Below are 507569 nucleotides of genomic sequence, written 5' to 3'. Positions count from 1 at the left end.
CAAATTGCCACAAAAATTAAAGAAAAAACATCAAATGACAACAGTTAGGTTTGGGTATCCAAACAGTTGCAAATAATTAAGTACCGAGCCAGGATGAGAGGGAGAGCAACAAGTTGAATACATCTGGGCCAGCCCTTCAATTAAAATGCATTTAACAGCTATGAGACTAGGAAGGCTACTTAACTACTTATTTTCATGTAGCTGGGAGCCACGAATTACACACAGATGGTCCCTAACTCCAGCTGGGATGCAACATACATTTTCTAGGTGATATTCCAGAGATGTTGCAGAGAGATTTCTTTTCCTGTGTGTGGTAAGTGTGGTCCAACACCCAAACATTCTGGAGAGAAGCAAGCAGCACAGTCACTGTCAGGAAGGCCCAAGAGCATCCCTGCAGAGCTGGCTGGTTCACCTAATGAGTGCTGTGTGCCTGTCAGTCTGCCTGAGTGTCTTCCTGCTTCTAGCTGCTGCTCTGTGTATTGCACTTGTGTGAAAGCAAATACGTGTTTTCCTGTCCTACCCTCCCTCCTCCTCTTGCCGCTCCACTGGATACATGGGACGTAGTGGGGGAGGAAGTATTCCACCGTATCAGATTGTTTGCAGAGAAGAGCAGACCCCCCTAGACTTGCAAAGGAGTAGTTTTTAATTAGGACTGCATGCTAAGGGTGTCACGATGCCTCCCTTCAGAAAGAGGCACGGTTTCCACTCCCCATTCTGTATCTGAACGCAGCTGGAACCTACCTGTCAGAGCATGTGGAAGGAAAGAGCGCCTGCTTTGTTAATGTAATCTGATGAAGGACCAAGTGGGACGACAAAGGGAGGAAGCCAGACATATAGATGTTGTACAATGCACCCGAAGAACACTCACAGAGGCAACAGCAGGGACAGCCCCAGTCAGCCAGAGTGCTTGGCAAGGATACGTGGAGCGGGAGGATGCTTGTTTCAGAAGACCAGCTGCACAAGAACCTTGTCAAAATGCAATGAGCACCAAGCTGGACAGCTGGTGATTTGGGGACCATGGAGCAGGTAAGAAGGTCTGGGATCTGCAGGGGTATCAGACAACCAGGGAAGCCACACCTGTACTTGGGGATCTGCAACAATGCATGTGCTCGTGAGGGTAGAGGGGAGAGAGGTGCATGTGTTTTCACTAGTGACCCTCAGCCCTGTCAGCCAAAGAGGAGAAAGGGACTTGGCTGTTGCTACTTGTGTGAGCCCTGTGCAGAGGTGCTGCTGAAGTTGCTGCTGGTTGAGCAGGAAAGCAGCAGCCACCTTCACCTGCCTGGGACAGAGACACCAGGTCCCCATGCTGGGCTCCAGCAGGGAGGAGGATGCCCAGCCCCAGAGCTATGGGTGGCAACCCCTCCCTTTAACATCCCTTTGCACAACTGGGTACAGAGAATAGTCAGAAGTGGTCATGTTAGAAATACCCAAATGTATGCCAGGACAGACACATTTTTAAAAATCTACCAGCAATAACTTGCATATACCTTGCCTGAGGGGAAAGCCTAAGTGGTACCGCTTATGACAAGAATGTTTCGTTTCAATTTGCCAAACACTCAAGCTGCCTCCTCAAACCCCACCTTCCTTCAGCCCAGCTCCTGGTGAGAAAATTACCTTCATTTCCTCTATCTTTTTCTTATGAACATTTCATACAAACAGCAATAAACTGTGCCCCAAGTAATCTCTCTCACTGTCGAGAGACAGCCCAAGTACACTGATTTGGGAAACCTGTCCATTAATACCTAATGGTTTAGGTTATCCCAGGATTTACTTCTGCCATAACACAATGCTCCTTTGAATATGCTTGCTCTTGAGTTTTTCTGCTGCTACCTAAAATTTCTGCAGGTCATACCACAGAGGGAAGAAGAGGAGGAAAGGCACAGAAGAAAGGGTCTCTTGTGACCCAGCTGGAGAGTGATGAGAGTCATGGAAGAAATAGAAAATAACTGGACATGAAGGAGAGCTAGAGAGCCCATGTCCATGGGGAGAAGACACAAGGACAGGAGAGAGGGATTCTTTACAGTTCTCTGACCAAAGGATGCTCCAAGGTAATTGAGAGTGTTAGTCAGGGCAAGCTTTTTTGTTCCATCTAAATTAAAGTGAAGTTTGCCTGTTTATTTCACTAATTTTGAACCAGAATGACCATGATTTTGGAGCTACAGTAAAGCATGCATTACAGTAATTATTCATGTAATTACTAGCTTATGAAATAAGAGAATTCTGATTACTGTGAAAGCTGAGCAGTGAGCAGAGGGTGGTAGTGACCATGGAAAAAGGTAGAAAGCCCACTTTCATGAAGGGATAATGAAAAGCTTCTGAACAGAAATTGTAGGATAAAATTTAAGGTCTTCGTAATACATCATCTTTTTATTCCCACACCTGGCAAACTGCCACCTCTCTATATGCATAATATTTTATAATAACTATGATTCCAAAGAATAAATTACTATATTACAAAGTTTTCCCTGGCATGTGTTGTTAATAAGCCCCGTCTCACACAGAGCATTTTAAAATGGTTTACAGGAGAAATCTTTTCATAGACCCTAAGAGGATGCAAAACTTACTTCATCCATACATACACAGCATGCAGTTGCAAATTTCTCATGGTACAAACATGTCTCCCTGGAAACACAGAACACAATAGATACACTGTCCTTGGTACCTGAGAGAGGTCACTGTCACATATTTCCAAATAAGTGTGAAAAACCATCAAATGAATGAAATTGCCTTCATTTCTTTTAACTTTTGCCTGTAGAGCAGTTTATTTATATACCTTCAGGCAGTGGTAATTTTATTCCTTATGCTTTTAAAATCTGTGTTGAATAATCACAGATGTTTTCATTAAAACATAGTAAAGTCAAATCCTTTAAATGTTCTATTAAAATGCTGGCCTCAGCAATGACTTCCACAATTAATTAAGGTAAAATAAAATGCTTTTATTGTCTACATCATGTTGGTTTCAGTCCCTTTACTCTTGTTTTGAGAAATACAGTACGCAGGAATATCAAATCTAGTTTTTCAGCACCGTTCACTGTATCTTTACCTTTTAAAGTATAATACATAATTCCCCATTATGCAGAATCTTTTCTGAAATTACTATGTTCCAATCCTTTGGGGGCATATTTCATTCATTTCTCTACTGTAATAACCATACATTGAGGAGATGGTTTTGCTGAGCCCTTCAGAATGACATATGAGTCTTTTTCCTGAATAGGCAAAGACGATTTACTGCCATGGGATGTATCTTATTCCTCTTGATACATCATCCTGTGTTGGTCACAGCTTGATCTTACAAAAAAAGGGGTGCGTGATTTTGCATCACATAAAAACACTGCAGCCATATGGTCAACTTCTTTTTTTGTGTCTCTTCAACAAACATACTATAGCTACTCCATTTCCTACTCTGGAACCTGCCAGCACACCTGCTATTGGTTCTGCCTTTTCTCCAATATTATTTTCCTCTCTTGCAGCCTTTTTCTCAATCAATGCCAGTTGTATGCCTTCCAGGTAGTGATTACTTATCTTCATGCCTACTCTCCTGCGTGAGATATTAGACAAGGTTTATTTCAAAGTCCAAACCCATTTTAATCAACCAGCTCCTTCCCACCTACTGCACCACCGATGCTCTGAGAGATTCTAGCAGATTGCAGAAATACTACAGGCCGTGCTCGACATTTCCGATTTCGCAATGGTAATTCAGCAACGATTTGGGTGCACATACTGTAACGCAGGCTGGGTTTACTGTGATCTTCACAAGCGTTTCGTTATGATGACTATAACGTAAAGCCTTTCGGGGAAGGGTGAGTCAGCATAACCCTCTGCCACCTTCCCCTGCACGAACGGCCACCAAAAGCCCCAAGCCAGCCACGCCTGGCCACCGTGGCCTCCCACCGCCTCTTGCCCGCCAAGGCACCGCCGCCCGCAACACTTGTGGTTCATGGTACTCCGAACCTTATTTGCAAACGAGGCAGCGCTTTTTGTCACTGGGTGTTTTAAAGCACTTGCAGGGCGGTGTTAAGCGTCGCCACCGCCGTTTCAGAGGCGGGTGAGCCGGGGATGCAGCGTCGAGCACCGGGCGCTCCCCGCCCCAGCGCCCCGGCACGTGGCGGCCGCCCGAGGCCGGAGCCGCGACTTGCGCCACAGGGGCCGCTCCGCCGCTCGGCCCCGAACTTCGCGGCCGTGCCCCGCGCCCGGCAGAGCCGGCGGGTCCCCGAGAAGACGCTAGGGGCTCTCGGACGCCTCTTCCCCCACCGCCCTGCCCTGCCCAGTCCGGGGGGAGCGGCGGGCGGGCGGTGGGAGGAGCGGCCGTGCCGGGAGGGTGGGGCCGAGGCGGGCTCCGGCGGGGAGCGCGGCCGGGGCCCGGGCCCCCGGAGCGGGCGGCCGGGATGCGGTGCGGGAAGATGGCGGCACCGCCGCCGGCAGCCGGGGCGCCGGGCGCTTGGGGTGGCGTGCGGCGGCGCTGCCAGCGGCTGCTCTACTGGGTGCCGGTGCTCTTCATCTCCAGCATCCTCTGCTGGTCCTACTACGCCTATGTCACCCAGCTCTGCCTGCGTGAGTGCTGCCGCGGCGGCGGGGGACGCGGGTGGGCGCCGCGCTCCTGCCGGGGGAGCGCAGCCGGGCGGGACGGGCACGGGCACGGGCACGGGCACGGGCGGCTCTGTTGTTTGTCGGCGCCGGGGCCGCCCCCGGCTCTGCTGCTGCCGCCGTCGCCACGCCCGGACCGGGGCCGGGGCTGGGCTGGGCTGGGCTGGACCGGGCCCCTCCGCGCCCCGGCCCCCTGGGCGGGCGAGGGACATCCGCGGTACCGGATCTCCCCCGCAAAACGGGGACGCCTGGTTTCCACTTCCACGCGAGGAGGGAGCCGGGCGCACAGGGTTTTTCAGAGGCGTGAGTTTCCCTCCGTGGAGTGCGCAGAGTGTGGCCGGTCCCAGCCCCGGACACTGGAAGCGGGACCGAGCGTGCAGGGGGCTGAGCGCACACACACACACACGTTCAGAGCTGTTTGGGGGCCGAGTGGAAGCAGGAATAGGTAGCAGGAAATCCGCGAGTCTCGCTGTGCCACTCTTCAGTCGTCTAGAAAATGCCCGGCTGTCACAACTTCTTGATCTCTTCTTTGTCATCGGCAGCCTGCATTACACTGGAATCATCCTGACCGCTCACCTTGGCACCTGATCCTTAGCGTCAGGCGGATCGTTCATCACATACCGGAGACTGGGTGTGATATGAGTCGTTGTGTGAATTAGAGTAGCCGAGCCAGAAGGATTTATTAAACGACCAGCTCATCAGCCTCTCTTGATTTGGAGGGTTTTTTCCTGATTTTGGTTTCTGTTACGGTGTATTTTGTATAAAACCATTGAATCTGAATTTTAGAGGCTAATGTGTGGCATACTGATGTTTCTGTAACAATGTCATAATAAGGCGCAGAGGAATATAAGTTAGCTGTACTTAGTCTTCAGCTGTTCACGGTGAAAATCTCAGCAGTCTAGTACCTTATTTTTGATTTTTTTAAAATTGTATACAGAAAACTGATAGGATTTTTGTCCTACAGGTGCTTGGCTGAATAGTTGAGAAATTAAGCAAAAAGTGATTGCCAAGCCTACCTCCTCTGTTTTTTGAGGGCAGTGTCAAGACTTGGTGTAGTTCCTGTACTGGAGGTTAGGCTTTTTGCATTTTTCTTTTCCTCACTAACAGCATTCAGATCTGTTAGTTTTAAACATCACTCTTCAGTGAAGTGGCTGTGCCCTCATGTGAGGAGGAATGAAGTGTCTGCCTCCAGCACAAGGAAGTAAATTATCTGCAGGGTTCTGGGAGTTGACTGAGCAAGCCTGGAAAGGAGAGCTGTAAGCTGACACGAGGAGGGCAGGGATGTTCCAGGGAAAAGCCACTCTGTAGTTAATGGCCTAATGTATGCAGCCTTGTGGTAGGTACAGTAGGCTTGTTTTGAGCCCTACTCTTTCAGTGATCGACTATATAATTCTGCATAACTGTATAACAGAGGAAGATGGGATTTTAGCTTACCAGAAAGCAGGTACCTCTTAAGGAAATGACATGCTTGAAACTTGCTTCGAACTATAAACTGGGGTTCAGTGTTCCTTAAGAACCCCTCAAAGCAAAAGGCCTGCAATGGGAGGGGGAGGAAGTGGAATCCTAGGGCTCAGCTAAAGCATCTTTTACTGAATTCCTTTCTACGGAATTTCAAGGGTGATGTTTTTATTTGTTTGTTTTGTTTCCCACCCACCCCCACACCTTCCAGTGGGAGCTGGCTCACCAGTTTTTAAATTCAGCATAATAGTCATCCACGACGTCCACTAATTCCATCTTTTATCTATATCTGGGTGTTTTCCCTCATTTTTGGCATACTAAAATACAATAAGCTTATGTCTTGTCTTACTAATGAATATTTAGTGTAAACAACAGAAGGAATAACTAACAACTCTGGGAATGAAAGCCAACGGCAGGAATAGACTGTTAGCATTTCATTGCTTTGAAGCCAGCCTGTCTATTCAGTGCATCTTTTATTCCTGCAGCACTGAATGCTAAAGAGGACGTATATAGCCGGGGTTTCTTCTGCAGCTTTCTGTCATTGAGGCTGACAACATACAGGGAACAGTGTTAACCATTGTGCAATAGGACTTAGCAAGGACTTTGCACTGTTGTAATGTAAGTGGTCTATTTGAGCTTCTAGTAATGAGAAAGTGTTTCACATAGTATTTTGAATGGGTTTGTGGGGTTTTTTTTGTTGGGCTTTATTTGCTGGGGGTTTTTTTTTGTGATTTCGTCTGAGCATTATAGGAGAGACAATTTTTTTTTTTTAAAGAAATCTACTAAGCTGATTCCTTATATACCGAAAGCTGAGTAGTTACAGTATTGAGTAGCATTTTAGAAACAAAAAATGGTTTTAGAAACAGAAAAATGAATGCACTGTTTTTAACGCTAGTATTGCCATGTCTAGAGTTCTGTCTCTTTTATTCGGGGATTCAGGTAAGTGCTCATGCAGCTTTAGCCTTTAACAAGGGGAAAGGTGTTGAACGCTAGCAAACAGTTCTTTCTGCTGGATATAGAATGAATACTGGAATTAAATGTGTATTTGAGTTGGTCTTAAAACACCCAACTAAAAATTGCTTAGCCCTAGTCCAGTGCCATTCTCTTGATTTGGCCAGTATCGTCATCTCACACCCCCTGTCTAGCAGTAGTACTTCTTTTTTCTGAATAGCTTCCTTCTTGTTTAAAATTATTGGGCCTTTAAGTATTCCCTCCCTTAAAAACTTGAGTGTGTTCGTGAGAACCTGAGGGGTACAGATTTGTTGCCCTTTCTCTAAAAAGATGGGGAAATCCAGGTGACACACAGTGAGTACAGTGAACTTTGATAGCTCAAGCTACTGAAATTTCAATCTAAGACACACGGAACAACAGTAGCATGAAGTACAAATGAAATACTTTACCCCAGCACCTGTATCCATGTGTCTATACTTAGAAAATACACATTGGATTCAGTGTTTATGAAAACCTGAAAACGAACATTCAGTGTTTATTAAAATCTTTGCATACTTCATATGCAAAGAAAAAAAATTATTCTTATATTTCCCTTCTTAGTTACCTCTCTAATTCAGGTTAGCAGAACCATAAGGAGCTTGGAGGAGTTATCCACTCCATGATTTAGGTAAGGCAGAACCAGTAGTTACTTGCAGTTTCTGACAGCTGTTTGTCAGAAATGTTCTTGACAAATATGGATACTGAAATCCTTTTGTTTTGTTTTGTTTTCCTACCAGTTCATGATTTGGAGGTGCATATCAGAAAGAAAACGTAAAAATTTGACAGTGTTGTGACAGATGTTTTTAGTAAAAATAACAGCTTAGCTGATGAAAGGGTTATCCTGTAGATATCCTGTATCCAATAGAAAATGGATGTTTATGTTCAGTTTTGATCCATTTTTATATGTCACTAATTTTAATTCAAAGGATAGTGCTCTTGCTGAGGGAATCCTGTCAGAAAATGCAGCTTGAATTTGTAATTTTGAAGAAGGAAAATAGATTTACTGTGGAACAAATGAGCAATAAGCATTTTGTGACTACTCCAGTGAAGGGAAAGGGAGGAAATATTGCCACCTGGTGAGTGATTTGCCTGATTTGGAAAAGAATAAATTACTTCAGCATAGCTGAAGAGGGGGTACAAGATGACATTCAGAGTACTGTCAGGAATGCTCATAAGTCACATCTTTGGTATTTTTTGTAGAATGTGTGACTGGTATCTCTCCACAGCTACATTCAGAATGGAACAGACAGCATGGAATGACATCCAGTTGCTAAAGATGTTAATGATCATGAAAGATTTTTGCTGGAAGATCAGATTGATTAGTGCTGAATTGAGGTTTTTGACCCTGTGAACCATCAGTGGACTGGAATTATAACAGAATATAAAGCTGCTTAATTCATCACAGTTTAGAGGCAGAATTAATACATGCCCTGTAGGCTTGGCATAGTGTCATCAGGGCATCAGAAGTGGCAGAAAGTACGGCGATAGCAGCTGATGGGGGGGGGGGGGGGGGCAGGGAAACTAGAAATAAGGAGTTTGACCCAGGATTTGGTCATCTGGATTTGAGCTCTTTGCTCAGTATGTTCTCCAGATGGATTACAGGATTTATGGTACTTGCAGTTTATGTCTTGTAACCATCTAGAGTTTAGGTTTGGCTATAGAAATACAAGTACATTGTAACATTGCAGTTGGCTGTTGTCAAATACTGGTTAAATACCCTGTCTGCACATTAGTTGCTAAGGTACAAAAGTACTTTGGTCAAAGAAAGTTTGCATTTTTATTTCATATTTTGGAAATACTGCCTTTTTTTTTTTTTTCCCCTCTTCTGAGATCTATGGTTACTTTTAGAAAAGTTTCAAAACTGGTGACTGAAGTAGAATTGGCTTCTGAATTATAGCCAGCAGTGCTCCTGTGCATTTCCCAAATTTCGTTCAAATGCTTTCTCAGACTTCCAGAGGCAGCTGCCATTCTACAATTCTGAAACAGAGTTGAAGTCTGTGTTAAGCATGGCTGGTTATCTCTCCATGTAGTGCCCAGTGTATACGTGTAGGATTTGTGCCTTGAAATTAAACCGTGACTTGAAGTTGAAAACGTAAGGTCTGTGGTGAAGATACAGATACTAGACAAGATTATGTTTTCAGGTAAAGGTTTAACACTGCTTGATACACAACTTTAGGAGATGTTCTTGTCAGGGTGTACTCTTTGCTGAAAAGTGTCTGGCTCTACAACTTTGGTAGAAGGAGTTTTCATTCTTCAGTCTGTCTATGTGACTTGGAAGGTAAATGGGAAGTTTGTAAAGAAGAAAGTTTAAGTAAATTCTTGGTCATACCCTATACAAAAGCAGTGGTTTTGTGACCTTATCTACAAAGGATCCAAATAGCAACTTCCTGCTCGGCAGGTGGACAGTGATGCACTTTGATGGGCACAGGGTTAAAATGAATCTTCTGAAACATTTGCAAATACCATCAAATGCAAATGTAGCGGGTAATTGATGACTACCTATGCTAACGTTAAATATCCCAGAAATATTTCCATTACTTTTGTTCTGAAGCAAAGCACTGGTGGCACCTTGTCACTCTGAATCAATGCAAATCACTGCTCTGTCTAGCAGAGAGGTAGGATTTTATTGCAAGCACTGATACTTTTACTAAAGGACTATTGCAGGCAGTGACAGAACACTTGTCACAACTATAAAACACTTTTATGTGTGCACAGAGCTGGGTTAAACTGCATCTATAGATCCGTGTTTTACAGCTTCAAATATACTATGAAGATAAAATATGTACTTAGTTTTGTGAATCAGATCCAAGATGTTAAACTTCATCAAAGTTTGAGAGAACCAGCTATTTATAGATGTGGCTGCAGTGTCTCTGAATCAGATGTATCTTGCTTTCCCATTCCAAAGATTTAAATATTTTAAAAATATACATAAAATATGAAAGCAAAAGTTTGTATATCCACTTTCATCACAGCTTTAAAAAATTAATTGTTTTCTTCCATTTTCTTTTTTTTTTCCTTTTTTGTAAATCTAGCCATTACGTTTACAGTTCAGAAGCCTTGGGTTTAGAAGTCAAGCAAAATGTAACCTTACAAAACCAATGCACATTTTGATAGGAATTTTATCTTTCAAAATCTTTTAGGGTTTGTGATAGCAATGTGTCTTATCATGTGTCTTAACTATGTGGAGATGGATGTCTACCTAGTTTTTACATGGGTGAGTGAGAATAAGGATTTCTAGAGAAAATGAGTGGAAGTTGAAGAAGTGGGAAATCCACTTGGTCTGACCCAGTGTGCAAGGTGCCTAGTGATGCAGCTTGTCTTCCTAGCAAACTAATTTGGTGATGGAAACCATCCTGGACTTTTTACGATCTTTTGAAACATAGCATTCTGTCATCATTGCAGTTGTTCTCTGCATAGCAGGCTGCTTAGTGGCATTGACTATTGAATGTGCTGTTCTTGTTTGTGGCTGCCTGTGGCTTGGGGCAAGCAGGGAGCAATGTTTCTGGCTCAGGAAATTGGCATCTACATTGGCTGAAACCCTGCGTGTGTCCCAGCCTGGTCCCTAATTCTGATGAGCACCATCTGCAAGCTGTGTAATGAGCCAGAGAGGCTCTAATGATGTGACAGTCTGCTAGTACTGAACTGTAAATGGCATCCTGATGCTTTAGCAGTGGAAGGGTGACTCTTAATGAAATTGGCCCCTGCAGTATCTCAGGCAAACAAAGCTGTAACTTTTTAATGATTTCCTGAAGACTGGTCATGTTTTTATAATTATTTCAATCTCTGAATGTACGGGAATATCATTCCATTTTGGTCCCAAAGGGATTTACCATTTGCTCCCAGAAATTGCTTAGCAGTTGGGATTGCCATGTCCTTTGTGTTTATTTTAGTCATCATAGACATAAATGCTTTTTGCCCTTATTATTTCTGTGCTATTTGACTATCAGTAAGTGTATTTGCAGCATTTCAGCTGATATTTATTAATGACAGAACACACAGTCTGACCTAGTTTTCACCACAGTGAGTGTAACCCCTTGAAAGAGAAATGAGAAAACTGCCAGAAATACTGATAAAAATTATTCAGAAAAGATGATAGTCTTTTAATTCATCACAGTTTAGGGGCAGAATTAATACATGCCCTCTAAGCTTGGCACAGATCAAGTACTATTGAATAATATAGTAAAGTTGTATCACTGAATCTACTGAAAAATAAAAAATTTGGTTTAAATAAACATATCATGTGCTATTCAGAAGGCAGGGAAAATAGCAAACATTTCCTTGCTCAAATCAAAAATTAGAGGGTTTTTTCATATTAGAAAATTATTTTCCATTCTCTTAAATAATATGATTTTAGTGTGATCTTAGGGTAAATGTCTTGTAGTTACCTTAAGAAGTCTTTGTATTGTGGCCATTCAACAAATAGAGAAAGTATAAATCTTTAGGAGAAATCTAAGAGAGAGTTTGATTTGTAAGAGCCATTTTTTTTCCTGTTGGTCAGTTCTGCCACGTTGGTGCAAAACAAAACAGTTCCCCCACCCCCCCCCCAAAAAAAAAAAAAAAAAGGACAGCAACCAAACAAAAAAAAATCCCAACCAACCAAAAAAGCCCCCCACACCTTCATTTCCTCTCTGGTGCTGTTGTATTGTAGATGCTTGTCCATTACTTTCCCACACACTATACCTCCTCCAGGGAGCCTTTGTCAGAGGTGATTTAAAAAGGTGTAAGCAGAAGGACTGGTACTTCACTTCATGAGGTTTATTGGATATCTTGCATGTTCCTTTGTGTCACTGTGTGCAGGAGTGCTTGCTGGGCAGCGCAGCCAGGCTCCTTGTAAACACCAGTTGCAATATGTGTGAAGAAAAATGATGGTAAAATTGAAAGTACTGGCATCTCTTTTCAGCCTTGCCCACCTCCCTCTGCTTTAGTCTCTTACAGTGGTTGCAACTCAGGAGTGTATGAAATAACTTTTGGTCTATATTCCTTGGTAAAAGAAATTAAAATGACAAGATATATATAATAAAACCCCAAAAACACGTTCTCACCCTCCTGGGATTAACTGGACATCTCTGGGCACTTGTGCTTTAGCCTTCGTGGTCCTGACTGTCAGGAGCATTTGACTCCCAAGCTAGATACTGGAAAAGCTGAGAAGACAGTCCTCTGAGCAGATGTAGACTCTGAGGAGTGCATTTCTTTCTGGAGGTGGACAGAAATTTTGAAAAGCTTTAGGTTTGCTGTCTGGTAGAAATTACTACATTTGGATTTGTCTGTCCTTTAGTTATAGGCATTGTGGAAAATTTAGAAGTGTCAGACACATTAGTAAATGCATTTTATCCAAAGATAAGGGGTAGAAAAAAAGATTACAATTGCTTTCACAGCAATGTTCTATGCCATTTCCTTGTAAGGAGAGAAAAATACCACAAATCTTTGTGAAAGCTGGTGAAGTAGATTTTGTTTTGAAACTGGTGATTCTGCAATATATGTTTGGCTGTGACTTTTTAATTAGCAGAGAGTAGTTATTTCAAGAAGACTGGCAAAACTTCTGCACACTTTGCTGACCATTCCAAGTGGAGAAAGAAAATCAGAATATGAATAGTAGCTAATTTGTCTTAATCTGAGAACTCCGTCACTTTTAAATTACACATCAGCTCTGAAGATGTCTTTTGTTTCGTAAACAATCACCTGGTGGATGACTATTTTCTTATAATTTTACAGTTCTTGTACATTACTGTAGGGGAGCATGTCTGCTCCTCAGAGTCAAATGTGTATATATGTTCCCTCCGCTTCTCTAGCAGTTGGATATTCTAGATGGATATTCAGCTCATCAAATTCTAAAGATTTCAGAAAACTGAGGGCATAATATAGTTTACTTTATAGTGGCTTATGCAACTTCTGTGGTGCCTTTCTGATTTTTTTGAGGAGCTTTATAAACATGGTTGCTTACTTGTAGGTTACTGACGGGACGGATGGAAACGAAGAGATCTCTGTAGGCAGGTCTTGGGACACAGTCGGTTTATTGCAAAGGGCGTGGGTATTGGGGCACTGCTCAGAGCTGCCAGACTCAGCTCTGAGCAGGCCCAAGAGAGCAAGAGAGTAAGTGGGTGAGAGAGAGAGAGAGAGAGTGTAAGAGCAAGAGTAAGAGTAAGAGCAAGAGTAGAAGTGGAAGTAGTAGTAAGGAAAGGAATGGAAGTGTCTGAAGTCCTGGTTACAATACAATAAATCATCTTCTGTATTGAATATTCTAATTGTCACTAACCAATCTAATACAAGATACAAATCCTATAGCATTTACATACAGCCTATAAGAGTTCTTATATTACCATAGAGTGTTACATCTTAACTTCTAAAAACTACTCTTTGGACCCCTTCTGCTGAGCTAGTAGGGTCTGCTCTGACCCTTGGACCTGTCTGCAAGCAGAGGGTATTGTTCAATCAAGAGGGGATTACCTTCAGTCAGCCATACCATTGTTTTCCAGTTGTTCAGTAACTAAGACTTGGTATTTCAAAAGTGGCTTTCATTTCGATGTCGCCTGTAGTTTTCATATTCCCAAAATCTTTTGTCAGGCAATCATATTTATAAGGCTTTCCTGTTTCATCTTCCCCAACACTTACTGTTTTCCCTCAGGTGAGGTAGGTGCTTGTTTTGGTAGAGCTGTAGTCAAACCTCCATTTTAATAGACGTATTTTATAATTACAGAATTGTGGAATAATTCATGTTTGAGAGGACCTCAGCTCATCTAGCCCAACCTCCTAATCAAAGCAGGGCAAGGTGTGAGGTCACACCAGGCTTGAGTCTTGAAAAACTTCAGTGGTGGAGGCTGTGCAACATGTCTGGACAGCTTCCTCCACTGGTGGATGATTCTCATGGTGGAAGTGTTTTTCCTTGTATCGATTCTGATCCTTTCATTTCAACTTACACCTACTGGCTCTCGTCATCCCACCCTGCACCAGTATGAAGAGCCCAGCTCCTCAGTGCCTCCCCAGAGGTCCTGTGAGGCCCTCCCAAAACTATGTCTTCTCAAGGCTGACAAGCCCTGGCTGTGCAGCCTCTCTTTAGAGGATGAGTCCCTGCCAGCTTCATCACTCCCTGCTGGACTTGTCTCTTTGTTGTACTGGGGGGCTCAAAGCTCTGCAGTGTTCTGGATGTGGGCTGATGAATGCTGCTGAGAGGGGGATAAACCCTTCCCTTGACTGACCAGCAATGCCCCTGCTGATGGAGCCCATATGGCTCGTGGCCTTTTCTGCTGCCCTCCAGCAACTCCATGGCTTCTTCCAGAGAGCTGCTCCAGGCCAGCAGTCCCCAGGCTGTGTCACTGCAGGGGTGGCTTCTTTACGGATGCAGGACTTTGCCCTCACTGAATTTCATAAGGGCCCCATTGGTTCATTACCCCAGCCTGTCATCATCCCTGTGGATGGAAGTGCTGTACATACCAGCTGCTGTCCCCAGGGTGGTGTCACCTGCAAACTTGATAAGTGTTCACTCTTCCAGAGGATTAGTTAAGGTGTTGAGCAGCACTGGTCCTGTGGTACACCCTTGCAATGTGGAAGATGTTTAAATACTGACTTCAACTCAATCACCAAGCCTAAATTTAATCCATCAATCAGATGGCATGGCTGTTGGGCTTTTCCATAGGAGTCACCTTGTGCCTGCTGCTTGAAGACCAGCCTTGTGCAATCATTTTTATTAGGAAAACAAGAGTGGATGAGAGTTCTATGTATCTACTCTCCTGTTGTAGGCACCAGTGTATCACAGCTTGTAGAATGCTTAACTGGGATGGATAAATCTGTGGTGGAGTGGTTTGGGTGAAAAGAGATTTTGATCACTTGGGAGTTTCTGATCTCTCTGAGATACCTGTTGTGGGATGGCTACTTTTAAATAATGTGACCAAGAGTGGAAAATGCAGTCAGGGATCTGTGTGCTCCCCTCCATGCCTGACATACTTGCCCTTTCTCATTCTCTTATTATCCCCAAATCTTGTAATCAACAGGCAATTTCTTAAAGGAAATGCAACTTTAGTCTACTTCCAGATGTTATGCTTTGGAAATCTAAGGTATCACCAAGTATTGCTGGCAAAACCAGTTCTGGAGTCTGATACCTCCTCTTCAAGAACAGAACATAAAGAGTGAAACCTGTACAACCACAGTTAAAAGAAATAACTGCTCTTTAGAGATGGCTTTTCTTGGATTAAACTTTGGCAGCTTCAGATAGATGGAGATCCTAGTTCTCAGGAAATGAGCCTGGGAAGAGGAGCCAAAAAACCTTATAAGCAATTGATATTGTGTACCTATTCTTGTGATAAATGTAGGCAGCATAAAAGCTTGATAGTGTGTGACCTTAAACGTGTATTGTTTGATGACTACTCTTCCATCTTTGGTTGAAAAAACAATTTTAAATACTGAGTTACAGTATTTTCTATTTAAACTTTAATTTTTATTATTCCCTTTTTCTTTTTTTCAGTGACAATGACAAATATTGGAGAAAAAGGTAAGATTTTTATTAGATGTTTATAGATGTAATTCATATATAAGAGTAGAACAGTAGTTTACCAGTAGAATTGAGAAACACTAACTTAGAGCTGTTGGATTTGTATTTGTTCTGTTCCTCAGCTCCTTTTATTATCCTGGTATTCCTGAATACTGCTTTAGCCATTACAGATAGAGATGAGAAAAATTAGAATTTTTTTACTCTTCTCACTGGCTTTCCGATGTGTCAACTAAAACAATCTTTATATTGTGGTTTTTAAAAGATTTATTCGTAATACAGAAAGCTGTTGTAAACGCAGGACTTCTAGAGATGAGCCGTGTATTTGTGCAGATGCAACATACTTAAATGGGAGGTGATTTTATCCTGCATTTTTTTTTAATGTATTTAAAGAAACAGAATCCTTCAGATATGTAGCCTCGTCAGAATATAATAAAACTGCCTGGTTAGCAGTCGCTACAGTTCCTTCCCTGAGGCTGTAGCATGTTTAGATTGTCCAGATGCAATTTTAATACTACAGCACAACATGGAAGTGTAAAGTGTGGGGCTGCAAAGCTTCTGGAGGAAGAGCTTTTTATGTTTGTGTAATTCCAGCAGATTTTATTAAACCATTGGCAACTCCCTCACTTAGAAAACGTGTTTGTCAATTAAGAAACATCTGCTTGAAAACCTTCAGTTCAGTGATCTCATCCCCCATATGAGTGTGTGTTATCTGCAGACTTCAATTTTGTTTCTTGCTGCTCCATAGTCTGTGAGAGGGAAAAAAAGTGAGTTGATAGGCATTGCTCACAAACCACTTTAAAATTATCAGCAAAATGTATTGGGGAACATTAAATTTCCTTATTTTCACTCACTTGGTGGACTTCAGCCAGTCATAAGAAACTTACCCTGGCTGTACTTCTGCCCTAAGAATTTTCAGGAGTGAAAACTGGACAAATGGGTCTCAGCCGTACTACAGGTTGCCTCAGATTTCCAGGCAACTGTAGCTGTGCCAGCTAGCTGTAAATGGGTTGCCTTCAAGCAAGTGATACACCATTTGGGTTGGGATTTGTTTTGTTTGGTTGAGTTATGGTTTTTTTAGTTGGTTAGTTTTGGGGTTTTTTTCAGAAAACATGCAAAATAGAACTATTTCTGCCAGGGAGCAGCAGATAGCTCTTCTTTAACTGTCTCAAGGGAAACGAAGTTCTTAGGTTGGACTTTCAACACCCACAGGCCCAGTGGAGCAGCTGGGTAGCCCGGGGTCTCCATCACAGTGCAGGGAAACTGGTGGGTAGATAACCTGGGAGGAGTGACCAGTCAGGACCTGGGCCAGGCTGCAGAACTGAGGTTCAAGATCAAACAAGATGAGCTCAAGTCTTGTTAAGACTTCAAAGGGAAAACTTTAGATAATGTCTTCAGGCATTAGTTTTTGGGGTTTTTTTAATATATGAACAATTTTCTTGTCAATCAGTTACTGGGGTTTTTTGCAACAATAAAATACTTAATACAGATCAGTAAGTGCATCATATACAGAACTGAGGTGACTTTTCCTACTTTGCTCTCACTATATGCCATGAATACACTGTTGTTTGAAAAAATACTGATTTTGTTTGAGTAAATCAAGTTTTTTTTAGAGTTAATAGAAATGTTCTGATAAAAGTGTGGAGTGTTCCTGTCCAGATGCTTGTGCAATAACAAGATGGTGATTTAGAGTATTGTGCTTTGTGTGGAGTCCAGTTCTATCACTTATTTATGCTGATGAGATTTTTCTTTCAATTTATAGACATGGCATATGACTCTTTGCCCCATCATTCCAAAAGCTTTGTACAGAGTCGCTCCTCAGATTGTTAGCTTTTGTTTGTTATTTTTAACTGCTTCATGAGTAAGAGTAAATATTTGCAACGTTGCTGCTTTTTGAATGATCAAACCTCAACACCAAAAATATTTATTCAGTATTACTTTTGAGGCAAAATTGCAAAAAGTAAGAACATACTGGACAACTGTTCTGCATTTATGTGCATCATCATGCGTGTGTTATAAAGAATTCTCTAGCACTGAATAATATTATATATAAAAAGACCCCAGGAGCTAACCATACAAGGGCAATATTTTGGACAGTGTAATGAAAGTACATAGGTTTCCCATTATGACATTTTTTGATGATCTTACAAATTTGTAAAAGAACACTCTTTTCTTGTCATGAGAGTAAGTTAATCAGGGGATATGAGTTTATGATATTTACTGTAGTGAATTGTTCACTAGAGTGAGAGCTTTTAAATGGAAATACCTATCAACCTACGGCAGACTCTTTGGAAAAGTTACTGTTGCCTTCTGTACTCTAGTAAAACAACTCAGCATGGCAAATGTTAGTTCTCATATATTAAAAAAAACCAAGAATAAATGTTGACTGGCTGTGACGAATATAAAGTAATGAATGGACATCTGAATTTAAAGGACTGCAGGTTTTAAAAATGACCCAACTGCCTCCCTCCTAAAGTCTAGGAAAACAAATTAACTGGATATGGTTACTGCTCAGATATCATGTGCATGTTCACCCCAAGGCTCCCCTCACCCTTGTCATTGTTTAGATGCCTTTACTTCCTTTGGGGGTAGGGGCTTTTGCTGGGGGGAGGCAAAGTGGGGGTTTGCATGGCTAGCAGTCTCCCTGCATGGTTTTTAAAGCTAAAAGGCAGAGATGCATCAGTTAATTAGGATTTATCAAATGTGTAAGGGAGACTGTTTGCTAAATAATTATGGGGCTTTAATAGGCTATTAATCATTTTCCTCAAACTTTTGTAGTCTATGTAGACTGTATCATGACATTCCCCACACAGTTTGTATTTGTCTTATGTAAAGTTGCAGTGCAGTATTTTTGTTGCAGAGCTTTTCCAGAGCCTCTGTATTTACATCTGTTAGAGAACTATCTGTGATGCTTACAGGCACTGTTTGTAAGTACTCCAGTATCACTGCTCTGTTTGTATTAATTCTGTTCCCTTCTGATTTTAGTTGTGTGCCTGGTTGCTTACCACATATTTTTCATGCTGTTCGTCTGGTCATATTGGAAAACAATCTTTACGCTACCAATGAATCCTTCAAAAGAAGTAAGATAAACCTTAACTTTTGTTTATGAAATAGCTTAGCCAAATGCCTGATTCTGTAGTGTTTGAATAATTTAGTCTCTGATCTCATGTAGTTTTTACACTGTGTAGAAGAACACATGGCAGTTACAGCTTCTTAGTAGGAATCAGATTGCAATCAGTGGAGTGACCAAGACAAAAAAAAAAATAACACTTTCTCTAAGTTTTAAAGGGTTTTTTTAATAGATATTTTAAAATGAGAAAAATTCCTGTCCACTTGAAAAACATGAGTTATTTGAACTAGCAGCCTAAATCTTTGCCATGGGAATATCAGACTTCTGTGTGGGCAGAAATTTATTTCCCTGTGTTTAAGACTTATATTTCCTGTCAGCATCTGTCTGTTGTCCTCTGAATTAAAGCTTCTTCCCCATCTGTTTTGGTATGAAGGGACTTGTGGATGATGGTGGGAGTGCACATTAGTTAAGTTGATGGTGGGAAACCACAGCTGGCTAAGCACGAAGGGAGCTAGTGAAGAACAGCCACATGAAAAAAGAGGTCTGCAGAGGTTTTCCATCAATGGCCCTGATGGAAATTCTGCCCATGCAGCTGTTTACAGCTAGCACAACTTTTTGGCCTCTTCCATTCTGTCTTCGTACAGAAACCCCTGAGTCCTCAGTAGGTGCAGTGTCACATAACCTCTGAGGTCAGAAGGAGTCATGCTATGGCTGCTCTGTAGTTGGAAATACCCATGAAGTAAACACTTACCTTGGCATGGAATCAACTCTAGCTGCTCTGAGTACCATGTCAACCTAAAATGAATAGCTTGTGATTTCTGCTGTCTGTTGTGCAGAGGTTCTTTCCGAATAGTTTTCATTCACCATTAAGATATGTAATTGTGAAAGCAAGTAGATGATTCAAACTCTAATTGCCATCTTCACTGGAGTTCACACTGCAGTCTTTACTACAGCCTGCAAAATAAATTAAAAGCCTAATTCATTTGGTAATTACATAGCAAAATGTATGTATGTATATGGTGACTGTAGTGATAATTAGAAGGTCTTTCAAATCATTGGGCTGATGCCAATAGAAGCATTTTGAAAAATCCTGCTGATTATAGTACAGTTCCAAAGCCATCATATAATGCTACTGGAGAACTTCAAATGGGGTAGGAAAAGTATTGAAGTTGAGTAATAGAAAGCAATGTCTGGTGTTCCTGTGTTCTTTGAATTTACATAGTGTTGCTGGCAGTGAGTGACATCTTTGTTGTTCCATGTGTTTTTCCTATTTTACTAGAGCAGTATTTTAAAAATTTAATTAAGGTATTTTGTAATGTTAAATTACTGCTTGGCTTCCATTTTATAGGATGAAGTCTGTAAATAGAAAAAGATCTATGTTCAAGTGTACTGAACTAGCAATTACTCTTTTGAAGACTGAAAAACAGTTAAAACTTTTGCATTTTGTTTTCATGGATACTGCAGCTGGTGCAAACCACACAGCTTTCTTTTTAAGCTTATTTCAAACTTTTACACGTGAAGTAGATTTTGAGGGACTTTACTGTAGAGTGTGCCATTCTGTACTTGTGCGTAACAGCTTTATACAAGCACTGCATGAAGATGGGAGTGAAAATGGTTTCCCAGGAATGAAGGTTTTAGATGTAGGACTACTCTGAGGAACAGCAAAAAAAGGTGGAACAGTAGCTCTGTTTACATCAAACAAGCGTTTAAAATAAAAGTAATCTGAACTAAGTTTCTGCAGTGAGAAATCATATGTATCCCAATATAAATTAACTCAGATGCTGGTAAGAGTGTGTTCTTGCAAGAGAAAAAGAATGGTGACCTGAGAAACTCAGGCCAAACAGTGAATATCCAGCTTCAGCCGGAAGACTCTGAGCTTTGTCAGGAAGGGTGGAGTGGTGCCTTCTCTGTGGAAGCGAGAATAGGCTCCTAACTGCATGTTTCTGTCTGCTTTTTTATTTTTACATGCATCAATTTCTTTTAGAAAAAAAATCAATATTATTGTAATGACTAGCCTTCCTGTAAAACGTAAATGCTGTGCAGAGGGCTTCTGTTTCTGGCGCAGGTTAGAGACAGCTCTTCCTTCCAAATGTGGACTTCTTTTCAAAGGTGATTTTGTATTGTCTTTCTCTGATGGAGATGCCAAAGACTTCTTCATGTTCTAGAAGCTACAGTGACAAAACTGTTGTGTTGCAGAGGACTTTAGAGTTTTAAGAAATTTGTACTTCTTCATGTATACTAAGCATCTCTTTCAGTAACTTTTACCTTTTCAGCACTTGCTAGAACCATGTTTGTTACTGTTTTGGGCAGTGACAGAAGCTGGCATTTTACTCAGGAAGATAATCAAGATATGGTTATTTTGCCATACAGGACACCCATTTCTTCCTTCTTTTGGCCAGTTTCTAAAGTAAAAATACATCCTAACACCTGTATGAAGAGAACAGCAGTGACAAAGGATAAAAGGGAAAATGCCAGACACCAGAAGAGAAATAAAGCTGTCTTTTCTGCTGTTACTAGTAGTGTATTTTCTTTCAGTTAAACACTGACACCCCTCGGTTATATTCACTAGTCAATATCTGGCATTACAGAAGAAAATTAACTGGCCTTTCAGGGGAATGATAAGCTCTTGATCCTTCTCTTGAAGAATGTTGCTTAATACCTCTGGAAGCAGTCAGCATTGCATCAGTACCAAATCAGAAGTATTTGTAATTCTGCCTTCGGTTGCCGTAAAATAAATCAGTTGTTGTGGGAACACTGAGTTATTTGCTGTAATACCCTGTACATGTTGCTAATCCATCTTTATATAATGAATACTTACTCCTCTTTACTCATCTACAGTTATGTATTTAACTTGGAATTTGCTAATATTTCTTTGATTTTAAAAATCATTCCAGTTTCATCTATCATATTCAGACAAGGAGTCCCTAGAGAGGGAGCCTAGAGGTGAATCCCAGCAAGAAGTCTTAAGACGGGCAGCCAAGGATCTTCCTATCTATACACGGACAATGTCTGGAGGTAGGTAGGTGTTCAGGAGACTAAAAAAGGCAGGTGTCTTGATGTACTACCTAAACAAGTTTTAAAAAGTTTTCAAGGGTTTGGATTGAAGGGAAGAAGTGTTTTTCATACTTCATAAAGTAGCAAAGTGACTCAAGAACTTATCTTTAATTTAGCTTTGTGCAGCTACATTTATTCAGTGTATAAAGATTGTTGGGAAGTAAATTGCAGCATGAATTCAGGATTTTAAAGTGGATTGACAATGCCTTGCTGGTTGTTTTCAAATTGATACCAACAAATAGCTTGTAATACTAACAAGCTGCAGAAGAGGCTGTAGCAGTCATGAACTGCATAGATTTCTTTTACCATAAGTTAAAAAAATAATAAAACTAGAATTTCTATCTGCATATCATGTATAGCTAGATAGATCACAGTAAGAAATTGTTACTGTTTTACTTGTTGGTTGTTCAGTTGCGAGAGCAAAAGGTCTTCCAAACGAAGAGTTAATCTAACCCTAGTCATATTGTCAGTTTTTGAATGCTGGCTACCTAAGCAAATCCAAGAGATAATCTCACATAATAAGTTAAAGCTGTTAGAATAATAGCTTAAAATAGCTATATTGTTGAACAGTCTTTACAGTTTTTCCAGTCTAGTGAGGGTTTTGTGGGTTTTGTTGGTAGATTGGTTGTTTTGCAGAGCTGAAGGGCTTGGGGAAAAAAAAAACCTGATTAGTATGATCAGCAGAGATTGCAAAATCTGAGCTTTTTGGGTTCACTCTGATAGATTCAGCATTGCAAGTAGTTGAAGAATGCTTTGGTATTTGCATCTGCTTCTGATCATGCTAAAATGTTTTCCTGGGGGTTCTGCTGGGCTGAGCTGATATTTACTTTTGCACAGACTTCAGAAATCAAAATGTGTAACTGTACATTGAAATCTAATCTTGGAACTTTTTCTTTAGCAATCAGATACTGTGACAGATGCCATCTTGTAAAACCAGATCGTTGCCATCACTGTTCAGTATGCGACAAGTAAGAATATTCTTAAAATAAGTGGTTTTCTGACTTAATCAATTTTCCTTTCTTAGCACAGAAGCTTTTATTTTTTTATGAGTAGATTTTTCAGGCTTAATACTTTGGCAGATACACTTTTTTGCCCTTAGGGTTTCTTTTTTTGAGATTTAGTTTTCATTTACGTATTTCTGAGGAAGTCTATAACTTAGTCTAATTCATTTGATGACTTCCTTGATGCCAGCATGGATTACATGGTCTTATACATTCTTCACATAATGGTTAAAAATTATAAATATTAATGAAGAATTTTCCTTAAGAATGTAACCAAAAATACTTGATAAACAAAAATTTGCTGCTTTTGTTAGAATCTGAATAAACATCACCACCCATCTCAATGTAATCATGATGTCACATACTACCTGAGGTAATAAACTTAATATCCTATTTTTTTACTGGATAGCTTGCAGGTTACTTTTGTTTAGAGAAAGAAACAGCCAAGCATTCTCCCATTTCTAACTGAAGCCATAAAACTTAAGTTTTTGTTTGTCTGACTCAAAAGGAAGTTCATACTCTCCAGAAGTCTGATTGCTTTCTAATTTAATCTTTCTTTTGGCTGTTCTCTCTGGCCTTTCTCCAATTAGCTCGGATGTGCTTCTTCACTCTGGCCCCCAGTGCTTTAAATTTCTAACTTTGAGAGAAGATACTTCTTCAGAGGGTCATTTATTCTTAGCTTTAAGGCTGTTCCAAATACTCTGCAGCTGACCAAACCTTCCAACACAATTGTGAGGTAGAGAAGACATTCTGTTTTGTCCAGCAAAGCAGCAGAGGCACTGAAAGAGAAACAGGTTTGAGGCAGGAAGAACATCTTGGTTGTGTTGTATGGAATGGTGGTTTCAGTGTCAGATAGGAACATAGTCATGTGTGTTTCTAGTGTAGAAAAAGGGTGACTTGTTATCCTACAAAATGTGAGTGAAATTTTCAGAATGCAATTAGTTAACATATTTTGTAGAATACGTTTATTTTGTCCTTACCTTACCAAAATTTGCTTGTTTCAATCATATCTGATTTTCTTGTGAACATTTTATTAATGGAGAGTGATTAGTTACAAAAGTGTTTGGGATTTTTCACACAAGGTAAGCTCTTAAATCCTTGTCTATATGCATAGAAAGATGTATATATTTCTATAAAAACAGACCATGTTCTTGGAAATATATTTAGTTGTATGACCAAGTACATAGTAATTGAATTAGCCCAGTTTCTAAGGCTCTGCCAAAAAATAAACAGTAGCTGAAAAACCTATTCAGATTGAGGACCAAATGCTAAAGTTGACCAAGTCCTATAAATTGCATTTTCTTAAATCACTAAGTTCTTGACATATCAAATACTTTGAGTTTGGTTTATCTGCAGTTTCTCCAGTTCCCTTGTAGGTAAGCTGTATTATGTCAATTTAAATAGATGTATTTATTAAATAGATCATATAACACACAGTAAATATGGGTCATTTTTTAATCTGTATGTAAATAATTTAAATCTGGCGTGTAACTGTGCTTCTGACTATTATCCTTTCTTTTGTCTTTTGCGATGCTTGGAATTCTGCTGGGGCTTTTTAAAGATGCATTTTGAAAATGGATCATCACTGCCCTTGGTGAGTGTACTATTGGTTTTCTTTTCTTACATTCTGATTTGGTAAAATACACTTTTGTGGGGCCTGCCATGAAGATGATGCTTCAGTTTTCCTAGAGTTAGATGTGTATGGGAGGTTACTGGTCTTGCAGAATTGTTGGAGTTGTTTACTGTACTTCCTCTTTTCCTAGTTGTGACATATGAAAAGAAATTTAAATATCATTTTCCTTGGACCTTTGAGTTAGATACCTCTTTATGTTTTTACAAGTATGGATGAAGTACCCTTCTGATCAGTGAGAACTTTTAAGAATTGCGTCTTTTCTTCATAGCATTGGAGTATTACTGTGTCTTAGTTGCATTGAAGGATGAAATGCTACCGGGGGTTTAAAATGAAAGGGCAAGGCTGTGCATAGTTCCTTTTACTGAAGCTCCCAGGACAGCTGGAGTGGGCTTGCTGGAAACACCAAGTTAGCATTTTTAGTTTTATTCCCATAAAACCTATTCTTTATTTTCTTTTGTTCTTTCTCCCCTCTCTTTTCCACCCTCCCTCCTTTTGCTGCTGTGTCAGCCCGCACGGTGGTTTTGTTCTCCTCTCTTTTCTTAGCAGCTCTTGGAACCAGTGGATAGACAGGATGTATAATTATTTTATGTCAGTTTGGCAGGTGTATCTCACAGAAATAATTAAAGATAATTGCTTAGTAAGGTCCAAGTTTAGAGGATTGAGTGGCAGTTCTTCACCATATAAAATGATCAGAAAAGAAGAATCTTCTGTGTTGGACAAACTGAATGGTAGATGGTTCTAAGCAGTTGTTTTGACACTTTCTTATATCAAATTCTAGGACAGAGGGGGCTCTGTCCTGGGGCAGGCAGGGGTGCTGGGCTCCCCTTGTTTCTCTTTGTCCTGACAACAGTATCTGCCATAATGCAATTTGATTTTAGAAATCCTGTCTTATTTTGCATCTACATGGTAGATACAATTGAAAGAAATAGTTACCCATGTAGGATAGAGCTTTTTTTGCTGTAGGGATAATCAGCATGTGAAAATTGATGATGTTCACTCTTAGTAGTGTGCTTCTTAAAAAAAAACCACGAACAGCAACAAACAGACCCACAACAAAGCAAACAGGTAAAACCATTGAATGTGAAACAAATTTCTTGTAACAAAAAAGGTGGTTTTTTCAGCTTTCTAATAGCTGCCTTATCAAAAGCTCTAAGAAAAACAGCTGCCAGGCTATTCTTGGCAAAATATCGGTGAAAAGTCTCAACATGACTATTTATATTCAGTATTATAAACACTCCTTATAAACTTTATGGTCTCTTTGGGATTTTTTTGAGTTTTTCTGTCTTAAGACATTTACATGAAAATGTTCTTCATGTAAGCTTCAATTTCAGAAAAAATCCATTATATCAAATAAGAAATCATAAGCAGCACTTAGGTTTTGTGTAAAGGGACAGTGAAGTGTTATTTCACTCCTAGAAAAACAAACTGTTTCCCTCTCAGTAGCATTTGCTTACTATACATGTTTATACTCAATCTAATAACATAAACATACCCAGTTTGAGAGAGTATTTACATTGCTCATTGCTTTTCATCTAATGAATAAGCAATGGGTGCAAAAACCAAAAATACAAATGGAGAAGATAATTGAAAAATGTGTAATGCTTCTTGATTGATAGATGTTCCTTTTGTACTCCAAGTAACAGAAATGCACTAGAAAAAGAGGTATTGTGCGTTTTTTCCTAGTTTGAGCAGATGTTCACAGTTCCTTGCTCACCCTAAAAAAAAGAACTATGTGGAAGAGATGAAAGAGTCTTGAAATACTTCAGAGGTGCTAAACAAGCTTTATAGTTTTCTGTAAAGACCCATATTCAAAGGTTCTTAGGGAAATATATGGCTGTCTTGCCAGCAAAAGTAAGGGTGCAATTCAGTATAATGGATGGGTTTTAGCCCCTCTGAACATCATTAGGTTCTGCTTTGCTTTTCATGTTGGGATTTTTTGGTGGGAACAAGTTGGGGGGGAAGGAAGGGGAAAAGAACTCACATGATGCTTAGGGAGAGCAGGGAAACAGCAATGAGAGTTATCTATAATTTAATGTTCTGCTAGGAGAAGGATTTCTGGATAAAGGATGGGTAAAAATAACCTATGGAAAGTAAGATGAAGCATTTGGAAGGCAGAGGTAATAAGATGTTCTCATGTCCTAGCCCCAAGTCAGCTGTCTTCTGCTCTCTGGGAGGCTTTATTTTGGCTGTCACTCCTGCGCTAATGGAAGTGCTGTGATAAACGGAAATATTTAATGCTAACTGCCCACTAACTACTCTAAAAGGTTTAAGTGATGCATTAGTGATTTCTAGTGCTACTCACTGTATACACATGGAGCTGCAGGTGGGAATCCAGTGGCTTGAGACATCACCAAAAATACCATTTGTATAAAACGCTCTTAGTACTAACAAGGTGCATTTAGGAGCACCTTAAGAATAATTTGAAACATCTCTCCTTTATCTTTTGAGTAATCCAAATACTTAGCATCTCCTGGATTCTGTGATGCTTTTTGTTAACTAAGTTGCATCACCTTCAGTGCCTTGTAAATTATTTCTTTGCCTGGCATTTTCAGTAGACTAACCCTTCAGACAGGAATAATATATATTCTTTTTGTGCTTGAAAATGAAGCGTTTAAAATGTTAGCTGTAATCCAAATTGTTATTCTGGACTGTTCTGATTGTATGAATGTTTCACTGCAATAACATACCATTATTTAGTCAGTTGTTGGTATATTTATCAGTTTTACTCTTTCTCAGAAATGTTACACTTCAAATCTAACCACCATTCTTGGGGCTTAAGATTTGGTGCTACATGCTCAAACAGTACAGTTACAAAACCTTGGTGTTTACTTTCTCTTCAATCTTCTGCTGAACTATTCTTTTCCAGTAAGACCTCTGCAGTGTGGGGCCTTGCCAAAATTGAAGGGAGGATAATAATTTATGCAAGTTCATTTTGACACGTGTACCACATGCCATAGTGCAAAAGAACAGTTAGAAATAAATCTTTGATTCAAGAAACTTCATCTTCGGGGAATAACATTTCACTTGGTATTTCTTTTCTCACATCAAACAGTGGCTTAAGAACAGTCCAAAAATAAATATCATGAAAGGAAAGTAGGTTTATCGTAGAAAACTTGAACCTGAATTGCTTGCAGTCTATCATGGAATTGCTTACTTTGACATATTTAATGAAAAAACCCACTTCACTGTGGAGAATTTTGTATTTACTTTTCAATAAGAATAATGATGACCTTACAAATATATCTTCTTTTTCTTTAGTTAGAGCAATCTGTTGTGAGCTGTTAACTGTAGTTAAACAAATGCTTAGCTATTGCTCCATGTTTAAATGACAATGCTAAGTTTAATGTTCAGCCAAGGTGTTATGTTTTGTCTAAACAAAACTTAAAACAAAGTGACCCAACTCAATACACACCCTGAGAATGGGTAACAGTAATGTACAGTGAAAATTTCTTTGCTATTTTAAGATTTTACCCTTATCTGATTAGCATGTCTCCTGCCATTAGCATCACCATCTCCCTAAAGAAGAGAATAGTTGCGGTAGCTTGTCCTGCGCTTCTGGAAGCTAGAGTTGAGCCTCACCACACATTCTTTTTTTTCTTGTTTTTCTTTTTTTTCTGAGAATTATTTATCAATATACAAGTATCTTTATGGATGTAGTCTTCTGTTAATTGGCTGATCTTTCTGACAGCAGTATCAGTTAGGTTTTTTTAAACTCACATGAAGAGTTCTGTCAAAGCACGAAGATAACTTTGGTTAGCTTCTCAAATGCAACCAAATAAAAGAGGAAGCAGTTTACCAATAAACTGCCTGTGGGAAGCACTCCAATATTTTTTCATTTGGTGGGTGTAATATAGTTATATGTTTAATAGAGCTCTAAAATTCATAATACTTAATATGTTGTCTCTAATGTGAAGCTTGTGGTACTAAATGCACCCTCATCATCATAGTGTATACTAGTTGCTCATTATCATGTATAAAATCTGTACAAATGGGAGACAGGTGATCTTAAAGCCCATAAGTGAAAATGATGAGATTTATTTTAACATTTAGATGTGTATCTAATGTCTTATTTCCTGTCATTTTGTCACGGATATGGAATGTTTTCTGTTCAAGAGTAGCATTTCTCTCATTATTTTATGTAAATACGGATATTTTTAGGAATCTCCTATGAATGGTCTTACGTTTGAGAATCTTACTAAGAAGTTTTGTAGTATGAGAAGTTTTAAGTATATAGTATGATTAATAAAGGAGGATCTGGATTAAATGAGATGGCTTTTATTCTCGCAAAATTCAGTCAACTTTCAGTTCTTGGCTTGTTACTGTCCCAGCTGACATGCAGTATGCCCTAATGGTATGATATGGATACTTACCTGCAAACTAAAAATACAGCTAACTGCAATCACATTCACATCAGATGTTTGGAGAACAAATTTCGTACCATATGTGAAAATTTCATTTCAGTAAGCTGTTGAAAGCGGTGTTACCTGGTAAAGTTCTTTGGGCTTTTTTGTGGTGGTGGTGTTTTGGTTTGGGTTACTACACTAATTTGAGAATTGAAGCTAAATCCATTCCAGTAGCTTGAGGCAGCAGAGATAGGAAGCAAAACTTGATTTGCATGCTGGTATAAACATTTTTAGAGTAAATAAGTTTAATTTAAAATGGATGAAAGCAAAGAAAAATTTCATGACATTTCATTATTATGAGGGTTTTTTGTTGTTGTTTTTATCAGGGTGAACAACTGTGTAGGATTCTCCAATTACAAATTTTTTCTTCTCTTCTTGGCTTACTCGCTACTGTATTGCCTTTTCATTGCTGCAACAGATTTGCAGTACTTTATCAAGTTTTGGACAGTAAGTACCCCAAACTACATACTGTCTTTGAGTGTGTGAAGTTACTGCTGTGCAAGAAGTCTAAGGGGGCCTACAAAAAAGCTAGAGATGGACATTTTTAGATAGTACAAGGGGAAATGGCTTTAAGCTGAAAGAGGGCAGGTAATGATTAGGTATTAGGAAGAAATTATTTTGCTGGTGAGGCATTCGAAGGGGTTGCTCAGAGAAGTTACCAATTCCCTATTCCTGTAAGTGTTCTGGACCAGGTTGGATAGGACTTTGAGCAACTTGGTCTAGTAGAAGGTGTCCCTGCCCATGGTGGGGGGGTTGGGAACTAGATGATCTTTAAGGTCCCTTTCAAGCCAAGGCATTCTGTGATTCCAAGGCATTACATTGTAAACTAGTATCTCCTAATATCAAGTACAAAAGTACAAAATATTTAATAAATCATAGCCTTCATGTTTTTCTCTTTACCATATTTTAATGAAATTTCACTTACTGCTTCATTATTTTGAAAAGGCTAATTAAATGACACAATTTTTGTAAAGACAAATTATTCCTCTCTAAAAGACACTTCAAAGTTCGGATCTAAATTTCAGGTTCTTGCCTTCAGTATTTAAAGTTTCCCAAGAAAGGATCTGTTTCTTTAACCTAGATGCTGTCATGAACCTAATTGCATGGCTCTCTGTACATAGAAGGTGTATAATCCATTTATTTATATTCTTGTTGTGTGGTGTATTTGTCTGTGTGCTGAATTTGATTTGGCTGAATAGAAGATTATTAATAATCAAACAGCTATTTCCCCAATTCTAATGGCATTTTTTTTTTAATTTTTAGAATGGCCTTCCTGATACTCAGGCCAAGTTCCACATCATGTTTTTATTCTTTGCTGCAGCTATGTTTTCTGTCAGTTTGTCTTCTCTCTTTGGGTATCACTGTTGGCTTGTCAGCAAGAATAAATCTACATTAGGTAAGTAGATTTAATGCTTCTGTGTTTGACAGCAAAAAATAAATAATAAATGTATCTTAGATGCATGGGGGTAATGGAAGAAGTGGGCAATTCTTTACAGGTTCCTTGGACCTTGGTTAGAAGACTCTAGAGTTCTGCTGCTCCCTGGAAATTCTGACTCTTTCTCTCTTGCCCCAAAGGGCCAAGTTATTAATGAACGTACGTTCTTCCTCTCACTGCTTTCCACCCACAGCTCATTAACAGAAACCGGATAAACTAAAAAAATGAAAATAAAATCGAGATAAATTTCTAATAAATGTTAGATGGATTACTGCATGCTCACACACGTGATTCTTGTTCGGCATTCCCAGCCCCAGGTCAGAGTCCTCCTGTATGGTGTCTCAGTCAGGGCAGTGGCTCCAGCGCTTTGCTCCCTCCCTTGTCCCCTGCAGAACCAAAGTTCTGTCAGAGCTGACTTGTGACAGAGGAACAGGCAGTGCTTCTGTATTTAGTAGTAAGTGAACAATGGAGATCCCAAAGGCAGTTTCACAGTTGTGAGAACTGTCTCCCACAGATGCATAGAAAGGCCTCTGTGTTATGAATTAATTTTAAAAACCTCAGAGGTGTGCTGTGCCTCTGCTATGTGGCAGTGCAAATACAACTGCATCGAAGAGCAGTGCTAGAGCACGATTTCCCTCCACTTGAGTGCACATGTGTCTGATGACAAATCTTAATAAATAAAAGAAAGTGTAGAAGATAGAAGTGCCTCTTCTCTAGTGTATGCTGGACTGTAAAAATGCCAATTTGGAATCTAGTCATTAAAATTTCTAAATCTCTAAATGCTTTCCTGTTGGCGTAAGCTGAATTAAAGTAGGCCAGTGAATTGACCTGTATTTTCCAGTTCTCTTTGGACTTGCTAATGATGATTAGTGATGATTTTGGTGATTAATGGAAAACTTTGAGAATAGGTATCTGTATCAATGGAAGAAAGTTTGTTTACTTTAAGATTTCCTCTAGGATTTTTGAGTTTCTTCAGTATTCTAACAAATCATTGACTTTGAACAATTTTTTACTGGTATTAGTTTCTATCTAGTAAAGTAAAGTTTTATTAAAGTAAAAGTAAAGAAGAGTTTTATTAAAGATGCTTATTTGAATGGAAATAAATTAGTGTTCTGTTTATAAACTCATAATTTTAGTGCAAAAAAATTTTTCAGAGGGATCCATAATATATTACACTTCTAATTCAACATTTCATGTTTTCAAAACAAATGGAATCCCATACTGGTAATATAACATGTTTCCTGCATACTTAAGTTACTCAGGAAGATCTGGGTGTCACTTCCCATTTTACTTTGGGAAATTGCTCAATACATGAAGCCTTAAAAATGCAATTTTGGTAATGAAGCCATGATAGCTTTAAGTGTGACTGTGCTTAAATCATCCTTGGAGTTCTTTTCCTAGCCTAACATGGGCATCTAAAAGGGTGCCCCTGTTTTCCCTTCCCCCTTCTTTAAAACCCATTGTAAGTAATGCATACTGCATGTGGAAGATCATTTCCAGCAGTTCATAGCTAAGGTTTGACTGCAGAAGCACAGTCTCAGCATGGTTCTGACATGGTTTGTGGGAGCTGTGCTGTCAGGACATCAGGACACAGCTTGCCTGCTATGTATAGCCAGTTAGGGCAATTAAATGGCTATCAGTCACTTGGTGGAAAGTGAATGAATATTGTGCTTCAGGCACTTTGCAACACTTGAAGCTATATTTAGCTCTCTTCTCCAGAAATTTAGGTTGGATGTCCAGGGGGAATAATCTGGGTTTACGAGCAAAGACATTTCTTTATGCAGTGGTAAAAATACATAGTATTTTCATACCCCAGGGTGTTAAAAGTTAGTCTTACTACTAAAGTGGGTTAACTTTTTCTTCTTTCCCATTACTTTTTCTGGAATAAACCCTTTGTTTAGGTTTTTCTTTATTGAGCACACTCTGTGGTATAGTCACATGCTGAAATCTTCATATAAACATACCATGCCTTCTTGAAAAGTGAGTTCCTCACTATTCTTGCCTTGATGAGGGAGGAGAGTAAAGGAGACTTGCACCCTTCCTCAGCCACTGGACTTGCTCCATATGCACAGTGCCTGTGTAGCACTGACTTTGGCTTCTAAGAGTGCACTCACTCTCTCTCAGTCGTTTGGGTGGTACAGCCTTTCCTCTTGGATAACGGTACCTGCAGGGCAATTGCCTAAATACTGGTGGGAGACTGAAACATGCAAACTTGCAAAGAGGTCTAAATAATCTTTTTCTTTTCAGAGGTATTCAGAGCTCCCATATTTCGTCACAGAACAGATAAGAATGGCTTTAGCTTGGGCTTCAGCAAAAACCTAAGGCAGGTGTTTGGTGATGAGAAGAAATACTGGTTGCTGCCTGTGTTTTCAAGGTATACTGTTCCTAATGCTTCATTTGTTTAAACTGTTGAATAATCAGGATCCAGAGAGTTTTGGGGGATGGTTCATTTTTTGAAATAAGATGTAATAATACTTTAATAAAAAAAGTTCTTCAAAGTTGAGAGTTTTTTGTATGTATGACACTAATTCTGGATTTTTCAGTTTAGGGGATGGTTGCTCCTTTCCAACTTGCCTTGTTAGTCAGGATCCTGAGCAAGCTTCCACACCTGGTGGACTTAATTCATCATCCAAAAAGTAATCTGCTTTTTGTTACTTATTTCAAATAGTTGATTTTATTTTTCCTGTGCACACATAAACAAAATGATGTATAATATACTTAAAAGTGGTAGGGAAATGAAGAGTATCCTTTTAATAAATCCAAGTCTGATTTTAAACAGTTAAGCTGTAAATCAGGTAATCCTCAGATTTATATATAAATTTATGGAAATGAGATGGGGTGGGTTTTTCTCCCGATGTGCTTTGTCTCAGTTCAGTGGCATCCCAGGAACTGAATTTTCCACACCTGCCTAACAATCAGTATCAGCAGCGTTCTGTTCTGCATACGTCGGAGATGGTTAGTCAGTCTGCCTGCGATACAAATGCATTACCTTGCATGGCTTTTGGGGGACCCCTGCTTCTTCTTGTCTGGTGAAACCTGCTTCATATAAGGGAATCCCTAATGGCACCTGTACCAGAGCACAGGAAGCTGAAGTGTTCTTTCTGCTGATAATAGAACATATTTTATTAATTCTTATCCTTAATGGACATGACATCTTTAAAGTGTGAAAAGTATGCATATGCTCCTTTAAATAAAGTCATACTGCATCTTTTTCGAAACATTTATGTAATGAAAACTGTGATAAGTATAGTAGACTTGAATGTGTGGCTAAGAAATGATAATGGAATCATACTGACAATCTTTTGTTCATAAAAGACATACGATATTTCAGCTAGCTGCTTACTGATGTTTTATCTTACCCCAGCATTCCGTAGCTTACATTAGGAAAGAGATTCTGGAGATGTTCACTGTGTATCATGTCAAGAGTGCATTTGGAGCTGAAGTACATCTATTAATACACAATAGCTGTCAAATTAAAAATCCCTATGCTAGGGAGTTGCTTTTTAGATTGTGCTTGCATTTGTGACAACTACAGTGTAATGTATGGGATGATAAAAAAGTAGTGATTCATCAGACAAGAGGCAAGGTGAGGTAAGGAAATTACTGCGTATGACAAACTGTTTGTAATGTGTGGTAAGATGATGAAAAATTACTGCAGTTCAGTAATGTTCTTTTTATTGGCACTACAGTGAGAACCATCTGTTTCCTGCAAAGCCGTTGCGTGATTCCCAGAGCCACCTACTTACGGATACACCATCTTGGTCAGAAACTACTGCAAAGGCTGAAAAGGGCAAAGTTGGTAAGGAGTTGACTTATGCTGCAATGATTTATGTTGTATAAACTAGTTTTGGAGGATATAGTGTAACAATGACCGTGGTCACGTGGTTGGTATTCATGAACCAAAATTCATGAAGCTTATTTTAAATACATGCTTGTAGGAAGTTCCATGTATCAAGCTGCTGTGCCTTTCCCAAACCTGACCAAGGGATACTGAGAACACTGAAACCAGTAGGTGCTAATTATTTTTTTAAGCTAGGCTTGATAGCACTTTTGACAACAAATTGCTTATAAAAGAAGTAACACCTATTTGCAGCTAGTGAAAAGCTGTGTAATAGACACAGGACAGGAATAGACTTGGTAATAGTGTAGTGACATTAAAATGATTGTTAATTCAAGGTTGTATTATTTGCTGAAATTGACATGAGACCTTTTCCTGTGGGAATACTATTTTTTGTCTTTTAAGGTATGAGCAATCCTGCATTAACCATGGAAAATGAAACCTAATTTCCCTTAAAAGAAACATCTGAATATGTAAGGAAAGGTATGGTAATATTCTCGGTACTTAATATTTTATCCACTGATTCCTTACCATTGAAGAATGCACAAAAGAAAACTACTAAAACACTTCCTGTTTTTGTTCCTTCAGTTAATTTTTTTACCACGTGTTGTAGCAAGCACATGAATTCATAGTTTTAAACTAAACCTCCTATTTCTTGATGTGTCATGTTTGTAAATTAGTTTGATCTTTATACTCATTTAGGTAGTAGTCCAATATATTATTATTATTATTATTTTTATTTTATTATTCCCTTTCTTTTGAAAGATACTGAGATTGTGAGTATTCAAGCTGTTCAGCCAATATTTGTAGTGCTAAGTTTGAAAATTAGGCTGGTTCTTAATACTGAATGCAAAGGTCGTAGCTTTGTCTGCTAAAACAGATGAAAGTCTATCAAATGATGAAGCAAAAAGGATTTAGTCTAATATATAAGCTATCAGTGTCTTGCTCTGAGTTGGGTACTGAACTGCATCCTGTTTAATAGTAAAAACGTGCTGCCTGCTCAAGGCAAAAGGTGCCCATATGACTTCCTGAGCATTTAATCACCTGTTGTCAGAAACAGCTGAGATTTTCTTGATCTCTTGCATTAATATCTTGCAACACAGATTTCTCAAAAAGTTGTTTGAGAAGCAGCTAGTAAATTCTGTTAGGTACATAGCAGGAGTTGACCTTTACCCTGGGTTGTGGAGAATGAACACAATCATCATATTTACTCTAGTACTTGAATATTGCTAACTCCACCGAAGCTTACAGAATTAAACTATTTCATATTCAAAACTGTATAAAAATTTTGACTCCAACCCTAAGAATATCTGCATACCAAGTAATTGGTATGGAGGAGTTGTTCCAGCAAGGTCATTTTTTCTCTGGTGTTGGAAGCACCTTTTCAGTCATCCCAAAAAAGTGTCTCAAGTGGATGTCCTTCATTTATGTGTGATACAACTCTTGGACATGCTGTCGTAGCTGTGAGGTTGCTCATGGTCCCTCATGGAGGAAGTGAAAGGCATGGAAAGTCATCGGGAAACTGCAGTGATTGTTACTAGACCCATTAGGAATGGTACTGCACTGTCAAGGCAGATTGTAAAACTAGCAGGTGTGCAGATACCAACAGATGGGCCCATAGCTTGTACCAAAAAGTTCCCAAAAGTTCAGTTTGGTTCACAAAAGAAATTTAAAAACCTCTTGGCCCTTATATTCTGGTTTTGTGTTCAGTGATGAAGACACAGTTCCAGATATAGGTACATCTGCAAACTTGATGGTATGAAGTGTAAGAGGTGTTGAAAATGTGGGTGTCAGATGAACAGAGTTAAGAGATGAGCGAAGGCAACTCAGACAGTGTCTTCAATTCTCACTGCTCTGTGTATGTTATTTTAATAGAATATAAACCCCTCATTTCTAACCCTTTGTTCAAAATGTAAAATGCTGCATTTCTGCCTTGTTTAATCCATCAGTTCTTTCAACAAAACAACAGCTTCTGGAAAAGACTAAATTACTTACCTTCAGTTAGTTTAATATCTTACATGTCATCACTAATCAAGCATAAAACATTGGAGACAGACTTTAAAGCAACAGATTTTTGGATTGTTACAGAAATATCATTAATTGCAACTTACTAACACTTTATTTACTTAAGCAATAGTTTTTAAATTTTAATCTTTCTTTGAAGAGTGTGTACATTGTATTGGAACTCTGTCATTCAGATTGCTCTGATTACCAGACATGGTCTGTGACTGTTTTAAAGATGTTAAAAGTGGGTGGGTTTTCCCAGCTGTTTAGCTTGATAAACATCTTGTGGTCTTTTTAAGTTGATTTTTTCTTTTAGTCCAGTCTGAGAAAGATTTGTGTTTGCAGTGTGATTACTTCACTCCCTGGGGGTTGGGGGCTTTGTTTGGTGTTGTTTTTTCTTTTTGTAAGCCTCCATTTTGAAACATGGCTTTTTAAAGAGAGATTACTTTTAGAGGCGGTTATGTTCCAAAAAGTAAGAGCCACAGGAAGGGGCTCCTGGAAGTTGGTTTTGCCTCAGATGGAGTCATGCACTTTCAGAAGGGTAGTAAGGACTGGTAATTCTTTGGCATGAGCATAAGCACCAGATTGGTTGTACCCTTAGATCTGAGATATTTCTTTGTGGCAGTTAAAACTTTCTGGAGAATTAACAAAAAAGATAGATTACTGTCTACATATATGTGACATACTGGAATGGGGGCCGGAATAAGAGCCCTTATACAAAAACTTCTTTTAGCTACTTTGCATTTAACTTCATTTCTTTATTGACAATATTTGAGTTATATTTATTCCTAGGGATTGAATAGAATACTTTTAATAGAGCTGCTGAAGTCACCACAACAAAACCATGTAATTTCATCTTAGATATGAAAAATACAGCCTGCAGTCCCTGCCAATGTGTTAGAATTCGAATTTCTGTCCCAATGAAAGATCTGTTCAATATCCTGTATCCTATAATCCTTCATATTTCAGCAGAGGACAAATTACTGAAAGTGCCAGATGTGGTTTACACTAATGAAATAGAGAATTATTTTTTAATTATGTTGGTACCTGGAAGTATTTTAAAAATAGCTCATGTCATTTTATAAACTGGTGGCCTGCTTGCTGTGTAGTCAGTACTTATCACTGTCATCCTGAAGTAGATTAATAACATAACTGTGAACAGTCTTACTGGGTTCCTCTTCAGGGTGGAAGTTTTATTCTGCTGTTGGTCACCTTCCCCTTCAAGTTGATGAGATGTGTTACAATAACATAATTTTTAAGTATTCTTTGATTATAATACTGTGTTTTGTGATTAATGTTCTGTTCCAGTTTAAGAACAAGCTGTTGTTGGAAGGAAGATGCATTCTTCCAAATATCAGCCCTGTTGGCCAGCTGCTCCTGTCTGCTCCTCTATGGATGTGCTCAGAAAACAAACTGACAGATGATTAGCTGTCTCCATGTCACTGCTTGAAACACGAAACTAAACATACTACTTCTGAACCATATAAAGGATGTTTCAACTTAAAATTACTGGGTTTGAATGGTGAAGGATGACTGAGTACTAGAAAGTAGAAAAAAAGAAGAGTCTGTGTTTACAATTGTAAAAATTCAATGGCTGGTTTTACTTTGATATTCAGCACAAGAAAAATGTGATCTCTTTACTATAAGTTCATGTTCTTGGCTTGGTTTTGAAAATTCACCTTTTAATTGAAGTTATTGCAAGTAGTTGACTTTAAAATCAAATTTTTGCACTACTGGCTTTATGGATTGGGAGAACAGCCAGTGTTGATTAGGAATAGTTTAGTGGCTTGGTGGACTGTATTTTCTTTTGAGCCCTTGATAAGCAATTTTTGAAGATAAGAAGACCTAAGTGAAGTGTCTGACTGTTTTTGGACCATTTTTTGGAAAACATTTTTGTAAGAGCTCTGTTTTCCCTCAGATACGTACTTCCAATAGTTTGAAAAGTTGCTGAGAGGGAAAAAAATCCTTTGGTTAATTGAATGCTACAGTGGGTCACTGCTCAGTGATGCGATAAAAAGCCTGTGTTCAGATGGGAAATACGTAAACTAAATGTATGGGGATTTTGATGGGAGCTGCACAGAATAGTCCTATGAAATGGGAATTTTATTGTCCCATTTGGAGCTCTTAACCCCTTTGGGAAGCAAATGTTGGCCCTGAACTTTGATCTAAAAGGCTTTTTACCAACTGTGTTAGTTACTGAGGGCCACTTACTAATTTCTTATTAATTGATATTTGTCTCAGATTTCTTTTTTCACTTTTTCTTCAAGACACTGCCTTTCTTATTGCATAACTTAGTGAATACCATATACAGTCAAGGAGACTTACTGTTATAGTTTGTGATATTTGCATTTACAGGACAATGGACTTTTGATTGCAATACCAAAAAGCCAAGCTGCTGTACATAGGAAATCCCATTCAGTTAAGTTAGGACCTGGCAGCTTTCTTAGGATTAGAGTTTACTTACCAGAATAAAAGAGGCATTTTTGGCTCTTAAAGTCAAGGAAGTTCCAGCAACACAAATCTAATTGTCTTGTGCCTTTTGTATACACTACATTTATGGTATCAGTGTTTACATTTAAATGCAAATTTCTATTCTGAAAACAACTTTAGGAGGAATTTAGTTATGCTTTCTAGGGGGCTAGATAAAAAGAGTAGTCAAAAAAAAAAGTGAAAACCTCTCAGACTATGCTGAATTCAGTTGAAAAAGTGCTTCTGTTGTCAAACCTGAGTTATTGAGTAGTTTGGTTTACAGTGTAAAGATGCCAGTCATTTGTTCAGGAAACTGGCAGCAGGACTAAATGATACAATTCTGAAAGCTGAAGATGCTATAATTAACTTTTCTGCCAGCAGGTAACTTTAAAATTTGTCCTTCTTGGGTGTGCAACTTTAGTTCTTGCTGGTGTAGCAAAATGTGGCTTTGTTTTTTCCTCTAGTAAGGGAAAATGTATTTATTTTTTTTAAATCTCAAAATTTTACCAGCCTGAAAACATCTGTTTATTGCCAGAAGTGCCAGAGTGTGGATCCCTTGATGTAGGACACCTTTTTTAAACTAGCATGAAGGTAGCATACAGTTTACATGATGCCTGCAGAGATCTAGTTACCAAAAGATTTTTTGCAGCTCTTTATTCAGTGTTGTTCTGTCAGCTTACCTCATATTCGTGTTTGTTTAAAGGCGAACTTGTCAAGGGATAAGGGGGAGAGGGAAAATATATTTTTTAACACTTCAGGTTCTCTATCTGTAGAGTCTTGTTTTTTATGCAGTTAGTCACAGGGTGGTTTGTCATGGAGCATGCATTTAAAAATACTGAGTAGAAAGTTGAAATTCAGCTTCAGTGTATCTTGCTCCGTATTTTTATGTAAAGACAAAAGATTTCTTCCCCAGCAAAACACGTCATGGAAATGGATCTCTCTAATACAGATGTCAGCCTCTCTGTGTCCAGGGCTCTGAGATCTCTCAGTAAGGCTGGGGATTAGTGTAGAGAAATGACAGAGATAAGGGATCAAGAAATGCCTGACTTCTCCGTGTCTCAGAAGTCACACTTGGAAAGCACAATAGCCCTAAATAATCTACAGCTTTGCTGCAGCCAGAGGCTGTCCCCCTCACAGAAAACTGATGGAGGCATGGGAAACAGACACTGATGAAGGGAGGAGAAAGGGAAAGAAAGGATGGTAGCTCAGAGGTAAACATTGAGCAGGTCTGAGCCGGAGAGCTGTAACTACATCTGCTCCCTGGATGGGCATGAGCTGTGTTCTCCATGAAGAGCACTGTCAAGCAGGCTTTGAGGGTTCCTGGCAGTTCTCACTGTGTAGAGTATGGACAAAAGTGAGCTAATCATGCTCCAAAGTATAATTTCTGATGGTATGACTATATTCTTGGCTTTAAACTCTCTAATACTTTCTATAACAAAGTGAAAATTCTCTTTTTGACATACTGACCATTGTCAGTGTTACAATGCATGCAGGAGAATTTGTGAAGAAGTCAGGGTAGCAAGGATGCAATGTTGTTTGTCTGCTTACACTGATTCTCCTGTCCTTTATATTCTTGCTAGGCACTTTACTACAGCCTTTTGTGTAATTTCTGTATTTTTTTTAACGAGTGCTTTTTACCTACTGTACAGTTACTAATCTACTTTTTTGCTAAAAAGAAAATACTTTCCCTGATATTTGTCTAGAGGTATGACTGCTTTTCAAGCTTTAGTGGAAACTGGACGAGTTCTGCAGACTCCTCAGAAGGGCCTGAGTCCCAAATGACAACAGAGTTAAATTTATTTTGTATATATGTAAACATTCATATTAACCATAGCTCCCTACATGTGCAACAAGTTTCTTTTATTTGTTGGTTAGAACAAACCCAAAACATCACCAGAAATAGTACACACACACTCTGTGTCAGTTGATATACCAGTGATGGAGTGCTCAGTCTTCACAGAGAACTATTTTTGTTAAGAAAATGGAACACAATCTTGGTGAGCAGTTAAGATGTTAAGACACAGCTGCTGTTAGGCACTTTAATTCTTTAACTGGAGAGAAAAAACCACTGTCCAGTTTAGGTTACAGACTGAAAGTTCTTTAGTAGACTATGACTGGGCAGGTAATGAATGAAACAGAATCACAGAGTGAGTGGCTAAGTTTGGAAGGGACTACCACTGGGGTTATCTGGTCCCTGCTCGAACAGGGTCATCCTAGAGCACATTGCACAGTATTAAATGGTTATTGAGTATCTCTTGTGAGGGACACTCCAGAAAGGAAACAAGTTTGTTTTAGTGCATGGAATGCTGTAGCTGGTTTTCATCATTATTTGGACTGAGAGTTCTTCCCCTGATTCAGTTGACTGGTGTGTGGAGGGGTGGGGGGAAATATATTTCTACATAAATTTAGTGTATAACTTTGCCAGTTGTTAATGTATTGCTCACATAAATAAATGCTTCATGTTCAGCATGTCATGTACGTGGTAGTCATTGACACACTACCATCAGTTTTACTGATCTCTACTAGGGCTTCATTAACACCATAGTTGCTGTAAATGTCCCCCCTCATCCCTTCAGCAGAGTCTTGGACTTTTATAGGTGTATTTCCCTTCTCCAGGGTGCACCTCACAACACACTGACACTGAAAGAGGTTGAGAAGGAACCAATTCTTTTATCATCATTCATGGGCAAAACATTCCATGCTTTTATGCTGGCAGAGCAGACAGAGCTGCACTCCTTTGAGTACTGTTGATGGTCAAAAAGGTGGAATTTTGTCCCCCAAAAAAGGGGTGGGTGGGCAGTGTGTCTTAAACCCCCTATACTTTATAGAAGTGAGAAGGTGCCAGAAAGGTAGTTACTAACCAGTATTGTCACCCACAGCAGCTTTGCTTCATGGGGGCTCTCCACTCCCTGCCGTGCCAGATTCTCCAGAGCTGCCTGACTTTCCCCTTCCTAAGAGTCTTTCGGAAAGTGCTGGATCCACCTCCAGTGCAGAGAGGAGCGAGACTGTCTGCTCAGGGACTTCTAAAACTGCCAAAGTTACATAAAGATGAAAGCAGCTTTTACCTGTTCCAGTTCAGACATAACCTGCACTATATGGTCCAAGCTCATCCTGTTTTTAAAACCCTTCCATAAATATTGGTATTGAACCATACACAAACATCCTCATCCAAAACAAGATTAAAAAAAGAATGTGCTGCTAGGCAGTGGGGGTGGTGGGATGTCTCTATTGCTACTTCACTTGCATCTAGCAGCTGCTGATCAGTGACCTTGTAGTAGGATGGGAAAAGCAGCAGCCTTCTGGGATGAAACTCTGAGCAAGTGACATCTAACATAACCTATGGAAAGCCTTCCCTATTCCCTCAGCAGTTTTTTAATTGTTCCCTCTTTAAATTTTTCACCATCTTTCTTTCTCTCTTCCCTTCCAGAGAATTCCAGATTAAAACTGTTTAATGTGAAACGTACAATCAGCACTTACATTCTCTTTATTCTTCTCCCTCCCAAAGTTGATTCTAGATGGGTAATTCCTTCATTTCTCCAAGTTGTCACTCATCACTGAAATATAGTAACTCAGTCATCCTGAAATCCAGTATTTGAGGCATTGATCACACCCTTCATCCTAGATCAGTGTAATCTCAAGCAGATGGTCCCAATAGTTTGAGTGCAGCAGTTGAAAGAGTGTGCCATGAGCCATCTCCCCTTTCTCCCCCTCTGCATGCTCACAGTTTAACTGATTGGCATAACTGGAACACACCCAACACTTCCTGACAGTCATCACTTTATGAAGTCACTTTCCTTTTTTTTTTTTTTCTGAAAATAGAAGAATTCTTAGTTCACTTAAGAAAGAGCTCCTGTTATAAAGGCAAAAATAGACAACACACACAAACTGTTACAGCCTGAACAACAGGAACTTGTTCCCAGTTATTTTCTCCGTCACATCAAGAGAGTTAACTGGCTGGTATTTCGAACAGATAGAACAGTAAAAATCAGTAGCTTCGTATGAAACGCTATCATAGATACTACAGCTACTCTGCAGAGCATGCAGAGGGACAGGAATGAAGGAAACAAGGTGCTTGCCAAGCTCAGCTACTATATGATGAAAAGTAAAGAAAGGGTATTGCCAATGCAACCCCAGCTCTGCTTTGCTGCCCTACAAAAGATAAAGCACATTTTCTGTAATGCAGCTTAAAAAAGTTCATCTGTTGCAAACTTCTACCTGATACACAGAGATGGGAAAAGGCTTCCCATCCCCTTTCTCCAGCTCTCCCTCACATTATCCAACACAGTTAACTGAGGCAAGCGTCTTACGAGCACAGGATAGAGCACACTTGGGCAAGACAATTCTGCTTCAACAGAGGCAGAAAATATCTCATCTGTGCTGGCAGAAGGACACCACCAGCCTCTGCAGAAATCACATCGTCACAGTTGGCATCAATGGGCAGATTTATTCCCAACCCAAGACTGCTAAAATAATGCAGGAGAATCATCCTCATTTCACTACCTGTGAGGGTGGTGCAAGAGGGAAACAAACACCAAATAAGCACCCTCATTCAAGAGGGAAATAAAACAATCTCCCATGAACCAACCAAGGTGTACTAAACATCAGATGTACCAGAAAAATAACTTCATGGTAGGAATAGAAAAGTACACAGAGAGAACTGATTTTACTCTATGTAAAAATTGGGATTTATTCTTTTTGAGATTTTGTTCAAACTCAACAATTTAGTTAGACAAATACCCACAATTCTACTGGAGGCTTTTGGCTTTCTTTGCCATCACTGACAGGGTGGTGTTAAATAAAAATCTTGGGAAGTCTGTTTTATTTAAAATTTCAGTTAATTATTTTACAGGTTAATAAACTGCAATGAACCCACACCACCCTAAATCTTTGACATGTGAATATTAAATTTCCAGGGAAGTTCTAAAAACTGCTTCAGTACAGAAATGTTTTCTTTCAATGCACGTTAAAGTGAGATATTAGTTAATTCAAGGTTGAAAAACCAATTGGGAGTTTAAAACAGAACTTCTTTATGTCCAGTTTGTTTTCACATTCCTAATCTGATCTTCCTCCACCAAGGATAACTCTTCCTTATTCCAGACTTTGCTAGGCATCTAGGGACCTGGGATTCCTAAGGGCAGGTCCCCAAGAGTAAAAACCAAAGCAGAGAAGGCATTGAGTACACCTTGGCCTTTTCCATGTCCTTTATAAGTACATCTCCTGCCCCCATTTAGCAGTAGTGTCACATTGCTCCTGATGTCCCTGTACAAGCTTTTCTTGTCCCTCACTGAAATCAACTTCAGATGGACCTTCTTTTTTTAAACCAACCCTTGCACAGACTTCACTTCAGACAATTTCACATGTCCTGCTTCTACCTTCCTGTGTTTTGAGTTGAATCAGAAGCACCTTGTTCAAGACTGCAGGCTTCCTTCTACTTTCCTTGGATTTTCTGAATAAGGGAATGAACCATTCTTGAGCATGGAGTAACCAGTCAGATAAGGTAAGAGAAATTTCTTGGATGTCAGAGGTTACAGGTCATCAACAAATTCATATGGGAGAAAGCCTTAAATACTCTCAATATGTTCCAGACCTATTTTCCTCCACCTCAAGGATGCTTCTTGCCTATTTTCAATGAGGAAAGGAACTAAATGCTTAAAATAAAAATTATATACATTAAAAAAAATAGTGACAGAGAACATAAGGTTCCTGGAACACTCATCTGACTCCAGAAGCCAAAAATACAAGTGGATTAAAAATAGAAAGATCAAATATAACAGGTTTTGATACTGCATTTCTTCTGACAAACTACTCAACAACCGTGTATTTTAAATGGACTGGGAGAAGCAGAGGCTAGAAAGAGAATTCTTGTCTCTGAACAAAAAGGTGCATGCCTAGACAGCTGGAACTGTGCCTGCAGATTAATCTTTGCAAAAGCAATTAAAGCTGGCCACTTTGGAAACAGATTTCAGGCTCTGAAGTTTACACATAATGGCCCTACACGTAAGAAATTACTTCTTTCATAATCTCTACAATTCACAATTTAAATCACTCCTTAATGGAAACTAAACCTAATTTTGCCAAGGAAATGAATGATGCACAGATGTCTCCCAAGCTGCAATCAACTCTCAACATACCACAGTGATCAGACCAAGAGTTCTCTCACAGAATAAAGCATAATCTGTTTCATGCTGACCAGTGGCTTTTGAGAAAAGCTTTTGTTACTGGAAGAAAAGAGTAGAATTCTTTGAAGTCAAATACTGGTCTAGAGGAACAAACTGGTCTAGTGGGAAGGTGTCCCTGTCCATGGCAGGGGGGTTGGAGCTAGATGATCTTTAAGGTTCCTTCCAACCCAAACCATTCTATGATTCTATGACAGGAAGCAAAGAAAAGAAAAACACAGCACAGTATACGGGATGTTCAGCAGTCACTTCAAAAGCACATCCCCATCGGCACTGGAACTTTTACTGTAGGCACACATTCAGAAGGCTCTAAAAACTTCCTTTGATCCTCGATTAAAAAGTTACTTCAAAACGAAAACCCATTAAAGTCCTTCGAAGAGTCATTCTGCTCAAGTTAACGAGATTGCTGCATCCACATGCTTTAGGCAAAGCTACTACTTTAAAGCAAATGCATCAAACTTCAGGGGTTCTTCATTACATGTGTATGCAGACTTTCCCTGGAGGCCACAGTAAGAATTCATCCTGCTTTCACTATCACTACCTTAAAGCTAAAGACAACTGAAGTTAAAACAAGTCACCATCATCTAATGCATAATGATATAAAATTACTAATGGGATTAGGATGCCTCAGAAGTAAATTGCAATCACCACTCTTGCAATTCAGGACAGTAAGAATTAAATGACTGGAAACACATGAACACAATTCTGCTCTGAATGTGGAATCAGTCAGGGAGCAGCAAGTTAGATCCCTTTATAAGCACGTAGAAGAGAACTATCATGCCTAAGAAAACAGAGCTGAACTGACTAAATAATCACATTCCAGGAAAAATTTTGCAACAAAACCACCAGTCTGTTGTTATGTAAGAAAACATTTCTTAGGCCTTTATTTACAAAAGCTTTAAAAACAAATACCCTCTGTTATGCAAATTACTTGTTTAAAAAGGACCGCCCAGTTACATCATCATAATTCAATGAGAAAAAGGTGTTTGATTTTTTGCTTTTAAGTACAAGATAAAACAGAGTAATTGGTGAACATTTGGAGATTTTCCTGCCATTGATTTCCGTGTCAAACACACGTACGCGCGCACACGCACAGACACACAATGTCACGCATTCCATCATTTCAGGCTAGTATTTAGCTATTCAATACCAAAAATCCTTCCTGCACAACTGCTCTGTATATAGGCTATGCAGAGTTAAGAACATACTTTAGGGTCCTTTAAAACAATATATCTAAAATATATTGTAAGATATACTCAAAAATAAACTAGCATTACACTCCTCAGGTAACTTTATTAGCTGTAAGTTATTTATATTTTGTTGTCTTACAACAAATATCTGTAACATCTGTCTTTGTAACAACTACAAAAAAGCATGATTTAATTGTCCTTCAAATTCAATAATTCAATTAAATACTATTTTTTCAGATCTTTGGGGTTTATCTTCAACTAAACTGACTTACAAAAATCATGAAATCAAGTACATAATAAATATGACTTCCATAAAAAATATCTGAGGTGTACATTACTAGAATAAAAGCCACGAGGTTAATCAAGGGAAGTGTGCCATTACAAGACTCCCACTTTTCCAATATCCTTCAACTCTCAGCTTAATGGCAAAAAGGCTAAACTCATAGCTGTTCTTTTCCTGAAGGGTGTAAAGCTGTTTTTTCAAGCCTCTTTCCCCCATCACAGAGCGGTTTTAAAGCAGCAGGCCAACCAGCAGTTGACATGTGCAGGATGTGTTGGAAGATGACCGAGCACTAGTAAAGTAAGAGCAATTACTATGATTTCAGTAGTTTGTTTTGCTTGAATAAATGGAGATTATGCAGCAAATAAGTCCCGTTGTGTGGGTTGAGATACCAAGGAAATACAGCTTGAAGCTGCTGAACTTGGCAGGTGATTGTTTTCTAGCTGAGGGCAAAAGAAAAAAACCAAAACAAACTTCAAATAAAACAGAGGATCTGAGTCACAGTCGCTCTCTAAAGTGCAAATTTGATGGTCCACAATCTTGAATAGCTAAAACGCCTGCATACTGGAAGGAACAGACATAAAGGGGGAAGTTAGTTATAATCAGAGCCAATTAATTTAGAGAAGGGACGGGAAAGACAACTGGAATAACAATGTAGGTAGGTTTACCAGAATACTCATGATTCAACTTTCCCCTTCTCTCTGCCACACTGATCCTATACATGCTTCTTTACAAACAGGCTTGTTAAGAGGCCAAAATGTAACCCAGAAAATTTTACGTATCAATATTAAGATCAAAACCTGTGATAGGAACAGTCAAGTTTAGTACATAGAAAGGCAGAAAAGAAAGTGTGCTGAGAAAGGGGGGGGGGGAAAGCCTTAATTGTCCAAGGGGTTCAACCAGAGATAAAACCTATATACAAGCATGTGGAGGTCAAAAAGACGGCCTTTCATTTCATGTCATGACTGTTTGTTGGCTTCTTCTTCATAAGCGTTTCCTGTGCCATTTTGTACATAAGATGACCCCGAACCAAGACCGTATAAGTGGCCACAGTATTTGGCATCGTCAATGTGATCTTCGAAGAACATCTAAAAAGTTAAAAGAGAGACATGAATTATTGCAAAAGAAAAGGTTTGGTTTCAACAGAACTTTAGAAAGGCTTTAAAATTACTTTCTTTTAAAATAAGGTATCAAATCCCAAGGTGCAAAAAATGATATAATTAGTATAATAACACACTTAATCTCAACACATTATCCCAATGTGCTATTTGACACAATTATTTAAATCTGTCAAGAAATACAATTAGTCTTCCTGTGCACCTCTCCCAGTTAAATGGCCAAATGCAATGTTTTCACAATTTTGTATATTAGTCATCACTCATATGCAAGTACAACAAATGTATTTCTCCACCTGATTTCTGTGGTGCTTCTTACAACAAGCATATGCTTAGCTTCCATCATCAGTGCCCATTCCCTTACCTCTCCTTAGTGTGAAGTTTTCACCATACTCTGTCTTGAAATAGAGATATTATATAGGTTTGGGGGTGGGGAAGATGACCATAAAACCCATTACTGAGTTTAGAGAAATGCAGAAAGGTGCATTTTCAGCTCCTCACAGAGCAGGATGTCATTTAATGAGGAACAGCAAAATTTTGTACCAAGACTGCATTTACACATTACAAGTCTAAATTGCAAATGGAACCTTTCAGTGGAAGACAAACACTATGATATTCTGATACTCAGCCTTTCAGACTTAGGTTTTCAAGCACAAAATGACAAATTGTCTTCCAAAAATAAGAAGACACACGCACACGAACATTGTTTACCCTAAAACCTTCACAGCAATCCTGGACACCCCAGTGGTCCACATTCTGAGTCATCACCAATATCAGAAATCTAAGACAAGCAGAAGTCTGCAGGAACAGAATGGGTGCAATACACCATCTAAACATGGAAGCCTGTATATACCACACAGCTCAAAACTTCTCCCTTCAAGCTTTGCTTTTTGCAGCACAGTCAGGATGGAAAGTTCTGTACTCTAAGAATCAGAGACTTTAATTATAAAGTTTTACAGTCCCCAGCAATTCTTAATGAAATAAAACAGGTAGGAAAAGCCCAAAACAACAACTCTACTCCTGTAGTATTGTTATTTAAGTATTCCTGATGGAAAGAAGAGGATCAGTAACTTTTTTGGCTGGCACTCCAAGACCCAGCAACCAAGTTCCATCTCCTTCACAGCAATTAGTAACAAGATGCTGCACCTCTAAAAGCACCATAAAGTCTTTTTACTCAGAAATATATTTTTAAACACTGAATTCTGCTGAAAAGGCTTTAAAAATCTACATTAAATGTATTTCTCTCTGCTTACTACTGTGTTCTTATTTAGAACTGCTGTATTTGCAGAGTATTTATAAGTACTGAGGAAAAAAAAAAATCATTATCAGTCCATGTCTGTTGACTTAATTACGCAAGCGTGTTGCACTGAAAAACCCTCAGTGATTTTTACTTCTGGTAAAAGCTTTTATTAAATAAATTCAACCTGTTTGCCACTTAACACAAACTGCATCTCATTAAAAAAAAACTATCATAGGTTTGATTGAACCTTTACTCTAGAAAACTAGCTCGAAAGGCTGTATCTTAAGCATGATTATCATATGATTCCCTTTCTTTGCTTTGGATTTTGCTTCAAATTCAAGAGTGAAAGTTTAACAATACAGGGCAGACAGCAGGTAGCTGTCTGGGTTTGGGCCATACCAGAATTGTAATCCTTTTTATTGCATCTGTAGCCCATGACCTGCTTGACAACTGTAACAGTTCCAGCAGAGGCAGAACAGAGTGTTAGGATGAGCAAACCAGCTTAAACCATCATTCTTTATTATTCACCTGCTGTGTCACTAATATTTGTCACAATCTTGTGGCCATTTGCTCCTTCATACAAAAGGCTGGATTCCAGAAGGTGGACTTCAGCAGATAGTACTTACCATGATTAAAAGCTAAGGTTTGATATTGTCATCTATTTTGACATAGTAAATGACACTGAATGGCTGGAAGAATGCCACGTTCTGATGCACTAGCATTTGTTCAGTGCAACTGCTTTCCAGAAAAGGCCTGTTTGACTATTTGATTGTTCTGCTAATGCAAAATATCCTAATATTTTCCTGTTGTATGCAGACAAGTAGCAAGGAAATGTGAAACTTGTAAGACCTGACTGTCCTTGCTGTAAACTTTGAATTAACTGACCAGTATATAATCTTTTAGAACCTTAGTTAAACTTTGTTTCACTCAATGGTGAGGAAAAAGAAATGCATGTAAAATCTCCAAAGCAGCCTGTAAGTCATTATTTCATATACCTCTAGCCTGAAAGTTTAGCTAGAAGTGGTTAGTTAACACTCCTTCTCCACCTCCCAGCCTGCCACAAGCAGCAGTACATACCAGCTAGATATTACACTGAGCAAAAGCTCAGAAAAACCCAAAAAAAACCATTGGCTTGAGTACAGTCGCCCAGAAAAGAGTCTGGCTTCAGCAGTTCTTAACTCACTGCAGCAGCCACCTAAAAAAAGGCACTCTGCAAAACAGGTGAAGAAAAAAACACCCCAAAACTTCACAAAAAAATCCAAAAGTCGGGCCTAGGCTGGAATTGGGAAGAAATACTCACTCAAAGCAGCAAAGCAGGGAATCAGTAAGGCTGGTTCACACTTACTTGGGGGAAAATACAGATGGTCTCATTTTTGTGAAGAAAAGATTGACCCCTGAGACCCCTCAGAGACCTCCTTAAAATACCACAGACTTACCAGAATTCCATGAGACTATCACAGCACATTACTATCATGGAAATAAAAACAGTATATTCACTTACTTCTCTCATTTTGAAAAAGGCCATTCCTGTGAGTAAAGAATCGGATCCTGCCTGATGCTGTGGTCCTATCCTTTCCAGCTCTAACTGCTCAGCCACTTCTTGTAATCCACCCTGAAAAAGAAAACATTTTTGTTGAATGCTGAAAAAATTTAAATTAGAAAACTAAACAGCTATATTTGGGAAAGTCTTTTACACAGGCTATACAGGCATATTTTAGTATCTGCACAGTAGTTGAAACAGTCATTATACTAGATAAATGCATACCGGGAGAATCAAACCTTCGGTATCAAACAGTATCAATATTCTGTGTCAGTATTGACTAAATAAAGCAGTATCTGCAACCAACAAAACTAGTACTCCTTATGTTCCAGCTTTTCCAGTAACCAGATGTCATTACTTAACAATCCCTTCAAGATTACTGTTGACACAATGCTTTAAAAGGACAGACTATGAACCTGTAGAGAACACACCAAAGCTGCAAATCCATCTTCTCTAAAAGGTAAATTTCTCCAGTTTTGAAAGAAATTTTCTTCTCAATAAACTTATGTGAAAAACTATCCCCTTAACTGCAAAGTGACTAAATAAACATCACTTTAGTGTCCTCTCCAAAATAGTAATTGCTTCTACATGTGAGAGCAAAGCTGTCAGAATTTGGTTTGGTTTTACATAGGTAACACTGATCAGGAGAAGGACAGACATGTAATACTGTAACCACAATCTTTTAATGCTGTGAGCACATGATAGTAAAAAAATGCCTTTTTTAATTCATTAAGCTATAAAGCTACTAGCAAGACTAAAGCACATGCACATTCTTAAAGATCTAGAAAGATTAAAAAGAAAAAAAAAAAAAAGATAGAATCCTTAGTGCAGCCATAAGCTTTGCAAGGCAAAAATGTTGCACAGAAGCAATGCTTTTAAATAAAGTATGCCTAGAGTTCACCTTCCCTTGCACTCTTAACCTGTTTGAAGTACAGGAAGGGAAGCAATAAGAGGCAAAAGCATAACAGTCAAAATTAAAACTCATAGAGCTATAAAGGAGTCCAAACTGAAAATCAGATCATACATTATGAAAATTCCTGTGAATCTCAGAGCAACAGATTTGGGTCCAGGTTTTTGTTTAAAAAGATAGAAGCTTCAATAATAACATTCCCAAATAACACCTACAAACTAACATGAAAACCTAGTACTGCTATAGCTAGTTTTAGTCTGTCTTGAGCAGCAGAAAAACACCCAACAATACCTGATCACTCCCTCCACCTCACTACCCTGACCTGGAAGCCAGCCCTTCCCCCATACCCAGAAAATGATGTGAGGTGTCACAGAAGCATCTCCAGGTCCTAGCCATGCCCCATCCTGGCTACTACAAAAATTCACCCTGTCCTGGCTGGAACCAGGACATTATCCATCCCCTGTTCTATATTATCTATGTCATGTTCAAATCTTATAACTTCCAACTATATACACATATACGTGCACACAAGCACAGGTGTAATTTCCATAGTCAATGGCCTTCCCTCTGAGACGCCTGTTAATTTAGTCCATTATTGTGGGTTTTATCTATCCTAGATGCCTTCCAGGGTAGGAGGGCTGGTGTGCTGTCAGCTCATTGCAAACTGCATCAGAAGCTCAGAAGCAGTGTATCTGGACCACTCCGTACTCACTGGCCACAGCAGTTATGGCATACAGTGGCAGTGGCATTCAGCAACCAATATTATACAATGCAACATTACAAACTGTTCTTACCCAAAAATCAAATCCCTTTGAGGTACATATCACATTTCCCCATCACTCTGTGGGGAATGTGCACCCAGGTCCTTGAGTAAAAACAATCTCATGGATGGGTTTGCCTTTGCTTGAGGCAGGACTAATCCAAACTGTCCTCCCTAACATGTTGCTCAAATGCACAATGGAGATTTATCCCCTTCTGTGGTATGTGGAAGTTTTGATTGGGCAAGGCCAGCTCAACTGGTGGAACTTTGGGTGTTAACTAACCAGGTGGCCTCTGCTTAATGTAGAGTCCACTGTTAGAAGGTTCCACCACCCATTGCTTTCAATGTTTTTAACAGTCCACTGTACCATTTAATCTTCCCAGAGGCTGGTGCATGATAGGAAATATGATACACCTACTCCGTACCACACTCTCTGGCCCAGGTGTCTATGAGGCTATTTTTGATATCAGTCGCATGATGCGTGGAAGGGACTTTCCCTTTGAACATCCAGACCAGCACTGGTAGTTGGGGTGCCAAAAGGAGCTGCGCTTTGGTGCCAATCACTTCTGCGGCAGCTCAAACGCCTCCTTAAGATACCAGGATTTCTTTTTCAATTGGGGTGTAGCAGGCCTCCAATCCTTGGTATCCCCAACCCCAGAACCCAGAGGTCAGCCTCAAGTTTCTCCAGGTCCCTTCTGCCAGAGGCTCCAGGGAGGACCATTCTCCCCAGCTGAGCACGTATTTCATACCTTGTCCGGTGTGAAACACCAGACTGGCCTAAGGGCTACTGGATGAACAATCTCCCATTTAATTTGTTCAAAAGCTTGTTGTTGTTCAGGACCCAACTTGAAATCATTCTTCTCCTGGGTCACTTGATACAGAGGATTTACAATCTGATGGTAATCTGAAATATGCATTCACCAAAAACCCCCAGCACCTAGGAAAGCCTGTGTTTCTTTCTTGCTGGTTGGTGGGGATCTACCTGCTATGTTGTTGACCATACCCACTGGAATCTAATGACATCCATCTCGCCATTTTCCTCCTAAAAACTAAATTTCCTGGGCAGATCCCTTGACCTGACTTTGCTTTATGGCAAAACCAGCCTTCAAAACGATCTGGTTTATTTTCTCCCCTTTATCAAAAACCCCCTCTATCATGTTTCCCCATACAACGATGTCATCGATGTACTGCAAGTGTTCTTGGAGCCTTGCCCTTTTCCAGTGCAGTCTGGATCGGTCCATGACAAATGGTGGGGCTTTGTTTCCACTCCTGGGCCAGTTAGACCCAGGTGTACTGGATGCTTCTCCAGGTGAAAGCAAACTCTGGCCTGCACTCTGCTGCCAAAGGAATGGGAAAAAATGCATTAGCAATATCGGTGGTGGTATCACTTTGCTGCCTTCGACTCCAGTTCATACTGAAGTTTCAGCATATCCGGCACAGTGGCACTTAGTGGTGATGTGACTTTATTCAGGCCATGATAGTCCACTCTCAATAGGCCATACAGGATTATTAAAGGGTGAGCGAGTCGTGCTGACCACTCCTTGGCTCTCCAGTTCACGAATTATCTCATGGATGGAGGTCACGGAGTGCCGGTCAGTGCAGAATTGTTGACGGTGCACTGCTGTGCATCACTTTGTGATTGGTACCTGTTGTTTTTTGACCCTCAGCAGTCCCAAAGCAGAAGGGTCCTCTGAGAAACTAGGCAAGGTATTCAGCTGTTTAATTTCCTCTGTCTCCACAGCTGCTATCCCAAAAGCCCAACAATGCCCTTCTGGGTCCTGAGGTAATCTATGCCAAGGATGCACAGAGCATCTGGGCCAGTCACAATGCGGCATTTTTGTCACCACCACTCCCAGTCAGGCTCACTTCAGCTTCCAGTACAGTCAGCTGTTGGGATCCACCTGTTACCCCAGAAATAGAAACGGATTCTGCCCTTACTGTCTTGATGCCACCAGGGTATATTTGGTGCTGGCATCAACTAAAGCCTTATATAATCTCCTGAGTCTGATGCGCCAGGCTATCGGATCCACACAGTCCAATAGATCCAGTTGTCTCTTTCCTCCACCTCACTGGTTGTGGTCATAGTACATGTGGGTTACTTGTCAATATGAACTGGAGGTCTCTTTGAGAGGATCAGAACTAACATCAGCCCTTCTATTCTGAGGACTTGCCCACTGGAAACTGGAGCAGCATTTATCCTTGAAGAATTTCCTGTGGTGGCTGTTCTTCCTCTCAACTCATGTACCCATGCTGCTAGGGCAGAGGTGGGTTTCTCATCCCACTTCCTCATGTCCTCTCCGTGGTCACACAGGTAAAACCACAGGTTACCTTGTGATGCGTACCCCTCTCTCTTGAGCAGGCGGGCACTTGCTCCCAATAGCAGACACTCTGGTCCATACTGGCGGGGCATGGGACATCTCTCCAGTTTGCTCAAGTCTTTTGAATCTGTCTTTCCACAGCCAAGGAGCAGGTTGGTAAGGGGGAAAAGAGATGATCTTCATATTACTGGCGGCAGATAGTCACCTGAAGCACTGCTTTTTCTCCTTCTTCCATTGACATCAATGCCAATGAGTTGGCGAATGACAATGGAGTGCTCCGTACAAACTTCTGCCACATGGATTGTGTACAATGGACCTTATCTGGATCTACAGGGGACTCCTTATTTGAATCCTTACAGATCACCTCCAGCACAACTAATTCTCTCAGGTACTGGATATCTTTCTCCATGCCATTGCACCTGCTTGGGCACACCACTAGATCATCCATGAGAGAATACCTTTCTCTCACACTTGACAGAAGTCTCCTCCAGATGCTGAGAGCTTCTGTCCTCTTCCCAAATCCCCACCAGGATAGGGAGACCAGTTGCTTGGCTTCACTACCATCTAGTTTCATATCATGGGCCATGATATTCCAGTGTCAGAGCAGCCAGCTCACCAGGAACTTTCATGACTGGCAGCTGAAATCTTTCCACTTAGCTCACCCAGGGATAAGAATTGAGTGATTATCTCTGGCCCTGCCTCTTCCTCCTGTTGTGAGAGTTTGACTTCCTATTTATCCCTCACTATGCAAACTGATTTGGTCCTGAATTTCTTTTTCTGTGCAGGTGTGACTGTTACCAGCACAAATTGTTCTTCTAGTTCAGCTTAAGTTTGAGTGGTCACAGTGCCTGTTGATCTGCTTTCCTCCTCCTCCCCTACGGGTTCTGTCTAGCATTGAACTATGTCCAGTAAAGAGCAGCCAGGGGCCAGCACACTTGAACAAGTTGATTCTTTATGGAGTTGCCACGGCATTCTTCTTGCAAATATTCTGTCACTTTATCAGGGTCCTGTAGTGATACTCTCAAACCACTGGAGGAGAGAATTTTCCCAAAAAATGGCCCATTTTATTCCACATTCCATGCTATTCATGACTATCCTCCCTCAGGACAGATCTCTGATTGACCTTCCCAGAAATCTCTGTCCTAAATAGACATGGTGTCCTAAATAGACATGGTCAGTACATGGTTTAGACCACACTGAAGAGACATAGCTGATATAAAAACAAGAGCATGTTTTCCTTAACATCCAAAGGAAATTCCAAATTCTCAAAAGTTATTCTAACAGGCCTGAAGGAGAAAAAGGTAATGAAAAGCTGGGGAAAGCTATCCTCTCCTGTCCTCCTCTCAGACTAGATAAAATTAGTAATGGACTCCCAGAGGTAGCGCCCAAGGTAAGGGTGGGAGAATAGCACTGAATACACATCCCAACATAACATCATTGCCCTTGATGTTATCATGTCATAAACTAATAACCCACAATACATCAACAAAGCAATCTTGATCTGAAAAAGAGCACCCTGACGGGCACATAGTACATATATAGAAACATACACAGGGTTAGGTAGCACACTCACACAAACAGACCAAGCAACATTGCAGCCATTGGTTCTGAATCCAATAGACCTAATGCTCAGATGAAATTTGTTTCCAACCTTCTCTGGTCAGATCTCAACCCTTCATGCCCCACACTGGGTGCCAAGTAAGGCTGTCATGGTTTAGGAATGGTATTCTCGAATTTAGTGTTCCCACTGAAACCACTTCAAACTACACTGTGCCACTCACTTACTCCCCCCCTCTCCCTGCCCCTCTCCTGTGGCAGACTGGAGAGAAGAACTGGAGGCACAAAAAGGGAAGATCATGGGTTGAGATATGAACAATTTACTGGAAAACAGCAGCGAGATAAGAAAACAAACAGAAATAGCAACAATACTAATGATAGAGTGTGCAAGAAAATAAACATTATTGCTCACCCACAGAAACCCCTGACAATACCTGATCACTCCCTCTACCACACTACCCTAACCCAGAAGCCAGCGCTACCCCCATACCCAGAAAATGATGTGAGATGTCACAGAAGGACCTCCATGTCCTAGCTATGCCCCATCCTGGCTACTGCAAAAACTCACCCTGTCCTGGCTGGACAGAAAAGAAAAAAAATAGGTTATTGAGATTCTCTTTCAGGTAAGCCTTTTGCACTCCAGATAGGTATGCTTCTCTCTTGGAGAAGGATGAATTCTTTCCAAATTTTCAGAGTATCAACCTTCCAAGAAAAAGGCCACAGAATAATTTACAGAATCACACAGCCACGGTCAACAGCAAATCTACTTCAAACTCTCACTTCACGGCAGTCCCAGAGCTTATTGTTCTGTATGAATTAAAATTAAAATCAAGTTTCCAACAAGGTCTACCAATCTACATTATTTAGGATTGCCACTACTATCAAAAGGTTTAGAATTGTCTACATAAAAAGATTTTTAGACAATAAGCAAGAGTTTAACCTATAGTACATTAATATCTCAACTCTCAATCTGCATACCAGTAAAGTCATAATAACATACTGCACATTCACAGAGTACTTAACTCCACAAAAAAGGCATCAAACAGATTTCCAATTCTGAAGCCTATTTCTCTTTCCAATGCCAAGAATCTTTCTTGGGTGTGTAGGGGCAGAGAGTGGTGGACCTACAGCAGATCAGTGACTATCATACAAAAAATAACTTAGACAAGTCAATAAAAGACACCTGCACAGCTGTTCAGTTCACTGCAATTTAATAAAGATTGAAAGTGACACACATTAGGAGACAGCATATGCGTTTTTAGAGTTACAACACTGAATGTTTAGTAATTTGTTTCAGGCAGCTTCTCTCAGTACAGTTCAAGTCCACCATAATTTCATCACTGGTAAGTATAGAGGGGTAAGATAGTCCATTTCCCTTCCCCTGTTGTCACTATCAGTCTGCAGGTTAGGTGAGTGGATCAAAATTTACTGCAGGAAAGCTGACCTACATATTCAGCTCTGAAAAAAAAAAAAATCACCCTTGTTCTTATGGTTTGCCAAAATAAGACCTGTGAAGGTTCTTCTTGTCTTCCAAAAAAATCTTAGTGTCTCTAAACAATGCAGGTTACACACAACTATGCCTTAATTATGTCAGAAACTACAATACCCTCTTTCCCAAGCCCACTGGGAATGTCACCTCTGAATGGTGACATGGAACATCAATTTGTCACCTTTTCTATGTCACTCAATTTGGAACATACATTCTGTTCTTGCGTTGTGTCACCAGATAGGCACCAGATGCTCTACTTCGCTTCACTGGGAGGGAGAAAGTGAGGACATTTTGAGAAGGGCTCCCCCACCCCCAATTTAAGCTTCCTAAAGTTTAGGAGCATTTAATTTTTGCTCCTGGCCTCTGTGGAGAAGAAGTGTTTTTAAGATGTCCTCTAATACACAGCCAATTGCCCAGATGATTATACCAATAACAACTGTATATGAACACAAATAAGTACACTTTTCTTACTAATTGGAAGGGTCATCTACATTTTCAACATTAATTTGATTAACAAAGGATTCACACGATTTACTTCCCACAAAAGTAGGCTACTACTCAAAGTGACACACTCTGCTAGTTCATCTCAGAAAAAAACAGAGGACTAATAACAGCACACAGATCAGTAGTTCAGCACGATGAAGTGGAAAGCCATTCCTTAGTTAGGATTTGGTTTTACTAAGGTGAGTGTTCTCTTCTTCCTGCAGGTTTTCATTAAGAAAGCCTAGAGTTAAATTACTTTCCATAAAACCAACAAATCATCAATTGCCTCAGATGAGTGATGCACCTCACTCCAGCAGCAGTCCACACTATTAACAGCTCTTTGGCAAGTAAAGCTGTTAACACTGCCTTTAGTATATTTCTTTCGCTTGCTGTCTCCCCCTTCATACACTTAGCTCCAGTTCCCACTCATTCTCCAGTCCAATAAGGTATCCAAACTTTATGCCTAAAAGAGTAAGCCAATTAGCAGCCCCACTGGCCTGACATGAGACACTGGTTTCTATTTCTTTTTTTTTTCCTAGAAGTCACATGTTGTCCCTGAACATATGCTGTTGTTTATCTTTGCTTATGGGGCCATCTGAAACATTCTTCACTTCATTTCTCTTCCCAAGACACTTACACATCATCTCCTTGCAAATACCTTTGCCTAGGTATCTGAAGTCCTTTAGTGGACTGCACAATGAGGAAATAAGAGTATATGAGACCCATCAATTCTCATGGCTAAGGAAATGAAGAATTAATTCCAAACATGGGTTTATCATCTATCATTAAAGTAATGTAAATACAGTTCCAACATGGTATTTTTAACTGGTAAGGAATTATAAAAATTGGTTTGTTGTCCTGCCTGCTTCTAACAATGCCTTTAATATTAAATATGTAAAGCTTGAGACAGCAATGCTTAATATGTACCATCAAAGCAAAACCAGACAATAAAAATAGAGAAAGTATTTTTAAGCATGAGGTACTCTGTCTCCAAATTTGTTCCAAACCATTAACAGATTACTTACCTTCAGATTTTTGCAACTCTTCATGAGATATTTTACATCATAGATGACAGGGAAAAACAACCGCAGTATCTCAAAGAAGTCCAGCTCTTCCTCAGGTAAATTGGAGTTTGTCAGGATTTTGATTAGATAGCCAAAGTCATATCCGCTGCAAATTAATAACAAAAACAATATAAGCAAGTAATTTAGAAGCATCCTTCTCACTTCCATTATCAAAACTTCATTGCACATTGACAGGATATTCTGCTTGAATTCAGTGCCATTAAGACCAGCTTTTATGAAAAAAACTAAACTTCAATGGAAATGGCCCCATTGCAGACTCCAGAGAAAACATATTAATTTAGTCTGAATGAGGCCAAGTGAAGACGCAAAAAGATCCTACAGGAGTTTCTCTAAAACTCGAAATAAGGCAGGGCTGCCCAGTCTTCATCTGATAACAAGAACTTCCACCAGAAAGACTCCTAAGCTGGTTTCTTTCACATAGACTGGAGCTTCTCACTACAAACTGAGAAAGAGAGAGACTTCTACAGTTCCTGAAATCCAAAAGATTAATGAGTTTCTAGAGCCAATGCATGTTTATGCCTGGAGGAAAGTTTAACCCTCAGCAACAAAGAAGAGGATGTGTCTTTCAACTTTTCCAATTAAATCAGCACAGAGACAACTAAAAACTTTTAATAGCTTGTAGACTATTACTCTTTCTGGAGGCCATGAGAGAGTAAGCTGGAAAAATTTTTGTGTGTTCATGTAAGTCTGCAGGAGGCAGCAAGATAACTGAGCAGTACTTATTTGTTAGAAGAAACTGAGGTATTATAGTGGGTACATGGTAGAGAGAAGAGTTTGGAAAGGCTTCCTCCTCCATAGCTCAATTGAATGAAGAGGAAAGAAGAATGAGGGAAACAGCGTACTTTTACAAAGAGTTATGAGAGGAAACAAGAAGGTTAAGTACAGGAAAGACAGATGTCAGGTATTAAAGCAGGACTGAACACCAAAACAAAAAGCAGTGATGACTAGTTATGCTTTTCCCTAGGATGGCAGTGATTACAAACCAGATTATTTGTGACTTCACCATGAATCTCATCTGTTCTGATCCCTTGTACTTGCAGCACTGCTCATGCACATATGCACTAAACAGAGGAGTGATACTTTCCCTTCCATGTTATTAAGTTTTCATTTAATCAAATCAGTTCCTAGATTTTACTGACATACAATTTAAAAAATGCCTGTACTAACAAAGAAGATGAAAACACACAGCAAGGCTGCCTCTACTGAAGGCTCCATCAGTTCTTCTATTTAAGGAACCTTAGCATAGAGCTGAGAGATGATTCAAGTGAGCAGGTGGCCACTACACACTCCAAATTTCCAGTTTAAGACTTTGTGTTCATTCTCGATTACACAAGGATCAGGCTCAAAACCAAGAATTTTGCCATTTGGTAAATACTGACCAGGATCTTTAATTGTGAGATAAGCAATAGAAAAGACAGATCAGTTAAGAGCACTATACCACTGCTCCTGCAGATATTTAGAATCCATGAAGAAGAGCAGTGACTTCTGATGTAGGCTCAAGGCTTCAACTTGCACACTCAATGCAAATAAGTTTACTTTTTGAACCTTTTGTATACAATAAGGTTATCTCTGCCATCTTTATACTATTAATTTCTAGACAGAGGGTAGAAAAACCTGGAACATATTGGGAGTAAGTGGACTGTTTGCTACAAGTCCATTAATACAAGATATACAATAGCTATAGACTATTACAGATCTCCCATGGGGGTTTCCAGTGCTCTAAGCAGAAATTTCATGTTGAACAAATGCTGCACTGCATCTGGCGCTTTGAAGCTGTGCTGGCCACCCTCCAATCTCCACAGCAACAGCCACTGGCCAGGGAGCAAAGGAGCCAAATATGAAGAAAGATTTCAAGTTGACTCTTACAAAGTAAAAACTGTAGCAAACTTGGCAAAACAGTAGCTTGGAAGTCTAATTTTATTAGATCATTTGAAGGGGGAGGGAAGTGGTGGGAAAGTCTGCATCAGCATAAAGCCGTCTATAGAAAAAGAAAAGAAAAAGCCACATTAGCAAAAAAGGCTGTTCAAAAAGATGCAAAAAATCACTGTTCAGGATTAAGGAGACTTACTCCTCTAGAGTTTATTAACTCACTGAATTCCCAACACTGATCATCCTGAAGGTTCAAATGTAACAGACATATCAAAACTTTTAAAGTGAAAAACACCATATTTGTACTACTCCAAAAAAAAGGTTTTTTGACTTGCCTTCAAAAAAAAAGTTTTTTCTTTAAAGAAGAAACTAATCTCTTTAAAGAAGGAAGTACTTCAAGAAAAGAAAAGCCAACATGCCTTTACTATTCATATTGAGAGGGAGCAGGTGATTACAAATAGAAATTTTGATTGAGAATTACATACTTTTTTCATTTGGAGATTGTAGCAGATCCAAGGTTACAGACATAAAACCTGTCACTCCAATTCAAGACTAAGATAGTAAAACAAATTTTGAGTGGCCACTGCTGAGTGCTAAGAGAAGGCTGAGAAAGTCCATGGTGAGCAATTATGTAATTACCTGCTAATTGAAGAAGTTTTATTCTAATCCTCTAACAGTGATTAGTGGTTGGTTTATACCCTGAAGCACATAGGCTTCCTTGCCTTAAACTTGCACCATTTCTAATATAATCATCTGAAATTGCTCAGCAAAGTGAGACACAATCTGTGGAGCTATACAACACAAGCACTCTTACAGACATTTGTTTTGTTTTTTCACTGAATATGGACAGCTCTAGGCAACAAGACAAGAGTAAAGATGAAACATGCCTCTATTTCTTTCCCTTACTATCAAGAAACAATTCAGATAGCCAATTAACAATGAATTCTACACAAGCACCAAGCCCCTGAAATAAATGAAAACTTGCAAGCGCTGAGAAAGCTTTAGTTCATTTTATAACGCTAACAGAAAAGAGCCAACAGATTAAATCCTACTAAAATCAGTTAGACACAAATGATTATTGAAACACATTAGCTTGGAATTTTCCAGCATCCCAGAAACATCTGGGTTTTTGTTTTCAAAAAAGCATGTTTTCACGGACCCTCCATAGGTAGACAAAGGAGGCTGCACGCAAGTGGACACTCAAAGCTTCAGCAGAGCAGTCAGTTGAACATCCACAAAATCAGCATTTGAGCTGTTCCTTCCTACCCTGCTAGAGTGACAAGCACTCACAGCTCTTTTAACTGTGATACAAATCATAAATTCAGGACTTCCCCCTCCTCTCTCATTGACTCAAATGCATTTTAACATGCACACACACAAGATTTGATGAAGTTGTCTATGAAGTTGCAATACACAAGAACTGGTGACAGTAAAAATATTTCTTCACTCCTATCTCCTATCTGACAGAACTGCAGGTCCACACAGATTTGCCAACATGTCAGGATGCCAAGGCAGCTACATCAAATGCGGAGATAAAAAGCACACAAAGAGAACTATTTGAGAAGTGAAGAGCTTAGAAATAAACTGCATAAAAGTTCAAGGAAATCAAAGACTGGAAAATGAAAACCAAACCATAACATCACACTCTGAGAAAGGAGTAATTCCTTCTGCCCACTTACTATGGGACTCAAATTGTAAGAGTTAGTAGTAATTTAAGCATTTTAAGGAAACAGAGGCAATAGCAGAGTCAGCAACTACCAAGCCCAACTTCATCAGTAGTCAAAGACCTACTGCGTGGAGAGCCTAAATGGAACAAATTTTCAACTGACTGCCCTGCTGCTTAAGTTCCCACTGACAGAACATAATCACAATCAAAGATGTATTTAGAAACAGCTGCTCACTATTTTTTGTGACACATTTTATATGACCCATACTCTTCTATAGCTTTGTGCAATTTTGGTTTCCTCAGAACTTAACCCACTTACTCCAGGGTTTTGTGCTCAGTATAATATCAACAAGGTCTGGAAAAGCACAGAAGCTTTTAAACACAATTGTGTTTGATGAACATTTGCTGAACAGCTGTCCTAAGAGGATTTCTAAAGACACTTTCAGTGAAATCCACAGCAGAAACTCATTTTAGCACAGATGAAACTGGACTTCTATCAATAAAGCCATTTCAAAAACCCTTCATAAGTCGCACCAGTGAAAAATGGCATTACTGCACACGGCTTGCACTACACTTCGACCAGCCTATTAGTCAGGAATCACACACACTAAATATAATTACGCTCTAAAAAGAATTCCTAGTGTAGAAATTGCTCAGGTATACCTTATACTGGGTGCTTAGTCATCAGGCAATATTGGAAAAACACCAGTTTGAGGCTGAAGCTGTTTCTACATGGCATTCTCTGCTGAGGCACCAGTTACATGTATAACCTGCCTCCCCTCCTCTTGAGCCACCCAAGTTATATTACTGTAGTCAAGTGTAAATCACAAATACACACATAAGAGCCCTAATACTGTGTTTAAGAAGCTGAAAAAACCTTATTTTACTAATTTGGCTTTTGTAGTTATTTTGACCCAGTTTATGGCATTCTTGTTACAATATTCTTCCCCAAGGCGTTACTGTAGAAGCAAGATAGCAAGAGTAGGACTAGAGTCGTACTGTGAGTTGAAACAGCTGTAAGTGGAAGATGGAAGAGACAACTGTGCTCAGAGGATCCTTCTTTGTTTACTGCCTTTTCTTTTAAACCTCTCTCCTTTGGAAACTCAGGCTAACACTTCCTTCTACAAAGCAAATCAAAACCATGATTTCTGCAACAACTTTATATGCACCCTTCTACTTACTGCTACACACTCCTTGCCAAAACAATTCTTATTTTTCTGATCATTTATTGCATAAATACTTCTCTAATTCCATGTGACTTTGTCTTCTCCAACTACTAATACTTACAGATGAAGAATTTTTTTTATAATTTCATTACTTACATACCACCCACCAACACAACATAAAAGATAAGCGTGTTCTAGCTGACACTAGTTTGCTTACAGCCTTGTTTATTTGCTTTACCTTGCTGACTTCCTTAGAAGCCAGCATTTAAGACATCAAGTCAAGGGCATTACATAGCAATAAGCCTTTAAAGCCACTGTTGCTTGCAAAAATTCTGGCATATAAGTTGGCTAAACAATGACTACTGCATATGTTTTAAAGTGTTAAATCGTATTAACACTCAAAAATCTTTCATATCATGGCAGATTCATAGAGATTTAGCACTCACATTTCTTATTTCTACTTGAGAGATTGATTCCATTGATGGAATAAGCAGTAAAATATATGCATAAGGCTTATCAGGGATCTTCTTCCAAGCTGAGTAATTTTCATCTGCCCAGATTAGCAGGAGATTTACAACAAATTTAAAAGTGCATTAAAAAACTCTTCACTGATAATTCTCTTCCATGAAACAAACAATATTTCCTCAAGGATTGCTTAGGAATAGTTTGCTTTTAGCATTGTTTCTGTTACTACTTGCACGTGTACAGTGCCACCTGCTGGCTTAACAGTTTCGTGTTTTTCAGCTTCAGTTTTCTGGTCACTGTGTAAACACCAAAGCTAAAAACACCAGTAAAAACCCCTGTCCCCTCTATTCTTCCAATAAAAAAATGGTGTTAGAGGTATTACAGCAGAAATACTTTTTAAGTCTTACCGACAAAGATACAGGCTACATACACAGCACTTAAACTCAGGACAAGTGAAATCCAAGCTCTAGAATTCAATCACCAATCCGAGGTTGAAACCTCAAATACTTAACATGCAGAATTTACCTATGAAAGGAAAGCCACTTGACTCCTTCACACAATACAACTCCTGATGTCATAAGCAGTTCTGCAAAGTATTGTGTCTCAATTCCTTCTTCTTCATGCTTTTTAAACTGGATACCAGATGTCGTCAACAGTTCAATAGAGTCCTGAGCATACATATCTTCTCTAAAAACAGAGAGGAAAAGTAAATTTCCAAGATCTACAAGCTTCAATGAGGTAACATTTCTTTTTTGTTATTCGTTCCACAGACTTCATTAGCACAGAGCAGGAGCAATTTGACTTTGTTCCAGGTTAATTACAAAACCAACCATTTTTCAAGGTTTTTTTTTAAAACTTTCATTATCATTTCACCATTCCAAACACCTCCCTTCTTACCACCTTCATTAAAAAATTAGTTCCTCCTCCTCCTTCCAGTTACCTATAACCACTCTTTTGCAACCTACAGACTAAAGTGGATCTATGGAACTTATTGGGTAAAATATCTGTATTAATTAAATGAATTGTGACAAATCAAATGTAACAGCTGAAGCACTAACACATTACATTACAGAACTATGAACAACACACTCCAGATCCCAGTACTGAGTTAGTCCTGTGGATAACATTTCCCAAAAGCTTTTTGTGATTTCAGCTTACATAGATGTTTAGACATATGTTCATCAAAATTTCTTTCTCAATAAAATTAGAAATGGAATACTTCCTCCATCTAGTCAATCCTTAGAATTCAGGTAACCTAACTTTTTCTTTCTAAACAACCTGTTTCAACTTTAAAAACCTATTTTGGACCTCAAATTTAACAGGATGAAATAAAAATTTCTCTATGATTTGTTTGATCCCCTCCTTCCTCTGTGTTTATTCCCTTTAACACCAACTTTTTTTTTTTGTGATGTCTTAAGGATTTCCTGCTGAAATTCATGTTTTGGAGTTTATCATCCCCCTAAAGTTTCATCTGTATCATCGTTACAAAAACACAGAATGGTTAAATAAAGAAAAATAAAATAATTCAAGCATAAATCTACTTAGAAAATGACATTCATTTTGCTATCCACAACATGCTACTCCACAAAGTCTCTTCAGTGTACAGTTTTAAATTTTAATAAAAATAATCAAAACAAAAAACAAACAAACATAAAAAACCCCAGACAAGACAACCAATATATCAAACTTGACTATTACATTCATAGACCTATATTCCCTACTCCTAATAGCAAGTCATCATTCTTTAGAACATAGAGATACATCCTCAAGATGTGTTATATCTTTTTCCCTCCCTCCCCACACAGCTGCTCATTACTTCTCCAGCTTTGAGGCATCAGCTTCTCAACACCTGTCTATCTCCATAAAGAATCCATCCAAAACTAACACACCATTTAACAAAAAGGGGGTTTCATTCTAGTTGCTGCTCTGCACTAATCAGGTGCATAGTGTGATTAGAGAAATATTTATGCTCTTCAAAAGCACCCTAAAAACAAGACCTGGCTGGAACCACACACACAAAAATTTACCTTCTAGGAACAACCAACAGCTGTTTTGCTTTAGGAGGAGAACCCTTGGCACAGTGCCACGTCCCAAAAGGATGTTTAGAAACAGACAAAAATAAGTAAGTTGTCCATCCATGTAAAACAAATAAATATATATTCATTTTTCACACAATACTTACCAAGCTTATATTTCTCTATAATCACCCCTGCCCCATCCATCAACTAGTAACAAGGTAATTTGGTGATTACCTGTATCTTGCCTTACTAAGCTTCCTTATCTCTACAGCATCTGGCACAAATGGATGGAAAACTACTTTTAAGTTGTTTGATATTAAGTAGACCTTTGAAGCTCAGAAAATAAATAAAGTGTAGCACAGGCTCTTCTTCATAGATCACAGTTTGGAAGTTATTAATTCACTCCTCTTTCTCCCATAATTAGTAGGATTAATATATTCTTCTATTTAAGAAAATGGGTAACTTCCACTCAGCATTCATATGGCCAGGTAAGATCAGAGATACCAAAACATTAAATCTGCACTTACTTTTCTTTCAAGAGACAATTCACACAAGACTAGACAGAACATGTCATTGCTCAGACCAATCTGGTTTGTGACAATCCACAGCACTACTTGTTTAAAAGAGCACAGAGAGGCAGCAGCAGTTTTCCTCTTAACAACCCCAACTACTCTGAAAACGAGTCATTTTATCTGCAGAAAAAACAAAGGTCTGTTCTCTAAACCTCCTTTGTAGGCTGTGGTTTCAACTCATGAATATAAAGTTGTCCAGTTATCAACTTGTAACACAACTGCCAAAAACCCCAAGGCTTGAACACACTTATGTGTGTGAGAAGTGTTTGCCCTGATATTCAATACTCAACATATGAAAATCTATCAGACCAATTATGGTTACTTCAGGGGAAAAAAAATTAAAATCAAGATACTAGTAACTTTGTCAACCAGCAGCTAAAGATATAATTAGAGACCAGGTAAGTGTTTAATCCCCCTAAAAAAGTGAGGTTTATGGTTAAAAAGTTTTATCACTGATAAAAATAACATTATGAAATAAAGTTCATGGTATTATTCCAATATAGTCAAAATCAGCTTGCTTTTTAACCAACACTGGAGACAAAATAATCCAGAATTATAACGTTTGACATACTTTTTTAATCACTTCGGTAACTTTACTTTTTTTTTTTCTTCAAGTGTTGGTATTTTCCATTTAAAATATGTAAAGAAACAATATGTAATTTCTATAACAACTAGGAAGAGTTAAACTGTTAAGGCTCAAGCACACTGAAACCCCAAACATGAAAACACAGAGCTGACTCTTGCACTAAGTACAAATGCCTTTCACAATTTTTTTTAAAAACTGCTTAGCATTTTTGACCAAATTACCAACAGCAAGACAGACTACACAGAAATGAGAAAAGAAAGCATATTTGGCCAATAAAAATTTTCCTCATGTGAGTATTTATGGTATTCCAATATTCCCATCAGATAGATAACAAAGTTGCTATTGTATTTAAACATTTTCAGTAGACCAGAAACGTATGTTTAGCAGCACAGAAATTGAACACTTACGTCAAGTTAAATTTAAAATTAAATTGCCAAGTCGAAGTTCCTGGAGGGTATTCGCCTTGCTCATTCATAAACGTCAGTCCTAGCTGAATTATTTTTAGCAAGTCGACATTGCAGCGTAAGAGTTGGTACTGATAGTCTGCGTTGCTTCTGAATTCTCCAATAGGCCTTGCAACTACTCCTGGAAATTCTGTGTCCTGCAAGAGCAGAATTATAACTTGAACACATGACAACCATTTAGATTTACACTACTCCTCTGCAATAAAACATATTATCTAACCACTTCATAGCTGAAGAGTACTGTGTGTAAACTCAACTTTTAAAAAAGTAAAAAAGATTAGGATCCAGATGTTCATACAGCGTTAATTCATCATTAAGACTTCCTTATGCTTTCAATCTAAAAGGACGAACAAGTTCACTGACTTCAACTGAAGTCACGATTTTTGCAGTAATTTGCTAGACAGACATCAAGCATCCACTTACCATAGCTACATAGTTATACTTCCGTATAACTTGACGAATTTTCTTCATCTCTTCATCCAAGTTACAAGCCCAAACTTCACAGATTCTTTGGCTATGGTCTACGGTAGCTGCTGGCATAGTGGGGGGCTTTAGAGACCATACATCAAAAGTTATACTTGACTAAGGATCGGTTTCATAAAGAGGACTTCAGCTGTTTATTTTTTTAGCCTAAGAGAGAAAGAAAGAAAAGCATGAAAGTTTTTACTCTTCGAGTATCTGAAAAAAAAGGTTTAAGCACCACAACCACGTTTTATCCTTGTAGATTTCATAAAAGCAGGGCAACATAGCCACGAAAACCACAAGAATTCCGGCTCCATGAGCTCAGATTACCACCAGAAACTAAAACCCTACAGTTTCGTTAGCGACTGTTTCTCGCACAAGGGCGGCACGCCGGCGAGGCGCACGAGTGACACAGATACCGGAGACACCCGGGTCCCCAGGCGCTCCTGCCCCGCGGCTCGGAAGGGCGCGTTCCTGCGGATCCCAGGGCTGCGTGCAGCAGGGAACGAAGCGGCAAACCAGCGTTACGCCAAACCCAGGGGCACCGCCGCCGGCCTCCCGAGGCGGGAGCAGCTCCTCCAGCTCCCAAGGGCCGCGCTAAACCAGCGAGCGGCGCGCGGAGACCGACACACGATCGGCCGGGTCCCCGCGCGCGTAAAAGGCCCCGGGAGCGCCCGGAGGAGCTGCAGAGCCCGGGGGCTCCGCAGGGCTCCGTGCCGGTGCCCCCGCCCGCTCCCCGCGGCCCCGCCCCCGCTCACCCCTCGCGCTCCGGCCGGGCCGCGGCGGGTCTGGGAGGCCCCGCGCGGCCCCCGCGAGCCGCAGGAAGCACTGCTGCCCCCGGCGCCGCCGCCGCGCGCACAAAGCCATTACATCATCGCCGCGCGCCGCGGCCTTTCCCCTCTCCCGCCTGGCCAATCGCCGGCCGCGCCGCCGCTCCCTCCGCCCCGCCCCTCCGCCCCTCGGGTCGCGGGCGCGCGGCGCTGACGCGGCCCCGCCGGCGGCGGCTCCGGGGCGGGGCAGGGGCGGTGGCGGGGCCGCCGTCGCGCGCAGGCGCGCGCGGGCGCTCGGTTAGGTGCGCGCGTGCCGCGGGTGCCCTCGCGCCCCTCCGGTGCCGCCGCGCGCGCGATGAACTGGCTGTTCCCGCTCGCCAAGGGCGGCGCCGCCCCCGCCGCGCCGCCCGCGCGCACCGGCCTCCAGCAGCAGCGGCAGCGCCAGGTCGAGTCCCTGCGCGCCGCGCACGCCTCGTGAGTGGCCGCGGCGGGCGCGGGGGCAGGGGCAGGGGCGGGGGCGGGAGGGCCGCACTGTGCCGCCCGTCCCGGGGCCGCGCTGGGGCCGCGCTGTGTCGGGAGGGTGTCGTGTGTCCCTGTGCGCACACACGGGGACCCGGCTGCGCCCCGTCCCCTCCCCCTGAGGCCTGGCTGGGTCCTCGCGGCCGTGTGGGTAAACAGGGCACCCGAGCCGGCGGCGCTGCAGCCCGGACCGGCCAACCCCGCGCTGTCCCGGCGCCGAAGGGTCCCGCAGGGCGGGAGTACGGTGCCGCGGGGTCCTCGCCGGAGGACAGTGGGATGTGGGCCCCCGTCTGGGAAGAAGAATTTGGAAACTGAAAGTCAAATAGGCTGTCGGGGAGGCGTCCCCGCTGGCTTTGGTGTCGCCTGGCCGGGTGATCGGGCGCAGGTCGCCGTGCCTGATTTCACCGGAAAGCCTGCTAATGGGTTGTAATGCCTTCAAAGAGATGCGACTACGTGTTGGGATAAAACCTCTCTGGAAGCTGCTTGTAATAGTGTAGTTCTTTAAAAGTTGAGACTAAAACACAGAGCACCAAGGAGTTGTGTCTCACAGTGGCCTGCCAGTAGTGGCGCAGCAATCCTGCTGACTTTACAAACTATTTTTTCTGGTCTTGAGTGCTACTTGCTAAAAATTGGCTGCCCTTTAAGAACTGGTTTTGTTTAGATGGTCAGAAGAGGCCAGTTGTTTTTATTCCTGTTCAACACCCACAATTTTTAAAGCAAAATGCTTTACTTTTTCCTGAGGTTCTCCGTCTTGGCAGTATGCTGCCCTGTTTTGCCTAGTCTTTTAAAACTCCTCACATTTTAAAAGGAGGTGTGCATTTCATACATTTGAAGTTATATTTACAGTGAAGTAAGCATTCTAAAGACATGCATCTTCCTAGGATTTCTGTAGAACTGGAATGGTAGATGCCTCCAAAATAATTCAGGAAAAGGACAGAGAATGTTTCCTGTCACATCAGACTGTCTCTAGGAGTGCAAAAGATGCTTACTACATTTCCAAGTTCAGTAAGTGTAGATCAGTTTTTGAATTACCACACAGGAGGCATAAATATGACAGTATTCTAAGTATTCTTGCTTGCATAAACTTAAGTCTCTTCAGAGCCAATTTCACAAATATTTTTGAGACAGTTCATTTTTCTAAGGAACTGCCCCTGTGGGCATGCAGGAGCTTAGTTAACTGACAAGTTTTTGTTGGGCTGGCCTTACTTGGCTTTTTGTTTATACTGCTTTTTTTTAATCTGGCAGTGAGATGAGCTCATCCTGAATTAAGTTCCCCAAAAAGGTGGTCAGTTTTTGTCAGTCTGCTTGCTGAACTGGTTTGCTACTGTTTGTGCAGGCACCAGTTCAAGCACAGGCAGAGAGGGAATGGATGCTGTAGCCAGGAATTGAGGTGGGGGGTAGGGACATGGTAGCTGCCTGAACATCATTCATTTATGAGTATCCTTGTTGCTCCTCACCAAAATGCTCAAAGTTCTTGGTATGGTGTAGTTAACTAAGTTAGTCAAGTTTGGTTTGTGTTGTCTTAGGTCATAGAAACTCAGGCATGTGTGGTCTTAATTTCAGTAAACCAGCTAGCTTTCCTTAACACAGTCCCTCGCAGATTTGGAGCTTGAAATAAAACCTTTGTATTTGAAAAAGAGTTTTCTTATATTTGCTGTTGTTCTAGACAAAGTTAAGAATGCATCATTTTTCCAGTGTACTCATCCCACTTGGGGAAGGGGCAACTAAGCTTATTAGTTGAAGGTTTTTCCTAGGCAGAGTTACAACAATTTGAACAGTTCAGTGAGGTTCTGGCTTTCTTGGTCCTCGCTCCCTGTCGTCGTCTTCCTCCCCAGTTTCCGTAGGTTGTGCACATGAGTGGAGCATAATTATATACCCTTCTCAAAAGGATTTTGCAGGAGGCTAATGAAAAGTCTGACAGATGATTACAGGGCGGGAATGTGCGTGAGAGATTCCTTCAGTTAAGAATGAGAAGGTGCAGATACTGGTGTGTGGTATAACACGGTAGAACCCTTGATTTGAATTTTGTGCTGAAGATATTTGATATTTTCTTCAAAAAGCATGTGATTTCACAGGGAAAGAGCACAATACTGAGTTCTCTATGAGAGGAATAAGATCAGGCTGCAGAAAGCAAGGTTCATAGCCAAGTTAGTGTCTTACTCCCTTTTGTTCCCCAAGCTCTTAAAGATGTAGTTTTAAATTCTATGCCCCGGTAGTAGGGGCATAGAATTGCTTTGGAAGAACACAAAACACTCCTAGCACTACTCTTAACACATCTTTGCAGGTAATGTGTTTTGGGTTTTTTGAGAAAGGACTTGTATGGAGTACATTCTGGCAGTGGATGGAGGAGCATTTCTGAAGTTGGATCAAAAGATGCTTTCTGGGAACACCATCTGCCATTATTTGCCACTGGAGCTGTGTTCCCTTCCCTGTATTAAGTGAGCCTTAGGTGACAGAGAAGAATATTATTAACCAGGTGCAAGCAGGAAAAATACATGGAAGAGCAATTAGTCTGCTTTTACAGTTTGTTTTGATTCAGGCATTATAAGATGAAGCTAATTTTCTGCCCTTCTATCTCTCTTACTCTCAGCTTAGATATGTTCATCCTGTCTAGAAATTCTGCTTCTGAGCTAAGTCTTCTCCACCTCCTCCACATTCTCTGGGATGCTGTCTTTCAAAACAGTCTTCCTGTGCATAGAAATTGTAGAATGCTTTGAGTGTTGAAATCAACTCCCTATTAATGCAGCTAATTTCAAGGTTTTTCGCAGTAATTTAACCTGTTGCAGAAAAAACAAATTTGGATTCGGCCTTACCAGATCTTGTAAGGCGCATTGGTACTTTCAGGGGGTCTGGGTCTTGAGTGTCATTGGAGCCTTACATTGTTGCAAGTAGCTCTCCTCCAGATAATTCTTGAGAGTACTTGTGCAAGTGCATTGAGCTTGGTGCACATAGTGAAAACTACTGTTAAATACTAGGCTAAAGTATTAAGGAAGAATGCCTAGTCTAATAAACATTCTACATATTGGTCTGAAGGCAGTGTTGCAGAGCAATACTTAGTTGTGAACCTCATATAATGCGTTGGCAAAGTAAATGTTTAATCAGATAAAATTAAAAATATTAAAAGCACTGGTGTGTTGTCTTAAATTAAGCCAGTAAGGGGAGAAAGATGAAAGATGGAGATTGTTGTCAGAAGAGTGAGTAGTGTGATTTCTCCTACTATAGTTCCTTTGCTTGTGACCATGTATGAGGTTTAAAAGTTAAATCTAGTATTTTTTTGCTTTAATCTTAATATTCAATATAGAATGCTGAAGACTGTTAACTTATTCCAGCATTTTCAATTTTGTTCTTACAGGGCTTTTCAAAACCTAACTGTGTACAAATGTCTGAGGTCATGCTTGTTTCTTTTAGACTTTTAGCTGTTATGTTGACCATGAAATGGATGCTAACAATTTCTTCTTTGACAGCATTGCAGAAATCCAGAAAGATGTGGAATATCGACTGCCATTCACTGTAAACAACTTGACAATTAATATTAACATGTAAGTAGAGTGAGCTGTGTCTATGCACATCTCGAAAATTGAAATTGTTCTAAAAGAAAAAAAAAGCAGTAATAGAATATAAATGGCTTCCAGCACATAATTAATTTCAGGAACCATAACCTGGATTTGTATTAGTGGTTATAGTGATCTGAGTGAAACCGGTTCTGTACAAGATACAGATGTTCACCTGAGAGCAAAATCATGTTTTGCTGTGCTCAGTTCCTAAGATAGCTGTGTGATTTCAGTTGAAGGTAGCTAGGGTAAAATGCTTGAGGGTTTCTGATAACTTTGATTCCCTACCACTGAAAATAAACTGGATTGGTAACTTACTGGTCTGCTGTAACTCCAGACTCTTACCCTGGTGAAGCTTCTGGATTATAACTTAAGTGATTTATTGGAATATTTCCTGTGAATTTCCTTTGGGGGGATGCTTTTGGTCTGGCAAATATTGATAGTATTCTGTTTGCAAGTCTTTTATTACTTTGGCCTGCTGAGTTGGCCTGATATTCTTACAGGTTATGCTGCACTGTATTTGTAGTAATAACATTTATAGTCAAAAACGTTCTTGTTATGCTGCAGCTTCTTTGTTGTACCTCAGTCGGTCAGAGCATGGTGCTCTTAAGTGCATGGTGCCTGTATGGGCCATGCACTTAAGAGCTGGACTCAGTGATCCTTGTGGGTCCCTTTCAACGCAGAATATTCTGTGATAATTGCTCCTTTATTATACTACAATTTTGCCCAGTAAATGCTCCCTTCAGTTTTGTGGAAGTCTGGTATTCCAGTCTGTTGGACTTCTAATTTTGTAACTGAATAATGCTTTTGTGTGCTTCATTCATTGTAAACTTCTCCATAACTGTTCTCATAGGAAAGTTTATGTAATTAAAGTACTTTTTCTTTTCATAAGAAGCCTTCTTATGCAAACTTTATCATGGGATGTCACGGTAGTAATAATTATTCTTGTATTTGCAGTTTGCTTCCACCTCAATTTCCTCAGGAAAAGCCAGTCATCAGTGTTTTCCCACCTGTGAGACATCATTTAATGGACAAGCAGGGAGTATATGTGACCGGTCCATTAATAAGTAATGTATGTATAATTTGTAGCTTCACACAGATCTACTGTTAATAGCAATTTTAATAAATGTCACACTAGATTATTGTTAATCCTCCTGGTAAAAAAGATTAGTATAGATCCTAATCTCTTTCAAACTGTATTTAGGGGGCCTGAAAACAGAAATTCAGAAGTGTTCAGTATACTCCTAGTTATTCTTACTGATATCATTACTGACTTGAGTATTTCATATATCTAAAACTGTTTTAAGTTATGAAGGCTTAGAAAGTTACTAACACTTTTTTTTTGTTGTTATTATTAATTGCACAGTTCCTCCAACTACTTTCCAGTCTATTCCAAATAAAGGAGAGGGATGCTTTAAGATGGTTTTGTAACGTAGTTCTTTCTGGCCTAATCCTATTAGAATGGCATCAAGGTTTTAGCTCAAATATTCAGGATTTTAATATGCTGTTCTTCTTGTCAACAAGAATGTGCTAGTTTTTTGGAGTGAATTGAGGTTCTGACTCTGTCAGAATGCAGTTAATGCCTTTGTCTTCAGATATTTTTATTTTTTTTCCTCTTCTGTTATTTTCACAAATGTAACTTGGTAACTAAAGTGGGGTTTTTTGGTTGTTCAATAGAAACGTGGTACTTCATTGATTCTCCACTGATAATGGAACATGCAAAAGACTTTTAGTTTCTGTTCAATTCTGGTGGCTTTATCACTTTATTTGGAGCCTATATATACACAATTTGCATTAACTGGTATGTCTGAAATAGCTTTCCAGCACTGTCACATGGGTATAATAAACAATGAAGTTCAGCACATTTTGGAACTCTTGGATTCCAGACATAATTTTTCTTCTTCATTGGGTTTTGTTTTGTGTTTTTACCAGTTTACAATGCATTCAGATCTTGGAAAAATTATTCAAAGTTTACTGGATGAGTTTTGGAAGAATCCTCCAGTTCTAGCTCCTAGCTCAACATCATTTCCATAGTAAGTTATCTATAAACATAATAAACGGAACTATGTCTATTAATTTTTTTAAGAGACTAAACCAATTATAAGGAGCGCAGGGACAGGAGTAATGTAATGGATATATTGGAAGAATTAGATTCCCTGTCCTTGCAAAATTTCATGTGCATGCTTGATGACCTGATTGTTTTGAGAAGGGACACTAGATTTCATCGGACTTACTGTATCAACATGCCTGATGTAACTTTATATCTGTTTTCTTGAAAAAGAAACTTTTACATTTTCATATGAAATCTGGAATTTGCCGTACCTCATGATCTGAGCAGTTGTGGTTTTTCATATTGTGTTCATAATCTCCCAGGCTTAGGGCAGTTTCTGTTGCACCATATGCAGCAGAAATTGTGTGATTTAAAGAATTGTATTAAGTACACAAAAGTGAACTGAGGTGTTCGAACTGCATCAGTACAATGGTAGTTCTCATGGTTTACAGTGATACACAGTTTAGATGCAGCTGCGGTTGTGAATTTAAAAAGAATCATTCATGTTATTTAGAAATAATTACATGTGTGTTGCCCAAGCTGTTAAATGCTATACCATAAATAAGAACTAATGTATGACATAGATGCTTTTCTCACAACTTTAGGATGGAAGCAATTTAAAATTATGCTCTCATAAATTTTTGAGAAGTAGTTTTCTCATAATTAAGAGTGTAAGTGTGTATTTGGCTGCTCTACAAGAGTGTGGATTAATGGAGTTCTATACTATATTGCAGTATAAGACAAAAAGACTATGTTGGAAGTAAATGAGAACAGAAAATACAAAGTTAGTTTATGGTCATTTGAAGATTCATTCTTACGTCCTATATGGGGTCTGGTAATTATAACTCAAATGATAAGAAACGTGCTTTAAGCAGTTGGTTGCTCATGGTTGTGGTTTTGTTTATTTTCAGCCTTTTCAACAAACCAGCTGGAATGCCTCCTTTTGCTCCTCAGGGGTTTCCATTTCTCCCTCCATATCCACCTCAAGAAACAAACAGAACAATGGCAGCCATGCCCGTTTCTGAAGCAGTTTCTTCAAGCTACACTACAGACAAGCCTGCTGCTCCCTCCTATGGCTTGATTGCTGATCTGCCACTGCCTGTTCCGACAGCAGAAGCGGTGCTTCAGGTCTGTGTGCTGAGTTTTGCTGCTTAAGCTGTCAGACACTGGGTATAAGTTCCCTTGAGGACACATAGGGCATTGCTGTAAAACTCAAGGAAGCACCTGAGTGACTGCACTTCATTGTTTTGCTAGTGCTAGGAAAACAAAACTGTCATTTTGGCTTTGATGAAAAGTTTTTTAGAACTTGAAGTCAAGAGCAACAAGTTTGTCTGAGTTTCAATGAAACTAGTGTTATGCTAAAGATCTTTGATTCTTAGGGGGTTTTGTCTTGGAGCTGCACTCCCTTGTAGTGCAGCTGTAGCTGTATCTCCAACCACAGAAAATGGTTTTTTCTCTCTTTCCTGCTCAGAGCCTATTAGGTGAGGGCAATGTGCAATCTCAAGCCTTTATATGTAGAGTTTTATCTTGCATGTTTATATTCAAGCTCCCTATTGCTGATGAACTCTGGAAGGAATTCTATTTTTAATAAAACTTTGTATCTAAATGTTTAGTCTTTAATCAAATCATGTTTATAGAAACAAGTTTTCTTAGGCTTGGAAGGCACTTTTCTGGCTTTGTAGAGTTTAAGTTTTCTACATTCTATGGAGACAACTGTTTTTTCCTTGTCTAAAACATTTCTTTTTTGAGGGATTATAGCTTTAAAAACCACATGAAAGAGATCAAAATGTCAATCTCCTTCTTTGTTCTCACTTCCTTGAGTTTTACGATTCCTGTGTATTTCCTCAGTCATCCAGCCGTTTTCAAATGAAGGACATGGCAAAACAGAATTATTTTCCTCCAAAACTGACTCGTGTTTTACGACATGCCACCCCAAACATCTTCAAGCATTTTGTTGCATTGGTTGAGTTGTCTTCTGTTCAGAAACAAGTGCTACTGCTTCTTACTGCTTTTCCTGCTTTTCTTGTTGCTGGCAAATATTCATCTTCAGTTTTTGATTAATCGGGTTAAATATAAAGAAATTGCTCTTCAAAAGCTTACTAAGCATTTCTAAACTTTGATTCAGGTTGGCCAGAACGGATTTACATACAAGATGCCTGATGTCCCTGATACCTTTCCAGAGCTCTCAGAACTAAGGTAAATTTTCAGAAGGTAGCTGAACTTTACATAGTTACTAAAAGGCAATTATTGCTGTTCTGTATCTGATTTTTGTCAGAAGTCTGTACACATCACTGAAAGGGTTTTGTAGAAATGATGAATAGGAGAACTACCATATACCAAAATATTGGAGCCAGAAAATAATCCAGCCTTGTATACAAATGTGCTGCTTTAGGGTTTTGTTGGCGGGAACAGTACTTGATTCAACACCAGGAAAAAGAGTATTTATTTTTTTGTTTTCTAGCTATCGGTGTTTTGCTGTTTTCTGAGGCCTTGCCAGGGGCGTAGTTTCTAGTAATTCAATGAGCTTAACTTTTGAAGGAGAAAATAGGACAGCTTGAGGCTGGTTCACAAAGTACATTCTCTTAAACTCCAAAGGACCGTAGTGCAAGGTAAACGGTGAACTGTTTTGTGGGCAGCTCAGCATGTTCAGGGGGGCCTGGGTGAGACAAATCCAAGTGGTAAGTGTGCCAGCTGTGCCAGTGCAAATCACTGCTACATGTAAATACTTTTTACACATACTACACAAATACTTTCATCACCTTGTCATTATTCAAACAAACTGTATTAGTTATTATTCCCAGCAGCTTGCTCGGATCTAATGAGACAGCTTCCTAGGTCAGTTATGTGGGGTAGAATAGGTTACAATTCACTATTAACTCCTTCAGATCTCACATCTTTCTGGTGGTGTCATAGTTAAGCAATTGAAAACTCTGTCCTCTCAACTGGGGTGGTTTTTTTCTTTTCTTTTGACACCTTCCAAAGAGCCTGTTTAGTTTAGCTGGACTGAGCTGTAAGTTCTAGCAGCATCCTTATTACATAACAGCAAGTTAAGATTTTTGCAGGGAAGTGTAATTTGTTTGTTCAAACAAAACATTTTAATCAGGCCTGGTCCTTTCATGAAGACTGGATTGAAATGCCGTAATTCTTCTGTTGGTAGCTGAGTTGAATGACAATGATATTGAAGCTGTTCTGAATAGTTCTGTTCGTATACGTGGTGAGGTTTTGGTAGCTGGGGGGCTTTTTGAGTGGCCTTTGTGAGAAAGCGTCGGGAGCTGCCCCTGTGCCAGGCACAGCTGGTTTGGCAGCAAACACACTGCAGGGTAGCTGTCTGTTAGTGAAGCAGGTACTGCCTCTGAAAACGTCTTAGAAAGAGCAGAGGCAGTGAGGATTGAGGGGAGGAATGGAAAAGCGTGATAGTCTGCAAATACCAAGGTCAGAGAAGAAGGGGGAGAAGGAGGTGCTCCAAGTGCCGGAGCAGTTACTTTTCTGCAGCCCACAGAAGTTTTGGAAAAGACCACAGTAGAACAGGTATTTTAAAAATGTACCCTGTAGCCGTGAGACGATGTTGCTGATGTTGCTGGAGCAGTTATCCACACTGCAGTCCAGGAAAGACCCCATACTGGAGCAGGCAGATACATCCTGAAGGAAACTGCAGCCAGGTATTACCCAGACTGGAGTAGTCTCTCCTGCCCGGAACTGATTGCAATCTGTGGAGCAGGGGTAAAGTGTGAGAAGGAAGGAGAAGCAGAGATGAACTGTTAGGGACTGACTGCTAGACCTGCAATTCCCCCTTGCCCCAAGGAGCAGGAGGCAGGGGGAGGTAGTGTTGGGAATGAAGGAATGAACTTGAGCCTGAGGAAAAACGGAGCAAAGGGTTGTAGTTTTTGCCTTTCTTGCTCACCATCCAACTCTTACTGTAATTGACAATAAATTCAGTTAAATTTTTCCAAGTGTGTTTTGTGTGTGATTGTAATTGGTAAGTGGCCTCACTGTTTTTATCTCAACCCCTGAAATTTTCCTCCATAGCCTGTTGAGGAGGAGGACTGGGAGAGCAGCTGGGTGGGCATCTGGCAGCTGGACACAGTCAACCCACTATAGTAGCATTATGGGAAGTAAGGCTTGAAATGGGAGATACTTTCTAACATGCTGCTTTTTAAATTCGCTGCTGCGCATAGTAGAGCCCACAGTCCAGGAGAAATGGGAGAAGTAAGTTGTGGTCAAGTGTCGTATTCGTAAAGTCAAAAAAAAAACCCTTAAACTTTGGTAGAAATTAATTATTTTACATGTGGTTTTCTGTTAGATTTAAATCTACTTTCTTTCTGTTTGAATACAGTATATCACAGCTGACCAGTATGAATGAACAAGAGGAGGTGTTACTGGAACAGTTTGTGACTCTTCCACAACTGAAGCAAGTCATTACTGATAGAGATGAGTTAGTGAAAAGCATTGAAGAGTTGGCAAGTAAGCTGTCAAAATGTTAACATGTGTGACTGTGTTCTGTGAACTAAATCCTTTAAAAAAAAGTAGTAATGGTGATTTTATTTTCCAGAAAAAAACTTGTTGCTGGAGCCTAGTCTTGAGGCAAAAAGACAGATGGTGTTGGATAAAGTAAGTGAACAATAAAGTCATCTTGAGATATATTAGTGGTAATATCTAGGGTTTTTTCAAGGTGACAGTGTTCTTTTTCTTCTTCCTTCCAGTATGAGCAACTCACGCAAATGAAAGCAGCCTTTGAAAAAAAGATGCAAAGACAGCATGAACTTAGTGAGGTATAATTCCTATATGTCAACCTTTAAGAATATTTCGGTAAATCTGAACTTTTGATTTGCATCTTTAACCATTAAGAATATTCTTTTGGTTAAACTGATTTAATATGAAGTAGATTTAAGTATTTCATGCAGTATGAAAAAAATGGGATGATGTACCAAAAAGTTGAAAGCAAAACAATGGATTTTTTTGGCTGGGTTGTTGTTTTTTTTACTGCTACAATAGAAGCAAAGTTGGAAGAAAAGAGTGATGTTCATCTAGAGTTGTTTAGTACAATCCGGTCCAAACCAGTTTTAAGAATAGAATAATTTTTAAAGAAGACTTGTTCAATTAATGCTACTCATTTAACATAATGAGCTTGTAAAACTGTACCAGATGAAAGTGCTCAATAACTTCAGAAACATAAATTCTGCACTTCACTGGGCATGCTTACTTCGGGCAATATGTTGTATGTGCTGTCAAACCTTGCACATTCTACAGCACAAATAGGGTAAAGCTATTACTTCAGAAAGTATTGGGGGAGAATAATTTCTTGGTATGTTTACCAGGGTATTTATTAGAAGATGTAACTTAAAATAAACCACTTTCTGCACTAAAATCTTCATAATTTGCAAGACTCATCACCTGAGAATGCAACAGTCCATTAAATTAGCATGCATAGTACCTGAATTTCAGAATGCCCACAAAATAACAAAAAAAAACCCCAAAAAGTTGCATGACAGCAAACCAAATGATTTCATAGATGATCTACATGTATTAGAGGTTTCCTCACTTGAAAATCAGAACAGTCGGACTCCTAATGCCTCCTTTGACTTTAAAGTGGGCAGAGGTAGTTGACATTGATAAACCTTCTATTTTTGGAAGAAACCACTTAAGAACAGGACATAATATCCCACTGCTGTATTCTTTTTTCTAAGTTAGATTTGCTGATTCAATTTAATGATGGATAGGAGGCTGAGAGTTGAGGAGTAGCGGCTGAATTTTTCTGCTTTTTTTCCCATATATGCTATAGCTTCATGTATTGATGTTTGCTGTGCACTATGTGGTATCTCCTGCTCTCTTTCCTTCAATTTTCCAGTATTTTTACTTGTACCGTGAGTGAATTTTAGTCATCTTTTATTAGAGCAAACTCTCCATATTTTGGACAAGATTAATTTAACAGGAAATTTTTGATTACGTTCTGATTACATTTTACAGTACATAAGTAAAATATTTTTCATAGAGTAGATGAAGGTTAGGCCAAGCATCTAAAATCTATAAGTACCTTAATTTTGCAGTTCTGGCTCTGTACAGACTCCTACTGGATGTGAATCATGTCCTGATTAACTGCCCAGACATATTAGAGAAAAAATAATGACATTGTATGCAATAAACAGAAGGAAGGTTTGAGGTTCATAAGAACAGAAAAATTAGTATACTGGTTTAGATTAGCAGCCCATCTACTTCTTCAGTAGGTGCTTTTTGCTTTCCTGTCTTCTTCTCCACAATCATTTCAAGGGTATTTAAAAGCTGAACAGTAAGTGCTTTTTTACCTTTTTATACTTTTCAGGTTCACAACTGATTTTCAAAAGTAGATCCTATTTATTGAAGACACTTGAAATGTTAGTTCTACTCAGAAATCATGCACTTGAGAACTTGTCAGATTTCCAGGCTGGATGCTTTCTACAGTGTAGGGTAAAAGTTGAAAAACTTTATTCATTTGTGTGAATGACTGTGTATCAAGACCTAAACTAGCAACACTTTTCTCACACTGAAGCTTTTCTAGTTTAACAAGCTATGCTGTTTCTTGGAGATGGAGCTTCATCTGGTTACTTAGGCTTTTACGTAGTAAATAGTGCTCTATACACACGTTCCATATTTATATAGTCATTTATCTTCTTGGAAATGTAAGTTTTAATGGACAGATTAATATTACGTTGGACTTCTTATTTTCTTAGAGTTGCAGTCCAAGTGCTCTGCAGGCCAGACTTAAAGTAGCTGCTCATGAAGCTGAAGAGGAGTCTGACACTATTGCAGAAGACTTCTTGGAAGGCAAAACAGAGATAGATGACTTTCTTAGTAGTTTCATGGAAAAGAGAACGGTATGTAATATACAGATAGTTCTAATCCAAGACATGTACAACACACAGGGAATAAGTTTAGGCCTTTTTTTTCAAGAGTTTGAGCAGTCCTGTAATTCAGAACAGTGCTTTAGTGAGCTTTGACAGAAGGAAAAAATATCCTTAAATGGCTTCAGTCTATTTAGACTATAATCTGTATGCTAAAGGCACATATTTTTAAGACAGGAGTGCAAAGGTCTCCTGTGTTAGACCTTATTCATGTGTTGTTGCAGATATTTTTGTGCCAGTTTCTTCTATATCTTGGATAGATACAGGGGAAGATAGCCACATGCTAAATTTCAAATTTGGAATGTTGACATAAACTGACATGTTGCATTAAACAACCTTCCTACATTAAAACAATGTTTTATTTATGAAACTTCTTAAACAAATTCTGTTGATGGCTATCATCAAATAAGTAACTGAGGTTCAAAACCCACCATTCTTGCTCATGCTGTGACAAAACTTGCTGAGTAGTCTGCCTTTCTTTAAAGATGTCCAATAAATGCATTTTATTACATTGGAAACAATCCTCTTGTAAGCACTTTTGGATGGAATAATGTTATCAATATAGACTGTTTTTCAGCCCGAAGCTTGGAAGGGAGGTAGGTCAGGCGGGTTTTCTTTTTTTAAATAGCCTGTAAAGTAGCTAAATCATTAAGGAGAAACTGCTGTATGCATTATAAAAAATTGCATTTAGAATTCAGTCTTGTGTGTTTTGTTTCATAGCTCTGCCACTGCAGACGAGCCAAAGAGGAAAAACTTCAACAGGCAATAGCAATGCACAGCCAATTTCATGCTCCGCTATAGGTACACTTCATTTTTTAAACAATTTACCTTATTGTTACACACTTGGTAACGGCAAATGGATTTGTTACAGTGCTTAGTGTTCTAATAACACTTTCTGTGGAAATCAAGTATGTCCTGCATCTGTTGTTACTTGTATTTAAAACATAACTTCTGGAGAAACTAAGATATCTAATTATGGAAATTTGTCTTTACAGATTTCCTGCAAACTACACCTGCCAAGAGAACGAATGAAAAACCCAATAAAGCACACTTTTTAATAACTATTATTTGCAAATAAGCATTTCATCTTACCTGGTTGTATTTATAGAAGAGATTGTATACAGAGTTGGGATGGTTTTTGTACAAATTAGAATGTCTCTTTATATTCTCATTGTACTCAAGAATCCTTCTATTGCAATCTTTGCATTAATTTCTTGTATTTATTGTTCATAGTTACAATATTTAAGTTCTCTGCTGCTATACTCCATTATTCAGAGATTAAATATCTAAACATGTAATTTTGACTAGCTTTTTACATTTTTATAAAAACATAATTCATATCTTTTGTATTTTGAACTTTAACCATAGATTTGGCTTAATCTGTGGAAAACTTTAAGTGTTGATAGGACTTTGGAAACTAAAAAAGTTCTTAATGGAGATTGTCAGTGGATTCACAACCTGTTTTTTCTTGAAGCCAAATTAAAGAACAAGTTTTTTTTACTTCTAAGTAATAACAGAAAACTAAGTGTAGCTTGTATTGTGTTTTGGATAAGTAGATTGGGGATTAAGCAAAGGATGTGTTGGAAAAAATTATATTGGAATCAGAATAAATGATCTGTGCGTAGATTTGGTATGTTGCTTAGTAGCACTGATGCACTGATTTGCAAGAGTGGCTTGGTACCTACCACTAATTAAACACAATTTTCATCTAACAATTTCATTTTTTTTTTTGTTGTTCATAAAGGAGTAATAATCAGGTCACTTTCCTGTTTCTGTTCTATGCAATATAAATAGTTCATCATGCAAGGAACTCAGAAGTACTTTACAAAGACTAGTTCTGAAGTTCTTTGGAAAATAGCAATTATTTTTTCCTAATTTTAAGAAACAAAGAAACTAATTTGGTTGGAGTTGCATAGTGTCATATGGTAAGGCAAGTGATCGAATTTGAAAGTGAGACTTAATTCTGCACTGTAATCAATGAATCTTGCCTATGGTAAGATGACAGTCTTAGGATGGGGGTATATCTGGTGAAAATGGATAGGACCAAAAGCAATATTCTGTAGGAGAAAAATACAGCCCCTAAATACATGCATGTATTTTCTCTCTTGCTATTGCAAGAAGACACATTCTTTTTCTTAACCTTCTCAATGCATTAGGTTTTCATGGAGACAGTAAAGAACAAAGGAGGAGGAGTAGAAGGAATTGTACTGTTGGGAGAGTTAAATAGGATTAGGTGCTGATTAAGTAATGTATCAGAAATCCTGCTTCTTTCTTGTCAGGAAGCAGTCTGGAGATAAACCTCTTAGCCGAGACTCTACCTCTATGTTACCTAGATAGGATCACAGAACATGGCAGGTTCAAGTCTCAAACTACAGCACAAGCACAGTCCAAACATGTACTTTTCCATGTCACTGATCTTCAGTCCTAAACTTGATACTCTTCCAGCAAAATGTGGTATTTCTTCTGAATGGAGAAAAGTGAGTAAGGAAAATCACGTAAGTGCAAGAAGTCTGTTCCACAGGTTAGTGGGTCTTCAGTCTCAGCCCTGCCATTCGTTACAGTTGTGTGGTTGTCCTAAGATGTTGCTTTTCAGGGTGAGTAAACTATTCACTGGTATTTTATAGGACTTATTTTAAAGCTGATCCAAATTCTGAGATTAGATATCCCAAGAAAATAGATCTGTGGTCCAAATCAAAGACACTTAGGTGTCTGAGAAAAAACCAACACTTTATAAGTGGAATGGTTAAGCAATAATTTTAGAGGATCTTATTCCAAAAAATGTGCTGTTTGTATTTTGACATAGCACTTCTGCTGATGTGCTAACTAAAGCCTTAGATTATGTAGGATTCAAGTGATTCTGAACTTGGGTTTATGAGTAGTGTGATTTCTGCAGCTGTGGAGAAGAGTTAGATGTACGTTACCACTGTTATCTTCTTGGCAAAATCCCGTCTATTTTTGTGCTGAGTTGTTGTTTCTGATCTCTTTCTGAGGATCTAAAGACTCAGGACTAAAGACAATTCTGTATGGAGCTGTTGTTGTTTCTTCCTTGTGAACAGAGAAAGGAATGGATGACCAGACATCTGGTGTTCTTGCTATATTGGGCTAGTATCTTCTTTATACATTTTATAACAGCATGGAAGGACAGGCTTCTGTTCTCATCTGCCAGGTATTATGGTGCTCTACTGTCACTGAACTCTTTAGCCAGGTCACCTTCAGGGGATTTACTAGTACAAGTTCTGGACACTTCAGCTTTTCCTCTTATGTCAGCTTTCCTCTTACTTTTATGAGCAAATTTCTAAATTGGGAACTTCTCCATGGAGTCCTTCTGGTGGTAATGGAGTAGAATCTACAAGAAAATGTCAGTGTTCAATATAAGTTCAGTGTTTGTTGTTCAGGGATTTGAAAGTTAAGTTCTCTCCCTTTCTGTTCTCTGATATCATTGTTCCTATTCTTTGGATTTTTTCCCTTATTTTTAGCCACTGCAGTCACAAACCCATCCTCTAGAAAAGAAGCACAGAAGTCTCTGTATTCAATGATGATGTATACTGGATTAGCTGCAGGAATCCTGTCACATCCAAGAATGTCCAGCCTGTTTCTGGTCTTTAAGGGCCAACCTGCTGCTGGTTGGGGTAGTTTTCGAGGGGGTTTTTTTGTTGTTTTGTTTCTCTTTTCTTTTAGTCCTACACTGGTTGTGCCTTTCATGGTCTACTTTCACCAGAAGCCTAGGTAGAACACTGGTAACACTGTCAAAGTTAGGGTTTTTTGCTTCTAGCATGCTGGTAAGCTCACTGTTAAGCATATTCTTTACCTTATTTGGCCAAAACACGGAGTGTAGGTGTAAATCCAGCTTTAAGCAATTCCCCCCATAAAGTGTAAGAGAATGGCAGCTGCTGTTAGATGCATATTTTAAAGGTTTTTGAAATATGTCAAGTGAACTTTTAAGCAATCTGGAATAACAGGCTATGTACAATGACTTGTTTCTTGGGAGCCTTGCACAATGTCATGCTCAGGTGTTCTCCCAATGGGAAAGTCAACTCAGTGAACAAGAAATACAAGAGTTAGGAGATGGCTCATCTCTGATGTTGCAGTAGTTTGAGGGGGAGTGTACTTTCTGTGTTGTAACTGCTAATTGAGTCTGGGGTTTGCCTAATTTTAATACCTGATCTTACTGCTAGATTACAGAATCTAGCCACGTTGGAAGGGTCTACACTAGGTCATTCAGTCCAACCTCCCTGCTCAAGCAGGGTCATCGTAGAGCACAGGGCACAGGATTGTGTCCAGATGGTTCTTGAATATCTCCAGTGAGGGAGACTCCACAACCTCTCTGGGCAATCTGTTCCAGTGCTCAGTCACCCACGCAGTAAAGAACTTCCTCATATTCAGGTGGAACTTCCTGGGTGTCAGTCTCTGCCATTTGCCTCTTGTGGTATTGTTCAGCACCACCAAGAAAAGCCTGGCTCCAACCTCTTGACACCCTTTCTTCAGATACTTATAGACATTGATGGGGTCCCCTCTCAGTCTTTGCCAGACTAAACAGTCCCAGCTCCCTCAGCCTATTCTCATTAAGTGAGGTGTTCCACTCATCTTTGTTGCCCTCTGCTGGACCCACTCCAGGAGTTCCATGTCTTCCTCGTACTGATGAACCCAGAACTATTCTTCCCCAGGTGCAGGACCCTGCATTTGCCTTTGTTGAATTTCAGAATATTCTCTGCCCATCCCTCCAGTCTGTTGAGATCCTTCTGAAGGGCTGTACAGCACTCTGGGATGTTGGCTGCTCCTTCCAGCTTTGTGTCATCAGTGAACTTGCTGAGGAGGCACTATGCCAGCCACCACCGCAGACAAGAGACTATGATAAAGTCAGTTCTAAGCAGTATGTTCTATAATTCTGTTGTTTGCTCTTGACATATTCTGGCAGCTTTGCCACTTAGGACCTGGACCAAATGTGGAAGTTAGAAATCTTACAGTTTTATACTTGTCCAAGTTCTAACTACTTCCTTCAAAGACTAGGATAAATCTTTATAAAATAGAGATTTAAGAGACCTTCAGGTAAAACTCAGTTAGAACTCTGTCAACAAAGTCAGCTATCACAGCCTTAATTATTCTGAACAGTAAGTACTGTAATGTGTTAAACTTACAAATAAAGGGTTTCGGATTTTAATATATCTTGTAGTTGTCTAACTTACAGTTGGGTACTGCAGGACTTTTTGAGTGGATACAGAATTGTGTTGGAAGTGGATGCAGTACAATACTCAAGGACAAACTTTATGTTCATGTGCAGTGGTTTGCTTTCCTGTTTAACCATTTCAACAGCAGTAATTCTTGGATCTGCCTTCACTAGAATGGGCTTTAAAAACCTGTATTGCATCTCTGGCTTACGTAAATGCCTTGTTTTAGTCAGATATCTTGTAGACATGACACTTCTATGCAGTAATAAGCTATGAAGAGAGCCTATATTTAAATAATAAGGGAATACCTCAACATAAAGAACTGTGTTCTTTAGTCTTCCGAAAGGGAATAAATTCATCTGAATAACCTTAGCAACAGACTTAGTTCCTTGCCTGAATTCAGTCATGATTCTGGTGGACCTATAAGGTTTCTTTAGCTTCTTTACAGAATGATTTATGTTTAAAAATGAGTACATTTTATTTTAAGACTTAACATGATTTGATTTGCTGGTTTCAGGTGCTTTACTGGCAATTTGAATAATATAAGTAAATTTAAATGTTTATTTTATCTTCTTATCACTGCAGTCTGGCACCTCTCTGAATTCAGGGTCTGCAGTACACTTGGCTTTAGATCTTCGGCATATTTTTCATGTGTCTTAGTACTGCCAAAAGTTGACCTTATGACCATAAACTCACCCAGCACATGTTCCTCCCTTCCCAAATGAATTGTCAGTGACTTACCTGTCCTCGGAGGATTTTTCAGTCACTGTGATGATGACTTGTCTCTGCACTGTTACAGAGTGTAAGGGTGACCAGCTGACTTAAAAGCTGCACTCAGCCTTCAGCCTGCACCCAGAAGCAGCCCCTGGCCTTGGCTCTGTTTGTGATCTACTTGAGAACTCTTGTGTGCAGATCAGGGCAGTGTCCATATAAAAGCATCAAGTTAGCTGGTCAACAGTGATGACACTCTTATCTTCATTGCAAAGGCTATCCCCACTTTGTTGCTGGGGTTTAATTGTTACTGGTTTGTGTCATTAAACATCTTTCCTGCTGTTAACCTGTGCCCTGGCTTGCCTCTGTCTTCAAAGAACATGGTTCCCTACCTTATTTGCTGATTTTACAAAGAGCTTTCCTTCCCTGCCTTCTTCCTTTTACTTTTTGTTTTTCTCTTTTTATTTTTTAATGATACCATGTTGTTGTGCCCTCCAACTACTTAATTTTATTTCTTAGCTTTTTAGAATCCATTACCAGTTTATCACATTTGTGTCTTGTCTAGAGTTACCAATAAAAGCAGCTGGCAAATAGTTTTCCTTCTCTGCTTCAGATGGTGATCTTCTATAAAGAAGACTTCAGCTGTTTGATCCCATCGCCTTCAGTGTCCCTTAGGCGCACATTTTCATACTAAAGAGCAGCCTTTCCAGCAATTCAGTTACATTCATCTGTGTCCTGTTTCAAATTACAGTGGGCTTATTGCAGTGGGCCAAATTTGCAAAGATTTGCAGCAAGGCTACAAGAAACCAATGTAGTTAATAGTGAAGTCTTTTCATCTTTTTTTTTGCATTGCCTAAAAAGAAAGAAATACAGGGGTATAACATTGTCCCGTATAATTAACACAATTGACAAGATTCTCCATTTTCTTAGTTACCAGTTGTAGATTATTCTACAACTGAAACTACTGGATTCAAGTGTCAGAGTAGGGAAGATACAAGAATCCCTTAATGTCAATGACAAAGTGAATCTAGAGTAAATGAAGAACTCTATTACAAAAATTGGGAAAGCAAACCTCTGTTTCATTCTCTGGCGTGAAATAACATTACATAACACCTAAGTGTTTATTTGAAGGTGTTTCTCATTAACCTGATAATGCCACAAATACATGCAGTACAATGAAAGCAGTAGTAGTTAATGCAAAATTCCAAGGACTGAAAGACACATCACAGAGGGCTGCTAAGTGAAGGCTTAATAAAGAAACTGTTAATATGTTAATATTTTAGTGTAAAGCTAGTTACAAGGAGTTGCATAAGCAACACAAAGACAGTGCTTTGAATCTGTATATCTTGCTCTTCTGAATTTATTTCTAGACATGTCTAGTAGAACACAGTATCATCGTATACAATTTTACATTTTAAACATGTACAATAACATTGCCCATTTTCAAACTGATTTTTAGGCAGAATATTTGTGTGTTTTGTTTTCATTGCTGACTTTGCAGCATATTTCTTTAGTTTGAGAAAATCCATTCAAAGTTTCCTTTAATGCCATGAAGTTTGCAGGCTATGTTTAAAATACAAAACATTTTTTAAAGTGCAGTTAAAATCAGGGCTTTCATTTATTAAAAATTCATAAAGATTAAAAACCAGAAGGATAGATTCTCAACGGAATATAATTTGTAGTTGTATTTATTTGAATTGAGCAATAGTGAGTTATCAAATTGAGGATCTGGCCTTTCCAATATAATGTTAAGAGAAACTTTGCTGTTAAGAATTATTTGTTCAAAGACAGCAGCTCCCTTTAGAAGATAGTAATAATACTGAAGTTTACCAATTCACTTTTAATAACGTTCACAGAACAAAATGAAAAGCCATTTCAGAAAAGCACACTGAATAATAAAATCTAAGGATTCTAAATTGAGGTATATAATACAGTTCTGCCTGTAAGTCTGTACTTGAAGGAGTAGTGTGAAATGCAATCAAAGTAAACTTACATTACTACTGCTTTGTTCTACTAGAGTTCAGTGCTGCATTGTCTCCAAGCAGGTAAAAGCAGCCATATGATTATATTTTTAACTGCTGGCTTTAACTAAAATTAAAAAAACAAACAAACAAAACCAACAACAACAACAAAAAAACAAACCTGAGTGAGTTCTAGCCTAATATGGCTACCTTTTTAGTGAGTTTCAAGACATTCCACATTTTGAACATTTTTCAGTTGTTTACTTCTGAACTGCTGATTACGAAAACTATTGCTCCTATTTTTAAAAATACGAGAGTTCTTAAATGAGATTAAACTTTCTGATGAATGGTGCTTCAGTCCTTTTCTTAAATTAGTATTGCCATGCTCTGTTCAGGTTGGCAAATACTAAAAGGGAAATTTTGTGTGAGGATAAAAAACACCAGTTGGTTGTTTATTCTGAACAACAAAATTTGGAAGAAATATTCTTTATAACAGTTCCTTTATGGACATAGCTTTCCTTTACTTACAAATTCAGAGTGATGTTTTCATGAGTGATTTCTGTAAGTGATTTTATATTCCCTTGTCTCTCCACTGTATCTGTACCTCACTCCCACTCAAACATTTTCAAGTAGGAATCAAAATAGGCTGAAGAATTTGGGATTTTGTCACCTTTAAAATTTTACCTTTATATCTTATGTAGGTGGTTTGGAACAAGGGTAAGACAGAAACAAACTTGGTAACAAAACATAAAGAGGCAAGAGTAAACGGCCTCATGTACCTTTTGCTACAAAGGGGTGTTTTAGCAAAAAGGCTGTGTGAGTATTGTTATATTCTTTGAAGTTTTGGTCACAGAAACTACTGAACTCAACATTGGTTGAGAATTGAGTACAAATGGGATGCATTCAGATGCAGCAGCAGCAACTGCTTAGTAATGGATTTTTTTCAGGATCAAAGCTTCATTTGTTCCCTGAGGCAGTGTGTCCGTTTGTTAGTTTTTACTTTGCTGTAAAGGATTTTAGTAGGAGAATATGCAAAATAATTGTTCAAACCTCTTGTGAAGAAAAAAGCAAAGAATATAGGTAATATGTCTGAAGGCAAAGGAGCTCTACAAAAATAAGTTTTGACTGCTTCACCAGTAAGGCTAGCACTAGTGTATCTTCCGCCTTGTGTAAGAGAGTACTTTGGAATTTCACATCTTATGAAAAGAACTATTATCTTGTCAAATAAATAATTATGGAAATGTACAAAGTAAGGAATAATTATGTACAGCATTGATAAAACAATCACATTGGCTCAATGAAATATAACAGCAGATAGTACCTTTTTTTAGCATTATGTCTTAAAATTAATAATATCTTGTTCTGCTTAGATCTTTACTTACACAATTGCACAGTTCCCTTTCTTTGGATTATTTCTTTAGGCCACAGACCACTTCCATTCTTAATCTGATGACAAGATGTCATTCCAGACTGTAAGACTCAACTTCATCTGGATCCTTGCTGCTGTGAAGGTATTTCAGCCCGCCAGAAATACGGCCTCATCAGAGTCCTTGCCACTGTCTTCACTAGGCAAGCAGCCACCCCCACTTGGAGACCTACAGCTTAAGTCCTCCACACCAGACTCCTGATCACTGTTGGCTGAGAGGTCAGGATCAGAGCTTTTCAGGTTGTCCTGTGTCAAAATCAGGGCAGAATCTTCTTCATCCCCTTGTGAAGGGCTCCGGGATGGGAATGATTTCAGATCATTGCTATACTCTTGGGGAGTGTTAGCTAAGCTGTTGTTGGAAGTATACAGTCCAGTCTGTTTGCTTCGGTCTTGTTGCTTACTCTTGACTTTATTATCACCTGACTGTGATTTCTGAAGATTGGCCAATCTCTAAAATAAAGGAAACGGTATATATATGACATGGACACATTTAGGGCCCAGAAATCCTCTTATATGTCCTTGCATTTTTTTCTTTTTAAATAAGTTTTCAGAGCTCAACCCACCCTTGAAAACTGCCTATTTGCATTTATGGAGTATGAGAAGTGCACAATTTATCACAAAGCAATGCTGAACTACAGCATTCGTCTGAACTATAATTCCTTCTGAGTTACAGAAGGATTAAACTTACTTTCAGTAGTACTTGTGCACCAACACAGGTAAAATTTTATCCTTAAAGAAGGGAGTCCACTTTTGTGTCTTAAATGCAAAACATTAACAGTAATTTATCTGAGAACAAAGATGATGGCTGAACATCCTCATTCCAGAACAGGATGTAGCGTGTAGGGGACTCCACAGCATATGGAATTGGGTTTCATTTATCGTCAGTTACCAAGTCTGGGGTATCAAGCTCAACTGTTTCTTACCTCTTGTAAGACTTTCAGCTCTTCTTCCAGCTGCTGAGTTTCTTCCTTCACTGCCATCAGATAATCAGTAACTGACTGTCGAGGATGCAGCCCCTTTTCAAAGCGGTTGTACATACCACTCCAGAACCTGAAATTGATGGGCAGGTCAGGAATTTTCCCATTTGGTGAAGTAGCCTCACAAGACTTAAATGCACACTCTTTTTTTCTCTTTTTTTTTTTCCCCCCAGACACATATTGTCCTAAATGATCTATCCATGCTTATTCATCATTAGAGTGCATACACAGAAGTTCACAGACAATATTTAGCAAGATTCATGGTTCGTTTGCATTTGCTCTGTCCTGAAGGTGTAACTCTGTGGACATAGGCAGCTCAAACTGATTCTGATTCACAGTAGAAAGAAAGGTGAATGTAGCTTAGATCACATGACTGAGAAAGGTTCACTGAATGCAAAATTTTGCGGGTTTTTTTTGGTATTATTTTCTTGTTCTACACTATGGGCTTTAGAGCAATCGTACCTATAAAATAGCCCAGGATAGAGACAGTTTTTCATATTCCTAGTTCTCAATTGTTGTTAAACTTCCCATGAAGTCAACTTTGAAATTCTGTATTATTCTAGTGCTCCTCCTGCCTTCTTGGCAATATGGCCACAGGCAGGCCCTGAGTGTGTAGCCAGTTCACCAGACAGGTTTAGCAGCCGAGCCCTGCTGTGAGCTGCAGCTGTCTGGCCAAGTAGCTAACAGATATTTTTGGAGCACGTGCATGCTGCTTATTGGCTTATTACTCCTCTCCCAGTAGTATACTATTTAAATCACATTCCCCCTTAACGTTTATCATCTGATAACTCATGCTTGGAAATCTTTACGCATCCAAGTAATTCAATTAAAATCAACAGGATTACTTCTCCATTGGAGGATCTGCTGTATCAGTACTTTTATAAATCCCACTGTCCCAAAGAATACAATTAATGACTATTTTTTTTTTGTTCTAAAGTAGATGTGACCTGGTATAGTGGACATGAAAGAGTTCAATTTCTGTAATTTAGGATTTTTATTGACTTTTTAACAGGTGCTATTGCTTGCAACTGGAAAACAAACTGATCAGCTTTACTTAAATCACAGTTTTCATTAATTTCTATTCAAGTTCTCCTGAAGTTTGTTAAGACCAATGGCACAAGTAAGTAAGTCAGAATGTCAGTAGTAACATTTCTAAAGTGATGACATTTTGTTACATTTTAAAAAAATACCGGGTAAAACTTAACTTTGTTTTACCTGATACAACAACATGGGAAAAATCTGCTATTTTTTCACTAAACACTTGTTTTAGCAATGAAATCATATAATTTCTTGAAAAGATCCTTATTTTTGACACCAATTTGTCACCAAATTTGACACCAATTTTGATTCAAATTAACATCACAAAATCTTGGAATGGAAGAAGTTAAAGGAACTATAAATTTAGAAACAACTGATGAGAACAGAACTGAAAGAGGCAGTTCTCAGTGGAAGAAGTGAGTAACCATGAAATTAGGACACACAACTATCAATATACCTTTAATCTTAAGCTTCTTTTCAGACTAATACTCTTGTGGAATGGTGCAGAGGTGTTGGCTGACTGAGCACACAAGGAACAAACACACTGCATCTGAGACTGAATTTACTCAATATAAACTGCCTCATAGAACAAGAAATTCTTATATACAAAGGCATCTGTTCTCTACTAATACATCTTACAACTCCCAATAGCAAGTGACACTACCTACTTGTACAAGAAGTTGCATGGAGCGATCTGTGGGTACAGGGTCCCTTGGGTTTGACTGTGGTCTGACCTGTATAAAGGATTCAAGTAATCGGCACGATTTTTCCACAAGTGAGCCCACAATGAATACGTTCTTTCTTTGATTCTGAAAAACAATACATTAAATAAAAATATATTAAAGCCTCTGTTACAGTTCAGGGATAGCTGAAGCTTAGATGCAGCATTCTAGTCCTCTGTACTCCCAGTTTACAATTGGCTTCCTTAACAGAATTAGACTTAAGTTACAAGCATAGAGAAACAGAGACTCATATTCCCTTGTTGGTCACTAAAAGCAAAATCCAATCCATTTCCCATAAAGTGAAAGCAGCTGGAGCAAGTAGGTGGAGAGACTGGTTCCTTTGTGAGGTGGAGAGGATCACTTCCATAAAGTGAGCTTTCAGACTGCTCTCTGCACAAAAGGATCCCCACATTTAAAAGCACTCAGCTCCCGCTGAGCTGCAATTTCTTATACAGTTAGATCTTGGGATGTGGTGGGTGATCTGTGAAGGTTTTGATTTTAAATGGACTGTGGCATGGTGGCTGCTCTGCATTTAAGCAGTGAAAAGGACCAAATGGCAGCAGCCAGCAGTAACCAGCACCTTCCTCTCATTGCTACTGCTGACATGAGCAGGGTGCTTGAGAAAAGCAATGGATATCATCATGTATCAAGGACCCAGGGCCTCGGGAAGCAGATATGATCATAAGCGCTGCCAGGAATGATGATGCTGTCTTTGTTTGGGCCTCAGGGCAGGTAGATTAATTCATAATTGCTTTGGGGCCAGACAGCAGAAGGACAGTTTGCTGACTCAGTCCTAGGGAGGGCTACCAGACAAAAAGACAATAAGGAAGTACTACCTAAGAGAGCAGGACTAGAATGTCCTGACATGAGATCCAAAGACAGGTTAAAACACAGAGGAGCAGTAACTCTTAAACTGAGAACTTAACTAGAGTTATTGTCATTTTATACTAGTTACAGAGCCAGCTTGCCTTGTATTTTGTCAGGGCTGCAGTAAAGGTAGGCCCACATGGCTGAAGGCATAATGCTTGTCAATTTTCACTAATCCCTGTCACACACACCATGGATTATGCTCCCAGCAGAGCTACACTGCAGAGGATCTTTTTTTTTTGTATTAATCTGTGTTGCCAGAAGACAACAGGCACCCTGTGCCTTATGAAACACATACATACAGACTGGAGAATGTCTGACTCCTCAATACACCACCAGCCACAGACCCCATGCATAAATATGCTACTAAAGAAAACATTTTCATACTTCAGCTCTCGTCTCTCCTTCTGGCTGTTACACAGGAAATTCCCAAACTGGCAAGAATAGATATGATGCTGTATGTGGATGAGGAATCTCTCATTGAATTCAAAAGCACAAGGAAACTGTTCCATTAACTGCCAAATACATTCGATGAACTGGTCAATAACAGGCGATATCTCCTTTGGATCTCCATCTAAATTGCCATACCTGAAACAAGATACATTAAAAAAAACCTGAATTCCTGTAGGAAAACTGAGCTCTAAGGAAAACAAACCCCTCACTTCTAGTATGCAAGTTACATCATAGGCATTCATTTCTAAAATCTCAACTACTACTATATTTTTACTTACAAAAATGATGCAAGAATCATGAATTAGAATGGAGGCAGAATTGCAAACAAACAAAAAAACCCTTGTATTGGGTGTCTTGTTACCTTACAGCTACAAAAGGCTGGCTGCTGCATAGCCATGTTTTAATGCTATCAATATAAATTGTACCACAGTAATACAGGTTAGCAAAAGAATGCCTGCAACAACTTCATGACAAAAGTGTGCCTGAAGACAGTCTCTTAATAGTAGATTATTCCCCAAACCAGAAAAGTGAGCAGGAGAGCTACATTATAACCTCAGCAGAAAACAGGTTAAAGCTGCCCTCTCTTGGTGAAATTTCTAGGAAGTGGGAAATGTTTACATGCTACTGTGACTGTCAAGTAAACACTTTCTGTGTATAAAAATGCCTCTTGGAACCACTTGCAATGAAGAAAAGGAGCTTGAAAATACAAAACACATAGAAGTAAAAAATGTTTTTTAAGTCTACATAATAGGAAGAAGCATTTTCAATGAATTATTCTGCTGGGAGTGGGGTACACATGCCAACAGAGTGGAATTTCATAAAAATTTCATTAAAATTTCATAAACATCTAAAATTGAAACTTCTAATTCTGATACTATTATCAAAGAGAATATAGCAGTATTGCACAGCAAACCAAAGCTATCAGTGGTTATTGCATTTCGTAACACCTTTTACCACTGATAAGCATAAATAACTGACAGTATCATATTAAATGTAGTATTTCCTGCTGAAATTTCATGGGTGGTGTGGAACTGCACAGATTTCCTGTAAGTTTTGTTGTTTTTTTAAACTATAACAAATTTATGTTCAAATCAAGCAATATAATGTCATTAAACCCAATATAAAAATTGCATTTTTAATTTTTACAGAAACTAAAATAAAGTCAAGAAAGAAAGAAAATGTGAAAATGTGTACATGTTTAAACATGTTAAGTCTTCAAACATTTTCATTACATTATAGCATTTACATTGGATCGATGTTCAAAATAACTTGTTCAAATAAATGACTTTCCATTTTGCCTGACATTTCTGAGCAGATCTTGCTGGTATTGTTAGAACAGAGTGTAACAGGAAGAGTATATTTTATGTAATAGACAACTCACAGACATGCCTAAGATTAAATACTGTCTTGGAAAATGTAGAAGTCCCTTTGATGAACAGGGACTTATGTGGGGAGCCTTGGCACTACTAGAAGATCTGCTAGAGTCCAAAGGGACTTTCCAAGCCAAATGCATACTACTCACATGGACCTCTCAATGCTCATAGCAACTGCAAGACCAGCATGCAGGATTTTTAGTAGTTTTGGAGTGCTCATATAGAACTATTTCACTCTGACTTTTCCAGGCAGCTAAATTATGTAGTTGGGGAAAAGGGTATGGCTGTTTCCCGGGGCATTCTGTTGCTATGTTTTGTAAGGCAGCAGAGAAGTAAAACTGGAATGGCAGCAGATACTGACTACATAAACATATACATACAGAGAGACGAAAACCTTAGCACCGCCTTACCTGTGGTTAAACTTGTGACCAAAGGAAATCCAGTCTTTTTCAATTAACACCTAAAATGAGAATATTGCATTCAATGTTGTGGAGTAGAGCTGACATGTTGAAGCAGGCAGAAGAGTGGTATAAACAAGCAGTGTTGGAATCCCAGTTAATTCTTAGAATAAGCAGAAAAGTGGCAAGCAAGAAGGATGTAAGCAAGCAGTACTAGAATCCTAAATAATTTTCACAATTATCAGAAAAATAATGAGTGATGAGCACTGCTGCCCACTCAGGGAAACAGCACTCTTCATGGATGCAGAGAGGGTGCCAGTATTTCAGCACAACTTCAAATATCTTGTTTCATTGCTTTCTAAAATAGAACTTATAAATGTCTCAAACATCTTTTTAACATGTGACCAGTAACTTGATAACCACTTCTAGATGCTTTACTACTGCTGATTGACTTGGGAAAGGAACAGATTTTCCAATATAGCTGCTCATTGCAATCTAATGTCTAGAAAGACCCACTTCTGACACTCAAAATTAAAATGTTCACTGCAAATGAACACAAATTCTTGCTTGTACAAAAGCTCTTTGGGCTGTGAGAAAGTTTCTTGGTCAAGGTTAGGAAAAAAAAAATCAAACATGGGTGCCCAACTGATCCCCACCTTGAATAACATTTCAAAGAGAAATTGGGAGACTTTAACATGAACATATGGAAGCCTTCCTTCCTGCTTAAAACCCAAAACAAAATGAGGGTATATAAGGGACAGTTTATTTCCTATTAAAAACAAAGTTATTCATCTTAAGTGATGCCATACTGCTTCATTTACTCTGTGAAAGAACCTGCTTACCATGAATCCCTTCATAGTTCTGTAATATGGATCCAATAGAAGGCTTGCTACAGAGCAAACCTGGGCTGTCCTATCCCAGCCATCAGAGCAGTGAACAAGCACACTCACACCTTCCTCAGCCACAGCCTAAGGATACAGAAAAAGTCAGAAATTTCACAAGCAGGGAGGAAGACAATGGTAAGAGAGGAACAGTGAGACAGCAGCATATAGACAGAATTAACTTGGGAACTGGAAAAGCTCTTTCATTTTTTGCTCTACCACAGAGTTCTTAAGTTGAGTGTTGTGTCATTTGAAAATCAGTGTTATTCCTCTCATTTGAAAAGTTTTCATTCACCCCAGCCCGTGCAATATAGTGGTTGAGAATTACCTGTTTACGCTCCACTACAGGAAGATGTGGGATTGATTAATTTCAATTTAAATACATCAATCTGTCAAAGCAGACAACTACCTACAGCAAATTCAGATGCTCTAATACATCTTGTTCCACTCACATGCCACTTAAAGAATAGCCATGCTTGCAATATGGCTCTTAATTTTTCATCTTTTCATCATTCTCTGACCCAATAGCTTGGAATTTCCCCCCTGAACAAATTCAGAACCCAAACTATGCTAAACCATGACAATGGTAATGTCAATAAGGGCAATGTCTGCTTCCGATGGGAGCACTAGCCTGGACGTCATTGCAGCACACTGCATTGCCCTGATGACATGCTGTAAAGGTTTTTGGGGAAGCCTGTGGTAGTGGGAAACATCCATGTTTAATAAGCAAGATTTTATCAGTATGTTTAATGGAATAACTGGGGAGAGAGGAATCCATTTTATACATAAACACATAAAGAAGAAATTGTACTGAGTTCTCCAGAGTCTGGTGTTGTATTATTTTTAGAACTTGAGGGTTGGAGGTTGTTTTTTTAATTCTAAGGGTTTTGGCCTTTGTCATTTCTAAAGAGAATTAAATTTAGGAAGTAGAATATAAAACAGGTTAGGAAAGATATAGTTAGGGAAAAAAACACATTTAGGTTAAGTTTGGGCTTAATAGAGAATGAGGAATAATAATAAATTATCTATGTTTATCTCAAGAGACAAGTAAATTCTACCAAAATAGAACCCCTGTGGGCAGAAGACCAAGAACTGAGAACTGGGAACCATACAAACAAGAACAGGTCAAAAGGCACTGGGCTAGCAAGCATATGGACAAAGGATAATAAGACCAGCCATTGGGGAAAAACTAGCAAAGCTAATGTAAATGACCTTATTTCTACGAGCTAATGAAAGGTAGTAGGGCTGGGAGTAGTATACATGTATGTATCCCACAGCTGCTGTTTGGGTAAGAAACTACAGTTGCCTTCTGAGAAGGAAGAAGCAATGCAAGAGAAACAAGCAGTTAGTGAGGAGGGAAATCCATGAAGTTTTATCTGTATAGTTTTGTGCAGCAGGTCATGTGAATAAAATGGCCGATAAGAAATTGTAATAGCAATCTCAGAAATAAGAATTGAAGCAGTAAAAAGCCAGAGCACAAGGTAGGGGGTAATAAAATTTAAGCTACTGCTGGTAGATGACAAATGTCTGTATTACTTTAGGGGGGATTAGGGGAAATAATTTCTTATTAAAGCCAAAACTGTTTTCTGTAAAAGTTCTCAGATATATAAAAGTAGAAGCTGCTAGAGAGTTTGGCTATGGTAATACACAGGAGTTGGTTCAGGAGGTGAATTTAGCTGGTTGCCTGATAACTCAAAGGTGATAACACAGTAGCTCATTTTATACACTTCACCTTTGCAATAAAAATGCCAGCATCCATAATGGCTTTGATGTGCTTCAGCCAGCCAGAATTCTCCAGGCCCCACAGAAAGTCACTCATCGAAGGTGATTTCAGCTCACAAACTGCAAAATAAGACACGTATAACATTTATAGTAATTAGAGTTCCTTAAGCTTCACTGACTGTTGAGCCTCAGAGTTCTCTCTTCTTCAGTTATTTCCTGTGTAAAACATGCATCTTTTGAAAAGAAGGACTACTTCACAGTCAAACTTAACCTTTGAGAAACACATATATTTAAGAAATGGGGCTGGGTCAAATTTCACCCAATATACTGATTTAATTTAAAAAGAGAAGCTGTCATAAAGCCTATTGCAAACAAATCCAAATCCATCCTTCTATGAAGCATGCATTTTCCAAGGTTGTGTTGGGAGTGAAGTTTTCAAACCCCTGGGAGGAGTTGGTGTATTTAATCATGAGGACTTGGAAACAGAAAGCATTTGATTTTTGCTGTTGGACAGGCAGACAGACACCTAAATGGTGCCACTGCCTCCTGCTCCCAGCATCACCACAGATGATGGTGGTTGAGTTAGTGGTTCACTCTACAGTTCTTCATCCCTGAGTTAAGCCTTACTAAAGCTTCACTTGAAGTCAAAAAGTATTCTGATAGTGAGGACAAGACATAATCCATCAAAGAAAATATTTTCCTGAAAATCTTCCAAACTCTATGCCACATTTGAAGAAAAAAATAACAATCTCTCGGTTTCTACTCTAAGTTCCTTTCCTGCTGTATCCAAGCATCCATTTTGTAATATTACAGAGTTTGTGGCATCAGAACAAAAAAAGCAATCAGAATCTCAATCAGGTACCTCAATCCAGCAGAACAAATACTCAATGAAATTTAGTGCAATCTATTTTCAACAGTGAGATATTAAATTCGCCCCACAAATAGACTACATCTTTATTTTGATCCATGTAGAGTTATACTGTCTTTTAAGGAAAAATATATTAGCCACTGAAATTAATTTTCAGAGTACCGTGAAAAACATCATGACTTTTACTGAGTTAATGTATGATCTGTCAATTACTAATGTCTTAGTAAGTCTCTTGTGGTCTGGAAATCTTAAAAGACTCAGTTATTTACAGCCATTTTGGCCCCTGGCATAGCTTCAGTTTCCTTCGGGGTAATTGAAATTTAATTTTACAAGCCAGAGTTTACACCATATCTGACCTATCTGACTGTCCTAACTCCATTTAGTTCAGAAGCAAAATGGCCTAATGTGTCCATACAAAGTCTTGCAATGTTTATATGCAAGGCCCCTTCCAGATGGTTATTTTAAAAGTAATTTTGGAAGGATATTTATAAAGATGCAGAGATAGCAGCACTGAAAGCAAACAGCTTTCCATATGATTAATGTTCCTGTGCAGATGGGAGCATGACCAATTAGTGGCTGAATTCTGGCTGAAGCTGCTGTCTCTGTTTACAAAAGCCCAAGGTAAGGCTGAAACAGTGCTTTGCTCATTCCCACTCCCAAATTGCAGTCAATATTTACTGACCACTTCACTGAGCAAAGTTCATACTGTCCTAAATGCATACCCTGTATATTTCGCATGACTTTGGCAACTGATCTGGACCTTAACACTGAGTTCAATTATGAATTCAGTTATGAGGCTTATCCTTAGGGGAAAAGGCAGAAAAGGTACCAAAATCTTTGAGAAATATGGCCTGCTTCATCCACAGTGTATGCACGGGAAAATAAAGAGCTGCTGGGCAGAGCTCTGGGAATTCCAGCAATGCACCCATATCCCTGGATATGAGGAACCCATACCTCCTGGATGGGAGGAAGAAACAGGACACATGTTGGAAACTGCCTCTTCCACCAGCAAAAGTACCAGAGGAGTATGCTGGACTAGTCCCATTTCTGGCAGGACAGCCATAAGTAGAGGAAGGAGTACTTGCTGTGGGCCAAACCCACAGGTTTTCCTATTGGCTGCTCTGTCACAGAAGTCCAAGGATCAGAGGGCTGCTCCTACATCAGCAAGTGCTGCTCCTGGTATGAGGGGAGGAGAAGCTCGTATTTGCTGTTTAAATACAAACAGGGAGCATGTGGGGCCATCACCTCAGTGCACAACACACAGGGGTCAGGTCCCAGCTGGCCCCTGGGTGTGCTGCACAACCCACCCCATCCCAAACGCCAGATAGCAGCCTCAGGCAGCCCTTGGATCTTTATCGAGAAAAGTCCCTGTGTAATGTCCTTCTAATGTTAAAAATTGTTTCAAGGAGGTTGTGGACAGGATCAAAATTATCTCAAAGTTCTTCACATAGACCTGTCTATAAATGGAGAAAAATAAAAAGCCATAAAGGCAGCAGAGACAATTTTTTTTTTTCTCTGAAAGGAAATTCCATCATGTTGAAATGCATTTTACTTCCCTAGTACAGTCAAATCTCAACATTTTTTGCATATTCTGAAAAAAATCTTATTCTAAAAATTAATAATTTTATAATGCTGGTATAGTTTGTCAAAAATTAACATTAAACCAGGGTAAATATATGTTGAAGTAAGATAAATTGGCTTGAATTAAAGTCAGTAAAATCACAAAGCTGAAACAAATTTTTTTACCTACTCAAATATTTACATTTTCATAAGTATAAATTTAATTTTCTCAGCTTTTTCCCAAAAATCATAATTGAAATTAATACATTCCTAATATAAGTGCATTTCCTAATGGAAAACTGAATAATAATTTTTTTCAAATTTTCTCAGTATTGGAAGTTATTTAAAATTGTATATTGAAAATAACCTGCAATCTGGCATGTGAAGATCCTTTGCTCTACACTTCTGCTTAGTACCAGTAAATTCAACGAAACTGGCCTTGCATTTCAGCAATACATCTGGCCAATTATATCTTGATGTCCTTTTTTCATGCTGTACACTTCCAAGCAACAATACAGCTCACAATAAACTAAAATCAGTTTTCATCAGCCTCATTTGCCTTTTCAAAGGTTTTTATGCACCTTATAAAATCTTACAACAGATCATGAGCAGCAGACCCATTCTGTAAAGTTTATAGTGTAGTGTGATGTTTTACTTAAGATTCACATAGGTACAGTGATATTGCTATCTTATTTATGTATTCTTTTAATTATTTATATATTTTTGATATTGATAATACACCAGTAATTGATAATTATTGATATATTATCTAGGTATTCCTTGATAAAAATTTAAAGCCATATTAAATGTGTGTTATCATCATCCTTGACAGCCTTTTTGGTTCTAGGTCTCTTTGTATGCTCAAGTCAGGTAAAAGATCACCAGAAAAAGAGATTAAGGGACACATACAAATGGAAAAAGATAAAAACTACACAGCATCTTACATAAGGAAAGCCCTGACACGCTGAAAGTCATAAGATTTTTCTTTTAAAAAGTACTTCTCTGATTTCTAATATTATCAGTCAGGTTGATGCATGTGAGATTTCAATACAGCAAACATAAAACCAGGAAAAAAGCAGATGTTTTAAATATATGGCTCATTTGAAAATAGATGCTAAGAATTTGTGTCCCCCAAGCAGCCTGAAGTGTTAAATACATTAGGAATTACCTTGTTACATGCAAGGTTGGGCCATGGGCCGGTCTCATGAACTTTTGGCTCAAAAATTATACACAGTACTTCCCATACAGCCAGGCTGGTTGTTTACTATTTTAACTTTGATAGTCTTGAGCTGAACAAATAAAGGGACCTGTTTACTCACCCAGCCTCCCTCCTATCCAAACAAGACTTGATAGTGAACAAAAAATCCTTCTGTTTTCCTACCTGAGACCCTTAGGCCAAGAAAACTCTGATGAAGAGAGGGAGTGTTTTACCTGCAAAACAATTTAATGCTGCTTTCCATAAAATGCTCTTATTTGAAAACAGAGCATGGTTTTCCTATAATGGAAAATTTAAGCCCTTCTTAGATTTCAAATTTACAATTGCATACACTCGATGGGAGACAGACAAAGAGTAAAAGAGCATGGGCAGAGCATGAAATCAAGAATAAGACTGATGAAGCTGATCCAGGAGATGATGGAAGCTGTTATTTATGTACATGAAGTAAATACTGAGACACAGTGGAGTGAGCACTATTTACTATTTGCTTGTTAAAAATCAGCAAGCCAGTGAGGGTCAAGGATGGCTTATTTATCCTTGCTCTTTTCCCAGATGACCCCTATACAGTTATGTACTGCAAATATGAAATGGCAGAACAGATTTACTGGTTTATATACTGCTAAGTATTTATAAGGTAATTGTTATTAATTTCCATGGGATATTGAAGGTGATGAATAGTTACACCCACTGACTGTGAATTAATTTCATTAATAGACCTGATGTGATATGTTCTATACAGGGCATGAATGAGTTTCTGTTAAAATTCACAGTCCAAAATGCATGACTACCTTATATGAAAACCAAACCACAGTTTTTCTGAGCTTTAAAAAAAAAATCAATCTGTATTTTCCACTAGCCTTAAAGTCAGCTCTAAGGGATTTTTTTAATTTTATTATCAAAATGTAAATTTCAAAAAATGACATAGTAGCAGTAATGTGCACTGAATTAAAATTAATTTTATCATTAAACTAAATGATATCAGGATTTCAGCCAGGAAACAAGGTGTTTTCACAATTAAGAAATCACCAATCAATATTTGCCATGATGCTCCCTTGCACAAGTCCCATTAGCCAGCAGGCAGCTGCATGCAGCTGCAACAGGCAAAGAGTACTTTTCATACTCCTTTTCAGTGCTGCTGATTTCAGAGCAGCTATTCTGATTTGTTTGACAGAAGGATCAACTCTTTCCTCTAGATTCCAGTGAAGGGGAGTATTACCTTCAAGCATTTTCTGCAGACTATTTCTCATGACATGGATGTTCTCAATGCCTATGAACTGAAACTTGATGTTGGAGTAGTTGTCTTCATTTTCATATCCCTTCCCTGCTGCTCTGTTTGCCATTGCGTTGAGCTGAAAAACATAGGGAAAATTGGATGAAAACCAGTAGCAGAATCCTTTCAAAACAAACCTTGTGGTCTACAGCAATAAATCAGAGGGGTTTAAGTCAGGCACAAATAGGAAGCATTTGTCACAGTGTCAACACAAGGGGCTATGAATCGGGGATCTGTTTACAGCCTATTGCAGGGCACTGGGCTGCTGAGTCTCTGATATCCCTGTTTCACACACTTGGAGTGAAACGTCATTAGTGAGGTTAAACACAAAAACCCCACAGCCTAGATAGAGTTCCTCTGCAAGAGCATAAAGGTTTTAATCTGGTTTTAAAAAGCTGTTCTGCTTTTATATTGGATCAACATCATGTTTACTAGCAGAATGTACCCAGGAGGTGGCAGTGTCCCATCTTCCATGCCACTGTTTCATAGCATGTGCACACTTGTGCAGTAAGGTTGCCCGAGTTACTGCATTTTACTGCTCAAATCATCCAAAAGCTGATAAAGCTTACTTCTTTGAAGCTTGCAATAATGAAGAGGGAGTTGGAGTAGTTTTCCCTACTTTTATAGTATCTTGGCTCTTATGTAAAACTACAAAATATTTGAATTGACAACATCACCACAAATATTTTCATCTGCAATGCAGTGCTATCAAAGGAGTTGCTGTGCTTCAGTAAAAATACTTTCAGTTGGAAGTTGAAGTTTCATCTTCGAATCTGTTGCTTGCTTCCTGGCATGGGACAGTTACTAAATATTTCTTTAGCTCAGTTTTCCCAAGCATAAAATTAAGGATGGGGTTAATGCTTATTCTCCCCCCTTTTGGAATCCTTGGGTGGGAAGCAAAACTATCTGCCAAGCTCCTTATGCCAAATTTTGATCTTTGGGCTGAAAACTAGAGCTGATAGAAATTAATTAAGTACTTTTACTTTTTCTTTGATAGGTTTTTCTTAATAATTTTTTTTTTTTACTAAGTACCTACTTACTTTTTAAAAAAATTCCTGTAGCAAAATCTCACTGTGCAATAGAAAGAAATTGTCTTTTTGCATAAAGTCCCTGTTTTTCTGTGAAATTCATGCTGTAAGGCTGTGGGACCTTTGAACTTCCCAAGAAATATGAAGGCTCTGAGAGTGACAAAGCAGCTCAAGTGGCAGAACCTCCATGCCTCAAAACACAGCTAACAGCTTCTGCTCAGGAAAGATTTAAGAAATAAATAATAAAGGATATTGACTGGACAAAAAGTGACTTGTCTTCATTTCAGTGAGAGCCAATGCTCATGAAAAAGTAAAAGAAGGGGCCAAGAGGCTATGCAGATAACTCTGTCTCCAGTTTATTTCCCAATAGTGCAGGCAGTACTATTGATTCGCTGCTTCTGTGGTCACAGCTGAAACTCACAGTAATATATTTTAGTGCTTAGCTAATGGCATCATGGGATATACAAGAATGTCGCCTTTTCTGACCTCTTCCACCCCAAACACACATACTCCCAATATTCAACTTTAATTTGGAGCCAATACACACAACTGGGGACTGATTGTCTGATGCCATCTCCTTCCAACCAAGATAACAACCCTAGCTTTTTTACCTTATATGTCAAAAGAGGTTTCCAAGGGCCAAACCTGATATCTTAACTTTCAAAGGAAAGAGCTAAAAAGTTACATTTGTTACAAAGTTACAATGAACACCATTGGGAATTGAAACATTGCACGAATTTCATGATAAAACAGAAGGAACGACACTCTGGATAGAAACCTGGGCAAAATACCAGCATTTTTGATTTATTCCAATCTTGGGGAAAATTTCTTTTAACTTATAGTATGCAGTTCAGGAAAGAGCACAAGAAAAAAACCCCATTCTTGTCTATCAATCAGCAGTCTGCTAATGTTTTTACTATCAATGGACAATGAAAAAAAGATACAGCCTGTGAACAGCATGTCAATTAAGGACAAAGTCCTCGGTGTGACTTGCAACAAAGATAGAAATTATCTGCTGAATCCTAATCTTTCTCTTTTGAAGTTGACATCAGTGTTCTTGTACAAACAAAATGAGGCAGTCTCTCTCTGCAGTAGCCTATAGCTTCTGGAAGAAAGATCTGTACACAAGTCTCAGCCACCACAAACCCCTGAAACCCTAAACGGAAAATATCTATCCTCTAACTAACCTAGTACTCAGCACATAAATACCATTAACTGTTTCTGCAGCAGAGCAATTTTATCACAAATATCCTTTCTTAAAGGACAATCTGAAATAGCACTCTTTAAAAGTAAATAAATAGAAGGTTAAATTGCAAGGCTTTCTGACACTCATTTATTTTAAATACTGTCAGTTGCCAAACTTTGCAGCTGCCACAATATTTACTAACAAGTTTTCCACATCATCTACCAAAATTCCATCTGTTGCTCTTAAAGTAGTGGTTGTGAAGCTCTCTAAATTGTGCATGTACTTGATTAATCTCAGTGAATATGAGGATACAGCCTCTAAAGGTAAAAGACCTCACTTGCAAGATTTCCTGCCATTTTCTTTAATCTGGGGGATAACCAAGCTGTGTCTTGCTATAAAGATTATACAACTAATGTGTTTTACTCATAAACAGTAAGTTTATATTAGCTTATTCTGTGATCACATAGAGGAATGACAGTGGCTTAAGTAAAGTTGCATTTGGTCATCCTGCTATATCCAAATGAAGTGGAAACAAAGCTTTCTTCCACAGACAAATATTTTGTTTTGAAAATTATCAAGTGCAATGAGGGAAAAGCACTTGGGAATGTTGAATTGAAGGATCCATCAACATTCACGATCTTTGCAAGGAACTGGTTCTTATGAGATATAAGGCAAACAGTTTTGTAGCCGCCTATGGGAATGGGAAGCCTTCTACCAGCCTTGATATCTTATCTTTACATTTGCTAAAGGTTCCCTGAGGAATGCCAGGAACTGCTTCCACCGATCCCTATCCCTTGCTATATGTTCTAGATTTATAAATGCATTTTCATGTGCAAAATTGTAACAAGGCATCTGGGATCACAGGAGCTTTGTAGATCTGTCCATTTTTGCTGCGCAGAGAGAAGTAGGAATCTGGTATACAAACTTCTTTACATCAAAACTTTTTTTTTACAGAGAAGTTCAGTGAAAATAAACAGTCTTCATCTCCTAACTGGCTCCTGAAGAAGCCAGCATTGCTGGAAATATGCTGGCATTCATGGCTAAGTGAGCCACTTTCAGTCTCTCCACACCCTCCACAAAGTATGGGCTTTTTCCACTGCACACAGAAGATGTCTCAAAGTAATTTACCAGGTATTAACAGGTAGGACCCATCCTTTAATTTTATTAAAAATTAAAGGACAGCTCCTTCCTGTTAATACCTGGTAAAACATTATTAATAGCCAGTAAGTCATTAGCAATAAATCCCATCAGTCAAAGACAGCCTTAAATAGGGAAGAGTACCAATACCATCAGAGAGGAAACAAGCTGTAACTATTATTACATACAGAAAACTGTTAAACAAGCATTATTTAGGCAGCTAGGTCTGTACTTCATAGCTAACACCCATTCTGAACACAATGGTACCGATCCTTTCCTAGTGCTCATCACAATTCACTTGCTTCAGGACCATAAGTAAGCTGGTAGCATCTTCATCTTCCCAATAAAAAAGAGGGAACTGAAGGTCAAAGCAGTTACCAGATTACACAGTCCTTGGTGAGACTTGGGTAAATGAGACATGCCAAGGCCCTCATTTTCTGGCTACTGCCTCCCATTAGAACCGTGAGCACTCACAGCACCTCCCCACCAACACCCATGTCTTCAGTCACCAGCCATGCAGGTTCCTCGTATCTGCCCCAGCTCTGCCCTTCCTCACTCCATTTCTCATGTTTCTCAGCTTTACCCACCTTGACCTTTCAGGCTCTGTCTTCTGATCTCAGGATACTGAAACAGCTTCCTTGTTCCTTTTCCTCATTTATTCTCATTTTTCCTTTTCCCATGCTATAGCTAATCCTACACCTACAAGGGATTTTGTGGAGATTTGCCTCTTTAGTTTCGTTTCTTCAGAGGCTTTGGTAACTAAAAGGGGAAAGTTGCTGATAGTGCAATAAAGAATATATATATCCCTACTACCTCCTCCAGATACTGAAGTCTATCTAGTCTTTATCACCTTGAGCTGTTTGCTAGCATCACAATTTGGATACAATGTTTTTTTAGCTTCCAACCTCTTCTAGGTCATTACTGAGTTTCTATATTTCTCCATATTTTTTTCTAAAGCTTTTATCTTGGCCAGAGGCTTTTAATCAGTTATAGATATGGCATCTGATGTCACTACTTATCACATTTCAGATTCTCTCTCAAAACCACCAAAGTGCTGGAGATATTTAAAGGTCTCTTCCATTCTTGTCATCTCAGTAACTTGTCTTTCCTTAGCCTTGTGCAGAGGTCATTGGAATTTTCTCACTTCCAGGAGAAATCGTGCATGGAAAATTATAGTATAAGCAGGCAGAGGTTTGCAACATTACAAACAACTGTAAATACATTTTATAATGGGAATTATTTTTTGCAGTCTCATCAGAAATATACTTACTTGATAGCTCCTTTGCATGTGTAAACAGTTACAATTACACGTTATTTACTTTTCTGTATCTTGACATTTTGCTAAGAACAAGAAAAGGGAAAAGTTCAGTGTAAAGGAGAAAATTCTCCCAGAGATAATAATGTGGTCAAGGTTTCTAGTCAGGATTCCCCTGATAAATCCTCATGTACCTGTGAAGTTACACAGGTGCATCTAAGATCAGAAGTGACTTGGTCAGTCACTTAGATTGTGTATCTTCCCTAAACTATTCAGCCCAGAGTCAGTCTTGCTATGTGCAAGAAATTTAATGTACTTACTTTGGGCCGAGTGTCAACAACATATATGAAATCACTTCCTGGATTGGCTTTTCTAATGGCCTGGAGCATCTGTTCATCCTCAAGGCATCGAGCACTAAAGCCAGATAAAGGCTGGCTGCTTCTACATATGGAGGCCTGCAGAAAAGCAGACAAACAAACAAAAACCCTAACATAATTATAAAGTAGAAATTGTTTAGCATCCAGAAGCATTTACAAAACCAGATCATTAGATGTCTGCATAGATGTACAGTTACATGAGAAAGGCAGAATGGTAAAATTAATTACATATTAATGTATACATTATTCTTAAAAAAGCAAGGAGATATTAAAACAATACAACCCCATTGGCCCAAGCCTAGTTTTGAATGCAAATTTTAGAGCTATTTTAAGTATTGTATTTCCCTAATGTGGAATAACTCCTGAAAGGTGATACCTCAAGGATGACTACAGCCTTGAAATCATGAGAACATTGATATAACATAATGAATAGGTCCTTTTGCACTGTCACTCACACTTACCAGGTACGAGACAGATTACACCCAACCTATACCAGTGCCCGCTTTACTGAACAGCCTGACACCATGAGACCAGGAAACAAAAATGTGTAACATGCAGCCAGATTACCAATTGTTGTGTATTTTTAGCACTGCCTCTGGAAAAAGACCGTACTGCACAAGAAGTGGGTCAGGCAGCCTGACTCCTGGAGTACTTGCATTAAGCAGGGCTATTGAAGGAGGCAAGAGAGTTTCTCCACAGACCCATCAGGATCAGACCTCCAGACGAAACCAGGAAAGAAGAAACAAAATGTGAAATGGGTGTGCAGGGAGATTTTTATTTTTGCTAGGCAGAGGACAGCTAGATTTGTAGAAGGCAAGGGGATAATATATGCACTTTCTAAGCACTGAGCACAAGCATGAAGAGAATCTGCCTGCTCAAGGTCACAACCTGGGCAGGCTGTCCTACAAATTATTTATTACTGTGAGAAAGGACATGCTTTTTTCAGTCACATCTTTGAATTATCAGTAGTTAGTAAAGTATGGCTCTTTAAGAGAGAAACCCAGAATTGTGTGAGACACTGTTCATACTTCATTAATGGTTTTGCAGACAGGTTATTTCTATTTAGAGTCTAATCTTCTGATCATCACATATTCCAGTGATTTATTATGTGCTATTGCATAAGCTGAACAGACAGTTCCAGACTTTGATCTTATCATATTTACACAGACCATGTAGGACGCAGAGGTGTCACATCACCACTGAATTTGTCAGGACAAAGGAGCTATGTGAAAGCTCTGGATATGAAAAACTGAATGAGTGGTACCTGTCTCCTCTGTGTGCAGCAGGCTCTTCCCAAACCGCTGTGAGCATTTTAAATCTTACCCCTCTCCTGCCCATTACTCTATTTGCTGGCAACTCATGGCAACCTCCAAACTCACAAGGAGGTATTTCCTTCAACATTGCTTTTCCTAGCTCTTTAAACTATGATGGATCCAGGAGTAAACACAACACTTCAGATCCTGGTATTTTGAACCTTAACCTGAACTCCAACCACAACAGGGAAAACATTCAGGCTGAAACATGAAACTCATCCAAGCTGAATTACTATATATTGGAATCTACTTGACCCTGAGACCTTTTCTTTCACTGAGATTTAGAAATGTCCAAGTGTTTTGAATCCTAGGTATCTATATTTGGACATAATTGATATGCAAAGTGATTAACTCTGAGAAGTTTCACCTTAACAAAATGTTAAAAATAATATGTAATTTATGCTGAGATTGTATTTACTATTTAAATCTTCCTATTCTCCACTTGCATTGTAAAATTCATAGATCTTTATGGAAGCAATGCTCTGATGCAGGGTAAATGAGTGAAAAAAAATGCAGGGTAAAGGAGTGAAAATAATGTCTTGTTCCTTTCTTCTGAAGCTCAAATCTATGATAGGGGCTGCTGTAAAGGCAAGATTTCCATGGAGATTGTAGCTTATGATTCCTGCTTGTGACATTCTGCAGAAATATGGCCCATCCTGTGTGGCAAGCACTACAGATGCCCTGTAATCCCAGACTAGCTCTATCTCTTGGAATGTCCTGACCATCCCTGAGCACTAGGGAAGACCTCTCAGTGCCACTCTGGACTGAAGCAGGAGTCACACAGATCCTTTGAGAGTACAAAGGGGACACCATTCTCCTAACTGGTAATGACAGCTGAGCTAAGCCTGTCCCTAAGGGGCTGGAGCACAAAAGTAAAAACACCCAGTTTGTGGGATCCTTCAGTCTCCTTCCTCACCTCAGCTGCCAGAAACAGAAATGCAAATAGTCTAGGTGCAGGGTTTTCTTCCAAATGATTACAGACAAGTGAAGCAGATCCTTGCTCCGCCCTGAGAATATTTGCTATGGAGAGGGGAAGGTGGAACCCCTCACTCTTGCAGACAAGGAGAGTCTCTTCAGCAAACCCACAACATACTGCTCAGCCAACATCTAGTAGCTCTTATATCCATCCTTTCTGTGTCTCTTCACAGATCTTTTCTTGAAAAGCTACTCCTGATTCTCCAACTGATGCAAGTATACTTTTTCAACTCCTCAACTTGCTCTCAAGCTACCAGATCCAAAACTGCTCTGTTCTCCTCCCAGTCACCTACTAGGCTCCCTGCTACTGGCCTTCACTGCTCTGCCACCCATGTCTCAACGCCTCTTGTACTACTCCACTTCATTGTGATACAGAGATCACATATTTTTTGTGCTAGCTGGATGATGAAACTGGGTTTATATGTCTGCATTAAATGTCTATTAATGCCTATTAATGAACTAACCACACTAACCAGACTACACTAATATTTTTTTTTAATTAAATAAACACTGATTTCTTCTTGCAAAACCTTACTAGAAGAATTATGAGACCAAAGCCAAAATAAGCAAACACTTCAAGGCTACAAATTCCCACTTACATTGTTACCCTTGCAGTAGTAGGAAAGAGCTGGGAAACGCCTTCGGCTCCGAAATTTAGAACTCCCCACTATGATGTGTGCAGTTGCAGACTTTGGTACATAGACTTCTGTAGGATAGGAGTCACAGACCTGTGAAAGCAAACTCTGCTTGATCTACAAAGTACAAGTATCATTAGCCATTTCCACAGCAAAAACAAAATATCAAGGAACTCAAACCTCAGGGATATTCTGTCATTACTGTATACATATCATTGACATTGCTCAAAATGTTCTTTCCAAGACGGAAAGTATTAATCCTAACTTACACATGGCAAAACTGAAGCAAAAGGGTTAAAGGGCTGTATTTCCAAATGTTAATTCACGCCTTGTTGAGGACAGGTTTAACACACATTCATTCATACCAGAAAAGGTTTATCATTACATATAGCAAGGTTGTATTTACAACTGCAGTGCCCTCTGTAGCAGAATTTGGGAGTAAGTATGGGAGTGGGTGAAGTTCTCAAACATTCTGCTGGGAGGGGACAACAATGGGAGGGGACAATAGAGCCAAATTTTTTGGAAAAATTGATAATAAAAAAAAGGACAAAAATAGGGACATGGAGACAAGAAACTAAGCCACATGAAATGAAGTTACCAAAAGGCAAGCAGCCCTGACAATGCCTACCACTTCGGAGAGGAACCTGATGAGCCTGCAAAAAAAGCCCCAGATTCCCTCTGGAGACAAGTGAGACCACAGATGAAAACCTGGTTTTACCCCCTTTTCCTGATATTGTCTGAAGCATTTTGACTGGGGTCAAAAGGATATTCAGTATCTCCCTTTGACTTTCTGAGATGACTAAAGCACTGAGGATGCCCAGGATGAAATTACTTTCTGAGTCAAGAGATATGTAATGAAGGAGAAAGGAAAGGAAGAGCTTGTGGAAGTTACGGCTGTGGTGAACTGGATTTTATTCATGATGACATTTTTCCTACACTTTATCTTAAAAGAGGTCAAACATTTTTTTCCACCCATTTTCACAAAAAGAAAACAAACCCTGACAGCACATTCAGTCTTCTCTGAGAACTTCACAGTCCTTCCTTAACATGGGTATGTTCCAGCAACAGAACCAATGGAGTGCATGGACAAACTTTCTTCAACAATATCTTGGGTATTATTTCTCACAATTAATTAAAATTCTAAGGCCTTCAATTGTACACGACTGAACACAGCAGGACAGCAGGCAGCTAGGAAGATATATGACCTATAAGATGACTGTGAAAAACACTGACAGTCAATCACAGATGCTTCAAAAGGAGCGTGGGAATAGCCAATGAGGAAAAAAAATTGCCAAGCTCACTATTTTGAGTAATTTTTTTTTCTTAAAATGACCACATAGTAATTTTACATAGCCCTGCATGTCAGGGAAACTCTTATTCACACACATAATATTAAGTATGACTTAAACTTCTTCCCAGGCAGCCAAACCCTAACATTTAAAACACTGTGGCCATATTCTCTGTGCTTCCTTTCAACATCTGTTAAATGAAGACACATGCTTTCTCTCACTTTCTGTGTGCCATTTTATGTGAAATAGTAGAGGAACTGCACCTTACTACGTGTGTGTAGAGCACTGAGCACAAAGAGATGCTGCCACAAAGCACTATGGTAGTCCTCACTCAGGCTGCTGATTTATTGTACAGACAGCCTCTGTAACAGAAAAATCACAACAACTCACTCCGTAGTCTCTGTTTACATCACTAATCTGCCAATAGTTGTTTGGAACACCCATCCGATTATATTCTTCATTGAGGTCCACGAGCTTCCAGCCTTGTTCTCGTTCTTCTTTATCTAATTTTGGATTGAAGGAGAAGCAATACAGCTCTTCATATTTCACTGGGAAAAAAATAAGCAAAGAAACAGGAACAGTAAACAACTTCAGATTTCTCATCCTGAAACCACACTTCAAAACCAGAACTTGGTGTTGACCTTGATGTAGTTTCCTTTAAAAGAGTACATTTTGCTTTACAAAAGCAAACAATCCTGGTTTATATCTACTGTCAAGAAAACTTTGAAAGTACATGCTCTTTTGATATTTGTATATATTGCAATGTATGTGCATTAATAGAAGTACTACTTAAAATATACTGTTCTGCTAGTCTTCAGTAGATTTGTAAAAACCTTCCCCAGCACAAAGACACAATGTCAGTGACATGCTTTCATCCAAAGAAAACTGAAGTCGGTGCCAGAGTAAGCACTTGTTCTTCAGAAGAATTTGCTATCTAGAGGTAGCTTAGAAGTCCCTTTATTAATGTAACATCTGTCCTGTGGCAAAGACAAAAAATATGAACAATGGACTATGCAGTGCATTCTTCCAAAAGTGAAAAAAATTCAGTAGTCTTGGTCCTAATTAGGAAGGTTTCTAATAGATCCAATGAAGTCTTAGTTTTGTTGACTGCAAAATACTGTCCTTGAATTAATAGCAAAAGCATTCGAGATACACATCATGTAATAGCATAAAAGAAGCATATGCTACATCAATCATTTTATCATGACCAGGGAGGTGTTTAAGTAGCTGTGCCACCTGTCCCCCTCAACCACGTACCATATATGAAAGTTTGGTGGTGCTGGAGTTTTGAACTTTTTTTAGGAGTGTATCTGTATTTAACGAGTGTCTTAATCCTGGTGACCAGTGGCAGCCAGACGCCACTGCCATTGAATCCCAACTGTTACTGACATGAGTAACTATCCAGCACACAACTTGAAATTAATGTTCTCATCGATACTTTAGATATTGCTATGTCACAAGGGCATATTTCATTCTGTTGCTCAAAGTTCCTTAAAACTTTCTGATCAACAGATCTTTAACTTTAGAACTGAAGTAAATCACAAGCTAAGTCCTCTCTGATTTCATACTTCTCCACTGACACACTTGCTCTACAATCAGTAAATTTAAATACTACCTTTTCTTTTCTAATAGCATACACCTAATAAGCAGAATCTTAGTACACTAGTGTGTTCTGTACTGTACAGGACTTAGAGCTATAAAAATAATAAAGACACACACACCCCTCCTAATAATAGTAACAATGCTCCCATCTTTTTCTATAGAAACTCTTTACTTTTATTTTGATTGTGGCTTCTAAAGGTCTACTGTAAGTTAAGTTTTGCCTTTTAAAATGTCATTAAATTGATTGTATACATACACACACAAAAGTATGAACAGAAAGAAAGAAAACTTCATGTTAACTCTTGTCAGGAACATACTGACAATCAACAAAGTCTTGAGCAGGGAGAAAAAAGAGAACAATTTGCACACTTTCCAGCAATTTAGACTCCTTCTGTATTCTCTAATTTCAAACTTCTGTCATGGCATAGATTAGGAAGACAGTCTGGTTTATTTCTCATCTTTTAACGTAAAGTTTTACCACAATCCATAAATCCAAGCTGAGCTTTTGGTAGCAATCTGAGCTCCTGTTTCTACTGCTTGGTTGTCAGAAGCATCTGGATTTTCTTTCCAAAGGACCTGCTGTTCACAGGCACAAGGAAAGCCTTTAAAAATCCACCTATGTATCCAGGTTATTTATGACTGAAGTCTGCCTCAACATTACAAGTATTATCACATGATGGTATCTGTAGGTGGTAACAAAAATGTTCAAGTATAAGTAATCAGTGCCTCAAAGGTCAGTTGCCACATCTTTGCCAGTACTGATAGGACCTTTACCAATCTTTCACAGTTATTTTGCCATAAACATCTGCAATCCTGCAATTAAACATGTCGTATCTTATGGTTAGCCTGTTTCCCAATACGGCTTCCTTAAGCAAAAAGGCCAAACTCAGCTGACAGTCTGACTTTATTAAAATTCTAGAAAAAATAAAATCAAGCATAACCTTCACCTTTAATGTACCTAGGACATCAGATAGCATAGCATATGTTAAGCAAGTACACAACATGAGTTTCACTCAGGAATGAATGAAAAGAACAGGCAGAGAATGGAAAGTAGAGCCTGAATAAGTCAAATTATCTGCTCATGGAGTAAAGCATGCCTTCTAATGCTGAGTAACTGTATTACCTAAAGAAAGTACAGCTTCATGCCCTGACAAAATGACACAGCAGACAACTGTCAGGGTACGTATGACTCAGCTTGAATCAGAGCCTTCTAATTTTGAGTGGGTAGGCAAGATTTTATCCTGTCTCACATCACGATCAGATAGTTTGCTGGAGAAGGAAAACTACTGTGCAGCTAAACTATGCAAAGAGAGAATTCCACAGTGCTGTTACTGCATCTTCTTTACCCAAACCTTCTTGTCCATTGCAGTCAGTCACTAAACTTGTATTCAGGGTCCTCACCTACTCTTCCTTTCATCATTCTGGTGCACAGCAGACACACCTCCTCCTGCCTCCAAGAAAAAGGATTACAGAATCACATGCCTTCCAGCATACATGAACATGTACTTGCAGCTGAGGTGCATGGAATGAATCCAGATTTACATCAGCAGAACCACTGACTGAAATTTTCTCATTTTTTTTAAATTTCTCTGATTACTTTCATCCTGCATCACCTAGCTTACCAAGTTACTTCTGCTACAGTTATATAGTACTACTGCTGCTACTAGTACTTTATAAAGTTCAGTAGCTGTGCTGGTGGACTCCGCAATTTCTTTCCCCTCTACACAGTAGATAAAATTGGTGCTCTCCTAACAAGAAAAAAAATTTAAAGCCAGTGTTGCCAGATTTGTAAAGACTACAACAGACAATTTCTTTGCATACTGTTAAAATAATAGTAAAGAACAAAAGCTGATGTTATATTTCTGGAGTTATAGTTTAAAATAATCCAAAAGCTTTGTCAGCTGGTTCTTAGGAGAGCATAGCGCAGAGAGGAGCTATAATGTAGGCAATCAAATGTTGGGCTTTGATGCAACATTTGGTTTTTCATTGAAAAGGGGAAAGGTTTCAAAAGGATCTTGAACTGAGTTCAGAAACACATAAGGCGTATTCAAAACATAGATGATAATAATAGGCCAAAACACAGACAGCACAGTGAAATTAAACAACTACTTGCTGCAAAACCTTTCACTGATTTTAAGGAATTTCTGCACAGCACAGAAAGCCAAAATGAAAATCTTGACAGGACCACTAAATATATTGTAAAGTTTTTGTTACGACAGGGACATCAAAGTTCCCTGAATTTAGAGTATTCTCCTAAATTTACATTTACACAAGTCATCCAGCAAATGAGTTGCACATAAAATAGCATTATAACATATTTTATGGCCCATGATGCCCTAGAGTATTATTTTAAATAGAAGTTCATGTCATACTTTATGGAATGAACTACTTGTTATAATGAGCTTTCTTCATTGCTCCACAAATGATTATATCAGCATTTCTCTCATAATATATCTCTAATGTACCTTTTTTTCTTAACCCGCAAAGGACAAAGACGCACAGATACACTTCTTCCATTAAATTCTCCCTCTTCAGGATGAGGATTGATTTTTGTGCTGTTTTCTTCACATACCTGGTCGAGCCAGACGTATCAGAGATATGTAAACATCATGGCAGTCTCGTTCCTGAGGGATGACCAGCTGGATGACCTGGAAGTTCTTGCACCGGATCAGTAATGGGCAACCAGTGGCAGTGGTGGCCTGCTTCTCAATAGAGGAAATTTGGCTGTGGAGAACCTGCAGGGAATTGAAAACAGTAATGCTAGTCAAATCTTTAAGAAGAAAAGTAATTATTTATAGTGATGTGCCAGGGCAGGCACAGTAGCTTCCACTACTGTTTCAGAAAATCCCCACTCTCCCCACCTGCAGACAAAGAGGCATTTCTGGAGTGTTACAGCTGCTCAAATATCAGCCTGCTCATGTTACCCAAAGCTTTTTGTTTGCTTGCTTTAGTGTAAGCTAGTGGTTGTCAAAGCTATTTTCATCTATTTGCACAGTGAAAAGGTGAACCAGCATCAGTTTCATAAGGCTAAAATATTGTGCCTCCTCATGGGTAGAATGGTAATGTTGATACAATTTTAAATACTGCATCAAACGACATGAAACATTACAATAAAAACCTGGTCAGGAATAGTGGGATTAAAGGAAGATGGAGTTAATTAGTGCAAAAATGGACAAGGGGTGCATAATTAAGCTGCATAAAAGACTCTCAAATGTATGACACCGAGCAATAGCTGTACCTGTATGTGTGCATGTGTGCTGGTTTTGGCTGGGTAGAGTTAATTTCCTTCACAGTGGCTGGTATGGGGCTGTGTTTTGGATTTGCACTGAACACAGTTGATAACGGAGAGATGGCTTTGTTATTGCTTACACAGAGCCAAGGTCTACTGCAATACTGGCAAGGAGACTGAGAGTGTATGGGGGGTTGGGAATAGACACAGTCAGGACAGCTGACCCCAACTGACCAAGGGGATATTCCAGACCATGTGGCATCATGCTCAGTATGTAAAGTGGGAGGAAGGAGGAAGCAGGGCACACGGAGTGATGGTTTTTGTCTTCCCAAGTCACTGTTACACGTGATGGGGGCCTGTTCTTCTGGAGATGGCTGAACACCTGCATGTCTGTGGGAAGCAGTGAATTCATTCCTTGTTTTGCTTTGCCTGTGTGCATGGCTTTTGCTTTCCCTATTAAACTGTCTTTATCTTAACCCATGAGTTTTCTACCTTCTACCCTTTAGATTCTCTCCCTGATTCTGCTGGTTGGGGGAGTGAGTGAGTGACTGTGTGGGGCTTGGTCAATGCCTGGGGTTAAACCACAACAAAATGCAATGTATGTTGTCAATCAATCAAAACAGGTAATTCAAAATACTAATTTATAAAAAAAACTAAAGTATTAAACCAACAAAATCACTGATACAACACTAGCAGTAAGGGAGAAGACCAAGAAGTGACAAAGCCAAAGAAGTAGCTCGCATTCTAGACATTTCTCCTCCACTCTTCCTGGATGATAGGAGCAACAGTGCAGTTTACAGCAGCTGTTCCTCAGTCAATCACATCTGGTATTCATACAGTAAAAGCCCTTCTACTCCTCTTACTGTATCATAGTATCTGGAATCCACTGAAAATTTTTGAAAATTACTAGGCTGGAACTTCACATGGCATCATAAAAGCATCCATATAAACTAATTTACTATGTGTAAAGTGTTTTGGAAGTAATTTTCAAATTAGCATCAGTAAAGTGCCACACACTTACAGCTAAGTGAAGTAACAAAAGTTCATACCCAGGTTTCTTTCCGAGTTTCAGAACCATTCTCCACAAATATGACATGGGTAGCTGTTAAATATAAGGTTCCCACCACAGCTCTTCTTGAAGATAAACGATCAAGTAACCTAACATTTTCCACCTACACAAAAAAGTGACAGAGAAAAAAAATAAACAATTAGGCTATGACAGACAGCTCAATAGTGAGAGCTGAATGTTCACATTTTGTCTATTACAAAGTTATTTTCAGCACATTAAATATCAAAGAAGTTTAACTATATGAGAAAATGTGATTATATTATGTGATCTACTTCCAGATCTTCCTTAATGTTCCTTTTTTTCCCTCTCTTGTGGTACCTCTGTATTCAAAATCCTGTTTAGTAACACTTTCAAAGACAGTTTCTCCCTTGAGCTCTTCCTTGTGATCTCATCTTACCAAAACACCGTGGCAGCAAGGCAGGCCCTGTCTTTCAGCTAAACTCTAGCTCCATGTTTTCCATTCAAGCCATTCCAGCTAAATTAAAATAATAATAATAAGCAGGAGATAATAGTGGTAGAGTGTCTTTCTTCAATGGGTCTCACTCAGGCAAATTTTCTCCCATGCAAATCTCTGTTAAGATTTAAAACAACATTAAAAGAGGTAAGAGTTTAAAAGAAGCATTTTGATGTTTGTCCCTACATTCCTGTTAATGCTCATAGCAGCGGTCACACTGGAAGATTTTGCCTTCAGTCACTTTTCAATGGGACTCAAGAACTCCACTTCCACTGCTCTCCCACCTTGGGCACAAAATGGGCATTGTCTCTTTGCTGCACTCCTGACAACAGGACGTTATTAATTATATATCCATAGCATGTTATTAACTCTCAGATCACCAGCTTGTGACTTGTACATCATTAATGTTTTGTATATGGCATGTACTATAGGCGCCTACTAGGGGAAGGAACTAGATGATCTTTAAGGTCCCTTTGAACACAAACCATTCTAGGCTTCTATGATTTCTGACTAAGAAACTAGAATAATAAAAAATAAACAAGTTGGATATTCAGTGGGATGAAACCTGCCCAAAACAGTTACTAATTTGCTGCCATGGATTTGATGGATCTTCTATTACAATAATTTTAAAACTAAAATGAGTTGGTTTTCCTGAAAAACAGAATGCCAGCATCTGAGGATTACATGTTTGCAATGTGTATTCCAGATATATTGGACTATTTTAAAACTAGGAATAAAGAAAACCTTAAAATGAAAATAAGCCAGTTTAGTAGCAAAATGCTTAAAATCAAACAATTATTAAAGCAGAGTCTTCTTCCTCAAGGCCAGTTATAATTTGTTTTAAACGAAAATAAAACTATTTATTTAAAAAAAAAAAAAACTGAACTCCTAGAAAGCATGGATGAAGTCTTTTCCCAGGGCCGTCTACTTCAGAGGTCATGTATTGGCTGGAGGAGGAATGAAAGAAATACAATATTAACCCAGCAGTAAGCAAAAGAGGAGGAATGACACAAAAGAAGAATGTAGGCAGTGCTCTTCTTAAAAGAACCCACAAAACCAATAAAAATCAGCATTGTCTGGATGAAAAAAAGTCCCTACACTGCAGTCCAGCCAACAAGGACTCTGCTGCACAGGCACTGATCTTGCACAAGGCACTCATCACCCCAGCCTACAAAGTGAGCTGCCATGGGCCATGACACACAAGAAAAGCAAGTATCCACACAGTGGGGTAGGGCAGAGGGATGAATTTCCAGACCTCCTGGGTCACATCCTTCCCTTCTCATCAATAACAGCCCCATGACTGAAAAATGCTAACCAACAAAGCTCCTCTTTGGTTGTGGTTTGATTTTTTTTTAATACAGAGCTACAAATAAATTAAAGGTTGGATGTGAATGAACAGGAACAGTTGCAGTAAGAGCTGTGTGGTAAGTCTGATTTCCTCAAAGCAAATGCAGTGGCTGCACCGGGGGAGATCAGAATTCACCTCTCTCTGCAGTTTGTCTCTCAAGAACAGACATTTGCAGCAGCTGAAGGAAGAGTGTGAGAGGCAGGCATGTACTCATGCTCCCCCAGGATCTCAGCTCAGCTCTGGGGCCTTCCTAAGCTGAGGTCATACTTTTTAACAGCCATAACTATGTTTACATTCCATTAATTTTATTAAATAACATTTTGAATCTCTGTAACCCATTGGCATCCATAACACCCTGTGAGAGTGAACTTCACATTTCAGCTATACGTTGTACAATAAAATCCCTTCCTCCTGCTCTTTTTGAATCTGCCAGCATGTAACATGCCACACGTGCTGTCCCCTCCATCCTCATGTTCCAAGAGTGAAGAGCCCAACTTTACATAGTCGTGACCTTTATGGAAGCCATTCCAGACAAGCTCTTCCACACTTCGATTATTCTGCATGAGGTCTACTTCCTGAGAAGAGGTCAAAAGTGCAAACAGAATTCAAAAGTTGGATGTATAACAGGTTTTTGTAGTTTGTGTAGTGGAATAGTAATATTTCCAGTTTTGCTTTCTATTTAGTTTCTAAAAGTTCTCAAACGTTGCTTACTTTTTTGTCCTCTGCTGAACACAGTGGAGTTTGCGTTAATTGTTTTTTGGGGTGTATTTTTTGGTTTTTGGGTTTTTTTAGAACTAGCAATTGTAACTCTTAGTCATGCCTGCATACATAAGATCTACCCACCACGTGTATTATCTTGTATTTATTAATGATAAATTTAGTCCATCAGTATAATGAGGCATTGCTCAATCTTCAATTTCAATCTGCTGATCAAAGGATTCAGAGAATGAGCCTTCTTTCTTCTTCTGCACCCTCCCAATCAGGAAAAGATCAGTGTCATTAAACCTAGAGAGTTTGGGAATAGAGGAGATGAGAATATGTTCATTTCCACGAGAGGGGAACACACGTTGCAGTAGTGCTTTGGAAGAAGAGTTTTTGTATCTAAAAAGTCACAGCATGCTGAGAAATCAGCATCAATAGCCAAAATTTAAATTTCATATCAGAAAGAGATAATCATTACTTTTCTTTTTTTTTTCTAAAAAAAAATGCTCTGTTTTTTCACCAAAATGACTGTAGACTTTATTGGAAAATGTAGGAAATTATGTATGTACATGTCAGGAAAAAGCATAGAGACCATGTGTTTTGGTTTGAAAGACAGGTGTCTGCTAAGGAAGGCAGGAGCCTCCCTTGGAATGGAAAATGTAACCCTCTTCCCTCCAAATTATTATAGTTTTGGAATTCAGGGGCTTTCAGGCAAATATATGGGAAACAGGAATAACGGTTCCTTACTAGTATGTATAAGAAGGCAATAACACAGAAACACTGGCTTAACCTGACAGAGTCAGGATACGACCTGACACCCTGCTGAGCAGGCTGGTGGCAGCAGTCCTGTTTGAAGTGATAGATACGGTTCTGTTGTTGAAGTGGTGATCCTGTAGAAAGGCCTGGTCTTCCTCTGAAGGTCCAGTGGTGGTTATGTAGCTCTTGTCCTCTGGGAACCCAGTTGGTAGGGCTTGTGGTGTTCCAAACCTCAGATTATATCGAGGTAGGAACACTTGGTTCCTCCCCCCCCCATCGCACAATGGGATGATGTAACTTCATGAGTCAGGCAGTGAGGTTAGATGGCCTATTAACAGAAGATCTAACCTGGAGGGAGTTATCAACCCCCCTGGAGGGATGTGTCACGGAAGAGATAAAGAACCCTGCCCCACCTGGTTTCAACAGATGGTGATAGAATACATACTTTTGGTTACATCTTACATTGTAACCGAAGACACCATGCACATGTGCTTTGCCTAAAATGAACAGCTGGTGGGAGAGACCAGATCAGAAAATATAAATCTGTAAAGCTGAGAGCTGGAAGACCTCAAGGAGTTAAAAGCAAAGCATTAACCAAGGCAGTCTAGAGAGTGGCATCTAAGTAAAACTTCGATAATTTAAATAATTAATTTGAAGCTCTTACCCATGTCTTTTTTTTTTGTTTTTTCCTGATGACTGTGGTTGTCTAGGCTTAAAGAAAAGGCCACCAGGAGATTTATTTCAATGACTACAACTGCTTACATGGAGATAAATAAAGTTGCCCAGAAACTCTATTTTCAATGCAACACAGATGACAAAAAAAAGGAGGCAAAAATAGAAGTTAAAGGGAACACAGATTAAGAACAGACGGAAGGCATTTTTTACTCAGAGAATAAGCATGATAAATGACTTACGAACAAGGTTGCCAGGAGGTCATTCAAGAAAAAAAAGTCATATTAGGGAAAATCATGGGCCAGTTTTCTTCAGGTTCAACTCCCACCAGTTTCAATGGGACTCCCACCTAAGGAAGAGTATATGTATATGTATATGTATATGTATATGTATATGTATATGTATATGACCCTGAAAGCATTTGGAAAAGTTTGGATGCCAAAATGTTATTCCTAAAAATATTCATGTACCCTAATTTGTTTTCATTTTTAGTTTAGATAACTTTTTAAATAAGCTTTGACTGCATGGCCTATATTTGAATGCTTTTTGAATATGCTACCTTTGTCCTTATGTCTTAAAGCTGTTTCTCCACACACGTCAGCATGGCAAAACAGTGCAGAAGTTACTGCTACTATTTCAGGCTGTTCACAGTTCCACATGGGAAAGCTTTTTCATATAAATGCAGGATCAGTTCTGACAGTGGGCTCAGACTGAGCAGGGAAAGAGGAGAAAAACAAAAGTGGCAGATTGGCCAGAACTGGAGCTTCCTGTCAGAGCAAAGCTCATGTGCAGCACGCAGATGCTATCTGACAAAAACTGGTCTCTACTGTAGGATTTTCAAATGAAATGAAATTTTGAATTATGAAAACCATCTCAAGGAGTTTTGTTCTCACTACATAGGTTTTAAGTCTATGTGTTTGCTTCCTATGCATTAGCTAACCTGAAGTAGAAGACACTTGAACAGCCAGTTCGGCCATGGTCATCACTGACCTGCCCATTATCACTGAGCATCTTGAAGAAGCTGAAAAGCCTATTTGTCAGCCAAGAACAAAAGAGATCAGCTCCCGTTTCAGCAAGTGTTCCCCGTTCCTTTAGGAGGAACCCTGACTAATTTGTCTCCTCCAATTCCTTATCACAAGGAGAAAGGCCAGAAAACCCTCCCAGCCAGGAGAAAGCTCCAATTAAAGGTAAGCAGGGAATGTCCTCACTCAGGCCACATCCTCAGGAGCTTCTCTATTGTTGCCAGTTAAAATTCACTGCTTTGCAACAACCTGTGAAAGCAAGTTTCATATAAAAGTTGATAAAGTACCTTGAAATTTGACTGTACAAATGAGTTTCAGTGATTCTTCAAGGGTAAAAAAAGGCCACTTTCACGAAGATCTCTGCTGATGAAAAGGTTGACCCAAAGCCAAGGAACAGGGCTGGGCCGTAGGGGCACACACCCCTATGAATGCTTCTTCTTGTCCATCCCCTTGGGCTCCTAGACTGACATGGGATTTCTGCTGCCTTCCCTACTCTCCTTATGATGTTACACACATGAGTAAAAGCAGGAAGAAACTGCATCCTGGGAATTCATGACAGGACTCTCACTGGCCTCAGCACTGCAGGCAGACAAAAGCTAAGGGAAGAGCTTGTGAAAGCCAAAAGCCTGAGCCTAATGAGAAAAAAGGAGAACAGCTGGTGTGGTTTGAGGCCAAGTGGAATATTTGAGCTTTCTTCACCCTGCTTGACCCCAGCTATCCATGTGTTTAGCGTAATTCCTGAGAGTGAAAAAAGACAACATGGAAAAGATCAAATGCTATTACTTTTTTTTCAACACAAAGATAGTAGTGTTGTACTTGCTAAACAAAATATACAATAAGTGATCTTTTTTGCATGATCTTGGAACAAGAATAAAAGAAAACCGAATTGCCAATTGATGCTGCCTTTTAATGTGGTTTCTATTCTATTTCATAAGAATCATAAAAACTGTACTTGATCCATGTTACTTTTTTATATTTCCATCTCTGAAAAGATCTGCCAAGTGAAATAATGCACAATCAGTCTATGAAGTTAGATGGTTGCATATGTCAAAAGACTCAAACAAAGCCAAAAGTAAATCACTAAATTTAAGCAAACACATCTTAAGATATGCATTGTAAAAAGTTTCCTCAGGGCAAATCTGGCAGGATGGGGGAAAATATTCAAGAAAAATCTGAACAAGTTTAATTTATTAAAGGACTCAAGTGAAATAAAAATACTGGAAAAGAGCTGGAAAAATAGTAAGGAATGATTCATAATAGCAAGACAGAGAACAAACTACCTAATAATTTGGCTTTAAAAAAAAGAAACTATTGTCTGCTAAGATCCATGAAAAGAGTGAGGTCAGCACCACATTATCAGATATACCTGAGTAGCAGCTGTATAATGGGAGCAGCAAACAGGAACCTATTACAAGAGTATAGAGCATTGCAATACAGTGTCAACATTGTAACACAAGGCTCATACATGAAGTTTTCTCTTTCAGTCTGTATTATCTAGAAAAGAAGAAGAGAGCAACTAAGTGTATTCTATTAAAAATCCTATCTAAGAGCTTTGATCTAGGAAAAATAGGGCTTCCTCAAGGCAGTAAATCTTAATACACTTGCCAAATTTGTTCAGATTTGGTTCTGAAAAGATATATAGGGAGAAAGAATTCCCCATGCAGCCAAGGGATACTGAAAAGAAATATATCCTTAAACTCCTGTATTTGATACAGGCTTTTCTGTTCCATGTTTAAAACCATGCCCTGTTCAGCAGCCTATTTTAGAGCAGCAGTACCAAGCCATTTCAGCTGTGCAGGCCACGAGAGATTTGCATTAAAAATGGATTTGTAGGACTCCCTTTTCTGGTGGGAGAAGGACTTGTCCTTCTCAGCAGAGTACACCTGCACAGCGGGAAATGTCAGTGTGCATTTTCTACTGCAAATAGATCATTCCTTTAGTTTACAGACATCAATAGGTCAAATCCCACCCACTTGGGTCCGTTAACAGCAGGCCTAGAGATTCCAGCCTTGACCACCCCAAAGCCAAACTTCCCAAATCCTTCATTCCAACCTCAGTCTCCTACTGTGCATAAAAAAAAATCAAAGAGGACCCTGCAGACATGCTGTCTTAATGATTTTCAGTACTATTTTTCAAGTGCAATAAGGTTTAGAGTTACTGGTTTAGACACAAATACCAAGACAACAAATTAAAATACATGACTATCCATGAATTTTAGAGCTTGTTTTGTGACTTTATCCAGCTACCTCTTTATTGAGTATCACATTATTGAAAATATGAAAGTCTGTGTGATCTTCTGACCATTTTTGACTAAATATTTTGAGGATAATGGCTGTTACAAGATTTTGTTTTTATCAAAACTCACACTAATAAGAAGGTAGCTTGATGACTAATTCAAAACAAATATTTTATAGCAAAATTCCAAACAAATATTTTAATCCCACAACATGTGGATATTTTCTGCAGTTCCTGTTTTCATTTTATCCACCTCCAGTCTGATGTTACCACAGAACATTTTCGGGCATAGTATACTACAAAGTTCACTTGTATTAAACATATCCTTTGTGCTCACAGGTTCATAGCACAAAGATGGAATAAATAGAACCCAAAGAAAACTAAATTGCATTCTAAATAAGGAAGATTTATGAACAAGAAAAAATCCATAACTCACGAAATCAGAGTTAAATGTGTCCAGGATTAGTGTAGATGTTTGAATACATCATTTGACTAAAGCAGTGGAGTGACATATTTAAAGCCATCAAACATTACTGGACCCAGAACAGGCTAAACAATTTTTAACCATGATGTAAAGTGAGAAAACAATTATGGAATCAGAAAACACCAGCTGAATTGTAAGATACACTCTCTAAGTTGTAGACTTAGAGGAAAGTACAGAAACCTCCTTCACACAATACTCAAAAAGCAGAAAATCAACTTGGCACTTAAAAGACCTTGCAGTAATGTGTCTGCTGTAACCTAATGACCCAAAATACCAATAAAAGGCAAAGGCCATGCCAGCCTCACCTCTTCTAGCTTTTCTAAGTAGCAAACTAAATAAAAGTTTAGCCAAACTCTAGTACTATAGTGAAGTGCCTGTGGCACTCCATTCCCCAGCTTGTGGGGGAAACTTCCAGTCCCTGTCCCCAGGTGTTTCCTGATAATCACCTCAGGACTGCTGCCACCTTTCTACATAACTGAAATAAATCGAATTTTCCAAAAAGGAATTGTAGCTTAGATACAGAGAACATAACTATAATATCACATCTTATCTCAGCAGAAGGCACACAGAGAGCAGTGGTAGAATATGCTAACTTACCTAAAAAAAAAAGGTGGAGATCCAGCAACCCGGAACATGTAGTTGGAGAGTAAAGACTGGGCATGCTGGGTTCAATTTTGCTATTGACCTGGATAAGCACCTGGACAAATACTTTGCCATTTACATTGTCATATATAAAGTGGATATAAATTATATGGGTCTCCTGATGGAGACTTTGTGAAAAAAGAACATGTCATAAAACTATAAAAAATCAAGAATTATGGAAAGTAGATTGAAAACAAAAGCAAACACACAACTCATTTACACATGCTGGAAATTTGTTCTGTGAAGTATCTGGTAGAAAGATTTGTCATTAATGTGGGAGCATATCTTAAACTCTGCCTGAGAGAGGCATCATCGAAAGGAAATACCTCACCATAACATCACAAAAATGAAAGCACTTGAGCAACTCAAGTCATCCCAAGTATTCTGTTAACACTGAGCCAAAAGAATTTCTGGGCTGTCCACTTAAGACAGCTAGTACACCAGGGATAAATCTGATGTGTTCTTTATAATAATGCCATTCTGTAGGCCTGCTGCCAATATACAAAGACAAATGATATGTAGAGTTACAAACAAAATAAAGTAACTGATTAACTACAGCGCATGAAGTTGCCCTATGAACATATCTACAGAGCTCTGCTAGCTATCATCCTGTCTATGATCAGGCATATCTCTACACATGCTCATAAAACGTGCTTCTAATCTGTTCAAAAGTATTGCTGATTTCTTTTTTTCTGACTGTTATGAGCTGTTTGTCGTATTTTGGGTCTGGAGAGTTATCCTAAACTATCTTGCCGTTCAATCCAAATTCATGTCAGTCACTGGTTTGACTAATTTTTAATTTTTAAAAGGGTATGGGAGTTATATATAATTCCATTTAGCAATGAGGGACTGTTTCCAACTCTTAAATGTACTTAAAATTACAGCCTTCATACATAGGATGGCATTTACCTTGTGAAAATGTAGTGCCTACATCTGTTCATACAGGCATACATCACATATGCACCCTATTTCTACCAAGAGTATAATGATAGAACAACAGTGGCCAGTACATCAAATAGTGTATTAGCAGGTGGATACACACAGTCTGTTGGGAAAGCACCAGAATGGCTTTTGCAGTGGGAAATCCTGCTCCAGAAGAGTCTTACAAAACAGTGTGTGGGCAAAAGAGACACATAGGAGCTTCAACACAGACAGACAAAAGTAGAATACCTACAGGAAAAACAACCCAAAACATATCTACAGAACAATGTACTCGACACAGGGAAGAGGTCTTGGGGTCATTGATGACATTTCTCTCAAATTATCAGAATCTGGCGGGTTGTGATCAAGATTTACTGTGAAGACGTGGATAAGGTGAACATGGAATTTTTATTGAACAAATCCTTGAAGCTAGAAGGAAGGAATACTGAAGGAAGCTACTCAGGACATTTTAACAGAATAAGGTAATTTTTGTAAAGCCACAACCTTCTGTAACTTGCTTCCATGCAGGCTGTGGAGCCAGAGAGTGTCAGCCTGTCTATAAGGAGCACTGGCTAACTCACACAGAGAGGTCCATAAATGGACACTAATGTAACTAGGAAGAGTTGGACTCTAATACAACTGTAGATGCTGAGAAGCTGCAGAATGTGGCCAGGTCTAAATGCTCTCTCTCCTCTGTCACGCCGACACAGAGTAGTGACCTTAATGAACTACTGATCCAATTGGTATGGAATTACCATCTGCTTTTTTAATGTCTGTTATGTTCTATCAGATTAATTTTAATATTTATGAACCATAAATCACTACAGTCATACTTCACTTAAAATTGGAACAATTGCTGAGACCTAATGGGTGCCACGTAGTATAGACCTCCCTTTGAAGGAAAAGCTTTTACTTGGGCCAAGAATAATTTTTTCAGATATTATCAACTTTATTAATTTGCTAAGTATGGGATTTATCTTGATTTTCCATTTGGCTGGGTTTGTGAATCAAGGGAAGTGTCATTATTCTGAGATTAATACCTTTGCAGAGCCGGGCAGTCACTTCTCAAATTTCTCTCAGGACAAGATTGTATGGAGTCAGGAAATGTGACACCAGAGAATAACACATGATACTATGAGCTTTCCCTTATCTATTTTTACATTACTGACACTGGAAATCATTTCATGTTCAATTCCAAATTATCAAAACCAAATTCAATAAAAACAAAAGAAAAAACCCAACACTGTTCCAGTGACGGATTTTAAGCTGAGGGGTTTAAAAAAAAAAATCAAATCCATCAATTCTGTTAGGTAGCTGTAGACACACTGATTTTTCAGTGTATTTAGGAGTAACCGGAGAGATGAAGTATTTCCGTAGTGACTCATGTTGATTTTCTACATTTATGTTGGAAATTTTAAAGGATTTTTTTACCCCTTGTACCTTTAAATCATGCCTTCTAATCTGCTCTATCAGATACCTTTTAGCATAGCTATAATGTAAGAGACTGCCAGGATCCAGGACTGCAGAATCACCTCACACTGAGTTAAGATTTTCAGTGACCTGAGGCATTGGTACAGTGCCTTCTCATAGTATCAGATACAGAAATGGGTTTTACATACGCAGAGTAATATTTTCAGGACCTGGTTGTAGAAAAGAAAACAGATGAGCTTCCATTGCCTGCAACAGGGACTTCCCTGGGTCTTCCATTCACAGCAAATACAACCATTTATTTTTAGGGTATTTTCCTACCCTTCTTAATTTGTTTTCAGCATTTTTTCTCATTCACGCTTTCAGCATTCTTCAGCAAATGGTCAGAAGCATCTGTTCAGACAACTTTCACTGACTGTATCCTACCTGCAGTAGGATACAATCATACTATTCCGAAATTCTTCCTTCCCAAAAAGGCAGATAACAGATCATGAATTGAGATGAGAGGAAAGGCAGTTGTTATAAAGGCCTATCTTCTTAGAAGATTTACAGCTTAACACCTGAAGGCCAGAAAAGACAGGCAAAATACAAGGCCCTAATCTCAAATTCATGTCATCATATTAAATATTGATAATAAATAAATACAAAAAAATTCCTTATTTCAGGGGATTGGGTTAATAAATAAATAACTAAATAATTATGAAAACATTTCAAATTAACATATTGCTCTGGTTCACTTTTTTATTATTACTTTTAATCCAAACCTTTTATGTGTTAAAACTGTATCTTTTTTTTAGAGCAAGGTGGCAATTTTGTTAACAAATACAGGCCTCGTGCTTAGAAAGCTATAGAAAAAGACTGATTACGTAGGCTGAAGATCAAACATGTACGGAAAAAACACTAAATCAATTAATCACCGAGTCTGAAATCTTGGGGCAAACTAAAGGCGTCTGAAAAGCAGGTAACACATTTCGTATAGCAGGTAAAAGCAGGCTCCCATTTCGGATACCTACAGCTCAGGGACAGTGCCTGCGTGAAGAGAGGAACTGAATGAGAAGCCCGACAAATCCCCGGCCCACACCGCAGAGCAACGCGCCCACCTCTCGGCGTTTTGGGCAGGTATCATGGCAAGCTGGCCGAAAACCAGCCCTCAACATCACCTGGAAGGCCATAGAGGCCCGCAAGGCTGCGGGTACAAGGCTCCTTGGGGCTGGAGCAGCCGCCGCAGGAGGGGCCGCGGGGATGCTGCCGCGGGGATGCTGCCGCGGGGATGCTGCCGCGGGGATGCTGCCGCGGCCGGGGCCGCCCGGCGGGACCCACCTTGGGCATCCGGATGTGCTCCATGGAGGCAGCGCCCGGCCCAGCTCCTCATGCACTGCCTGCCGCCGGCGGAGGCAGCCCTGCGCACCTGGCCTCTCCCGGCTTCCTCCGGCCCTGCTGTTAAAAAGAAATTATTATTTTTTTTTAATAATATATTTTCATTTTCTGTTTTCCTCGCGTTTTCCGGCACAGATAGGAAGGAAGAAGGGAGGATTTATTGCCGGCAGAAGACGTGCCCGTGCTGCGATGCCGGCAGGTCAGCGGCTGGCTCCACCTCCCCGGCAGCTGCCATGCGGCCCCGGCGGCGGGATGCTCCGCGCCCGGCCCGGCCCGGCCCCGCCGCCCCGGGCACCGCCACCGCATGGTCTGCTGGCTTATCCAGAATTACATCGCTCTGCCCTTTTTTCAGGGAGGATAAGATCGGAAGCATAAAGCGAGCTCTGTCTGAGACCGCCTCCCCCCATTTTGTTTGTTCCCTGGCCCAGCGTGTACAGTAGCTCAAAGACAAAAGCTGCACTTACTGAAACTGAAGCACTGAATTTTGTTCATCTCAAGCTCTGTGTGTCCGTAATTCACGACTTTGTTGCATCCTCCGATTTGCACGAGGGAGTATTTTCTGTGACTCACAGTTTTCAGCCTTAGGCCAGAAATGCCTTTTCACATCTTTTGCCTTACCTATTGATAGAGATGTGTTACCTCGTGGAGCAAAAAGAAATGACACTGAGATGGTTTTCCCAGTTTATCAATGTGAAGATAAAGATCAGGTATCTCTAACCATCTTTGAATTGCTGTCATTTTCAGAGCAAAAAGAGAAACTTCTCAGTGTTTATGCCAATGTGCAAATGACTAGAGGTGCTAGTATATTATTTCAGGTACACCATAAATGTAAAATGCCCAGGTCCTCTATATTGATCAAGGTATTCCAGCAATTCTTCACAGGTAAGGACTAGCCTCATCAAGGCATAGAAATAAATGTGGAGACGTGTCAAACCCCACAAAGGCCACAGCAAGAGGACTCTGCTCCAGAGCAACAGAAGCTCTCCACATATCTTCTTCTTGCCTGCAGAGAACAGAGCAAGCTTAATTTGTTTTGTGAAAGACAAAATATGAGTTGAAAATAACACGGGGTTACCAAAAAACTAAAAGGCATTTTACCCCAAGGGAAAGGGAGCAATGGGTACAGCTGTACTGGTTCCAAAGTGTCTCCAGTCCTGCCACTTTCTTGCTAGTGAATGGCTATATGAAGGGGTTTTTTCTCCATTTCTTATCCACAAAACCCAGGGTATCAAGAGAGTTTTTTTGCATCAACTCTCAGGTTAGAGGAGACAGAAGCTGTACTATCATGAGTGGAAAATAAGTCACCCCTGGATCTGACCATTCTGCTTGCTCCTCCCATTTTGGCCCATTTCTGCCCTCGTTTCTCTCATAGTTCGGCTGCTGTTATTGAGCAGGAGTGGCTGTTATAGCCAAAGTCTGAGACACCATAAAATTAATAAAAACTCTTCTTGGAGTTTCTAATCATTGCATTTCACTCTGTTCACTCAGATCTGAAATGAGGCTCGGCAATACCATTTGCTGTTTGAAAATCCACTGGATAGCATCTATAAAGGTGCATAAAGTGTGGACTTCACAAGACTCTTGTTCAATGGCATTTTTTATTCTCTATTTTAGGCCAGAGCATCAGAATCAATTAAGAATTAACCAGCCATGGAATATGTTTCCTTTGTAGCTATGGATGATGTGATTCACTGCATATATTATCATCTTTTGGCATTACCACCAATGAGTAAAGTTGGAAGAAAGCACATTTATCCTTTCAGTCCCCAGAGATGCTTTTACTCTGGTACATCTTGTGATTCATTGCAGCCAAGTTCAAGTCCTACTGTTGATGTCAAGAAAACTTTCAGACATAAGTGACAATGCAGTTTGACTGCTTCACATTCATAAATAGCTGCAAAACTAAAGCATTGCTCTTCATGTAGCAATTGGTTGCTCAACATCCTGACAGAGTTTTTGGCCTATCTTGGGCTGATAAAATAATTGATGTGTGAATGCAGCTGTAAACAGAATTTAGATAAAATTTATGTCTACTGCAATTGTCACGGAAAGCTGCAGTAAGCACAGCCTTCTAAAAATTCTCAAATTTTTCATTTGCATTTCAGGCTTGTAGGTACAAAAATGCTGTTAGCGAGGATTTTCTTGTTATTTTTCTAAGTCCATGAGAGCCTTTTCTCTCTCACAGAAGAGGTAGCAGGGAATGTAAACAACCAAGCCAGCTGCAACCTTGGAAAGTCTTGTTTATGGTATAGTAGAAAATATTTTGATAATGGATGTTTTAGGATTTTGGCCAATCACCCCCAAGGGGTGGCTGGTCCTTTGTCCAATTACACTGTGAAGAAAAAAGTCTATAAAAGAGTTTGTAAAATAATTAAATCAATCAATCTTGCTGCACAATTCCTGCCTGCTGGATCTTCTCTCCTCCTCCTCCCTATGGCTGCGGGACACGGTGATATACTGTAGGAACCAGGCCTGCGGTAATACAGGCTCATGGAGACTGCTGCATCAACAGTCTGGAAATTAAATCCTCTGTAAGGGCATAACCAGAAATAACTGCTGATTACTGCTCTGACTCGACTAAGATGTAGGGGCAGGAAAATTAAATTGCCACACCTACATAGGTTTTGACCTATCTGCTGAAACTGCCAACAAAATTCTTAATTAATGTCATGTGAAGAAGGCTGGTCACTGAGGACTAGAATCATACCAGCATAATTATTTTCTATATCCTTAAGTAGTAGAGTCAGCTTTCAGCCTTATCCATTAAAACCTGAACACACCTCACTTCCAATATGTAAACATTTCTGTTATATTCAGTGGAGTCACCCAAATACTCTGACATTTTTCATACAGCCTGCCTGGCCTGGATTTGAACCATCATGTTAGATGTGGAAGGCTTTATGGATTTATTGGTATTTTCCAATTATATCTTACTTGTTTAAAGGTAATTTCCCGTGGGCTGCATTTTAATAGAATACAAAATCAAAGAATACATTTATGTACTTTTAATACTTATTTTAAAGTTTATTCTACAGATTTGTAGAGATAAATTAAATACTAGCATGTAGGGAAGAAATTAACTGAAAATTGGTGGTATAACAGCTTTGTTGCTGGGACAGCTATAGCCAAGGTGACAGAATCCTCCAAGCAAAGAGTCTGATATATGGGATGAAGATGTGGAGATTTGGGTCAGCCCATCTTACTGTGGGCTAGAGGCAAACAGCAGTGGTTTGAGTGCAGCCCTGGGTTTGTGCATAAGGAATGGAGCTTAAAAAACCCAGCTTAACATCTCACCAAGGAAATGCTTCTGGACCCATTGATGGCAAAAAGTGGTTTGTGGGCATCGACTCTTTCTCATGCAATCCATCATACAGGTCTTTGTCCATTATTTGTTGAAAATTGCACACAAACCAAATATGGCTATATAAAAGTCAACTGACTTTCTTATCAGTTCTCTTCTAATGAAAATATCCAGTAAGATGCATGGCAAAATAGACTTTGTATAGTAGAAAAAGGGAAACAGTACCACTTTTTACCGTAAAGAACAGTACATTAATACCTTTTTGAATATATCTACACCAGTAATACACCCTGTAACTTATAACTACTTTGTAGTTTCAAAATTCTTTTCTTCCACAATTTCACAATACTGCTTTGTTGTTTTAACCCCTTCATAAGATAAAAAGCAGCCAAATAATTTCTTAGCATTATGGAATCTTTAAGTTTGGAAAAGGCCTCTAAGACAATTGTGTCCAGCCATTAACCTGACCATGCTACCATTAAACATAATACCCAATCTAAACCTTCCCTGGCACAGCCTGGGTCCATTTCCTCTCACCCTGTCGCTTGCTACCTGAGAGAAGAGACCAGCCCTCATCTGGCAACAACGTCCTTTCAGGTAGTTGTAGGGAGTGATAAAGTCTCCCCGAGCCTTCTTTTCTCCAGGATAAACGACCCCAGCTCCCTCAGCTGCTCTGCTCCTCATACAACTTGTTCTTGTTACTTACTTTTGTCATGGTTTTTCATGCCACTTGTCAAATGATAAATATTCATTCTATTGGAACATGTTTACACCTGGGATAATAAGTACCATGGATTCAGAAACAGTGTGTCTGTTTATATTTGTTTCATAACTTTTGAACTTTTTCAGGGAACATGCAACTTTCTCCTGAAAAGTGACTTGGACAGACAGACTTCACCCCCAGTTAATATAGCAAGAACTGCATGTGACAAGGATGCGAGGAGCAGCTTCCACTTTATTGTTTAACTTGACTGTTACTAGGTTTGACCTTTTAACTTTTTCTTCCAGAATGGCTCAAAGTCTTTGATTTGGCCTTGTTATAAAACACTGTTACATTGTTATGAAAGCAAATATTTTTGCAGGAAAAAATACCAACCTACTTCTGGAAATTGGAATGGTTTTGATGCTTTTCTGCAGACAAACAAACTGATATTTATATCATATAACATACCATATAACATTGTGATACATGATACAACATGCATGATATCTGGCCAGGTTTGTGGTAACTGGCCTGAAACGCATAGTAGAGAAACAAAATAGACAAAACTCTAGAATTACTCAGGATATATGTCCAGTTACTTACATGAGGATTTCACAAATTGAAGAAACAGGTATGATTATGCCAAAGTGATAACTGTTGATTAAATAAGAGCATTTCAACAAGATTAGAATACTCACTCCTGTTACTCTGAAAATGCTGCATTTTTCATAACAAAGCTTGTAAGCACAACCAGCTGGAGATAGAGTGGGGGAAGTTCAGCCATGATGTCCTGGAGCTGGTATTTGTCATATCACACACAGCAGTTTAAGGAAAGCTTAGCAAATACAGGAAGGGGTCGGTTATTACAATATGGATCGTAAGGGCAAAAAGGAGAGAAGTGCTTCATAATATAGCCAGTGAGAAACAAAAGCTCCTAAACTCTTGAAGTGATGAAATACTGGTTTTGAAAATCCATAGGTACAGATATTTTACCCTAAGCTGTTTTGCCAGTTAGATAATCCAGTGAAGAGCAATTCCTTCATCTTGGCCTTTGCTGCTTCTCAGCAGGATGCTGCTGTAATGGGAACTGGGAACCTGTAAGTGTGGCCTCCCATGCACCAGCTATGTCTGAGTATATCTGAGCAGGTCTGCTCCTATGTTAAATGTCCAGCTATGTGGAGAAACTTAGAAAGAAGGATGAGTTATTAATTTTTAAAGAACTTACTTTTCATTAAGACCTAGCAGAAAAATGTGTTTCTTCCACTTAAAAGTGGGAATTCAGTGTTTTGAAAGTGACTTTACTACAGGGTCAGGTATCAACCCTGAGTAACAGTGAGTAATTGAATTCTTCTTGAGAAGCTTTAGGAAGCTTTACAGCTCTTTACAGCAGGGATTCTCCAAACTGTAGCATCTGTGATATTCTGACTACCTTTACACTAGCTTGTCCCGAATCTTAGGCAGGAAATACTCCCTTAAATGATATTAAAGAATAAAAATAACTTTAAAAAAATATATATTGTTAAAAACACCTTTATCTTAGCCCATTTCCATTGAAACATTCAGTCAGAGGCTCAGCAACAACTTAGGAGAAGAAAATAAAGATATAAAGCTCAAAGCAGACTGCAACTGTGTGTAGTCTGAAGCAGTATTTTTCAATGAAAAATAACATCATGATAACAAGGCAGCTTCCAACACTTTCATAAAGAAAATTTTCTTAACTTATGGGACCATACTAATGGTCTGCTCAGAGCATTTTTCCCAACATGAAGAAAAAGATACAGATATGGTATATTTGGGTTTAGGGAACAAAAACTAGAGACGAAAAAAAAGTGGATAACGTAGGAAATGTATTCCCTGTACTTTGTGTAAGAATTAGGTAAAGCTATGTTTAAAATACTGAAGAGTTAGTTTATCTTGAAGCTTCCCATTGACCTATGATGATCAGAATTCAGTGAAGCAATTGTGCTTTTATAGTCATGATTGCACGAATGTGTGATAGCTGTAAATTAATTTTGATTACTCTCCAAATTTCACAGAAACTACAATGCTGTATGAACTGAAATTTTTTTAAAAAATTACATTTGTTTCCCAAAAATGTATAATAAAACCCTCACTGAAATGCAGTTTCATACTTCAAATTCACACCATATGAAAGTATATATTTGAGATAAATAATTTGTGTCTCTCTGCCTCTAAAAAGAAACCTTAAGATTAGGCTTTTTTTTTTTTTTTTTTTTAGTATGATGCTGAAGCCAAACACAGTTCTTCAAATGTCTTGGCAGAACAACTTAAACTGATGTGATTCCTACCATCTGGCTGACATGCAGGCATCACAGTAAGTGGCCAGAATCAGTTTTGGCTGCCTCACGCTTCCTGAAATCCTTCTGAATTTCAAGTGATTGCCTTGGCCCCTTATCTACCATAGGATTATGGAAATAAACTGACACTGTGGAAGCTTTCAGTGAAGTCTCAGTAAACTTCTGTGGTAAAGGGGCTCAGAATACATGGTAATCTTTAAGCTACTGACAAGCAATTTAGTTTTTGAGAAATAGATGATTAAGCAAGGGTCATAAAAACCTCAGTGTTCAGACTGAAAGGGTGTTATGATTAAATTCATGTGTGCTTTTACAAAAATTTGCACATTTTTATTTATTTATTTGCACATTTAATTCACTTCGTTTCACCTTGTCAGTATTACTGCCCAGGTGAAACATTACTGCTGCTTGGGTTTAGGAAAAAAGTTAAATTTTGGGGTGTGTTCTGAAGAAAGTTCAAACTGCTTCTGGCATTCCTGGGCTGAAAGCCCTGAAGCACAGGAAATTTCTTTTCTCTAACTCTTGAAATTTTCTCACCCTGTGTAGTATTAAATTTGTGTTCTTTATCTCTGTCAATTATTTTCATGAGAACACAGCATTTGATGTAATCTGTTCCCAGAGTGGAATGTCCAGAGTATTGTTACAAAATACTTTTGCTCATTGGTCACAGGGTGCATGAATTATCATGGTTGAATGGTCCTCATCTGAGTGGAAAGGATGCGATGTCTAGGAAAAAAATATCTGTGAGATGAGATGTATCATTAACTTCTGATAGTTATGGACATGGTTGTACAAAACTGCCCACTTTGAGTCAATAGTTATAAAAGCAAATTAGTTTACAGTTAACAGTTAACTAACTTAATGGCTACAGTCAACTCATAAAGCACACGACTACACTGTGTTTTTTGCTGCATGTCATAACATGAGCCACTGAACTGGGTTGTTATTTGCCAGCTTACATCTCTAATGCTGCTCATCTACATCTGTACTAGTATCAAGAGAACCATTCACATCCTAATGTCTCAAGCTATGCCATGCCTTGGTGCCCACACAGGGCAGACCTCTCGTGTCTGTGCTCACTAGCCACCTGCCTCGTGCATTTTATACATCACTGGGTTATGTAAGAGCAATGCTTTTGAGTCTTGTCCTTCCTAGTCCTTCCCTCTGCCTCGGGGCTGCTGCTGTTTTTCAAGTCAGGCTATGGCAACTGGCCTGATGCTGTTGGACTCCCCAGAGGGAACCCCAACATATATCCAAATCTGATCATCATGCAGAAACTGCTGCTACTGCAGCTGGAAGAGTCTGCTGAGGAAATACTCCTTAAAGAGCAGAATGCTGTGTCCTGGCCTGAGCTTTGGTTGGAATCCTCTATGGCAGGGGATTCTCAGAGGCAGATTTCTCCTCAGAGGCAGAAAATATTTCGTCTATATAAAGCTAGGAATGGGACATATCATTGTATCCCAAGCTGACTGTCAGGGCTGAAAGCACAACTTGCATGTATGAAGGTTCGCATCGGAAAGCCTCCATTTCTAGTTACTTTCTGCTCTTCAGAAGCACCAATATCCTCCCTTTTCCTCATTTATCTCTGTGGAGAAGAGGTTGGAAACAGGAAAACAAACTTTTTTCTTGAAAGGATTTAACTTTATGTCCTATGTGGCTTCAAAACAGCTGTTCTTCACTCAGTTTAGGCGGTGGAGTGCTCCGGCCTTACCTCCTCCCCAGCTGGCGTGGACTTAAGATTGGATTTTTTGTGAATCTTTACCATGACTCATCACACTTAAATTTTTGTCCCATCAGTGCACACACTGTTAGAGATGGACTGTTTTCCTGAGGAAGATAGTCTGTTTCCATAGGCCCTGCTCCTTCTTTCATTTGAGGTTCTGTAAATCTATAGAGGGTGCTTACTGGACAATGCCATCCCTGCCATGCCAAATAGGATCTAACAGTAGTCAGGCGGCTGATAGAAGTTACACAAAACACTCAACCTTTTTTCTGCTGAGCTGTCAATGACATGAGGTCTCTGACAATCTTTGAGTCACCCAGCTTTGAACTGATTAGCTTGTCAGTGTGACTGAACTGCAGGAAGATGTTTTCCTTGCTTGTGGGACTATGGGGAAAGATATCCCAGACTTAAGCCCTCAGGAAACGTTAGCAAAAACAGAGCTGAGAAGAAGAGGTGTGCAAACACTACTTCACCATGGTTTTACTCATAAGCAGAACACACGTTATTCCTTTCAGATGTAACTGGTGTGGGGTTTGTGGTTGGGTTTGGTGGTTTTTTTGGGGTTTTTGGTTTGGTTTTTTTTTATTTTTTTATGCCAAGCTATTTTCCATAATCCCAAGGAGCAATGTCACTTTGGCAGAGGGGGAAGAACATGATTAGGTTGAGGGAACACATGCATACCTATATGGATCATTTTTCATTAGAAAACTTCCAATATGACTATAAACTTCATCCATAGCTGCCACAAAGCCAAGCTGTCAGTGCTCTATAAAGCACAGGAAACTGCATTAGAGACTCCTGTTCTCCTATGTCAACATGATGTATATAGAACACATATAGTCCTGGAAGCTGCTTGAGGTATTCATGCCCTGCCCAGCAGAGAGTACCTTCCCCTTTCTGTCCTTCCTGATGTTGCAGGGACAGTGGTTGAGGAGGAGTTTAATGATTCAGCTGTTGTGATAGCATTTCAAAGTTGACATCCCGGAGTCTGGACCCTCATATAAAGATCAGATGATAAACCTTCTGACATAGAATCTTCCTTATTGCAAATAGGGTGTCACAGATTCTTGTGCTGTTAACGTGCGGCAAGCTGCCCCATGGTACCTGCTGTGGTTCCTGACTTGCCTTTGTCTTCTTCAGTGTGAATCAGAATCCCTGGGTGAGCCTGACATACACAAACCCCAGAAAGCTCTTTGGCTGTCTTCTGTCAACAACATCTCCAGTCCTTTGCTAACATTACTAAGTAATTATGTGAGCTTTATTCTAGTCCCCAGCTCACTCTTCTGTGTCCCATAGGCATCTTCTTTCTTGCTGAGAATTAACAGGACAGTAAAGATTAGGGCCAAATCCTGAAGTGGCTGCTCTCTGGCACGCAGAACTTAAGTTTTTTAGCACACTGCTTGGTGGTTCTCATGAGGATTGTGGGCATCTTAGGGCGTTCCTGAGAACAGACTGCTCTCGGAAAATTTTGGGATTGTTTCAGAGGGAGAGAGAAAATTGCACTTGCCAATTCATGTTTCTACACAGTCAAGGAGTGCTCAACTACAAAAATTTCCTCCCAGCAGTTCCCAGTAAGTCTGAGGTGGATCTAGTTTCACTGTCTCTGACTACATCTGATGGGCACAAGAAGGGAGAGGAAGAGAGAGGGAAAAATTTGCCAGATTGATAAGGTAGACGTACTTGTGGACTGGTGTTTGAGGAACAGATTCCCTGCCTTCTTGTTTTACGGAAGTTACACTTCAGAAGTGTCTGTATGTAGCATTTATTACATACTGGTACATGGAAAATATATTTCAGAGAACAATTTCTCTAAATTTCCAAGTGTCTAAGCCTAGCTTCTGTACTATAAACTCTATTATCTTAGAAAATTTTTATATTAATTGAATTATTTGAAGTCTTAACCTTACTGCTGTGTTTTGCAAGAGGGAAAGTTCAGCATTTGTGGAATCATTCAAGAAAATACTGGGATTCAATATAACTTTTTTTTGTAGATGTTTTGGCTTTTTAGTTCTTGTGAAGGATATTTTTTCTTGTGAAGTTTTCTACTGTTTGTTGGACAAGCCCTTTATTGGAATATTTCCAAAACCAAAGGAGTCAATTAATTTGTTTCATATTCCAGTGACCTTTTAAATGTTCGTCTTTAAATCTGTATTTGTTGAAAAGTATGGTTATTTTATTTGTTTGGATTTTGTTTCTCTTCTTAATATAATGCAGAAATGGACAAAAGAAATATGGCTTACATGAGAGAAATACAGAGACAGTAAGAAATACTCCTGGTATATGGAACTTACAAGAAACAAAAACATCAAAAAATTTAGTTTTAAAAAGAACCCTCTCCAGATATCCTAAAGATTTATTTGAAGTGAACCTTTAGAGATACCAAAGGTCTGTCTTCACAAGTGAACATTTTTAGCATGACAGTAAAAAATTTGTCAAGTTAAGAAAGATAAGGGGGTCCTCCACTGATTTGCCTGAGACTTAATTGAGTTGATTAAACGGTGCAGAAATGCACTTTTTTGGGGAAGACCTGATCTTTTCACTAGGCTGTCACTTATTAACACCCAAGTACATTTTTACTGTGAAGGATAATATGCCACTGTGTTATTTTTTGTTCATTTCAACGTGATAATCAAAACATAATTTTTGGTATCTGAGAGGGAAGATAAATGGAGGATATGAAAAGCAGATGCCTAAATGAAACTACATAGTCTTAATTTCTATTGTCTGAATCTCTTTCCATATTTGATATTGGTAAATATATTACATTGGTATGTTTTCCAGTTAAATAAACAATCAGTCAAACAAAGCCCTTGAGGGCTTATTTAAATAGAAATATGTGATGTGTATTTAGAACAGTAGAAATCCAAGGTCTGTGTAATTTAGGACCTTGTGTAATTTTCTGGTTGGTAAATCACATGTGGTCTCCCTCACAGCAGTGACCTTAGTTAGATTTTGATATGGCAATAAATGTAGGCATAAATCATAATAAACTTCATGCCACAACATTTCTAGGAAATGAAAATTCACAGTCTACACCAACTCCATCATAAACTCATTTTTCCAGCATTCATTACATTAACAATTCATCAATTAATTCTATTTGCCATATGATCCAATGCTTTACTACTAACATAAGTAAGTAAATTGCAATATGAACTACAGACTAGAAGGCTGGGGTTTTTTCATTCTTTGGAGAAATCCTTTTGTGGGTGCTTCTCTTTGTTATACTCTTTGTTGATACATATTGAAGGGATTAGGAATTCTGGCTGTCGTCTGGACAGCTTAGTGGGTTCTCAGAAGTTGTGCAATCAGATTCTTCATTTCCTAGATGATTTTTGTATAATTAACTAGAAACAAATTGCAGGATTAACTGATTTCTTAGCCAGTAACACTCTGCACTTAAAAAGTGTGACAGCTCCCTCTTCACCAGGTGAATAGAGGAGTCAAGTTGCAACAACTAAGAGGCAGCAAAGGCATGAGCACTGGAAGTCTTCAGGAAAAGATACTCTGAAGTAGCATTGCCAGTAATAAAATGTCCACATAGATACACGTAAATCATACTGCCCGGGGCCAAGCCTTGCTCCAAAAATTATTGTATGAAGGTCAACCTACCAAACCGCGTTGTTCCATAGGTTAGAGCAAAACTAAGCAAGGAGACAAACAGCTTTTCTACTCCAGGATGTGACATGGTTATAGCAGACAGTGCTTCTCATGATTTCATCCATAGTTCTCTTCTTACAAGCACGCTAAGGTTTATCTTAGCACCTTGGTAACTATAGATCTTGGAGCAGATATTTTAAATACCATAAAGACAATGGCAGTATGCTCTCCCACTATGAAAATCCCATCAAGTTGACCTGGTCCATGATTCCATTCAGGAAGATTATTCTACAACATCGAATTAAATAAAGATTTCTACTCACAGGTTTTTCAATAGATTTCAATGCTAGGTATTTGCTGGAGCCTGGTACACATTATGATATTTTCCCTGAGAATTTAGAGCTGTCATATTACTCAAAGGACAGAAAATGCTGTAGTCAGACATAAACGGTATATCAGAAGAAATATAAAAACCATATTTTATTTCATCATTTTGTATATGAATAGTCTGAGGTTTCCCTTTTGGTTTTCTTGTTGGTTTTTTTTTTGTTGTTGTTTTTTGTTTTAATTTGCATTTAACAAGGCTGTTTACGTCATAGGAATTGTCATGTGCTTGTTCTTACTGGCAGTAGAGTGTGAGGTAGTTGCTTTTTCTCTGTGTGATTTTTCTGATCTGTACAAATTGAGACATTCCTAGTTTTTAAAATAAAAACTGGTAAAAAAATAGCTATTTTTCAGAAGTTTTCTGCCACTGTCTCTCCTCTTGATTGTAACCTTTGACATAGAACTAAATAGTGGCAAGTTTGAGGCCACTTTTTAAAAGCATCTTGCTAAAATTAGTCTTATTTGGAGGGTGTGAATGAGAATGGGGTGAAAGCTCCTATTCCGCAGAATGAGTCATGACAAATGTATCAGAGTATTGTTGGGAGGAAGTACACCAAAATCTCTTTCAAGATGAATAAAACAAACAAACAAAACAAAACAAAACAAAACAAAAAAGCCAAAAAAACCCCAAAACAACAAAAAACACACCAAAAAACCCCACATAAGTAGCACTTAAGAATAGAAAATATATTTCTGTTATTGTTGGTAGATGACACATTGTATAAGACAGCTGCAAGTCTTCACTTCTCTGAACAATCCCCATCCTCCTCCACCCTGAACTACTCTTTCCCTTTTAACGGATGATTTTGTTTCTTTATTAGGAATCTAATTCTGCAATACACTAAACTCACCCAGACTCAAGGGGCTTTAATAGGGAGGATTAAAGTGCATTAGAGAATCACAGAACCATAGAATATGCTGAGTTGGAAGGGACCCAACAGGACCACCGAATCCAATTCCTGACCCTGCACAGGACATCCCAAGAATCTTCCCAGGGGGTATGCAACACCTTACAAAATTGAAACCTGAATAAAAGGCACTTCTCTTTGAACAGGTTTCCAGTCAGTACATATATCCAATGAATGAGATTGTCTGAGTTGGCACCTTCAGTATTATGATACGTACAGTCTTTGTCACCTTTTTACAATCAGGTTTAACATAAATACCTCTTACAGCAAGTGCTCAGTGTCTGAACCTCATTCTTTAGTCTTTGCATGACTTGAGTTGGAACAGCAGTGAACTTCTTATTGTATCCTTGTGATGTATGGGTGAAGAGGTCAGCAAAACTCTTTTGCTTCTGTTGTCACTCCAATGCTCTCTCCTTTTTGAAAAGGAGAGGAAAAACAACTAACTTGCAGCAAATCCATCTATGACACAGTTCACATTAATTCACTTTAGGCCCAGAACTTCAGGGGCTGCTGATTTGAAAAACTCCATAGGTACTCAATGCAGGCTGGAGGGAAGCATTCAGTGCACCTACACTACACTGCTGCTCTGACTGATGCTCTGAAGGAGACAAGAGAAGAAAACTAGATAAGTTAGAAGCCTGCAGTTCTATAGTGTGAATGTTATGTGTAGCGTAAAAGAGGAGTAACATCGATTCATCTCTCTGACATTGCTGAATCACAGTCCTGTCAAAGTATTCTGATAACAAGCTGGGCAAGACTCAGCATCAGTGGGAAGCTGCTCATGCAAGCTGAAGTGACAATGATAGCCTGAGCCACTTTTGGATGACCTTCACCACTTTCTGATTTCTCTGAGAGGAGCTGGCTCCCACATTGCACTGCCAGATCCATCCCCACTCCCATATGTGATCATCAGTCCCTGTGGACAAGAAGACTGACACAGCTTGTAGAGGCTAACTATTAATGTGCAGTAACACTTCTGGCTTCTATACTGGGCATGGGAAAGTCCATCCTGAATAGATTGATGTGTTGGAAATGTGCCTAGCAATACAGAAAGCCTGAAGTTTTTGTTAGTTTTTTTATTCTATTCCATTTTCCAGCAGTCTTGATTTTTTGGCAAATTTCTATGTACTCTGATGGTTGATTTTTCCCACAAAACTGGAGAGTTCATAAAAAGTTTAATATTCAGGAACTGTACCTGGTCTGACTTTTAAAGGCAGTCAATTTTCCTTACTAACATCTCAAGGCAGTGAATATGGCAATGGGATTAAGGGCAGGGGGTGAAGTGAAGAGAGAGAAAGAGAGGGAGAGGGAGAGAGAGAGAGGAGAGAGAGAAAGAGAGAGAAAGCTTCCGTAAGTTTTTGGCTGCTGCAAAGAGAGAGTCTCACCTAAACAGCAAGCTGCAATGTGAGCACAACATCTACTAGAGGCCAGGGAATCTGACATGAGATGGTGTGGGAGAAATCCAAGATCTCTCTTCTTGAACCCAGTTACTTCAGTAAACCAAACAATATGCATTTTCTGTCTTTCTGCTGCAGCTAGTTTCCTGTTGGGGTCCTTCCCCTGCCGTGTAGCCCTGGCAGAGGGGCCCTGAGGGCACAGACACGGGGTTTCCCTGCCCCTGCTCAGCCTCGTTCCCATTGGTTGGTTTGTGTTCCCTGCGCGGGCAGAAGGACCCTTGGTCCCGTGAGTGGAACAGTTCCTGGGCAGAGCTCCGGCCACGCGGCTGGAGAAATAAACATCTCTGAAACAGCTATCAAGAATCTGTCTGTCCATAGATATTTCCTTTCCACGGGACTCCTGGTTTGATATATGCGTGTTGCAGTATCCCCACTGCAACAGTTTCCCTTTCACTTGAGCAGTGCCAGAGTTAAAACTTAATGGTTTTGCAATGAAATCCTGTTTCTTTTTCACTTTCCACTACTTGGGCTTTCTGTAATGTTTTCTTACCTGACACTGTACCGTGCCGTAAATCAAGTCCCTCCGGATGGGAGAGAATTTGCTGAAAGTCCTTGCAAGGAGTTTCAAAGAGAAACCAAGATTTTTCCTGGAGTTTCAATGCTTCCAAATAGTTGTTTATTAAGTCTTATCAGAGGAACAGAGCCACTAGCGTGACCCAGGTACAGCATAGAGCACAGAAAAGCAGGAGTGAGAGCTAATTATCAATATTTACATGGCCTTTAAAAGATATTTTAACCAATAGTTACTAAAAACATACATTATTTTCACTTTCCTACCAATTATTCAGTAACACAACCAGGAATTGCGGAATTTTCTATCCAATCATTCCAAACTACTTTTACTGCAGAATTTGGAGTAGTAGAAGAAGGAGAAGAAGGTTTAGAGAACAACAACAATCCTCCATTTTGGTATTTTTTACTCTTATCTATTTACTACAAAGAGAGGCCCAAAACCTCTAAATTTTTCACCCTGTGACAATCTTACATAGTAGTCTATCACCTAATTCATACCACTGTATTTTCCAGTTCTTGTCTGACTGTTGGTAATTTTTTCCAATGTTTGAGACTAAAACAGTGTTGTTCAGGGGGGTAAGAACCCTTAAAAAAAGGCAGAGAAATATTCTCGGCACTCTGAGTTCCTAAACTTACCAAATGCCTGAAGTTCTGTCATATTGAAGTTTCAGTATTAGCAGTTTGACTCTTTGATTATTTTAGCATGGACTCACAATTTCTCCTTTTAAGCAATCTTGTCTGAATTATCCCGTTGTCTTAAGGTCCTTCTACCTGAATAAAAAACTTAATCACCTTCCATTTTTCATACTTCCATGAGTCAGCTGGTTAAAATACATGAAAAAAATTTCTACAAATCTAAAATTGCATGCAAAAAGATTAAATCCAATTCTTGAAGCTGTAGTTCAGAACAAAAAAAGCCAACACAATCCTGATTTGAATTCCATATAGAAATACAGGAAGTATTAGCGTCCTGTAGGCAACATGTGGAGAGGACCTGGTAAGCTCCTATATGAAAGAGTCTACAAATTTTTTTCATCCATATTCAAGAAATAGGAACTAACTTTGAATGGGTGTAAGAAAAGGCAATTAGCTTGATCAGGGATATGAAGAACCTGCTACACAAGAGAAGACTGAAAGCTTTTTGCTTATTGAGGCTGGCAAAATGAAATCAGAGACAGAATATGGTAACTTCCGGGAAACCCATTTGAGAAGGAAAGGGAGAGGGAAGGTTACTCCAACTAGAGGATGGTACTGACACTCTAAAAAAGAATAAAAATATAACCTGTCAGTGGATTCACCTGAGGATGAAACAGGAATATCTCCTAACATCAGAGCAGTGAAGCTCTGAAATACCCTTCCAGAGGAATAACTCAGAGCTTCTGTTCTTCAGCAACCAAAAAACTGCTTATATGACTCTGGTTATGATGAGTCATTCTGCTTTAGCATGTAGCCTGAAGCATCTGTCTTGAACACAGTTTCTTGGTTTTGTGAAATTTGCATAATTCAGGATTTCTTAGGAAAAGACTAAGTCACAAGTTACAGGGAGAGAGCTGCACCTTTTCTGACCTGTACGCTCACAGGCATTTACTATGTGAACCATAATAGCTGCAAGACTACAAACTGCACCATAGCCACTGCCATTAGCTTTAGCTCTAGAAATATGCTATTTTTAAGCAAACTGGATACCACAAAACTTGGGACTGGAAGGTCTTCAATACCAGGATTAATAGGTCATGCTCTGTATAATTTCTGACAGTGAGCAGTGATGAACAAATTACCCTGCAAAGAATTGCTTTTAGACCAGTACAGTCCATGTCCAACAGGCACTTGCAGGGTGTTAAGTTCTATGTCTTACAAAGCATTTAGAGCCAACCTGTTAATCCTCATAGTTATAGTGTTGTTGTAACGAGTTCAGTTCTGCTCTCTGTTGGATATCTTTCTTCTTTGGGTCATACTAAAACAACCTCTTTTTGCCGCACTCTTTTTAATTGGGAAATAAATCAAATCCATGTTTGCTCATTCTTATAAAAAGTATACATAAAAAATAAAAACACAAATTGTCTCTAAATCATTGTGCTTAGGCCTAATGATTCCCAGGCAATGTAACAAACACATTCAGTGTTCTCCAAAACTACTTTAGTAATTAAAATACATCCACCATTTCAGAAAGACAAAGGACTAAAGGGGAGCTTCTGGATATCATGAAGCTATTGTGAACTACTCCATTATATAATCTTCTTCATGAATCAGCCAGCTCCATTTCAAGACCAGTTACTTTAGTTCCCCTCTCTACATACACCACTACTACAAAAATTCAGATATTGGCTCATATATCTCAGCCAAATGTATTCAAGGGCTTCTTGTGCCAGCATCTTCTTTTACCAATCTAAACAATTCCTCTCTCTTGCCAAAACTTAGCCTTTTAAATATATGCTGCAATCATATCTCCTATCAGTCTTATATTTACTGGGATAAAAACCTTCTTTTTTGAGTATTTGCACTGCAAATTTCAGTATAATATATATACATCTTGAAGTAGGATTTGATGAGGGCAATTGTCCTGTGACAGCTGGCAGATCTTTGGCAAGATTTTTCTTTGCAGTTTCCATGTATTTAGTAATCTTACTATGTGGTGCCTTGTGCATCAGCATTTTAACAAATGCTGATCAGCCAAATAATAAGAAATTTTAATGCAAACTTAGATATATACAAATGTATTATGCAAATACACATTCATATTTAAAGTAACGATTCACTGCTTTCTACATGGTAGATTGTTTATTCCTCCTGTGTAAGTGGCCACATGTGGGTGGCTAGAGGGGATAAAATATATGTATTGATGTCATGAGAAAAACAGTCTTCTATCACTTTTTGCTCAGTTAAGCTCAGCACATTTCAGGTATCAAAAGAAGAAAATAATAATATTGCATGACTCATACTTTTTATTCAAGAAAATGAACAGCAGTGTACAGAAAAGTGGTGGATACAAATCCATCATATGAATAATACCCCAAATTTAATACCCTTAGAATCCTCTGGTGGGTTCAACGAATTTTGCAGGATACGTTTTTCATTATCATGTCATCTCTTACTGATGAATAGTAATTGCAGGAGTGGAACAATACAACCATTTTTTGGGTGCCTTCTATTGTATTTTTCAAAAGAGAAAGTGAACAAAAAGAGTAAAGAAAGGGCTTCGGTGGATCGATGTCGCGTTTGTCCCTACTGGGTCCCTCGTGGACCACTTAGGTGGCGCTCTGCCAGCACCTACGCGTGCACACGATCTCACCTTCGCAGGTGGTCGAGAACAGCTGCTCGCACACACAGTCTAAGCAGGAACCAGAGACAGGGAGGTGAGAGGGGCTCTCTGCATGCAATTCCAAGGCGTTTAATGGCAACACTCCGAAGGGAACAGCAGCAAGAACGAAAAACAACCGAAAGCCCGCGCTCGTTTTATCCCGAAAACTCCCAAAGGCGGGCAGAGCATCCAAAACCAATAGTCTGAGGGCTTGGGGGCAGAGGCAAGGCTGAGTGACATAACAGGGGCCAATGGGAAAAGGGATGGGAGGGGGAGAGGGCCAGTGACCAGCAGAATCTAGACAAAGGGAGAACTTTTCTAGCACATTGTTGTAAGGAGGGACCATTTTTAAGGCAACTTGAGGGGTGTAAAGTGTACTTAGCCACCGCAACAAAAGAGCAACTCCAAAGTTCAGTGGCAGTTGAGGAAGTTATCTAGGTGATATTTTTCTTCTAAGAAAAAACTTGAAGAGCAAATGTTCTAAATCAAGAAGAAAAACTATGTGCAATATCCAAAATTTTGCATTCTTCCTTACCACTTAAAACTTCAGCTTCATCTCATCAAAAAGCTGCAAACATATCATTTTAGTCCACTTCAGAGTACATATATGCATAATGTATACTTAGTTTTAAAGTACACACATCAGAACACTGATGAGCAAGGACATACGCAATGCACCTAGTCATAGAATCTGTGGCATCTCTGTAGTCAGTTACAAGCCCCAGTTGTAAACATTATTTTCCTCGGGGAATATTTCAGTAATTAATGAATGCTGTTGTTATGCAGAGATGGAGCAGTGTGCTGACATTATGGTTTTTCCAGTGGTATAACTGGGACTGAATGATTCAGAGAACTTCCTTCCCACCATGCTAGGCAGAGCTGAACTTAAAAATGTGTCAGTATATATTTATACTCCTTCTTTTCCAAGGGCAGAAGGGTTGTTTAAGTCTTTCACATCTGGCTGCTCTCTCCCACCCTTTTCCTGTGGGAAGTTCTTCTCTTACATCTTTGGCTACAGAGAAGGGGAAGAATAGCTGTTTGAAGGACTACACAGCAACCCAAAGGTCAGTGAAATCTTCCTGGGAAAGCTGATTAAAAGTATTACTTTATTCTCAAAAGTGATTTTTAAAAGAATTTTGGTCCGTTTTCTGAGCGACTGAGACATGTTGAACCACAGAAACTGATTCAGGAGAGCTGGAGGTTGTGATAAGCAGGAGCTCGAGGATACAGAGTAAAACTGCTGAACTGAAACTAAAATGTATGGCAAACATCAGAGTAATGGACTGTTAATTAATTACTGACCAGTGCCATTGATGTAGAATTGCCTTTGTCATTAAAATTAACTATCTGACTGAAACGTGTCGAGCAGCTCATGTTTCTCATGATGTGTCTACAGTGCACAATTGACATGGACTGCTAAAGTGCCTCCAGACTTTTGGAGAACTAAGTTCACATGTCAGGTAAAATAAAACAGCAGAGACACAAAGTTCTATATAAATAGTTATCAGAATTCAGAGAAAGACTTGTTTGTTAAAAGATAACCTGAGCATCCTTTACACAGAAACATACAAACCTTTACACAGAGGTTTGTTCTCAAGTGTGAACTTTGTTCAGGAATCCCAGAAGCTCAATGAGATAGCATCTGTATCTGGTTATCCAAGCTTTCTTTATAAATCACAGGCAAGGTGCTATCTTCCCTCTAAACTGAAAAGTTTGGACTCTTCAAGATAGCTGAGCGTGTGAGGACATCAAGTGATACAGTCCATGGGTTCTGTTGATGCTGGGAAAGAAAAAAAGTTTATGGTTCAGAAGATATTCTGAGTTTGCAGAGCTGATAACAATAGCAGTACCCAACAGCATCACTTTTACAGGACCATATCTAGTTCCAGTTTAAGCCTTAGCATTTCAGTTCTGCTGCAACACATTATAGTTTTCTTTCTGCTGCTCTCCATACCAGACAAGCCTGCATTGACAGATGCTAATTTTGTGCAGAACTCCACTGAGTAACGCATGTGATGCATAAATGCAGAAGTAGGGCATACAATTTCTGAATTTAGCTAGCAGCTCTACAAAGATCAGATTGAAAAACTTGCAGCTATTTCATGTCTTAGAAAGAGTCAATAACCAAAATCACTACCCCAAGTTAATTTAAGAGATTACCTCCTTAACTTCTCTCAGACAAATTAAGGTGTCAATTTGCTGCACAGGTCATGTGGAAAAGTAGAAGAGATGAAAAGAAGCCAACCCTCACAATCTCATAAGGCACATTTCTCTCTCTAAATGGGCCAAAACTCATGCTGCTGGTTCAGCTTCAGCAGGTCACCTAATACTGTCTTACTGAGGCCACTCATGTGATTCATTATGGCTAATCAAACCCGAAGTACTTAAGCAAATTCTGATCCCAGAAGAGAGTATGCTGAGCCTGCAAACAGAGACTGTTAAGCAGTGGTTAATATGTAAGCAACCTGATGAAAACAGAAACAAAAAGTGTATTTTCTTTGCTGATGAGGCTGGGCAAGTTTCTAGGCATGCGTTCCTCCTACTTTTAAAAGTTTCATTGACACGGCCTCAGTTGCTCAATGCCTGAGACTTGCCATAGTTTGCTGGAGGTACTTGTTAGTTACCTCAGTGTTGCTCGCGGGAAAACAGGAGATGATTGCAGCTCTCCTGCCACTCCCCCTTACACTCCCCTTGGTACGCCCCCTTGAAGTCTCAAATGGCAAGCCTGCTTTAGGCAGCTGCGGATCAAGTCCTGCTAGAACTTTTTCCTATTGGGGAAAAGCAGTCATTCATTTTTGAATCTACACAGCCAAGTTCTCTAAAGAAAATAAATCTCCAACTATTAAAAATTGTCATCCAGTGTTCATGTAAATGTTCTTTTAAACCTCCATACTTCTTTTTTCCCTGCAAATGGGTAATTAATTACTTACAGAGATACACTACTTTTCCATAATTTATTTAAATGCTGTTTTGTTGTTGTTCAGTCTAATAAAATACAGTGGGGTTTTTTTATTAATGCGGATTAAAAATACTTCTTGGCTTTTTCTTCCTTTGCAAACTTTTTTCCCCTCTGTGTTTGTATTTTAAAAGTTTAAAGGACAATCTGTCCTGCATAATAAAAGTCCTTAGTTATCTAATGGCTAAATGTAGTCCAGGCAGCCAAAACATGAACCTTCTGCTCTGCTACATAGTTCTGTCATGGCCATATCAGCATTAACCTGTTTTCAAGGAAGAATGCCTTCCTTTTTACAGCATTTACATTACTCAAAGAACCACTGTCTATGAATAACTTTGCCATGAGCTAGGTGGTAAAGAGGGAGGAGGCTAGAGCTTAGCCTCCTCCCCCCAGATCGCCAGCCAGCACAGCTCACAAGTACATGTTTAAACGTCAAGACATTAAGTTTACTATATGTCCATTAAGTATGTTAGTACTATCTCTTCAACATTTCCTCCTGTCAATAGGACACACAGGACAATAAATACTCAGAACAGAAACAATTAAATAGAAAAACCCAGTGAAAAACAGGAAGGTGAAAGGAACATATTAACAGAGGAAAATACTAGAATTTTCAAAATGAGAACACAGTCTTATGTTTCAATTGCTTCACTCAGGTAGAAGATGAATAGTGGGGAAAGAAAGAGGATGCGTTATTTATTCACTTTGTTTTGAACACATGATAAAAATTTCCTTGCATTTATCAGCTAAAGAATGTGGTGGAAAATGGTCATTTCATACTCATGCAACAAAAGCACATACAGTGCAGCAAGATGGGTAACTGGAATTTCACAAAAGTAATTTTGTATCACAGCTTTGGTGAGACTAATTTATTCTGTTCTGCTTAATTATTGTAGCATCTGACTTCTCACATGTAATGTAGTATATAGAGCATTTAGTGAAACACTTGTGTGTACAAATCCAGTTACTCGAAAATTACCCTTCAGTAGTATTCAGAAGATTTTATGTATCACATACATAATTTCCTGATACAGATTGGAACATTTAGTCAGAACTGTTGTTCTGCACACATGGCTAGGGCAAGAGCAAAGGCAAATAACTTTCTGATTGCCAATGTTTTGGTTGAATAGGCTGCCCCTTTAGTCACATGATTTCTCTGAATAACTGATGCATATTCTGAAAAAAATCTTCACTGTATTGCTTACCTTATTGACGTAGCTATTTCTTAGTAGGCTGATGACACTGTACCTGAAAGGTTCAGAAAAGGAAAGATGAAAAATTCTAATGATAATTTAAATGTAAAAGTAGTCCATTAACATGGGAACACAACATGACTTTTAACAGAATGGTCAATTATTATTTTTCTGCAAATAAACAGAGAATAGTTTAATTTATAGTCATAAATTCACTTATGAAGTGCTAAGTCACTAAACAGTCACCCCCCAAAAAATATTTCTGCTCTTCTTATCTTGTCAGATTGGCCCTCTGCATGATCTTCCTCTGTGAGAAGCAAGAGACTCACAGAATGAGAGCTCAATCAGAGTTATAGATGTCTGACTTCTTTCAGATTTGCAGTTCTGAAAGAGTTTCCCTGGAGAAGGAGAAAGGCAAAACCTAGCTGGTTAAAGATGGAATTTAAAGTACTTTTGAAAGGAAGTTCCTGAAAGCCTACATTAGGGATGCATGTGTGTGGGTATATGCATACATGATGTATATATTTACATATATATGTACACACACACCATGTATGGTGACAGAATGTCATAGAAAAGAGATGAGCAGATCCATAGCCAAAATTTGTAAAGGTATGCCCAAGGATTTTATGTATTCATAAAAGGAACCCACAAGGATCATCAAAGTCCAGTTCCTGGTTCTGCACAAGACAGCCCCACGAGTCACACCCTGTGCACGAGAGCATTGTCCAAAGGCCTCTTGAACTCAGATAGCTTGGTGCTGTGACCATTTCCTGGGGAGCCTGTTCCAGTGCTCAATAACCTTCTGGATGAATTTTTTTTTTCCGAAAATCTAACCTAAACCTCCCTTGACAGAACTTCAGGCCATTCCATCGGGTCCTGTTGGGTCACTAAAGAGAACCTGCCCCTCCACTTTCCCTCGTAAGGATGTTGAAGATTGCTATGACATCTCCCCTCAGTCTCTTCCAGGCCAAACAGACCAAGTGACCTCAGCCTCTCCTCATACGGCTTCCCCTCTTGACCCTTCACCATCTTTGTAGGCCTCCTTTGGACACTCTCTAATAGCTTTATATTCTTCTTATATTCTGGTGCCCAAAATTACACACAGTATTCTATGTGAGGCCACAGCAGCGCAGAGCAGAGTGGGATAATCCCTGATAACCCATGAACCAGATGGATGATTCAGATTATAGCGTTAAAAGGAAAGGACCTATTTAAGTAGAATCTATGCAGGAAGAAAAAGATGATGACTATAAGATCTATTCCAGCTATTCTCAGTGTTATTCTTAGCGTTAGCCATTCTTAGCCTAAGGCTATTCTTAGCCTTAAAATGAGTTTTTAAAGATATCTGGCTGAGAGAAATTATTTGAATTATTTAGGCTGAAGCAGAGGAAGGGACTAAAACTCTTCAGCCTGTGGATAGTTGGAGCTGCCAAGTTCCAGGTATCTCAAACAAATGTGACAAGGCTTGTAGGAAAAGGAAGTGCTTGACAACACTAGAATGAAAAGAAGCTGCATTGTAGCTGTTGTACCCATCCTGTGGCACTTTCTGCTGCTCTCAGACAAACGTTGCCTATGATGTCTCCCAAAACAAAGTGTTACCTGCTAGGACAGACAGGGCGGCTCCTCTACCTTCGTTCCCAATGGAGCTTCCTCACAAAATCCCACCACATGCTCCTGAAAGGCGCCTCGGGACGCCTCAAGGTCCAGCAAGCGGCAAAGGGCTTTTGGGAGGCGCTCCTCCTGCCTCCCAGCGCAAAGCACCCACCCGCCCGCAGGCTGCGGGAAAATTGTTTCTGAGGGCGGATCACTCGTGAACCCCCCGCCAGAGCTATTCCCGTGCAGAATATCAAAGCACTCGGGGCAGAACAAGGTTGGAGAAGCCCGTGGTTGCTGGGATTGAGAAGCCGGAGAGCGTCGCGGGTGGGACTCCAGCGGTCGCTTCCGCGGAGGTGCAACGGGTCTGTGAGGGCGGGGGCAGCGGGGCTGTCTGTACAGGCTCCGAGACCGCGGTGCCGGGGCTGACCGGCCTCCCTTCCCCGGGGCAGACAGCGGGGAACGCGGTACGACCCGTTAAGGAAAACACCCATCCCTACTACGCCTCCGCGCCGCTCAGCTGAGCGGACTCTCCTAAATGGAGAAGAGGGAAGGGCGGGCAGGGGGTCGGCAGGGTGGGGTTTGCCGGCCCGCACGTGTGGGAAGGCCGGGCATGGGGGCTCCCTGAGGGGAGGAGAGCCCCGGCTTTGGCTGCCGAGAGAACCCGGCCGCTGCCAGCGCAGCTCCGTGCAGCCCGGAGCCGCCGCAGGGAGCCGTGCCCGGGCCGCGTAAGTGGCTCCCCTCTGCCGCCTTCCCTTCCTCGGGACCGGGTGGGCAAGGGCTTGGAGGGAGCGCCGCTGCCGGGGGCTCCCGGCTGGCTCGGACGTGGTGGGGAGGGCTCTCAAGTCCCAGGTGCAGCGAGGCCGCTGTGCGGCCGGAGGGGCCCTGATCCCCACCTCGCTCCGAGGAGTTATTCCTGGCATCGGGCGGCGTGCGCGGGGAGAGGAGGGAAGGAGCTCTCTGCTGCCTTTTAAAGTCCGCCGTCGGGAAAACGGCGCTGGCGTTCCCCCGCTGGCGCTGGTTCCAGCGCTGGGCTGCTGCAGCCAGGGAGCGCGGGGTTGGATGTGGCACCAGTGGGTGTCGGGCACAAGGGGAAAGGCACCTGAGGGCTCCTGGGCGGCACGTGTGGGACCTTGTTTGCTGGTCCTGGGGTAGCATTTGCTGCTGCTGTAAGGGTTTGGAGGCGTCGATGGGTGAAACGCCCCCCTTGGGTTTCTGATAAGCTCGCTCAAGGCATTGACTTTACCTGGAGGTGCTGTCCGTGCGGGGGTTTATTGACTCAAAGCACACAGTTGCAGTGCAATCCCAGTTCTTCAGTGCGTTTTGGGAAGTTGGGGAAATCACACTTCAGTGGAGAGCAGAGAGTGGGTGCAGGTCCCTAACTGTGGTAAAACAAATTTAGGAAATGTAAGATTGCTCCTTTCTGCCGACTTTGCATGTTTAAATGTAGAAATGTGTTTGAAGTATATATGACCCTACATATAATGCTACTGACAGCTGGAGAAAACTAGTCCAGTAAAATAAGTTTAAAGTTTAAGGTATCAGAAGCAGGAGAACATAATCCTTCAGTGTAAAGTATTTGGTATTGGGTGAGATTTGTGATACCACGTTTGGATGGCAGAGCATTATCAATCTGATGCAGGGTCTGGGTGAATTCCGTTAATTTGGCTGAATTACATTAGTTTTGGGGTAGCAGGGATATCACACCACTTTAGTTCTGACAGCACATGTAGTTTCTGCTGATTTTTATGCTGGTGCTTAACATATCATTCCAGTAACTTACCTGTGAAAGGAAAAGAAGTTTCCTGAAGTTTGGCCTAAGGTGTGGAAGGACTTTCTTCAAGCCTACCCTCTGCTTCAAGTATGTTAATACCCCAAATTATTTTAGAAGCTTTCTAACTTTTCTCTTTATATCCTTCCTATTAAAATCAAAACAAATATATTGTGAGGCGTTTAGCTGTTTCAGAGATGATGGAGGTAAGACAAGGGATTGTGGCATATAGGACTTGTATATATTGAAACAAGCTGATGGCAGTTCGTTTATGCTAGAAAGACAAAACATTCTATAAAAAGGTCCTGTGGACACTGTGCAGACTCAGTACGCAGTGGGTCTTGGATTAGAATTTGGATTACGCACTGTGGAAAATGTTTTGAGTTCTGGTTTGTGTTACCTAATGGCATTAAAACATCAGCAGTAAAAATAGGCATCAGGCCTATACAAAACCTAAGCTTGTTTTCGTTGACATCTATAATGTACTACATACTCAGACAGAAAAAGACATGGTGCCTGCCTGCCCTGCTTTTGTAAGCAGATCTCCACGGCTGCAATTGATTTCATTTGACTCTACCCCTGTCCACACGATTCTTCTAAACCCCACTGCACTGGGTTCTGATACAAATTGGCACAGAAAAGAAACAACCCCACAGAGACGTAATAAGTAGCCATATTGATATCTTATGAAAAGTGCAGTGATGTTTTGTATGAATGGCATGCATTTTTACCCTTTTGCCACATGTTGTGATGAAGGTTATTTGTGCATGGAGTAATCTTCTGTCTAAGTGATGTTACTAAAATGCAACTTTGGTTCTTCAGATGTGGATGAAAACTGGCACTTTTTGAAGTTTTAATGCAATGAGTTTTGATCCTGAAGTTCAGTATGTCTGCATGCATAAATGGTCTGACCAAGGTTCCTGACCTCAGTAGAAATATACTTGATAAGATGAATGACAAGATAGCTGTTTGTAGCTTTATACACGCTTACAGATTAACTCAAAATGGGTTTCGACTTTCTTACTACTCATAGAATCACAGAATATCCTGAGTTGGGAGGGACCCACAAGGATCATCAAAGTCCAACTCCTGGCCCTGCACAGAACAGCCCCAAAAATCACACCATGGGCCTGAGAGCATTGTGTTAATAAATTAATGTACTTAGCATATTTTATTTAGGGATCTTCTTATGCCATATAGCCAAAGATGTAGAAAGTTAGCAGTGCCATTTTAATGCATATTTGTGACTTTAAAGCAGAACTTCATGCATTCATATTAGCTTTTTCCGTACTAAGATATTAAAAATCATTTTATACATTGCTGAAATTACTAAAAAGTATACAGAAATACTTGGAGTCATGTTTCTGTGTGTGTAAATTTTCATATGTCTGAAAGTGTCCATCTTCATGATACCTTTGCCATTTAGCACATTGGCTTTGATCCCTCGGTGTCACGATACAATTCTGATCCTCTGGCTTCTCAGTTCTTTGTCCTTTTCGTTTGTTCTCCAGTTGGGGAGAGCTTCATCCCACTAGTTTAGAAGTTGAGAAATTTAGTATTGGTAAGTCAGCTGACAGCGCTCTTGGAAGCAAACAGTTGAGATTTCCGAAAAAGACAAATGTGTCCTCCTCTCTTCTGGGAAAAGCATTTGTATAAGTGATCTGCCACTACAACTCCAGTGAGAGTTATAAAGGTTACTAGTAAAAGTGGCTTCTGGGACTCCTGAGTTTAGTCATTGCTGACAATCATCCAAGATCCACGATATTATCTTGCCTGATGTCAAAATTCTCATTTATCTGAATGGACATACTCCAAGAAAAAGATCATTTAGAAATGCACTGAATGTTGTCATTGTCTTCATGAGTTCCTGCAAAGGATTGCATATGTGGGGAATGAGAGATTTCTGAATGGATGTAGGATACTGATGGGAAATGTGATTGACCACAGGATGAGCTCAGGACATCTTGTTCTACACACAACTGGAGAAGAAATTACCTCAAATAAAGCATTCTGGTTGCAAGATGATTGTTGCAGGTCTCTTAATGCCAATATATGATCTACAGCAGTTACACACATGAATACCCCTCTTCCTCACTTGACCATAAACTGAACCCTTGTAGAAGTGAGAGTGGGCAGGTTGTGACGGTCTAAAATATTGATAGTTTAATGGCTGGTGTTGAGCCTGTGTTTATTGACTGTGGAGGGGTACTACTGGAATAGCATACATAGACAATTGTCGTATCTTTCTTCACCGTGGCTGTAAAGATTCTGTCCTAGACTACATAGACTCCCAAGTATATGTGTGACGGTTGTGAATATAAGTAAGCAGCCCCCCAACAACTGTTATGAAGAATTAAGCAACAAACTGGAGTAGAATATTGTATGGTTAAACTTAATAACAGAAGTCCTCACAAATAAAGTATATCTCCATTCACATATCGTAAAGGTAATAGAATCTCAAAGACAGATGGAGCCTCTCAAAATGTTGCCCAGACAGCAGTGAACTTTTGAATAGTACGGAATAGTGACACCACAGCTCTGATGACAGCATCTGCTCTAGTTTGGGTTATGGCTTCTAGAAGCATTATTTAAAACTAATTTACATAAAAATCCAGGCCATAGGATGACTTCCACAACACTTAATTTGGAAGAGTATAGTCTCTCGTTAGTGTCTCAATGGCTGCATGTGTCTGACAAGTAGAAGTAAACCAGCCACGCAGGAAAAAAATCGAGGAAACAATCCTATATAAACCATCACATTACCATCATGCTTGTTCGCTGACTCTGGCTCTTCCCTTTCACTTTTGCAATTACCTTTTCCTGCCACACCCAGTAGTTAATGTAGGTCACCCAAAAGACCTCATGCAGTTGCTAGAGAAGGGTGGGTTTTGTTGTCCTCAGCTCCCTGTGACAACTCATCAGAAATGCAGTGGAGTGCACGCAACATCTGCTGTTTCTGATAAGTAATCAAAGCAGGCAGAGTCAGTATTGATGATTCAGTGTTATGCTGTAGTTGCCTCTATCACTAATAGCAGTAGTTTTGCCTCTTTGTGGTGGTAACATCAGTTTCCAGAGTTTTCTTGCATCGTTGTTCTCACTAAATGACCTCATTTCTTAAAGTTACTTTGTCAGATGTACTACCAGAAAGGGATGATTACATTAATCCAATTTACTGGTTACTGGGATTTTTGGGAATTTATCTGTTGTAGCTAGGTAACAAAACATAGAAAGGTGTCAACTGGCAAAATGCAAATAAATATACTTCTGCAGGGAGCTTAACTAGGAAACATTTGTCAGTTGAGATTGGACTGAAGGAAAAGACAAACTGTACCAAGTGATTTTGCCAGATTTTTCTTCCATCATCTGTATTTAATATAGAAATTTACTTCACCTGTGCTTTTTGCTTTCCAGAATATTTTTCTTTGGGAAATGTATGGAATAAATTTATTTTTGCTTTAAAGAACATGATGTTTTAGGTGAATTTTTTAAGGGGAGGGAGTTGGATTCAGTGCAATCTAATCTTTATTTCATTTACTGTAATAACAGCGAATGATGTGGATAAGCTGTTCTATAGCTCTGTGAATTCATGTAGATGATTTCTGCTCCTTGCCCATTTTGTTTGAGGTTAGTTAATTCTTTGCCTTGAGTTGGATTGCAAGCTGCTTGACAACATGGGAAAGCAATTGTGCTTATTTTATTTTGTTTGTGCAGTACCATGCAGATCATGGTTATGGAATAAATAATAATTAAAACAGAATTTAGGAGGGATTATTATTGTTCTTTATTCAGTTTCCTTAGACTGAGAAACATCTCCATATTATTTAAGGAAATTGAAACATTTGGATATCATCAAGATATCTGATTACTCCCATGAGGACCTAAACTAATTCTTCCAAATACACTGTTTATGAATGATTTGGTCTGCTATTGATTTTATTTTACCCTCAAATGTTTTTGGACCCTCATGCAGTTGAGAGAAAACAATGGGATGTGACTTGCCATGAAAGACTTTCAGCACTGTGAATTAGATGAAAGCCTTTTGGATATATAGAGTTAGCACGCATTTGTGATTCTTTTCAAAGGTACAGTGCTTCAGTGTGCTTTTTGGAAGCAGTAGTTTAGATGACTAGGCAATAATTTGGTCCTTGTAATGACAGTCTAAGGTTTAAAGTAGTGGTATGTATTTGAGTACAATCAGTTTCAGAATTTAGTTGCTCTATCCTTGATGCAAGGATTTGAAGAGAGGGAGAACTTTTTAGGGTATTACTGAAGAAGTATCTTGAAACATCAGGTTTGTTATGTGCAATAATATGTGTGTAGTAATTTGTATGTTCTGTGGTTGTTGTTTTTCCTCAGCAATATGTTTTTAGAAAATCTCGATGCCTTATCTCTATGCACTGTTTACCAATCTGTGCTCACCCTCTTTCTTTACAAAGACTCAAGGAGGGGCCCTGGGCACTTTTTGATAAATAGGGCCTGTTCTACAGGCATAACAAGGCCTCATCCTGAGTAAAGAGGGAAGTCCTGAGCTGGAGGCCTGTTGTAGAAGGTGCCTCCTACATCTGTGAATTTGGTTTTTTTTAAAAAAATATTTTTCAATAAGGCATGAGTATGCCCTAGGTAAATTGCTATGCTGGCAAGCTGGTAAGAGAAAAAATGCACTTATCTCACACTAGATCAGTAAAAAGATTCAATATTAAAAATTCAAATATATGAATTACCGAGAAGTACATGGTGCTTGGTTAAAAATACTATGAAACTTACAATTATAATATTCACTGTCAGATGGAGAAGTCCAGAGAAATAGAAATTAGTGTTGCATAAAACACCATCTATGAGTAGACTTCCTGTTGTATCAAACCGACCTGCTTTGAAGTTTTCATTGTTTTAAGGTAGCCTGTGTACCTGTCCTTGCCATCCTTTGACAAGTATCTGATCCTTTCTGCTCTTATCCGCATGTTCCATCTGTCGCGGACACAAGCAAAAGCAACTTCCGCACCTTTCTGTTCGTTTTATTCAGTACCCCAACCCCAAATTGGCCTGAATAGTTACTATGAAAAAAGATTAAAATACCTCCCAAGGAAGCCTCAAAGGTGAGTTGCTGTTCCTCATATTCTCAGTGTGCTGTTTTTGCTGTTTCCCAACTTCTTTTTCAGTGCAGTAGAGACTGCTATACTTCATGCTGACATCAGTTTGTATAGAATAACTTTATGGTTTTCTGCTCGGGGGAGTACATGGTTGGAAAAAAATGAGAGAGACCATTGGATTTGAAAGATCTCTTTGAGTGTTCGGAGGTGGAGCAGTGGCAAACTTGTGTTATGCCAGTTACATGAGAAAAGAATGCTGTGAGGTTCTCTATGGCAGTTGTAGCTGAAGATGAGATGCTGCATAGAGAAGCAACGGTGCTTCACATGGTGTTTGCTCCTGAGAGTTTGAACAGGTTTGTTTAAGACATGCGGTAGATCCAGGTCACCTGACAGCTTTAGGTTTTCAGTCACATTCTGCATAAATTCTTGTGCTGCACCATATCAGGTCTATGGAAAATTGCAGGAAAATTAAATGTATTATAAGTAAAACATTCAGAGCTGGCTTGCTTACATATTCTCAGAACACTAGGAAGAAGACCTTACTTTGTGGTCTTTGGTTTTACTCTTGCTGACCTGCTATCAGGAATTTCCTTGACAACAAAATAAATAGGTTAGAACAATCCCACAGTGGACACCAAAATTATTTAACTGCATACTTTGGACACCAAAATTATTTAAAAACATACTTCTGCAGGAGTCACTTGTTCATAAGTATGTTTTATATGGAAAGTGTTGTGACTTCACAATTGATGTGTTCTGTTTCTTCCTTTATTATATTTTATTACCTAAAAACAATACAGAGTTAAAAATTGCTTCCTAACTAGCAACAATAATTATTTTATTTTGCTCAAGTGCATGACAGTCACACCAGAACCTGAGTTCATGGATGCTCTAGGTCAAGATCATCATGCAGACTTGTCCTGGGTTGCAGTCTATTCTATTACCATCCTCATGAGCTGTTGAAATCAGGTGGGGCAGTGTTTCCTTGCCTCCTCCCCCCAGACTATCTTTCTGTTAATGGCCCATCATTGTCCTGCCTCATGACTCAGAGATAACTCCCTCCGGACTATCTTCTGTTAATGAGCCTAATTAACACTTGGCCTCATGACTCATTACCCCATTGTGAGATGCTCCACCCAGAGGGAGGAACCAAGCATCCCATCGTGGATATAATCTGAGACGCTGAACACCAGAGACACCCTTCCCACTGGATTTCCAGAGGACAGGAGCTACACAGCCACCACTGGACTTTCTGAGGAAGAACAGACCATTTTTTTCTACAGGATCACTGCTTCAGAGGACTGCAGCCACCATTCTACCAGACTGCTACCACCACCCTGCCTAACAGGGACTCAGGTTGTATCTTGACTCTGTCAGTTTGAACCAGTGTTTTCTTTTAGTCTTTTTTTTTTCTTTTCTTTAATTTTCCCCATTAAATTGTTATTCTGAATTGGTGCCTCCCACTGGTTTGTTTTCAAACTACTACAAGACTAATCTGTGATCTTCCACTGCCCTCCCCAAACACACGTACTCCCAAAAATCATACATTTGGATGTTACAGCTTATTTTTATTGTAGGTTTTCCAATTACAATGTGATAGTAATATATGACTTTCCTAGCAGTCTTGCTTTTTGTTCATTTCTCCATGTCTGTTTAGTTTTTCCTGCTCTGTTTTGAATGTCCAACCTCTGAAACTGTATAATCTTTTTCTGGAAATTATGTCAACCAGCTATTGCTGAGACTCCTTTACATTTTTAACACAATTACAGTAAGTTCTCAGGAGTTAAAAAGTAGATGTTAGCATATCATTTGGAGACATCCCATTTGTCCTATGAAAATGCAACTTTCATCATCATGGTAGAGCCTGATACTGAAAAATACTGTGTGGTAGCAATTTATCACTTGCTGTGAGGTAGAATGAATGTCTTAGAGCAATGGGGATTCATTGTGTGGATTTTGCATGGTAGATAGAGAAGAAACTGAAAGGGAAAAATCAGCCCTGTAATGTACTTCCTCTAAGTGAAGGAAATCAGTTCTAATTGTCTCAACGTTTATTCCTTAGTGGAACAGTGCTTCTGAGTGTCCAGTCCAGAATGTTTTACAGTCTCCCATTCAATGTCCAGCTATTAGAAACAGTTTATTAGATTGTTGAAACTTATTTTTTAATTTATGCATGTGTCTTATTCTGAAGCAATTAGTTTCAACATCAGACTTAATAACCCCATTCTGTATTCCTAATTGTCCAAGTTATAAACATTTACAAACCTTAATGCAATTTTACAGTACTCTGCAAAGCCTTCTATGGTGTTTAATTGCCTATATACTCCACTTCATTGGTTGTCTCAGCAAATAATTTTAGATTTGTATTAAAGAAGAGGGGCTTTTTTCCTATTTGACAGTTTTTCTGTCCTGTATGGTAACAGATGGGTTGCACTTAGTTCAATGAACCAGATGCAAAATGAGCAGAATTTGCGGTAAAATACTGTTTATGTTGCATTTTTGTTCACACACAATAAATTGTTAGCTTTCTGATAATATAAAGTGAATGTTTACACTCCTTCATTGAAATTAATTAAAATGTATCCACTCTGCTCTGTGAAACAAGTAGTTTTCCAGGCCTGGGTGAGCTCATAGGTACAATTTGTACATTTCTTACTGAAGCTGTATCAGCATAAGGAACTCTTATGTTGTGCTCCCTGAGAGCTGCTATCTCTTGTTCCTGCTCCTGTAACCATCCCTCTGTGCCTGCACAGCTGTTTGTGGTTCTGTGCAATGAACTGGATTAGGAAACATTAATCTTTTTTCTTGAGATACTTTTGAATGAGGATCAGTTCCCTATTCCAGTTGGAATGGCCACACACATGGCTGTGCAGCCACAACTAAGGAATGGACACAGAGGAGAGAACAGACTGAGCAGTGTGAGTTGCTTCAATTGTACTGCCATTGGAAGAAACTATTCAATATGCTCCACATAGCTGTAAAACATACTGTAATTTCTCTTATTTCCTCTGATTTTTGTCTTCCCTTCCTTTTAGACCATCTTTGTCACTGAAGAAAGCATTAGTTGAAAAACTTTGACCATGACTGTGGTATCCCTCAAACTTTTGAAGTAAGTTTTGGCATTTAGAATCATTCTTTTCCTGCAACAAAGGAAGTCGTGTAGAGTTCAATTCCATAGTTTCATTCCTTTGGACTGGAGCTAAAGAGACTAATAACTTCTCAAACAAGAAGATACACTTACCAAGTGCATTTTTAGTGATGGTCTTCTAGACTGGCTTGGTAAATGATTTGTGTGTGAAATGGTTCTGAATGAAGAATTTTGGATAGTTCCTACTTTTAATCTGCTACATCCTTACTATAAGCGTAGCTCCTCTATTGCGTATTTGACCTGATTCTGATCTCTGTTTGGCATTGTAAATAGAGAATATTTCCATAGAACCAGTGAAATTACCAAAGTGGCGAATATCTTTTGTCTTCCCTCCCCATCCCAAACACTATCTCAACTCTCATTTGCATTTATTAGTACACTATTATAAGCTATCAGAATTTCTTTTAAATTTTTTTTTCTTCAGAACTATTTCCTTGTGCTTTTTCATGAAAACACATGGCAATATTACAGCATATTTGTCCAAACAGCTATGTGATGATTGGTAGAAATTCCTCCTGTAGAGAATGGTGAATGTGATAAGTATCTTCCTTTAATTTACATAAAAGAGCAGTGAAATACAGTATTTTAGCTTGGCTGAAACCTAGCTAATAGAAGTGTGGTTTTCAGGGTTCTGTATACTTTCTAAGGATTTGATAACAGGCATTGCTGATAGCACACAGTTAGACAGTGAGTTGGATTCATTGCAGCTGTTTGCAAATGGCAGAAAGGCAGCAGAAAAACAGAGTGATGTGAATGTTGCTCATAGCATTCTGTGGAGAGGCAGCTTGGGGTAGCTGGAAAGAAACCTGGAACTGAAAGCGAAGAAGCTTTCCTGGTACTTTCATTCCTTCTATGCTCAGGGAAACAGGACTCTGGAAACACACAGCAGGGCATGTAACATATGTGACTTTGAATTTCATCACCTCGCTGGAGGAGACTGCAAACCCTTGAAAACATCATCTGAGTTGAAAGGAAAAGTTGGAGCAGTTGGAGACACTCTTCCAAGTGCTATATGTAGAATCTTCTTTGATAGTAAACACCCCCTTGAAAACCCATCCAAACGCTGAAGGAAGACCTGAGATGGTGGTATAAAGCAAGTTAATTCACAATGCTACTTCTGTGGTGTTCTCCTGAACAACTAGCATGGCTGCTGGCTTGAGTGTGGAGAACTTTTGTATTTCTTTTAGCAAACCTAGAAAGCAGGGTTTCAGGAACTACAACAAATAAGTCTCCACAAAACTTACTTGGGAAATAAATCTGTGAATTGGATAGGCTATAGAAGTTGTTTCCCTTGATCTGAAACTGAGTCAGACAGGGAACTTGCATAAGGCTGACTATTTTGTCATGGATTTCTGCTTTGGAGGCCCAGGAAGGGAAAGTTTAGATTGCCCCATCAGAAATACTGAAGTCCTTGACATCAGCATTTTTCATGACTGATACAGTTCTGCTGAAATGTATTTGGCTTGTTTCATTATTGCTGATAAATTGGGTAAATTAGTGGGCAGAACAGAAAGATAAGGTTCTGCAAACAGACTCTGAGGTAGGAGCCATTACAAAACTATGTTTTCTTGCCTGAAGAGGTGAAATTTGATATTGTAACAACCTTCAAGAATTGGAGGAGTGGGATATGCTTCAGACCAAGAGAGAAACAATAGAGTTAAAATCCCACTCAAGGTTGCAAAATGTGAAACAATATGTGCTCAAGGTGATGTTTCAGAATACAGTCCTGCACCAGGCTCCACAGTGAGGAGTCGCTGTCTGTGTGTGTCTTCAAGCTTGTATGATGTACCAGCTTGCTTTTGGGTGGTGGGAAGAAGGAACAGCCTGTATGCCTGCCACAGCCCTTTTGTTATACTGAGGCATATACTGTGTACTAAAAAGGCATGTACTAAGCCCTGTGAACCAGTTACCAATAAGAAATTTATAACTGAAGGGAAGGGGAAGAAGTCTACTTTGTATGGATTTAGACATATGAACCCTAGAATTTAGCAGTACTTCCTGCTTGAATTCCAAGTTCATGTATTAAGACTATCTCAGCATGTGGTGGGGATGAGCTTTCATAATGGTCTTCTCCAGAAACTGTGGAAACAGAAGATTGAAATAAGAGAGTAAATAAATCCCTCCTATACAAATGCAGCCTCTATAGATTGCTGTCCTTGTCTTTCTTAGCTGCTTTTTCCTACAGTTTGCACTGAAATAAGAGTAGGTACACTGAAAATCAGGCATGCTGAAATAGAACTTAGGCTGTGTTTTTGTATAAATAATGCAGAACTAATAGTGTTGTAGTATCCTTAATATGCTTTTCATATTTCAGATTGCGTAACTTGGAGTCAGAAGCTCATTTGGCCTTCCCATCAGTGAATGTCACATCAGGGTGCAGGGTGTGGTGTCAGTGTTCAATTCATTTCACAGAACTTGGAATGGAGTAAGACTTAAAGTAACTTTTGTAACCGTTATTCTCTAAATATATCTATTTCCTTAAGATGTACCAGTAATACTGTGTGCTGAACAACTGAATTGTCCAAGTTTACTTAAAATGGATTTGTCTTTTGCACGTGTTTCTACCAGTGATGGGATCAGATTTTACACATTGTTATGAGTCATTCGTCATCAATGCTGCTGCAGTGTTACATTCTAGACTTTAATCTTGCCATTCAGACTTTTGTAGCCTTCCTTGAGAATAATCTTCTCCTTACTCAGTTATGGTTGCACCAAAAAGAGTTGAAATATTTTAAGTCTTGCCTACAGCAGTTAATCCTTCTCTATGCCTACCCTGCAGTAGTGCTGGTACAAGAACTTGTGCAGCTCTATAGTAAATTCTATTGGGAAACCAATCTGGTTCAAAATTGACTTAGTACCTATTCAGTGTTACTGTGGTTTAATTCCCCCAGTTTAATTCACTTTTTTCAGCCACAGAAATGTTTATGTTGGCCCAAGGGAAGAATGCAGGAGCAAGCATCCAGTTAGGGTACACCACTTATTTTGAAAATGCTGGTTTGAGGTTTTAGTTCCAACTGTGCTATAGCTGCTGATGAAGCAATGGCAGCACAGAGCTTAGCTGTCTGATAAGCACCTTTGTGTTCAGGTGGGTTGCAGACCAGCCTGCAACTTTTGCACCTTAGCATTCAGTATTATCTGTGTGCAGTGGCAGTGTCTACTTCAGCAACTGGTGCAGCTCTGCAGGAATGAAGCTGTAGAGGAAAACTGATGCAGTGGGTTCACTGACCACGCCACTTACATTTTGCTGTGTGTGGGAGAATTGGGAGGACTTCAGGTTAGTTTTTTTCTGGTCTCACAGACTGAATTTCCATTTGTAGTGGTTTGGTCCAAAATACTCATTACTGTTTATCTGCTGTGAGATAAGAATTAGGAGAAATGCAAAGCAGGCACCAAACTTGAAAGAATATAAAGAAGTTTATTAACAGACCTAAAAGAAGAAAAAAAAAAAATTATACCACCTTCAGAACTCTCCTCCTCCCCCCCACCCTCCTCCCTTCTCCCACTGACAATGTTCAAAGACAACCCTTAAGATGTTCAGTCTGTTTACCACTTCCATAATAACCTTGTTCAGTCCATTTAGAAAGAGAAGTCTCTTCTTGCTCATGCTATGAAAACATTATCACAACGAGACAGCCGCCCACTTCCAAATATTGTTCAGTCCATTCAGGAAGAGGAGTCTCTCTGCCTGCGTGTGAGTCCTTTCCTCCGACTTGCAGCTTTTCCCGCAACTGCGTTCGAGGGTCCACTCTTGAAGATATTTGGGGTACAATTTTAAGGTTGAGCCGTTCAGAAACAAAAACAGAGGCCCTCCTCCTTCCCTGGGAGCAAAGGGTCTTCCTCATCTTCATCGTTAGGACTATCTCTGGGAGCATCTCTAGGGACTGAGGTTTTCTCCTTTCCCGTTCGGAGCAAAAGTCCTCATCTGGTTCATCTCTCCCTGTCCAAACTTCTCATGAAATTACAGCTGCGTCAGCATCTGCCTATCTCAGCGCAGGTGCTTCTGCTCACGAGTTGAACACTCCACCCCCCATATCTTCATGAAATTACAACAGGATACTCTGATATATCATAGCTTCACAACAGAATTTCAGCTTTAAGCATCTCCTCTCTCTCTTCCCTCAGGTTTTCAGCTCTTCACAGCAATAAAAAGGGTTAATCTCACCTCGGCCTTGCAGCTTTGCAGCTGGAATGTTGAATTTTTCTTATCGCAGTGGAGAGGGGGGAGAGCCGAGCCGCTCCGGCTGCCCACGGCAAGGCAGTGGGGGGGGGGGGGTTCCACGGCTGGAACAGGTCCATGGCTTCAGGATGGCCGTGGCCCGGCCCGGCCTGGCCCGAGCAGGGCCTGGCCGGGCCCGCTGGCCCCCACACAGGGCCTGCAGCCACCTGTCCCAGCACCGGAAACGAGAGAGAGCTTGGAGGGGGAGTTTGCCTATTCTTAAATGTGGATAACAGAGGTGATCACAACTTTAAGTGGCTTAGAGAATTGTCCATATTCAAACTGGCCAGCTGATAGGTTCTATCAGTTCCCAGAGGAAACTGTAAGCACCCCTTAGCAAGGACGTCCCTTCCGGGACTATGCTTGCTAACCTATGACACCATTACCACTTGGAGCGTACTAGGTGCTGTTCCGGAATACATATCCAAATTTTCTTTCATACAAAAGGATATCTCAGGATTGCTCCATGGACTGAACCAAGGCACATTGAATTGTCTGTATGACAGGGAAAATATCTTTGAAAATATGCATCTGAGCAAAAATGCCGGTATAAATGTGCCAAGGGTAACTCGGCTCTGCCTGTAGATGCTGCAATTAGAACGTTGCACTGTGGTACTGGTGGAGTTTCTGTTGTTGTACATGACTCTCCCGTTCCTTCTGATTCCACTTCAAAACCTGTTTTGTTGACAATTCAGCAGCTAGTCCCACTGTGGCTCTCCAAGCTCTGAGACTGATGCATTCATTCACTCTTTGGTGGTGAATGGTCAGAAAAAAGATATTTTTCAGCACATTTTATCACCCATCTCTAACTTCCTTGGCAGTATTCCATGAAAATTGAGCTAAGTATGACAACATGAAGTCTAAATCAAATAAAAGGTTTTTGGTTGGACTGTTCTTGGTGCGCACATGTGAAATTTAGTACCCAAAGAAGGGAATGTCTTGTTCCAGGCTGACTGTGGATCTTCCACTGATGGAAACATAGAATCAGAATACCATTTTGGGAGGGACCTCAAGGATCGTCTGGTCCCACCTTTCTTGGCAAAAGCACAGTCTAAACAAGATGGCCCAGCACCGCATCCAGCTGAATCTTAACAGGATCCGACACTGGGGAATCCAGCAGTTCCCTGGGGAACTTATTCCAATGGCTGAATGCTCTTGTGAAAGATTTTCCTCCTGTGTCTAATTGAAATCTCCCCAGGAATAACTTGTACCCCTTACCCCTTGTCTTTGCCATGTGACTCCATGCAGAAAGGGAATATCCATCTCCATGAGGCTTTGCCAAAAAGAGGGAAGTGTAAAGACAGTGCTTGAAAGTGTTTTGTTTGCTGTGTAATGGAAAATGTTGAATCCGAATAATCTACAAAGCACCAACGAAAGAAAGCTGGATGTATGTTTGGCAGATGACCTGTACTGACTGTTTCCATGCTTGTTTGGTCTTGTTTGACCAGCAATAGCTACACTGGTGCTTCTTGGTATTTTGATAGTATCTTGATATTTAGATTTTCACATTCATTGTGCATCTGTAGGAGGACAGATGAACCCGTCAGCACACGCACATTTCACTGTTTAATTCCACTTTTCTCATACTATTGATTTTTCTTAGATTAAGCTCTAAGGCCTTGATTCTGAGCTGAGTATTACTGCAGTATGAATAATTGCAGAGATATTTTTTATCTTAGCACAGTTGAAAGGTTTTTTTGTTTCACTAACTGGGGCTCAAACTATTTATAGAGAGAATTGTGCCATGTGGCTACAATCTGTAGTAAATTCAAGTGCTTTTATAACAAAGCCCTAATTTTGAAGGGATTTCAGTCTTTTTGGTTATGCATAAATTTGAATTTCTGGACTGAGGATAAAGAATCAGGTGGGGTTTTTTTACTTTTTAAAAGAAATAAATGCTGACTTTTCCTTTTCCTCCTGTTCTGGAGCTTAAGTATCTTGGCAGCAGTGTTTGAAAAAGTTCTAGTTAAACTAGTTTTGGAAAATAGGTTGGCAGGCCACAGTGGAGTAAAGCCAAAGTATGTTAGATGTAAGTTTTAAAACCTAATTGTAAGCTAAAATTATACCTATAGTGGGAGAGAGTGATGTGCAACTCAAATACAATATTTGCCTCTTCCCTCGCCTCCTTTTTTCTTCTTCTCCAGTTAGTCAAGCTGTGCTAGACTGCTAGAAACAGTGCTCGGAATTCTCATGGATCCTGCATTTCTTCTGCCTGAGCCTCAATCAGTGTGGATGGAAATGACATAGTTAAGTAGTTCTTCGAAAAATAGCTTATTTTTCATATCGTATATCATATATCATCATTAGGTAAAATTTTCACATGCCTTAAAAATTAAGTTGTGTGGAGTCTATAGCACTGGAGATAACTGATCTTTTTCTTTGCTACATCATTTCTTGCAAAATAGTTGAACCAAAGGCTGTTTCCATTTCCCATTATACCTTCCAGTGTCGTACAAACACAGCTACTTTCAAATGCTTTAGTTTATCTGCTGTTGACTTTAGAAGTACAATTTGTAATATGACAGGATGACTGCAGGATATTATTTTTAAAGTTTGTATAAAATGGATTGTGCATCTTTTTTCCCACAGTGAAAATGTCTAGACTCTTCAGAACCTTTGTAAAGCTGTTATCCAGACAAATTAGTTCCATGAATTTGAGTCACATCAGCCTCAAGAATTATCCAAATAAATGTGGTCACCAAGTCATTTTACTCTTAGCTATAATACAAAACACTGCTTGTAATCTATAAAGCTGACAGAAAATTGCTTATCTGATACAGCCCGACTTCTTTTCTTCTTTTCCTCTGTTTTTCTTTTTTCTTTTATTTTTCTTTTTTCAAGATTTTCTGTTCATCTAAGTGTTAAAAATATTTCCCATCAGAGTGGGCATTCTGTTGCATAATAATTTTGGCTGTCTCTCAGCATTGCTAAATTGTATTAAGCATAGATGTCATAAGGAATAATTTGTGGCTAACATCTGATGCCTAGCCTAAGAGTAGAAGTCCATGTAATACCCAGTTATATTCTTAGGGAGATGTTCAATTCATTTTGGGGAAGTAGAGATGTCATAATCTTATTAGTCTATAGCTTCTTTTTGATCTTTTATACCATTCCAAAATTCATACCAATGCCAGAAATTAACTCTTCCTTATCCACGACTTCTCATCCGGTTTTGATTGCACTTTCCAAATAGCCTTTGATTCAGCATGAACTTGTTACTTGTGCTTTCTGTGTGCCATATACTCAGTTTGATAAATTTTGAACAAAAAAATCCTCTGAGCACTACTCACATTCACTTAGTCCATCTCCTTGCTTTTACACAACCTCCAATGAGTGCTTTGTTTTACTTCCAAGTGGTTAAAACTGTGAACGTTATTTTGTTTGGTCTTTTGTCTTTTGTGGAAGAAAGGGGAGAAGAAAAGAAGCAATGTGAATAAATTGAGTTAAGCTAAGTTTAGGAAGAGCCAGACTCATAGTTTTAACACTTTCCCCAGCTGGTTGATATTTTCATGCTGTTTGTGTTGTCTTTGAAGAGAACCTGTTAGCAGAACATAACTTTAATCATATGAAATAGTTTTCTGAGAGATACAGTTTTTTCAAAGTTTGCATTATAGAATGAAAGGAAATATGAAATTACTTTAATTATTGAAGAAGTCATGGCATGTCATCACATCATTTATCCCAGTGTATATTTTATGGTGATAGGCATGAAATGTAAGGTACCTGCTTTCTCAGATGTATTTTCTGCTCTTTTGGATGATTTGTGTCTAGGTTATGACAAAATTTCTAATGTCACACACTCATGCAACTTTCACAGCAGAGAGCAAAGTTATAAATAAAAAAAAAGAAGAGAGTCTTTTCTGAAGAAGTAGCTGCCTTTGATCTGTTTGATCTCTGGTCTCAGTAGCTTAACTGCCTTTTTCTCCTTTTCTCATGTTTTGGCTTAATATCTGTCACCAGTTTCACATGAATCATTGCAGTCCAGTGCTGAGCCCACCAATGTCCTTCAAGAGTAAACCTATTTTTTTCTGCTCTGGACAATTTATCCGTTTGCTGTTGCCTGTCTTGAACACCTTTTCAGAAGTATTCCTGACCATCACACAGTTGTCTGCTCTATGTGGTGGGTTTTGTCATTCCCATCAGAAAAAAAAAACCTCTTCTAAAGCTTCTTTTGAAGGTAATTGATCAGTTCTAATGATTTGGAGATTTTTTTTTTTTTTTTTTTTTTTTTCATTTCTCTTTGCGATTGTTGGGAATTGCAGAGTAAGTGAAATGTGCCCATCTGGACCCCTGTGGAGTCTTAGCCTTCCTGCTTAGGCCGTTACCTTGCTATAGTTGACGTGTAGAATAAGTTGTCTTGAAAATTTCAGAAGAAATACCTGTTTATGGTGCATGGCTAGAGGAACAGCATTTTTCTTTCTCAGATTTGTACTCTCAGCTTTCAAAAATTTCTCTCAACTTTATGTCAGCAGAAGACTGTAGTGTGTCATCATGCAGTTAACCTTTAGGGATAATTAGAGTGGTGCTACTGGAGAGTTACACATGAGGAGGTAGAACATCTACCATCATTTAGAGGCAAAGTAATTGCAGATGGTTTGCACACAACAGTCAGGCTTCTATGGCAGTTTCCTTAAGTATCTGCAGTGCTGAAGCATAGTATCAGATTTCATTGATATTTGTCTTCTTTTTTAAAGTTTTGTGCCTGCAGGGTCTGGAAATAGAGAGGAAGTTAGATTTTGGGGAGTAAATCCCTGCCTAAATCAGAAGAAGATGACAGTTCCAGGTGAGTCATCTGGATTATCTTCAAGGTTGATTTTTACCTTTTGTTCTAGCCAGAAATTCTGCTGTATGTATGATAGATCTCTAAAACTCTCTTTGGCTAGCACCAAAAAACATGTCTAATTTGTGCACCACTGAAACTTTGCTAGAAGGTACAAAGTTGCTCTTAATTCAGAAAATCTCAAGGAGATTTTGTGCTTCATATCCTTTTATCTAGACCCAGGCTTCCTGCCTTAGATTTCCAAACTTCCATCCTATTTTGTTACTTCAATTAGAGCTTGTTATTTGTCTTTTAAGTATACCAGATTGATAGCATTTAACAAGGATATATTTTTCAAAAAGGTTTATAATCTCAGACCAAATAACCAGAAAGAATCATATTCTTACTAATGGATGATGTGTGGACTAGTAATTGCTGCATTTTTTTTCTTTTTTTCCACCCTCTTTACCAAAAAATTGATAGATAATGTTCTAGGTAGTTCAATAACAGATGTTGAACTCTGGAGGGTTTATTTGAGAAGGCTACATAAAGTTTGTGAAACTGGAGGTATTTTGGTCTTTTGACCTATTATTTTTAGATTTCAGTGGAGAAATGCTGAAGAATAGCAGTGATTTTCCTTCTATTTTCATCCAAGTATTTCTAAATTGTTTTTCTTTTGAACTTTAGAATTATGTTGGGGGGGAGAGGGGTGGGTTTGAGCCAAAGCAAACAATTCTTATTATAAAACTAGAAGCAATTTAAAATATTTTAAGGAGTATTTTCATGGTGGAGCAATTACTGTATCTTTGTATTTTCCTGTCTGATGAATTATGATTGAAAAAGGCAGAAAATAATGGAAGTTTGAACTTAGTATGTATGTGAAATGTGAAAGAAGGTCAGAATTAAAGGGAAATAAAAGAAAGTAACTGGAAGTTATGGGAGTCTGATCACAGGGAACATTTGGTTCTGCTTCAGCCTCTTCAGCTGCTGGAACTTGAGATGCATGAGATATGCGTGTGTATTGCTGGCTAAGTTTCTAGGGACAGAAATAAAGAGCAATAGTTTGACAAATGCATGCCAAAGTGGCATTTTCTGAAGGCCAATAAAGCAATGCATAGGTGAAAAAGGATCTTAGCCAAGGTATACTTGCTGACAGGTTGATTATCATTTAAACTAGCTAAGATTTTTTTTTTTTAGATTAAGCATGAAGGATTTTAATCATTAATTTAATTACACTGATTATAATAATTTTATGTAACAAAATTCATTTTATGAATATCTGTTGCTGGTATAGAACAACTAAAGCTTCATGTTTTTATAGTGTTTCCATGAGGAATATGTACTTACTCTGTGCCAAAATTTTTTGCATTATGAAAATATGTATCATTTACAGGTGTTACTAACCAATGGTCAGGTTCAATAAAAATCAGTAGGTTGGTGAAATATTCCATCTAGTACTAATAAGGGAAGTGGTGGCATTTTGAAATTAGAAGTAATTTCAATGACATTTTCCATTCAATGTTTTACCCAAAAGGAGTTGTATGTGTTCTAGTTCTATGAAATAAGATATCTGATGTCAGAAGCTTTTTTCAAGTAGCTGCTAAAATGAGCTGTCTCATCTTTCCTGCCTGTCATTTCCTAGATCATTGCATTTCAGCTAGCAGCTTGTTTTCTGGGTTTGGCCCTTGAGATAGTGAATTTGTCCTGGACCTCTTTTTCTCCTGCAGCAAGTAAGGAATGGGTTGTGGCCAGATCCTGCCTCTGTTCACACAGGCAGCTGGAACTCAATTTGCTGTCATTGTCTCCAGAGCTCATGAGAAGAAAGTGAGCAAGCAGAACAGTTTTACTCCAAAATTGTGATCCAGCCATAATAACAGTATCTTTTTGCATAGTAGGAACTGAGAAATAGTGTAGTTTGCACTCATGAATACACACAAAGCCACATACACACAAAATACGTGGAAGGATATCTCTTTGGTGACAGCTAGTCTACTTATTTGCAGTGTATGGACTTTTGAGGGCCTGACTTGTGCATTTGGAGTGGGGTTTTTTAAGCAAATATATTTGGCTGTATTAGGACCTAGCTTTCTATGGGGTTTTCCCCACAACTTATTCACAGCATGGCTGGAGATGAGGCTGATTTGTGTATAGGTTTAGAAAAAGTGGTTGACTCAGGAAAAAATAAGGGGAGAAATATCTGGTTTCACTTAAATAAGTGAAAGATAAAGAAGAAATATGTGAACGTAGATTTGAAGAACAAATATAGACAAGTTGGTAACTAAATGGGCTTGCTGTTCTGTATTGCTAATGTTCAGTACCTCTTAGTTAGAAGAGGACATTTGAGGGAGTTATCTGTGTGACATCCCCTGACCTTTTCAGTCAGAAGTTGGTCATGCCATTCAGGATCATTGGATGTGGCAAGGGAAGAAAGTGACTGAGGGAAGGAGGTGGTATAGAATGTTTATTGGGATGCTTTGTGTCTGCTGAAGATGGAATACAAAGTTATACATTTATGGGACCTTCTGCTGTCACACCAAAAAAAATTGGAAAATTGTGTTTCACCCAATCTTCGTGTGGGAGAAGTAATGGCTGTCCCAACGACTTCCTATTTGCTATGTGACACAAATTATCCTGAAAACACATTTGCTAGTACTTATTTTAACTAGTGCATCAGTTATTACTGCAAGTACATTACAGCAAGCAGCCTTCGTGTGGTTTGTCCCTCTGTGCCATTTGCTAGTCCATGAAGTAGCTTCATAGGTACAGTAAATGCAATTTAATGCTCAAGTGACTTTTGATTTTTATAAGCAGAACTGCCTCCTGGCAAAACTATGGAACTGCTAAGCTGTTTGCTTTTCTAATGCTTCCAGATGATTTATATTGAAGATGAAGTTGCTAGTAAAGAACTATCATGCTGGCTGGCTGGGAGTATAGAAACACACATGTGCCCTAAGTTGGGTTTTCTCTCAAATATTTGCGTTATTCCATATGTTATTTTTTATTTACAGAATACTCATTGCTTTATGAACCAATGCTTGTGCTTCTTCAATGCTCTGCTGAAATGATTCTCCTGTTATTGCTGAACTTGGATTTATTCCAAGAGAAGATCTGGTTTCTTCAGGCAGACTTGCCAATGTTTCAGTCTTTATATGTTGCATCAAATCTGCATGGATCTGAAAGCATGTCTTCATCATGGTTATGCAATTGTCATGCGTAGCTGTGATTTGATTAAAATACAAAAGAATACTTCTTTCTTAATGGAAGTTCACAGAGGATTTTTGATGTACCCTCAAAAGATGTTGACCAGGGCCTTGCTGTCTGCAGTGCTCTGTTAAGTTACATTGTGGAGCACTGCAGCCTGTGCAGGATCTCTGGAAAGCCACAGCACATGGTCAGGGTCACTTTCTGTACCTGTTGCTAACCCCCCTGGAAATCTGTGAGCAAGATCTCAGTGTGCAACTGTCGAGGTCAGTACTGTTTTTTGCTGCATTTCGAAGTCTTGGTCATGTTCTACCTGTGAGATGTTACATGCAGTCAAGTGGTTTATTGACTTGCTTAAAAGATACTGAGAAATTTGGAAGTCCTTCCAAAAAATTGCCCAGTTGAAGGTTATAGTGTTCTTCAAACTCTGTTCCTGAAGCGTTAAATGTAGTGGTGCTATTTAAAGCCAAGAATGAAAAGGGATCGCTCTGGCATTAGTTACCTCAGTTATAAATCATGTTAGATGTTTGGATTTATATGATCTTGATATGTACAATATATATTGAGAATGTCTCTCTGCAGTGTTCACATTTAATGTCAAAGGGTAGTGCTCTGTAACAGGGTTGCTCTACTAGTGACTTTGCAGTGACTTCTTATTCCAGTGATTTCATATACAAAAGACACAGTGTTTGATTTTGCAGGGTGCAGAAAGTACCTCCAAGGAATCTGGGGTGGTCTTAACAGCACTAACTTCAGACCACAGAATGCTGTTTAATGCCTCTGGGATTAAGCACTGCAGATGCAGCTGTTTATATTGTGTGAACAAACCATTCCTGTTTATGTTGTTTTGTATTTTTCTAATATATAAACCTAAAAAATAAATCACAGCAGTGCACTTAGTGGACATTTTATGTCTGGTGTGTGAGATGTGTGGCAGTGATGCTGGGAACGTCACAGTTCCATTTTCACATAGAATGGAAGCAAAATACTTTTCTGATTTAATATTTCAAGTCCATTACAGATCCAGTGAAGAATCCTGATTTAAATGCTTTGCCATTATTTCATAGTAATATTTGGTTGCAAAGGAGATTTTTCAAAACTTTAATGCAAGAATCTCTTAAATTAATTCTTACTGCCATTGACTTAACATAAAAGAAATATGGAATATAAATAATGTGCATCTAATTATTGGATTTCTATAGGCAAAAGAAAACAAATTTAACTTTTTAAAACTCTTATAATTGGCAGATAATTAAAACATGCTTCATTTTAGATGTTCCATTATGAGAAAGTTGTGACACCTTGATTAGACCTAGTTTTTTGTTGAGTTTTTGTAATCTGTTTGAGATGGCATCTTTTCCAGGTGCCTTAAAAACTCAAATAGAAACAAGTAAGGTGTGTAATAGGAATTCCCTTCCTTCCCCTGCTCCATGATATTTTTGTAACTGAGGCTATTTCTGGGATCATCTGTGATTATTTTTAGTCTTAAATTAGATATATTCATCCTTTCTTTCTTCTCCGCTCTCTCTTCTTCCTTTCTTGGCCCCCACAGAAAATAGGGGGAAAGGCCACTTTTTTTATATATATAAAATTGAGTTACTTTAAACAGTTTTCAGTAACTCAACACAGAATATTAATTGCACTGCTTTTTAAAACAAAAGGATCCACTGGAGCCCATAAGTGTATGGTGCACTGGTCAAATGGGCTGAGAGGTGCTGTGACCCAGGGATGGGACTGGACAACCCTAGCGGAGTATGAATCCCTGGAGCTGGTGCTACTTGAGCCATCAAACCAGCCAGCTGAGGTTGGGAAGGGAGGAGAGAAGTGAGCTGAATCATTAGTTCTTTGCTTAATTTCCATTCTTGCACCATGAAATTAGGCTACCTTTTGGGCCTTTTGGTTCCCCTGTGGAAGTGCACAGGAGCACAAGGGCAAAGCCATTTAAAAAATACAGATTTTATAGACATTTTAGAAGCTACCTCAGGAGTTTAGGCATGTGAAAGGACTCTCATTATTTCTACTTTAAAACCAGTGTCTAACTCTCTTTTAGAGAATCACCAGCTTTTGTGCAAATCAGTGCAATTCTCAACAGGGAAATGTTTGGGATTTAATTTTGATCCTGCAGTCATTGTGTATATTTCCTATTATCACTGAAAAAAAATATTCCAGGACTGTATTTGTAAATACATCTCTACTAGTTTCTGAAACTAGTTTCTACTAGTTTCATTTTTTGATTTTGTCAGGTTTTCAACAGAACAGAATACATGGAATTGATCTGATGTTACTTTCTAAGAGACTTTTGCTTGTGTCTTACACAAGAGGCTGTTACTGAAAACTTGGTAACCATGGGGTGAAAGGTAAAGCCCTGTTACTGATTAAAAAGAGTAAGTAAAAGCAGCAACCTTCATGTCATTATCTGGAAAGGAAAATTATTATTAAGTAGAAATGGAGTTAATAGAAATTTTCTTGACAAAATTGTTTTTTATAGGAAAAAAATGTTCATTAAAGACAATAACTGGCAAGATTTCCCTTTTTGACACAGGGGAAAAAGATCACTTTTAGCCTTTCCAGATGAAAAATTTTTAAAGAAAAATGAAACCAAAAAAAAGAAAAAAAAAAAAACGAGAAAAAAAAAAAAGAGAAAGAAAACCCCCTCACAAATACTCCAAGAATAAAAAATCCAACGAAACTGAGGAAAGGGATTGATTGGCTGGGGTGAAAAACAGTAAGTCAGAGGAAGTCCTGTATTACAGAAGGATTGGGAAAGAAACCTTCAGCTGGTTAATTCAGGTAATGAAGAAAGTGATAACTAGAACAAGGTGAACAGGGTGACCTTGAAAAGCTATAAATGAAGCACATTCAAAACAACTAAAAAACTGTTATCTCCATACATGATAATACAACTTTTAATAATAAATAACACAGAGCCTCATTATTTGGGTAAAAAAGCTTGGTGTTTTGTCTTTTTTGACATTAAGTACTACTTTTAAATGTCAGTTGCATTTACATAGGCTGGGATGGTTTCTATGAAATGTGCCTAATTACCTACCTCAGTGGCCTTTAGGTGTGTTACCGCACATTTGGCTCAAATGTTGTCACAAATTGAATACTTTTTTTTTAACGTTTGCTTCAGTTCAATATGTTGTAAGTTCAAACAGGCTTATAGAAAAGCAGAATAAGATGTTACCCAATAGTGTACACTGCAAAAAATCCACAATGCCTTAATAGTTTGTTTTCTGGTAGATCTTTCTCCTTGCTCTTTTTGAAAGCCCGTTTGTAACTTCCTGTCTCTGATGGAGAAGTGTACTCATGCTTCAGGAGTGCCTTCTCCTGCTCCTTCCCAAGCTGCAGTGTGGAGCTGCATCTGATGCTCCTTTTACAGGTGTCCAGGGAGGTGCAAGACAGAATCGTTTCTCTTTTGGCAAGACATGGCATCGCAATTTATTTTCAATTACAGATCAAGTCTTAGTTTTAACTTTGATTTTCTTGGTTCTTCTTTGCATATATTACGGACTTTTCTGTTTAAATTTCTTATCTATATTTATCCTGTATTCGAGGCCAAAAAAGTATTTGTGGATTTTTTTTTTTATAGATAATAATGGCTTTAAATAGTTACTTTCCTTCTCAAGAACTCTGATTTTAGACTTAGGGACAGCACTGTGAGTCAGCACTGCAAAAATTTCCTTTAGACTCCTGGGAATATTTGGAATTCAGCAAATGACAGCTAGTAGCTGTTTGGGACATGCTTAATATTAGGTTAAATTACTCATTCCTGGATCAAAATAACTAATAGGAATTTGTGCCAATGTTGCCCTTCTTACTGTTACATATGAAATGATGAAGGATTGCAGGTATATTCTTCCTGCCTGGATGAGTCTAGTAGCATGTGATTATTTTTTATAGGTTGTATTAAATTTCTTTTACAGAAGTTCAGGATTTGAGGTATTTTCCTAAGTACAAACTGAAAAAAGAATTATTAAAAGTTGAGAGAATTAGTAAGTGATAATTTTATTTTAATCTGTACAATATTTTGTAGGAACTAGTTTCAGTTAAACCATGAGAAGCAATCTAAAATAAGTATATTTTTATTTTAATAAATAGGAAGTCCTTTAAAAAGTGTTGAGTTGTAATTTATTCTCTTCAGAAAAGATCCTGTCATAAGATTATAGAGACAGCCTACACTACTGTTGAGCTTTACAAGGATTCTTTCTCTCTTGAATGTTTATGATTGTTTTCTGTAGATTAGCACATAGATTGCAGTGTATTTTTATTCTCAGAACCACAAGAAGCACAAGTCAGAACCACTAAAGTGTAATTACTTTATCCAGAAAAGATTCTTCCTGGCACTTGATGAATCCTCTTACGAATACCAGTACACAGAGTGTACAAAACATGTTGTGTTTCTTTTTAATTGTTCGTGTCAAAAGTTGGGTTTGTTACAGTTGGCTGCAAAGTGGAGGGATTGCCATGGTTCACTAAGGCCTGGGTCTGCAAGCACTTTTGTTCATGTTTAACTTTGGTGAGTTATGTGTGGTGGTTATATGGGCAAGCACATGGATACGCATGTGCACAGTTAACACCTCTAGTTTTGTAAAACTCCACAGATTTTTGGCCCGTAGCTGTGAGGATGTGTCTGTGAGACAAGTCAGAGTCAACAACAGAGCAGCTTTTAATCAGTTTGTCACTTGGGCATCTGTAGAACTTTGTTTCAGTCTGTGCAAGAGTTTCAAAATTAACAGTTTGGGGTTTTTTTTTGTAAAATTAAAATCCCCTCAGCATGAATTTCTGCGTAACTTTATAAAAATCTGTTCATACTCTTCTGATACTCTAAGGAAAGTCTTAAAATGAGCCTTCCATAGAAAAATACGATAAAATAATTTTGTCCTTCAGTTCATTCCCTTTAATGTGGTCAACTGTTTCCTGGCAAGAAGAGAATTCCTGATCAACATTTTAATGGAAAGAATGTGCTACAGAAGTCCTTTGGGTATGTAAATCAGAGAACGTTGGATGAGGCTCTTTAGATTAATCCAAGTGATATAGTTCCTAAGGAGCAGAAAAGTCTCTAAAGTCAGAACTTGGTCCAAACACAGCTGGATTTTCAACTGAAACAAACGGGGAGCCACAAAGTGGATCTACCACAGCTCTTTCCTGGGGAGAAACAAGAGTTTCCTCCAAAAGAGAGAAGCTGGGTATGCTATTGCAGGTAACTGCCACCAGACAGCACTCTGTCTGCTCAGTCTTGTCCAAAGAGCACCGGGTCTGGCATCCTTCACTGATCCCCCACTAGACCCATCCCTTTATGAACATCTCTCTCATGCTGCTTTGTCACAGACCTTCAGGCACACAAATACACCTTTCAGTTGAATCTACAAAAATGACTTTTGCTGGGTGGCAACATGGTCTTCTTGTGGTTTCAAGCATGTGTTACTGAAAACACACACAAAACCGTCTCTGTCCATAGGACCTTTGATCCAAACACTGCAAAATGGGGATGTACTGATCTGCCCCATGGTGCACTAGATCGAGATGGGACCCCCAAAATGTAAGCCATTTCATTTCACCAGCCAGTGTGCTTCCTGCCTCTTGACTGGGAGCCAGGAGGATTCTAGGTTTGAATGCCTTTAGCAGTGTAGCTTTTGTGTGCTACTGTTCTCAGGATTAAGTTTTAGAAAGTCAGACAAACAAAAGCAGCCTAGCTCTATCATTGTAATGATCCATAAGTGTACTGCTGTTACCAGCAATGAAATGTTATCACAGACAGGAGGTAAGCAACAAGACAAGAGGCAATGGCCAGAAAATGATGCACAGGAAGCTCTAGCTAAATATGAGGAAGAACTTCTCTACTGTGAGGTGACCAGAGCACCAGCACAGATTGCTTGGAGAGGTTTGCAGTCTTCTTCACTGGAGATATTCAAGAACCATCTGAGTAATTCCTGAGTCATCCATGGACTTGTTAGAGAGTGCTAGTTTGGTAAAAAAAAAGCCTAGATATTGTCACGGGTCAGAGTGATGCTCCTTAAAAGTGGTTGTCATGTGCTGCTGTGCAAGAAGCCTAACCTGTAGCATAACTTCTTGTTTCTGTCTTCTAACTGTGTATTAACTGTGAAAGAGATAAAGTTCATCTTTAACAAAGATGAGGTCAACAACAGGAGAAGAATTAGCATTGTCATCATCAGACCTTCAGCAAACAAGACCTTTTCTCTTAACATGTTTTTGCCTGTAAGAAAATAATTGCCTTGGGTAGCATAAGCTGGACTCGCGGTTTTGCAACACAGCCCATCCTTGTGGAGCACCCTTTCTTGGATGCATTTCTCCTTGGCTCTGGGAGAGCTGAGGAAAGGTTGTATTCTTCCCTTGCATAGGCTGCAGGAAGCAGGGCTATTCATGAAGCAAAAAGGAGGAACCTTCTCTGCTTCTAGAGCACTGGCTGACTTTACACTAAGGGAAAAGTAAAAGCTGAGAGAAAGCTGCAGTGGGCTGCCACACAATGTATGTTTTTCTACATGTTTTCCTAGGAAAGACCTTTTAATGACAAGAAGCATAGCGCTTTTCTCTGCAAGGTTTATCTTATATTAGCGCAACAAAAATAAAGTGATTGAAACATGAGTGTTTAGAAGGAAACAATATGCTGTGAATAATATTGGTTGGAAATACTACTGCATGTTTAGAGTAGGGTTGTCTGCCATTGGAAGTTATAAAAATACAGCTGTAAATTGTACATTGGGGTTTGGTTTATTCTGGAAGCTAATTTTTAAGAAACTGAGGTTTATTTATTGGTTGTGTCACAGGAATATTTGGCTTGTTCTAGTTCCAGTCTTCAGCATTTTTCATTTCAAGCCATATAAAGGAGAAGATAATCTATGGTACATCTACCCCAGTTCAACAGAGTGGGCTCTAACCCATCTCTGTAAATATACTGCCTTCTGTGTTGGTTCTAGCCACAGCAATACTTTAAAAATTATTTGTATTCTTCTAAAATTTACTCAACAAAAACACTTTTCATTCTATGCTATTGCATTCAGGTCTCAAAACATTGCAAAGCATCCTTCAGCATGCTCCAAAATTTTCACAGGGGCAATGGGAAAACTTTGCTTGGTATCACTGTGGGATCTGACATCTGCATTTCCTTTGGGATGTGTGAAACTTTTCCCTGACAGGTGCGTTTAAACGTAGGAAATGGCATTCCAGTTGGGTTTTGTGTCATGAATACAGTGCATATGATTTATCTGAACACCAGCAAGACTTTCTCTCTCTCCCTCCCTTCCTCCCTCTCTGCTTGGCTGGGCAAATAGCTGGCCGGCTCACAGCCCTCCAATCACCTGGTGTGCCAAGCCTCCACCCCTCAACACTGAGGGTTCCCACACCACCTGCAGCTGGCTTTTAAAGCAAGTCTTTTAATAAAATCACTTTCAGTCATTACTCTTCCATTTATGACAGCAGGAGTTCAGGACTGAGTAAGAGGAGCAGAAATTTCCCCAGCAGAAGTTGCTCTGAATCAGGTTAGTAATGAAGTTTACTGCTGAAAGAAGTAACCTGAAAGCAACCTAGGTTATCATAGGAAATGTTGCCTTTAACATATGTGCTGTTTGAGTAGCAAGAGCTGTGGTACGCAGTTTGTTTACGTTACAGCATTATCCTGTCTTTGCTGAAATAAAAATTACAGTGTTAATATATAGAAGATGCAGTTATATTTTCCTTCCCAGTCTGACTAGAAGGTGTTTCTGCTTTTGAACAATAAAGCTTGCTTTCCTTTTCCCTTTTATGCATCATACACTTCTGTTACAGGTGCAGCTTTCCAATTTTACAGCTTGAACCATTATTGAAATACGCTACTTTAAATATCCCAAGGCATATGGAGTTTTGTGAAAGTCTTGGGCACCACATGAACTTTTAGGACACTTGCACTAAAACAATTTATTGGCTGTGCATGTGTGCACGTGCACGCAAATCATAGACCATACCTAGTTTTGCTTCATCTCTGAATTCTTTTACTTTCATATATTACTGCTCAAGATCCAATCAATGCAATTCTTTTACTTTCATATGTTATTTCACTTCAAGAAAGATCTCCCTTTCATATATTATTGGACCAGATCTAATAAATGTAATACTGCAATTTTTAATAAGGCTACATGTACTTAATAGGAGACAAAAAAATTAATAAACTTTGACAGTTTTTTCAGGAAAATGAGGCTGAAGAAAGATGCTAAATTAATCTGTATTAACCAGTATATATTTATATTTTCCCATTTTCAATACATTACAAACTTATTGGAGTCTTTTATCCTTAATTGACATGGTGTTTAAAATGTTTTAACTACTGCATCTAAAATTAATAGTATGTTATATAATATTAGCTATATATTCTAATATAATAATATTAGAATAGTTTTGAGCAAAATATCTATGGTTTACTTTGGCTTCAAAAATCATTGAACATAAATCTTAATAACAGTACTACAAGTTTCAGGGGTTTCATATTGCTTTATAACATTTGCTTTCCATATGAGATTTTAATGTTTTTTTATTAGAGCTTTTAATGGAAAATTTTGTAGGAAAAGTTGAATGGCAACTGCAGCAAAACTTTGGATTTTCTCATGTGTAGCTTGGGTTTAATGTGCACTAACTTAAACCATGTATGAGACATAATTAGATTAAAATTTTATTTTAATGGAAATAAAATTATTGACACATGATGTAAATTACCATTTTTGCTCCAATATCCACTGATTTTTTGAATTTTGTGTGGGATAGGAGGGTAGGTTAGGTTATTTTTGCATGAAAAACACTTTGCAGAAATGGTAGATTTTACATGACTGTGAAGGAGTCAAAGCAGTTTTAAATATGAATATAATCTTTGCAGATAGAGACTTTGTCCCTTGAATGGTGTTTTTGGTCAAAAATTTTTTGACACCAAACATTTCCTGACAGAAGAGGGCTAACAACAGATGACGATTAAATGTTCCTGATCATCCACCTAAACAAACAGCTGGTATCAATTGTAAGGCTGAACTCATCTTCTTGGACTGGCATTCAGATGTGTAGTGGCCAAGCAGTAAATGATCTGGTTTACAATTGGCCAAGAAAGGCTGAAATTAAGACGATTTTATCAGCAGATACTGTAGAGAAAAAAATTAACCAAGACAATAAAGAACAAAAGGGATTGGAGAAATACCTGCTTATTCATGTACTCTGACAAATACCATGAAGTCCATCAGCTGTGAGGAAGCTTTATTTGGTTTTTCTTCCTCCCCCTATGTTAGATAAATCTTTCAAGTTCCTTTCCTGTCTAAATTATGTCCTACTCTCTTGTCTGTATCTTTGTTGAATGTGGTTGAAGGGGTAAAACTAAACTGTAGTGTGGATGGCTTAGCAGTTCTCTCTAGGAATGAGTTCAAGGAAGGAGGAGGTTTCAGTAAGGGCTGATCATTGGTCCTCAAGTCTAAGGCAGTTGAACTGAGACCTGCCTTTTTTGGAGGACTGTTGGAAGCGTATTCCGTGTTTATGGCGTAATCTGTAGCTAAATTAAAACTTAGTCCAAAAGAGACTTCAAAAGTGCAGTGACCCAGCACATGCAGAGCCAAAGAGCTGCCACCTCAGTTGTATGCAGGAAAAGGAATGTGCCAACATTGGTAACAAATGGACTTCACAGGTGTTTGCTTGTGAAAGAGTGAAACTTGCTTTGCTTGTGACGAAGCGCTCTCTGTAAAGCAGACTTCAAAGTGGAGCCTAGCACAGGTTTGAATGCATGAGAGAATCATCAGGTTGTGTCCACTCCACACCTTAATTAGAAATAACTGCATACCGTTGGTGAGTTCAAGGGCATTTTCCTTTTTCAGTTTCTTGTTGCTCACTGCCTATGTTTAAACTCTGTATAAGGTCAGGATTCAATCTTTTCTCTGTTTAAACTGCATGAACAATTCAGCCCACCCTGACTGGCCGTCCTTGCAGGCTACATGCCTAACATTGCTGTTCAAGGGTGGCAGGTATCCAAGTCTGCTCCAAGAAATGTGGGACGGGTGCACCAAACATGCCTCAAAAGCACTCCCATCTTGATTGATTACCCAGTGTAATTATCAAAAACCCCCTCTTCCAAGCTGTCAAGTGTGTCTTCCCCGGAAGGCTCAGAGCAGAGCCAGTGCTCCTCAGCTGTGCAGGATGTTCAGCAGGGGCCCAGGCCAGTGCTGACAGAGCTCATGGCAGCAGAGACCAAGATGAAGCAGAGCCCAAAGTCGTGTGCTAGGATGAGGCATGGTTAGGCTGCAGCAGGGAAAAGAGGAAGAAAAAAGGAGCAGTTAGGAAAATACTGAAACCTGCTAGTCAAAAAGTTGGACAGAGAATTTTTTAATGTGTTTGCTTACCCTACTTTATGTTCCTCTCTGTCATAAAGATCAACAGGAAGGAAAACCAATATTTGTCCAAACTCAGGAATAAGATCTGTGAGTCTGCAGGAATAAGACCCTTTATAAGAGTATGTGGTGACAGTCAGTATAAGCTTGTCTAGGACAATGCTGCCACCAAAAGGCACACCCAAGCTTCTGTAGGTTTGTATTTTAGCTTGAGATGCGCTCAGCCTCAGTGTTCTGATAAACTGCTTGTGAGTCAGCACATGTCAGCAGTGAGTCATTGCCCAGGCTGTTCTCTTGCAGGGGGTGATGCATTAAAGGATCTGCTGTACCAGGGGCACCTCAGAGAAGCATTACACTTGTCAGTTATTTCTGAAGACACTTGTCACCTCATACCTATGTAATTTGGTCCTGTGTGAAGCCAAATAGCTTCGTAAGCTCATCAGTTCTTCCTGCTTCACTGTCTTATCTGAAAGTCTTGGAATGTCTCAGCCAAATCTGAAAGGGGGCCATGGCTGAGGTACAGTGCTGCACTTGCCACCAGAAGCTGTGAAGCAGAGTTCAGGCATTGTTTGCTATACATTTAGGCATACTAAGTATAGGAAACTGTGGAAGATATGCTGGATTCCAGTGGTTGTTGTAAAAGGCCATGTGTTTGTCAAATCCATGTTAGGATGGATATACTTACAAAGAGAAGTTTTCCACGCACATGAGGTGAGGTTTTTTTTCCTCTACAGACACAAAGTCTGTATATTGAACTTTGTCTTTGGTTGTGCTCCAGTTTCTTAAGGCTGAAGAAGAAAGGCTGGGTTTCAGTCAGAAGAGGCGTCTTCTCTTACTGGCTTGTGGCTGGCAAGAACTAGCCTCCTTCCTCTCCACAAGAAGCAGAAATCAGAAGCAGAAAAACTCCTCCTATTTTGCCATAAGGATTCCTTCCCAGCAGAGAAAACCATAATATTACTGCTGACCACTGCAGTACATGCCTGTACAATTTTTGGGACTTCTTGTCCCAAATGGCAAAGAAGCAAAACAATCTGAGATGACTTCGGAATAACAAGAGTCTTGGAAATTGCTTAGTGGTCTTAGAACAAGATCAGCCAGAGTATTTTTTCCTGTTAATGAAATACCAAATGAAATATTATCTGGGGGGAGGGAGAAGTAATTCCTTAAAAAAATGCTATGTTTCTGCCACATTGAAATTGCTAAGGTGAAGAGCATGGAGTCACAAGAGCATTGCTGCTTGTCACATGGGCTACAGACTAATAAGCATATTTATATAACATCCACAGCTATTCAATTCCATTCACTACCCTTTACCAAATTTTCTTTACTTAAAAGGGAATGGAGACCTTTTTTCTTAAGGATGCTCTTTGAAGACAGAAATGGCATGTTTGAGTGTGCTTGGGGAGCTATTACAGGAATAGGGTGAAAATGTTTTTTCTCTTCTCAGGAGATTGTTTTTCCCAAGCAGTCTTGTATCAGGATGGCAGTCCCTGATACTCTCTGCTTCTGACTCTCTGTTTTAGGATCAAATGCTGTTAATTGAGCTATCCATCTTGATACAAAGTCATTGCTGTTAGTGGATTGAACAAGTGGGAGTAGAAATGTCCTTTACTGTTCTAGGAAACTGATACAGACCAGGAAGGAATACACCAGCAGAATATGTCTAAATTAAATAGTTTTTCAGTTCCCAGGTGGGTTCCATTTAACAAATCATGAGCAGAGTAGAGATATATATGGTATGAGTTGCAAAGACAACCATCAGTTTGGGAAGATGACAGATGGTATTGCTTGATTCTTACCAAACTCTTAGCCATCAACAATACAGTTCAAACAAATACATAAAGACAGAACTTGTACATTAATGTTGCCTCTTTAAAATATTATTTTCTATGGGATGCCCATGTCCTCCCCCCCAAGCAAATGCTTTGGACCCTCAGTGACCATCTGTTTGAGTTGGGAAGCAGGATGGCTGCTGTTCCTAGCAGGCACCCATATCACAGGCCAGCGAAGTGCTACCTTCCTGCTGGCCTCCAGGACCAGGTCAGTCACAGAATCTGAGCTTGTGTGCTAGAGCTGATCACATCCCACACTGTGACAGGCACTCACAATATTGAAGAACTGCAGTTGGCATGGGATGAGCCATTAGTCCATTGGGTTTTGTTAGATGATTGTCAGGCAGAGATGTACGAGATTTCTTGTAAGGATAATTAGATCGGGGAAACTTCATTGGTGCGTGAGAGACTAGAAACACTATTTTAATCTGCTTTCAAGCAGTTCTTACTGAAGCAAATTCTAAAGGCAAAAGCTATGTATTTGAAGACAAAAGGATATTGAACTGGCTCTGTCAGAATGCTGTATTTTAAAGCTTTTGCTGTTTACAGTCTTACTGTTGGAGTTTCAGATCCCCAAACCCCTTATTTATGTTGGTGTTGATCCTTATCTTAAAAGGCTTTATGATATATGAGATAATAGGCTGTTTCTGTTTTAGAAGTGGTTAAGAAGTGGCCATTAGCAGTGTAATAAATCTAAAGATAATGGATCTGCTTCCCTGGGGAAATAAGTGCTACATATAAAATTAGGAATACTGTATCCATAATTTGTTTCCTGGGGAAAGAGCACATGCCAGTTTATTTAATGTCACTGAACAGTGTGAATGTATTAGTTAGTAGACATAATTAAAGTTCTTCATGCAAATACTTCTTTTCCATTGTTTTTCACCAGAGTCTGCACTATCTTTTGCATACTGCAATAATTTCCTTTATTTCAGAGCTCTACATCCACCATGTTGCCCTGTGGACCAGTCCTGTCCTTTATTCGGTGTCTGGTGCGGAAGAAGAACATCAGTGGCGAAAGTCTTGAGGACACCAAGTTGTGCCGATGCTTGTCAACAGTGGACCTTATAGCCCTGGGTGTAGGAAGTACCCTTGGTGCTGGTGTTTATGTCCTTGCTGGAGAAGTAGCCAAATCCGATTCTGGACCTAGCATCGTTGTTTCTTTCCTCATTGCTGCCCTTGCATCTGTGATGGCAGGTCTCTGCTACGCCGAGTTCGGTGCTCGTGTTCCCAAGACTGGTTCTGCGTATTTGTATACTTACGTTACAGTTGGTGAACTGTGGGCTTTTATCACTGGCTGGAATCTCGTTTTGTCCTATATTATAGGTAAGCCTAAGAACACGGGTTCCAGGGGTTTCTGATAAAAGCAGATAAAAGATACAGATTTAGGGCTGTTTTTCTTTTCTGTCTCTACGCTTAGCTACTGTTTCTTTTTAGTTCTGCTGAGATGAAATAACTGCAATAATTTGATTAGGTTATTTCCTTCTGTGCATCACCATTGCAAACAGGTTTTTTTGCGAGATGTTTTTGTAAGACTGTGACGTATGAACCACAGAGCTTGTATGAAAATTGTGTCAGACAATTCAGTGATGATACACAAGAATAATCAGGACTTCTTTGCCGTCTTTGGTCAGCAAGAATAATTTCAGTACAATCAATAAGCATTTTTTTTCTGAATATACACAGCAAGGATGTTTAGAGGGACCTCATCGCTATAGTATCTTACAAGAAAGTCATGGTGTTTAAGTACTAACTTGCTACTATATCCTTGTGCTAATTAAGTGCTGTCCTCTCAGGTAATCCCATAAAATACAAAGTTGACCAGATCCAAATAAAATCAATGCTTATGTGGTAGATACCCAAATAACTATTTCAGTGCTTCAGCAGAAAAAACATTTTTTGATTTAAAAATTATTTCTCCCAGAGGAACATGCCCCAAACTTCCATTATATTGTGTGTGAGCATGCCTAGCTTTATATGTGTACCTGTAGGATGGTTACTCAAATCATTACAAAACTGATATGCCCCAGTATTGTATTAAAATGTATTTCATGAGAGGACAGTTATAAAAATGAGATTGTCTTTGGCCGTGCACACTCTACCACAAGAGAGCATTAATTTTAAATACAGACTCTAGTAACATACATATTACTAGTAATTTTTTTTTCTTTTTTTGCTTTACTTACAGGTGGACAAACTTTCCTTCATGTTCTTTCTTCAAATGCTTTCTTACATTACTTTGTATTGTTTAACATATGTCATACTGTAATTCTAGAAAAAAGCTTCTTCCAGAATCAGACATAAATGACACAGAAATAATTTCTGCAATATTTTGGGAATAAACGAGGCACAAATCTGTATGTTTTAGTTCTAGAAAAACTTGTTACCATTTAACAAGCAAAATTCTAAAACATTAGAATTCTTCAGCAAAACAAACTCGCAGCACAAGCTCTGCTTTTTTAAATGCAAGTAGCAACAGGCTTAGTTTTGTTTCTGTTTCAGTAGAAGTAGCTGTATCCCACTGTATGGATGTAAAACACTAAACATGCATGTGTTTTATGAAGGTACATCAAGTGTAGCAAGAGCCTGGAGTGGCACCTTTGATGAACTTCTTGGAAAACGGATTGGTCATTTCTTCAGTGCCTACTTCAAAATGAATTACTCTGGGCTAGCAGAGTATCCTGACTTCTTTGCTGTATTACTTATATTACTTTTATCAGGTAAGACAATATATGGCTTAATTTATGGTGGTTGTGGTATTTTACAGCTAAAAGTGCTAAATTGTAGGGTTTTGCACCAGAAGTACCTTAAGGAAGTTCAGATGCACATTTTGTATTGGCACAGTGGCTCTGTGAATTAAATGTATATAATCAAATTTTCACATGCACCCTCTTCTCTTGAAAGTGAGACATGAATTAATCATTTTTCAGTACTTTTTTTATAACACCCATGATGCAGATTATGGTGACAGGAAAATTACACAGTTCTCTGTGTTTTCTTGGCTTTATCACCAGTAAATGCTTTCAGAGTGGCCTGGAGGTTAAGCTCTATAGTTTGGTGATGTGGTCTCCTTAAATCATATATTGTGCACATAGTGGGCATTTGTAAGGGTTCTTTTCCATCTAAATTGGTCACTTATTTGGTATAAAATAATGTTCCCCTTTCTAAGTCTTCAGTTGTTTATCCTAGAATTTGCTTGAGCTAAAGGGCACCCCAAGGTACTTACATGGACCAACAGACCAGTTTGAAACCTGAGTAAACCTTTCCTGTCTACTCTTCCAAGTCCTGTTCTTTTTTGCCTTTACTCACGTATCACACTTTTGAATCGCAAGCATTGACACCAGCTACATGCTATTTGAGGGATCAGAAAGCTCAAAAATACTGCAACTTACTTCCATGTTTGCGTTTAACAATTATTTACCACATGGAAATGTTTCTACTGCCACTGGGAGTGAAGGAAGCAGGAAGGGTATTCTGAAGTGTGCAGTTTGTTTTCAGGTAATACTAGAAGCATTTCAATATTCAGTGGAGGTCTTACCCGTATCTCATATACTTGTCCTGTTCAGTCTCTCTTTGGATTAAACCAAAGCAGGAACTTTTCTTTTCTGGGAAGTGAAACTAAGTTATATGTATATAACCTGTTCTCTGGTTCGCTTGTTCTGAGTGGGGTTTTTTTGACACAGGAAAACATTTCTGTTCAACTTACTGCTAGAATGAGTGATCAATGCACCTGAAGATTTATTAGGTCTCTGTACATAAAAGTATGACTTCCTACACTTAGGAAGATCTGGGAGTTGATTTGACTAGGTTTAGTCCAGCATCCTGCCACACTTGTGGCTCAGAATTGCCTATAGGACCAGTTCAGACCCTTATGTCAGGCGGGTTGGGAATGAATTTGGAATATAACTGGAGCAGAACCTTCAGTTTCATCTTTTCCAAATAAAGGAGGAAAAAGTAACCCTTTGAAAAGCAGAGCCTTTGAGCCCTTTGAAACTCCACAAACCAAACTATACCATACTAGTTTAGATGCTGATACCTTTTATATTTCCTCTGTTGCCATTGCTGCTTCAGAACATAAGAATTAGAAGTTCTTGATAAAAGAGGAAATGTTTTTCCTGTTGTTCATCACTGCTTCTGAGTTTTCATTTGTGTCCTGTCTTTTCATCCCTACCATCATTCCTTCTTCACTCTTTTTTGCATTTGTGCTGCAAATTGCTTTTCCAGGTGTCTGTGATAAGGAGTCAAACCCCCAGTGACTGAACTGGGTGGAATTCCCCACTGCTGAGAGGAGAGTCAGTGGGAATGGCTCAGGACTGTATAGGTTGAGCATGATACAGTAATTGGATTGTGAGCTGTGTAAAGCTGGATCATAGGAGTAGCAGGTGATATTTTACAAACAATGTTATGTGCTAGGCACAAGGGAAAGCACACAGAAATGTGGTTTGGGTTCGGGGGTTTTTTTGTGTTTTTTTTTTAATAAAGAAAGGACTTTAAAAATGCACATACTGTGATTCATACTGCATTAGGCTGATTGAGATACTGCCTTTTTGGAAAAAACTGAGTTGCACAAAGCATACACCTATTTCAATAAAAATGTCATTGGTGAAGAAAACCTGAGCAGCTCATAAGATAATTTCTGTGTTCTGGTAAGAGAGCAAATATCTCATTAGTGGAATCAGAGACTTTTTAGATATTATTTTGAGAGGCTTAAAATTTTCAGACTTAATCTCTAAATAATGAGGGAAAGTATGTATGGGATGTTAGTGGAAACACTTAGAGCGCAAAGGACTTGTGAAAACTTTCCAATTGTATTTAATTTTTCCTGATCTGCTCACTGCCTGCTCTTCCATTAAACTGTTAACACTTTAAAACTTAACTGTTTAAAATCTAATGATAAAGTAGAATCCTGATGGAATAACTTTCAGATTCTTTACAGTTCTTCTTTTACGTGTATACCTTCTTTAAAATGCCATTTTATTAGTATAATGGGCCATTCACAGCTATAAAATATTTTTATTTTACAGGTCTTTTATCTTTTGGAGTAAAAGAGTCTGCATGGGTGAATAAAATTTTCACTGCTATTAACATCTTGGTCCTAATCTTCGTTATGATTTCTGGTTTTGTGAAAGGCGAAGTTGACAACTGGAAAATAAGTGAAGAATATCTCAGAAACCTTACTGCAATAACAGAGTAATTTTTAAAAATCTATTTACTTGCTCATATTCCAAGCAGTTTTCTGTTACATGTGCTTTATTAGTAATATACACTATTAGTGTTTTAATATGTTTTGTCAAAAACTTCAAAGCAAGTAAGATGATGGTTACTTGATTTAGATATTCTTCCTTTTGCTGTTATTTTTGTCTTTCTTACGAGCTTGGACATAAAAATGTCATCTCACGGAGTTTTGTAAAGCAGACCTCTGTCATGATGAGAACACTTACACATTTTTTTCAGAGTTGTAGGGTAGGAGGGTGCATGTATTTATCCTACCAATAATGAAAAAAGAAGTTATCTTTCTGCTGTATTTTTGTTCTCTATAGGAACTGCTCATCCCATGAAAATGTGACAAGTATGTATGGGAGTGGTGGCTTTATGCCATACGGTTTCACAGGAACATTGGCTGGTGCTGCAACCTGTTTTTATGCTTTTGTAGGATTTGACTGCATTGCAACAACTGGTATAGTATTTATATGTGTGTATATATGTCTAACACTGGGGGTCTTTTTGCAAAAAAACCCCAAAGAACCACAAACAATATAATAATCTGTCTACTCTTCTTACTTTGCTTTCTTCCAAACCTCTTTCAGTCAATGTAGAATGAGTCTAAGTTCATTCCTGAACGTGGCTATCTTTCTGGGAAGAATGAGGAGATTTTGTTTATTTTATTCCTGTTCTAAAGAAATGATTGTTGCTTTCTAAGTCTGGAAAGTGCATAGTATACAATTTTTCTGCTCAAATAATGTTAATCATCTGCTCACTTTTACAGTTCTCTGAGATGTTCTAATGGCTGATAGGGAATGAGTACATTGAACTTATAAAGTGTAGGTAAATAACTAAAAATAATGGGCTTGGAGTACTCTGAATATATAATGTATTTTATGACCTTTAATTTATCTCTATTTTAATGCTATTTCTGACAACAAAATACTGAGTTCTGTTCTGCATGTCTCAGTTTATTTTACTCAGGTCTTTAAAACTTCCATTGCAGATATGATTCCCATGACTTAGATTAACAAGTGTTTTGTCTTTGATGTTATCTTTTAAAGCTGAAGGGGAAAATTAGTAAGAATTTTTGGTGGGGCATTTTCTTTTCCTTTTTTCAGGAGAAGAGGTCAAGAATCCTCAGAAAGCCATACCCATAGGAATTGTGGTGTCCCTGCTTGTCTGCTTCACGGCCTATTTTGGGGTTTCTGCTGCACTGACACTTATGATGCCGTATTATCTGCTAGATGAGAAAAGTCCTCTGCCAGTAGCATTTGAATATGTTGGATGGGGTCCTGCTAAATACATTGTAGCAGTGGGATCCCTCTGTGCTTTGTCTACAAGGTAAAAACATTGAAATACTAATTCTATTGGGAAAAGCTCTGATGAATAATATATTACATTTATATGTATATTTGTGTGTTCATTCTGAAGGCTCAGTCCATGCAAAGAATTAGCAATAAGTATTATAAGCAAGTTTTAAACTTAAGCAGGTCTACATGGCAGTAGCTGTGTTAATTTAGGTACCTTTTTTTTAAAAAAACTATACTGTTATTGAACTCTACCTCTTTGGTAGAAGCTTATTACCCCAAAATTTTTTTTTAAATTTAAGTAAGTATTTTCAAACATATGACCTGCAAGTTACTTTATTAACTGACAAAGTAAACATCACCCATTTTGTCCTTTTTCGCTGTCCATTCCCAGTGACTCAGCAGCTTTATGGGCTCTGTGTATTTGCAGGCAAAATTGAAGACATGATTAACTAGCTCCACTTCTCGTCTTCGTTGCCTGTCTCTGTTTTCCTCCAGTAGCCAGTCTGTCTTATGACATCATCCCTTCCTGTGGTTTCTGTGTGGGTATTTGAGATGTAGATTATAGCTGTGAAAATATTATAATTTATTCCCCTTTGTGAAACTGTGAATGTAAACGTATTATTTTGATTAAAAAGATCAGGGAGGGCATGATATGTGTTAGTATGTGTTCAGATATAATACACCCCAATTGTAATGTGATAGAAACACTTTAATTAAATAGAAAACTGCTTGATACTTGAATTTAGGGATAGAAAAATGCTGATGCCAATCTTTTACCTGAGCTTGTGTAGGTAAGGAGTCATTTACATGAGCTTCAGTGGTAAGAACACTGGCTGCCTTTCCACAAAGGAAAGCAAGTTGCCTGTGGAAGCACTAACAGCACTCCAACATAACCCTGTAGGCATTAGCCTGAATATGAGCTTGTTGACTGTGGGCAATGGTTTAAAGGAAAGGAACATTTAGACGTAGGAGGGGTTAGAAACATGAAGTAGTTCAGGAAGGACATTAAAAGAAATGTAGGACTGACTGAAGGATATCACAGTTACACAGTTCATCCTGGGATTATAGTTATTTTCTATATAGTTGTCTTGGTCCCCTCAGTTTGGAGGGTTTCACTGATTTTTTTTCTTTACATTGATAAATAGTAAAAGTTACATATAAGAAACTAGATTAAAGAAATTAATACTGGAAAACAAAGTGAACTGAGATGGTAAGAATGTATTTTTAGAAATTTGAACCGTTGGTCTCTTTTTCCAGTGTATCCTGACGAATTATATTTACTCCTGTGGAGAGATTAATCTTTCAATCTGTTGACTGATGTTAGTTTAGAACAAACCAAAGGAAACTGTATTTCATATCCCTCAGTTTAGAGGTACAATTAAGAAAAAACTTTGGAATTAATTGCTTTTGGTCTTTACAGTTTCCTCTCACTGTGTTATGTCATGAACTAGTTTCGCCAGGGTAAAGATGTTTGTTAATATTGCCATTATGTATGCAAATGTACTTAAAGAAGGGTAGGATAAATGAACTTTACAAAGCTAAAACAACAAAAAACTTTCCGGAATTTTTTTGGAATGTACCTTCTTTGTGGAAGGTACACTCATAACTTGTACATCAAAATCAGTTCATTTGCAATAAAACTTCTCTCCTGTCTAACCTTAACACCTGTGTCCCACAAGCGTTACTGGATGTACCTAGCACCTGTGGTATGTAAGAGCTGTGCCTTCTTTAAGTGATGTAGTTGTTTCTCTAAAGTAAGAAAGGAAACCATTCACCTGGTTAAAACTTGTGTGCTTGCTGCAGAGGTTATACTGGCTATGATTTCGCCTTTTGTTTTCTTAGTTAGAAGTATTTCTCTTTGAGGGAAAGAAAACACCTAATTTAAGAAGTATGTTTAAGAGCTTCAAGTTATCAATAGTTTAAAAGCTTTATGTGTTCTGCTAATAACAAGTCTAAATTAAGTAGCTTTACTTCTTCCAAAAAAGTCTTAATGAAGCTTGCCCTAGGGGTGCTTTACTCAAAAAAATTAATCTGCCCAAGTATACTTGTATGGTGCTTACTTTGAATTACTGTTAATAAGCCGGCTTACATGGAAATATATTGTGTAAGGGATGCTGCTTATGCTTATTTATTTGCTGCTGCTGACTGACAGACTTTCTCCAGGACTACTAAAGCTTAATTGCATAGTTGGTGTGATCTGGAACATGTTCCTGGTCCACTAACACCCAACAACTACAGTGATGGCAAGAGTTATCTTGCTAATCTGGATTCATTAATATAATAATAATAATAATAGTAATAATATCAACTTTACAGTTAAAAAAAATTATTTGTGTCTGATCTGTAGTACCTTGGGCTATGGGGCTTTCTGGTTTTGTCTTACAACCATACATTTTGTTTCTATACATGCCATTAATTAACATTTTTCATTTTGTCCATGAATACAAACTCTGCATGAATTGTGTTTGCCATGTTGCATGTGTTTGCTTTTTACTCAGTCTTCTTGGATCCATTTTCCCAATACCACGTGTAATCTATGCTATGGCGAAGGATGGGTTGCTTTTCAAATGTCTAGCTCAAATCAATCCCAAAACGAAGACCCCACTAGTTGCTACTCTATCGTCTGGTGCAGTAGCAGGTGAGACTAAGAGTTGATCCTTGTAAAGAAAGGTGCACAGCTAAACAGATTGCATATATGGAAATAAACCACTGTTGTGCAGCTTTGATTTGCTTTGGACTGAAATGATCAAATCTGCTTGTTGCTAGGTAAAGTAGTCTACCAGTAAAACTTCTCTACCGCAGATTTTTATTTGTTGATTTATCTTAAGTGCTTTCAAAGCCTAGGGTCAAAATAAACAACAACTCAAAAGCAAGAACATCAGTCAACCAAACAAAATACCAAGAGCAGCAACACAGAGCCTAAGAAAAACTATACCCAAACCCATTAATTCCTCCAAGCTTTCTTTTTGTGTAGTTGGGTTTACCAGTAAAGCATTGTGCTTTTAATAACCTGTATTTGAACTATACATTTTTCTGTTCTAGTCTTCTCGGCTCTATGTTCCCTTTGCCCCGAATTCTGTTTGCCATGGCACGTGATGGTTTACTCTTTAGTTTTCTTGCCAAAGTGAGTAAGAGGCAGGCACCAGTTTCTGCCACCTTGACAGCAGGGGTCATCTCTGGTAAGCTCTCAAAGCCCATGTTACTTAAAACTGGGATTTAAGCGCTCTATGCACGTGCATGGTACTTTATATTTTTGAAAAGGGCTGCTTTTAACTTCCCTTGCATGTACAATGGGAATAAAATTATTGAGTAATCAACGGGTGTAAGAACTCCAGATCAAGCCAATCATGGTGGTGGTGATGGTCTTAATGTCACAGAATTCAATTTTTTTTTTCAATATTAACCCCTCGTATGGTGAATAAGCTTGTTATTTAATCTGAGTCCCTTAGGCTGATGCTCTGCTGACAGGGCTTTCTTGTCTGATGTAGACCCAATATATTTATCCCATCTATAAGGGGGGGGGGAAAGAACTGCCACATTTTTTATTATGAGATATAGGGAAAATAAATTACATTTGCAGCAGGGTCAACTTTTGTGTAAAATACAAAGATTTTTAAATTGTCTTCCAAAGAAATTTATTCTGTTGTTGTATAGGGTTACCAAGTTGTGGTTGAGGGGCATGTGTGTGTTGGGAGCTTTTGTGTCTGTACATATATGTATACACATTCATGCCTACATATATTTTATGAAAACAGTATTTTGGGAGCTGTTGTCAACTCTTATGGTCAATTCTTAAACTACAACTGCTTCACTTTTGTCCATACTTCTTGCAGAGGTACATGTAGCTGTGCCCAAATTTCATTGATCAGTGGGATGTCTAATCACCCAGGAAAACGGAAGCTTCAGAAGTATTTAACTCCAAGGCAAATAAATATTTTTTTTAAGTAATTCAAATATGAAATACATGCCCTAGAACTTTTAGCAACCTTGGCTAAAATTAATCTCAAATAAGAGGTTCAGGAATGAGACTAAACTATTTTTATTTATAGTCAGGGTCACCCTCAGATGCCACAAGACTGGAACTGCTCACACTGCGTGCTTAATAATGCAGAAAGGCACAGTCATTGTCCAGATAGTTCCCACATGAAGAATTATTATCAGTTTCCTTTCCTTTGGTTAGAGTACAAACAGATTGCTTAGCATTACTTTTATTATTTCAACTTTATTTTATTTGAATTTATCTTATTGACATATTCTCCTTTAAGAATTTGGAAGTGTAGTTTTGTGGGGTGAAATCAAGATCTTTATGTGAAATCACAGTAATGATGAGAAGAATAGTGTATTACCCAGCTGGTAAAGTTATACAGCCCTGCCTATAGCTCTGCAGCAGCTGATATTGGACTGCTTTTAGACAGTCTGGGGAATTTGGTGCATCAACAGCTCACCGGAAAACAGCTTTATCGACTGCTGAAGAAAGACTAATTTCTTCTTCTAATTAAAAAAAAAACAACCATATTTGGTATTTTGTGGTCATAAGTAGTTTTGACAGAATAGTTATGGATGTATGCAACAGCTTATGTTATCTGACTTTCCTATGCATTTGTAGCATGAATAGCTTTACAGCTGTAAGAAATATTAAGGAGATGAGATGTTTAATTAAAGTTATCAGGTCAAGACTACAGCTGAGACAGTTGTCACATTATTATGTGACTGATGTTTTCACAGGTGGTAATCAAGTGAAATTGACAAAATGTTTCATTGTCAGTCCAGTTTCACCATAAATGGACCTACCGTTGTCTCTTGGAGTAGAATTAAGATAGGTGGAAGAGAAATACTCTGCCTTTTTTTCTCTTAATAGAGAAGAACTACTAAGAAAAAACTTGCAGGCATTTTTCACTTTGTTTCTAAAGTTAAAGAATATCTGGGCTATAGAGTAGCTTTTTGAAGGTAGGATTAAAAATTAAGTACAGCTACTGTACATGAGGTTTTAGTTAAGTTCTGTTCTTCCTCAGCTTTGCTCTTTAGAACATGAAAAGCAGTGAGATATTCAAAAATCTACTCTGCAAATTGCTTTTTGGATTTAGGAACATCCACTGTCATTAAAGAAAACAGGACGCTCTTTCTTAATTGGAAAAAGAGACCCCCAAATTGTATAAAATATAATTTTATAATCCAGCAGTCTTGTTTTCAGAAAATCACATTTTGCTTCCTCCTTCACGATCAAATACTAGGGGAGTATGTGTCTGTGTGTTTGTGCACTTACGCAGCTGTTTACAAATACATCAAGTAATGCGCACCATAAATATGAAATATAAGTATTTTTGAATATAGTGTGCATATACACACAGCGTATAAAGACTACATTTAATAGTTTCTTTTGATGTTGAGATTACTGATGACTCAAAAAATATGCATCTCAAAAATATTAATAAAATACGAATATTTTAAGATGCTCTTTGAGCACATGTATTTCAAATAAATTGGAATTAGCCTTTCATTTACTGATAGTTTCTCCTAATTTCTTTATGAATAATGGGCTTCTGTGTGCAAACAGCATAGACAAAAAAAGACATTCCAGAATCTCCAAATGAATGTGGCATTAACTTTCATAAACACAAGATTTCTATGATTACTTCCACTATCACGGAATTTTCTGCCTCTGAGTTCAGTGATCTTAAGAATATTCATTCTTAAGAGATGTTACTGGTCCTTCCTGAAGGTGAATTGAAAACTATTTTTAGTAAGATAACCATTAAAAAAACCCCACAAAACTATTTTATTTGAGGCAACTCCTGAAAGTCCTCTTCACATAGAGCTCTTTCCCAGCTTGGCAGAAATTTTACACCACAACGACTTTTTCTCAGTTTGGCAATGGGATCCATCCTTTCAGCTTTGGTGAGATTCTGCTGCAGCATCTGAACTTTATTCTATAAAAATGTATTTTTAATATGGCCCAAATTCAACAATATATGTGCAAATACTTATATCCAAATAAGTCCAATATAAGCATTTGATTATGCAGCATGACTCTATGACTCATCAGTGCCTATCTATAGGAATGAGATCCCCAACTGTAGGGAATTAGTTTTGGAATGATACCAGTGCCTTAAAAAAATGTGGTTTTAAGGATTATCACAATTTCACTCACATTGCTGTCAGTAAAACAGTAAGTTACGCTGCGGACAGATTTGAAAATCTTAGCTGAATATATCTTAATATTAATCTTGGCACTTATGGTTAAACTTGATGATCTTAAACTTCTTTCCCAATGTGAATGATTCTACAATTCTGTGTCAGTCTCATGGGATTTTTTCAATTTCTTTTCTTTTTTAGCTGTAATGGCATTTCTGTTTGACCTAAAGGCTTTAGTGGACATGATGTCTATTGGCACACTTCTTGCTTATTCACTTGTGGCAACCTGTGTCCTCATTCTTAGGTGAGCCAAAAACATCCTTTGTATTCTACTGTGGTTTACTTTGTGTTGGTATATTGTTATGTAAGTATAGCAGTGAGTTGGGTCAAAGCTTCTGGTAAAATTTAGACACCTTTTATTTTCCTGAAGAAGTATTGGTCCACAGATTAGTTCCAAAGGTACTAAATATAAGCTTCAGTACAGAATTCAATGAATGATATTTTGATATGAGTACAATCTATGCTGTACATCAGGCATATTGCATTTTGGGGACTATATGTCAAAGGGGTAGATGTTCTAGGTGGTTCACAGGACGAACAAGTTCAAATAGTTGCTTTGTATTATCCTAGTCAGAAATGTAAGACCAGACAAGTGTTTTAAGTTATGGTAACGAAGAAGAGAGTGCAAATATTATCTCTCAGTGAGTGAGATTATAAATACTTCTCAGTAAAACTGGTATCAGTCATGTTCGTAAAGTTATAGAATTATATATTGCTAGCCACAGCTCATTTTATTATGTTTTGCTCTTTTTATTTTAAAAAGTCAGCCTTTATTACTTAAGGCTAAGTAATTAACTTTGAAAAGTGTAGCAGCTTAAATTCAGCTCAAATTCACTGTTGCAATAATTTACACTTTAAAAGAGAAGCCTATTCTATTTAAAAAGGACTTATTTACCATATGTATTTTTAAAAATACACTTAAAAGCTAACAAAGCAGATGTAAATTTTCTGTTAATTCCAGTTAGAAGCCTCTTATAGTATGGGAAGCAAGTCAGAAACAAGCTCCCTTACTCTTTCCTTGCTGTTGACTACCAGACCCTGTCCTTTCTTTCTGTATGGGACTGGTCATTTATCTGAGCTGCTGGTGCATTCAGGTAGCTTAAAAAACTGCCCAAAAAAATCTCCAAACAAACCAATCCAAAAAGTGAGTTGCAAGTATTTTTATATATGATAGTGACTAATAATGCTGTTGCAGTGCAGTTAAAACATGGGAAATTCCAATGCTCTACTGAAAAGAATTTAGTACTTAAATACATTCCTAGAGTCATACTGCTTCAAATCCGGAAGTATGCTTAATGGTTTTTTATTACTCTGTTTTATGCATAGGTACCAACCCACCTATGAGGAACCAAAATACTCTCCAGAGAAAGCAGCTCTGGCTGCAGCTGAAAGGGAATCTGCAGTGAGTGAGTCACAGATAAACATGATAGAAGAGAATAGCTTCCATCTTCAGGCCTTGATTAGTCCATCCAGTTTACCAACTGAGCAGACTGCAACTATAGTTAACATTTTAGTGAGTCTCTTAGGTAAGTATTCGGCTGTCCAAACTCATGTATGCATTAACATACATGGTGGAATTTTATTAAAGGCAGAATTAAAAATCTGCTGATAACATGCCTTCTTTCAGTCATACTAAAGGTGTCATTCTGTGCTTTTATCCTTCTTGATGAATAAATCTAATCAGTAGTCATTTTCATTTAATTAAACATATTCATAACAACAGTACACGTTGAAGCTTACTATCACTCTTCTTAGAAGTCACTTCCTCTTCAGTGCAGAGATTAAGTGACATATTTCCATAATTTTTTTGGTTTTTATACAGGTTGCTCGATTTGTGGCTTGAGTATCCTCATGACATATGGGATTCATTTCATTGCTAACTTGGAGCCCTGGAGTATTGGCGTTCTTGCTTTTTTGGTGGTAACATTCATAGTTACGATTCTCCTCATCCAAAGGCAGCCTCAGAACCGGCAGAAAGTAGCCTTTATGGTAAATAATGTATTCTCTATGTTACTCTCTGATGAGAGCTTTGGATGGATTCTAATGAGTGGAAGAGAGAACTTAGAAGCTGGAAAACAACTCAGAAACTGATGAGTGTACAATCACTTTGTGTAGTCTGCAATCCTTTGGACCTCAATACAGAGTATAAATCCTTTCCTTTTGCACTTTCACTTATAGTCTAAGATCAGTTATTTAATGGAAATAATGAAGTACAGTGATGAAGGTCAAGGAATCTGGTGGAGCTGGGGGAGCATTCCAGAATAAGAGAGATAGATACATTATTTTTCAGCTGTAAATACAGGAATTTATTAGTATATGTTCAGCACAAACTGCAAAGTTTTTCTATAGCCTTAGAGAATATATATTAAACATAAGGTATTTTACAAGTTTAAGATCTGTAGAAACTGTTGGTTAAGCCCAGTGAAAAAGAAAATTTCACTACATTACAACAGCAAAAAAAATTTAAATTCTTTATTAGTGATTACATGTGTTACCTCTAGTTTGTGTTATATACCTGAAGTGTGACATGCAAAAAAAAATGTATATATATATTTAATAAAAACATATTAAATATTTCCTTTTAGGTTCCACTATTGCCATTTTTGCCATCATTCAGTATACTGGTAAATATTTACTTGATGGTACAATTAAGTGGAGAAACTTGGATGAGATTTAGCATCTGGATGGCACTTGGTATGTACTTCTGTTCATTTCAGTCACTTCATACACTAGAACTTACAAATCCCATCTTAGAACATTCTTCTCCTTAAATATTTGAAAAAATATCTGTGATTTAATAAAAGTCAGCTAATATTTCTGATCAAAACAAGAACATGCTTCAGAAGAAGTATTTATATGCAGTCAAAATTGCAAATATAGCTTTTAGGTAATATGAAGAATTCCAATGAGCAATGATTTTTTTTCCTAGTAAGTATAGCTAAAATTGTGTAGAAACCTGCTTGTAACACGTTTCTTTCCAGTATATCAATCTGTCCTCTTTTAGATATAGAAAACTGTATTATTCCATCTAGACGTAAATTAGAGATAGTAGTTTCCATAATCTATTAGAACATTTAATTATGCAAAAATTATGCACTAGAACTTCTTATAGAAACAGGGAAGACCTGAAGCATGAGCTCTGATTCTGGTATCTGAAGAAGAAAATTCTTTTGCAAAATCTGTTCAGCCAGAGAGAAATAACTACTTTTTAATGCACTACTTGCCTGAAAACCCTATGAACCTTTTCTTTCTCCTTTTGGAAGGCTTCATCATTTACTTTGCTTATGGCATCAGACACAGTGTTGAAGGTCATCAGGGAGATGGATATGATGATTCTTGTTCAGAAAATAGTGGGTTGCAAGAAAAGAACCCAGTGGAAGAAGTGGATGACACTGAAAATGCAAATGAAAGGGATCAATTTCTTCCACATGAAAGGACAAGTGAATGTTAAACTCTGCAAACACACAAATATTTTAAACCTTCAGTTGGGATTTTACTTGCAGACTGAAATTTCGGAAGCTTTCTGCCAACACTGGGGCTATTGAAAGTGTTTACTACAAGGCCTGACTGGTATTTTGGACAAGCTGCTAATCTGTCTTCATCATTTCAGAACTGACAGCATGGAGATTAATATTTAAATTTTAAAAAAAAGTACCCTTTGGCAAGCAAAAATTTGGAGACATTATTTGAAGTGTCATGCAAAGTCACTGGCAATCATCAAATATGAAGAATTTTAGAACTGTCTGCAAGACGTTCTGAGTATTTGACAATGCACTGTGAACACAAGTGCCTTTCATACCTTCTCCTTATCTTCGTTACATGTTTTGGTAACAATCTAAATTCTCTTCTTTCTGTTGAAGTAACTCATGGGAGATAAATTTCATTCATACAAGCCTGGAAAGTATTTGCAAAATGAATGGTAATTGTATGGATTAGATACTTTGTAAAAATTAGAGGATCATATATTTATGTAAAAAAAAGTAATTGCTTCTCTTTACTACCCATGACTACTCATCAGTAGTCACGGAGAACTCAAGCAGTGAAGATACTCCAAAGGTTTTTAGTCCCTCTAAATAGCATTCAAGATTTCTGCTTAACTGCATGCCTTTTCTTTGAAGGATGCTGTGTGTATAGAATAATACTCACAAGAGGAGCTCTTTTGTTTTCTGCAAAATCATCTGGGGAATAATCTGTTGGTTACAATATTGACAGTGACAATCAGATGTGATTTAGCAAATTTTGTGCTTTTGACTTCAGAAGGGCCAGAATTTTATCCCACTATATAATTTGGTACTTACCTACAGCCGTCATCCAGTTTTCCTCCTAACATTTTTCCCCCTATACTTTCTCCTTTATCATGTTCCAGAACTGATATTGCTGAGATTACGTTACACATTGCTTCTCCTAAGAAAAATTAATGCAAAAAATCCTGGCTTTCTTTTCAGGGGAGGTTAAAAAACCAGAGGTTTGGACTTTGGGAAAAAGCCTTATCAAAAGAGTATTTCAGTGCTTCATTAAGTCTTACACATATGTTAGCACAGCACTTTTTTGTGAGCCAGGCCTACATCCACAAACCCCTTCATGTGGGTATGATGTCTTCATGCTAATTTATGTAAAGAACCAAACTGGTGTGGCTGTGCTGGGTGAACAATTATTTTAATGCTGGTAAAACCAGAAACTGTTCTTCTTTCAGTATAAATCATGTTATCTGTCAAAGGCACCCAAATATTTTAACACTTTTTCTCAGCAAGGAGTAGGTTCAAGTCCCATGAATGATTCCACAATATGAAGTATTTTGCAAAAATATATTTACAAATCCTTCCCTATAGTAAGAATTGTCTTGGAATTTGTCATGGAGAGTTGCAATCTGCTGCTGGCATTAGCCATTGGTATTAATCTCTATTGGTAGGTATAAGAACTTTAAATGCCATGAGAGCTATGTTGGTTGAAAAGCACCTTACTTTTTATAACAGCTGGAATTTCACAAAAAAAAAAAAAAAAAAAAAAAAGAAAAAACCAAACTAGTTACGCTGCTTCTACATCTCTCCTTTTTCAGAGCAATATGTCACTCTTTTTAATCTTAAAATGACTTCTTTCCTAGTAGTCTTAAATCCTCAGCTTCAAAAAAAGCCATTGCTGCGGGAGCAAGTCAGCTGTGCCCATGTAAAGCTTTTGCGTGATGTCTTTACAAGCCTATGGTGAAACACAGCTCTTAAAATTCCTTCCACATCTCAGCATGTGGGAAGCACAGACTTGCTTTTTGCTATGGTTGTTGATGCCACAGAGCAGGCCAGCCAGGCTCCCCAGACGCAAACTGCTGCTGCTCTGTGATATGCAAGGAAGACTCCATTCCCTCCCAAAGCCATCATACAGAACGTGTGTGTGCACACCTGTCTATGCATTTGCATCTGTCTGACATTAACCCATAGCAAATCTGATGTACTGATTAAAATAATTTCTATAAGGCCTCTGGAGGGAACTAAAGGAAGTAAATTTTCTAGCTTATTTACCCGATGGATGTGTCAGCACTTTGCGTATTGACAGTTTCCCCTTTCATTTGTATGAATATTTCTCCCCCCTTGTTAGAGAAATTAATTATTTTAAAATAATAGAATGTGCCTGTACAAGTGTTGCTAAGACAGATGGGAGGAGCTGCAGCACCAGAACTATCCACATAACTAATGAGATATGAAATGAAACTAAAGGAAAGTCATTGGGTACTCATAGTTGCTTCAACTGAGCAAAGCTTATTTATATGTGTGTAAAGTCATTATTAGTCAGTGGCTGAGTGAAAACAGACAAGCCAGAAGTAAGATATTTATAGTAAATTTGATGTGCATTTCTATATGCAGTCTTAAAATTGCAGATGCTTTAGCAGGCCTTTGCAGAAGCAAAGGACATGCCATGCTAGTCCTTACACAAGAGTGATGGATGCAACAAATCCTGATTTTGTTCTCACATTTGCCCTATATTGGTACTTGCTGAAAGATCAGCTGAAAGCACAAGTCCATTGGAATTAAATAGTTGTTATTTTTTAACAACAGTATTTTTGATACTGTAAATTGTTCTGTGCAATTAATAATGGTACGTATTAATACAAAATATCTACTTTTGAAGGTAGCTTAATGGGTTTTTATTTCCTTTGTAGAAAAAAATTCTCATAAACTTTATTTGTGTTGGTACATTCTGGATATGCCATTAGATAAAGGAATTATTCTTACCCAGTTGGCTTTAAGAAAGTAAGCCAAAATATATGTAACAGAGAACAAATAAATCTTTTTGTTCTGAGGTATAGGAGTCATAAAACATTTCTGAATACTTCATGTTAACTGAAGGGATCCTCCTGTGGTATTGCAGTCCTAATTCTGCAATGGGAAGTTTTATGAGGCAACTTAGATTTCATTGTCCGTTATCGTGAATAAAACAATTCTGTTAATAATAGTATGCTTTTGCGGGTGTCGGCATTTTCACCGACAAACGGGACAAGAAGCCTGGACAGGTGTTCCAGGAGCCTTTTATTATTTTATTCCATTATCAGTCTCACATACTGAGTTGAGACAGAGACGGTACAAAGCTCACTCTGGCACAGGCATCCAGAGACTTCCTGGTTACAGACCATTCTTAAAAGCTTCTTAGCCAATTAGCATGCTTCTAAAATTTACACACAACTGTTTTAACCAGTCCTCAACAGCGCACGTACTTCTGTTGTACACAACACTCGCTTGTTACACCTTTCTAGAACAATGCACAATATTCCATTATTAAGCTTAAACTTATCTATCCTGCTAAGCATATTTTTTGCAACTTCAAAACCTATCTCTGCCAAACCTAGAAACTCCAACATTGTTTCAATGTCCTTGCTTGCTATTAATTGTATCTTCTTCTACCTTCAAGTTTTCGCAGCTAAAGCTGATCCCTAAACTCTTCTGCTTTATTCCTGAATCCTGCTTTTTTCTCACACCTAAGAGCCTTTTCACCTTCTGTGTTTCCCCACATTCGGCCACAACAAATGCTGGTCAGATTCCTGAAATCTGTCATACTGTGCATATGTTGCCAAGTGTTAAAGCAATTTATATTACCTGCTGTTGCAGAACTATCAGCAATAAATGTCAAGAGTAGTGATACAGAGTTACTTATGTACTTAAGTAGGAATTGACCTGTGTCATCCAGAAACTTCGAATGATACAATGAATTTAGAGGCAAAACTTGGTAAAGCTTAAATATATATTCTGTATTTTGTTACATGATAAATGTACAAGTCTAGTCACCTTTCCCCCAAAATTTATGCCAAAAAATCTATATTTAAGAAATATAAGGCATAGTGTTTTCATAGAAGTTTTAATAAGTGCCAGTATCAATGTGCCATAAGCATCCTGAGATGATGAAATTGTGACAGTGCCGGAAACCTGGACTGTGCAATTGGGTATAAGGCTTTTGACATTGAGGCACATTTTGTACAGTAGGAATTTAATTCACAGGAAGGCTGGCATGTCTTACTTGAGTGCATAAAAAAGAAAATAAAAGCACCTTTTTAATGCTCCTGGGCCCTAATTCTTCCTAGACACACTGGGAAGTCTGTACAAATTGCAGTATGCTCACTGAAGGCACTGAGGTTACTCAGTGTTAAGCAAATATGTACTTTACAGAAAGAGCAGGTGGTATTTCATATAGCATAGGATCTTTGTTTTTAATTTCCTGTACTTTTAGTATTTCTTTCTGGTATATGTTTGGAGGACCTCTGCATTTTTAATAGCTAGACCTTTTCAAAGCTAAATATAATGCCTTTACCAGGTACTGATCTATTTTCCATTTGATCATAGAAATCAAACTCCTTAACATGAGCTAAGTTGAAGGATTCTGTGCATAGACATGCAGACATGCATTACAAAGAACTGTGTGTGTATATATATTTTTTTACTGTCAGTTGGACAAATTCTGTTGTTTTTGTGTGTTTTCATGAGCCTTGTGCCAGGTAAACTCCAGCTTCACCAAGTTTAATTGGAGTCAGAATATGAGGAATAATGAATATTTAGGAGACCTTTTTTCTTTTGTGGTACCAGAAAGTAAAGCATGAAATACATGTTACATATCTTTAAAAACAATTATGTGTGCATCATTTTAAAAAACATTAGCGTTCATATCCATCTTAACTTTTCTTTTTGTTCATATGTAGATTTTAGTGATTATTTCTGTATTGTATGCTGCTGAGCATTTAAAGTGTAGATCGGATGATTATGATGCAATTTAAACTACAAATTTGTAATTCTTTGAAGTGCTCTACCAAAATGAAAAGTCTTGAATTTTTATGAATGTAAAAATGCTTGTATTTAAAAATATGGTGCTTTTTTTCCCACTTTACAACAGAATTGTTATCAGTGACATTTTTAGTTACTTTAGTCCCAAATTCTAATAGAAATTACATTGCTCTTCATTTACTGTAAAACATGCTTTGTGGCATAACAATTGTGCATTTGTTCCATATTTTTTAAATAAAGTTGAATATCACTTGTATGTCTTTTATACAGCAGCTGTAATTTTAACCATGACTATAGTTTTAGTTAACACTAAAATAATATAGTGACTTAAAATCATCCATACGCCAGATATCTAATGTCATGACATTATACAAATCATAGCACATTTAAAATAAATAACATGATAACATTGTATGCATTTTATAGAGGGGAAAACACAACCATGTTTTATGTTTAACTGGGGAGATGGGCTGGAGATGAGGATACTTGCAGTGTTTGTTTTCTTCTTGCTTCCAAGCAGTGAAGAAATCACTGAAATAGAGAATAACAGCCTTTAATTTGGGCATTTTGTATTACACTACTAAGCCAGAGATGATGTTAGGTTTGATTTCCAAAGGGGGTGAGTAGCCCTTGGCATTTATGCTCAAATTTCTGAAGCACCAAGCCTTGTCCTGGTACTCACCCAACCTCAGAGCTGGATGAATAAACTCGTTGTCTCCTTGCTCCCTTTTTGTGAAAAAAACCCAAACCAAATCAACTAACCACAACACTTAACAACACCCCCCCCCCATCCTACAAAAACCCCCTCCAAAACCCAAAAAGACCCCAAACAAACCAACCCCCAAAACCTTCCTCAGTTTTGAACAGTACTGTGAGTATAGCAGGAGAATAAAAGCATGTGTCTGGGCAATGGATAACAATAGTCTGGGCACAGAACCCTACTGCCAGGGCAAGATTATCATCTGTTTTCAAATACATTTGAGTAGTCATCTTTGTTCACAGACTTAAAAGTAGCTATGACAGTATTTTTTCCAAGGTATACTCCTTATAAGGAATTATATAATAGTTTTCAAATTATTAATAATCACCTTACTCTACATACAGACATACTAAGACCGGTCTTGAAAATCTTGGTCCCATGAAGCAGTGGAATAGGGCCACTGCAAGCATCTCATCACATTCAAAATATTACTTGAAAATATGTATTTAATCTGTCAGCCTACTCATGTGGAGGACTTGGGGTCACCACATGAAGGTTTACATTAGTTCTTCTGATGGCTATAAATGAAAATGTTTTTTATGCATACCTATGGTAAAGTAGGACACTTAAAATTCATAAAATAGTTTTCTTTCTACATTGTATACATCTGCATAGGAAAAAGGAATATGTCAGTTTAAAACTGTCTTAAAATTAATGCAGTCTGAGTGTTATTTCCATGTGTTATTACCATATTGACCATAATACACTAATACTTGAAGCTCAGACACCATTAGATCATTGACCTACCCTGTGTATGAAATCAAGAGGAAAATTTCATGTAGGAAAGCACATAAGGATTGCAACTAGCAGTTTTGCAGATGGCAGAAAAAAAACCCCAAACCAAAACCACTCTTCATCATAAGCAGGAGTTGTAAATATTTCTAATGCAAATTTGCAGTTTATACTACACAACTTTTCTGAGTTCTCTCTGAGATTCATTTATCTTAAAACAAAGACTGATAACCTTTTCAGATATAATATTTAGTGGTATCCTGTTTCAAGGGGGAAAGACTTTTAAAATATCCTGTAGCACCAAAACCATTCTTTTTCTTAATTCATCACAGATAATGGATGACATGTTTATGATACACTGATAATAGAATGAAAAAGAGATCATGAAATTTCATCATCTTATTCCACTCCTGGGCCCTACTGGCTTCTTTATGCTAACCAGGTGCCCCAGGGTGAAGTCTCAGAGCAGGGTCAGGCAAGCAAGTCTCCAAACTCTGCATGTTGCATGTATTTATGAGGGTAGGGGAGCATTATGCACAGACCTTCTAACTTTTTTTTGTGTGGATGCAGATGAAGCCTAGGCTTCCTTTAAGATATCTGTAAATACTCTGCTCTCACAACTGCTGTGGCCCTGGAGCTGTGGTCAGGGACACCATTTTTATTTATTTTTATTCATACTGAACGGTAGTTGTGTCTACTACAGGGTCTGCCTGTGATCTCTGACAGCTGTTATTCTGCCCCCCTTCCAGTCCAGTGTCTTCCTCTTGCGTTGCATCTACCTTTATGGCCTCTCCAGTTGTATTTTCCTCTCCCTTCTCCTCCAAGTAAACCTATTACCACAAGCCTAGGCCCTAGGGTACATCACCGTGTCCCGCAGCCGTAGGGCGGGGGAGGAGAGAAGATCCAGCAGGCAGGAATTGTGCAGCAAGATTGATTTATTTAATTATTTTACAAACTCTTTTATAGACTTTTTTCTTCATAGTCTAATTGGACAAGGATCAGCCACCCCTTGGGGGTGATTGGCTAAAATCCTAAAACACCCATTGTCAAAATATTTTTCTACTGTACCATAAACAAGACTTTTCAAGGTTGCAGGTGATTTGGTTGTTTACAGAACTCTGCTACCTCTTCTGTGAGAGAGAAAAGTCTCTCACGGACTTAGAAAATAGCAGGAAAATCCTTGCTAGCAGCATTTTTGTATCTACACAAACCCTCAAATTTCAAGGAATGGCTTTTTACAGCTCATTGTGGGCAGAAACATACATGCAGCAAACATCAAGTTTATCACGTTCATCTCTTTGCTAGCAGCAAAGAGCTACCTGCACCGTCTCAATGTGCTTCACACAGGCATCCACGGAACTCTCTCACGGCCTATGGAGCCTCAGGCTGGACCAGAGACAGACCTGCTCTATTTTCCACTGCGAGGTAGCTTTTCCTAAGATATTGGGAATCTCTTGCGGCGGCAGACTGGTACGAGTGCAACAGTTTGACGTAAAAATGTACTTTTGCTGTCTTAGGCCAGCACTGTTCAGTGCCCGACGTGCAGCCCTGGGGGCACCTGTGATACAGCCTGGGCGGCTCTCGCTGCTCCACTCTGCCCACCCAGGGCAGCCAGCAGCCGGACTTGTGCAGAGCCTCGTATGGCGAGCGGCAGCTGTCACCGACGAGCTGGTTCAAGAACGGCCTTCCCGGGTGTCCCCGAACGCACCGGAGCTGCAGCTCCGCTCCGCACACAGCGTGTCCCCCGAGGACGGGCGGGTGACGGCGGGAGCGGCCCAGCCCCGGCCCCTCCCCGCCGAGGCGCCCCGGGGCCGCCCCGCCCGCCCCGCCCGCCCCGCCCGCCCCGCCGCCGCCGCGCCCGGGCCGCTCCCGCCATGCGGCTGTGGGTGCTCCTCAGCCTGCTGCTGCTGCAGGAAGCGCTGCCACACGGTGAGCCGCCGCCCCGACGGGTCCCCCCCTTTGCGAGGCGCTGCGGGCTTCCCTTTCCCAGTCGTACCCGGCGGCCCGACAGTCCCCGGGACAGGAGCGGGAGCCATCACGGGAGGGGGCGGCGGCGGGGCTCCCGTCCCGCTGGGCAGAGGCGGAGGGAAGGCGGGTTGCTCGCATCGTGTGCGGCCAGCAAGTCGCCGAAGCCTTCCGGCGAAAATGTGGGTTCGGGTTTAGGGGAGAGGCGTTCGCGGCAGCCCCGGCTGCTCCTGCCCGCGCTCTTTGGGGTAAAACGTTTTGAGTCCGCGTCCAATCCCGTGTGGCGCCTGAGGAGGGACAGAGCTGGACGTGGGACAGTGCAGGACGTGGTGCCCGGATTTAGAAAACAACCAAAAAACTTGTTGGTTTTGTGCATCGTTGTTCGATTGATTCGAGCTTGACTCCTAACTCCGCTTCAGGCTGTGAGAAGGTCTTGGTGGGGAAAGGCAAGTTTTTGGGAAGGGACATTCATAACTAGCTCTTGACTCATGTAGACTTCAACTAGGCAAAAGAGAGGCTCTTTCCCTCTAGAAAAATGTGAATGAACTTATTAATACTTATTCAGTATAAACGATAAAAAAATAATTCCATTGTTTTTCACCATGGAAGGGCTTGGGGATCAAGGCCTGTGTAGCCCGTGGGAGGGTTTGTAGAGAAATGGGAGGCAGGCTCTTAGGTGAGTGGTGAAGGCAGCGAAGCATTTACCACAAGTACTTCAGGAGGTCATAAGGAAAACATTCTCGTAAGAACATAAAAAATCCTCTACTCTGAGAGCTGTTAAGCATAAAAAGAATTTGTCAGAGGAGGCTGTAGAGTCTCCAGCCTTTGAGAAAGTCAAAGCTCAACTGGACAAGGCTCAGAGCAGCTGAACAGAGATGGGAAGGGACTCCAGAAGCCTGGTTTTTCTCATAACTACATGCAGAGGAATTGCACTGTGGATCAGAGTGGTGTGGGAGAGGATTTCTGCTGAAAGATCTGGTCTGTGGGTATACCGCATCAAGAAAAGTGTTTTCCATTTGAGAAGTAGACAATAAAAGTACAGAGTAAGAAATGAGTTGTAACTTGGGCAAAAGATTTCCCAAGTCTATTTTTTTTGTCAGTTTGTCATGCTTATACTGAGGTTTGACTGGGTGCTTCCCTCTCTGCCATCCAGAAGCTTGGCAATGGGAGAAAGTTATCTGGCATATTTAATAAGAGTTTCTTGTCTAAAGCTAAATGTAGAAGTCCTAATATAGGTATTGTAATTTCAAAATAGTATTCCTAATTTATCTTATATTAATTTATGAACTAATGAAATATGCCCCTCCAGATTGGCAGTGTGTTTGGATGATTGCCTTTTTGTTCGAAGTTCCACAAATGTTGTGTCCTGCTTGTTCTGTTACATTACTTGTAATCACAAAGACTCTTTCCTCACACAGTAATCCCACTGGTTAATTATACTTTATGGTAACCTCACAATTAATTAATTAATTAATTAATTTTTAAAAATTTAATTTATGGTAACCTTGCAATTTATTTTCTTCTCAAGGAAGAATTTATCAGTATTAATTGAGAGTTTTTTCAGTCTCTGATGATGCCAAGATGTAACATGGGGCCTGCCTTGTGGGATGGGTATGTCTGGTGAACAGTGAACCTGATTCCTTTGTACTTGTGGGAGACCTTGCTCCCACTCTGCTTCTCAGATTCTCCAGGCTGACACTTGAAGATCAGGGGCCTAGTCGAGTTATAACCTGTGCAGCTGTGAGACCAGTGGAATGTGCTTGTGTTTGTAGGTGATGTCTCAAATAAAAAATGAATGCTCTTTAGGATTGTATAACTAACACCCATTTTGAAATTGTTTTGTGTGTGACATTTGTGAGAACAAGGGGCAGACAAACATTAAAGGATGAGACACATACTGTGAACCAGGAGCAGAAGTGCTGCATGATGTGTTTCTGTGGCAGGGAGGCATAGTCTCCTGCTTTGGCATGATGAGTTAGCAGGGACCCTGACTGTACTGGTGCAGCTGAAATAAGTACAGTGCCTCTTAGAACTGACATTAGGAGCTGATCAGAGGTAGAAATGAGGCATTTTCTCAATGAATATTTTTCTAAGTCTTAATTTTATTATATATTTAATAAGGAGTGCTGTTGTGCTCAAGCAGTGCAACATTAAACAGTGCAACGTTATTACAACAGTGAGGGCTCTGTGCATTCCTCTAGTGAGACGGTAAAATATCCCGAATGTGGCATATTCATGTGCTTGCATAAATGGGCTAGCTGACTTTGTTCCCTTTCTTGGGAAAGTCTTGCAAATTGGATAAGGAAATGGAGGACTCTTAGTGATGGTTTCTGTGTTCCTGGAAGGATTTGATTGTGTGTCCTCTTTACCTTAGGTGATACTGTAGCAGTTAATTTAGTTATCTGGCATAGAAAGACTTAATTCAGCTATGACATAAGATAGGATTGTGGGGCGCAGAAGTGGTGGTGTCAGTAGATATCTGTGCAGATTTATTAAGGGAATGTTGGGAAGGAGCATGGCCACGGCTTGCTTGGAAACTCACCTCTCTGGGAGGTGCAACAGAGGCAGAACCAGGTTTTCTGTGTAGGAAGATAAAATCTCCTCTGATGGTGCTTCCTGAAATGCCCCTGCTGTCACCTGGAGGGAAAGACAAGGTCAGGCAGACAAGGGTCTCAGGGAGCAGCTGGGAATGTGGTATAGGAGGAAAGTGTTCAGACTGACTGAACTGCAGAAACATGGAACAGAGGGAGCTTGTGTGGAGAGAAAAAGCTTCGTCTTGAGAAAATCAAAACCAGGCTTCTGGCACTTAAAATTGAAAAGCTTTCATAGAGGAGTCTTTAACAGTTTCTTAAAGGCAGAATGTCAGGTGTGGCAGAGCACACAGTATGGGATGAAGCATTTCATAGGGGTGAGGTTGCAGGATCCATGTGCCTTTGAAATAGTGTCAGGATCAACGTTGGCAGAAAGTAGTGGAAATGTCAAAGAGTAGTTTGAACAAATTCAGTAGGGTTCAATGGGGGAAAAAAAAATGAAAAAGGATGGCTGAACCAAAGCTTTTGTGCTGCTACAGACTATTCTGGAAAGTTCAACAAGGAGCTGGAGTGGCCAGTTTGATGGGAATGCTTATTTAAAAGGCTTTTCAGGCTCATTGGTGGATGTGATGGGCACAGTAGTGTGATGGAATTTCACTAAGATGGAATAGCTTACCCAAGGGAGAAGTGGCAGTACATGTTGAAGAAAACTTTAGTGTTAAACCTGTTTCCTGGTGGGTTTTGATGGTAGAAGTCATCTGGACTGAAATACCAGCCCTGTGGAGAAGGGTAACTGACCACCCAATGTGTAATGACTGGTCTGCTAAGGATAATCAGAGGGGCAGCAAGGACTGGATAGAAAAGCAAAAGGAAGAATAACTTCCCCTCACATGGGCTGGGTCGCACACATCGGGGTGTGGTGCAGAATGCAATTGTTTAGATGCCACAGATAATGATTTAGAGCTGCTACTCAGAGAGCCCCTGAGAAGAGCAGCAATTCTTGACTTGATCTGGAGCAGTACTCAGGTAATTGGATTCAGATGTTGCTGTGGAACAGCCAGACTGTAGTTTTAATATTCTTGCAGGAATAATAAAAGACAAAGAAACCACTGATGTATTTAATTTTGGGAGGGGGAATTACATAAGAGGAGGAGGCACCTTAACTCACATATGGGTTAAATATAAAAACCAGAATAAAGCAGACAAAAAGAGTTTGAGAAACAGCTTTAAAAAGGATAAAACCAGCCATAAATCCTTTTTCTTCTTCAGATGTACTGTGGTGGGGCAGGGAGACATGGCTGCAGAGTTTTATGGCTGTTAGGAATGAGGGATAAGAAAGAGCATCTATAGAAAGTAAAATCTAAAAATTTATCTGTGTGCACCCATGTTCACTATGGAGGTGCTTAGAGACATTTTAATGGAAAATGGTGACATAAGCATAGAAGAAACTTAGAGTGCAATATCCTACAAAGCACTACAACAGCAGACTCTGAGACAGAATTCTTCTCTATGGGGAGAATCATTAGAGGACATCTCATTAATATGCCAAAGGAATCGGTGTTAGAGAAAATCAGCAACAGAAACTGTTTAAGTACCATGATTTTATGGTATACACCTGAGGTGTAAGAGAAATTTGAACCTGAAATTGGTGAAGCCTTAACCCAAGTGCATAGCTTGTCATAACTTAGCATCTTTTTCCAGAGAAGGGCAGTGAAGCTGGTGAAGGGTCTCGAGGGTAAGTCTTATGAGGAGCAGCTGAGAGAGCTGGGGTTGCTTAGCCTGCAGAAGAGGAGGCTCAGTGGTGACTTTACCACTCTCTACAACTGCCTGAAAGGAGGTGGTAGCAAGGTGGGGCTTGGCCTCTTCTTCCAGGTAACCAGTGACAGGATGAGAGGACAGAGCCTCAGGCTGGGCCAAGGGAGGTTCAGGTTGGACATTAGGAGGAATTTCTTCACAGTAGATGTGATCAAACATTGGAATGAACTGCCAAGGGAGGTGGTGGAATCACCGTCCCTGGAGGTGTTTAAGTAAAGACTGGATGGCACTTAGTGCTGTGGTATAATTGACACGGTGGTTTTTGGTCAAAGGTTGGACTTGATGATCTCAGAGGTCTTTTCCAACTGAATTGATTCTGCGATATCACTGCATACCACTGTATCATATGATATAATTATACCTTTCCAGGGAAGTGGAAATATCCCAGTATTTTACGATATTTGAGGGAGGTAGAGGTACAAAACCAGATATCTGTATTCTGTAAACTGAACTCATGAATAAACAGGCATGAATTGCAGAAAAGTCAGTGTGGTTTTGGCATGACTGCCTTTTTTTTTTTTTCCCTTGAGAAGTGTTTTCTGTTTTTCATATCTGCTGAGGTTCTCTGAGGACTTTTTCTGAGAGTTTGGCCATGGATGAATTGGTTGATGTATTTGGATTCCCAAAGGCTTTTAATAAACCTGTTGTAAAAGATTCCTTGGGAACCAAGGTGCTGTGAGACAAGGGAAGACCTCTCACGAAACAATAACTAATAGGAAATAAAGAGTAGGAGTTAGTCTTTTTGCAGTATGGATAGAATTGCTTTTATCCAGTTAAATTTAACTGGGATCTTGTAAGGCACATGCTTTTCAGCATGTTTAAGTATCTGTTCAAAGAAAACTTGTCAGTAAAGAGTTGTAGAATGATCTCTCAATTTTGAAAGACTGGGCAGGGAAAATAGGACTTCAGATTTTGTGCTGGTAGATGCTAAGTAACACAAATTGTTCTCCCTACATATATACCTTGATGAGTTTCTACTTGGGAATTATTAACCAATAGTTCCTACTTAGGAAAGTGATCTTGGAATTACACTTGATTATTTTAAAGAAAGTCACCTCCTAATAGTGCTGTCTTGAAAAGTAATGAGCTGTTCTAGACAGGAAAGAAGACACTATTAATATGTAGAACTGGATTTGAGCATACCTTGAACCTGGTGTACAGTCTGCTTTTGTGTTCTTGTCAAATGTGGTGTAGCGGAACTGTTGTAAGATGCAAATTCTTTACAGGAACAATTATACAGAGTAGGACTTGTCAGTCTGGAAAGAATGAGTCAGAACCACTCAAGTTTTGTAAAAGTGTATGTGCTGGAGAGAATGTTGTTGGTGAAACATGGATATTTATTCATTTAATACAGAAACTATAAGGCCTCTAGTATTTATGTGTAATTTGTGTAATTTTGAAAACTGACCACACAAATTAATGAAGGAAAACACCCAAGGACAATATAATAAAAAAATACAAAAAAGCATCCCAAAAAACAGCCAAGCACAATGAAATGATGACAACTGTGGTTCACAGACTCCTTGAGCTAAAGGTTCTTGGAAGCTTAGGTGAGTAGTATCAAAGGAGCAGAGTTGGTTACCCTGTTCCCTGATTGGCATCTGACACTAGGTGGTGTAAGTGCAAATAATTTTGGCCTGACCCACTGTAGCCTTTCTAATGAAATGCAAGGAAAAAATGCTACAACTTCCTGATTTTTAAATTCGTGCTCACTAGGCACCATGCCTTTTAAAAAAAAATGTGTTGTACATCAGCCTGGACTTGGAGAAGTCAAAGCTGACGCAGTGCAAGGTATCCTGCTGGGGTTTGAGGAGTGTCCCAGGAGCCATCAGTGGCAAGAATCTGGAAGTCCTGCTGTTCATACTGGCAGCCAGTACCAGTTTTAATTCGTGCTGAGTATACAGCAGGGGTGTTTTTCATTCCAGAGGGAGCTTGTTGATTGATTTGTACAATGAAATACCTCAGTGTTTCCATGTGGAAAACAAGAATTAGCTGTCGGGCACAGCTAGTGGAGTTTCTGGTGTCTAGCAAAAGTAGTTTTAGGCTTGTCTCACCAAAGAATTGTGCTTCCTGATGTCAGTTAAAGTTGGAATTTTTAAATTGCTTAAAAATTTCTTCTAGTATTTGAGACACCTCACTTTTTCTTTCTGTTTTCTTTGTTTGTAAAGGCAACTGTGCTTCCCTGTTGTCTCTAGGAGATAATGAAATTTCTGTTTGTCTCTGAATAAGATTTTGTCTTCATCTGGACTGTCAAAATAAATGGCTCTTATGGAGAAGTGATGACTTAAACAAGTCAACTTCAAGTGACTTAAGTGTCATTTGCATTCTAGTAATTACTGTAAATGAAGAAAACTGCATCACCATCAGTATTTTATAAATTGTAGTGAAGTTCTACATTTGTCAGTTCTTCATGTGTCCCTTATGGTGGCATGGTGTTTGAAGAGGTTATGCAGAACTGATGAGCGCGTGCAATGAATTTAGAGAGCTTGTGTGGCATTGAGTACTGCATGGCAGTGCCAGGAGGTACAAATGACAAAAGTGGCTGGAGATAGAAGTGCTGTATTTCTTTCCCTTACCATCTGTAAAGTTTTCATACCTTGCATATTTCTCTGTTTATATAAGTATAGATTTTCCACATGTTGTTGAAAGCTATTTTTTTTTTTCCTTTTTCCCCAGGAAAATGGGTCATGACAGACTTCAAAAACTTAGGGAAATTAACTCTTACTAAGTTTTATGCATCTTTTCTAGGAAGAACAAAACTTCAGTTACTCTCTGGGGTAATAGGGAAGATTTTTTTTTCCAAAAAGACTATATAAACATTGCCTTGTTTTCTTTATTTTACTAGTTATTGGACAGCCTGCGAAGAGTAAGCGTCCAAAAGAACCTGGGGAAAATAAAATTAAGCCTGTTAACAAGAAACTAAAACCCAAGACTCCCAAAACGAAGGAGAGAGAATCTGCGGACTCCTCTTTGAAGTCCCAGTCCATACTGACACAGGTGATGGATAAAGGTCATGTCCAGAAACTAGCTGCCACTTTAAGCCTGACTGCAGGACAAAGCATAGAACTGCGATGTAAGGGGAGTAATGTTACTTGGAACTACCCTTCATATTTAGACACCTTTAAAGACTCCAGACTCAGGTAAGCTATTTTTCATTTTTTGCAGGAAAAATCCAGAACTTTTTTCCCCCTACTGCTTTCAGCACCACTGGTGTTTGTTTATTTATATTTTTACAATCAAGATGCTCTATCTAATAGTTTTTAGTGTCAGCAAAAAGGATGAGCAACTTTTAGTCATCACCAGTTACAGCCTTGTGATTTGCGCTGTGAGATAGTCTTAAAGTATGTGAACTGTATTTCCTTCAGATGAATCTAAAATACAGATGATGTTCACCATTGTGCTCTAACCACAAACAGGGAGCACCTTAGGGTTGGTCCAAAGTAAAACACTCAAAATCTGTGAGTCCCTGTTGCTCTACAGGGACCTGCTCCTGTTAGGCTGTACTGGTTGCTAATGTGGCTACCACATGAGGTAGTAAGGTTAATTTCCTGAAGAGACTCAAACCCACATCTCTTAACTAGCAAAAAATACACCAGCCTCCATGCTAAGGAGCAAGTGAGAGTAGTGGTTCAGAGTTGCCTTTGTGTGCAAAAGGGAGTTGCAGGGCTTGTGTTGTGTCAGAGTTTAATGCTGAAGATTGTCACTTTAAATCAAGAAAAGCTTTTTCTTTTATCTAGAGGAGACATGTTAATGAAAACCATATAAAGATATGTTAGAGCAGGAAGAGGAGAGCTCCCTCCTTTTTTTTTGCCCCACCATCTGAGTGTCCTGTTGCTCTGAACATCTTTTCTGAGACTCCATACACTGTTTTCCCTCCTGGTTTTTCAGGATAGTACACATAGCTAAATGTAGATTAAATGTAATAATTTGGTCCTGTATTAGAAAGAAGAGGGGTATATAAGAAGCTTAAGGATGTCTTCCACAGGCATTTTGCCCTGAGTAGTGTTTGTTTTCACTGGCTGTTTTATGGAGACAGTGAAGCACTGTGAGTGATACCTGAAGAAATAATTGTATGGAGCTTTTCTTGGATTATTAGGTGAGAAGGGCACAGAGATAAGTCAAGATATCAGCTTCTCTTTTCCTTCTGTTCCTAAGTACAAGTGTGTATGCTCTCTAACTAACTCAGATTATGTAAATCTCTGATCTATTTCACTTACAGGTGTGATGTTACCTTAAAATCACTCCCAGTTAATTAATATTTCAGATACTCCACTTCTCTTTCCCAAGAGGAATGTTGATGAATGGCAGTTACACGCTGTGATCTCTAGCACATCCTCCTGTAGTTCATGAGCCAGTTCTCTGTGCAATTATATGCTTGTCCCTTGTTGGCTGAGGAGCTCAAGAACTCTGAGTGCAAGGCTTCTGCCACAGTAAGTTACGGCAGCAAGCCGGTTCCTGCTGTGGGCTTATCAAAAGAGTATCTCTCAAAAGATCCTGTGGCCGATTTAAACTGCTACTGCTTACTCTTTTGTAGGGAATACTGTTCTATCCAGGTTTCTTTCAGTAGGTGGCGTTTATTAGCTGCCGTACAGACCTGGCGGCCCAGCAAGCCAGAGCCGGATGTGCAAATCAACAGGGAGTGTGTGCATACATGGTGGTGGTTGTCGTTCTCAAGTCTGTCTTAATTTTGTGCACTTGCAAATAGGTTGCTGACATGGTTTGGTCCTGTAGACCTCCACGCCATGTTATCTGAGTATCAGCATCTGGCATTGAAGAAGGCAGGCCAAGTATTCAGAGTTTTTGGAGAGAAATCTGAATGCTTCTTAATTGGTTATTTCGCTGTCTATTCCTCTCATGCAAAATTAAAGTATTCTCTGTTGATGCATATGGAACAAAATACAAGAAAATGAGATAGTTTGGGAAAACAAAAAAAATACATGTGTCATCATTGTGTAGTTTTCTGTTTTCCAGTTTGAAGGAGTTTGGGATCTTGTTGCCTCAGCAATTTACATTTCGGTTCTCAGTCAAGTTAACAGTAGTAATTTAACCATACAACAAAGGCTAGTAACGCCACACAAAACAAAACATTTTGACTGGGTGGATATAACTTGCCTAAGTATATCTTTTCCTTTAGAAGTATGTAAGGCATATACTTAAGGATCTGTATTGAAATATAATAGTCATGACTTTTGAAATAAGTTATTGAAGCAGTAAGGCTGTGTTTGACTAAATCAACAGTTTTGAATGCAAGCAGGAGATCCTAAAATTAACTAGAGAAATTGAAAACCTAGATTAGAAGCAGATTTCAGAGTCACAGAATAGTAATAATTTATGGAGACATTGACACAGAATCCTGTGCAGTTACATTTTCATCACATTTTTAGGATGGCTTTGGTAATTATCTCAAGGTCTTTGCTGTAGTGCTAATAGGTGCGTATGAATTAAAGTCTGCTCTATAGAATGTGAAATTTGAAATTTGTGTTCTGTGGTTTTAGAAAGCTTTGATGGAGTTTAACTGGAAGTACCATAAAGGTATCATCTACTTAGCTCAGTTGGCAGTGTTCGTAAGTGAACTGGCACCAGAAAAGGTTAGCAAAGGTATGGTCTTTCAAGAGGAGCTTAGATCTTCCTTGTGGCACATGCAAGACCACGCACCAAGCATCAACTGCAATAGGCAATTTAAAAAATTTTATTAATATATTACCTTCATTATTTTAAAACAAAATGATGAATATAGGGCAGAGGGGGAAATTCTTAGCAATAATAACCTATAGCAGAAATTGTTTAATCATCTAGATATATGGCCAGTATCTTCTAACGTTTTTTGGGTACTTAAAGACCGAGAATAAGGTAATCCCTTCATTACCAGTTAGTAAGGTGTGGGGCAAAACCCAAGCTAATTAACTGGGCTGGGCTTTTTTACCTTCGATTTCCATGCGGGTCTTGCTGGAGTTGGGGCATGGGTGCAAACCAGAATTGATGGCAGCAGCAGGGGGAAGTGATGGGGCCATGAGGAGGTAATGGAAAATGAAGAAGGAGTGGGTTGGTGTGCCAGAGGAAAAGTGAAGAGGAGGAGGGACAATGGTGACAAAACTGACAATGGTCCAGTTGCTGGAGACTAATGACTACAATTCTTCTGTTCATTTTAATGTCCTTATAGAAACAGATGCTCAGGCATCCAATTCCTAGTTTTCCATTAAATAATAGAAGGGATTTGCAAATTCAACTACTGTGGCATTTTGGTTTGCAACTAGTTAAATTTAGCATCAATGTAATGTATTTTCTATGGGTGGTTGCAAGAAGAAGTAGGGATAAAAGCTAGATGTTTGGCCTCCATGCTATGCTTACCACATTTTTAACTCACTCAGATGGTAAGGTGAATACAGCAACCTGGGGGACAATATGCCTTTCCAAAAGAGGAAGATTTTAATTAGAAAAGCCATTTCTCTAGTATTAGTGGCTATGCTTTCATTGAATTTGTCCTTGTAGCCATACTTTACAACCTGGTAAATAAAATATTTTGCTTGCTGTACTAGAGAGTCTCAGTTTTTAATAGGTCTGGAGCTGTTACAGATGCTAAAATTATCATATCTGAGGGAGGGAGAGATGCCGAGTGAAAGGAGGAGGAGGACTCTTTGGCTGCTTCCTGCTGAGATGGAGCAGAAATTCTGCCTTTCCGCTGTTCTAACTGGAGTATGTAACAGTACACACTGAAATAATTTACTTAGCTTTAGAGACTCTAGCATGCCATACAACTCTGGGAGAAAGCTCGAATCATGCAAACGTGCTCCCAGCTCAAGGACACACACAGGCTTGCTTCAGAACTAGCCTGTTATCTGTAATGCTCAGTTTCTTTGTTCAGCACATAAGTACTTCTTGTCTGAAAACTTTGTGTGCTGGCTGAACTAGCCAAAAACATTGATGGCTTTAAGAGTCAGAGGTTGCTCTTGCACCCCCAGTACGGAAGGGCTGGAATGCTGTTTTGTAAGACTGCGAATAACAAATTAATGACTGGAGGCTCACCCAGAAACTGGATCTACAACATATGAGAGGGATGAAAATAAAAATAAGGGCAGGCACATTTTCCCTTTACTAAAGCTTTATAGCAGAAAGCTGCTCTAGATGAAGGCAGTGTGACTTCACACAGTTTCTGTGCTGCTTGATTGGAGCATGGGTCTCTCCCCTGCTGAAGACCAGCTGCATTTAACTTTGTCTGATAAGAGAGCTCACATGAAATGGAGCTGCTCTAATGGAAGGAGCTGGGGCAAACAGCTGGACATACATCACATGTACATTCTTGTGAGCAGAGGGTGTCTGGACAGGAGCACTCTCACAAAAATTGAGGAAACTGGATGTTTTAGGAGGCAAAATTAGACTGAAATTAGACTGCTTTCACTGAATGCAGACTCCCACAGGCTTAGTGGGACATCTGTTGTGCTCATGTGTATAACTGAATTTAATTTTGCTGCTTGTGCTTTGAAGTCTGAAAGCTAAGGATTTTTTTGTTGTGTAAAACAGTGAGATGTTATGTTCCTGTCCTAGTGAGCGTATATTTGAGATAAGCTCTCTTTTGTTGGTATGAATGCAGCTGCTGGAGAAGAGTTTGGTAAATGCTCTTTGAGTGATGCTATGTATACTGTCTTTATATATATATGTATATATATATATATATATATGTATTTTAGCTTCTAAATGTGGCGCAGTGTTCTGGCAAAAATCTTCTGAACTGTAAGTATCTACAGTTTAATAAGATAAATGTATGGAATAAGATTTTGGGCTACTTTTCTAGTTTCTTTAAACAGTCTGGTAATGTTGGTGTATACAACATTTTTACTTTGTGACATCTACAACACAGGAAAATTTTGGCTTCTGTGTCAGACTTCCCAGGATTTAAAATATTAATGAAATAATAAATTATCCTGGAAATATTGGTCAGCTGTTGGATTTACCATTTATAATTTACTATATGGCCTGTTTTGTCTGCTTAATATGGTCATATCTCAAGTTTCAACACTTCCACTCTCAGTTGCCAGGTTTTGTTAGTGCATGTTTGTGGATGACTACCTTGCTAGGTTATTTCCATTGATTACTGGATAGCTTGTTCTCAGTTAAGAAGAACACACTGTACAATAATTAATTAACTCTGACCTTATTTTTCTATCTATTAGAATTTCAAGCTATAGCTCAGTGTCTGCATTAGTGATTGGAGGCAAAAGTGTTCTGGCATAATGGTTTCTCTGTATTGTTGACATTTAGTACTTGGTCCTTGGAAAACATTTTATTCTGAGGTAGTCATATAGCCTGTGAAATGTGAACTGTGAAACTAAATAGTAATAATACAGACAAGGACATGTTTTGGATTTATCTTTTCTTCCTGTTGTTCTCTTGCACAAATAGGAATCGCTCAAAGATTATCCAGAAACTGAAGATAATTTATAATGTAAGGTAGTGTATTTATTAAAAATGGAAAGGCTACTGCACCATAATTACATTATTCTAAAAAGTGGAATCAGGCAAGGTTGTGTAGGACAAGTGCATTAGTGGATAGGAAACATGATTTGCCTGTTTATTGAGGCAGGCCTCAAAACTGCCCTGTGGTGGATCCATGTACTAGCGGTGTCTGAGGGCTTAAATGGAAAAGGTCCTTCTCAGTTATCTCTGTTTGAGGTGTGTATTTGGTGTGCTTTTATCTCTAAGCTGCTGGTCTGACTGAAGGCTGAATGTTGGGTTACGTGAATTGCTGCTTGTGATGGCTGGTAGTTGTGCAGACTGCTAGCAGAACACCTGGGGAGTCAGAACTTTTGGGAAGCACATGTAGCTGAAGTGGCAGCCTTGGTTTACACAGTTATTCTGCCTGCAATGGAGAGTTAAGGAAAACAGAGCATTTAGAGAACACAGCACACACAGGCATGTTTATAGTACTGCTGTTACTCAGTGATGAGGTGTTTTAGAGGATAAAAATTTCTTCAAAGTTGCTAATCCCAAAAAGAAGTGATTCAGTTGGGTATCTGCCTCACAGAATAACTGCCACATTAATAAGAATTAGGAGGATAATAAATATTCAAAAAACCCACAGTTGAATGAGTATGAGAGCTGTTCATATTTCATGCAAGCTGTGTATTTGTCCAAATCCCATTTAAAACAGTAACAAGAAATTTATTATCAAATGCCTAAACTTGGATAAATCATTCCTGACTTGGTTAGAAAAGAAACTACCTTGTAACTCAATGTCTCTCAAAGGAAAGAGGGAACCCTTCATGACCTTGATGCACAATCATGAAAGGCAGTGGTTGAAAAGAACGTTTTTAAGGGTCAGAGCAGCAGCAGAGTACATCACTACTGGCACATGGCTGTGCTGACAGGGTTCCCTGAGAATTGGTACTCTCAGGCCATTGCTTTTGCAATCCATCAAAAGTCAACCCAGCAGACTGCCAACCACAACACCATCTGTCTGCCAGAAAGAGCCAGGAAAGTAAACCTTAAAATATATAGAAAAAAGAAAAAGATGATACTAGCTGCTGTGTTTCATAAGATAGGACCTTTACCCCTTAGAAAAATTGTCAGTATCTATGTATACGTCTACATGTTTATAAATATTTGCACATTTACAAATGTCAATCCACTGAGAGAGGTGCCTGGGAAATTCAGGAGAAGAAAAGAAAAAAAAAGCAAATGAAGTCTGAAATAATCACACAGGCTGAATTTTGTGTAGTTACATGATGGCAGTGCCACTACACCTCCAGCTGTTCTCAGGGTCATGCTCTAAAATAGCCGAGGGATGAGGAGGAAACTCCAGTGAGGTGACTTAGAGCAGAGGCGTAGGTGATGCAAAATGATTTAACTTGCAGGACAAATCCAAGCTGAGATGGCAGCTCTTTCCAAGTGGAAACTTTGACCAGTATGTTAAAGATTGGTAAAGCATTCACACTGAAAGCAGGCACAAATTATTAAACAAACTTTCTGTAGAGTATCTGCTACTAACTACTTGTGAATTATCTTTGTTAGATACTATCAAAGCATTGCTACAGTATTTAAAAAGGACTGAGATGCATGTGGGTTGCCTTGTATAATGAAGGAAAGGGCTGTGCATGGACAAACTGGGACAAAACATAGATGAACATATTGCCTAGAACGGTTGCAGCCCATTTTCAAAACGGAGACTTGAAGGAATCCAAAAATGAACTGTACAAGACAAAAGCTTGCAAGCTCTCATATGTAGTTAAAATCAGTAAAACTACTCACGTAAACAGTCTCTGCTGGAGCAAAAGGGGAATTTACAACAGAGGTCTGAAAGTGAAAAGTGGGTCAGTTTTACAGAGAAGGAATAAAAAAACCAGAAGTGGAAATGAGCTGACAGAAATGAACAAGGAAATACATCTGTTTTTATTTTTCCACAGCATACAGCAGCTTGACAGGTATAGTCAGCTGATCCTCGCAAACTCCACGGCAGCAGACACAGGTGAATACAGCTGCTGGCTTCAGCTGTGCAATGGTAACAAATGCAGGAAGGATGAGACCAAAACAGGGTCAACGTACATCTTTTTCACAGGTAATTCACTGACTGGGGGATTATTAATGGTGAGACAGGAAGAAAGCTACATGTGGTTTCACTGTTGAGATTTTACTCCCACAGTTTTCATCTATTTTTAGTGGATGTTAAGGAAGACAGTGCTGGTGGGCAGAAAATTACTTGCTTTGTGTGATTTTTTGAGTCCATTTTCCCTATAGATTATGTGAAATGTGTACCCAGAGTAACGCATAATGTAATGAAAAGCACAAACCTTAGAAAATAATAACACACTTTCTGAGGATTTTCTACGAAACAAATAAAAAATGTTTTAATTCTTGAAAACATGTGTTGATAAAGAAAATAAATCTGTGCAGAAGATTCATTTTGTCACGGCATTCAGATGGCCCCATGGACTCTCCCCCACTGCCACTTTATTCCAGTTAGGTGCACTGCCTTAAAGATCTTGACCTTGCTGACCTTGGTAAGGCCACAGTTTCTCTGAGGAGTCATTATAGCATGTTAAGAGGCAAAACACTCTTCAAGTACATGTGATGTCCCCCAGAGCCTGTGCACAGTTTGCCGCTACTTGGTACAACAGAGCTGAAATCAAATGATTCATTTTTTCTTCTGGAAACCATTCTGAATAGTAAAACAACCTTTGATGCCTCACTAGAGCTAAAGTATTCGTGGCAAGAAAATGTTTTAGTACAAAATGTTGAGATAGGATTGTTTGCACTACATTTTGGAGCTAAATTGGACCATGAGACAGAAGTGCTTAATGTTTTTAGGATACATTCCTTTAGAAAGGCTGGAATAAACTTCTCATCAAGTTATTATGTAAATGCTCATGCTAGAAAGAGGAATTTCAGATTTATATTTCCAAGAAGCATGCCAATTATGGAAATATTCCTTAACTGCAATTCTAAGGGCACTAAATGTTTCATCTATTTAGGACAGTAAATCAAACATTTTGCCTAAAAGCATAGGTATAAAAAGTCTGTAGCTTCAAAGATATCTTTTTCTAGTAGTCCTTATCTTACCAGTGGTGATGGGATCCAGATAAGTATTTGGAAGCTTACTAAAAGACATTCCAAAGATTTTCTTAAGATTAAAAAAATACTTCATTTTTAGTTTCAATTTAATGGTTTTTAATGCAAGCAATATTCTTTTTTCTTTCGTGGTGCATATTAAAAATTAAGCCAAAGCTTTTTGTTTTAAATGTTGCTCACAGCTATTTTCTCTTGTCAAATGTACTTTTCTTTCTCTTAAACCAAAATGTAAATATTTCTGTAATTATGTCAACTCTTCTGCACAGACAAAGAGGAACTTTTTGTACCTACTCCCAGTTACTTTGAGATTGTCTACCTGAACCCAGATAAACCTGCAGTCATCCCATGCCGTGTTACTACTCCTTCAGCAAAAGTGACTCTACACAGGGAATTTCCAGCAGAAGAAATTGAAATAGATGGAACTGGTATTATTTATGATGCAAAGAAGGGTTTTGTCTTCCAGCACCCTACTCCTGATCATAAAGGTATTGTCTACTGCAAAGCAGAGTCACAGGGAGCACCTCAGATTTCCATCAAATATCACCTACTGTATGTGGAAGGTAAAGTGCAGTTTTCTCTATGCTTAAACTGACTCTTCTGCTGACATTAAGAAAATAATTTTTAAAAAGTAAAGTAAGTAATGCAATCAGAGTTTGAAAATCTTGATCAAAAGTATATGTGATAAAACATTTATCAGGTTTAAATTCAAGCAAGTTTCCCAGTTTAGACGGGAAAGTTGCAGGTGTAAAACACCTGTTGCATTAAACAAACTGAGTCAAAAATTGACTCTGAATTTTATCAGTGTATTTAACTTTAGCAGCTAATTTTCTGTTTCTAAACACTATCTTTGTCTCAGTTCCCAAGGGCCCGCCCTCAACCACAATTGCCGTGTCATCCAGTAGAGCCAGACTCAGTGACAGAGTTCATGTTGTCTGCACAGTCCTGGGGGAGCCAGATGTGGATGTGAACTTCAGGTGGCAGTACCCAGGGCAAGAGGTAAGAGGTGTATGCCCTGCCTGAAATGGTTTGTTCTTCACAAAGGCAGCACTTTGAATGCTCTTGCCAGTTCAGGCATGCTGGCAGGAGAAGGCAGCATATCCCCTTTGAACTTCAGCTTCTCTTTCCCTGAGAATCTAGAAGTAGCACAGGGATGAAGCTGGAGAGCTCTACCCCTGTTAGTAAAGATTAAATTCAGCAAAGCTCACTCCTCCCTCAGATTTCCGTTCCGGTGATACTTGGCCTCTGGCAGCATTTCCAAAAAAAGCCTCAGACAAGGTCAAAGCCAACCAGCATCAAGAGGCTGTTCTAGGGCAAACCACAAGGCCCACTGATGCGTCTGCATTTGACATTCCTTCCTTCTCCACAGCTTGGGTGCATGAATCATCCCAGCACAGAACTTTTAAGCTTGCCCATATCCAGAAGCAGAGTATGCTTCTGCCCAGCCTCATCTGAAAGAATCCACAGGAAACCCAGAGTGAATCCGTGGTGTCTTTCTTGCACAAAATAAGATGTAACTGACTAGCATCATTGAGCATCCCTTTTCTTTTCCCACTAACCACCTTCACCTGTTACAGCAGAGCTCATTTCTTCATCAGCCTCATCCCTATTGCTGTTTATCCTAAGCAGACAAGGAGCAGAGGAAGGATTGCTGGAGGATGGAACCCTTCACCAGGGAAAAGGGATCTTCTATGACTGGAGAGTTGGCATTGCATCCTATTTGCCCACTCTTCTGGTGCTGGGTTGTCAAAGGACAGTATGGAGCTTGCTAGTAAGATTCTTTTATCAGCACTGGTGTCCTTGGGAGAGCAGAGAAGTAAGTAATTTAACGGCAGAGATAATTGCTTAAATGAGTGATTTGTGTTCAGTGCTTACTAGGCCTCAGGAAATGCAAGTCTACTGCAGAAGTTTGCAGTAGCCATTCAGACAGGAAGGTGTGTGTGTCCTCGGGGACAACAGTGAGAGAGCAAGTAAACACAAAAGGGATTTGAACTGCTGGTGAGAGCACTGGGAGTGTAGAACCAGCTCCTTGCTTAGATGTTAGTTTGTCCTTTCACTCCCTCTATCCCCCTCCAGCCATCCTTTTCTGGAAGGGAAGAAATGCCCCTGCTTGATCACATTAGCTTTGTTGATTGATACGGTTTTCCATTTTTTGTCTTGTGTTGTTTTTTTTGGTTTCTTTTGTTCAGCTTCCCTTGATATCTGTTTATTAGACTGTAATAACTGGCTGGACAAACCCCATTTTTGTCTTTTGTAACTAACTGTAATTACTAAGAACAATTAAAGGAATTAAATTCTAGACTCAGCTTGGCCTTCCAAAAGTGTGTATCTCCTTAGAATCCGCCCTAGTTTTTCATCTTTCCCAGGCTGCCCCCAGCCTGGTTTGCTGGCTATTATTGGCCCAGCTGCTCCCAGTGGTTTTACAGCACCTGATGCATGCTGGCATGTACACGTTTACACCTCTAGCACTGAATATAAACAGCTAAAGCATGCAGATTATCTCCCTTGTTTGCTATGGATACTAGAGCTTCAGTGCAGGGCACATGCGCAATTAGCAGAGGACACCTCTCACTGCACCCACCTACGGGGGTGAGAGAGGCTTTGGCCTGTGGCCTGAATCTGCCCTGGAAAAGGCTGATGTGCTTATCCACTGGAATAAACAATCTCAGCTCCAGCTGTGCCTGGGGATAGGGAGGGGAGAGTTGTGTTTGGGTTTCTGCCCCAAAAAAAGGATGAAGTAAATGTCAGAGTAGAAGCACAGTGTGCTTTGTTGGAGACTTTAACATTTATTGAGAATGTTCACATACTGCAAAGAAAAAAGGGGGTGGAGGGAGAAGAGACAGGACCATCAGTGTTGCTGGTCATACAGACCTTTCATGCAAGAAAAAGGACCGACATGGTTCTAAGATTCACTGGATGTTTCCATTCATGCTGCTGCTTTCAGTGCTGGGAGCTCAGTGATAGTTTTGTCCCACCCCACGCCACCCAGCAGCTGGGCTCTCCCCTACTGCTCGATTCCTGAGCAGAAGCAGCAGATTAATCCCTGCCTTGTTCCTAGGTACGCTGCATTGTGGAGACCCTTATTTCACCTCTGTAGTCACTAACCTCTCCCTCCTCTTTTGTTCCACTCAGTTGTTTTTTTTTTCTTGTTTTCCCTTGCCACTCCCTGACAATTGCATTTGCTCTTCACCTGCTGTGAATGCATACAGATCCACCCTTAATCTGATTCTGTGCAACAGGCTTCAAAGCAGAAGGCAAGTAGTTGGAGGAAAAATGGACTAGCAAGAGCCCAACCATGCAAACAGGGTCCACCTTGCACAGCCTTTACATTCACTTTCAGTAGGGTCAAGGAAGTTCCACTTGCTATATTTAAGAACTAACTTAGACTTGGATAAAGTGTGCAATAGTACTTGATTGCAGGTAGCACTTAATTTTGAGGCTTGGAACAGGAGGTAGTGCTTTGCTAAGTGGCTTAATTACTTTTAAAAGTTTAAGAATTTCTATGAAATTTACAGCCAAGAATTTTTATATATTTTTTTAAAGCTGGTACGTCATTCCCTGACTGCACTGTGACTCAACCCTAAATTCAGAAGACTGGCAGCTGCCTTTGTACTGGTCATTTTGCAAGTGTGAGATTGTAGCTTTGCTTAAGTGTCTAACTTACCCTTTTGCTACATTTAGCTTAAGCCTTGTAGCATTCATATTGGTAAATGGATAATCCATCCATTTCATGAAGCAAGGGAAGACTCTTTCCAAGCAGAAACCTTTCACAGTTTTATCCCAGTTACTGGTGTAGCAGAAGCCAGTGTGCTTAAAGCTGCTGACTAGCAGCTGATGGATTTTGGAAGAAAAGAGACTGCCTTAGTCTATCTGTGGGCCAATTTCTCTTACCCAGTATTTTGTGACTTTCTGAGGTGCCAGGCAGTGTGACCTTATAACCAGTCCATTAGGGAACTATCTTACAGAACTAAAAAGACCAAAAAAACAAACAAAAAAAAAACCCAAACCACTTTTTATTTAATAACAAAAAAACCCCCCAAAAGCGGGTTTTTTTTGATCTAAACATGGCAGGTGTATGTGTCTTTTTGGCTTTGAAGTTACATGTACATTTTGGAAAGCAGAATGTGAGGATTAACTTAGAAGTATTTGAGAATTGTTAGTTTGTATGTTTTCTAATATAGTGTTTTCTAAAACTAGAGGAAGAATTAGTTCTCAACATGTGATTTACAGCTATTTGCTGTGCTAAAAGAGAACTAAAAGTCAGCTACCTCTGACTGAAGGCATGCCACTGCTGCCTTCTTTTTGAGACATGCTGAAAGTCTGAAAATGAGCTCACACATCTATCCTGGCACCTCCCCCAGGAGACCTCACCTATTTGATGAGGTACCCAAATGCAGCCTTCGTAAGTGGCCTAAAACTGAGCTTACACACAGGCTCCAGGCAGAGCTTTGGCAAGCCCATCTCTGATCTAAAGATACACAGTGCCTGTGCTTGAAGAGCCACTGTATTATCCTTATTTGGCATAGCTTATTGGTACATCAATATTTAATGCAGGAATGTTGCTGCAACTGCCAGACACCTTCAGTTCTCTCACTTAGGGCTGACTTTTGGATACAGGCTCCTACTCTCCAACCTCTTGCTTCAGGGTGATAGGGTGGTGTCACTCAATACACTTTTCAGAATCACCTATTTTATGTGGGTGGGTTGTTTGTGTTTTGTTTTTAAACAGTCTGAGAGGCCTGTGATTATTCAAAACTTCTGGAGACTGATAAACAGAGGAATTGGACATACTACAAGAATCTCAAAGAGTGTTCTTCTTGTTGAGGATTTTGAAGACATAGATGTGGGAAACTATGTTTGTATAGCTCAGAACCTACAAGGAGAAACAACAGTAGCTACCAAAGTTGAACTGAAGTGATAGGCAAGACTTCTGGACATGGACTGACCTGTATGTTATCTGACATTATAGCCATTAATTTTCTTTATTGATGTTTAAATGAAGCTTCTGTCTCACTGTTTCTTTTATATGTCAGTGCATGCCATGTTGACCAGCTCGACAGGTCACAACAAAGTTCCCTATGTCCAGCAGTAGTGAGTTGTGAGTTAATGAAACTACTATGAAGCATTAAAGTTTGAGTCTCAACATGCATAGGGTGTGTGCATATTTAGAAACAGGTGCTCTTTGGGCTTTCCTTTGCATGTGGTCTCTTCCCTCAGACTCTTGCATGAGGTCAACCCGCTGTGTGGAACGTGCAATTTTAACATTACCAGTACTGTACATGTTTAAAACAACAACAAAAAAGCAAACTAAAAAAGCCTTGTTACAAAGTTAGCCAATAGCAGTTGTTTATTTTGCAAGAATAATTAAATTTCTGAACATTATGAAAATATAAATGTGTGTGTGCTCATTTTCATATATGTGTAAAGACATAAACACAAATAAAATTTTCTCTCCTGGTGAAGATTTATCCTCTAGCATCTTCATATATATTTAGTATTTCCAGAGACTTGTAAGCAGTTGGATATGCTGGGTTTTCCTTATGTTGTTGCATTCTTACAACCTTATAATAGATGTATAGTATTATGTTTAGTAAATTATATAGAAAATTATGGTTGCTAAAGGTAAAACTTGTTTTATTTATATATTAACACTTACAGAAGAAAAAAAAAGGAAAAAAGCAAACATTAGAATAATGTTCAGTTTTACAGCAGAGTTTCTTCTTAGGTTCATAACAAGCTCAACGTGATTGTATTGATTTACTTAGGAGAAAAGGAAAGATATTTCATTTATACAGAAGTATACCTGGATAAATAAGCCACTGCTTCTCTCACCCTGGGTTTAGTTACCAGTACAAGGAAAGAACCTGCCAGAGGAGAAGGTCAGAACTTGGTAACAACATTGTTGGACATTTTGGCAATGTTTTCTTCCTTAGTAGCGAAATGACAAAAACTAATTTAATGCGAGCCATTTTAGTGACAAGGCAAGTGAAAACCAGCTTGTTCTGAGCATACAAGGAAGCAACGCAGGAACTGGTCCCTTGGGCACACACTTCCCTCTGTCTCAGCCTCCATTTGACTGGAATTCCTAAAGCTTCTGGTGAAGGCCTGAGGTAACCCTGTGCTCCAGGTAATTCAGACCTTTGAGCAGATGTGTACAGCACTGTTTTGAGAAGTGACAGCTCTAAGTGCTAATGTAAAAATGGCAGCTTCCCAATAAAGTCAATAATCTGATTAGTAGTGTAGCTAATGAAAGCATTAAACAAACTTGCTGAGTGCTTTTTCTTCAGCATGCAGGAACCTAAACCAATTTAACTGATAAGAGAAATACCCATGATAAAGACTGAAACGGTTCTATGCATGTCTCATGTAATAGGCTACATGGAGAACATTCCCCAAGAGCTTTTTTCATCTCTGGCCTCTGAAAATAAGATATCAAAAAAAAAAAAAATTAAATATAGCATGCAGCAGAACTAACTTTGAAGGTATAAGAGGCAAGGTTAATATGTTAAAATGTATCAAGAACATTACACTGTAATCCAAAGGACTAAGTAGGTTATACAATTTCATAGTAATACCTAAAAAAGGTCTTTGTATCTTTTTTTTTAGGGAAAAAAGTCTTTGTACCATATATATTTTTTTTTCATTCTGACCAAATTAACTTTAACAATCCTTGAGCTTTTAGATGAGGCTGTGCAATGTGTTAATTCCTTTTTAGCATTTTCATTTCTCAGAACAATGTCCTTCCCTTTGAACTAAAGAAGTTGTGCCAGCTTTTTAAATTTCAAAATGCATTTGAGCCTGTAATTCAACAACTGACTTCCTTCAAAGTATCTGGGAAGTGGGAGATCATGTCACCTGCCCCACACTTGTTCAACAGCACAGTGGTGGCATCACTTCCTTGATGGCACTTTGGCAGGAGAGGAACAGACAGTGTAAATCCACTGCTTGAGTAGTCCCCTGAGGTGTAATGGTCGTGCCTACCCATCACTTGCAGGTCTCAAGACTGATACAGAAGCAGTACCTCTAAGGAAGAGTTTTGGTGGGTGTTGTGTCCTGTCCATCCTTTCTGTCCTTGTCCTCCCACCAAACATCAAATTAATTCTTGTAATTCAAAACTATGAGATTTCTTTTACTATGTATTTTACATAGTTCTTATTTTACCAAAAGCCTCCTGGGCAGAGCTGATGTTACACTGATGCAGTTAATTGCACATTTCCACCTAAATGAACAGTGACAGGGTAAGAGAATGATGCCCTGGAAATGAAATTTAAGTGACTTGTCAAAGTTACATGCCTAAAGCTGCCAGTGCTGTTATTTCCATTTCCACACCTGTGTCACTGCTCTTCTAAGGCAAGGCAGCAGCAATGGTCAGAAGGTATTTGTTCCTCAAGGGTTCAGTGGTTATACCAACTTTATGATGACCTTTTTAACTCCAGCTCAGCCCTAAATGATTTCCTGGCTGTCAGACAAGATCAGTGGTTGGTTACTGTATAGAAGGGATTTCCTGCATGAATTGCATGACACCAGTTTACATGGAAGTGTCTTTGGTGTTAGTAATGAGAAACATCAAGTCTTTAGTTAACTCAAGGAAATGATTCACCTCAAATTTGATAGAAAATACAGTGCAACTCTTACAATGACCTTTAGAAAAAAGTATTGAAGGTGAACCATACTATGAATAGTTTGAATGGCAACAAACTATTTGGTACAGTTGTAAATGTCACCATAGCTTCCTCTGAAACTTATCATTAGAGTTGGAACTGAGAGTAATAGTTGAGTATCTGAAGAAAATCACTTGTTCAATTGCTTAATCTTTGGGTTATGATGACGGTGAGCAGGTTGCTAGTTTTTCCTGAAGGAAACCTTATGCTAAAGAAAAAAACTCCAAAATATGTAAAAGTTACTGGATTGAACAAAGCCTTTACTAACACATGGTACTTAAGTTAAAGCTTGAAATACTAATATTCAAACAGAGAAAAACATTGAAACAGTATTTACAGATTAGCAGAATTATTTAATTTGTTGAGACCAACAGGACAAACACTAAACAGGTATTTCTGTAGTCTGATTTCTACATACAAGCTGTCTTCGTTTCTTCATAAAAGCATTAAAGGTTCTACTTGCAAGCAGTTTAGACATGAAAAGTCTCCTGTATTGTGGAGGGATTCTATCAATGAATTACTAGTCTTTGCATTATCTACTACACCATACTCACTGTTCTGCACGGTAGCCAGGAAAAGCTTTCCCTGCTCTTGTTACCGGAAGGGCTCTGCCATATTTGACCTTCAAACATTTGCACTCTGCTTGCTTGTTTTATTCGAGGCATTACACTGCAACTGAAGTCATGAAGTTCTGACCAGTGGCTAGGTAAGTGTCCTTGTGGCATCCCCTGTTCCACTGCTAACCTCTAACTGCGGCTTTCCTCACATGCAGAATGTCCTGAATAATCACAAACAAGTGCCATGTGTCTTCTACCTACAGGTGGAGTAACAAGGGGAACATTTTCTAAGGATTAGCTGAACACTAATAATTTGTGCAGTGAAGCTTCACCATTGCTGTTTTGCTGTGCTGAGCAGATACTAAGAGCTTTTGGTAGCTGGAAAAAAATGTTCCTTCTTAGATTAAAGATCATTTGACTTACACAAGCAGGAGAAAAATCCTTTAGTTGGTACAAAAAATTTATTGTAAAGCATTCAGCTCAAATACATGTGATCAAATCTCTTTGACCATATAAAATAAGAATGTTCCAGGACATACTTAAAGCCAAGTTGTAGCCAATATAGGATTTTCATAGTTAAATTTGAACCTCATAGTAAAAATTTTAAGTACTGACAGCACTAGTAAGTGGTATGTACAGTGCCCTAAAAAGGATTAAAAGAAAGTATAATGTTCCATAGAAATGGCACCCTTAACTTGTACATTATGAGAGGTGTAAGTAAATTTAATGATGAAACAGTCAATCACAAGTTTAAATACATTACAAATTTACTTACTGTATGAGCACTGTTAACAGTCTTGTTTCTATGTCTGTGTTCCTCATTACTAGCCAAGATTTTGCAAGTCTTAGGTAAAATGGTTTGAAGTGGTTCTCCAGTTGTGTTCCCTAACTGCTTTCCCATGCCCTTGATTCCTGTCCCCAAGCTACTGAAAAAGACAGGGAAACTCAGCCAGCTACCAGCATTACCTAACCACTAGTGTAACAATGCTCCTGGCCCTACTGTGAAACCCAGGCTACTGTAAGCATCAGTAGTATTTTTTAAGACTAATCTGAAGCTGAACCTGGTTAAGTAGGTACAAAGCAGTCATCTTAAACAAGTCTGATCAAGGGTGGAGCAAGGCTATACAATTACCTTGTTGAAGCTGAAACTCAGCATGTGACACTTCCAGAAATGCTGACACCCTCATCTTCCAGTTCCAGCAGCCAGGACAATATTTTCCCCTACTCTACAGAATCTCTTGTACAGGATTTTTCACCTGATGACCTGTCAAAACACCAATATCCTGCAGTCTAAGAGGGAAGGTATGGCAGAATTAGCAAGATAAAATACACAGATACCACTTTTTCCCTCTTCCTCAGGTGAATTTAGCCAACCCTGAGGAATGTTAATACAAATGCTAATGCTTAAAAAGGCAGTGTGTCACCAGCTACACTGGAATTCACAAATTGCTTAATCTTCTTGAGAACTGAAAAAAGAATGCACCTAGTTTTAATTATTGCATTTTTCTCTTTGGCTTTCAAATCTACATCTAGTTTATCCTCAGGAACAGACATGCTAATTTGGGGAGATTAGTGCTTCCTTTCCAGCAAGTAAGATGCTTGGTCTAGGCTTCTAAACCTGCAACTCAACTAAGAACTTCTGACCTTGAGTGCTACTGTGGTTCTGACTACAACCCTATTGACTTGAAATCCAAAATCCATTTCACCCTGCAAAGTTCTCCTCATAAATGGCAGAGTTGTGCATGGACATGAAACCAAGAACCCATGCAAAATATGGCTGCAGTTCAATTTGTTTTCAAAATTAATTCAAAGTTGCATACTCAGGTTGGCCAAGACACTAATGAGTCAATTGACAAAGCTCTTCATGCCATTTCTTTACCAAACTGAAGCCAGAATGATGAAGGAAACTAACCTACAGTACCAGTGGCAGTTTCTCCTCATTCCCAGGCAAGGGTACTCTGTTAAGCATGCATACTGAGAGCAGTATCAAGGAAGTACGTGTCAATGTATAGTCTTCAGCTTTTATCCTTTATTACGTACACAGCAAAGAAGGCAGCATTAGACACACGCGCAGTGTGTTACACCCATTCCATCCACAGCACTCGCACACACGCACACACACAGCCTTAAAAAAGTGTCGGTGATAAGGAACATATTATAAAGGTTGTGATCTTTTATCTCTAAGCCCCTGAGCTTCTTCTTATGGTTAGGTGAAAAGGCAACAAACAAGTCTTTCCTTGCTCTATAAGTGCTTTGTGCAACAATGTCCATAGAGGTCATAAGTCTTTCTGGGAGGAGTGAATGTCTTACTCCCATATTCACAGTCTCCTATCGCTGTTTTTGCAACAAATAGTTTCCAGTTATGTTTAGTTGTCATAGGCGGCCAATACAGCTCTTGCTCCTGTGATTAAAGTTAGGAAAGGTTCTGCAGATCAGAAATGAAATGCAGGCCCCTCTTTCTCTCAAGAGATGTCATCTCGGTGACACTGCAGGACTAGAGAAGTTACCAGAATTTCGTGGGGACTGAAGAGGCACGGATGAAGAACTGGGAGACAGTTTTCTTGGGCTGCATAGGTCACCATTGTGCAACTTCCACAAAAGTTCTTCATTTTCCATTGACAGGCGTTTGTTTACTTTTGATTCTTTCTCTAGTGACTCCTGTAAAACAGCTTGCTCTGTAGAAAGTTGCCTGCAAATGGAAGATTTACATCAGAACAAATAACCCTACTTGGAGGCTGCAGTACTGAAACTTAAAGAGAGGTTTGAAAGTGCATAAAGCCTTGCTTGGCTCTCAACTGAATTCCATCTTTATTTGGAGGATTGATCATGTTCTCATCCTAGCTATATTTAAACTAGTAGCTTGCAGAAAACAGGAGAAAGTTCCAGTAAGAAACATCCCTAAGGGCCAGAAAAAGCATCTGAAAAGTTAGGCTTGTCCTACTTAAAATGACACATGCTTTTAAACAGCTGTGCTGGAGCCTTTGGGTCTTCTTGCAGGCTCAGCTCAGCATAGAAGCTGCAGATTCCTTCACACTGGGAGAGTCTGACCATCCATTTAAGCAACAGTTAGGAAGACTCAGATCTGTTTTATTCATGTTAAATATTACTGTTATTGCTAAATAAACCACACTGATCTAAACTGGGGACAAATTACTCACTGAAGTGGTTATAAGTAGGACCCAGGTCTAGCTCACAAGCCAGTAGTACTTAAAAGGGACAATTTTTGTATTATGGTATTTCTGAGTTGCTTTTTCTTCCCTAAAATATTGGAGTACTGAAGAACAAACTAAACCTTTACCCACTTTCAGTATGTTCCTGCTTGTTATTCTACAAAGGAATGCACATTTGTAGAGATACAAGTGGGGAAGAAATGGATGTGTTCTTTCAGAGAGTACTACAAAATTGCATTCACCAGTATTTCAGCAGAATTTTCTTTTTTGTCACAGGAACCCCTTCCCCTGATTAATAAGGGCATCTAAATGTCCTTATTAAAGGTATTTTTCACCTTGAAAGCTCCATGTGTTTGTCCATCCGAGCTTTTAATTCTTCATTTTCTTGCTGAACCTTCTTTAATTTATCCATTAAGATTGTGTTGTTCTCCACCTTAGAAAGAAGGTCACAATTTGAAATAAAACCCATACATGCACTCATCAAGATACTGACTGAGCTATCACAGACACTGGTGATCTGGAGCTTGCAGAGGTTGTTGGAGTACTTAAAAAAAACCTGCAGTAACATCAGACTGACCTGCTGCCATGGCTTAATGTTCTGTAACAGTCAAATAGATCCTACTTACCTTATCCTTGCATAGCACTGGCACTTGGCCACTTGTGCTGATTAGATGCCAACAAGGAGGACTGGATAAGGGATCTGCTGTTAATCAGTGCATTCCAGTAACTTCTGCCAGCAATGGACAGCAGTTTTAGACACTCTAGCATCTTTCTAGACAAAAGACTGTCCAGAAATACCGTGACAAATTCAGGAGTTCCCCTGCGTAAACAGCTTTCCCTATTGCTCTTCTGATTCTACTTTGTTGCTGGAGGATGTTATCAAAAATAAAAGGAAAAACTGAATAAATGGTTGGATGGTCCAAGGCCTTCTGCACTGTGGCCAATGTCTGCTGCAGAAGATGAAGGTTTACTAGTAATGTGCTACAGTAACATACACTGCTGCACAATACTGAACAACAACTGACGTGCTCCATTGTATCCAAACCTCTTTCTATACTTCCACATTAAAATCTTGCTTAAGCGAGTATTACAACAGTGTTCAAAGGCCCCACCCATGAGAAGGACCCTGTCCTGTCACAAATAAGAACATGCTAAGTAATTACAAGTTCTGCCTCCAAACCTGACTTTTCATATGGAATTACACACAGGTCAGGAGCACAGCCCCACAGCTAAACAAGCAGCTTAACAGCTACAATAACTGGCCTAAGCTAATCAAGATGTACTCCATTTCATATTTGATCCCTTCTTGTTAAATTAGGATAATTTCCTTGTTAATGTTTTCTTGACAATGCAATCTTATCTTCCATACCACTTGAGCAATGTAGCAGGTAAGGATTTTGTTCTTTGGGGGATGAGGGCGAAGAGAGGGAAGAGGCTCTACTAACTTAGTAATAGTTTATGCAAAGCAGTAGTGGTCTCAAGATGTTAAAAGGTCATTCTTTTCCCCTCCTGACATATATCCCAATGCTGTATCTGCAATGTGAGCATGTCCCATCATGAATTCCTGTTTCCTTTTTAACAAAAAAAGATTAATTGTTGCATGTAAGTCTGTCCAGCCCAAGTTCATTATAGGATCACAAGTCGGAGACACAGCCTCAGCCTGCCAGACCCCAAGGAACACTCACCAGCTTTTCCATCTTCATTAGCTTTATATCCTGCTGATGGAGTTTCTCATTCTTGATCTCCAGCACTGCTTTCAAACTTTCCAGCTCCTGTTCCAGGTACATTATCTGCGGGTTTTTCTGAAAGATTGCCAGAGAGTTTGCTTAGTACCCTGAATTTCAGGAATAATTTAGATGTTTCTCTGCTATTTAGAAAAAACAAGAAAATAATTACGGTAACGAGTTACTTTTTCTAAGTGAAATCAAGTCAAACACTACAATAAATAAGAAGATCTGATATCACTTTATCCTCAGTTTTTGTTTGTCCTTCAGGGTAGGTGGACAGTTGCAGTTGCTTCATTAGGAGCTGTTCAGAAAACACTTAATGCACAGACATGAAAAACCCTTGTGAATCAAAGGAAGGCATGAATGCTGTCACAGCAAAACTTGTTTCACAGGAGTGCCCAAAGGCCTTAAGGCTAGGAGTTCCAAAATTTATTTCATATTACTCATAACCCATCCCAAGAGATAATTAAACATTTGAAGAGTTTTCAGGCACTGGAATAGTTCAAAAAAGCACCAGAAGTTTAAGTTCTGAACCTGACTGTAGCTTATCTTCCCTGGTTTGAGTCTGAAGGCTCATAAACAGAAATTAAAATTTTTCTGTTTTGCATTCTTCTAAAGCCTGAAAATGCAATTACATACACAAATCTTGCACTGCTGCACGTCCATTACTTATCTACAGTATAGCAAGTTAGGAGTTTTTTATTTTTCCTTTTCCTGTTGTTTTCTGGGAGGTAGAGGGGAGAGCAGGAGGAAGCCAGAGTAAGATGTGGTTTTCTCAAGGATCTATTTTCCAGAGTAAGAAACCATTCAAACACTGCAGAGTAAAAACACATTCTCTGCATTTCAAGGCAGTCACAGCCAAAAAAAAGCAAGTCTTAGTCCATTCCCAAGTAGTCAGAATGGAACACAAGCTGAAATCAATCAATGATTAAGCATGTTGTGTAACTAAGTTTATCTTCAAAATCAAACAAAACTTGTTTTAGTGTTATTTGGGTAAGAACACAGGTGCACTGCACTGAGTAACAGCTTCACTGCCACACCAGAAACCTTGGACAGGAGGGCAATGCCTGCAGTTTTCTGGGGTGTGGTCCCAGAAGGACAGGGCCAGTACATGTCACAGGTAATAGGGGCTCCATCACCTACACAGTTCATTCTCCTGCTTGTTTTTAAGGCCTGTTGCATTAGTGGTTCTTGTTTAACTTCTTTTGAGAAGTCTGTGCAAGGGTGAAGCATGCTGCGCTGCCTCAGTTAAGGCAGCACACAATTTGTTCCTCTGTTTTGTGACTTTAGCATGGAATCTAGGAGCTAACAAGAAAAGCAATCCTGAGAAGTTGAAATGTAGCTTACAGCGTGTTCAATATTCAATTTATTTTCTTTCTTTCTTCAAGCCCATTGGCCTTAAAATATCTTTTTAAGGTTAAGTCTGAGCTCCCCACATTAGCTATTCACAGGAGAACACACATCCAAATAAAAAGACTCAGAGGCCTACATAAGTTTTTAGCAAAAAACTGGGATTATCAAGTGACACTATCTAAATGATACCAGAGAACTGGAAATACATCTCTGTCTTCAAAGGGCTATTGGGAATTCCAATGTTGCAGAATGTGTGTTTAGTACAGAAGAGTCTGCTGAGTCAAACTGGTGCTTTTCCAAAGAGAAGTCTCAAGCTTATCATGCATCTTATGCTCTCAGGAAAGCACATTTGCAGCTATGTAAAGGCACTTGACTATTGCTCCTTTAATTTAAGCAACATCTGAGCATCCCTGTGGAATACAGTTCAAACTCCCACTGCCACAGCGACATATTGTGGTTGCAGATTCTTCTTGTGGCAGCTCTGTCCTGCCCCTAGAATAAGCAGTAAGAGAAAACAAAACAAAACGAATTCCAGTAAAAACTAGGGCAACTTCCACTAGAGGCATCCTAAGTGAGTCTTCGAGCATGGAATTTCTCTTTGTGGAATAAGCAATACTCCTGGTATTCCGCTTCCTTCTGGGTAACTGGAAAGATTAGCATGTTTGTGTCTAACCCTCCCACTGCATAAAAAAACCCCTCTCTCAGAGCACATTTCTATCCTAGGAGCATCAGAGGTAACAGCAGCCTTGGGAGGAAAGGCAGGGCAAAATAAAGGTTTCTTTAAAGGATAAATCAGTAAAAAGTATGAATCAATGTTTGAATAAAAGCATTAGAAATGAGCTTTGCAGTAGTGATGCAAGCCCACACTGATCATAGCACTGGTACAACAGTTATCGACTGTCCAGAAAAATGCTATGGTACAACTGCTGCACACACACAGGTCTTCGATTTAGCTTAGGCTATTATTTACACCCCTGTCTTAGACACTCAACAGCTTTATAGAATTATAATGGTAAAGTTAATACACAGCATTACAGTGCTTGCAAAAAAATTGTGAAAAATGGCAGGTGAGCCATTTACGGAAAAGTATTACCAAGTATGGGAGCCCTATCAGGCTTCATTGCAAACCTTCTGCATTATGCAGTAAAATAAACCCAGGCAAGATCTGCTCATCCACATTACTTTGGAAGATCAAAACTTACAAGATTGGATTTTTCTTTGGCTATTTGTTTTTGTTCTTCCAATTTCAGCTTCTCACTCAAAGAGTTGTTTTCACTTTTTAGTTCATCGATTTTTTTCTGAAATGCAAATATATTGTATAGTTAGGCCAAGAATTCAGTGCACATCTCCAAACCGCTTTTCAAGTTTTAAACCGTTGCAATGAACCCAGCCCTTAACAAACCTCCAGCAATTCCTGCTTCTCTTTAAAGGAATCTTCAAGTGACTTCCTTTCAGATTCATGGGTGCTCTTGAGCTCTAAAACAAATTATTTTTGCAGATTTTTAATACCACGTAAGACGTGAAAATTCTTTTTGAAAAGAAACAGCCTGAAGAGCCAGCCTACATATATACACACAGATGCAGTTGATGGCAACACAGAAAGAACATTTATCATTAACTGATGCAAAGCATGTATGAAGTATCAGATTTATTCCCACTTCAGATTTGCTGATTGTCCCCTCACATATCCATTTCATTAGTGAACAGCCTGTCAGTTTTGAGAGCATTCATCTGCATGCAACAAATGGACTTATTAAGCACAGGCCACATCTGACAAAAGTTGATTTTATGGAAGGAAACACAGCAAAAATTGAAATTGTGTCTTCCACAAACTTCTTGAAGAGCATTTCTTTTCCTACTTTGGATGCCATGCAGAGGAGTTTGTTCTTTGAAAGCAATGGAAGCCTGAGCAGTCTTCAAGACAAAAAAGTATCACTGGAAACTTGGCTATCAAGTTGAGTTGGAAGGAGGATGGAAATCATCATCACTTAAATCAGTAAGATGCAATCTCATTTAAACCTGAGCATGGTCACCAGCCCTCCCTGAAAAACCACCTCCGCCACAGTGTACTGTACACAGTGTATAATATTTCTCAACACTTCCATGTCATTATGGAAAGCACACAACCCTACTTATCCTCATTTTCAATTTTGAGGTGCTCCTTACAGAACTAGGGGGTAGAAAGAATTATTCAGTCACTTGAGATTTTGAGGGAAATTCAGAAATCTTGTACTGCAAGAAAAAGTCACTTCCACTCAAACTGTTTCAAAAGTTTCATTCAACTACAATGAAATCATGATTACTGCTGTATGTAAAATAAGACTTGTCAGTTCCAAAGGAAGGAATTCAGCCAATGATTTTAAAGATAGCTGGCCACAAAGAACAGTGAAGTGGACATAATGATCAAAAAGCCTGAATATTTTAGTTTGTGATTAGCAGTTCTATAGCAACTAGCAGTACTATAGCACATGTACTTAAATACAAAATACTTGCCTGAAAAAGAGGATTCATACTTCTTTTTCAGCTCCTCTACTTTTTCTGAGTGTCTGTTTTCAAGTTCCAGCTTAAAGCTTTCATGTGTGGTATTTAAATTGTCCACCTGCAATATGACAACATGATTTTTCTCCCCTTACATGTAACAACCCTTGTTTAAAGCATTGTTTCAATGGCTTCATGCACTATGTCAAGTACATTTTAAATGGTCTAGTAGGATTTAAAAGGAGAAGCTGAGCCCTGTACAACATTTAATAAATGAGAACAATGCCTTACAGTTTACAACTACCAACAGGATGATGTGTGCATCTGTCACACGCATGGAGTTGTTGCATAGCAAGGTCAGAGGGCAGGTGTGTTTCTATAAATCTTAAAACTCAAGCTGCCTCAAATATCCCATGGAGTTCTAGAAATTATTTAAGCTGGCAGAACACAAGCAATCTCCCCCACATTTAAACATAAGCTTAAGATCTGTACAGCTTAGTGTGGTAGTATTTTTATCGCTGCAATGAAGTGGAGTTTCACATTAAATAAAATAACTGTTATTAGCAAAACCCAGGATTCTTTGAAGGCTCATTTATAGCAGAAAGCAGTTACTAGAGAACTTTTCTACACTGAGTGTTACAAACCTGCTCCTGGAGTTGGGCTTTGTACTTTTCAGCTTCCTCAATGCAGATACTTTGGAGTTTCTCACATTCTGCAGTGTAAAACTGTTTAAGCCTCTCCTCCAGCTCAGCTAAGTCATCATGATGTTGCTGGTTTAACTTCTGCAAAAACCCTTCATAAGCAACTTGCAGTTCATTCCTGTCTCTTTCCAATTTCTCACAAGCTGCAGAAGTGGTTACTGAAGATGTCAAAAAAAAAAGAGAGAAAAAAGTGGATCAAGTTCAATCCTAAAGTCACTTCTTCATTTACAGGTATTAAAAATAATGAACACACTGCATAGCAACATGGTTATATGCAAAGACAAATAGATACATCTATTGAATGTGTACCCCCTCCAAGGGCACATGAAAAAACCTTTGCAAAAATACCAAATTCCATGTTTCTTAGGTTGAGCATTAATTGAACCTAGTTAAGCCAGGAACCCACATAGAAAGCACAAGTGTTGCAGATTAACAGGACATGAAAGAAAGAATGTCTCATGAGAGGCACTGAAGAGCTCCAATAAAAAAAATAATTGCATTTGATACTTCACCTTATTTGATTCCACTTCAGTAGAATACTTGTCAGAGTACTTTACTTTTTGACATATAAACCACTTTGCTAAATTTGAAAGTCTTAATAACCTGAATACTATATGTTTAATGACACTCACCCTCAGATATACAGCAGAGAAGCAATTCTAGCCTGACATGGACAGCCTGATACAGATCTGCCAATCCGAAAGGTACTGCTCATGTGTTTATGCCTCAGATATTTAAATATGCAAGACAGAGAACAGTTTTAGGCAAAAAGTGCAGAGTATTAAGAAAAGAGAAATGCTGTGCAGTTCTCTTTACATCTGCATTAACACAGGTCTGCTAAGAAGGCTGCCCATATTTGTCTCCCCATATTTGTGGCTGGTTAAAAGGCAAAACAGAAGTTAGGAACTTGCATTTTTGAGTTTGAAATTTAGCATTCCCAACTCCAGCCAACCAAGCCTGAATAGGAGGAGTCACCCTCCTACTGCAGCAAACGCCTTATGCAGTTCCAGCTCCACCCAAAGCCTGGAAGCAAGGTGAAACAGCATCTCTGACACAAGTGTGTGGTCACTGACCTTGAGCAAAACTGGTTCTATACAGACTCTAGAACTATGGTTTAAAATAACTTAGTGAGATGAGTGGCTGCTTAAGAGAAAAATCAACTAAAATGTTAACTTGATCTTCAAAGGCAGGAGAAGTCATGTATGCATGCACTTCACAGCAGAATGGCACACTGCTTAAACAGTGTAAATATAAATGCTATGTAAAAGCATGGGAAGAGTCAAGGATTTTTGTACAGGCAGTACAGGAAATTCTCATCACAGCTGTGTTTGAGCCTTAAGATAAATAAATTACAGTATCTTCAATGACTGATTCCCAAAGCAGTAGTGGGTCAGCTCAAGGGAAAGCAGCCTGCCCCAGCAGAGTGCTTCAAGTTACACGTATCTTATTCTTCTTTGCTACAGCTCATTAAAAGCATGTGAGTAACTTGATGAATGATATTCACACTCTCTTTTAAGGGAACTGTAAAGAGTCTTGGCCCTGCTACCATAATTTGGAACCTGCAGTAGAACTAGAAAGTGTTAAGAAAGTGAGCTGTACTGCATGGAAATCAATCTGCATGTGTGTCTACCTGAATTAGGTTTAACAGCAAGCTTAGCTGTGCTGGGTCTGTGCGAAAGATCCGCTGATCTGGACAGATTTAGGCCAAGCTCTTCATTCTCTGACTGGCAACGATGCAACAGAGGCTCAACTGAAACCACAACATTCTCTGCAACCCAAGCAGATTTCACAGTTTTTGCTACTTTCTGCACCAGCACCAAGAGATGGTTTTACTTCTCTATCTTTATTCCTTCCACAAACTTCTCTTACCACTGTTCCCTTAGGGAAAGGAAAAAAACCAAACCAAACCAAACCAACAAACAAAAAAATAAAAGAACCACAGAAAGCAAATTAGCATTCACACTTCTTTCACACCACAGTGGCAAGAAGTTATTGAATAGATATACTCTGCATTGCCACATTTTTGGAGAAGAGGAAACATCATTGTTAGGGGACATTATTTTACAATGCAAAGACCAGGCAGCAAGCCAAATGGAGGTATTACACAGCCAGCCACATGCAGATTGATCTAACCTTCTGTAGCAGAGTAAAGGCATAGCTGAGAGGCAGGCGACTTGCATGGCTCAGTTGAGGTAACTGTAGCAAAATGCTTCAAATGATCCACTTCACTTCAAACCAACAGAGGAAGAAGCATCAAATTCCTTATTTGCAAGGCCAGAGCTGTTCGTTTGCCTCCAGTTAGCCAGAAGAATGTGCTGCCTATCCTTGCGTTATCTTTAAATGTCAGCACGCAGAACTTCAGATGATGCAAAGCACTTCAGAAAAAAGCAAATAGCAAACCACGCCTTTGTCAAAGAAAACAGATGCATCAGTTCCCCTTCAGGCAGTTTGCAATTCAGATTTATGAGAAGACTAATGTTACAAAGGCAAACTAAAAACTTTTAAAACTTGCACTTAACTTGCAGTTAAATGTTGTTACCTTGAAGGTAACTCTGGCATCCACAAAGCTGGAGGCTGCAATGCTTCCCTGCAGATCACAAGCCTGACTTGAGTCCCTGCCATCCAAACAAGAAGCAGAACTACAAAACCAGTGAGCTCCCAGTATCATGGTGGTACAAGAAACTGACCATGTAAGGCTTCAGCAAAAGCACCAACTAAAGAATTGTTAATTTGAAATTATGAGATGTCCCATAAACCAAAGCTTGTCTAAATACTCAAGATTGAAATCTGCAGCAAGTGTTCTGCACAGCCCTATCCATCTGCAGACTGAATCATGTATTTTATGACTGCTCTGCCTTTTTTAAAAGTTGTCTTTTTCATGATTTGTCCCTAATTCCTTAATTTGGCCGTTTAGCCACTGACTAACCAAACTCGATTGCTACTCAACTGAAGAGTCTTCTCATTGAACATCTGATGCTAAACTTTGAAGAAAAATTTGTAACAAATATTTGTGCTCTTCCAGTAGCAAACACACAAATCTATTTCAACTTGTCATCCACTTCAGAGATATCTGAAGTGCATACTTTAGCGTTTTTTTACACTACTACTGTGTTTCCTTTCCCTTCTTGAAGTGCTTTCCTCCACGATTCCACATCTTCTTTAGACCACAAACCTTGAGCAAAAAAAACCCCAAAGGGAAATAAATAGTCCAACACCATTTCAGGCAAAAATCAAGCCATAGAAATGAAAAGATGTGCTATTCATTTGTCCATGAAGTTTGTTCAATTTTACTTGTAACACTAAACAGTTTTAAGCTTTAAGGATAGAGTATACGAAATGCTACACTTGGCAGCCAGAAGCAATTTTTACTTCTTTATTCAAATAGCAGAGCCATTAATATTTTTCCTCCAAATATTAATATTTTTTCCTCCACTTGGTCGTTGCAGTCTCTCTTCCCAATCATACAACTGTCCTTCCCTGTATTATTACAAGATTAATCTGCGTATTTAGGCTTCTTAGCACTGTTAATTATAAATGAAGAGCCCGGTTCTTTTGGGCCAGACCATGACCTTTGGAAATCACAGAAAGTTTCTGAGATTTGGTAACAGCAAATCTTCAGAGCAGAAATGCTGGTTTTGACATGTAAAATTACCCTTTATTTGTAGTAGTTAACAGCAGCCACTTGCATCTTGGGTATTTCACTACAAAGCTTAAGTGCCAAAATCATAAAACAAATGCCTGCAAGAACAGCATGGAGAACCAGGCACATGGCAACTCCCTGCAATAGTGCCAACAGCAGCACATCCAAACCACATCAACAGTCACTGCAGTTGAAGGAGAGGACTGCAAAAGTTGCCTTTGTATCTCCAAGAAAGCTATTTTGTATTTCCACTAAAAGTAGCCAAGACATAAGACCTTACAATAGTGCAGCATCTCCTTTCACTTTTTTTACCTTGTTCTAATTATAAAACCATCATCCAATTCAGCCCTTATGGCTAAACTGCTTAGAAAAAACATTTTTCAACTTACATTCCCCTAAAAGCCACCATAAACATAGCTCTAAGATAAAATACAATGGATTTTCTTGAAGCCAGAGTTAAATTTTTTGCAAACAGTAGTTATCTTCATAAAACTGTCCAGGTCACTCACTGGCCCAGTTATGATTTATGAAAAGGCATTAGACTGTCTGGAATTCTAAAACAGAGTTCATTAGGACATTTAACTGTCAGCATTTTAATAGATGCGGGGGATGTGAAATGGGGATGATTACCACAAAAAACCCCAAGTATTTAGTACCATGTGATACTACACTGCACTAACACTTAATTGCTCAAACCTTTTATTTCACACTGCAAGATGTACGTTCACTTGACAAGTCTGCTATAGACAAGCTAATTTCCTTCTCTATGCAATATATATTTTTATATGTATATAGTAATTAATTCATGGTATTGGCAGATTCTCAATACTGAAAATTCTTCTACGCAAACATGCTTTCAAGTTTATGACCAAGTTTCCCTTGGTGTTACTTCCATAATGAGGCTAATGATACAGGACAATAAACCACATGGCGTATTTTTGTTCTTGGGCAAGTTAGACACGGCATGTAGCCAAAAAAGCCTGCTTTAAGCAACATTTAAGCAGGTATGATTGAATAAATGATGTGAAGCACTCACTTCTCTGCTGGGAATTAAATTCACATCCCTGTGCTGCAAACACTACAAGTGACAGTGTGTTCAAGCAGGCAAACAGGCAAGTGTATGAAGTGTGGCAAGTCAGACCCCATCTCAAATAAGTGAAAGAAACATCTATCTATTACTGAGTATTTTTACGGATCACCTTAACCTGCAAACCAAATACATTCACTGTAAAACACAACAGTCTCTTCCATCTGAACCTGCAAAGCATCTTGAAGATAGTTTAGTAATAAAAAAAGAACATGAAGGTATTTGCAAGAAAATACAGTTTATCAATTGCCATGCAGCAACTGGAGGTGAGAGAGAGGGGTCTGGTATTTGGCTGCCTGTCCAGGGTACGCACAGGCCTCTCCAGGCCACCGAGAAAGGCTCTCGAATGGCCATGTTCAAAGGGCAAGGCGGGCGGAGGCTGAGTCAGCTCTGCACCTGCTGTTTCGTAGCAGAACTGAGCTGGATCACATCCAGCCTGGTTGCGAGGAGGCTCTGAAACAATTTGGAGTGCAATTAATTTAGAGGAATAGTTTCATACCTCTCAAGAAATATGCAGCTCTTGCAATTTCTACTTACATAATTAAACAAGTAACTAGAAGTTTACGCACTAGCTTGCATCTTAAGAAGAGAAACAGCTGACAAGCAGGATATCCCTACCTGCTCCAGGCTCCCAGAACTAAGGTGTTTACATTCAAACCACAAAGTTTAGTCTTTGTAGCTAGAGATTTTAAGGAAGCCCAAGTCCAGAACCCAACTGTTACTGAATTTGAACTCCCTTTGGAAAAGCCCATCCCCAAACACCTGTCACTGCTAATCCTCGAACATGGTTCCAGCTACTGAGAGCAGAAAGCATTGTCTGGTAGCCATCAGCCCCATGACTAGCACAGTCACATGGTGGCTGCCAAAGACACATTCTGGGACCAGAATGCATACTCGAGCCATTAAACAAAAAGGTATCTTAGTGGAAAGTGTCTTATGTAATAATCCAGCAAAACAGACCATCTGACAGCAAGTCAATTTGGTCTTGCAAGGTAAATCAAGGAGCTTGGGAATGTGCACAATTGAACTTCAAAGCAAGAAACTGAGGAGTCTAAACTGTGCAGGGTACAAGCTGCAGGAGACTTCATGTTCCTCTCAAACTCAGAAGCATGCAGGGAACAGGCTACACTGGGCTGGGCACACCTGGTTCCTCTTCTGAGACTGCCTGTCCCCAAGATGCAAACCAAGTCATTAAAAACATGGCAGTTGGGACCCCACAAAACATGCCTACATGGCCAAAATAAGATTCAAACTGCATTTAACTTTCCCAGCAAACCTATGCTTAGATCATACTGTGAATGAAAATTCACAGTACTTATGTCAAAACAGTCTATGGAAATCTTAAGTTCATCTGTAACCGTTTAACAGTGTCAACAGGAAGCTGATTAGAAGGTATGTATTCCAGCAGATTATTTTCAGCTAAAGCTACTGTTACAAGAATGACTTTCTCATACCTTGTCAACAAATTATTAATTTAACTTTAAAAAAAAACCCAAAACAAAACAGTTCTTTTTAGAGCTAGATAGAATTGAAAACCTGGATAGTTTTTCATTTCTGTAATTAAATCCACTCCCTTTACATGCTGAGGAGAGCAGTACAGACAGGCTAGACGTGTGACGTGGTTAAGACAAAGGAGCTGCATGAAGACAAATGCTTCACTGAAACCATGGTCTGGAAACCTTACAAAGGGAAGTGAGCCCCAGGCTGCCATTCAGATACTCCTGCAGAACTGACCCAGTAAGATCAGCTCTGTGAGGGGAACAGCTGACGATGTCATCCAGCAGCACATGAGCCAGCATCCCTGTCTGAGAGCTCTGTACATTCGGGTGTCAGAGACCCATCGGGCACAGTTGCATTTAAAGTTTTCTCTAGTTATCAACCTACTGAATGGCATATACTTGCATTGGGAGTCTCATTTATGAGCTCAGCAGGCTGTTAATCAAAGCAGGAAGGTAACAAGTTTATGGAAAGCTCATTTAATCATGAGGCATCCTTACAAAGAACTAAGCTTTAAAAAAAAAAAAAAAAAAAAAAAAAAGAACCAAAAACAACCTCCACCAAAACCCTCAGAAGTTGTAAGGGGCAAAAAGTGTTGGCCAGATTATGGTCTACCCATCTAAGAAGAATTTTCCCTCTCTAGATAAGTGATAAACATAGTACCTACGCTGATAAAGGAAAAATAATATTGAAGATGCAAACCTAGGGAAGAAAAGAGACTTTCTTGCTCTGATAGCAATCCTTGTGAAGTCATTTTCTTGATGAGGCAAACAAATGGGGTTGTTCAGAGAGTCACATTAAGTACACAAAGAAAAATAAATCTGGTTTATAAAGTTTATAACACAATGTTTTAGTGATGCAAGAAGGTCATTTCCACATTAAAACTCTAGTTCTGTTGTCACTTTAGGGTAATATAAGCATCAGCTGCAGCTGATGGGGAACATGACCCTTCACCCTGCTACTCCTTCCCCTTTCTCTGCTCCGGTCCCAGTGCTCCTTCAGTCACATACTGAGCCAGGCCAGACAGCTTTGGCAAAAGAGCACTTCAAGCCACTGTTTTCAGCTGGCTTAGGTCCCCAGGCAGCTCACTGCATTGCTGGGGGCATGGCTGTTCCAGCAGCAATGCTAGCACAAGGAGGACAGAGGGATGCAAAGGCAGAGGAAGGCCAGGCTCTTTCAAAGCCAGCCCCTACTGACTGAGACCTGCCTGGAACAACTGCTAAGTTCAAATACATGGGGTTACCACTAATGCAGTTAAATCAAGCTTCAAAGTTGGCAAAACCAGTCCCTGCACATTACAGCTCAATTTCACGTTATAGCTGTCCACTAGAATGAGTTTAAAAATTTAATCTCATCAGCCTGAAATTTCCTTCTGTTAATTTTAGACTCATTCACCTACAAGTCACTAAGGCAAAACACAGATTTTGCACAGTATGTTTTACAGATTTATGAATTTTTTGCCAGCAAAGCTCTAGAACACAGTGCACAAATAAGTTAGGGATCAAAAACCAGTATATATACTGTCAGCCACCCTCCCATTTTTCAGAAGTGAGTGCTCTGGCCATCAGATGCATGTTTTGCAAGGAGGCCCCGCAAGGTGCAGTCAGATCAGTGCCAGGAATTCAGTGAACCTGGGGTCACGCTGTCAGGGCTCCGCAGCGCTAAAGCATCGGAGCGAAATTCAGTCAGGGAATTAAATGACTGCCATTACAGTACCAAGGCATCTGTCTTCTGCAGATCTGTTTTGCTGCATTTCTGTTCTCATGAAGAATACAAAAATAAATTCTTACCCAGTTCTCCTCGAAGGTTAACTAGTTCTTGAGATAACTCTTTCCGCTGCTTCAGCGCTTCCTCCCTCTGCAGAGAAAAGAACAAAAAACCCCAAACATTTGGTTACTAGTGATCTGAGCAGGGCACCTTCCAATAATTAACTTACATGTGTTCTGTAGGAAAAACTAGCAGCAGGAGCAAGAAGCCAAGATATGACTCATTTAGGATAACAGTTCAGCTGTTACAATATACACAGATGTTCTTCTGTTGTTAAGGAAGTTACACTTTAAAACAAAGAACAGCTTTTTCCAGGTTAACTCTGCAATTAAAATCCTACTTTGCAGCAATTAATTATATATTTTATGGTGGGTGTAGCAACATAAGCCTCCAGAACAAATCAAGTGATAGCTGTCAAGGGCACAGAAGTATAGTGTGTATGTGAAAGAGGCATGCATTAAATATTTATCTTAAGCTTACTCAAACACAAAACCAAGAACTTTGCTAAATGCTCAGCCTTCCATGAAGAAAAGGCACAGCCCTGTTGAAAGTTGAATACAACCCACCCTGCTGCTCGCAGTTCTTAATGTTAAGATAGATGGTGTTTCTTATACCGAGAGAATCATAAGGAATGTGTGAAGAGATCACAACAAAGCAGAAGCACCCATCTCCCTGCTTTTCCCAGGAGCTGTGCCCTGGCCAGGAGGAGGCGGCTGGCCAGGCCGCTGTGCCCCAGACCCGCACCCCGGGGAGCAGCGCGGGCACAGCCCCGGCACAGCCGCTCCGTGGCCCGGCGGCCGCCAGCTCACACCACGCGAGGAGGCGACAGTGTCCACGCGCCCTGCTGGCAGGGTGCTTCACCGTGCTCCCGGCCGGCTCCCTGCGAAACAAACACTCATTACCCTTGCTGCAGCACACTGAGAATAGAGGCACAGCTTGCTGCTAGAGCAGCCCATCTTCCAGCGCCGGCAGCCCCCCGCTCGGCCCCCCGGCCCTCATCGGCGACGCGCGGGTGGCGGCGGCACCACCGAGCGGGGCAGGTCTGGCCAGGGCCGAGCGTCAAGGCTGGACCTTGCCTCCGCAGGTTATCCTGCTTCCGCGCCCAGCGCTCCCGACAGCGGCAGATACTGCAGCTTCTGCAATTGGCACAAGCAGCCAGCGATTACTTAAAGCCACAGCCCTTCTTTTATGAAAGGCGAGCCCAGACATTAGATCGATCGATCTCCACTTGCTCCGACGGCAGCCGGGATCACTGAGGAAACACTGCCCTTCTCTGCAGATAACCGAGCTTATTTTTAGCTGTTTCGAGCTTGCTGTACGCTGCTTTCACACTAAATTTGTTGATGCAAAAATAAGCCACAGGAGGCCTGAGCTGAATGGGAGAACCACAGATACAGCAGCTTTGCTGCTGTCAATGCCCAGGCTTATGTTCATAGCCCCGGTGCAAGCGAAGAGCTTGAAACTCAGTTTGCATGCTTTTCTTTTAGCTAGGATACATGGGGGGGAAGAAATAAAGAAAAGAAAAAATAAAAGCACTGGCCCAAAAATCACAGTCTTGTCCACAACTGAGCACAGCAGATGAATTTGCAGACTGGTTGAGCCACACCTACAACTGGTTCTTCCCAGGGAAAACCTCACCTTTACTGCAAATTCCCCCTTTGCCCTTGGTCACTCTCACTGCAGCCTGACCACAGGCTTACACCTTAAGAGCACCCTTCACTGCATGCCTGCAGAACAAATAAAGCAGTAAAATACACCATTCTTAAGAAAAACTAGAGAATGCGCACCAAAACCCCGTCAAGATCTGACACAAGACTAATGAAAATGAGTAATTTTTATGTTACACACTCAGTTGCAAGTTTTAGGAAATTATTATGCAGCTGTAAAGGCTGGTTAGAAGAAACTGACAGCCCTTTACTAGAAATATTTATATTTTTGATCTTGTATGAGAAAAATTCCCTTTTAATCACTCAATTTAAGCAGTCTTAACAGTTATTAACTTTACACTTTGGTAGGGCTATTAAGTAGCTGTGTTGCAGTTTTATATTAAGCACTTAGAGGCTTTTTACAGTGTCAGTGGGCTAAGATTGAAAACCACGCCTCCCCCTCCACAGTAAATTCTCAGGAGAGCAGAGAGCTCAGTTATTGAAAGGACTTGCCCTGCTCTTCCCTGCTTCTCTGCTCAGAAAGGAGAGATGAGTCATCTCACCCCGGTTCAACACCAGTGTTCCCACTATGGACACAGCATCTGATGATGAAAATGGGAATGCTGCAGTGAGTTATCTGAGCTGCATCCTTGGACACAACCTGCTTTCTTCCAGCCTGCTATGTCAGTAAAACATCTCAAATTCTCCCTAGTGGCTGGACCATGCTGCAGACCCTTTGCTAACATTTTTGTTTAGTGTTCCCAAAAGGGCTTCTTCATGGTCAACACATTTTGTATTTGCTTTCAGTTAAAGAAATTTGATGAGAAAAGGGCATGTGTGATTAGCATACTAAGGATTAACAAGAGGCTGAGACTAAAAATCCAAAACAAAATTGAGTAACACTGCCTTAGTAATCTTTTTCATGTTTCTTGCTGCTCCTAAGCCCTCTTGCTTTTTACTGGTGTTTAACCTGTTGCCTCGGTTCAGCTTACCCATTTATAGTTTCACAAATCCAAGAAATCCAGACAGATTTGTATCACCACCTCCTGCTAATGAATACACTCAGAAAAAAACTGCCAGCTGAAAATAAGAAGACTAAGTTGCTCATAGGGAGAAGCCCCATGAAGTAGTCAGACTATCTAGCAGTTAACTTAGTACACTTTTATCTAAGTTCTGAGAGAACTGAAGCTCCAGGTATGTGGGTTTCCCCAATGAAACATGAAAGTTTCCCAAATCTGAAATCTGAATGCAGTAAAATACCAAAAGCACTTGAATAATCCAGTAAGGGCCTATCTTCAGTATTTAATTTAAAGACAGGTAAGGATATGCTTTGGGCTGAAATATCCTGCAACATAAACGTAAGTTTATGCTTAACAAGATTCTAGTTGAAAAATTAATACCAGAAATTGGAAGAGCAGAACTAAGTTGGAGCATACAGGATCAAGTAATTTTGGCATTGTTACCCAGATAAATTCGGCAATAAGGATCATCCTTGGTTAGTTGTCAGAGACTTGTGAAGGATCTTCAAACCCCTTTACAATTTCTTCTGGTACAATTTATGAATTTATGTGATTACCTGGTACCTATTTTTTTCTTATTTATGAAGAATCTATTGTAGGTTGAGCTTTAACCAAAACATTCCCCCTGCCATAAACATGGAAGCTATAGGTAGGAACAAGAACAGAGTTTAGGGACAAAAGGTTTGCACAGGCAATATTAGAGTGGTGCACCTCTGCCATTGAATGCTACAAAAAAGTTCCCAGCATAATGAAGGAGACCTGGACATTTCTTGTTCTGAGAAAGATTAGCCAGTTTAAAAATCCTTCATGTTTTGAAAATTTGACAAGTTCAGGTAGACATATGCCCCACAGCAAGGACACCTGGGAAGGTGAGATCCAAGGTAGAAGGTTAAAGAACACAACAGCTTCAAGATGACAAAAACTACCAAGTCAGGAACGGAATAAATTACAAAGTTTGTCATTCATGTTTGTTTTGTTGGCAGTTATGCAGCCCAATTACAGGCCTAAGAGTATTTTTCCTGGCAATTAGCTGTTTTTGCTACAGCTTGAGATTCAAGCAGACCAGCCTAGGGTCATTTTAGATACAAACAAGGGCGAGGACGTATCACTGTCTGAACAGTTTCCATTGCTCTGCTTTAAAAGCAGGAAGCTCTACAAAAGTCCACACTCCAGAATGAACAAGAGGGTTATTTGTACCAGGCACACAAACAAACAACCTTCCTGGCTATGTACCTATACCAAATCTTCATGTAAGACAGACCCAAGTTATCTCCAAGATGTCAGGTTCTGAGTAGTTCTCAAGCTGGAACGGGTGGGCATTCCTCAAGCATCCCACAGCAACTTTGCAGACCACAAATACAAGACCATGAAGTTTTACAGCAAAGTGGCAACTTTGTATTTCCTTGAGAGGATGTGCAACTAGCCAGACTAACCATTCCAGGTTTCCCAGCACACTCCTGCTCCTGGCCAGGTGGGGTGATGCTGGTGTGGGAGTCCCATGCTCTGCCTGCAAATCAAAGCTTTGAGAGCCACGGATAGGCTGTGCCTGGTCAAAAAGGCCTAATCACCTTTTGCAAGTTTTCCCTCCATGTTAAGAGCTGCAAGTTCTTCAACAGTTACTGAATATAAAAAAAGCAAATCACGGCAGAAAACGGGTTTCAAGTATGTGTATCCAAACACGCTAACACTGCCCAATCTGGTAGTAATTATCTGTTGCAGGATCCCCACGATACTTCTGTTTATGCACAGAAACAGGAATTATCCACACATCACAGCCCACCTTTTAAACAAGCACACTCCTTTGGGAAACAAAATATGTTCTCTTTTGGAGCTGTATTAAAGAAAGAAAAATTCACAAGAACCAATAATGAAAAGTTCACATTTGCATACCAAAATATAGTAATTGTTTGCTTTTTTAATTTCAAGCAGCTATATAACACTGATATCTATGTGATAAGCCACCTGCCACAGTTGCCTAGTCTACCCCAGTAACAGATTCATCAGAAGCATTATAGATTGCTGCAACCAAAATCTGGAAAGCACTGGTATGTTGCACAGGAAGAGACACAACTCACTTCTAGGCCATGAAATACCCTAGGGAATCAGGCCGTGTTGTGGGAATTTTCCCACGACACAAATGGAGTAGCTGTACTGGAGTGTTCATCTCAGTGCTGGGATACAACATGGGATGCAACCCTGCCCAGGGAAGGTGGAGAAGGGCTCTGACAATGCCAGTACCAAGCCCTCCACAGTGTGCAGCCTGTAATCAGCCTTCTCGTTTTCATCAGCAATACACTTTGCAAGCAAGTCATTTCAAGACTTAAAGGAGTAGAAAATTAAGTGTTAAATATAAAAGCATGGTGATGCTTTTTTCAAAAAGCATTTTATTGTAACAGACTAAATAAAATTTGTTTGGAGTGCATAAAACAAATTAATCAATGCAAAGAACGGAAGCACTTAAATGTGTTTTACTATCATATACAGGGCCAAATTAATTTTATTCTTGGAAAGAAGAGTCTGGTTTTTGTAAGCCATTTACTGTCAAACCAAATCACAAGCACTTACTCCTAAAATTAAACTTAGAGAGAAATGCTGACCATTTAAAAAACATTGTAGTTTAAATAAATTAATACATTTGTAAGCACTTCTGTAACATGTATGTTTAGACCCTACTGGAGATGTGCTTAGGTTGTATGGAAAAAAGATCATAATTTAAATATTTTTTAATACTGGTACAGTCTCAGTTGTCAACTGAGTGTCTTTCTCATCCAAGGAGATATTCCTCTTGGGTACAAAGCATTACAAATTTATGTCTACTCCATCCTTGTGCTGCTCCACTCATAAAAAGATCATCATCATCATCATTGGCTGTAATGTAGAAATTGAGTCACATCTTTGCATAAATGCCAGTCACTCGTGTGTCATCAGCTACAGCCTGGAGGGCTGTATGAAGGGGCAACAAAAGGGCCATTCATATCTGCTTTGCAGTATGACATTTGACTTGATGATTTTGGTCCTTATACCACAGTATTTCTACCTGTCCCTGTTCCTTCTTTCCTAGCAAAATCCAATCCTCTAAGTAAATCTTCTCTTTAGATATTAGCAATTTTAGAAATCAATTTCTTTTAAACTCACCTACTCCATACCTCACTTAAAACCCCCTTGCAATGTCATTTCCTCTGCATCCTCAATGCAAAAGCATGCCAAAGAAATGAGCCAAGGAAGCAGTACAACAAACAGGATCTACACTCTCTGCTCCATGCATATTTTTGAAAGGAGCAGCAGATTATTACTGTGATAAAATGAAAATGTAATTAACCATCTCCAATCAAGAAATATACAGTGAAATGAATACTTCTAATTTATTCTTGGCCTCATTTGTATTATGCATTGCATTCTTACCAAGTGAAATATGCCATCAGTTTTCACCTTGACATTACTTCAAGCAGAATTAAGACTCAGAATACAACACTTACACAATTAGCTGATAGAGATTCACCGTGATTTCTAATATTTTACTTCTTTTATATACTAGATATCTATGGAGAATCAGATGTTTTTGCCCCGATGTTTAGTGTATGAAGCACTAAAGCAGAGAACCAGCCAAACAGGATTCATGTGAGTCACTATGTATTTAACACATTTACTTGCAGGCTCTTCATGCTTTTGCAAGCTTTACATAGGACCTTAGGCTCTCAGGGATCTTTGTTTTCCCATTTAAAAGTCATGTCTACCTTCATGCAATAGCCCTGCAAAGATAGGTCCAGATGTAATAATATGGGCTATTTTACTTCTCTATAACAGCCTGTTTGCTACTTTACTGGGTTTCTGAATGCTAATATGAGTTCTTACTTCTCACACAGAATGACTCCTTCCTTCCCTGAAGAAACTCCAATCTCATAAAAACTAAGTCTACCTCATCTAAGCAATTACTTATTTCTCAGTATTTTCTACAGCTTTCTATCTCAGTCCAACTCATCTGAATATGACACAGTCCCCACCAGATACTATGCAACTTTGACAAGTTACACCATCACAACTTAAGTTCTCACATCTATAAAACTGTTATTACCATTATAAAGTTATTCAAAATGCTGTAATAAGAGCCTGTGTTTGAGCATAATATTACACTATTTTCTTAATTTCATTTTTAAGACTATTTAGAATTTCACATGAAAAGGTAGTACAAATCAAGAGGGAAACAAGATTGAAACACGTTGCTTTCTTTCTTCCACTAACTGCTCCCTTAAATTCTGCAATAGATACCCCTGTTTTGCTACTGTCATGAATTCTGCAGCTTCTTGAAAAAACAGTAATTACAAGAAATGAGGTAGTCACGAAAATCAGATTCTTTGTGGAAAGCAACACTGGTTGTCTGAAACACCAAGTTTGTTTCAGTCAAAGGTATCTTTTTCCAAGACACCTTTTGCTAGGAGTAGCTATAGGACAGGACTCCCAACTCTCTTCAGCTGTAACCCATTCTGAATATCCAGGTGTACCAAATAAATTGCTTAACTGACACATCTTATAAAAAATTATTTCCATCAGAGCCTAGTTTCATAGTAATTAATGGATTAAAATGTTATTCTGGATGTTAGAGCTCACAAATCTTCAATCTGTTGCCAAAACCATTCTTGTTCATTCACACCATGTTTTATAGAGACATTGAGAATCCTATGAAAACTTCCTTGCTTTCCAAATGCTACCTGTAAGACACAAGCTGCCAGAGCCTAGGTTTGCTCTACAGGGGGAAACTACTGTGTTATTACTCAAATACACTCTGTTACAAAACAGAAAATATTTGCATTCCTCAAATTCAGAATATTACATTCTGACTTCTAAGTGATTTTTCCTTTTTCTTTTTTTTTTCAAAGTAAAGAAGCACTAAAATTAATCTCAATTACATGTCCTTATTCTCTCTTGTAAAAAGTTATGTCCGTATTTTGGGAAGCCAGATACACCTGGTATGAAAATTCTAATGAAAACCTGCCATGTTTGATGTTAGGTTCTAGAAAATCAAAACTAAGAATTTTACTCAGACAGCTGCTCTAAACAACAGGACTTATAGGTCAAAAGATATGACTGTTCCAAAACTCTTGGGGTTTAGTGATGCAATGTGTACTTCTGCTCCTTAACCCAGATATGCGTTTCTCATTTGATAAATATAAACATTTTCTGCTGAACTTCCACAAAGGCCAGGACAAACATTTCTGATGCGTGTGTTCATGTATTCCAAAACAGAAAAAACCCCCGTTTTAAACTGCTAAGTTCCCAAGGAAGCTAGTATCTCAACTCTTACAGTCCTGCACATGTCAGGAAATGCCAGTTACAACAGGTCATACACTAATGGTTAATTTCTATTTCCACCTAGAAATACTGAAGCCTGTTCAGCCACACAATTTCTAGCACATTCCTCATGTTGTTTCCTGTGTCACATCCACAATTAGTGTTATTCACATATTACTGTCAGGGCTCTATAGCCTCTCAAATGGCCTTTTCCTCTACTAAGGAGACTTCTTAAAAATGGCACCACAACATGCCCAAGTAAAGTCTGAACTGTAAATAGCAGTCTTCCCATAACCATACCAAGAAAAGCACAACAGTGAAACTGAGTTTCTTTTCATCTCTATAGTACCCTGTTTCACAGATACAAATTTGAAGCCCATTTCTAGAGCAGAATCTGTAGAGAATTACTGAGATGCTTAATTAGATTCATTTATTAAACTAGAAGAATAAAAACGGGTATTCATAAAAATTAAACATTTTACCATCCAAAAATTTTTTAAACAGCTTGGGTAGTAGTTCTGAATGTGGCAGTTTATGCACTAAAATGAGAAAATGAAATACCTGTCAATTCACACTTTGAACAGTTACAAAGCCATTCTAACTACACATTACCCTTTCCTTTGGCAGCTACATCTGCCTTAGACAGACAAATTTAAAACTAGATTTAAAACCAAGCTAGTACCATGCTGCTAAAATAATCACCCTCCACTCCCAAAGATGTAAGAAAGAGTTTATACATAGCAGTGAGTTGGAGGGTTGACCAGCCCAACTGCAGCGCTCACACAGCCTTGGGGGCAGCCCAAGGCAGGGGAAGCGGCTGAACACCTCTCAGAAGGCAAGAAGTAGAGGCTCAGGAAGAAGCTGCCAGAGCCTCAGCCTCATCAGCTGGTGATGTACTGGGGGTTTTTTTGCGTCCCAAGGGAGCATCTGGCTCCTAGCCGCAGCTGCAGACCTCTCAGGCACACATTCCCACCCCATCCCAGCACTGGCAGTTCTTCACTTCCACTCCTTCCCACAGTGAACCACTGTAGGGGGACATACCCAAAACTCTTTTGACATGGACAGACCTGTAACATAATAACAATTTTTTTTCCCCTGTCCTAACTAGATGTCTGAACTGGCTTCCCAAAGAAGCCCAAGCATACACAAGGGCTAGGGAACAGAGGGGAGGGCTGCAAGAGTGGCATCCCCCGCCTGACTTATCACAGACATGCCAGCCACATATTTAAAGCCTCTGTGAACATATCTCTTACTGAAGGGACAAGAAATAAATTCAAAATGAGTACTAGTGGAAGTTAAAAGACCAACTCAAATGCAGTAGTGCAAATTTCAGAGCTCAATGCAGTTGAAGGTTAATGGCAAACGGCTTTCCTTGGCACGCACTTCATGTTCTTATTTGTAAATGGCCAAATTCACCATTTCCTCTGTACTGCCACTTTTCGTTTCTTGTTTGAACTTAAAAAACAGGAAAGTAGTCATGAAGTAACAGGAATTACCAGGGGATCAGGGGAAGCACAGTACTCTAGAAAGACTCAACTTGCTTTTGTGATCAGTGTGCAGTTTAACGCGTGTTCCTATCACTGCCAGCACACACACAGCTGTGCAACAATGGAAAAACTCAGTGTTCTCATCAGCCACGCTGTTCATTGCCATCGAATACTCTGGATGCCAAGAGGCTTTCCATCTAGCATTAACCCAGTGCAACAATAGCTCCTGTGAGGCAGAAAACACGTTTTTAGCATTTTTAAACTCGGAAGAGTCTTGGTAAAGGTAGCTATGCATAGACGCTCTCCCCACACCCCCTAAGGAAACACTGACAGATCAAGTGGGAAGGTTTTATCAGAGGCAGCTGTTACTATTGACAGCTCCAAGGTAACTCTTGCAACAAACAGGTTTGAGCTCAGGGTTTTTTGGAGAGATTCCTGCTCAGCTAGAAACAGCAGTGCAGCATTGCTCAATCCCATTTAACCCTTTGACAGCAGCATCTCAACCTCACTCCAGATGGGCTAGCTGCATTTTTGACAGAAGTCATTGCCAGCAGGTCGTGATTTCTTTTGCAGCTATATTCCACTTCAAATGAGCTCGTAAGAAACAACTTTTGTGCAGAAATACATTGGGAACTCTTGGGGAAAAAAAAGAAAAAAACAACACGACAGTAAAACCAAACAAATCTAACAGCCAAATCATATCCCAGTAACTTCAGCTTTGGACGGAAAGCAGGAGAGGCCACAGCAGATTTTGCCAAGAGGCTTAGTCTGGGCTGCCCAGCCTTGAAGTGACCCAAGTGTTCACTCCAGTACTTTACTCCATTTGGCCAGGCAGGCTGTCCTCGACCCCATCTCACCCTCGCACTGGCTCTGACCACACGTTAGGACAGTGCACGTCACCACCTGGCAAAGAAATGCTCTTTCGCTGGTTTAGCTGTCTGGTAGTGGCAGGCTGAATTGGCCTTCTTTAGGGACAGAGCAGCACCAGAGGAGTCCAGAGCAGGCCTTCCCTCTGGTTCCAGCAAGGTATTTCTAAGGCTGCATCATGTCACTTCACACTTGCTCTAGTGGGAAGAATGGAAGCACAACTTTGTTCCTCATGTAATCAGCTAAGCATGATTTTTTCAATGTTTTTTTAAAACCAGAGAAGCTGAAGCTACTTTCAGTTGGCTCTGCAGTAGTTAACCTATGAGACCCCACCTCATGAGTTAAAGCCTAACCTGAAGTTTCTCCCTGAGTTTCTCCAGAGTTTGAAAACTACATCAAAGGGGTCCTCAAAGGATACTTCAGACAAATAATCCAGTGGCCAGCTACAACTGTTAGCTATACCAGACTCCACTCCTTACCCTAAAGGAAAAAATCCCAAACAAACTAACAAAACTGAAACTACTCTTCACAGTGTTCCCTAAAACAGGGAAATCCTTCAGGATGTTTTCCCCCACCTAACTAACAGATTTTAAGTATTCCTTATAGCTCCACGACAGCAGAGTCCTTCTCATCCCTATGGTATTTCCACAACAGTAAGGCAGTGAGCCTTCAGCAAGTATTGTCTTATCCCAGGAAAGGAGAGAGCAACCTCAAAATCAATAACTGGTATGAAAATACATCTATTTGTCGTATCTAGCTCAATTTCATGTGCTCGAACTTAACTGTCCAAGACTACTAATTTTATATAATTTGACAGAGATTTTTTTTTTTTTCTTTCCATCTGCAAAAGACTAACAAAGAGGAATAAGGAGCGAAATCACTTGTTTCTTCCATGCAGTTTTCTCTTCCCTTCATCTTCAACATCACTTTTTCCTTAATTAAACCCCCTCCTTATTCTTAAACAAACCCCCACATTAAGGCTAAAGCAACCTGTAAAGTAGCCTGGAAGAAGCAAATTAGTATGATGGGCTTCTTCTCACTAACATGACATTTACAAAGTATTTGTGAATTTTAAAATGTTACAATACAAAATATTTGAGAGAAGAAACTAGGCCAAGACATTTAATTGTAAGAGTTATCAAAAAAATCACTGTGCTTATTCTACAGTAATGAGAAGATTGCACAGAAGTTTAGCAGTGAGAATTTCAGTTATAAATTTCACAATATCATGTTAGATGACAGGCATCCAAAAATTGCTTTGAAGATCTCAAACTAGTTCCTTAGGCAGGGAAAGGTGTTCCAACCAAGAGTTTAAGAAAACCCAATCAAACCAATCCCAGAAAACTGGCTAAGAGACACTGCTCTTAGAGTTGAACCAGACTAGGAGATAAATGCAGTATTTTTAGATTAAATGAAAGTAAGCAGATATTATGCCATGAGAATGTTACATTTCTGCCAGCATACTAAGACAATTTAGTGCTTTTCTGTATACCAGACTGTAAAATCACCATGTAGCAGAAGAGTTGAAATGAAATTGATACCAATCTTAAGACATTAGTTATAAATGCACGAGAAATGGCTATTAAAGCCTGCATCAACTGTGCAGTATAAATTCATAACTGTTATAATTTCCTTGACTTCAGATTTTTCTCTTCTCAGAAGTTTTTAAAGCAGATGAACAGTTTCTAGTGTAGAATCAAACTGATTAGGTCATTACATATTTCAAACAGACTAGAAAAATTAACATTAAACCACATCAAATTAATTCTACTCTATAATTCCAGAAGCATTTCTATAATTTTATTAATAATTTTAAGACACCATCAACAATGCAGAATTCAATAAATAAAATTGTAACAACTCAGACTTCATTCTGAGTAGCTCAAAAACATATCCATCTCTTAAATACTCTTCCATCCAATGTCAGGTAACAAAGCAAGGCCATGTAGATTATCTGTTGAAACTAGTCTTTCCTACAAGGGCAGAACTTGAAGTACATATTTGGAAAGCTACTCAACCCTGAAGGACTCTCTAACTACAAACATTTAAAAACTCTTTTAAAGAGCATGTGAAGCTGCAGAGGCCCTAAAGCCCAGTGTCATGGGTTTGATTTTTTTTCTATCCAACTGATGCCAGAAGCATCACCTCCACAGGAAAACAGAAACCACTGGAATGGAAACACAAAATTTAGTATCAGTATATTAATATTTTCTGAAGCCCTTGCTGAGAAGAGTTCAAAAAATTAAAGCCAAAATTGATGAGCTGTGAGTTTTTACCTCAGACTGCAGGTGCTGGATGACAACTGTTAATGCTTCAAACTTCTGGTTACTGGACGTCAGGAATTTTTTCAGCTGCAGGATGATTCCACTTTGAGTCTCACATTTTGTTTTGTATTGTGTCAACTCAGCTGCTTTTGTGCCAGGTGAACGTGCATCTGTGGAGGCTTGAGTCCGTATGCATGAGCTCTTGGGACTCCGCTGCTTGCCCTTGTCAACTAAGACAACAACAACAACTAATTAATATGCATTTCATGCTGAAATCTCACCAAAATGTAAAGGACAGCTGCAAATGAAAGTAGTTATAAATTCCTACAAACACTTGCTGAAATACTAACTACAAGAAAGGGTTATTTCAGTAGCACTGCAGAGCAGCCACTATCAATCTGTTAATTCCTAACACCATAACCTTGGATACAGTGTTTTGCACTTCATCCTCACCTTCATGTATTCTGTGGCATACTTTCCAGCATACTCTTCACACTGTGCTTTGAACAAATACTTTTATAAAATGCAAGATCTGTTATCCTACCTATTCAGTAACTTATTTCTAACATAAGGGTTGTCCACTTTTGTATGCAACATGGATTTTGTATTTCCTTCACTCTAAAGTATGGCTGAATACAAAACCCTTTTCTCCACATTTCCTTCTTTATTTTTCTTCCTTTTAAAATTTTAATTGTAAAAAGTCGCTTCTCTGCAGCTCAGGCCTGAGCTTTATTAACCAGAAGTCTTGCAGCATTTCTTAGTTCTAGCAATTTTCAGTCACAAGGATAAGACCTTAAAAAAGGTCTAAAATGTAATCTATTTCAATATATACTCACAGTCCTGAAACTACATTGTGGATTTCATATTCTTACTTATGTGGCAACTTCAATGCTTTCACAGTACACAATTATCTCATGTCAGAGGAAACCATATTACATAAAATAGCAGTTGACTTGTAAACACTGTATAGGTTACAGGTTTCTCTTCTGCCTTCAGACTGGAAAGGGAGTACAGTACTGCTGTGCAGATAGGGCCAGTCTTCCCCCCTTGATCACAAAGAGAATGAGCAAACACTTTTGCAATAAAAGGCTGATGCAACAGATAAACACCCCTTGGCAGTTTAATGAAGACATCTAAGGAGATTACTTTGTACAGTTTCAACTTAACAAGATTTATTCATGATAGAGTGAAAAAACCTGAGAGGTGAGATCTGGAGAAAGAAAAATAGGAACATTAAGAAAAAACAGGCAACAAACTAACTAACAAGACTCAATCCTTTCTGAATCCCAAGCACCTGGTCTGATTTCCCTACACTTCTGCTCAGAGATGCAGACTGTTAAAGGGTGTCTTTTCAATTAGAAACATACCATTGTGCAGTTTAATAGCAGAGCTGTATCAACCCAAATCAAAATACGAATTTGTATGACAAAAGGATCAAGCCTGGCTGCCAGTTCTAGTTATTTTTACCACCATTTAACTAACATGACCACTTCTTACTGTGCAGACGTAACAACGTCTTTTGAGTAGACATTTTTACACAAATGCCAGTTCACATCTGAGAGCAACCATGTAAAATTTTCAGCAATCTTATGGACAATACTGTGTGTAGGAAATTACTGGTTACCTTCTGAAGCTACTTCAAAAATCACAAGACGTAATAATGAAGAAGAGAGGAAAAAAAAAGAGCAAGGACTAGAGAATAAACATGTACAGTCAATTCTTCCCTTCCATACTGGCTTACATACTCCTACTCTCTCATATATTCCACCTCCCTTCCTGAATGCTCCATTTATGACAAATAGAGAACTAGAACATTATTCTTGATTAAGAGTATTGGGTAAATTCACTGACAGAGATGCTAATGTCATTATTTAATTAAATATTTGAAATTAGTTTTGTGACTATTTCTAGGACCCTGACAGAGCTGCGTTAAACCTGAACAAATGTTTGCAGACAATTTTTACTCTGGAAAAAAAATTACATTACACAGTTAGTTACCTAATGAAGAAATTTCATTTAAATGCAGTGATACAGCAGCTAACCACCAATTACAAAAGGCTCCAAATATCCACTGCTTCCAGAGTTCAGCCAGCCTTTATCACTTTGTCAGTTTCATACCACTACTTTTATCCTGCTGCCCAGACCACCAAGTATTTTCCAAGAAGCTCATTCAAGCATCCAACCAAGCCAGCCCTTGATACTATACTAAGAAAAGCTGAACAAAAAACATGCATGAAGTGAAACTCAATGACATTCCTGTTGGCAATTGTATCGTAGACATGTGCTAGAAACAGCCACTTCGAATGCTGAAAAGCATGAACCCTCTGTAGCATGAACTGCCTCTACAGATTAACACCACTGACACTATGATGTTTATTTATGGCCTACGTACCTCTGGGCAATGACAGATCGTTTCCAGATTTGTATAGAAGGCATGCTGTGGTGTCAAAATAAAAGCCATGCTTTCATTAAGACAAAAGCATCCTGAGTCTGATTACTGATACTACCACATCAATGACAGAGTCTAATTTAAAGACAGTATTGGTTAACAGCCCAAGTCCTTCTCACTTTGGCCTGTTTACCTGCCACCTCTATACCAGTCAGACTTGTAAAGAAGAACAATTTCCACCTTTAAATTAGGTTCTGGACTCCTCTCCAACAGGCTCAAAACCACTTTACCCAATGTAGTTGAAAAGCTCAGTTTTGGAAGACAGAAAACCAGATTTTCAAGTACTGCATGTAGTATGGTAACTGGACAGAATCACCATCTAAAGTCCTATCCTTCTTCATACCAGTACAGAAAAAAAAATAGCAGTGATTTTGCAAAGACTAAGCCTTTTGAAAATTGAATCATACACAGAAGATTTGATCTGGATATTGGAAAAGGTCCACAAATCCTCTCACTCCCTCAGCAGTCATTATACGGATGGCACAGCAGCCGACTCTAGTTCAATGTGGAGAGCATTAAACCCATTCCAAGCTTCTCCATGAAGCAAACTGTATCCCATACACTGCCTCTCTAGTTAATAGCTGTTCAGAAGCAAGAAATACACAACTGTCAGTACACAGGGTGTGTTCCATAAAGTTACATTTAGGTGCTGGGGTTCTGCCCAGTACTTGACACAGTATTTGGCTGGCTGGCTACCTCAGAGCTTGTGTTGTGCTGCTGGTTTCCTGAGCCTCCCTATCTTGTGCACTGTTGCTGTATTACCGGAAAAATCTATAAAACACTTTTTTGGTTTGCAGAACCAAATCAAAGCCTTCCTCTGCATATCATGTACTAGGAAGGTATGTGTAGTAGTATCTACACTAACTAGAAATTATTTTAAGCAAGAGATTAAATTTCTAAAACAATTTACATTTCTTAAAAGCATTCAAAATAATTTCTTGACAAGCACAAGTAGAAACAACCTCACTTCTCTCCCTAAACTTACAGTCACAATTGTCTTACCCCCAAGCACCTTCTTTTCACATTCCTCATCCAAATTGTTAGCTTCCACAGGTCTTTCAAAACCCATGTGCGTCTGGTGTAAGCATTTTTCAAAGAAAAATCCTTGCTCAACATTTTCTCTCGTGGGAAGACGCAGGCTGGTAAAAACTTTCTCCCTCTCCTCCATTTTCTGGAAAGCCTTGTCTACACATGTTAAATTGGTGCTCACTTCTTTGATCAGTAAGACCAGATCAGCCTGAGTATTTAATCGAGCTTCCATTTCTTCTCTCACTCGCTGGATTTCCTCAAGCACAGCTCTTATATCCAAGTGACTGGACTTCACCTCTGCTTTGAGATCTTCTTTCACCTGTTGCTGGCTCCTCTGCAATGCTAACACCGTTCTGATTTCCTTCTGAGATGTTTCCACATCATGCTTTAGTGCCTTCTGCCCAGCCTGCATTGCCTCCTGGCTAGCTTTCACTTCTGCCAACAGAGCAGCGATGCACTCCATCCCGATCCCACAGGAGTCGCAGGACCTCTTCCAGTGTCACAGGTTCCAAGCAGTCAGGGACATTTGTGAGCCAGTATCAGATTTCCCCTGATAGCAAGCCAGCTAGCACATAGCCCTTGGTATGGTATCCTACCTCAATTTACAGCACCCTGCAGTGAAGGTACTAAGTAAAAGTCTTGTACAAGGTGAGCCAAAGGCACTACATAAAAGACTTCAACAAGCAGGGCCGTAGTCAGAGCTCCTTCTCAGGACTCAGCCAGAGCACTAATCAGTTTAATTGGCAGATTATGCCACACCTGAATTTTTTAAAATCTTTTGCTGACATCATTGTACGTGGGACGTCACCCCAAAAGCCACTCCCAAAAGTCATTTGATCTGTGCATCAATCAAAGTAGGCCTGGGCATCAGTAACCAGGTTTGTTGAAACGCAGCCAAACACTCCGCAAGAACGCAGTGGCCCTTCCTTTACGACACAAAGGCTCAAAGGAAGCCTGAATTGCCTGCAGGAGCTGAAAGCCAAACAGTTCAACAGTGCGTAGTTATTTTAATTGTATATTCAACAAGGTGATTATGCACCTGTCCTTCTGCTAATGTTTGCAGTGAGGGTTCAGGAGTACCTCTGTGGGCAGATTTGACATTGCACCACTCCCACTGAGTGCTCTCCTTATTCACACAGCAAGCAGTACTCTATTGGAAATCTCTGGAAGAACACAGTTCCTGAGGAAACCCTCTAATCCACAAACAATAGTTATCACAGCAATATGGGAAAACTGACTAATGAGATATTTTTGACAGGTTAAGGAAGCCAAGCCTTTTAGCTACCAGATCTGAGTGTTAACTTTTCTCTGTAAAAGCTAAGGCTTCTTACTTTTAAGCACAGAACTCCTAATAGGCCTAGGCTCCATGTGAAAACAGGCAGATTAGTGACACCAGGCTGACAGCTGTTGTGTTACACAGCTGTTTAATTACCCAATCACTGGGTTCAGTTTGGAAAAAATGACCAATACCATGTAGATCTTCATCTACAGAAGGTGTCAGTGTCTGCTTTCAAAGAGGTGTGCAAATACTCGGCACAACACCCAGCAGAACAGGAGTCAGACCACACAAGCAGGAGCTCAGGAGAACTTATACACCACACCTTTGGCCCTGTCATGACTCCAGGATGCTTTCAGAGGCAGTGGTGATCCCAGAGCAGAAACCTATGCTATTCCATCAAAAACTGTAATAACTACCATCAGCACTATTTTGGGCTGGGAAGCATCACGAGGAATGCCAATAGCCCATGCATGCACAGATCCAGGATTTCCAAATCACCACAGTGCTGCTGGCCAAAAAGCCAATCTGGGGAGTCCTGCCTTCAGTGAAAATGTACTGCTGACTTGCCAGTTTTCCTCCTACACTAGTCCAGGCACACTAATGGGACCAGGAAGATATCAGAGATGCACGCTCCACACAGAGCATCTCACAGCTTGCAAGTACTCCCCGACTGTTTTTCTGTCACAGCCCCTGGGGAACACAAAGTCGATGGTGGAATTTTTTTCCGAGTCTCTGTCTCACCTGCCAGAAGGCCAGACATGGACTTTCTGATGGGATTTCCCAGCACAGCTACAGGCCGCAGGTATAGTTTCTTCCCCCTTCGGCTCCTTGCCCCATTCATAGCTGAATAGTTATCCCAAGAGCTCCTAAGCATTATTATTCACACAGACCCACTAAAGACTAGTACACAGGTTGCAGAAGCCCAGTCTGAAGTCTCAACCCAGGTAACACCTTTGACAAAAGTTTTAGGTAGGTGAAGAGAGCCAGGTAAGAGCAGTAGCAGTACTTCTGCATCCCTGGATAAACAGCTGCAGTGACTCAGGTGAGCAGAATAAGTCTTCATTCCACCCTTCACCATATTTTAGTAGTTCCTAAAAATCTCACTTGGTGAACCATTTTCAAAGACCTTGTCAGACAGCAAAATCCATCTGAAATTATTTCCAAGTGGTTCCAACAGTTGTGATCCAGCTGGGAAACAGGTGAAAGGAAGGGTTTTCCCCGACTCATGGATGTAACCATCCAAGATCTAAATCTTCCTAAAAACTTTAGGCAGCAAACATGAATCCTGTGTTTATACTAAGATAAATAGCTCAAGTGCCATCCTACATGAGTTTCACTTTCTTATGATTTTAAAGGTATAGTTACGTAAAGCAGTGATTTCAGCTGAGTTAACAAAAAACAAAACAAAAAAAACCAAACCAAAACACACTCCACAAAAAAAGGTGTTGGGGTAAAATAAAGTTTCCAACTGATACCCCTCAGTTCCTCTGTAGTGGAACAGGTTCCTCCAGACACTGACTCAGAGCACAATCCAAACTACAACATCAGTGAGTGCTTGAGAGAAGCCTTTCTCTATAAGCTACATTGAAAGCCTGTCTGACGAAGCTCAGGTGACTAAATTAGGTACTGCAATTGTCATTCCTGTCCAACATCACCAAATCCAAAAGCTACAGCCTCCTTTCTACAAGTGTGTGCACCTAATTGCCGGGTCACTGAAGAAAACCTGTCTTTGGAAACTGGTCTCTTGCACTATATGAATACATTAATTCTATCCAGATTGCAGTCAGTGTGTTTGGTATCTTCCTCACTTACACTAAGATGGGCTGATTGATCATAAAGAATCTTCGGCAATTTATAAAGATCACCCTCTTGACACAGATTTCAGGCATATTTCCTTTACTTTTCTCCACCCTGGAAGATTCTTTAAAACCTTACCTAAAATTAAATTCATAGGTTAATACTACAAAGAAAATTTTAAGTCCACAGAAGTTGCTGCTACTCTGAATTTTACAACCTGACTCTCAACAGGAATACTTGATAGCTGATGACAGATGAAAAACATTTTATCAATGCACAGGTTTCCCAACCTAGAATTCATTGTCTCTGAATTACCCACTTCACCTGCTGTACATCAGCTTCTGCTCCAGCTAAGATGTCTCTATCCTTGATGCATCCCAAGTGTCTTAACATTTTCTCCTGTTTAGGAAAAAAATCCTGATTTCATAGACTAATGTGAATCAACCTTTGTCAAGGATTTCCTCCCAAAAGTACATTAAGGACTAGGGCAGAACTAAAAAGGACTTCATTTTTTTAAATAAAATCTGGTCTACTTTGTGTGGGATATGTTTGAGGTTTTTTGGAGGGCATTTTTTGTTTTTAAGGCATTTCTTTTGCATCACAGAAACCTTTGAGACAATTGCCAACCAGAAAACACAAAACACCCCTATTTCTACAGCTCTAATATTGCCTTCCCCCAATCACAATGTGTAGAAGCTATTTGAGCAATGCAACAGGAAGACCATTTGATCACACGGCTGTCATTTTAAAGTTTGCCTTGTGACAAGCTATGGCCATCAGGAGAGGACAACTTAAGAACATCCACGCAAATAAGGAAGCTGTTGGGTTTAATCTGTAGCAGTACATACAGTACCTTTGAGAGGATCTGGAAATTCAGCTAGCTGTAAATTACCACCCTAAATTCTTCCAAAACTCCTGCTCCAGGCTGTAACATAACCCAGGTCAGACAAAGACACAGGGAAAGCAGTCACAAAACTAAATTAATGGTGTCTGCAGAGGGCCTGGGAAGGCTGGACTTGGACAGAAGTCTTCGAACCCCCCCAGACCCTCCACAGCTTGGTCAACTGTAATTTTTGCCTGCATCCATCTTGGCAAGTGGTGAACACACACCTTCCTGCTGTGCCTCTCAGAGTCCAGGCTGGTAACTGTACAAACACAGACTCCCCTGAAGAAACGATGTTTTGCTTCTAAGCTCTGCCTCAGGCCTGTCTATATCAGCTGGTGCAGACAGTCCCAACTTGCTCTGTTCACACTTCAAGCATGCCAGTCATGAGCCAGTCAGTTCACAGCAAAGAGACTTCATTTTTCAGAGAGGTACTTGAATAATCTGCTCAACTGAAATGCTTAAGATGCTGTACCTCAGAAGCTTCTTTAGCTTTGGTCTTGTCTCAAAGCAACTGGATGAAGAGAAACAGCACTTCTCATCTTGCATCTCCCCCTGCATCAACATGATGTGAAGCCCAAGATGACAACTAAATGCTTCCTAAAGCAGTATGGCACCTCTCCCTTTCCTCTACTCTTACTGTAACCTCTTGAGTTTCCTTTGTTAATGTCTGGCACTAGCTCATGTCCAGGAACACCAGCTTATTTCAGCTGCCATCAAATCCCTTTCAAGTTGTTCTGAACAAACCAATCAACCACCAGAGAGGCTTTTAAAAATGATGTAAGAACTGAACAAAATTTAACTGCAAGCTGGTGAAACCTGACCTAGATGCTTAAATTGACTCAGCAGGAGTAAAACACACAGCAGAAATCTCTCTGCCTTTTTTTTTCTGCAGGGGTACAAAGGTTTTTCAGCACATATTTTTTAAACGCTGTACAGCCTGAAGGGGGAGTGCAGAGTCATCACATATTATTCCAGGCATTCAGTTTGAAGTACTGTTTCTGAAGTCTGTGTCTATGCTCATCCACTGACTTTATTACAGCACTGACTTCTAGCCTCAATGCAACATTTTAAATCCATCCCTTTTCACTCCCCACTTCTAGCCACAACTGGATATTATCTTTAGACACACGATAATGAAAAGGAAAGGGAAATCTCAGAAGTATGTATGTTCTTCTAAAATTGCACCATGGTTCCCATAACATTTTTTACCTTATGTACCACAGGTGTGTTTTACAGAAACACTAGTTGGGTTTTGAACATCTAATATACAAAGTGATTTTGTCTTTGCATTCACAATGTATTTTGCCAAGTTTACAGGAACTGTAATCTGTAGAACTGAATTAAGTTTTCATAGCTCAGTTGGTTAGAGCAGTTCTAATGATGCCAAGGTTGTGGGTTCAATCCCTCCACGGCCATTCACTTGGGAGCTGCACTCAGTGACCCTTTCCACCTCAGAATATTCTGCATAATTCTGTGTGATCTGGCTAGTGAATATAAAGCATGCATATGAGTCACATGTCTACTACAAAGATAAAAATACTAATAAGCCCACCATACATGCAGAGATGACCACAAACAAAACAAATTTGGAAAGCAATGCAATCTACAGAAAACAATTCTAACATGCACCAGCTAGACTGCCAGGGCATCAGGGTTGTCCTGGTTATTTTCCAAATAACCAAGGGTGATATTGATGCTTGATTTTTTTTTTTTAGCTTGTCTGAACTGGGACAAAGCCTAACACATGTCAGTTACCCATACAGTGCTACACACCACTGTCTGAGGGAAAAGAAAAGGAAGATGGCAGAACTAGTTTATCGTACTAGAAAGCCTAGAGTACGGGTGTTTTGATATGAGAGGGATCGACCATATCTACATTAATGAAACTACTTCATCCACCTTAAAAAAACCCCACTGTCATCCATTTTTAATGACAAAGATGACAAGATGGAAAGTAATTGCATGAGCATATTATGGTGTGCTGATGCTTTGGCCAATGAGCACTGAATTAAAGACTGAACTGTATCTCAATGTATTATCCTCAGTTTAGGTATCTGAATTCTGCTACATCAGTTCATCATATACACTACAGGCAACCTTAAATCTTTGAATTTCCTAACTTTACAATATACTGGAAGCTATACTTATTTTACATAAGGGGTTTATGTTTCAGTAAGTTTCTAGTTCAGGTATTTCCCTGAGTAGGCAAAGAAACATGTGAAGCAGTTCTCCTTTTTCTTATAGTTGCAGCTGTGCCTTGACATCCATGAAGTACACAACTTCCAAAAAAAAACCAAGCATGGAGTGATGTTGAAGACTGGTGTCTCTCCCTTCTGCTCCTATGTCCTCTGAGTCTGTTCTCTCCCTAACTCCTGTACAAAAAGTTGCTCCTTACTGTCTGGTGCCCTCTACTGCTTCATCACAAGTACAGAATATGGCACATTTCCCCCCTTCATTCTGCGGCTTCTGTCTACAAAATCAGGACCCAGAGTCACTGGGGACAGGGATCTCACCATGATTAGTTGATACTATTGGCAAACCCTTTCCAGATCCAATGAACTGCCTCCCCAGTACAAATCCTGATCCCTTAGTTTGTCCATATCCTTCTTGGATTCACTCAGAGAGTGTGTGTGCAAATTACAGAAAGGAGACTAGTACCAGACATGTGTAGAAAACCCTCACACAAGACCAGAGAACAGAACGATGTCAATACAGCCCTCTTCCTTTTCAAGCCTTTGCGAAGATCCCAACTCTCACACAGTTACCATGGGTGAAATGGCTGAAACACTGCCAGAAAGGAGGAAGCCATTTAAGCTGCAACGCTTGAATGCATTCCTTCTTTAATACTGCAGTCCACCCTACCATGCTCAACATCAGGAATATAGGGCTGGTAGAAGCCTCCAGAAACCATTTACATCACTCCTTGTAAACACTACCTAGACACAAAAGGCATTTATTTCACCACACTGCTCAACTGTTTTAAGTCTTATCACAGAACACCTTGCTGCATTTTTTTCACTATACGTTTTCTTCCACATGAAGCCCAACCTGATTTCACACAGATTAAGTCACTGACTTTAGTCTCTCTTCACACCACATTTCACACAGATACTAACAGGTTAGCTGAGTTTTCTCTTCTGCTCTCACACATGCAGAGCAGTATCCTATGTCCTGGAAAGTCAGATGTGAGAACAGCTTAACTATTTTTCAACTACTTTTTAACATGATTCCTTCCAAAAGAGCTGGCAAGCATTTTAAGTTATGCTAGGGATAAACATAAAACAAATGGGAGAGACACTGTTACTTACAAATCCAAGTAAGAGAAGTTCACAGACTTAAATTTTTCCATCATAAATAAAATCTATATCTACATACAAAACTTGGCTTCAAAAACCCAAGAAAGAACTAAGAAGAACTCCAAACAGGAGTCTTACAGCATATACAATTAAGATTTTAAGTTTGCAAACTAATTTCTGCTCACGTACTATAGAGGTCTACTTTACTGCAGTAAAGGCAAAAAAAACCAACAAACCATCAACCCAGAATGAATTTGGAATTTTGACTGAATGACTGAACTGCACTTTGCCATGCTGAAGTAGAAGCAGGCACCATTGACAATTCCTTCTTCACAACCAACATATTAGTGTTAATGGTCAGAACATATATTAGCTCAGACTAATGTTAGATTCAAGAACTTGATTTTTTTTTTCTCAGCTACTGAAAGTCCTTCAGAGACGAGGATATGTAAGGCTTAGTAATTTCCAAGGGACCATAATCTCCCCTTGAAAACAACTGTACCAAATAGAGACTTGGAAAATACATTTTTGACCACAAGACTAGCACATTAATATGCAACATTTTTTCTTGTGCAGTATCTGCTCCTATCTTGGATAGAGAAGACAGAATGGTTTTTAGTTTGAACTCAGAAGCTATTTATTTAATCACACTAGTGTGAGCTGATGTTATATGACTCTAACAAATGTCACTGACTTAACTATGGCACTGAAATCCTGCCTAAAGGATATTATGGAAGAAAAAGTAGGGCAGACAGTGGGAATTTAAAGAGCCTCCAGAGCCTTGCCTGTAGTTTGCATTACTGTCTTTGTGCCAAAAGTGTTTCTGAAGCTGAAACACAGCTTCCTGTGTTTATGAAACTCTACAGCCATTTAAAAACAAATTCAGATTATAATAAAATTCACTGATAATGCTCTTTAAAAAGCAAAGTGATAGCACTTCTAAGCATGTAGGAAGCACTATTATCAGTGCTAAGTTATCCAATATAATCATAATTTACCTACTAAAAGATCACAAAAAAGTTCAATTCTAACATGCTCCTCATAAAATTGATGGCCGCAGTTTGCGATTTCAAGTTACAAAACAAATAGCTAGCATCCAAATTCTCTATTTTGGTGCATATACAGAGCCACTTAGGTAAAAGAAGTCACAAATTTCTGAGTATAAAGAAGAGTATAAACCAACTCAGAGACAATGCTAGGACACGAATTTTTTCCAAGGGTGTAAAAAAAAAACCAAAAAAAACCCCAAAACAGTGATGATATAGGCATGATTAAGCTTATAGGCTGGAAATGAACTGAGAAAAGTAAAGTTTACAGTAACTGTTCAACTTCCCAAATCCCTTCAAGAATCAGTCCCAGCACTCTCAGGGGCTATGCAGAAAACGCTAATGCGGTGGTTTCAACATTGTTGACTATGGTATCACTCAATGACTTTGCTCCAATCATCATCTTGATTGGTTTTAATCACAGTTCAAAATGACAACCCAGCAGACTGCTCTTCCCCAGCTACACTGACCTCATTTGACGAGTTCAGGATCAGTCCCAGATCTGGTGTTTTCCCATGACTAAAAATAACCAAGCAATTACTTTACAAAAAGTGTTAAATCTGTACCGTCATTTCCACACAACAGGGCACAGACATACCATTAGCTTCTTGGCAGATGAATACCTAGGTATGACAAGATTACATAAGGGAAATTGCAATAAACTTTTCTGTATCTAAATAAAGGATTATCTATTTCTACATTGTTTCACAACTCAGTTAAGACTCTGAGTTACTCTAGATCAATACTGATTTTCTAAAGCACCAGAAATGTTTTCTGCATGTAATCACCCCCACTGCTCTGGTTCACACAAGTGAAAGTTGTTTTTCTAATTTAAAGTTTAAGCACTTGTGCTTTTCATCCTTTTGATTACACCTATCAGCACAATTAACATTAAGTAAAGTCCCTGCAGAATGAAAGAAAATTTAAGCTATCAAAATTAGAGATAAACTCACAACTTCAGGAAAATGAATTTAAGGAGGCAGCAGCATAGCATGTTTTAAGGAACACCAACGTAGTTGAACATGTGGCTAAAACTAAACTTGAAATGGTACTTTAAAGCTACCCTAGCAGTGAAAAACCATTTGCTGGTCAGCAGAATAGAACAGCACCTTAACAGAACCACTTCAGTTGCTGCTGATTAAAATCATCCATGTGAACTGAATCTTTCATGCTTCACTGCAAGTTCAAGACAGAAAATACCACACCTCAAGTGCCTCATACCAGCTCTAAGAGCTGCTGGAGCTCCACATTTTCAAAAGACACACAACATGCACTTATATAAATCTTGGCAGTCACCATATCAAGGAACTATTTATGTATTTCCTGTCATGTTAAGCAGTTTTCCTGCAATTAAACAGCAAAGATACCTCCTCAGGGACGTGCCTAGGACATTGCACACCATTGTTTCAGGAACAGCCTAAGTGCAACCTATCGGAGCTTATCTGAAAACATCTTGCCAAGCTGAAAACAAACCAGAGAACAACGGGCAGCATCCAGCACTTTCATTAGCTAAAAATATGTCTCCACCCTTTGAGAGGCACAAAGTCCTTCTGCTGCTTGCTGAGCAGCTAAAGGAATTCTCTTTCCAGGCACTCCTAACCAAACTGCACAACTGAAGACCATTTTGGCAAACGCTTCCTGACAGGTACCAGGGCTCCCCTTGAGGAGTGACTGCTTGTCATGCCTGCTGTGGAGACCAAGCAGTTCCTGTGGAGAAGTTTGAAACACTCAGTGTATCATTCCTTGCACTTCACGTTCCCCTGGGTCTCTTCTGTACAAGCTAACAAACTACAAAGATGGCAAGCAGATTTTTGCCTAACTGGGCGGCGGGCTGGGAGGAAGGGAGGGAAAGAAGACTACAGAAATTTTATTGCAGAGCTGATACCTCAGGTAACTGTGATTCACTGGGGTATACCTACAACTTACCACAAGGACCAAAACCCATATGTGAGGTTAATCCCTGAGAAAAATCTCCAAATATGAACACCTTTACTTGTGCCACTAACAAAGGCAGCAAGAAAAATATTCACTGCACTTTACACATGCATCTTGCCTTCCTTGACCTTAAATTCTAACTGAGTTCCCTCCTGAAATAAAGAAATACAGGTTTAATATGGTTATGCTACTCATTTCATATCAGGACCTTTTATCTTTTTAAATGGAAAAATGTCTTAACTTGGTGAGTTAAGCAGGTGGCAGATTGTACAGTAATATCTGTGGAAATAAGCAAGCAATATTATATTAGTTACACAACACAGCCATGATTATGGCTAAGAAAAGCAAATTTTTTCTAGTCTTCTGTTTTAATTGGAGTAGAATAAATTGCAACTGGCTTTATAAGAAAGTTCACTTATTCTTTTGCAGTAAACATTTCCAATAATCCTGTATTACCACTTAAAATGTCTGAAAAGGTTTAGCACAAACTCTATTCTTGTAATAAATACAAATGTAACATTTTTAATAGCTTAGATGCTTCTGATATAAGCAGTATCTGAGAGTCTGAAATTATTATTATTACAGAAGTTAAGCAATTAATGAGTACTATTTGTAATACTGTTACTTTTCTACTGAAGGACTTTTCTCTTTGAGAAAAGGATGAGCTTTCATTAAAAGAATTTCACCACAGATGTTCCCAGCCATTCTGTTTCCTGCCTAATGAGAAGTATTTCCACAACATCACATACAAACTGTTTACCCAAGGATCCTGAGGAAGATCTTTTACTTGCTATAAGTGTACAAGCAGCACACTACTATCATGACAAGAAGTAGGAAATATTAATTTAACCAAGAGTTGAACACAGGACCCCGAGTTATTAATGCCCTTGCTACAACTACTAGACATCAGTAAAGATTATACCAATGAAAGGTTCATAAATAGCAACTGTAAAGAAACATCATGTCCAGATACAACTCAGGTTATTTAAGGTGAGTTATTTCCACATCTGAGTATCTGGACAGCTAAATTATATGGGATTTTTTTTTTACACTATTTAAAGATGTAAGTTACACTACCAATACATTCATTTTCCAGAAGATCAAATGCTATTTTGTCATTCCTGTAGGAGAGAGAACAGAAACAATACTCCATGACCTAGAAAAGCAATGGGGAAGACCACTGTTGGTGGACATGGTTAGAAAGGTGCTGGTGACACACCTCTAACTTTTTTTGTTGTTAACAGTAACAACTTGTAACTTGTTACTGTTTAACAACACTATGCCAGCTAGCCAGCTTGACCAGTGCAGCCTTCACAGAATTTCTTTCTAGAAAACAAGCCAGGAGAGATAGGGTCTGCTTGCAAATAATTCTCCAAATAAGTTAGGTTTTAGAATGATATTGGGTGAAACAGTCAAGAGCTGTTTGAAACACCAATGTCCCTAAAGACATCAAGTCCATCACCTTTGGACCCAGGTTACTCCTATGAATTGCAATACTGAGAGATTATTATTTAAAATAAAAACAGTAGGGACGCTGCTTCACTATGTGACATTAAATTACTAGCAAATCTCTATAAACGGAAATCACCTCTTCTTGCCACTCATGGCAATGAGAGTGGTAGGTGTAGTCCCAATCTACATATTACTTAACATACAGTGAAATTAACTGGAGATGGAAGAAACTCTATTCTCCTTCACACATCAGAGTTTTCTGTGCCAGCAAAGAAAGAAGGGTAACACAAAACAGTGAGACAATTGGCTGCAAATACTCAAAATGTTGCATTCTACCACTGAAATTCCATGGTATGTTCCTCAAAAAAACCCTATAGCTGTATGTTTTAGAAAGTTCAGATTAGAAGGGTTGAGTAAGTAGTAATACTTCATTTGTCTTAATGCTGCAAGCCATTTCTACCATGGTAACAGATTCATTCGCACAAACTGCAAAACTGGAAGAGGCAGCTTTTAGAAGTTTAAGCCTTGTTTTAGCACACTGGAAATCCCCTGAAGCAATTTAAAAGCTATTCAAGTTTTTAAGTGTAAGTGGAGCTGCCTGTCATTTTCAAACCCTAACCTACTTCACAGCAACAGAACTTGCAGCCAGACCCTATTAGACACGTCAAGTGGGAAAAAAAGCACACTTAGAATATGCAGTGGTATTCACAGAGATTATTTGTTATGTCCTTTATATTTACTCTCCAATTAACTTTTCTTCTATGAAGTTGAGCTTGAATAAACAATTCTATTTCATATTGACAAATACCTGAGGCATCCTGCATATATAATTAATCCCTTTAAGTGAATAACAAAATCCAACATCACTTGCTACAGTGGAGTAGAACACAAGTTGCCAAGCATATGCTTTTCAGCAGCACACCAGTTGTTCTGTCTCCAGATTTTTTTGGGGCAAAGCTCCTCATTTCAGTTAATTTTCATACTTCATTAAATATATGCACAGGTTAAGTGTTAACATCACATAGAAGCGACTCTGTTTTGACTCTGGCATGTTTTCTGTTGGGTTGGGGGGGTTCTTTTGTTGTTTGGGGGGGGTTTGGCAGATCATTTCTGCTACTGAAACTTCCTTTGAAAATACTAGTGCTATCTTCATTTTATAGCTACTGTAAACGCATCCATTGCATGAGACTTGCATACAGTACAAACTGTACTTACAGACCCCAAAACACAGAGCCAAGACACCTGAAAATAAAATCGCTATTTAGTTATCATGTACATGTCTACTGAAGCCATGACCTATTAAGACTGGAATCAGGCACATCAGGCAGGTCATTTAGTACCCAGTCTTAAATAGATTAAGTCAGGAGCAGAATCTCATTGACTTAAACAGGAACACGATTAAATTCAAAATCCTCCATGACGAATGGTTTCCAGCTATTCAACTTCCTTTGCTCAGAACAGATACGCTGGCTTTACTTCAGAACTATTTTTTTCCTTGGTGGGTGACATAAATATTTAACATACTTGTCCTGTATAAAATTTCTTCAGCAGACTTCTAGATTTAGAATACTTAATAGGATTCAGTGTGTTGGGTATCTTTCTATGCCACTGTAGTGGCAGACATTAACCAGTACTTCACTTATTCTTTAGGGGGATGGGAAAAAAGCTGTGTGAACAGTTAAGCAACTCATAACACCTCAGGCTTTCAGAATCCTTTTTTAAGAGCACTGCTTTACAACCCACAGAAGTAATTTTATAGTTCCCAATGTGATCTGAAGAACAACTCTGGGAAGAAGTTATTGAAAAAGATGTCAGCTGCTCAAATAAACATATCTATGATGTTTGCTTGCTATTAGCACGGAAATTTTTAAAACTGGTATTGCTGAAAAGACTTGTTTAGTAAGCAATGGAAGTCACCAGCAAGACAGGAGCACCAAGTGCAGTTTGCTTAAGGGAAGGAAAGAAAGAGGAAAAGCAGCAAGAAGGGCTGGATGAAAACATTTTGAGACAAAACAGTACACAAACCTTGACAAATTCTCAACAAAAAGCACAACAGCCTTTGACATCTATTTGCAAAGCCAGTTTCTTGTCTGGACTTTTATCTTTATACAAGAGAAAACATAAGCAACTCAAAATAACTATTTTGAGTAATTCATAAAAGAATGTCTTTCTCTCACAGTTTATACAGAACTGATGACCTACACAGAGATGATGATTTACTCTGTCACACCACTGATGCATGAAGAACATAAGAGCACTTTAGTCACTCTGGTAAAAATCCTAAATGGTTCAATAAAGGAAGCAAATATAGTATTTCATCACTGAAAGACTGTGGTTTCCACTCTCCTCTGCCATGTTTATGCAATTCTGAAGTGTTAAGATTTTCACAGTTACTTGCTACAAGTAAAGTTTTATAAGTCACAGGATGGATAAATAAATTATTTCCTGAAGGTTTCAGGATTTTGTTTTGCTGAAGAGGGCACCCATTACAAACAGCTAACAATGCAGGTATAGTATACTTCCAGTTGCTGAGAAAAATTATACTTTGATGTCTGCCTGCATTTAAGGAGAGAAGAAACTTCTGGGTATCATAACCTTGAAGCACTGTAGAGCACACAGTCATCAAAGTTAGACACAAGGCAACAAGCTGAAAGACCTTAAAAAACACTTTAAGTATTACGTAAATTTCACCTGGATTTATTCCATTCCTAGGGGGAAAAAAAACCTGATTTTATTTGACTTCCCCTGAATAGACTGCATGCTTATGCTGTAACATATCTGAATTACTCTAGGTACTTCAACACCTCCACATGGATGAGAATGCAAGTAGTGCAAACACATCCAGCCCAAGGATCCATGTAATGCTAAGTGCAATGACCAACTTAGAGTAATAGAAGAGCAGTGTAAACAACTTTATGTCCCCCCACACTCCATGTGAAGAAGCTGCATCGGGCTGCTGCGAAGTATCCTTGAGTCAGAATGAAAACCCAAGAACAAGTTCTATCCTCTTCCTCCCAACAGTGCTCACGTTCCAGCTTCACCAAATTACCGCACTGCAACTGTCAGGCAGGACATGGCAACAGAAGAATCCAACCTGACCTGTGCTCTAGATTACTTTAAAACTCTACATTTCAACAATTGCCACAAGTATCTCAAGGATGGTCTTCAGTCATAAAGGCAGCTGATCTATGCTATGATCAAAGGGAGCAAAGAATGAAATCCATGATAATGCTTATTAGAAGTGCAATCTACGTCAAAACCGGAATTCAGTATTGTTTACATAACACTCATACATATTCAAATTCCTACATGGACCCTGAAATTCCTTTCTGCAGTTACCCCTTCCCTTATTTATTGACACACTTCCTACTACTTATTGTGCCTATTGCTTATGTGACCTTGGAAAGAAGCCACATGTCATTTTTATCAAATTAAACCACTGCAAGAAAGACAGTCATATAGATGCTGCAAAATTAAATATGGCTCCTCCTGGCATTTAACAATAACAATAAAGAATAACCTTTTATGTTTGTGATATACACTGTCATTGCCTGATATACTGTTGCTGAGTTTTACAAACCTGAAATAATCACTAACAAGCTTTGATACATTCTGCTGTTTCAAAAACCGCAGTATTATCTATACATACTTGCATTCTCCACGACAGACTATGACCTGGTTTTCCTGTGCCCTACTTTTTTGGTATATTCAGCTCTAGCTAACTACTGGTCAGCTTTCTGCTAACATACTGACTTCCTACAAGACACAGGGACAGTAAAGCAGAAGCGGGAAAGCAGGCAAAAACCTCTCTAAGCTTCAATGCTGTACCATTAGTCTGTACATACTGTACATAGAGAAAACACACAGAAGGTCTTTTCAGCACTTCTTATTTAATGAATTGCTCCTTAACTAGAACACAGGGCTTGCAATCTATTTTACACGTTGTATTTCACAGAGACATCCTTCAGGCAGGTTTTGCTTTCACATCCACTCAAATGAAATTAAACCACAAATTGATTCTTACAATTGTAAAATTCTCTTGATACATGCATTGACACTTATTTTTCAAATAATTTTTTTTACAAATTTCAGTAGCACTTAATGAACATTTGGAAGACTGAACATTATCACCCCTCACCTTCTCTTAAAGGATTTTTGGTCCTGGAGTATGTGTTATGTAGAAATTTCACATTATTTATATAGTTACATGCACAAAGACACCCTCTACATAAGAATTTATGGCATCAAGGTATTTAAATCCTAGTTTAAAGCCAATGCAAGCAACCTGCAAACAGAAGCCTATATTGTACAGTTGGCCTGTATTATGTTCATAAATGAATTTATCGTCCCAGAAGAATTCCAAAGCTGGATTTACTTTGGCAAGGATAAGAAATGACAAGGCAAATGGTTTAAGCTGCCATGTGAAAAGACAGGACAATAAGGAAAGCTGACTGGTAGCACTGAACTCCAAAAAAATAAAAGCAGAAAGAGCGGTATTCAAGTGAGAGAGGAAATTCCTGAATGAAGAGCTTCTGCAAAACTAGCTTATGCAGCTGCTTGCTCCCCTCTAAGTAAAATGCAAGAAAATTACAAATAGTGCACTGGAGAAAATACTTATGTAACATGCAAGATGCTCTTGGGGTCTCTAGATGTCATATAGCTCAGCTCAAACAAACAAACAACTTCCAACCCTCAGCCCCAAAAAGACACATGTATGTCCTGGAATAAAGCTCACCTTCCCTTCCATAAATTTGCTTTATTTGCTTTTCCTGACACTGAAGATGAAAATCAGGTCAGATGCAGCTGAGAATTTTGTAAATTTTTTTGTTTGTTGTGTTTTTTGTGTGTGTATGAATTAAACACACACACAGAGTTGTCCTCAGTGTCTCAAAACTTTGTACCTTTTAGGTGTGTCTTGAAACAAGAGGCACAAAAGTTTGTTTGTTCCACTTGCAAATAAGATGTATTTAGCACAACATCTGTGATAAGAGATACCTACAGGTAAGTATTCAAGTATTTCCCACAGACAGAAAGCCACACCAAGACAGCCTGTATTCATTCCACTTCCCTCTCTGCTTTCCCCCTTGCACCCTATCAAGACACAGAAAACACAGTGCTCCCAGCAGATAATCATTAAAATTATTAGATAAATATTTAATATCACAGACTTCCTGATACTATTTTGGATTTGTGCACGGAAAAGAGCAAATCCCAATTTGCATTTCATAAACAGAAAAACCATCTTCCAAACAAGCAGCTCAGCACACATGCAGAGACTTAGAATATGAAACTACTTCGCTTAAAAGTCAGACTTCTGTCTGAAATTCAAAAACTTTCATGGCCAGTACAGTTCTTATTCACTAAAAATAAGATGCTGTTGAAGTAAACAAGATATTCACTCAACGCATGCTCTAATCACCATATTAAAAATACACAAACCTGTATGAAATATAACAGTGCTTTTCTTGTAGCCAGAAGGTAGACGAATGTTTCGAAGCAACCCCTTTGCTGTCAGCCTTATGCGCATGTTGGATAAGGAAAATTTCGGGGACCATAACATGTCTTCAGTGCAATGGGAAGACAAACAAGCAAGAAACAGCCTCCATGTACTCTCACATACTATGTTTTTAAATTGCTAGTGGCAGAAGTGAGCAATTCTTGCTAAAGAAAGCATGCTTGAAGAAATAATCAGGTCTTCATTCCTTTGCTGTTACTCCTTATGCACAGACAAGCAAAAAATCAGTAAAAGCAGATATCCACAATGTAAATGCTGCTGGCAGCTTCTCCTCACCAGATGTTCTGAAAACAAAGCTTGCCCTCAGAATAAAACCGACTTAGTGATTTCGAAAACCAACAGCCTCTGAATTGCATCACAGTACCGATGCTCAATCTGCTATGGGACTCCGTGGGCTGGGAACTGGAAAAGGAGAAGTGGGAGGAGGAGGATGAAGAGGGAGGAGGAGGAAGTGGGTGGTCTCACCAGCTGAATATATCATCCGGCAATGCCACAGTCCATATAATTTTTCTTTGGAGACTGTAAGAAACATTATTTGAATATTCCTGGAGGCATATTTCAGCTTTGCTCTCCAAAAATCTTTTCAGGGTGCACTTCTTAAAACTGTTTCTTTCAATCAAATATTATGTTAACATTTAAAGTGTTAACAAATCCAAAGACACATCTATTCTCTAAGAACAATTCAGTATTTGAGAGCTGCTTAAGGGAAATTCTGCTTAGCTTGGCAGCTCAACGCTGCAGATGCTTCCATTCATCATCAGAGGAGAAGGACTCAGGCATTAATTCATATTAAAACAGTTCTCTGCCAGCTGGGTTTTGAAGGCACCCAAACACTGAGGCAAATAAGCAGTGTTGTGGGAATTCTTACAAAATAGATGTTCTTCCCATCTTTGATTAGCCCTCATATAAAAAATTTCTTCTTGCTATTTAATGAGCTGAAAAGTTTTGCATATACTTTGGTGAAGTCAACTGCCATTAGTAAAAAAATTAAATTAAAAATAAATTTAGAAAATAAAGGAGTAAATCTTTTACAGATTAGAAAATGCCACACCTTTTATTTGAGACCATGGCTAGACATACATGCACTGGCCACCTTCCTGTGCAAAAAGAAACATTTCACTACTTTTCCTGAGGTCAGCAGCTGCTTTACTAGGCAGCCAGTGGAGCAGGGACCACCCACATACTCTCAGCCAGTGCTGGAGACAAGATACTAGCAGCTCATACTTCTTTGGGGTTGTTTGAAGAGCTAGCCTCCGCAGACTTTGTAACTCTTTGGAGACAACAACATTAGGTACTTTTTCATTGATTCTCCACTTCTACCACTTCAGCAAACCCCAGCCAATGTTGTCTAACATCTGTACCTTTGAACAGTTTTTCCACTTCCAGAAACAATTAACTGAACTTACTCCGAAGTAGGTATAAGCCAAATCAAGTATCACAGTGACAGGTGCCATTCCAGCAGTGCCTTACCTGTCCTCTTTACCTTCACAAATCTAGTTTTTATATTTTAATAGCATGTCTTACTTGCTCAAGATGCATAACACTTTAAATTCACAGTGCTTTTGTAACACATCAGCTAGAACTAAAAATAGCATGTTGTTGCTGTATCCGGGTATCTCTACCACCACACAGAACCCGGTGCAGTGACAGTGAAGCAGATGCTCACTGTATGTAGACCAAAAGAGCTGCAGCCCAGCACCTGTCGAGCCAACCTCCACAGCAGACTGTGTGAGAATACCCTGGCATGTTTTCAAAGGGGGTACCAAAATATTTATTTCCCAGAACAGTGATGAAACACCAACTCTGAAGTACTATAATACATCTTCAGTCCACACAAACCCATTCAAAATAAGCACAAAGACAGTAAATTAGGTTTTTTTGTTTGGTTCCCAGGGCAGCCTCTGCACACAGCAGGGCATGCATGTCATTACTGTGATAAAACCTCATCTATTTCTTCTAGTCTGAAGAGCTTTGGCACTAGCAATGCGTGTTCATCTATCTTTCCAACAGCCTGCAGTTCCAGACTCTTTCCTAATCCAATACTATTATCAAAGACATTGCCCCTTTCTTGGCTGCATTATTATGATGCCTGAAAACCACACTAAGCAGTAAACTAGAAGGCTTGTTACAGCACAGTACAGTAGACTTGTGTACTCACACATGCACAGTTCATTAGCACATCTCATCAAATATTAGCTCATTATTGTCAAATCCTTTCTTAATTAAGGCATTTTGAGATTTTGACTGGGCTTACAGACAGTCTTCAAACATCATTCAGCACCTAGCCACACCAGGTTTTACCCTTTTGCCAAGGCACCTACAAGAACTCCCTTTTATTATTTGCCTTCTGTTTCCACATTTCTCCATGGGAGAAACTGCCTTATGTAGTAAGTATTTTCTCATCTTCCCAATTTGATGCTCTCAAAAAGGTGGAAACAGTCCAATCAGGCTGAAAAACCCTCCAAACCACCACAAACTGACAAAACACATCCAAAAAACAACCCACCACTTCTCCCCATCCTTGCAATAGTGCTTAGGAGAAAGCTAAAGAACTCCTCATTAGCTGTAAAACCAGAGAAGATGGAACACCCTGCTGAAACCTCACTTCCTTCCTAGGAATAGAGGCTGGAACAAAGAATCTCTATAGGACAAACATGATGTAATGAACCAGTTTGCAAACTGCGGAAGGAATGAATCACCATACAAAATATGAGCAGATAAAGCTCTATATGGACATCAAAATCCTTGCAGGAAAGACCAAAACTCCTCTTACAGTGATATACAAATAATACTTTTATTGCCTCTTCTTTCCTGCTCTTTGTTTGGGTGAAAATAGGCCATAAAGAAACAGACACATCATATTATTTGTAAAAAACCTTCTGATTTGACAAAAATGCCTCTCTAGCCTCTAGAGTTTTAATTCTGTTAAACCCCAGAAACCTGAAACAAGTCTAGCAGACCTGACAGCACTAATGAAAAGCAATGGATGCATGTCTCATCTAGTGCCATCTAGTACCCAAAGCTTAGAGAGCTCTGACAGCAGCCAGCAAGAGGACTGCCCATGCCAGTCTGAACAGCTTCCAGGAGAGACCTAACTTGCAGCGAGGTTCCTCCAGTATAATCTTTCCAGAGCTCAGTGTCACACCACAGCGTACTCCACTGTGGTGGCCGTGCATGTGCTAGCATGGCTCCTTAGCTCAGGAAAACAGCACCTACCACTCTTGTTTGTACTCCCACGATAGTCATCTAGTGCCTCGTGCTGGCAGACTACAAAGCCAGGGTGTAATCCATAGGATCTTAACACAGCATGCCAGGAACATGCACTGTCTACATTTCATGCATAACATGAGGATCACAGAGAGGTCTTTTTCTTTCCTGACATTAGAGAAGGGCGACAGAAAACAGCACCAGAAAACAGCAGAATGAAATAGGAAGCAATATACAGAGGACAAAAGGACAGACAGATTTTATGTACTAGCACCTTACTGCTGGCTTCCCTCAGACTCCAAGGGAAGAACTGGTGATCAACATGGACAAAGGGGCTCTATCCTGTTACCATGTAATTCAGTCTGGATTGCTAAATGCATCACTACCTGATGACACCATCAGACTGATGGAGGGGCCAGACCTATTTTAACCCCAGCAAATTTAGTGTATCTGCCACTCCCTGGGAACATTAGTAACATGACAAAAAAGGAGCAAAGTGCACTGGCATCTGTAGGCTTTCAATTCAGCATCATGAGGCCAAATCCACAGTGTCTGCGTTTCTGCTGTCCCTTTCCCTCTTTCCTCCTCCAACAATCACTAAGAATGCCACTGAAACACAGTTAACTGTCTCGCTGTATAAGTCTAAATCAGGAGCTAGATATTTAGATCCAAGAAGCCCATGTAAAGGACACTTGGCTCCATGTCACAGAACAGCAAGAGCAGTGCAGAGCAGATGGATTTTCCTGGCATGTTTTACTTCAGGAAGAACTGAAGGGAGATTGCTTATGCAAAGAGAGATGCAAGAAGCAGGAACCTACTAAGAGCCAAAGGGTCATCTGTGTCCTCATTTTTATTTCTGGAAAATGATTGCCCCGCGTCCACTTTCCTGTGATCACTTTGCTCTAGCCAGTGCTCCAGTATGAAAAGCTAATCTTCCTATAAGCAACAATACCTGCTGCCACAATAAATGCAAACTGCAGCTTCAAGACTAATTTTAAGCTCAAATCCTCTTCTGAAGAAAAAAGGAAACATCTTCTTTCCTTGGAGCAGGAACTAAAATCCTAAATAATTTACATTTCTTCTTTCTGAACACAGAAGCTTTTAATCATTATAAATTCAGCAGCCTGTCAAACTGAAGGTGATTCTGCAGTGGATTCCCAGGCAAACTGATACAGGAATCAGGCTGATCTGTCTCCCTCATGCACCAGTGCATGCATTATCTGCACTCTTTTACAATTGAGAACAGCCACAAAACACTGCAAGAATAATTTCATTTTTAACTTGTGAGTTAAGGGAAGTGCATTTTCAGGATGTCCCTTTCAAAATGGCATTTTTGTTCGACTGCATCAGTCAAAATCCTACAAAGCTGCTACTCTACAACAGTGTACAATATCACCAACATTAGGGTAACATGCCCTAAAATATGGAACTTCAACAATCCATCCAGATGTGACAAAAACTCGCAACCACCTTTTTGCTAGGGACTTCCGCGGTTCAGAAACAGGGTAGGTGTATGCTTAAGTTTTTGTGAGCTCAAGCCTCAAGGAACAGGGGAAAAATAAATGCTTAATCCAGGGCCATAGCTTACAGATCTATTAATTATTTATTTACACAATACTGATTTAGATTCACTGTGCAAGTGTATTTCATCCATGGCCGCACAACAATACCCAGAGACCCTCTAATAAAGAGCAGCATTGCAAATTAGGTCAATTTAGGCAAGTATATGCCCTAAGACATGCTAGTGGTTTATCTGGAGAGCACAAAGCACATTCAAGATAACTCACAGTCTTTTGCTTACCTCTGTGGGCTTTGTATACTCTCCATTACCCCAGACATGCAGACAAAAAAGGCAGATGTACAAGTTGTTTAACCATCTTTGACACAAGACCATGAGTTTCGTGTTTCTGAGACAGTTCAGTGATCTTTCAAGTATTATGTCCACTTAACACCCCAACAGAGTCCAATGAACTCCAGCTCCCAACATGGGAATTTTCTCTATCACTTGGACTGAGCTGATGTGATCTGTAGAAATCCCTTTCAACTGCCCTCTCTACTCACAAAGAGGCTGGCCTATCCAATATTTACACAAGTGTGAGAAAACCAAAGCTTTGTGATGTTCTCCCATGTGGCTTGTTATTGTGAAACATCAAAATAAATACCAGGGAAGAGAACCACAGATGCTCTTCCCCACAAAAGAATAAACACCACAGAAATAAACTACAAATATTCCTGCTGTAGAAAGCCTGCATACTTCTGCATCAGCAGTTGTCTGGAGTATGGATGTGTGGAGCTGGAGAGCAAGTTTCTCACAGAAGTTCAGAACTAAATAATAATAAACATTCTGAAATATCTAACTTGTAATCCAGAACACAGCTCCTTACTTAGAAGCATTGACAGAAGAAACAGACATTGTAGTGTGAAAATCATTTTGGTTGGGCTACAAAAGGCCTTAATGAATGAGCGTCGGCCACTACAGGAAAACTGACAGAATTCACACCAAGTCCTCATTGCTGGGATTTGAAATATAATCCCAAAATTTTCAGTCCCCTGATTTAAGAAACTGCCCACAGAATACAAATACCACTTGGATTACACGGCTCATATGTCACTCAAGCAAGCCTTGAGGTTTTTTTGTAAATTCCTTGTTTTTTTGTAAAAATATCTGTTGAAAGCACAGGGAACAGTGCTGATTGTTAGCACGGAGCAGCAGACAACCTCCCCAAATTGTTAACTTTCAGAAGATCAAGTTTGAGAAGGACACAAGGAACATGAATGCAAATACACTGATAGACTTACCTACCAGCTGAAGGGACCAACCTGGAATTACATTAAGACTATGTTGTCATGTACCTCTGTTTTTTTTGTCTATCCTATTGTCAATCCTATTGCCTATTCTAACAAACATATTACATCAGGAAAACACCATTTGTTTAAAAATAAAAACCAACAAACAAAAAAACCCCACTCAAAACAGATGACTTCTAATGTAGGGTGCCATTCTCCGAACATCAGCACCAGCCATTTCACTTTGAAGACTTCTGGAGCATTCTAGTTCTCACCCAAGAAATTAAATCCTTAGATCCAGCTGTTGTACTGTACTTTATTTAGTAACAGTGGAAAAATCTGACCAAGAAGGCAACAGCTATTGTGTTTCAAAGATTATTTCAGGTTTATAGATATTCCCTTAACTTCTCAAAATAAGTATCATTATATGTCCCCAATGAATACATTTATTAAGAAATTCCAAATCACATACATTTAGATTAATTCTGCATTTATTTATACAGAAATGGCAAAACAAATGCCAGCTTTCATAGTTAGTTCACATGCAGTAGCTACACTACTTAGTAGCTTTGCTGTCTGTTTATAAGAGCATTAGCCTGAAGGTATTCTAAGGCTAGATCACGAGACAATTGAGTCATTCAGATAGTTCATAGTTCACATGGATGAAAAAAACATCTAAAAAAAGACTATAGCCAGCTTTTTATTGCAGCTTGAAAGGCAACAATAGTCCAGCCACAGTAAAATATCTGCAAAAAGAGGTTTAAGCCTGATCTCTGTTGCTTTTCAAGGGATAAAGGGAAAATACTAATTTACATTGTTCAACTCCCAGAATTTCCAGAGTGTAAAACATTAAGTACATTAAATGAATACAAAATCTAATCTTGTACCTGCATCATCCCACAGCATGCAAAAGTGTTCTAAGTTCTTCTGCAGGATTTCCTGGCTTTTCTTTTGGAGATAGGGACAGAGACAGAAAAACAGACGAACCCAACTTATTTACAGATGCTGAAGCTGTTAACACCAGAGACTGAGAATCCAGTCTATCCAATACACCTACATTGAAATTCCCAGTTACAGCTAGTCAGAAGCCCCACTTCTGCAATGTGGAAGACCTGGACCTCTTGGCTGCTAGGGCATACATATTCATATATGCATCAAGGCCTTTTCAAGTCTCCAAGCAACACCACTGCCTGCACAGTTTCTTCTACTCTTGCAAAAACCCTTACAAGCAAATACACACCAAGCCCCAATCAATAACAAACCCCAAAAGATCTTCTGATCAGATATGAAAGGAGGAACAGAGCCCTAATAATTTACTTGAGCAGATATGCCCCATCAGTAGGGGTAATTTTCCATACCTTGCTGAATGCTACAGTCAGCTGAAGACATAAGTATTTGGCATTCATAACAACGTGCATCAGATGTCAGAACAGTCTTTCTAATTTTTAAAGGAAATACACATTTTGATACAGTATAACATATTTTAAATATTAAGTCTTTTTTGTTGTTGTCAAAGCACAATCAGTGTGATACACATTAATCCTTGTTTTTCAGACATGGAAAGTGCAAATATGTTGAGGGTAACCTATTCTATCGAAGAATCTACAGTGTAAGAACTATTTCCTCTGAGTTGCAAAAGGGATGACTAAGAGCATGAAAGAAAGCGGGGTAAACTGAACCTTAAAGTCTGCCTCCCACTTTTGTCTGAACCAGAGTATTTTGTTAGCAAAAGCATCCTCTCCCAGTACTAAGGGTTAGAGGGAAGAGCCAGCCACCATCTTTAACAACCTGTTCCAAGGGGCAACTTCATGGACTGTTATATTTATCCTTTATTTTTCCATTTGAGCTTGATGAGCACTATTACTCACTTTTGCAGTAAGCCCCCTGACCAAATTTCTTCCCTCTTCCAGTGTTATATTTTCTCAAAAAGGGTTGAACTAAAACAAACAGCCTTTCTTTATGAGAGTAAGAAAACCATGATGGAGCATGTACCATTATTTGATAAAGCTTCTTTGGTTTTCATACCTGCTACAGACTCTAGTAACCATTTCCACTCTGCATACTCCAGCACAGTGCTACAAGATACGACATAAATCACACTTTACAGGTGTATCCAGCAGCTGTCCTTCCAATGGGCTTATGCTGCACGTATAAGTGTAACTGGTTATCCATAATACACCATAGACCCCTTTCAGGGTCATGGAACAACAGGATAAGCCAAATATTCACATGCTTTATTCCCAAAATGATTGCTTTACCTTTGAACTGCCAAACAGGGTATTTGCTTTTTCTTGGCTTACATAGGTTCAGAGATTACTGGGTTGTAATTTATCCTTAACATTTGGCCAATAACAGAGACCTGAGACGTGAATACCCACTGCATCCACACACACTGCACTGTAATATACAACAGAGGGATTAGACATAGGCACCTTCTCCTACAGGGAGGGCTGAAGAAAAAAGGAAACAGCACTAACTATGAATTTTAGACACAGTTTTGCATCTAGTTCAAAATTCCATCTCATAAGAGGCAACATTTTTATTCATATTTACATTAAAACATTACAGTAAGTGCACATAAACGTCCTTACTTGAAGTTAGCAAGTTAAGAAGTATAATAAAACATATTATTCCCAAGAAGTTAATTCTGCCTTAACTTTAAAGCCGGTGCTGAAGAAATATACCACAGAACCTGTAAATTTATTTGATGCACTGAGCATCAGCCATGAAAAACAAAGCATTCAGAAAAAGAAGCCTTGTGAATGTTTTAACACAAACAAGAAATTAACAGCTGCAAACAGGCAAGTCTCTCCAGTTTTACAGGCACACTAACAGTATGTTGTGACTTGCTTCATGTCAAGCAGATTCTGGCTGTGCATCATTGCTGTAAATGAATGGAAAATGGAGAAACAGCATCAAAAGTAAGGGATCAGACAGCATATCTAGAAAAGCCTGATGTTTTTTCAGCCTTGAAGAAATGTCAAAGGCAGCATGAACAACTGAGCTAGACACTTAGTCAATACCTTAATATTGTAATCAATTATCAGAGTCCTGCTGCAACAAATTAGTCCTGGGCACATGGGCAGGAAATAGAAGTAGTGTTGAAACTTCTCACTGGCTAAGGCTAAAAACTGTAGACTTAACTATGGCACTGAAATAAAAGAACAAAAGCTTTATACTAGCTGCAGTCACTAGAACAAAGCTTCACTGTAATATCAAAGCCAAAAGGAAAAAAAAAAAAAAATAGAAGATAGCGGGTCTCATTCTACATGGTACTGGCTGGCATTACTTCAGTTCATTTCAAAAAAGATCATTTGTCTTTTCTTAAAATGTAAGACATTGTACTGCAGAATACCCAAGCAGTCACACAGTATTTTTATTCTGTAAGAACTATCTGCAACTGTAAGGATGGAAAAAAAACTTCTCAAAAATGCAAAATACTCCACCAGAAAGCTCTGCATTCATAAATAGGAAATTATACTAATGCTCTGTACAAATTAGAAATGTATTAAGTTGAATGTCTCACATCTCCAGTTTTGGAAACTGACTCAGTACAGTAAGCAGTTCAGGTTTGTTAGGACAAACACTGAAATACAGCCATTTTACTGGCAAAAGTCTGAGTAAAGAGCATTTACTAAAGAATTGCTAAATTACAGCAAATTTGGAGTTTATGACTGTATTTTTAAGGCATCAAATCCAACACTTCAAAGTCATGCAGCAACATGCTTTATTAGGTCAGAAAAGATGAATCATAAGCAAAATTCTACTAAACCAGTAAAAAGGGGAGGGAACACTACTTTTCTGCATGGAAAGTAGAGAGAATGTGCACACTAAGTTTAGAGGGAAATAAAGTTATATGTTGAGACTATTGTAAGCTAGCATAAGAGAAATTTACTCTTCTAGTTTCTAGTCCAGAAACAGATTTTATTGCTTATTAGGGGTTTCCTCAATTGAGCTGATCAAGACATTATGTTGCTAGCTGAATCATGACCTACATGCTTATACAACAGACTATGTTTGAGCTCTTGGAACTCAGTGTCAGGCTTTACCTAAACTAACATTAGTTCAGCCAAGTATCAATAAAAGCAACAAACAGAACAAGCACTTTGGGCAAAGTCTGACAGAAACCCTGACTCTTAACAGAAGATATCGAACTACTCTGTCACAATTAATATGTAGACATTTGACAAGAAAGAGAGTAAAAGACAAAAGCATTAAACGCACGTGATGACTACAGGAAATTTAAAAAATACTGCCACAGTACCAGAGTTACAGATCAGAACTGATTTGTCCAGTCATTTCAGACTCAAATTTACAACATCTGCTTGGCTACAGCACCTCTTTCAGAAAGACATCTGCTATTCACTCAGGGGACACAGGGCTTTCCAGTGATCTTCAGTATCTTTCAAAAAGGGCTTTTCAACGAGTAATTAATTACAAGTAGCTTTTAATTCAACAAATACACACTGATTCTTGGGAAGCTAATTTAGACTGCCAACTCTCTTGAAAAGACCTGGAAACTGCTGCAAGTAGAAGCATCATCTGAGGACTTTTCAGTCTCTTGGCAGACAGAAATTAGCACCAGGTGTCCTGACTGGCGCAAACACCAAAAACAAACCCAATATGAACTCCTTAAAACTCTGCCAGATTTTGAAACGCCATCTGCCACTTAATCAGCTGCGATTTCTCCCTCTGCCATAAGAGCAGACACATACATCAACATGCTCTGATAACTTCAACTTCTTATACAAATGTAGTCTACAGTGATACACAAAGACAGCTCACACCCACAGGTTATCTACAATGAACGTTCCAGAAAAGGAAGGCTCTGCAGGATTCTTCTATTTTTTTTTTTTTTTTTTTTCGTAAAGTTGCAACACACGAGTTCATTCATTACTTACTTTGGCTAAAAAGTAAAAATTACACCCAAGTTTCCTTTCCATACTTTTTTTTGATACAGTTTAAAGCTCCTTAGGTTTCACTGGAAACAGCGTTAACAGAACAGACTGAATAGCCTAAGACTTGGCTAGCCAGAAGACAGGAAGTAAACAAAACCCAGGAAAATAGGCTTTTTTCCATATTCCTTGAAACTAGAGTCAGTGATAGCTTACAGAATTATCCATGTATCTGTTCTTCCCAGAAAAGAACCAATACACTAATATAATACATAAACTTGAGTTGCACCACATATAATATAAAATGCATTCAGAAAACTCACCAGGACCCAAACAAGATAGGCTTTGGTGTACATTTTTTCCAGGAGTACCTGCAGAAAGGAAACAAACAAACAAAAAAATTATACTTCAAGCCAGTAAGGGGCAGTAGGGTTGCCTTTTTTAAGATTCAAGATTCTTTCCGCATAAGGTCCTCAAACTTTGCTATTTCAGTTTCTTTCTTGTGATGGCTGATGGCATGATCTACAGCAAGATTTAGCATTATAAGGAACTGCTTATAATGGAAATGCAGGATGTATTCCCAATTACAACTATCCCATTACAATTATTATATTTAAGTTGGGTAGCACTGTTTTACTTTACTCATGCAAAGAAGACCACAGATAATGGAAAACTATCACCTATACTGGCTTTATAGCATTTTTTTTTTTCCTTCTGTATGCTACGGTTACTTTATTTGCATAGAGGAGCAACAAATTAACAACATTGTCAAATGTGCTAACAATCAAATTAGATATAAATGAAACCACTGAGAAAGTTAACCCACCCTTACTGTATTACTTGAAAGTTATGTGAAAATTGACCTATGGACCTCATTATTTTGAAGGCTATTGAATGAAAGCAATCTTTCAGACTACTGGGTTAAGTGCAAAAGTCATGTGCAGAAGTTCATAAAAGGTCTTTTGACAACACCTTTCTGCAGGCTTTAGGAATAGTGTGTGATCCTATGGCATGGTTTTCATCAGGAAACAAGCTGCTTTTTACCGCCACTGCACTTGTTTCCCCCCACCTCAGCCTTGCAAATAGAGCTTTGCTCCCAAGTGAAAATCTTACAAAGCTTTTCCAAAGGTTTGTATCTGTTCTTTTGATTCACACTGGCAGAAAAGACTAATTTTAATTCACCGTTAAAGATAAAACAAACATCTGATACAGAAACATGAAGTGGACTAAATATCCTCAACAACCAGAGCTAATCAGCATCCTCTCACAAGAATCTTGCTTAAATTGAACACAGACTAGGCAAAATCTAGTGTACACTGTGTCTTGCAAGCATACAGCTTATAAGCAGATGACAGAACATCATTTAACAGACAGATTAATTATCCTGTATTTTTAGTCCTTAATGGGAAGTTTCAAGCAGATAGTAGACAGTGAATGTCCCTAAAGCAAATAGGTAAGGAACAGAATTTTGCAGAGCCAGTGTCCAATACGGTGAACTGCAAAGAAAAAGAGCCAACTATCTCAATTATTCTGAAATCATAAAGCATAGCGGCTCCTTCTCAAGACAGAGAGATTCAAGTAAAAAATTGACTACACAACAGCTGATTACCTCTGGTCTCACTGACTTTCCTTGCTAAGTGCAGTGGCCCAGATGATTTTGGTGTGCACTGGTTCAGTGAAGAAGACCTGGTCTTGGCTCCTAAAAGTAAAAGCTTAGATGAACTTTAAAGTAGCACTATGTCAGCAATTAAAGACATATCTTACTTTTTACAGTTAAGTACAAGATACACAAATCTACTCAAACACAAAAGGATAAACCTTCTAGAACATTTAAGCTGTATTTAAAATTAGCTCTGCTTTACCAGAACTCACCTTGGAAGAAATAAAAAGATAGTTTTAAAAACCTTCTAAGCAGGAGAAAACATTAGTAAAGATTTCATTTTAGCACTAAGATCAAGTTACTTTCATCTCAAAACAGCAGCAAATACAACGCAGCTACGGAAACACTGGCTGAAAGAGACCTCCAGAGACCAGATATCCAGACTCCCACTCAGAGCAGGGTCACCATTAAGACAAGATCAGTTGACCACGCTTTTGTCTAGATGAGCCTTGGAAACCTCCAGGAAGGGTGGTTCTATGGCATCACCGGGCAAGGATGCATTTCCCACTCTACAATTTGCAAGCATTTCTGATTGCCACATCATCTGGTGCTACTGAGAAGAGTTTGGCACCATGGCCTTTACAGCTGTCCTTTTCAAGTTACTGACTACACAGGCTCAACTCCCTCAACTTCTCCTCACTGGACAGAGACCCCAATCATCTTCCTAAGTCTCCACTGGGTCTTTCCAGTTTCAAAACAACCCTCTTGGTCTGGGAAGGACCCAAAACACAACACAGTAGTCCAGGTAACACTGATCTGAAGGGGAATACCAGCTTCCTTTGGCCACACTGCTCCTGCAGGTGCTGAAGGCACACTTCCAATTCACTGAAGATGATGAGCTATGCATAGTTGTGCCACATGTGTTGGACCCCAACAGAAAGCATCAGCTTGTCAGAAAGCCATATGATTCATGTTTGTTTCAAGGTGATTTCTAATTTGTGGCATTTCACTCTTTACTTTTTTAAAGTATGTCTTTAGAGCAAGACGTTTGGCAGGAATCTCTTAACTTATTCTCAATTATGTCAGATAACAGCTAAAAATTTAAGTCTAAAGCAGGAGTACAGTATTTAATTAGGTTTATCCAATTACAATAACCAGTTCACCACAAAGACGGTCAGAAGCAAGCTGATAAAAGCTAGGACTTAGGAAAGAGACACAGCAAGCTTATTTATCTGCTCCCATTATGTTTTTAATTTTGCTCAGAGAATGAGTTGTCAACTGGTGCTGGTGGCTTGAGTAGAATAAGCACGGTCGGCCAATCAAGAGGTCCTAGCTCGAACAGAAATAGGAACCTGAACAATGTTTAATACAAAGGAATTACATTTAATGTTTCTTTTAGCACAAGATGATAAAACAAAATTAATTTTCTTGTCTCCATTAAAGCTTCTAATTCAGCCAGTAAGAAGAATATCAAGAAAAAGCAGCATGAAAAGCTAAGTTTCTGTGACTCCTCCCTTTGAAAGATGGGACAATGTCATTGATCTACAAAAGAAGATACATCTAATAATACCTTATTCAAAAATATATCCCCATCCCCTAAGGCCCTTTCAGCTCTGAAAGGGGTGAAGATAATACAAAGTCTGCATAAGGACAAGAACAACCATACACTGAGGATAAATTCAGGGTACGTCTGTTCTGCAGATTACCAGCAGTGACAGAGTCTGTGCCTGAACTTTCTGAAAGAAAAGAACTCTTCTCAAAACAATGCAAACCCCACGCAATGACACCTGCCATGTAGCAAGGTGCATTTAGTCCCTGTACCATGAACATTTCAGCCTTCCTACAAAGTCTTGCAACACTTTGAAGCACCACTGATGTGATTTTACCTCCTCTATCTACAAACAGACTCATATACCTTTTGGAGTTGACCTCAACGAGTGCAATCTAGGTCTTGGTAATGCTTTCAAAGAGACAAACCCCGAAGTGCCATTCTGGCAGGCTGGTTTTGAAGGCCATTCTCCATTCCTGATGACTGTGGCACTTGCAGCTGCAAAACAGAATCACAAAGAATTTTCTCTAGGCATATAGAGTTTAGGGAACACTAAATCGTAAGCCAAGACAGTTTTACTAGAGATTAAAGGACCCTGAAAGAGGTTTGAGTTTATGCTCAAAATGGAAATTTTTCCTTGAAACACAAAAACCTGAAATTTTGGGAAAACATTGTTTCAATTACCCAGAAAAAATATGAACATACTTCTGAAGTAAGTACAGATTGAGTAGACTTTGGTTTGGGCACTGAAAAATTACGTATACTAACACATTAAAGAGCAAGAATTCACATGGCATTTACCAGAGACAAGCAAAAATTAAGTCACTGTGGAATTGTCACAATGCTGCTTCTCTCTCTAGTCATTAAAAAAAAAGGGGGGGGGGGGGGGGAAGCTTTTGTCATATATTACCAGGTTTGCCTCAGATTAGTGTTTTAATGAGACTGGCCTTTTTTTAAAGGCAATGTGAACTACATGACTAATATTGTTCATCAAAAGATGAAACATATACTCTTGAGATTATTTTAGTGTCTTTAAATAGACTTGCATACACCATGTAAGTTAACTACTTCAAAAAGATGCTTTCTGGCCACTAAATATTTTCAACCACAGAAAGAGGGTTTCCCTTTAACTAACACATGCAACTGAAGCCATCATTGTTTTTTTAAAAAAGGAAGTTGGAGTCTCTCTAAACACACAAAAGCTAAATATTTGCAAAAATATCTATAAACGAGGAACAATTTGCATAACACATCAGTAACAGTTATTCTGTGGGAATCTGACCCTGATCAACATCAGATCATTAAAACCAAGTTGTTTTAGTAAAGCATGAAGTGTGAAGCAGTCCTTAACATTTTTTGTAAATCACTAAATTAGGGATGTTTGCTCAGAGTTCACTGCAAGCAGTTAACAATTGCCTGCAAACTAGTGTGCTATTTCCTCTTCTAAATCAGCAGCACACCATGGAAGTCATGCTTGGGGAGAGTGAGCAGCCTTCTGGTGCAGACTAGTTAGGACAGTGTTCTGTCCTATTGAAAACTCTGGAGTCAGCTAACCAAACTGTGTGCAGGAAAAAAACCAAACAAACAAACAACAAAAAACCCCACCAAAACCCCACAGATTCAGAGTTTGATCACTTTCGGATTCAAAGCTGTTTATTCATAGAATTTGGAGCAGCTACTGCAATCCTGAATAAAGACAGACAGGTATGAAGTGATCTCAGCCCAATAAAGATCTGAGAACTCAACTCATTAGAAGAATTTTAATGAAGTATTGACTGTACAAAAATGCAGATGCAGATCAACTGCTAGGATCAGCTTTTTAACTTCTGAAACAGTATTTACTTTATATGTAATTATTCTAATGCAATTAAAACCTGGATTCATATTCTTAACCTCAGAGTTAAACATTTCAATATGTTCAAAGGATAGTATTTTCAGCTCAGCACTAAAACAGATTACTGTTAAAAAAATCTAATTTTCAATGCTCAAACTGACTGCCTGCATGCAAAATATGCTTTTAGTAACAACAACATTACAAACCTCATGATTTTTGAACTTCTCAAATAAGAAGTCATTTTAGAGAAAAGAATCAAAAAGTTCAAGTGTTCATTAGACAAAAAAAAAAACCCCTAATGCTGCCACACGGAATTACCAATCCAAGGACATCCCATAACAAAGGGCTGAGCTGACAAAGCAGGATAAATGCTCTCCTGTCATTTTTTTTCTCTGCTAACACAAGACAAACTCTGAACAAGCCAAGCACCTTTTTGATTTAATATGGTTGACAGGATGACAGCAGTTTGTCATAAATTTCATGACACACACAGCATAAGCCACCCATTATGATCTTTTGTGTCCCACAAATCTAATAAAAAACACTATAGGTTTACAAATTTTTTTCCTGACATTATTACATATTAGACTAAAGGAAAGAATAAAAAAACAAGAACAGCACTGTACTTAGCATTAGAGTACAAAGTAAATTCCTTAGTTCTTTGCAATTTGATTCAAAGTCACAAAAATTTCACTAACATACGAATTACACATAATCTAAAGTCATTATACTCACAATACCTTACTATTAGACATAAATAATTCTCATCTAGTGTAAAAAATTCTCTAAAGAAAAATTATCTCACAGAAAATCAGCAGATCAAAATATTGCATATATTTACCAACCTCCACAAAACAAAATACATGCTTTAGAATAGAAATAAAAAAGGAATACAACCTACTTCTCTTCCCAGTAAACGTGGCTAACAAAGGAACAATACAAAAGCTGTAAGACCCCACTACCAGCAATGTCAGTAAGGTAATATCATAGTGGCTTCCTGAGTCAGTCGGTGGTGTTAGTGTAGAATTGATGAAAATAACAGGAGAAAAATTAGTTTCTGTGCAACTGCGGAGTCCTCCTGGTATAGTCATTTAAAAAAGATCTAAGCAAGCTTAAAGTCTACGAGACCGCAGCCATGTTCAGCCTCTCATATTGCTCTTGCTTGGTCTTCGTGAATCGGAGTGGAAAAAATTGTAAGCTTGAAGGCAGTGGACAAAACAGATTACAGCAGCTAGCAAATCAGGCTAAATAAGGAGTCATCTGTTTGGATACTTAATCTGAATACACTCCTTTGTTATGAAGCGATGACCCCTTCCTTTGTTACATGAGGGAGCAAAATGAAGAGCAGACAAAGCTGCTTAGCAATTCCAGATGCAGTCCTAAACCTGAACAGCAAAAGTCAACATGGCTGTCACAGGATCAGAACCAATCTCATTACAAAGCAACCTGCACACAATGCATATTTTATTACATACTCTTATTCATTTGAGGAATATGTTAGGTTTTAGTTTAATGAAGGCAGTATGGGGCCGGGGGAGAAGAACACGAGAAAATGTAGTTATGTATGTATGCATATGCGCATACATAAACCACAGATGCATGTTAAATCACAGTTCTCTTTTTCAGTCCATTGAAGACAGACATAAGTGACATCTGGCACAAACAAAAGGCCTTTGCCCAGTCTTCAAGATATAACAGGTGATACAATAGTAGCAGAATATTTGAATGCACTTATTTGAATATGCATAGCTGGGAATACTAATATGTCTGATAGTCGTATGTTATTTCCTTCATATTTTTTGCCCTCAGAACTCCTAAGAACTGCTGTAGAACTTCATAACAAAGCAAGTCGTGTTATTTTTCTCCCTAGTTTTAATCAACATGGATTTAGTTAGTTCATACACCAATGTTTACAGCTACCTTAGAAATTACAGAAGTCTACCCATGCAATGATTGATCTTCTAAAACAAGCACTTACCTGCCTGTAATTTCATCTACACATTTTGTGTTAAAACTCTGAAAGCAGATATAAATCGGTTCAAGAAAATAATTAGTATCAAAATCCTGTAACACACTGCTCCAAATATTATGCCAAGTAAACCATTCTGTTCAGATTTATAACACTACTCGTAAACACTGGAAAATCTTGCTTAAGAAGACATGATGGTTATGTAATGTTTCAGGATGGAAGAGAAGTTGTACCAAAATTTCTACTCATCAACCCAAAATCCAGGGCTCAAAGCTCCTTCAGGCAGTAGGTCTCAAAAAGGAAAGCTCTAAGTAAAGAGGCAAAAAGAGTAAGACCTAGAACTAGTAAATAGTACAATCAGAATTCATACAGGTACTCGTCAGACAGGACTCCCTTCCAAGAGGATTTTTTCCCACAAGCAGTTGATGTTGGTTATCAATCAGTTAAAACCCATAACCCTCACATATACTTACAATTAGCGCTGAAAAGACTTTGCTCACTCTGAGCACTGCTGACTGATGAGAGGCTAGGTGTTCTCTCAAGCACTGATCTTTTGACAGGCACTTTGGATTTGGCAAGGGATTTACCAAAGCTAGTCCATGAGGCTGGAGAATTTTTCACTGAGGCATGCTTCTCTCCTGGCAAAGATCCTACGCCTGTCAATTAGGGGGGAAAGAGGAGGGAGAAAGAAGAACAAAAGGCATAGGAAAGAAACTTAAACATTTACTTCTTTTACACGTATGCCTGCAAATAAAAATATTTACACAGTAAAAATCCATATAAAGTGGCTTAATCTACTTCCTACTGACACGGTAAAAAGTGCTGTAGACGCAGAAAAACCATTCCAAGGACTTAAAGCCTCAGAAACAAGTCAAGAGCTTTACAGATTGGCCTTGGTGCAGACATCTGCACAAAAAAAAGGGCTGTTTTTGCATTCTCCTACCTAGCATTATGGTTTGCTGTACCGGCAATCCCACAAAAACATAACCTCTATTTCAAAGACAATCCAAGAAAGGATTCTTCTGTTTGCTCCTCCCCAAAACAGATTCACAACTCCACTCCCCTTTGACAGAACACTAAAAGATAATATCCTTTCAAGGAATTAGACAGCATGAGAGTATCAAATTGTTTTGTACTCATACTAAAAACTGAGTAGTTCTACAGAACCAGTTTAACAGCTCTTCCAAAACCAAGTTCTTAATGGCCAGCTGGTGCAGCAACATTTTTATATTAAGTCCAGTTTTCATTTGAGCTTGTTGAATATAAACACCCAACAGCTAAGTTAATCAAATAGGAAAAGCACCTATACAGGAGATAGGTGTAAGAGGAGCTCACTCTTGCACTACTAACAAAGCAAATACACTTTCCACAAGAAGATTTGAGTTTAGTCAAATTAAGCTTTCAGTTTATTTCTGAAAAGTGTGCACCTAGATTAAAATTTCAGTGGCCCAGAGAAGTTACAAACACACAGACTTCTTTTGCCAGCTCTGAGTTGACTCCTGCCAGCTCCAGTATTGAGATCTTAATACAGCCTTCTGAACATGGATAAGAGGTTTTCATTTTTGTAAAAAAACAGACATATGGAAGACAGACTTAATATTTTTTTAGAAAATATTTTGTTACTTATTATAACCAAAACTATCTAAAATACATTATTTTTTCATGTCACTGCCATTTTCAAGGCTGATAAGACAGTTTATCTTACTGGAAAAGAAACAACTACAGTGTCTCAGGTTTGACTTAAAACAGTCAAATTTCTATTTAAAGGGAATACCCTTCCCTTTATTCTTGTTACTATAAACCCCATTTCAACTTCACTTAAGCTAGAAGACTGCTGAAATATGACAAAATTAGCTAGTAATTTCACCTTAAGCAACACCAGTTTTACTACAGGATCTCTACTCTTAAATACTAATCACCAAGAAACCTTCAATTTGCACCAAACCCAGGAAATCATGACATTAAGAGGATTGCATTGAATTTTAGACAAGAAAAACATGCCCAGTGTCCGCCTTTCAACAGTAGGTGGTGTGACAGGATTAGATAACTTGTCTCAAAACATCCTGTATCAAGTACGCAAAATCAGGATCAGCACTGGTAAAGGAAGGTACATCCAAAGCTACTTCCCTCAGTTCAGATCAATTCAGTAACAAAAGAGAAACCTCACTTACAATATGTACTAAACCTGTATTAGCATATTACACACTGCTGGTCACAGAATGTAACATGCAAGCTTCAATGAGTAATTAAACAAGCTTTGCATCAGATCTCTCTTCACAGGTGCACTTTTACTACTTGTTTGTCATTACTATGCTGAACTCCGATTCTGTATATAGCTTTACTGTAGCCTGTTATTAATCCTCTGAGACAAAATTATCAGCCATATTTTAGATTTTTTTGTAAGTTACTGAAAGGGACAATTGAATATATGGAACATGATAAAAAGAATACAAGCTTTGTTGTGCTATGAGAACACCACAAATTGACATTTATTAAAACACCTCTGAAACAGCACTCCAGGCAACATAACAGAAATAATTTTATGTGTTCGACCAAAAAAGTTTCTGTCACATTTTTACATCATAGAACAAACCTGACAGCTTTATAAAATCTTCCACATTGTTTTCTAAAATCTTTTTTCATTAATGGGTCAACATACCAGGAAAATAATTAATCCAGACCAGTCAGAAATTCCTTTTCTAAATAGCCTCCCAGCAAAACAAAGTACAAAATCCAAACAACTCCCCAAAAAACAAACAGAAAAAAGTGCTGCTGTACAAACACTGTGTGTTAAGTTTGTATGACTTACTGAGTTAAAATTCTACATTACAAAAGGCAGCTAGAGGAACAAATGCGTTTTATCAGCTGCATTTGATTACTTAAAGATGAATGTAACATGTTTGATTGCTATTGTGCTGGACTTGTTCATCCAGTCCAAAACATACAGGAACAAAATCTGGTTTTCTTCACAGTGATTTTCACTCAAGAAGGGTCAAAGTAAGCATGTGAAAATCTCAGTCTTGTCTAGTACAGCATGTTCCCTATTGATGATTTGCAGCAACCCCAACTTCTCTGCAGAGGCTGGAGTGTGGCAGTGCTCAGAACTCAAACCCATCCAGTGAGCACAGCAATCTCTAGGATGCCCAGTTTCAAAAGCAGGTCAAGCAGATTACCTTTCTCTTAGTTCTTCTGCTGCTTGGTACTTTCCTATAATGCTTCTATTATAGTAATTACTCAAGCACTCAAATACATTTTTCAAAAGCCCAGCTCGAGGGAGAATTTCTTTTAAGTCATGACACAAGATCATTAAGCAACTACTCTAGGTATTACTTCAACTAATATTTTTAAAGGTTTTTTCATAAGTACCATGCGCTAAGAAGTCACACATAATTAAATGCAAAGGTTTTGAAGACAGAAGCAGGAAGATATGGTATACAAACCAAAGTAGTGGAAATGAGCAGAAAAGCAGGATATTTAGTCAACCATTATTATAAAGACAACAAGCAGTAGCATCAAAGTAACAGGCTTTCACCAGTTATTTAATCTAGTCACTCAAGTGGGATACCAGAAATACCACATTCCTTTACACTGAACTAATGAGTTGGCAATCCTTTAGAAAAAAGTCTCCATGCAACAACCAACCATGTTACTTGAACTATGTTAGAGTATCTCTTGTATTGGAATGGAAATAAGCAAAGAACAAAGCTCACTCTTCAAGAAGCTCTGAAGTCAGCTTTCATATCCTTACTCAAATAATCATCCTTTTATATCAATCCCTCATAGGTGGCTATTGTCAAGAAAAAGTTAAGTCTTCCTTTAAACAGCACTGGAGCCTAAAAAACCTCACATTGCCAGAATGTTGACATGAGGCAGACTGTAACGTCAAATACCTGTTCACAAATTCTGAAATTTCATGTCCGCCATTTCAAAACACATTGACACATTTTACATCTAGAACTAAACACTGAGAAACTGGCATTCATGGAGCTACATGACACCTGGAAATGAGTGGTTGGAAGCCTTTTCTAAACACAAACTTTGGGCACACTAAGTGCAGAAGCAGTTTTTTGAAGGATACTTTTTGTTGTTGCTGCTTTTGTTTAAATCTAAGGCTAACTCTAATAGTTGGCTTGGCCTTTCATTGCTTAACTCTTGAAAATGCTGAATTTTGGATTTTTGCTTTATGCATTTCTGATTTTCCTTAAGAGTTCAAAAATCCAAAGGGCTCTGTTTTAAAAATGCTAAACTTCTTAGCTGGTGAAAAAGCCCAGTCTAAGCCTAAGAGTACAAGGTCTTTCCAGCAGACCAATCTTAACATCGGTGTAAGAGTGCTTATGGTTGCCATTTTAAACAGCATAAAGCAGTAGCAATACTAACTAATTACTTTTCTGCTGGCTGCAAGCTTCCCAGTTTACCTGATCAGCCATTCAGCATTATTAACTATACTATCTGGTATGCTATACATGTATCAGCATTCCTTCAAGGAAAGAAGAGTGGCTACAGTATGTTTCATAATTCTAAGGTAATGTCTTTCTAATTACATCACCCTTTTAAAGTCTCAAATTACTACCAAAATTACCAAGAAGGCAGGACACAGTTACATTCTGTTGCTATGAATGCTCAAATGTTCAACATTAACATGGACAAAGCCAGGGAATGTCAAGTTACTTCTGACTCTTGAAATATTTACAGGAGAGAAATTTACTTGTTTAGAGGATAACAGATGGTCAGAGAACAGTTTATATAAGGCAAGATTCAATTCTCCATTGATACAGACTTCCACAGCATTCTTCCCGTTTCTCTACAATCTTTAAACAGGCAGCAAGGAACCAGCAGTGAGCTAGTGCCAAAAATATAACTGGGGTGTCAGTAGCCATGCAGGTAGATGTTCACGTGTTCTTCCTCTTACAGCTAAACATTCTTGGACTAAAACTGGGGAATGAATCATTCCTACTACAGAGCATTTATCAGCAGTTACCAACAACCAAAACAAGCCTTTTTCTTCCCTCAAATGATCCTACCATCAGAAGAGTGATTGGGGTGTTTTCAGTTAGGGGAAGAGAGAGGAAGAGTAGTGTCTCGTGTATGCCTACTGTTGAGTTTCACTTTTTCGCCTTCCTATCTGGTCCAGTTTTGAAATGTGGCCGATTTCCTTCCAGTTAAACCCTTCCACAATCAGAGACTTCTCCATTCCTCATCTTCCCTTCAACCACTTGCACTGTGACCTCTCCAGCACCTAGAAACAGCCCTTCTCTTCCCTGGCCTCAAGTTTGAGCTCACACCTGCTCTCTCACCTTCTGTCTGCCCATAATAATGCCTGCTTGATTTAGTCCATTTTAGGTTTTTCCTTTTGTAGAGTGAACTAGAGCAGCCCCAAGAGAGTCCATGTCTGCACAGTCATGCCGCCACCCTCTATGACCCCGGGCAAAGCCAGTCTCTGGACAGCAGATAGTTTTACACCAGCTTCCCAGGCACAGCAGCGGCAAAGCTTGCCCACTCCGGTTTTGCCAGGAGACTGTCATAGGCCGCATGCTGACTTAAACAATCCAATCCCAATCACTAGCTTTAACACAGCTATGGTAAAGTTCTGTCTGTTTAGAAGTACTGGGCACAAGAAGTCAAATCAATGTACTGCAAGGTAAGCTGAGGCAAAAGAAAACGACCAACCCCATCCAATCACGCTTTTCATTATTGTCCAGCTCTACATCCCACAAACCCTTCATGTTAGGCATGGAAATTTGTTTGACTTAGATTGCAGCTTTAAAGCTCACGTTATTTACAAATCTTTTAAGTTTTCTATTGTGGGAGTTCATGTGCTCCTTAAATGAAAGGGGAAGCTCACTGCGGCAAACAAATACAAATTTCTTCTCGAAGAAAATTATGCGTATTTCCCTCCTCCTTTACCTGCACCCTGAGAGAATTCAGAACTAAGCAGTACAGGTAAAGAGTTATTTGAAGACACACCAGCATGTCCTTGCAAGTAAATGACTAGGTACCAAGAAATTCCCCTGCAGGGAAATAGTGCACACCTCTCTCCTAAAGGAGAATATTCCTTTAGATACATCCACACTTCTGACAGCGTCAGAAATAGTCAGCATCAATATGCTGACTGTTAGAATCAGTCTCTGCAAGTATGATCACGCTTCTTGGTACAGGTACAACATATTAAAAGTTCACTAGGGCTAGTCACAAAATTGCCTGTAAAAAGTCTGGGAACATACGTGAAAAATTATTTCCTTAACTACGGTCACTGATGGCACCTTAAACAAAGCTGATAGGATGAAATGCCCCCTTCTGGAAGCCAGCAGACTACCTGAATTACCCATAAACGCAAGTATTTCCAACTCCCTCTGCCTCTTCTCCCCCATCGCCCCAAAACGCAGAGAACCACACCCAAATTATCCAGAGATAAATAAACCAATTTGCTTTGAAATCATTCATTACAACAGATCCCATATTACCTCACAAACAAAAACCCTTTCACTTTTACTCGTTTCCCGAGGTCAACTTGACTTCTAAAGATAAATAGGAAGTATTTTATTCCAAAATACATTTTTATGATGAACCCTATGAAAGGCTTGCAAAAATAAGAGCAGCACTTACACCACGGGAAGAGCTCCTTGTTAATGAAAAGTAACAAAAGAGAACTGGTGTCAAAGTTATGGTAAGCTTTTCTGCTAGTGTACATAGTCAAGGTTTAAAGCAAATTGACAAAGCTACATTCAGAGTACATCATTTTATGGCTCGTTTCTGGCTTCAAATTGTGAATTGACCATTTTGTAGATGAACGACCAACATCTGGGGCAGGGGTCTAGTGGTCAGTACTTGGCAGAAGTAAATATATTGCTCCAGGCAGCTTCCAGCAAACCATTCCTGTTGAGGATGTCCAGGAAGTGAGGGCAAAGTAGACTGGAAACATTACCAGGCAAGTCCAACTCAAGTGATTGGATAAACAATAAACAGCAAGGCTCCCAAGCCCTCACAACTAACACTGTTTTCTGAACTCTCACAAACTCACCAACTTGACAAAAGTCCTTTTGGATACACTGAATAATTTTTTCCCCAGTTTAAAGAACTGGTTATGAGATACAGAGTCACTGTGCACTAGAGATGTCTGGATTAAGATGACCGCAGAAGAATCACAGACAAGCTTTGTGTCATACTATGGACTACAAGACCTTATGTTCTGTGAAGACCCATGTATTAATTTCCTCCTTTCTATACCTCTGAAGGGGAACATGCAAGTTTTAAGTTCACTTTCAACACAGGCTTGAACTAGTACATATACAGCTGGTGATGGGGTCCAAGGCTGTGACCCAGGAAGAGATGACCGGTCCGGGGAGATGGTCCCGAAAGGAATCACCTTCCCGAGGTCTGGTGTCTTCCTCTCAGCTGCTGGCAGAGGGGCCCTTGCAGAGGCTGTCAGCTCTTTAGTGATATCAGCTCGTGATTCCAGCTCAGCTCTGCAGGGCAGCCTCTAGGTCAAGCCAGACCAGAGAGAGAGACGAGAAGGCCCATGTGGCTGGTTCCGCACGAAGGGAGCTTTATTATGGGTCCCCTCCGGCGAAAGGAAGCCAGGGACGAGCTCTCTCCCCACAGAGGCGAACTGGTCTTCTTTTATAGGGATACAGGGGATCAGCAAGGGGACCAATGGATTACAGAGGGTCTGGGACAGACCACTGGGTTACAGAATGATCTGCATAGGGTCCCCCAAAGGATTGTGGGTCTACCTTTCCTCGCCATGACCCAAAAGTAGTCACCTTTCCAGGGAGTCCTGCTGGGCGATTGCAAAATCTTTTATCTCAGCAGACATCCCTCCAGGGCAGTGGCTGGGCATATCCCACAAGTACAGATGTATTAAAGAAAAGGAAACTGAAAAGGAGACTGAAACCAAGTAATATGGACTAAGAAGGACAAATAATCATCAGTAAATTAGTGTATGAGGAACCTGCTTCTAGGATCCATAAAAGAAGCTGACTGCTCTGTAAAAGAAAAGTGTAAAAAGATTGGCTGAAACTAAATGTTAAGCCTTATTTGCAGACCCTGGTGCATTCCAGCATCTGCATATAAAAATTACTGTTTATGAGAAAGTATATGGACACCTTTACAAGTAACTGTCTATTCTAGAATTTTGAGTAAAGTCACGACTGTTTCAAGTCCAGAGACCCTGGAAGTTACGTTCGCCTTTTAAAATATTTTGTTTCCTCTTGGCAGCATGTCAATCCAGCTTTAAAGAGTCACATGGTAGATAACAGGAATGATACAAGCTGAAAAATTATTTGCAGTAACTGTATTTGGGTTGGCTCCTGGTTCAGTGTCAGAACAAAGACTCAGGGATTGTGGGAATGCTTAGTGGAATTTAATTGTTTTGGTACTGCTTCACAAGTATTGTGAAAGGCTATACCAAGAAGCCCTGAATTACCAAGTTTATATATGTCTCCAGCTGTATGAAAACTGATTGAAACCATTCAGTTTGAATTTTCCATCTGAGAAGCCTTTCTTTGTGCAATAAACAGCAATAACACCCAAAACCAAACTGATTCTTAATCTGTCACTGCCTGTTCTGGTTTTAACTATGGAAGCTTCTCTCAATTCTTACATTTAAGTGCAAGATCAAGCCAAAATTCAACTGCAGGACTTTTGCAATTATGAACTAACAAGAAAATCAGCATTTCAAAGTATCACTAAACCTGCATACACATTTTCTATAGCATCTGGGGAATTATTTTTCCCATGCTTCTGGTAGTTGCAGAACACAGGAAAAGTCCTTCAGTATGATCAACTTGTCATATGGGAAAAGGTCTCACTTGTTCAAAAACATCTTTAAGGAAACACAGAATTCGTACTTTCAACCTTCTCTGTACCCAAGCTTTCATTAGTCTTGTTAAATGCTATGAAAATACCCTCAAGAGAAAAAGGGAGTGACCACTGGATTAGATTCTTGGAAATGATTAAGTAAAGCACAGGGCCGTAACACTGCTGAAGGAATATCAGTGATTTAAATCAGAGACAAAAGGGTACCCAAAATGTCGCAAAACCCCCCACCAGAGAGCAAGAGACATTTTTGTTACACAGATGATTTACAAGGTTTCCATTGGTTTCTGCAAGTCTTTAACAGTAAGCAGAGGAATAGTATTATTGATACTTTCAGATTCCCAAAGAGTTTCAATTACACGTAAGGCTTGACAGAGCTCTCATCTTGACAGAGCTAAGACATCAACAACAACATGAAGTTTCTTACACTGAGAAATAATTTAAAGTAATGGTGTAATTTTAAGGGAGAAGTGGAGAAGAAGTTATAGCATATCAGAAGTCTTACTTGCAGGTAAAGCTCCTTTCCTTTACATAATTTCAGGTAGGTTGTAGTCAGCAAAAGGAGGTAAAAAAGGCATTGGTGGGCATACACATTTTGAGATGTACTGTAAATAATTTCTATTCCTATTTGATGCTGTTCAAACAATTTCCTGCGGCTCAAACTGTCACAGTGCTTCTGTTCAACTGCACAGCTGAAAATACACAGCTGCTGGGGCAGGTTTGACAGCAGAAAATCCATGGGAACACTAAAGCTCCCTGGCTTCTCCAATCCCCTTCAACTCCTCCCTTCAAGTGAGGCTAAGAAATGAGTCTTCCCAAACCATAACACCTCAACTGTTATCAGGCTATTACTCCTCCACACTGGCTATGGTACATCCAAATTAGAAGGCTCTGTGTGTTTCCTGGAACAAAAACAATAGTTGTTTTGATTTTGAAACTAGTTCAAAGTCTTCTACCAGGGCTCTGAAATTATATATCCTTTCCAGTAAAAATGAGTAAGTCAAATATGTTATTCTGTGTCTTGAATGCTAATAAATGTTTTCATTGACAGAAAACAAACATAGCAAAAGACATACTGCCTGCCATCCAGTACTACAGAAACCCACACCCACCACCATGGAAAAGTTACCTGTAGAGAATTAAGAATTTTGTCTTAGAATGAGTGTGTCATTCTCTCTTATGAAGAAAGAGATAAATAGTGACAGAAATAATTTTGAGGCATCTAGCTTGCAGCAAATCTGGAAATCTGGTCATAGTTGCAGAAATGGGGCTTGGCCATTTTGCAAATCACTTCAGTACACTGGATCAAAGCAGGCTTGTCTTTTACAGAACCTATTTCTAATTCAGCAAAAACTTCAAGTTCCAGTTAAGATACACCAATACTGGTGAACAGTGCTCAGCAACCATTTTGAAATAAACAAACCCAGTCATTTCTACCTCTAATATGCTCATAAAAATACAGTGTTTGGGATATGAGTTCTGCTCTCCTTCTGCTGTCTCCTGTTCAGGTAAGAAGCAGGAAATTCCCTGAGAAGAAAGGCTTTCTATTGGGTTAGCGTGTTACCACTAAAAACTTAGGTTTTACAAGTGGAAAAAAAAATTACCAAAATCTCAATTCCTGACAAGTTGCAAAAATCTTATAACTGGTGTTTTATACATGGCAATTTTTTCTTTCATTTCTTGAACAGCCATTGTATGAACACAATCCACTACTCATAAGCTCTTATTCTAGGAATAATACACACACATTTTGGACAGATGCATCACTTCTGTCCCTCAACATACATATGTGAGAATTGACATAGAGCTGTACTATTATTTCTCTTGTTCAGAGTATTTAATGAATTCAACTCCACCAATTACTCTTGTTGCCCAATGATCCAAATGCTACCAGTAACTGGTTAAGAAATAGCTGCATATATGTTAGTACCTCCTGAAGAAACAAGTTTGTCAGGATTTGGACATTTTTAAGACTCAACTTGACAAATGACTGAACAATCTAATCTGAATTCACTACTGACCCAGTTACAGGCAGCAGGGGCTGGACTAGGTGACCTTCAGGAGTCCTTTCCTTTCTGGATTTAGCTAGTCTATCTCTAGTCTGACAAAATCCTGACAGCAAACAACTGTACAGCTACTGAATGATTTATCTTGGGGCTGAAGTTTAATACCGAAGTGTTCAAATGACTCCACTGGAAAAAGCAGTTATTCCCTTCAGGGATACTTTAGCCTAAACAGGGTTTGGTTTACAAACTGCCACTTGGTCACAAAAAGTGTATGTACAGTTTTACTTCAAAAATGTCAAAAACAGAAGGGGTAAGCAGCAGTAGATAGGGTTTTACCTGAAAGGTGTGGTTGCATAATTCTGTGGGGGTTTAGCAGCAATCCCAAATAACTCCTACTTTGCCCCATATCCCACACCGTAATCCCATCCTCTGATTGACATCAGTACAAGGTTTACCAGGGAACAAGGACACATGTTTAAAAATTTCCTTTTTAAGGGGTGGGGAAGTTAACCTGATACAGTTGAATGCATCAAATCCTACCTTATAGCACCAAAAAACTGCATAAGCAAGATGAAGGATAATATGAGCTAGGAAAAAGGGACTTGGGGAAAGAGCACAGAGGAAACAAATTTCTTCTCATGGGCAGCATTAAAGTTCCAGTCTTATCACATAACACCACATGTTTGAAATGTTGAAGCGCTGCTTCATGCTTTTAGTTTAAGCAGCCTTTTTCCAACAGGAAAAATTTGGGAAATATTCTATTGACGACCATAATTTCAACATACATGAATTATTTAAGGAGTGACAGGTTTAGTTTAAAAAAAATCTGGGGAGTAAATATTTCTATTTTCAACAGGAAATGACTTCTATTTCTTCTGAAAGTACATCTAAATTTTTTTTTGCTGAAGGGAAGAATTTAGTCCTATAACTCAGCTTTGCTTACACTTATTTCTAGTGACAGTATCATAAATCTAATCTGGATTAATAAACTAAAGGAAAACTCTTTATCTATATCCATCTTGCTGCTTCTAAGGCCATAATTACAGACAGGAAAGCTCTAGGTTGGTATTTAGAGGGGTGATGAGTTCTCCAAGAAAATGGCAGCCTACAGGTTGGTGCCTGGTTCACTGAGCAAGTGCCTCACATGAGCAAGCCTCAAGTGGGAGAATAGCCTATATCCACTTTCTTCAAGGGACTCATCCCATAAAGGAATACAGATTTTATCACACTTCACCACCTGTATACAATTAAGAGGACTATTTTTTACTGGTTTATAATCTTAGATTGAGTGGGTTAAAAAAGAAAAAAAAAAAAAAACAGGTTTTACTGGGTATAGCTGGGTGTGTACTTGCCAAATTACAGTGCATTGTAGTGCAGTCATTCATAGTCAGGCTACCTTTGCAACTAGTTAGATTGCCACACTTGGTTAAAAAGCCCAGCACATAAACTACCAGAGCACTTCTGAATCTCTAATACAGTTACAGAATCTAGTTTCCAGTCATGGGTTTTGAACAGCAGCCTACAGACTAGATGAGAGATTCATGCCTGCCCTTGCTATTAACCAGTCTGAGTTTAATTAGCAGCTCAAGCAGTAGTCTCACCTTCAATTATGTCCTCCCCTTTCTAGAAACTACAGAGCTGTACTAAAATTAGGTTGAACAAAATATGTCCTGAAATAAGGGCTCATTCCCATTGGGATAGCATAGAGTTGCTTATCACAAGAGCATTGTACCTGTGCACTCTATTTTCTCCTCTTTCAAGTAATTTTAGTTGTATATTCGCAAAATACTGTTATATGACAAAATATAAATAATATTTCATACTGATTTTTCTAACAGCCCCATACCCTCCTAAACACACTCCTTTCAAGCTAAGATTTTAAAACTATGAGTTTTAACCTGCCTTTTTTTTTTTTGCCCCTGTATTAGCAATTTACAATTTAGACAGAATTGTATTTAGCACTGAAATACAGCTCTGTACCACCCTAAAAGCTGTGTCAGAAAGCACATTAAGTACAATAACCAGTTTCTTAAAATTAAGGTTAGTGGTAATATTCCAGTGAAAAATTCTCTTACCAGAGCTTGATGATAGAAGAGGTTCTTTGTGAGAAGGTGTTTTAATAGTGCTGATAGCTTTATTTTCACATCCTCTCTTCAAGGTCGACACGGATGGCACCATTTTGACCTTGGGAGTTAATACACTTCGTAGTGGGACTGGGTCTCTCTTTGGTGTGTTTTTCCCTTGTGTTGTCCCATCTTTCACAGAAGGCATCTGTTTTAAGAAAAAAACAGAAACCAAAAAGCCAACAATACAACCCGCACACCACCACTGTGAGAAACGAAAGATCTCCCTCTGCAGCATCTGTAATGAAATACTGACCACCCAAGTAGGAAACACGCTTAGTTAGTCTCTATACCATTGTCCACATCTGCAGTTCAGAACCTCAAGAACCATCTCCTGAATGGCCTCCAGCAACACAAACCTATTAGTTTGAAGCTAATCACCAGTAATGACCAACACACTAAAAAGAGGTTACAGAGGTCATTTTATATCAGAATTTCTTCCTCTTCCTCCCCGAACTCTAATTAAGCCACTCAATTACATGACTACACCTAATCTCAAGATCTTAACCAACAAAGTACACATGTTAATGCCCTGAGAATTTAGTTGTCCTGTACTACCTGAAATGTCACAGCCCTTGTAATAGTTTCCTGGTCTAGGTCTTATGTCAGAACAGCTTAAACTCCTTCACATTGAGGTGCCATAGATAAAACACAAGTGCAGGAGTGGACCCCAGGACAGCTTTAAAATAACTGGTTTATATGTGTGAAACATCTATGTTTCAGAATTCTTCCTCCAGTTTATACATGCATTAGTTCACAGCCACTCCTGTCTAGCCTATGAAGACACACATTACAGTTCAGCTCTTCATGTGCTTTTCTGTGACTCAAGCTGCAATTCGGTTGGAGTACCACACTTTCCACTTTGGACTCCAATCCTCATCTTCATTTTCAGATGTTAATCTATACTTTTCAGAAGACCACTTCTTAAATTTAATCCAGCTGATTTGTCTACTGCACATTTTATAGAAATGTCTCTATTTTTTCTCCAGGTACAAGCAGAATAATTAAAATCACAAAGATTTCCATTTTGGCAATGGGATGAATTAAAAGCATTCTCTCCAACCCTTGATACCAAAAGTAAGGACTGATAAAGAACCCAAACTCTTAAACACTTCAGAATTAAAAGACCATCCTAGCTTTCAAGTTAAATTATTATTCTAATAAATATATTACTTAATAATTTCTTGTGCAATGTTTCAAAAATGTTCTAAGTAGCTTCCCCCATATAGTGAGCTTTACTGGAATGTTTCTGGCAAATTCGTAGAGCCTGTCAAAAATTCAGACAATGACAGTTTTAGCAGCAACAGCTGCTGCTCCCATTTCACCAATTTAACGTAAGCTGTTGAACCCACAAGCCAGCAACACGAGAGACTCCATATAGCACCAAGACTCCAATTCTGTGTCCCTACCACACCTCCTGAAATCCTGGTCAACCCAACCCCAACACTCTTCCCTTCTTTCCCACTGTTCCTTTTCTTTTAACCTTCTTTCAGTGTATTTGAAAGCAGCACGTTTCTCCTGACAGGCAGCTGACTCATCCCAAAATATTTCCCAACCAACCAGCACATGCATACCTCCCGGCCAGGAAGTTTGCACCTTCCAGCTGGCTGACTGCCTAAAACCAGGTATATGCCCTCTGCATGAGAAATATTTCCTGACTACTCCTACCTATTCTAATGAGTCCCAGCTCTACTTTAAACAAATAAACTCCTAAATTATACAAAGCAGACAGTGAAATTAAGATGTTAAAAATAAAATGTTTCACCAACTTATTGGTCGTCAGGTTTTCTGTGACTTAATGTTACTGTTAATATATGCACAACATTTACATAACTAATTTTAAAAAGTCTACTTTAGTTCTAAAGCAGATTTTGAAAGAAAATACCGAAAACAGCAATTTACCTCTAATGTCTATTTAAAGTTACAGCACCACTAGAATTATCTTGAAAAAATGTATATTAAAATCTGTATTTAGAAAACCTCATGAAGTTTTGCTAGGCAATTTTATGAGGTTGACTAAATTAAGATTTGGTTGCTTTTATTAGAAATCTTAGAAACGGTATTGTCTTAAAAAGACTTTACTAAAAAAAAATTATATTATGGAATAAGACGAAAGTGGAGACACTAAATTGTAGTTGAGGCCAACTGCAACCGATCTGTAAAACAACACTTTTTCACTGTCTGTACTAGGGAGAGACTCCACTCAGAAATCAACACTACAGCAACATTTGTAGACACCAAACCCATTCCACAATTACCACACTGTGCAAAAATGAATTTCCTTTTTGCAAATGTAAAAAACATACAAGTAAGTATAAAAGCAAAAAAACTTACCAAAGGAACAGAGTGCATATCAAATGTTTCATTTGCCATGTCTTTTGCTAATGTTGCTTCCAGAAGGACTCCCATGTTGCTGCTTTGCTCTTTTTCCCCTTTGGTCAGGTCGATGTTTTGAGCACAAGGTATCATTAAGGAGCTTGAACTTTCATTTAGCATCTCTTTCGAGTTCTCTCCAGATGCTGGAAGCACAGCAGAAACCAAGGAGCACGCCGAATGGGTAGCGCTTGCTTTGTCAATGTCTTGCAGACTTTGCTTTAACGCAGGTGTTTTTGAAGCCTTGTGGGAAGCATTTCTGGGATGTGTCGTGGCATGTACGACTTGGCTAGTGGAGAGGCGTTTGTTAACATGTAGCTTATGGGGCTTATTTACAGGCAATTCCACCTTAATATCTTTAGCTAGATCTACTGGTTTTTTCTGCACTTTTATAGAGGACAACTGCCTTGGGGAACCAACCCGTGAAGGTGAGGAGACAGATGATAGTTGATGGGACTGGGGAGACTGTTTTAATGCTGCACTGTCTCTTGGCTGTAGCACAGGTCTAGACACAACCTTTGGCTTAACATTTTTAAAATTAGGTTTGGGAAAACTAACAATCTCTGATTTCTTTGCTTTGGTTATTGTTGATGCAATAGAAGTCCTGCCCACTGGTTTTCTTGCAGTTTGATCTGAACTAGCTTTGAGCCCAGACCTTTTGTTACGCCCTCCTACAAAAGCTTCACTTGGTCTTAGTCTAGAAGACTTGCCTCGAAGTTCTTCCAAAGCTGAAGCAGAAAAAGTTCTATTTTTTGATTGCTCTTTAGGAGTTGAAGTACATAGAAACAAATCGCTTTCATCAGCTGTTGGACTGAAGACCACAAAAGTTGCTTCGCATTTCAGCTCAGGCATAACAGTCTTCTTTAATTTTGGTACACTGTAAGACACAGAAGGGATGTTGTGCATATCCTGAGGAGCAGCATTTCCAGAGATACTTTGTTCTTTGGTTAAGGGTTCACTAGTTTTGTTTGATACTTGTTCTACATCCATTTGATCTACTGGGAGAAGGTGCACACTATTTACAAGACCATCCATGCATGTTTTAGCATTGGAATTCCCAGTTCCATCATGGTCAGGAGTAATCTCCAAGGATTTCACTTGCTCATCCTCATTAGTATTAATGCATGGTGATAATGCATCTCGCTTATAAGGATCTATACATCCAGCAGGTAGTTCTACAACATTTGCTTCTGTTTCCTGTGATTCTTTATCAGTCTTGATACTGTTTTTTTGATATTGTTCAACACCTGCAGAGCTGAAATTAGGGGTTCTTTCTGAGCTGGTTCTATCAAATTTCTCTCTGATACATACTTCAGAAGAGATGAATGCTTCCCCCAGATGCATGTCATCATTTCGATCAGTTCCCAGAGTTCCACCTGTAACATTAGTAGCATCCAGTGTGCTCAGCTGGCAGCATGCCCTGTCATTTTTCAGGGACTGTATGTTCTGCTCTGTAGCAGGAGGAGTTTGTACAGACTTAGAGTCAGTCTGACTGTAAGGCACTGAGTGTTTGATACTCTGACTTTGCATTTTTGCCATACCAAAGTCACCTTTCAGTAAGTTTGTTGTTGCTTCCAAGCCACAGTTCAAAGGACACACACAGGTCTGTTCAGTCACAGAAGACCTGCATACAGCATCCGTATCTCCCAATGGAGCTCCTGTGCAGTTGTATTTACCAGGTGTCTTCTGCAGATCAAGTACTTCAATACACTGCTGTTTTAAAAGACTTCTGAAGTCACCCTTATTTTCAAAAATGGTATCACCTTCATACTCAGCCACTATATTTTGGTCAGTTGAATTACTGTGTATCTTGGTGGCACAAGTCTCTGAGGAAGGGGTAGCTCTGTCACATGCATAGTTATTCCCATTTTCATCCCTTATAAGTAAGGGAGATTTCAAGCCATTCTTTACTTTGTCATCGGACTTCCCAACATTCATTTTGAAAGCTAAATTTTAAACTGTTTTCATTTTATACTTCTTTAAAATCCCAGAGAATGCAGATTCTTCTGAACTTTGCAGAAAAAACAAACCCAACTGCTTTTCCCTGGAATGTGTCAATTGTCCTGAAAGATATTTAAAAAGTGGTTCTTTGTTTCCATGTTTCCCAAGAAGATTCAAATGTTCTGGAATTAAAAAGAAATTTTAAAAAATAAGCCAAACCAAGATTTTAAGACGGTAAGCATTCCTAAGCTCCTAGTCTTCAGACATCAGAGCAGCAACATAGAAGCAATACTCAGAATCCCAGCAAAGAAAAATTTCAGCCCTCATCCCTTGATGCAGAGCAGTAACAACCCCAGAGACTGGCTTTTCTCTGCACCGAAGGTCTTTTTCCTGCCTTTTGGGGCAGCAATGCATAGCAGAGGCAGCTGAAAATTTTCAAAGAGCTGTTTAAGACATCTGAGTTGAAATAAAGAGAGGAGAGGGAGGTTTGTAACCAGCTCTGGGGCTACACCAGTACACTGCCCCCACGCTGCTGGGGCAGCCAACTGGTAGATGCATGTGGGACCCCTCTAGAGTCAATGGAGAGCAATTCCATACCAGTGAACTGCCTCCATCTTCTATAAAGATGACACGAGATTAGCCAAATGAGGAAACAATGCCAGTGACCTCTCAGCAGAGCAGAGCCCTATATCGTCACCCAAAACCCTATGGAAAGGTGAAGGGGCAGGATTGACATGGAGAGATGATGGAGAACAACTGACCACACATGGGGTGGAGATGCACAAACAAAAAACAGTAAAGAAGAGCCCTTGCAACATATAGTGACAAGTTTCTAACAAGTGCTAAGACTGCACCCAAGTTACCAAAACCACAAGGACGTGAATGAGACAGAAGACCAAACTGTTCAAAGCAGCTGGATGACCTCTGTAGCACTCTGTATGAAAGGCTCCTAGTACCAGAAACGAGACCAGATGCAGGAAGAACTTCAGATTTATAAGATATGGTTGCAGTGGGTGGGGAATCTGCCAGAAGGTGGCTCACTTTCAGAGCAATAAAACCTGAATAGGTGGGCAGAAGTTCACTGGATCTGACATGGCAATCTGGCTGAAGATGCATTCATGGACAAAGGTCAGCTTCCCAACTGAAGAAAAAGAACAACTGCTGAACACCTTCACAGGTCTGGAATGACAGATTACACTCTCCAATCAAAGGAGCAGGAAGGAGGACACTTTTCATCAAAACCCATGAGCAAACAGGTCTGTGGTGTTTAAATAAAAATGCAGACATCAGAGTGGGGTGTCCTAAAACAAGGATACTGATGTAATAACATATTTGAAATCTGGTGCAGCAGGACATGTACATCAGGATTAAGTAGGTTTGGTGGGCAGAATAACTCATAATTCACATAAGAATTATATTAAAGTCTGAAATTATTTGACTGTTTCAACTATGGTGACAATAATGGATGCAATATAACAAGACGGTTGTTACAAGATCAGAAAAGATAATAATAAGGGATGTCTGGTATAACAATGTTGATTAAGCACATTGAAGAATAATTCTGTGATCATATTTTTGTAGAGGAATCAAAGACTGCCTTGGGAAACAAGTTTGTTCTGAGAAGAGAAGCAACTCTTGATTTGTTCTTTAACAAATAAGTTTAAATCCTCACAGAAACCATATAAGCCATCCTGGAAACCACAACAGGAGAAAGAAAAACTCTTATCCACAAATACTCTGGAAAGTGTAAAATGAAGCCAACACACTAACTAGTGAAAGGTAAGTTACTTTGTTCATTATTCAAAATTCACTTTTTTCCTTAAGCCTTACTTTCTTCAGCTGGAAGCACAGCTTAAGTAACTACATTCAAAATAAATCCTTTATCATACTAATGAAAAGTGTAAAGCTGCAGGGCCCATAAACAGTTTTGAGTGCAAAAGCAGCACCCAAAGTAAGACTAAGACTGTTCTAGAACTGCAAGAATTTGTCTGCTCACAGAGTGGCTTCTGGCCCACAGTCTGGTCTTTGCATAGTACTTTGAACATCTGACTCAGATTGAGGGTAAAAAGATCATGAAACAAGGAAACAAAAGCTACTGAGATCAGACACCACACCCTCCTCTGCCCCCCTCCCACCCCCAAGATGAAATGGCTTTTCTAGCTAAAAAATCTCCAGGTTCCTCAAGGCTGATCCAGATCTTTTGCCTACCCAGTATTATTCAATCCCTAAAGAAGCATAAACAATTGTAGTGCCCTCACTTTCATCTCCAATTAGGAAACTTAAGGCAGATTGAACAGTTCTTCCAAAAAAGTCTTCCCTGAGGGGAGGGCAAGAACCTGTTGTGAATAATTTTCCATTAGTTTAAGTCAATCACAGAACCAACTGCTGAGAAATATTTGCGAACTTTGCTTTCACTGTTGTTTTGACACATTAAAACTTGTTCCTACTTGTCTGGAGACTAGCCCTTAACACTGCTTGCTCACCTAGCCATGTGAAGATTCCATTTTGATTCAGCAGCAGCTCAGATCAAACCAGAAGTCTTACCTCTTTCAAGAGCTTTCTTTCTGCAGAAAATAGGCAACTTTAATATATCAAGACTTAGCAAGACTAAAATCCCAAGAATTTAAAGAATGGTGTATTACCTTACAGTATATGTAGCCAATAATGCCAAAATTTGAAACAACACAGGTAGCTAAGTAAACTTTGATTCAACTGATGCTGAAGAAGCTCCAAGAAAAATAAAAGTAGTTTTGATACTGTGTAGAGAAATGAGGAAGTACAGTAAAGTTGCACATACCAAGGTGTACATGTACATATATGTCTGTTTACTCAGTGCTCTGGACTTCCACATAACCAGAGAACACATAGAAATAAATTACTAATTCAATTATTTTTAAAGCAAATGTTCACTATAGTAATCAATACTTTCACGAACAAGTAGACCAGCTTCAAATACAGCTTCACATCCACACTTAGAGTACTGAAAGCATCCTGCATAAAAAGAGAGGTATTCCTAAGGATCAGCTATAGTATATAAAAATCTGTAACCTAAATGAACATTATTCCTTAAAGAACTGACATTCTGTAACTCTCCAAAGAACAGCATGTTCATTAAGCTTATGAAAAGACTTCTTGGTGATGAGAAATTCTTTAGTTTTAGATTTGCCATAGAAAGCTGAATGAAAAATTAACCTCAGCCCAGCATCTCCTCCATAGGGAGGGGTCAGTAGCAGACGCACGGACACAACGGTTGCCCTCACCAAGAACACACTGTTCCTGGCAACTAGTGTGACTTGAGGAATTCTCTAAACTAAATACTAATAAACTTGCTTTGACTTTGTCTTACATCAAGCATTATGCATGCCTGGCCTCCACAATACACTACAGTGCACTGCAAAACAGTTCAGCTGTTTTTGCCTTCAGTAAAGCTCAGCTTACCAAATTTCAGTTGTGTACCTCAAGTGCTTACACAGAGGAGAAAAAGCCTTCACTACCTGAGCTCTAAGTTTTCCCCTTCCTCAACTGATATAAGAGCTTGGGGTAAGAGCAGTACCACTTGGGGAAAAAAAGAAAAAAAAAAAAAGGAGAGAAGCTTGGCAAATATATTCTCCTAAAAAGAGGAGGGACTGGGTGCCAACAGGCCCAGATCCAGGAGAAGTACACTAGAACATACAGAACTGGGCTCACAGCAAGATCTTGTCACTTCTACTAACCAACAAGAGGTGTCCAGGAGTGTGCTGTTAAAGGGCAGGGGGACAGTCACTTGTTCAGTGCAAGCTAAACAGGAATCAAAATCAGATTAATTACAATAAATAATTCAACCCACAGGCTGACAAAGTACTACACGAATTCAAGTCAGTTTGTGTTAGTGTCACAATGCAGACAGTTATAATTTACACTTTTCCTGGTACTTCATCTGGAACTTGATTCTTTCAAGCAAATTATCATGGAGCACTTACTCATCAGCTATGTTTGTGAAGCCTGTATGAAGGGGGACATGGGATGGGGAATAAATCTGAAAGGAGAGGGTGTGCCCAGACATGCAGGGAGGCAGTCTACAAGTGCTCTAATTAACTGAACATGCTTTGATACCAGACAAAATGCAGCATCAGCATTCCAGCAGAAAACTGTACTACATGGTCATGATTACCACAGTCCCTAAAATTAAAAACCATACAAAGCATTTAATATGTTAACACATTACACTACAACCAGTTTACTTGAGCACATCCTGGAACACAACACAATCACAGAAGTATGATTTTTTCAGCATATACACCTGAAGGCAGAGATGGCATCATGTGGGAGGGAGTCTACAGCAACCAGCCATCCCTCCCAACACACCATTCCATAAGAAAGCACTAGGAAAACACACAATGGTTCAGGTAATGCTGCATTGACACAGAATTGCAAATTTCAGAGTCCTCTGTGCCGCCTCAGCAATGTCACACTCTAATGTAAACTAGTCCACAGCCAAGCTAATTCAAACTATTATAGAGAGGGTAAGTGAAGCTCCTACAACAACTCCACACAAACATTTACAACATTATAAGCACAATCTACTCCTTAAAGTGAATTACATTAAGTTCTCATATGCTCATGGCATTGTTTCCTTCAGAATACACAGTCAACAGTGAGTGTACTCTGAAGGTGATTATAAAAGAACAAGAAAACCCAACAAACTACCAAACCAAAACCAAAACCACCCCACAGGGTAGCTAAACAATATCTGTATACTTTAGTCAAAGACATTTTAGAAGTCAAAAACCACGTTAGACACTTGATACAGCAGAAATAACGTGCAAGTTACGTTTGCAAGCAATCACACAGGCATGTTTGACTGAAGGAGTACTATCACTTCCTAAGGCGTAAGCCATAGGTTTTGCCTTCTACTTAGCTATTTGCTAGCCTGTTTCAAGAATGAAACAGCAGCCTAACATAAAAGTTATAGTAAACAAGGAACATGAATTTTAATCAGTTACATCTTGGCTCTAAGATATGGAAGAAGTAAAGTAAAACGGCAGTTCTAGTGCAGAAAGCAGACATCCCGAAGTTGTGCAAGAGGTGTTGACTTTCCGTAAGATGTTCAAACCATAACACTACCATCAGACCACCCCAAAACTTGACAGCTGATCCTAACAAGTACATCAACCCTAGTAGTTTGTCCTAGTAGTGAGTAAATGGTTGTTTGAGACAGCAATGCTAGTGCTTTCCCCAAACTCACAGCCTCCAGTGATTCACTCCTCAGTGTGTTGGTTCAATGGAAAGTTTCAAAGGCTTTTAGACCTTTTTTTGCCTTGCCCATAGTCATTGCTTTCCTAAGAGGAAAAGTCCTTATCTATTTTATTACTTATAAACTCTAGCCATCCTTGTTGCCCTATCTTTAAGGATATTATCCTGTTCTCTCCATCTTCAATTTATGACTATTTGTTAGCACATAACACACAGAGATACTCCAACAGATTTATACAGTGTCTTGATAACACAGTTCTTCCTTTAATAACTGACAACTTTTGAATTTTATTGTAAGGTAAGTTTTAGGAGAACTCTGTATTCAGAAGTGGAAGACTGGTCCAGTGATTTTTTAAAAGAAGTAAATAAAGCCCATCCTTTACTTAAATAGCCAAGATACTTAATAACATTGTCTAGAAATGACATCCAGTACTTTGGGGATTTGGAGATACATGCAATCTCCTAGACCAGAGAGTTCTGCAAATGCACGTCTTTCCCTCCACCCTGTTTTACAGCAACTGCCACATAAATAACAGAGCTAACACACCAGCCAGTGACAAACACCAGCTATTAACACACTGCAAGTAAGCAAGTGTACTTTATCGTCTGAGACTGTGCATAATCAAACAAAACCAACGCTACCTATTTGAATGTGCAGATGAGAATAGCAATAAGCCCCTTGCTTGAACAGTCCAGCACACTCTTATGACTTAATCAGACTCTCATTCATAGCTTCATTAAGAGAGCATTCATTGCTAAAAGTGTCAGACCACTCACAAGGTTTTCAAAGCACAGTGTGCACATGGTCTGTTATATACTTAGTTACATACTGTTATATACTTAGTTATAATTTGTTTATCCATTGCCAACATAAACAAAGCCAGTGCATGGTTTTCCATAAGATCAATACTCAGCCTGTTCCTCTTTAGGAACTTGCAAGAATTCCATTAAATTCTTTCTTAGCGGTAAATTAGATGTTACCTTTTCAGAAAGATACTTTGGGGATTTTTTTTGCTATTTTATCACAACTAAATTATTTAGCAAAAGCGTATGTTACTGTTCAAGGAAGGATGAACTTTCAGGTCAAAATGAAAGTAAGGAGTTGGAACTTGGTAAAACAAACAGTACATTTATTGTGGCACTTCCTTGGAAGGTCAAGGTTCACATCCTTCTTTTTGAAAGACTTGACTGAATAGGTAAGCACAAACAGGCCTGAGACTGTCAGAGCCCGATGTTCAACAATCCTTATCAGTGTTCAAGTTATTTGAATAGATAGGGATTGCAAATCAGCTCACCTTCTCTGTTTCCTGTAATTCTGCTGAACTGATTTTGTCCACTGCTACCATTTAAAGGGTACATTCATAGATTTTGGTATCTTGAAGCTATGAAACAATGGGCCAGGATTATTCACAAGAATTTTCCCTCTAAGACTGAAATATTATCAGTGTAGGAAGAAAGGCAGAAATGTATTATGAAGAACAAAAACACTTTGTGAACTCCTGCTAGGTTTCTCCATCTGCTTACATAGACCAAATAAGGTTTGTGCTCTTCAAGAGTGCCCTTGAGTTTCAAGCTAGTCTTCAGACATCCAGCAATTTTCCTGACACCTCTCATCATATGCTCTTGATCATAATTTCTCATTCTTTGACAAAATTTCAGCCATCAGCACCCTTGCTGCCCATTTGCCTTTAAACCAACTTCAGTCAAAATAGAAGCTGTTCCAAACTAGCAGGTCAGTCCTCCCACCAACCTACTCTGCATTACATGTTTCTCTGCTTTTACAGAGCTGTCAAACCTCTTAACTTGGCCCATGTTCTTCTCCTCTCATCCTAGCTAAGTCAAATCTAGTAGAGAAGCAAGTACACAGGGAAGCAGTGCAGAATAGTCATTACACCTTGGATTCTCAAGACAAATGGCAAAGTGTTTTTGCTGGTGGCTTTATGGGGATGTTTTGGGGTTTTTTTTTTGTTTTTTGGTTTTTTTTTAATTTGGGGTTTAAATATCCTGATTATTTAATAAATAATATTTAAGTGAAGACTGACTGCACTGACAAGTACAAAGTTTTCACAAAACAGCAAGTACAAGAGGAAGAAATACTCTGCAGAAACAGCACCACATAGCAAGGGTGGTGGCTAAAATGCCAGATGTAACCTTGGGGGAAAAAAAAAGCTTGTTGTTTCCTAACAGTAGGCCACAACCTAGCAGGTCAGAGTAGAAATGGCTTTAACCATTACCACAATGTGCCAGGCAGCATACACTTAGAGTGCTTAAGGTTATGTGCTAACTTGAAACTTTTCATGTTCCTGAACATTTTATGAAGCATCTGTGCCCACAGCCCTAGTGTGAGTACTATACAACTTAGAGCTGACATTAGCAGTATTCTTAGTATGGACTGTATCAATGGAATTGGACAGTTAAGGACACAAAGACTCATCTGCACCCATGCATAGCATGTCCTTCAGATCTTCATGTAAAACTGAGAAGCCTTTCAGCATTTGGCTATATTTAACACAGACATATGATATGAACTAGTTTGCAGAGCATTTGGAGTACTCTCAACATAACCTGCAAAGAAGCAAGATATTGTAAGTACAGCGGTCTTATTTAGTTCTAGTGGAATATTCTGTGCAATGAATCTATAACTAGATTAATTTATATGAAAAAGCAGACCAAAATGGTCTCTAATGACTGAAAGAACAGCATCTTTGCCATGGTATTGCATTGCAGTAGAAATTGAACATTAACCAAGTCAGAAATTTAACCAGCTTGCAGTTTTTGCAGACTCAAAAGTTGTTTGCTGTGCAGAAGTGGTCATTCATTCAGTAAAGACAACAGCCAGCCAAGAACAGTTTCCACTGACTCTACAAGAAATTCTACCACTGAGTTAGGACTGCACTTTTGCACAGCAACAGCATCACAGCAGAATTTAATTCTGAAGATGCTGCATTTGCCAATTAAAGAACAGTGCTTTTAGACTTAAAAAATATTTAAGGCTACTGATTCTATATAGTGAAAAAAAAATCCAACAAAACTGCAGTAAACTGGTTACAGGAAATAATATTTTGGTAGCCAAATAGGAAGCAGCACCAACTCAATGATCAGAAGTCCTAAAGGTATAATGGTTGTTGAGGACTTTCAACAAGTATTGCTGGATAGTAGTTTAAATCCCAACAGTTTTGCCAGTACTTCACCTGCAGTGTTGCACAACTGGGATGTGGAGCAAGGCGGCAATTCACAACCATTGTTCCTGATGTTATAGTCTCAGGCAAAAATAACCCAAATAAAACACATTTGGTTTATATTTAAAAGAAAATCTTGTTATTTTTCCTACAAAAGGAAACCATTTCTCAGTGAGATCAGTCCTGATACAAGAGTTGTAGTCTTTCTACATTTTTTGGTTGTTTCCCTTTGGACCCAGAAGGCAAAAGCCTCTGAATCCAAGAGGGACCAGCTCTGCAAAGCTGAACACAGCACTGCACCTCTGCAACAGACAAATGGCAAGAAATATGCTGTGGCAGTTTTGCAGAACTGGTTTTTTTAAAAAAAAAAAAAAAATGCAACAGCTTGATTTATGCATCACTACCGGGGAGCAGGCTGCAGTCGGTGCTCTCTGGAAAACACAAGCTCACCGTCCCGCCTGACACGGCTGATGACAGGCTGCTTGCAGCCCCACAAAGGCTGAAATTCCACCAGGACCTTGACGGTGAAGGTCTGGAACAAAGGGCAAGCTGGGCACATGTTGCTTGAAAGACTGCCAGGGCAAGGTTATCCAAGGGATCCCCCGAGAGGGATCCAGACATTCAGGCTGCCATTCGTGCCCTGCAGTTTCTCCTTGGCTCTTGGGATGGGGCTCCATTTGAGCCCTGAGCAGCAGCACTCCCAGAAAGGGGGGGTTCTGCATCTGTGGGGCAACAGCAGGACTCAGAGCTCCTGTACAGAAATCATCCTGTCAGTCCATCTGAGATCCCACAACAATGCTGCAGTCTAGAAAAGAATTATAAATTTCTTCCTTAAAACTCAAGTGGTGACAACCCATTATTTTAATGTTTTTCCTTTAATCAATTTGCTTAAAGTCAAGCTTAAAATCCAAATGGTGCTTGTTATAGGCTACATGTTGTTTTACAGTACAGTCAAGCCTCTTCCGAAACTTTAATCAGGGAGCTGAAGGATGTTACAACTTCAAATGTAAAGTCCTCAAGAAGTTCTTCCCTTTCAACTAATAGCTGACTTGACAACTTCCCACTAGAGTAAAGCGTATGTACATCATCACATCATTGCAGACACCCTGGAACTACAGTTACCTGTTATATGGTAACATTAGCATTGATTTCAACTCAAGACTGACTAAAATAAATGCCACAGGCAGTGACAGAAGTGTTACACTCCCAGTGCCACATCCATACTTGATGTTCCCCAGTGAGTTTCAGCTTCTGTACAGGCTTCCATTACATGAGAGATATGCACAGCTAGAGGACATTGCATGCTCTGGCACTGCCTCTGTGCTACTAAGTGAAAAAGCAACCCTCTGGTTTTATAACAAACTAGATCATAACCCTTGACTAGACAACCTAATAGGGCCTCATGATTAACAGGCAAAAACTGCCTCTCTCTTCCTCTGGCTGGTTTTTTGAGTGTCAGCTTTGTTTTTTCGACAAGGACTGATCACACATTAACTTATGCCATACAGTATCCTCAGTCAGGCAATTCACTTATATACATGGATTGGTCCTCAGCAGTCTTTAGGACTTGCCGCCACGTATAAACTACCCAGTCTGCAATACAGCTCACCTCACATTTGACTCTTTGGACTTGGCCTTCACTGGCTTTATAAGCCTGATGGAGCAAAATTGCATACAGGCAGTGACAGCAGCATTGATGATTTAGAGGTCATCACTCTGATCTGGTACACTTTTAAGCAGTCATTCTAAAACCAGACATCCCGTCTTCTTAGCAGCAACCTATACAATACCATTTATTGAGCTAAAACAAATTTAAGACATGCAAATCTGCAACAGTAAATAACTGGGAGAACACAGATAAAGGAGCTTCTCATTAGTACTATCTAAAAAAGGCTTAAGAGGAAAAAGATTACTGCAACTTCTATAGACCCTGCACAGAGACAGGCAAAGATTCTATTTAAATGATACCTTTATATTCTTACAGTCAAAACTCAAAGCTTTCCTGGCTCAAAACTGTAGAGAGCAACAGGGTTTAAAGCATCACTATGCAGAAGTTTCTCCAAAGCTGTGCTTTCCAGGCTGTTCATCCAAGGACATAATACAGATCCATCATTAACTGAGATAGAACATTACTTCTTGGATTTAGGTTGATCACAGACCTCCATTATTTAGTTCTGCTAAGTATCAGCACCAAATGGCAGCTTCTGGGTCAAACAGTCACTTAACAGTAGAGAAATCTATGAAACTATCATCCATATCAAAGGCAAATCAGAAACATTTTGGTAAGGCAAGTATTTCACCACTCAGCAGTGCAGGTGGAAAGCTCCTACACAGGGCTAACCCAAAGAAGCATACTTGACTAACTTCATACAGCTGACATCAGTTTGGAACACAGATAAGAAACTCCTGCATTTCATCTTAAAGAAGCCGGAAAACAATTCTCACACATGGCCATGTATTTGGGCTGCACATTGCACAGGTGGGGGGTGTTACGGAATGAGGAAGAAACACTGTTGGAAAAAAAATTATCAAAAAACTGATGCTCAGGTACCTAGTAAAAGTTAATTAAACTTGCACAACCGAATACTGTCCTGTGAAGGGTAACCAACTTCCTTTTGAAAGCAATCTCAGTTTGTTTAAGTTTGCATGATGGAATTATTTCCTCTACCAGCAGCAAGTTCAACAAAGCTTGCCAATAATGCTACAGTTTCTAAATTTCCATCTAGAAATCCACCAATTCACAGTGCACAAACAAGGATCCTCACGTCCTGCTCAATCAGGACTCTGCATGCACAGCTTGTTGATACAACTCCTCTGGTAAATGAAATCTCAGAATGCTGCAGCAGCCTGAATAGAGTTGCCTACATAGGGGCAGGGGGGAAAAAAAACAAAACCAAAACAAAAAAAACCCAACCCAAACCAAAACACACACCCAGTGCTGAGTAATCCTAAAAAATAAATAGGGGGAAAAGTCATTAAGCTTCTCCTGCTAGGAAAATACATAGCCCTAAGTGCAAAAAGCTGAGGGAAAAAAAGTTGAGCTGAGCAGAACATCCAGGAGAATCCACAAGATCCACTGGATCTCTCATTTCTGTTTCTCTAATTTTAGAGACTATTTAAGAGTGCTTTCTCCCTCTTTCATCACATATCGCGGGATGTTCCTGGAAAAGGAGGCTGTTTCTACCTTGATGTTTTCCCTTCAAATCCACCACTGGGGTTCTGCTCTCTCTGAGCCAATTTAAACATACCAGCAGTGTTTTCACAAGCCATTTGGGTAGTACGCTGCTCACAAATGTCAACTACAAGCAATTAATGCTGCATTAGGAACTTTCTCCAGAGGAAATTGCCTCACAAGAAGCAGGGGTAGAAGGGATTGGCACCTGGAAACCACTTGCTTCCATCCTCTGGAAAGTCCAGCTACAGCAAAGCCTTCAGGACTGCAAAGCAGTATTTGGTGGTTAGATTTAAAATAGTTCAAAAGTTTGCTGAAAGAAGTAACAAGGAACAGTAGCCTGCAAAACAGTTCTAGGAATAGGGTGGTGACAATGAGATTCCTTGGGCTGAACTTCTTCCGCCTACAAGGAAGTTCCTAGTCAAAACTAGGTATGCCAGAAGTCAGAAGGGAAGCTAGTACCCAGGAACTGGAACAATTGTCATGCAGGAGGCCAAGGTTCAATCTTTGGGCAAGTACTAAGTGCTCAAGTTAGTCCTGCTCTTCTGATCTTGCACATGACAGACTGCCTGGTGCCCTGAGTACTTCATTTCTGACCACTGATAAGGTTTTAAGAAAAAAACGTTTTTTTTTTTTAAATCAGAAAGGAGAAAAATGTGTATTCTTTAATTATCCCATAGCGGGTAAACAACCTCTACGTAGGCATACATACTGATCTAAAAATCAAGTTGTGCGTCAGACAATCAAGCCTTTCACAACAGAAATTGTTAGACTGAGTCCTTTGTCTATTTTCTTCACAAATCATTGCAATACAGAGAATGGAAGGTGTGAAAGGTAGAAAAACAAAGGTTTTCATAATATTAAACTGTACTAAAGTCTCCTGAACTGTTTCATAAAATTTTCTTCTCCCCACCTAAGGCAGAAGCAAGAGCAACTGCCTGCTTAAGCCTCCAGTTTCTAAAATTTTTAAGTTCTACCAGTTTACCACCCGCCTCTGTTTTAGTAGTCGCACCAAATCAATGTGTGTTTCTCCCCACCGTGTCCCTGAATTTCAAGTCTGCATAACAAGACTGAGTATTTGGAGTTTTCAATTATTCCCATCCACATTTCAAATTAAAAGTTGGCTCCTAACAAATTTAAGTGCTGTGGACAAGCTACACTCATTCCTAAAAATTATTTAGATATACAAACATGCAATTCCATGTCTATAAAGAAACTGCAATTTCACAGAGCAGGTGGTAATATAAACTAAATCCAAGCCAATCACATGCTATAACAGAGAGGCTGGAAACTCTGTGAGAATGCTTTGTATCTCCAATATACTTGAGACATTCCCACAGACTCCACTGAAAGAGCAAAGAGCCTTATACAGAGAGAATAAAGTGGCATTCACATATCAAGAAGCTAGGGAGCATGTTTTAGTTTAAACAGTAATCTTTCCTAACACAAGAACACTGCTGCCATCGGTGCCTTCTCCTGATTGGCTAAGCACCAGCTTAGCAGCCAATTTTTACATCTTCATCCTATCACGTGGTTCAGTTATTTTGCATGGAATAGACCGAAGACAAGAAACACCATTATTACACTGTGCTAACTTCAACAAGCCTGCTCAGCATTAGACTCCACATGCAGAAATAAAATAGAATAAACCTCAGTATTCAGGTTTATTTGTATGTCAGTACCTGTATGCTGCTTATATGACCACACAATGGAAAAATAGATTTTAAAAGCTATTTAACAAAACAATCACAAGTCTTATCACAGCCACTGATTCAGTGCAAAAATAACCTAACTGCAAGCTCCAGTGTAACTTGATTATTCAGATGCCTATCTCTACCTTTATCTTTGATATAAAGTGTAACTCATTTATAGGCTACAAGGACAAAATACAATTCTAGGATTTAACTATAAAATTCTCACTCTTTAAATAACACAAAATATATTTACTAAGATCCCTCTTAAGTTTTCAACATCAAATGTATGTAAATCAACAGTTAGATCAGCAAGTAATTTGGATCCCAAACCAACCGCAGGTGAATTGATTCTATTCTGAATCAAACTATGCAATACAAAGCCAAAGTCAGGCTCTGCTAACGGAAATTACAGCACCAGAACCATGAGCAGAAGTCTGTATTTGCATAGACTCACCCATGGCCTGGGCAGACCCATCTTGCATGTACCTAGGTCATCAATATATCCAAAATGTTAACTGTGGAAGGGGAAACCAAATATCAACTTAGAGAACATTCCTGTGGTCTCACCACCAGACTTCTTTCAAACTGCCAAGTTTCATGTCTCCCATATTACATGAGCTACAAGAGTTTGACAGCCCTGGCATGACATTCCACCTCTTTACCAAGATGCACAGAGCCAGCTGAGGTCCAGGACAGATTCTCCAACACAAGATGAACCACCTAAGCAGATTTAACAACCAAGCAGATGTAGCTGTGCAATCACAGCTGCACTCTGACTTGAACAGTAACAACTACAAAGAATATCATCAGGATGACAGGACACCCCCAATACCAGACTCCTGACTGCAGGCTGCCACATCTTCCCCACAATTACAATAAACCTCAACAAGTTCACACACTCTAGGTGCTTAGGAAAAAACCGAAAGTTCTGGTCAACATAGGAAGAAAAGTAAAGGCCCCTTCTGGAAAAGGGTGTCTCAACAGAAGTCCTCACTCATAGGAGAACGGCAAAGCTGGCTTTTAGACTACTGACTTGGGGGGAAAGAGTCAGGGGCAAGTGAGAGTCACAAGAACACTTTTTGCTGAATAACCTACCATATTCAGAAAGAAACAAGATGCCAGTACTGTCATGCTTATTTAGAAAGAATATATACAGAGAAATACCAGTCACTAGCTGCTTCTGACAGGAGGCACTTGCAGACTTTCAGGTATTGGTTAAGTGCTTTAGTGGCAACAGTGTATTTCTCACACAGAACAAAATTCAGCCACTGTACTGATGCAAATACAAATCACCTACTTTCACTAACTAAAGCCTCATGGGTAAATCAGAGTCAAGTTGAAAGCTGGAAATCAGGAGGCCTCACTTGCAAGACAAGTGGGAACATTTGCTTTACAAGCACATGAATGAGTTGTCACAGACAGCTTCATCTACAGCAGAGTGACCAGGAACAGGACAAGATGCACAAGAATCATATAATTCTGGCCAACAGTCGGCACTATGCAATCACTTCAGATCCCACGGTCCCTCAGATCATAGTAGTGATCAAAGTTTGTGGACCCCATCACTGCCTCCACAGCCTGCACTCTCCTTCACTCCATCTGCTGAGGAAATTATCTGGTTTGGAGAGAAATGAAAAGCAGCACATTAGTGAACTGTGACAATGATTTCCCCTTCTCAGTTTGAAAAACATATCTGTGCTTACACACGGAAGGGGCTTTAGGTCAGAGTCCACAGTAGTTTTGTTAAATATTTAAGCACATTCAGCTTAATGTGCTTTTCCAGACCTTTTGGCCAGAGATGTTAGCCCACTATGCTACACTGCCTCGCTGTGATGGACACCTGATAATGAGCATCAGCTTCCACTTTGACTAAGTGTTTAAGACACTATTCCTGACATACATGCACTGTCTTGCATGCACTCTTCACCTTTCAGCATCAATAAGATAAAGACATTTTATTAAGAAAAATCTTCAGCTTTTTGGAAAAAACGTTGCTACCAGTCCTACTCTATGACAACAGAAAGCCACAGGTGAAGATGTGAGGTAGAGAAATGCAGGAACAAAATTAATTCCTCCTCTACCATTTCAGGGTCAGAATGATAAAATACTGAAAATAGATACTATTCTTAAAAGGTTGCTAAATAACCTAAAAAAGAGAATCATAAATTTAAGATATTATCACTGCGCTACAATCCTTCAAAAGCTACTTCCGGGATATCTTTAGAAATAATTTACTTTTATCTAACAGAGATCCATATGCAGACTGCTGCATCCAGCCTTTCCTCCTGCAGAGTCTGGGGTTTTTTACCTTTCTTCCTGAAACAATCACAGTAGAGCTAAAAGTTAAGGCAAAGCTGTGGCTACTTGTTTGCTTGACAAAACCCCTGAATCACCAAAGGATTGAGGCAGCAAGGGGCAGCCAGCCCACTATCACTCAAACTATGAATTTTTACACAGTCACTGATTTTCTTGCCCCCGATGTTGAACTCTGTCCTTGAGCATGGAATGCTTGTTTGTAGGTTAAGTTATTCCTGCCTACAAACAAAATATTTATTACAATTCAATAATACATTCAAGTCAGTAACTGTATTGGCTTGAATACATTTTACAATAGTAATTTCCTCTTTTTTTTCCCCATTCTAGGTTTAAGTCTTCCCCCCTTCCATAAAGAGAAACAAATTACATTTCCTTTATCACCTTTAAAGGTTTGACTGATACTTCCTTTTAATTTAGAAATCAAATACTGGCAGATCCTGTTTCAGTATTTTAGCTTAGCTAAAGATAGCAGGATCAGAAAAGATCCGACAGACTTAGAAAAGCAAAACCTTAGTATGCAAAGATCAGTGATCAAAGATCACTTCAAATACTGAGAATACCAAAAAACCCACTAAGTAGAGGCCCTTTATCATCCTGAACTCTCCATTTTAAGAGCTGGAACTTGACTGTTCTTTCTAACCTTCTAATAGAAAATGGCATATTATACTAGTTTTGCCAACACATCAATCAGCCTTCCAGGAAATGATGTGTCAGCAACATACGGAAACTACTTGAAGGGGGTTGTTTGGCATTTGTCTCCCAGCCTGGCATGTTTTTAGCCTTAACTGTAGAAGCCACTAACACTTCTGTTTTAGCTGTAAAATTTAACACACCAGGGAACATTAAATCAATGATAATACACGCTTATCATTCAGTACAAGCCACCAAACCTCACTCACAAATATTACCACCTTCTACGTAATTTTTACAACTAAAAGATTTACTTTAAAACACTTTTAAGCAAACAGCTTCAGAAAATGCTAATAATCTTTTCAACCTCTAAGCAGTAAAGAATAAACTGTGACACATATAAAAGCATGTTTCTATGTTTATGGAACAGACAACTTCAAGTAATAAATCCGGAAAGTTATTTGGTGTATAACAGCAACTTACACTAGGGCACTGTGGAAAGAAACATACCCCACAAACTACTTACGATAGTCAAAACACAAGCCTTTCTTAAAAGAGACAAGTCAAGGCTGAATTAGATTAGTCATCAAAAGCTCTCCTCAGTAGCATACAGCAGAGCACAAGTGATCAGTGAGAGCAAGGGAAGAAGAAAAACCAAAGCAAAATAAAACCATAGAAGCCAGACTAGTGAGAGTCCTCTCATGAGATTTCAACTTTCAAAGATCAGTTCAGCCACGCAGCAATGAAAGGCTCAGGCTGAGGAATTTTCCTTAGACGCTCTGCCAGCCCTGCATCAAAAGCTCCCTGCATGCTACCAACACTTCCAGAGAGCAGGCTTGACAAGGACTTCACAAATTTGACAAATGATATTTGCAAAGAGGTCTTTTTTCTGTAACACTTCAGAGGATGTTCACAGTGAGAGACAAAACCTCTAGTTAACAAAGTAAGCACACCTTTGCCTGGCCAGGTCTGAAGTAAGAGGATGAGGGACTTACTCAACTCACTTTTTTGCAACTGAGGAACTCCTAAGATTTTAAAACCAGAAACTGCTGTTTTCATACAGCTCTGGGCTACCACAACTCAAATACAGTCAGGCTACACAGTTACTTCAGAGCAATTGCTGTGCCCAGCAGCTTCTGCAGCCCCTGCCATGAGTGCTGTCTGCACAGGGCTCCACAAGGTGCTGGGTGCTCAGAGCATACAGGTGCTGTGATGGTGAAACATTGACCCTGCGCTCCAGGTTACAGAGAAACACACACAAGCGTTTCCCCCACTGTCATTGTCCTTCCCCCGTGCATCATAAATTACAACATACAGCTCCCTAGAAGAGAATTTAATACTGGAAAGTCTGCAGAGCAGCTTGGATAAATGTAATCTTAGCCTACCTTCAGACAGCCCAAAAAAAGAACAGTTGTTTGGAAAAGTCACATTGCAACACGTCAAACAATTATTCACTTTTGCCCTACGGCACTAACAGTTCTCCCTCACCTTTTCTAAGTGACATAAACTGCAGTCTCTTAACTCCTGTCTGCTACAGGCAAGGAAAGATGAATATGGTGCTTCTAAAACACTGAAGACTTTCCTTTACTCAATTAATTAAACCACATCATATAATTAACCTGGAAGTGTGTAAGTTCCTGCTACACCTATTTACTCTAGGCTTCTAAATTAATTCAGCATTGCAGGAAAAGTGGGAAGAAAAAAAAAAGGAAAACTAGAATACATTAGTTATATGAAACTAATACCCTCTGAAAATATTTCTTTCCTCAGGGAATAAGAGAGTTGCAATAAAGACAAACAAGTACACTTTAACAAAGTCAATTTAAATGTGAAATTACCATGGTTATATTAAACTCCATTGTAACACATTCATAATTTAAATTAAGCCATTTGAGTGGTATGTGCTTATTGACAATGTTTTAAACACAGACAAACCACTACCTTTGGGTGCACAAACTTAGAGTTGAAGAGTTAAACATTTCACGATAATTTCTCTTTTTGACTGAGAAATTGCTCTGCATTCATTTAATTTATTCAGTTCAAAGACTGGGTTTTCAAGATATAAGGAATGAAGCCAATTGAAATATCTTAATCAAAAAATCACTTAAAAAAAAAAAAAAACCCTCCAATAGTTCAGAAAAGAGGTTATGAATCTAAGTTATCCAGTGCATAATGTGCATCCAGTTGGTGATACAAAAGTATTACAAGAAATGATGCAGTTATGTTTAATTATAAGTGAGAACTGAAAATGCACCATTATGGAAGAAGGAATAAAGCATCAACTCACTCTTTTGCCTACAGAGAAATATATGACAATAGTTACACTACTAAGACATCCTTTTAGCAATACAGACTAAATAAATAAAATGATTGCTCTCAGATGAGGAAACGACTCTTTCAGCTATCCCATGTTCTTAGACAACAACCTCTCTATACCAATGAGCTTTGTAGCATTTAAGTTCTTCAAGGTGTCAAACTCATTTGGCAAATCCAAGTTTCTTTCTGCCTTGCAAAACTTAAGTGGATGGCAACAGGCTCTGAACTCCACCTAACACACACCATACTAGAGCTCCATAGAGTTACCAGGGCAAGAACGTAATACTGGAAGAGCCAAGACTTTGGCACTACACAGTGTCAGTTTGTCACTGAGATCCCATCTCACAGCCTCAAATACTGACTACTAGTTCACTGTGCTTACCATCAGAGAAACACTACACCAGAAAATTAATACAAAAGTAGAGAGCTGACCACCTGGAATAGCTATCTGCAGGCTATAATCATCAAACGCTAAGAGAATTGGGATTATGCAGCCTGGAAAAGAGAAGGCTTCAGGGTGACCTAATTGCAGCCTTCCATTACCTGAAGGGAGCCTATCAGAAAGACGGAAACTATTTACAAGAGCATGTAGAGACAGGACAAAGGGGAATGGTTACAAACTGAAAGACAGTAGGTTTAGATCAGAAATTAGGAAGAAATTATTTACTGTGAGGGTGTTGAGGCACTGGAAGAGGTTGCCCAGAGATGTTGTGGATGCCCCATCCCTGGAAATGTTCAAGACCAGGCCGGATGGAGCTTTGAGCAACCTGGTCTAATGAAACATATTCCTTCTCATGCCAGAGGGGTTGAAACTGGATAACCTTTAAGGTCCCTTCCAACCCAGGCCATTCCATGATTCTATGATCTCTCCGAGAAAAATAAAAACAACACACAAACACACAGAAATCAGAAGGAACTAAAGCAGTAAGTATATATCTATTGGCTGGAAGGATACTCAGTCTGAAGAACCTCACCCTGAGCACAAGCATTCTGCGCTCAGAATCACTGGGTGGTAAATCCTGCTGCTGCTCAGCTGGCACAAAGGACAAGGCAGGGTATGTTAACCAAAGTCATCTAACAACCCTGTGCTAACACCAGCCCCAAAATAAAATCAGCACCAGTTGAAGCTTGCACACACAGGCCATTCCTCCCCTGCTGGGCCAAGCCTGCCATCACCTCATCATTACCTGACTTTCCTTGGTCCCTAGTTGAACTTGTTATGGCTTGATTATGACTTTTAGGATTTCTTAAAAGCTGCACTTTAAGGTTAGTCAATACTGAGCTCTAGACTGATGTTTCTACTTCATTACTCCCCATTTTGCCCGTAACAATCTCCCTCATGGAGATGAGCATATTTTCACTCTATTTAAATATAGCCCAAATAGCACCCTGTAAAAAAAGTGATTACCAACAACCTCCCCTCTTTCTTCTCTTCAGAACAGATCCAAATGTATCTTCTGTTTGACCCATCCATTCATATTTTGTAAACTGATTAAATCTGCAATCTGCGTGCTTTCCTGAACAAGATTTTCCAGCTTCTTGACTACCACTTTTGACTGCTAGAGTCTTTTCCCTAAAGAAAAGTTTTCCTAGACTAAGGATGCTCAAGAGTGCTGCTGGAGCAAGCTGACTTCACACAGCAGCACCAGGCACAGATCACTGTAATCTTCTGAGAATTAAGGGGACAGTTTGAACACATTGTTCTCCTTCATCTAATTTAACACACAAGGGGTAGAAAAGAGCCTTTTTCTTCAGAAGTAACATTTAAAAATTTCATCCTAAAAGCTCCTACTAAAAGTTTTCCAGCTGAGGCATTTAATGTGTTATTTCTTGAATGAAACACAGATTGTCCTTTTGCTACCCCTCTATAAAGCACTCAAAAGTAAACTTTTCTTTGGTTTGATCTTCCCTTTACCTCTACACCACCAGCAGGAAGAGGCTGGTCAACCAAAAGCAGTCTCTCTGTCCTCCCTTCCTGAAATGGCCCATGAAACAGTTATTTAAGTAGAAATTTTTTTTTCATTTATAAGGAAATCACCAAATACATTAAACTATCATTAAATTGTCTCCAACTACTGACACAGGTGATGTAAAAGAGTAAGTAGTTCATACCAGTTTTAGAGTTGTAGCATTCATGTGGAGGATGCTTTTTTGCTGCTGTGCAGATTTCCTAACCATTTTTGAGGGGACCCCCTGCTTTGGTACACATGAATGCCATCATAGTATGTGATGTATGAATTCTGTGCTAGCCATTTGCAGTATCATTCCTTTCTTTAGGATGCAAACATGAGCTCAACCAAACACCTAACACTGGCCCAGACAATTTCACTTCTGTGCTGTAATACAAATACCACACAACTTAATCAGAGTTAAGTAAAATATTAGCTTGTCTGGGAAGTTGTTGCAGCCTCAAATACTTCTTTCATGGGTTTGGAGTTATGGGATTCATAATTATTTTCATTAAGAGGTCCAAAGTGTGAGGTTTCACATCTATAGACGTTGAAAAAATTCACATACCTGTTTAACCTGAACATGAGATTTGTATAAAAAAGAAAGATGAGGAAAGAAGATTGGCTCTCCTGTACAGCCCAGCTTACCTTAGCATGCCTTCTACACTGCTTCATTCTCTCAACTACTGAGAGCATGCAGTCAACAGTGTAAAATTTGAAGAAAATGAGAAAATCCTTGGGATATTTGGCAGAAAACCTGGGTTTGCATCATCTGGCACAAGAAGCAGAAAATGCTCCCATGAGTGGGATGCTTTTAGCAAAGTTCTTGGTAAGCTTAAGGTCAGAATCTGACTGGATTAGAAATACAGTGTCAGGATCAAAGCTCCCACCTCTTTTCCAGACACTGGCAACCCAGTCCTCTGGATTAACCTAGAGATGTGAAGAATGCCAGGTGCACTTGCTCTTACCTTTCTTCTTTAACTTCTTCCATTTCAAGTCCTAATTATCAAGACTCCCAAACTAAACTTGAGTTTTACATGCATCAAACCTTTGCTTAACCTTTACGTTCCAACCCAAAGAAAGAGAACTAAAAATAAAATCATCCGAATTTAGCAAGTTACCCAGTTTTCAACAAGTTTAAGGTTCCTTCATGCAGATCAGTGTCCTTTAGGACGATTTTTACTACCCTACGCTAGAACTTGTTTATACTGGACTTTGACCCACAGATGAGTGCTACCATTTAGCCTAAGAACTTCTGGAAAAAGTTCCGATAACATCCATAAAAATTCCCCTCAACTAAATAGAAAAAATCAGACAGATATTCCTCCTTCAGGATACCCCTGTTCAGGATTAGCATTAAATTATAATCTTTCAATTTACCAGACCACTGCACTATTGAGTAATTTATTTATTTTTTTGGCTACCCAGGGAACTGTTTGAGTTTCAGGGTTAAGCACATTCTGTTCCACTTAAATGGCAACATGCCAAATCCATTTAAATATTTAAACATTAACCTCAAAGTCACTGGTTTGTAGAAAGGCAGCCGTTAGTCCAGAGAGATTAATTTTTTCTCCGGGCAGTATCCCTGAGTACAAAGGTCATTTTGCCTCTTTCTGAAAGCAATTTCTGAAAGAGCTGAAGAGCATGGAAAAGATACTACAGTACTCATAATCACTTCAATGACAGCCTTCTTCACAAGAGTGGACAGATGCACATCATTTGACATTTTCCCTTTTCCTCACTACTTCTTCTGTGTTTAAAAATGCTACTCTTTTGCTGAATGAAAAAACACAGGGTTTCTACACTTAATAGATTGTATGATTATTGAGTTATTCAATGCTATTCTGAGGCACAAAATAAGAGAAATTTGCCATCTAAGACTTCTCTAAAACAAGAACAGAAAAGGAAACACATACACTGAAAGGCTATTAACAGTTGAGGGATTCAAGGACATGCCCCTTTGTACACTGTTGCAAGTGTTCACTCATAAGTAAATAGAAAGGGACAGACATGAATACTGCACTTTTAGTTTGTTTTTTTTTTTTGGGAAGTGTGGGGGGGCCTGGGGGTAGAAGATCATCCCAAGAAGTGCAGGGAAGGAGCCAGCCCACCACTTTTGCAAGCCACCTTCTGCTACTGGCAGACCACCATTAGTCCTGGAGATGGGAGAAACTTCTTTATGGCATCTAAATGTGTTTACATTTGACAACCACAAACCTACTTTTATATGAAGCCATTCGTTGGCAAAACAAAACTATCATCAACCAGACATCAAGAACACATTGCAACTGATTTTTTTTTTTTCCTAGAAACCTTTTCCAGTCCATTTTTTTAAGAAAAAATTCTAGGCTGCCCCTCTACAGGAACCTTGCATTCTCTGCATTTATAAATAAGCAAGCAGTTTGTAACAGTAGCTTTATTCTGACACCAATCAGATAGAAACATGAACTAAATATAACTTATGCAGATACTATGGAATGACCTCTACAGAATCAGACTTCTTTTATCAATGATATGCATCCCATTACATATTAGAGAATGGAAATATTGATCTCAAAGTCTGCCACAGTTTCTACATGGCCTTCAATAAGAAAACTAAACAACTGGAAATATCTGGAAGCCTGTAATGGAGTGACCTTGTAGAAGGCAAAGCTTTCCTGCTTACTTTGCACTGAAAATAGCCCATTGCAGGGGAAAAAACACCCCCACCACACAGGCTTACTATATTTAGGTGACACCTTACCAACAGGGTACCCCCTAGGAGAGTAAATGCTGGAGGCATGCCCACATGCCAAGCTACACCACTGAAGTGTCAAATGTTCTGCTGGAAGTGCTGTTCTAACCACTGCAGTTTCTTACCTTCACTCTTCTCAGTTTTGACTACACTACAGTCACTCCTTTCAAGGCTCCACAGTGCTTATTTTGTCTGAAAAGTGCATTTTTTACAAATGTGTGTTTGTGACTACACACTGTTGGTAGAGTAAGGCCGACAAACCAGCACAACAGCAGTGTGAGCTGTGTGATACTGGGAGTTCAGCTTACAGGAGACACTGCAATAAAGATAGCTGGGCACAAAGGGGACGAATTACAATACTCATCGCCACTAGGTTGGGACAGGTGAAAAAAGCTGAACGCTGAAAAACATCCAGGGACCCCAACTAACAAGGCATGCACCACTGCCTTGTGCTTGAAGCACTTGGCCAACAGTTGTCTGGGCAAGCAGGGAAGCTACTAGTCCAATACAACAACAACAAAAAACATGTTCAATACTTTTCTTGTTAAAGTAATGGCTAAAGCTGCAACACATCTTTCAGTAGAGGCAGCTTTTAGCAAGACTTCAGAAGGTCTAATAATACAGCCTCCGCATGCAGGAAGCTGAAGACAGCTCTTAGTCAATTATCACCTTGCAATTAAGGTATTAAATGAACTACAGCTCAAGATGGCTGAAATTTGGAACCAGACTTACTAACTTCTTAAGTGCTGAGATGCGGCCTGATTAAAGCAGAGAAGCACGAATAAATACTAGTTATGCCCAATACAACTATTACGAAACCTGTGAGAAATTTGTAATGCAGAAGACTGACTTTATGGTATTTGACTTTGGAGCCCACTTGCTGAGCAGCAGGACATTTTATTACACAAAAGCTACGGCACACAAACCCAAAAAAGTTCAAGGCAAGGAAAGAAATGTAAAAATTAGTCCTAACCACACACAGAAACTGCTCAGATATCTTGATCTGTCTGCTTGTGCAATAAGGTAGAAGCAAGCTTCTACCACAAGCAGTATACATAATGAAGTGAATGTCCAAAAGGATGTCCAATCTCCTGAGAAAACTGCCAAGCTCAAAAGGTTTGTACTACCTGCTACTGGAATATCAAGGATCTACAGAGCACAAAGAATCCTTAGGTGAAGCAGTGGTCTGCACAACTTCAAATCAGAAGCTATTCATTAGATGAGAGCAGAGCGAGAACATTCATTCTGTTACTACAGATTCAAGCATGCTAAAGTAGGTGAGCTTCCCAACTGCTTGGCAAGCCTCTGCTGTCCTTCCAGGCAGATACCGAGAGTGCAAATACCTAAAGGCATCCAACTGCCCAAGGCCACCCACCTATGCCGACTGCAGAACCAGCCATTATTATCTCCTGGCATCAAGCCTCTGGCTGATTATAATACTCTGTCAGGAGACAACACCCAGACAGTTCAGTTTCATAATACTCAACTATAACAATTCCTCAACACGTCCTGTGAACTGTTTATGACAATACACAAAGCAGAGGAAACACAGATGCACTACAGGGAACATCCGTAGTTTTGAGACGCTTCTATACCAAGACACAAGTAAGGACGCAAACAGACCAAAATATCTGAGGAATTCCTTTCATTCAGGGAAAGCTTGCAAAGGAACAACTCCAGCAATCCACCTGTAGATACAAAAATTTGATTACCCGAAACTCAGCAACAAATAAAATGACCCTCACAGCATCAAAAAAAGTACGTGGTAAGTAAGTAACCTCCTATGTGATATAAGAATTATTCTCAGACAATTCTGGCAACAAATTCATTAAATTGTGTCACATGTTATAATACATATGAACTACAAATCATACCGACAGATTTTCTTTCAGCACCTTCACGCTGCTGAGGGCAGCTGCTGCTGCAAATAGAGACCTGAAAAAGATGAGATTTCACAGACAATAAATCAATCCATGTTCCTTCCACACTGCTTGAAAGATAAAGCAGTAAGAATAAAGTTCTGTAAGTTTGGCTCGTAGCACTAAATGAGGAGCAAATAAAGCATACAAAATAACATTCTCTTTAGCGGAAATCTGAGTAGAGTTGAGCTCCTGCAAACTTACACCTGAAGTATAGCTGAGATGATACAGCACCATATAGGCTGCCCACTTAAGAATACCTGGTAGAGAGCACACATGAAAAAGGGAGTTGTTCAGATAGTACTAACACAAAGAAACACCAAATTTCTGCAAACTTTTGTAGACACCTCCTAGATATCTACAATGTAATAAAACGATCAAGTCAGCACCTAGGGCGTCTTGCAGAGGTGAAACTCGCAGACAAGCAAGTTCTAGCGCAATTAGGTAAGATTGCAACAGTGGAACAGCAATCAATAGGCTTCCCAAGATAGATAAAAGTCAGCCACAGAGTAATGGTTTTAAGATCCTTGATGACTGATGGGAGAAAAGCAATAACCAGTGCACACATCAGATGAGAGCACACTGCAAGAGACAGAGCCTGCTTATGCTGCCAAGAACTGCTAGGCCAGTACCTCCAGAAATGGTCTGCATCACACAGGCATCAACCAGCAGTATCGAAGGTGCACTGTCCTGCAACTCGAGATGGACACAGTGGAGGCAGTGTCAATGCTTGACCTGCTTAGACAGCATCAATAAAGAAGCCACAAGACCATTAAGAGCTTCAGCCAGGAGTTTGAAATAATCATGTACACTCAGGACTGAAAGACTAATGTCCAAACGGTGGAAAGGAGCAGTTCAATACAAGCATTCCTTTTCTTCTTTTTTTTTCTTCTCAAAGCAATAACCAGAAAGAAGGGGGGAGTCAAAGAGAGCCATACAATAATCCAGTAATGGTTTGAACACCAGCACATTTGCAAAACCAAAAGCTGTCAATCCTCTTACAGGGAATCACAAAGTCCACATGCAATGATGGACAAAGCACCATCTAGTTTCAACCAACGTTTTTACAGAAAAAACCCCAAACCAAAACAACAAAAAAGCAGGAAGGATCACCTGCAGCAAACTGCACTGAGCCTTACATGGAGAACCTTGAACATAGCATCAAAGACAACAGAAGATGCTTTCTCAAGCACACCAAGTGCAGTTGTCCAATCTCCACAGAAGATTTTCTAATGAGCCAGGTTAGATCTCTGTGCTGAAAAACAGTATGAGAAGACAATTTCAGTGCTAATTTCAGAGACCAGCTGAACAAGCTCACTATTTCAGTCCAAAATGATGAGCATAACGTATACTCCCAGGAACTAAGATAGAGGAACATGAACAGAAGTTAGTTTTTACGTTCCACAGGGACAACCCTAATACTGCATACATCTTGCTGCAAAAATTAGTTCTTCAAACAACCCATCCTTTCACTTTAGTGGGTTTTGGGTTTATTTGAGCTTTAATGTGTTTGTCAGCTCCTTCACCAACAAAAGTCAGCTTTCAGACAAATGTGGGCAGCGAATCAAGATGCAACAGTTCACTTTTTATTACATTTAGTTATCCAGTTTCTGGGAAAGGTATACACTGATTTAATGATGGGACTCATTAAAACTTGCATTTTCTGAAAACTGTGACATTTAGGTTTGCTAACCCCAAAGAGCACAATTTAAGTATGAACAAAACCAATGCAAATCAGTAGAAGGTTTAACAAATATTTAAATAAAAGCCTAGTAATGAAGGTGTCAGGGAAGTTCATGCTTTGCAACAGGTAAAACTCCATCAATAAAATACCAGAAGAGTTTAATCTCCAAGTGATATCATTGCAGATGACATGATAGTCCAAAAAGGCACTGCCTGTGACAGAGAGGAGTGTTAAAAGCCTTTCAAACCAAATTTCAAGTTATTCTTCAGTTTTTCCCAAAAGAACATCACAAAGATTCAAGAGGAAAACATCCTGACACTATATTAAGTTTTATGTTGCTTCATAAGTTAAATGGTGAAGTAATATTGATATAAGTAATCCTAATATTGGGATGCATGCTGCGTATTTTTTTTCTGTACCAGCCAGCATTTCCCAAAATGAACACCTACCCCAGTTATTTCCAAATGTTCATGGTGAATGAGTTTGCCATAAGCTGTCTTTTTAATTGAGCAACTTAAAGGTCAAGACAGACACAAGAAAACTACCAGTATGAAATACTGCCACTACAGAGAAGTGACATTAAATAACACAGAATTCAAGACATCAAAAGTAATAAAATAAGCAGGAGAAGAAAATAACGAAAGCAACTCAAAGTGAAAAACATATCCAATTTTGACAGTTTCCAATCAATCCTTTATACATCTCTAAAACTGGACACAGTTTAAAAGTAACAACAGCTGTGTATGTTGCTTTTGCTCCACAGAGCACTGCATAGCACTGGTTACCAGAACTCCAAAAATTTTAAATAAAGCTTGTAAAGACAGACATACTTCCACTTTTACACACTGTATATATGCCACTTTTCTACAGAATAATTTTTTATCAAGCTATTACTTATATCCACAAAGCAGTCTTCCAATTTTTCAGCATTTAACCATATACCACTAAAAGTAGTCAAGTTTCATGCTAATTTCTCCCAGAAAACTTGGAGAATTTTTTCCTCTCAAACTAAAAGCAATGCTAAATACATCTGACACATCAAAACTTCATTCAGCTGGATGAAAGGACAGGCTTAAAGGGGAGCATATGAGAACTTCTTAGAGCAGGAACCAGCATTAAGAAAACTGCAGAACTACAATCTTCTTGCAATTCAGAACTTCAATAAAGAGCTATGGTCCTGCTCAGGGACAGAATGAATCATCTGATCAGTGTCATTTCAGAGGCAAGGGCCACCAACAGTTTACTTTGAATCAATTTTCTTGAAAGTCTCTGTGTTTGACCTGTAAGAGTTCAGTACCAAAACCAGCTACAACTGCCAACTAACTTCGATAACAGGACTTGCCTATAATCCTGTAAATGGCTCATCAACCATCCTAGTTCAAGTTATTTCTTTCTGTAAACAAAGTTATCTGCTAGAATACCCAAAACAGATTACAGAACCTCCAACTACAGATCTGCAAGACTCAGCTGCACCCTGACATGACTGACCTGATCTAGCACAGGGTGTAGTCCTACTTCGGTTTGGAGGTTGGAAAGAGGTACTTCCCAGCAAAACTGTAATTCTGTAAATTCAAACACTTTTTAAAGAAAAATACTAACCTGAGGAAAATATTATGAAAGCACTTCCTGCCTTTCTTTTTAAAGTCACATCAATGGTATTTCAAATACCTCTAATAATCACAGTAAAAGAAATATTTCACTGCCACTAGAACATCTGAATCAGATATTAAGAGCAAGCAACTCAGACTCTGTCCAAGAACTGATGACTCTTGTAGACTATGTATTAACAGAGGATGTGTGCTATACATAAGCCAGCACAGCAGCATCTTCCATTTGTACCTCCAGTTTAAAAATGGTCTCACACCATGGTCTTGAAATAGTCCAACTGTCTTACCTTTAGCATCCGCAGGTAAGAGTAATCACATTTGACTCACCAGGAGCATAGAGGTACACAGCAAATAAAATAAGAAAGGCAGATCATGTTAATTGTGAGAATGGGCACACAAACCATAGCTAACGGACAAGTCACTGTCTTTCTTGTTTAACAGCAGTTTATTCATCAGCCCATACTCTTTACCACGATGCTCTCAGAATGCCCAATGGCATACAGATCCTTAGTTCCCAAACCCTCCTGGAATGATGGTGCAGCAAAATCCTCCTATTTTTTTATATTCTTCAGTCAAGATTACTCAGTCTGCTGCAATTCAACACTGGAGACATGACAAGGCAGCAGCCTCAGCTACAGCGCCAACAGGAGATGAATGGATGCAAAAGGCAGTCTTTAACACTTGCAACTACTCACACTCATCCAAGAGTACAATCACACTCTTTTAGGAGCCCAGTGACGTAAATAATTTCTTTTTTGGCCAGTCACATAGGCTTACAGCTGATCTCTTTTCTGAAGAAAAAAGGAGCACCATTTCACAGATCACTCCATCCAGACCTCACTGATGTCAGCTAATGCCATCAAACTAAACTAACAAGTCCAGAACACACTATATGGACCTCATACATTGACAGGAGATCAGGGAAAAAAAACATATAATGTATCTACAACCACGTTTTTCATAGTAATGACAATTCCTCCTTCAATACTCTGGTTTTGCTTGAAGAAGGCTTGTCCACTTCTTCACTGACATGAATGGAGCAATCACAGAAGGGAAACTGACTCTGGAAGAAAGCTTGTCTTATTTCTTCCTGTTAGACACAGTATAGAGAGTACAGAGTAAAAGTTATCAGAGATACTAGGAATACTAGCCACTAGAATGAAGTGCTACACCACACACATTCCAACTGTTTTACCCCACCTCAGGGATTTTGCTGTACAGCTGAAGACCACTGTCACTCTGAGCATGCAGACAACCTCTGTATGCCACATTCACAGGGGTCGGCACTAGGAACTAGTTCATCAAAATCCAGTGTGGGTTACAAAATCTCGACTCCCAGTGCCTTGAGTGCACTAGTTTCATTTCCCTGCACAATTACCATATTGCAATCCATATATCCACACTTATATTAAATGCAAAAATGAGCTAGTTTGCATTTTTTTAAATAGTTATCTAAGATTGCAAAAGAAAAATAGCTGTGAAATGTTTCAATATTTGAAGATTGCTGAGAGCAACTTAGCTGAGTTGGAAGGGCTAAAATAAATTCTATGACAAAGCCAAACAAAAGGACAGACGTAAAGGAACCATCTAAAGAGGAATAACAACAGAGACTGGGGGGGGGTCAATACAAGTGGGCAACTCACAGATCACATCAAAGTCATCCACTAACAGCAGCTTCAGTTTTTCCTGATGCAAAAACCAGAGTGGTAACTAAAGCAGTTTGAGGTAACTTAGTGTAAAAGGATTAAGGCAATTCATTCAAGGGAAGAAGTCCATGAAATAAAACTGACATTAAGATAGGTGCTAGGGATGGGAAAAAGGAAATTTCCCACTGAACAGTACGATTTAAATGCTGACATAACTTTTTGGTACTGAAAAAGCCCACTCATGTAGAATACTAGGACTCATAATTAATACTATTTTTTTACTTGGAGGACACAAAACTATCAACTAGCACTGACTTTTTTGTCAGATAATAAAGCATATCTATGCATAGCATACTCTGTGGAATCATGTCCATAACCACAGAGAAAATAGGAAAGCAGAAAACAATTCTTCCCATGCCTCCATCAGAGCAACTACTGAGTCTAAAAACATCTTCATACATCAATTAGGAAAAGGAAAAAACTCCACAGTGCAAGCACCCCCTTAGAAAGAAGTAGGCTGTTATCATTCTCACGTTAATGTTTGCATAAAGCAAACTGTGCCAGTTCCACACAACAAACACTGAAGAACCACTAATTCTTGCAATCAAGTAAAGCAGAATAAAGACCATTTCCTCTTCCACCTTTAACTCCAAACTACTCCATAGAACGAGCATTCCACAAACTCACCGGGTAATCCTCTGAATTAATGGGGTAAAAGCAACTAAAAATGCTTGATTTTCCCAATTAAACAGTAAATCAGGATGCATCATGAAACTGAATAAATAGAACAAAATGACTGGAACAGAAATAGGGACGTAGGGCAGGCAATCACTTCAGGAGCTTCTGTTGAATCATATATACCACACGTGGCACTTCTGATCACATAATTATCTCTCAACATCAAACAATCAAAATACAACAGTGGTACACTTTAGCATCTTATATGAATATATAATATGCCACATTTCTATACAAAACATATACATTTATACATGTACATGGCACATATATATGTATAAAAACATAAGTGTGTTTTTATTTTTAAAGAAACAAAAAAATAAGTCCCACACTATCAGCTGGCTAATCTGCATTCCACAGTTCCTATAACAAATCTTAGTAATTATTTTGCTAGATTGTTGAGGCCATTAGCTACCCAACAAGTTAAATCTCAGCTCAATAGTAAGTCCTACAAGATTTTTTTTTTTAAAAAAGCCTCCTTAAAGTTGACATTTTTGTACAAGACCTTGGCTCTGCCTAAAAAAGAAACCCACTTCTTCCATATGTGGTTGCAGACGGAAGTTTGAAATCAGAAAATGGAAGAGTTAGAAAGAGAAGCCCCAAATGCATTTACAGTGTCATTACTCAGTCAAATCTTGACTTCTTCAAGGCCTTGACACTGCACTTCTGCAGTTAGTCAATTCTCAGATATTGATTTCAGCTGTAAGTAAAACACACGAGAATAAGGAACAGTTATGCATCCAACAGTACGGCTTTCTATTTACTGAATAGCAACTGCTCAGAAGGATCATGAAGCCCATTTAAGGGGCTAGCTACTAAAAATTTAACATTTGTTCAAATATTTTCAACATATGGAACCTTTACATACAGAATAATGCTTACCCTGAATGGAAAATCATATTAGGTAAAGTTTTAGCATCAGATTTACCAGACTGTGATCACTGTTTCAGCCACAGTTTTGAAGCAGACTGATCTCAGCCAGAAGTTAGAGCTCTGCAATATTTTAAAAGTGACTATATGAATTTTTAGTACAGCCTTGTTACCACACGTACAATTATACTCCATAAAAACAGAGCTCAAATGCAATCTATTGCTCACCCACGATAATTAGCACTAGGAGAACTAAGCTAACCCCAGTGGCTACAGTCATGCGAGCCAGCCGCTGCAATGCTGCTCTGAAGTTCCACCAGAGCAGGGTGCATGTCACGAGGAATAACCAATTTTTAATACCAATCTTATTTAGCAATCCAGATACAGAGACCTATCATATTAGTTATCACCATCCACTCTGAAAATCTTAGTGATATAGGTATTGAAGGTTAAAGCTTTTCTATTCCCAAAACTTAAGTTTCACTATATGAAAAGCTTACCTCTCCTCAATTAGGAAGAGAAGTGTTACAGTGTATTGAATTAATTCAGAAAAAGAAGAAAGAAATTGATCACCTGTGAATATATATTCAACAGCATAGGTATCATCCAATTCATTAGACTTAGTGCTAATATTTTACATTACAGCTACTTAAGACCTTACAATGCATAGGCAGTGACCAGTAATTATTTATTTCACCTAAGTGAAAGTCATGCATCTGCCACAGTGTGAGACTTTCATCTTTCATATAATCCCCCAGTGTGGGGCTTAACCAGCTGTACTGTTCCATCACATCGTAAGCATAAAGCAAACAAATAATAAAACCAAAGCACAGGCTCAGACCCCGTGACAGAACATCACCTACATACCCTAACCAGAAGGGGATGCTCAGTTCTCTGCTTTGATCATGCAGTAGAAAAACAGAGGGGTAGGGTGTTTTCATGGGGTTGTTTTCTGGGCATTTCTTTGTTTTGTTTTATTTTAAATATCTGCGCTCTCTCGCCTTGGCCTTGGAACAATGGTATCAAGTTAAAGCTCAATGTCCTTTTCAAACTCTGGCTCTCCTCGCCAACCTTGAATGGTATAAATAGCAGCAAGCAGAGGAGAGACCATTAAAAATACTCCTTTAAAAATCTCAGGAGTGTTCGTGCTTGTCGGGCAGGACCAAAGCACCCCGGGTGCACAAGAGCAAGCATTTTAAACGTATCAAGCACGGTGTCAGTGTTCACCTAGATTAAAAAAAGCTACGCCAGCAATACACAATTTCCGTATCTCTCAATACCGAAAATTCCAAACACACAACTTGGGCCCCCCGAAGCTGTGACCCCGCGGTCCAGGGGAAAGGCCCCTCGGGGCGGGCCTCGCTGCAGCCGCACCTGCGCTGCTCCCCGAGGCCGCGGCTCAGCCTCACCTCGCCGGGGCCCGCGGAAGCGCGGCGGGCGGGAATGCCCAGAGAAAAGAAGGAAAGCAAGTTGGAGCAGCACGGAGCGGCGGCAGTGACCCGCTTCCCCCGCCAGCACGTCGGCGCCCGGGCTGCCCCAGCCGCGCTCAGCTCCCGTGCCCCGTTATCCGGCCGCCCCGGGAAGCCCTCGCTGAGAGAGCGAGAAGAGAAAGAAAAGGAAGGGAAGAAAGAGAAGCACTCACACTTCTGTAAAAGACAGTAAGTCAGCACTTACGGCGGCGCTCACACGCTGCCCCTCACTTGTAGATCGGGCGCCGCTGAAGAAAACTGCGCCGCGGCCGCTCTCGCCGCCGGCACCGCCCCCCTCCGCCCCCGCGGAGGCCCCGCACCAGCCCGTGCGCTCCTCGCCAGCGCCGCCGGGTTGGTGTCGCGGCTCTCGCGCCCCTCCTGCAGCCCCGCGCTCTCTCCGGGCCGTCCCGAGCGAGGCGCCGCCGCCGTGTTCCGGCCGCACCTGCCCCGCTGCAGCCCCGCTTTCCACTCCGCTCACCTGGCGCTGGCCGGGCAGCGGGGCCGGGCCGGCCCTGCGCGGTGCGTTTGTCGGCGGGGGGGCCCGGCCGGGCGGTGAGAGAGGCGCAGGTAGCCGAGCGGGGGAACTGGGTCAGCGGCTAAAAATACCGCACGGGATGGAGGAGGATCCGGCCGCAGCAACCGGGGAGGCGACCGCTCCTCCTGTGGGCTGTCGACGGGACCGGGGGGGGCGCGGGGCTCGGCGGACAGGGGGCCCTGGCCGAGCCGGGGCAGGCGGTGACCTTGCTCCAGCCGGGCAAAGTGCGCTGGTTCAAACTCAAAACCGACGGCGACAAAACCTGCCTGGCCTCGCTTCAGTTCCTAAACCGCGTGTGGCTTCACGGCTGGCGCGCGGGGTGAGAAGCCGTGGGATGTCCCGGTGCTGGAGAGCCGGGCTAAATCACCCGCCCGGGGCAGCGCCTGGACCGGCCGGGCCGCATTCTCCCGGCAGGGCCCTGCCCCCGCCGTGCCGGGCTGCCATCCCTCCCGCCCCGGGCTGCTGCGGGAGGCGGCTGGCTCCCTCGCGTGCCCACTGCTGCCGTCACGAATGAGGGAGCGTGGAAAAGAAGTTTGTTCCTGCAACCTATTGCAATGCCCAGGGAGGTGGTGGAGTCACCACTCCTGGAGATGCTTAAGAGGCGTCTGGACCTGGCGCCTGGTGATAGGATATAGTGGTTACAGTGGCAGAGCTGGGTTGACAGTTGGGCTTGATGATCTTAAAGGTCTCTTCCAACCTCGATGATTCTGTGAAGTCAGCTGAGAGCTGCCATGGGTCTGAGGTTAGCGAAACAGTGTACAGCAATGCTAAGGCAATGTCCAGGTTACAACAAAAAGTCTCAGGAGGTTCAGGCATAATTTTCTTGATGGCCTAAGCTGTGCAATGATAGTCTTGGCCTAAGATTGTGTTTATGCAGAGTGGTTTATAAATGCAAACCAGATAGAAAGTGTGTGATTTTAGTGACTGCCTACAACTTTTAACTCTGCTGTAACTCTTTTAAGCACTCTGTCCATGGTATTACTTGCTGCCACTTATTTAGGCTTGACATTCTGGATTTCAGTGGTAGTAGAGCCAGCACTTCCCTCCAGGATCTGTCCACTCGGATTTCAGTGGAGAAGGTTCATATTGTGGTAGTCTCCCTGACCCAGTGGATTAGCTGCTGGGGATTCGGCACTAAAGTTGTCTCTTCACAGTGGTGGCAATGCCCATAACATGAGGCAGAGAGGAAAAATCTTTTATTCATTATTACAAAGCCCCAAGAAGTAAGTTACACCTATGTGATATCTGAGGAGGAGAAGCTTCCAAATGCTAGCAAGGTTGGAGACGCTTACCTGGCAAGTCTGGTGTATGAGGGCACAGTAGCCTTCAGGCCTCCTGTATGCCAACAGAGGAGTCTGTATCCAGTCAGATTTGGTGACTGCACAGGAAATGCTTTCTTGACATCAAGCTAATTCCCTGACCTTCCTCTCTGCCCTTCTCTACTATATACAGTTGCTGGCTATTTATATATGTGATGAATATGATTCAGAATTAAACATGCCAGGAAGACACTGAATCTTTCAACCTAATAATTAAAAAAGGAATAGAGCATGATTGCTTTGTTTCATCACCACATGAAAGAGAACTATTTATTTTTATTGTGGTTAGCTTAGTAGTAACAAACAAAATATTCCCATCCGTGAAAAGCAATCTTGCGTGTCTTTATGGGCTTCATCCAAAGCATGCTGGAGTCAGTACTATTATGTATGGGTTTTCAGTTAGCACGTGACTGCAAATCTAGTAAGCTGGATCAGAGCAGGAGTGTTTTTGGGCTACAATACTGAGCACTGTGCAAAACTTGGGCTCCCCAGGAGAGTCTATATGGGGCTCCAGACCTTGGGAGGCAAACACTTCAGTAGCACAGCTGAAGTGCCCTGGCATGAGTCCGCTGCTGTGGTTGAACGTGTGGAGCAAGGGACATAGTGAGATTTTTGTGGTGTCATTAGATTACTGCTCATGTGAAACTGAATGATAGATAGTTTACATAGCCAGCCTTTTAGCAAAGTTCACAGGCATGGCTCCAACTGTATGTATCAAGGCTAATCTCAATTACAACTTAAAAATGCCTCTGTCTTTGTCACCGTGGGGATGGTCTGGAAAGTATCGACTGATCGCTACAGCTGAAAGCTTGTGGTGTTGATCTTGATCCTGCCAAAGATCACAGTTCATTCAGTGTTCGCTGCAACCATTCCATTCTGATGGCTCTTTAATTTTTCCAGGTTTTGTTGTTTGTCTAGGCCTTTCATACAGCAGCAATCAAGGAAAAAAAAATCAAACTGAAAATCAGATACTTAGATTCTTTTAAAAAGAGATAATAATGAGATAATTACTTTTGCTTCTCTGCTTTTTTTTCTTCCTCAGCTCTTCTGGTCCTTGCATTTTTGAGTTTCATAAATGTAGGAGGAAGACTGCAGGATCATGTCTTTGAATGTTGAAATTGAAGGGAAGGAAATGAGAAAAAAAGAGGGAAGAAAGGCAAAACCACTTAAATAAGGAAGAGAAATGAAAGACAAAGGATGACAAGGGGAAAAGTAACCTGGACCACAAAGTAGAATAAAGCATGGGAAAGAATTGCAGACACCAAAGCAAGAGGTGAATATCAGAATAGATGGGAAAGGGAATAAATGGATGAACAGAGTTTTTTATATTCTTTCCGTGTTTCTTGTCAGTAGGAGTAGTCAGGAGTAGGCTCCACAACTGCCTCTGAAAGATACTTCCAGATACATTCAGACTCCAAGAAGAATATATGTCTGTCTTTAATAACAGATATGATTGCAGCAGGTATAAATAATTTGAAATGGTACGAGGTAACTTGAGTATCAATAACAGTAAAAATGCAGCAGCACAGGATGGCCAAGTCTGTGTCCGGCTGGTATCCAGGGTAATGGATGGCTTTGAATAGGTTATTAGGGAAGTCAGTTTCTGTTCCTGACTCTTAATGGTTGCTTGTGTACTTTAATATTATATGGTAATTGGCTAGAAAAGCAGTGTTGTAATAGGAATTGAAATTTAAAGTTCCCTGCTCCCAGCTAGGGACCTTAATTGTTGCATTGCAAAGTGATGCCTTGCTTCCCTGGTCCGATGAATGTGGATTAGTTTGTTCAGAATAACAGATTTTGAGCAGGCACAATGAAAGACATTCTTCCCAGCTAGCCTCTGGCCTGGTGATGAAGGGAATTTCCTGGGAAGTGTCAGATAGGACTTCACTGTTGTCCTCATGACCCTCCAGGCCTTATATCTGCTTGTTTAGCTGCTGAGAGAACCTGCCCTTCCTCCTGTCATGCTTTTGAAAAATGCCAAAATCTAAGTGCAGACCCCACTGAAGCCTAACTCAAGAATTAAATGCTTTAGATGCCAAGAGGACTGTAGTTGGAATGTCAATACCTGACAGCTTGGGTGCTTCTCACACTACTTATTGGAGATTCTGGTCCAACGTACTGCTGCTTCTGGTGTGGGGAGTGGGGGCACATGGCCCAAAGCTGTGGGCTCCTGGTTAGAAAACTGGTGCCAGAACTTGGAGGCTGCAGCTCTCAACACTGCAACAGCTTGGCTGTGGCAGATTTATAGTCTGTGATAAGTCTTATCCTGGCTGTATTTGGGAAAACACCATGTTGTGGATTTGTTTATGTTACACAACAGTGTGTTCACGGGTGATTCTGTGGCATCAGGAGGTTGTGATGATTTTTTTTTTTTTTTTTTTTTGATGTGGAGAGAGGGCCAGTAATGACTGTGGATAACTGCATTCAAATTCTTTGGCAAGTGTTAAGTACTGTTCCCCTTTGCTTATGCAGACTACATTTAAAGTACTGCATTAATACAAAACAAACCTTTCTGCTGGCCAGTGCCAATTTTGGTTTAAGAAAAGTATAGCACCACTGTTGAAAGTCTTCATTATATTCTGAGGCTCAATTACTAATGAATATTCTTCAATTTTTTTTTTACCACAAACTTCGCATTCATATAACTTATTTGAATTGAATTGTATACTTACTGCCTTGAAGTGAGGCATACATACTGGTGAGGTATACCAGAGAAAATCATTGAGAAGTGCTGCTGAAAATGTTGAAAATGTCTTTGGATAGTAATTTGGGGTTGATCTCATAATTTTGCTGATGATTTTACCTGTAATAGCTACAAGTATCATCATTCTAAGAATCCTTGGTATTTTTCCTCCACAGTTTAGAAAACAATCAGAGCGACTGTGTATATCCTCACAAAAAGTACTGGTGAACAGATCACAGATCTCTCGGCTAAATTAGTTACATGTGTAATTTTTCTTCCATATGCTTTCCAGGAAGGGAAGGTTCAGACCTACTTACAGGCAGCTCTGGTGAAGAACTAGAAAATACTCTGAACGCTTTAACAATTAGACTAATTGTAGTTTGCTTGATTCCGTAATGTAATAAACTCTTTCCTTCATGGGCCATTATCTGTGGGATAAACCTCTACATTGTATGCATTATTAATTATTTATTCCTTCCTTCCATTATTCCTAAAGGGACGTTAAATAATGGGCTCATGGTTTCTGGCACAATTCGTAAGAGCAAATCTGTTCAATAATATTAGGAAGCATTTTCTTATGGCAAATAACGTAAGTTTTATCTTCTGTGGAGTTAAAATACCTTTTAAACTGTTTTATTCCTATTAATATGTCAAGAAATCAAGACAGTTTTTTTTCTTTCTGATATTAGTGATTGAAAATATGTGTGTTACTCTTCTAGAGGATTTTAATTACTTGCTTTTGTAGTTAGATAAAAAATGGGCTGATTTTCCCCCCTTCTTTAGTGTCATTTCAGTGGGTTTACATAGCCATATGCAGAATGACAACTGTACTGTTCTGTACGAACTGTTACACCTTGGCATTTTCCACATACGCTGTTTCCTAAGCAAACACACTTTCACATAGGCAGATTTATGCACAAAACTCCCCAAATATGGCTATTTGTTTATTTTGAGGAGGTGAGGGGGAAGGTTGTATAGTGAACACAATGAACCAGCAGAGTTATCCTTAAAGCAGTGTCTTCAATCCATGTCAGTACAATTGAAAATTTAATTGCCTTTGTCAAGTCAACAGGGAAGGGATATTACAACAAGGAGGATGGCTAAACCTTGCGAAAGTATACTGGCTGGGAGGATGGCTGCTAGGAAAGGTTGAATCACAGATCATGGGAAGATGTTTGAGAGAGTCATATATTGCCACAATGTGAATATTTCCAGTGAAACCTGCCCACTTCCAAAGAGAGTAGCGGTGTTCTTTATAGATGTCAGGAAATGACTGAACAGAAAGAACATTTAGAATCCTGGTCTTCAGTCATGCTGAACTGGAGCTGATACTTAAATAACCAAAGGAATACTAATGTGATGAGTGATTTGGTCAAAGGAGAGAGAGGAAGAGACCTGTAAAAAAAGTGCCAAGAGATGCTAGCTGGTGGGGTTATTTGATGTGATAAAGAGATGATGGTTGACAATAAATTTCTATGGCACTTGATTACAAATAAGAGGAGACAGTGGAGGGGTTCTCCAAGCAAGATGCTGGCAGATGAGTCAGAAAGCTGCAGAAGTGAGAGATAATCTAGCTATCAGAGACAGCACAACACATTCTTACCTTTTTTTTTTTTTTTTTTTTTGGGTTGGGTGGCTTTTTTTGTTTTATTTTGTTTATATAAAGGAAAACTTTTTTTCCTAAAAGTCCTCCTTAAGATCTTTCTGTTAAAGGAACCATCTGTGGCAGAAAAATGAAAGTGAAGAAAAAATTCCAAGTGAGTATTTGCACAGACCTATTTGAAAGTGTCTTGCCAGAAAACAAGTGGGTCTGAGCCTTTAGGAGCTGTGCCTGTGCAAGAGCTCCAAGCCTTCAGCTATATAACAGTGGTTAACAGGGGGCTGCAGAAGAATGATTAGCAGTAAGACTTATTTAAGGGAAATTAATAGAAGGGAAAGATCATACAGGCAGTTTCTTTTCCTAATTTTCAGTGGTTTCATCACTAGCCTCACTATAGACCTAATGTCTTAAAAAAAAAAAAGTTTTGCTGAAGTAAAAGCAATTTCATTCTTACCTCTAGCAGGTCAGCTGCTTAAATGGTGCTGAATATTACTTGCTTCTGTCACTTTTCTATGATTACAGCACACATAAATGATACTGCTGTTGCAGCATCTCCACGGTGTGAAGCTTGGATGTGAGATTTAGTTCGCAGGGTTTAGCAAGTATCATTTGCACCATGGTAAATATGGACATGGGGATGAATAGGCTCTTAGCCAGCAGCAAATACATGATGATGTGACTTGTTCTGACAGGAGAGGAGGCTAAGCTAACTTGCACAGGGTTTTCCAACAGCAAATGCAAAGTAATGCATGCTGACAATTTCTGCAGAGCAGCTGATGCACAGTAAGTTGTTAATAGGCGCTAACTTGATGGTACTTCTGAGCTCACAAGACGATGTAATGTTGTGTACCACACTGCTTTTGCTTAGATCCTGTTCTATCAGTAATGGCTTCTGTGGGTTTCAGATCTCTATGTATGTGTGTATTTCATTAGACACGCAGCACCTTAATACTGCAAGTTATGCCATTGTTCACACTGGCTGGAGTAGTCCTAATTAGAAGTATGATAAACGTAACAGGACAGAAACAACAGAAAAAATGGGAGTAATTGTTATAAAGGTAGTGTGTACTAAACAGAAGCTTGCCCCAACAAAATAGAGAGAGAAAAAGCTTGAAACCGGTTCTGCGTGGCAACAAGATGTCCCCTCCTGGGCCTCACTGAGACAGGATAGAACAAAATGCTGTGGGGCAGCTATGCTGAAGCAGCCTATGGCAGGATTTAGGACTGATTGCTCAAAGTCAGATAAGTGGAGAATTAAACCCTTTCCTTTTCTCTTTCTCATCCTCTCTAACACAGACGGATGAATTCAAACATTAATGAAAGGATAGCATGTGCTTTTGACTTGGTGATTGAAATTGAACAATGTTCTCTATGCATGAAAGGTTACTGAATGGACAGTAAGAGATCAGGGAAAAACAAGAAAACACTAGTCTTTTCTGCCTGTCATTTTAAAGAAATGCTTTTAATCCAACGGGAGCAAGAAAATGAAAATAAATGTACGATTTTTCCCTTCTGGGTGGTAAACCAAGCCAAAAGGAAGAAGGTAAGGAAACATGTACGGAATTTAGAGTGAAAATAATCCAATGGGAAGAAAAAAGGTTTCTTATTTGCACTTGATGTGTTTTAGCCCATGTTTTCTATAGCAGCATAGATCACTTAGAGATCTTAACATGGACTCATTTCCAAGCCAATCCTTATTTTCCTTAGAAGAGGCCTGATGTATTAATTTTCTTTGCCCCAATACTTGTTGTAACTGACCAAGGAAGCTTTGCTAGGGAGAAACCCTAAGTCTGTTGTTCTTGGCATAGTATTAATGGCTGGACAGACCTTACATAAGAAAATATAGCCCTGTTTAGGATTCAAGCCACTCACCTTTATAAACTGGACAAGATTACTGTTGAATCAGGTGCATCTGAAATAAGAACAGCATTATTTTACTGGAAAATTGCAGGTGAATGACACATATCAGGCATGTATTACAGGTCTACAGCACTCTTCACCTGGGATTCAGTACGATTTATCTGTGAAATTATGTGTTGTTGATATTTCATACTGTAATGACAATGTAAATAAAATAGTATTTACTTACTAAATAAATGTTGAATTAGTATTTTAGATATGTTATTTTGGCTATTGTGCAGTCTTAAGGGTTAATTTGAAATATAATGAACTGTAAGAAAAAAGGAAAAGCCAAGCATACAAAGTTACAAAATTATTAGCATTAACAGTGTCTGGGCAATCTATTTCTTTTGTTGGTTTCACTTAATTTCTTTTTTCTGGTAGGTCAGTAGTCCTGGACAGTAGGAAGAATAGTTAGTGGAATGGGAACAAACAGTATTTTCTTTGTGAGTAGCTACTTGCTTTCTTATAGCTGAACTCAGATAAGCCATCAGGATGATTGTTGGAGTGTTTTGAAGGCAGATGTCAGTTAATTTGCACAAGGAATTACAAAAAACTTGTTTTCTGTTGCGACAAGCTCCTGAGTCAGAGCTGGAATATGCAGCGGAAGAATACTCATCCCTGCTGTCCCACATGGTGCCCTCCATAACCACAATTTCTTGCTGAACCTCCTATTTATGGGCATTTGTCAGTTTTTATAATTTTCCACAGTCTGAAATGGAAACTGTGGTAATAGATAGGATTTTCTAAGCCTAGAATGACTAGAATTCCCCCAAGGAATCCCTGTATGCTTGGGGGTTTTTTTCCTACTTTTTATTTATCATAGAAAATTGACTGAAGTATCATACTGTGGACACTAACTTGTACTTCTGGATTTCATTTGCCATTTACAATGAGCAGCTTGCAGTGTTTAAAATGGATATAAAAGGCAGCACTCTTATTAAGAGTAACTGATCCTGTCTCTGTGAATATTGGTATAATGGATGGTGGTGCCAACTCGAGCTGATTACTTCTTCCTCTTCAGTGCTGCTGTCTCCGTGGAAGTTGAAGCTGCAGGATTCCTTAATTAATCCTGCCAGTCCAGAAAGTGAAGACAATAAAGGCTAAGTATAGTGGAGCCTTTTGCTATAGTCAGCACTTCCTTTTTTTACATACACAGCTTGGATGCAAGCTAGCAAAGGTAGTCTATCAGGGAGAGCTGTGGGCATTTTAAATATACCCTGGGACACTTACACAGTACATTTCTCCCAGGGACTGAATTAATATTGTGTAAAATGCTTCTGAAAAGGACCCGTTGTCCTACCGTAAACCTGTATGCAAGGAGTAGACAAAAGCCTTAACCTCTCTTCATATCTTGGGTATAGTTTAGGAATTGCTGCTAATTAGGTTTTATTCTAGTGAAAAACCTGAAGATTTCTGATTGTAGGTGAGGATCAGAACTATTAGCCTAGGCTAGTAATAGAATAAAATATAATTCTTGAATTGCATATTTCCTGAAGAGGTTTCACTGTGCTGTGTAAAATGTTTAAAACGTATTTCCCTTATACATGAGGATAGTATGAAAGAATTCAATGACTTGCTACATGATTCAGAGAACATAAGAGGTGATGGGGAAAGATGTTAGTGTTCATTTTTACATTTACAAATTCTAGGTTTCACTTCTTAAACTGAAAAAATATATATTTGGGGCTTATTCTTCATATTTGAAAAATGAGATCCATGAGTCATGATCCACTTCCTTGCTTTCAAAATCTCTGTGTCCCAAAGAAGGAATTTTCGTTTTGGTTACTTGTTCTCTTACCACAGTGACTGGATGGTAAAATAGGCAGTGAAACAAACACTACTGCAGTACTTTTTTCTTTCAGATAATAATACAAACTTTGCTTAAAATAATGTAAGAAACACATTTGTAGCTGAGGATGTATGTCACAGCACTTCAAAGAAGCAGTCTGCTGAAACTTACTTGTTTTTAATGAGTAAGCACAAGCACACCTCAAATAAGGCTTTCTCTGATATCACAGCAGACCTGCTTGCATTTAAATTAGTGGGTCAGCAAGAAAGGACAGGGGAACCTTTTATTAGCAGCTGACTTCTCCCGAGTCTCATTTTACGTTTTTGCTTCCAACACTATTCAACTGAAAGGAGATCCTGTAAAAAAAATGGAGGTGAAAAATAGAGACAACAGAGACATGGCAGCTGCCAGATACGAGCTTCCACTATGTTCTTCAAAAATATCAGTATCCTCACTGATATTATACAGAACCATGATGTGGCATCTGTCCTTGTGAAACAGGCAGTCTTTTGTATTTTCTGATAAGAGCTTTTCATGAGAGAAGTCTAGGATACAGAGTTGGGTATTTTCTTTAAAGCTGTCTTACATGAAGAGGCTGCCCATCAAGTAGGAACCAAAATTAAATATTAATTTAAATTATATTTCACCTGCTGAAATCACTATGGTGGTGCTGTTCTCTAAGGAAGTCTGTACTGTTTCCCTACAGTCACTCTGTGATGTACCAGAAGATCTCAACAGTGAATGTCACTCTGACTTCTGTCAGGAATTCCTCCTATGTTGGACAGCTGGTTGCTCATTCCTCTTCTTTCTTGATGGTGTTTTTTGAAAAGCTGCAGGATGTCTTAATTTCACTTGAATTTTGGGGTTGAGGGTTAATTAGTGTACAAATGACAAAGACACCATGTGACCTCTCTAGAGAATATATAGCCTCTTGTCACATGCATCAACAAATACATCTGAGATGTTAGGGGCCTTTACTCCCTTGCCTTCTTGGCTGTAGCTCTTCCCAGCTCTTGCTGGACATACACAGATATTTTTGTTGTTCTGGTAACGTGAGAGAAGGTGGCTGATCATTAGTATATGATGAATTACGGAGCACATACAGACTAACAGGGCTACACTCACTATAGAATACTAAATAATGAATGTGGTTGATATCTTTTTAATGAGAAAGTAAAATAACAGAAAAGGTCTGTTGTTAAAGCTGTGTTTTCTTTGAGTTACACTATAAATGAGCTGCTTGAGAAGCAGATGACATACCTAATTAATCCCCAGTCTAACTTTACTGGGCTCTGTTGATTTGCATGAGATTAATTTTCTTAATTCTTTTGGGGAGAGAAAAAAAAATTGAGAATTACATACCAGGAAAGGTGTCCAGTTATTTTCTTACATGTGAAACTTCATGTCCAATTTAGTAGCTCACGTGCTTTAGTTTAATTTTGGGAAGTTAAAGGGAAATAGAAAGTAGAATTTTAAGTTATTGTCATGGACTGCAAATATTTAATGACTTTTTTTTCCAAGTTGTATTATTAATGACTTGTTTTATTCAGATTGTGTAAACATAAGAAGGAAGCCCTTCCCTTCCTTCAGTATCCTAGGGCTTTTTGCTTAGAAATTTTAGCTTGAGTGGCTTGTGTTCTTCCAGATGGGTATGATTTTTTCTGTTTTCTTTTTCTCCTATACTGAGTCAGAGGGTTAGTGAAACCAATTCATAAGGTGTTTAACCCCTTGTTAGGAGAAGTCACTAAGAGAAATAGATGAGAACTGTGCTGAGATCTCTCATTAAGATCTGTGTGACAGAAGTAGGATTCAGTGACAGAGGACTGGAACAATTTGAAATAGTCTTATTTCAAAAAATTCCATGAGATATTTACAATTAAATACTCAGAGTTACTGGAAAATTTTAAAAAAGTGATACACTGCAATCATTAAAACCCCCTTCATCACAAGGCAAAGTGACTGCATGTCTTGCAAGCATTAGCAATTCAAACTTGGATACTAACCTATGGAGTAAGACTTGCAAGACATCTAGCAGGGACAATGCAGCATGAATTTTATATTTGCTGAGTACCATATGAATAACCCACTGATTTCTGTAAGGAAGCTTTTCCCAGATGGTTGTATGGCATTTTGGCAGGAGATGGATTTCCTCATCTCCCTGCAGTAAATTCAGTATGGCCCAAGCACTTACTTCATCCTACTTGTTCCACAAGTATTCACATAATCTCAGGTTCTTGATCACAAGAAACATTCAAATGCTGTATTATTTGTGTTATGATATAAAGATGGGCCTCACTACAGTGAAGTTCCCTTGAATTTCTGGGTCGTTGAGATGTGAAAAATAGAAGATACCCCAGCAGGGAAGAGCAGTAGAGGAATCATAGCAGGAATGCAGTAGTGCAGATCTGTTAGTTCAAGTAGTGTTTGGAACTTGCACAGTTTTGCTTCTGCTTCCTAATCATCAGAAGTCACAAACTACTGTTGTAATGCGAGACTTTTTATAAAAAAGAAAACACAGTTTAACTACCTAAATGATCTGTACCTCAAGTGAATTAGATGCTGTGAATTTCTACAGTTTAGGTAACCTTAGGAACTCATGTATTATTTCAAAAATTAGTTAAGGATGAAGTTCATATAAATATTTTTCACTTGCTTTCTATCATGTAATAATTAACTTAATCAGGAGAAACGTTGCACTAGTTTCCAAATGAAACCCACGTACAGAGCACCATCTAGTGCGGGATATCACTAACAGAAAAGCATTTTGGCTCATATGTCAGTTGCCTGTGTTCAATTAATGTAATATGAACTATAATGTTGCAGTAAGTGCCAGACCAGGGGCTCCCATGGCAATATAATCTGGCAATTACATGACAGACCATGGATTGAAAATTGTGACCTTTTGCAAGGACAGCAAAACTGGATGTACTGAAATTCAGGTAATCATTTGTGAGAACCACTTACCTGTAAGAGGAATCTGTTTATCTGTTTATTTATTCATTAAATAATTCAATCCAGCCTGTTCTCACAATTGCCATTTTGAGTGCCTTAAGAACATCATTTAGCTGCTCGGAGCCTTTGCTCAGGTTCTGCAGAACCTCAGAGCTACCCAGGTTCCTTAAGCCAGACAGTCACAGGTATGCAAAGCACAACTAACAGGTCATTAATCTGAGTGTCATTAAGACAGGAAGAAAAAAAAAGCAGGTTAGTTCTGTAGGAGAGATGGGTAAAAGGAATTTATACACAGGTATTTATGACTTGCTAAGGAAGGACAGAAAAGTGAGCTACAAGACAGTTTGCTTGCAGTTTTTATGCAAAGGCCATATTTTGCTTCTTCTGCAAGCAAACAAACATGAATTTGGCCCCAAGGTTGTATATTCAGTGTTTGTGTATCAGCATTATGTTTCTAATGCAATCTATTTAGCATTAGGGTGGGATTAAGAGGAACTGTCTTAGTTAACTGAAGATGTAGCAATGACAAACCAGATTTCATCCTGCACTAAACAAAGATTAAGATGGCCCTCAGGTACTTGGAAAAGAGGAAATTTTGAAATGTGTATTCAACAAAAAAGATTAATTAAGCATCAGAAAAGCCACTATCACAATAAAGTTTTATACCCTCTTTGAAGAAGCACTTTAACGAAAATTTGAACCTCCCTCTGAGCATACCTTGCATATGGATTTTAACTGAATGTTTGAATCCTTACCAATTTCCCAATTCTCAGACCTGCTCTGAGGAAACACCAAGCATACTTATATTCATTTCAAAGTACTTCCTGGTTTTGAAGGCTCCATTTTTGCTTTCTAAGTTGACCACTTAATAAACAATTAAAAAAAAAACCAAAACAGAAGTAAGTGGAAATTTTTCAAAATTTAGGTACAGAATACTTCCCTGGATACTTCTGCTCTCTCTTCCTGTTACAACTGCCAAAGAGAACCTACTACTGAAGGAAAATCTGCATTTTCATTCTTTTGTGCTAATGAGAAGTGAACTAAAGGAACGTGATAGGACTGTTCACAGACCTGGCAACCTGTGGTTCTAATCCCCTTTCTGGGTGTACCATTTCAAGAGCAAGAAGAAGTAGCTCTGACAGAACAAATGTTATACTGACAAAAGGCATTCAGGAATTGGTGTAAGGAGTAACAGTTTTGGGAATGGTGAGGAGAGGTAGCAAGACAGTGAGCTGAAGAGAAGAATCTCCAATGGAAAGCAGTAGGCCAGACTGCAGTACCTCAGCTCTATCAATGCATTCTAGATCTTCTAGGGAAAACAAATGCTGTAACATAAAAGGCTCTGTTACTGCTCATTTAATTCACCTGGGATTGTGGTTTCCATCTTTTAATCTCCAATATGTTGAGTAAATGCAAGAGCACAGACATAGAAATAAAATAGAAGAGTGTTTCCCTTGAACAGATATACAAAAATATATATTTTTGATTCCACATTGGTGGTAGAGATCATTATGTTCTTTATTAACATGACTGACAAAACATTTTCTCTGTTATTTCCTCAATTCTTATTCTTCTTCTGTTGGGTTATATGCTTTGTATGATATAGTATGTATTCATTTTCAGCTATTTGGGAATTATGTTCTGTCTAACACCAGAACAAATAAACTGGCCCATGTTCTGCTATCTTGTAAGAACTATTTAGGACATGTTTGTACCTGCTGAGGAAATAAATTAATGTGAACAGGCAAGCCTGGCAGAGAAAAGAATTCTCTTCCATCATTGTGTCTTGTCTGGTAGCTATTAAAACTTCCCTTTTGAAAATAAATGGTTTGTTTATTTAAGAACAATTATATGACCATTTTGAATTACAACACTTTCACATGCTTTTCATGCGGCCAGACAGATTTATTGCACAAAGAAAGGCCATGGAAAAGTGGTGGAAATTAAATACAATATTTGCACATTGCTGACAGTATGCTAGATGCTTCCTTGTTCTGAACAGAATTCAGTCCAAATAAACATATAAATGCATTATAAGATGTACAAAGATATATTTGATTCTTCTTCATTTTATGATTTCCAGTATAGAAAAGGAGTCAAATTTTACATCAGAATATCTCAAAAGCACCCTAACTCGGCCAAAAGATTTCATTAGTGTTCTTATAAATAAAGAGGATGAATTTATGCTGCAGTACATAGAAAAATTTATCGTAGATTTTATGAGCACAATCTGTACATTTTGAAAGGGGTTTTTTTGTGTGCTAAAGATCCAACTTTCCTGTTGATAAATCCTCCTTTTTATTTTGGTGGAATATGATCTGCCTTGACACTCTCCAAATTCATGAGTTAATCTTTCCATTTTCCTGTGAAAAACTAAAGATGTTTTTTTCAATTTCTACATAGTGGCATTCTGGTTTTTTTCCAAATAATTAAAGCTTTCTCCTTTTAGGGTAGCAAAATAATTTTAAAATTATTATGGGAAATACTGTACTTATAACGGTTTTTTAAACTACTCTAAAACTTCCATCACATTATTAATAACCCATACCTACAGACATATGCATAGTTACATGGGAACCCATTTTAAGTTCTGTAATGAAATTGAATAAAAATACTTCATCAGATTTTCTGTTTTAATGTTGAATTTCTCTCTCTCTCTCTCTCTCTCTCTCCCTCCCTGCCCTGCCCCTCACCCCCCTTACACACACACACATAGGGCGATAGGCCTTCCTCTCAGATACTGAATGTGATTTGGTGTAACTAATGAGAAAAGTTCAAAATAAGCAATTGTAGAGCTGTTCATTGGTTCTCTCATGCATGGGTACAGGGATGTGCTAAAGGCTAGAAATCTCTAGGACGGTATCAATTGATACATCAAGAAAAAGACTGGATTATCTAGAATACCTGCTATTATCACAAAAACAAGAGACCTTGAAACTTCTATACTGCAGATTTTCATCAGCAACATCCTCCCGCCCTTTTCTATGCAATTCTCTCAAGGATTCCTTACAAACTTTTGTTTCAGGAGGATGAAAATGGAAGGAAAAATTGCCATGCAGAGAGTTACCATTCAGCTGACCTGTGTTCACAGCAATGTAGTTATAAACTGACCTTTACCAAAACTTAGTTTCAATTATGTTGTGTGACTGAAAGTGGCTGCCTTGTTCAAAACTGTATTTGGATGGGGGAGAGAGAGTGGCAGTTCAACCACAAAAGCAAAATTATTTTAGGAAAGCAAGCTTAGATCCATATTTTTTTTGAGGCCTTCATTTGCATCTGCCCAGCAGCAATGGACTACATTTCATTGGATAGCTTTCTCTAGAGAGTGTTCCTATCTTCTCCATGGCAGCAAGCACTAATCAGCAACTCTTGTTATTACTGGCTATTGGAGTCTATTGGAGTGCCAGGCACAAAAGCCAGGGGTAGGCAAAATCTCTCTTACCATCATTCTTGTACAAGAAAAATATGGATATGCAGCTTGAGATGGATAAAAGCCCACACAAGTACATAGAGCCTACACAAGTACATAGGAAAAGGAGAGGAAGTGACTGAACAGGACATTCAAATTCAGAGAGTTGTAAAGTCTAACAGACACAAAAACAAAGTAGAGATTTATAGTGTCAAGCACTAAGAACCTCTAAAATGACAGATTTTTGCTGCACATGAAATATACTTCCCTCTACACATGCCTTCTGTTCAAACCTTAGCTCACACTAAAATTAGTTGCAGCTTTTGTTAAACTCCAAATGTCAGTATATTAAAGTCCTTTAAAAATAATAAAAATAAAAGAAAGAAAGGCGTTATGGTTACCAAGAAGGAAAAATGCGTAATTACTGACCATCTAAAAATGTTAGACTGAAATGTTGTGACCAGCCCTAGAAATGCTTCAGCAAACAAGAGACAATCCACTTCCCTATGCTGGATTCAATTGATTGTATCCTGGTAGCACCCCTTCTCTTTCTTCTATTCCCTGCCTCATTCTTTAAACCTTTTATGTATGCTATGTACACAACACATGCAACCGTTACATCAGAGGAATTTACAGGAAACTCATTTCTGAAGTCTTGGACCTTTCCAAAGCAGGTATATCCCATCCACTGAATAAACCTTATGCTTCTATTTGAGTAAGTTTCTTTATTGTAGTAAGTACAATTAATTTTCATTTTTGAGACTGCATAGTAACAATACTGTTGTTTTTAAGGGTGAAAGGATTTCTAGTTACTGTAAAGCCAAAAATTCTCCATCTTGATGAAGATGTCCTTATTCCTAGTTGAACACTTGCCTTTTTAAAAAAACACCTGGACCCATATTAGCATTAATATTCGTATTTAAAGGTTCATCAGCTATCTTGTCTTTTCACTTACATCTCATAAAACTACTTGTTGCAGAGGAATTTTTCAAAATGTATACATTAATAGATTGAGAAGTAAAAATCTGCCCATTTTAATTTGGAATGAATTTCCTAAAAGATTCATCAGGTGACTCATGTTAATAGAATATTTAAACAATATTACGTTCAAAGTCTGCAGGTCTGACCTTCATGACAACGGATTTTAGGGAATACCACCACCCATGCCAGGTGTACCAAACAATTCCGTTGTCTGTCTTGGCAGTGTAGGGACCTCCGTAGTACAAGCCATTAAGGTTGGCAGAGTGACACCTGGTGGGAAAATAAAGGCAAACAGCAATAAGGCCTCCTGCCAAAAAGTTTCAAGCATTTGTTATTTCTATGCGAGTCAAACATTTTGCCATGTTGATGCCAGCCTAGTTTGACAGATGCCTAAATTTGCATTTGTGGATTCTGTGTGCATCAACAACAGTGGTTTACTTAGGGCAGAACTGCAAATGTTTTTTGCTTCTTTTAAACAAAAGTGCTGCTTGTTCTTTCCATGTTTTCTGACATCATTAGTTCTTGGAGTTTTTCCTGCTAATCTGTTTCAGTGGAAAATTCTTCCAGAGTTGTTCAGCATGAATTACAGCAGGGCATACACCATACTCTGGGAAAGAAATACTGTTGCAGTTTTTTGTTATTCCAGAGTAGCCCCCCTTAAGTTTTCCAGTTACATCACATGGTATTTTGTATGACACAACCTGAATACCACCATCAGTTTGCCTATTCACCTATGGACTTCTATTTACAAATAGATGAATTCCGACAGCTAATTACACACATGTACCAATTCACTGGATCATCAGAGCTGGCATTTTATTTGACTTGAGAAAGTTGAGGGGTTTTTGTTGTTTTTTAACAGACTGAGGCAGAAATGATGTTATAGTTTATTAAATACAGTGGTTGAAAGAAACAAAAAACCCTAGCAAAACCCAAAAGGCTTGAATAGGAACGAGCACAGCCTGGATGCTTCCTTGGTTTCTACGAGAAAGAAGTTTAGATCTTTATGTGACCATATGGAGAGCAAACTGGCTGTTCATTTTGCTGCACACTGTGATGAATCAGCTTGGTTTATCTGCCAGTTCAGTATTTCATTATAAATGCTGTTAATATCTAGCTGTTGAACACCATGATGATTCCAAAAGCAGACTTCAGAAAATATGCAAAGAGAAAACATTCCAAATGAACCTTATGAATATTGTTACTGGCAAATCTTAGTCTTTTTGGCTTTACTTGCACTTCATTAACAAAGTTTTTGACAACAGAGATAAAAACTGTGATTAAAACCCCATAGCAAAATTCTCATCTACATTTATGCTTATTTATTGCTTACAATTTTTAAGGTCAGTTTTGATAATGTGTTAATTGAAAGCTTATAAATAGTGGACATCAAAAGTGAGTTTGTTTTTGAGAATGACAAACTTGTATCAGAGCTGGCATAATCTTTCCAATCATCCAAATTCTGCAATAAGCAGGCACTCTGCCTACTTTGAATCAAAACACAGATTTCATTAAAAGAATCATAAGGAGGCACACTGTAATTTTGTCAACAGCAATACGAGCCAGTAAAAAGTCTTAATTAGTGCTGGGAAGCACAAATAGCGAAAATTACAGTATTCAGTATCCAAGTAGATGCTGTCTGAAGTAACTGTACATACTAAATTAAAATATCTTTCTGGCATGTGATTATTGATATGATATTGTGAAAAATCATTCATTATTCACAAGTCAATAAATACCTTAGAGTTAGTCTGTGTTTCTCCTACCTATTCAATAGGCTAATATAAAGTTAAAAATACACTGCAGTAGTTTCAAAAGTACAATCAAGACTCAAATGTCCATGGATATTTTATCTGATTTATGTATTAACTGTGTGACAGATGTGGAGAAATGGGAGCTGGTTCCCTGAAGAGCCCGTTGAATTCTGTCTGGATTTACTGACTCCCCTGACCCCACATGAATATAGTTACGCCGTCTCTGGGATGACTGGTGAGGCAGGAAGCTTGAGTTAGTGATAGCTGTCCTAACAGATCCCTGCTACCATCCATACATGGTACAACTGAAAATGGGAATGCTGGGGGAGAATAAGCTCATGTCCAACTAGAATTGTTCACTCTCACTACTTATGAACCTACTGAGCTTTGCAATGCCATGGGTGCTGGAAAGCTTATGACCTGCAGGTATTACCAGAGTGAACCCAGCTCCGTAGATTTTCATTCAAGATAAAAATCTCTGTTAGAGCTTTGCTTACAAAAGGGGCCATTTTTCTGCAGAAGTCCAGGACAACAAATGCTGAGCTGTAGCAAGACCGGTGGCTTTAAACTAGATCTGAGCTACTTCCATGTGGCCTCACTTATGTCACATCCCTTGGTTTTCATATTATCTGGGCTTCTCTGTATTTCATTAGTCCTGATAGCATAGAGCTGGCTATAAACAATTCCTTCATAGCTGGGAGCTCTTATACAAGCCAGCCAAGAGCACTAATTCCTTCTATATTTGCTAATCTGTGCATGACAAATACGTGTTTCTGAGTATTTCTCCTTTCTCTGCCAGTACTGTTCTTTTGAGTAGGACTTAGTGATACTGACATTTTCTGGTATTTCGCAGTTTTCAGTTTTGTGGGAGGCTTAACATTAAAAAGTCAATAACAAAGCAGTGAAATAACACTGTTCATAACTAATTTTCATTATCCAGCTAGACTGTCACTTTAAGAGCATGAGCTACACAACCATAATAAGAGCTAGCCTAGTAGGAGTCAGCTATCTTTAGAAGTTATGTAACACCAACTACAACGTATAAATAACTGTCAAGTTCTGCTGTACAGCTGCTTTTGCAAAGCGGTCATTCTTTTGTCCAGATCAATCTAATGTTAAAAAAAATTTTTAAAAGGCAAAAAATGTATGCAGTGGTCTAAAAGTGAATAGTGATTCAGTCTTAATGAACTCCATGGTATGATAATCAGCTTTATACGATTTGAGGTCCAGATACTTCTTTAAATCTACGAAAGTTCTGATACCATGGGAAAAGAATCTCCAACATAGTTGCCTTTCCCTTTTATATCTTAGCTTGCGCAAGAAATGCAAAAAAAACTTGTCTACATGTGACTTTTTCCATGTCTCAAACATTCTGCTGACTGGCTATCTATGGAAATACATTAAAATATATTAAAATAAGTAGTTAATTGTGAAACATTGAATTAATAGCTACATCATATCAGCTAAGGTGGTCACAGACTACTTACGAAAACAGAATTTGGCAAATGAGGAGTTAAAAAGAGAAACAAAGGATGACACAACAGAAACAATGGAGTTGATCCAGCCTGGCACCTCTTGCCAAGTGAACTGAGATCACAGTGAGAGAGTAGTATGCCTCCCTGAGCTGTATTTTAAATCTCCCTATTACATAGCTAGATTGCAGAGTTTCTTTTCATGGCTATATTTATCTAATTAATTACAGGAAAGAATATAGCTGATCTGTACAGGCTGTGCTAAGGCTACCAGTTTTATCCTTTCTTTTTGATTTGGTATATTGCATGTAAGTAGAATTTTAAAATTCTTTTATTGAACCCTATTTAAAAAAATCTTTCACTCAGTCCAGACATGCACACTGACAGAAACTGAGTGGACACATTACCATCTCCATTTAGAAAGGATAACAAGAGTGATATGCTGTGAAGTGAGGTGAAAAAAATGAGCCTTGATAACCTGGCACCAGTTTTGCTTGTCAGATATTTGCAGTGCTGCCACATCTGGTCTAGTGCAACACAGGAGAAATGCAAAAGCAAAGTACATCAGGGATATATCTGCAAACTCCACATGACCTACTTGTGTAAAAACTAGTCACCTCAGAGGGGCAGAATTATCTCCTCCTCACTGCCTGATATATGGCAAATACCATTATCACAGACCAGCTTGAGCTGCACAGTAGGTGCTGTCCCTTCTAAGGTGAGCCTCTGTCTAACCAGCACTGAGATCTCTGCTAGGGGACAAGGGCACACTGCAAATAAATAAACAATCCCAATCTATCTTCTACCATATGTTATTATTTTATGAATACACATGGAACAGAATGGTTGACAGTACCCATATAAAATAAAAATACCTGTTAAACCACCAGCCAGCCTTTTCCTCTTCAGCACAGTTCCCTTCATAGTTGTCATTATCCCTGTCTCTAGTACTGAATTTCATTCCTCGATGATCAGCCCACCATTTTATTTCAGGATGAAATCCACCAGTAAGGGAATCACCAGCTGTACCAGAGTATTCACCACAACTCATCTCATAAGAATGCTAATAAAAAATGTGAAGAAAGGAGAAAAAAAAGAAATTCCAATATGTCTTTAGCCCTTAGCATGTCCGAGAGTGAAACCACAAAGAGGAACCTAATCAGTTCCATTTGCTGCTATTTTTATGCTAAGAAATGACATGCCACTTAAACATTGTGTACTGAATAATGAAAGGCTGTAAAGATGCTTAACGGGGATAAAATTTATCATTAACCTTATGTACAAATGACCTAATAAAAACAGTGTTAGGGCTAGTTCGCAGTATACATTAACAAATCAGAACATCTTGTACCATTATTGTTGGTAGTGTCAACAAAAATAGAAAAACTGCTTTTATCCATGTCTGCTAAACCAATTGATTCATATATCTTACAGAAAGTGTGAAATTAATGTACCAAAGGAAACCACTTTTATTAGGTATTTGAAAATTATAAGCATGTGTAAGAAAGAAAATATAAGGTTCTACACAAACTTCTACACAAACTTTTCTGACATAAAGTTTCTTTATGGAACTTAGAAAACCTTTATGTCTATTGTTTGTCTAGAGAATCCACATTTTCATTAAAACTCTAGTCATTTAATATTTTATTACCTCTTCTCCTGCAACTCTGAATCTTGCATACTGTGCAAAACGCCGTTCTCCTTCAAAATCAGTTAGATCAATTCTTAAAGTATAATTCCCTTAAAACAAAAATACAAATTATTTTAGTTAAACTAGCCTATCTCACTACTTTTCAGACTGGGACATTATAGTAGAAGATTAAAAGAAAATGTTTTTATCATGAATCTTTATCACCTCAACATATTTATGGGTTTTGTCTTCTTTCTTTACGCATATTAAAGCATATATTGCTATTCTTTGCCTTTATTCACCTGAGTCAGCTTAGAAAATGTTAGAATTATTCCAATACAGATTTTCAAACATAGGGAAAAAAATGTAAAAAAAGATGGCCTTACAAGTTTTACATTTTAGTAAGATATTTGAGGTGGTAATGAAAGCATACTGAAAATTGATCAATAAATGGTCACCTATGAAAATTAGATTTTTATACTCTGAAAATAAATTAGTTATACTAGGATCACATCCTGGTGGCACTGATTTCCATGTGATTTAGCTGGCTAAGCCAGTGGATAAGTTTTGTATCTGCAGCATTCTACAACAAAGCAGAAGTTAGCTTACATTGAGTGACTATTAGAAAGATGGAAATAACTTTCTACTACGGGCCTAATCAACAGGACTGGCCTAGAATTACTTTCATGTAACAGCCCACACAGCTAAAAAGCCCTGACTAAATGTCTTGGTACAGCATATACATCACACTGGACTGTTAGTGATGCTGATGGAAAACAGATAGAGACAATTATTTTAAGGTAGACTCCTGTCTCCTGTTCCCTGTTTCACAGGGGCTCTCGGTGTGCTGGTGGCCTAAGGACAGTTTTGAACCTTTTGTTAGAAAACATACATTCAAATGTGTTTTTTCCTGAAACTGAGAGAAGCCCATGCAGACTAACAACAGAACTCAGGATTTATGGTAACAAAAAGGGAAAACAAAAAAATGGCCTGGAAAGAGGGAAGAAACAGAAACAATAAGACTATTGTTGCAATACAAATCTTACCTTGATTAGTCAAATAATGAAGATTTTTGTTTCCAAGCCAAAATTCACCATTCTTCAAAACAAAATTTCCAAAGCCATTTTCATAGTCAGCCCAGACTCTGAAAAGGGTATAAATTACTAATTTATCAAAAAAGCAAGTTTGTTTGGATGTTTTATTATACCATTTTAGATCACAGAATATCTCAAACTGGAAGGAACCTCAGGAGGCAAGCTAGTCCAGCGTCATCTCAAACCAGAGTCAGCCTTGAGATCAGACCAGGTTGTTCAGGGCTTGTCCGTTCAGATCTTGAAACTTCGAAGGATGGAGACTGCACATTCTCTTTGGGCAACCTGCTGAGTCTTTCAAGAATTAAAAATGTTTCTCCTTATATCCAGTACAGACCTCTCTTGTTTCAACTTACGTACTTTGTTTATCATCCTCCCACTAGACACATCTGTGAAGAACATTTTTACTCAAAGAACTCTCATATTGCTTGCTTTTTTTACTTTTTAGATTTTTAATAATTGCAAAAGACAAGCTAGTCCTTTACTGTCATTAAGACTCCTTGCTCCAACAGTTGTTAATGCATTTGACATTGAAGTGTCCTCATGTCAAATGCACAAGTTGTCAGAAAAAGATTTGAAAGGATTCTCACAGAAGGCACCCAGAACCAGAAGTATATCTCATGGGGAAGCTGTCCCACAGAATAACAATTCCTCCCTTTTATCTGGGGTAACAACTTACTCATATACTTCTAAAGTTCAGATTTAACTTAGCTCCATCCGGTTTAATGTTTCTTCACTTTGTTTCCAGTTTTAATTACCAAGTCAAATTACCTACCTATCAAAATTCTGGCTGCCATCAGAACGTCTCTGAAACACAGTCCAACCACCTCCTTCAGACATGTCACAGAACGCAAGGAATTCTGTCGGACTCTGGATTGGTTTTATTTTATAAAATCCATTTTGCTTATGGCCTTCATTGTAGATTTCTGCACAGTCTGTTCACAAAACATTAATTGGACACAACATTTTTAGTCCTGTACTTACTGGCAAAATCAGAAATCAAGTCAATAACAGTAATCAAGTTATGATATGTAAAAGTCATATATGAACCACACTAATAAAATGAAATGTCTCTGCAAACACATTTCTTTGACTTTTGGGCATGTTTTTGGTACTTGTGTTGCTTTAAAACTTTGCTGGGCTGTAATTATTCTGATATATCTTTGAAATAATATCTTCCCACCATGAAATATTATAATTTTTGTTTCTACTTGACTAGCAAAATAATTCCTCTGTTTTAAGTGGTGTCACTTTTAATTTACAGTGGTATCATCCACATTAGAATCCCATTACAACCATAAAATTATATGTAAAACACACAGTAACCTTTAAAAACAAACATGTACTTCTACATCCAGAAAGTTCACAGAAGTGCCAGAAACAAAAATATGGAATCTCCAGTGTTATAAACAGAAACAATTGTGAGGCCTGATTCTCCCGTTCCTTCTACCAAATAGGTGCAAAAATATATGGAAGACTACACCCAAAAAGTGCAGTATATGTGTAAAATGATACCACTTTGACTTGGTACCATTCACAGTCTGGTCTCCATTGCTGTTGATGAATGTAATTTACAACAATAACAAAGTTCAGAGCTCATGGAAATATTACAGCAATGTAACTGTATAGTCTTATATTTCTTCCTCTAGGAATTAAGAAACGAAAGGAGTTTTTTGTTTATATATAATCTACCATCAAGCAGTCATACAGAAAAGATGTATAATTTTCAGCATTTCTGTTTTTCCTGGCTGAGGTAGAGCTGATTAACTTAAAGGAATTCTGAGTTGGCTGAACTTCCAGGCCTGGTTGGAACTTTATGGACTATTATATTTCTTTTCAGTGAAAGTGTCAGTGAAGATTAGACATAGAAAATAAACACTTTATACTGAAAAAAAATAGCTATGCCAGAATTTGAATAAACTCTAATAGAAAACATCATTTAAATAACAGCTAAGTTGTCTTTCTACAGAATGTGTGACTGGCTTAGACAAAATAGCTTTTCTTGTCCATTAATTTCTTAGTAAGTTAGCAAAACACAAGCATATCTTAATTTTTAGCAGGTGTATATAGTGTGGAATTTCCTTCTCACTATCTAACTCAAATTATCCAGCTCTGTTGATATTAAAATGCTACAGCAGTTTGGGAAAATAATGCAGTGTGAATACGGAAAGGCATTTTCCAAGCTGTCAAGAAAGTGGAAAAGTAATGGGGGAAAGAATCATCAGAAATGGGAACAAGTTGGATCTGTTTTTTAGAATAACATTGTAAAATAATAAATTGAGGCATGTGCTAAGAAAGGACAAATACCTTTCAGAGAAATGTGGGTTTAATAATCTTTTCCAGTAACAAATGAGTCAGACCTAATAATAAAAATAAAATGTTCCAGGATGCTGATTACATAAGTACACCACTAAAATGGAAAGTCAGATTTACAACTGCTTTTAATATCATTTTAATGGTGTTTTATTATATTTGATACCTTGGGATCAAATGTTATATATATTAGTACTTCTTCCAGCAGCATAAGCACTACGAGTATATTCAAACAAGGCTATTAAAAATAATAGTAAGACTTTCTAGCAGTGGACAGCTCGAAACAAACACCGTCTAGAAGTCAGACTCCTAAATTGTATTTTCAATCCAACTATTGTTTTGGATGGTGTTTTATTATATTAAGAGTATGGGCCTCCCTGCAGCTTCTACAAGCCTTCCATGGTAGAGGGAGTGGATCACCACCAGAATGCTGGTGAAATTACAAAAACAACTTTAAACCAGTATTTTAAAAACTGTGATGTCATAAGCTGAATCCAGCTCAGTCAAAATGGTGCAATATAGGAATATTATTAATGTTAGATGCAGATGGCATTATGCCAGGCTTATGTGTGTAAATATGGATGTCTCAGGGACTTTACAAATTGGAACAAAGTCAGTGTGTGCTTGTAACCCAGGCAACCATTTGAACGTATGAATGTGAACTAACCCTGTTAGTTCTTTTTGAGATTGTTAGAACTTCTGACATTAGTCAAAGAACGGTGTTTAGAAATCTGTAACTCCTGATTAACATTTTGTAAATGTCTATTATTGGCTTTTATCTGTTGTATTGCTGATATTTATGCTTAATTTATTGTCCACTGACTGTTTTTGAATTATGTATTGTTAATAAATCAGTAAACTTCTTAAATCCATATTTGATTTCTACCATCTGACATTAACAATTTTTCCCTGCACAGCAGGTCCAGGTAAAAGCACTGTGTTTTAAACAAACATTCTACGATGAGGTTGTAAAACAATAACTCAATAGGCCCAATTGTGCTAAAGCTTCTGGGTATCATTACAATGAATGGAAATGAAAAGAATAGCTTCGTTTCTAACCTGAATACTGTCTTTTTCCTCCCAAGTCAATGACACTGTTTTCATCTTCTCTGTCACTGTACTGAACCTCTTTCTTCTCTAAGAGCTGTATAATTTTTAACTGCTGCTGTTTCACACGGTGTTCCAGAAGCCTCACTTGGCCCTGAAGTTGTATCTGCTCTTGAAAACATTTCTGTAAATTCTAGAGAGGAAAACATATCTTATTGTAAAATCAACAAATTTTTTGTGATACTTAACATGTGACACAAAAGAGCCAACTAACCAAGCCATAAATAAAATTTAATTTGAATAAAACATTTTGGTCACAATTTCCTACAGACATGTTGACTTCCATCTCTGTTGCTACCTTGTTTAAAATTATTTCCTATATTACTGCATATAATATACAAAACATACATATTATGCACACTTTGCAAAAATACCTTTGCTTTAGTGCTACCAGTTCTAAATGAAAACACGCATCTGGGACTTTGAGGAAAAACACTGTAGTACAGGCCCCATCAGAAGGATGGCTTATCCTCTATCATCTTCCATGCACAGAGATTTTCTATCCAGTGAAGCCTGCTACTAACATTGTGAAGGTTCTAAAGAGTTTTAAAGAAATGCAATCCACATGGATATGTTTTCAACTTCATTGCGCATTTTTCAAATGCTTTTAAATGACACACTTCTTATGATAAGAATCCTAACATTGCCAACATAAATATTGTTAAGTTTTAAGCTCATTTTTGGCATGCTGAAATAGTCCCTAAGAAGTTATGAATATGCATGAAAAATAAAAGTAAAAACAAAAGTTAAAGTCAATGTTGTGCTGTGACTTGTGTACTTAATTTTGCCATGCAGAGTGGGTGAGAAATGTGGCAATTCTGATACAGTGATACCTAGCACTCACTTGAGCCTCAAGAGCTGGAATAGCTGATCCAAATTCCGACATGCTGAATGCATGCTGAGCAATAAATAATTGGTTTTAAATTAAAGACTATGGTAAAACAGCCAAAGTGAACAGAACCTGATCTAGAGAGCTTAAATTAAAATAGTCTGTATGGTTTAAAATAGATATTGAATAAATTTGATTTCAGTGTGAGGGAGAAAAGCCTTTGGAAACATGACACAGGTTTTGCATCAGTAACACTGCAATTTTACATGAGCAGAGTTTAGTTGCTCTGGTGCTTGTAAAAGAGCACAACTAACACTGTAAAGGCAAAATCAAAGGGTGACCTTCTGGAAATCTGACATGTAAGATCAAATTTGCAGTAGTTCTAAATTGGTGCTACCTTATTCATAGGGAACATTATTTACAGGTAGACCTGCGATATTTGCCATCCATATGGAAGAATTGATATCTCAGAACATTGCCTTATCACACCAAGCTATAGAAATGTCTTCAATAGCATACTGCTGTGCACAGTGAGGCACACCTTAGTGGTGTCTGCACACTTTCATTTGCACCAAGCTCAGGCTTCACCCACTGTCCATTAACACTCCCAGCAAAATATTCCACTTGTCTGCAATATTTAGTTACACTCAAAAATTTGATCATAAAACTGTGCAGAACAATCCTGAACACAGACTCTGCCTTAAGTATTACTGAAGTGTATCAGAGACTTGCTTTAATCCATACTTAACTGCAATCTAATATACATGGTGAAATAAAAGCATGGGGAAAAAAATATACACATATGTGGCATAACTAGTCAGTTTGTCAGCGACCTATTGGAGAGGGAAAGGTTCAGCGGGCTGCTTTTGGGCCGCCCAGTGGGGCTGCTTGGCCCGCTGTGCGTGTGCAGCGCTGAGCCTCGTGCTGGCCGAGGAGCTGCTGGGGAACCATGGTGACTCTTGGTCACAAGGGGATGCTGGAAGGCCAGAGGCACATTTCCCAAACACCTTTTTTAGAGGGACACAGCAGCCCACGACCCAGTAGTATCCTGGAAGTCCTATCTTATTTAAGAACCTTCCCTTGAAAATCTTTTCCGGTTGCTGACAGCTGTATTGATACTATATGAGATGCCTAGCATATCATCCTTTTCTTCTAGCAGGAAACAAGAGAAGAAAATAGCTAAAATATATGGACATACAAAGTTGCTACAGTGGCTAAGAGGGATGTTATTTGACTATACGAACTGGTTAACGTGGGACATGTTGCCTATTACAAAGAAAAGATGCACTATTTATTGTACAGCCTTTCCAGGGTGGTTGTCTCAATTGTATCTGCAGCTTCATACAAATCCTTCACAAAAGTTGAATTTTCTATTCAGTGGGAATGAATTCAATGGGAGATTCAGAAGAGGCTTCCTTGACAGGTGTCTGCAAATTGTCATTCTAGTCCTGTATGAATACAGAAAATTAGAGGACTGCAGAGCTTTAGAGAGAGAGAAAGAGATGCACAGGTGGATTGAGAAAGAGTGAATAAATTTTAGAAGTATTGAAAAAGTATTTCCAGGCTTGCCCTGATCAGCTAATGCTAACTATAAAAGAAAAGCTGTCCAAAAAATCCCATGTTCCCAGTCAGATCAAATATTTATTCTAATCATACTAAGTTCAGAGTGATAAAGAAGCCACCATGCCACAGTTACCGGTTTTACTGAGAAAGTTAGCCTGTATCAGTCTTAACTCAGTACTCACAACCTTGAAGAACATGGTAAAATGCAACAGGAGAGACCTGGAAATGGTGGCTCCCGTTGCCAGGCCCTTGTAATTGCATAGACAAGACGTCAGGTGGGGAACCTCTCTGACACATGGCCAGATCTGAGCCACAAAGTGCTTCCATTCTGGAAAGAGCAAGAGACGGTGCATTTGAGGAGAGGCAGCTACAGGCAGCTATGTGTGTTGCTTTCAGGTGCAGCAGAAATGCATCTATCAGTTCCCCTTTTCATACTGCTAAAAACAATTCTCCTACTGTGATTAAATTATATACTACAAGTATAGAACTTCTGAAAAAGTATTACCTTACCTTAGAAAAACTTGGTATTTAAATTCAGTATGACACCACTTCATATATCACAATAAAAGATCCTTTCCTTTGAACCAAATTAAACACAAGCCTGTAACAGGCTGTGTCTCTATTATTCTTAAACTTGCATTTTAAATCCATCTTTTGTTATTGCTTACTTAAAAATTATGAATCAATTCATAAAAGTGAAAAACTAACTATGAGCTGATTCTCATCTACTTTACAGACAACACACTCATGATAGGGTGAACAGCAATATATCTACATTACACATAGCAATTTCTGATTTAAAAGGTTTTAAGCTCTCAGTGACAGTAAATTAGAAGTGACAATCAAGACATCGCTAGCCATAGTGAAAAACTGCAGCATAAGGAAAAAAAAAAAGATTGAGCAGAAATAAAATTTTGAAAGTAACCTGCATACGAAAAGTACTGGTATGTGATACTTTCCTTTCTCTCCCTGACTTCAGCCTTCTCAGTGATGTCTCTCTCTGTCAACTCCAGACAAATCCCATTAGACTTTACTGCTGAACAGAAAAACCACTGTTCTCATATTTGGAATTCCATGTCTATTTTTTCCATGGGACAATCACAAGGTAACTGTAACTTCAGTTGGATCAATGGGGCTTTTAGATCTTCAGTTTACAAGATTGAATTGACATTCTTTCAATGTGCTGCTACACTTTTTTTCCACAGGATAACCCTTTTAAAATCATTGGAGTTAAACCAATGCACAGCTGAAGTAATATAGAAGCAAAATGTAAATTAGGGTCATAAGTCAGCAGCTAAAACATATTGCTATTCCATCTGTTAGATATGGACCAAAGTTAAACCATTACAATGTTGAAACACTCAACAAAATGTGAATTTTACTGTGACTCTGTCCAGTGTACTGTGGTGCCCACTGATTGAAACCAGACTGAACACAACCTGTTCTGTCTGTTTCAGTGAAGTAACTGTTTGCACTGCACATTGAGAAGCAATTATCTAACAACTGCTGACAGCTCTGCTCTTGGGCACACAGTCCCACATTTAAGCAGCTGCTGCAATTAATGTGCATTCACTTTCATTATTGTGTGAATTATTTAGCAGCTAGTGACCTTTCACTAAAATTATTGCTATAAATTAGACTCGGAATACTTTATGAAAACTATGAAAAGACAAAGTTTTTACTTGTGGTGCTATTTCCTATACTTTTTAGAACACAAACTACCTCCAAAATATCTCTATATTGAGATTAGTGTTTTAATGAGATTAAAAGGTGAAAACTTTGAGATTAAGTTCAGTATATTCCTAGTTCTTACTCAGAGGGTCAGTTAAAGTCCACAATATTCTAAATGAAAAATAATAATTAAAAAATAAGTAAATGCATTTAACTGTAATGCCTCATTTCTCAGTAGGCCTCTGCAGAAATTAGTAATACTTTTTTCCACTGAGCAGAAGTGATTACAGAGTCAGGTGCTTCCCATTCAGCCTCTATAAAGCTACTTATCTGAACAAAAGTTTTCTATAAGGTAATATAAGCCACAAACAATAGTTCTGAATTCCTCAACCACTTCTACCTAGGCAATTATGAATCAAGAATTAAATCCCTTTAGGCTTCTGCTATTTAGGACCTGAATATCAAACTAATAAGGACAGCCATGGCATGCAGTGCAGGGTTGGTGAGGCTAGAGGTATGTGATTTTGTTAGGGTTTTTGTTGGAGAAACAGAATATATATAGGAGAGGCTTTTGGGAACTTGAATTGAAGGAGCTTTGATCATGTGTCTGAGGGTGAATTATAATGTAGTTACATGGAAAGAAGTAAGAATATAAAGTTATGGATCTTGTTTGAGAAAAAGTTATATGGCAAGTGGACAAGGTGGAAAAGGACAGAAACATTCTGCATACCAAGTGTCAGTGACCAGAAATACCACTGCTGCAGCCACCGCTTCAGGAGTTCCTGGGCTTTGCCTTTCTCTAAGTATGCTGCTCAAAAAAACAGGTGTTATTCTGAGTTACCATTACCCCTGAATGGTAGTATAAACATCTTGTGTGCCTTCAGTACAATGTGCCTCCATACACTATATGGTATCTTTTTTAGGAAAGAATTATAGATTATTTCATATCAGATACAGTCACAAACTGACTGGATTTCTTTCTTCAGTGCCATTGCCTAGTGATTTATCTTCCGTTGTAAATTTATGCATTTGTTTCTTCTTTCCTTATTGGAAACTTGTCCCCACTGAACACCATTTGAAGCTATTTCCTCATTCCTTCATTTTTTTATGAATTCTAATCTTTTCCATCAAAGGTTCTGCCATCTCGTGTAGAGATTGTGAGCACTATGGAGGGCATGTGCATTGTGAACACTATGCAGTATTTAGAAGAAACTCTATTAAAAAAATTAATTACTAGAACTTACAGAGCTGCCAATGACATCCATCAAGCTGGCTGCAAGGACAAAATCAATCATTATCAAAATCTTCATTTTGAAAGCTGTGAAGTAGAGGAACAAAGGAAATACTAGTTAACTTCAACATAAAAACTAAAATTTGCACTTGACATCTTAAATCTTATTCAAAAGAGTCTATTTAACCTGTAATTCTTTTCTTAAAATTTGTAAATATAATGTATATGCAGGATTCATTACAAATGTCTAAAATAGTCTGATAAAATACAACTCCAAAAGCCAGTAAAATGAGAATTTATCCTTTTAGGCCACTTTGTATTAGAGGTCTCCATGTATTTTAGGACAGCTATTAAAGATTCAAACTCACATATTTTATTTTCAAGACAAAAGCAAAAACATTTTAAAACAAACTGAAAAACAGGGAAATATTCCTTGTTGGTCCTTTAAATTTGTGAGAAAGCTCTCTGTCATAGACAAGTACTTAAAATCTGAGTTGGTCTAGTTGTCTTTGAACTACAGATTTGTGCAACTTTTGTGCACCAGGACAGGATCAAGACAATTTTACTGTTATAGAGTAATTTGGGGGAAAAATCCAAAATAGTTACCAGCTTTTATTCTAACGGTGACAAGGATGACATCTTTAAACTGATAGCTATGGATACTTTGTACTGTATGACCCATAGCATTTTAAATCCCATTGTTTCATATGAAAATTAATTTATAGGCCAAGCCAATCACCACTGTATCTCACTGCCTTGCAAACATTAGCTGATAGAACTTCAAAAATTTTTTGAGACAGATGTGTGCTTTTCACAGACAAACCAAGGCCTCCAATCAATAAAATATTTACGTAGATTATACATAAACCTATTCTGAATTAATTAGTTAAACTGCTGCAAGCTATCAACTGAGGAATCTTTCTTTTTCTTTTGTAACTACAAATATTTTCATTTAGCATATGCTAACACCTATTTAAACCAGAATATGCTTCCACTCTGCTTTTCCTACCATGGAGTTATTAAGGAAAAGATCTCCAAGATCATCGAGTTGAACCATTAACTTAACACTGACAGGTCCACCACTAAACCATGTCCCTATGCACCACATCTGCATTTCTTGAATGCTTCCAGGGATGGTGACACATTAAAGCATTTGTGGTTAGACAAAGTGTAATGCCTATAATAGAGATTAATGATTTGATACCAGCATGTGCTTATTGATAAACCAACTTTACGAAAATTTCCACTCATGTTTCTACAGAAATTGATATAAAACATTAGTAGGACTTTGGCAGACGGTGCTTTTTACTGTACAAAGATAAGCAAGGTGATGATGAGAAGTATGTTTTTAAGTTCGTGTAAAACTGGACAAGTCCAACTGTATTTTCACCAATCTCTTAAAACTTCATGCAAGATGAGAAATTACAGCCTAGACAAATCTCAGATTTCAACAGCTACCTATAAGATACTTACGATGCTTTTTAAAATTACAGTTATTTAAGTAACTTAAATTACAAAATTGGTTTGGTGTTTGTTTGGGTTTTTTTACTTCTAAGGTTTGCTGGTTTGAAAGCATCGTATCTGAAAGCATAGTATCTGAAAGCATAGAGTTTTGAGGCCCAAGTATATCTGCATAAAGCTCATTATCTCACTTCTTGCACAGGACTGATGCAGACACAAAATGTTGAGGGTACTCTGTACCTACTGACCCATGTTACAGGAGCTCAGAAGTCTTTTAAAACATTTTGGACACATACAGCATCTATCACTAAGCTGCAAAGCACTGTGTAAGCTGATGTCTGTATCTGAGGATTCCAAAGGAATCCATTAAAAATTACCTATAAAATGCTTCTTGAGTAAAAATGTGAACTGAAAATCTTAGGCTAAGTTATTTCTATGCCATAAACTTCCTGAATTTAAAAGTGTAAATTGTCCTTCATGCTAACCAAATAAATGTTACACCATTTGAATTAGAAACTTTACTAGAATTCAGTGCAAGTTCTGATTTTGTTTGAAGTGGTAAATCCTATGAACTACAGGCTTAAAAAATGGGTGGTGGTGTGTGTGTGAGGAATCTGCAAGAATTGCCTGGCAATGAATCTGTTATTTAAATGTCAGAGGTTTCTGCCATGATTAAACATGCACTTTCACCTTACAACACTAGTAATTATAGCTATTGCAGTCCCTTCTGTTTTGAAAGCAGCTGTTGCCATCTGTTGGGATGACACTGTCTGTGACAGGAGTGACCAAAGAGTACATTAGCTGTCTGGATAGCCTGCAAAAGATATGTCTCTGATAACTGCTGTCCTGACTCCTTGCATACTTTAAATATGTTTTCTAGGAGAGAAGGGACTTTATTTTTTTCACTGGAAGATTCATATTTCATACATTCTACTTCACCCCTGTTATTTTAATTATGAAAGCACAGTATCCTCCCTCACATTAGTCTTAGTATTTGAACTGTTCTATTATGATTTCACTGACTGTGAATGCCTGAATACCACAATCATTCTCAAAAAAAATCAATCTTAAATGGATTGCACAGCTTTACAACTCCAGTATTCTTCTTCTTTTTGAAAAGACTATCAAGTAAATCTTGCATACTGTTCACAGAAATTTTTGCTAGTAAAAAAAAAAAAATAGAAGACTATGAGCCACAATCAAGGCAGGTAAGTCCCTTACAGCATGTATGAGCTGCTACGAGCAAGCTGCACAAAAAGAATGAATAGCTGAGAATTGTAGAGTGTATGCAGTTGGTTTAGTTTGTCATCTTTAGATGAAGTCACCTTTCTATTTAAGGATGCCTCTTTCTAAAGAATGTTCCTCTTGTGGGAAACTTCATAAGGGCTGCACTTGGAAGACAACTTAGCATGTCAGCTTTAATGCTGAATTAAAACATGCTCAAAAGACATATCAAAATATAATAATAGTCTCATAAATTTCTAAATTTGATGATTTAAATACATTGGTGAAGATATTTTAATCCTCTAGTTTCATTTTTAAGAAAGCAAGCTGGACAGTAAACTCAAGCTGGAGTATTGATCCTGTAGTCACTCAAAATATAAGCTCACTATGAATGTCAGACAAGAGGCTTATAAAGAGGGAGAAACTGAGAGCTCCATTTGGCAGATCTACCGGTCAGAAACAAGAAGACACAAGGTAAAAAAAACCACAGAGGGCCCTCTAGTGGGATAAGGGAAACCAAAATCTTTATGCCACTGTCTTCCAAAAAAAGGGAGAAAGTCAAAAAGAATAGGAAGAGACATGAAAACTCAAGCTCTGAAAGAAAATGGGCAACTTAAAAGCATTTCTCTTCTTCTGCCCAGCAGGTAGACCCAGAGAAGGCAGAGGACAATCAGCAGTGCTGGTCCTGGACCTTGTACCTTTAAGCCAGTTTCTGAGCAGGCATAAACTCCTGTAGTTTGTCTATCTCACAGTTGCAGTGACATGAGATTCACTGAGTGGTCAACCTTCCAGTGACAAGAAAAGTGGTAAATAGGGTCAAGCCCCTTACATGTTCAAAGCACTTTGACACTCTACCCAAATCATCAGGTTCAGACATGCAATTAATGTGGGTAACTTTTTATGTAGTTACCCACGTTTCTAAGAAAAGTTTCAGTAGATGTTGTATTAGTAACAGTTCTCTTAAGGTGCACATCCATGGTCTTCAGTCACATGGAAATCTAAAGTTCTGTTCACAGGAAGCTTAACATCTTGCTCTAGGAAGACTCCTTTGAAAGTCAGTTTCTTAAACTAATTTCTTCAGGCCTTTAAATATTTACCCTTGTTATATAGCTATTTGCTGACAACACACAATTGAATAAAATACTTCACCCAAAAAACCTGCAAAAAGTTACAAATTTTCATCCGTCACCAATGAACCCAAAGAGTTAATAAGTATTGAGAGACTTCCAAGACTTTTTTTATAACACCTGTGTTGATTTAACAAAAAGAAAAATCCACACGAATTTCTACAGGGGATATGCCTTTCCAGGAAAATCTTAATCTCAGACAGTAGACATGTGGATTAATTATCACACATCATGCTAGAGTGAGAAAAACTTGGTGTTACATTTTCAAGTTGAAACACAAGCCCTTAATGGTTAGCTGAAAAAACAAATCATTACTTTCTGTTTTAAAGAAATGAAGTTTGAGTGCAACTCTTGTGAAACCTTGAAATTTTATCCCTGGGGTTACTCACTTACTATTCCAAGATTACACCTGGAATATGCATTGTCCAGTCGTGCAGAAATTTTTCTCCAAAGCTTTGGAATCCAAATTCCAGAAAGACATCTTTTTTCTTCTCTGTGCCTGGGCTTTCTTTAAAGGATACACAGACAATCAATCCTATATTCAAATTTCCCCTGAATTTTATGTTTTTTCCAAGTCTTTAAATAACAAATTACTAAGTAGATTTGATGACATTAAAGAAGTTCTGTGTTATGAAAATTTTGAACCATTAGAATGTTCTTATATTTTTGAATTTAAGAGATAGCAAACTAGATGGAATACAGATGCCTGTTTCTGTTGGCACAATGTCAATATAACTTGAATTGCTAATAAATACAATAATATTAAGAGAGAATCTGCTGAAAGGATAGAAAATGACTGGAAGGTTTTTTGTTTGCTTTCTTAAAATTCGAATGATTAAACTCATGCACAGATTTTGCTTTGTTTAAATTTGGTGGTGTTACAAAAATTGCCCTGTTTTCCTCATCTGAAAAATAATTCATGATTTTATTTACTTTTAGGTTCTAAAAGCAGCCTTGTTCATACAGCCACATAGTAATACAAATTTAGAAACTGCAGATTTGAATATTGGGTTTATTAACTACCTAGAAATGCAGGAAAATATCTAGATCCTAGTAAAACATTCATACATCATTATCAACACTGCACCAGTTATATGGCCTTCAAAAACAAATTGCTTTTAAGCTATAACTATAGAAATTAGCCAAACTTCTTTCTTCCCTCATAGGTACCTTAAATGTTTACCTTTAACTTCTGGACAGAACTCAAAGTTGTTAAATCTTCTTAAGCTGATGCAAAAATTCCAGAGCCCTTCCCAAGCTGCGATTGTTTTTGCTATTAAATTCTGCAGAGTTGAGGCTTACATCTGCTATGAGTCACTGGGCTGGAATGTTCCTGAGAAGTTGCCGTTATCAAGACTAAATTGCAACATAAGAAGGAGATGACGGTAATTCTGTGCCTAACACAACACTTCTGAAACAAAAATAAACCAAAAATAACAAAGGATCATCCATTCCCTTTCGCTGTTGTGATCCAGGAAATTGCTCTCTGTATCATACTCAGCTTTATACTCCACTCCTTTCCATAGTCACAGCCTAAATCTCTTAGGCTTCAGAGGTACATAGAGAGTGTAACTGACTCAATGGATTTAAGATAAAAACCATAATCACTCAGACTAGAAATTACATGTCAGAGGTGTTCAGGTAAAGCTGAAGGGAAAAAGAAAAAAGTGCCAAAAAAATCTTGTGTGATGTGTTTTTTAGTCAAGGCACAGAGAAGCACAGCATCTCAGTGACTTCATTAGACAAAACCATTTTCTATATGAGCTTTTTAGAGTCAGACGAATACATCAAAGAATGTTTTAAAATACAATTTGTTTTGAGTGTTTGCCCTTCTTTTATGCTGACTCTTCCCAAGAAGTTCAATAAATGAGCATGCTTAAAGGAATGTGCTGGAAGAAAAGAAGTCTTAAGGAAATCCTGAACAATAGCAATAAAATGAGCTTTACATTCCACAATATAAATACAGAATCACAGAATGCCCTGGGTTGGAAGGGACCTTAAAAGTTACCTAGTTCCAAACCCCCTGCTGTGGGCAGGGACACTGTCCACTAGACCAGGTTGCTCAAAGCCACATCCAACCTGGCCTCAAACACTTCCAGGGATGAGGCATCCACAATTTCTCTGTTCCACCACCCTCACAGTAAAGATTTTCTTTTTAATATCTAATCTTAACCTACTCTCTCTCACTTTAAAGTCCTTCCCCCTTGTCCTGTCACTATATGCCCTTGTAAATAGTCTCTCTCCATCTTTTTTCAGAATCACAGAATATTCTGAGTTGGAAGAGACCCACAAGGATCATCGAGTCCAGATCTTAAATGAATGGCATACAGGGATCTGCAACCATGGCATTATCAGCACCCACACTTAGACCAACTGAGCTAAACTTAGGGTCTTAAGGTGCCCTTAAGGGCACATGTAGGTGCCCTTCACGTGCTTCCTATTGAAGACTTATTGCAAACGCCCTCAGAATAATTTCTGGTGCATTATTTGGAATCTGGTTACCTGGCAGTATTTCTCTTTACTCATTACATTACATCAACTAATTAAATTCATATTCTGAATTTCAAATATTTACTAATTATAGTAAATTACTCCTGGGAAACTGACACTAGGAATTATTCTAAAATTCAAGATCATGCAGCAAATAATTTTTACTGAGAATCTTACTATGACTAATGACTTTTTCAAGGAGGGACATACCTGTTCATAGTGTTACTCCTAACCAGTAGTTACTCAGTGGGTGGGCTCTGAATTTAGAAAGTGGAAAAAGGCATGGCATTTTAAAGTCAGATTTATTAACAATAAACAAATGAAATAAAATAAATAAAGTAAACAATTTATTGAGGGTTATAAGTAGACTGCCCATCACTTGAGGGATTTAAACAAAGACTGGATGGCTAAAATACATGACTATGGTTCAGTTAAACAAGAATTATATACAGTGTCAAGTCAGAGATTTGTGTTATTCAAGAAGGTTATATGCTACCCATCATCAGAATGGTTTTGTAAAGATAAACATACTAAATAGAAGACTTTCAAAGAATATACAAGTGGAAGTCATATAAGCACAGAAGGAAGAGAGAGCTGTCTTTTTAGACCTGTTGGATACATTCAATACTGAAAACTTGCAAATGTTTGTGAGAGACTGGAGGAGATGGCTGGCATGAAACATTTCAGGCTGATGTGTGGGGAAAGGGGCAGACCAAGTCTTGCCCTGGCAAGGCAACACTCTGCTCCACACACCCCATCCCTGGGGCCTGTATCCCAGCCCCCACAGGGGCTGCCAATCCCTGGCACACCAGAGGCCATGCTCCACACCTGCCCCTGGAGGCCCTAACCCAGATCCTGAGTGGTTACCAGACCAGAAGTCCTACCCAGGGGAAGGGCCCAGGAAAGCCAAAATGTACTTAAGCCAGAGCACAAGGCACGCATATTGTCTTAACCCCACCTCCCTTGGGTTTTGATCAGCTGAAACACTGCTGGAACCAGGAGCAGTAGTTATATTTGTTCTTTTCTGCATCTCCTCCCTTTTGCTTTCTTCTTCCCCTAATTCCCTCTTCTCAACGTTTGAGTAACTTAAAATTGGGTGGATTGGAGTTTGCTAGGTTGAATGAGCTTAGAGTTTGCTAAGTTATTGCTTTGTGAAATGCTTTATGTTGATTGAATGTTGCTGTCAACTTTTGCCAAAGTTCCCTGATTTTCTGAAGTTTGACAGTAAAGTTTCTGTTGTTTTGGCCACTTGAAGAATATCTTGCTGATATTTTCTGCCATGCATCTGATTCAGGGTACGTAAAAGAACCTTCGTCCCTTTTAAGAATTCGTTGAGTGAGATCTGAGGCTTTACAATGTCATAGACCTTACTGTGGATGTTCACACAGATATTCAGGTTTGCTGTTCTTCGAAGAGTTTGCACAGAAGTGAAGGAAAACATTGCAAGGATCATTAATAACCCTTCTATCATTTTTTCATAGAGCATATATAAAGGATAAAATGCTATTTCTCATTTCTACACTAAATCAAGATGTCTAGACTTCCTCCAAGCAAGGTAAAAACATTCAGTTGTATTATTTCCACTGTATACCTTTTTTTTGATGTTTAAAAGAAAAAGCTAGCACAAGAAATCAGTGATCTTTTTTACCATTATATTAGCACTTGCAGCTGAGTACCTCTCCAGGTATTTTAATCTGGCAGAAGTTTAACAACTTAGGGAAGTCCCAGACATGGATACTAGCTGGTGATGGGTGGATTGAGAGCAGATCTTAAGAGATGGGCTTAGTGGATGAAAAGCTAAATATGAGCCAGAAACACATCCTTGCAGCCCAGAAAACAAATTGTATCCCAAGCTGCATCAAGAGACAAATGGCCAGAAGGTCAAGGGAGGTGATTCTGCCCTGCTACTCCACTGTCATAATAATACCCCATCTGGAGTACTGCATCCAGCTCATAGGCCCCCAGCAGAGGAAAGACATGGCTCTGTTGGAGCAAGCCCAAAGGAGGCCACGAAGATGATCAGAGGCTGAAGCACCTCTCCTACAAAGACAGGATGGGAGAGATGGGGTCGTTCAGCTTGAAGAAAAAGAGGATCCAGGGGGATTTCATTGCAGCCTTCCAGTACCGAAAGGGAGCTTACAAGAAGACTGGAGAGAAACTTTTCTCAAGGGCATATACTATAGGACAAGGGGTAATAGCTATAAATTGAATAAAGGACAGGTTTAGATTAGATATTAGAAAGAAATTCTTTACTATGAGGTCAGACACTGCAACAGGCTGCCCAGAGAAGTTGTGGATGCCTCATCCCTAGAAGTGTTCAAGACCAGTTTAGATGTCACTTTGAGCAACCTGGTCTAGTGGAAGGTATCCCTGTCTATGGCAGAGAGGTTGGAACTAGATGATCTTTAAGGTCCCTTCCAATCCAATTCATGTTATGATTCCATGATTGTAAAATCAGCAAACACAAGCTAATGTATTCATAATATGATTCTTCATCATTCAGACTCCAAAGAAGTTGCAAACATACAATAAGCTTTAATAACACAAGGAACCATAGATTTTTCCCTTGTGAGTTGTAACACAGGCATTAAAAATGAGAAAAAAGTATACATTAATAGATCATGTGTATGATTTTTATTCAGGAAAGCTTTTAAATCACCTTCAGCTGTCATGTAGAAATATGGAAGGGTCAAAGATTGTATAACCACAATATAGTTACTGTGTTTGTCAAAATGTGCTTTTATTCCATCTGTTATAAATTAATTTGCTTATGCTCTTCTCTGCATTGTTTTCATTTGTGTAATGCTAAGGATAAAATAGGAAATATATAATGTATTTCATTCTAGGATTGGCTGAGATGATACATTTAAAAATGTGCATTCAACATTGTACATCCAGCATGATAATGAAATGGTCTTTCACATATGCTAAATTGTAACAATAATAAATTGAAAATATTTTGAAATGGAATATGATGCTTGGTTTCATAGCTTAGATGCTAGGCTTTTTTTCTGAGGGGTAAAAGCAAGTAAACAAACAAACAAAACAACCCCAAAACCCATCCTGACCAACTCTATGAAAATCATGATGTCTGAGTAAACTTAACTTTGGGGGTTTTTTTATATGAAGTAGTAATGATGTGTCACTCCCACACTAATATTTTGTTACCGAAACAGAACAAAGCTGAAATAAAAGATAAGCCAAACTCAGCTTTATGACTAAAAAACTCTGCATGTTAATGTTTTTAAAGGCAGCCTTCTTTCCAAAAGTGTATATTTTTTTATAGACTGACTTAAGAATTTCATGTTCTTTGTGCAAGGTAATCCACTTAAGTAGTTATTATAATTTATGATGTGCCCATTTACCAGATATTATTATATCCTCCCTTTTTAAGTGTATTCTACAAATAAAAGCATTGTGTACGAGCTTCTCACACATAATGCTGTGGATGTTTGCATACCTGATAGATATTAAATGCCTTCCAGCAGCAGGCTACTGATGAAAGTGAGTGCAACTCTATCTGCTTAAGTGGAGTTACTTTATATTGTTCAGCAGTTCACTTCAACTATATTTACATAAGAGATGATCCACATATCCAAGGTAATAAAATGATAAAAAACTATACTGGATTTGATCAACAGTTTGGACTGCTGTAAAAAATTTTACCCACTAAGCTTTTAAAAGTTAAGTATAGTTATTAGCTGTTAGTATTTTATGATTCTTTGGAGACACCTAACAAAAACCAGAGTCTATCATACTTACTTCTGCATGAATAGATTCTGTGGATTTCTTCTTGCTAAAGCAATTTGGAATTTCAGTATTCCTTTGGAATAATCTATATCAGTTTAACTGAGCCCTACTTAGTCAAGTGACAGCAGTTTTCATGTACTGTCTCATTTATATACAAGAATCTTGCACGAGAATATTAGAATAGCTACAAAACAAGATCAAATTTAAAAGGACATGATCTTGGCAGTACAAATCCCTAAAGTTCATGAGATGTTGATGACTGACCTCCTCGAGGGAATTCCACTTATGCACGGGGAAGTATATGAAGCATATGAAGAAGTTCTGTTGTACCAAACACAGCAGAAATCAACAAAAGAAAGCAGGATCATTGTCCACTATTCCAATTCTCCACTGAGTTACTACTATTTGCTGAGGGTTACTGATTTTTTTGTCTCACTCTGGGACATTGTTGCTTTCTTCCTGTATTTCAGCTTCGGCTTCTTTCATCGTATTGATTACTAGTAATATTTTTCAATGCCAGATGAATTAGAGTACTACAAGCCACTACTTTGCTTACATTTGGACAGATAAGAAGCTTCAGAATATTTTAATTTTTTAAAATTTTTAGCATGCTGTCTTCAGAATGCTTGTCACAATCCTAATGAAAGCAGTGGTAGAAATAAATTGCACCAAAAATACAGCAATCCATCTATAAACTTATGAAGATTTTGCCATATTCATATATTCACCAAATATATTGCACATAGTGACATGGGCCTATTACTGCAACCTGAAGTATGTGATCTCTACAAGTTGCATAATCACATGATCTATTTGAAATGTTACATCAATAAATGTAATTCCCTGGTGAGACCAAGAGATAAGCAGAAAATAACTTCTTACCTATTCTGAAATAACAGAATGAAGGCAATTAATTTTTTTGCATATGGATAAAATATACAAAAATAAATCCCAGGTTTTAAATAATTTACCTCATTTTTGTGCAGTCTTCTAAGAAATAGGTGCATAATTTAGTAATTTCATAATCTGTCATTTCAGAGACACAATACAGAAATCAGCAACACATCATTATCATGGATAATACAACCAGCAAATTCAACATATTTAGACATTATTTTATCATACACCAAATATGGGAAAAAATCCCCAATTGTTATTAGAAATAAAGAATAAGCAGTCCCTCACATCTTTTTCAATAGGCAGTAGCAAAGACGGTGTAACTGGCACAGATGGAACACGTCACAGAGTTGAAGACCTAACAAACATCTAGGTCTGTACACATCTTGGCAGAATATAGAAAAACAGTGGACTTGGAGAAGGCCTAGAGTAATTCTTAAAAAAAAAAAAAATCACAGTAAATTCCATTGCTGGTGTTTGTCTTCTATTCATTACCCTCAAAATGATAACAAATATGAATTAAACCATGTTGTGAGGAAATCTATCTGGCAAAGTGACTGACCTGATCAAGATCTTAGTGTGAGTGCCAAGAAAAGAACATGGCCCATAATCTTCTGCCTTATTTAGAAGAACAGCTTACATATCCTGCCTCCTCCTGCCTTCTTTACACAGGAAACTTCCTGCTGGCCTCAGTTTTCCTTCTGTCCTCTCAAAGACATCGTTCTCCTATATTCTACTTTTGGAATGTGTTTGGAAAGGTGCACCAACTAATCCCTCTTCCTTGGTATTTATCAATTTAGTGCTGTTATCCATCCCTAACCAACAATATAACTGGAACCACATAGCACCAAATCTCTACCACCAGGAAAAAAAAAGAACCAAAAAAGTAATTTAATTAGAAATGTGTCAGAAAGATTTAGATTACAAAGTTACTTAAAACCTTTCAAAATTACTCTAATTTAAATCCTTGCATATATATAGGTATGTATGTATATAGTCATTGATATGTATGTATACAGACATGCAAAGCCATCATATTTGGTTACTTCTTTATTTGCAAAATCACTATCATAAAAGCAAGTATCTATTTCAAAAGCATTCTTGCCAGAGGATAAAATAAAGAATATAATAAAATTAATCAACTCTGTGTAGCTACAGTGGAACTCCTTATAATAACTTTTTTTATTAGAAGTCAGCACATGATTAATTATGAACAAAACTCCACATAATTATTTGGATTTTTTTTCTTTTTGTGGATTGGATGTTTGCTAGCAAACTGCTTAGTGGCTGTAAAATGACCTACAACTTCAGCAGATTTCTTCCTGTTTAAAGAAATATAAACACACATGAAAAAAATATTAGGTGGCTTTGAAGAATTCACTGTAGCTTTTATATGCTAACTATTTTAATGCTGGTATGTCTTCAACATAACTCAAGCCATACAGTGTAAAGAAAGCACTTAGTTATGAATATACAGGAGTGACTGATACCAGATACATTGGAGATAGCCAGCTACAAGCAAAAAAGTAGGAAGACTCTACAACCTTTTCGTCTTAGAATTTTAATTTGCAAATGAGAATTCTTAGTTGGGATTGTTTCTCTGTATGTGGTGGGGTTGCTTATTTCTTTCATATTCTTGTTCTTTGATTCAATTCAGAGATAGAAATTTATGTGGCATTTCTAAGCTGTATAATATTTTTCTCTTTTTCCTGCTCACTTTTTAATTTACTTACTTGTTCAATGTAACATATGCTTATGTTGTGACTCCAGAAATCTAAATAATGTGGAAGTGGCTAGATAATATCGTGATATAAAACAACCACCCAAAATATAATGAATTAAAGGTCTTTCCTACTCACTTTTCTGAAGAATCTGCAGATACACCTGGTTAAGTCAAATCTATCATTTCAAAACAACTGAAGTAGTTCTTTTCTTTTTGGATTATCTTTGTTGGCCAAGGAATAAACTGAAGATGCTAATGGACTACAAATAGAAAAAAAAAAAGAGATGAGACTATGTAACTTAGAGTACAATGTATCAAATATAATGTTGAATTAAATAACATAGAGGGACATCCAGATTAAAACCCATATTTGTATGTTGCTTGTGAAAATTTATTTAATTTCTTAAGAGTGAAATAATATTCATAACCTTCTGTGCTATATAGACTTCTTTTAAAATAGTTTTAAAAACAGGTTTTAATGAAGTCTGACTTCAAAGAGGACAATAAGAAAAATGTGGTCTTCAGGCTTCTAGGCAGGGCAGCATTGGTGATCCTGATGTGTTTTGGTTGTGTGAAATAAGTGTGTTTAATAAAACAAAACTCGTTATTTCTTGTGGGTCCATCCATCATTTTATCACTTGGTCTAACACCAGTCACTAATACTTTACTAGAATGTAATACCTCGAGTGCATGTAACATCACGTTAAAGATTGGTGAGATAATAGCAGTACCAAGAGGATTACTTTCTGCACCCCTAAGGATGTGGAAAAGGTTTACAATGGGGATCCCATCCATGCTTCATTTGAGATTTTTCCTGGGATCTGAGTAATACCTATCTTCCAATTATTCTTCTTTCCTTTATTACTTCTGATGACTGTTTTGCTTGAGTGGATCATCAAGAATGGTTTCCTTTTTGTCCTGTTTTCTTCACTAGTATTAAATCAGTGAATCTTGACCAGCCTAAAGCTTGGCTTTGTGGTCTTAAATGCCTGTGCCTCTCCCCCTACAACTGCTTAACTTGTTATCAGATCTCATAGGGATAAGTGGACACTTCAGGTTGACACTCTTTGTTACTGCCTTAAAAGATATTTCCAATCTAATATTACACAAAGAAAGAAAAAAATACCTTTAGTATAGTAGCTTGGTAGTCACTGTGTAACCGTATCATGGTAGACATATCATTTTTGGCCAGTTTAAATTTTGCAGCAAAAACCTCTTTGTCATAAAATCAGGGAAAACATGGACAGCTACTGCTTGAACTGAATGCTCAATTAATTACTATCTTTGTTCCAGGGCCTTTAAAAATCTCTCTCCCCAGATACTTCTCCCATCTCCTCTGTTTCAGTAAAAAATTAATCTTTCACTTCCTGTCTCCAGTCCTTACCTGCCTGTATTTTGTTTGCTTTCTTTCACTTTGAAATGATAAAGTAAAATTAACAAGATACAGCCAACAGTCGTGCAAGGAAAATATCATCATTTCTCTGACATGGCTTTCAATCCTAATTAAATTGGGCTATCTCAAAGATAATCCATTCCGTTTCTGTGAGGATGCACTCATTAGCATGTCTGCTGAGAGAGGTGCTTATAACAGAGATCTTTGTAGGGGGGGTTTAGTTGCTGTCTCTCTAGAGGCTCATTAGCGTTGATATAGGACTTCCCCCCACCCCAAATATTTCTTTTATTTAATTAACAAGACATTTTTTAAGCCATATGAGTTTTGCCTCATAATCATTCCCAAATCCTGAGATGTTGTATTTTACAACAGTAGTGGAGAACCACCTACTGGAAATAATGCTTCTTGCAGTGCAATCCACGATTCCTTCATGTCTGTTGTATCTTTTCGAATTTCCATCCCAAATGAAAAATGGCTCTGAGGAGCCATTTCTAAAACAAACAATAAAAAGGAAAAAACACACAAACAAGTTTGCAGCCAATTCCAGAATAGGGGCAGAAAATAAGAAGAGAAAAATCATCTTCCAAATGTCAAGCAGGAATCAGAGTAATGATGCTGTAAGCTCATACTGTGCTAAGGAAAACACACAGTTATGACGTATAAGGGACTACACTAAAATACTTCATTGTTACTGAAACATACTACAATCAATTTGATTTTTTTTTCCTTGACAAAGTATTACATTTCTTATGTAAGTTTGAGGGTTTTTGGTTTTTTTTCCTGCAGGAAACAAGAGGAATGAGGGAGCTGTATTTTAAGAATAAGGCACAGCAAAAAAAATAATTAGTCATTATACTAGGGCAGTATTTTCTCTTAAGTTCTGCCTCCACCTGCCAGGCCGTGGGAGATTTGTCACCATGATAATAGAAAGCATCTTGTCAACAGCAACACTGCCAATATTGTGATGAATATCCAGACATGATACTTGAGTTCAGAAAAATAGGACATTAGTTAAAAGTATAATAAAAATGCTGATAAACTAACTTCTTTATTAGCTGCAGAATTGCAATACAGATTGATAATACATATTCATCACACAGAGAGCTTCCATCAAACTGTTGTAGATTGTTTTCAAAGTGATTTCATTCGTGGATATACAGTCAAGCAGCTCATGGTAGAAATGGGAGAAAAGTTCTGCTCTAATAGGCAGTCTTACACTCACCTCTTTCACTCACTCAGTATTGTCCAGAACTATTTCCTTGATATGAGGGAATCTGCTGGAGATAACAAAAATACTTTCATTGAAACATCTTTATTTTGAAGCTTTTCCAGTTACTTAGTTCCTTTTCTAGATTACAGAGAGATTAATGGATCATTGAAAAGGATACATGTGTCCTTTTTTTTTTTTTTAAGGAAAATTCATTAGTACAAGTCCTAATATGGGAGATATGTTGGCTAACTACATTTCCATGTTGTACCAGTAGAATGTTTCTCTAGCAGGATCAGTTATAAGGCACATGTAAATGCTTAATGCTTTTGCTTTAGAAACGCAGTGTAATGGAAACACTGAAAATGCTGGGGCTTTCCATTTTGACAAGGGACAATACCCCCCCAAGTGAAAGTCAAATAAACAATACCAGCTTCGCTGAAATAGAAATTCTGAGTGTGTTATCCAAGTCCAGTCTCCTGAAGGACTAACATCTTCCTCGTGAGGGGAAGAGGAAGGGAAGGCGCTCATCTCTTCTCTGTGGTGACCAGTGACAAGAACCGAGGGAATGTCCTGAAGTTGCATCAGGGGAGGTTTAGGTTGGATATTAGGAAAAGTTTTTTTACCCAGCAGGAGACTGGGCACTGGAACAGGCTCCCCAGGGAAGTGGTCACAGCACCAAGCCTGACAGAGCTCAGGAAGTATTTGGACAACACTCTTGGGCACAGAGTGTAACTCTTGGGATGTCCTGTGCATGGCCAGAGTTGGATCTTGAAGGGTTGCATCCAACTCAGCATATTCTATGATTCTAACAACTTCTGTTAAATACCAAGCACAGCGCACAGGCTTCCACGCACAACTATTGTTTTTTAAACGCCAAACCCTCTAGTTATATTTTTTCGCCCAAAGGAAAGTACAAAGAACCTAGATGCATAAACTCCATGCCACAAATCAAGGAGCAAAACACGCCAAAGGCCGACAGGAACAGAGTAGTCGATACTGCTCCAAACGAGGGCAAGATCTGATCCTTGTCCACGCTTAGGGTTTCGACGTGATTTTACTCGTCTTCCAACCAGGCAAAAGCATTTACAGAGTTCATCGCTGTTTTCGTATTTTATTTTATAAGAAAAATACGCTCCGCGATTCCCCACCGTCCGCAGAACAGCAGCGGATGCGCCCCAGTCCCTCATGGGGCGCGGCGGTGCAGGGCGGGGTCCTGTTGGGAAAACTACTACTCCCAGGAGGCACTGCCGCCGGCCCCTGGGGCGCCACCCGTCCCTCGCGCAATGCACGCTGGGAGTTGGAGTTTCTTCGCACCCGGCTCTTTCCCCGAGCGCCCCGGCGGTTGCGCGGGGGATCCTCAGGCGCCCAGCGGCCTGGGTCGGGCGGGGCGCGCGCAGTGCGGAGGGGCCTGGGCGGGCGGAGGTTACCAGGTAACGGTGAGTGTCTGTCTGTCTGTCTGTATCCCTCCGCCAAGGACCGCCCCCCGTGCCCCCGGCGGAGTGGCGGCCAAGATGGCGGCGGTGGCTGAGGCAGGAGCGCTCTGAGCGCCTCCGCCGGCCCTGTTCCGCCGCGTCGGGCGAAGCGAGGCCGCACCGCTCCTCCGCTGTCCGAAGGCGAAACGCTCGTCCGGGGAGCCCGGGCCCCGCAAGTGGCGGCCGGCGGTGGAGGAGGAGTCAGGCCGGGTGACCTCCCCTCTGGCGCGGGGTGAGCTGCCTTCTCCTGCCCCTCGCGCGGTGCGCTGCCCCTTCCACGTCCCTTTCCCGTGGTGGCGGCGGCGAGGCCGCGCTGGTGCAGTGGGGCAGGGCCGCCAGGAGCGGGCAGTGGGCTCGGAGGCAGGTCCGGGACGGCGGGGAAACCGTGCGGCGGCGGCGGGCTGTGCGGGCCGCGCCCCTCGCACAGGGCAGGGCGCGTTATCCGCTCTCCAAGGAGACGCCGCCGCGTTCGCGGCAGCGGAGGCGCCTTGACCAGAGCCCGCCTACCCACGCACCCCGCGGCGCCCGGGCTTTGGCGCCGGGAAGGAGCGGGATTTCCTCCCGCCGCCTCCGGGCCGGGACCGCCTCGCCCGCCTCAGGCAGCGAGTGGTTCGGCCGGCAGAGGCGCCGGGTCATCGCTCGCTCGCCGGCCCCGTTGGCGGCAACGAGATCCGCCGGGCCTGAATTCGGTGCCCGCCGTGGGATCGGAGCAGGTCGGGACGGCAGAGCCTGCGGGTGCTGGGAAGGCCCCGGCGCTGGAAGCTGGAAGTGCCGGGCGTACCGCCGGTAGCCTGGGTGCGTGAGTGTGCGGCTCGTGTGAGCGCTGTCCGGTGCGGCAGGAGAGGATTCGCTCTGTTGACTGCTCCTGTATGATGATATTGGATGGTTTGCTTTGAATGAGTTAATGCCCAGTGAGGAACGCACGTCTTAAAAAGAAATGTTTGGGCCCATTTTCTGCCTTTATGGCGCTTTGATGGCTTTTTGCAAGTTTCTGTTTTCGTTTAATATATTTTTTTTTTCCAAAACTTTTCTCTTTGCAGTATTAGGTGCTCTAGAGAGCTCTTGTATTCATGTGAATGCTGTAGGAAGAAATTCTCCGGAGCATCTTTATTTTAGAGAAAAAAGTCTTTTGAAGTACATAGCTTGGTTTTGCTTGCATGCTAAGTGGTATTTCTTCTGTGCGATCTGCATATTGCTGTTATATGTACAGAATATGTTTTGACTATAATCTTACATGCTTCAATTATAATGCTACATGTTATCTGAAGTTACTATTTCTGTAAAAAATATACTTGAAAGTCTTCTCTTTTTTTCCCAAATTCCTGGTGAATGTTGTAAGGCAATAGGTACATGCTCACATAGCTTTTATACAGATCCTATAACTTGCAAGAACCAGAAACTGGCAATGGGTTGCTGTAGATAGATAGACAGATAGATAATAGGAAGATAGCAAAGCTTTTAGAAGAGGGTTTTTTTGTAGAAAGAGCTGGTAAAATGAAAACAAAGAAAAAATGCATGTTGATGAAATGTGTATGTGGAGGTGGAAAGCACAGCTTCATGTGAAAGAGAAGAAAAAACCTGGCTGAACCTCTTTGTGTTTTTCAACTGAGTTAAAGAGGTAAAATACCAGCAGAGCTCTCTGATCTTAAACTTGTTTGAATATAGTTCATTTGGAGGTATCAAAGACTATAATATGAATGTTTAGAAACTTTCCCTTTGGGAAGGGCACAGTTCTGCTAAAACACTTTAAAATCCGCTTGCTGGAAATAATGACGATACTGTTATTTTTGAGCTGTATTTATCAGGGCATGTTGGTGTATGCCCAGTCTCCTTGTTTGAGAATATTGTTATTCAGAGTATTCCTTCTGGGGCAGGGAATTTACTTCAGAGGTAGTGAGGGTCTCCTATAGCAAAGATAGTTGAGAACAGTTTTTGTGAAAGTTTTAAGAAAAAGAAATGTGAGTGGTTACTTGTATTATGTAAAAAGCAATACTGCCACTTCTTTTTACAGTGGGAAGCAGGGAAAAACTATTTTTGCTACAGTTTTAGTAGAATTATATAACATGATGATGAGGAAAGGGCTTACAGAATTGAACTGTAAACCCAGATGGCCTCTAATCTTCCTCATTATGCTCAGTGACAGGTCAGGATACAGTGTCTGTTGAAATGTTGGATCTTGCACATCTACAAAGCTGAACAGTTTATCGGTAACTGAAGAAAGTTCTTTAAAATCATGGCTGTTTTTAAACTGATAACGATGCATTTGCTTTAAACACTTGTAAATTTTAGCATGAGCTTTCCTGTCAACTTTTTATAGGATGCTTGTGTTTCTACATGAAAATAAACAAAATGTGAAAGGGCACATTGTGTTCTAATTTTCCAGCTGACTCAGACAGATTACCTGAAAGTTGCACAGAAGGTCCTTGAACCAATATATCATTTTTGTATAGTCATAAGGTTAGGCCTATCAAGAAGTTTATCCAGTTCTAAACGTCTGGGGTTTTTTTTTTCAGATTTTGGTATTCTTTGTTGGCCATCTAGTTCATAGGTGGTACCTTCTGGTTGCATGGCCTAGTGGGCACTTCTGCTGGGATGAAGAAGGGAGTATGAATTCTTGTGCAGGGATAGTAGGGCGAAGTTCCCAAAGTAGCAGGCACTTACACCTGTTACGCTTACACCTGTGTTATGGTTATGGCTGTGAGATGCAGAAGCGGAATGACTCCTGACTGTGTTACTGTGACCTAGACTGGCACACTGCCGAGTGGAGATGTGGTTTTGGTGTGAGAAGCATACCTGGTAAATCCCATTTCCTTTATGATTTAGTAATGGGCTGTGTTAGTATAGGAATACTGCTTTGTGCAAGTGCGCCTACTGAGAGGGCTGTACTGTGTGATTTTGATTGAACCCTCTACCTAAGCAAGATAGGTGTACTAAGACAGCTTTTAAACTTAGTTCAAGATTAATCTGTTTTTCTTTCTGGAACTGATATTAAAAAAACCCAACAAACTTCTTAGATACTTCCTAATCTTGAGTTTCAGGTGATTTATTCACCTGCACTCTGTGAAAATTAATAGTAGATAATTGCAGTAAAATGTTGAGAAACTGGTTCCTATCGATTTTTATGTTTTTATTTTTTCAGTTAAGGTTAGAATTATGTCCTAACATAGTGGTGGAAATGAGCTGGAAAAAGTAAATCTCTGCAAGACCGCTTTTCTTCTTAATCTGTAGCAGTTCTTCATAGGTAAAGTTTGTAGCTTTGTGCAGTGGAATTGTGCCAGCAGCACTTAGCAGATATAGTTATGTATTCTTCACCTTTTGGAACAGGCTCATCTAATTTTACTGTCATAAAGGAATACTTTTTCCGATCTTTCAATTTTAACATTTCTTTTTATTTCTAATGTCAAAACAGGAACTGAAAATGAAAACTTTGAACATTTAAGTTGTTTTATATTGCACAGAGTGACACTGATAGAGAGCAGCAAAGCGCTACAAAACCCACATTATTTTGTTTTGGTAGAATCTGTAATGTTAGTGGCAGGTCATTCACTGCTTAAATAGCTTAATGTGGGGCAATGAAGGTAAATCAAGGTAAAATCCTTTTACTGACATCTGTTTTCCTTGTATTTTTTCAAGTGTGTCATTCAGTGCTCTGTTGTCAGCATCTCAGTCTTAAAATGAATGTGAAAGTTTGACATACTGGGTCTCCAGAGTCACTAATTATATCGAATAGATGTCACCCTGTGCCTGAAAGTGTAGGCTTTATGAATTACAAAGCAGTCTTTCCAAGCACTGTATAGTTTGTTTTAAAGTGAGGGCAATTGAGATCCTCAAAAAAAAAAAAGTTACTTTCTTAGATCAGAGGTTAAAAAGCCCTACTTTTTACTACTACTACTACTTTATTTTAATGAATGTTTAGAAACTTTCCCTTTGGGAAGGGCACAACAACTACTACTTCTTTATTTTTTTAATGCCAGTTTCTTTGTTCTTCTCATCGATACATTTCTAGTAACACAGTTTAGTAAATGGGGAGTTCAGTTTCCTAAACAGCTTCGTGTTTGCATTTTATAATGAATATGTAGTTGTCTTCTCAGATCGTGAATCTTTAACTATGTAAACTGATTTTAATGCAGCACATTTCTTTCAACTATTTCTTTTAGATTGTTTTTATTGATTGCTTGTCATGGCAACAGGAGGTGGTCCCTTTGAAGAAGGCATGAATGATCAGGACTTGCCCAGTTGGAGCAATGAGAGCCTTGATGACCGGCTGAACAACACGGTAAAATTATTCTTTTCTTTCTGTTGCCATTTGATGCTGTACATTAGAATTACCAGATAGATTGTGTTAGTGGCAGGTAACAATGCAAACCTGTAAGCCTTGTCAGTACAGCTTTACGGGTAAATACCTGGAAAAATGGAGGTAGATGGAAGTAGGCAATGAGTAAAATTCAGAGATTGTGAGGTCTGTAGAGGTATTTATGGCAAACGTTTTGGGTAAATAAAGTAGCTACACACAAAATCATTGTAGGTGTCATGAAAGTGAAAGCCATAATTTAAAATTTCTGAACTCCTAAAAGTGAAAGGGTCCGCAACAAAGAAGAAAAAATACAACTGCAGCTTCATTTGAAATTAATTTAATGCATTTAGGATGAAATGGATTTAAAATTTCCCAACAAGCTATTCTTAAGTATGCAGTGGAGGAAATTTTATTTTGTAAAGTGACATTTGCTCTAGAAAATTCAGTTCATATTTCAATATGGCTTACTATTTTTACTTCTAAAAGAGAAGTAAACTCTCTCACAGGGTGAAAACATTTGCTTTTTGTCTGTGTGGATAACAAATATAATTTTTTATTCTCTCTCCTTCCCCTTAAGGACTGGGGAAGTCAACAGAAGAAAGCAAACAGATCTTCAGAAAAAAACAAGAAAAAGCTTAGTGGGGAAGGTGAAACGAGGCTTACTAATGAAATATCTCCAGAATCTTCACCTGGAATGGAACGACAGAAGACCAGAACTTCTCATAGTTTTCCTCATGCTCGATACATGACTCAGATGTCCGTTCCAGAACAGGCTGAACTAGAAAGGCTTAAACAAAGAATAAACTTCAGTGATCTGGATCAGGTTTGTGTGAATACTAGCTCCCACTAGAAATGTGACTACAAAATGTATTGAGTTATCTCTTAACAATGTGACAGATGAGTAAAGAATCCTTTCATAGATGATTAAGGTAAAAAAGAAAAGCTTATAGGCGCCATGACAACCAAATCAAAATTCTGGCTTTGAACTTCAGAAAATAAGGGAAAGTTCAGGACCATGGCTTTCCCTTGTTCAAGAGTGTGCTAGCTGTCTTCACTTCCTTGCTCTCAGGCATTAACAAATCTCTATGTCCTCGGAGCAGTATTTCTTACTCATGGTGCTTGTCTGCCACTTGAAAATACCTGTTACATTATTTTGAAAGTCTGTTCTTGAACTGCCAGTTTGTGATCCTGAACATTGTTATCCTTGTGGATTAGGCAGAGGAGTATCATTAAAAACTGCTCCTCAGTAGAGTGTAGAGAATTTTATGGGACAAATTCTTGAGCCATAACTACTTTTTTGAAAATGCAGCGCATTCATCCTTCCCTTGTCCAAAACCAATGAAAAGTATGAGGGATTAATTCTTTCATAGCAAGGTATGAATTTGTGTTAACAGTTTCAGAACAGAGGCTAGTTCATCTTGCCCAAAGGTTGTTGCTAACTTCTTTGGTTGTGAAGATTCTTTCCATCGTAATTCACTGTGTTGAGTTACAATTTAAAGGCTGGGCATAACTTCCTCCTTAAATGTATTTTAGGGCAGCACTTCACTATTCACAAGGTTCTAAAGAAAAGCTGAAGTTCTGAGGTATTATATTCTGCACAGGAATATGTTGCTCTTTTATTATTGTTCTTTTCTCAAATGTACCTGGAGAAGTAGAATGCCTTTTGCTACAGTAAAGGTGAAGGTCACAGCAAGAATGAGGAACTAAGTTCTGAGAAACTACAGAACATTTTTGCTTCTCATTGTTCTGGGAGGATGGATTTGCTTTTTGAAAACTATATGGCAAATATCATTGGCACTGTCTTTAGCTAACTTTTGGTCAGTTGGTGACTAATTAGGTAACTTTAAAATCAGTCTAATAATACTGTAGAAATAGTAATACAAGCGGTGTTGAGAACATATTGGATTAAAAAACAAAGCAATTGTTCTTTCTTTTGTTTGTATATAGAGAAGCATTGGAAGTGATTCTCAAGGCAGGGCAACGGCTGCTAACAACAAACGTCAACTTAATGAAAACAAAAAACCATTCAACTTCCTGTCACTGCAGATTAACACTAACAAAAGCAAAGATCCTGCCTCAGGTTCCCAGAAAAAGGAAAGTGGGGTATCAGCACAATGTAAAGAACTGTTTGGAGCTGCTCTAAGCAAGGATTTCTTGCAAAATTGCCAAGTGCCTGCTCAAGAAGATGGAAGGGGAGAACAAGCAATGGATAGTAGCCAGGTATTTACACAGCTTATGAAGTCTACAAAATATCGACTCTTAATTTTTAGTGCTTCTTTCTAAATTTCTTTAAACTATAAATCTTTATTGGAAATATTTAACTTCCTACTCTTCTTAAACTTGAAGAAAATGTGAAACCAGACTTAATTATCTACTGTTCTTTAGAAATCCAGTTGTTGGTAATAGAAGTAATTTTCATTTTAGAGGTTGTTTCTCTTTTATACGGTTCCAGAAAATGCTCTCACAGTTCACTGTTTTCCTGTGTTGATGAGCTGAGTTGTGTTTCAGCCTATGTTGACCAGAAGCCCTGTGCTTCAGCCTTGCAACTTCCCGCATGCATAAATCTATCCTTATAAAAGCTGTTGACTTCTAACCACTTGTGGAAGAGTGCTCGTAGGAGTGAAAGTACAAATATGTCCCTCTTTCATTACTTTCTTACTCCTTTGCTGTTGCTATCACTGTGTCTTGTGCATTGAATATGTTGCAGCTGCAGCTGAATGCATTCAGTAACTTCAGTGTCTTTGCAGATTGTGAGCAGACTAGTTCAAATTCGCGACTATATTGCTAAGGCCAGCTCCATGCGGGATGATCTTGTAGAGAAAAATGAAAGATCGGCCAATGTTGAGCGTTTATCACACCTTATAGATGACCTTAAAGAGCAGGAGAAATCCTATCTGAAATTTTTGCAAAAGATGCTTGTAAGTTTGAGAACATAATGTATTTATTTCTACACTGTAAGCTTTTTTTAGGAGTTGACCATTTGTTTTGATGGTGCTACTGAGGTTGTTGGTTTTGGTATGTAGTACCTTCCGTAATTCATTTTTACTGCCCCCTTATATAGCTTTTGATTTGTGCCAATGAAATATTTCAGGCTAGAGAAAATGAGGAGGATGATGTTCGGACTATAGATTCAGCTGTGGGATCTGGTTCTGTAGGTGAGAGCACATCGCTAAACATTGATGTGCAGTCTGAGGCTTCAGATACCACGGTAAGCTGCTTTTAGTAATTAAGGTGCTAGAAATGAAGGCTTTATTTTGTTTTTTTCATGGGTCTTATGATAGTGTCATAATCTGCAGTTCAATTAAAAAATAGTAAATCCCCACACACTCCATTCAGGAGGTGTCCATGCATGTGTGGATTTATTTTTTTAATACAAGAAAAAAAGTAATGATTCTATCACAACAAAAATCTAAAGTATCTTTTAAATCTTTATTCTTTCTTCAGAGTACAATTAAGGATTAAAGGTGTACTTTGGCAGAGAATTCACTGACTTGATACAGGAAGAAATACCTTCCTATAGAATTTTTCCTCTCTAGGTTTGTTTCTGTTAGTGGGGAAAATTTTCAGGTGTTGGGTGAGGGGAGGATTAGAAATGTATCATTAGTGGGCCATTATCCAAGCATCTTTCTAGTGATATGGTAGAAGTATTGACCTAATACAGAAGTTTCTCTGATTTTTTGGAAGGACGGGCACTTTTTTAGAAAATGTGTTCTGAATTTAGTGCTGAGATAAACAGTCAGTCTTCCTTTCTATTTATAAAAGTGCGTTTTTTTAATATGGTAAGCATTTCTTGTAGTAGATACAAAAGCATTTTAATAACTTAAATTTTGTGTCTTCCATTCTATTACACTGAGGAAAAGTACCAGAGAGCGGGTGCTCTTTCTGGCCAGTTAGCACACTGAATGTCCTCTGGATAAGGAGAATTTACCTGCTTGAAAATAAAACAGTTAAAACATTAAGAAGCTGTTGTAATTATTTTCAGCTTTATAAGAACTCTTTCTATCTCTGTAAAGAAATAAAATTAGAGATGTGGAAGATGCACTTTTAACTTAAAAAAAAAAAATTTGGAAAATGCAGAAAAAGGTATGTTTTTAAACAAGTATCCTTGCAAACTTGCATTTGTCTTAATATTTGCAAAATTTGCACTTTAGTTTTTTGTTTGACTCTTAATTTTGCATCTAAGCTCTTTTTATATGCAGCTTGAATATTTTACATGCAGAGTGCGTACTTCTGGTCGTATAACGTTGATTGCTGTATGGAGCTTTATTGTAACGCAAATTCTAAGACAACTAAAAATGTCTTCATTCTTTAGTAGATGTTATTAGATACTAGTTTTCATTATTTGACAAGATAAAGTGGGTAGGTTTGTGACTTAAGAATGCATGCTAAGTTAGAGCACATTTTCAAAATCTAACATACTGAACTATTCAATATAGGAGGTATCTTTTAGTTTGAGCTGTCGGCCCCGCATTGAGGACAAGCTAGGGAATTCAGCTTCACAGGAACAGGTTACAGACATTGATGTTACACCAAGCCCTAAAGGGAAAAGTGAGAGAGCTGCTCTGAATGACAGGGAAATCTGGCCTTGTGGGATTAATAGCCAGGATCATGGATTGCTTTCAAAGGTACACTTCAAAATGTTACTTTAGCCTCAAACAGGGTTTATACAGGCTAGTCTTCCCTGTCCCCCCCATCTCCCTTATTAATTGCTTCAAACATATTTGTTACTTAGAGTGAATGTTCCCACTGGATTGCTAATCTGTAGCCAGCTGTTTTTTCACTGAATTAATATTTTTTGCCTAGAATATTTTTTCTTTGCATAGAGACATTTCACAACTTTTTCTTCTGAATTGTTAGCATTGAAGTAACTCTGTACAGCAGATGTTGTGATTTTATGTAGATGATCCTTCTAGTTTTGTTGTTCCCTTCTTGGGAAAACATATTGTAAATGTGACTTTCAGACACTTGGCATGGTTACACTAATAGTCTGCCAATGCACATTTAAACGAATACCAAATACAGAAAATAAATTAGAAATTAGTAACCTTAAGTTGTTCCACGAATGTTTTTGTGTAGCTGTTTATATAAATATTTGGTTGGAAAGGGGAAGACTTTCAAGGAGCACAGTGTCTAAAATGTCTTCTTTTTACCCATTATGAGCTTTTCTATAGCATTGTCCATCCTGTGATTTAATTTTTAAGAAGTCTTAAATTCAATCATTTTTTTCCCTGAAATAAAAGGCTTAAATGTTTTGTCAAACTTACTAATCTAAATGTAGAACTAAGTTTGAAAAATTATTAATGCAGTTTTCATGAACTCAAGCAAATCTGGTACTTTAGATAAAGCCTTGATTATTTAATAGGTGAGTGAGACTGAGACTCATACCCTTTTTCCCTTCCTTCCCCTTGTTCCTTCCTGTGCCGATTTCAGTGTGTGATCTATTTTGACTCTACTCTGCTGTTCATATGGAAGGTGAAAGTTTAACAGGAATGATCAGTGTCAGTTGCAGTGCATCTTTTAGTAACATTTTGAGGAGTTCAGAATTCTGGATGTTTTCAACTTTCTCTGCTGGAAAGTTGAGCATTCCTTGGTACCCAGAACTAGTTAGTTAATAAGATGCCTGCTTCTATTCTGGCATTTGATGGAGAGCATTTGGACTGAATTTTCTACTTTAGGAACTTAGTACTCTGTGGATGGAAGATTATGCTTTCAAGTTAGTAGTGTTCTTTGTAAGTGCTTGTTATTTTTCATTATTTCATCTGCAAGGTGCAATAATCCAACTTCAGACAGGATCAGGATCTTAACTGTGGATGTCTCATTAAAATACTTAATTTGAGTAAAAGTTTTGATGCAAATATCCAGCTCCTAATTAGCATAGGATGAGGAAAATAACTGAGTTTTAATATATTTACTGCTCAGCATGCTTTCATTCTTTCAGACTATTGTTTGAAAACAATGCAGAGAGGATTCTGTTCGTGTTTTTGTTATGAAATTGATTTACCTAATGCTGGTGTATTCTAGTATTGATGCTATAAATACAGCGCAGAGAACTAAATACTTTATAGGTTAGGAAAGAGTTACTGCCTAAAATTGCCTAAAACATTCTGCTAAAAATTTAGAGATTTTAGGCCAGTAAATCAATTGAGATCTTGTGTTTTATATAGCTCCATGATACAATGCCTTATCTTGCTTACCTTTACTAGTCTTAAAGGTTAATGCCCTCTGTTATGATTTAAAAGACAGAGGGAGGCTTGGGTTGGTCTTTGGGTCACATTAGGGCAGCTGACTGGCTTTGTAAAGGAAGCTTAAACCCTCAGGAGCTATTGGCACATCTTGGTGGTAGAGGCTGCTTTCTATTGGATGTCTAAATTTTTTTTTAAATAAAGGACTAACAGAAAGGTGAAGCTGTTTCATTTTTACTTTTTTCCATTAACCAGGCTGTTCATTTATAGGCAAGTTGTGCTTGGTTTGACACTTCTTTTACTAATACTCAACAGATAAGTAGTTGTGGTTATGGTAATGTTGCTCCATCTCTTTGCAGGCCAGAGATCCTCAACAGGAAGCTAAAGAGGAGTTGGAGAACTTGAAAAAGCAGCATGATTTATTGAAAAGGATGCTACAACAGCAGGAGCAATTAAAGGCTCTTCAAGGAAGACAGGCAGCTCTTCTTGCTTTGCAGCATAAAGCAGAGCAAGCCATTGCTGTCCTGGATGATTCTGGTATGTGGAATGATGGTGTGTCTTTTATCATGTTAGCATGCTGACTGAATGATTAAAGCTGAAATTGTGAAATACACAAAAAAGGCTTTTTTTACTGCAAAGCCTCTATTTCTGAAAAGAGTTGACAGTGTACCATTATAAATGATGTGTCATTTAAAAACCCAGAGCTAATTACTGTGGTTTACCTGTAAAATTCTAAAAGCATGGGTTTTTCTCCTAAGAATTGGTCTACCACCGTAGATTAAAAGCTTGCCTCTCATCTCTGTTGTTGTGTACTAGGCCTTTGGAGAAAAGAATTGGAGTGGGGATACAATGTGTTCTCCCCCTTTCTGCATCCTTCTGGATATAGGCAGTTGGTAGTTTGAGTTTTTGTTTGCTTTTTCATGATTTTTTTTTTTTTATTTCTGTGACTGGTTGCTGGAGAGTTTATTCAATAGAAGAAAGGAGGGAGTTTCTAAAACAGTTAGTTAAGAAACCAGAACTCTGAAATTCTATGGCATGTAAACTGGGGGCATGATTCTTGATAAGAGAGCACCATCATTATGTTACAACCTTCAGTTTAAAAGCTTCTACTAATTCATTTTCATATATTCCAAATTTTTCAAAGTTACCTTTGGAACAGAGATGGCTTCTTGATATCTGACAAAACAGAGTTGTTTTCTCAAGAGCTCAGTCTTCAAAGGGAGGCAGTTGTCCTTGTTTTGTCAGCTGTTGACATGAGAATTTTCTTTTGTTTGTTGGAAATTCATCCTTTCCCCCCGTCCTTTTTGGTTTTTTTTCGGATGGGCTGCAATTATGTGTGCAGTTGTAGGGAATGACGTTTTTGCACTGACCAAGTTTAGATTGAGTCTGTGTTACTGTTCCATGACTCTTTCCCATAAGAGTTGCCATTACACTTGATGAAAGAGTATATGGGATAGTAGTTCTGTATTACAGTTAGTTTTTGTACTTAAAGTATCTAAAGTATCTTAGTTTGTAAAATAAGGCACTGGTTTCTACATTTTTACAAAAACGTCGTTTTTTTAAGGTTCCTTGTTCTGATGAGCTCTTGTTCCTGTTCTGCTGATCTTGATTTGATAGACTATAGGAAATAAGGTGTAACTGCTTAAGAAAACTTTAGATTCTAGGTGTAGGAAGAGAAGCAGAGAAGTTGGTAGGTGGAGAGATTTTAGAAAGCTATCATAGAAGCAAGAGCCTTTGAGAGGTATTTCCTTGTTTCTTAAGTGGTTTTCAGCAGTTGCTTTGTTTCAGTAGTAGTTTTGTTCTATCTGCAGTGGGAGACCTGTGATGGAATGTGCTGTCTGCTTTTCTCAAAAACACAAAGCTGCATCTTGAGAAGTGGGTAGATGAATTAGTGGGTAGACAATAGGATTGCTTATGATAAATGAAAACTTTTTTAAATTATTCTTTGGAGTAGGGTTTTTTCCTTGGCTTTTTTCACATTTCTACTTAACGTCCCTCTTAATAACAATTTCTTCCTGCTGTTTGTGTTGACTGACTTAAAGATGTGGTATATGCCAGAACTGTAGGGTAGAAAATGTTAAGATTCAAATTCAACTTAGGGGAAAATAAACGTTTTCAAAATTTGAAAACAGTGAAACTTTACTATGCATGTAATGAAGTCATGATCTCTTGGGGAAAATAAATAATACATGTGCTTGATTTTTCTTATGAACTGTTGGTTTGTATTTGGGGGGAAAAAGGAAGAATTAATTGGGTCTTTCAACTGCCACTTGCATATTTAGTGCCGTTTGAATATGAACTTTCAGGCAGAGGAAAAAAGCTTTCTTTTAAATTTATTTCTCTCATAAAGCTTTTTGAAGGACAGACCTCCAAGACTGTTTGCAGATGTAAAGATTGTAACTTACACCAATATGAAAGCTTGGTGTCCTGTTAATTTATTATTTTGAGAAAGTGAAATTACCTGCACTGTTCTTAGTTTAGCTATACTAAATAATTGCAGTTTTATTTCTAAAAAGTTTTCTGTCAGACTTTGACAAATTGGTTGCTTTCATTTTGCTCTGACCTTTTTAGCAAAACACAGAACAGACTTAAAGTCCTTTTGTACGGTCCTTTACAAAGCAGCTCTGAGTTGTCTTGTTAGTATTTTTGTAGTAGAAATCATCTCTCAAGAGTAAAGCTGGTGGAAAGGACACAAAATTAAAAATATGTGCTGTGTTTTAGAGGGTCAGTATATATGTGTTCTTGTTAAACCACACATTTTTATTAAAATGGCCTTTTATTTCATTGCTGTGGAAAAGTATTTATATTTTCCCCTTTTTCCGTATGCCCAGTTGTAACAGAAACTACAGGTAGTGTTTCAGGAGTAAGTCTTACATCAGAACTGAATGAAGAATTGAATGACTTAATTCAACGCTTTCACAACCAACTTCATGATTCTCAGGTCAGTCTTGAGATTGCACTGTATAAATTTTGCCGTTATCAGTTTTTATTCTATTTAACAATGCACTTAAATGTTTGGCTTGCTCATCTGTGTGTATTTGCTAGTGAAGTTATCAGAGTTCCCCCCAAACTTGAAAACTCAGCAGACTTAAAAATTTTTCAGGGTTACTAGCTGACTGATCTTTGCTTTGTGTCTCATGGGTTTCCATGAAAGTCCGGGGAAGTAGTTTCTTTATTGCAATTTAATTATTAACTCAGTATATAATTGGGATATAGTTAGAATGTTTTCAGTATATTTCCCTTTATAATATTCTTTGTTGTGGTGTTGATTCTGGTGTTGAGTATAAAAGGCCCATAAGAGAGCTTTTTGTTTCTTAAAATTTATTTACCTTTTTTTGTAATACTCTGAATAAAATGGAATTACTCTTTTTAGACACAGTCTGTGCCTGACAATAGAAGGCAAGCAGAAAGTCTTTCACTTACCAGAGAGATTTCACAAAGCAGAAACTCTTCAATGTCTGAACACCAGTCAGATGAGAAGGCACAGCTTTTTAACAAGATGCGAATGTTGCAGGGTAAAAAGCAGAAAATGGACAAACTATTAGGAGAACTTCATACACTTCGTGACCAACATCTAAATAACTCTTCCTGTAAGTCCATATAGGCAGAATTGGTTTTTTTTCAAGAATACAATGTTTTCAATGTTTGTATTTGTAATGTGGTCTTTCAGCTTGCAATGGTTGTTGAAATGCTGGTGATAAAAGCTGTGCTAGGACAATATTAATGTAAACGGTTTTTAATGCTGTATAAGCTTGTGTCTCAACAAAGAACTCTGCAAGTAATGATGATGAGTGTCTGTTAGCACTGGTTTATAACATCAAAGTTGACTGATGTGAGGATGTGATGGGTTTTTTTTCTTTAAGTCTTTTCTGTGACACATCTGGCTTGTGAAAAGTACCATATGAATGTGAACTTTGTGTGTTTTTATCACAGTACATCTGCATTTGTGTACTCAGCACTTCATGTGTTAGTAGCTTTATGGCAATATGGCTTTGCTCCCTCTCTGTCAAAAAAACCCCCATGAAAATGTGTTCTTGTGGCAGAGACTTCAAGCATAGACCATTCTAGAGGGCCTTACCCTCTGGCCTAGGGCTTTGGCCTGTTCTTTTAATGGCTTTGTGCTCTCCTGATGGAAGCAGACCTACTTGCTGCTCTTGATCTCTGTTTCTAGCAGTGCATTTGTACTGATGAATTTTGTCCTGTAGCTGGAAACTTCTGAGGGGTGATCACAGCATATTCTGGTTATCATTGAGAAATGAGGCCTTGAAGCATGCACTTGGAGAAGGACATGCTGATTGAATAGTCATGTTACTATACCCCGATTTTTTTGTGTGTATTTAATGCATATAATATGAACATACTTGGATATGATTTCAAGTAGCTGGAAGAAGCATATGGAGAAAAGAGCTCAGCAGAGGTGAAAAATCTGCTAGGGTTTTTCTTTGATCAAAATTCTGAAATGTTCAAATTTTTATAAAAAAGCAATGTAGCCTTAGGTAAACCCTTAAAAGATTTCTATGGGCAGATTCACAGCATGAAAGCTTCTACTTCTGACATTTGATAAAGCTAAAAGAGACTAACTGAAATCTTGTTTACAAAAGCTACCTTACTACTTGCTGCCTATTGGCATTGCATCCAACAAAACTTAAGAAAAAAGCTTTTGTTAGTCTAAGGAAAGAAATTCTTAACTGCTGTTTTGTATGTTGGTAGTATTTTCTGTCATTATTTTAATATAATTCAGTTAAGCAGATTCCTTATTACAAATTGTTCACATAAGCTGTATTTCTTTTCTGTAGTTTTTCCTGCTTCAAGTTCTCCTCAAAGGAGTATTGATCAAAGAAGTACAACTTCAGCTGCTTCTGGTCCTATAGGCATAGTAACTGTTGTCAACGGTGAATCAAATAGTCTGGCATCTGCTCCCTATCCTCCTGATTCCCTGGTTTCTCAAAATGAGAGTGAAGAGGATGAAAATCTAAATCCAACAGAAAAGCTTCAGTAAAAGTTCTTTAATTTTTTTCACAGTTTGCTTTAGTAATTTGGAGTGCTGCTTTTTTAATGAGTTCTGTGTTAAGTAACTATTTCCATTTTTTAATCTACCTAATTTAGTGTTACAGACTACTTATTAAACAGTCTAATACAGTTAACTGAATTCAGAGCTTCAAGTGCAAAGTTCTTTTAGCTAGGCAACTGGCAGTAAACTAAGAACTTTAAGGTACATATATTTTTTTTAACTCTACATAGATTGGATTAATATGCAGAAAAGATTAAACACTCCTTTTTCCTCCTCAGGAAGCTAAATGAAGTTCGTAAGAGGCTGAATGAGTTACGCGAGTTAGTTCACTACTATGAGCAAACATCTGATATGATGACAGATGCTGTGAATGAAAACACTAAGGAGGAGGAGGAAGAAACAGAAGAATCAGAAAGTGATTCTGAACATGAGGATCCACAGCCTGTTACAAATATTAGGTTGTTGTATTTTTTTGTCATTCATAGTCTTTGTAGCTGAGTTGTTGCTTCAAGAAATCTGCAATAAATTATTTCAGTCAACCAGATGTAGCTTAAATCTGTGCTCATTACATTAACAAAATTACAGGTTTTTTAATTTGGAGTAACTGTTACACGTATGTTTAATAATCATTTAGTCCCTGGTGTCTTATTTATTTAGATTAGCTTGAACATTTAGAAAATCACTATAAGACTTCAAAAGTCTGTAATTTAAGCACTGAATTATATGTATGGCATTTCCATGGAAGATGACAGTCCTAGACTGGAGAATTGGAGTAAAAAACACCTTCAATTTACAGAGGCATTTACAGCTATAGTCTGGCAACTCTGTGCATTAAGGATCTTCACTCTGCAGAAATGAACAGTCACTTACCTATGGATCATAGAAAGTTTTTGTAATATAGACATACACCTGTAGAGCCTAATGTGCTGTTGCAGATCTAGCAGGGGATAATTTAAAGCTGTTTTGATTGTTTTAAAAAAAAGAAGCTGTTGGAGAGATGAATATTGAAAAACTCCAATGTCTGGACTGATTTTTTACGGGGTTGGAGTTTGTTTGGGGGTTTTGTTGTTTTTTGGGGGGGATCAGGACACCCATTCATAAAAAAGCTAGGTAGAAAAAGGCTAAAGTAAAATTGTATCCATACCAGTTTTTAAAAAGTTAACATGAGTAATTTATTTTACCCTAGAAACCCTCAAGGAATCAGTAGCTGGAGTGAAATAAATAGCAACTCAAATGTACAGTGTGGAGCTAATAACAGAGATGGAAGACATCTTAATACAGACTGTGAAATAAACAACCGATCTGCTGCTAATATAAGGACTCTGAAAATGTCTTCTGCTTTAGGTATGTTCTAGAATCTTCTAATAATTTTACATAGTGCAGATAACTGATAGCTGTGCAGAATTTGGGAGAACGTTGTTTGATGAGCAAAATATTAAAGAGCCTGATCATTAAGCTAATATTTTTCTACTGTCCAGTAATTACAGTGGATTTAAGAAGTTCAGTAGTGTGTCTTTGATACTGTTTTGTTTCCTCCTTTCCCTGTTTCCAGACTGTCGTAATAGGGAGAATGACAAACACCTTGATCTACCCCAAGGTGAAGATGATGAAGTGGAAGAAGATAGAGTTAGTGAAGATTCCATATCTAGTCACAGAAGCAGCCTGGGTGATGTTACTGGAGATGCGGAGTTTGAGCAGAAGATCAATAGGCTTATAGCTGCAAAACAGAAGCTTAGACAGTTACAAAACCTTGCTGCTATGGTGCAGGTATTTTATAAATATAAACTTGTGCACAAAAATCTAGCATTCATTATTTTATGTAATGTGTAACTCCTAATAGGAAAAACAGTGCTTAATGCAACATTTAAAATGCTTGTGTTTAGGCTAGGGAAAAAGAGATACTGTTTGATTTTTCTGAACTGAAGGGTGCTACTTCTGAAGTTCAGTTCAGGGATTTTCTTGGAGGATGCTAGCCTAAGAGAACAGGGTCCTTAGTATTTAACTTTAGCACTGGATTACAAAATACGAACCAAGTAGAAGATCAGTATTATTTTTTTAAATATTAGACTTTTTAAGATTATAGTGGATATTCAACATGTTGAGGTTTTTGAGCCCTAGGTTTTGCAACATTGTTCAATCAATGAAGAATGTTTTTCATTAAAATATTTTGATGTTGCAACTTGTTTGACTTGCAGTGTTTTGGTTTGGAGGCAGTGGTTTTTATTTATTTCACATGTTTTGAGGGGCAGCTATAAATTGAAGTGTTTTTAATTTAGAATATCTCATGCTAATTTAGTGGTATTGAAAGTACAATTTCATGGATCTAATGTCCCTTCAGAATGCTCACATTTGAGCACCATCTAATGTAATGTCTGCATACTGAATACACCCAGGTGTATCAGAAATTAAAAGGCTTTATGTGAGAACTTTAAAATCAAGCTCAGTTGGAACCTGTGTTTTACAACAGCAACAGTATAAACACAGTATTGTTATTTCAAGATAATACTCCTATCAAAAATTTCTCAGCATCTAGATCAGTGTTGTTATCATCACTATAGAGGTGCTAACTGTGTAGTGGTATAAATCAGAATTAGAGATTATTCAGCAGCTTCCTTAGTAAATAACCTAGTTAATGGCATATCTTCAATCTTCCTATTTCCAAGGCTTGTTAGGTGTATGTACTCAGCAAAGATGCAGTATTGAGGATTGTGAGCTGTGTCATTCTTGGTCACCAGTGTTCTCTCTCTCTTGTTCAGCAAAGTCTTTATGAAGAATGATCCCATTGGGGACCAAAAGCAGCAATGGCTACAGCTTTCATATTTTCCATTTGAGAACTGAAAATACAGAAATCATGAAAAAAATAAAAACAGAGTAGAGAACCAGTAGGACTGTCTCCAAAATATTTTAGATTTAACTTTCAAGATTAGTTTTCTTATTATTTTAAGTTGTTATTGATAGTATTTAACATCACTGACTGCAGTAAATAAGCAGTCTTGTTTGCCTCAGTCTCCTTCTCTTCCTCCTTCCACCTCCTCCTTCCACCTCCTCTGTTGTTTCTTCATATGCTTGTATGTTTCTGTTCACTGAGTCACAGGCAAGTGGTTTATGCTTCCCGAATGAGACAAATTATTTGCATTTATAGTGGAAGTTTCAGTAGTTGAGCTAAATGACTTTAAATTCTCTCATTAACTCAATTTATCCTAAAGTCATGATGCCATGGTGATGACGACTTCTCAGTTCTTGATCTGTACTAAAGATAAAGTTATTCAGACTGATTAGTTTTGAAAAAGTCAAAGCAGACAAGCTTGACAAACTAGATTTGTTACTTTTTTTTTTGTATCAACTTGAAAATAGTCTAACTGCCTTTCTGACATCCTTTTAGGATGATGATCCAGAACCTCAAGGAACAATTGCAAATGCATCTAATATTGGTGACTTGTTGGGTGAGATGGAAGAGACAAAGCAACAACCAAACAATGTGCGAGCTAGTTCTAACAAGTTAAAAAAGGATGTGCGACTAAACGAAAAAGCAAGGTAAGCCTTTGTCAAAGGATGGTAGAATCATGCTTTAGGCAACTTCTTGCCGAGTAACATGTGGATTTATTTACACAGAGAGAAGTTCTATGAAGCTAAACTTCAGCAGCAGCAATGGGAGCTTAAGCAGTTACAAGAAGAAAGAAGAAAACTGATTGAAATCCAGGAAAAAATTCAAGTGTTACAGAAAGCTTGTCCTGACCTTCAAGTAGGTAGAATGTATTTCTTTCCTGTCTTAAGGTGTTGACCAACAAAACATAAAATATCTTGCTCACCATTTTTTTCCCTATGAAAATTGGAAAAAACTTAAAATTGGTAATACTTGTATGCTGTAAGCAGGTGGACTTTTAGATGTAGAGTTCTGCTTATGTCATTCACCTCTCAATGGTTCTTTCTCAGTGGTTGCTGTATCATGCTCTTAGTGTCACTGTAGTTTGTCTTCAAAAGCCTTGATAGAATCTTAAAAGATACAGAACCTTCTGTCTTATTTTTAGCCTGAAATTTGTCTGTCCCATACTGGTCAGTCACTGCTTCTTTACTTCTCTTAGTAGTCATTTCCTGGTATTTTGGAACAATGCTGTGTCTTGTAAGCATGATCAACACTTTGTTGCATTTTAACTTAACTCTGCAGGGCTTTACTGATTCTCATGCACTTTGAAGATTAACTTCTTTTTGTGAAGTGAGCAGTAAATTATCAATACTGTGCATCTAGAACATTATATAATAGTACATAAATTAAGTTTTGTTGATTCCTAGGTAAGTTTTGAAATAAATATTTAGCTTTGATTCAAAAATCCTTTTCCCAGGATACTGATTTTCTAGCCTCATAAAGCCTCAACTGTGTTGGGTTATAACTGCAGGTAAGTTTTAGAAAGCTAATATACTCTATTTTGCCATTTTGCTTCCTCTTTCAGTTGTCAGCTGGCCTGGGTAACTGCCCAGCAAATAGACAGACTTCACAAGCAACATCATCTCCAGCCATGAATGAGTGTAACACTGGCAAGCCTTTAATTGAGTGTGATGAATCCGTACCAGTAGGCAATGAGGTATTTCATACTTGATATACAGTGACTTTAAAAGGGTTTAAAAAGGAGAAGTTTCAGGTGGCTTGGACACATTTTTAAGTAGTTGGCCTGGGGAGTGGAGTAGTAGTTATTTTACAAAGCATGTATAACTTATTTGTTTCATTTCTGGAAAGAAGGAAATGTGGATACTAAAAGGCTAGTAGAGAGCTTCTCGCAGATTCTCACAAGCTTCTCACAGTTTTCCTGTGAGAAGCTTTCATTCTCACGCAGTCTCTCATGAGAAAGCAGTTAGAGAAAAGTAAACTTGGCAGCTGCATAATTGTTACGAGAACTGCATATTGTTTGGGGTACATGGAAAAATAATATTTACAGATGGGCATTATACCGCTCAACCTATCACCTTGAGAGGTGGTGGGTGAATAGGCCAAGCATGTAACTTCTTTATTTCGAACCACACTATAAAAGATGAGCTTTCCATTAAATGTGGTCTTAGCTCTGCTTTGGTCATATCATCTGATCTGGACTTACGTCATGATTTTCACCGTCTCTCTGGGGATAACAGCGACAAAGGAAATACTGGCTTGAACTGGCAAGACATTTTCCCCCAAATATAGCACTTGTTGCCAAATATTAATGTGAAAGTTGAATTAATTTTGAATTTTTACCATGAACATTTGATAGTTTATACTGTAGGCAGGTCATCTGTGGAGAAAATAATGAAAGTATTTGTTGAAATCTGATTTATCTTTGCATGTTCCTTTACCTTTTTCCCTGAAATTATCTTTAATAATGATCCGGATATTACTCTTTTTGGAAATTATGCTAGCATTATATTCTAGTTCTTCTGTTTCACTGCAAACAGTTATGGTCTGAAATGAGAAGACATGAGATTTTAAGAGAAGAATTGCGACAGAGAAGAAAGCAACTTGAAGCTTTAATGGCTGAGGATCAGAGAAGGAGAGAGCTCGCAGAAACAATATCTACTGTTGCTGCGTCTGTTAAAAGTGAAGGGTCAGAAGCTCAGTGTACTCCACAGCAGAGCAGGACTGAAAAGTAGGAGCACAAGTTATTCTGTATTAATCAATGGGTGCTTCTGTTGTTTAATGGGATGTCAGTGGTGGGGCAGTTTCCTGTGTTCATCTGAGCACTAAATGTGATGATTTAACAGAGCAGGAAATAAATTTCTTGACTTGTGAAGGGACTGTTATTTAGCAACTTGCTAGCTTTATGGGTTTTCCCAGCATATTTAGTCTCTCCTGTTCTACCAATGGGGGAAAAATCACCTAAGGAGAAGAAAATACATGGAAAACGCCAAATGATCAGAGTAATTTTTTTTCATCTTTACCCCGTTTATAACATAGTAAAGTAATACATTTCCAAAACAGAAAGTAATTTCATTTCTCTCTCCCAGTATCAGAAGTAGAATACAAGTTTGCATTTGTGAGAATCACAGAATCAACTGGGTTGGAAAAGACCTTGAAGATCAAGTGCAGCCTATGACCTGACACCACCTTACCAACTGGACCATGGCACTGAGTGCCACATCCAGTCTTTTCTTAAACACCTCCAGGGATGGTGACTCCACCACCTCCCTGGGCAGCCCATTCCAATGCCCAATCATGCTGTGAAGAACTTCTCTGTAGTGTCCAGCCTAAACCTCCCATGGCTCATCTTAAGACTGTCCTCACATCCTGTCACTGGTTGCCTGGGAGAAGAGGCCAACTCCCACCTGGCTACACCCTTCTTTCAGGCAGTTGTAGAGAGCAATAAGGTCTCCCCCTAAACCTCCTTTTCTCCAGGCTAAACAACCCCAGCTCCCTCAGCCACTCCTCACAGAACTTGTGTTCCAGACCTTCACCAGCCTTGTTGCCCATATCTGGACATGCTCCAGCATCTCAACATCCTTCCTAAATTGAGGGGCCCCAGAACTGTTCAGAGTGCTCAAGGTGTGGTCTAACGTGTGCCAAGTACGGGGGAAGAATGACTTCCCTGGTCTTGCTGGCCACGCTATTCCTGATACAGGCCAGGATGCTATTGGCCTTCTTGGCCATGTGGGCACACTGCAGGGTCATATTCAGAATGGTTTAGTTCTTTTTGTTGCAAATTGATTAATTGCTGATAGATTTGAAATTGTCAACAGATTGTTTTAATAATTCATCATAAACTTGAAAAAAACCCACTCTTTTTCCAAACACCCCTCTTCTCCCTGCCCCTGCGATGTTCACTAGGACAATGGCTACCTGGGGAGGTTCTACCCAGTGTGCTCTAGAGGAAGAAAATGGTGATGAAGACGGTTATCTCTCTGATGGAGTTGGTCAGGCCGAAGAAGAGGAAGAAGACGCATCAAGTTTGAATGACAGTTTCTCTGTTTATCCCAATAACAACGTACCAGAAAATACCTATTTTGTTAAAGAAAACAAAGATAGGTTAGTAGCATTACTTGTTGATCTAATGCTTGTCTGAGTGTATTTGGAAGAGGGGGGTAGAAGCGTTGCATTAACTACAAGGCATCCTCACAGCAAAGGAAAATTTCTGCTTGTTAGGGAGGTATGTGTAGTGGCAATTTCTTGTCTGAGTCTTCATAGCTGCAATGCATATGACTGATTTGGTGATTTCTTCTGTTTTCAGTCTTATTAGAAGTCTGCCTTTGAACTCTCCAGTAGTTTGGCAAGCGGCTCGTGATGCTCTCATTTATTTCTAATGAGCTTGAAAGATAACCAGTCTGAAATTTTTACAGTGATATAGATCAGTCTCTTCAAAAATAGTAGTTCAGAGAATTAAACTAACTCTGAAATTTTTCCGTCTAAATTGCTGGCTTCTGTAGTTGTGAAAACTATTCCTTAATTATTGTGAATAATTTTAACTCTTGTTTACCTGATTGACTTCCTTAATGACCTTTGTGTGATGAAATGAAAATGCCGTGTTAAAAATAATGTATATATCTGCAGTTATTTCTTCTGGTTTTGATACCAAAATAATTTTAGTAGACAGTGGGCTTATCAGGGGCTCCCTGTTAATGTATTACGTTGGTGGCTTCTATTTTCATTGAGTACATATTATATAGCAGTAATGGAAAATACTAGAAACAAGACCCAGAAGCATCCTTAGCCCTTCTTTTTTGACAGTGATAGTCAGCTGGGGGCTTGTATTTTCCATTTGTTTAGGATCATGTTGGATGACAAAATGGCATGTGTGGTTAGCTGGCCTGTGCCATGCGAGTTGCTGATGTACAGCTTAAACATAATTTGAATAATGGAAGTATCATTTAGTTGTTTGAATTGTCTGATGTTGTCATCATTCTTCAATTTTTCCCAACCCAGGTGGAAAAACTGCCGTCCTCTTTCAGCAGATGGGAATTATCGACCAGTGTCTAAGGCCAGGCAACAGCAAAACATAAGTATGCGGCGTCAGGAAAATTTTCGGTGGATGTCTGAGCTTTCATATGTGGAAGAAAAGGAACAATGGCAAGAGCAGATCAATCAGTTGAAGAAACAGCATGAATTTAGTGTCAGCATTTGTCAAACTTTGATGCAGGATCAGCAGGTAGATATGAAGAATAGTTATTTTGCTGTTCTTATTTTGCCTTTTATTCTCTTTCTAACTCTTTCTAGCAATAGCTTCTGGTTTTTGTAATTTGGTCACTGTTATACGTATTTTCTTTCCACAGACTCTCTCTTGCCTTCTACAGACTTTGCTTACGGGCCCTTACAGTATGATGCCCAATAACGTTGCATCTTCACAAATACATCTCATTATGCATCAGTTAAACCAGTGTTACACTCAACTGACTTGGCAGCAGAATAATGTCCAAAGGTTTGTTGGTTGTATTAGTGTTTAACTGTGGAATTTGAAATGCTTCAGTAACAGGAACATGGTTATGTGAATAAAGGATTACAGATAATGGTTAAATATGAGAGTGTTGAACTTCTGAGTTGATTATGAGCTTTCGAAATTGTATGCACCATTTCTGGTTGTCTTTTTTTTCCCCCACCACCTCTTTAACACCTTTAAAAGTACTTTTCTAGTAGTCTTCATTGAAGAGAACCAAAAGTTGGCAAAAATCTGTTGCAGTAGTTATTATTGAATATGCTTCTGTGTCTGTGCTCTTCACTAGACTACCTGGCAAGATTTGGATTCTAATGGTAATAGACAGCAAAAAAGTTTTGTCCTTTCTTAGTGTTTTCAGTTAGAATTTATGCTTCTTACATTCCATTTGGATGTACTACATTTGGCTTCTGAACAATGATCTTTTTTGAATAAAGATGTAATAGTCATTTTAATTCATTGCATGAAAGTTCAAGCTCTTCGTCTCTGTTTTGTATTTGGTAAGTGGTATATAGGTGCTATCCTCTTAAACAATTTTTAAAATTAATTTTAACCTCAGTTCTGTAAATACTTTGTATATTTGATTGTTTCTACTTCTGAGCTTGCTTATTGCTTTAGTATCTAGTCAATTTTTTGTTGTTCTTGCAAGGATGTTTAACCTGTGTATGCATGACCACTAATATAGAGCAGTTGATTTTAAACCGACTCGGGATTAAATATAAGTAATTTTTGTCTTGAGGGTTTTTTATTAGCTAAATAGAGCAGTTCTTTACACACATTACATGGTGTAGGTGAAATAATACTAAACTCAAATTACTTGAATATAAATTTAAAGTTTTCCCATAAAATTCTTTTTTTTCCCAAGTTGTCGTTTTTTCTTATTTTCAAGGTTGAAACAAATGTTAAGTGATGTTATGCGGCAACAAGAACAACAGTGTCAAGAGAAACCATCGAGAAAGGAGAGAGGCAGTAATGCACCACCACCTCCATCTCCTGTTTTCTGTCCATTCAACTTCCCTCCACAGCCTGTGAACCTCTTTAGTGTTCCAGGATTTACTAATTTTTCTTCCTTTGCTCCAGGTGAGTATTATTATTGGTGTGAGAAGTAATATGAATTTCAAAAATTTACATTTCCTCATTCAATTGAAATTGTAATGTGAACTTCATGAAACTCTGTCACTTTTCCTTTATATTGAAATGGTCTTAAGCAGAAGTTTACTATTTATTGCTGAATAATTGTATATTTTTGCTTCAGTATGAAGAGCAAGACTCTCTCAATATGAAGTTAGTTATACTTGAAAATACTCACTCCATGAAATTAAGGTTTTAAATGTTCTTCATCCAGTATGTGAAAAGCAATGTTTGAAGCTTTTACATACCTTCAGAAATCATTTCATAGTTGAAATCATGTTCTAAGTGAGTCATGTAATTGGAAAGTGGCACTTGGTAATTTATTTCTGGTTTTCTGAGAACCTCAAACGCTCGTATTTGTTAAAAATGCCTGTAAATGGAGCATGTTAAACAGTTTTTGTTCCCGTCAGAGTTATACAGTAACTGTTGACTTGGATACAGTATTCCTTATCTCTTTCTTGAATCTACTTCTGCTGTTGAATTTGGAAGGAAAAGAATGTAGCTGTTTTACTGTATAATTCAAAGTAAACAAAACTGTCTTAGTATACTTCTGTCTTTTTAGGAAACTAGGAAATAGGCATAGACCTAGATTAGAGCTTTCAAATTGCAGAGTCTGTTTTCTGTTTGAGAACATCCTTTAAATTACATGGAACCTGCCAAAAGGAACAGTTACATTCAGTTGGCTGCTTCCATAAAGATTCCGACTAAATTTAAGTATTATGAATCTGTGACCTTTCTGGCTCTATGAGTACTTGAACCATTGGAATTTTCTTGTCAATTTGATGGTGGTTGAAGTATTGATAAGGTCTTCAGGCAGACAGGATTCTATCTTCTTTTGGAACTTTCGTTATTTTTACTTTCACTTTCAGGAGCTCTTTACTGGGGCTTCTTGCAGGACCTTCATCTCCACTGATGGAATTGTAGTATACAGTAGTGTTTGAAACCTGCACTTAAGATAAATTCTGATTGTTTACAGTGCTTTCAGGATGAAAACAGTTCTTGCTTACTTGCCCACTGTATTTTTGCTTCGTAACTTCATGCTGCCATGCAGTATGTCTCAAATATTAATTTTATTACACAAATAAATGAGGTAGGATCTTCTGACTCTCTTGTTTACTTTGTAGGTATTAATTGTAATCCACTGTTCCCATCTGGTTTTGGAGATTTTGCACACAATATTTCTCCACACAGTAGTGAGCAGCAGGAGCAACAACATCCTCTAGATCACAATACTTCTGGGAAAACTGAGTATATGGCATTCCCCAAACCCTTTGAAAGCAGTTCCTCTAATGGAGCAGAAAAACAAAGGTATTTAATGTCAAAGTGCAGCTCTCCTTTAATAATTTTTCCTCCCTCTCCTCGCTTTTTGGGGGCTTGTGGGAATTCATGATTCATTGAGGGAATTTGTTGTCATGGAATTACAATATGAGCTGTACTTTTGTGGCTTCCAGTTTAGTTTTTTTCATTTTTTCAGTAGTGTTCCACTTTTCTGTTTATTAATTAATGTATAATTTCATGAATGAACATTTTAAAATCAAATGTAGTCTTGGAGTGGTTTTGTAACACTTTCTGTAAATGGAGGAAGATTTTGTTTCTGTGGGGTTTTCAAACTCAAAATTGAGTTGCTTGAATAACTAGAGGATATAATTTCAGTGAATGCTTATTTTTTTGTGCTACTGTAGATTGTACTGAATGTTGCTTTAAGGAATGGTTTGTCCTATGGTACTATTTGAGCACAGCAGTAGCTGCATAAATATATTTATATTAAAACCAGCAATAGACGGGAAGTTCTTCTGTTTTCCATTTGGAAGGGTTCTCTAGCAGCACTTACTTCTCAGTATTCATTTGATGTCTAAGTAACAATGGCAGATAAATTGCATTACGGATAAACTGTTTACCTGGTAATACATGATGTTTCTATTTGAGAGATTAGGTTATGATATACTGAGATTGATCTGTGTGTGGTTTTTTTTTCCGACAGAAGGAGTCACAGACAACCTGAAGAGGAATTGGAAAAAAGATCAACTTGGCTTAATGATAGCCAAGAAATGAAAAAAGATGATCAGTCTCAGCTGAAAGCAGGTTTTGCAGTTTCAGTACAAAACATTGCTTCTGGTCATAAAAATCAGTCTGATATGAACCGGAGAAGAGAGTTTGATGAAGAGTCTTTGGAGAGTTTCAGTAGCATGCCTGATCCAATAGACCCAACTACTGTGACAAAGACATTTAGATCCAGAAAAGCATCAGCGCAAGCAAGCCTGGCATCAAAAGATAAAACACCCAAATCAAAGAATAAAAGGAAGACTTCTTCTCAGCTAAAAGGCAGAGTTAAAAATACTGGTAGGTTGTAAAGTAATCTTGGATACCATGGCAAACTTGGATTGGATTATAATCATTATGTTCCAGAGAATTTACTCTCCATAAATGCTACCTATAATAATGAAAGTAAGTTATTGAAATGAGTTCATTTTATATAGTACAGCTGCATAAGGTTTTTTAGTATTTCAGTAAATAGAAAATAAAAAACCAATTGAGATACCATGATTTAAAAGCATAATGGATCCACATATGTGCAGATTTGAAATAATGGGAACCTTCTTCATTGTCATGTTCAAACTGAATTATTTGCTGAAAAATATGCTTCATTAAAATTCTGAATTCTGAAAAGAGAGGGACTGTACTAGTTAGTATAGTAATACTGTTGGGGTTGCTGAGGATTTAGTACTACTGTATGGCTTCAGTGTACAGAGGAGAATTTTAAGCTAGGAAGGATCATTAGTATGTTGCATCTTTAAGAGTGCTCTTGAAAAAACTATTTAAAGTAATAAAACATTTTGTAAGCTGTTTCTTTATTTCTTCCTTTTAATTTCCTCCCATTAGGTTATGAAAGTGCAAGTGCTTCTAGTGTGTGCGAACCCTGCAAGAACAATAAAAGCAGACACTCTGATGATGTGGTTCATGCAAAGGTGTTCAGCAAAAGGAATCAGGAACAATTGGAAAAAATAATTAAATACAGTAGATCTACAGAAATGTCTTCCGGTACTCTTTTCTGAATTTCTAATTATTTTGTGAACTTTTCTGAGTAAGGGACCTTAGTTGTTAGTGTGTTATTTAAACGCAGTATGTTTTGACAGAAGACAGTACTGTATGTTTAGCATGTGGATTTTGCATTTTAATTTCTAAGGATGCTGTAAAAGTTGGTTGCTTTTGGGTGTTTTCTTTATATTAAGTACTTGATTAAAGTAATTAGAAACCTGTTACTGTAAACCAAGCAAAACTGTAGCCAATCTCACCCATTTGTTGGTGATTTTATGGAAAGTAACTGCAAAACTGATGAAACTTTGCTTAGTGTTTAAACTGCCTCCTGTACTGCGTATGTGTCTTCTTCCTATTCGTGCTTAAATGAGCTCCATCAAATATCATTCAAATTCAGTCTTATAACATCACATAAGCCCTTACATTTTTGCCATCTGCACTGCTTTTCTTGTATCTAGATCATAAAAATTCTCTCTCCTGTGTCTTTTTTGGTTCTGCCAGTATTTTTGTTTGAGAGATGCAGAAATTTTAGTTGTTGTAGCACAGTATAAAGCTTTGCCAGCGTAGCTGTGTCCACACAAAGAGCTGTTTATTAGTGTACATAGTAAATTTCACTGGTCAAGTTCTCATTCGCACAATAAGCAGCTCTGATGTGGTTTGGATAACTAAGCAGTCTTGCTCCTGCTGTTTTGTATAGACCCTGTCTTTATTTCTGGTGCGCATTTTTGTGTTTATCACTGTCTATCCCCACTTTCCTACAGCGCATGCTAGGAGAATTCTGCAGCAGTCTAACAGAAATGCATGCATTGAAGCGCCAGGTAATGCATTCACTGCTTAGCTTCAACAATATCCTATTACTTTTTTTTTTTTCTTCTCTTAGCTTTGGTCCTATAACTCTCTGTTTAGCAGATGTTCAAGATCAGTGCTATTGCAGCACCTTCTCTATAACCAAGACAAAAGAAGTAACTTTGCATGAAATGCAGTGTTACAAACTACTTTGAATTACAGTTGTGGAGAATGTGTTTACCATGTTCTTGATTAGTAAAAATTATAAATAGAAAATGCAGAGGTAGATACTACATCAGAAAACTAATTTCAGTAGGCATTTTTAGTATGTTTAAAAGGTGCTATTACATATTAATAATGGGGGAGGGAAGCAATTTGTGGTAACTTTTTAAAGGTTGAAAAAAGTTGCCTGTGCTCAAAAAATGGTAAACTATTTGCAGATAATCAAATTGCCCAGTAATGTTTGTTGTATTGCTGATAACTTCATTAACTTGAGTACTAACAAATACACATCTGTTAAACTGAGTTTTCCAAATTTAACTTTGTTTCCATTCAGCACTTTCCAAATTATGTATGTAATAATTGTTGTGATGCAAGGATAATGCTTAATTTTCAAATGAATGAGAGATTTATTAGGGAACACATTGTCTTCTCATACATATGTAATAGGGTTTAAGAGTAGGTTTTATGTGAACTTGGGAGTGATATTAGGCACATATGAGACTGTAGCATTTATGTTTGGGAAGGAGTGGCTATCTTGAGTTCAGTCTAAAGCTTTCTTAATGCTGCTTGTGTTGCAAAAGCGTGGATTACTTGCATTATATAAACTTGAGACCTTTGGCTATCTTGCTTGAAATGTCTTAAAACTCCATTTTCAGTGTTGAATACCTATTCTGAAAGTGTCATTGTGGTGTGTGCAATATTCTCTTTTATAAAGAATACTTTCTAAAGGCATTGTTCAGAAGTGTAAAGAAAATTATTTTTACGGTTGCTCTGTATTGTATTTCATATATTAAAGATTGCATAAGGTATAATTTAAGAACGTTTGCCCTTCAGCAAATCAGTAAGCTTTATGAAAGCAGCTATATAAGGGAATCTGCAGTGATTGAGACATAATCTGTATGCCTGTAACTTGCACACCTGATAGGCAGTTGTCTTTCAAATGGATGCTTGTCAAGGACTGAACAAGTTCCTTTTTTTTCCCTACAGAAACTGGTAGTGATCTTTCTATGTTTGAGGCTTTGCGAGACACAATTTATTCTGAAGTGGCAACTCTTATTTCTCAAAATGAGTCTCGTCCCCACTTTCTTATTGAACTTTTCCATGCGCTTCAGCTGCTAAATACAGATTATCTGAGGCAAAGGGCTCTTTATGCTTTACAGGTATGCACAGAATTTTTGATTTTGTGTATGAATCAAGCAAACTTTAGATCTTTTTTTACAGCATAGTTTATCTTTTCCAGGATATAGTGACCAGACATTTATCTGAGAAAAATGAAAAAGGGAAGTCTGCAAAATCACTGAATTCTGCAACATGGGTGGCATCAAATTCTGAGCTCACTCCCAGTGAAAGCCTTGCCTCTACAGATGATGTAAGTTTTCAAATTCAGAAGCTACTGACAGCTTTTCCTGTATTTCAGTTTGCACGCATGCATGCTTGTCTACTGCAATACTCATACTAGGGATTGAATTTTGCTAAAATTAGTATTGACTTACACAGACTTTTCTAAACAACTAGTGGCAAGAGAATCAATGCAAGAGTGATAAAATGTGGTAGGATTCTTGGTACTGCAAGTGAATGATGTGTCAGGGATGAATGGAACCTGGAGAGGGATGTAAATTGGAAGCTTATACATTCAGAAAGAGCCAAAATCCTCTTCTGAGTAAGCTCAGGGCAAGTACTGATCACAAGATTCTCCAAAAATTTTTGCTTTTTGTATTTAGGAAATCGCTTACACCTCTGGACAGTTTCTTACGTGGTTTGTACTAGAAGTATATTTGAAGCAAGCGTGGTAGATTCACCTACTGGATTTATATCCTGAAAGTGGGGTTGTTCTCCAGTCAGGCAGCCTGGTCACAAGTCCTGATACCACATCATGTCACTGAAGAGAATTGCTGGCTTGTTCTCCCATCTGTGAGAGTATGGTGTGTTCCTTCTTTGTATTCAGTTGTCTGGTATTTTTTAGGAAACTTTTGGCAAGAACTTTTCTACAGAAGCATGTCAAGATTGTGAACAACATGATGCAGACAATGGGAGTACTATGTCTACATCTTCGAATTTTGAACCCTTTGCCACTGATGACCTTGGTGAGAATGATGTGAACTTAGTGTTTTAAGTGTTACTTCCTCCCGCCCAAAGTGCCTGCCATTGTCTGCACTTTAATACACTGTTACTTGATTTTTAGTGTGTAGTCATGTTTTGTAAGACAAAACATAAATAAATTAGCTAATCGTGAAACACTTTGTTTATCAAAGTGTGTAGTAAAATGTTATAACTAGTTACATGTATATTTCAGAACTTGTGGCCTTGAATTCATTTTTATCATTGTTTATTTGTCTATCAATTGAAAACTTTTTATATAGATTAAAAAGTGTTTTTATTCTAAATATAGGCAACACAGTGATTCACTTAGATAAAGCTTTGTCTTGGATGAGGGAATATGAGCGTATGAAAGTTGAAGCTGAAAGTACCCTTGACTCTGAGGGCTGCTCTAGTAATTTTCAGGGTGCTTCTACTGCTAAATTAGAAGGTATGCACATATACACATATTTTGCTTAGTTTTAGAAAATAATTATTATAACTATCAAGCTAAATTGCTTTCCTCTTTATTTATATTGAAAACTTAGCAAAGTTTGAAAGGATATTTACATACTTAAGGAAATAAGATTTATTTTTTAAAAAAGAAAATACGTTTTTGAAAGTGGTATTTCTTTAATAGTAATGTTGACTGTATTAAATGTACTTTTTTTTTTTTTTTTTTAATTAAAACGAGGTCCAGGTACTGGTGAGTGTCAGTCTGTGCTGCAGTCAGGTGATGTTTCTGCAGTTCCATGTCCTCGTATAGATACTCAGCAGCTTGACCGGCAGATTAAAGCAATTATGAAAGAGGTCATTCCTTTTCTGAAGGTAAGGGCTCTTTACACTATGGTGTGAAGTAGAAGAATAAGAAAGGGACTTGTGTAATAGCACAGAGAGAACCTTATTTAAAATTTAAACTTGCCTCTTAGAAACAGCTGCCAATAAATACATGTTCAGTTGCAGACTCTGCTGAAGATGAAGTAAGAATTAAATGTTCCCACAGAAAGATTCTGTGTGGTTTTAATAGGAGAAATAAATGGTGAGGTTTCTAGATTTCACAGGGCTGGTGGACTTGACATCAAAAAGAATAGAGGTTGCTTGTTTTGGAGCTGACAAAATTTAATATAAAAATGTTTGACAATGGACTTCTGCAATATTTGCTGCCTTTTAGCAGACAGAACTGAGATCACTAATTAAAACTGTTACATATACAGTAATAGGGTATTTTTGAAGGACACCCCTGAGTAGTTGATTTTTAGCATTATTTTCTCCTGTTTACAAATATCTTTAAAGTTGTTGAGAGCTTTTTCACCTGTAGTCTGTGACTACAGAGAAGAAACGTACTTCTTTAAAGAAGGAGAAATAGTCACAATTCCTCCTTTGCAAGGTTGGAGAGCAGAGAAGATTGAGTTGTAAGATGCTTAAGCCATCTCTGTTCCCTTTTATAGTATGCACAGTGTATAAGCTTAGGTTTGTCTAATAAGGTATTTGGTTGATACTAAGTTTAAAAACTGTATATTGCTGACATGCCAGTCACAGTGCCTGAAGACTTGTGTTTTGTTTGCAATTTTAAGGCTGCATGTAACAGTAGATATCTTAATATATGCTCTAATACACTTGTGTACACAGCAAGAATATATAAAGCTTCTTAGTTTGGCCAAATATCATAAGATGCAAAGTACTCATGTATTAGAAGACTGATAAATCTGTGTGTGTTGTGACCAATCAGTCATTAATGAAATACGGTGTTCGTGAGATTGATTAGGACCTTTTTCTGGAGTGTTGTTCTCTCAGTGGACAGGTGTTTTTTTAATAAATTAATTTCTGTATTTGGGATGATTGCTAATTTTTGTTTTGACGTGGTAACAAAGCTCATTCTGTGATACTTGTGTAGGAACACATGGATGAAGTATGCTCTTCTCAATTACTGACATCAGTAAGACGTATGGTCTTAACTCTTACGCAACAAAATGATGAAAGTAAAGAATTTGTGAAGTTCTTTCATAAGCAGCTTGGCAGTATACTTCAGGTTAGTAGTTTTTCAGTGCTGTTTTGCAACACTCAAGTTGCTAATGAGCAACAGATAAACCAGCTTCTCTGAAGTTGTATTTTACACCTTGAATAGCATAGCTGCTATTCTCCCTCAGCTTTGATATGGTGATGAGGTATTACCTTTAACTAATTATTTACTGCACACAGAACATCTTTTCTGTCACAGCCAGGTAGTGAGAGGTATATCTCTGGCCAGTGGCTGTCTTCAAGGAGAGCTCTGGTCATGCTTTTCATGGACATCCTGAGTAAATTCCTGAAAATCAGTAGTCTGCACTTTTTTTTTTTTCCCCCCCCTACAAGCATGGAGTTTAAATCATGAGTTTATTAAGTTCTGTGTTACGTGACTAGAGATGCCATGTAAAATCTGTTTAAGACACTAAAACTTTTTTCTTAAATATGCAATATTATATACATAACTAATTTTGAGTTATTAGAAATATGAAAAATACTTAGTCTTTGAAGCTTGAAAGCCTGTTTCAGAAACTGAAGAATTATTTCTTTTCACAGGATTCACTGGCAAAATTTGCTGGTAGAAAATTAAAAGACTGTGGGGAGGATCTTCTTGTAGAGATCTCTGAAGTGTTATTTAATGAATTAGCCTTTTTTAAACTCATGCAAGACTTGGACAACAACAGTATTTCTGTAAAGCAGAGATGTAAACGAAAAATAGAAACTACTGAAGTAATACAGTCTTATGCTAAAGAGGTTTGTTTTATTTTATTTTTTGAAAAATGTAGCTTTACTGATATTTCTAAATATGTGTTTTCTAAACTAGTTTGATTACCTTATTTCATGTCTTATATATGTTTATTTTTGTGACTAGTTATTACTGTGTAATCACAGTATTGCTTGTGTAGGAGTGTGAACTGGTTTTCCTCAGTAAGGGCAAGTCCTGTGTTACAGATGAGTATCTGTTACAGATATCTAATTGTATAGACTTTGTTCATAATTCAGATGAAATGTTTTAAGGGTTATATATGAACATAGGAAGGAATAGACAAGTGTTGAAGTAGTGGTAACATCTGGGGCAATTGAGTAGTTGTTGTGGTTTCACCCCAGTAGGCAGCTGAGCCTCAGACAGCCATTCAGTTTCCTCTGTGGGATGAGGAGACAATCAGAAGGGTAAAATGGAGAAAACTCCTGCATCAAGATAAAGACAGTTGAATTGGTAAAGCAAAAGCCACACATGCAAGCAGAGCAAAACAAAGGATTCATTCACCACTTCCCCTGGGCAGGCAGGTGCTCAGCCACCTCTAGGAAAGCAGGGCTCCATCACATGTAATGGTGACTCGGGATGTCAAACACCATCACTTTGGATCTCTCCCCCTTCCTTGCCCTTTGCCCAGCTTTGTATGCTGATATGATGCCATATGATGTGGAACATCCCCTTGGGTCAGTGAGGATCATCTTCCCTGGCTGTGTCCTCTTCCAAGTGCTGTGCACTCTCAGACCCCTTGCTTTTGGGGCGGGTTAAGGAGCAAAAAAGGTCTTGACTCTGTGGAATGCTGTTCAGCAGTAATGAAAACATCACTGTGCTATCAACCCTGTGTTCAGCCTCATACTATCTACTGTAAAGAAATTTAACTCTATCCCAGTGTATTGGTTTTGCATGGCCCCACTACACCCAGCTAAATATTTTGACATATGGGAGGTCCCAGTTCATTATCTCTTTAAAGTTTGCTGCTGGTTTCCTTGCAGTAGCTTAGTTAGGCATCATCTTTAAAAAATTAGAGTAAGTCCTCTGAAGTTGTGATGTAGTTGGTTTGTTGGCATGTGCAGAAAGAATCACTTTCTGGGCTTGGTGTGTAAAATATATATAAAGTTTTCAGAAATATTTGAGACTGTATGACATATTCTTGCTCTAAAAAGGAAGTTTTGGCTAGGATTCACATCACTTACATTATTAATTTTAGAACTGCTTTTATTGGGAGCATAGCTGCTTTTTTCCAAGTTCTATGATCTGTTTGCAAGAGAAACAATAAGCCAGATCATGTTCATGTAGTTATGATTTCAGTGTCCTTTCAGCTTTCTTCTAGAAACACAAATACCAAAGCAAACCCTTAACTCATTTTTAAATGTCAAGAGAAGATACTGTTTGAACCTGTCATCTATAAAGTCCCATAAGTATTTTTAGGTGTACCATCAGCTATATTTCAAGATAATTCAATTTAGATATATCAATAGCATGGCTATTGAGGAATATGAGGGAGACTGTAGAATGTCTTGTAAAGAGGCCAGAGGAGCACTCTGAATCCAAGAAAGAGTTGAACATGACTTCCTGTTTTGTCTGAAGTTGCCCATTGGGCATTTGTTACATAAAGAGTTGGTTTATACCTGCTGTGCGAAAGCATGGAGCCAGCCCAGATTCAGCATTTCTTCTCTCCTGGAAGACAGAGAGTTAGGGTTGAGGTCAATGTTTGTCTCGTTGTGGCAGAGGTTCAGATTCAACAAAGCCAGAGATGAGCCTGACCATTTGTACAGACCTGCACAATTATCTCTATATGGTCTTCTCACAGTGCTCGACTCTGGAATCCTGATGCAGGCATATTTGATCTTGCTCCATTTTCTGGCTCTCCTGAGTCCACTAAAGTAACTGCTGAAAAACACAGCTCTTTGTATTGATTAGAGTTAGAATCATAGAATGGTGTGGGTTGGAAAAGACCTTAAAGATCATCTAGTTTCAACCCCCCTGCCATGATGTGTCTAATTCTATATGCTAAATATGATTCAACCACAGACTGTAGCATTAGCCCAATATAAACATAATTGTTTAAATAAAAAGGGTTAGCACAGGTTTTTTTAATGCTTTGCAACTCTGAAATTTTGAAGACATCTGTGTGTACAAAAGTCCCTGTGGTTTACTGCTGTTTTAAGATAGCAATTCTTAGTAAGATTAGCATTTCAGGCTGGCTTTCATGAAGTCCTAGTTTGACTCAGTAATTGCAAGTTATTTCAGTTTAGAATTGAAGACAGTTTGTGTTTCTTCTAGGCAAAAAAAGGTCTCCAGGTGGATGTTTGTTCATCTGTTGAAGATGTCGATGAGGACAAAGTACGTGTATGCCTTTCAACTGTCTTTATTCCTCAGATAATTTCGTAGCTCGCTTAGTCTTACTGTTGTCTGTCATAGGAATCAAGTATCTGTAAGCAGCCCATTTTCCAATCTTTAGAAATTTATTAATCTCCTTTCTGTTATTTTCAGTGATTTACTTTATCAAAGTAATAAAGTAAATTAGAATTTCTGTTTCTATGGACAACTTTACTATTTTTAGCAGTTAACGTTTTCTTTTTTAATGGTATGGAATAAGTTGGTTTACTTTCCATCTTAGGGAGAAGGTAGATGTTCTGAATCAGGACATGTGGTGTTTGAGGTCTCAGAGTCCAAGCCTGCCTATGCTCTTGAGTATGAAATTTTAGTACTCAGAATTTGGCCGTTTTCAAGTTGGTTTTGGAAACCATTGATATCATTGTTTGGGGAAATGTGTTGTGTATGAAGTTTCGTATGGTCTGCTGGAATGTTCAGCTTTCTCCAGGCAATGATACAGGTATATATATACACCAAGGAGAATGTTGATTGCTTTCCTAAATGGACATAGGTATAGGAGTGGGCACGTGTGGGAGTGGAGTCAGTACTTTCTTCTAGGGCTTAGAGCTTCTGTCACATGTCACAGTGCTTTGGAAGTAAAAGTGGGAAGTTGTATACCACTTGTTGTGGTTGCTGTAGTGTAGAAGAGTCCTTTCAAGATTTGAAGCCAAACTCAGGGCTTTACTTGAGGTTTGTATAGGAAGAGCAGAATTTTCTCACTCAGCGTATTTAGCAAATCATTCAGCAGAGAGACTGAGGAGATAATGCTAAAGAAATGAGAAGCTGCAGTTAGGAATATTTTTACTTCTCATTTAGGAGGAGCAGGGAAGTTGCTGGAGGGTAATAATGCAGGTGTGTCTGTCTTCTTGATAATGACAAATCTAATTTGAAGAATTTTTTTAACCTAGCATGCTGATCAATGTCAACCTTTCCAGATAATGAAATACTCAGTAGTTATGAGGTTCTTGAAAGCTGTGTCTGAACAGTGCATGATCTCTTACAGGAAGTTCTGATGCTCTGTTTTAGGAGTATTGTTCTGCTGTATTGATTTCAAGGCCTTAAGGACTACTTAAACAGATTTTTAGTAGATACGTTTTTGCTTTTGAGAAACAAAAGTTACTCCTTTATGCAGAAACCTTAGCTTAGTCTTTAGATAAGCATGAAATTGCACAGTATTCCATGTTTTCCTAGGACAAGGATGAGACTGAAACTGCTAAACAAGTACCGGACTCAGAAATGTGTGCAGGTAATGGAGTGCCTGAAAGTATTAGGTCTGATGCATCTGATCAAGAGGAAGATGAGGAAAGTGAAAGCGGTCCGGTGGCAATAAGTAAGGCACTTTTATATAGTTCATTATTCAGTGCTTCCACTGTAGTTTTGACCAGCTAATTTTACAGCAGGATTTGCATGAAGTAGTGCTGTGTAACACCTTCTCTCACAGATTTTATAGTCAGTCCTTTGTCAGTGAAAGTTTTGTAGTATTTCCTAGTGTTATGTCAAGGGTTAAATATTCCAATTAGAGGAGCTAATTTTTTTCATAATCAGTAGGTCTGTAAAAATATATTAGAACCAGATTCTTTAAGTTATATATCCTGTCTCAGCCTAACTTGAAGTTTCTCAGCCTTTAACCTGAATGATGTGAAACCTGTGGAAATTTTATGCTGTTTTTAATTTAAATAATGTGGCTTTTTAAATGTGCTTTTACTTTAAAGTAAAGCTTGCATATATTTATTATTTTTTTTTGTCCTGTTTTTTGTCTTACACCAACTACTTCTGGCTTTGATTCCTTTACCATTTACATTCTTTGCACCAGCTTGTTTAGTAACTTTGACATTTCACAGCAACACAGGGGCGTTTGTTCATAATATAGCTGATATTAAGCACATGGATCTTTGAAAGTTAAGTCATTACTGTATCTTAATCTTAAAGAATGTTTTGAAGTAAGGAGTATACATTGCAGTAAATTCCCCAACAGGATTTGGCAATTCAGAGGTGGTTTTACATTGATTTGCATTTAGGTTTATCAAAAGCAGAAACCCAAGCTCTGACTAACTATGGCAGTGGAGAAGATGAGAATGAAGATGAAGAAATAGAATTTGAGGAAGGACCTGTTGATGTGCAAACATCACTACAAGCCAACAGTGAAACAACAACTGAAAATGAACAGGTACCACCAAAATTGTAAAAGCAGAACAAACCAATGCCAGTGCACAGCTTTTCAGTACATATTTATATGTACCTCAGTTTTTCTTGTTGCACTGTTTTCGTACTATTGAAGGTAAAAGAATAATAGAAGAAATTGCATGATTCCAATAGCTGCTACATGTAAAATGTGGCATTCCTCACCTGAGTTTATTACATCTGATGCCAGAATGGATGGTTGGACAGAGACAAAACTAATGTTTACATCTGCCATGAGAGAGAAAAAATGTTAAGCTGCAAGTGAGAAGTTAAACTTTCAAAAAAAAGCATCATTTTAAACCTTTAACTAGTTCTTTCTCTGTGTTTGCTGAGATCAAGTTCTAATCGGGAGTCATTCACTCCCAATGAATGAATGTATTCTAGCATGTCTTTTGTTTGTCTTTCCTCTCTTATCATGTGATAATTATTTCTGGGACGATGGTGAAATGTTAATGGGTATGATTGTCATTTCACTGTTAGTTTTCTTAAAAACATTTAAATTTGTGTGACCTGGTTTTGGAGAATTGTCAGTTCTTTTACATATTAAATGAGATTGACTATCTCTTGAAACTTTGGTTTGTTCAGCAAGTATTAACATTAGTCAAGGATGTAATTGGAACATTTTACTTTAAAGGCTATAACAGTAGATCTTTTAAGTTGAACCAAAGAGTTTACCTGGGAACTACTTTAGTGAAAAGAAAATGTTCAGATAAAACATGCATATCAGTGTTAATGGTTTTGTAAACTGTTTCTGACTAGCTGGCAAATAGGAACTTGCTGTCTTTATTTCAAACCAGTGAAAATAATGGAACAAGTGTACAGTCTGTTTCTAGTTAGTAAATTAGCCAATAAGATATTAAGCTGATCAGTAAAATTTTGTTTTAACTCATTTCTACCTTCCCCAATAGACTTCAAACCAAGAATTGAGTAAGGCAAAAAGCAGCGAGATTTTGTCATCAGAACAAGAATCTGTTAATGTTAAAGGTAAGCCCTGTATGCAGTAACTGAGAGACTAACACTTCCATATGACTTTGCATGTTGTGAGAATTATCTTGGACAGTGCATGTGATACATGTAACAAAGAGAAAGATGATCAAATTTACTGGACTCTTTTTTATGGAACTTTATCAGTTGCCTGGATATATCTGTGTTGATATTGACACAGCGAACCTTTTAAAGAGGAAGCATGGAATAATCTTAGGTGGATGTAGTTTTGATGCTTGACATGAGCAAGAATTTTAGCTGATTGTTGCAGCTCTTGGCACACAACTGTATCAGAATTAATATGTCTCTGTTGTGATGTTTAGATTTGTCTACTACTTTTTTTTTTCTGCTACTATTTTACTCGTTATTGAAATCACTTTATAGTTTAATTTTTTTTTCTGTGAGTAATGAAAAGGAGGGAGCACTACTGAGTTGTAGGAATGTTATTTCTAGCGTAACTGTTATTACTATCATCTTCCCTGTGTTTTTCTGTTGCAAACACTAGTTTTGTTCTTGGCCTTTTTTTGTAGACTAAAAATCAGTATTGGAGTGGCAAAATAGTAAGGAATTTATTGTTCTGTATTACATCTCCTCATACCTCGAATAATTATTTTATAGTAGGTCACTTAGTTCTGGTTTTTGAGTTTTTTTAAAACTTCTGAGTCAGAAATCGAGTCATACTCTCATGTGATAAATTGCTTATACTTCAGTGTGTAAGAGTATAAATATGATGTTTTACTTCGGTCCAGCTTTGTGTTGGTCTGAGACACTATAATTCACTCTCAGTACCCGTTTGTAGCTTTGGATCATAATTTTAAAAAGAATAATAATAATGTGGCATTTTTGTATGTTCAGAATCTTTTACTATCTGCCTAGTTAAAATGTAATTCTGTGGTTTTAGGTGAACAAGATGTGGCTACAATTGTGCCTCATTACCTCAGTGTCATGGAGAATACACCAGCTTTAACAGTCAATACCCCAGAATCCTTTGTAACAGCCACTGTGAAAACAGAAGAATCAAGCTCACCTTTAGCAGTGAATGAAACTCAAACACCAGATACCACGTGTGCAGAAAACAAATCTGGTGCAAGTTCTGAAAGCTCCATGGCTGGCAGCCCTGATACAGAGTCACCTGTGCTAGTGAATGAATATGTGTGTATATTTCAGTTAAGACATATCCAAGAGAAATGAGAAGCGTTTTTTCTATTTCATTGTTATTTCTGGTTTGCAGTCTTGTTTTGTTTCCATCTGCAAATTTGATATGCACATTGGGTTTTTTATGTACTTTAATAGTTTTGGAGTGAAAATAAAACAAAATAGAACTTCTTAAATATCACAATTTTTATTAACAGGAACCTGGTTCTGGAAACGTAAGTCAAAAATCTGATGAAGATGACTTTGTGAAAGTTGAAGACTTGCCTCTCAAACTTGCTGTGTATTCAGAGGTATTTTGCTATTATTTGTGGTGGTGTTGTTCAGAAGTGCATACCCTAAATGTCTGTGTAACTCAGCAGTAAGAATTATCCATTATTTTGAGATTTGCTTTTTCTGTTACAAAGACAGACTTAATGAAGAAAATGGAAACGGAGGCTCAAACCAACAGCTTGTCTGATGAATTACTGGATGGAGGTGGAGCTCAAGATCAAGAATTAGTAGGAGATGCCCAAACATTGAAAGAACCTGGTAAAGATTATTTTGTATATTCTGCACACAAATAGGGAAAACACTCTGGAATGCTAGAATTTAAATACCGCTGATTGAAGTAAGCAGTTATCAGGATGGTGTAAAAATACTGGATTTTGTTATCATGCATTTGAAAATATTGTGTTGATATGAAGGGATTTTATTTTGCTGTCCATGTCCCTTCTATATACTTTGTTAAGATTCTGTGGCTGATAAAGACTGATAAAAAATAACATATTTAAAGTGCATGTCACAACATAATGGTTTTGAAACTTATTCAAATGTATTTTTGTTTCTTGTTACACAAACTTGGGTTTAATAATACTGTAAATTATAATTGCTATTATCGGATTTAATAATGCTCAGTATAATTTTCTGACAGACTGCTCAGTGGTTTTTGTGATAGAAGCATTCAACAGACTCTTCAGAATAGTAAATATCTCCTCAGGGAGAAAGAAATTATTCTTCATATAAATTATACTATGAAGTAGAAAAAAGTTCCAGTGTGCTTGATAGCAATAAAATTTTTCACTTTCATTAAATATTTTTTATGCAGATATGAAAAATTAATGAAGGTCAGAGGAAATATTTCAATTTTTTTACTATAATACTGAGACAAAATTACAGTATTAGAGACTTCTATTTTATTGTTAGACTTGTAATTCTCCAGTGGAGTGTACAATAATGGCATATAGAAGGGCATGAACTGGGTATACTGATAGTAGCAGTTTTCTGCTAGTGTACCTCATTCCGATTCCTCAAGAACAATATAAGCTGATGAACCTGCTTTTTTTTTTAATGCATTTGCAATGGCAGCACAGATTTTTTCCAGCACACAATATGAAGGAAGGTGCATCTTCCTTCCGTTTCATTCACTGCCTGTCCGCTTTCTGCTTGTCACAGCTATGCCAGCACAAGTCTGTTGTCCCCATTTGGTGGATACTGATGCACAGGCCTACTGTGGGAACAGTCTGACCAGAACACCATGCCACACCAAAGTTGTAGCTAGCTCTAAGCTATTCTTAACCTGTGTAGGGGGAGATGGCTGTAGCTGTTCAAGTAAGCCATGCCTCAGAAATGCTTGTGAGGTTGTAATAGGAGTTGAAATGCAGTCAGGAGCTGTTTGATGCCTTGTAGATGTTAGACAATGATTTTTTTATTATTTTACAGAAACTTTTGGAGCTCAAAATGCATAAGAATAACCTGAAGATATCTGCATTTATAAATTCTGTGTATACAAATGCATATGGAAGATCAGCAGTAATTTCCCAGAATTCTGGAAGTGTATAAAAATGTAAAATTTTTAACACACTGCCTCTTAGGGATAGGTATGTGATCTTCTGCCTGTGGCAGTTTAAACAGCTGGAACTGAATCCACTTCTGTTCAGTTTTGCTGCACTGTTCTTTTTCTGTCTTAATTTTTTATTGTGACTTGTTTGGTAATTTTAAAATTGTTCAAAATGGTAGTTTTAAATAAAGTTTGGACTTGTCTGTAAGTTTTCTCTTTTGAAAAATTTTCTTAGGCTTACACACTGGTATGCTGAGGTTGTTGCTGGAAGTTAATTGACTTGTTGGCATGCTTGTAGCAGTTTGTTACTTCTTTTAAAACAAGCACTGCTAATTTTCCTGGGACAAGAAGTTCTCCAAGTTTCTTGCATCTTCTACAAATACAAGGTCTAGACACAGTACATACCTCCATGTTGCCTTTATAGCCTAGAGTATAGCTGGTCTGTAACAAAAAAAGTTTCTGTTCATGGCCTTTGGATTTCGTTTCTCTCAGCACATTTATCTGAGGCGAAATTGAATACCTTGGGTTTATAGTTAACTGCAGAAACCAGCTTTATTTTTCTGCATTTGCTGAATCCTTTTGATGTTCAAAGGATTAAGCCGGTCTGAAAATGTTGGTATCCTTTCACAGCTGCAATTGAAAGTCTGTAGAATCTGTTCCTAAAGTGTTTGACTTTGTAATGAAATTTAGGAAACTACAATTAAGTTCATGTTTTTAAAAAACAGTTGAAGTCAGCACTTCCTGGAGTCTCATGGTAAAGGTGGAATTAGAATTACAGAAAAGCAGACGGGAAAACTTTGTTCAGTTTTTCAGGTCAGAGTTGATAATAACACTAAGTCATAAAACTGAGCTAGAAGTAGCTTATTCAGCAGACCTGCTGCATTATAAAGATCCTGTTTACCTTAAACACAAGGCTTTTCTGAAAGTAGTTAAAAAGCACTGGTCATCTTTAATTCAGGATTGTGTTGCTTTTGAGGTTAGTATGATAATATGGCTATATACTGTGGGAGACAGTATAGCGATGGTGAAGCCTAAATATGCTTGAAGTTTAAATAAAATGAGAATGTAATTCTTCTGTAATATTTTTCTAGTTTGTTTGGAGTGTCTCTAGGTTTTATGAATAAATTTTGAAAGGGCAGATTATGGTCACATGCCTCTCATGTCCAAGGATGAAAGTAGATTAGCAAAACATTTGAAGACTGTTTAGTTACTCTGCAGGCTTTAAACTGGTGCTACTACTGTATGCAGAAAAAAAACTTTACCATTTTGAGGACCAAGGAACTATGTTGTGACAAAGGCAAACCTGTGAACCTGAAACAATCAAAGCTTTAATTACTAATTTAGCCCAAGACTCACTCAGACCTAAAAGAGGACATTTTTAATAAATTAAATTCTAAACTCAAGAGAGAGCATAAGCACACACCATTCCTGAATTCTTGCCTGGAATGGTGGGCTTAACCCCAGCCAGCAACTGAGCACCAAAGCATCTGGTTGCTCACTCCCCAACCAATGGGATCAGAGAGGGAGGTGGAAGAGTGAAAGCAATATAATTCATAGTTGAAAGAAAGATTAAGAGGTAAAGCAAAAGCTACACATGCAAGCAGAGCAAAATGGCAAGCAGGTGTTTCGCCATCTCCAGGAAAACAGGGCTCCATGATGCATAACAAGGACCTGGGAAAACAAATGCCATCACTCCAACTGTCCCCCATTCCTTCTTCTTTGAGCTTTATATGCTGAGCATGATGCCATATGGTGTGGAATAGCCCTTTGGTCAGTGTGGGTCAGCTGTCCTGGTGGTGTCCCCTCCTAACTCTTTGTGCACCCCCAGCCTCCTCACACTGGGGGGATGGGGGGATTAGCAGGAAAGTCCTGGACCCTGTGCAAGTGCTGCTCAGCAGTAATGAAAACATCTCTGTGTTATCAACACTATTTTCAGCACAGATTCAAAACAGCCCCACACCAGCTACTGAAAAGAAAATTACCTCAGTCAAAACCAACAGTATGTGTACACAAAAAATGTGTTGAAATGGTATTTCTTTGGTCATACTTTCTCTCTACCCTTTCATCATGGAATGGTCAGCAGGGATCGTGGGAGGTCATCTTGCTTCAACAGGGCCTGTTTCTCCAGGTGGCTTTTGAGTACCTTCATGGTGGGAGACCTGTGCCAGTGCTCAGTCACCCTTACAGTGAAGTGTTTCCTAACATTTGGAGGGAACCTCCTGTGTTTTGGTTTGTGCCCTTCTAGTCTACTTTCCTTATCCCTTCTCACATAGTAGAACTGTTGAAGAAGTTAAACTCTCACTTATGCCTAGTGCCAGTCCTACTCATGTAGTTCAGTTAAAGTAGAATTTGTTTCTTGCTATAAAAGAACATTGGGGAGTGTGGGAGTGAGATGGGAGAAGCAAAGTCTTGTGCTTGATACATTGCTTGCTCCCTTACTGTTCTGGACCAAAATGAAACATTACATTGTACTGTCCAGTGCTCCTTGCACTGTTCATCACTCAAGATGGTTCTGTAGTGCCATGAGTACAAAGAATTGGAAAAATTATTCTTAGGATGAAAGTTCAGAGACCAGAATTGTCTCTCATCTATTGCTGATGCAATTTAGTAACAGCTCTGCCCTTAGGATTTTGCTGTGTGATACCTGTCCTTTACTGGTGCCTAGTGAGTGACCTAACAAACCAATGGAACACTCATATGAACTGAAACCAAGTCATACTTGATTTGGACTCATTTTCACTACTGGAAGTAACTGTTACTTCTGAGAGGAAGGTGGAATAATTTATTTCTTACTATAGATTGCATCACTGCTTTTCAGATGTTATTTTAATCAGATCCAAATGTATCCTGAAATGATTCATGCTCCAAAACTAATGACATCATCCACAAAGTCTAAGCATTACAACAGAAAACACTTGCTGTGGCTGCAATGATAATATTTGAACTGTAGTTACCTACTACAGGATTACCATCTTGCTTAAGAGCAAGTTCAAACAAAACTTTACCACTGAAGGGTTAACTTTGAAGAACATAAGTTAGAAGCCTTCATCCATTCTATACAAGGTTGCATATCCCTACAGTAGTAGTTACTCAAAGACAGACTGGAACATTTCTTGTCCTACTTTTATATAAGCGTCTCTCTCTTCATCTGTCATGAGAGACACAAGCTGTGGATTTTCACTGACTTCACCATATGAACAGGGCTGACCAGCTACCATTAAAATAGGACCCAGAGTTTCTTGTTCCTCCTCTTGCTCAAAGTTGCTGCCTGCTACTTTCATTCCTGCTCCTCTTGAGTGCTTGGCATCCTCTTCGGACTCACTATTATCACTGCATGATCCATGTAGTTTGCTTTTGACAACAGGAGCCTGGTCTCTGCTAGATGATGACTTGGATTCATGGATCAGAAGAGTCTTGATGATTTCATTATCAGTGACAGTTTCTTTAACACTTTCTTCAGTTTCTTCAGAAGCATTTACTCCTAATACACAATACTAAGTGTTAGAGGGATCAATAGTTTACAGTTACCACAGGCATCCTACATAGGTGATTTTTTCTGCTCTGGATCTTTTTTACCCACACTAGAATTCTCTTGAAAGTACAGACATTTCCAAGAGCTTTCCACTGTAAAGATTACCACTAACATTACTGCATGGCTAAAGCCAGAAGTTTCAGGACCTGCTACCTGACTAGCTTTAGGAATATTACTCAGTCTGAAAACTAGATTTTGGAAACTAAGATCTGATAACGACTAACACAGAATTGATACATTATCTTCTAAACCAAGCTCACTACATTTTCAATGGGAAAGCTGTATTTTCAATGCACTAAGGCTGCTGAATTTATTTGCTAATGCATTAAACTTACCAGCGGTATTGTTGGTGGCTGTTGCTACTCCTTCCACGGTGCTCTGTGACAACCAGATAGGTTGCTTTTCAGTTGCTTTTTCTCTTTTTTTCTTCTTGTGCTTTGAGTCTTGGACATCAATAGTTAAGTTTTGGGTGTACGTAAGGCCAAAAGAGGAACTTCTGTGTGCCCATTTTTCAGGGCGGCTGCAGGATTCCAGCACACTTGAGCCCAGCTTCAGATCAAAGCTGAATAAAGTGTCATGTTTTTTTAAAGAGGTAGAATTCAGGCAAGAAACACCCCCCCCCCCCTTCCCATTCAAATAAAACTGAACAACAACCCCAAACAAACCCCAAAACCATGCTTTGTCAACAGACTATCTTGAACTATCTTCTATATTCAAATACTTTACATTTCGTTTTACCTCATCTCAGAGGGAGGTGGTTCTGAACCATAGATTTTTGCAAGGTCTCTTCAGTAGTGCATCTCTGGATGAAGCACACTGATAGAGAAACATTACTTTCTCACAGAAAGGGCTATGAGCATTAGCTGAAGGAGTAATCTTGGAAATAAATTACTTTAAAAAATGTATCAAAAAACTAAAAAGGCATAGCAATAATTTAAGATGCCTTAGATACTACAGACTTCTTCATTAAACAGCAGACTGTACTGAACAAAGCAGAATGGAATGCATAGTAGGCTGCAAGTTCAGTATTTCAAAGATTTTACACCTGGAAAGTAGTTGGGGGGATTTGCATTGATCAGAAGTTCTAGGGTTATGTTTATACCTTTCTGATAATTCTGGTATTTCTGTTGGCTGAGGCTCCAGCAGGTCATAGGGCAGCACAATATCTTCAGTCTCACGCAGCAGCACAAAGACAGGCTCGATCTGCTCGTTGAACTTCGCCAGCAAGGTTCGAGCATCATGCTTTGGAAATGCTGAGCCATCTTCCTCTACTTCAGTGTTGCAGTAAGTGCAGCGGAAGGTCTCTGCAACATTTTCCAAAGGGGGTGTTTTCATTCATAGAATGCAGAAAGATCAGCAGCACCTTGTTAAGCAGTCTGCAGCCTGGACAGTTACCCAGACATTCTGCTTTATCTATTTGTTCACATTAACAAGGGGAACTCAGTTCTACAGGCAAACTCGAGACAGACTGTTATTACACACTTGCTATGCAAGTGAGAAATGTCTCAGGAGAGACATTCAAGCTGGATGGACATGTACTATCATCAATTTATTTTTTTCTTCTATCTCATCTTCTCAGTTCTTAATGTAAGAAAAAAATACATCTTTTCAAGCATAAGTAGCATCTGGTTTTAGTTGTTCCAGAGTCAGTCAAGGCATATGCTAAAATCCTATATTTATGTCTTCAGGAAAACAAACAAAACCAAGCTTGTTCTGTGAAAATACATCACCAACCTCAATGTTTGCATTTCAGTAACTCGACAGAGTCCCTCCGTTTAGAAGAAAGGGATGATTTTGCAAACTGGCAGAACACAAATTTCACCATTAGCATTTCAAGTTAGACGTATAAAGTTCATTCTGCCTGGCTCTGGCATCCTTTGCAGATCCCATGAGCCAGATGTCAGCACAGTAGCTGTGCTCTCAGTAGTGTATTGCACTGTGATGCCATTTTGGCTCATTTTGAAACAAGAAACATCCACAGGCTCTGACACCACTTCTGCTGTGGATGTGTCATGTTGACCTGGGAGGAGCCTGATCTTCCCAGCCCAGGAGTGACAGAACAGCTCTGGTACTACTGAGCTGCAAGATGCTTATTACAGGAGGTGACTGCAAACAGTTTTACCCATCTTGTCCAACTCTTCTGTCAGAAGAGCTGACCACACAAATGGATTAACTAAGAGATTCAAAACACAGTAAAGCGAGTACTGTGTTCCTATTTCCACATGAGGAAGTGAGACTCACAAGACTTGGATGAGTTAAGATGATTCCCAATGCCAGCTCATATGTTCAAGATTATTCTTCCTTCTGCGTGGCCTGTTCTACAGAGGCAGCATTTCTCTTACCCTCACCTCCAAGCATCCCCTGTCCCAGACCCTTGTCCACCAGCAAACAAGAAGCATATCCTAACAAACATGCTTTTATTGCAAAGTTCACTTAGGAAACAATTCTGTGCTATCAGGGTTATTCTTTAAGACAACAGCAAATAAGCAATGTTAAGTAACACACCTGTAAATGCATCAAAGAGCTGATTGACTTCAAGGTCCGTGTAAGAGCTAGAGCAAGACGGACACTTAAAAGAGGATCTGGTAGTTGAATCCCGCTCATCTGCTTCTATTTTCCGACGTACATGATCCAGTTTGTATTTTACCACATCCACCAGTACCTTGTAATTAATGTAATAGTAATTGTGCCTCGTGCTCTTCCCGTTAGGCCCTGTTTCGACTCGCATCCGCAGCTTCACCAGCTTGTCTGCCTTGAGCGTGTTGAGGACAGCGCGCAGTTGCTTATGCTCGTACTTGAGCAGCTGTAACAAGTCATCCTCTTTCACGCAGGGGTAGCGGATCAGTACATCCAGGGCCAGGGAACACTCCACACCATAGAAACCACGCACTATGTATTTGGCCAGGCGCTTTAGGGCTGCTGGCACCTCACTGGGGACGTTTTGCTCCTCCATCAGGAGCTGAACCACTGTCAGTGGAGAAGTGCTGTACAACAAACAGAAAAGAGGTGAGCTGCAGTGAACACTTCTTAGTCCTCACAGGCAGGTATGAAACATGTCATTTGCTGTAGTACACTTCTGCAAGAGTCTTCATTGAATAGAGGAATGTAAAATCCTTAACCTGCATTGGGGATGGGGAAGGTATTAATAGGTATCAGAAATTATCTAATCTTGAAGTAAAATGGCTGCACCTGAAATATTCATATCCTCTTGTTTAAAAATCCACAGAGGATATCTAGGAAAATGTATTACAGAAAATTCATAATAATCATCCCTACATAAGGCAGCACATTTAACTTGCATGTCTAGGTCTGCCTGTTTGCGTTCACAGCCAGCCAGATAAGAGCTGAAGTAAAAGTAAAGCCTTCAAAAATAAAGCTCAGGACAAGAAATCTTAGTTGAAACAGTATCTGCCTTAGCGGCAAAGCCACAAGAGGCATTTGAGCACCTGTTCACATGCTCTTTGTGATTTTTCTGCTGGATGCTGTGGTTAAAGATCTTGCAAAGCTGGGGCACAGGATGTTCCGAGTTATCTGGCCCGCACTCAGCACAGGGTGATTGGGGTAGCACATTTTGCCCCTTAGTGCTCTTGTCCCCTGTAGAAGTAGGGCTTCTGGCCATATTCCTAATCCCATTAACTAGAGTGTAACTAATTTTAATCAGTCCAACTGTCCTAACTGTTTCTTATCTGTAAGGAGGGAGAAGAAAAAAAATTGAGGTGTTTCAACAAAGCTGCATCCTAACTTCCTTCTTTGAGGCATGCTAAAATCCTACAGTAGTATTTGACACTGCAGCCTCTAGCCAGATTGCTTTGCAGTGGGCCGTGCAGTGCACAGCCAGAGTGCTGGTATAGCCACTGGGTCAGGAGCTGGGCTGGTGGAGGATGGGATGTTATGGCACAGTACCTTCCAGCCCTGGCACCCACTGCAGAGGGTGGTAAAGCTTGAGCCCAGGTAATTGCATATTGCTGCCAGAGCTGTCAGGGAACCTTTATCAGAAATCCTTGTTAAGCAAACAAACCCACTGCACTAGCCTAGTACTTGGGCCGTAATTAGATTTGCACTTCGCACTGTGCACCTTATGGAAAACAATGACAATGGAAGCCTGCTGGTCTGAGTCTGAAAACCCTGAAGGCCATAGCACCACACTGACCTAAATTTCCTACAGGAAAAGTGGGGGAACGCTGGAATGGGCTGCCCAGGAAAGAGGTTCAGTCTCTGTACTTCAACAGGACAAGAAGCGGAGCAGACTGACCTGGCTTTGAGAGTAGTTTTGCAACGAGCGAGGGACCAGATGCCTCCAGATTCTCCTCCTAACCTAAATTCTTCTGTTCCAAGAGAGTTAAATTTAACTACAGTAAGGAGAGAAACTTTGGGAATGTCAGTCTGTTCCTTTACTATCTTCCTCAGACTAAGAGCAGCATTTCTGTGCTTTTTGACAAAAGCCTTCATGAATAAGCACTTTAAAAATATTATTATTACAATGTTACTCTTTCACTTCTCTTTTGCCCTCATCCTCAAAAGGGGCTTACCCAATTTAATCCACAGAAAAATATGCTAATTTACGCTTCTCTTTCTTCCTCTTTTTGGCCTGATTTTGAATTGCTTTCTGTGCTGTGCTTTATAGTTAGCAGTAAGGAAGGACAGAGAGTGTCCTCAGCCAGTTCCAGAGACAAGGAGCATGGCTTTGAGCTTCCTCAGGGAAGCACTCTGGAGAGCACTGAGCCCTGTCCTTCCACTCTGGGCAGAGTCCACAGAATGGAGGCACTGTAGCCTCCAGTGCAGGCTCAAAGGAAAGAAACCATCATGGAATTCTGTAACCCAGCCCAGCCCCACTGAGGAGCACCAGGTGCAGCCCCAGCATCTGTACTGGAAGCAGTACCACTCACGTGCATTGGTCTGGGATAATGTCTCAGAAAGGGCCAGGGTGCCTTCTGTGTGGGTTAGTGTCTTATGACCTCCAGTTGGACTGTGGCAGTATTAAAAAAGTACAAAACTGTTTCTTCATCTAGTTCTTGGCTAGTATGTCACCAGAATGCTGACGCTTAAAAGGAGTTGTATTAGGTACAGCTCTCATGACTGTTTTTTCTTACCCTAGCTCAAATACAGAATGAAATTATCTCAAAGGGAGTGTGATAAGTAGATATGTGATAAGTAGATAACATCATTAGGGAAGAAGTAGGACCTGACCTGTAGGCGTGAGGTTTGCTGACCTATCAAGTCTCTGGATGACTCCTTATCTCAGACTGGCACTGTGTACTTGCATCTCTAAAGCAAGCTCTACTCTGAAGTGTTTCTGAGCACCTTGATGTTAAAATCTTGCCAGGTACAGTCTTACAACCATGTAAAATAGTCATGGAAACAAAAAAACAAACAACCAAACACACAGAAACCCCAAACTCCAGAAAACCCCACCACACTCATACACCAGAGCCTAACCTTCCCCTCTGCCATACCTAAACACATACTTCATGTATCATGAATATATTCTGGGATACAGGTGAGCAGCTTTTTTCAAAAACAAATCCATAAAACCCACTGCCCATTTGCATGGGGAATTGTAAATATGCAAGCCTTTGGTTCAATCGAAAAGGAAATGGCTTTCTTTTACAAAAATGACCGAATTTGACCTGAATAAAAGACATTAATGGAAAACACAACCCCCTCGAGAAATCTTCCTTTAGGCTACAAAAGAATCAAAATAGTATGTATTTTATAATAAGAACTACTTCAAATAAAAACAGGGGGAAGCTTTTTCTTCTGTGCTCTGCTGTATTTGAGGTTTTATTTCTCCAATTCACTCTAAAAAACCTCTCCGTCTTTTAATCACCCAATCTGAAGTCTCACAGTTCATGAAAACTACTGATTTTTAGAAGTTATTGTGTAGTTTTCAGTTGACAGGCAGCAGTTCTCTTTTAAGAGGAGCTGGAGACCACCCTTACCAAGGAAAGGAGCAGGAAGTGTGGTAGCTCCCTGCAGTGAGAAGGGCTTTAAACAGAAATCTGCTCTGCAGCTGAGATACAGTCAGTTAAGGACACAGGTATTTTACTACTTACATAGATTTTCCCCCCCACTTTTTTCCCCCCAGCTGATAGCATGCATGGACAAAATATTCTAGAACTCACAGTTTAACTTCTAACTTCCCCTACTTTCAGAGTATTTTTTTTTATGAGGGTAGGAGTTACCTTCTTATTATATTGATTATTTTAAAATTATTCAGTAACTTAGATGCTTGAGCGGCCCTTCTGCTTACAGTTAATATGGAGCCATCCCCATAAGCAGAAACTATGTTTAGGATCCCCTTTTTGTTGTGGGAAACCTACACAGAGTTGCTTGTTGTGCCAGCAGGCAACTATTAAAAGTAGAATTTCAAGTCAAGAGGCATTATATAGAGCAAGTTTTGCAAGGTTTCTCTGAAGCCAGTTACTAAATTAACATTATTTTTTGAGCAGACTGAGAAGACAAAGTACCCATCTCACAATTTAAAAGGCATGAAACCAGAAGGATTTGGTAGGATTTAGTCAGACTTCCTATAACCCTATCACTTGCAAATCAGTTAAAAAACCTTATCATTACCTCTCTTGTATGAGCAGAAAACTTCAGGCTGATATTGTAGAGAAACTGCTCCTTTCCTAAGAGCTCAAAGCAACTGCAAAACAAGCTTAAGTATTTCCCAGCCTTTTCCTAGACCTATCTGTGATAAGCCCTAATCATCACCCAGCTGGTGCCAGAGTCCCCAAATCACATTTCATTAGCAGCTGAAGGAGTTCAGCCTTATATATATTGTGTCATGATGAAGCTATAAATCTTACTGCTCAATGAAATCCACCTACAGCAGGCAAGGACTGAAAATGTGACTGCAATCTTTGATTAGTGTTTTCATTAGCATAACTTTAGAAGACTAAAAGTAACATCATCATTAACTCCTTTTGTTGTTGTTGAAAACCAAGTATTTAGCATAGGTAATTTACATAATTTGTTTAGAAGCTTTCAGAACCAAACCAAACTGGAAGCTTTAATATCTTAAAGGAAAAGCTAGAATGTTTACTAGTTCATGTATTTTTACTTATTAATAATTTTAGGTGGTTTATGTCTTCAAAAGGAAAAAAAGAGCAATATTTCACTGTATTTTTCTAGAAGACAAAGTTATGGATACCATTTTATGGTTTAGACATCTCTGTTTAAAAACAATGTTGAAATAAGGTTACCAGACATTGTGCAGTCTGGAGTTAAAATACTGAATTCTATTATGTTTGTAATCATCACATTTCATCTTGAATCTGTGCCTCTTTCAGAATTTTATTTTTTATATATGCACAGTGGAGGCTGGTGTTTTGTAGTGACATGACTTCCATCTCCACTGTACATGTTGCAGCACGTACTGTGCTTTTGTTACTGCTGTTTGTTGCTGGACTTCTGACTCTCTGACTTACCAGGCACGTGGGTCCATTGAGGACTCAAGGTGTGGGTGTTTGTCTGCATAGCACAGGCTGTGGAACTGGCATCTGTAATATCACTACAGAAAGTAGTGCCTCTGAGAATTGGTGGATACCAGAAAAAAACCTCTTATTTTTTAGCACTTGTAAGCAGGAATTTAGATTTGAAAACTTCAATGGTTTGAGACTGCTTTTTAGAAACTGCAAGAAGAGGTAACTATAAAAAAATCCCTGAGATTAGCTCTGCTCTTGCTTGTAGTTTATAGTAGCAGGAATTGGTTTCATCCCTTATTCGGAGAAAAATTCTGCTATTGCTTTTTTTTTTCCCCATTAATAAGAATCCATTTGGCAGATACTCACAGCTGAGAAGCGTAATTGGCATAAACCTTCTACTACAAACATAGAATGTCCACAGGGGTAAAATTAAACAGGTATACCTCATTCCAAACAGTGGTTCTCAAGCACGCTCCTTTGTTGTTATGTTACACTAGAAAATGCAGAGGAGCAGGACTGCTTGCTGGTACCTGTTGGATTTAGTCTGTGGGAAATGTTTACAATAAACAATTCCTGTGGGTTTCCTTGCCGAGTGCTTTGAACAGGGAAAGTGTCGTGTAACCTCAGTGCTGTTATTCCTGTTACAGCCCTCAGCCTGCATGTGGAAGTGTAGAACCAGATGACAACAAAGCAGCTGTCTGAATCAAGGAGGGGGATGGTGTGGCTGGTAACACTGCTTTCAGAAAGAGGAAACGGCTGTCACCTGTCAGGCTGCGACTGACAACTCCTTCGGCAAGGACAGCTAACCCTCATGTAGCAGACAGGTGCTGGCTCAGCTCTGCACGCTCAGAGCCAAGCCAAAATAAAAGAAAAAAAATAAAGTGTGGTCGGAGAAGATATTTCAGACTGCGGGCAGCCCTGGCACCAAGAGCCGTGGGAAGCAGTATTTGTGCTGGTATGCTGTTGTGATGTTGTGTAACACAGACGTTACTGAAAGTGGGAGCTGGAGACGGGGATAGGCAAAGTCACTTGGCTTCTTTTCAAACCCATTTGGGTGGCTGGGATGTTTATCTGGAATGGTATGGGCATGTACTGCACTTGCAGGCTACTTGATAGAAAGAAGGCAGATAATCAACTGAGCAGTCTCAGGTGGAAGAAATAAATATGGAGTCTAACCAGAGGCTGGAGGAGAAAATTAGTGAGTTGCTGCTTTGGGGGGGGGGGCAAAGGTGTAGTTAAGATCTTCACAAAGCAAATGTGGTATGCTTGACCTAGTGGCAGAGCAGAGGCTGGTGCAGATGGTATGGTGGGAGATTGTGGTGCACACCTTGAGTAAATGGGATCTGTGTCAAGTTCCTTTATTGTCTTTCTCACACAGACACATGGAAGCTATGAGCTGCTGTATCTTGCATTCTCCTCAGCAATTGATACCAGCCCTCAGTTTAAAAAATAAAATCTCTACCTGTCTAACTCAGACATTCAAGCACTGCCAAATAAGAAAACACCAGAATTATAGTAAGTACCTGTATGTAACCTGCTGCCCTGTGCTCACAGGGCTCTTAATCACAGAGGCACATCTCTCCTCTTTTTCCCTGTACTGGCCCTTTCACAGTCTCTGCCTCAGCCAGCATAGGGGTGTCCATGTTCAGCATGCAGTGTGTGGCTCTGAGCCCTGCTCAGTTTGTGAACCATCCAAAACTTGCATTGAAGTGATTCATTTTTTTAATCAATTTCCCTATGATGCTTTCCCTTCCATGATCCTTGAAGGCTTGCTGAGATCAAACTAAATCAACTTTGAGAGCTTTAGACCTTTTGCATTAGTTTATCTTCCTGATAATGAGAAAAGTAAGAGAACATTGTGCCTGTGTTACATATGGAGCTCTGAGGTACAGAGTTTGAAATCAAGACTGCTGGATAGTTATTAGAGCCTGAACTGAGATGTAAAAAAATTAGGATTCACTTAACAGTACTTTATATGATTGCAGCATAGCTCCCTCTGTTTTGATTGCCTTTGTGATCAGTACTTCCAAAATGCAACTCCTGGTATCACAGACTGAGTACCAGCCAGACACCACAACCTACTGCCTGTGCAGCACCTGGCAGAACTGGGGTGAGAATTTAGTGGACTCAGTAGGTACTGAGATGTGCCTGGTCTGTAACATCATCCCTTCTCTTGCAAGGCATTGATTTACTGTCCTGAAAACTGGAACAGGTTTCTCCTTTGTTATGTTGTTCTCATTCATCACAGGAACACAGCCCATCCTGTGCAGTGAGTGAAACAAGGGATCTTTGTAAAGGGAATTTTGGGATCATACAAAGAGACTGTATCAGTGGCTTCTATGCTTCTGGCTACTTCACAGCCTGAGTATACTTCTAATGCAATTTACCTTGATTTTAAATCTGAAGAACAGTTGCTTGAGATAATATGTATTTTTAATTTCAATATTCTTTTCTTAGAGGGTCAGTTTAGATCTACTGTGTCTCAGCATAATTTGAAAATATATTGTAACAGCAGTTGCTGCAGGTGAGGAGGCACATTTTAGTTGGGGATTCAGCTGACAGCAGAGGAAGGGTTGGTAGAGGAGCATGCTGCAGTTGCTAGATCTTCATAGCCTGCCACTATTGTATGTCTTCTTGTGCTGTTTCACTTCTCTTTCCTTGGACATTTCCTGACAGTGGCTTCTGACCCTTTCACTCTTTTATTTTTTTCCCTTTCCTGTTTTCTCCTTTCCATCCAGTCACTTCTACTTTTTTTTCCCACCTGGTTCACACAGAAGGCATGAAGGTTCATGGAGCTGGATATGGCTGTCTTAACTGTTTCCACCTCACAGGGGATGGTGGATGTACACCTCTTGCAGGAATGCAAATGTAGCATTCTGGAAACTAAGCTGATGCAAATTATATGTAACGACTCAAAGGTTTAAATACTGGTGCAATTCAGATGGTGGGTGTAGCCTGAGAAAAGACTATGTCTAATCCAAACACCTCCAGGTACCTGAATTAAAGTTCCGCTTTAAAAATAAAACGGCAATGCAGCCCTCTGCTACAACTCAATGCTTGTGATCTTTTTTACTGCAGTCCAAAAAAAAAAAAAAATCTTTCTTACTGAGATGACCCATTTTCACTGAAATATAAAGAGGAAAAAACCTAGGGATGGGATTTTTGTCTACACTGTGTATTTGCCAAATAGAGAAAACTTAGCAAGATTAAAAGAAAGACAAGACTAACAGTACAAAACACTAAGCAAAGACTGGAGTTACCCTTAAATGCAGGAACTGCAACAGAGGCAGTCTCACTACTGGGATCCTTCTATTGCTCATGTGTAACCCTTGAGCTAGGAGAACAAACTTTGCAAAACAAATTAGACTGAGATTGTCCCATATACAATTAATGTAATTCAGAGCTGATTCACTGTAGATCAGAAAATGTCCTGAGTACAGTGCTTCTTGGTATGTAAACAGGCTAGCTCCTTTATAATTATTGTTCTCTAAGTAACTGTGTGGGAGCAGACACGGTTACAAAAGACCTTTAAAATCTTTGATTCTGCTAAGTTACAATGGTCTGAAAAACTGGTACGCAGAGCTCAGGGGAACAACTGCATGGTCTGCTTGGTTCTTGATCACAGTCTTTGGCCAACTGGTATGTTCTGGTGCCAGACTCTCTTAACAGTCAAAGGCAGCTTCTTACAAAATGCATAAATATCCGGAGTCTTCCCAAGGCAAACTGTGGCTTGTGCCACTGCTTTGACTGAGCATTACTCCTGGCTCATCTTGTTCTTCTGGTCCAAAGGATGAGAGGCTTTACTGCTCGGAGAGCGTGGGTGTGCCCTTCCCACCAACAATTCTGGTCCTCCAAAAGCAGAAGAGTCCATCTGATGATCCATGCCATAAGCAGGTCATTTGCCTGCTGTTGGCAGCCACTGAGGTGAAATCCAAGCTTTTTTTTTGCATTTCTTTCTCCTTGCACCTGTAGTCCAAAGACCTGGCTGTGTGGAAGCGGGACACGTTTGTGCTGGGAGGAGGGAGTATTTCATTGTTGATTGTGGAGCCTGCCTGAAGCTCTCACCTGCTCCTTTTCCATCCCTTCTCCATCATGCCTGCTCACTCCAGTGAAAATCTCTTATTTACTCTTGCTGCTATCCTTGCAGGTACTTGCCAGGACATCTATGGGCTCTGCTCTGGAGTCCTGCTTCAAAGCAATGCCTTGACTTGTAATTGGCTCTAATGCAAACTCACTTGCATGTGTGACCTGAACTACTGCTTGATTTTGATAAGATTCAAATTCCTCGATTCTCCTGCCTCATTAGCTGCCAAAATTTTGCTTTTTAACATGGGAGATGACATTCTTTCTTCCTCTGAAATAGTATGGGGCTTCACTACATGGGTTCCTGAAACCATAAAGGTGAAAAATTTTCTTGGCAAACTGACTTCTCTTTTTTTTTGCATTTAAAAGCCATCACCCAAACAGCTTGGTCTCTTTTGTAACCCTTTATTTAATCTAGTTTACAGTAAACTGGATTAACTCTTTGTATTTACATAAACAGTAAATCTGCTAGAAGCTAACTCTGAGGCTGTTTTTCCTAGAACTAGGCTATGCAGTAACATTCAAAAAGTAAGTATGTTTTTCTTGTTGCATACATATTGACTTCTTTTTTTTGCAAAAATTTGATTCTTTTCCACAACAGAATTAGGAAAGCTGCATAAATCTCTTACGTAAACTTGAACAGAAAAATATATATGGTTACTTGACCTGGGAAAAAAACAAACCTAAGAAAAGGTAATCAGACCACCCCCTTGGTGTTTGTGAGGTATCTGAACTATGTATACAGCAAATTAATATGAAAAAATACACCCATTGTCACTAATTTTGTCTTTCTATGTAAAAAAAAGGCAGCTAAATGAAATTCCAACATTGAAAGTAGCTGCAAACATTTCTTCAGTGAAATGGTCTTAGCTTCCATCACTGTGCACAGAGCAGCAGCAGCAGGGGGAAGGCAGTAAACTGACATTAAAAATAGATATGTCTATCTGTAACAAAAGCAAATTAGACTTTTTGTCCAGCTTGAGAAAACTTTCAGACTTGACAGATGAAGGTTAAATTAACAAATAATCACATTCATCACTTTTTGTATATTAAGGCAGACAAAATCAGACATAGTTCTTGAGGGTTTTGTTTTTAAATAACTTTGTTTATTTTAGTAAACAACAGCATAGGCATTCAGGCTCTGAACAGACATCCATGGAATTTAGCTGTCCTTTTGCAATTGTAAAGCAATTTCAAGTGTGGAAATGTGGACTGTCTTGCACAAGGGACATACCAAAAGCTCATTACTTAATAACTGTAAATAGTCTACACTGCCTTGTTCTACATATGCTAAAGTGGGATGAGGCTAACTAAGCAAGTAAACTTATTTTTAAATTACAAGGTAATTTGATTATGGCTGTTACACAACTTCATTCCACATAAATCCGAACAACCCCCTTCCAGGCTGAGGTGTGCACTCAGAAATATATGATGGGCTCTTCACAGTACAGACTGCAACATCTGACTTTGTTTAACTGTCTTCTATGAATCAAATGGCCCAGGAGCTGAATTTCACACATGCTTTTTCACTAATTTAAATTGTGTTGCTATATTTGATTTACATAGGTTCAGTATTCATAGCTGAGATTAAAAATGGACCCTGGTAGTACCATCATGCTAACATACTTCTGCTTGCATACTTCAGGTAAAAAAGAAATTAGATGTACTAGACTGGCCCTTGTTTAACATCAGTTTACATAGTGGGATGTTGATTTCTGTGTGCTCTCAGTTTGTCAGTGTTGTATCTCCCCTGAGTTGGTTCTTGCTGTGCTACTACAGGCATTGTTCTAAGGCCTAGAATATCAGTGTGTCATTTTCCTGAAACCAGAAGCTGTGTTTCTTCATCAGCTGCTAAAGTTATTTGGTAAACAGCATTCCTGTTGTTCCCACTTCTTCCAAGGCTGTTGGGAGGAGAGCCCCTAATAAAAAACAAGTTTGCAGTAAAATGGTAACCTGGCTACTGAAACAAGGGATGATTAAAGGTTATCTTTTAACCATAAAACACTGAGCTGAAAGGAATCTCAAGGATCATCTGGTCCAATCTTTTTGGCAAAAGCCCAATCTAGACAAGAAGGCCCAGCACACTGTGCAGCTAAGTGTCCAGTGTTAGGGAATCCACCACTTCCCTGAAGAAATTATTTTGGGCAATCACTTGATTCCCCTTCTGTAGACTTCTTAGTGTTAAATTTCTAATTATGGGGAAAAAAATCTTTTAGTATCCTTAAGTGTTTGGAACAGGAAGCTGCAGTATACTGTGTTCTCAACTTGTGCATTACACTAATACTGTTCTGCATGTCCTGGCTATCAAGAGTCCCACTGTGACTGGATGCCATGAACAGGCGGGTTTTAATTGGAATGGCCTTGGCAATAGTGTCTCTGCAGACACCAAAGAGAGACCAACACTTCCCTTACACTACTGCCAACTTTGAATTCCTGGCATAATGGGAATATGAATAGCACTTCTTTCCTAGGGAGGTTAAGAAAAGATTACAAGGGAACCACTATAAATACCAGCCCCTAAGCTCACTCTCTAGTGTCTTCTCTTTGTGTGTCAGAAAACACAAGAGCTGGAACTGTAAGCTACTCCCAGCAATGCAGCCAGTGGCACAGATGAAACTACTGCCTCCTATATTATCTGCTTCCTAGGATATTAGGCTGCTACTACTTCTCTCTAAAGGGCCTTTCTTTCTTAACTTGAATTCCAGACAATGGTGTAATCTGACTTGACTTCCTTTCCCCACTTTCAAAAAAACCAACCAACCAAAATCCTCCCAAAACAACCCAACTACCCTATTATGACAATAGCTTTAACTACCAGTTTAAAAAATCGGAGGAAATCACTTTTTCAGGTGCTGTTAAAATCAGTCTATTTAGAAATGAAAGTAGTTTATGCTGTGTGGTATCTATCATACATGATGTCTTACACTGAAGTATGAAATGAGTATGTGTGTACTTTGGTCACAGAAAGCAGTTTTTCTTTATTGTATTTTTTTGAGACAACAGAAAAACCTGTATTAAAAAACAGGTAATTTGTTAACAGGCCAAGAAAGAGCTTCAGCAAAAGAGCTATAAATCAGTGGCAAGACATTCTTGGCTCAGATCTTCTTTTAGATATTTCCCCAAGACCTTGCTTCTGTGACTAAATATGACACTTGGTAGGTTATTTTATAAAAGGGCATATCAGACATATCCTCATATTATACCAGAACAACAGCAATTAATCTTAAGTGCTTATGAACGGATAACATAATTGTATTGTCCCAGATGGTCTTCTTATATCCAATTCTTTTTGATACTTGGTAGGTGCCATTATAATTTGTGTTCTTTAGAAGGATTTTAATCTAAATAAACCAAACCAAAAAACCAAAAATTAACAAACCCATAACCAAGAACAAACCAAGAATACTGCCAAGACTGAAGAGATCTAGAACTAACTGCTGAACTCATTTGGCAGAAATGGCTGAAATCACACCAGACACTCATGAGGACACATTTCTTGTCAGCAGAACTGCTGGTTACAAAGCAAGGAAGTCTGCTGTGAGATAGGGTCCTTCATTGTTAGAAGCACTTTGCCATTTCTATATAGCCATTAGATTTCTGAAGAAAGGAGTTAGACTGAGTAATCTCTTTCCAGAAGCATTTTTTGTGGAGGACAGCCAATCTGGACAAGCAGCTTCCAACACAGGAGAGGTACAGGGCTACCAAGGACTGCAGGGATCTGGGCATTCCCGCAGGTAAGTCTCTGTATGGCCATTATACACCTCCATCAGCGTTGTGCACACAGTCAGCTAACAGGCCGGGGGGGAGAAGAAAAAAAGAAGATAAGTCACATTACAGGAATTAGTGAAAAACTCTCTCTGATACAGCTGAACAGTTCTACTAAAATGAGCATTTTCCTTCTTTAGTCAACAACATGTGAGTATGAACTGTGTCCTCAGTCAAGAATGCTGCCTCCACTTAACACAGGAACTAAACTTCATCATTCAAAAACTCTTCACACTCCTTCCTTCACTTTTTTTCCCTAATTACCAAAACTTAAAGTTCAGACTAAAACCTCTTGTGTTGCAAGAATAATGTGCCTGTAGTATGCCTAAATCATGAGGTGTATTGACTTGTTTTATGTGAATTACAAAGGCATAGATCACACATTAATTCTGGTTAGAAGGGTCCTCAAGATGTCTGCAGCGCGGCTGCGGCCTCAAACAAGGGTCGGCTATGAGGAAAGGGCTCAGGCTACTCAGACTTTTAAAGCTGTAGGGCCTTTGGAAAATAGCTATGCCAGCAATTACATTTTGCTGTTACAAAGTAACATGAAATTTGGTTTGTTTTTACACTCATGTTTCCACCTAAAAAACCCCTGAATATACCACTGAAGCCTCCTCCTCAGACGTACTCAGTGCCCTGCCCCCCACCCTAAACGTCCTGCAAAAATAGAAGAATTACCTTATTGAGGACAGGCTTTGTGGAGAGAACATCATAAATTGCTGGTAGGGAGAGATTCTGAAAGAAAATAATACAATGATGTTAAAGGACATTAACCTGTATATGTAAATGCTGAGAACTAACTTCTTTACACCTCAATTAAATAACAAGATACTGCTTTAAGAGCACAAGACCCATAACACCTTGATATCAGAAGAATGTGGGCCGCAAAAATTTGAGCAGACCAGATCTCACTAGAGCATGGCACTCTTAAGTGTGTTCGCTGCCTGAGACTGTGTGTTTGAATTTCACTGGTGTGAAACTGCCCTGGAAGCACCACAAGTCTTTCTCAAAGTATCTCTAGGTGTATCCTCCTGCATATGCAGCTGCTGAAAATACTTTCAGGAAACCCACTCAGATGAAAAGAAAGCCCAAAACAAACCAACCAAACGAAAAACCCAACAAACCAAATGAAAAAGAATCCCCCCTAAAACCACCACCACAACCCAAACCAAAAAACAAAACAATACCCCAAAAAACCCCAAACAAATCAACAAAAGAACAAACAAAAACCCCACAAACCTCCCTCATGTAAAGAGCCAGCTTTTTATAACCCAGAAGCAGAGACAAGGTATCACAAAATCATCAGCCACTTCTGTCATTATAACTGCGCTTGAAAATAACCTGAATGCTCCTGGCTGTGTCAGGTCAGTACTGTAACTTGGGAGTTTCAAACCAGCAGGATATGAGGTATTAGGAGGATGTTTACCTCTTGTGTTGTCTGGTTCAGGCATTTCATTGCAGGTCCTCTACGATTATCCAGTACCAGTGGAGGCTTCCAGCGATCGTAGTTTGTTTCTAACACGTACCACGTGCCCTTCTTGATATCAAGGCTGGAAAAGAGGTCTAAGTTTGTGTTTTGCTTCTCTAAGTATATACTAAGTACACATATACAGTATATAATAAATACAGATGGATTTTTTTTTTTAGGTTTGCTGTAGTGTTTTTCAATGACGGTAAAGAAGTGAGCTCTTGTACAACAAAGTCACAAGGAACAGAGCATGCAATTATTGGTAGAACCTGTCCTCTTCTGAAGACTGAGTCAGGTGTCAGGTCAAGCATACTCACTCCCAGATATCCAGAGCAGCTGTCCTGGATCGAGTTATCACACACCCTTCTCCAGAATTTTTTCCTCCCAGAATAAAGTAAGCTGGAGCCAGCAGTCTTGTTTTTGCCAGTCTGTCTTTTGCATCTTGGTAACTGTGGGTAAGATAGTGTTGGACTATTAAATGCTATAAATGGTTCAAGTACTGAAGAGCAAGTTTCACAGACCCAGGGAAAGTTTGGATAGTTAAGCCTTTCTTCCCCTTTCATGCACATATGAGAAGACAGGATCACCATAGAGGAACACATTTAAGCAAAGCTTCTCTTCTCATTTTGTACTTGAAGTGTGATTGTTTAGAGGTGCTCTTTGCACTTTTTCCACACTTAAAACATGAACAAAATGATGACATACTGTGTCATAGTCCACTGAATTCATTTATTGCATAACAGCTTTGTTTCTGCTTACTTCGTATGATGTACTAGTACCTGCTGGATGTGCTTTGATGTAGAATGCTTACACATTTAGATACCAACAGGCTCATCAGGAAAAAAGAAATCTGAGAAAAATATTTGAAGGATCATGTGTGATGCCTTGCCTCCTGCTCCAGACCAGACCTATTTAATGTTAAGGTCACTAGGAAGGTATCTGTGTCACTGGATATTAAGCATACATCTACAGTATTCATGCTAGTTGAAAGCAGAGCAGATTAAAGGAGCATAATATTTAGAGGGAGAGGGAATACCTTGTAGCATTCTCTAATACTGTTCTTGTAAGAAAGCCCATCCACATACCATCTCTTCTACCAAGAAACCATTCGAAGATTCCTGCAAAATATCACTGTTACAATAATTTGTTTTCAGATGGTTCACCCATGCTATTCTAACTTTCACAGCTGGTTTTAAAATGAGCTGTGTTTATCTTACCCATCTGCAATCTTTTCACCATTTGTGTGCCTGTTTATTGAGGTAACTGGTATGTCCCCTGGTATTTGTGCAGAAATAATGAAAGAAATGAGCATTACTTACCCACATAACCACCATCAAGACTGAAACGCTCATTCATTGTCAGAGTGAACAAGTTCTGAAAAGCATTAAACAAGCCAACCTTCAGCCATTGCCAGCCCACGAGTACCAGTAGTAAACAGGAGGCAGCATTGCAATTTAGATGTCAACTGAGCTTCTTGTTTGTTAAGACTCTTCCCTTTAAGTAACAGACTGCAAGATCAAGCTCATGTAGAGAAGAACCTAACTTATCACGGCTTGAGTAAGTAGAAATGAATTTTCTGACCTGGCAGAGCAATCAGCAAGGCATGCTTTTAAGCTAAGCAAGTCAAGCCTGTGGCCATTTTTTCCACGGAATGAGCAGTTTTCCTTTCCCTGCTGTATGTCACCTTCTTCTCAGACCTCTGAGTACTATTCCAGTTTGAAGGCATATTTTTAAGTCCCAATGTTAAGTACACCCTGATACGTTACTGCTATTTGCATGGGCATGCAGCAGCACACAGTCCATGTTATTTGGAACACGGAATTCAAACTCAAATCTCAGCCTTCTCCAACAAATGTTTCAGACAAAAACTGCATTCAGCTACACTGACTATTTTTTAGAATGGAATCTTCCCAATGTATTTGAGCAGAAGACAAAAATAAATGGATACAATGCAGGGATTTATGCCAGAAATGCTCTACAAGAAAGACTACCTATAACAGAAGATAGAGCATGTAAAAAAGGAGAAGTTGTGGTAAGCTGGACACCCTGATATAGTTCTGTACTGACGGTTATTAAGATGTATATAAACCCCAGATTTCAGCTGCCTATTAAATAAAAACCCAACAAAAAAGTCTTAAAATGTAGGACTGCCTTTTCCAAGACAGATTGGAGAAAGAATTAAATAGCACAAGTGTGCTGTTTCACCCCTCGGATCACAGCAATAGCTATTAGCCAGCAAGAAACTCTAACCACTTCAGCACTTTGTATTCACTCCTGTTTATATTTGAAATTCAATGCTGTTTTTAAGAACTGTCCAAACAGAAGCATTTCATTTAGGCAATCTCCTTTCACAAGGAAGGGTGCAGCACTGTTTTCTTTTATCTGTCTTCAAGTAGCTATGCTGTGCACCAGAACAATTGAGATAATTTATTAAAAAACATCCCAAGGCAGAGCATGAAAGCAGAAAAATTTAAATTGTAAAGGAAAGTCTGAAGCATTTGTAACAAATTGACAAAGCTCCATCCCCATACTTACTGGTTTGACTCCAGACACCATGCCTATGTATCCTGCAAAATTTGTGGACTTGAACACTGTTTTGTTGTTTCTCTGAAAGTCCAAGAGTACCACCAAAGGCTTCAGTTCCCGGGTTAACGTCCAGGAATTATTTTTAACATCCCACCTGCAGGAGACAGTACAGCACTTGAAACTTCCCTCTCTCAGCTGTTTTTAAAGCTTCCCTTCACAGCATGCAGACATCCTGTGTGTGATGCCTGTCCTCTGATCTTACTCGTGTCTGCCAACATCACTGCTCCCTAGTTGAGCAGCACCAGCAAGGAACAACTAGGAAGTCTATATGCACAGGCAGGCAGTGAAAAGAACTAAGTTTTGTTTGAACCAAGAGCATATATATCGCTCAGAATTAAACAGCACCACCATAACAGCTGGTTTGTTTTGAACACATAACTTTGTTCTCTACCTGCTAGCAAAGGGAGCTACAGGTACTGCCTCTGATGCCAAACCTCAAATTCTTATTTTTCAAAGGCAGAAGAGAAACCATGTACTACTGGATTTGCTCTACGTGAAGGAAAGTATCAGCTCTAGTTTGCAAAATAAGCCAGACCAGTTTGTAGGCAAGATGTTGATAAAGAGCACTTAGCAGACCGTTAAACTCTCTGGAAATAATCCAGATTCTGGGAGCAGCTTTAAAGTTTCCTTAGTTTTCAGGAAGCATATTCACACTATTTCTGACAAGTGAGAGAAGTCCAACACAAGCCAAACCAAGGGACAGGTGGAGTCACAGTTGACAACACATGAGTTTTTGATAGGCAGGTAAGAATTTTAATAAAGATGAACATTTAAATTCCAATTGTGCATTGAGCATCATCTGGATGAGTGATGTTACAAAATATACTGGGGTAATAAAAGCAAACGCTGAACTACCTGATCATGGGGTATGAAAGGAGAACTAATGAGTGCTGGGCAACAAACTACAGAGTTTGTATGGAAATGATGAATGATGCGAAGTGGCAGTGGAGCACAGTACAGTAACAGGGGGAGGAGAGGGGGAAGGAAAAAAAAAACCACCTTAAAAATGCCAAGCCCCAATCCAATCCCCATTTCAGTGCATACATTAAAATTGATGCTTCATCCCATCATGTAAAGAACAACATCTATTGTGCCTCAGAGATCAGGTTACATGGGCCATTCTTTGGTTTGAGACAGTTTGAACTGGAGCTGAGAAAAAAAGGTTAAGTAACACAAAACACAACTGTTCTTGATGCACTTGGGGCAGTTTGACGTAAGATCAGCAGAACATCCCGATCTTTTCATTTTAGACTTTTTTCACAACACCCAATGGAGAATTACTTGTCACAGTCATAGCAACATCCAGTTCATCACTTAGACTCAAAGAATGCATGTAGCTATTTCAAGTTCAGCTCGGTTTTCCTTTGGGTTTAAAAAAAAAAGTCAGAAGTTTAAGTACTTACCCTAGGAACAGTCCAAAATCCAAGTTCCTGGCATGGTACAGTTTCCCTATACAACAATAAATAAATAGATAAATAAATACAGTTTTCTAAAGAAATAGACAAATTTCAGCTTAGAAACCCAAGAAAGGAGTAAGCAGGCAAATACCTGGGAAAGTAAGCAAGGAAAATAGCATTCTCTACTTGCCCTTTTCATAACCACAATACAATGATGGGGTTTTTTTGGTCAGAGAAGTGTTTTGCCATAACTGAAAACAAGTAATCTTGCAAACTGCTGTCCAACTCAGATTCAAACCTTTCCATATTATCTTAATGCAATGGCAACACCTTGAGCTTCCTCTACAAGTGAGACATTTGGATGCCCTCTGAGAATCCTTTAGAAAATTCCTAAGCTGGAACAGGTATAGACAAGGGCTGCAGAACTAAGTAGGAGAATGAAAGAGTCTCTTTTCTTAGAAGAGACTGTCCATTTTCTCTACCACCATACACATGCAATATCTAGAAACTAGATACAAAATCCTGCATGGCACTGAGAAAGTTCCAGATGTGTAGCTGGTGTTTCTTTTCCCTAGAAAAAGGAATATGACCTATTAAAAAACCCCCAACCAACCAATCACAAAAAACCCATCATCCAACAAAACCAAACCCAAACCATCTTTGAAAGTAATTTTGTCCTTTTTTTGTCCTTTTAAACCTAAGAGACTTGTGAACTCTTATTCCCTTTCTCAAGAAATACCTCTTATTATCAGTCCTTAGGTATTATTATTACCTTTTACTCTCTTTACTAGACCTTCTTGCCTGCAGTTGAGGAGGAGTGTATTTGCATAATTGAGGCAGACCCTCTTCTACATAAAAGGAAACTGTTACCAGTATTTTGGATTGCATTACCTGTTTTATCTTCTGCCACTATTGATGTACATACAGTAAAAATTTCATAAAAAATGTTAAAAATAACGATTTCCCCTAGAAAAAAAAAAGAAACGAAGTTAAATTGAAACTTGCCACGAACAGAAAAAAAAATGGTTAGAAAAAAGCATACTGCAAAGTTCAGTATTCTGTAATATTTCTGTTAAAAATTTAAATTTAAATCTCCTTTGATCTTTAAAATGACTGATTCAGCAAAATCAAGAGCTTCCTGAAAGGCAAATAGAAGGATCAGAATCCCTTGACCTTCTGCCTTACCATGCACAAAGCTGACAGTCATTGCTACTTCCTCCTCTGGAAACTTCAAAACAAGCTATAAAATTCACTTTAAAGAAGAAAGCTGCTATATGTACCACTAATGCCACATAAGAGCTGCTGGCCAGCAGCAGGTGTACTGCTTCTGTATGAGGGAAGCAGTGCTAACAGGCAATGGTCCTTCTCTGTCTCAGTTCTGGAGGAACTCGGTGCCTACTCCTCACCTGGAATGGCATTCTTCTGCAGGAGGTACAGAGGGAAGGCAGAAGGACACAGCAAGGACCACAAGGGAAAGACAGCACAGCAGGAAACTGAGCCTTGACTTCTTTATATGTCAACAGCAGACACACAGCTGAGTGCAAAACCAATGTGAATAAAGGATTCCCTCAAATTTTGGTGCACAGGAGCTGAGACTTCCTCCAGTTCCTAAAACCTAGGAGTGAGAACTTACAGCTCTACAGACAAGTCCCAGCCTGATAAAAGGCTTAGGTGATTTATTGCATTCTCCTCTAAAACACTGTTGTTGTTTAGTGTGAGATGTAATTTATTGCTTTAACTACTTAATTAACGATTAGTTAAAGTCACAGATGATTAAAACTAACTGCAGATTGGTAAACACACTAATTTTAAATGAATCTGTATTCCTAGCTTTCCACTATGTTAATACAGTGTTGGAAACTGTTACCCAAAGGAATCCCAGATGAATTTGCAATCCCTTGGAGTTCTTCATTGAAAGGATAAGGAAGCGTGGCAGTCAGATGAGCCTGAAAGGAAAAGTTTTGTATGATACATGTTTAAATTAACACTATTTTGTTACTTATAACAAACGTCTCCTCAACAGGCACATTTTTCTCACAACTACTGAGTGTTTAATTTCTCTGCAGTCTGTAGAACTTGAGGTTGTTTGCAGAGTCCTTGGAAGACAAGTACATACTTAAGGAAAGAAAACTCTCACTCATCAAAACGCTGACGTGAGCAATGGACATGAGCACAGTCTCTCTTAGCAGGAACAGATGGAACAGAGTGAAGTAGGACTCGTATATATTAAAAGCTCAACTGCAGTGGCGCTCAGTGTCAGTATTTATGGGCAACCCTGACCTTCACACATTGGGATGGCAACCTGTAAAAGCTGCCAACCCCACTCAGGCACACAGGGATATGCTGTAACCAAAAATGGGGGAAAGATCTCACCTTTTGCTGTCTCTAACCCTACACTGCTTTTCCCTGTTCCATGCCAAAGCTTACTTTAACCAGAATCAAACTGATTTTTAAGGTGAGGCCTGGTCAAAGCTGTCCCTGTAATCAGACATTTATTATAGTTTTCAAAACCTTATTTTACTCTACTGTTTAAAAGAAGTGGAACATGGTAAAAAAATTCAGTCAAGTGTTTTTCTACAGTAACTAAGTCTGTAGCATATTTGTCTAGTGTTATTAATCCAAACTTAAAAAGATCTTAGGAAAAATTAGAGGAGGAAGAGGGAAGAGATGTGCATTTTTTGTTTGATGGTTTCAGAGTAATTCAGAGCAGACAAGAAGGTAAAATTTCAGAGTGACTCTTTAAAATAGCATTTTATTCTGTTGTGGAAGTGGAATTAAGAACTTGTAATTTAAGAACTTTTAAAGTTCTTAATTGTCAGATTTAGAAGCATTCTAATTCTGTAGTCAGAGCATACAGTAATAAAAAAATTAAGCTGAAAATACTTACTATTTTGTTATCCACTATGTCAACAACTTTGCCACTGGGGAAGAAGGTATTTGCTATATCTTTAATATTCTGGACCACAGTCTTCAGCTAAAAAGAGCAAGGGCTTTTATTGAATAGAAGATCTTACGTGCAAGAATTGCTAGAATACTAACAGAACTCCACGACAGACTTTTGATAAAATCCTCTGTTGAGAAAAATAAATACTTAGATAAAGTGCTAAATGTCATGTTCTTGGTGAGAAAAACACCCCCAACTCCCCACTAGAATAATTCTCCAAGCTTTGTTCAAGTAACTTTCTAGATTAGTTCCAATGTGTCCTTCTACCAGAAACAACAAATTACAGGAAAGTCATCCTCATCTTCTTCTCCTTTGATCAGATTTTAATACTCTGCACTCTTCTATCTTTCAAAATGCTAATTTCAAGCTCTTTGCTTAAGCACTGATATTACTGAAGACAAAAATACTCAATAAATTTCTTATTAAATCACATGCTTTCCATTTGCAAGATGTCAGTGTTGCAAATAAGAGTTCCACTCCATGTGATCTAACTCCAAAGTACATAAGAGATAAAACTCTTCAGAATTTGAGGTGAAACCTGAAGCTTCCAACACCCACTGGTTTAAATGATATTTTTAAAATAAATATTAGCATGTAAGCAGAATTTGTCTGGCTTTCAGAGTGGAAAGGCCAAAGTCATCAGGGATATAGCAAAAAGCCCTAGCCTTGTTTGAGAAATTAAAAAGTGCTGAACTGAATTTTCGGTGATCTTCAGAACAGCTGTTTTAAGTAGTTTGAAATAGGCTGAAATATTAAAAAAATTATTTGTGCTATGTAAACACCAGTGCTACAACCAGCATTCCTGAAAAGGGCAGTAAGTTCTTAACTTCTCCCTTGCCATTTCATCATCTCATGCAATATTTTGAGAGAAGTCGGGAGGTGCAGAGAAGGGATGCTGCCTCAGTTTCACTTCAGTTCACCAAGGCTGTTTCTTTGGTGTATTCTTCCCTCTTCATTCTGCACCACTTCATGACTAAGGAGATTTGATAAATGAAATTGCACACACTTGTTTATGGCGCCCTCGTTTTTACACCTCTACATCCTAAACACCAGTGTCTCTACACTTAATGCTGCTAGCTTAAGTGTTAAACAGACAAAAAGTTTACTCAAGCAAGTATTTTAGACTGGAATCATATTAGAAAAGTCAACTGGAAACATTATCCCTTTCAGATAGTTTTAGCACATATATTCCTTTTAAAACTTTTCTCAAAATAAAAGGCTATGTGCTAGTTTTGTATCTGTTAAGCCTCAGAGCAAGCTCTGCATTTCTTACCTCTGTCTTTTTGTCACGCATCAAGTCATCCCACCTTTTGCTGGGAGGTAAGTCAAGATTTATGACATATGTGGGTATATTCCCTTTGAACCTGAGAGACAAACACCAGAGATCAAATTTAAAGAAGGCTCTCAAAAAACAGTTGACAAAATAGGTCTTCCCATCTGTAACCAGCATTTTGTAGACCTGCATCAGGAACAAGTTTCAAGAAAAAACCCTGTTCAGACTTGCAAATCACAACTTCTCTACAATTTGCTAGACAAGTTGAATCAGATTACTTACGTTGGTCCTGAAGGAGGGTACATTTTACTCCTGCACTCTTCTCCATACTGTAAAGACAGTGAAACATTGCTATTTAGCTTCTTTGTTAAAACACTATTATTCTAGTAGACTTAGTTTCTAATTAAACTTTTAGGACTAGTCAGTTAACTCAAAGTCTTGGGACTTTGGAAAGAGGAAAATAGAAAAGGAGGGACTAGCAGCAACTTCACCATGCTGTCTGACAGACCTTCAGACAACTTGTCTAATGTAGTCCAGGGCAAGCAAAAGGGTATGATAAATATACAAACTGTATATATTTTCACTCTGTGTGATTTAATGAAGAGCACTTCAAATCATATTCTTTATACAAGTTCAGGAACCTTAGATCTCAGTATGAACCAGTCTGTTCTGTTTGTCCAATTCATAATCCCATTTCACAGCGTCATTCCTAGCTATGTTTAGTGTTAAGATGCACTGTGCAGCTGGGGCAGGAAAAGCGTAATGAGCTCTTGGCAATCCCTCAGCCGGTGGAATAAGCTGTATGGCACGACTTTGGGTTCAGCATGGACAAGTGCTGCTGAAGTGGTGCTAACATTATGTGGGGTGCAATTCAACTAAAAAAATACACCTTCATTCCTGTGAGCATGGCTAGCTACAAATCAAAGTTTGAGAACAATTTTAGGCGTACTCCAAGTGAATGCAAGGGTGTTTTTCCATCAATTACATAAAGCATGCATATAAATATATAAACATATGCATATACATGCCACAATTATAATACTACGTTTTACCCCAGTGACATACAAGCAAATGCCAACTGGCCACCCGCACTTGTGCTTCAAGCTGGTCGAGAGCAGGCCAGATTTGGTCCCAAAACTACGTGAGAAGTTCAACAAGCGCCTTAGAGCATAATATATCTCACTAGGAAAAAGGAAAGGTACATGTGCTGTTCTGGGAGCCTGTAGAAAAGCTCCTAAAACACAAATGTTTGGGAGGCACAACAGAAACAAAAATATGATGTAATCCTTCCATCACTTCCCTTCCTCCCCACCCTTGATTTCCCGTATTTATTAGTCTGTATTAATTAGATTACTAGTGTGTCCTTACAATGCATTCTGGTTCCAGTGAAAACTGTGACAACATCTCCAGCACCTATGTAACTGGGACAGAGAAGTTAACTAACGTCAATGTTCTCTTTGGGCTAATCTCATTAGCTGTTTTTAATGCATTAATACAGAAAACACATTGTCTTACACAATGCCATGGACTTTCAACACTGGCCTAATTTGTTACAACTGGAAACAGCAATTATAAATTGGGATGGATTTCTGTGTGTTACAATGTTAATCTCTTTCTACTGTTTCCAGCTGCTGGGAGAAAGCATGAGATGAATGTTGGTTTTCCAACACATGGAGGTATAGGACCAGAAGCTGTTTCCTAGATTTCAGTGCAGTGCAGTTATAGACTTTGCACAGCTAAAACAGAACGCCCAACACAAAAGGCCCTTTAATTTTCAAAGTGAAGAAGTATCAAAACAAGGAGGGTAGGAGGGATATCACATGACTAATTAGGCAACAAAAGTCAGAGGTTTTGTGCAAAGCCAGACAAATGCTTAACAGTACTGATGCAACTGTCTTGTGCAATTTTCCATCCTGCAATACTAAAATCCATCAGAAGAAAGTGACATTACATATACATCCTACTGCAAGGGATGCACATATTTGGATCTTCAGGAAATACCTCTCACAAAATGCATTTCCTGACAGATAAAGCCTCTAACAAAAAAGTTATCCGAAGTGGATGAGAGTAGAGCCCATGCTCACAGAGAAAACAGTGGCACCTGTGCAAAACTGATTTCAGAGGATTTTAAGCTAAAGGTGCTAAACATTATGTCACTCCTGGCATTTTCCCCTGGGATTTTAATCTTGTATTCACAGCTATTTTTATCTTCCGAGTGCTTTGCAGCCTGAGCCACGAAAAAGGTGAGGAAAGCAACAGTTAAAGGGAGAGAGAACAGAGAAAATGTTCCCATCTTACATGTGGTATTTTTAGATTTCTCACCTGTCTATGTATAAAGCAAGGTAAAGAAGCCAGTAAGTCCTAAAACAACCTGTACATCCTTCAAAACTGCTAGCATTAATTGAGGTATCTGAAGAAATCAGAGATTACTGTTTCTTTAGGTTAACTATTACATCATAGAATCACAGAATATCCTGAGTTAGAAGGGACCTGCAAGGATCATTGAGTCCAACTCGTGGCCCTGCACAGGACAAGCCCAAGAGTCCCACCATGTGCCTGAGAACACTGTCCAAATGCATCTTGATCTCTGACAGGCAGTGCCTGACCACCCTTGGTGAAAAACCTTTCCCTAACAGCCAATTTAAACCTCCCCTGGCACAGCTTCAGGCCATTCCCTCAAGTCCTATTGTTGATCAGCAACAGGAAGAGATCAGTGCCTGCCCTGTGCTTCCCCTTGTGAGGAGCTGTAGACTGCAGTGAGGCCTCCCCTCAGTCTCTTCTCCAGTGAGAACAAGCGAAGTGACTGCAGCAGCTCCTTGTACGGCTTACGCTGGCACACAGGCAGCAATTTAAAAAGATATCAAGACAATCAGAAAACTAGAAAGCTAGAAACGGTTTTTTTTACACGAAGTTCTAACATGGAACAAAAAAATTGTTATCTTTTGCAACCAGCTAAAGATGAACTGCAAAGCTTTCTGAGAAGGTTAAAAAAAAAAAAAAAAAAAAAAGACATGTAAAGAATTTTCTTGCAGCAGCAGAAAAACCAACAAGCACTTTTTATAACCAGAGTGGAATAAGCAGCTATGAAGTTACTACTGTGGTCAGCCAGGTTCTCCTCTCTGCAGAGGCTTGAGACTGATAGAAGGACAATAAATGCTGTCCAAGAAAAGCAGGAGCATCCTTTCAGCATGACAGAATCACTTTCCGTTTCCAGTGTGACAAGCCAGAGGTGGTCCCCTAGAAAAAGCCACTGGAAGTTGGATCCAAACAGCAGGTTACCACTATAAATGTGCTTTTCAAACGTGCATTGAACCCCCTAAGAGAAACATGGATATTCTTGAATGGAGATTTAATCCTCCCTTTGTTTTGCTCTTTAAAATCTACTGTTACCAGTAGGTTGCATATTTTGATTATCTTATATACTGCCGACTTTCAAATTGAGACGTATGTAATGACACAAAAACAGACATGCAGGAGCACTGGATCAAAACACTACCAGGAAGATAACACAGTGAAGGAGAAATAGAACATGGTATGGGGAAAGATGGAAATAAAAAGTGGATGTAGCACAGAAGATTTATATTTTGACTAATTGTATTAAAAAAAAAGTGGAACAGAAACCAAATAACTACCGAACAGTTAAAATGATTTGGGTGAACTGGAAAAAAAAATCAAGTAGTAACAGTTACTATTGACTGCAGTACAGAAAATTAATGCAAGGTTTAATGACTGCCAACTAAATATTTTGACACCTAGACTGATTTCGTTAACATGAAATAGGCTGAATGCAGCTTGTCCAGTCTAAGGAATACCAGCACACATTTTATTACCCTCAAAAATATTTTTGGGGCAGACCATCTCTGGCATCCCTCCTTAATATTTATATATTTTATATTTCTCAACTTCCGATGTAAAAATAAATATAAAATTACCTCTTTGAGCTATTAAATGTAATTCCATAGTTTAAGGACACTGCATTCAGTCTCTTTCAGTCAATCTGTTATATTCAGCATCTTTTGGTCTATGAACTCTGTGATCTAACACATTGTTCTCTCTGCTCCTCTTCCCTCATGGGATGATGCCAATGCAACACTCTTGTGCTGCAGGAGTCCCAATACTGTTCACCTTTCTGAACACAGAGGTTAAGAGTACTCTTTCAGTACTGAAAAAACGGTGACCAAGACAATTTAAATCGCAGTTTGGACACAAAGGTCAGCAAGGTTCAGGGGGCCTCAATGAAAGCTAAAGGGACTGAGAGCCTGCACCACTGAGATATAATTCAAGGCACCTATCTTCTGTATTCTTTGTTAATGAGATTAACCCAAACAGTGGCACTTAGGAAGAATTCTTCAGCAAATTATGCATCCCTGCATCTCAAACAAAAATTAAATATCCAAGCCTAACAGCTGGCTGCACAGCAGCACAATCTGCAGCCCAGACACACAGTGGATATTGTGCAAGTGCAAAGATGTACCAAGTGAAATCAAATGCAAATCAAGATCTAATGCTACTACTTTGCTGACAGCTGGCACTTTCTCCTGTAACTCCACACTCTAGAATACTTTTGGCTAAAATTCTGAAGGTGTTTTAAGCTGGAAATAGCTTATAGTATTGGGAAGCTGCTCTTGGCGGGTAGGATGGGACTGGAAGAAGAGAGGGGAGAGAGAAGAGCCCAGTCCTGTGCAGAAAAGACACTAAGCGAACATGGGCCATCCAGATGCCCGCAGTCCCTTCCTGCAGGTCTCCCCTCTCACAAAACCCATACCAATTTTCCGGAAATCAATGTAATTTGCTAGAAAAAGACTTAGATCAAACACTAAAGGGTGCACTATATTCCTAAAATATTTAAAAATAGATTGCAAAAAACATTTTGAAATCCAGAGGTATTTAAAACCAATCCTCTTCACAGAGGATGGGGAAATTCAGGAACTTCAGAAGAGATGAGCGAATGCTTCACTGCTTCAGGAATAAAAAATACACCAGGAAGCAAGAGCAGCTGTTTACATACCCAGGAAATGGAAGCCAGCCTGCTCCAAACGACTACCCCCGCCCTCCCAGCTTCCCAATTCCACCAAAAGTTAAATATTTCATTTATTCAGTTAAAAAACCCCAAACAGCCGAAAGAGCAAGAAACGACACCTAAAGCCCTCCCCTCGGGTGAACTACAGCAAATACACTCAGGAGATTCAGAGCCGTGCGCACTTTTAGCAAGCCCCTCTGAACTTTCCTTCTGGAAATCGCTGCTGTGGTGTGTCAGGGCAACGCTGACAGTACAGACCCACACGAAAGCGAGCGCAGCAGCAAGGACTTGCAAAACACGCCGTGGCACAGCCCCTCCCGCCGCCGCGGCCGCGCCGCTCGCCACAGGAGCCACGTCCGCGTTCGGGAGCCCGTGGGCGCATCCACACGCCTGGATTCAGAGGCTCGCCCCGGCCTCCCGCGTCGGGAAGGGCGGCGGCGGCCGCATCACCCCCGCCAGCCCCAGGCCGATCCGCTCCCGTCGGCCCCGCTCCCCCCTGCCCGTTCCCCGCCAGGCTCACCGGGTCCGGCGCCCGGCGGGCTGCGCCAGGGCGAGCAGCGCCAGCGCGAGCAGCGGCAGCAGCGCCCGGCCCCGGCCCGCCATGGTCGTGCCCGGCTCCGCTCGGCGCGGCGCTCCCCGGAGCGGCCGGCACATGACAGCGCCCCGCCCGCCGGGAGCGGGAGCGGAGCGCGGCCCTCCGCCACAGCCCCGCCCCGCCCGGGCAGATACGGCAGAGCGCAGCGCGCTCTCAGTCGCGCTTCCACGAAAGGCAACTTCCGCACAGGGGAGTCCGAAATAAAATCGCCTCTCTTTGGCAACACTAAGGGAAAACCCGTGGCACCAGTTTTCAGTTTGGCAGTACTAGGATTTTTAATTACTCTGTATCCTGCGGAGGTTTTAGGCAGGCTGTGTGGTAATGAAAGATGTCAGGCAGGCGCGTTCTTAAGGAAGGGTTTTTCTCCATCTTGCGGCTTAGGAGTGCAGGAAACGGGCAACGGGGGAGACAGACTAATGAGAAACACGGGGCATGAGATGCATCCATCTACAAGCGCCCTGCCTTCTAATTATTATTTAAATGGTATCTCTTTCAAAGAATTGTGGAATGGTTTGAGTTGGAAGGGACCTTAAAGACCATCTAGTTCCAAGCCCCCTGCTATGGGCAGGGACACCTTCCACTAGACCAGGATGTTGTAATATCAACTACAAACCAGCAGCCAAATTAGGTGCATACTGTCATTTTGTATGACCATTATCATTTTAGTGTGAGCAAATGAATGTTTCATGAGTGTGTACATCAGCAACGGTTGGTGGAAGCACCATGAAAAGTACTCAAAACCTTCCAGGATGCCTGTATTTTAGCTTGTCTCATGTGCTCTGTGCAGTGCCTGAGACGTGTCACGTGTTTTTAGGCACACAGAAAAGAAGTGATGCAGTCTTTAACATCATGACTTAATTGCCTGTGCAATTAACTCTCTTACAAAACAAAGTGGGGGTGGCAAGAAAAAGAAGGGAAGTCCTTGGCAGAAGGTTGATTGGAAAGCTGCATCAAACTGCAAAAATTAAGAGACAGGAAAGGATAAAAAATGTACTGTAGTGTGGGAAAGCCTTGGGAGGAGGGCATGCAACAGTGTAGGAAGGAGCCAGCTCAGAGCAGAAGCTGGGAATTGCACGGAGCTTTAGAGACCAAGGCAGAAAAACATTAAGCACTGGTGAAAGAAGATACAGAACCAATCTGTGGATTTAGAAACTGAGGAAAATTACAGTGTAGCAGGATAAACCTTGAAATTTTCATGGGAGTGTTCTTTAAAAACAGGAGATCAGGCAGTTTCTATAGGGTCTGGAAAATATTTTCAGTTGAAAACAAATACATCTAAGACAATAATCCCATCTTTACTTCCAGATATCTGAATATACTATTATGGGCTATGGTAAGAAAGACTCTGATTAAGTTATTTCCTGAACATCCGCAACCCCTTTTGCTCATATTTTATATCTGGGGCAGACAGTATTTTAGGGAATTTACTATCCTTGTCTAGATGCTTTATCATCTTCAGTACATTTTTAACAGGAGAAAATAAACAATGACTTTGGGAAATTAAAAACTCTCTCCAAATGCTCTCAAGACATAATGATGCCATTGTGACATTACGCAGTGTACTTTTTTTGAAGCCTCTTTGTGCTTCTGGTTTAGTTCTTTCACTGGTAAAGAAATTCTCAGTTTAAGAAAGTTATCTTCCAGCACCAGTCACCTTCTCTGACTATGGCTATTCTACTGTGTTCCTATCACAATGCCTTGGCTCCAGGGCCCACACCAGTACCTTAGGCCCTCTATTTAGTTATCTAGGTTTCTTCTGTCAATTTTCAAAAACCTAAGAAGGAAAAAGCTTCTTACGATGTTCAATTAAGTTGCTAACTGTACTGACAGCTGGTGTCGCTGATATTTAGCCCGTATGTCCACCCTTCTGCTCTCCCATACTCATCTATCCAGTACTGTATTAGCACTCTCCAGATCTGTTCCTTCCCCCATAGGTAGAGGCTACCCAAATTACTTCCCCCTTTTCCTCTTGGTTTCAATTAAATTAAAGCTCCTTGTGCTAACACTACTGTCAGGACGTAGTATCTTCAAGATGACTCCATGAATACCTCCATTGGGAAAACATCCAAATAGACTGCTTATAGCAACAGTTAAAGACAGACACTGATCTTCAATGTTTTGTTATACCTTTGACTTCATTTTCTCGGGTCCAGATTTCCAGTGAATTCCCCAGATCCCTGTTTCTGTGCTATCTCAGAACACCTTTTCTCAAGACTCTAGTGCATCATTAGTCCCAACATACAGGGCAACCCCATTGCTACTAAAATACCCTCAATTCTCTGCAAGGCTGCCAGTCCCTTGCCAGTTCTAGTACTTCCTCTCCTGCTCGGGACAGTCTCATTTCATTTGCTCAGCCATTGCTTTTTCCTTCGCTTACTCATCACTCTGTGACAAACATGTCTCCCAGTTCTATTTTTCCCTTACTATCACTTATAGCTACTTGCAACACACTGTATTCTCCTATTTACACTAACATGAATGAAAAATTCCCTTTCAAGGGTAACTCTTGGGCTCTTATTCTGCTACTGAGCAGTCCTTTCAGCACCCTGCCCCACCAGAGCATAGATTTCTGCCTTCCAGGTGTATCCGTGTTTGAGTAATCCTTTTTGTGGGTTCTACCAGGCAAGTTTTTATTCAAACAACATAAATTGTTTTTGAAAGAAAAACAGATGCTGTAATATCAGTCTACTTCCACCATCAGCATTCACTTCAAGTGTATTTAAGATTCACAGTGACTGTGGATCAATGACACCTGCAATGAACTAGCAATAAATAGTTACTCTGGCCCACATCCTGCTCCTTGCAGTGCTGTCTTTTTCTCAGTGATTCTGGGAGTAGTTTTGGCAGCAGGCCACTTCCAGGACTGCAATATTCCAATGGTTTTTGTACATCAGTCACATTTCTGGGGAGGGACATGTAGCGTGGTACCTACAACAACAATTAGTTAATGAGCCCTAATCCCCAGTCCTAGACCAAACTAAGGAGCTTTGGAGAAAATAACATTTTTTCTCCCTCTCTTCCAAAGCAAAACTCACAGCTATGCTGCGTTTTTTATCCAAGAATTCCTGACTCTGGCCAGGAACATTTGCGAACAATCATCTATTTATTTCTAGAATTTGTCCTAAAGGCAATTAAAAGCCAGGGACCTTTCTCTCTGGACTAAATCAGTGTACAGTCTGCCTCCCAGGGCTTCAGTTATATGGCAGATAGCTTACCACTGTTAATGGATATACCTTTAATTTTTCTTGGAGCCATTCTCTTAATACAAGCCAAATATTCACAAGTGATACAGCTAATAAGATTTTATAACTGGATTATTAATATTTCAGAAAATTTTAATATAATTCTGAAGATACTTAAAAAATGCCTTAAATAAAAAAAAATTACAAAATATTTTACTCATTTTCAATTTGATGCTGCCATCAAAGTTGCAGAAGAAAATGGACGTCACTTGCAGTATCTATCTGCTTTCACTTTAGCTCTCCTGTATGGGAAGAGTGAATGAAACAAGGTTTAGATTCAGACCAAATACAATTACACCTGGGTGTTTTTATCTCCTCTAAGTGTTAAGAATGCATTGAAAGCAATTTTTCTTAAACTTTACTTCAAAGCACATAAAAAAGCCTAACGACACTTTAGATTTGTTAATTAACTTTGTTTTCCTAGGGAGATAGAACTGCAGTGTCTAAAGATAACCTCGACTTTCCCTTCAAATCATAATGATTGCGCTTTGTCTCCTCTGAGAAATGGAATTCAGATTCAGTGTGATCTGAAGCTGACCACCTGTGAGAGCCCTGCAGTGTTCTCATATCACTTTCAATTATCAGAAATAGTTTTCTGCATTCCACTGACTGAATTAATGCAAATATTTATACTATACACTGATGTAAAAGGCTTTAAAAATCCAAGACAACTTCTTTAGTCTCAGCTCAGGGGGGAAAAAAAAGTATTCCCACTGGATAAGATGAAGACTGTCCTTAATAAATGCTCTTTCTCTTTAAAATGCAACTTCTGCCTCTCCAAAATGTGCTGGTACCCCAGGTACTGAAAAATGTTAAAAATTAGCTCAATTTTTGACATTAAAAACATCAATCCCTCAACAACTCTGTACTAAACAAACTGAACAACCTAGTTAAAGATTTCCAAAAGAACTAATAAAGATTTCCAAAAGAACTAATTTACAGGTAAATTCAAACCTGCAAACTTCAGTTAAAGAAGTGAAAATCTAGATTTAAAAAAAAAAAAAAAAAAAAAAAAGGTGGCAATCCCCAGGACTCAGGTACAACACTCACCAGCAGAAAAATGCTTAGGAGCCCATCCCTCTGAAATCTAGCCCTCTTTTGTACCTCAGGTTTACTGTAAGTCCATCTCCCAGTAGTTTTTTAATCAATACATTATTTCTAAGTACCTGTCAAGTAGCACTTCATGAAAAGTGCCTTCTTTCCTGGCTTTCCTCAGGGCTTTTGTATCTTCTTTGCTTATTTTAAGCTTTTTGTCTTGAAAACTTTGGAATTTCTTCCTGTAAGGGGGAAGACAAATAGTAAAGGACTGAAACTTCTTTAAAATGTTTTTCAACACAACAGCAGCTGTGGTAAGAATCTTAGCTCCTATTAAAACAGCAGATAACTGACCTAATAAAATCCAGCAAACCATCCCAGTACTAAGGTAGCACTAAGGCTTCTGTAGGTGAAAACAATTCAGGTTTTATTTTTTTAGCAGTTTAAGTAGGAATGAGCCCCTATGTGACTAGCATGAAGTGGTTACAAATTCTAAAGAGCCCCTTCTTCAACTACTAGCATAAGAAATCAGGGAGCAAAAGTGTACTGGATGTAGCTGCAAGGTGCTGACCGCAGGGAAGCTGCAGGGCTTTTCTCTATGAGAAAAGGCCAGGGGCTGCCCTGTGCTGGACAGAGCTGGCTCTCAAGACATCCACTACAGGACACAGGCAAATCCATCAGCAAAGCTAGTGGCACCTCTATGAAAACATATTTAGGAAAAGGCAAAATGCCACACAGGCAGAGAAGGTAAAAAACCCTAAAAGTGCAAAATGGCAGTGTGAACATCAAGCACAGAGAAGGAGAGGAAGGAGATGCTTTAGGCATCAGATCAGATATTACCTTCCAGCCCATGAATAAGACCATACCAGAGCAGGAGAAAAGTGGGAAAGGAAAGGAGTGGCTGAAAGAAACCACTGTGTATTGACACATAGCTCATCCAGCTTGAAGGAGCAGGTGGAGGAGTCTGGAGTGAAGCTGAGCTTGGGAGATGGGAGAAGGAAAGGTGATGCTTTTACTTTTTGTCTTTCAGCCTTAAACCATTTAAAAAGAAATAAATTTAATTGATTTTTCACAGTTAACCCTGGGACACTATCTGGTACAGAATGTCTCCTTTATCTCAATTGATGAGCTTTCTCATCTTGTTTTCTTCCCTTGTCCTGCTGAGGAAAAGCGAATGAAAGGCTGGATGGGAATTTGGCCCTTCCACCAAAGATGGCCCTAATTAGAAGTGAAAAAAGGTACTTGAGTCTGTTAGCAGCTCTAAAGTACATACACATAATTGATTTCACACTGTTTAACGTTTCCTTTGTCTTCTTGTGGAACTTCATCTTTCTTCTTAGCCTCTCTTTCAGCACAAGTACGAATCTAATAATTGAAAGAAAAAAAGAAAAAACCACCAAAACACAATAGAAAACACCTGTATTTTAAATAACACAAGTTATAGGTTAAACCTGACAACATATCCTTCCTAACAGAATGAGAGTCACAGTGACTTTTCAAGTCCTCAGTTTTCAAACTGGTCAACCAGAGACAACTGCAATGAAAGTAAGAGCTGCCCAAAATATGGGAAATGTTAAGTGTAATCCTTGATACTATGGTAAGACGTAACTACCTTCATCTCAAAGGAGCACTATTACAGTTCTTAATCTTGGCAGGTACAATTCAGAGATTGACTTAAAAATGTTATTATTCTGACTCATTAGACAGGTATCTCTATTTGGAGAGACACATGTATTTTCCATGTTCAGATAAAGTCAATTTTTAGATTCTCTTAAAAGATCTCCCCTTCTGCATCATTCTGGTAAGCCCTTCTCTGTCCCTGATTCAGTCATAATTCCTCTCTTCTGTCCCAATCTGTTTAGAACTACCTGGAAGATCACACAGACTCTTTTGTCCTCCCGAGTGGTAAAGTATCTTCTTATCTCTACAGGAAGTACTGAGAATTTAGGCAGCCCTTTCTTGTGGCCATATCACTTGACAGCTTATAGGAAGCAATTATAACTGTATTAACAGGAAATCACAGCACACAGACACCTGTTTATTTGAGTATTCCTGCCAATCCTGTATTAATTATAGAAGTTATAGATTACCTTAATCATTTCCTCTTCCCCTGCAGTTTTGCTTTTGGCTTCTATGTCCCCCTCTTCATTACATCTAATAAAACGGCTGTTTGCTGCTAGTAACGCCATTTTCCTCTGCAGAAATAATATCACAATACATTTTAAGTGTTACAAGGTTGTATATAATCCTTGATTTATAACATTTATCCTCTACAATACACTAAAAGTCTCTGTAAATGTGTTTAGTTCTTTTATGCCTGGATACTTCAATAGCTAGTCACCAGACTTGCTGGCTCCTTCATTTTTAAGATGCTTATAGCTGCCAAAATGCAGCTATTGAAGTATTTAAAAACTTTCAATAACACTAAATGCATTGCGGTTGGAAAATCATAAGTTACAATATGAAAGAGATTACAAAAAGCTTTTACTTCACTGATAAAAACCATCTACATAGATCAACTCAAAACACAGTCAAACACTGGCAACATCAAATGAACTATTCCAAACAGCTTACATCTTGGAAGACAGGTTCCCATTGCTCTCTTGATCCTATTGCATCGGAACGTCCAACAACAAGTCCGTCTGAATTTATACCAAGATATTTGCCGTAACCAGACTTGAGAGCAATCCTCAAAGAGAAAATGCAGGAAAACAATAAAGTGTTTTTAATTCACGCAATTCACAATATCCAACACATCACAAACACATTTAGTAGTAGACAATATATTTCACAAGGGTATTAAAATGTGCTCTCACAAAATCCAAAGATAACAAGGATCAAAACTTGAAACATTACAGTAATTACCTTGTATCAGACAACTTTACTGCTGTAAACTGTTCAGGAGGACTAGGGCCTTCATCATCTGAGGAATGAATTTTTCATTAGTTAAGTACGAAGTATAAATGTAAAACATTTTAGCCTAGTAATACTGCAGTATCAAAGAGAATTAAACATTGACCATTCCTAAATACTATGGAAAGTATTTATTTATTTAAAAATTCCTTTTTGAGCATTCACTTTTAAAAAAGCAATGCAGGCGCCCATTTATATTCATATATTTAGAGTGCTTAAAACAAGACACAAAACAAAGATGATCATTGTGTAAAGAAATTTATAGTTGAGAATGTTTTGTAATTCTCCTGGTGGCTTTGAAAACTTTAATCTCCTTGTAATGCTTCTTCTTTCATAACAAAATGCATTATGGTTCAGCTATGGTAACTCAACTCAGTATTCTAAAAGCTACTAGCTTCTCCATCCCCCAAAACCAAAACAAGAGAATTATGGCCAGTGTTGCTTTGATCTCACCCTGGAGATGAAACACACACACTGTCAGGGTTCTGGAACAGTGCGTGTCAGAGTCACAGCTCTCAAACTCAAAGAACAGGCTGATTATCCCAGCACATTAGTAGTCCTCTTGTGCAGTGACAAACAAGTATATTAAGACAAGGATGCAGCAATAAGTGTTAAAACTCCTCTGCCTTCAATTTCACTCTTCAAGTGACACCATAAACATTTTATAAGTTTTAATAAAAACTATACTGCTTTTTATCCAGCAAGTGGTATGGCCTTTAACAGGTCATCATCTCCAGTGCAGTTCAATTTATTACACACATAAGCCAGCATGAAACTAGATGAGTGAAACTGATTGGTAGTCATTAGGTTTAAGTCATCTGCATGCTTTGGCTATAATTATTGCATTTTTTGTACTGAACTGGTTTTAGCTGTAACACTGCTTGCCTTGAAGTGATGCTAGTTCTATGCTTTCAGGCATTTCATTATTAAAACTTTATTACTTTCAGATTGCCTGGAACAAACCTTTATGTGGTGCTCCAAGTGTAAACAAGCCATTGTCGAGGGCATGGATGTAAGCTCCTTTATCCATTTCTATAGCTATAGTTCCTGTAATTTCACCAAAATTGCTGACAGCCCACCAGTTTCCTGTAATACAAAACCATGACAGTTTATTAATAGAGTAATCACAACTTCTGATTACAGTAGCACAAGATTATATTTCCATGTCTTCTCTGGAATTTTAAGTTCTGAAGATAAAACTGCTATCTACCAATCTTTGTGCATTATGTTATAGCCCAGAGCCAATTTAATGGTTTTGCTGCTGCTGCTTCAGGAGGTCCTGCTCTTCTACCTGCTGACATACCTAGTTACAAGCTTCTGCGCTGTAACCCTTCTTTGTGTTAGTCCACAGACCAAGCTGTTTCACTCAGCTGATGCAGCAAAGAGACACCTTGCAAGGAAAGTATTTTCTCCCTGTGGATCAGTCTCCTGAGTTTTGGGGTCATATCCATTTATTAGATTCTCCAGCACAACAGAAACAGAAATACTATTTCATCTTACTGTTAAATACGTGAGCTGTAATCCTTAGACCTTGTTCCAACCAATCTGGGTTTGAACATTTGACTCTTACAGAATTCTTCCAAAGCTAAAGGTAGCCCTTTCCATGTGCACAACTTAGAATTACAACTTTAACATTTTTTGAACAGTAAAATTTTCTCCTTGTATACTGTCTTACAGATATTTCCTACCTGATTAAGATAATAATACTTTTATTTTATTACTATAAAAATCTGAATCCATTCCATTGGTGTCACAAGTTCCATCTGGAATCGAGGAAGATCCCAATATACAAATAGGATGTTGTGAGAAATAGTTATACACTCTACAGTGGTTAGACTTGCTTTACAAAGTCCTATAACCACCTCTTTAGCTTCTGCCGTATCCCCTACAGTTTCCACACTGTCACATAACTTCTGGAGAGCAGCTCACCGACAATATCGAGCTGCTCTGCCGCATCCTCTTCCCTTTTCCGTTTCTTTTCCTTGTGCTTTTTCTTGCTGCAAGGGGAGATGCAAAGAAGTGAGAACGAGCCGCCGACCCCGGGCCCTCGCCCCACGCTCTCTCTCTCTGGCACGGCCTCTCGCCCAGGCCCTGCGGGAGCGGGTCCCTGACCCCGGCCGGGAGCCAGGGGCTGCCAGCCCGACCCCCCTGCCCTGCCGCGAGCCCCGGGTGTCCCTGCCCGGAGGGAAGGCCCGGCCCGGCCTCACCCCCGCCCAGCCCCTACATCAGCCCCGCCGGGGGTCCCAGCCCCTGCAGCTGCCGCGGAGCAGGGGGGGCGCGGCGGGCAGCCCGCTCCTCACCTCTTCTCTTTCGACCCTTTGAGGACGAGCTTGGTGGATTTGACGCAGGAATACTCCGCCATGTCGGGGTACGAGCAGGGCGGGCGCACGGAGCCGGCTCCGCCCCTCGGCCGGGCGGGAGCGCCGGAGCCGCGGCCCTTCCTCCGCCCTGCTGTGGGCGGGACCGGCGGCAGCGGGCTGCGGTGCTCTCACGTGCAGGGAGCAGGGCACGGAATTTGAGTGGGAAAATAGAACGGGAAGAGTTTAAAATTACATTTAAAGAGTCTGTCCCTAGGCACCTTTCCCGTCCAAGTCTAGCTTGGCTCCGTGAGCGCAGTGCCTGCTCTTTGCAGGACTGCTGGCAAAGAGCGCCAAGGAACGAAGAACCCACAGCATCTTCTACAGCCCGTGCGTGCGTGTGTATTGTAAAACACGTGGGCATCAGCAGAGCCCTCGGGCGTGAGGGCAGTAAGGCCGAGGGCAGCAGACCTTGCCTCTGGCCGGGTTACACGGGAGCGGGGTACCTGGATGTGCTGGTGAAGGAGTAAAAGCTTCAAGGGACGCCTGTGAAGACCAGATGGGGAGGGGAGATACAGGTCGTAAGTCAGCCAGCTGTACCATGCTAGGGGTGAAATGAGGTATGACATTTTTTTTCCCATCCTGTTAGCCACTAGGTATTCCACAGAATAAAATCTATCTCAAGCTTCCCCCTTGGCGCGTAACAACCCTTTTCTTATATTAACTTAGCACCTTCTTAACAGGTACCAATACTCTTCCCTTGGGGAACAGCCTTACTAGCACATGTGTGAGTAGTGTACCAATAACAGTAGCATTTAGTCTTCAAAAATGTTGTTCCTACTTCACACTCATGGGAGGGGATTCGTGCCCAAAAAGTTACCTGTTGATTATATTACCTGGTTAAATGAAAATTACTATCCCTACCAAGGCTTGTTGTACATGTTTTATGTGCACGTACAGAGGTGTTTGCATTGGATTGCTTCTTTTTGATAGCCAAGTTCATTTCCTATATATGCTTGCAAGTTTTCAGCATCTCAGAGGTATCTTCTACAAGTAAGAAATGAGAGTTGCATATATAGTTATGGCAAGGCTTTTAAAGTCACTGAAAGCACGGCCAGTTGATAAAGCTTGACTCCAGAGTTGGTGGATGACTGCAGGTGTCTTCCACAGATACTTTGATTGGATCCAGAACCCTGCCTCTTCTCACCAAAATGCTTTGAATTTCTCTCTGCATGCCTAAGATGACACTACCTCGGATTGTTATTTGTGAAGCTGGAGTAGTTACACTTGCCATGTAAAATGAAAGCAACAGTAATGAACTTTAAGGAGGTTTTGGCAAATCCCCCATTTTGGAGCTTTGGAGGCACTGAGTTTGACAGCAAAAGCAGCACCTGAATCAAGCTGCTGGTCCAGGTAAGTTCAGAATACTTTTTCTGTGTGGTTGTGTGTTGGATATGCTACTTTCCTGCCAGTAAGTAGGAAAGTACCTACACTCTGTAGGGTTCTCTTTTATGTTTCCATTTGTCCAGGAGCTGCTTATCCATGCATGCATTCTGACATTTTTGCCTGACTTTCTCTTTGTTGGGATGGGTTGCTCCTAAGCTTAGAGGAGGTGATCCTTGAATATTAACCATCTTTCTTGGGTGCTTCTTCCCTCCGGGGCTTTATCCCTTGTTACTCTCCCAAGCAGATCCATGAAGAGATGCGAATCTTCTTGCCTGAAGTCCAGGGAAGCCAACTTGCTGTTCACCCTCCTGGCTGCCCTAAGGACCTTAAACTCCACCATTTTGTGGTCCCTGCAGCCAAAGCTGCCCTTGTGAGTCAAATTCCCCACCAGCCCCTCCTGGCTGGTGAGAACAAGATCCAGCATAGCACCTCTCCTTGTTGGCTCCTCTTTCACTTGGAGGAGGAAGTTGTCATTTTAGCCAATATATTCATATGTCTCCAGCCCTTTGGAATTCACTTCAAGCCAATCTCAGCAGTGAGCAATTTTAGCAAATACAGTTACAGCTGTATTTTACCATTAAATACGTTTTTGCTGGTTCTAAACAGATACTCCTGTAGGGCAAATATTTTAGTAACAGGAATACGAAAAAGGAGAGAGCAATTACATTGAAGTCAGAAAAAAGCGTAGAGGAGATGAGTGAAGCAGGAAAGAATGTCTGTCAGCCACCCTAGCATGCTAACTTGCCCTTCAGTGGTTATTTTGGGGATCTGAGTTCTTTTTAGGCTTTGATTTTGTGGAGAGAAAACCTGCAGGAGTTCTTTTTGTTCTCTTAACTATAACTTTACAACTTTATTTATGATAGGTTCTAATTTTTTGACTGCTTAACTGTGCAACCTTAGTATTTATGGGGTATTTGCACATTTTCGTCAAAAGTGGGCCTGTGTTCACTGAGACCATGACCAGCACTTCATAGTACACAAGCACTTGCCTGAGAGGTCACACGAGAGAGGAAGAGGTAAGAATAAAAAACATTTATAAGATATGTAATAACTTTAAAGTAATTAAGAATTATCTAATTTGAATTTTTTATTATTTTTAACTTTAAAAAACCAGGAGCAAATAAAGCAGTTTATATTTGAAAATACATATATTTTTATTATATGATAGATGTGCATTTTGCTCTTTGTCCACCAGGTGTTGCTATAGCCACAAAAATAAACGTAGATTAAGAAGTCTGGGGGAAAAAGAAAGGAGGTAGTTTTATGTTCATTACAGATGACCCTTACATAATTGTGATCCTGAAGAGAATTATGCATGTGCTTACATTTTTATAGGGAACAGTCCTGGTGAGTTCTATTAAGCAGGTCATTTAGCGTAAAGTTGATCGTGGTTGCAAGCTTTCTTAGGATGGGCTATATCAATGATGTTTGCTATTTTCTTAATTTGCTGTTTCCCTTCTTCTGTTTTATGAAGAGAAAGTTGGAAAGACAGAATGTCAGACAATAAATATCTTATTTTAATAGAAATGTAGAATTTTTTAGACTCCCATAATGTAAGATATATTTTCTTGTTAATGAGTATAATTTTATTTAAAATTCATGTATCTTAGGTTTCTTCTTAAATTTAGTGACACCAGCAACAAATAGGCACCATTACAGTATATGCAGAGGATGATAAAAGCTTTTCCTGCAGGGCAAAGTGATGAAATCAATGTGAAAACTGTATCTAAAATGGTACCACTTTAGAAAAGCTATTAAGACTCTAATTTGCCAGTTAGTATTTTTGAAATTAAAACATTTCAAATATGTCCAGGCTGTGGTTGTTTAAAAAAAATATAACAGTTCATTTTCTTTATGGCATTGAAAAATAAATGGAGCCTTTGTGTTTGCAATTGTAGGAAACAAATCACTTTTTTAATGACTGGATTTTCCTGCCAGCTTGGAATTTGCCGCATGTGCATTTTATTTTGAATGCCTAAAGAGTGAAATCATTTGCTGTCGTTCATGCAGATGGGGCAGATTGACTGAGGTGTCATTTACAAAATGTGCACTTTCATCATTCAAGTTTGAAGGGGATCATTGCAAACAATGTTACCCACAGAAACTCAGGACTGATGGAAGGGAAGGGCTGAGACTGAGCATCCATGGGTATAGTCTAGTGTCATAAGAGCCTGGACCCAAACCTGGGTGCTTTGGGGTTTTCTTCCATTATGTTTAGTTATGCTAGGAAATATTAAAATACCTCCCCAAACCAGAGAAACCTGAATTAGCTCTCTTGATAGCCAAGTTGACAGATTATGTGCTTTTTTATCTCTTGTTTAGAAGTGTGGCCCCTTGTGAAATATCAAAGCTCTTGACTGATGTAACAGCCAAGACTGATATGGTTTTGTTTACTCATTTACAGAAGGAGTGAAAGCTGATGTGAGTTAGAACCAGAGCAACTATATTTTAATTTTTCCCCAGTGGAACAAAGTACATACTCTGGAATGTTGTGGTGGTTTGTCATAATGTTCAGCAGCAGTTGTGTCAGTGTTGAAGCATCCCCAGGACATGGTGGTGCATACTACAGTGGCATGACAGATGTAAATAAAAAGCTAATTTGATTCTTAGCATTTTTAATACTGCATACTGAAAATGGTTTTATTATAACTTCCAAATTTTAAATGCAACCAGAAATTACCTCTTTTTTTTTTTTTAACCCGAAAATATTAGTGTTAGATTTTTAGCGCAGGTAAATAGATACTCTCAAAATTGCATTTCTTCTGCTCAGCTTATGGTTCAATACTTAAAGTATTTGGGAAATAGGAAGGGTTTTTCAGCCTGTTGGGGCAGGATGGAGCCCCAGCTCAGATCCCTCAGTCGTCACCATCACTGGTACAGAAACCCTGTGTTGGCTCTGGCTTCTCAGCTTCTTCTGCTTTGCCTGATCACTCCATCACTTTCCTCTGCTGTCACTCTGTAAAGTTTTGTAGTGAAGTTTTTCTAGCTGGCCAGACCTTCTCAATATCTGCTTCTCCAGACACTGAGATCCTGCTCTACAGTTTGTCAGTGAGCACTCACCAAAATCCCTTTCTGCTGGACACTGAGGGAATGCAAAAGAGAAATGAAAAAGTAACTGAAAATGTACAGTAGTTTCATGCAGATGCCAACTCTCTATGGTGTTTACTCAGACCTTCTGGTTTCTGCTTGTCATCCCAAATGATGCATATGTACTTCTTTGAATTCTGTTATTATTTTCTACTAATTGGTCTGGGTTTTATCCTGATGTACTAAGGGAAACTTTTATATGCATATAAACACTTTTGTTTCTCTGTCTATTAGTCTGTGTTTCTTTATAAATTTTTTTTTAACTGGCCAGATTTGTTAATTCTTAACAGGCACAATCACAACAATGTTTGAAATCTGGTGAGTTCTGAAACTGTTGTTAGGTAAGTAGGAAAAAGACCTGTAACTTCCCTGAAGAAGGGAAGGGTTGCAATATAAATTCCCATCTCACTAGAGATGGGAGAACACTCATGCAGAAATGAGTCTATGATAAGAAACTCCTAGTAAATCTAGGGCAGTAATGAGTGAACAATCAAACTGCATTCCTTCCAGTTCTTAAAAAAGCAACCTATTGCTCTCTACTGTAATTTCATTTTTTATGGGATGGAAATTTGATTCTGTAAGTTGAGCGTATGATTTTTGACATTTCCTGACAAATAGCTGGAATGTTTGATGCAAATGTAGCTGAAAATTCCTTTCCTTATTCACTGATACTGTATGGAAAATACAGACTCAAATACAGACTATAAATTAAACATGACAGAATTTTTGTGGGAAGTTACCTCTTTTGTGCTATGTGTTCATATGCAGACTTTTCCCTCTCTGGCGCACATTTTTTCTTGTCTCCAGTGAGCCTTATTTCCCTTGTTATATGTGGCTGAGTTTGTATCTCATTAGGAAAGCCACAGGATCCATGGGGAAAGATTTTCTATTTCGTGTATATGTAGCGCTGTTGTGGTTGTTCTTTGTTAGCCTATAATCAAGTTTAATTTAAATACAGTTTCTAACTAGTTTGGGTTTTTTTAAATTTATTTAATTCAGTGTTTCAAGAAGGTTTTCTTCCTTTTTGTACTTCGTCTGTGATTTAGTAGGAAATAAGCAGGTGGTTGTGACTAGTTGGGAAAGTTGTACTCACCATCACAGCATTTCTTCTGAGAAGGGACTTACCAAGGATAACCCCCAACCCCACGGATGTGGCTTCCTTATGGGCTATATATTTTTCTTACTCCCTTTCTTCTGAGACTACATGGGTGTCCTTTAAAGTTTCAGTGGAGATACAGATTGGCAGGACTTAAAAGAAGAATGAAGCTATGGCAGGGTATTCATTTTCAGTGCTGCTGTCCTCCTGGCCATCAAACCATGCCCTTTCTCTTTGTAAATTATGTTTCCTCTCCCCTAGGACTGCCATATAATTTCTTTCTGCATTTTTTTTTTCCCTAACAGAACTGGAGCATATACTTGCTATGATTGTTTGCATTGCCCGTTTGAATTTGAAGAGCTGTTATAAGTGATTTTCCTCTCTTATCCTCCATAGCTTCCGATTCTGTGTAATTTGTCCTGGATGCAGATGCTCTTCCATAAAAAGGGAGGTTTTTACTAATGCAGTGGCAGTGAATATCTTGTAAAAAAAGCTTTTGTGTGGACTTAGCAATTTTGGAGGTGGGAGACCTGTAGACCATTGCATATAGAATAGGTACAGTGTAGGTAAAGATAGAAAAAGGTTTTTGCTCTGGAAGGAATTCTGAACTATTCATTATCCTTGTCCACTCACTTCCTTGTAAGTGTGTAAAATCTAAGTTACAATGGATTCACTTGTGGGTTTTTTTCCCCTTCCTGGGTCAAATATAAAAGAGAAATAAATACACTAACTTTTGTTCATTTTTGATGGTCTGACTCAGACTGTCCTACTTGTTTATTCATCCAGAGAGCCTCCAAATGTTGACAATATTTATTAGATTATGCGGCAGTTAGAGATGAAAGGAAAATATAGAACTTCGTAATCCTTGTCCTCATCAGGGCTATCATCATCAATATGTTGTAAATTTTTTTTTAAATTTTTCCCATCACGTATCTAGTTAGTCTGGTTTGCTCAGCCTTTTGTCTTATACTTTCTAAAAGCAGCACAAGCAGGACAAAACAATTTTACAATCATCGCCTCCTTTCTGATAATAAGGTAAATAAGGTTTCTAAGCCATAACACAGCATGGAAACTGTTTTGAAATACAGCCGCCAGAGATGGCAGCATTCACCATCCTAATGCTGCTTGAGTTTTTTTTAAAGCTTCAGTTACTTGAAAGAATGAATGATGTAAAATTTTTAGCTTCCACTGAAAAAATACAATGCAAACTAGAATTCCTGTCCCTCATGGATATGAAGATGAGACATAAAACCTGATTGTAAAGGTTTAAAAATTTGAAATGCAGAACAATGGAAAAGCACACCTGTATTTCTTTGAAATTCTGCTTTTAAAGCCATTGTTGTGCATTTTGGAGCCTGAATAATGATTTTTGAGTGCTTTGCATTGGCAACATCTGTTGCCTTTTGTCCTGTCACAGTAGGTAAGTGAGTAGCAGTAGAAAGTGCTGATCTTTCCATGTTCTGATCCTGAGAGAAAAGGAGAGGGAACGTTTCAGTATGCATCACCTGTTTTCAAGCTGTTTTCCCCACAGCATACTGTTAGTGTACATCAATGCTTTTCTTACAGTCTAGGTGCAGCACAAAATATTTTTTCCCAATTAAACTTTATTTTGCTGAAGGGGTGGCTCCTGCTCCTGGAAATCCCAACTCTAATTTGGCAAAGATAAAAATAATCTTTCTGCTGTCACAGCTTTATGAAACTATGTTGTGACAAGGCATGGTCTGGTTTAGATCTCAAAAGGTGAAATCTGTTGAGAGTGGCTAAGGCGTTTCAGTGCATCCCAGAGTACTGGCTGGCTGGAAAAGAGTCCTAGGGAATAATCCAGGAAGGATTTCTGACATGTACAGTAGATGGGGTGTAATTTATACCATTAACTTCTTAATGGAGTATTGAGCCGTAGTCTTACTGTTCTTTGGCCTGCTTGGAGGGTGGAATCCCTAGAGGGGGGGTGTGTGTGAGGATTTGCTGTAATTGGTCTAGAGCAGTAGAGCTGAAATTCTCCCTGACCTGCTTCAGGTGTTTAGTCCTGTGATGGATAGAAATCGGTCTCAGTTTTGGTTGCATTGGGGTCCAGGGGACGAATTCAACATTGGTAATGTCCATTGATGCTGTTGTCTTTGTTGCAGATGGCCAAGATCTAGCTCAGGTTTCAACACTGCCTGAGGTGCCTGGTACTGCCTTTTCTAGGAGGGACAAAATGTCTAGCTCTGCCAGACCCATGAATGGGACATGGATTTTTTTCTAGTATGTAGTGGAAAGCCACAAGTAGTCTAGTTAAAAAAAAATACCATATTGCCCTGCAGTAGCAACAGGCAATCTGTGTATCTGTGGTCAGAGATGTAGGTTATGCACAACACAGCATTGCAGCTCATTTTCCCCTGGAAACAGGGAGAAAGATTCCCTCTGTTCTGAGCAAAGCAAACCCAGTCCTCCCCAGCGAGTGAGCATGTCCCCTCACCCGGGGACAGGATGCAAGAGGACAACAATTGCATGTGGTTGAAGTTAGAGTGAAAACAGAGAAGAGCAATGGTTCATTCCCCCACCCCCTCCCCACCCCTCCCAGTGTCATGGAATTTAGGGAACATGGTCATGTTGTTAAAGTAGAACAAGTTTTTAGTGTAAAAATAACATTTGTAGTCCTGTGGTATGAGACAAGGAGTGAGTCCTTCAAGCCAGGCCACTTAATAACCCTTCAGTGCTCTTCTGCTGTGCTGGGGCATTAAAAAGAAGAGAGGATGTTTATGCATAGGTCAGTCTTCTTCTCAGGGACTAGCACAGTGTGTAAAGGACTGTCCTTCTTGGTAGGAGTGTGTAATAGTTAAGATTCACAACCACATAATATTTTCAAATATTGTTTGAAACACTGTTCATGCAGTTTACTGCAACAGTCTGGAAAGCTTCAGCATCAGTTCAGACTCCTGTGTCATGCTTGGGTTATGGCCTGAGACAGACTACACACAGGAAGACAACAAACATAAACACTGATCACATTGTGACCTGGCAGGGTAAAGGCAAGGAGAAAGAAAAGTACCCTGGGGAATCAAAATGAGTCCAAGGCCTGACATCTATTAAAAAGCAAGGGTTTCTAGCCGTGTAAGACCCAGCTTATCCCTACCCACTCCTGCAAGTAGAGCCTTTGTCCACCAAACGACAGTGACAACTCTAAAAGGATAAAAAGGAAAAGAGTCTTTTGCTGTGTGAAACTCCCTTCCTTGCTTTACCTAGCAACTATCACACCTTTCTCAGATGAAGGTCCTAGGTCTTTTCTCTCTCTGCTTCTCAGGGTGTGGGTGCTGATAAGAGATGCTAAGAATACTTGCAGGTGACACCTCTTGTTTCCTCTCCTGCATGTGGAAGCAAGTTACAGAGCTCCCCCAGCTTGGTACAAGGATGTGTATTTTTAAAAGAGCATCTAAAAACTAGTTATGGCTTCACATGTGATGCTGGATTGAGCAGCAGTCAACCATTTTATTAGTTCTGCTCTCCCCAGCAGGTAGATACATAGTAAGACTGCCTATCGAATTTACACTGTCTGTGTTAATTCTGAATTTGTCTGTATCAGACATACTGCCGTGACTAAAACTTCTAACAGGTTGATGTCTGCTTTTGTGCCTTACTCTGGTCTTCCCTTGAGTTGATGAACTTGAGAGTAAATGACGTTTAAGCCTTGGTAGCAGTGATACGTTCATGGAGGGGCATGTCAGTGTGGGGGTGCAATTCAGGTGAGAGTAACCTGGAGGTGGTGGGATTTCTTAAAGATTACTTATGAGTCCCTTGCTAATGGAAGAAGGAGGTCAGCTGAAGGTGGCTTTGATGTTTTTGACATAAAATTTGGTGTTGGTGACAGAGCACTTGTTTTATCTGGATGCATAGTGCTGTCTACAGAAAGGCTGGGGAATAGTCCTGGTTGGTTTGATGACATGGTTTTGGCTACTGCTGGGATTGTGCTCTGTTCTTGGCATGAGAAAGGCAATGTAGTCATCCTCTAGGCTGATGTTTGAAGGGGCAGATCCTTGGTGTTTCCATTCTCTTCCTCTTCCTGAAGTGCAGTAAGATTCTCTACACAGGTTGCATGCTCTATGGTGCCTTCATTCATCCCTGAAACTCACAAATATTTTGCCTTCTATGTCTTCCCATCTCCCATAAAGCTATAGAGATCTCTCTTTTTTTTTTTTTTTTTTTTTTTAATCGTTTTAACATTAGTTTGGCACAGATTTTAAATCTGTTACGAACTTGAGAATGGAATCAGGCATTTCCTCAATTGTGTACTGGTTTCTGGAGACTATGATGTGTCCATCTGACTCAGAGACAGATCCCTGGTGCTGGGATCATATAACACATGAGGCTATTATCTCAAAATGGTTAAATGCTATTGTGAGCTTTTGAGTTTTTGAGAGGTTGTGTGTAGCATAGGATGTGGTGGACAAGTGGGAATAGAATCAGTGTCAAAGTCAATCAGCAGCCAGCTCCATCTTGAGGGGAAGATACTGGCAGACTTTAAATGCTAAAGTCGGTAAGCAGGTGGAGAACAGAGTCATGAGAATACGAATGAAGGGATGTTTATGGGGCTGTTTACGTTCCAGTGAAATACCAGTAATTTTAACTAGAACATTACAGGGACAGGATTCAGCTCTTTAGTCATGCCAGTAAAAAATGACATGGATCTTGAGGCAAAAGCTTTTGACCTAAAACAGAAACAAGGGAAAAGACAGTATGTGAGTGCATTAGTATTGCTCATATTTATGAGTTTCAGTTAGCAGCAGAGAAATCCTCCTGTAGATGCATTTTCTCTTAAAGAGAAGTTGCAAAGGCAAAGAAGTGTTTCCTGAAATGTTTTGAAACTTCATTTGGAAGACTCATTTGCCTATTGTGTAGGTAACTTTCTAGTTTCTAATTCTGTGTATCACATCATGACTAAACAAGATAATGCAGACCTGTGGATCAGCCCTATTTCTCTTTTCCTGTATTTCATTGACTGCACACGGGGGGTATGTGTGCTGGGAAGTTCGGATCGAAAACCTGTTCTATAGCCTGGTTGGAGCGCAGCCCTCTACTAAGCACTTGGTATTTTGCCACAGGTGGTGCATGCAGCTGATAGTTGGCTGATTGGTTTGTAGTTCTATCATCTTCCATTACCACCCTTAGAAGACCAATAAGGGTGTTATTCTGGTTTTTTCCAGTGTTGCGCAAAGCAAAACAATGAATGCTGAATCAATAAAATAATCCACAGTTTAACTGCTCTAAGGCAAAGAAAAAGCATTTTAAACCTATAGTTTATTTATTTTTATTAAAACATTTTAGTGGCACCATTTTTTTGTGTTTTATTTGAAATATCATTTGGATCCTATTTATGTGAAAGGCTTTATTTGAAACTTTTTTTTCAGACTTAATAGATTAGTTTTAGTAGTGAGCCAGTTGGAATTAATCAATGGAGAACAACTGTACAGAGGTTCTCTAAGCTAGGCTGGATTTGAAGGGTTTAATTTTAATCATAGTCTGAGAGCTACAGCTGCTTCGTGTTTGTTTAGTAATAGAGTTGATGAGCAGCTAATTTGAAAGGAAAGCTCAAGCACAGGTGTGAAATTCCTCATGGGTATAAGAGAACTGGCCTTGAATGTAAGAAGATGGTGCTGAACATTGCTCTACAGTAAGGCAAAGAGATTCTTGTTTAAATATTTCTAAATTAGGACATGTGACATAAATCCCTTGACTCAAACATCCTTCACCTTTTTATCATACCACTTAAGTGATCATCCAGTATGTCAGAGACCAGGATTTGATACCCTACTCTCTCTGGTTTTGAATATGTATCTTCGTGTTCCAGGATTTGAGTCCTAGTGAGAACAGTGCTCTGAGCAGGTCTTCCATTTTTTCCATATGATGCTATTCAGATTGCCTGTAAAAACTAATAGCAATTTGATTTGAGGAACACCAGTTACTACTGCCCATTCCATATACATATAGAGGATACAGAGGTGTGAATCCTCATCTGGTCTAGTTGTCTTCATGCACCTTGTAGGGAGGGAGGATGTAATTTCTGAAGACAGGCAGAATTGAAAACACCTTCTTTGGCATTTCCTACTCACCAGGTTACAAGCTCTGTGGGCTGTGTGTTTAGTCCTAGCAAACAATCTCTTTGTAAAGGTTCTGATTTGTGATCCATGTCATACTTGCTGTGATGACTGTAGTGCTCCTGTAGCAGTTGCTGCGAGTGATGGCTCACAGATGGCAATATTGACTTTGACAACTGTCTCCTTAACATCCTGTGAGTATACAGGCTACTGAGTTAGGAAAGCTGAGGAGATAATGTGATTTGCTCTGTTCCCTAAGCCACAAAATTGGTAAGCCATGTAGCAGGTGAAGCGGCTGCCACTCACAGATTTGCTGTCAGTGTTGAACACTTCTGCAGTTAGTGTACGGGTGATTTCCATGGAGTAGGATTCTCTAAGAAGGCAGGATGTGTGAGACAGGTGTTGTAACACAATTGCTATTTCAATGTTGGAGTTCCTGTGTGCAGCCAGTCCCAAAGCTCCAGTTTACAGCAGGCTAACATGGAGGAAAGAGCTGGATGAAATTCAAGAAAATTTCAGGAGAAGTTTAAAATCATCCTAGAAGATTTTGACCAGAGTATGTGTATAAAAATTAGAGCTGGTTCTCTTGTTCTGCAATGTAGGGACAAACTCATGCTGGTAAAACTATTCTCTCGTGTGAAAAGCAGGAAAATACTTAACACCTTAGTTATATTAATGATATTTTCATTTTCTTGATAAGATTATAAGCAAAAATACTGTGCATTGCTATTGTAGTAAAAAGTTTCCATGTGCCCCAAAATGATGGGCCCAGTCTTGGAGGTTCAACGCAACCACCAGACTGGGAGGATAAAAAATCAGTTCTTTGGCTTCTCTGAATTAATAAAAAAATTAAGATCTTAAAATAGTTTATTATTAGTGAGGAATGCTAGTGGCATTTCTGTTAGGTAATTAGATGTTAGTGTACATCTTACTGCAGACAGTACCTGAAATTAAGGCATACAGAGATATACAGATATTTTGGGACTATGAAAGTTAGTGACGAGGTGAGGCAGTGATGCAAAAAGCCTTGAATTTAGTCTTCTGTGAAATAATCAGATTCACTATATTTCCCAGTGCAAGGTAATGCAAATCCTTTTGGGGTTCATTGGACATTATTATTAATGGTATTTGAGATGGAGATCAATGAGGAGAGAGACATACTTTTTCAATTATAGGAACCTGATTTGCTTCTGCTAATTGATTCAGTTAAAAATACTTTTCTGCTCTGTAAGAGGAGCTTCTATGATTTGAAACATGTTTAGGTACTTTTATAGCTGTGGATTACTGAGGTGAATCATGGATTCCACACTGTTTTAATATGTCCAATTCTGATGGAAGACAGAAATTTTTTTTCCAGCTCTCTTGATATTTCTGGTTGTCGTGGTTATTGTGCTGTGACAAAATCTATTTCATTTCACAGAATTTTCTTCATTTTACAAAAATGGAGAAACTGATTTTGCTGGTATTTTAGTTTTGTAACGCCTGTCTCTCTTTGAGAAAACCACTGTGTTGTGAAGGCTTTGGATGCAGTAGTATGAATAACATCCTGTGCCTGGAAGGCATTGTGAGCCACCAGAATCAATCCAAGAACCTTATCAAGTACAAGTAAACAATAAAATGAAACCCATTTATCTGAACCGGCAGTACAAATGGACACTAAATTTAACCCTGTCAGTGCCAGCACAGCAGCAAGAGAAAGTTTTAGGCTTCTTCCCTTCTAGTTTCTCTTGCATTGTGCTAGGCATTCAGGGAGGGAATGTGTGTGTATTTGTATACCTCTATGCACAGTTACAAGCCATCTTCTGTTTCAAATAGAAAAATCAAAACTCTGTTTTTAACTAAGGTTTAGAGAACAAATATACCAACATGAAAAGAAGGTTTTTTTCACGCGATTTCTGACTCCTAATATAAAAATCAAAACCCAGTCTGTTACATGGTCTTAAATAAATCTGCCTGTATGACTTGCTTTACAATAAGAAAGACTAGATGGAGTTTGTGTATTTTGAAGGAATATCTGAAAAGCAGTTATGGCTTCAAATGTGATGTTAGATTGAGTCATCCATTTGATCAGTTGTGCTCTCTCCAGCAGGCAGATACATACTAAGACAATATTGAATTTACATTGTCTGTGTTTGGTGCTGAGTTTGTCTGTAGCAGGCTTACTGCCATGACTGCAACTTCTAACAGGATGACTGTCTGAGTATTTGCCTGCTTTTGTATTTTACTCTCCTCATCTCTGAAGTTGATAAAATTGAGAGTAAATTAAGTGTAAGTTAGTTTGGATATGACTTGCAGTGACTGTGCTTTTATAAAGCCCCAGACATGCAGATAGATTTTTAGACACAGCACAGATGCTTTTCACTATGCTGTTGGTAGAGTAGTTGTTTGGCTAGAGGCTCCAGGATCTGGGAGTTTTATTAGCTATGACTAATACATAATTAGTAAAAGTTTTTTATGTTATCTTTTATTAGTACTTGCATTCTAGGATCATTTTGCTGTCTGATAGTGCTGCAAGAAGAAGAGATTGTTTTATTTTAACTTGTTTTCATTGAGTAAGAGTCCACAGTGGTCCTGACAACCTTCTCTGGCTTACCCTTCTTGAGCATGCAAGTTGGACTCAAGGGATTGGATCTCAGGAGATCCCTTCAGACCTTAAGGATTCTTGGATAAATCTTGGATAATGATTCTATATGACACTTTACCGTGCCAAGAGGCTAGAGAAAGTAACTATGGGTTATGTTATCATTAGTAAATTTAGTTTAAATTCGACCATAAAATAATAGTGGTTTTATCGATTACAGGAGAGAATACATAGTACATTTAGCTGTAGAATCATAGAATCATTGAGGCTGGAAAAGCCCTTAAGCTCATAAGAGAAACCATAAACCTAACTCTGTCAAGTTCCCTACAAAACCCGAAATGCCACATCCTCACCTGTTTTAAATACCTCTGGGGATTGTGACACAAGCACTTCCCTGGGCAGCCCGTTTCAATTCTTTGTAATAATTTCAGTAAAATTTTTCCTAATATCCAGTCTAAATCTCCCCTGGCACAACTTTCTATTGTCCTCTCACCTGATACTTGGGAAAAGAGGCTGACGCCCACCTCATTATAACCTCCTTTCAAGTACTTGTGGAGAACAATAAGGTTCTGCTGAGCCTCCTTTTATTCAGGCTAAACAACCCTAGGGCTCAGGAACTTGAATGAGAACACCATAAATTGCTGAATGTATTAGGAGAATGTATAGGTATTTAGCTGGATGAAGCACCCTGGAGAGAATTTAGAAATTAAGGAAAAAATTAAGGCTTATATGCGTGAAGATAAAGGATACTGTAGGTATCCTGTAGCACTCCAGAACTATCTGCATGTTTTCTCAATAAAAACAGTGTCATTGAGATGAGAGCGGTAACAGAAGGTGGGCATGTAAATAGCAGTGCCTGTAAATGTACATGAAATGTAATTAACATAAGTGGAAATCAGAAGAAAAACTAACTTCTTTTAGGATGGAGTTTGACAAGTTTGTAAAAGGCATTCCTGGGTGGGACACCCATGGTATCATTACCCTGGGTAAGTCTTTACCCATTTGTGTTCACATATATGATTCTGATGAGACTATTGACAGAGAAATATCTCATTTTGTTTTCCAAATCAGTACCAGTAGACAAGTAGGCTGTTGGGCATTACAGGTTTGTTCTATCATTTTCACAGTTTAATCAAATATATCATTTTGTTCTGGTAAGATCTACATGGATGATTTTAAATATAACATGTGACTTCTTCAGAAAGCAAAATGGCTATAGCAAGAATTTAGTTGTCCCAGCTTTAGTAGTTAGTATTTAAAGTGAGATATCTTACTGTGTAATAAATTTTGAATAGACAATGGGAAGATGAGGTTTTCCAGTTTTGTTTCTTGGTCATAACCAAGTCATAAACACTTGGAAAGGGGATTTGGTACAAATAAAACACCTAAAGTTTTTGATGCAGATGAGAAAAATGCTGTGTATCCATAGACTGCCTGTATCCAATTACAAAAATTACTCAAAGGTCTGCATGCAATTTCAGATGTTTACTATTTTATCCCCTCAAAGTAAGCAGTAAATGCAAGAAACACGTTAGATGGTGCAGCCCTGTGTAGCATGTGTATAATTATAGGTAAACTACATGGGAAAAAATGTTTGTAAAATGATGCAAATCAAGGTAAATGCTGCA

The 507569-nt window shown here is 38.9% G+C and overlaps 12 protein-coding genes and 1 long non-coding RNA gene across 56 annotated transcripts; 5 read left to right on the top strand and 8 right to left on the bottom strand.

Annotated features, from left to right (window-relative positions):
- Positions 1–4366: 4366 nt before the first annotated feature.
- Positions 4367–40892, top strand: ZDHHC2 (zinc finger DHHC-type palmitoyltransferase 2). Its single transcript, XM_039550538.1, has 13 exons — positions 4367–4551; positions 15488–15514; positions 18497–18591; positions 21476–21596; positions 22534–22603; positions 24198–24230; positions 28999–29119; positions 29936–30068; positions 32355–32481; positions 32651–32743; positions 33797–33906; positions 34351–34428; positions 37258–40892. Exons 1-12 carry the CDS (start codon positions 4386–4388, stop codon positions 34389–34391), a joined length of 1137 nt encoding a protein of 378 aa, XP_039406472.1. The 5' UTR covers positions 4367–4385; the 3' UTR covers positions 34392–34428; positions 37258–40892.
- A 4551-nt stretch (positions 40893–45443) lies between these two features.
- CNOT7 (CCR4-NOT transcription complex subunit 7) lies at positions 45444–68688 on the bottom strand. Its single transcript, XM_039550539.1, has 7 exons — positions 68588–68688; positions 67791–67997; positions 67311–67504; positions 64253–64414; positions 58502–58646; positions 49921–50031; positions 45444–47152 (listed from the first exon to the last, which is right to left on the bottom strand). Exons 2-7 carry the CDS (start codon positions 67905–67907, stop codon positions 47024–47026), a joined length of 858 nt encoding a protein of 285 aa, XP_039406473.1. The 5' UTR covers positions 67908–67997; positions 68588–68688; the 3' UTR covers positions 45444–47023.
- Positions 68689–68939: 251 nt separating this feature from the next.
- On the top strand, positions 68940–96216 carry VPS37A (VPS37A subunit of ESCRT-I). Of its 2 annotated transcripts, none has more exons than XM_039550312.1 (12): positions 68940–69073; positions 72583–72657; positions 73627–73741; positions 74602–74702; positions 75631–75847; positions 76845–76915; positions 79053–79180; positions 79269–79327; positions 79420–79488; positions 81424–81567; positions 82315–82395; positions 90853–96216. In XM_039550312.1, the coding sequence occupies exons 1-11, from the start codon at positions 68955–68957 to the stop codon at positions 82393–82395; spliced, it is 1179 nt and encodes a 392-aa protein (XP_039406246.1). In that variant the 5' UTR covers positions 68940–68954; the 3' UTR covers positions 90853–96216. The 2 variants fall into 2 exon arrangements, with proteins under 2 accessions (XP_039406246.1, XP_039406244.1); XM_039550310.1 differs by lacking the exon at positions 90853–96216 and adding an exon at positions 82590–83306.
- On the bottom strand, positions 88297–131935 carry MTMR7 (myotubularin related protein 7). 4 transcript variants are annotated; one of them, XM_039550307.1, is made up of 15 exons: positions 131803–131935; positions 131282–131398; positions 119278–119400; positions 117572–117734; positions 113788–113945; positions 112073–112201; positions 109129–109263; positions 104149–104281; positions 99299–99408; positions 97528–97653; positions 96698–96747; positions 94849–95049; positions 93541–93681; positions 91781–91907; positions 88297–91307 (listed from the first exon to the last, which is right to left on the bottom strand). In XM_039550307.1, exons 2-15 carry the CDS (start codon positions 131303–131305, stop codon positions 90948–90950), a joined length of 1980 nt encoding a protein of 659 aa, XP_039406241.1. In that variant the 5' UTR covers positions 131306–131398; positions 131803–131935; the 3' UTR covers positions 88297–90947. The 4 variants fall into 4 exon arrangements, with proteins under 4 accessions (XP_039406241.1, XP_039406240.1, XP_039406242.1 ...); XM_039550306.1 differs by lacking the exon at positions 131803–131935 and having other exon boundaries at positions 131282–131573; XM_039550308.1 differs by lacking the exons at positions 97528–97653; positions 131803–131935 and having other exon boundaries at positions 131282–131573.
- Positions 131936–148963: 17028 nt separating this feature from the next.
- Positions 148964–156478, bottom strand: LOC109144963. The gene is made up of 3 exons (XR_002046052.3): positions 156182–156478; positions 153702–153744; positions 148964–151320 (listed from the first exon to the last, which is right to left on the bottom strand). It is a non-coding gene; the product is annotated as an uncharacterized LOC109144963 (long non-coding RNA).
- SLC7A2 (solute carrier family 7 member 2) lies at positions 155507–210866 on the top strand. 10 transcript variants are annotated; one of them, XM_039550972.1, is made up of 15 exons: positions 155507–155641; positions 157061–157146; positions 165179–165252; positions 167606–167716; positions 190584–190974; positions 192213–192368; positions 194673–194838; positions 195189–195325; positions 195972–196194; positions 198662–198801; positions 202497–202599; positions 203682–203881; positions 204178–204344; positions 204941–205049; positions 205619–210866. In XM_039550972.1, exons 5-15 carry the CDS (start codon positions 190599–190601, stop codon positions 205804–205806), a joined length of 1965 nt encoding a protein of 654 aa, XP_039406906.1. In that variant the 5' UTR covers positions 155507–155641; positions 157061–157146; positions 165179–165252; positions 167606–167716; positions 190584–190598; the 3' UTR covers positions 205807–210866. The 10 variants fall into 10 exon arrangements, with proteins under 10 accessions (XP_039406906.1, XP_039406905.1, XP_039406904.1 ...); XM_039550971.1 differs by having other exon boundaries at positions 155507–155650; XM_039550970.1 differs by lacking the exon at positions 155507–155641 and adding an exon at positions 155713–155752.
- Positions 210867–213941: 3075 nt separating this feature from the next.
- On the top strand, positions 213942–235363 carry PDGFRL (platelet derived growth factor receptor like). 2 transcript variants are annotated; one of them, XM_039551419.1, is made up of 6 exons: positions 213942–214031; positions 221259–221553; positions 228811–228962; positions 230239–230532; positions 230829–230968; positions 234699–235363. In XM_039551419.1, exons 1-6 carry the CDS (start codon positions 213977–213979, stop codon positions 234885–234887), a joined length of 1125 nt encoding a protein of 374 aa, XP_039407353.1. In that variant the 5' UTR covers positions 213942–213976; the 3' UTR covers positions 234888–235363. The 2 variants fall into 2 exon arrangements, with proteins under 2 accessions (XP_039407353.1, XP_039407354.1); XM_039551420.1 differs by lacking the exon at positions 234699–235363 and adding an exon at positions 231599–232268.
- Positions 235364–235586: 223 nt separating this feature from the next.
- Positions 235587–357415, bottom strand: MTUS1 (microtubule associated scaffold protein 1). 8 transcript variants are annotated; one of them, XM_039551414.1, is made up of 16 exons: positions 357319–357415; positions 321979–324140; positions 319597–319792; positions 307175–307357; positions 303265–303396; positions 301359–301448; positions 300073–300120; positions 268189–268406; positions 255631–255697; positions 247560–247774; positions 246931–247036; positions 245840–245913; positions 245640–245735; positions 243043–243159; positions 241693–241790; positions 235587–240876 (listed from the first exon to the last, which is right to left on the bottom strand). In XM_039551414.1, the coding sequence occupies exons 2-16, from the start codon at positions 323953–323955 to the stop codon at positions 240660–240662; spliced, it is 3834 nt and encodes a 1277-aa protein (XP_039407348.1). In that variant the 5' UTR covers positions 323956–324140; positions 357319–357415; the 3' UTR covers positions 235587–240659. The 8 variants fall into 8 exon arrangements, with proteins under 8 accessions (XP_039407348.1, XP_039407349.1, XP_039407350.1 ...); XM_039551415.1 differs by having other exon boundaries at positions 357287–357369; XM_039551416.1 differs by lacking the exon at positions 301359–301448.
- Positions 357416–371777: 14362 nt separating this feature from the next.
- FGL1 (fibrinogen like 1) lies at positions 371778–394099 on the bottom strand. 3 transcript variants are annotated; one of them, XM_010401589.3, is made up of 8 exons: positions 393940–394099; positions 388958–389031; positions 383603–383783; positions 381006–381165; positions 380186–380283; positions 379161–379249; positions 378385–378572; positions 371778–374553 (listed from the first exon to the last, which is right to left on the bottom strand). In XM_010401589.3, the coding sequence occupies exons 2-8, from the start codon at positions 389021–389023 to the stop codon at positions 374394–374396; spliced, it is 942 nt and encodes a 313-aa protein (XP_010399891.1). In that variant the 5' UTR covers positions 389024–389031; positions 393940–394099; the 3' UTR covers positions 371778–374393. The 3 variants fall into 3 exon arrangements, with proteins under 3 accessions (XP_010399891.1, XP_019142596.1, XP_019142595.1); XM_019287051.3 differs by lacking the exon at positions 393940–394099 and adding an exon at positions 393150–393240; XM_019287050.2 differs by lacking the exons at positions 388958–389031; positions 393940–394099 and adding an exon at positions 386262–386384.
- An 11737-nt stretch (positions 394100–405836) lies between these two features.
- Positions 405837–449163, top strand: PCM1 (pericentriolar material 1). 21 transcript variants are annotated; one of them, XM_039550680.1, is made up of 41 exons: positions 405837–405923; positions 409849–409967; positions 410563–410808; positions 411933–412205; positions 412733–412903; positions 413077–413193; positions 414422–414610; positions 416527–416704; positions 418999–419108; positions 419541–419757; positions 420964–421162; positions 421457–421636; positions 422365–422522; positions 422731–422945; positions 424561–424712; positions 424791–424920; positions 425627–425758; positions 426600–426790; positions 427966–428163; positions 429058–429280; positions 429405–429550; positions 430452–430642; positions 431818–432001; positions 432678–433033; positions 433574–433732; positions 434491–434547; positions 435725–435897; positions 435978–436106; positions 436701–436821; positions 437127–437264; positions 437508–437641; positions 438708–438842; positions 439373–439570; positions 441855–441914; positions 443139–443277; positions 443966–444114; positions 445037–445112; positions 446014–446264; positions 446465–446557; positions 446672–446795; positions 447966–449163. In XM_039550680.1, exons 2-41 carry the CDS (start codon positions 409872–409874, stop codon positions 447989–447991), a joined length of 6414 nt encoding a protein of 2137 aa, XP_039406614.1. In that variant the 5' UTR covers positions 405837–405923; positions 409849–409871; the 3' UTR covers positions 447992–449163. The 21 variants fall into 21 exon arrangements, with proteins under 21 accessions (XP_039406614.1, XP_039406615.1, XP_039406613.1 ...); XM_039550681.1 differs by having other exon boundaries at positions 432675–433033; positions 437514–437641; XM_039550679.1 differs by having other exon boundaries at positions 432675–433033.
- A 1313-nt stretch (positions 449164–450476) lies between these two features.
- On the bottom strand, positions 450477–454861 carry LOC104690596 (general transcription factor IIE subunit 1-like). The gene is made up of 4 exons (XM_010401577.4): positions 454121–454861; positions 452718–452919; positions 451951–452177; positions 450477–451564 (listed from the first exon to the last, which is right to left on the bottom strand). Exons 1-4 carry the CDS (start codon positions 454566–454568, stop codon positions 451170–451172), a joined length of 1272 nt encoding a protein of 423 aa, XP_010399879.3. The 5' UTR covers positions 454569–454861; the 3' UTR covers positions 450477–451169.
- A 9348-nt stretch (positions 454862–464209) lies between these two features.
- ASAH1 (N-acylsphingosine amidohydrolase 1) lies at positions 464210–482181 on the bottom strand. Its single transcript, XM_039550597.1, has 14 exons — positions 482116–482181; positions 476841–476887; positions 476559–476649; positions 475229–475315; positions 474209–474287; positions 473233–473307; positions 472348–472393; positions 470894–471038; positions 469678–469732; positions 469395–469476; positions 468676–468807; positions 468317–468440; positions 467569–467625; positions 464210–466913 (listed from the first exon to the last, which is right to left on the bottom strand). The coding sequence occupies exons 1-14, from the start codon at positions 482179–482181 to the stop codon at positions 466824–466826; spliced, it is 1176 nt and encodes a 391-aa protein (XP_039406531.1). The 3' UTR covers positions 464210–466823.
- Positions 482182–484872: 2691 nt separating this feature from the next.
- Positions 484873–491769, bottom strand: FRG1 (FSHD region gene 1). Its single transcript, XM_010401576.4, has 9 exons — positions 491664–491769; positions 491293–491360; positions 490327–490449; positions 489316–489373; positions 489025–489139; positions 488541–488645; positions 487724–487815; positions 486582–486692; positions 484873–485657 (listed from the first exon to the last, which is right to left on the bottom strand). The coding sequence occupies exons 1-9, from the start codon at positions 491723–491725 to the stop codon at positions 485621–485623; spliced, it is 771 nt and encodes a 256-aa protein (XP_010399878.1). The 5' UTR covers positions 491726–491769; the 3' UTR covers positions 484873–485620.
- Between the last annotated feature and the right edge of the window lie 15800 nt (positions 491770–507569).

Source organism: Corvus cornix, chromosome 4 (assembly GCF_000738735.6).
Source record: "Corvus cornix cornix isolate S_Up_H32 chromosome 4, ASM73873v5, whole genome shotgun sequence".
NCBI lineage: Eukaryota > Metazoa > Chordata > Aves > Passeriformes > Corvidae > Corvus > Corvus cornix.
The sequence above is the reverse complement of the archived record's forward strand: the minus strand, read 5'-3'. Positions and strand labels throughout refer to the sequence as shown.

Bases quoted from the DNA above. Each gene is read 5' to 3' on its own strand.
- ZDHHC2 (XM_039550538.1), top strand. From the start codon at position 4,386: ATGCGGTGCGGGAAGATGGCGGCACCGCCGCCGGCAGCCGGGGCGCCG. The intron at 4,552-15,487 runs GTGAGTGCTGCC...TCTTTTTTTCAG, and splicing joins TGTCACCCAGCTCTGCCTGC to TGACAATGACAAATATTGGA. The intron at 29,120-29,935 runs GTAAGTACCCCA...TTTAATTTTTAG, and splicing joins ACTTTATCAAGTTTTGGACA to AATGGCCTTCCTGATACTCA.
- CNOT7 (XM_039550539.1), bottom strand. From the start codon at position 67,907: ATGCCAGCAGCTACCGTAGACCATAGCCAAAGAATCTGTGAAGTTTGG. The intron at 67,505-67,790 runs GTAAGTGGATGC...CTGCTCTTGCAG, and splicing joins AGTATAACTATGTAGCTATG to GACACAGAATTTCCAGGAGT. The intron at 50,032-58,501 runs GTAAGTAATCTG...TTTCTTTTTCAG, and splicing joins AGAGTTGCAAAAATCTGAAG to GGTGGATTACAAGAAGTGGC.
- VPS37A (XM_039550312.1), top strand. From the start codon at position 68,955: ATGAACTGGCTGTTCCCGCTCGCCAAGGGCGGCGCCGCCCCCGCCGCG. The intron at 75,848-76,844 runs GTCTGTGTGCTG...ACTTTGATTCAG, and splicing joins CAGCAGAAGCGGTGCTTCAG to GTTGGCCAGAACGGATTTAC. The intron at 76,916-79,052 runs GTAAATTTTCAG...GTTTGAATACAG, and splicing joins CCAGAGCTCTCAGAACTAAG to TATATCACAGCTGACCAGTA.
- MTMR7 (XM_039550307.1), bottom strand. From the start codon at position 131,305: ATGGAGCACATCCGGATGCCCAAG. The intron at 104,282-109,128 runs GTAAGTACATTA...TATGTTTTTCAG, and splicing joins TTGTTGACACTCGGCCCAAA to CTCAACGCAATGGCAAACAG. The intron at 91,908-93,540 runs GTAGGTAGTGTC...CATCAATTTCAG, and splicing joins CCATGCAACTTCTTGTACAA to GTTCTGGAGTGGTATGTACA.
- SLC7A2 (XM_039550972.1), top strand. From the start codon at position 190,599: ATGTTGCCCTGTGGACCAGTCCTGTCCTTTATTCGGTGTCTGGTGCGG. The intron at 198,802-202,496 runs GTGAGACTAAGA...TTTCTTTTTTAG, and splicing joins ATCGTCTGGTGCAGTAGCAG to CTGTAATGGCATTTCTGTTT. The intron at 204,345-204,940 runs GTAAATAATGTA...ATTTCCTTTTAG, and splicing joins GGCAGAAAGTAGCCTTTATG to GTTCCACTATTGCCATTTTT.
- PDGFRL (XM_039551419.1), top strand. From the start codon at position 213,977: ATGCGGCTGTGGGTGCTCCTCAGCCTGCTGCTGCTGCAGGAAGCGCTG. The intron at 221,554-228,810 runs GTAAGCTATTTT...ATTTTTCCACAG, and splicing joins TTTAAAGACTCCAGACTCAG to CATACAGCAGCTTGACAGGT. The intron at 230,969-234,698 runs GTAAGAGGTGTA...GTTTTTAAACAG, and splicing joins GGCAGTACCCAGGGCAAGAG to TCTGAGAGGCCTGTGATTAT.
- MTUS1 (XM_039551414.1), bottom strand. From the start codon at position 323,955: ATGAATGTTGGGAAGTCCGATGACAAAGTAAAGAATGGCTTGAAATCT. The intron at 300,121-301,358 runs GTAATCAGCTGT...TCCTTTCTGCAG, and splicing joins GAAAGTCAGTGAGACCAGAG to GTACTCCTGGAAAAAATGTA. The intron at 247,037-247,559 runs GTTTGTAACACT...GTCATATTGCAG, and splicing joins AAGCCCAACTCCAGGAGCAG to GTGGACAATTTAAATACCAC.
- FGL1 (XM_019287050.2), bottom strand. From the start codon at position 386,369: ATGGAAGCACTTTGTGGCTCAGATCTGGCCATGTGTCAGAGAGGTTCC. The intron at 378,573-379,160 runs GTAATAAAATAT...ATTTTTTATTAG, and splicing joins TCAGAGTTGCAGGAGAAGAG to CATTCTTATGAGATGAGTTG. The intron at 374,554-378,384 runs GTATTTTTATTT...TTTTCCCACCAG, and splicing joins GCTGGCTGGTGGTTTAACAG to GTGTCACTCTGCCAACCTTA.
- PCM1 (XM_039550679.1), top strand. From the start codon at position 409,872: ATGGCAACAGGAGGTGGTCCCTTTGAAGAAGGCATGAATGATCAGGAC. The intron at 412,206-412,732 runs GTATTTACACAG...GTGTCTTTGCAG, and splicing joins AAGCAATGGATAGTAGCCAG to ATTGTGAGCAGACTAGTTCA. The intron at 422,946-424,560 runs GTATTTTATAAA...ACATCCTTTTAG, and splicing joins ACCTTGCTGCTATGGTGCAG to GATGATGATCCAGAACCTCA.
- LOC104690596 (XM_010401577.4), bottom strand. From the start codon at position 454,568: ATGGAGGAGCAAAACGTCCCCAGTGAGGTGCCAGCAGCCCTAAAGCGC. The intron at 452,178-452,717 runs GTATAAACATAA...CACTTTATTCAG, and splicing joins ATACCAGAATTATCAGAAAG to CTTTGATCTGAAGCTGGGCT. The intron at 451,565-451,950 runs GTAAGTTTAATG...ATTGTGTATTAG, and splicing joins AGCCACCAACAATACCGCTG to GAGTAAATGCTTCTGAAGAA.
- ASAH1 (XM_039550597.1), bottom strand. From the start codon at position 482,181: ATGGCGGGCCGGGGCCGGGCGCTGCTGCCGCTGCTCGCGCTGGCGCTG. The intron at 468,808-469,394 runs GTATTCCCTCTC...TCTTACCCACAG, and splicing joins GTATTAGAGAATGCTACAAG to TTACCAAGATGCAAAAGACA. The intron at 468,441-468,675 runs GTGAGTATGCTT...CCTCTTTTCCAG, and splicing joins GCTGCTCTGGATATCTGGGA to CCTTGATATCAAGAAGGGCA.
- FRG1 (XM_010401576.4), bottom strand. From the start codon at position 491,725: ATGGCGGAGTATTCCTGCGTCAAATCCACCAAGCTCGTCCTCAAAGGG. The intron at 491,361-491,663 runs GTGAGGAGCGGG...CTCCCCTTGCAG, and splicing joins AAAGGGTCGAAAGAGAAGAG to CAAGAAAAAGCACAAGGAAA. The intron at 489,140-489,315 runs GTAATTACTGTA...TTTCTCTTTGAG, and splicing joins GTAAAGTTGTCTGATACAAG to GATTGCTCTCAAGTCTGGTT.